Here is a 576,716-nt window from a genome sequence, read left to right as displayed (position 1 = left end):
TTCTCATTGTTTCTCTGGATTTCAACATCTCATTTTACAGATGGGGAAATCAAGGCCCAGAGTGGGTAGGATTTGCCTAATGTCACACAGCAGGGAGAGGCAGTGGGTTCCAGAGCTGCGGTCACTGAGTTAGGTCTGAGTGCCTGCACCCAGCACAGCATGGCTGCAGAGTCCTTGCAGAGTGAGAACCAGCCCTGCCAAGCATTCCCCAACACACACACAGTGACAGGTCTTTCCTCAGCCTTCCCCACTGGTGGACTCTGGGTGGCAGGAAGCAGCAGCATCCACAGACAGGTGTCTGGCATGTGGAGTCTTGAGTTCCACATATGAACTCAGAGGACAATGCTTGTTCTTCCTGGTTCCCTGTTGCCTTTCACTGACCTTCATCCTGATGGGGCCTGCCTGCTGTCCTGCCACACTCACCACTCAGCCCCAGTGCATCCCTGGCATCTTTTCACCCAATGTCCCCTTAGCCCAGCTCAGCCTTCCCACTGAGGGAACACATTATTCACTGAACACTCTTCCTTGAACAGATGTTTATCCCATGTAGGCTGCACACAGATGCCCTGCTGGGCTTCAGAAATTCAGTGGGGAGTATGGAATTCACCTAGGGGCTCTAGGGACTCATCCAGGGGCTGAGTAAGCTGAGCACTAAAGGAGGAGCAGATATTATCTAGACCAGGTGAGGGGTGAGAGTTGTGCAAAGGCCCTGAGGTGGCTGGGGTTGGGGGGGGCACTGTAAAAAGTCCACAAATGATAAATGCTGGAGAGGCTGTGGAGGAAAGGAAACCCTTCTACACTGCTGGTGGGAATGCAGTTTGGTGCAGCCATTGTGGAAAGCAGTATAGAGATTCCTCAGAAGACTAGGAATAGACTTACCATATGACCCAGGAATTCCACTCCTGGGCATATATCCAGAAGGAACGCTAATTCAAAAAGACATCTGCTCCCCAATGTTCATAGCAGCACTATTTACAATAGCCAAGACATGGAAACAGCCTAAATGTCCATCAACAGATGACTGGATAAGGAAGATGTGGTATATTTATAAAATGGAATACTATTCAGCCATAAAAATGACAACAACACCATTTGCAGCAACATGGATGTCCCTGGAGAATGTCATTGTAAGTGAAGTAAGCCAGAAAGAGAAAGAAAAATACCATATGAGATCGCTCATATGTGGAATCTAAAAAAAATAAAAAGAAGAAAGAAAAGGAACATAAATACAAATGAACATAAATACAAAACAGAAACAGACTCACAGACATATAATACAAATGTGTGGTTGCCAGTGGGGAGGAAGGTGGGAAAGGACAGACTGGAAGTTCGAAATTTGTAGACACTGACAGGTATATATAGAATAGATAAACAAGATTATACTGTATGGCACAGGGAAGTATATACAAGGTCTTGTGGTAGCTCACAGTAAAAAAGAATGTGGCAATGAGTATATGTATGTTAACGTGTAACTGAAAAATTGTGCTCTACACTGGAAATTGACACAACATTTTAAACTGACTATAACTCAATTTTAAAAAACAACAACAACAAATAAACCATCAGGAAAAAAAAGTCCGTGTGACTTAAGGATGGAGACAGTGGCCATTCTGCCCATTGACTCAGGAGCAAATTCTGCTTCTTCCCACCCAGCAGCCTTCCTGGCCTGACAGAAGGCAGAAGGCTTGAGTATGGATCCTTGCCTGTCACTGCTTTCAGCTGTGTAACCTGGGTCAGTGGCTTACCCTCATGAAGCCTCAGTGTTCTCAACTGTGAAATGGGGGAGAGGATGTACAAATTATAGGACAAACCCACAAGGTTTTTGGCAAGTCTAGATGGATATGTGGAATGCATCTGAAATGCTGCTGTTATCAGTACTCAGTGAATGTGTGCTGCTGTTTCCTATTGTTATGAATATTATTACTCTTTGTTCAAAGCTGTCATGACTCATAGAGACAGTGGAGGCTAGTGGGTAAGGTCACAAACTTTGCCATTAAACTTAGGTGTCAAGTAACTGCCAGCTCTTCCAGCTGCCTGCTGTGTGAACTTGGGCAAGTCACTTAACCTCTCAGAGCTGCATTTTCTTTATCCACAAAGTGAGAAGGCTAATTCTAAGAGAGCCTTTCTATATGTGCTTGAGTGTGTTGTCATAAAAACAGGCTGCACACATGGAACTGTTCACCCTGGTTGTGCTGAGAGAATGGATGTGGAGCCGGGGTGGACAGGGAGAGAAAGCAGGCAAGGGGAGACTGTGAGCTTGCTCCTTGCACACCTCTGTTGTGTTAGATTTGCTTCAGGGAACATGCATTCCTTTTGCAATTACAACAAAGAAGCCCCAGAGAGTGGAAAAGTTAAATGAAATAGTTACTACTTTCTTCCCAGGGTGCAGTAAGGATTAAATGAGCTAATACCTATAAATTGCTTAGAATACAGTCTGGTATGTGGTAAGTGCTGAGTCATGTTAGTTGTTACAGCGATTATTATGATTATTTTATTATTATTTCCATCACCATAAAGCAGCTTTGCAAAATCATTAGTATCTATCATGTAATTCTCAGAGAAATGGGAGTCCCCTTTAATACTGAGGGTAGGGGTACCTGGAGGCCCAGAGATGCTGAGAATCACCTGTTACAGGTAGGAAGGTGAGAAGCCCTCAGTGGTTCTGGGTAGGAACTAGCTCCTGTGGGCATCCCACATGCTCTTATCTAGTGCTGCCAGTATTGGGGGGTCCTCTGCACTAGGGTGGGAAATGTGGGTGTGTCCCTTTAGTCTTGTGACTGGGATCCCCTTCAAATTCTGAGGAGGCTTGAGAGACACAGAGGGAATGGCTGAATTTAAACTAAGCCAGGGCCAAGCACTGGAGCCTGCATCTGTGACCTCCAGCCCTCCTCCAGCCCAGAGAGGTTAGAGGGCAGAAGACATGGTCCCCAAGGTCAAGAAGTGAGATTGCGCTTGTGGGCCACTGGTTGGATGGCTAGGGGGCTTCTCCGGGGCATCTTCCTTTTTGCAGGCTGAGACCCCCGAGCACTAGCCCAGGGAAAAGCGGAAGCATTTGGTTTTAGTTTTAAGATAAAGAAGACAACCATGTTGCTGCAAATGAGATTATATTGTTGGTTTTTGTGGCTGAATAGTAATCCATTGTATAAATATACCACATCTTCCTTATCCAGTCATCTGTCAACGGACATTTAGGCTGTTTCCATGTCTTAGCTATTGTAAATAGTGCTGCTATGAACATTGGGGTGCAGGTGTCTTTTTGAATTAGAGTTCCCTCTGGATATATGCCCAGGAGTGGAATTCCTGGGTCATATGGTAAGTCTATTCCTAGTCTTCTGAGGAATCTCCGTACTATTTTCCACAGTGGCTGCACCATACTGCATTCCCACCAAAAGTGTAGGAGGGTCCCGTTTTCTCCACAGCCTCTCCAGCATTTATCATTTGTGGACTTTCTAATGATGGCCATTCTGACTGGTGTGAGGTGATACCTCATTGTAGTTTTGATTTACATTTCTCTGATAATTAGTGATATTGAGCATTTTTTCATGTGCCTATTGGGCATTTATATGTCTTCACTGGAGAATTGCTTGTTTAGGTCTTCTGACCATTTTTGGAGTGGGTTGTTTGTTTTTTTCATATTAAGTCATATGAGCTGTTAATATATTCTGGAAATCAAGATCTTGTCAGTTTCATCTTTTGCAAATATTTTCTCCCATTCCATAGGTTGTCGTTTTGTTTTGTTTATGGTTTCCTTTGCTGTGCAAAAGCTTGTAAGTTTAATTAAGTCCCATTTGTTTATTTTTGCTTTTATTTCTATTGCTAGGGTAGACTGTCCTAGAAGAACATTGCTGAGATGTATGTGAGATAATGTTGTGCGTGTGTTTTCTTCTAAGAGGGTTATTGTGTCTTGTCTTATGTTTAAGTCTTTAAGCCATTTTGAGTTTATTTTTGTGTATGATGTGAGGGAGTAGTTTAACTTCATTGATTTACATGCTGTTGTCCAGTTTTCCCAACACGATTTGCTGAAGGCACTGCCATTATTCCATTGTATGTTCTTGCCTCCTTTGTCCAGGATTAATTGACCAAAAGTTTGTGGGTTCATTTCTGGACTCTATTCTGTTCCATTGATCCATATGTCTGTTTTTGTGCCAGTATCATGGTGTTTTGATTACTGTAGCTCTGTAGTATTGTCTGAAGTCTGAGAGGGTTATTCCTCCAGCCACTTTCTTTTTCTTCAGTAATGCTTTGGCAATTCTGGGTCTTTTATGATTCCATGTACATTTTAATATGATTTCTTCTAGTTCTGTGAAATATGCCCTAGGTAGTTTGATAGGGATTGCATTAAATCTGTAGATTGCCTTTGGCAGTATGGCCATTTTAACAATACTGATTCTTCCAATCCAGGAACATGGGATATCTTTCCATTTTTTAAGTTCTTTAATTTCCTTCATCAATGTTTTATAGTTCTCCATGTATAAGTCTTCCACCTCTTTGGTTAGATTATTCCTAGGTATTTTTTTATTTTGGGTGCTATTTTAAAAGGGATTGTTTCTTTACTTTCTTTTCCCTGTTGATTCATCATTAATGTAAAGAAATGCAACTGACTTAATTCATACTTGCATTAAGCTACTTCCTAACCACCTAAGGCTTCTCTTATTTTTATTGTTTCAAAGCCAATTGAGTATCATGCAAAAATGCCAGAAATGTGGAGAAACCTCCCATCTGACTGGAGCAGCCCTCCCCTTTGTTGGCTGCAATTCTCCACCCTGGCCGTGATCCCCGGTATTCTGGCCTGGACTGTGTGTGCCCACATGCCTATGGGTACATGCATGTGTGTGAGCAGGCACACTTTTGGGGTTTCTCTTTCTGGAGCCCTCTTCCCTCCTTAGTTTGTGTTGAACACCCTCACACACAGAAACCCAAGCTTGTGCCTTACTTTGGTGGTTTTAGTTCTACCTCCACTGTGGCCCACCAAAATCAAGTTGGCTTCCGGAGCAGGTTGACCCAGGATCTCATATTATGACATCAAGAGTTACCTTAGCTCTGTTTTCCACATTGACCTCACTCTCTGGTCAGTTAGCTACGTGTAGTGACCCTGGCAGTTCCCCAGAAGGGAGAGAGTTTCTCATTCACAATAGTTCTGTTGCAAGTCCAGTCACAAGTTTCCCAGGATCAGGTCACATGTCCACCTTTGAACAGGTTACTGAAATGGAACAGATGAAATCTGTTGGTTGGCCAGATCTAGGTTATATACTCACCTTTTGATTCTGATATTATAGAGAGTTAATTTCCCCCAAACCACATGGACTAGGGAAAAAGCTGGGGGAAGGGGGAAGGAAGTTCATAGGAAAGAAGAGGTTCTGTTGGCATAAGATAAGGAGATATAGGGCAGGCAGAAAATGCAGTCACAGGTGTCCACTATCCCACCCAGGGCAGTGGAACATCTTGGAAACTGAAGGGGTAAGTTCATCTCACACCTAGTGGAAAACCCAACTCAGAACCCCTAAGAACAACACATACATCGGGAGCTATGGAGCCTAGGGTTGAGAACCAAATGGAGGCAGGGCCTGAGGCAAGCACAGCAGAAATAAGTACAGGCTTTCCTGCCGGGGCTGCTGGAGGCTGAAGTCTGGGCTGAGGCACAGGTGCCTACAGATGTGTTAGTATGGAGCCCAGACACTGAAAGGAAAGGACAGACAGGATGATGGCCTCTGGCAGAATTCTCTGGGAATCTTGTTAGAAATGCAGCCTCTCAGGCCCTACTCCAGACCTCCTGTATCAAAGTCTGAATTTCATTCAGATCCCCAGATGATTTGTGTGTGCTGTTCATCTAAAGATTCATCTCCTGTCTTAGCTCTCACATTTAAGAGTGATGGGATTTATGTTATGTTATATCTTCAGTCAGAGTTTCTGGAGTGCAGTGTGGACATGTGTGTGAAGGAGCTTCAAACATATTCATAATCTTTGATGGAGTCAATATTTCTGTCTCTGAGATTGTTACTGAACAGAATCACCAGCAGCAGGGACAAAAGATATCATGCATTGAGATGTTTATTGCAATATTATTTATAATCAGAAACTACTGCATATCCACAGATAGGAAAGAGTGAGGTCAAGTATGGCATTGACTGTTGACTGTTATGTTACTATTTGAAATACTGTTTTAAAAGAAATCTACAGAGAATGGGCAGGAATATAGTGATAAACAAGACAGACACAGTGTCTGCCCTCTTGGAGCTGACATTCTACATGGAAGACAGACAAGAAGCAAGTGAACCAGTGAGATTTCAGATTGTGGCAAGTATACAGAAGGAAGAATGGGGTAATGTGGTAGAAAAACATGGGTGGGTTTTGGGACCATTACTTAGACGGGGAAACAGGGAAATCCTGTCCTAGGAGTTAGCATTTAAAGTGAAATCCAAAAGATGAGAGGGAGCCAGCCAAATGAACAACCAGGAAAATATCTTTCAGGCAAAGGGAACAAGAATTATCAAGATGCTGGGGGTTGAGGAGCTTGGCTCTGTAAGGGAAATAATGGAAGATGTGTGGCTGGAGCAGGATAAGCTGGAAGGAATTTGGAAGCTGAGGGGGCTGGAGAAGTGAGTAGGACCATACTCTTCAGTCCTTGTAGTCTGTGGGTGAAGCTTGGGTTTTGTTCTAAGGGCAGAAAGTTGCAAGAGTACATGGAGAGGATGAGTTATATCAGTAAGATGGCAGGATAGGAGGTCCCAGCCCTCATTCTCCCCCAGAAACAATGATTTGACAACCACCTGCAGACAAAAATACCTCTGTGAGAGCTCTGGAGTCCAGCTGGGAGGTTCCAGCACCCCAGCAGACCACAAAAAGCAAGATGAGCCACACTGAAAGGGTAGAAAAAGCAGTGTGACTTTGCTTGTGTCACCCCTCCCCCAGGCTGGCAAACCTCAGCGCCTAGAGAAATTCCCCAGCCCACAACTTCTCCCACAGAGTAAAGAGAGAGCAGGCGAGGGCCTGTCTCCCCAGCCCTTTGGGGCAATATCTAAAAGCTCTGTTTATCTTGAAGCACCCAGAATACTGAAGAAATCAGTATGGATGTGCTGTCTAGGAGCAGCTAAGGACAAAGGAAAGGGTGGAGGCTCATGGTAACTGGCATATACAACCCCAGAACCACAGTTCCCCACAGACAGTGCCACACACACTCCCACAGGTGGCCCAGAGATCTCAGCAACCAATTTGACTCTGCAGGGTTGGGAGAAGGTGCACAACCCTGAGACCGTTCCTTTGGAAGGGAGGGACACAAGTGGGCCTGAGCCTACTGTACTGGCATCTCAGTGCTTTGCTCTATGGAACAGGGACTGGTGAACCTTGGCACTCAATATAGCTCTGTAGAGTAAGGGAAAAGGAACAAAATTCTAAGACATACCCCTCGGAAGGGAGGGATGGAAGTGGTGCTTGCATCTAATGCCCTGGCCTATCAGGGCACTGATCTAGGGAAAAGGAGCAGGCAGCTCTCAGCACCTTACAGAGCTCTGTAGGATTAGGAGAAGGCACACAGCCTAAGATTAGTTCCCAGCAGTGGAGTGAGAGGAGTAGAGTGGACCTATACATAGAAGAAGTTTAACAGACCCCCAGAATCTCTAGCTGGATTGCCTGGTAAAGGTCTTTACCTTCCAAAGCCAGTACATAAAGACTGGAAGGGGTGATTACTTCTTCAAATGTGCAGATGTTAATACAGAATAAAATGATAACAAAGAATCGTGGAGCATGACATCTCTAAAGGAACAAAACAAAGTTCCAGTAACTGACCCTAAAGAAATAGAGATCTGTGAATTGCCTGACAAAGAACTGAAAACAATCATCTTAAAGAAGCTCATTGAGCTATCGGAGAATACAGATAAACAACTAGACAAAATCAGAAAAAGCAATACATGATCACAATGAGAAGTTCAACAAAGAGATAGAAACCATGAAGAATAACCAAAACACACATTCTGGAGCAAAGAATCCAATGGCCACACTGAAAAAAAATCAGCAGAGAGCTTCAACAGCAGACTTGACCAAGAAAAAATAATCTGTGAATCTGAAGACAGGCTATTTGAAATGCTGTATTCAGAGGAGTGAAAGTAAAAAGGAATGAAAAAGACTGAATAAGGCCTACAGGATTTATAGGACAGTCAAGAAAAACAGTGTAACAACATAGGAGTTCCAAAAGAAGAAAAGAAAAGAGAAGAAAACTTATTTAAAGAAATAATGTTGAGGAATCACAAAAGACCCAGAATTGCCAAAACAATAGTGAAGAAAAAGAACAAAGCTGGAGGAATAACCCTCCCAGACTTCAGACAGTACTACAGAGCTGCAGTAATCAAAATAGCATAATATTGGCACAAAAACAGACATGTGGCTCAATGGAACAGAATAGAGAGAACAGAAATAAACCCACACAACTATGGTCAATTAATCTTTGGCAGAAGAAAAGAATATACATGGAGAAAAGACAGTCTGTTCAGCAAATTGTGTTGGGAAAGCTGGACAACCTAGGTCATTCCTACAAGGAACAAGAGCACCTGCTCAGTGTTTTAGCTGCAAGGCCCTCCCTTTACAAATTGCCTCATCAATTCCAGGCTGGGAGAGGTGAGTTCCAGAGCACATGACCATCTGACCAATGGCTTCAGGTGAATCATGCCTGTCCGCACCACAGTCCTCAGAGCTGGCCTCCTAGAAGAGGGGTTAGTGACCCATGGCCACCTACAGTTTTATCAGAACACAGACCCCTCCCACCCACTTTTTGGAAATGCGTGTGAGAAGCAGGGACTCCCAAGTGCCTGGACTCACGTCATCCAGAAAGCAGAGGTTGGGGCAACAAACAGAAGGGGGAAAGTACTTTCAGATCATATATCTGAATAAGGGATTAATACCCAAAGCATATAAGGAATTCCTACAACTCAACAGCAAAAATACCAAACAATCTGATTTAAAAATGGGCAGAGGAACTGAATAGACATTTTTTCAAAGAAGACATATAGATGGCCAACAGATACCTAAAAAGATGCTCAACATCACTCATCATCAGGGAAATCGAATCAAAACCACAGTGAGGTATCACCTCACACCTGTCAGGATGGCTGTCATCAAAAATATAAGAGATAACTGTTGGTGAGGGTGTAGAGAAAAGGGAAACTCGGGCACTGTTGGTAGGAATATAAATTGGTGCAGTCATTGTGGAAAACAGTATGGAGGTTCCTCAAAAAATTAAAAATAGAGCTGTATATGATCCAGTAATTCCAGTCCTGGGAATATATCCAAAGGAAATGAAATCACTGTGTCAAAGAGACAACTGCACCCCCATGCTCACTGCAACATTATTTGCAATAACCAAGATACGGAAACAAGTGTCCATCAACAGATGAATGGATAAAGAAAATTATATATATAATGTTATCTTATTCAGCCATAAAAAAAAGAATGAAATCCTGCCACTTGTGACAACATGGATGGGCCTTGATGGTATTATGCTAAGTGAAATAAGTCAGAGAGAGAAAGATAAATACATACCATCTCACTTATATATGGAATCTAATAACTAAAGTGAACTCACAGAAACAGAGAACAGGTTGGTGGCTGCCAGAGGTGAGGGTGGGGGTGGGTGAAATGGGTGAAGATGGTCAAAAGGTACAAACTTCCAGTTATAAGATAAACAAGTCATGGTCATGTAATGTACAGCAAGGTGAGTGTAGTTAACAACACTGTATTGTGTATTTGAAAGTTAAGAGAGTAGATCTTAAAAGTTCTCATCACAAGAAAAATAATGTGTAACTATGGGCAGTGATGGATATAAACTAAACTTAACGAGGTGATCATTTCGCAGTGCATACATATATCAAATTATTATGCTGTACACCTAAAACTAACAGTGTTATGTGACAGTTACATGTCAGTAATCCACATCTCAGTAAGCAGGGTGAGAGCGTGGACTGCCTGCCGCAGAAATTGTGTCTGCACTACAGCGGCAGGGGGCGATTGTTGTGAGGGAGACTGTCGGTCCCTCAAGGCCTAAAATGTTTAGTGTCTGGGCCTTTGCAGGAAAAGTTTTCTGACCCTGCCCTGGGAGATAGTGGTTGTAGCAGCGGTAACAGCCTGGCTGGGTGCACACTCAGCCTAGACGGTTCCTGTACACTGCTGTTGCCCCACCCTGCCTCCCTAAGAGGGAGAGGCTTCCATATTCCCACTTTACACGTGAGAAAACTGACCCTCATTTTGCTTTTATTAACTGACCGAGTGGTGGGGGCAGCTTTGAAGCCCACTGTTCTGATTTCAAAGCCACATCTCAACCCTGACTTCTAGAAGTACCCTCCATCTTCCACACTTGTGCTCCAGGGCCGGCCATCCCTGAGGCTGCTGGGTGAACACATTTAATTCCCTTATTCTGCACCTGCTCAGCTCTTGGCTCCCACTCTCCTGCCGCTGCCTGACACCAGCTGACGTTTTACAGATGAATCACCACCACTCACCCTGTCACGTAGGGCAGGCCCCTCCTAGTTCAGTCATTTTAAATCCTTAGCGCACAAACCTGCAGGACTGCATCAAAAGAACCCCATTTGTTTTGAGTGGAGGTGTTGATGAGAGGAAGGAAGGGAGAGTTTGGGGTGGTCATAAAAATATAAAAATACTGAGGGGATGTGAAAGGGACAGTATTTATGTCCATAATGAGACTCAATCCTGGATCATCCTGTCACTTGTCAATTCCCTCAGCTGCTCATCACCTTATTAATCCATGTGTTCCTTCCTTTTTTTAGCCCATGCTTTTTTTTTTTTTTTGAAGAAAGAAGGGAGATTTATTAGGAGAACACAGGGAACCTAAGAACAAACAGAGAATAGTTTACCTGGTCTTCCCAAGATACGAGAGCCAGAAACTGGAAAGACTTGAGACATCAAATCTACTATGTCTCTTCCACCTTCTGTGGCCACCTAGTCACTCACCTTGCTTCTCCTACACATCACTAGATCCTCCCATCTCTTAAGTCTGTTGGTTTCTCTCCAGTTCCCCCTGCCATGACCCTAAAGTACTATCTTTTTGTCCCTGGAAAACTGAAATGGCCTCCTAATGTTTCTCCCGACATCCAGTCTGCTGTTCTCCTCACTACAGAGTGATTTATTAAAAATGGAAATTTTATTCAGTGTTTTTTCCCTCTGTTCCTAAGATAAATATCAAAATCTTAAGCCTGGTGTGGAAACGGATTATGATTCACCCACATTCAGTGCCCCTTGCTGTAACACCCCTCTCCCTGGAGGATTATACAGCCCTAACCTTTGTTTCTCAGTCATGGCAAAGGAGCTGATGGACAGTAAAAGAAATGTGATCAGACACTGAAGAACGAGCACCTGATTTATCACTTCTTTTCCTTCTCCCATGGCATTGGCAGTATCCAGATAGAGACAGCTCCTTCAGCCTGACTTAAGAGGGATGATGACATGGGGCAGAGCCATGCAAGCATGCAGCATGAGAGGTAAATAAGCCTTACTGAAAGCCACTGGGACTTGGGGAATCACTGGTTATTCAGCACAACCCAGCCTACCCTAACTGATACACATAATCCACTAGCTCTTGCTATTGCCCCATCTCTTGGCTAAAGCCCCAATGGCCTTTTCGTAGTTACACTAGTTGCTCCTTCCCACCTTAGAACATTTGTCTGTTATTCTCTATCCTGGGAAAGTTATTTACACCTTTTTTTCCCCCCTTGCCCAGCTGATACTTACATCCTAGTGAGATCTCAGTTCAAATGTGAATTACTAAGGAAAGAATTTCCTGATCCATGTTCAGAGTGCCTTAAATACACCTTCTTTGTCATTAGATCTCTTTCATTAAACTGTAAGTTCCCATGAAGACAGAGCCCAGGTATTTAGAGCACCTGTTTCAGAGGCCCTGCTCCATCCCCACTACCTGCCAGGGCCCAAGCTGAGGGTCTAGATGTAATGAGGGAGAGTCAGCCATGAGCCCTGCTCCCACACACCCACTGCATGGAGGGCAAACATATAGCAGCTCTGTTTGAATCCACTGTGATCATTTTAGTAGGAAATGAATATAAAAGAGGCTAGAAGCAAACAATAAATGCTGGAGAGAGTATGGCCCCACACTGCTGCTGGGAATGTTATTTGGTGCAGCCACTATGGAAAGCAGTAGATTCCTTAAAAAACTGAAGACAGAGTTACCCTATGATCTAGCTATTCCAATCCTGGGCATGTATACAGAGGAATCTAATTTGAAAAGATACATGTACCCAATGTTCATAGCAGCACTATTTATAATAGCCAAGACATGGATGCAACCTAAGTGTCCATCAATAGATAACTGTATAAAGAAGTTGTGAGATAGATAGATAGATAGATACATAATGGGATACTACTCAGCCATAAAAAATGTCATTTGCAGCAAAATGGATGGACCTGGAGTTGTCAATACTAAGTGAAGTAAGCCAGAAAGAGAAAGAAAAATACTATATGTCGTCACTCATATGTGGAATTTAAAGGGCAAAAAAGGGCACAAATGAACTTATTTACAAAACAGAAACAGATTCACAGACATAAAAAACAAACTTATGGTTAGCAGGAGTGGAGGGGAAGGGGAGGGGTGGAGGGATAAACTGGGAGTTCAGGATGTGCCGATACTAAATACTGTATATAAAACAGATGAACAACAAGGTTCTACTGTATACCTCAAGGAAATATATTCAGTATCTTGTAATAGCCTAATGAAAAAGAATATGAAAAGGAACATATACATGTATAACTGACTCACTGTGCTGTACACCAGAAATTAACACAACATTGTAAACCAAATATAGGCCAATAAAATAAAAATTTAAAAAAAAAGAGGCTGGAAAGAAGGCAAGGGAGACTGCCTGGAGGAGTGGGTATCAGAGCCTGTTTTGGAGGAGGACTTGGAGTTGTCCGGGTAGGGAGCTTGCTGGGGGGTGTGCTGAGGGGATTGTAGAGCAAGAAGCAGTGTCCCCGGAGCTGCTGTGGTTTAAAAGAGGATGAGCCCAGGAGCAGCTGGAATCAGGAGTGAGCGTCTGGCATCTGTGCTCCTGAGAACACAAGTGTTTGTGTTTTGGCATCTTTGCAAATCCAAAGCTGCTCATGGTGTTTTCTTATGGAAACTGATGGGCGGTGATGACAATAGCTGGTCCCAGGCCCCTCTACACATGGGTGTCATGGCATCTCTTGTCTGGGGGTCAGAAGCTGGAGGGTCAGGTGGCCCTATGCGGGCACATGGTTTGTCCTGGGACAAAGCGGGAGACAGCTGTCTCAGCTCTGCTTATGGAACATGTCTGGATGCCTTAAGTTCCTGTCCTTGTTTTCTAAGAACCTGTCAAAGTCTTTTCTAGTAAATCAAGACTTCCTGTGCCCACAACCTCAGCGGTATTTAACATTTGCTAAGATGAATAAAATGGAAGTGAGATGAATCACCACTGTGAGTCACTGTACTGGGCATGTCTCTCAATAGGATCTTGTTATTAGAACAATCTGTAGGTAGCAGGATGAGCTGGTACAAGCCCCACTGCTCAGTGACTAGTGACTGCGGTCACTTGGTGGTTCCATACTCCAGGGAGGGAGGTGTGTCCATACAAGACTGGGGCTTCAGGGCCAGAAGGTGGCAGAAAAGACACCCATGTGTGGAAGGGCACTGAGATGAGGCAAGGTGGTGTGTTCCCCGTCTTCCCAATGTTGCAAATATAACGCTTCTTGCTTGCTTTTATTTTTTGTAACTCCTCCCCACTTTTGCTCCCCTGCCTTTGACTCCAGGGTTGTAAGAGCAAAGAGAAAAAAAATCAAAAACAAAAGCCCTGAGCGCATACTCAGACGCACACCAGCGATGACAGAGGGGAGCTGGAAAGACGCAGGAGGGAAGGAGGCAGGGGGCGTCGGGGAGGGCGCCGCGGAGCGGGAAGCCGGCTGGTCCCACGTCTCGAGCAGGGGAGCAGCACGATGCAGCTCGCTCTGGGCAGCGGGCTCCGGCTCCGCGGGGCCGAGAAGGGAGAGGCCGCCCAGCGATCAGCGGATTGGAAGAGAAACGCAGAGCCAGGGAGGCGGGTTAGGAGGACGATCTCTCCCGCGGGGTCGGGCGGCGGAGTAGAGACCCCAGTCCGGCGCTTCCGAGCTCCCAGCTTTCAACCCGCGCTCCCGGGCTCCAAACAGTGGGGGGCACCTCAGGTCAGTGAAACTGGGGGCAAAAGGACTCCAAGTCTCAGCGCGCCTACCCGCACAGCAAAAGGGTAAAAGGAAAGAAAAGCATTTTTCTTTTTTTGAGGGGGGTTTAAATTTCGTGCAGTCCCCAGTGTGGGTCAGGCCCGGGGCAGGGAGCAGGGCACGAGCCATCCGCCCTCGCTCTGCTTCGCCCTCTTGGGCTTTGTCGGCCATTCGGCTCTCCAGCCGCGGCGTCCTCGGCGCCCAGCCCGCACCCCGACTCACATGCTCGGGCTGCGGCCCCGACGCTGGCGCTGCGGACTTCGGGGGAGTCGCGGGGGCTGCGGTGAGCGGTGGCGGCGCCGACCTCCGTGCGCCCAGGCAGGCTTGGGGCTGCACCCCGGGCTGGACGTAGCCAGTTCCCGGGGAGTCCCCTCTGCCGGAGCTCCGTGCTCACTCGCCGGTTCCGGAGTGTAAGGAGCGAAGGAAGTTTTAGATTTTAAAAAATTTATTTATTTACATTATTAATTTTCACAAAGGGCATTTTGTAGGGGAAATCTTTTAAAAGTTTCTTGTGTGTACTGTTGGGCAGTGAGCTTACTGCGATGCAGGCGCTGAAAGCTGGGCCGTGATCAGGGCGTGGGCGCCTGCCAACCGTTGCAGGGGGCTGCCAAGAGTGCCAGGAGGGAGGAGCCGGTGAGGGCTGGTGTGGAAGCCTCCAAAAATTAAGTTGCATTTTCTTTTTTTATCAGAATTTTCTCTCATTCTTGGTTTTTTATATATATGCTATGTACATTAAGTATATGGATATACATATGTGCTTAATATTTAAGATGTTATTTTTGGCACTACAATTTCCAGATCCATTCAGTTACCTTCTGATTGATTTTGCTACACAATGAGAACATGCTCTTGTTAAAGTGCTAGCTGATCAGTGGCAGCTTTTTGCACTGGTTGCAAACAAAGTTTCTCTACCATGTGATTTCTTTGGTATGTATAAAGGTTAGCTCTCTGGCTACTGCTTTCCTTACATTGTTACGTTTATATGGTTTCTAGAGGGCTGGATTTGGGTATGTCTTTTCCTTCAGGGCAGTTGTGTTCTGCTAAATCCTCAGTTGTTTACGGTCTGGTAAAATAGTTTCTCTTGAGGGCAGGCCTCATAAAGAAGAATGAAACTTGTGGGCCTGTTTCAAAATAGTTTCTGCCCTGATGGAAGTGAAACCCTTTTTTTTTTTTTTTCTTGTTTTCATTGAGAGAACGTGGTAGGAATCCTGAACAGAATTCGGGGCCCCTCCTAACACTGGGCCCCCTGGAGTTTTTGGCTCTCAGACTGCAGCCCTGAGCCTCCAGCAGCTTGTCAATTACAGTTCAGGTTTCCTCCCTGGGGGTCCATGCAGGTTTCTGCTTGTGGTTTCTGCCCTGGTAATTAGAGTGTTTGTGTCCACCTGTCTGTCTCTCCAACTTGGGGGCTGGCAATTCGCACTGTGACCTCATTCTCTGAGGGCTCTAATAAAGGTTACTGATTTTCAGTTGGTCTGATATTTTACTTGTTTTTAGAGTGACAACTTACAAACTCTTTACATGCTGAACCATGTAAATGAAATGAGAAGTCTGAATTGTCCTCTTCTTATTCCTTTTATTTCCTTGAAAGATTTGCTTTTTTCAGTTATTAATAAAATAATTTTCTTCATTTTGTTCTTAATTCCTAATTATTTTTAAGCTTTTATTAATATCTATTTTATTTGAAATAATTTGAAACTTCTGATTTCACTTGGGTTCACATTATTTTAACATTTAATTTATTTTTAAACAATTTTGTTCTCTGCTAGTTTGTTAAAACCCAAGTTCCAATTGTGTAATTACTCTTCTGTTTTAGTGAATAATGCCCTTGGAATTTTTACAGGCATTGCATTGAATCTGCATAGTAGACATTTTTAACTAATAATTCTTCCAACACACGGATATGAGAGATCTTTCCATTTATTTTCATCTTCAGTTTCTTTCATCTGTATCATTTACTTTACTATGTATAGAATATTCACCTCCTTGGTTAAATTCATTCCCAAGTATTGCATAATTTTTGAAGCTATTTTAAATGGGGTTGTTTTCTTGATTTACTTTTTGGATAGAGGATTGCTGGTGTAAAAAAAAAACACTGCTAGTTTTTGTTGATTTTTGTATTCTGTAACTTTACTAGATGTGTTGGTACTATTTTTAGTTGAGTCTTTAGGGTTTTCTACATTGTATGATTATTTTATCTACAAACTGAGGCAATTTTACTGCTTTCTGTGTAATTTGGATACTTTTTCTTTTGCTTGCTTAATTGCTCTGCCTGGGGCCCCCATGTACTGTGCTGAATAGGAGTGGTGAGAGTGGGCCTCCTTGCCTTCATAGAACTAGAACTTAGGGGAAACCTACAGTTTCCCTGTGCTGATAAGACAATGGGATTATCATAAATGATTTATTATGTTGAGGAATTATTTATTCCTTCTGTGCTGGTTTTGTTGTTTTTATCATTATTGGATGTTGAACTTTGTAAAATGTTTCCCCTGCATCTATTGAGATGATCATGTGGTTTTTGTTTTTCATTCTGTTTATGTGGTTTATCACATTGATGGTGTAGGTTAAGCAAATCTTGCATCCAGGACTCCCCCCCCCCCAAAAAAAGAAACCCACTTGATGATGTATAACCTTTTCGATGTAATGTTGAATTTGGCTTGCTAGTATTTTATTGAGAACTTTGAATGTGTGTTCCTCAGAGATGCTGGCCTGTAGTTTCCTTTCCTTGTAGTGTCCTATCTAGTTCTGTTACCATGGTGATGCTGATCTCATAGAGTGATTAGGAAGTATTCTTTCTACTTCTGCTTTGGAAAAGTAAAAAGAATTGGTATTATTTCTTCTTCGAATGTTTGGTAGGATTCAGCTATGAAGCATCTGGTCCTGGGACTTTCTTTGTCGGGAGGTTTTGATTATGACTTCAGCCTCCAGTGTTACTGGTATGTTAACCTTTCCAATTCTTCATTCAGACTTGAAAGGATGTATTTTCTAAGAATTGATCCATGTCTTGCAGGATATACAATTTGTAGGTATATCATTTTTCCTAATAGTCTCTTATGATCCTTCTGTATCGGAGGCATCTGTTGTAATTTCTTCTTTTTCATTTATGATTTTATTTGAATCTTCTCACTTTTCTTATTCTAAATAAAGGTTTCTTTATGTTTATTTTTTTCAGAAAGCACATCTTTGTTTTGTTAAAATTTTCTATTTTCATTTCTCTATTTCCTTTGTTTCTCTTCTTATCTTTATTATTTACTTCATTCTGCTAACTTATTTTGTTCTCGGTATAAAGTTAGATAATTTATTCAGATGCTTCTTTTTTTAACTTTACGAAGTATGGTTGATTTACAATGTTGTGTTACAGCTCTTTACATTTCCAGGAGCTCCTCCTGAGTGGAAGGGCAAGAAGGAAGTTTAGGGGAAATGTGTGTGAGAGGAGTTAAAGTGCAAATCCCTTTTATTTGAGAACCTAAAGTATTCAAGCTGCCTGGATGCAGGTTTTCACTGGGATTCTCTGGGCAGGAAGGTGCTATGGGACTGGGAAGGGAGCCCTGGCGTTGGTCACCTGGGGCCTCCATTTCCATTTCTACTGAGAAGATCCATTTCCACCAGTTTGAGTTTCAGCTGAGCATAGACTTCTGTTGATACAATGAGAACGCTTGAAATTCTCCAATTTGGCTCCACTCTCTGGGACATTTAAGAAAATCAATTCCTAAAGCAATAGGAACCGTGGCCTATTTCTCAAGGGGCCTTAGAGACTCAGCCCCCAACCCAGCTCCTGCCTGTCAACTTTGCTGCCCCCCAGGAGGTCCCAGCTGACTGGGGTGGGGTGGGTGATGGCAGACAAATAAAGATGTCCTGCCTTGACCCTGAGCTTCCTATAGAGAGATGCCCACCCACCTAGAAACTTCCCCCAAGTCTCCTTCAGACAGTGATTTGAAGCAGGGCCTGCAGGGAGGGAAAGTCCTGAGGACTGGAACCCCTGGGGAGGGGAACAGAGTGGGCTGCAAGTGGGGAAGCTGTCAAGCTGTCACCTGGCTTGCTCCAGCTTTGGTCCCCTCATTGTCCTCCTTTGTCCCAGATGAGACACACCCCCAGGGAGCCCAGGGAGGACCTAGAGGGCATTCAATACATGAGACAGCAGGATGTTGAAAATCCACAGGAATGATACCAGCTCAAGCCAGGAAGGAGAAGGGTAGGAAGGAAGGATCTGACCACTGAGACCTGAGCATCAAGGGCAGCATGACCCTGATAGGACAGGCCTGGGACTGTGCAGGAGCTTGGACCACAGACTTCCATCCTGAAAGCTGGTAAAGGAAAAGGGGCCATTCCCAAGAGTCTGGAGAGGGATTCTGCTTGATGGCCCATTGCCTGCCCCGGCCACCTTGACCCAGTGTCCTACCACCCAGGCCCTCTCCTGGGCCACCACCCTTGGTCCCTGAGGTGGGGGTGATGACACAGGTGGCCACACTGTTGAGCTGAATGATAGTAGCATGGATGGTGGTGCCATGTGCTCATTGCCAGGGTTGCTTTTCTGGGACCAGGTGGACCCCTGGCACTGAGAGGGAACCACTTTCTTTAACACCCACTGGGAGCTGGGGGTTGTCACATGATCTGCCACACCCCACCTCTACGTCCCAGTCAGGGGTCGCCAATCAGAGTCGGGGTTCAGGAAGCAGAGGACATGGCCAGAGCGTTGTGGGAACCCCTGGTTTTCTCTTTGTACACTGAGGGCACCAGCATCACACTGATAGTGAAAATCAGTACCCACAGGACCCAGTATTGGTGGGTAAAGTAGAAGGGCATTTTTGACAACCCTATTCTCTCATTAGAAGGTAGCTCAGTTCTGCTTAACCCAAGGGGGCATCTTGCACCCATCCTGATCACCCTCTGGTCTGACTCCTTATTCAGATGCATGTTCAGATACACATTCGCATTCACAGAATGCACATTATGACTTCTTGCTCAGATGCACGCTCCCTGTGGCAGCTACACCCACAGGTGTGTTTGTTTCTCTCCCATGTGGCTAAGTGCACTTCAGATGTGTGCTAAGTGCTGGGACAGCTGAGCCCTGGGCCAACTGCTGGGTGACCCTCCGACCTGGTTGTGCACGGGGAGCTCCATCCCCCCACTGGCAGACCAGGCCCTGCCCACTGTTCTGTCTGTTCCACCTCATTTGATCTGCACAACCACTCTGCAGGATGTCCTGTTACCATCCATCTCTACTGACCTCAGGTGGACAGTGAAGGCTGGGGTTAAAGGAAGTTGCCCAGGTTGACAGGTGGTGGAGCTGGGGATTTGGACCCTGGTCCCAGGAGTCAGGATCATGGAAAGGCCAGGGTGGGGCAGCTTATTACAAAAGGAAGCCCTGCCCCAGCCCCCCTGTGAAAGCCCACCCACTCAGCGCATCCATCTGGCAGAGTGCTTTGCCAGCCTTGGGGGTAGGTGGGGAGTTAAGACTGCCTTCCTTTTGCCCTTCCTCCTGGTCATGTATCAGGGGCAGGGAGGCTCTGGGGCTGGAGCTGGCACTGCCTCTCACTTTTGAAGCTGGAGATGGAGCACTCACTCAAGTGTAAGGTCCCAGCTGCTCCAGCTCAGAGCCCACTCCCACTGGAGCGGATGTGGCTTGTCCCACCACAGGAGCAGCTGGTGGAGGTGGCACTGACTGCAGCATCAGAGGTGCTGGTAAACACAGAAGCAGGGCTTTCTCCAGGCCCTGAGTTGACCTTTCTTCTGGCTCTTCATAAGCAAGAGACTTGGAGCTGGTGCTGGAGCAGAATGAACAGAAGAATTCAACCACAGAGCTAACTTTTATTGTGCCTTACCACACACAAAAGACAAAAAACAAACAAAACAAAATTGCTGCCTTAAAAAAAATAAACAAACTCAGCCTCTTAACCCCAACTCAGATTGTCTCCATTCCCTGCAGTCCCTCTTTATTGGCTTTGCCTCAGTGGAATCAGTCCCTCTGATTCCCATAGAGGCCAGACCCCTGTCCACAGCTCTTTTTGACTCATTTCATTCTTCAGGGGAATTTTCCCCAGGGAAATTACTGAAGGGGAGAGCTCCAGGGTTCTGCCAGTCTTGCCCCATCACAGACCCCACAAGATTCAGAATCATCTCTGAACATGGATGGCAAATGCGTGGCAGGAAATGCTTAAAAGAGGACACAGTTATATCTTGTTCTTGTCCCAGTCGTGTTCCAGATACGAGCATCAAGCCCCTGTTTGGAGGGCAGGGTGATGCATGGCCAAAGAGGCTTTGAACCTTCTGGTCCCCAAAACTGTCAGCAAGTGCAGAATTCCCTTTTTCCATCCCCTAGGGAAATTTTTCCTAGGGCTTCCTGGCTAGCATTGATCCAGTGTTGATGCATCAGAACTTCAGAGCACTCAGTGGCAAGAAGGTGGTTCTGGGGGAAAAATGTGTGTGTGTTGAGCCTGCATTTACTTACACATACACACGTTAATATGCTGTAGAGATGAAGGTAGAGATCCATAGGTACCTGAGATGTTATGTGTCCTCTGTACCATAGACTGTATCTGCACTGAATGTGCCAAGGGCTTCAATGTCCTCTCTCCTTTGTGTATTCTCCTTTAGATCACCACCCGAAAGGCCGGGAGGAAGTGGACATTCATCTCACCCTCTCAAACAGGATCCTTGTGCAAGCCTTTGAGAGGAACCACTTTCACTTTTCTTTCCACAGGGAAGAATTGGTTCATCAAACAGGACTTCCTGTACTTCAAATCAAGTTCTCAGTGGGTGGAAGATGATTTGTCCCAAGGTGGGAGGGCCATTTACTCCTGTGCTGGTGCTGGATAAACATAGGCTCCTGTTACAGTTTTGGATGTGTGGGTGGGGGTTGAGGGCTTGGGGCTGTGGGGTGGGGGTGGGTATGATTTGCCATAGGAATTCACTGAGGTGGATGACCTGAAGCCATCCATTTCCAGAAGGGGAGAGGGCAGAGGAGATGCTGGACAGTCTGTGATGGGGCCTGACAGTCTAGCCAGTCAACAGGGGATCTTTCATAGAAGCCAGGGGTCCAATGTGGCCCTAACATTGCCCCTCATTTGCAAGGGCCTGGGGCAGGTGGAGGTCAAATCACCTGGGGTTGTGGCCTACGAGAAGGCTCGGTCTGGCCCAGTGCCTATCAGACCATGGGGAGTGGGGGCAGGGGGAGGCAAATCCATTTGGAATGCCTTGCTTCTGATGCTACTGCCCCCCTTTGTCTCTTCTTCCCTAGGTATAGTTCTTAACTAGAAAGCTCGTCACCCAGAGCAGAGCAGAGGTGGGCCTGGGAAGGCCGCAGCAGAAGGCCCTGATGCCAGACCAGCCCTCACTGTGCCGTCGGACCAAAACCCCCTGCCCACTGTCCACGACAGCGCTCATCACTGTCCTCCATCTGATCCACTGGAGAGCATCCCGTCCTTCTACAGCAGCCCCTCCTTCGTCATCCAGCTTCTTTGTGCCTTGTGCTCCCTCTAGTGGCTGATGGGCTGGCCATTGATGCTCCTGGTGGTCCAAGCCCACCCCTGCTGTGCAGAGTTGAGAACCCTCCACCTCCAGGAATAGTCCCCTATGGCTCCTCAGCAGGACTGAGTCCAGGAGGGGGTCTTGCACCCATTCATGCAGCACTCACACCCTCCACCCAAGGAGGAGCTTGCCTGCACACTCCAGCTCCAAGGCGCCCCTCAGCCTGACCTCTGACCGCGGCAATCCTCCACAAACCGTGCAGCATCTGGCTCAGCCATGCGCCACCCACAGGGTGATTCTGCAGCCTGGATAGACTGAGACACACGCCTGGCAGCAACAGAACCCCTGAGTGAAGACACATCTCCGTTGGACCCTCAGCACCAGCCCTCAGGCCCAGAGGCTCAGCGAGCCTCTTAGATGAACTCTTGTCAGACACAGGGCTTCTGGAAAAGGCACAGCCCTTCCTGAGTGCCAGCGCCCAGGAAGAGGGACTTTTGGCAAGTTCCTCTGGAAGCACCTCTCAGTGAAGACGAACTCCAGGCCCTCCTGGACACGCTGCCAGGCTCATGAGGGCCTCAGGAAAGCCATCTGCCGAGCCCCTTTCAGGCTTCCTTTCCTGGGATGCAGAGGCAAGGCTGAGAAGACAGGAACCAGCAATGCTCCTTGGGTTCAGCAGTAAGGCCAAGGTGCCCAGACTGTCGGTGGCACTTAGAGAAGGAGGAGGCTCAGAGAAAGGGCCTCCAGTCTGACTGATTACCAGCCCTGCCTTGTGAGGAGGCTGCGAGCCACTGTGATGGGGCCCAGAGGTCCTGGGGCTAGTGCTGGCCCACTGATGAGCCAGGTTCTGGAGTGGGTGATTGAGGGGCTAGAGGTACTGGATTGAGTGTTAGCCTGCTGTCGGGCAGGACCAGCTTTTGACACGGCTGACTGTGGGGCCTGCAGTGTCCTGGAGTTGGTGTTGGCCCAGTGGTGTGTGGGGCTGGTGGCTGAGGGGTCCCAGGTGTCTTGGAGCTGGCATCAACCTCCTGGAGAGTAGGGCTGGGACCCAGGTGATCCAGAGCTGATGCCTGCCCACTAGTGGGTGAGGATGGATCCTGGGGTGAGTGTCCTCTCACTGGTGAGTGGGGCCAGCACCTGGGGACTCTGGCTGAAGGGCCTGATGATCCTGAAGCTGCCATTGGCTCACTGGTGTGCAGGGCTAAGGCTCGTGCTGGCTCACTGGTGGGCAGAGTTGGATCCCAAGGATTTCTGGCCTCAGGGCTCTTGGGGTCCAGGGTCTAGTGCCCGTGTACTGGTGTGTGGAGCCAGGTCCTGGACCCTCTGGTGGTCCGGGCCATGTTCTAGGGTAGGTCTTAAGGGTCTTAAGGAAAGTGGAGCTGTGTCCCTGCCTGGATAGTTGCCTGACCTGAGGCATCCCACTACTGATGTCAATGGCTGGTGGGTAAGGCCAGGTCAGGGCTAGGTCCTGAGGCCAAAGTGTTTGGGGAAGGATTCAAAAATTGTTCTTGCCAGCAACAGTGCTCATAGAACAAGTCCCTCATAATGGCTGCCTCCAGTTTCCCTATCCTCAGGGTCAGCTTCAGTTGCCTCCTGCCTCTGGGAGACTCCAAGATCAGCAGGCAGGTCTGACCCTGGCTCCTTTCAGATTACTGCTCCTGCCTTGGGTCATGGAGCATGTGAGCTTTCTGTATGTACCTTTTAAGGGTGGGGTCTCTATTTCCCACTGCCCTCTGCCTCTCCCTAAAATCAGCTCTGATGGCCTTCAAAGCCAAGTGCTCTAGATTATCTTTCCTTCCTGGAGCAGGACCCCAGGCCAGGGAGCTCGCTGTGGGGCTCAGACACCTCACTCCTTGTGGGGAGCCTCTGCAGCTGTGATTTACACCCCCGTTTGTGGGCCGCCCTCCTGGGTGTGTGGGTCTTGACTGTACTGCATCTCCGCTCCTACTGCTCATCGTACTGCAGTTCCTTTATATCTTCAGTTGTAGAAGACCTTTTCTGCTCATCTTCCTGTTTTTCCAATAGGTAGTTTCTCTGCATGTAATTTGGGTGTGCCTGCGGGAGGAGGGGAGCTAGGGGCTTTCCCACTGCGCCAGCTTGGCCCCACCTCGATGGGACAGACCTCTATTGTGAAGGATGCTGGAGAAAAGGATTTCTATTTTGTTCATTATTTGGGCTCCTAAGTTCATTCTAATTTAATTTTGGATAAACCAAAATAAGCCAAATAACACATTATTGCCATATAAACTAGTGTATCCCAAAATTTGCTATAGGCACTACTGATAAACTGAAAAAACATATATTTATAAATATACATAGAAATACAGAATGTATTTTTATATGTTCTTATGGAATAATGCACTTTTAAGAAGAAACAATGTACCAGATGCAAGAACACACAGAAGTTACATGGGAATGCCTTGTATTTAATCGCAGAGAGTGATGTCATTCTAGTAATTGGTTATTTTTATTGTTATAAAGTTTTTATAAGCATATGTAAATTATGAGTTCATTATTTCATCAGTGTGGCCAGTTTTATAGTTTACGTTACTACAAGTGTGAATTAGAACTTTTTAATTCTTGATAGTTTTCTATCAATAAATTACTATTTTAAAAACTTTCCATGTTCAGTTGCTTTGCAGACACTGCCGCAGTCAAAAAAGATGTCTCCAGTGCAGACTTGAAACTAGTTTTATGGTTTGTGATGCCTCATTTTGAGGCTCAGAAGTATCTGGAAGTTTCTGTAGCTGATGCTAATTCAGGTAGGTGCTACGTTTAAGTTATACTGATTTGTGATCATTTCTCAGATGGAAGAGCAAGCTCCCCCGAGTGGATTCCCCGCTCCAGTGCAGCAATAATTTATACATTTGGTGTCCTGGTGTTTATTCTAACCAACACTACTGAGAGTAATGTAACCAGTTTTACCCCAAAGAGCTTTATTTCAAAAAGCAGAATCCAGTAGCATCCCAAGTATTATTTAAGCAGTAGAACATTTTTAGGCACTTTGCAATCCTTAATTTGGAATAACTCCTTGTCTCACCCCTATGCCCATACATCATTGAAGATGAAATACTGGCACTTTCAGTTTCTTTTTGGCAAAGAGAAGACAAGATTCCTGTGTCACTAATCAAAAATGGCACACAATTCAGCATTTGTTCAGAAAAGAAATTCATTTAACAGAAAAGAAAATGGCCTTGGGAAGAAATGGCCATTTCGTGAGCAAACACAACCTTTACAAATATCAGATCCTGGAAGGGACTGCAGGGAGTTTTCTAAGCCTGTTAAGCAAATGGGTTCTGGGGGCATTAAGTCTACACTTGGTTTAAAGAGGTTTGTATGTTCTGAGACTGACTAATCAATGAAAATACTGCAGAACTTGGATGTTACAAAGCTGAATTTTGAAGTATAGCAATATAACCTGTGAATAAAGATGAAGTGTTTGAAAATAAACAAAAGGAATAGTGAAAACTTACTTCTCTGAAAAGTATTATCTAATAAACTTCAACTTTCTTATAAGATTACATAATATTTTTATTTGTGATCAATAGAAAGGCATTTTTACAGATCTTGCTTTGTCAGATGTAGTCTTGCAATATGTAGTGGTTCCATATTCCTAAGTCTGGGTTAATGGTTTCTCTCAAATAGTACTTTGAATCATTTAAAGGTTTGTGGGTCAATGCACATTTAAAAACACTCAGCAGGAAGTTAAAAAAAAATTAACTCCCATCAACTCAAAGTGATAGCAAAATTAATGTACTGATACAATGGTCTATGAACAACATGGTGACTAAAAATTTCCATTATTTTTACTTTCTGCATCTTGCCTCTTGAACTAGCTGTTAAGCATTGTATTGAGCTGGTAAGAAATCAGACTAGTAGAAGTGTAGACATGCACATATTTTAAACACTTGTTTATTTTCAGATTTTACGGACAGATCATGCAGTCCTGTAAATAAAGATCACGCTTGAACTGAAGTTAATTCGAGCAGTAAAAGGTAGAGCAAAAACATAGGTGAGTAATTGCTGTCTGGTTAAGGCCCCCAGCTCTAACTCCTAGAGGTTCCAGTGTCTGCCAACAGGATTGTCTTTGGAGGAAAGGACCTGAAACCAAACCGGAAGTGCATGATTGAGAAAGGCTTCTTGGAAAATTGTTGACATGCAGTAAAGAGTTGATTTATGTCAACAGTGCTGTGTGTGTTTATGGGGCTTTTCTTCTGGCCGCGAGATAGAATATGGATAATATTCAAAAGATACTTGGATAAATGAGACAAGTTAAGAAGCTGTTGTAATCATCCAGATGTTATTCACTTATGAAAAGTAATTTAACTTGATTGTCAGTTTTTCTCCACTAACCGTCTCCTGATCACCACATGCTACATGACCCTTAAGCATAATTTATACTTCTCCACTTGGCTTTCCATCTCCAGCTTAGCCACTTTCTTATTCTCTTCTCTGTTCCTGAAGTACTGTGCTATTCTCCACTTACTCATATCAGCCCCCTGCTCCTCTGTGGACTTTCCTTGGTTTCCCCAACTAGAAGTTACCTTTATTAGCAACATACAAGACTGTCCATCGAATACATTGGTTCAAAACTACAGGTGATTTTTCACTCAGGAAATTCGACAGTATCTGGAGATATTTTGGTTGTCACAACTGGGGAGGCACTATTGGCACTTGGTGGATCTCAGGGATGCTGCTAAATACCCCACAGTATATAGGATGTCTCCCCACCACAAAGAGTGATTGGATACAAAATATCAATAGTGCTGTTGTTGAAAAATCCTAACTTAATCCAATGTGATGCTTTCATTCTAATCTTGCTTATAATTTTACATATATATATGTATGTATTTAATCATCTGTACTAAAATGTAAGCCTTTGGAATACCAAGACCACATTTTATACACAAATGTATTTCCTCAGAAGCCTAGCACAAAGTCTGGTATATGTAGACACTCAAAAGTATTTTAAAATCTAGTTTTATTCTCTCTTCCTCTTTAGCTGACTTCTATTTCTCACCCTTTTTCTCTATCTTTTGAGCCCAATACCTCCTCTTCTAACTTCATTCTCAGCTGATGGCCCTTGTCTTCTATTTCATTTGAAACATAATTGAAGCTAGGATAAGAGAAACCAGAACGCTTAACGTTGACCCATCACATGGCCCCAGCTATCATCTTTCACATTGGATTCCTGCAAAGGTCTTTCTGCCTCCTAGCTCCCTTGCCTTGAACTTTAAAGTTGGTAAATGGATCCCAGGTGAGACATGGTTTACTTTAAATATGGCAGCTAGTATGTTAGGGGAAGGGGTCTAACCCAACCACTATCTCAGACAAACTAAGGAGGGCACAACTCACTTGGAGGATCAGTTCTGTGAGTATAGCATGGTGAGAGCTGCGGGGATTGCGGCTCATAGAGGGTGCAAGACGGATTGAGCAGGCACTGCAAACAGAAGGGAATAGCAGATTCCCTTGGGTGAAAAGTAAAAAGCAAACTTGCACACAGACTGTCACTTTAAGACATTTGTCCTTGGCAGTCTCACTTGAATCCTTATTGTCTCAGTGAAATTTTGATGGTTTTTAATAACTGGCCCCAGAAATGTAAAAGTTCCAGATATGTACAGACTCCTAATATTTTGACACTTGAGGATGTACCAAACCTAGATGTGTCTTTCCAAGCTATATAGGACCACATGTGTATGATGCTTTGTAGCAGGCAGAGAAAGTGTACGTCCTGCTGTTGTATATCCAAATTACCGAGATGGCTGAAAAACACAGGTTTTCTCTTGAAATAAAGAAGTGAGTACACTGAGGAAGAAAATATGCTTTATTATAACTGACTTTAACAAACAAAATAAACACCGTGATTTCTTAAGCTGGTACCTCAGTCTAATATTAGTTTTATGTATCTTTCTATAAAAGCATAAAAACATTTTAAGCCTTCCAAAGCCAGTTGCTTTGCTTTAAACTGAATCAACTACTAAACAGATTGACATGTATTTCAAATACGATTAATACTGCCATCATAAAATTCTATCAGTGTAATTCACCGCATGGTATATTTAAACTCTAATGACCCAAATTGCCTTTTTACATGACATTATCAAGATGAGGCAGGCTTTAAAAAAAATAATAACTTAATTCTTTTTAGCCACAGTTTATGACAGAAAAGAAAGGAAATAGAAGCATTGATCATGTTTTAATTGGTTGGCGCATTTCCTTTGATCACCATTTCTCAAGGTGATGAAAATGCCTTTTAATTTTTGCTGTTATATCGATATTCTTTTTGAATGTTGCAAATTGCCCACAGGAGTTTGACACCTAAGAAGATGATGAAAAATTATCTTACATCTGGCTGTAATGTTCTTACAATTCTGAAGAACTGAACATTTAAAATATATATTCAAATGCATTATGCCAGGAATCTGCTCCATAGCCACTTCTTAGACAAAAATACTCCATTTTAAGCAAAAGGGTCACTGAAATTCTGCAGTCTTTTTTTTTTATTCTGTTTTTTTGTTTTTGTTTTTTATGTCCTTTCCTCCCTTCCTCTCTTTCTTTCTCCTTTCCTTCCTCCCACCTTCCTCCTCTACTTTCTGTCTCTTTCTTCTATTTTACTTTTTCCCCTTCACTTACCACAACTAAGACTTAAACCCACTTGGTACCTTAAAAGAAAATTCTCCCCATATGTTATACCAATATGTTCTGATGACTCAGAGACCCTCTCCTGATTCTTCATTTCATGATACCTTTTCTCAAACCTGTTGATAATGTTGGTCCTCAACCTTGGAATTTGCCCCTTCATGTTTAGGCTTCATTGTAAGCTCTGTAACAATTTGGTTTTTCTTTCAACCCTGGATTTTTTTTTTTTTTTTTTTTGGCATGGGCTAATTTTGTCTCCACAATCTGAAGCCTGTTCTTCCCTAGCACTTGCCTCATTTCTCTTTGCCTATGCTTTTAAAGAAGGGAGAATGGTTTCATGGAAAGGAAATAAAATGAAACACTGTAATACAAAGTAGTAGCTTCTTTCCTGGTATATTAGTATAGAAAGGAAGGGAAAGGTTTGATTGTTGAAGACCTTGATTGCCAAAATACATGTCACCGAAAGACTTTGTTGAAGCTTTCATGATTAGGGCAGTAAAATGTTGAAAGTGATGTTTCATAAAGTTTAATTTGACAGATGTACAAGAGGGATTAAAGAAAGATAATAGGGAAAGGACAGAGCCCAGGTCAAAGGCACTGTGATGTGGAAGTATGCTCCATACACAAGTGGGATCCGGAAGGTGCAATTTCCCTTCTCTTTTTTGAGAAAATGTGCTGCATACCCCAAACCCAGTACATTAAAAAAAATTCTGCTCTTGACTTAAAAGTAATATGAGATACCCCTCTAGTTCATTTGTTTCTATTTACAGCTCTATATTTATAAGACAGCGCTGATTTCTTAAAAATTGTTTCCAAGGATTCAGTTGGCACCTGTGTCTCTACTGCTCCTTGAATTTTCCAGCTTTTCATTCCTATGAGTATGAATGTATGTTTTGATAAACCTGTAAAAAAAAGTATTTAACAATCTATATCATATGGACCACCATATATTAAAGAATAAGTATACAAGAAGAAAATATTTATCAAAGTACATTAAGTTTGATGTATACTTTCTTTAAAGGCTTTGATAATTCAGCTGTCATGTGAAGAGCTTTTAATGATGAAAATCAATCAGCATTATGCTGATAAAGAGAGGATTTATGGGTCAATAAATATTTATAGTTGACAGGCATATTGCAAACTGCATTTTCATAGTAGATGAAAAGTGTAGAATTTGAGGTTTGCAAGGCGTGTGTGTGTGTGTGTGTTTACATGAAATACACTCATCTTAAATCTCTCCAACTGTAAATATGTTGAATTATGATTACTTTGCTTTATGAGGATCTCTCAGCTGCTGGGTAGTGTATTGGTTGGTAAAATCAGGTCCAATTTGTTTGTGTTCCTCTAAATGGAGCATCTAATTATTGGGCAAGATTAAACATTAGATTATTTTGCCACTTGCTATAAATATTTGAAAATGATTGCCATTGGAATACATAAACAGCTACATTTTCTTATGAAGTGAGCTGATGCATTTTGCTTGCTAGTAGAATATCTATGTTTATAGCACATGCAACAGTCTCCAATAAGTGGAAAAATAAATGGCGCTAATGGCTCCCTGCTCTGAGGACAGTGTTCAAAACTTTTTAGCCTACCATTCAAGATTCTTCCAAATCTGGCCCCTACTTAACCTGAATCTCTCTCACAAATGTCCTTCTTCTGTTGAGTTACTTCATTTACAATCTCTTGATATCTCTTCCTTCCCTCACCTCTAAGGTTTATGTTCTTTTTTTCCCCCAATGTTTTTCATTATAGAATGCACTGTCTTGTTACCCTTTTCCCACAAACTAACTTTTGAATTGCTGATCCCTTTAAACCACCCATCACACATGCCAACGTCTCCAAAAAGACTCCTGTCATCTTCCAAGCTATGCATGTGCCTTTAGTGATGTGCAGACCTTGTTTGGATACTGATTTGAACAAACTAACTATAAAGCAATATCTCTGACATAATTGGAGAAATGTGTATATGGAATGGGAAAAAGATGATACTAAGGATCTATAGTATAACAAAAGTATGCTCGTTGTGTCAAAAATAGCTCTTATCACTTAGACTTGCATACTGAATGATTACAAGTGGTGTATTTGATATTGGATTTAAAATATTCCAATAAAAAGTATGATAGATAATAAAAAAAGTTGGCAAAATTTGACAAACACTGACAATTACTGAAGCATACTGAAGGATATGTGGTGTTCATTATACATATTATATAGAAAGATTTTTCAGTGTGTGTGTGTTTTTTTTTTTTACAAAAATGGTTCCAAGTGCATATAAAGTGCTATAGGGCAAATAACTTTTGCTATTCTTACAACAGGAAAAGTAAGCTTTCAGTGATTTAACGTAATAACTATAAGAGACTGTGTGTGTGAATAAAATTTTATTTTACAGTGTTTAACGTGCCAATTCAACATGTAAAAATATTACTTTGGTTGCACGATGTCCTACCCCCTTGTATGTCAGAAGACTGTTGGGTGCTCAGCGACTCTCATTTCTTCCCCCTTCTCTAAGCACCTGGATTTTACTATTTATAACTGTCTGGCTTGAAGGAGTCAACACAACAGCCAGCCACTGGCCCAAAACGTCTTACTCTCATTCTAAGAATGACCAACAACTCTGTAAAAAACAAAGAATACATTTTTTTCTTTGCTAAACAAACTGGACCCACTCATTCTTAATATCATGAAAGAGAAATTATGTGTAGAAAACTTTTTTTTAATAGACATACCAGAGATTCGATAAGGGGATATAGAAATTGTGGGCATGACTAAGTAGTAAATACCAAAGAAAGATGGCAATCGAAGACAGAAAACATTGGATTGGTGATTTGAGCACTAGACTTTGTTGTTGTCAAGTCTTCTTCTCATACTTTTTGTCTTCCCATCTTTGTTGCCATTTTCCTAAACAAGGGCCTCCACGCCTTCAAAGCCTCTAACCTTGGTTATCTCCATTAACATGCTCAAAACCACCCCCCAAAGCCCCAAATCTAAGTTATTTTCTTATGCCTGTTAAAGCAGCACAACCTCCAAAGAAGTTCCCTCCCCTCCCAGCTTTCATGTGATCCCCTTCCATTGACAGAGGTGCACATTCATTTCCCTGTGGGTTCCTTCAGCAGCTTTCACATTGGTCTTTTTCTTCTATTTTTTTCTTTCTCCAATAAATACTATCAAGAGCTTCCAGATTAGGCTTCCTAAAACATGGCCCTTACCCCACTACTCCTGTGCTCAATAGCTCACTATTTCCTATACAGTAAAACCCATTCTTGTTCACTCAACATTTTAGGCCTGACAGATATGTCTGGGGTTTATATTCTAATTGTGACTTATTTTAAGCACTTGAACGTGTAAATCAGTGGAAGTAATTGCACTTCCCTGAAAATATCCTATACTTTTGGGTCTCCATTCTTTTACCTTATTATTTTAAAACATCTCTTTTCATACATTTCCACTTGGGATCTCTCCAGTTCCTTTTTCATCATCCTTTTAAGTCTTTCCTGGTCCTTGTTAGAGTCAGCCTTTTGCTCTTAAGGTTCTTCAATGCTTCATGTGTGTCTTTGTTGGAATATTTCCTCTCACTGGTATTATAACTTGGTATGAGCTTTATCCAGTCAGTCATAAGTTTTTGAGGACAAAACTTATCTATTTCACCTTTGTACCCCTAATCTTTGGCATAGTGGCCTGTGGTTAGGATGTGTATAGTAAATATTGGCAAAAGGGCTGGTAGAGAGAACACTAAAAGTTCTATGAAAAGGCCATGAGAGAGCAAGGAAAAATAATGCTTCCACAAATTTTAAACATTATGATGTTTAAATTCCAGTTATTAAACAAATTATCAGCATTTAATTAGGCATTAGTCTAGTGCATTCTTTGCATTGCCACATTGAATTTTCTCAATTCAATAACTTTCTGGATGAGGAAAGTGAAACTTAATGAGATTCAGTAACTTATTTGTACGTGTTCTCTCTGGTTCAAATTCAGATTTGCTTGAAGTCAAACCTTGTCGCTTTTCTATTATTAAATATGTCTGGTAAACCCTGGAGTTTATAAGACACAACTCAAAGGGAACCTTAAGAGACATTAAAAAAGAAAAGGCTCAAACAGGTGCTATTCCACTTCCCCACCCTACTTCAGTATCAGAAGCTTCTTAATTTTTTGCAGTGAAGTTTTTTATTTTTTATTTTTACCTACAAGGTGGGGCACTCACTTGCTTATTTTCACTATTTTCTTTATTATCTATTATCCTATACCCAAGGATTTCACATATTTTAATTTGCTTGAAGGTATTAAATATATAACCCTCACTTAATGTAGCAAGTTGTATTTACTTCCCCAAAGTAGGCATGTCATGAGCCTGCATGCATACTTAACTCCATCACATTCTAACACATATGTTCTAATTCACTTTTGTAGCTGTTCTCAGAACCAATTTCTAAATTTCATTTTTAAAAAATCAGTTTCATCACTTGATAGTCTCAATTTCAACTTGCTACAAAGTGTTTTGGTTCCTTCCAGAAATTCTTCAACCCTGACAGGAAGAGACCATTGTGAAGATACTTAAAATGTAGTGCTTATTTACTTATTTTAATTTAGATACAATTGACATATGACACATTAATGTCAGGTGATCAACACAGTGTTCGATCTGTATATATTGCAAAATGATCACAACATGGTGACTATAGTTAATAATACTGTGTTGCATATTTAAAATTTTCAAAGAGAGTAGATCTTAAAAGTTCTCATCACAAGAAAAAAGTGTAGCTAAGTAAAATGTAGTTCTTTGAACTTTAAAATTTAAAGCCAATTCCAAAAAGAAATTTTAACAATTATTTGGGTGATGCATAGCTCCTCATTGGTGGCCACTTAAGAGAGCTCGCTCGAATGTATATATTCTTGTGTAGATTTGCATTCTGATATGTATATATATACACATACATATATGTGTATATATTTGAAATATATATATTTTTCAAAATTCATATTTCTCTAATTACAGTTTATATCATAAATGTCAACCATCCACTGTATATCAGAAATTTCAAAAAGATTTGAAAAAGAAAATTTCTGGGAATAAAGGGAAACAGGAAAATTTTCATGAAGGAAATGTGATATTTGAGTAGTCCATGGCACTCTGGCATAGGTAGATGAATAACCTTAGGATATTCCAAAGTTAAAGTTTTCCAAAGCATTTCCTGGGATGCTATCCCTACAAGATGCTGTCACACGCAGAGGGAACAGAAGGGAGGGTCATGGTCAAATGTGTTGGGAAAACTACGTCCCCTCTTGGAGACTTAATGAGTGTTAATAGTTTGTCAAAGGTTCAGAAATATTTGTCAGGAAAAAAAGGTTTGACTTTATGTTTCCAAAATAAACATACTCACTTCATATTATATCATTTTTATATTCTTATATCACCTTTGATAACCCCCTAATTCCCCATGTAAGCAGAGCTGAGATATTTAAGTTAATGATTATGATATTTCTTCCAATGAACATACACATTTTTGGGACTTGAACAAATTCCTGTGTTTTTATTCAGTTTAACATTTAGAAGTTGTATGATTATGGAAAGTTATTTAATTTCTCTGTACCTCAGTCTCCTTATTTGTAAAGCAGGGATAGCATAATATAGATTCATGAAGTTTTGAGAGGACTTAATGAGTCAGTGCATGCAAAGTGCCTGGAACTATGTTCAGTCACTCAGTAATGGTGTGATACTGGACAATTCCTTGAGACCAGCTAGAAAACATTAATAATTCCACACGGTGGCAATCTTTCCTATTGGAAACCTCCAGTTATGGGAAAGTGATGTGAATGAGTACACAGAGCTATAAACAGAGGTACTTTTCCTGCAATGCACACTGAAGAATTTTCCAAAGCATCAAATGCCTGGAAACAGTCTGTGCAGAGCCGGTCCAGATCACGCACAGTGTCTGTGCCTCAGAGGGTGACTCTCCTTTGCCCTCCTTTTCATGGGTTAAAAAATACACAAACTTCTTCTCACCTCTAGAGAATCATGTATTACACAAGAAAACCAAAAATTTACATGGGCATTATTCTGGGTATGCAAAAAGCATAGCATTGGAAAATTATATAGAGAAGACAGAATACATATTGCTGATTTTTCCATTATTAAGAAGATAACCATTCGATTTCCTCAAATTTGTAAAGTTGTAGAGAATATGGTCTTTGTAATGTGTTATTCACATATGTTCAAAAGAGTCCCTGAGATTCCTTGGCAACTATACTTCCACCTTCACCTTCCAGAAAAACACACTTCATTCACCTATGCAACCAGAAAGATGTGTTAGGAATCTGGACACATTTAATCTAATTTTTGTCAGGAAGAACAAGTAGAAAATGAGTATTTAAATGTGCAACCTCTATTGCCTTTAAAACCTCTACTGTTTTGGGTCTAAGGATAAAATAACACTACTGAGAAATGACTGTGAAAATGTTCTGTAAATGGAAGATTATTATGAAAATATGTTTACTGATAGCAATAATAATAAATTAGTGTCTGGGGCTTTTTCCATTTAAGTCTATAATTTTACTTGTTTTATACCTCAAAGGAGGAATCAACCTCAGTATTTTCACTTCTTTTAATATGATAATCACCAGACTCATTTATGTTACTGAAAATGACATTATTTCATTATTTTGTGTGGTTAAGTAATATTCAAATATATATATGTGTATACGTGTGTGTGTGTATATATATATATGTATATGTGTGTGTGTGTATATGTATATGTATGTATGTATACACCCCCCCCCCATATTTTTATCCATTACTCTGTCAGTGGAAGTTTAGCTTGCTTCCATGTCTTGGCTATTGTAAACAGTGTTGCTACAAATATTGGTGTGCATGTATCTTTTCAAATTTGAGTTTTCTCCAGCTATATGACCAGGAGTCATATTGCTGGAACATATGGCAACTCTATCTTTAGTTCTTAAGGAACATCCATACTGTTCTCCATAGTAGCTGGATCCACTTACATACCCTTCAGCAGGGTAGGAAAGTTCCCTTTAATCCATGCCCTTTCCAGCATTTATTATTTGTAGATTTTTTAATGATAGCCATTCTTACTGATGTGAGATGATACTTCATTGTAGTTTTGACTTGTATTTCTCTGATAATGAGAGATACAGAACATCTTTTCACATGCCTGCTGGCCATCTGTATGTCTTCTTTGGAGAACTGTCTATTCAGGTCTTCTGCCCATTTTTTAAGCTGCATGAGCTCTTGATATGTTTTGGAAATTAGTCTCTTTCAGTCTCAACATTTGCATATATTTCCTTCCATTCCACTTGTCTTTTTGTTTTGTTTATGGTTTCCTTTGCTGTGTAATAGGTTTTAAGTTTAATTAGGCCCCATTTGCTGATTTTTGCTTTTATTTCCATTACTCTGGAAGACAGATTGAAAAAAATATTGCTGCAATTATATCAAAGAGTGTTCTGCCTATGTTTTCCTCCAGGAGTTTTAGAGTATCTGGTCTTACATTTAGGTCTTTAATCCATTTTGAGGGGGTTTTGTATATATTGTTAGAGAACATTCTAATTTTACTCTTTTACACGTAGCTGTCTGCTTTCTCCAGCACCACTTGTTCAAGAGGCTGCCTTTTCTCTGTTATATATCCTTACATCCTTTGCTGTAGATTAACTGGCCATAAGTATATAAGTGTTTTTTCTGGACCTTCTATCCTGTTCCATTGATCTGTGTCTGTTTCTGTGCCAATACCATGCTATTTTGATTACTGTAACTTTGTAGTATATTGTGAAGTCAGGGAGAATAATTCCTCCAGCTCTGTTCTTTTTTCTCAAGATTATTTTGGCTATTCAGACTCGTTTGTGTTTCCATACAAATTTAAAATAATTTCTTCCTGTTCTGTGAAAAATGCCACTGGTAATTTGAAGGGGGTTGCATTGAATCTGTATATTGCTAGATAGTATGGCCATTTTAACAATATTATTCCTTCTAATCCAAGAACATCTGTTTGTGTTGTCTTCAACTCCTTTCAGTCAGTACCTTATCATTTTGGATTACAGGTATTTTGCCTCCTTAGGTAGGTTTATCCCTAGCTATTTCATTATTTTTGATGCAATGATAAATGGGATTATTTCCTTAATTTATTTTTCTGATATGTTGTTGATAATGTATATAAATATAACAAATTTCTGTATGTTAGTTTTTATCTTGCAACTTTTTCAGATTCATCCATGGGCTTTAGTAGTTTTCTGCTAGGGTTTCTTATAATACCTGGTAGCAATTATATATATAGACTGCTATACCAAAACCTCATGATAACTGCAAACCAAAAATCTATAATAGATAATACACACAAAAATGAAAAAGGAATTCAGATAGTCACCAAATCACAAGAGAAGAGAACAAAAAAAGAAAGGAAAAAAAAAAGATGTATAAAAACAAATCTGAAACAATCAACAAAATGGCAATAAGAGCATACATATCAATAATGACCTTAAATGTAAATGGAATAAATGCACCAACCAAAAGACACAGACTGGCTTGAATGGGTACAAAAACAAGAACCCATATATTTTCTGCCTACAAAAAACTCATCTCAGATCTAGAGATACACACAGACCAAAAATGAGGGGATCAAAAAATGTGCTACAAATAAATGGAAGTCAAAAGAAAGCCAGAGTAGCAATACTTACATCAGACAAAACAGACTTTAAAATAAAGACTGTTACAGGAGACAGAGGGACTACAGAATGACCAAGGGATAAATCCAAGAAGAAGATACAACAATTGCAACTATATATGCACCCAGCGTAGGATCAGCACAATATATAAGGCAAATGTTAACAGACACAATGGGAGGAATTGGCAGTAACAGTAACAGTGGGGTAGGGACTTTAAAACCTCACTTACACCAAAGGCCAGGTCATCCAGACAGAAAGTCAGTGAGAAAACACAGGCCTTAAGGACACATTAGACTAGATGGACTTCATTGATGTTTATAGCGCATTCCATCTGAAAACAGTAGAATACATATTCTTTTCAAGGGGACATGGAACATTCTCCAGGATAGATCACATGCTGGGTCACAAATCAAGCCTTCGTTAATTTAAGAAAATTGAAATCATATTGAGGGTCTTTCCTGACCACAGCACTATGAGACTTGAAATCAACTAGAAGAAGAAAAAAACTGCAAAAAACCCCACAAACACATTGATGCCAACCAACATGCTACTAAACAACCAATGGCTCACTGAAGACATCAAAGAAGAAATCAGAAATGAAAGAAATACCTACAGACAAATCAAAACAAAAACATGAGCCTCCAAAACCTATGGGACACAGCAAAAGTAGTTCTAAGAGGGAAGTTTATAGTGATAAAAGATTACCTTGGGACACACACACAAAAATCTCAAATGAAAAACCTAACCTTACACCTAAAGCAACTAGAGAAAGAAAAACAAGGAAACCCAAAGTTAGCAGAAGGAAGGGAATCATAAAGATCAGAGCAGAAATAAATGACATAGAGACTAAAAATAAACAATAGAAAAAATCAATAAAACTAAAAGCTGGTTCTTTGAAAGGATAAACAAAAATGATAAACCTTTAGCCAGACTCATCAAGAAGAAGAAGGAGAGGGCCCAAATTAATAAAATCAGAAATGAAAAAGGAGAAGTTAGCAACCAACACCATAGAAATACAAAGATCATAAGCAGCTACTACAAATAATTATACACCAACCAAATGGACAATCTAGAATGGACAAATTCTCAGAAAGGCAGAATGTCACAGGACTAAATGAGAAAGAAATAGAAGATATGAACAGACCAATTACCAATACTGAAATTGAATCAGTTATTTAAAAACTCCCAACAAACAAAAGTCCACAGGCAGAATTCACAGGTGAGAAAAGTTGACACCTATTCTTCTGAAACTATTCCAAAAAAATTCCCAAGGAAGGAACAATTTCAAAATCATTTTATGAGGCCACTATCACCCTGAAACCCAAACCAGACAAATAGGTTACAAAAAAAGAAATTACAGGCTAATATCACTGATGAACATAGATGCAAATATCTTCAACAAAATACTAGCAAGTTGACTCCAACAACGTATTAAAAGGATCAGACTCCTTTTAATATAGTGGGATTTATCCCAAGGACATGAGGAATTTTCAATACTCACAAATCAATCAATGTGATACACCACATTAACAAATTAAAGAAATAAAACCATATGATAATCTCAATAGATGCAGAAAAAGCTTTTAATAAAATTCAGCTTATGATAAAAAAAAATTCTTTGGAAAATGGGCATAGAAGGAACATACCTCAACATAATAGAGGCCATATATGACAGACCCACAGCTGTCATCATACTCCATGGTGAAAAGCTGAAAGCATTTTCTCTAAGATCTGTTCTTCAAGACAAGGATGCACACTCTCACCACGTTTATTCAACATAGTTTTGGAGGTCCTAGCCACAGCAGTCAGAGGAGAAAATGAAATTTTAAAAATCCAATTTGGAAAAGAAGTAAAACTCATTGTTTGCAGATGACATGATAACATACATACAAACTCCTAAAGATACTGACAGAATACTACTAGATTTCATTAATGAATTTAGTAAAGTTGCAAGGTACAAAATTAGTAAGAAGAAATCTTGCAATTCTATACACTAACAACAACGTAGTGGAAAAAGATATTAAGGGAACAGTCCCATTTACCACTGCATCAAAAAAAAAATCTATATATATCTAGGGATAAGCCTACCTACAGGGAGAAAACAGTTGTACTCTGAGAACTAAAAGATGCTGATGAAAGAAATTGAAGACAACAGAAACAGATGGAAAGATATACCATGTTCTTGGATTGGAAGAATCCATACTGTTAAAGTGACCTTTATATCCAAGGCAATCTACAGATTCAATGCAATCCCTATTAAATTTCCAATGATATTTTTCACAGAAGTAGAGCAAGTATTTTTTAAATCTGCATGGAAACACAAAAGATCCAGAATCACCAAAACAATCTTAAGAAGAACAGAGCTAGAGGAATCACACGCCCTGACTTCAGACTATATGACAAAGCTACAGTAATCAAAACAGTATGGTGCTGGCACAAAAACAGACACACAGATCAATGGAACAGGATGGAAAGCTCATGCACTCATGGTTAATTAATTTACCACAAAGGAGGTAAGAATATACAATGGACAAAAACAGCCTCTTCAACAAGTTGTGATGGGAAAACTAGACAGCTACATGTAAACAATTAAAATTAGAACAATTCTCTAACACCATATACAAAAACACGCTCAAAATGGATTAAAGACCTAAATATAAGACCAGATACTCTAAAACTCTTGGAGGAAAACATAGGCAAAACACTCTGACATAAATTGCAGCAATATTTTTTTCGATCTGTCTCCTAGAGTAATAGAAATAAAAGCAAAAATAAGCAAATGGTAAATTCAAAACATTTTACACAGCAAAGGAAACCATAAACAAAACAAAAAGACAACTTGTGCAATGGGAGAAAATATTTGCAAATGATGAGACTGAAAGGGAGTAATTTGCAAAATATACCAAAAGCTCATACAGCTTGACTTAAAAAAAAAATCAAAAAAATGAGCAGAAGACCAAAATAAACATTTCTCCAAAGAAGACAGATGGCCAACAGGCACATGAAAACATGCTCCATATCACTCATTATCAGAGAAACACAAATCAAAACTACAATGAGGTATCACCTCGCATCAGTCAGAACGGCCATCATTCAAAAGTCCACAAATGATAAATGCTGGGGAGGATGTGGAGGAAATGGAACCCTCCTACACAGGTGGTGGGAATGTAAATTGGTATAGCCACTATGGAGAACAGTATGGATGTTCCTTAAAAACTTAAAATAGACTTATATGATCCAGCACTCCCACTCCTGGGCATATATCCAGAGAAAACTCTAATTTGAAAAGATGCATGCACCCCAGTGTTCACAACAGCACTATTTACTGTAGCCAAGACATGGAAGCGAACTAAATGTCCATCGACAGATGAGTGGTTAAAGAAGCTGTGGTGTGTGTGTGTGTGTGTGTGTGTGTGTGTGTATAGATATGGATATAGATATCACTATGTACATATATAGACATGCAGAGGGATATATAGGATATATAGGGATAAATTAGGAGTTTGGGATTGACATATATACACCACTGTATATAAAATAAACAAGGATCTACTGTATAACACAGGGAGCTATATTCAATATCTTGTAATAACCTATAATGGAGAAGAATCTGAAAAAGAATATATATGTATATAAATGTAAAATTGAATCACTTTGCTGTCCACCTGAAACTAATACAACATTGTAAATCAACTATATTTCAATAGAAAAATAGAAAGCCTTGTTTTGTAGTATGCTATGGTCTGAGAGTTTGTGTCCCCCTCTACCTCCTGCCACCACTGGGCAAATTCACATACTGGAATTCTTACATCCAGTGTGTTACTGTTAGAAGGTGGGGCCTGTGGGAGGTAATTATGTCATGAAGGTGGTACCCTCCTCAGTGAGATTAGAGAGTCCACAGAGCTTCTTAGCTTCTTCCAACACATGAAGATACAAGGAAACGTTTGCAACCTCACCTGACCACGCCGGCACCTGATCTCAGACTTCCAGAACTCCAAGAAATAAATTTCTGTTGTTGATAAGTCCACTTCAAGCTACCAAAGTGAAGTCACTGATGGCCTGGTTGAGAAGAGATGCTCATACTTGGATGTCAAGGACCTCTGCCTCTAGCACACCCCCATCTGATTAAAATCACTGCTGTGTGCATGACATGTAGGCCGTGAATATAATGATCCACTCTTGAAATATTCATAGAACACAAATTCATTTTATTTTCAGCCGTTTTGTACAACTCAGTGTGAATTAACCTATTGAAGACATGTTCATTTTCAATCATTGCTTATAATGAATTATGTCATCATGTTTATTTTAGTGTGTTTTTCACTTCGGGCTTGTCTGGGATGAGGCAGTCAAGTCGCAGCTGGAGAAAGGATGGGGAGGCCAAAAAGGTGCGTCCACTCATATGCTGGCCAGTTGGTATATGCCTTGAGCCAGGTCCCATTTTCCAAATCATAGTCCCTGAGGGCATTTTGCGGTCAGTACAGTTACTAAAATTCCAGTTAGCCATTTGGACGTCATGAGTTTTGGTCCAACTAAGAATTCCATGTGTTTAATATAGAATACAGTTACCTCAAGAGTTCATTCAGTAGTTCCCTGGGGACAAGTGGCTGTTTATTTAAGCCCTTCTAGACTACAGCCATGTCGGCTGAGTCCTGAGCAATCAATGGGACACCTGGGACTTCTCTTCAGTGACACCAAGGTGAGTTCACAGGCATCTTGTACTCTGACAGGTTCTTCTGCCCAAGCTGCCCCTTCTGGATACTAGCCCTGCTTTCTCTAATACCAGCATGAGTGTCCATCCTTTTTATCAAAGCTGTCTCATGCTAAAAATGTTTTACAAACACATGTCCATAACTACCATATGATGCCTTCCATTTTCTCCCCCTTTATTCTCCAAAACACATATATAAATAGTAAAATCAAAGTCTTCTCTTTCCCTATCTGTGTTTTGTTTTCTGTCTATTCTTTCTTCTTCCTATTATTTTTCCTCCTATGACACTGCTTCCAAAAGTATTATTAGAAAGTCCACTGGGGAATATGAATATATTCTGACTTTTTTTTTTTAAATAGCAACAACAAAATGCTAACAAAACTTGGCTTGATTGGCACTGAGGAGATACAATGCAAGAAGATAAAGATTCTTAGTGATCTTTCTGCCCATCATGCCTTTACAACCCCATTAACAACCCAAAACAATGACAAAGCAATCCTGTTCTCCAAAAAGGTCAGCAGAGAGAGCCTGGGCCAGCTGGGGAGGCCTTGCTCCCTCACCTGGACAGGCTGATGGCTTGGCATGCTCCTCCCTCTGGAAGGACTGATGTGAGAGGGTTGTGCCAGCTGTTGCAGGGCTACACACACATGGAGAGCTCCCCTGCTCTGGGGATGCTAGGATGTCAGGATGCTTGGAAGTTTTTTGCCTTTTCCACTTTTCTTCTTTTCCTTCAGTCTTTTCAATGGGAAAGAAAAAGCCTAAAAGCAAATGATTGCTGAAAATCTTTGCCAGCTCATTGATTCTGAGTCAAGAAAGAAACAAACAAACCAAATCCTGTATGTGTGAAATTCTTGATGTTTCAAATGGAAGACTATTGAAATCTGCCCCACGATCAAGGTAGAATGAATAAACCAAGGAAATCCAAAGGTCTCCTTCATTCAACAAACAAATATATGTTATGTATATAGTCTAGATGCTAATCCCTGTGCTAAAGATCTAAGAATCCAAATTCAAATAAAATGCCAACCCTGCCCTTAGCAATACCTAGTCCAAATTGCATGTATTAATTGTGGTAAAATTTTCTTTATTAAGATATTAATGCTAATCTATTGATAATTTACAAGCTTTCAAGCAAGACTTTAAACCTGAGTTCCATGTAGCCATTTCAATAATATATTAGAAGATAATTGAACATTTCCAGGTATTTTTTGTTATAAGTTTTATTATCAATTCTAGATCAATCCAATTAGGAATCTGAAATGTGGGAAAAAACTTTACAGGCAAGATTTGAGCTAAAATATAAAAGAAAAAAGTCTGTTTCACCTACTTTCTGTCCATATCTGACCTTTCATTCAAATCTCATCACTTCTATGAAGCCATCTTTTAAAATCCCATCTCAAACAAACCTCTCCTTTAAAAAATCTGCATAATTAGCATATTAATGTTTAGCTAGTGGTTGTTATTCATAGTGAACTTCACAATCACTTGTGGAGTTTAAAATTACGCATTTCCAGCCTCAACCTTCAAAATTTATTTGGTCAACACTCCCATTGTCCTGGCATCTGTATTTTTAAAGCGCATCACACATGACACATTCCCAGTTAAGAAGCACTGTTCAAATTCCACTCTACAATTCGGATTTGACATTTCATAATAGCACCTCATCTATATTTGTGCATTTACATCCTCGGATCCCTACCAAACTGTGACCATCTTTTGAATACAAGCACAGACTCGTATTTACTTTGTTCTTTGCAGCACACAGATCTTACTCTGCACTAGTGAGAATTTCCACACTTCTTGTTTGAAAAAGGGGCAAGGGATATTCTTTTAACAACCTCCTCACAATACGATCACATCTGTTTTTCTATTTATATTATCCCTGCAGTGGTAGAACAAATTTGATCATGAGCAAAGATCATTTAGTCATTTATCCTTACTATTGCTTTTCTAAAAGTTTCTTAAATTAGAGCAGAGGCTAGAGAGCCAGAGAAGGGTGCTCTCTCTAGCAAGGCAGATTTAAATTTACATTGGTTCAAATCCAAATCCTCTTATTTGGCCTATGGTGAGGAGAAAAACAGAAGATAAAAGTTTGTGAAACGCATGCCTTTAGTAAGCACTCAATACATGATAGCTCATATAAATCTGAGGTGTTAGGGAATTCTCTGCCCCCAAGAATTTTTCTCTGCATACAAACCCTGTGCCTTACCTCCTGGTAATCAGTCACTCCCAGAGACATCTAATCTAGTCGTAGAATGTAGAGTTTGCTAGGCCTGCTGAAATTATTGAATCTCCCAGTCTTCATTTTTCATTTCTTTTTTTAAAATTGAGGTATAGTCAGTTTACAATGTTGTGTCAGTTTCTGGTGTACAGCACAATTTTTCAGTTACACGTGAGCACACATATATTCATTTTCATATTCTTTTTTTATTTATTATATTATTTAATTTCTTAATTTTGGTGAAGGGGAGGTAATTAGCCGTATTTATTTTTAGAGGAGGTACTGGAGATTGAGCCCAGGACCTCGTGCATGCTAAGCATGTGCTCTACCACTTGAGCTATACCCTCCCACTTAATTTCTGAACTAAATTCAGGCTGAAGCAATTCATATACTTTTGTGGGGTGCAAATGTTCTGCCTCACAGAGCTGTTTCAAGGGTTAGTGAGAGAACACAGAGAAACCCTAAGTACAGTTTCTGGCATAAACTAGTCACTCAACAAACCATTATTATTATCATTAACTTAGTAATAGCAATATCCTGAGCTCCAACCCAGCTGACTTTTACTTCAGTTCAGTGCTCTTTTCCTGCCTCTTAAAATGAACAGTTCTTATAAAAATAGGTTTATGACAGCTAGGAAGTATAACAAATTAGAACTATCGATAATCTTTGAATGTGGTAAGGGCAACCAAGTTAGTCATATCAGCCAGCAAATAAGGAGACATGTCTTCCGGTACCTGTTGTGGTAGAATCAGACCTTCACTAGTTTCGGGCTGGCCCACCACGAGACACAACCCTAGTGTTTAGCCACTCGACCTTGCTGTTTCCTCAGCTGTAAAGTGGGGGCACTAAAATAATTCTCTCATTACTATTTTGAATAATTCATTACATGTGAAACCATTTCAGAGTCTCTGACAAATAGCAAGCTTCCAATAAAGGTTATTCTGTTATTATTAACAATTCATTTTTATTTATAGATAAGGTTACCATAATCTGCCATCCATACTGGGATACCTCTGAGAGTGAAAGGTCGTGTTGTTAACATTGCACCAGGACAACAGGCATAACTACACTGGGACAGGATGCACAGTCTGTTTACAATATATTTTCTAGCTCCAAACAAATTCCTAAAGGAGTGTTATATTATGTAGGGGAATTTACATGGGCTGCTTTAGAAAGATGTTACATCTGGGTCAGATTCAAAATGGGCACCAAAAAAAAAAAAAAAAATGGTTCTGCCTTCTTCCAAACTTACCTCTAAGACAAAATAGAAACAGATGGAATGTTTCTATGGTATTTATAAATTAATCTTTCCTTTTTATAATTTAGTCTTTCTTAGGGTCTCTTTGAAGGCTAGGTCCTGGGGGTTACACTTTAATCTTTTTTTTTTAATTAAGTACTTTCAACAGAAACTTTCTGAAATCTCCTATTCAATTTCCAGTCTCATTAAACACACTGTAACTTATACTTTCTAAATAAGTTCTTTTTATTTAGTATAAAAAATTTATTAATTCAAATTTGAATTAAGGAGAAATATTTCACTGATAGAAAAGTTAGTTCCCCAAGTCCTGATCACCTTCTTACAAGACACCAAGGAAATAATGAAGGCAACCGTGGTATTTTCTGTAAATCCTTAGGAAAAGCAAACACATGCACACATTTGCCATTAAATAGATGACCAGTAAAACACCTGTTTTTATTTTTTCAGGAAGGCCTATATCACTATGAACTTCCCTCTTAGGACTGCTTTTGCTGTATCCCATAGACTTTGTGTGGTTGTGTTTTCATTGTAATTTGTCTCAAAGTATTTTTTAATTTCTTCTTTGAATTCATTGATCTATGTGTAGCTGTCCAGCTTTCTCAAAACCACTTATTGAAGAGACTGTCTTTTCTCCGTCGTGTATTCTTGCTTCTTTTGTTATAGGTTAATTGACTGTATGGGGCCTGGGTTTACTTCTGTATTCTCTGTATGTTCTATATTCTCTTCCATTAATCTATAAGTCTGTTTCTGAGCCAATAGCAGACTGTTTTGATTAGAGTAGCTTTTTAATAGAGTCTGATGTCTGGAAGATTCTGCTTCCAGCTTTGTTTTTAAACCTCAGGATTCCTTTGGCAATTCTGGGCATTTTGTAGGGCCATATAAATTTTGGGATTATTTGCTCTAGTTCTGTAAAAAATGTCAAGAGGATTTTAATAAGGATTGTGTTAAATGTTTAGATTGCTTTTGGTCATATGGCCATTTTATTTTATGTTATTTTTTATTTTTTATAAAGTTTTAAAAGTTACTTTCCATTTACAGTTACTGCAAAATATTGATTATATATTCTTTGTGTTGTCCAGTACATCCTTAGCCTGTCTTACACCCAGCAGTTTATGCCTTCCACCCTCCAACTCCTGTGTTTTCCTCCTACCTCCCACTGTTAGCCAAGTTTGTTGTCTGTATCTGTGAATTTGCTGCTTTTTTGTTATTTTCACCAGCTTTGTATTTTTTAGATTCCACATAGCAATAATATCACACATTATTTGTCTTTCTGTGTCTGATTTATTTCACTTAGCATAATGCCAATTTCATCTATTTTGACAAAAGGCAAAATTTCATTCTTATGACTGAGTAGTATTCTGTTGAGTGTGTATGTGAGATATACATATATATGTGTGTGTGTGTACATATATATATATAAAATCTATCAATCACATCTTCTTTATCCATTCATCTGTTGATAGACACTTAGGTGGCTTCCATATCTTGGCAACTGTAAGTAATGATGCTATGAACATTGCACTGTAAGTATCTTTTTAAATTAGAGTTCTTGGTTTTTCAGATATATACCCAGGAGTGGAATGACTGGGACCCATGGCAATTCTATTTTTAGTTTTTTGAGAAACCTCCATCATGTTTTCCATGGTGGGTGCACCAATTTAAATTTCCACAAATAGTGTGTGAGGGTTCCTTTTTCTTCACATCTACACCAACATTTGTTATTTGTGTTCTTTTTGATGATAGCCATTCTGATCAATGTAAGGTGATGTCTCATGGTTTTGATTTGCATTTCCCTGATGATTAACAATGTTGTGCATGTTTAATGAGTCTGTTGGCAATTTGCATTTCCTCTTTGGAGAAATGTCTATTCAGTTTTGCTGCCCATATTAAAATCAGGTTTTGTTTTTTTTTTTTTTTTTTTTTGATGTTGAGTTGTATGTGCTGTTATACATGTTGGATATTAATCCCTTATCAAATCATTTGCAGATAATTTCTCCATTAAGTCATCCTTTTGTTCTGTTAATTGTTTCCTTTATTGTGTAAAAGCTTTTAAGTTGAATTAGGTTCCATTTGTTTATTTTTGCTTTTATTTCCTTTACTTTAAGAGATGGAGCCAAAAAAATTGCTTTGATTTATGTAACACAGTGTTCTGCCTATGATTTTTCTCTTGGAGATTTAAAGTATCCAGTTTTCCATCTTCCATGTAGGTCTTTAAACATACATTCATGATAAAAATTCTCATCAAAGTGGGTAAAGAGGGAACACATCTCAACACAATATAACAATTTATGACAACCCACAGCCAACATAATAATCCTTGGTAAAATAATATTCACCATCTGTATTCAGCGTAGTATGGAATGTCCTAGCCATATTAATCAGAGAGAATTTTTGAAACAAAAGGGATCCAAATTGGAAGAGTAGAGATAAAATTGTCACTATATGCAGATGACATGATACTATACATAGAAAACTCTAACGACTCCACACAAAAACTACCAGAGCTGATTAACAAATTCAGAAAGGTAGCAGGATATGAGATTAATATACAGAAATATTTTGCATTTCTTTACACTAACAATGAAATATCAAAAAAGGAAAGAAATAAAACAATCCCTTTTAAAAAATCACATCAAAAAATAAACTAATTAGGAATAAACCTGACCAAGAGGTGAATAAACATTTGTTTTATATTTGTATCCAGTAAATCTATTATCTGAAGTATTCAAGGATACCAACATTTGGACTATGCTGTATCCATTGATATTTGATCATGTTACTTATAATTTTTTTTTTATTATTTTGAGCTTGTCTTTAGTAAGGCTTTATTTGTGTGGACCTTGCATGGTCAGACTTAAGGTTTTTATCCCTCAAGATTTATTTGGGGTTCTTTTTGATTTATTTTATCATCAATTCTCTCATTTTATCCACTAAAAAGCCTTTAATGAGAACCTATTATGAACAACCCATTTCCCAGTTGATTGAGATACATTAGTAAATAGAAGACCACAAAAATTCCTGTTGTCTTGGCACTTACAATCTAGTCAGGGGAGAAAGTAAATAATAAATAAGAAGCTATATCCTTTACTTAGGAGGTGATAAGTCTTCAGAAAACAGTAAAAGTGAGTCAGAAGTAAGGTGATTGGGGATGGGTAGATGGTTTACAATTCTAAATTGGGTGGTCAGAGAAGTCCTCGCTGAGAAGAAGACAGTTTGGCCAAGATTTGATTGAGTGAGAGATCTTGCAATGCACCTATATGGAGAAAGAGCATTCAAGGTGGAGAGTAGAGGGCATAAGAGGCATTCAGATCAGAAATACGGCCAGTGTGTTCACGGAATGAGAAAGAAGGCAACATGGATTAAGTAGAGTAGGTGAAAGAAAGACCACTTTTAAAAGATAAAATATTTTTAATTTATTGCTTCAAAATTTCCTAGACCCAACAGGTAATATATATCTGTACTTTAAAATTATATGAGAACAGGTCTACAATTTTGATTCTCAGACCCTTAATTTAATTTTTTATGACCAACTGCCCTGCCTGAACAAACTCTCTATTATCAACTGTTGATGGTGAATGAATTTTCTAATATACTCTTTCAGTGAAGTTATAGCACTTCAAGGGTTGAGAAACTTTCTGGGCATTTCAACTCCAACTTCAGTCTTGCTCAGAACCAAGACCTATTTCCCTGTTCTCAGTAGCCACTTAAACTTATGCTCCTTGGTCCTTGAGGCTGGAAAATTCCCCAGGGAGACCCCAGTGTTAGCTCACACTAGCCACTCCAACTTTCAGTTTCTTTTTCATTCCTGACCTCTGTCCATTTCACTTTCTTGAAATCTGAAATGTGTGTTTAAAATAGTGTTTGTAATATTTTATCTAGTATTTTGAAGTTGCTTCTCAGGCAGTACAGTTTATCACGTATCTATAAACAAAAGTTCAAAAACATAAAGCATTTCCTCTTAAGTTACTGGGGAAATAGAGATAAATATGGTATATTTTCCTTGCCTGAAGGAACTCACTTTCTAAGGTAGATAAGAAAAACACATAATTATGTTCAAGCGTGATCATTGCTCTGATAAAGGCTATTAAAAATTGCCACGCAAACAGAATTAATTCTGTCAGGCTGAAATGCAATGGTTAATCTGAGCCTAGAATTGGTAGCAGCCTGCTGGATGGAGGAAAAGAGCTTCTTTGTTCAAAGTTTAGGGGCATGAAGCATGTCCTTAGGACAGAGTGACTAGACTTGAGTACCCAAGTGATGGTGCCTCGGGGAAGGAGGCAGACGTGGGAACATTACGTGCCAAAAAGGTTAAAATTGGGGGGAGGGGAGAGAGGACAAAAAGGAAAATTTTCTTATTTAAAATTTTATCTTAATCCCATCCTTGAATGCCAGGTGAAACATTAGAGTTTAAAGAAGCCTGTGTTCCTTAGAAAGCAATGTCTACCAGTTATGGAATCCAGTACCTGTCTACCAGTATCAGCAAGATTCTCCCGTGACAACCAAGAACTCGCTCTGAAAAATGACTTCCTGAGTTTTCTTGCCAGAATTTCAAGCCTTATCTTTTACGACTTTCTGTAGGGTGACCAGCCAGCCTGACCCACCCAGGACTGAGGGAGTACCCAGGACATAGGACTTTGAATTTTAAAACTAGGAAAGTCCTGGGCAAACTGGGAGGAGTTGATCACCGTAGATATTCCACTAGAATGTTAGCTTCCTAAGAGCAGCAGAGTGTTTAGAATATTGCCTGGCATATAGGAGATGTTAATAAGCATTTGGTAAGTGAATACATAAGTGAATGAATATTTCTACCACACAGGAAACACCCAAGGGAATGCAGCTAAATCCTTAGCTATGGACACTGGAACAGTACTTAGGCCAATTGTTTCCAGGGGCCAGGGCCACTGTAAGAGAAGCCAAAGACAGTCCACTCAGGACTTAGAGAAATCACAATGAGAAAAATTAGATGAGGGCAGCTCAAGTGGCAGAGCACATGCCTAGCATGCACAAGGTCCTGGGTTCAATCCCCAGCACCTCCTCTGAAAATAAATAAACCTAGTTACCTATAAACCCCTGCCCCCAACACACACCCAAAGAAAAATTAGAGAGGCATTTCCTATGGGCTATTCAGATTATTTGGAGAATAACCTTTTAAAGGATTAATGATGAAGGTTCCTCCTCGTCTTCTGGTGAACAAGGTGATGGCATATCTCCATTATTTCTCTTCATTATATTTATACTTTTTGGTGAGTTTTATTGCTAATGGACACTATTGTATAACTTAGTTTCTTCTTATGTAATTTAAAGATTAAAAAATTGCCAAGTTTTTCTCTCTAGACCACTTGAATTTCTATAGTCTTGTATTAAGTGTTTCCAGGATGTGAAGGCAGTGGGGTAAAGAGAGGCAGGGGATTTTGTCTTCACTATAGTATGTACTTCCTGAGCTTTTTAGAGGACAGAATGCTATTTGAAGGGACATTTGAAGGGACAAGGGACTTGGGCCTTTGTAATAGGGCATAGTCAACATAAGAAATATACTTTTGATCCCATAGTATATTTCAAATATAGTTTATAAAGGTGCAAAAGAGTCTAAAAATATGAAAAATGGAAGTAGGATTCGGTCCTATTATTCTGCTTAATGCTGAGGGTTCCTCCTTTCCCAACTCGGGCTTTATTTTCCTTTTGGAAATAATGGTGTCCACGCTGACAACATTGGCAGCTGGGGTAGATTCCTGATTTGTAAAAATGAATCCAATTAATTTGAATCGTTTTCTTCACTTTGATTTATGTGAATGTGATTTTGGAATAGCCATAGCGTGTTGTGTGTGTATGTGTGTGTGTATGTGTGTGTGTGTGTGTGTGTGTGTGTGTGTATGTGTGTATAATTTCACGGGAGGAATGTAACATAGTTATACTAAATTTACCTATCCTGCTCTCAAGGATTAATCCAAAAATTCCAGTTTAGGAATCCCAGTGTTATTTTTCAGGCTGACTAATGCTGAACAGGAGGAAAGGGAGTGTCATTGGCACAATTTTGAAATCTGTCAAGTCACTTAAAGGGACTAAATAATCTTATTTATGTTTTTTCTTAAAGTCATTCTCTGTTTTCATCAAATATGAAACAAGAAAGATACTCAATTTTAGAAATGTTAGAAATATATAACACATAGAAACATGGAGAGCTCTATGGCACGCTATATTCCTGAAGTAACCTTTAGTTCCTCTACAATGAAAAGGAATGTGCTGCAAAACCCTTTTTGAGATAGCAGAGGCAAACAGATCAAATCAAAACTGAAACAGAAATAGTGTTTAATCAAATACGGATAGTGAAGGGATAAATTTAATCTATAAAATAGAACCAGGACAGCATGACAGGATGGGTTTTAATCCTTTTACAGGGAAGAGGGTACATGGTAAGCTGGAAATTTTTGCAATTACCGACATTGGTGATGTGTAGGAAGGGCAAGAAAAAGTAATGAAACCAATTTTTCTCTCACTTGCACTAGAGCCTTTTTCAGGTCTTTGAATCTAGAGAGTGGTAGAAAATTATTGCAAAGAAATCTAGTGCTAAAAAACACTACCAAGACATTAAGAAATCTAATAAAATTATCAGGATGGAATAGGGAGCGGAGAGTGGAGTTAAAAATTTAGGAAGTTCTGTTCATAAAACACTTTTCCTAAGGCCAACTGCCTGTGTTGTACAGTTCCTTCCCCTCCATCCCTTCATTCAACAGTCTGTAGCATCATGTTAGAAAAGATGGTGTGTCTGAAGCTCTTGGGGCCCAACATTCACATGACTCACAGTGGATTTGAATGAGGAGGGTCAGCTATTTCTTACTTGGTCACTCGTATAGTTCCTAAAATATACTCCTTTTTTTTTTTTTTTTTTGAATAAAACTTTCTGTCTTCTTTTTTCTAAAGTTGACATTTCCGATAAGATATTTTTATATATTTTAAAATCATTCTTTGCCAGGTGGAAATTAAGCAGTGCTGGAGAGAAAGCAAATGGCAACAATCAGATTACTATCCTACAGTTTCTGTCTTAATTATCTTCATCCTGGGGCACCTATCTCTGGGTCCTAATTCTTTCTGCGGCAAATTACATCTTTCAGAACCTTACCTGAATCTTTACCTCTGTGACCTCCTAATTTAACCCCTCTGGTCTGGTCTCTTTACATATGATTGCCTTTCCTAATGTTGATTCACTATCCCATTCTTGACATGGATTTCTCTCAAAGGCTGAGACTCTGTGAATCTGCCTCCTCCCTCTTCCTTTCTCTCACCTTTCCTGCCTTCTTCAGCCTCCTTTTCCCCACCACCATCCTCATTTGCTCATTTACAAGGAAACCCTCCCCAAACAGCTAACATTCTTCAGTCATGGTAAATGTCTCTCCACAGGCTTTGCCTTTGCTTAGACACATTGAGGGAAATACAGAACAACTGTTATTTAATCACATCATCCTGTAAGTTATTTGTTCATAGAGGGACTTATAAAAATTAATCCATAGGGAAAACACTGCATAAACCAAGAGCTCCCGAGTCACTAAAGTGGGTGAAAAATTTCTGTCTTTCTACCAATTCTAAATTTACAAGTCTTCCCAATGAGTCTCATTCACACATAGCAGAGTTCACTTAGAAGAAATTTCTGTCAAATTTGAAAATACTTGGGGCAGTTAGAAGATGACTAATCACCTGCCTCTGAAGTTACTTGTCTTATAAACCCCACTGAAATCTAATTACCGTGGACTGTTGGACTTCAAGTGACTCCTGGCTCGCTGAAGTAACCAAACCCATAATTTACCTGTGCCCCATGCAGTCAGTTAAATGAGAGGCTCTTTTGTGAGATGGCTGCCCTGGGGAACTGGTGTTTACCTAATTAGGGCCTTTATGTGACCATATTATTTATGAATCTGTTCAAGATATTCCTAAATCACCCAGCAGCCACCCCCTAGTGGCTCCCTTTTTTGCCTTCCAAGTCCTTTAAGTACAGTGGCAAAGCAGAATCAAAAGAAATGGTGAAGTAAGGTTATCTTGTGGCTCTTTTTTTTTTTTTTTTTGCTATTTTATAGGTAGAGGCAAAAGGAAAGACGTTTCACTTATTTTGTTTTGCTGGAATATTTCTTTGGATCATACCTGTCTAAACTATCTTGAGTTACTTTATTAAGGTCTGATTTCACAATAATAGGAATTGAGGAAATTTGACACTTAAATACAATAAGTACCTGTCATGGCTGGTTAAAAATATGACAGTGAAGCCACAGTACTGTGGATACTTCCCACTAACCAAAACATCTTCTTCCATAACTTCCATAAAATCAGCCTTTGCACAATTGTTTCACCATGTCTTCCTCATATCATTCCACCTGAACCTCTGAGATTCTAAAGCGGCTTTAGATCTCTAAGGTCAAGGTGTGCTGCCGTAGTCAGATCACTCAGCACTGTTGGTTATCACTCACTTGCTCACATGCAGCTATAGGAAAGCAGACTTTTAGCTAATTAGAGACTGCTGAAACCATCAAAAATGTAATGTTATGTGAAAGCCTCTTTTTCAAATACTTTGTGAACAGTTTTTAGGAATGTTTAAAAACAGGACAGAATCCTCTTGCATTTTTTTTCAGGGTGAAATGCTTTCCTGACAGTCTATCTGAGATTCAGAGTCCCCCATTATGCTAATTATATTTAAATTCCCCAGGCAAGGGAAGGGGAGGGAAAGAGAAGGGTCCTGACTTGAGCTAGGTTTTTGGAACTCTGGGGTGGTACCTATTTTGGGGGAGTGGCACTAAGACAGGAATTACATTTGGTGTCCAGAGTAGAAGTAGGTAAAATCTAGAGCCAAATACTAGATTGAACACAACAATTGGTCTGAAGGGGGAAAGAGGAAAAAAAAAATCAAAGACCCAAGACCGTGGTTGGAGACAACATGATAGAGCAAGTGGATTTTGGAGAGTGGATGGTGGGTAAAGGAATGCTCCAGTTTGGACACTGTCTGTGGCCACTCTTGGGAGGTAAGGGAACTTATAAGTGTACTGGGAAGATTAGCTTCTTTGTTATTTGGACTTGGGCTTGAGATAGGTTTAAGAGTTAAGTGTAGAATAGGAAGCTCATTCTAGCTTCTAGTCGTACCTGGAAGCACATAACTGCTCTTGAAGACACACAAGGTCACTAAAAGCTGGCAGAGGCACCCACAGCCAAGGTCAGCTTTGGGAAAAAAAGGTGAAATCGTGAATTTTTTCAGAATTGTTCTCCCATCTTCATTTCCAAATGGCATGTCACTTAGATATGGTGGAAGGTGGGGATGAGGAGCATCCATAAGAAATTTCTCATCATTTAGGTTAAGTGGTTCTTAAAACGTGGTCCCAGGACCCCTGGGGATTCCTGAAGCCTTTACAAGGAGCCCACAAGGTCAAAACTACTCCCTAACAAGACTAAAATATGACCTGCGTTTTTTCACCTTCTTATTTTCTCAAGTGTGCAATGGTGTTTCCCAGCGTGATATGGTAACAGATTAGATGCATAAACAGGTACAGGAATTTGGCTGTCTTCTATTGTGCCATTTATTATTGCAAAATCAATGTCTCTCTTACTATTATTTTTGCTTTGTTAAATTTAGTTTTTTTTCTTAAAAATACATTATTCATATAAACATGTATTTATTATTGTTAGCTTTAAATAAAATTTTAAAAACATTCCTCAGTTTTAACTTTTAATACAGTTTACCATATAAGCAAAAACTTTTGGGGCCCTAAATAATCTTTGTGAGAATAAAGAGATCTGGAGACCAGAATGTAGGAAACGTTACTTTAGGACGATTCATGTCCATGCTCCTTGTTCTCATAGTAGGTAAACTTGGCATCTGGTTCTGTGATGTAGTGTTGAGGGCTCCATGTAGGCTTTTCTTAAAATTTGAAATATAAAGTCAGTTTACAATGTGTCAACTTCTGGTGTACATCATAATGTTTCAGTTATACATACACACATCTGTGAGGCTGTTTCTGTTTTGTAGATAAGTTAGTGTTTACTTTTTTTAGATTCCACATATGAGCGATCTCATATGGTATTTTTCACCTCTTTCTGGCTTACTTCACTTAGAATGACTATCTCCAGGTCCATTCAAGTTGCTGCAAATGGCATTATTTTATTCTTTATATGGCTGAGTAGTATTCCATTGTATAAATATACCATAACTTCATTACCCAGTCATCTGTTGATGGACATTTAGGTTGTATCCATGTCTTGGCTACTGAATATAGTGCTGCTATGAACACTGGGGTGCATGTATCTTTTCAGATTAGAGTTCCCCTGGGATATATGCCCAGGAATGGGATTGCTAGATCATATGGTAATTTTATTTTTAGTTTTTTGAGGAATCTCCATACTGTTTTCCACAATGGCTGCACCAAACTACATTGCCACCAACAATATGCGAGGCTTCCCTTTTCTCCACACCCTCTCTGGCATTTATCGTTTGTGGATTTTTGAGTGATGGCCATTCTAACTGGTGTGAGGTGATCTCATTCTAGTTTTGATTTGCATTTCTCTTAGATTAGCGATATTGAGCATTTTTTCATGTGCCCATTGGGCATTTGTATGTCTTCATTGGAGAATTGCTTGTTTAGGTCGCCTGCCCATTTTTGCATTGGGTTGTTTGCTTTTTTGTTATTAAGTTTATGAGTTGTTTTATATATTCTGGAAATTAAATAGGTTGTTGTTTTGTTCTGCTTATGGTTTCCTTTGCTGTGCAAAAGCTCATAACTTTAATTAGGTCCAGTTTGTTTATTTTTGCTTTTATTTCTATTGCCTGGGTAGACTGCCTTAGGAGAATATTGCTAAGATTTATGTCAGAGAATGTTTCGCCTATATTTTCTTCTAGAAGGTTTGTCATGTCTTGTCTTATATTTAACTCTTTAAGCCATTTTGAGTTACTTTTTCTTGAAATCTCTCCCTATCAGCCTCTCACTTATTTACTACCATTTGTAATTTCTTCATTTGGGTTAAGTAATATAATGATATCGTGATTACTACTTACATAATAAGACATTATTATGTCAGCAGTTCCCAAACTTTAGTATAAGTAAGAATGTGGATAATTGTTAAATGAATATTATTTATCTTTTATTCTTTGGAATCAGTTTTGGAGGGTATGGTTCAGAAATCTGAGATTTCACACAGTCTTATTATTATTTCACACAGGTTGCTATTAAGTAGGCAGCTGTAGGGCCACACTTTTTACTACTCTGGTCCATTTATTTTGTTCACTATGTGGCCACCATCTACAGCAAAATGTATGACATATAATGAGGCTTAAGCAAATATCTGATGAATGGAAGAATGAGGTAGAACCATTTTAGGTGTGGAGGGTAGAGAATCTCAGACACTTCCTGGTGAGTCTGATTTCAGGAAGAATATGGGGAGGTTGAAGCCAGAATCCAGGACAACGTGAAGACATTTTAAGTCACAGGAAGGAAAGGGAAGGAGAACAGGGACCAGAGGAGATGAATAGAACCAATATGAGTTACTGAATCCTGACTGTAGGTCTGACATTATGCTAAGATTTTACACATTTTACTTTATCTCAATTTTCACAACAACCTTGAGCAAAAAGTATTATTATCTCCATTTTGCTCCCACAGATATCCTCTCCCTTCCTCTTCTCTCCAGGCTATACTAGGAATATATAGGTTAGATACTTGACTACAGAAAATAAGACATTTACTCATTCCTCTGAACCCGTCCTCTTCATCTGTCAGGTGGGGAGGGGGTTCAGAAGGAGGTAGAGGAAGTTTGGAAATGTGTCTCATACATTTGTTTTTCTCATTTTCCCCTAGGTTTGCGTGCTAGCTTTCTTGTTGAAAATCGGTGCATCACTGACACTGAACTGGTGGGTTCCTGACACTGTCTGGAATCCATTCTTATCTGTTTGGTTAGACTGACTACTTTCACAGCTGCAGGTGCCAGCTCTCCCTTCAGTTGTGGCTCAAGCCAGTCCAAAGGAATCTACTTTCTTCTTTTCTTCAGGTAAGGTTGCCATATTTAGCAAAAATAAACAAACAACAAAATTATGATAATTTAAATAGACCATTGTTTCAGATAAATAATACATACTTTTTAGTGTAATCTTGTTCCATGCAATACTTGAAACATACTTTAAAAAAATTCACTATTCATCTCAAATTAAGATTTAACTGGATGTCCTATATTTTATCTGGCAATCCTTCAGAAAAAAATGATAGTGCTTCACAACTTCTAACTTTACTCCCAAAATCACCATTGATTTCCTCTCTCTGTTAACCATCTTCTAAAAAGGACCTACACATTTTGGGACAGAGACATTTATCATGTTATTACTAGGGAAACTGAAGCTCAGAGAGGTTAACATGCTCAAAGTCAAACAGTTTGTGGTAGACCTTGAATTTAAACTTGGATGTGCCTCTTTCCATATCAAATAAATAAATAAATATTTAAATAGATTTTAAAAAATAAAAGCTACTTTCCTTTCCAGTACTCTTCATACCATGGTAAACACTGGGGAGAGGGGAGTGTGTCAGTCAGACTTGGCTTATTTTTCAGGCTTCCCTTGTCTCTCTGTGTTAATTAGGGCATAATTCAAGTTGCTCAAAGAGACCAAAATATAGCATTACAATGATGGTTGAGCATTACAAGATGCTAGTCCTGCGGCTTCACCTCAAGAGATTGTTCTAAAATCCAGGTTTCTCCCATTGTATAAATTCTTCTACCAGATCAACTCTATGCACACATTCCAGCTCAGAAAAGGATAAAACAGTGAGCAAATCCAGAGAGAACAATTTCATTTTAAAAAGTGGTACAGAACCTGCACTTTCCACTGTGGAGACACACCGTCTAGTCATATACGATTGTCCTCTTTAATCTGTTAATGTAGTTAGGTTAATATATTTTCTGCCATGGAGCCAGTCTTGTATTCCAGGATGAACTGAAGTTAATTGTGATGTAATACACATTTTTATACAGTTTCAAAATTAGCCTATTGCATTTATGTACATAAGTGAGAATACTCTGTAACTTTCCTGTCTTGTTTGTAACTAATTTTGGTGTCATGTTATACCAGCCTTATAAAATTTAAGGTAGAATATTTTATTTTTCTTGTCTTAGAAAGGGTTTGTGTATGTTACACTTATTTTGGAAGTTTGGTACAACTCAGTGGTAAAGACTTTCGGACAGTTTTTAAATGGCTGATTTCCTTTAATGTCATATAAAATTTATGTTTTTCTAATCAATATTGAATCACTTTTAGAAGTTTATATTTTTCTAAGAATATATCCATTTTGCCTAAGCCTTCTAATTTATGTCATAAAAACTTTTATAGTATAAACTTATTTTTAAAATCTCTTTTAAAATTTTTTTAATTAATAGCATTATTTATGTATGGCATTTATGTCTCCCTTTATCTCTCCTTTTCTTAATCAATCTTGCCTGAGATTTTTCAGTTTTATAAATGTTTTCAACAGATCAGCTTTGGTTCCTTGATCTCTATTTAGACTGAGGCTTTTTTAAAATTACTTTCTGCCTTTCTCATTTTTTTATTGTTCATACTACTTTATTGATTAATAAAAACATTTTAAAATGCTAAGGTAAAAATAATTAAAATTTCTTTGTAATGACAATCTTTGGTTCTAAGTAATTGTATGAATTTCTAATAATTTATGCAGGAAATATTCTTATATTTTTGAGCTAGTAATGTCTTTTCTATAAGACTATCAAGCTATTGTTGCATGGTAGTGTTGCTGAAATGCTGGCCTCTGTGCACTGGTGTCAAATTGAGTCTCAGAGACAGAGTTTTGGGTAAATTGTACTAAGGCGTCAATGTGGAGGGATACACTCACTAACCCAGTATTTGAAACAAAGAAATTGAGTCAACAGTTATACCATTTAAAGACTGAGCTACTCCATCAAGAATGGAGACAGGGTTAGTTGGCAATTTTGGCTGTTTTTAAGGATTTATACTTGTGACCTTGCACCCAGGGAGAACACAAAGCACATCTTCTGACCCACCCAGGGGGAAGCCAGGGCCCATAAGTTTGTTTGACAAACCCATTGAGTTCCATTTGGAGCAAACCAGGAAATGCCTGGTCTGTGAATCCAGTCTGTAGCAAACCAGTCACCGATTTTTAAAATTATGAGGTGGTCACAGTGTTCAAGGGAGATCCACCCTAAATGTCAGGTAGAGTTAGGCCAGTTACAGAAGGTGTGATTCTGTTGTTCCCGACACAGGGGCATTTTCGTGTTTAGTCTGTAATATTCAGGAATTAACCAAAAGGTTCCATCCAACATCTGATTAAATCTTCCCATCGTCTAGTGTGGCTTTTGAACAAACTTTGGCTGTTTTTTAAATTTGAGAGCCATATTCACATTTATCTGGGTAGTAGAGCTCAAGGAAAAAGGGAAATTGTGGCCTGGCAGGCTTACAGCATTTCTAGTAGGCCAGCTTAACAGGTCATAGTTAGTAACTTCAGTGTTTATAGCAGTTGATTGTGAGTCTCATAAATTAAAATACCCAGTTATTTCCAGTCTGTTCCCTGTAAGGGTGAAACCCATCACGGAAGCCCGGGGATGATCTGGATGTAGGAAGTTGGCCGCAAATCCAGCAATTAAAGTAATTAAAAGAATCAGCATAAGAATAAGCCCATTGTAAAAAAAAAAAAGAGTATTTCCCATTACCAGGCAAGGAAGGGTTAGAAAGGTGGCAAGAGTGGAGTTTTATGTTATATTTTTTGTTTAAACAAATACTTACGGTCCTTTAGCGTTTGTGCAGCCCAATGCTCCACTGTTTCAGTCGGCTGTTGCTTGTGAAGGGGTGGGCCTTTAACCTCAGCATCAGCTCCAGTTGGTGGTTTTGCTCTGGTGTGGTGAATCCACGGTTTGATCCAGCCCAACTCGAGGAAAGTATGTGTAGTCAAGAGTAGGTCATAGGGTCCCTGTTGTGGGACACAGCAGGGCAGCTGGGCAGTGAGCCAGTGGTGAGAGAATTTAACAGAGAGAAAGAATGGGAAAGGAAAGGAGTTCATTGGGGTGTGCTGTTACAGACCACAGAGGGCCACACAGACAAGGGTGCCTCTGTGAGCCCTGGGCTGGGAGTACAGGGTCTTTTATTGGGGGGAGGAGATGGTGGTTACAGTGGGTTTGGGGGCTGTGTGATTGGCTCATGCATACATTCTGATTGGTTATAGGTAATAAGTGGGAGGTAAGAAGTGTCGGGCCCAGGAAGGTTGGTGGGGTCTATGACGCTGATCAGGTGGGCTGAAACAGGCCAGCCTGAGCATCACCTAGGGCTATTAGTTTGTTAGGGGAAAAACGCCCAGTAGAGAATGTACTTTATCTGTTGAGGGATCACAGGCAGACATCTGAGAGCCTAGGAATGGGGGTCACTGGACTATGAAGGACGTCAATGGGCACAACAGTCCCTTCCAATTTTCCTTTATTACTATTTTTATTTTATTTATTTTTTAATTGAAGTATAGTGAGTTATAATGTGTCAGTTTCTGTTGTGCAGCGCGATGTCCCAGTCATGCATATACATACATATATTCATTTTTATATTTTTTCTTTAAAGGTTATTATAAGATATTGAATATAGATCCCTGTGCTATATAAAAGAAATTTGTTTTTTAATCAATTTTTATATATAGTAGCTAACATTTGCAAATCTCAAACTCACAAATTTATCCCTTCCCACCCCTACTTTCCTCGGGTAACCATAAGACTGTTTACTGTGTGAGTCTGCTTCTGCTTTATAGATGAGTGCATTAGTGTCCTCTATTTTTCTGTTTTTAGATTCTACATATGAGTGACATCATATGGTATTTTTAATTCTCTTTCTGGCTTACTGCACTTAGAATGATGATCTGTAGGCCCATCCATGTTGCTGCAAATGGCGTTATTGTATTCTTTTTATGACTGAGTAGTATTCCATTGTATAAATATAGCACATCTTTTTTATCCAGTCATCTGTTGATGGACATTTAGGTTATTTCCATGTCTTAGCTATTGTAAATATTGTTGCTATGAACATTGGGGTGCATGCATCTGTTCAAATTACTGTTCCCTTCAGATATATGCCCAGAAGTGGGATTGCTGGATTACAGGATAACTCTACTTTTAGTTTTTTGAGGAATTTCCATCTATTTTCCATAATGGCTGCACCAAAATACATTCCCACCAACAGTGTAGGAGGGTTCTTTTCTCCACAGCCTCTCCAGCATTTATTGTTTGTGAACTTTTGAATGATGGCCATTCTGACCGGTGGGAGGACATACCTCACGGCAGTTTTGCCTTTCTCTGATAATTAGCCATATTGAGTATTTTCTCTTGTGCCTATTGGCCATTTGTGTCTTCATTAGAGAATTACCTGTTTAGGTCTTCTGTGTATTTTTGGATTGGATTGTTTGTTTTATTGTTCCTAAGTTGTCTGAGCTGTTTATATATTTTAGAAATTAAACCTTTGTCCATTGTATCATTTGCAAACATTACACCCCATTCCATAGGTTGTTGTTCTGTTTGACTTATGGTTTCTTTTGTGGTGCAAAAGCTTATTAGTTTAGTGAGACCCTATTTGTTTATTTTGGCTTTTATTTCTATTGCTTCGGTAGACTGCCCTAGGAGAACATTGTTAAGATTTATGTCAGAGAGTGTTTTTCTTGTTTTCTTATAGGTTAATCATGTCTTGTCTTATATTTAAGTCTTTAAGCCATTTGAGTTTATTTTTGTGTATGCTGTGAGGAAGTAGTCTAACTTCACTGATTTACATGAATAGTCCAATTTTCCCAACACCATTTGCTGAAGAGACCATCTATAGTCCATTGTACGTTCTTGCCTCCAAAGATTAATTGACCAAATGTTTGTGGGTTTATTTCTGGGCTCTCTGTTCTGTTCTTTTGACCCATGTAGCTGTTTTTATGCTAATACCATGCTGTTTTGGTGACTCGGTAGCACTGTCTGACGTCTGGGAGGGGAGTTCCTCCAGCTTTGTTACTTTTCTTCAATATTGCTTTGGCAACTCAAGGTCTATTCCATTGATCATTCTTTCAGGAGACTTCTCTTGTTTTCTTAATTGGGAATCGTTCCTCTGCTTCTTCATTTAGTTGCATCTCTCTGGCACTATGGATTATCAATTATCTACTGCGGTCTTGAAGGGCTTTTTTGTTTTTTAAAGAGCATGCATTTCTTTGTAGGCTGTGCACCACCAATAATTTTGTTGCAAGGTCTGTTTTTAGTATGGATGGTTGCCACATCTTTCTTCTGTGTATGCTGCCTCTTACCACTTTGATTGGGGCTGTGGCTGGTGTGGTGGTGAACAGAGCCTGCCCTGATTGTTCAGCGGGGCCTCCTTTTAATTCTATGGTTGTCACAGCCCAGACAGGGTCTGGGTCTGTTCCTCCTTTTGTTGTAATGGAGGCTTCCAGCCCCATTTCTAAGCCATGGTGTGTGGTAGGTGGGGTGGGAGTGCTTCAGGTGCTCCTTGTTGATGCTCCCCTTGTCCTCACTTGGCCCCATGAATGTCAGTACTTTGCTCTGGTGTCCCCCAGGTTCTCTGCCCTCAGAGCTACCAGTGCAGCTCTGCCAACTTCTGGGTCACACACCTGGATCATGGCATGCTACCGGGTGAGCGCTCTCCCAGTGCCATGTCTGCGTGTGGTAAGCAGGCCTGCTGTGAACACTGCACCAGCACTCACCCCTGCCATGCAGCAGAACTCTGCTCCTTGCTCATTTGTCTTAGAGGCACAGGACCTGTGGAGCAAACTGGTTCCCTCTGCCTGGGGCTGTAAACAAATCTCAGTCCACCTATTGCTACTGAGTCCAAACCCATTCTGCTCACCACACGACAGGCCAGTAAATCAGGAGGCTAGGTCTTGGGGCAAGGAATAGCAACTTTATTCAGAAAGCTGGCAGATCAAGAGGACTGCAGACTGTCTTGGAGAACCATCCCGCTTTAGTCAGAATACAGAAAAAACAGGGGAGGGGGTGTGGTTGGTTGGTGCAAACTTCTTGCTGCAGGAATTCTTTGTTCCTGCAGCTGTCCATGTGGGTCCGGCCATGGTGTCCTTGTAAACCTCCAACAAAACAAATGTTATTTTCTATTCGGCAACTTGTCATCTTTACATAAGTGCAAAAGTGTTACTATCTTTAAAGGTCAGAGCCCCGAGAATAGGCTCTCTTGTATATTCCAGGCCAAAGGCAACACTGTTTCACAAAAGATGCAGAGCTAGCGACTAAGCCTGGAAAACAGGGCACAGTGGTTAAAACTGGAGGAGCAGGTCCAACATAGAGTCAGGTTTGTTCTCCTCTGTTACAATTTGAAGTTGTGGACCCTTGGGTACGGCTTCAGGTTTCAACTCTGGGAGCCCCTCAACAGCAAGTATGGTTGAGCCCCACTTTACTTCTTCTGAGAACACCCCAGCGATGATGCCGGCAGCCAGCAGACAGTGATTATGGCCCAGCTGCACTGCGCCCCATCCCCACCGCACACCAGCAGTGTTATTTTTTTTCAACGGGGGGACCCAGGCTATTCTGTTCTGTATACCCTCCCAGCCATGGCCCACAGTGCACCCCAGCCCCCTGAGGCTTCTGTCCAGTTCGCCCCAGCCCTCCACCCAGCTAGGGCAGCCAGTCCTGATCCAACCCTGCCCGCTTGCACCTAAGGCTAGGGATCTCAGGGACCCTTTGTACCACTTAACTCTCAGTTCTGTCAGCTAAGAGACTTCTGTGCACTCCCCTGAGCCTCGGAGTTTCTCCCTCCATCCTTGCTGACCTCTCCATTGGGGAGGGGGCTTCCCACCATAAGAGTCTAATCCTCCTTAGCTGCTCCCTCCCATGGGACAGGTCCCACACTCATTTCCCTTTTCTTTTTTTTTCCCCCTACCAGAGTTTGTGAGAAATTTTATCTTTTGAAACAGGTGATGTTCGGTCAAGGTTCAGCAGGTGTTCTGAGTGAATGGGTGGGTCCATGGCTGTCTCTCTTGGTGTGTCCGTGGGAGAGGGTGAACTAAGAGCATCCACCTACTCCGCCATCTTGGCAACTTGCCCACTTTTCTTTCAGTTGTTGCTCAGGTCCTTGTTCTTTCCACATTTTTAAAAGAACCTTGTCTCCAGCTTTGAAGGGATGCAGAGGTGTCTGCAGCTGAGAACAGGACCTGAGAGAGATTCATGCATGAAGGTTAATATCTGATCAAACTTGAACATACTGTTTAATGGCAGATTCTTGTGAAATATGAACATAATTTCCTGTTCCATTAGGGGCTAGGTGTGCTATGTAGAATTTAGAATTTCACAGGGGCTTAACCCAAGCCTGTTTCTGAGGGCCACCCATAAGTGGAGAAGAGCAATAGGTAAGAATTTATCCCATTTTAAGTGAGTCTCCTGACAAAGTTTTGCTAAAGTCTTTTTTAAAGTATTGCTCAGTTTTTCAGTCTTACCCGTGGATTGTGATCTACAAACTGAATGAAGCTTCCACTTAATACCCAAGGCTATGCTTCCCTTCTGGGTTATTTCTGCTATAAAGGTGGATCCATTGTTGCTTCAGATGGTAGTCCATACTTGGGAATAATTTCTTTAAGATGATCTTTGACTACTTCAGTTGTCTTTTCCATCCTGGTCGAGTAGGTTTCTGTCCATCCCAAGAAAATGTCCATAAATACTAATAGATATCTGATGTTGCCTTTTGTTTTGGGCTTTTGAATGAAATATACCTGCTAGTCCTTACACGGGTGTTCCCCAATGAACTGTGTTCCTTTGATTTGATTTGTTTTTTCTCCTTTTGGATTGTTTTTTCACAATATGAAACAGCTGTGAACAATCCTGTAGATGGTGATTGTAAGGTAGGCCCTTGTAAGTGTGGTCAAATTAAGTTCATAAGGGTATCTCGCCCGCAGTGTGTTCCTTCATGTAGGTGTTTCATTGGCCACACGAGGGCAGCAGGCAATAAGATTAGCTCATTGGAATTCATTTTCCATTTTCCAGTTTGATCTTTAGTATTAACCCCCAGTCCATTGCTCTCTGATTATCCTCTAGATTATAATGGGGTTCATATTGTGTTAGTTCCAATTGGGATACTGGGGCTCCAACAAAGGGATTTTCTAAAGTGGCTTGCTTAGTGGCCCTGTCAGCCATCTGCTTTCCTTGACCTGCAAAGGATATAAATTTCTAGTGTCCTGGGCGCTGCATGATGGCCATGGCCTTTGGTTCAGCCACTGCATTGACTAGAGCCAAAATCTCTGGAGTATGTTTTACTTCTTTATTGTTGGAAGTTAACAGTCCTCTTTCTTTTCAAATTGCTCCATAAGCATGCAACACCAAGAAGGCATATTTAGAGTCGGTGTAAATATTTGCCTTTTTCCCCTTGGAAAGCTGGACAGCTTGTGTCAGGGCTGTTAATTAGGTCCACCTTCTGGGTAGAAGTTCGGGGGAAAGAGCTGCTGCCTCAGTGACTAGGTATTCTGCAGTAACAGTGTAGCCAGCACACCTGTCCATCTTTTATGAAACTGCTGCCATCAGTGAACAAGGCTCAGTAAGATTTTCATTTTCATTTTATTTATTTATTTATTTTTATTGAGATATAGTCAGGTTACAATGTTGTATAAATTTCTGGTGTACAGCACAATGCTTCAGTCATACATGAACATACATATATTCATTTTCATATTCTTTTTCACCATAAGCTACTATAAGATATTGAATATTTTTCCCAGTACTATACAGTATATACTTGTTTATCTATTTTATATATAGCGGTCAGTATCTGCAAATCTCCAACTCCCATTTTTATCCCTCCCCACCCCCTACCCCCCTGGCAACCACAAATCTGTAATCTATGTCTGTGAGTTTGTTTCTATTTTATATATGGGTTCTTTTTTTTTTTTTTTAACATTCCACATATGAGTGATATATGGTATTTTTATTTCTCTTTCTGGCTTACTTCACTTAGAATGATATTCTCCAGGGCCATCCATGTTACTGCAAATGGTGTTATGTTGTCATTTTTACGGCTGAGTAGTATTCCATTGTATAAATAGGCCACATCTTCTTTATCCAGTCATCTGTTGATGTACATTTAGGTTGTTTCCATATCTTAGCTATTGTAAATTGTGCTGCTATAAACACTGGGGTGAAGGTGTCTTTTTGAATTAAGGATCCATCTGGATATATGCCCAGCAGTGGGATTGCTGGGTCATATGGCAAGTCTATTTTAAGTCCAGTAAGCTTTTTAAATGATTGATCTGAAAGATCAAGCTGACTTGAAACTATGTACGGTTTCTAAGACTTCAAGACAATTTGGGGTCATTGGTGCTTTTGCGGGAACAGCAGTAATGTAAACAGATTTTAAGGAATTGCTGGTTTGAATTCTGACATATAGATCACCTGGGAGGATGGCCTGATATTGTCCCATCCACCTGACGGAAAGCCAATGTCCTCCTTTTTGTGCCAGCAGTACCAGGACTTGGTGGGGTATGAACAGTGTTATGGGTTGGTCCCAAGTAAAATTTTGAGCTTCTTGTAATGAATCACTAGTTGCTGCCACTGCCTATAGGCAGGGAGGCCCACCTTTAGCTGTACTGTCCAATTATTTTGATAAGTAAGCCACAGGTCTAAGAATTTCTCCAAGCAATTGTATTAATACTTCCTTGTTTTTCGTATATATACAACCTGAATTCTTTTTTTTAAGTCTGGGAGGCCTAAGGCTCTGATGCCATGAGTAATTTGTTTTTGAGATTTTCGTATACTTTCTAGCATTCACTGGTCCAAACCAGAGGCTCAGTATTTGTGCCTTTTAGGGCCTCATAGAGCAGTTTTGCAGTAAGTCTAAAATTTGGAATCTAAATGCAGCAAACCCCAGCCATTTCCAGAAATCCTTGGAGTTGTCTCTGTTAGGTATGGCTCAATTCCTATTGGCCATCAAGTTTCAGGTTCCTTTCTGTAACTGGAAACCCAAATAGATTACCTGAAGTTTGTATATTTGGGCCTTTTTAGGGGACACCTTATATCCACATCATGCAAGGTGGTTAAGAACCATTATGGTGTTATTTATGCAAAGTTCCCAGTCCAAACTGGCTATCAGTAAATCATCTATGTATTTCAGAAGAACTCCTTGACTGTAGTGTAACCCCTGTAAGTCTTTAACCAATATCTCATTAAATATTGTAGATGAATGTTTAAATCCTTGGGGATGAGCCATCCATCAGTACTGGTTGATTGCCTTTGCAGTCCAGGTCTTGTCATTCAAAAGCAAAGAGTAGTTGAGACTTTTTTCCATTGGTGTACAAAAGATGGCACCTTTTAAGTCTAAAAGAGTGAAATATTCTATTTCACAGGTATGGTGGTAAGCAGGGTATATAGGCTTGGGACAGTGGGACGGTGTCCTGTACTGTTTCATTAATTGCCCATAGATCTTGAACAAAGCAATATTCATCTGAATGAAGTCCCCTTACTGGTAGAATAGGAGTATTATAGGGAGATGGGCAAGGCCTCATGAGTCCACATTTCGAAATCCCTTTAAGACTGGTTGAACTCCTTTCAAGGCCTCTTTATTTAATGGATACTGATTTTTCTTTGGGTGTGGTGCCCCTTCTTTTAAGACAAGGTATCTGGGGGCAGCAACTCTGGCTCTCCTCGGCTCCCCATCAGCCCAGACAGCCTTACTCACTTTTTCTTCACAGAATCTCCTCTGGTAATGGGTCAGGGTCGGTGTTGGTCGATCAAGTAGTTGCTGAAATCTGAAAGCGTTCCAGGAACCACTTTTAGGCGTAAGAGCTCTTTCTCAGGTGAAAAGATTTTTTGAGCAATCAGTTTACATAGTAAGTCTCTATCCAGCAATGGACTTGGACAATCCAGTATGTACAGGAAATTATGTGTAAGTTTCTGTTTTCCTGTTTCTTATTCAAATGAGTGTAGTAGGGGGCATTGTTGAACTTGTCCTGAAACACCTATGACTAGTATTGTTGATTTGCTTAAGGAGGCCAGTTTACAGTTCAAAACAGAATAAATTGCTCCAGGATCTACTAAATTTTTTTTTTAAATTCCCAGCTCTTAACTGTAACTGGGGCTCTTGTGGGGCTGTTGGGATTGGGGGTAACATGCCAAGGAGCCCTGGGCCCCTTCAGTCACTATGTTCCTTGTCTGAATTTTTATTGTTTTGGTTACCATGACCTCTGCTGGTGCTTCTCTTTTCTTTATCTTAGGACAATCCTTTTTCCAGTGTCCTTCTTCTTTACACAAAGCACGTTGATCATTTTCTAGCCAAGGAAGCTCTCTCTCTCTCTTTTTAAAAGTTCTTCCCTTTAATAGGGCTCTGTTTTAGGGGGCCTCATAGAGCATCTTAATTGATTTTGCTCTGTTCCTCTCTAGCATTGTAAACTTTAAAAGCAACTTCAGCTAATTGCCCTGGACTCGTGGCAATCACCCCTTTTACTCAGTTTCACTTTTTTCCTATTGTCGGGGGAGCTCTGGCTAGTAAATGTCATATGGATCATTTTCATATTTTCAGAGGCCTCAGGATCCATATCCATATACTTTCTATATGCCCAGTCAATGCATTGTAAAAAGATAGAAGGGTTTTCACTGATTTCTTGCTGGACTTCCTGCACCTTATTTAAGCTCTTCTGTTTGGGGAAGCCTCTTTTAAGTCCTGCAAGGACACATTTGCCGTAGTGGTTTAGCATGAACACGCCCGCATTGGTGTTAGGGTCCCAGCTGGGTTCAGCCTGAAGAATGGCTATATGAGGAGCCAGGGTTTGATTAGCTGGTTTTGATTAGTTGCATCATATAGCTTTTGAGCTTCCTCTCTCATTTTGTTGGCTACTAGCTGCTGCTCGTCGCTCGTCAATAATATACTTAGGAGTGCCAACTAAAAAACTGGCACTTGCCGTCTACCTCTGCTTGGATTCAATCATGAGCCACTGCAGCCGCTGACCTCCAACACTCCCTGAAAGCAGTTCAGGATGGAGGTCAAGAATGAGGTGCTCTGTGCTCTGGGAAAACTGGTGGAGCAGGACTTCAGATAGTTAAATACTTTCAGGAGAGGATTTTATAAGCCCAAATTCTTGGGTATTCTCATATCTAGAAAAGCACTCAAATCATTAACGGTGATATCTGCTCCTCGTAACTAGCAGTTTGCCTCTGCCTAACTGTGTGCTTGACTGCACTTACCCCCTTCACTAAAATCATATATAATACTGAATTTTTCCCCTGCCTTTTCAGAACAGTTTCTTACAGCTCTCTGAAATGCTGTCTCCCAGGCTATAGCCCTCATTTTGCCCCCAAATAAAACAACCCACAGCTCTCACATTGTGCAATTTAATTCCAGTCAACAGGAGTGACTAAATATCCACTGTCAAACAAGCTGACCATTTTCTGAGGATCATCACTATACGACGGATTATGGCTCTTCCAATTCATCAAATCTGAAGTGGTGAGTGGGCCATAATTCCAAAAGTATCCATCTGTTTGACCCTGGCCATTAGTGTCCATAGAAAGTTACTGTAATGGGAATTGCACTTCTTTGCTTTCCCCCGCTTCTGAGCACCCTGTTAGGTCCTTGAATTAGAGACCAGACTTGCCCCATAGTCTAGGGGTTCATTTTTTATAGACAAGGGATAGACAAGGGAAGGTAAATAGTTTTGGGCACTGGGCCAGCTGGGGCTTCCGAGGCTTCAGCTGCTACTGCAGGAGCTGGCAGAGCTGGTGCTGGTGTTTGTGGTAGACTGAAATATGAATCTGTTAAATGGAATCTTAACACCTAAGGTTAAAAAAGCATCCTCTACCTTTTCATCTTCTGTTTTCTTAAGTGGAACACTTTTAACCATTCTTTGCATCATCAACTTGTTCTTACGCTGTTTGCTTTCCTCATTATGGAGCTGTATAAATGCCTGGACATAGGGGATTTTTCCCATCTTTCCATGTCAGTGGCAAAACAATTTTAATTGCAAGATAGTAAAGTAATTAAGACTACCATACAGAGGCCATTTTTCATCAATATCAAGAGCCTTATGTTGTGCTAATAAAAATATCATTTTCCTTTTCATCATAGGGTTATATCTATAAGTTGACCAGCTGGCTAGCAGTTTCCCCAAAGGACTGTCAGATGGAATCAAGGAAGTGCTTTCCATGATTGAATAACAGTGTACACCAATCTCAATAAACAGAAATACCGTTGACCAGCAAATGCAAGCCAAACAGAAATGAGAAACCAAAACTGAAACACAACCATCTTCTAAATTCCACTAAGCCTGTGACCAGGTCCAAGTGACCAAGCCTTTTAAGAGAAGGAGTGTCCCAAGACTGGGAATCTCCCCAAATGGGCAAGGTCAAGGAGGCCCAGGAGTGCATTTCTGGGAACATACCTAGGTCTGGTAGAAGGAATCACAACCACTCAGATACTGTTCTTCTTCCCCAATGGGGATTTTTTCCCCCCAATCCAGCAGGAATTTTGGAGCAGTCCCAGTGGGTGGAGGGAGAGGGAAGGTCCCCAAGGCAAAGGGGGCCTTGGCAGCTGCTGGGGCCTTCCTCTTTCCCTGACTTTTAGCCTCGTCTTGGAGTTTGGGCCAACAGGACAGCAAGTCAAGGGCCCCCCCTTCCAGGGGGCAGAGCCTACAAGTGAGTTCCCCCCTGGAGATTTGGCCTCCTAAGTCACCCTCAAACCTCCACACTCCCAAGGGAGGCTGGCATGGAGGACCACTTAGGAGCACCCCACCAAGCCAGAGAGATCTGTGGTTGGGTTGCCTGTAGGTCAGAATGATCCCTGACAAGCCACCAAAATTTGTTGCTGAAATGTCAGCCTCTGTGCATCAGAGTGGAATAGAGTTTTGGAGACAGTTTTGGGTGAAGTAGAAAAGAAAGAGTTTTAATTGCTTTGTCAGATAATGAGTACCACAGTAGGCTAGCACCTTTAAAACTGTGTGTCCACCAGGGATGGGGTGTGGGGAAGTTTTATGAGAAGGGCTTGGGGTGGGGTGTGGATCTGTTGATAAAGATCAGAATGTGGGGGGTCTTGCATTCTGCTTGTTCCAGAAGTCCACTCAGATACAATTGCTCCTGGTCATGGAAATCTCCTGATGGCTTTGTGGGTCTCTGGTGCTCAGGTGGTTATTAGAACATTACTTTCTTCCTAGAACAAAGGAGGTTGGGTGGGGGTGGGGGAGAGGAATGAGAGTGAATATAATGGGAAGATTATGGATTATAGCACAGAAGCATTTGAGCAAGTTAAACAGTGATGGGGGTTTGTCAGGGAAAAAAACAAGTTTCAAGAACTCCCAGTCAGAGTGAATGAGCTAACAGCTTTAGCATCAGAGAAGCCATTTTGGACCAGAGGCTAGTTTACTGCTTCAGTAGCAAAACTGCTTTTCAGAAAACTGATACTAATTAACACACACACTGGTTGTTTATGTGCTTGCCTATGTTTCTCCCAAAACACACAGGGAGGATTTTGTTTCTAAAAACTTTTCAGTGTTGGAAAACAGAAAACAAAAAAGGGCTTCTTTATGTTTTTATTTTTTAAATTTCCTTTCCCTTATATTGTGACTGAAGTTAGACTCTTTCCATATACTTATTCTTTTGTAGTTCTTACACTCTGAAATCTCTTTATCATTGTTGACCATTAAAAAATAGTGTTTTAAAACTTTTTTACCTTTAATTTCTGTATTTTGGAAAAGTATTTCCCTAGTTTGTTATTTAATTTTGCTAATAATGACTTTTTGCTGTATACCATTTGTAAATTTTAATCCAAGGATATTGCTCTTACCCTTGGTAATTGCTGATTTCATACTTTAAAAGTTCATTTATGCTTAGAAATCCACAGATCACAAAAACTAATTATCCAGATTGTCATTTTATTATTATAAGCCTTTAGCTTTACATTTACTCTAAATTACTTTCCATAATTTATGACTTTAGCTTCTTTGTTTCACTCTTGAGTTTATTTTGGCACATGATGTGAAATGAAGATCTAAATTATTGTCCTCATATGCAAGTACTTTGTTGCTTAGCTATTTTATATACAGTAATTTGTACATGCTAGTTTATCCTTCCTCCTGCCTTCCCCCTTTGGTAACCATGTTTGTTTTCTCGGTCTGTGAGTCCGTTTTTGTTTTGTAAATAAATTCATTTGTATCATATTTGAGATTCCACATATAATTGATATCATATGATATTTGTCTTTGTCTGACTTACTTCATTCAGTATGATAATCTCTTAGATCCATCCCTGTTGCTGCAAATGGCATTATTTTATTCTTTTCTATGGCTGAGTAGTTTTCCATTATGTATACATACATTTACATATTGCAATATAATTACCACTATAGCTTTAACTAACACTTTTAGCACATCATTAATTACCATTTCTTCTCTGCAGTAAGGACATTTAAGATCTACTCTCTTAGAAATTTTCAATACAGTACTGTAAATTATAATCATAGTGTGTACATTAAATCCCCAGAACTTATTAATCTTTTAACTGAAAATTTGTACCTTTTGACTGATATGTCCTTGTTTCTCCCACCCTCTGGTCCCAGGCAACAAAAATACACTCTATTTCTACAAATTTGGCCTTTTTAGATTCCATATATAAGTGATATCATACATTATTTGTCTTTTGCTGAGTTTTTTCACTTAGCATAATACTCTCAACCCCCAAGTTTCACTCATGTTGTCCAAATGACAGGATTTCCTTCTTTCCCACGCTGGGAAAAAGATACACACACACACACACACACACACACACACACACACACGTACAGTTGAATATATATAAATCACGTCTTCTTTATTAATCTGTTGACAACGACACTTTATTTTTCCATATCTTGGTTACTGTGAATAATGCTACAACAAATTAGAATGAAGATATCTTTTCTAAATCTTGTTTTCACTTTTTTGGATATATACCCAAATGTGGGATTGCACCTATGATAGTTCAGTTTCATTTTTTTTTGAAGGAACCTTTATACTGTTTTCCATAGTGGTTGCACCACCAGCATTGCACAAGTATTCACTGTTCTGTACACCCTCACCAACACTTTTTATCTCTTATTTTTGATAATAGCTATTCTAACAGGTGTGAGTTGATATATCATTGAGGTATTGATTTGCATTCCCCTGATGATTAGTGATGTTGAGCAACTTTTCATGTACCTGTTGGTTACTTGTAGGTCTTTGGGAAAATGTTGATTATGTTCCTCTGTCCATTATTAAATTTGGTTGTTTGCTTTTTTTATTATTGAGTTGTATGAGTTCCCTACATATTTTGAATATTAACCCCTAAACAGATAAATGATTTGCAAACATATCTCCCATTCTGTAAGTTGTCTTTTAATTTTGTTGAGTGCTTCTTTTGCTGTGCAGAAGCTTTTTAGTTTGACATAGTCTCATTTATTTATTGTCAAAATAAACTTGTTGCTTGTACTTTTGGTGTCGTATCAAAAAAATTGTTGCTAAGACCAATGTCAAGGAGCTTTCCTTCCTATATTTTCTTCTAGGCATTTTACAGTCAGGTTTTATGTTTAAGTCTGAAACCCATTTCAAGTTAATTTTTGTGAATGTTTTAAGATAAGGAGGGGTCCAATTTCAGTTTTCTCCATGAGCTTATCTGGTTTTCACAATACCATTTATTGCAAAGACGCAAGGGTGCCCCACTCTCATCACTCTTGTTCAACATAGTATTGAAACTCTTAGCTTATGCAAGATAAATAAATAAAAAGCATCCAAATCAGAAAGAAAAAAGTGAAATTGTCTTTATTTGTACATGATATGATCTTACATATGGGAAATCCTATTCAACAAAAAACTTGTTGGAACTAATCAATGAATTCAGTAAAGTTGCAGATTATAAAATAAACATACAGAAATCAGTTGCATTTAGGTACACAAACAATGAAATATTTGGAAAAAGAAATTAAAGAAAAAAATCACATTCACAAATAGCATCAAAACCAATAAACTAACTAAGAATAAATTTAAACAAGGAAGTGAAAGGTCTTTACACTAAATCATAAGACTCTGATGAAAGAATCTGAAGAAGAAACAAACAAGTGGAAAGCTAGCCTGTGTTCATGGGCTGGCAGAATTAAACTGTTAAAATGTTCATACTACCCAAAGCCATCTACAGGTTCAATGCCTGTCAAAATTCCAATGATATTTTCCATAGAGGTAGGAAAAAAATCCTAAAATTTGTATGGCATCACAAAAGATGCCATATAGACAAAGGAATCCTGAAGAACAAAGATGAAGGCATCACATTTCCTGATTTAAAACTATACTACAAAGCCATAGCAAACAAAACAGTATGGTATTGGCATAAAATAGATATATAGACACATGAAACAGACTAGAGAGCCCAGAAATAAACTTCCACATATATAGTCAACTAATATTTGAAAATAAAGCCAAAAAAGGTTCAATGCGAAAGGACAGTCTCTTCCCAATCCTTTTTCAAACCTTTGTAGCAGAGCTTCAATTCTCACTTGTCTCTGCAGGGAAATAAAGAATATTCCTGACTATGGTCTGAGCAAAACTGTCTATCCATAGATAGATAGATAGATTCCTGTCCTCTTGTGTAAGTGCCCAGGTCCTGGGTTAATCTGCAGACCTGTCCCTGAAGACCCAGCTAAAATCAGTCTTCTGTAAATTCTGCCAATTTACATAGAGTTCAGATGTAGTTTACTCCAACATGTTTTGCTTCCAGAGACTTCAGTGAATCAAATCCATTTTACTACAAGGCATACCGTATAATCTTTCTTAAATGTAAATCTAATTATTTATCTATTACTTGAAACTTTTCAAAATTTTCCTAAGGACCCCAAGGTAAATTTCAAATCCCTTAAGAGATGTTTATAAGCTACTGCACAATTGAGTCAAGGCTTCTCTCTCAGACTCAACTACTCCATGGTTCCATGCTATTGCTCCACTGCTGTTTAACTCTCTGTAGTGCAACTTCAGCATCTGACTTTCTCTTCTTGCACATGCTGGTCCCTCAGCCTGGAATGCCTCTCCTTACCTGTTCACCTGATTACCTCTCAATAGTCCTTTAGGTCTAGATTTACACATCATTCCCTGCAGGAAGCTTCTTTGAAATCACCTTCTCCGCACCAGGTCTACAATAGATGCCCCTCCTATGAGATCCTCAAGTACTCTGGACATCCTCTATAAGTGCACTTGTTACACTGTGTGAAAATTGAATGCTCAAGTACCTGTACCCCCCATTTAACTCTAAACTCTATGAAGGTATGTTGTTTCTTTTGTGTTTGGCACACAATAGACAATAGTAAATACTTACATATAAATATTATGTTCAAGTTCTAATAATTTAATATAGATTGAAAAATGTGGTTAATCAGCACTTAGATATCTAAGAGTGGGGGTATTTTGTTCTGTGTCAGCTAGATTTGATTTTAAATCACCTAACCACTGTGAGTCTCAGTTAACTAATCTATAAAATAAGGAAATAATTAACTTTCTCACAGGGATATTGAGAGAATTGAATGAGGCAATGAATGTGGGATGATGAATAGGCAGTGTTTTATAAAGTACAAAGCATCACACCCTGAAGGCGCTGTTATAATCAGATATTGTTTCTAGTTGATTGACTGACTGCATCCAAACTAAGGATTATTTGCACTTAAATGCTTTGAAAACCAAGCATTTCTATTTTTTTCTTCAAAATTACTAGTTAGGAATTGAACGATTTAGCCCTTTTCTTAAAAGAATCTCAGGCATTAGAGAGATTTTATTTTTTTAAGTAGGCAGAATAGATCATGGGGTGAAAATTGGGAAATTGATGAAGCCCAGGAGAGCCTGATGCTAGAAACTTCTGGGGAAATTGGAAGTTCTGTCCTTTCAGAATACTGCCTTGGCTCTGCCTTGGCCCTGCCCTGTCAGCAGACCTCCTATGAACTGAGCACTTTCTCAATCTTTCTCTTCCTGTTACAGGAGGCCATAGTTTTCCATCATGTCATTTACCTGTAACCCACCTGTTGTCTTTCCTCTTTACCCTCATTTAATCTCCATTTTCATTCCACATATATTCTGAGATATCAATATCTGTATCCATTTATTATTTGAGATAGAATTTTAAGTTTTAAAAAAAAATATTGTTAGCTCCCACATTTGCTACCCTACAATATACGCTCACTTTTTTTTTTTTTTTTTTTTTAGTTCTCTTAAGTTTCTGTCCAAGGAATACTTTTCTTCTTAAAAGAATTATAGATTTTAAACTTTTATCACTTAGAGCCAACTGCAACCTTCTGTGGGACTTTAAGAGCAAAACTCACTTTCGGCTTTTTTTTTTTCTTTCCATCACAAAAATCTTCAGGGAGATGAGCACAGCAACTGGGTTCCCTTCCCCCCTCCCCTCTCTCAGGTAAGAGCAGCCCAGACGTGGGAAGTGCGTCCTTCCTCCCTTGGATCTTACCTGTCACTTTAGAACAACTAATTTCTGTAAGACCATCTTCTTATCCCTTTACCCTGCAATTCTATGACTTCTCTCTGTGAGGCAGAGTTTAACAACCAATGTGCTACGATGAAGTTGTCAACCTTGAAACAAGCAGCTTATGATAGCAAGCATGTGGTTTTTCTTCAGCCTACATGATGGCTAGACAGCGTCTCAGGTTTTCAGTGCCTTCAGTCTGGTACTCTCTACACAGTATTATTTTGTATGTGTTTCTTGAGAATGATTGCAGAGCGATGCTTAATGGACAATACTTACATGACATGTGATTCAGGAGACCCTAGTTGGTATTTCCATTTCAGCAAATCTGCAATGTTACAATAGGAAGCCCAGTACTTTATTTTTATAAGAATCCTAAGTGTTGGCTAGGAGAAATGCTGAAGTAGCTTTTAGGACTACAGGCTGAGCCCTGGAAGCTGGGGTTTTAAAACATAAAGAGGGTGGGATTGCCAAAATGGCAGAGTAGAAGGACTCAGTGCTCACGCTTTCCCACAAATACAACAAAAACTACATCTACATATGGAACAATTTGCACAAAACACCTACTGAACTTTGGCAGAGTATCTCTTACATTGGAAATACAAGGAGAAAGAATCCTCACAAAACTGGGTAGATGAAAAAAAAAAAAAGAAAAAGGAAAGAGAGCTTCAGAGGCTTGGAGGAGAAAACAGCAGCTGCTTGGCAGACAGAACTGAGAGAAACTGGCGCAGAGGGTCTATGCGATCCGTAGACCAAGACGCAAGGCAGCGGGGGTGGGCTGAGACTGGGGACTAGAACTCAGGCTTCCATGGATGAGCCTGCGAAGAGGACTGGGGCTGACTGCACAGAGGCAAGCTTAGGGGGAGTGTGTGCAGAAGAGTCTGGGTCCCCCCATACAGAGCACTACTGCTGACATGCATGGGACGGAGGGATGGTAGCAGCCATCTCCACTAGCCCAGAGGGAGTTGCTCAGCGCCGTTGTTGGCACACGCTCTCCTGAGCAGAGGGCATGGCACAAACACAGCCATCTTCTCAGCTTGCTTTAGGGGGGGCACAATCACTGGTGCACCGCTCTCTGGTAGGGGTGGGGCTGAAACCTGAATCCATTCCCAGGGGTCCAGCAACTGTGCAGGCAGGACTGAGATTTGGATCCAGCCCCAGGCAGGGTGACAGATTTGCTCCACTGGTGCCTTCATGGGCCCACACCTCTGAGACAACTGAATGGAATTCTGGCATGCAGCTGGGCTGGGTCTGGTTTAACAGCAGGCCTGCATATGCAGGGTGAGGCTGGGGTCTGGGTTGACTCTGTGTCTCACAGTGGATCCAGGTCCATGAATACATGTGCACTACCGGGTACCTAGCGCCTGGTGTTGGTGGATCTGCACTGGTGGCTCTGAGGGCACAGAACCTGGGGGACATCAGGGCAGGTTGCCAGCATACCTGTGGCTGAACCAGGGACAAGGGCAGCAACTGCAAAGTGTGCTTTGTAAGCCCAAACAGAGGCACTTTCTGGTGGGCATGTCCAGTAGAGGCGTGCTCAGCAACTTCCCTTCCAGGGGACATCTCCAGTCACACCTGACACACGCCACAGCTCAGAAGCTGTCTGGGAGCCTCTGTTCCAACAATGGGGAAGCAGACTCAGCCTGTGTCAGAGTTCCAAAATCCACAGAGCAAAGAGGAGGCCACCCTCAGCAAGCAGGGCAGGCCCAGGCCACCACAGCACCAACTACACTCTCAGTCAAGAGGCTAACAGCCAGCACACAGGGAGGAAAGACGTGGCAGCCACCCACACTAGACATAGCCCTCGTGACAAAAATGTTAGACGTGAACAGTCTACACAGAGAAGCTCCCACATTAAAAAAAAAAAAAAAAAAAAAAAAAAGCTCTTCAAGACCACCGCACATAACTGTTACTCCTAAAATCCCAGATTCAGAGACATACCAGAAAAATGAAGAAGCAGAGGCGTCACTCCTAATTAAAAGAACAAGAGAAGTCCCCTGAAAGAATGAAAAATGAAATAGGCCTTGACAGTCTACTACATCCTGAGCTCCCAAAACAGGCAATAAAAGCACTGAAGGAAATAAAAAGGGGAAATTTAAAAGATTTAGGGTTAAATGAGTAACAGTTAAATTAGTCTTCAAGCTTTCAGTGTGCCAGCTAAAAATGTCGCTCACCACCCAGCTATGCGGGTTGAATCATTAGCTACTGCAGTCACTGATCTTAAACACACCGGGACAGGAGCTCAGGGCGGGGAGCAGGACTGAGATCCTCTCTGCTCTGGGAAAACTGGCAGAACAGTACTTCAGATAACTATATATTTTCAGGAAAACACTTTTTTTATGAACCTGGATTCTTACATCTTCCCATACTTAAGAAAATCACTGAAACCATTAACTGAGATATCTGTTCCTCATGAGTGGCAGAAACCTATGAGACGTGTGCTTGGTTGCAGGGACCACCTTTGACAAAGTCACATGTATACTGGTGTCCCCCTTTACCTCTTTGGAACACTTTCCCAGAGCTGTCTCAGAGGCGTCTCCAAGGCTCTAGCCTTTAGTAAGACGCAGAATAAACTTGACTTACAGCTTTAACATTGTGTGTTGGTTTTTTTGTTTTTTTTTTTTTAAAGGAGACAAATGTTTCTGTCTTTGTGGAAATACATGGTCTGCTGAAAGGCAGTTTATACATAGATGCAATTCTCTCTGGCTAATGGAGTACAGGATGGTTATTTTGTTTGGATGTGAAATGTGGGGGCAAAATATAGGAAAACCAAGATTCTGGTGTGACCTTAGTCACTGGGTCAGAGTACTATGTTTGGAGCTTGTCACATGATTCATATACAGGGACAATTGGAGAGCAGGGTTAAAAGATCAAGACAAAACCATCTCCACAGAGAGATCACATGAACTTATAAGCCCTTAGTGACAGCACGCCAGGGTTTCAGTTTTCTTTACAGCAGTTTACTTTCTAGCCAGTGTTTTTATTATTATTAATAATATTATTACTATTCATATTTTTAATGAGGATTTGGCACTGCTGTCTTAAAAAAAACTGCAGAATAACTTGCCATCTTTCCCTTTTTACTAAGTGATCCTCTTTTGTTTACTTCGCATTGGGCATGTTAATTTCTTCCTCAAATGAGTCAGTCAAGATGGAATTGTTACATTAGTTGAAAAGAAGAAAAGTACCAGTATCCTGAATCAGGAAAGAGCTTGAAAAGAAACATAAAAGGCACTGTTTTACTCTCTCTGATGAGGGGGAAATTACAAAGAATATTCTAACAATGAAATAGCAAAATATCCTGAATATAATATTGTCAAATAGTAATCCATTGTCATGGCCATTCAATTGTCTCATAAGATCCTCATAATTCATAATCAGGGATGGAAAATCAAGAGAGGTCTATGAAGCAGGTGTTGTGACTGACCTACTGTTCTGATTGGGAAAACATTCGTGTTTATTTGGATCCTGACTGATTATTGTTGTCCTGTTCCCATGATGCTCCTTTCTAACATTTAAAAAGAAAAGCATTCCAATCCCCTGCTTCTGATGCTGAATGTAATTCAGGTTGGATTTTGTCAGGAAACTGCATTTTAAACGTAAACCTCAGGTCAATTTCTAAATCAGTTTCTCCACAGACAAATATTTATTTATAAAATGTAAAAGAATGAAAAGGCTTCAATGAAAAAAAATTAGAAAGGGGAAAAAACCTCACAGGTTAAAAATTAATTAGGTTTTACATGGTTGCTGTGTTTCTATGTCAACTTCGTATTTTTAGGAAATTTTTACAAAAAAATGTATATCAGAGTATATATTTTAGAAACATTTTTATAATATACTTTATTAATTTTAATACTCTGCCTCCAACACCTGCTTGTGGGATACATGTGCCCATTGCAATTGCACTCTCGTGGTGGGAAAATTGATAACTTTTTCTTACCTGAGCAGCCACTGAGAAGATCCCCTCAGCTTCCTGCTGGTGGAGCTCCAGCACCTGCTGTAGAATAGAGAGAATTATTTCTTCTGCATGTGTGGCTAGTTACACTCTTTGAGAGATAAGACATACTCATTCTTCATTCTGTTACAGAATAGTAAACAGGGAGTTTCAATTGAAGCATCCACATACAAGGATGTGGGATTTCACTGCAATGTACCAGGTCAGGATGCAGGTTTTCAAATATTTGAGAATTGGCTTTACAACTCTAGAAACTTCTCAACCACAAGAGAGAGAAAAAAGGTGTAGAAAGTGGAGATTAAAAGAGCATCTTACCCGCACTAATTTGCATTCCCACTAGTGCATGAGGGATCTCTTTTCTCCACATCCTCATGGAGACACAGCCAACATTTGTTACTTGTGGTCTTTTTGGTAATAGCCATTCTGAGAGGTTTGAGGTGATAACTCATCATGGTTTTGATTAACATTTCTCTGATGAATAGTGATGGTGAACACCTTTTCATGTGCATGTTTGCCATCTGTGTTTTCTTTGGAAAAATATCTGTTGATGTCTTCTGCCCATTTTTTGACTTTTTTTCAATATTGAGTTGTATGAGCTGTTCGTGTATTTTGGATATTAACCCCTTGTAAGTAAGTCACATCCTTTCCAAATGTTTTTTCCCATTTAGGAGATTGTCTTTTTTTTTTTTTTTAATGTTTTTTATTGAGTTATAGTCATTTTACAATGTTGTGTCAAATTCCAGTGTGGAGCACAATTTTTCAGTTATACATGAGCATACATATATTCATTGTCACATTTTTTTCCCTGTGAGCTTCCACAAGATCTTGTATCTATTTCCTTGTGCTATACAGTATAACCTTGTTTATCTATTCTACATATACCTGTCAGTATCTACAAATTTTGAACTCCCAGTCTGTCCCTTCCCACCCCCCCCACCCCCCGCCCCCATGGCAACCTGGGAGGTTGTCTTTTTGTTTGTTGATGGGTTTCTTTGCTATGCAAAAGCTTTTGCATTTAATTGGGTCCCATGTGTTTATTTTTGCTTTTGTTTCCTTTGCCTTAGGAAACGGATCCAAAAAAAAATATTGCTACAATTTATGTCAAAGAGTGTTCTGCCTATATCAAAAAGTCTTATATTTAGGCCTTTAAATCATTTTGAGTTTACTTTTGTATATGGTGTGAGAAAATGTTCTAATTTAATTCTTTTACATGTAACAGTTCAGTTTTCCAAGGACCACTTATTGAAGAGACTGTCTTCTCCATTGTTTATTCTTGCCTCCTAAAAAAGCCTAGGAATCCATGTCCCTGCCTCTTTGAGACATTAAGATGCAAGAAAGAGAACCCAAGTTGTTACAAGAAGAAAAAAAAAAAAGATGAAGTGTGTATTCCTGTGACGAGAATATTAAAGCATACTTACATCGCACCCTCCTTCTCAGTGTCCCCACTCTCCATCTAAATCTTCTTAGGGGTAGTTATCCTTCCTCTGTATTTTGGGTGGAAACTCAAGGTGTCCAGGGACTTTTCTTATCACTCTTATCTTACTTAAGTCACTACCAAAACTTTATCACAGAACGTGATTTTAATTTAGAAATTAGGGCTTCAACAATATCCACATTTCAACCTTCATTCAAAGGTAAAACGTCACCAGGCCTCCCCAGGTGCAGACAGTCTCCCTGACTTCAGAGGAGCCTTCTGGAAGGAGCAAGGCAGTTTTATCTCTATGTCTCACCTCTGGCTCTGACTGTCTCATGGATACATCCCCAGGTTCCCAGATTCTGGGCCCTCCTAACTGGAGTTCCTTTGATGTAGCTGGTCCTCTCCAACAGCTGGTCACTCCTTCACCCACTCAGCATTGAAAAAGCCCATAGTTTTTGAGGACCCTTTTCCCTGGCAGCCACACTTATAAAATATAACCTTTTAAACAGACATCAGGCTTCAAATTCCCATTGCTATTTCCAGACCTTCTCTCTGGAACATGCATGCTTTTGATGCACAATCACAGGAGAATTCAGTTAACACTGCAGATGTAGGACCTTCTCTAGGACATCCATTGCTTAGCTGCTGAGGGCAGGCAACAGATGAACACCAACCCCCTGCATTTGCCAATTGCAGGGAACACTTGTCAAGATTTTCAAATGTACCTGATGATATGTCCATCATATGACCAGGCTTGAACTGAACAGCAATGCTCCTTCCACATTCCATAGCTCTCTCACCTAATCACCTTCCAAGATGTTCTTTTTAATTTTTTACTGAGGTGTAGTTGATTTATAGTTGATTTTCAGGTGCATAACATAGTGATTCAGCTTGTAACGATTATACTCCATCTCTGGTTATTATAAATATTGGCTATATGTCCTGTGCTATACAGTGCATCCTTATAGCTTGTTTATTTATATAAATCATTTAGCCCTATTTATGTAAACCACTTAGCCCTCTCTTGCCCCTCCCCTTCCCTGGTCCCCACTGGTAAGCACTAGTTTGTTCTATCTGTGAGTCTATTTCTTTTAGTTAAATTCAGTAGTTTTAATTTTTAGACTCCATGTATAAGTGATAACCATACAGTTTTTGTCTTTCTGTCTCTAACTTATTTCAATATGCTTGATACCCATCCATGTTGCTACAAATGGCAAAATTTCATTTGTTTTTATGGCTGAGCCATATTCTATAGTATATACACCACATCTTCTTTATCCATTGATCTGTTGATAGACACTTAGGTTGCTTCCAAATCTTGGCAACTGTATACAATGCAGCTATGAATATTGGGGTGTATGTATCTTTTTGAATTAGTGTTTTTATCTTTTCAGATATATACCCAGTAGTGGAATTGACAGGTCATATGGCAGTTCTATTTAGTATTTTTTGAGAAACCTCTACACTGACCATACCACTCAAGGAAATCTACAGATTCAATGGAATCTATATCAAAATACAAATGGCATTTTTCATGGAACAAGAACAAATAATTTTAAAAAACTGTATGAAAACACAAAAGACTCTGAATAGCCAAAACAATCTTACTAAAGAACAGAAATAAAGGTATAACCCTCCTTGACTTCAAACTATACTACAAAGCTACTGTAATCAAAAATGGTATGGTACTGGCATGAAAACAAAAATATGGATCAATGGAACAGAATAGAGAGGCCAGAAATAAATCCACACACTTATTGTCAATTATTTAGAATGCTCTGGCACATGGCACTCCTAAAATAGCCTTTTATCATAATTTTGTGTCATTCTTTCTCTCAACTGGGAGAGGAAAGAGAGGAGGAATTGCCTGTTGTATTAAAACAAAATTTAACTCTAAGGAAAGAAGGAGAAAAGGAGATATTCTAGGATTTATTATAGAGTCAAGTGGACTATAGGGCTTGGTGTTTCCCCTTGAAGGGAGATCTAGGGCCACATCAAACTGAACAAAGACATAGATTCCTGCAGTAAAGTGCTTGGGGACTTCTATGAAAGAACAACACTTGTGTCAACCCAGTGGATGAGGAGTGGCTGGGCTTGCCCAAGTTCTTCCCAGGCATAGACACAGGAGTTCTGGAACCTAATAAAACATCTTTTTATTTTAAACTCAGCTTTGAAATAATTTGTTGAGTTTTCCTTTTGCAAGAAGGTTTATCTGCTACTCTTATTATTGCTTCTGTGGAATGGTTAAGTAAGGTTTCACCAAAGCCCCAGTGAAAAGCTCCAGTTGCCTCTTTTCTTCATTGTAACTGTCATTGTACAACTTTTGATTGATTGATGTCAACAGGATAGCCTGGAGTTAAGAACAGCTGGATCCACTGCAAGTTTTTAGAAAGAAAGAAAAATGAAGGTTTGGAACTGGCAACATCTGTCTGAATGCATTTGGAGACGCCAGATTAGAGGTGCTCAAGGGGAGAGATTTATAGCTCTATCTTCTCCTTCAGTGCCTGGCATGCCACTGCTCAGTAAGTATTTGCCGTATCCATGAGTAATTAGAAAAGAAAAATAAAGTGGAATGGAAGTGGGGGGCAGACTGGGAAGATTTCAAGGCATGGGGAGAGAAAAGAGGAAAGGAAAGCCGTATCCCATGAGAAAGATGCTTCTGTCAGAAAGGGTAGGACGTTGAATATTCTTGCTGAGGGTGGTATGGAGGGCAGACCAACGTCTCAGCAGTCTGTAGAGGAGGAATGACAAGGAAGGAGATGGAGGGAGAAGGCAAAGAGGAAACAGTGGAATAACTCCATTTGTTAAGGATCTCTGAAAGAGCTACATGAATTTGATAATAATAGTGTAGACTCTGCAACCACAGCTAGACTACCCAGGGCAGAAACTAGGCAGTCAGTAAAGCCGAGGGTGAGAACATTTCCTTGCAGCTAGCGAAGACTAATGAATAAAGTCCACACAAAGCTTAATTGTGTGAAGCTGCTCTGAAAGGAGGAGTGTGTAGCAGGTGAAGTGCTCCCTCTAGACGGCCACCAGTGGAGGACATGAAAAGAGAACCATTAAAAGAGAAGAACTGGAAAAACAAGAATGGAAAGAAATGGAAATAGTAGTTTATTTTGTTTATATTTTACTGTCAGTGAGGGTTAATGGATAAAGTATTTCCTTCCTTCCCATCCTCCCTTCCTTTCTTTCTTTCTTTGGGAGGTTTATAAGCTTCATTTTAAATATATAGCATGGAATTGTAGCTTCTTAACCCGAGGCTATGTGTGTGAAATGAACTTTAAGAGAATAAATGCCAATGTGAAGGGTGATTATCAAGCCAGGTCCAAAGACTGAGGACCTTCTCCTCTCTCTCATTCCCAGAGAGGATGGGTCTTGGATTAAGGCCACAGTAGCCCAAGGAAAGTTAAATGTTAAGAATGTTTTGTATTTTTTTTTTTCACTGCAAAAATTACTGCAGAGTGAAATTGTACAACAAAAACCTGAGCTCTAAAAGACCTCTGGGTGTAATATTAACAGTGTGTGGTTCATAGAAATACTTTGAGGCAGCTGCAATTCAAACATCTCCCCCTTGGGTCTCTGACCTGATTAAACTAATTTACTCTGAGCATGAGGCACACTATTCACATCAAAAGGATATACTTAAATAGATACAATGCAGCCTTCCCTGGGGCTGGTTTTGCTTTGCTTTAGACAGGAGCTTGGCTGCTGTCTGGAAAGACATCCTAACTTCACTGTTGAGCCAATAAAGCCCAAATAATATGAAATGGCATAAGCTGTTAAGTAAGTCCACTGGAAAAGAAAGCATACAGTAGGGATTTTATTAGTAGGTGAGTGGCAGTGAAACGCTAGAAATACAGTCCAAGCCAGGCCACACCCTTCTCATTGAATTCCACAAATGGTATCACTCCTGAACAGAAAAATAGTGCACTGGTTATGGCAACAGACTTTCAAGTCATTAAGATGCAGGTTCAAATCCCTAGCTTGGCCCCTAGTCAAGTTATTTAACCTCTCTGAACCAGTTTCCTCATAAATAAAGTAAGGAAAATAACACAACCCTCAGTGGGTTTTTCTAAGGTTTAAATAAAACACTTCTGTAAAGCATTCAGTGCATAGTGATTTTTCAACTCTGGCTGCACACTGGAATGAACTAGAGAAGGTTTAAAAGCAATCTCAATGCCCCACCTCAATCCACACATTTTCAGTCAGAATCTCGGATGCTGGGATTTGTATGTATCAAAGGTAGATTAAAAATAGAAGGGCACTCTTAGCTCACCCTCTTCCACGAATACACCAAGAGAGACACCACGGACGCACCCAATCACTCAGAACATTTGCTGAACTTTGACATAACATCGCCTTCTTCAAAAGACAAAATTCATCACAAATCTGGTAGGAGAAAAGGTAAAAATAAAGAAGAAAAAAGAAAAAGGAAATTAGTGCTGGACCAGTCCAGAGGGGAGGGAGCAGCAAAGGAGGAATAGCACTCCTTTGCTGGGTCTCCCCCTCCCCAACAGAGAGGTCAGTGGGATGGAGGGGGAGCCTCCGAGGCTTGGATCTGTACAGAACAGCCCTTGAGCAACAGAACTCAGTGAAAGGGGCATAAAAGGCCCCTGTGATCCCAACCCTAGATGTGAACTGGTAGAGGTGGGGCGGGACAGGCTGTGGACTGGGGCCAACTGTACAGAGGCAACACCAAGGGACTGGAGTGTGCTGTGTGCTGTGTGCTGTGGCTGGGAGGGTATATTGGACAGAACAGCGTGGGTCCCCCATAAAATTTGGAAACAAATGTTCTGGTCTTCGAGGAGAAACCTAAATTAATAGTAAGGGAGATTAGCTGACATTCCATTCTCACCTCTGCAGTACATGCTAGGGGGCCCATTGCCGCTAGAAGTACTTATGTGCCCTGGCAGCTGGTTGAGATTTTCTCCATGTTCTTAAGATCCCAGAAACCCCAGGCAAACAAATAAAAATGCCCACTAAAAAGAAGTTATTAAACATACACATGCATCAGACTGGACATTATAGCTTATCCAGAAACCAACCAAAAAGCTCAAAGTAAGTTATTGTATCATAAAGCTTTTGCTGATAAGAAAACCCCTCCACACTTGGTGGCTTTAGACGGCAAGCAGTTACTATGCATCATGTTCCTGAAGCCTCCCAGCAGCGATGAATTGAATGGCTGGGCCTCTTTCCATATGGCCTTTCATCTACTAACAGGCTAGTTTGGGTTTGTTTACACAGGATAGAAGAGCTCCCAGCGTAAGAAGAACAGTAAAGCCTCTTGAGGCCCTGGGCTGGACGTCATGCTGTGTAGCTTGTAATCCGCTCTGTTGTCGCATGGCCACCTGTATTTAAGAAATGGATAAAAAGCCTTCACTTAACTGGGAGAAGGGACTGCAGGGCTACTTTGCAGTCTACAACAGCATCCGTAATTTTTGCCCTTAGCACAAATGCTCAAGACCAGAGAAAATTATTCTCTTTCTGTGGACAGTTGACATGTCTGTGCAAGCTGTTTATCATAATGTATTTTGCACAGGTTAGTAGATACTTCTGTAAATATGGGAACATAACTTCAGCATGGCTGTCACAAGTCTTGTCAGTGTCACAGTCTTGTACGTCATCAGATTCTAAGCATGAAGCAGACATGCTTTTGGAGCATAGTGTGGAATCTGTTCCTTCAGTGATGTTCTCTGGATGAGAGCCATCCTGTTAATGAAACAATGGAGTGAGAATAAATATAGTACCAAAAAAAAAAAAAAAAACTCTTGGAAGAATTCTGTTTTTCCCTTAGTGAATCATATTAAAGAAAAAACAAACAAACAAACAACAACAACAAAAACAATCTTGTTTGTATTCTCTGTAAACTGGTCTATTCAATAACAAGATACATTTAAAAATACAGCATCGTCACTTTCAGCTTCAAGCATTATACCCCTGGTGCTCATAGGACAAAAAGAACCAGTTTTCTAACTTGTTGAAATTCTTCTCCTTTATCATTCCTAGGCTTGGCCAGCACTTCCAGCATCTCATTGCCTTCAAATTGTTGAGGCTAAACACTAACCTCTTCAAACGTTATTTTTAGGTCTTTTTGATTGAACATCTCCTTTGACACTTTAGGGTATTTTCACAAGTCACTTCCTTGCCATTAAAAAAAAAATCTGTTTTTCCCAATCTTAACCTCCCCAGTGAAGCACAGCATATCTTTGGAATCCATCTTCACGAAGATCTCAATACACACAGAATGAAGTGAGGCATTAAGCAGGGATTTGCCTACTTGGTGTGATCTGAAGGCAACATCATCTCTTGATATCTTTATATAACTTTTTTTGGTCATGATTCCTGGTATTTCTTCCATTAGAAAAGTGTTATTTCTTTTGGTGTAGTCCGGATCATTGTGTGGCCTAAGGCACTGCATGGTAAATAACCCAGCCTGTCTTGAGGAAATAGGACCCAAAACATTGATGCGGGGAGTGAGAAGAGTTTGCCATTGAAAATGGCAGAACTGGGCTCTGTGTTCAGCAGAGCCATGAACTGCCTGTGTGATTTTGTTTGAATACCCACCTCTCTGAGCCATCTGCATAATCAGAGCCTTGAACAAGGAAAATATTAATTTTCTTAACCATTCATATTAATGTGCATAAGAAGATGAACCAAGAATGGGGTTATTGCCATGGCAAGGCCTGCAGAGAGGCTTGATGGATGCCTTGGCAGTCAGGGACCACACCCAATTACCTGACCCTAAAGAAAAGGGACCCGAATGAGGAGAAAAGTAGTGTGGAAGAAAAGTCATTAAAGGTAAATGGGAAATTTTATACTGCCCACTTCAGCAATCATTTATTGAACACCTACTATGTTTTAGGTGCTGAGTGGTGAATCCAAAAGAGTTCCTGACTTAGAAAGATCAGAGAAAAACTTACAAAAATAGATAACAGCAAACTGTTATTGCCACACGTTAAGGCAGTTGTTTATTCTGGGTATTATAAAAGCCTAGAGGAGGGAATAGAGAAAGATTCCTGGAGGACTAAGTCTTGAAGGCTTAGTGAGAGTTACTCAGGGGAATAAAGGGGGAAAGAACATTCTAGAAGAGCATTCCACAGAGTGGAAAGGACAGGAGCCAAGGTGCCAAGACATGGAAAGTAGTGAGAAGCAGGCTTCTGACAATAGGCTTACAGTTTAGATCAGCTTCTGGGCAAAGGACATCTTGGCTTTGAGTGCAGAAGTTAGAAGAAAAATTGTTCCTTTTCAAAATTTCCTCAGCCCTGGAAGGCACCACCTGTGTTTCTCACACATGTGTTTCTCACACATGTGTTTCTTTGACCTAGGTCTTAAAGACTGCAACTTCTTATTTAATATGTAGATAGAAGGGTTGGCCACATATTAAAGTCTCCAAATCCTTATATCCAATTTACAGATGAAAATGTTTGTCTGAAGAATTGGGACATACTTTAAAATCCTTAGTTGATGCCCAAGCTCCAAAGCAGTGAAGCCAGAGACAAGATTGAGCTGAGATAGACACCTGGGCTCATTTCCCTAGTTTCAGCAGCTTACTCATCACCACACAAATATCAGTTTAATTCAGACATAAGTATTTAACAGCCTCTATCATATGAAAGATATGTCAATTTTCATCTCAACTTTCATTTCACCTCTATTGCAAAGAGAAGTTTAAAACTCCATTTCCAGATGGCTGTATCATTCAAGGTGTGCTCTCAGAGGCAGCCTGGCAATCTAGAATTCAGAGTCTACTCAATGTACTATGAAGAATCAGGTTCCAACGTTCTAGGTATTTCTGATCCCCACAGCTCTGCAGTGCAGGGATTGTTTACCTGATCAATCCAGAATCCACTATGTGCCCAGCACTGTGCTAGACACAAGTGGGACCAAGCAGAAGAGTACCATCAGGTCCCTAGTATATAATATTTATCTTGTTATAGGAAAGAGCAAGCCTTGCCCACCTTAAGACAAAAAAAAAAAAAAAAAAAGCTTTAGTGAGTTGCTGTTTAATATCACTTAGGCTTTAAAAGGAACTTCTTTTACTAGTTGGTGAGAAGCCCAGAATAGAAACAGGAAAAAAAGTAGGTCATCTATATATCGCTTCACTATTTCACACACTGAATCTGAGCCAGGTGGTGTCCACAGGTAACAGGAGTAATGTGAGTTTTTTTAAATTGAGAGGTGAGGTCTAACTTTAGATGTTAATGGAAGGGATGGCAAAAAATACCTTTGGTGTTACCTGACATCACTACCTATCAAGTTCTGTTAAAATGTCTACCTTGATTACTACTTTGGATCACTCATTTAGTCATTTATCTAATAAATATTTGCTTGGTACATTCTGAACACTGTCAAGTGCTGAAAGGACCTAAATAATAAACACAGTATTTAGCATCAAGGGTCTTGCATTCTAGTAGGGTTGAAAGACAAGCAAATGGTAAGCATAGCACAGTAGGAAAAACATTACGATAAACAGAGTACCAGGTGCTGTAATGCATAAGGGAGTGTCTTCTAAGACCATGTAGTCAGTCACATATGATGATTACCTTAGTAGGTGATACAGATTGAGCTAAGAAGAATTAACTAAGCAGAGAAAGATGTTCTAGGCTGAGAAGTGAGCAAGACAAGACACACTTTGGGAATTTCACTTAGTTCAGGATGGGTGTGGTATAGGTATACGAGAGTGTGGCAAAAGTGAGGCTGAAAACCACGCTGGGGGCCCATGTCATGATGAAGGCACTAAACCTCTTTCTAAACTGCAAATTTGTGGTGGTAGAAATAAACATGAATCAATTACCATTCACTCACACTTTGCATCAAAGCAGCAAACATCTTAACTTCTGTTAAATAAATGACAAATAGGATAGGTGTATGTTTCTCTGTAGCTTTGGAAAGGATAAGAGCCTGGTAGGGCTTTACACACCCACAGGACTGTTTGAAGACACTGATTCCCTGGGCTGGGATCTAAAATGGGCTCCATGGAAAGAAAGCAATGGAACTCTGCTCAGTTTACTATTGGAACCAACATATCTATTATCCAAGCATTTCAGAAAACAGACACTCTACTGTCTATATAATAAGAAAGTTTCTTTTGGTAAATGACGGCTCATTCATTGATTTAACATAATTCCTTTTAGCATCCACTTTATGCTGGGCTCCAAGATGTAAGGCTCAGGGAACCTCATCAAAAATCAGTGGAAACCTATGGTGCAGCACGTGCTCTTGCCCCTTGCTCTGTCCTTCCCAGCTTGCCCCTCCTCCAGTATCTTGCCCAGGTCCAAGCCCCCCAGGTGCTGCTGGAATCCTCAAGGAACTCTGCTTCTTCACGCATCGGGCAATAGCAAACAGGAATACAAAGATATGTAGTGTACATTTCCTTCACTGAAGAAGTCATTTCCTAGGAAAAGTACAGTAATTGCACAAGAATTCAATTTCTCCTTATACTCTTTCAAGCTTCCCTCAACCCCTCATAGGTTTTGCTCTTAAAACACATCCTAATACACAATTTGTATGCACATGTCCACCTTGAGTATATTTCCAGGTAACCCAGACTAAGACAGTGAGAGAAAAACATGACTGAGTAAATAATATGTAAATGTTCTTTAGATAATCAGTTTAAAAATTATTTTCCCATATACAATACAAAGTCAATTATTTTTAAAAATTAGTCCCTTGTCAATCATGTCATTTGCAAATATTTCTCCTATTCTGTAGGTTGTCTTTTGCTTGTGGTTTCCTTTGCTGTGCAAAAACTTTTAAGTTTAATTATGTCCCATTTTTAAATTTTTGCTTTTATTTCCGTTCCTCTAGGAGCTGATTCAAAAAAACTGCTGAAATTTGCAAACAGCTCATACAGCTTAATATTAAAAAACACACAAATAACCCAATTAAAAAATGGACAGACTTAAATAGACATTTCTCCAAAGAAGACATCCAGATGGCCAACAGGCACATAAAAAGATGCTCAACATCACTAATTATCAGAGAAATGCGAATCAAAACTACAATTAGATATCACCTCACACCAGTCAGAATGACCATCACTAAAGTCTATAAATAATAAATGGCTAGAGAGGGTGTGGAGAGAAAGGAATCTTCCTACACTTTTGGTGGGAATGTAAGTTGGTGCAGCCATTATGGAGGACAGTATGGAGGTTCCCTAAAAAACTAAAAATAGACTTAGCATATGGTCCAGCAATCCCCACCAGTCATATATTCAGAGAAAAGTATAATTCAAAAAGACACACGCACCCCAATGTTCATAGCAGCATCATTTACAATAGCCAAGACATGGAAACAACCCAAATGTCCATAGACAAATGACTGGATAAAGAAGTTGTGATACACACACACACACACACACACAAATAAAATAAAATAAATGGAATATTACTCAGCTGTAAAAAAGAATGAAGTAGTGCCATTTGCAGCAACATGGATGCACCTAGAGATTATAATCTTAAGTGAAGTCAAAAAGAGAAAGACAAATATCATATTACATCCTTGTATGTGGAATCTAAAGAATAATGATACAAATTCTATTTACAAACCAAAAATAGACTCATGGACATAGAAAACAAACGATAGTTATCAAAGGAGAAAGGGCTGGGGAAGGATAAAGTAGGAGCTGTACATCTGAAACTAACACAGTAAAATCACACTTCAGTAAAAAATAAAATTTTTAAAAAGTCAATTGCTTTTAAGGTATACATCAGAATGAAATCATTTCGTAAATGTTCACTAATTGGATTCTCATGCATAGTATTTTAATTTCCAATTCATGACTCATACTATGTAAGCAAAAGCTTAATAAATGCCCATTTGTCAAATATATACACACACAAAACCATGAAATAAGTGGAGGGACATCTAGTCAAAATATGAAAAACTTAAATAGCAATACTGAATTTCACTTCAAGATATTCTAACATGAATAAAGATGCTAGCAGTTTCTTATACAAAAAAACAAAGAAATTAAAATAAAACTATTATTTTACTAAAAGCAAAGCCATCATGGGAACGTGAGGGGAACTTAAATGAGTTATTTTCTTATTTTCCATGTTCAGTCCTTTACTTCTCAGGATTGTTTTCATCTCAGTAACAGTCACTAGTCTTTTTCCATTGTTAATGGTGCAATGACAATAGATGCAAGTCACACAAGATGCTCTGGAGCTGGGATGGATCTTCAGAGTTTTCCCAGTTGGGCCTTGGTACCTCCACTTCCACCATTCATTGGTGAGGGATAGGTGATCTTGGGCTAGGCAGCTCCATTTGGCTGATGGCAATTCCAAGGGAGAGACACAGCTGTAAGCTGCTGGAAGCCAATACTCCTGGCAGCTAGGGGAATGTGCACCTTTGTCTTGAAGGGGGTGGGGGGGTGGATCTAGACAGCATATCACAACATTTGGTACATGCACTGAAATCCACAGACCTGGTATTACTTCTTTTGGAGGAATTCTAGTAAAGCATGTAGACATCTGAGACTGAAAACATTTAATATAAAAGGTATGGCATTGTATATTACAAAACGAATTCTTTAAAAAATATGGTCTGTTAGAGATTCCTGCAGGATTTACGGTGGCTTAAATTTCTTATTCTTGTTTCCTCTTGACTGAGTTCAATGCTTTAGTCACAGCTGCCTCCACCTTGGGAAATGCTTGGGGCACTGAAAAAGTTATTACAAGATTAGTTTTGAATGAAACGGAGTCTAATTTTTTTTCACTGAAAAATGCCATGGTACAGGCATTATTAAAATAAAATATTTGCTATTAATCCTGGCAAATTTAGGAGTAAGTTTAAGAAATCAGTTTTCTTAACTCCACTCATTTTATTTGATCTGAACAACAGGCAGATTTCTGGGCATCTAACAAACATTTAATGAATATGTGATATACGCCAGGAACTGTAGGGGAATTAGAAATTATTTCTCATTCTTGGAGAGTGCACAAGATATTTATCCATGACAGATTTATGTCACCAATATTGATGGTCCACTGAAAGATATGATTGTGTCATATTTAGTACAACCTCTATTCCAGTTTAGAGGAGGAATTGATAAGCCAGTTCATTTTGAATCAGCAACATAATCTCTTCTGGAAAACTTAGCCTTTGGTGGATGGGAAGGAACTGCATGTTTGGAGTTGGGGAAAATTCAGTCTTTCTAGATCTGGGAAAGAACTTAGAGAAAACATGAAGATAGAGGTGTGGGATTTTCAAATCACCTGGACTTCAGAATATTTAAGGAAGTAAATGTTAGACAAGGAAAGAAATGCTAGATCATTGAAAGCCTTGAATGTTGGGCTCTGAATTCAGAGTTTTTCAATAGATAACTTGGGAACTATTGATGACCTCTGACCTGAGCAGAGAAAATAATTATCTTGGGTTAACTTTACATAGTAATGTTTGTTTTCATCAAGAAAGCTTAGTCATCTGAAACACAGAGCTCTTAATTTTAAGCCACTAGACTATTTTTTTGTTCACTTAGTATATGTTTATGGTGTCTCAAGATCCATTTATAGTAGAGTTTATGGGGCTTCTTAAGATTAAAAAAAAGATCAAAAATTCTCTGCACATTCAAGTAAGATATTGTCTTCTGTAGCTGGAAATATTGCTATTACTTTAATAATATTTCCCCCACAGACAGGGTATTTGGGAATTTGATATGGTTGAGCACTTTGTAGGTTATTAAATATTTGTGGATCCCAGTAAAGTAGGTACAATTATTTATTACCATTTTATAGTTGAGGAAAGTGAGGCACAAAGAGATTAAATAACTTTCCCAGGATCATTCAGTTAGGAAGTGGCAGGTACAATACTGAAATTAGTTGGTCTGATTCCCCAGTCTGTGCTCATAACCACACTGCAATACCACTTCTGAGAACAAGGCAGGAAGAGACAACAGAACTGTTCAAAGCAGCAGCCCGAGTAGACATGTGACAAGAGAGAAGATGGAATTTTCTGCTGTTAGGCACCATGAACGCTTCAGACATTTTATTTGGTTATTAAATGAAAGGATAATTATAGAAGCATGTGATACTTGTGACCCCAGGATCATCAAGGCCAGAGTATTAATGCCATATTTAAACATTTTGTTCACCTCACATATTCAGTCATTTGTCAAGCCAATTCATTTTTATAATTCATTCATTCATTTATTTATTTTATTTTATTTTTTATTAAGTTATAGTCAGTTTACAATGTTGTGTCAATTTCTGGCGTACAGCAAAATGCTTCAGTCATATATGAACATACATATATTCATTTTCATATTCTTTTTCACCATGGAGCTACTACAAGATATTGAAGATATTTCCCTGTGCTGTACAGTATAAACTTGTTTATCTATTTTATAGGTACCAGTCAGTATCTGCAAATCTCAGACTCCCAGTTTAGCTCTTCCCACTGCCCCCCGCACCCCCGGGCACCCACAAGTCTGTATTCTATGTCTGTGAGTCTGTTTCTGTTTCATATGTAAGTTCATTTGTCTTTTTTATAGATTCCACATATGAGTGATATCATATACTTTTCTTTCTCTTTCTGGCTTCACTTGGAATGACATTCTCCAGGGACATCCACATTGCTACAAATGCAATTATTTTATCATTTTTTAGTGTAGTGTTCCATTGTATAAATATACCACAACTTCTTTATCCAGTCATTTGTTGATGGACACTTAAGCTGTTTCCATGTCTTGGCTATTGTCGATAATGCAACTATGAACATTGGGGTGCAGGTGCCTTTTTGAAGTGGAATTCCCTCCATATATCCAGAAGTGGGATTGCTGGGTCACATGGTAAGTTTATTTTAGTTTTTATGAGGAATCTCCATACTGTTTTCCACAGTGGCTGCACCAAACTGCATTCCCACCAACAGTGTAGGAAGGTTCCCTTTTCTCTTCTCCACACCCTCTCCAGCATTTATCATTTGTAGACTTTTGAATGATGGCCATTCTGACTGGTGTGAGGTGACACCTCACTGTACTTCTGATTTGCATTAAACATCAAGATTCTGTGTATTTTATTCCCCCTTTTTAAGATTTGTCATATTAGATTTAGTCTATTGTCTCAGCCTGCTAAATTGCTTGATAATCTTGATCTTGCTATGCAGTAAACTCACTACCTCACTCAGCTCTGAGTTACTTGATAAGAATTCTATTTATACATGCATTCAGATTATCTAACAAAATTGCCGAGTCTGTAGGGCGATAGGCTAAGGACCTAGAGATGTAACCAACATGTGTACAGTACAGCAGTGAGGCTGGTTAGAAAAATGCTCTTCATTTTTTTCTTCTCTCCTTTCTCACCACTTACCATTCTCATCATAAACACTATTTATCCCTCTTTTCTCACTTGTAAACTGGAGATTTTGATAGTGCCTATTTTATAGGGACTTTGAAAATTAAATGAAAGAATGTAGGTAAATAATGCATTATTCACTATTTTTATAATAACTGATCTTACTATTAATGAATACAGACAACATGGAAAATATGGCACACAGGGAAATCATGATTATAGCAGAAGGCGAGTAGCCAAACTAGTTTATAAGATCCCAGTTTGTTTTTATTTTCATGTGAGTTTTATGGGACTTGCACAGCCAACAGACGTCATTCCCTCCCTAGCTCATTGGACATGAAAAGTCAAAGAATAGAGAAAAGAAATCTGCTACTAGCTTTTTGCCAAGCTTCTTTGTTACCTGAATTAACAGTCTTTCTTTAGCTAATTTGGCAAATAATCTGGATCCCAATTCTCTGAGGTCAGTGTTGTGTCTTCATTCACAGGGTTAGCCTATTCTATGGACTATTTCTGTCAAAATTGTCATTTTGGATTTTGCCTAACCATGCAACAGAGCATGACTGCAATGTGAATGATGCCTTCAATTTACAACTAGATTAGCTGCCTTTCCTTTATCTACCAGAGGGAGGAAAATTATTTTGTCACTTGAATAATGTGAACACCTAGTTATTTATCTGTAATTTAAGTTATTATAGAAGAAAAATCTACAAGGAATGCTAACATAATAGGTATCTAAAAGATTATTGTAGAAATTTTAATGTTTCCATATTAATATTATTTTAAACTAACATACAAGCCCCAGATATATGGAGTCTATAAATATGTGAATTAGAATGGAAAATTAATCTCTTTCTCTCTCTTATTCAATATAGCAGCTAAAGAAAAACATTCAGTCTTTTGCATACTATATTCTAATTTATTCTACAACATTCCAACAAATTAATAAATTAAATAATCCAACCATACAACCCAATTCTATATAGCATGCAGAGGACAATAATTACTGTGAATAAAGGAATCAATCATTTATCATCTATATGTCAGATTATACACATATAGAGAAAGAGAGAAAAAGAGAGAGCCCATACGTTGTTGAGTCATCATAGCATGAGGTAACTTTTATATGTTTCTAATTATAAATGAGAAACCTGTGACTTGTGGACTATAAGTAATTTGCCCAAATCAAAGATTTAAGATGTTTATCTGAATTTAAAGCTTGCATATTATCCATGAAAACATGATACTTCTGTGAATTTCTTTTACAGTCCTCTCAAACAATATTCATTAGAATGTAGTAAAATCTCAAATTTTTCTCTTTCTAACTTTTACCAGTGGTAATAGGAATTGGAATAATTATAAAAATAGGAGGTGGGGTGGAACAGCAGACTAAATTTGCCAAGAACTCACCTGCTACAAAATACCCACATCTAGCATAAAATATATTTTATTGTTTTGCTGGACCGTAGATGTAAGGGAGATTGCAGATGGGCTAAACAAAACAGGAAGTTAAATCTTGAACAATAAGCTCTAAATCAGGTTTTCCTCTGAAGGTAAATACTGATAACACTGTAATCAAGAGACTAAGCTTTGAATTAGCTACAAAGTTAGTGAACTGAAACTGAGCCTCCTGAAATGAACTCAAAAGAATAATAAAATAGCCCGAGCCTGTAGAAAAACCAAGCTTAACAAGGAAACAAAAGTAAATCCCTGCTGGAAGAAAGCATCATAACTTTAGTCCTTCAGGTTTTCCGTAGATTAATATGTATGTCCCTCAAATCACATGTACCATAGCCACAGGTAATAAACTACCATGAATGACAGCCAGCAGGAAAAAAAGCAAACAATAAATGCAGATCTTCAAAGAATTTATACATTAGAATTTTCAGACAGATTATACAAAATAATTCTGTATAAAATACTTGGAGAAATAAAAAATTTACAAGAAAGAGTTTGCAAAAAGAAATGATCAAAACCAACACCTGACATATCTGAAAAGCACAAAATAGAACTTTCATCATGAAATGTAATTGACAAAATTAAAACTATATAAATGAGTTAGGTCAGATATGGCTGGAGAGTAAAATTAGCAAACTGAAAAACAGATATGAAGCAGTAGCACAAAATACAACAGAGAGAGGTGAAACAAGAACCATCAAAAAGATTAACATATGTGGAGGATAGAATAGGAGTTATGCTCAATTGTAGTTACAGAAGGAGAGGGTGGTGAGAGTAGAAGAGAGACAGCATGTTCAGAGATGTTGTATATTATTAGCCTTGTCTATGTTGTGATAAAACAATCTCCACATCTTAGTGGCTTAATACAACAAAAATTAGTTATTAGCCAAGGTGTTACTCCCAGTTATCTGTCCTTTATTCAATGAGTCAACAATCTAAGCTGCTTTGATCTTGACACACTCTCTCTCTGCCATCTTGACCCAAAGTCTCCATGTTTACCTTGGAAGGGGAAGAAAGGAATGAAGGCTTTTTATTGTCTCAGGTGAGAATGACATCTCTTCCACTCACCTATCCTTGGCCAAAACAGTCTCAAGACCCTTACAAAAGTATGGCAATTAAACTGAAAACAGATTTCTCACTAGCAACAATAAAAGTCAGCAGGAAGTGAAATAATACATTTGAAGGGATGAGGGAAGATAACTTTCAACTTAGAATTGTCTTCCAGAAAAAAATCAAGATGGAAGACAGACTAAATATATTTTCAGATGAGATGAATATATGTATATATCTGTATTTCATAATATCATGTATGTTTCATATATTCTCTCTCTCTCTCTACATATAAAGTTTACTGTAAGTAAGACTACCCCAAAGGACTTGGAAAATAATTTATTCCAGTAAGAGAATAAATGATCTCAGGAGGAAGGTCCATTATTTATGAAAAAAAAATGGACAAATATGTAATTAAACCCAAACAAATGATTTTAAATAAAATAATATGAATATGTAACTTGAGGAATTTGAAAAAAGAACAGAACTAAATTATTACACAAAAATGCATGTAAATGTTAGAGGATTGATCTGAATGAGGTGGTATGAATTTCCTTACATTGTTTAGGGGTGGGAATTATGATATTAACTGTAGACATTAATTTGAAATGTATAGTAAAACTCTAGAATAATTACCAAAAGAATAGAAAGACAGGATATAGTTTTCAAACTAGTAAAATAAAAATAGTGAACTAAGAAAAATAAAGAAATCAACAGAGAACTCAAAATAGCTAAAAAGAAGAAAAAACATGAAGCATTTATTGGATAGCCCCTCCAACCCTTTGAAATCCCAGGTACATCCAATTCTAAGTACTTATGAAAACATACAGGTAATAAAGGGATGGAAATATCACATTGGTCTTAAGTATTAACTGAAAGAAACTTGAGGAGCTCTGTTAAGTTCAGACAAAATTCTTATTAAGATAAAAGGGAATTTTAGGTAACAAAAATGTTATTGCATAATGCTAAAAATTTCAATTAGATCAGGAAGATGAAACTAGTATCTGTGTGTGTGTGTGTGTGTGTATAGATAGGTAGGTAGATAGATAGTATGTATGTATATCTAAAGTAATAACATGCAAAACATAAATACAAAGCCATCTAAAGTAACAACATAAAAAACATAAATACAAAACCAAAAGCATGTTCTTTGAAAACACTAATAGAATAATTTAACCTCTGTTGAGATTATGAATGAAAGGAAAAAAAGGCACAGAAAATTGTTATTACCACAGATTCAGTGGGTTCTAAAAAGACAAAAATATAATACGAATAACTTTATGTCAATGAAGTTTTTGTAGACAAATTACTAGGGAAAGCAGAACTTACTGATGGTTATTCAAGAAGAAGTAGGCTTAGTCACCAATAAAGTAATCAAATAACTAGTTTAAAATCCTCCCACAAAGAACCAGCCAGCCCACATGGTATTCTAGCTAACTTTTATGAAACAGATAAATTTAATCCTCCACAAAACATTTCACAAAAAAGAAAAAAATTATAATTTCCTATTCATTTTAATAGACATGTTTATATAGTTATATTATAATATAAATATTATAATATTTATAACAAAACATTAAAAGTGTGACAAATAGAAATGGTCAGAAATGGCATTAATATAGACCAACTTTCTAAAGTATTAGCAAATCAAGCAATATAAATATAATTCATTGTGAGTAAGTTGGGCTGATTCTGGGAATAACTTGGGTTTAACACTAAAATTGTTTAAAGAAAAAAATGATTTGATTATCTCAAGAGATACAGCACAAGTGTTTTATAAAATTCAATTTCTTATGATTTTTTAAAAAGTATAACAAACATCCATTCTTAACATACGAAATGTGAGAAGAATTCTTGCTGTCACTGCTTCTAGTCAACATTTTCCTGGAAGTACTAGAGGTATTATAGTAGCTAGTGAGGTGAGATGATAAAAATGAAGTAAACAGATATTTCATTAATCAAAATATGATTATCCACATTGAAAAGCCCCAAACTTCTACAGACAAATCATTAAAAATTGTAAAAGATGTTGACAAGCTGATTGGTTCTGAACTCAATTACTTAAATACATTTTATTTCTGTATACAACAATAAAGAGATTTTTAAAAATAATTTTTAAAATATATCATTTAAAATTGCATTAAAAACATAAGGTTCTATAGAAAATTGTCTATTCAGTTCTTCTCATTTTTAAATTCAGGTTGTTTGGTTTTTTGATGCTGAGTTGTATTAGCTGTTTATATTTGTTGGATATTAATCCCATATTTGTCATATCATTTGCAAATATTTTCTCCCATTCAGTAAATTGTCTTTTTGTTTTGTCAGTGGTTTCCTTTGCTGTGCAGAAGTTAAGTTTAATTAGGTTCAACTTGTTTATTTTTACTTTTTATCTCCTTTACTTTAGGAGATGTATCCAAAAATATTGCTACAATTTATGTCAAAGAGTGTTCTGCCTGTGTTTTTCTCTAGGAGATTTACAGTATCCAGTCTTACATTTAGTTCTTTAATCCATTTTGAGTTTATTTTTGTACATGGTGTTAGAGAATGTTCTAATTTCATTCTTTTATTAGTAGCTGTTCAGTTTTCCCAGCACCACATATAGAAGAAACTGTCTTTTCTCCATTGTATATTCTTGTCTCCTTTGTCGTAAATTAACTGACCATAAGTGTATGGGTTTATTTCTGGGCTCTCTATTCTCTTCCATTTATCTATGGTGTCTGCTTTTGTGCCAGTACCATACTGTTTTGATTACCATAGCTTTGTAGTATAATCTGATGTTAGAGAGTGCAATTCCTTCAAATGACCAACAGGCATATGGAAAGATGTTCAACATTGCTAATCATTAGGAAAATGCAAATCAAACCCAAAATGAGTTATCACCTCACACCGGTCAGAATGGCTATCATCAAAAAGAACACAAATAACAAATGTTGGTGAGGATGTTGAGAAAAGGGAACCCTCATACACTGTTGGTGGGAATGTAAATTGGTGCAGCCACTGTGGAAAACAATATGTAAGTTTCTCAAAAACTAAAAATAGAACTACCATATGACCCAGCAATTCCATTCCTAGGTACATATTTGAAAAAACCAAAAACATTAATTTGAAAAGATACATGCACCCCACTGTTTACAGTGGCATTCCTTACAATTGCCAAGATATATAAATAACCTAAGTGTTTGTCATCAGGTGAATGGATAAAGAAGATACACACACACACACACACACACACACACACACACAACAGAATACTACTCAGCCATAGAAAAGAACAACATTTTGCCATTTGAAGCAACATGGATGGAACTGGAGGGTGTTAAGCTAAGTGAAATGTCAGACAGAGATGACATCACAGATGTGGTATCAAAAAATACAACTAGTGACTGTAACAAAAAAGAAGCAGACTCACAGATATAGAAAACAAACTAGTGATTAGCAGTGGGAAGAGAAAAGGAGGGCGATATAAGAGTTGGGAAGTGGGAGGTACAAACTCTTGGGTGCAAGACAGGCTCAAGGATGTACTGTACAACATGGGGAATATAGCCAATATTTTATAATAACTGTAAATGGAGTGGAACTTTAAAAATTGTATAAAAATTTGAAAAATTAATTTGAAAAATAAGATTCCAGGAATAAATCTAGGAGAAGATGATAAAGACTGTTGGTCATGAAACTTTCAAGCTTTGTTTAATGACTTTAAAGAAGAGCTAAATAAATGCAGTTATTCTATCTTAATGAATAGGGAATTTGGTCTAGTTACACTTTTAATTGTTTTGGCAAATTAAATTATCCCTGGTAATTTTCCAGTTCATATAGACTTTAAATTTATTTGCATTGAATTATGAAAAGTAGCCTCTTGATTTAAATTTTTTCTCTATTTGGGTTATTTTTTATATTTTTCATATATTATATCTGAAAATACATAAAAGTAATGATAAGAAATCAATCATCTATATTATCACTGAAAAATGATCATCAATGTTAGCATTTTAGTATATTTCCAGTCTTTTAAAAAAGCATACTTTGCAATAATCATTTCAGTGTGTCTTACAATGGCACGAAATTGCCTTGGGGGCATCCATATAGAAATTCTAGGTATGTCATGGAAATCAGATTCCTGTTTCCTTTGCAATCTCAATCTTCCACATGCATCCTACTCTCTGGACATATTCAGATCACTGAAAAATATTTTTCACAAAGTCAGTGATATACTTGGTAAAAGTTTTAAAAGTACGTCCTTTTCCCATCCAAATGAAGTGAAAAATTCATCTGTTATTAAACAAACTTGGCAGAGTTTGCTCATTAGTCCATAGATTAATGCTTACACTAAACTTTTCCCACATTGGTAACTGAAAAGAGAATGGAAAGAGAATAGTGAACCAATTTAACTGAATTCAGAGCAGACATTTTTTGCTGATGAAAAAAAGGTATTTACTTAGAAGGAAGTGAACCTCAAATTTAAAACTGACTTTTTTTTTTTCAAATAATGAAAGGAAGATAAAACTGACTTCTTATAAGACAATATGAAAGAAGCCCTTTGTATTACATTTACAATGAGTAGGTTTGACTTTTTCCGCCAAAAGGAAAGCTGTTTCAAAATTAGACTGGGCAACGCCATCTGAATGTAGAATGATGTATTTGCCAAAAGAAAAGACCTCTTCCAGCAATTACACATTCAGTGTTTATGGAAGCAGCACTTCCCCAGCTCAAGCATATTTTTCACACTAAAAAAAAACAGAAAACAAACAAACAAAAAAAACAAAAAAACCCTTATGATCTTTGTCTTTCTTTTAAGAACTTTGACAAATTAAACTGGAAGAGAAAATATTCATCATGGGCATCCTTCATTGTTAAAACTTCACATACGTCCATTTTAAAGCACTGCTGTGAGACAGAGGTGGGTGTGGGCAAAGACAAGCATTGTTATAACTTTAATGTGCATAAGTGAAAATCTTCAGCATGACTGCGTGACTGCATGGGCACTTCTGCCTGGCTAGTGCACACTGAAAACTATGCCCCTGGTGGCCAGGGCTCTAATGCATAATCATAGCGTCACTTACGCATATGTGCCAGCAATGTTCTTGCTTTAATTCCTAAACAATTGTAAATGGGTTTAGTGATTCCTAACACAAGCTTAGAGGGTGATCAAGAATATGTATATGGAAATCATATAATAATAATGGTAGTATTAATGGTATTAAGGACAGTGACATTTATTTAATGGCATATTTCTATATGTCAGGTACTCTGCTAAGCATTTAACTATATTATCCCATTTAATCTTTGTAAATCCCTTATAAAGTAAATATAATCTTTCCCATTTTATATTTGACAAAAATTGAAGCTCAGAGTTGGCTGAGTAACTTGCTCTAGGTCATATAGCTAGTCCTTGGCTGAGGATTCAAAAACATACATGTTCACTCTGAAGCTGTGCTCCAACCTCTATGGAGCACTCGGTTTTAAAATATACACCTAGACAAATATGAGAAATATGAAAACTGTCATGGAAAAATATCAAAGACATAACGTTTTTCAAAGATGGGTTCAATAGCAGACTGTATAGTTCAAAGCCAGAAACATAGCTTTACTAAGGTGGGTTATTTCTTTCTCTCTTATCTATTTATCTATCTATCTCTCAACCTATATCTCTATCATATCCATCTCTTTCTCTATTATTTATATCTATCATGTACATGTATCTATCAATCCATTTATATCTATTACTGACCTGTCTGTTTGTATGTCTGTCATTGATTAATCACCTACCCACCTATTTTTGCTTCCTCAGCATCTCTTTCCCTTCTTTAGTACACAGACCCCTGCACAGATGTGTTAGGAAGCCTAGACAGAGTACCTCATTCTCTTAGCACAGTGGTTGGACCAGTGATGGGCATATGACCCAAGCAGAGCCAGTAAGAGTCCTTTTGGTAGTATTAACCTGTACTCACAGAGTAGGGAAAAAAAATCCTGAGTCTTTGGAGAGCATGAGTGCTAAAGGCTACATAAATCTGGAGCCACCCTGAGTCAGCTTTGCTGCTCTGGGAGAAAGCCTGTTTAGGCATGAGGCCAACAGAGACTGGAACAGGCCTCAAGAAATAGGTCTCGTGATAGCATCTGAATCTTGAGAGCTAGCTGTGTTAGGAGCTCATGACATCTCTTAGAGATCCCTGTAAGATGAGTTGAAAATACCTTTTTATTTTAACTTAAGGTAGTTTGAGTTGGGTTTCTGAAGGGCTTTTGAATTACTTGAACAAGTTTGAAAGTAATTTCAGTAAAAGTGGGTTTTGTGGGTCATTTCTGAAGAATCAACTTAAGTACATTTAAACCATGTACTTTGACATTTCACTGAAGATTTCCAACTCTTTCCTAGCTCCAGTTTTGTGCATGTGGAGGCTGCTATTGCTCTCTGAATCACCAGTACCCAATCCTTCTGGAAAATATGAACAATGTAGACTATCCATAAGCAACCTGGGGGCCTTTTAATGAAAGTGAATGTATATGTTGAGCTAACAGGTGCTATTCTATCAATACGCTGAAGAACACAGAAGAAATACTATAAAATTAACTTGCTGTTGTCCCAAATGCCATGCCATCAGGATATCAATCATTGAATTCTGAACTACAAATGCATTTTGAGCAAATTTACTCAAAATATGTTTAAACTTGCTCTAGCTGTCTATTACCACACAACCCTTGTTTTAATTCTTTCAGGCTGCTCTAATAGTGTTTTAAAAACACCCATTCTGGAGTTCTCAGGAGTGGCATTCCTCTATATGTGATGTTCACCCAAGGAATTTATTCTGATGTACAACATATTACTTGATAATTAACTGATATTTCTGCTTAGTAAATGTCTTTATCAGTATGATTTAAATAAATTTTAACATTTTACTGGCCTATTATATAGCCTTGGCTGCTGTGATATTAATAATGTTTTTCTAATCATTTGTACATGAATATCCTAGTTGAAGAAGTATGTCCCTCCTACAGACTTTGTGTAGTATTTGCTGTCACTGTGAAAACAGTTATTCTACCCTAAGTGGAAATTAGATCTGCATAATTATGAGGAGCGTCATGTGAAAATCTCAATGAAATATGTAAGGCTTCTTTTGAATGTTGATTTTAACTAGATACACAAATATTGAGACTGTTTAGTAATTAAATAAGAGAAATGAAAATATCATGAATAGTGCTTGACAATAATTTTTCTTGTATGCAAGTAGAGTGATTTAAGAAGGGAGTTAATTTTGAGATGTTTTGAAAAAGCCTTTTTTTTTTTTGTAAGTCAAATTAGGATAAGTTGGCTCATTTACTTAAAATCAAGAAAATGTTTTCTATGCAAGAAAGGATGCTTTCTTTAAAGGAAAAGCCAAATAGGAGTCATCACTGGTGAAATTTAAGAATCAAACTCTCAATTATGATTATTTATGAAAATTACTTATTTAATGATTGCGACTGAAGTGCTTTTGAATTACTTGAACAAGTTTGAAAGTAATTTCAGTGAAAGTGGGTTTTGCAGGTCATTTCTGAAGAATCAACTTAAGAACAATAAAGACAAGATGAAAATACAAATCAGGCAGAAGAACATGTGGAATTCAGGCAGGAGACAGAAATTGTTCTTGAAAAATCCTTCAGCTTTTATTAATCTCGCTGGGTTTCAATCTTCCAAAGTTGCTAGAAGCTTCCTTCCTCACAGAATAGCTGAATGGATTTCTTTTTCACAATTAGAAGAAAACAAAGCCACTAAGGGCTTTCAATTAAAGACATACAGAAGGACTATTCTTTGATATGCAAGATGGAGTAATACCATATATGGTTTCTAAGTTACATAACTTTTTGCTTCTAGAATTTATCTAAGAATCAAGACTTTTCCAATAAACCAAACAAATTTGTCTTTTTATTAATTTTTCATTTTTTTCTAGGACTTTGCTGCTCAGGGTTGAAGACAACAAAATTAATCAAGAAATGAAGCTTATATTAAAACATTCTAGTCAGGTGTGCCCTACCACTTAGTGTCCCACTGACATTTCCATTACCTGAAATACATGGTGTTTGAGCTTTTCAAAGATTAGATGATCTATAAATAGCAATGCTATAGGAGGGAAATTGAAAAGTTAAAGGGAGTGAATGCAAAAGATGTGCAGTTGACTTGATCTGTGAGCACATTTTTAAAACAGTAAATGTTTCCGTGATGGTTAGCAGCTTTATGCAGATTGTACCAGAAAGGAAAGCAATCGCTGAAAGCAGCCAAGGAGAAATTCAGAAAGTGAACTTTAAAATTAGAAATGTAAATTTCTCACACAACAGTAAAGGCAGGAATGATCTTTCCAGTGACCATGAACCATATAGACAGCCCTCCAAAATATTACATTAAACATCAATGTTTGGATGAACGTGAACCCCCCTGATTCACATCAAGACTAAAGAATACCACCTTCAACATTTCTGGAGAATTGGGAAAAATATCGCTTTGTTTTTTTTTTCATGCCTCCCTATTTTCACCAACCTTTCAATTCTGATGTAGAGCAGGGATAAATAAAGAAGTTTGGCTTATGAAATTGGCTAAGAATCGATTTATTTTGTGCAAGTATTCTGGGTGAAAAAAAATATTAAGGAATAATTTGACAAGGCATTCTTTTTTCCTATAGCATAGCAATGGCTCTTTAATTCTAGAAGCATTAAATCTGGGCTAACCCATCTCATATCAGTGCCTCCAGGCAAAGGTGCCTTTCTTTACACCTACCAGGCAGCCCTTTTAGGCTTGGTTGCCAGGGGAGGAGGGGTGGGAAGGGACAGACTGGGAGTTCAAAATTTGTAGATACTGACAGGTATATATAGAATAGATAAACAAGATTATACTGTACAGCACAGGGAAATGCATACAAGATCTTGTGGTATCTCATGGTGAACAAGTATGTGACAACGAATATATGTAAGTTCATGTATTACTGAAAAATTGTGCTCTACACTGGAAACTGACACAACATTGTAAACTGACTATAATTCAATAAAATTAAATTTTAAAAATAAATAAATAATTCAAAAATGTAAAAAAAAAAAAAAAAAAAAAAAGACTTGATGAAGCATTTAATAAATAAAACAACTGATTCCACTGAGGATGTTTGACAATATCTCCCAAAAAGGATCCTTTGAACACACACACAGGCCTAATAATGGTTGACATGTACCTTGTTTTATCCCTTGATGTGTTGTCAGTTTTCTTAAGAGCCCTAAAGGAACTGAGTATCTAAGCCAACAACAGTTCATCAAATGTTTTTCTAAAGTGTGGAATTATTTTCCTACTCCTGTTTCATAAAAATTTTATAAGAGCTTTTTTATAGGAAAGCGCAACTATAGTCTACTTCTAATGATTAAACATGAAGATGGAATGTTATGGTAAATTATCTTTAATGGTGTATATGAATCAGGGATGTGAAATTTAGTCATAAGATGCCTATTATATTAGGCCACCTCAAGCTAAGAAGTTAACAGAATCAGAAAACATCAATTAGCTGTAACCAAAATGTTTTCTCTCCTGTGGAATTCACTATGCCATATTTCATTTACACTTCTATTAAGTTTTATTCCAGTATCTTTGTATTCATTTTTCATTTTGAAAAATTTTGAATCTGGAGAAAACTTAAAATAAAAATGTACACTCATATACTCCTCATATAGACTCACTGTTAACATTTTGCTACATTTGCTTCTGTTTTCTCTGAATTATTTTTACTATTATTATTTTCTTAGGGTACAGTGGTTTCATTAGGGATTGTTCATGGAATGGATACACGTAGAAGGGAAGAGAAGGAAGCAAGATTGGGCAGAAAGAGAAGGTAGGCTGTGATAAAGTCTCATTCAACCCCATGGAAATTCTGAAGGTGGGGTGACTCTTCAGAAGTGGCAAAATTGGCTCTCAGAATGTACACATATATATCCCCCAGTCAGGTTCAAGTCTAATAGAAAAGTGAGTGTGCCTCTCCCAGTGGTCCTAACAAAATCCTTACTACACTCATTTGGGCTCTAACTGGATTCATGAACCAATCTATGTCCAGAAGATGTGATAATCTCATTGGTTGATCCAGAGTCACATGCTCATCCTTAGTGCCAGAAGTGACATCAACTCCACCTGAAGCATGCATACTGAAAATTGGAGAGTCTGTGATTCCTGTGGTAGAAGATCTAAGGGTGCCAGGAATGAATGGATGCTGGACCGTAAAAGCCTAAACAAATGACTGTTCTTTAATCAAATAAAAGGTGTTAACATACAAACGGCTTCTGGTATGGCAGGTGCATTCTAAGAATGAAAGGCACAATGATGTGGGATGCAACGTGCATTTCAAGGTTTCTGAAACAAATGAAGATGTTTTTAAATGTTCTCTGGGAAAAAATAAATAAATATGCTAGGTAAATAGGGGGGGAAAATCCACTGAATGAGTCTCAAGCTGGGTTTTAAACCTTATTCATAGAGAGGCTTCTGAGCTGTTAGATTATTCTGTTTATTGATCTCGATGGTGGTTTTATAGATACATTCACTTTGCAAAAGTTCAAAAAGCTATATGTTTATGACTTATGCCTCTTTCTGCATATATATGTTACATTTTAAGAAAAAGTTTCTTTAAAAAGTAAAAGAAAGAAAAAAGAAATCTCATGTAGCATAAGGCATAGATAATAAGATCGCATCATTCTTTCTCATGTCTTTTCTTTCTGTCCATAATCTTGGACACGTTACAATCTCTCTATTGCTGGGTGTTCATTGCATGAAGAACAACTTCATCAAGGGTGATTTTTATGATAACTGAGTTCCCCTACAACCCCCCCACCACTGCTAGCACCTAAAATTTAGTTTTTTAAGGGTGTATCATGAAGACTGTTATTAAAGCAACCGTTTTTAAAATGTGTGTTTATATGTTTGAAATAAACTCTTCTGTCTCATCATTTTGCCTAATTTTGTTTTTATTTCTACATATTAGGTAGGCTGGTTACAGAGTGGGCCTGCTGGCTATGCGACCCGGGGTTCCTGGGGCTGGTGCCTGCACACTGGTGGGCGAGTAAGTCCCCTGCACTAATTGTCTAGGGAGGATTCCAAAATGGAGCTTGCCAGCATCAGTGTCCTCATGGTCGAACAAACTCCCCATAATGGCTGCCGCTAGTGCCTATGTCCCCATGGGGAGTCCCAGTTGCCTCTGGCCTCTCCAGGAATCTCTCCAAGATCAGCAAGGAGATCTGGCCCAGGCTTCTTTCAAATTGCTGCTCCTACGCTGGTCTCAGAGTGTGTGAGATTTTGTGTGTGCCTTTGAAGAGCAGAGTCTATGTTTCCCACAGCTTTCTGGATTTCCTTTATTCAAGCCCTGCTGGCCTTCAAAGCTGGACACTCTAGGGGCTTATCTTCCCAGGTCCTAAAGACCCTTAAATGGGGAGCCCACATGGGACATGGGCTCCTTGCTCCTTTGGGAGAATCTCTAAAATTATAATTATCCCACCATTTGTGGGTCATCTCCTCAGAGGTGTGGGTCTTGATTATACCCCCTCTCTGCCCCTTCTACCTATCTCACTGCAGTTTCTTGTTTATGCTTTGAGTCGTAGGAAATATTTCCTAGTGATCTCCAGGCTGTTCTCATAGATGGTTGTCCTGTAAGTAGTTGTGCCTGTCAGAGGAGCTGAGCTCAGGGTCTTCCTGCTCTGCCTTCTTGGCCATGCCTCTTTTGTTATTCTTTTTCATGCTGAAAATAAAACTTGGCCAGTAGGAGCCCATTCACACTAAGATCTATGTACACACACACACACACAGACAGACACTTAAAAAAAACTATTTGAAAGTAAGAATGTGACATGGCATTTTATCCCTAAATATGTCAGCAAACATATCTTAAAATAAGATATTCTTTGACAGAATAAGAACATCATTATTACTAAAATCACATCTAAGAAAACAAACAACTCAGCCATACTATCTAATATATAATCTGTATTTAAATTTTCTTACTTGTCTGCCAAATGGTTTTTTGTTTGTTTGCTTAATTTTTATGATATTGAATTTCTTTGAACAGACTTAGTATCTCGCAGAACGTTCTCCATTTCAGTTTGTCTGATTGTTTCCTCATGACTAGCTCCAGGTGAAAAGCTGCAGGAGGAAGTATTGTTACGCAGCGCTGTGCCCTCTCGTTGCCGATGCAGTAGTGCATGCAGGACCAACGCTGGGCTGCTCCACTGCGCAGACGTAGCATGCTGTTAGGGTGGAGAGGGCTACGCCTCTTCATTTTAAAGACATGTTTTCCTTTTGTGAGTAACATGTAGTCTATTTGATAATATTATGGGATTATGTTAATGAGCTACTTCCAAATGGCTTTCTACCAAATGTTTTGTATGTGGATGCATGTTAATTTGGATTCATGAATTCTTCTTTTTCTGTTCAAGAATAATTTTAGTTATTCTTTTTGATTCTCAAAATATCCCATATGTTGTTAATGGAAGTCCCTTCAGACAGGCTCCTGTGCTGTTTTGACACAACTTTATTAGTGTGTGAGCACTTCTTTGCTTTCTGGCATAATAGTATATCGTAGACTCATCTTGTACTTTCTCTGACCCAAATCAGTAATTTCTTCAAGAGGTCTTTCTTTTATTAGGGAATAAATAGTAGGAAACAAAATCTGGGCTCTAGGAATGTAAATTGTTACCCTGATTGTGCTTATTATTGCCAGGACATTTCAGTAAACAGAGCAAGAAAATAGATACTTTTAAACAATTATGGATTTCCTGTGTTTACCAGGGGAGGACAGGGAGGGACTGACTTTTCAGTCATACCCTAGAAGAATCATGAGATAATTTTGGTGGGGAGAGGGGGGATGAAAGAAATGTGCTGTATCTTGATTATGGATGGTAGTTAAATAATTCTCTGAATTTGCCAAAACTCATGTATCTCTATACCAAAAAGAGTGCGTTTTAAATTGCTCTTAATTTTTATAACATTTTTAGGTTCACAGTAAAACTGCACAAGATGTACAGAGATTTTCCCTATACGTCCTGCCCCTAAACATGTATAGCCTCCCTAATTCTCAACATGCCCGACCAGAATGGTACATTTATTAAGATCAATGAACCTACAATGACACAACATAATCATGCCAAGTCCATAGTTTACATTAGAATTCACTCTTGTTCTTGCACATTATATAAAAACCAGCTTGTTATTTTTTTTAAGTAAGTATTGCATTAAATGTACATATCAAATTTGCAGAGAATGAACAATTCCACAATGTTCAGTCATTCTATCTAAGATTAGGGGGTGTCTCTTTTTGTTCAAGTCTCATTTTGTCTTTCAGGAATGCTTTAAAGTTCTCTCTTTGTGTTTCCACTTTAACAAATGCTACAATCTTACAAACAACATATTTTGACAGTTTATTTATATCTCCTCTATGTGGGGCCAGCTGGCACTCTGAAGTTTACAAAGACCCCTACTCCTGAGCTCTTCATGTGCCTGGAGCCTATTGATATCTTAACCCTACTTGCAACTGCAGGACCCTTTGTAGACCTCCATTTCTGCAACATAAAAACATCTTCTCTGGATCTGTGTTTTTACCCTAATAAAACTAAACCACCCCATGAAATAGCCTGTCTCAATACCCTAGGAGGACGGGCCTCACATCCTGCCCTTATCAGAGTCATAAATCAGGTACCTGTGCATGAATTGATCATACAGCCCCCTACTCCTTGTGTTCACAGCCCCTTCCTCCAGTAAGAGACCCTGTATGTTCACCCCAATGGGCAGACAATCGCCTCTCATCTGTGTGGCCTGCTGTTGCCTGTAGTAGTTTATTTATTAAACTTTCCCTTTGTTCTTAAATTCTCATGGTCTTTGGTAATTTTTTTTTTTTTTTTTTTTTTTTTTTTACCATCTGTGCACCGGCCCACTTTGTATAGTTTGGGGAATTTTTAATAATGCTTCTTTAATTTTAATTTTTTGTTTTAGTTCCAGGACCAAGTGTCAACAGCACAGATTAGCTACTAGAGATATTGCTGAAAGAAAAGGACAAAATTGAATGGAAAAGGGGAGTAAATGCTGTTGTTACCAGGAAAGGGGAATATGAAAGGAAGGTGAGACGATGCAGAAGATGAGTTATCGTCCAGCCACAGTGAGTTTGAAATGCAAATGTGGTATGCTGGAACTGCCTGCCATTCATGATGTCCTGACCCTCCCTAGTCCTTCCCACTCACATGCTTGTCACCCTCAACTTCACATGGAGGATGAGCACATGATTTAGGCTCACTGAAAACTTCACTGCAATCAATTTCTTAACTTTTCAAGGAAGGGGAAATGCCTGAAAATATATGAGCATGGAGCTGTTGTTAGCGATCAAAGTGCCATAAACCAAGAGAGAAAAGGGAGACTCAGCCCTGACAATACTGGGCTTTTGAAATTGAAGTTTGAAAGTACTTAGTTTTATCAAGAATCATGGTTAATAAACTCCTACAGATTTATAAGTATCTTAAGGTCAAGATTGGTGCCTGACTTATCTCTCTGTTCTTCCATCCGGAGTTTGATGGAGGCAGCACTGAAAGAAAGAATGATCTAGTGGATGAATGGTGACTTGACTCTTGCCTTTAACTCTCCCAAGTATGCATTGGGAAAGTCAAAGCTCTCAAGATGCTACTCCAGCTAACTGAGTTTATATATTTTATTCCTCAGCTTAGTATTTGTCTTACTAAGAATCTAGCCTATTCAGTTGATACACTCCCCTCTGATATGTTTTCCACACTACCAGTTTATCTGGGAAATACAAAGGCTCAAACAGTTCACACGGTTCTTTTCAAGACCTAGGTGATGGAAAGAAAAATGGCAGGCCTTCCAAACAGGCAGATGGACGAAAGTCATAGATGCTCATATGGATGACAGCACACACCACACACACACTTCAAGGGCTCATATATATTATACTTCTTGCAGTTTTTCCTAGTTTCCTTGATTCTCTATGTCTTTATATTTATTCCATATCTTGAGTCTTTATTACTATGTTATGAGATAGATTTATTTCACCCATTTTAAAGTGTACAGTTCAGTGCTTCTTAACATACTTGGTGGTGTGGAGCCATCACCACTATCTAATTTTAGAACATCTTTGTGATCCTAAAAAGAAACCATGTACTTATTAACAGTCATTCCCTATCCTTCAACACCCTTAGCCTCTAGCAACTACTCATCTATTTTCCGTCTCTGGGTTTGACTCCTGTGAACATGTCACACACATAGAAACATACAACAAGTGGTCTTTTGTGATTGTCTTCTTTCACTTATAATATTTCCAAGGTTCTTCCACATTGTAGCATGTATAAACAATTTTTTCATTTTTATTGCCTTATAACATTTCATTGTAAGAAAATACCACTTTTTGTTTATCAGTTCATCAGTTGATAGAAATTTAGGTTGTTTCCACATTTTGCTGTCATAAATAATGTTTCTATAAATGCTCATGTGCCAGTTTTTGTGTAGTCATATGTTTTCATTTCTCTTAGTTATTACCAAGAAATGGATTTACTGAGTCTTATGGCAACTCTATTTTTCACTTTTGAGGAACTGTCAAACTGTTTTTTCCAAAGTGGCTGCACCATTTTACATTATCACTAGCAATATATCAAAGTATGAAGATTCCAATTTGAACAATTCAATTGTTCTTGTCTGTCTTTTTAATTTTGGACATTCCTGTGGATGTGAAGTAATATCTCATTTTGGTTTTGATTTTTGATTTACATTTCCCAAATGACTAATGATATTAAGCATTTTTCATTTGTTTGTTGACCATGTATATATCATCTTTGAAGGTAGGCCTTTTCAAATTCTTTCCCTGTTTAATCCACTGGACTATTTGTCTTTTTGTTGTTAAATTTAAAGAGTTCTTTATGCACACTAGATACAGGTCCAGTGGCAGACATAAAATATTCAAATATTCTCTTCCTTTTTGTAAGCTGTCTTTTAACTTTCTTGATGATATTCTTTGATGCACAACTTTTTAATTTGAATAAAGTCAAATTTATGTATGCATTCTTTTTTGTTTGTATTTTTTGTGTCAGTTATAAAAAAAATTGCCTAAGCCAAACTCATAAAGATTTACTCCTTTTTTTCTTCTAGGAGTTTCATAGTTTTAGATCTTACATTTAGATCCATATCTATTTAAAGAACTTTGTTCTTCTTTTTTAAGATTGTTTTGGCTGTTTCGGGTCACTTGCATTTACATATACACTTTAGGATCAGCTTGTCAATTTCTGGGGAAAAAACAGCTGGAATTTTAATAGAGATTGCACTGAATCTGTAGATCAATTTGGAGAATATTATCATCTTCACAATGTTAAGTCTTCTAATCCATGAACATGAGATATTTTCCCACTATGTTTATAGTTTTCAGTATATGACTTGCCCTTTTGTTAAATTTAATTCTTGTTACTTTATTCTCTTTGCTTCAATTATAAATGGGATAGTTTTCTTAATTTTACTTTCAGATTGTTCTTTCCTAATGTATAGAAATATCATTGATTTTTGTACTTTGCTCTCATACCCTGCCATATTGCTGAACTCATTTATTAGTTTTAATGGTTTCTTAGTAAACTCGTTAGAACTTTGATCATGTCACCTGCAAACAGAGTTTTACTTCTTCCAATCTGAATGTCTTTCTTTTCCTTACACAATAATCCTGGAAAGAACATCCAGTACAATGTTGAATAGAAATGGTGAAATGACATTCTTGTCTTGTTACTGATCATAGTGGCAACATGCTCAATCTTTTCTCTATTATGTATGAAGTTAACTATGGGTTTTTCATAGTTGTACTTTGTCAAGTTGAAGTTCAACCTTTTATTCTTAGTTTGTTCAGTGTTTTTATGATGAAAGTGTGTTGAACTTAATCAAATGTTTTTTTGCATCTATTGATTGATTTTCATATGCTAAACCAATATTGCATTCCTCTGATAAATCTCACTTGGCCATGGTGTATAATCCTTATTTATGTTGTGGGATTTGATTTACTAGTATTTTATTGTGAATTTTTGTGCATATATTTATAGAGATATTGGACTGTCATTTTCTTTTCTTATGGTATCTCTGATTCTGGTATAAGTGTAATACTGGCCTAAGAATGAGCTGGAAAGTGTTCTCTCTCTTAGCTTTGGAAGAGTTTGTGAAAATTTCATATTAATTCTTTATTAAATGTTTGGTAGGGTTCATTAGTAAAGACATATGTCCAGTGCATTCCTTTGTTGGAAGTTTTAAAATTACTAACCCAGTCTCTTTGTTTGTTACACATTTATTCAAATTTTCTATCCCTTTTGAGTCACTTTCAGGAGCTTGTGACTTTCTAGAAATTTGTCCACTTTATCTAACTTACATTATTTGTTGTCATACAGTTATTCATGACACTCTCTTATAATCCTTTTTATTTCTCTAAGGTTAGTAGCAACCCTGTTTTTTCCCTGATTTTAATAATTTGAGTGTTTTCTTGAATCTCTTTTTTCTTTGGTTAATCAAGTTAAAATTATGTCCACTTATTTCTTTTATTATGTTTTTTAACCCTCTCATTTATTTCCACTCTAATTCCCTTCTTTCAGGGTGCCTTGGGTCTAATTTGGTTGTTATTTTTATAGTTTCCTATGGTGAAATATTAGGTTATTGATTTGATTTTTTAATATTGGCATTTGTAGTTACAAATTTTCCTAAAGAACTGCTTAGTTGCATCTCATAAATTTTGGTATTTTTTGTTTTTGTTTTAATTTGTCTCAAAGTATTTTCTACTTTCCCTTGTGATTTATGTTTTTGGTTATTTAAGAATGTGTTATTTCTCACATATTTGTGAATTTCTCAAATTTTTTTCTGTTGTTGATTTCTAATTTCATTGTGGTGAGAGAACATACTTTATATGACTTCAGTCCTTTAAAATTTATTATGGTTTGTTTTATTTTCTGGTATGTGATCTACCCTAGAGAATGTTTCTGAATAGTTTCTACATATAACTGAGAAGAATGTGTATTCTGCTGCTGTTCAGTGGTGTGTTTTATAGAGAGAGATAGAGATGCATATAATTATGTCTATGAATCTGTGTATGTCTGTTAGATCTAATTGATTTATAGTGTTTTTTAAATCTTCCATTCTTCTTGTTCATTAGTAGCTTCCTTGTTAATTCCATTGTTAATGTTGGGAAATTGAGGTCTCTAAAGATTATTGTCAAATTGTATGTTGTTCTCTTCAGTTCTGTTAGGTTTTGCTTCATGCACTTTGGTGCACTGTTGTTAGGTATATATAAGTTTATAACCCTTCTATCATCCTGATGAATTGACCATCTCATCATTAAAAAATGTCATTTGTCTCTAGCAACTTGTATATTAAAATCTGTTTTGTATGATATTAGTATTATTACCCCAACTATCTTTTGGTTACTGCTTACATGATATATTTAACATTTAACTGGTTTCTGACTTTGAATCTAAAGTGTGTCACTTCTGTATGCAATAGCCAAGACATGGAAACAACCTAAATGTCCATTGACAGATGATTGGATAAAGAAGATGTGAGATATATATGTGAATGGACTACTGCTCAGCCATAAAAAAGAATAAAATGATGCCATTTGCAGCAACATGGATGGGCCTTGAGATCGTCATTCTAAGTGAAGTAAGCCAGAAAGAGATGAAAAACATACGATGTCACTCATATGTGGAATCTAAAAAAAAGAAAGAAATCACTAATGAACTTATTGACAAAACAGAAGCATACTCACGGACATAGTAAACAATCTTACGGTAACTGGGGTGGGGGGGAAGAGTGGGAAGGGATAAATTGAGAGTTCAAAATTTGTGAAAATTAACTGGTATATATAAAATAAACAACAGATTTCTTCTGTATAGCACAGGAAACTATATCCAAATACCTTGTAGTAGCCTATAATGAAAAAGAATATGAAAATAAATATACATGTGTATATGTATGACTGGAACATTATGCTGTACACCAGAAATAACTGACATGTAAACTGACTATACTTCATTTAAAAATAAATAAATAAGGTGTGTCTCTTGTAGACAATATAGAGTTGGAACATACAAAAACACATTCCTCCAATTCTGCATCTGATTGGAGTTTAATCTATTTACATTTAATGTAATAAGGTAGGATTTACATCTGGTGTTTTGCCACTTGTTTTCTATAGGCCTGTGTCTTTCTTGTTCCTTTATTCCTCAATTTGTGTCTTTCAGATGTTAAATACATATTATCTAGTGTATCTTTCTAATTGCTTTTTTGATTCATTTAATATATTTTTAGTTGTTTTCTTTTTGAGTTATTTCCCAGTGGTCCTTGGAGTTGCAATTAACATCTTAATTAAAACAATTTAGTTTAGAATATTATTAACTTAGTTTCAATAGTGCGCAAAAAACTTCTCTAATATGACTTCATTCCCTCACCCTTCCTTTGTATTAATATTAGCATACAAACTATATCTTTATATATAAACACATCAAAACAAATCTGTAATTTTTGCATTGTGCAGTTGTCTTTTGAAATAGAAGAAAAGAGTTACAAACAAAAGTGCTTTGTATTGTCTTTATAATATCTATGTAGTTTACTAATGTTCTATGGCTTCATGTGGATTCAAGTTATCATCTAGTGCCCTTTTATTTCATTCTGAAGGTCTCCTTTTAGTATTTCTTGTAGAGAAGGTCAGCTAGCAATAAATTCTCTCAATTTCTATTTATCTGGTAATGTCTTTATTTTCCTTTACTTTTAAAGGAGAGTTTACTTGTATATAGAATTATTAGCTGACAGTTGTTCAACACTTTAAATATTTAAATAAATATTTAAAACAATGGCATTGTTTTCTGGCTTTCATGGTTTCTGATGAGAATCTCTTGTATTTCATATGCTTTTTTCTTTTGCTGTTTTCAAGATTTTCTATTTGTCTTTTGATCAATAATCTTTGTCTTCAATTTCAAGGCTGGCTTCCTGGGGATTATTCCTTGATCAGGATAGTTTAGTGATCAGTCAATGATTGATCAGAAGATTTCCTTAAATGCCTTTCCCATATGTCTTCCATGTTTTTGCTAAGGCATAAATTTACAAGGCACGTTTAGCTTTTACTTCTTGCTTGACCATGGCCTTAAAGTCAGAAAAAGATGACTGACTGATGTCTTCCTTTCTCAAGTCTTTCCTGGGTGTTCAGAGCCTTGCCTGTGCTCAGCCTTTTTCATTCCTAGGGATATGTAGAAGCTTTTCAAAGTTCCCCACTTCTCCCTCTGCCTGCTGAGCTGAGCTCTGAGTGGAATCAAATAGCTATCCACTTTGAGAATATCCATTTTCCAGAGATCTACAAATTTGGACAAAAGTTTAATTTTGCTGTGATGTAGGATACTTTTTACAGAGCTCAAAAAGCAATAGGATCTCTTTGTTGTCTGTAATTTGACTGGCTTTTGACCACTAAGTTCCTGTGCTGTGGAGGAAAAGGAGATAGAAATGGCCCTAAGGAAAATGTTACAGACTGTGCTGTCTTATTGAGATTCAGCAGTTCTCTCAGATAGATGATCCTCAGTTTATTTTGTGGCTTTGGTTAATTGCCCACACTCCAAAATGATTTATTGCAGTCTTTTGCTTGTTTGTTTATATTTTCACTGTTTTAGAGGGAGAGAGGTTCACTGAGGTAACTGCCATTCTGGAAATTGATGGCCACTTCTTGTTTCTTAATGATGTATTTTTCTCACGCACTACTACTAAACTCTTTTTTTTTATCTGTTTAGTATTTTCTGGTATAATTATGATCTCAAAGACTTAATCCTTTCTATTTTTCTTATATACAATATATGACTACAGTAAATGTTCAACAAATAATTCACTGTGACTATACTCTATATTATCAAATGACCTATGGAGAGCAGAATCATACTTGATTGAGAACTGCTGATGTATATTATTTGATTTAACCTTTGCCACAATTCTGCTGGGTAAGTATTATTATCTCCATTCTACGGTGCCCTAGAGAGCTGCGTATACACCTTATCAGTGTCACACAGCATTAACTGGCAAAGGTTGAATTTAAATCCAGGTTTTTCTGACTCCAAGGTCAATCTTAGCTATGGTTTATAAAGAGAGAGGAAGTATTTTGTTATTTTTATTTTTTGAAATTATGACCACCTTAGATCTTGTCAGTTTCCAGTTTACATTTTATTTGTTCTATAATTTTGTTAATAGATTTTGGACACTATAACACATTTGACTAAACTGTTAGGGCTTTATTAATTGAGGAATTATGATGCTGGGTTAATTTGGCTTTTTTCCCAATGCAATGACCTTGAACTCAGAATGACTGGCTTTGTGAGATGTAGAGTGAAATTTGGTGAAGTTATTCTTCCAAACTTTCTCTTGCTTTAACAACAAACTCTCAGAGGTGGCTGACTTTGAGTTGCCCACACTCACCCACATCCTGTTTGTCTTGTATATACAACACCCAGGCAGGCTTCCTCACATCCTGGCGCCAAGGCAGTACTACCATGAGCTTCTACATTCTATGGCTAAGATAGCAGAAGGCTGGCACCCAAGGAAACTCCATATGTCCACCCGAATTCTACAATCTTGGGAGAACATAAGGAAATCTGTGCTTGAATTAGTCATGGTTAATAATCTCTATGACTAAGTTCATACTCTGATAACTGATGAGTTTTTTATTTTTTGTTTTTTCACATTACATTCTACTGACAAAATTATGTGCCTAACCCAATAGCTGCTAGCGGGCTCCTTGGAGCCCAAGGATATGTATTGAAACTCTAATTTTGCCCTTAACTGAATATGCAATCTTTTTTAATAAGAAAATTAGTAACGGCTTTATTGATATATAATTAACATACCAAAATTCACACTTTTTAAAGGTATACAAATCAAGGTTCCTTAGGGTTACTATACTCACAGAATTGTGTAACTATCATCATTATTTAATTTCAAAACATTTTCATCATTCCAAAAAGAAGCACTGTGACCTTTAGCAGTCACTGCTCCTCATTCCTCCTGTCCTACCCAGCCATAGGAAACCACTAATCTACTTACTGTTCTCGATGGATTTGTTTGTTCTGGACTTTTCATATAAATGGAATTATATAATATGTGGTATCTCTTTTAAGTTCCAGTTTGCCCTTCCCAAGGACATATAATTATTAACATCAATTAACTCATTGGGTCATATTAAAGACAAAAAAGAGTTAGCAGACGTGAAATCAGTCCATAAAGTTATTTGAGTTAGTGTTAATTTTAATTGTTTTAAAACCTACGCTTCTCGGGTCACCCCAGGGAAGTACAGATTGAAAAGGGAGAAGGGGGAGCAGGGAGCCACCAGCGTGGGATTCGGCGTGAGGGGTCCGCCTGGCCCACCTGGGCCCCCAGGACCCTCGGGCCTTCCCAGGACACCTGTCTATGACAGCAACGCATTCGTGGAGTCTGGCTGCCCTGGACACCCAGGATTGCCAGGGTACCAGGGGCCTCCTAGAATGGAGGGTGACAGGATACCCTGGGATTCTGGGTCCCAAGGGAGAGAGCATCTGGGGCCAGCCTGGCCCCCTGGGCCTCAGGGACCCCCTGGCATCGACTACGAGGGACGCCAGGGGCCCCCAGGACCTCCTTCCTTCCAAGGCCTTTACAGGCAGACTTTCAGAGTTCTTGGGCCCCCCAGGCCTGCTCGGACCCCCAGGCCCCCCAAGGTCCATGGGTGCCTCCTCAGGGTGAGGGTCTGGGCCACGTACCAGACCATGCTGGACAAGGTGCCCGAGGTGCCAGAGGGCTGGCTTATCTTTGTGGCTGAGAGGGAGGAGCTGTACGTCCGGGTGCGGAACGGCTTCCAGAATGTTCCACTGGGGGCCCGCACACCACGCCCACGTGGGACGGACAAAGAGGTGGCCGCCTCGCAGCCCCCAGGGGTGCAGCGGCATGAGGGCAACCCTTACCCCCGCCGGGAGCTCCCTCGAGCAACAAGGCGGCCCTGGTGGGCACACGACAGCTTAGCCAAGCCCCCACGCCTGCCGGACCCCCAGCCCTACCCGGAGCCCCGCACCATTGCTCCTATGTGCACCTCCGGCCAGCACCCCCCCCCCCGGCTCGCCCCCCCCCCCCGGCTCCCCCCCCCCCCCGGACTTCCAGGCGGTGCTCCACCTGGTCGCGCTCAGCAGCCCGCAGCCGGGCGGCCAGCGCAGCACCCGCCTGGCCCCAGAAGAGCGTGTGGCATGGCTCGGACCCCAGCGGGCGCGGCTCGCCGAGAGCTGCTGCGAGGCGTGGCGGACTGAGGCCAGGACGGCCACCGGTCAGGCCTCCTCGCTGCTGGCGCCCTCGTCGTCCTCTGCACTGAGAACAGCTTCATGACCTCCTCCAAGCAGGGCCTCTGCTGGCTCCGCGAATAGGATGGATGGACAGATGGCCAGAGAGGAAGCCAGACGGCAGGTAGGAGGCGCGGAGAAGCCGCTGGGGAGGGCAGGGCAGGGAGCCTCGCCGGCGCCCCCAGGAAGGGACCTGGCTGGGACACTTCCCTGTATGGTTCACCTTTCATGTAATCCTCAAGAAATAAAAGGAAGCCAAAGGGTGCATTTTTAAGTTTAAAAAATAATAATAAACAACAACAACAAAACAAACCCATGCTTCAATTTTGATACTGCTTTCTCCCCATGTGAAAAAAGTAGTCAGTTATAAAGGAGAAGGGATGTGGAACTGTTTGAGGCCAGGAATCTTATTTATAAGGAGTATAAAGCAGTTCCTCAAGTAATGATTATTCTTGCATGGATATGGGTCCTCTAAGCTCATCTTTGTGCTTTGAAGAGCCAGACTTAGCGGAACTCACTAGTGAATAGCATAGTCATGAATACTGTGTTCTTCTTGTCTTCAGTCTACCTCAAGAGTTGTCTCTCATTTTCAGTGAAAGTTCTGTAGTCATGAATATAACCATTTATAATGGTAGACTTGCGTGTCATTTTTAGGAAGGTTTGTGTGTGTGTTTAAAGTTCTATTATTATGATATGCATTAGTATTTTATTCAGTTAGTTGAGGGATGAGCTGTGTTTTATGAATCATCTTTGACAAACACACACAGCTGTATTTACACAGTATCTACCCTAAACACTACACATTATGATTGAAATAAAATGAAGAAAGTTTTCATGTTATGACGCAAGGAGGAAATTAATACCTTCTAAACCATTTCCACCTGTCAAAAGCTGGTCAGAAATAATTTTATTTCGAGTCACTAAGTCAATTATAGGTATAAATTCAAGTGGATAGTTCAGTTATATCTGTATCTAGTTTGGTTAAATAGATCAGGAAAGATACAGATAATTCAGTAAGCATCATTTTGGAAATGTTAAGTTTTCCACTTATAATTTGATAATTTAAAATACTAATTTCATTTTAACTGGGAATCTGCATAAAAGATGGTTTTCTAGTTGTGCTGTTTCAGTTTCTTATACATTAAAGTGCTTTTTTCCCCTTTAAAAACAGTCAATTATTAGGATGGACAAATTATATTGAGACAGGACACAAGAGTGAACTTGAGCAATGAGAGGCTTTTATGACATCCTTGGAAATTATGTAGGTGTTGTGCTCATGCAAGGTCTCCTTTCTGATCTTAAAGTAATATTTTTTATAATGACAATGAGAAATAATATTCATAAAATACAAAAATCTAAAAAAATTTACAATGAAAAAACTATAAAAATAATTAGCCATATGGTGTATGACCATCTTTGCATGCATTACTCTACTGAGATTGAATTATGCTTTGCCTGTAGCTCAAGGTAAACACACGATCAATTTGATAAACTCTAAGACAGTAAAAACCGTTGAAAATTTACCCAACTTAATGTCTAGTAAAGCATCAAGTACAGATGAACAAGCATTCAGTGATTTTTTTTAAAAATTATGAATGGTGTCAGCACTACATGTATCTCTTAAAAGAATGGTTTTTATTGCCTGGATTAAAAACAAGTTCTCAATAAATGTTTTCTGAATAAAAATGTAATGTGCAAGTTAAAAAGCTTCAGCAGAATGAAAATATTGAATTACTGCACGAATAAACAGTAACACAGATATCAGTGATTTGCAATTGCCTAGGCATACTAGCTAAAAAAAAGATCATCTCAAATTCTTCAATAAATAAAAATTCCCACAAAGACTGTTTTCCCAATATATATATAGATTTAGGAAAGACATTTCACCTAAAGCACTGGCTACAATGCTTTTACTGTTAATATTGCAATATAGTGTTAAAGAAAAATTTTAATCAGAAGTATAAATATATATGTGTGCAGATGTAAATGTTGCTTTTCAACATCTTAACATCAGGAACTCTATCTGGCTTAGCATTTTTCTCTTTTGCTGTCCAACAAAGAATCATACTATTTTCTGTCAGGGAACTGGCAGGTAGTGTTCAATTTAAGTTAATCAGGAATCAGGGTGCTTTAATTAATCTGGAATAATTTTGCATTATTAAATATTCCAGTGGCACTTGGGGCTTTCCCTTTAATGTCTTCAGAATGACTTAGCATTATTATTTTGAACAGATTCCCACATATGTTTATCCTTTCAAATTGCATGTCCCTTGGTAGGGAAAGAACCCTTTTCCTGTGACCTGCCAAGCAGCCAGATCCAGAATCACAGTAGCATCTAAAATCAGTCCACTTACACCTATCCACAGAAAAAAAAAAAAAATTTGTGGTCATAAGAATTTTCTTTGAGTAAGTGCTAAAATGACCACATAAAATCAACTTTCCCATGATATCATGTTTCCATCTACTCTGGTTAATTAATGTTTATTGAGTAAGTAATGTTTTATACACTTGGACAGAGCACTAATACTACTGAAAAATTGTTTCAGAAGCTTGCTTGTTGAAGCTCTTGGCCCATGTACATCACCTCTCTAAAAGATGAAGACTGCAAAGATATTCTGATATCTTATGAACTTAGCTTAAAATAAATCCATGTTTCATTTAATATAGATCATATGGGAAGGGCGATTTCTTCCTTATTGTCTGGGAGTGATCATTCTAATTCTCTTAACCTGGCTAAGGATAGTTCTTTGGTGAAAGTAACATGTTGAGGAAAGTATTAAATGAAACCAAATGGATCTTTATTAATGGAAGATGCAAGGTTATTCAAGCTGAGTGAGTGTGAAATGGAGATTAGATGGAGCCTAAAGTCAAAAAAATATGTGTGTGTGTGTGTGTGTGTATACGCATTAGAACTTTAAAAGAGGCTTGCTTTACTTAAGAAGATCATAGATCATAGTGCTGACTAGTTTACTATGACGTGTGGCCTCTAAATGTAGATACGTTTGATTGTTGAAAGCCCTACTATATTCTGTGTTGAGTGCAGTGTTAGGCATATAGTAAGTGTCTAATTAATACGTGCTCAGTGCTAGACTTAATGGAGGCCAGGAGGTAGCCCTGCCCAGAGGCTTCCTCTAGGACTAGTGGCTCAATGTAAGTATGCAGAAATTAAGAGTCAGGATCCAGAGTTGGGGCAGCTGGTCTAAGACAGACATGGCATTGAAGAGGTAAATTTGTTTCCTGCATTTTATCTCTATATGTTGTTACAATCAATTTTTTTTCACCGCACATGATCCGTAAATATTCTTTCTCTCACAGTACATGAATCAGAGATTTAATGTTGGAATTAAAAGGATAGTACACCTTGAAAAAAGAAATACTTGAGTTTGGGGAAAGAAGGAACAAAATACAGGTGAAAAATGACCTGCACCTGAATAAAGAAGTAAATTACAAATTCTGTTTCTAAATTACCCTCAGTCCTTTTCAGGATATTACCAGAAATGAATCTGTAGAGGAAAACTGTCCAATAGAATTTTCTTTGATGATAAATCTATTCTATAATCTTCACTGTTCAGGACAGTAGCCATTAATTGTATTTATCTATTGATCACTTGAAATGTAGCAGCTGAAGAAGTGAATTTTCAATTTTGTTTAATCTTAATTTGAGCCTAAATGGCATATGGCTGTTGGACAGGGCAGATCTAGATTTATGTTGTCTACAGTTGGGTGTTTATTGCTGGATTGGAAGAGAGGAGGCCAATGACATCAGAAGTACTTTCTGCTCCTTGGTACCAGAGCCAAAGAAGGCTGGTGCTGGGAGGTACTGCAATTCACAGCTCTTAGAGGAGATGCTTTTTTTTGATAGGGAAGTTCTGTTTCTTTTACAAGAGGAAAGCAAAAATCAATCTTTTCCTTATCACATAGTAGCAGGTCATTACAGAGGACTTAAAGGATATAATAAATCTAAGGTTCCCAGAAATGCTTTTAGTAAGAGAAAACAATGAGGGTTTGTGATGTTTCAGATGAACAGGGAAAGTTTGTTTCCAGGTGTCAAAAATAGCAGTTGGATTTGCAGCCTTACCTCTGACCTTCAGATCTGATAAGCAAGATAAGAGGAGCTTATTTTCAAACCTCAGAGCTGTCAAGTCGGGGTCAGATGAAGAATTACATTCGTCTCTGATAAAGAATAAAGTGTCTGCGGAGCAAAGGGCCAGCTCTATCGGATCACACACAGAGAATTAGGTGGGAAGAATTTCAAGCAGCAATCTGAGAGAGGATAGGATAGGAGAACAAGCAAGGGAAAAATGAGCAAGAGCTGGTTTGTGTTTGTGCATAAAAAGTAAGAAATAAAATGGAAATCATTGTGTTTTTATGTAGAACATGTGCCCAAGAAATGTGGATTCTCATAGACTGTGCTGGTGAAATGGGAATATAAGTACCCTTTCTACAGAGAAATTTGACAGGAATTGTCCAAGAAACATTAAATGTATACATTTTGACCCAGCAACTTCATTTTTAGAAAGATAGTATAAGAAATAATCGTAACTATGCAATGATACAGCTAAAGGCAGTTCAGTGCACCCCTGGTTATTGCAGCATTGATGATAATGGAGAAAAATTATAATTGAATGTCTATCAATAGAAGGTTCATTATGGTACGTCTATACAAAGGAGCATTATTCATTCATTAACAAAAAACCTGTTGGTAGATGCCTATAAAAGAATGAAAGCTTGTACGTTCATAAGTACTGTTTTTCTTCTTGTACAACTGCATTTTAAAAATACTCTTCCACACATTTTTTCAAATTTTCTTAAATATTTTTATAAAATACTTTAAAACACAGTAATTTTACAATAAAAATAAAGGGTTTTTTTTTTTTTCAAAATGATCATGATGTGTTTTGTCTTACCAAATTGGTTTTTAGCTCTTCTGTGAATTTCCTTCTATCTTGCTTGTCAAGGAGACCCACTGTATCTGTAAACAAGTGGAGATTATACTGTACAAAAAAATAACCCTCTTTGGCACCTCTAGGAAGCTCTGCTGCTAGATCTAGTAGGACAGACTATACAAGCAGTCACTAAAAACTGCAGTTAATGTGTAGACTATTTTATCCACTAATGGTTTTGATTTGCCTCATGAGATTTATGTTCCTGCCCACACATCAACTTTAATAATCAGGGAACTACTTTACAGCTACTATCCTACAATTACTCGGTGCCGTCTCACCTTTCTCCTTGGAGAGAGCTGGCTCCATAATTGGATGACTAGGGGAAACTGTCCCTAGAGTGCATGTCCGTTTCTCCATTCTGGTCACTGAAAATTTGCAATGGATTTTCCAGAGAGTATGAAGTCAGGGTGTTGTACACCCACTGCCTCTGTCTCTGCAGTTCCATTTCTGAGGATAAAGACTTTCACTTCTCCATTATTTCTAACAGTACTAAAGTAACAGCAAAAGGGAAAGAGCAACAAAAGCAGAGTCAAAAAAAGAAAAGAAATCCAACCTGTACTGTAGAGGTAAGGATCATGGGAAAGATTAGAAGCAGAAGTTTGGATTCATCCAATTTCCTGTGATTCCTCCTATTGAAAACCACAGCCATTTTCCCAATCTGCTACCCTCACCTTGGCTGGGAGAAAGCGGTAGGGATCACAGGTCTATTTGTTGATACTATTTGTTGATATTCCCCATTAACCTGAACATATCATCATCATAATCATCACTATAGTTACGGTTTATTAAGAATATGCTATATACGCCAAGGCCTTTCCATTTCTTGTGCCATTCAGTTCTTGTAGGAACTATGCAAGACAGTAACTATGTTTGCATTTTGTGGACTTATGTGAAGTGCAGATTATTTGTGTTATTCAAGATCACAGCTGCAGAGCACATAGAAGGTTCTTGCAAATGACTTATTCAAAAAGGAAAAAAAGAGGAAGAACCAGAATGCTCTTTGAGTCCCAAGGCCTATTTACTTTTTCTTAATTGAAGTGTGATCGATTTACAATGTTGTATTAGTTGTGGTACACAGCATAGTGATTCAGTTTTCCACATCTACATATATATTCTTTCTCATACTCTTTTTCATTATATGTTATTATAAGATATAGAATATGGTTTCATGTGCTATACAGTAAGATCTTGTGGTTTATTTATTTTACATATACTAGTACATGCAAATCCTGAACTCCCAATTTATCCCTCCCCCTTGGAGACCATGAGTTTGTTTTCTATCTGTGAGTCTGTTTGTTTTTTGTAAATAAGTTCATTTGTGTCATTTTTCTTGGATTCCACATTTAAGTGATATCATATGGCATTTTGCTTTCTTTTTCTGGTTAACTTCACTTAGAATGACAGTCTCCAGGTCCATCCATGTGGCTGCAAATGTCATTATTTCATTCTTTTTCCGGATGCGTAATATTCCATTGTATACATATATACCACAACATCTTTATCAAATCATTTGTCCATGGACATTTAGATTGCTTCCATGTTTTGGCTATTGTAAATAGTGCTGATATGAACATTGGGGTGCATGTGTCTTTTTGAATTATAGTTTTCTCTGGATATATGCCCAGGAGAGAAATTGCTGAATCATATGGTAAGTCTATTTTTAGATTTTAAAGGACTCCCCATACTGTTTTCCATAGTGGTTGCACCAAATTACATTCCCACCAACAATGTAGGAGGGTTTCTTCTCCTCCACACACTGTCCAGCATTTATTTTTTGTGGACTTTTAATGATGGCCACTCTGAGGGGTGTTAAGTGATACCTCATTGTAGTTTTGATTTGCACTTCTCTGGTAACTAGCAATATGGAGCATTTTTTCATGTGCCTGTTGGTTATCAGTATGTCTTCATTGGATAAATGTTTATCTTAGGTCTTCTGCCCACTTTTTGATTGGGTTGTTTGTTTGTTTTTGTTTTTGCTTTTTGTTATTGAGTTGTATGAACTATTTGTATATTCTGAAAATTAAGCCCTTGTCAGCTGCTTCATTTGCACATAATTTCTCCCATTTTGTAGGCTGTCTTTTCATTTTGTTTACAGTTTCCTTTGCTGTGCAAAAGCTTATGAGTTTAGTTAGGTGCCATTTGTTCACTTTTGCTTTTATTTCTATTGCCTTGGTAGACTGACCTAGGAGAACATTGCTAAGATTTATGTCAGAGGATGTTTTGTCTATGTTTTCTTCTAGGAGGTTTATGCTCTCTTGTCTTATGTCTTTAAGCCATTTTGAGTTTATTTTTGTGTAGATGTGAGGGAGTATTCTAACTTCATTGATTTACATGCAGCTGTCCAGTTTTCCAAACACCACTTGCTGAATAGACTGTCTTTTCTCCATGTTCAATCTCCTCTATGTTCAAGATTGACTGCAGGTGTGTGAGTTTATTTCTGGGCCCTTTATTCTGTTCCATTGATGTATATGTCTTTTCTGTATCAATACCATGCAGTTTTGATTATTGTAGCTTTGTAGTATTGTCTGATTTCTGGGAGGGTTATTCCTCCATCTACACTCTTTTTCTGTATTATTGATTTGGCAATTCTGGGTCTTTTGTGATTCCATATAAATTTTAGGATTATGTTCTAGTTCTGTGAAAAGCGTCCTGGGTAATTTGCTAGAGATCACACTAAATCTGTAGACTGGTTTGGGTAGTATGGTCATTTTAACAATATTAATACTTCCAATCCAAGAGCATAGGATATTTTTTCATTTTTTAAACTTTTTTTTATTGAGTTCTAGTCAGCTTACAATGTTGTGTCAAATTCCAGTGTAGAGCACAATTTTACAATTATACATGAACATCCATATATTCATTGTCACATTTTTCTCACTGTGAGCTACCACAAGATATTGTATATATTTCTCTGTGCTATACAGTATAATCTTGTTTATCTATTCTTTCTATACCTGTCAGTATCTACAAATTTTGAAATCCCAGTCTGTCTCTTCCCACCCTCCACCCCCTTGACAACCATAAGTTTGTATTTTATATCTATGAGTCTGTTTCTGTCTTGTATTTATGTTCATTTAAAAATTTTTTTTTAGATTCCACATATAAGAGATCTCATATGGTATTTTTCTTTCTCTTTCTGGCTTGCTTCACTTAGAATGACATTCTCCAGGGACATCCATGTTGCTGCAAATGGCATTATGTTGTCATTTTTTTATGGCTGAATAGTATTTCATTGTGTAAATATACCACATCTTCTTTATCCAGTCATCTGTTGATGGACACTTAGGCTCTTTCCATGTCCTGGCTATTGTAAACAGTGCTGCTATGAACATTGGGGTGAAGGTGTCTTTTTGAAGTAGGGTTCCTCCTGGATATATGCCCAGGAGTGGAATTACTGTGTCATATGGTAAGTCTATTCCTAGTCTTCTGAGGGATCTCCATACTATTTTCCACAGTGGCTGCACCACACTGCATTCCCACCAGCAGTGTAGGAGGGTTCCCTTTTCTCCACAGCCTCTCTAGCATTTGTCATTTGTGGACCTTTGAATGATGGCCATTCTGGCTGATGTGAGATGATACCTCATCATAGTTTTGAATTGCATTTCTCTGATAATTAGTGATATGGAGCATTTTTTCATGTGCCTATTGATCATTTGTATTTTTTCCTTGGAGAATTGCTTGTTTAGGTCTTCTGCCCATTTTTGGATTGGCTTTTTTTTTTTTTTTCTTTTATGCCATATGAGCTGCTTAAATCATCTTTAATTTTCTTTATCAATGTTTTATAGTTCCCCTTGCCAAAGCCTATGTAATTTTTATTCACTACATTCTACTCCTTCCCAGAAAGACAATTTAGATGAATTATATCTATAGAATATGTTGCTGCATCCTCCTGAGCTATCTACTACTAAATAGGCTTTTTCAGAGATGGCTGAGCTGCTTCATGAGTAGTGCTCATACTTCCTATGTCAGGAGGAAAAGAAGTGCTCAAAAAGATGGAATAATCTCTACTGGGGTGAGCTTTCTGTTGGTTTTCCTCTCTCTGAGAGCAAAACACAGCAAGCAACCCTGCTAAGCATTTTAGGACCTTACTTATGGGAGTGAGGAGTAGCAACCCAGCAGCCCAGGGTTTCAGACCAAGAACACTCAGAGTAACAGCAAGGATGAGGTAGAAGTACCGAGACATGGCAGAGGCCAAGACACATTTGAGAAAGAGACGGAATGGTTGTGGGAAAACAAATTTAGCTAGGCTCAGCTGAATTTCAGAGGCAAATGCCCAGAGCCAAGGTACAAGTCTTTGACACCAACATGTGATTAGCTGGATTTATCATTTTTTTAATTCAATTTACTTAAACAAAAAACCAAAATAACAAAAGTAGTTCACAGATTTCCAGTCAATATGTCAGAGTAGTAAGACCCTGAGCTTGCCTCCCTCTCCCTAGCACAACAAAACCACAACTCACTGCTAAACAACCATTGATAAAACAAGATTGGAACCTACCAAAAAAGATCTTCTTCAACTGGAAACATAAAGAGGGAACCACAGTGGGACAGTAGGAGAAACGCACTCATAATATCAGGTCCCATATGCCCCAGGTGGATGACCCACAAGCTGAAGGAAAATTATATTGCAGAAGCTCTCCCACAGGAGTGAGAGTTCTGAGCTCCCATCAGGCTCCCCAGCCTGGGGTTCCAACATCATGAGGAGTGGGCCTGAGAACATTTGATTTTGAAGACCAGGAGTGCTTAATTGCAGGAGTTCCAAGGGACTGGAGGAAACAGATTTGATTCTCTTGGGAAGTGCGCACAGAATCTTGCATACACCAGGGCCAAAAGCAGAGGCAGTGATTTCATAGGAACCCGGGCCAGACCTGCCTGCTGGTTTTAGAAGGTCTCCTGGGGTGGTGTGGTGGGGTGCAGCTGTGGTTCACACTGGGGGCATAAAATCTGGTGGCAGACATTTGGGTAGTATTCATCTACATGAGATTTACTGAAGGTGACAACTGGCTTGGGTCATTAGCACCAAGACCTGGGCCTATCAAACAGCCTGTAGACTTAAGTGCCGTGAAGCCTCAGGCCAAAAAAATCTCAGTGGGAACACAGCCCACATGTCCGCAGACTCCTTGAGCACACAGCCACCTCTAGACATGCCTCTGGACATGGTCCTGCCCACCAAAGGGCCAGGACCCAGGTCCACCTATCAGTGGGCAGGCACTGACTTCTCCTGCCTGGAAACCTGCATAAGCCTTTAGTCAGGCCTCACCCACCAGGTGGCAGACACCAGAAGTAAGAAAACAACAATCCCACAGCCTGTGAAAGGAGTCCACAAACACAAGTCAGACTCTACCCTAGAATCAGCTGGGCCCTGGTCCTTGGGAGATGAGAGGGGTCGCACTGTTGGGACACATAGGACATCTCATACAGACAGCCACTTTTGCAAGGTTGAGAAAGGTATGTTACCTACATAAAAATACAAATAGAAATTTAGACAAAATGAGGTGGCAGAGGAATATGTTCCACATAAAATCCCAGAAGAAGAAATAAGTGATGGAGATAGACAACCTACTCAAGAATGAGTTCAGAGTAATGATTGTAAAGATGACCAGAGAACTTGAGAGAATAGATACACAGAGAAAATTTTTTATCAAAGAGTTAGAAAATATAAAGAATAACCAAACAAAGTTGAAGAATACTATTACTGAAATGAAAATACACTAGAAGAAATCAAGATTACACTTAATGAGGCAGAAGAATGGATCAGTGAGCTAGAAGAGAGAGCAGTGGAAACTACTATTGAAAAACAGAAAAAAAAAATGAGGATAGTTTAAGAAACCTCTAGGACAACATAAAATAACTAATATTCACATTATAGTGGTCCCAGAAAGAGAAAAAGGAGAAAAGGCCTGAGAAAATATTTGAAGGGATAATAGCTGAAAACTTCCTTCACTTGGGGAAGGAAACAGTCACTCAAGTCCAGGAAACACAGAGAGTTTTATACAGTATTAACACAAAGAGGAACATGCCAAGGCACAGAGTAATCAAATTGACAAAAATTAAAGATAAGAAGAACATATTAAAGGCAGTAAAAGAAAAGCAACAAATAATATACAAGGAAACTCCCATAAGGTTATCAGCTGATTTTTCGGCAGAAATTCTGCAGACCTGAAGGGAGTGTCATGATAATTTAAAGTGATGAAAGGGAAAATTCTGCAACCAAGAATACTCTACCCAGCTAAGCTCTCCCTTAGATTTGATGGACAAATAAAAAGGTTTTCAGATAAGCAAAGCTAAAAGAATTCAGCACCACCAAATCAGCTTTACAACAAATGTAAAGGAATTTCTCTAGGTAGAACAGGAAAGGACACAACTAGAAGCAATAAAATTACAAAATGGGAAATTTCACCAGTAAAGGCAAACATATAGTAAAGGTAGTGGATCAACCACTTATAAAACTAGTAAGAAGGTTATATGACAAAATTAGTGAAGTCATCTTTACCTACAATGAGGAATTAAGTAATGCACAAAATAGAAAGATGTAAATATGACATCAAAAACATAAAATGTAGGCAGAGGTAGTAAAAATGTAAAAACGTAGAGTTGTTAGAATGAATTCAGACTTAAGTGATCATAAGCTTAAAACAGTCACCTGTAAGTTGTTATGTATATGAGCCTCATGGATGATGGTTACCAAACCAAAAATCTGTAATGAATACACGGTGGAGGAGAGAGAGAGGAATCCAAACATCACACTAAAAATAGTCATTAAATAACAAGGGAAATGAGCAAAACAAGAAGAAAGGAACAAAAAGAACTAGAAAACAATCAGAAAACAATTAAAAAGTGGTATTAAGTTCATACCTGTCAATAATTACTTTAAATGTAAATGTACTAAATGCTTTAATCAAAAGACATAGAGTGGTTGAATGAATAAAAAAACAAATCTCATACATATAGTGCCCACAGAAGACTCGCTTCAGAGCTAAAAATACCCTGACTGAAACTGAGGGAATGGAAAAAGATATTCCATGCAAATGAAAAAAAAAAAAAATGGAAAGGAGAGAAAGTTGGGTTAGCAATACTCATATCAGACAAAACAGACTTTAAAATAGACTGTAACAAGAGACAAAGATGGACATCACATCTTGAGAAAGGAATCAATTCAACAAGAAAATGTAATAATTGTAAATACATATGTACCCAACATAGGAACACCTAAATACATAAAGCAAACATTAAGAAAAATAAAGGGAAATATTGACAGCAATACAATAATAGTAGGGGACTTTAACATCCTCCTTATATCAATGGATACTTTATCCAGACAAAAAATCAGTAAGGAAACATTGGCCTTAAATGACACATTATACCAGATTGACTTAATAGATATACACAAAACATTCAATCCCCAAACAACAGGATATATGTACTTTTTGGGGCACATCAAACATTCTCTAGGATATATCACATGCTAGGCCACAAAACAAATCTCAATAGATATAAGAAGACTGGAACCATATCAAACATATTTTCCAACCACAATGCTATGAAACTAAATATCAACTACAAGAAAAATACTGCAAAAAAGCATAAACATGCAGAGTCTAAACAATATGCTACTAAACAGTCAATGTGTCACTTAAAAAACTGAAAAAGGAATCATGAATTACCCCATAAACAAATGAAAGTGAAAACAAAAATTTAAATCTATGGGACACAGGAAAAGCAATAAGAGAGAAGTTTGTAGCAATGTAAGCCTACTTCAGGAAACAAACAAAAAAAGCAATGTAACCTCACATCTAATGGAACTAGAAAAAGAACAAAAAACAGAACCCAAAGCTAGCATAAGGAAGGGAATCATAAAAGATCAGAGTGAAAATAAATGAAGCAGAGACAAAAAATCAATTAAACTAACAGCTGCTTTTTTGAAACAATAAATAAAATTGATTAACCGGTAGCCAAACTCATTAAGAGAAAAAGGGAAAGAGCCCAAATAAACAAAGTCAGAAATGAAAGAGAAGTTATAACTAAGATTACAGAAATATGAAAGATCATAAGAGATTACTATGAACAATTATACACCAATAAAATGGATAACCTGGAAGAAATGGACAAACTCTTAAAAATGTACAGTCTCCCAAGACTGAGCCAGGAAAAATAATTTAATATATGAACAGATAAATAAACTGTGATGAAACTGAATCAGTAATTTAAAAACTCCCACATAAACCACTAAAAAAAAAATCAATGAGAACTATAGTGCAATATCACTAATGAACATAGATGCAAACACACTCAACAAAATATTAGCAAATCAAATTTAACAAGACATTTAAAAAATCATACACCACCATTATCCCAGGGATGCAAGGACGATCCAGTATCTGGAAATCAATCCATGTGGTACACAACATTAACAAATTAAAGACTAAAAATGATATGATCATCTCAGTAGATGCAGAAAAGTCTTGTGACAAAATTCAATATTCACTTATGATAAAACTCTAAACAAAGTGATTATAAAGGGGACATACCTCAACATAATAAAAGCCATATATGACAAACCCACAGCCAACATCATACTCAGTGATTAAACAATGAAAACGTTTTCTCTAAGATCAGGAACAGGGCAAGGATGCCGACTCTTGCCACTTTTATTTAACACAGTATTGGAAGTCTCAGCTACAGCAATCAGACAAAAAAAAAAAAAAAAAAAGAAGGAATCCAAATTTGAAATGAAGAAGTAAAACTGTTACTGTATGCAGACAGCATGGTCTTACTTACAGAAAACTCTAAAGACACCACCAAAAAACTACCAGAAGTAATAAATTCAGTAAAGTTGCAGGATACAAAAGTAATATATAGATATCAGTTGCATTTTTATACACTAACAACAAACTATCAGAAAGAGAAATTTTAAAATAATTTATAATTGCATCAAAAAGAATAAAATATCTAGGAATAAATCTATTCAAGGAGGTAAAAACCCGTACTCTGAAAATTATAAAAACACTGATGAAAGAAATCAAAGGCAACACAAACAAATGGAAAGATATACCATGCTCACTGATTAAAAGAATTAATATTGCTAAAATAACTATACAAACCAAAGGAATCTACAGGTTCAGTTCAATCCCTATCAAAATGCCAATATTCTTTACAGAACTGGAACAAATTATTCTAAAATTTGTATGGAAACATGAAAGACCCTGAATAGCCAAAGTAATCTTGAGGGGAAAATAATCAAAGCTGGAGGTGTCGTACGTTCTGATTTCAAACTATACTACAAAGTTACAGTAATCAAAACAGTATCATACTGGCCCCCAAACAGAAACATATCAGTGGAACATAATAGCCCAGAAATAAATGTATGCCTATTGGTCAATTAAGCTATGGAGCAGCCAAGAATATACAATGAGGAAAAGACAGGCTCGCCAATAAATTTTGAGAACTGTACAGCTATATGCAAAAGAATGAAACTGGACTGCTTTCTCATACCGTATACAAAATGAAATAAAACTAAATCAAATACTTAATGTGGGAACTAAAATTATAAAACTCCTAAAGGAAAAGCAGGCAGTAAGTTATTTGACATCAATCTTAACAGTATATTTTTGGATATTTACCTTGAGGCAAGGGAGACAAAAGCAAAAATAAACACATGTGACTACGTCAAACTGAAATGCTTTTGGACAGCACAGGAAATCATCAGCAAAATGAAAAGGCATCCTACTGAATGGGAGAAGATACTTGAAAACAATAAATAAGATACAGAGTTAAAGAATTTATATAATTCAACTTAAAAAAAAAAAAACAACAAAACCCAAACCCACAAAACCATGATTTAAAAAAGGGCAGAGGACTGAATAGATACTTTTCAGAGAAAACATACAAATGGCCAACAGACATGTGAAAAGATGCTCAACATCACTAATCATCAGGGAAATGCAAACCAAAACCACAATGAGATATTGCCTCACACCTGTCAGAATGGCCATCGTGAAAAAGTCAGCAAAAAGTGTTGGAGAGGATGTGGAGAAAAGGGAACTTTTGGGCACTGTAGGTGAGAAGGTAAATTGATACAGCCACATAGAAAACAGTATAAAGGTTCCTCAAAAAATCAAAGATAAAACTATGACACTATCCAGCAGTTCTGCATTTTGGTATTTTTCTGAAGTAAATGAAAATACTAATTTGAAAAGATTTATGTACCCCTATGTTCACTGCAGTATTAGTTACAATAGCCAAGATATGGTAGCAAACTAAGTATCCATTGATGGATGGATAAAGAAAATATTTTATATATATATACACACATATATACTCTATATACATTTATATATATATATATATATATATAATGGAATATTACTCAGCCTTTTTTTCCTTGTTCAGTTTTATTAGGTAGGATTACAGTTTGACTGCACATACATATTGTATTGCATGTAAATATATATATATACACAGTATACTGCACATTTTTTGTTAGTTTACATATGTGTACTGATCATTTCTAAGAACAGATTAGAGCTTTAGCTTTTAAACTTACATAGTTATCAAAGGAATAAAGCCAACCACAAAATAAGAATCAACAGAATGTGGTAATCCAATCATAAAGGACAGTCAAATACGCTTACACATATTTAAGAACTCAGTCATCTTAGTTATAAATAGTAAGTAGTTCATTTGTGTTATTATTATTGTTATTATTTTTTAGATTCCTCATATAAGTGATGCCATATGGCATTTTTTTTCTCTTTCTGGCCCACTTCACTTAGAATGACAATCTTCAGGTCCATCCATACTGCTGCAAATGGCATTATTTTATTATTTTTTATGGCTCTCAGCCTTAAAATCAAATTAAATCTTACCCTTTCCAACAACATGGATGGTATCTTGTTAAGTGAAATGTCAGACAGAGAAAGAAATACCATATAATCTCACTTATATGTGAAATCTGAAAAACAGACACAGACACACAACAAAACAAGAACTGATAGATTCAGAAACCAAATCAGTGGTCACCAGAGGGGAGCAGCTTTGTGGGTTGGGCAAAATAGTAGCTCAGGAGTTACAAACTTCCAGTTATAAAATAAATAAGCCATGGGGTTGTAATATGCAACATAAGGAATACGGTCAATAATACTGTAATAACTGCATGAGGACAGATGGTTACTAGACTTACTGGGGTGATCATTTTGTAATGTATGTAAATGTTGAATTACTATGTAGTTCACCTGAAACTAACATAATATTTTATATCAACTATCTTTCAATTTTTTTTAAAAAAGAACTTATTGATATGCAACTCAAGTATCAGGAGATGCTTAAGCTATAATAAGGCAATGTTTTGATATTTTTTCTCATTTTTTAGAGCCCTAGTATAAATATAAACTAATATAAATATCTGAAACTTATCTATTGGGAAAATAAGAAAGCGTAAGAGAATAGAAGTTACAAATGACATTTCTATTTGATAATCAGTTTTAATCAGCAACCACGTATAGATAATAAGACTTCTAAGGTTTTTTAAATTCTCTAAAGTCTGGTACTGAATCCTATCTAAATAGGTACCCCATGGCCTATAAGATGAACTGATAAATAATTTACACTTAAGGAGAAAAATGAGGAAATATTTAGACTTTAGCTTCCAGTAGACTGGAGATGTATTTATTTTTACATTGATTAACCTTTAATCAACATTAAATTAGAAAATTAGACATACATTGTTAGACAACAAAAGAAAATCAACAAGACACCAAGAATGTACATATGTAGAATTCAAGCAAAACTGTATCTAACTTTTATGCTAAAAAGTCAGTCACATGTTGATTAATTGTTTTATAAGAAATTGAAGAAACTTGTAATTTATTCAATATGCAGCATTGTTCAAAATGTGAAGCATTAAAAATTACTGTTGTAGTCTCTGTTTTGTTCCAGGAGAAGACAATTAAACAAGAGTGATGAAGTTTAGAAATAGAACATTTTGAGGACAAATATTTTATAGTAAAATTAATAAATGAAGTGAAGTGAAATACATCCCAGACTAGAAATTAAGAATAGAAGGATCTAAATACTAGCTGGTGTTTTTGGATCTCTAAGTTTACTCCAACAGACATTAAAAATGGAGATAATTATGTCTGTATACCCCCGTTGCACCAAGGACAAGTTCTTCATAGTCCTCGGTGGAAAGGCAATGTAAGTTCACAGCATGCCTTTAAGCCCTAAGTACAGGGTAAATGGAAACCCACCATGTTTGGTTAACTAGGAGGCCTGGTATGGTGTTCTCTTGGAATTTCATTCAGGATTAAGAAAAATCACAGGCTTTGGACAAAAACATGAAAACATTTATCATGAAAATGTTAGAAAAGCTTTTGCAAGGCTTGGAAATTTTCTCCAAGTTATGCAGCTACATTGGCAGCTAAAAGTAGGAAGTTATCTTTGTAACTGCCTCCTATCATTTGGTTACTATTTTGTGCCTGCAGCATTGTGACCCGGCATGGGTTCATTTCCCTACTATCTCTTATGAGCTCTCAGACTTCTAGCAGCCAGCAAGCAGGCCTGCAGGTAGTTAAGTAAATAAAGGTCATATCTTAGGTATGATTTTCTCAACCCTGATGTGGGTCCATTATCACCTACCAGTGGAGAATGAAAATAGATGTTTATCTTCATTTCTTGAGGTCATTGAGAAGACATGAAGGCTGGAGAAAGAAAACAATCTAACGAGTTATGAATGCTATGGGTGAAAGAACTTCCTGCCACATCATTAGTCAGTTAAATTGTTACAATGCTTTCTGAAAGGAATTGTTTGCTCTGAATCAAAGACCACAGAAATGTTTCAATCCATTGATTTAGACATCTCATTTACTCTAAAGAAACAGTTCAAAAGAAGGAAATTTCATATGGAAAAAGATGCTAAATTATATGCCTATTATAAATTTTTGTATGATAATAAACAAAGGGGAAATAAATTAGATGTCTAGAAATAGCAGTACCTTCATCCCATTCAGCTGAGAAGAACCATAAGCAGTCATTTAAATGTATCATTCTAAAGGGTTTGTGGCGATATGTGCTTATGATATCTAGTACAAAAATATAAAAATTATGTATTAGATAATTACAAATATATATAAAAACATATACATAGAGGGAAAAAATAGAAAAGAAACACACACACAATGTACTGAATTTTGGCTTTGTTCCAGGTCCTGTTGTGGAAATTTGGAAAAAGTAGTGAAAAATACAGACAAGGACACTGTTCCCTTGACATTTACATCTAGTGGAAAGGAATAACAAGCAAACAAATAAGTAAAAACATAGCAATAGTGACAAGTGAATGAAGAAAATTAATTGGATAGTGTCTAGGCAGGGGGTTGTTTAGATTAAAAAGTTGGGGGGGTAATTCCCAGCTTGGCGCCCAAGCTCAGGTGCAGGTGCAAAGCTGGATGCCTGTCCAGGAAGAGCCTCCCCCTGGAAAGGTGCCAGCGCTGCTCAGTGTCTGCACACAGGTGCCTCGAGGGTCCGGGGGACCGGTGGTCGGCGGCACTGGCCAAGCCAGGGCAGCAAGCAGAGGCCACCTGCTTGCAGCAGGCCTGCGTGAGCGCGCGCAGCCAGCCCAGGGCAAGCAGGGCTGGGTGGTGACAAGGACAGCGCCGTACCCCTGTAAACAGCCTCGCAGGCCTCCTTGGCCTCAGTCCCAGCCCTTAGAGGCGTTGGGGGCCAGTGAGGAGCTGTACTTGGTCATCAGGGATCCTGAGGCTCTGAGGTCTGGTCTTGGCTCTCTGAGTAGTAAGTCTTGTTACCTCTCACTCTTTCGTGGCCTCCTCAAGCTGTAAGATGGGAACAATCATCTAACCTACCTCTGAGAGGAGATTTCTGAGAGCGATATCATTCCTGTGGTTCAAGGGATAAGGTTCTTGTGGGAACAGAGTGACTAAAACTTTGGTTTGTTTGCTGGAGGTTCTGCCATTCCATGTTGTATTCCTTGGGAGCAGTTAACTGCTCAGTTAGATTTTGGAGGCCCATCCAAAGGGGGCTGTTGACCTGAATGCAAATTCTTGTCTCCAGTTCCAATTAAAATCAGAACTAAATGCTAACCCTATATGGTGAACCCTCAACCTTGTACTGCATTTGGGATCACCTCCTTTCCCTCCTCTCTCTCTCCTATTCTCTTAATGTTTCTCTCTCTGTCTTGTTTCTTCCAGTGGAGAGCTGGGGAATTCACACTTGAGGAATCCCTCACAGAGGATTCAGATGCTAAAGCTAGCTGCCAGTTTCCCTTACTGGAAGACTGTGCAGTGCCTGGGGTGGGAGGTGGAGATTTCACATAGTTTGCCTTGCTGAACCATCCTAGCAGGAAAAATAGAAAGTTTGTACAGTTTGGTTTGGTTTGGTTTTTAGTTTTTCCTAAGTTAAGCCTGGATCCCCCCGGCCTCACTTCCCCATAAACAGCAAATTTAGAGGCTACTGGTCATAAAGCTGTTGTAACTGCTAAAGTCAGGGAGTGATTTGGGTTCTTGTCCACAGTGTGGATGTGACAGCAGCCTAGATGTCTGTCTCTTATCAAACTCACAAACATTTCTGTCCTTATGACTGTAATGAGCCTGAAATTCTGCAAAAAGGGTGCTGATGAAGCGGTGGCTTCACACCCACCAACCAGACTGGGAATTCGCACAGAGCTGTGGGCTGAGTGGGTGGTGACTGGACGGTATTGCTGACTGCAGGCTCGATCCCTCATTTGCCTTGAGACACATATTACATTTAAAGAACATCTAACTTATGTTGGGGAAGAGATATGGCACACCTGAGAAACCTGCAGTATTAAAATCAGGCTACTCTACCCAGCTGTCCCAGTCACACACAGGCTCTCTGTAGCCAAACCGCGGGCTGTCTTAGCCGCGGAGACAAACTGTTCTCAGTTTGCACAGAACTTGGGGTATGAGGGAATATGTGGGTAAGGACTGGAGTAGGGGAGGAATCATGGAAGTGTTGTCATTTGGTGGTCTTATGTTCTGGAGGAGGCAGATGGTCCTTAGCAGTGAGGTCTGGAAGGATGTCTTGTGTAGGACTTTTCTGTTGATAAATTACTGATGCTCCAACTCCCCTCCCATGTGTGTAATGTCTGAATGAATGTGTAATCAACTACATTCCATTGAAAGCCATAAAGCTAATTAGGTGCACCTCCCACCCAATACCATTTGTCACTCTCTAATCCTACCTCATCTTTAATAAAATAGTAACACTTTTACCAATAATCTCCATTTTTCTGGGCTTTTTAATAGCTGTTTTTTAAAAGCTCATTTACTGTAGTAAATGAATAATTAGAAATGCCTTACACTTTCTGTGTGCAAAGAATCTGGTTCTTAAATTAGATTTGAGATGGAATCTGCTTGAACATATCCACCATTGGTAATTTCATTCATTATCTTGTTTTTTTCCCCTCCTTTTTCTTTGCCCTGGTATCTAGCTGTTTCCAAGACCATGCTTGTTTGTCTCACACCTGCTTGGCATTCCAGACCTGTCCTATCTTATCAGAATGCTAAAGCTGTGCTCACTGCAGCCTCAGGCCATGACTTTTAAATAACCTTATGGAATCGCTATAAGGAAAAATGCTATACTGTATTGTCCAAAAAAAATTCCCCATAGAAGATTCTCTTTTGGCATCTGGAGAGCCCTTTCAGTTTTAGTTTACTATGACTATAATGTATTTTATAAATCCATAAGTCATTTCAGTCATTAGACAAGCTGTGTTTTTTAAAGTTATTGGCAACATAATACATATTCAGTTATCTGGTCCACCATCTGTCACAAATATGTTGTTTGGTTACCATTAAAGCTTTGATCCAGGTTGATTCATAGGGTTATATAAGAATCACCTCGGAACAGAAGCTTAACATTAAGACTTTGTCTGATTTGTTCCAGCTTGTCTACAATAAAACTCAAGATACACAGATATGCTGCTTTTTTTTCTAGGCTAAAAACATCAGCTTGGGAAAATATCACTATCATGGATTGTAGTCTGGTTTGCTTGCATTGTATAAACCTAAACTGAGTAGTATCTCATTGAACTTGTTTAATCTATGTATGTACCGTCTCAGTCAGATTAGGTTTAATACCTCACCTCTTCCAAAAAAGTCTTCCATATACTTTACCTACTTCTAATAATTTTTGGCTTTATATCAACAAGGTACTTTGTACTTGAATGCATATGATATTCACCAGACATCCCCTAACGGGAAGATTTGGGGGTGGGGCATTCTTAAATGGTCATATCTGTAGCTTCTCTACCTACTAAAAGTGCGACCTTTTACGGGAACTTGAATCCAAACATGACCTCTTACAATTTTTTTCTGTGTGTTCATGCTGATAATCATATTAAGAGGTAGAACCTATTTTCCTTCTTCCTAAATCTGGACTAGCCAACAGAAAGCAGGGGAAGTGGTGTGTGGGGACTAAACCTGGGCAGTAGAGGGCTGGGAGCTTCCTTTTGAAATGCTTGCTATCAGGACGATCCCTCTTAGAACCCAGCTTCCATGTTGTGAGAATCTCAAGCCACATGAATAAGCCATGTTACTCCAGATGACATCCCCAGGTGAACTCCCGCTGACAGTCAGCATCTATTGCCAGTCCACTTAACATGACAGCTGAATGAAGCCCCCAGAGGAGTATGCCATTGCCAAAAATCACAGGGACCACCTAGCTGAGTCTAGTCAACCCAAAGAACCATGAGAAATAACAAAACGGTTATTCTTTTGTTACTGAATGAGATGTGAGGCCCCCCATCTTGGGGCCCTAGATTAACAGGGGTCCCCCTGGCTCTGTCAGGAAGTTCTTTCCCGTTCAGGTTCATGCTGCTAATAATGAAACTGAGTTGGGCTTTTATTCAATGGCCAGAGAATGGAGAAGGGGAGCTCATGCTCTAAAGATACCTTCTCCTTGAAAGGAGGGGGAGTAGAGGAACTTTAAGGATTAGGAGGCAGACAGGTCATCAGGGCTCTAGGAGAGGGGCAGAGGTTATCAAGGGTAGCTGGGGGCAGCTGGGACATGCAAAGTTTTCCACACTCCTTTGCACATGGCACAAATTGTGGCTAGCAGAGTACAAACAGCCTCTTTGGGCAGAGATCTTAACATGGTAATGGAACAAAGGTAACTTTTGGAGAACTCCAGGTTTCATCTGAGCAGGTGCATTCCTCTGGTCAAGTCAGAGCTGGTTTGGGGTGGTTGACCACAGTACATCTCTCAAAGCGTATGTTTCCCAAAGTACAGTTGCAAGGAATCTGTGCCAAACACCAAGTACTTTTGAAACAAACTCAGATAAATCAGAGCAGGTGTCCTTCAGCTCTCAGCTCTCAAGGGCTGGTATGCAAACACAGAGATATATCAAAGCAAGGGAAGTGGTGAGCTTTAAGCCTATGTTGCCAGCTATCTTGCATTTAGCCTGTTCAGTCAGGTTTTGTTGCAGGGCTTTGTGGCATCCTGTTGATAAAATACAACTAGCCTGCATAGTTAAAACAATTTCTGTGCTCCCGTCTTTGTATCCTGCTCCTCATTCTTGAGGGATGCTGAGGGAGGAAGCTCTATCTTCTGTGCCTTCTTCAAGCTGAGTCTGGGCATTGACATGGGGCCTATTACACGAGCATAATCATTCTCCAGCCAACATAAGGTATGTTTGATGGTCACCTGGCTATAACCCAAGCTGTTCATAGCCCTGGAAAACCACCCTTTGGAGCTTAGGAGCCTCAGTTCTCAGATAGGTTGATGGTGAGGTGTCACAGTGGTGTCACTGATGTCACTGGGGTTAACATTTGTCAATCCTCAGGCTCCAGCTGGTCTGGGGGCTAGTCATAGTCATCATGCAGTTAGTTTCCTCCACCTGGCAGGGGCTTTAGTATCTGCATAACAACTCAGGAATGTGTATCTGACACTGTTATCCATGTCCTTCAGGGAGGAAATAAAGATTCTGTGACTCTACTGTATGGCTGATCTATTGTTTAAATTGTTACCAGTTCTCCTGGTCCAACTGCTATCTTTGGTTACTACATGTTCACATTCTTCCAATCAATTCTCCAGCCAGCCTTCTGTGACTCAGCAAATGCCTGGGAGACTAAAGCTTTCTATAAACAAGAGGCAGGCAGAAGACGTTGGTGGGGGGAAGGTCTGTCCCAGGAAGGCCCACCCATAGGGTACTCTTCAGTTACACTGTTACACTATTAAGCTGGATGATGAATAGCATTGGATAAATAAAATGCCTTGTAAAGACCCTATGCCCATCAAAAGACAGGGTCTCCAGTGTGCAGGTATCTTTTGAGGGGGAAAAATAATATTACAAGTCTTGAGAATAAACTTTACCAAGGGACTTCCCTAAGTTCCTCACTCTGAGATAGGGAAAAGCAAATGGAGATTTTATGAATATTGTGCTCTTATCAATATTATTCCTATATTTGTTGATATTTTTATGTTTGATTTGTAACTTTTTGCATTTTCTTCCCTATTTGCATTATAAGCTATTCAGAGTAATGTCAACAAGTGGAGGCTTTTTCGCAGAGTATCATCTTGGCACTGTAGTTGGATCTCCCATAGCCTGTTTCTCTTCCTCTAAGATGGGGATAACTTGTAGGATACTTGTAGGATTATTATAAGAAATAAGTTTTTAAAAATTAAGTGTTTTCTGTAATATTTAAATACAATTCCAGATTTATGTCTTATAGTGAAGGTTTTGCTATATTTGTTTTTTATTTTTATCTGTCTTGTATATTACAGAGACTTGATGTGTTTAAATGATGAAAATGTTGATTTGGTTTGGAAACAATGTTGTATTTATCTCCTTTTTTCTTCCCCCTGGAGTGTATTTTCTGGCAGTGAGTGTATAAATAGATACTTTGCCTCATATGATAAATTGTAACACCACAACAAACTGAACAGTCCCAAGGCAAATCATTCCCTGAAGTAAATATGATTAAGCTCAGTGGGAGGGTGACAGATCACTGACTCTCATGAAAGCTGGGACACAACACTGCTGTTAGAAAGGCCTTCCTAGTCAGGCAAGGCTAAAGGGTTGCAAATTGTTTCAATATATAAATAATGAAACTAACCAGAGTAAGTCTCTTGAGGAAGCAGGTGTTTGAAATGGTACCTTTTTGTAACCAAGTACAGCACGGAGATTTGAAGTTTGTAGTTGTCTCCTATTTTCTTATGATTTAGAAATGAAATCTATTTGAGTAAATAATGGCATCTTGTGAACCTGAGTGTTGCACCTTTAAAACTAAACTTTGAGATACTAGTATTCTTTTGGCTTAACGTAGTATGCAGGACATCTGAGCTCTTTATTGTCCAAAATTACCTGTGAGGAGCTTATATTTTTGAACTTCTCAATTTCTTTAATGCTTCATGTCCCAGGAAACTGACTCTTCTGTAAGGAAAACTTTCTCCCAGGATGTCTTGACTTGCATGTCAATAAAAAATAAGACAGTCGGTGCTCCTAAAGAATTTCACTACTCTTGAAGAAGCCTAATGCGTGAAAATTTAACTAAACATACAGTACAGAGTTGTTTTAATATAGAAGAATTATTTGCTTTTCCTTTTATTCCTCTAAATAGCAAATTTCCTTGATCTGTTTGAAACTGAATTTAATTTGTGAAACATACAGGGGTCACCCAAGTTTTTCAGGCATGCCTGTGTATTTTATAGCTCAAATTTGTGTGTACCTGCAAATAGCTGTATGCTATGTTGGTATTTTGAAAAGTGGATGAGCACTTCGTACTTTCTCAAGGAATATAATCTGGAGGCACAAAGGAAAATGAATTAGGGAGTAAATCACTAGACTCACCCAGACTCACTATTCATTTCCAAAGTCTCAGAAACAAGTTGCTTCCAAATTGGAAGGAGGAAAGGTGCTCTCGTCCTTCGCTGCAACCTGGACCAACACCGAGATGTGGAAAAAATTAAGATGCTCTTTTCTGCTTCAGGGCTCTTCCCTTGCTCTTCCATCTGTCTGGAATGATTTTTTCTCTCATTTTTCTCATTCAGGTTCCTTTTCTAACATTTCAGCCTAAATGTCACCCTGTTACCAAGTCCAAATTTGTTCTGCTTGCCACATGACAGGCCAATAAATTGGGAGACAAGGTGTTGGGGCAAGGAATAGTGACTTTATTCAGAAAGCCAGCAGACCGAGAGGATGGCAGACTACTGTCTTGGAGAGCCATCTTACTCAAGTCAAAATTCAGGCTCCTTTTATACTAAAAGGGGAGGATGTGAGGTTGGTTTGTGCAAACTTCTTGGTGGAGAAATTATTTGTTCTTGTAGCTGTCCACATGGTCAGGTCATGGTGCCCCCTGTAAAACCTCTAACAAAATAAATGGTATTTTCTATCCTGTAACTTGTTATCTTTATATAGGTACAAAAATGTTAATATCCTTAAAGGTCAAAGTCGAGAATAGGGTCTCCTGTATATTTCAGGCTAAAGGCAACATCTTTTACAAAAGATTCAGAGCCAGTAAGACTGAGCCTAGAAAACAGGGCACAGGGTTAAAGCCAAAAAACCAGATCTAATATGGAGTCAGATTTGTTCTTTTCTGTTACAACCCTTTCAGAGAGTCCTTCCACCTGAAGAATTTCCCTAACTCTATTCCGTATTGCAGCCTCTTTAGTTACCTCACAGCAGCTACTGCCATCTATAATTATTTATCTATAGCCCATCTTCCTCACTTGAATATGACCTTCCCAAGGCAAAAATTACCTCATTTATATATCTATGTCTCCAGTTCAAACACAAGAGTATGTACATAAATATTTGTCAAATAAATCAGTGAATAACCCTTAGTTAGATTTATAAGTATGTAACTTCAGAATGTGTTTATAAAACTGTATTGTCTACAAAACCATGGGGGAAAAAGAGTGCGAATACACAGAGACCCTTTAGGGAGATGCGATTCATTTCTTAACTTTCACATGTGACTCCCAACTTTGTAGATTTAGCTTGGCTAGCTTTAGATTCCGGAACACCTCCTGTTGGCAACATACAGCATCTCTTGATTGCTTTGCTTGGCTCTGATTTGATATGTGCTCTCTAAACACTCATCTTAATATCCATTAAGCCAGTCATAATTGAGAAGGGAGATGAGCTGGTACTGGAGCAGATGCATGTATCCCCCAAATAAGCAAACAAGCAACATAATGAGCAGAGGAAATTTCGTGTATTACCATGGGGCGAAAATTAGGTCTTAGAAATGGAAGATACGAGTTTCAGGACCTGCTCCACAACTCGTATTCCCTTAATTAAGTCATATGGCCTCACTGAGCCACAGTTTCCCAACTAGTATATGGGGATAGGAGAAACTGCTCCAACTTGCTCTCAGAGTTTCTGTGAGAAATGCATGGCATGGAAAGCACTTGGGCAACTGTAAAGCCCACTATCTGTAAAAGGAATTGTTTTTAGAATATAATTTATATATTAAGCTTTATAATATGTAAACAAAAGCCTGTACAGTGAGGACATAGCATCACACAAGTTCCATATTCTCAGTTGGTCCTGGTCACTGGAGAAAGTCAATATTATATGTATTAATATGTATTAAATATTTCTATGCTCCAGAATCTAAGGTTGGCACTAAGAGAATATGATAGACATAATATAATGTCTATGCAGCTTGCAATCCAGTGGAGAAGATATGCTGGGAATAGCACAGCATGCAATAAGTGCCATGTCAAGGGCAGTGCCAGGGGAGGTACCAGCTACTTCAGGAGGGACATGGGATTTTTTTTTTCTGAAGGAAATATGTATACTCCAAGACCTTTGACAGAAATAGGATAATGAAGTTAAAGGATTGAAAAAATAATGTTTTAAGAAGAGATGGCATTTAAAAGAAGTGAATTCCAGGACTGAATACAAGAGAAATCTTAGATATTTTGAGGAAAATAGGAATTGTAGGTATGGATGAAGCTCAGTGTGTGTGGAGTGGTAGGAGATGAGGTGGGGAAACTAGATTGGAGCCAAGAACTGAAGTTTAAACTTTATTGTGAGGTTTTGATAAAGGGATCTTGAAGGATTTCAAAGCACAGAGGTGACATGAGATTTTATTTTAAAAAGCTTACTGTGACTGTAGCATAGTGAATAACTGGGAAGTTGGGCCAGGAGTATAAGTCAAGAGTTGATATAAACCACAACTTCTTTACCAGTCATCTGTCAGTGGACATTTCGGTTGTTTCTATGCCTTGGCCATTGTAAACAGTGCTGCTATGAACACTGTCTTCAAAAAGTACATGTGTCTTTTCGAATGATAGTTTTCTCTGGATATATGCCCAGGAGTGGGATTGCTGGGTCATACTGTAGGTCTATGTTTTGTTTTTGAAGGAATCTCCATGCTGCCCTGCACAGTGGCTGCACCAAACTGCATTCCCACCAGCAGTGTAGGAGGGTTCCCTTGGCATTTATCATTTGTGGACTTTTAATGATGGCCACTCTGACCAATGTGAGGTGATACCTCATTGTAGTTTTGATTTGCACTTCTCTCATAACTAGTGATACTGAGCATTTTTTCATGTGCCTATTGACCATTTGTATGTCTTCATTGGAGAATTGCTTGTTTAGATCTGCCCATTTTTGAATTGGATTATTTTCTCATTATAAAATTATACGAGCTCTTTATGTATTCTAGAAATTAAGCCCTTGTCTGTTGAATCATTTGCAAATATTTTTCTCCCATTTTGTAGGTTGTCTTTTTGTTTTGTTTATAATTTCCTTTGCTGTGCAAAAGCTTATAAGTTTGATTAGGTCCCACTTGTTGTTTTGCTTTTATTTCTATTGCCTGGGTAAACTGCCCTAGGAGAGAACTGCTGAGAATCACATCAGAGAATGTTTTGCCTATTATTTCTTCTATGAGGTTTATGCTGTCTTGTCTTATATTTAAGTCTTTAAGCCATTTTGAATTTATTTTTGTGTAGGTGTGAGGGAGTGTGCTCACTTCATTGATTTACATATGATTGTTCAACACCATTTGATGAAGAGACTGTCCTTTCTCTATTGAATATTCTTGCCTATTTTGTCAAAGATTAATTGACATAAGTGTGTGTGTTTATTTCTGGGGTCTCTATTTCTGTTTCATCAATCCGTATGTCTGTTTTTGTGCCAGTACCAAGCTGTTTTGATTACTGTAGCTTTGTAGTATTGTCTGAAGTCTGGGAGGGTTACACCTCCAGCTTTGGTCTTTTCCTCAGGATTGCTTTGGCAATTCTGGGTCTTTTGTAATTCCACACAAATTTTAGGATTATTTGTTCTGATTCCATGAAAAATTTCCTGGCTAACTTGATAGATATCACATTAAATATGTAGATTCCTCTGGGTAGCATGGCCATTTTTAACAGTATTAATTCTTCTAATCCAAGAGCATGGGATATATATTCATTTCTTTAAATCATCTTTAGTTTCCTTAATCAGTGTTTTATAATTTGCTAAGTCTCTCACCTCCTTGATCAGGTTTATTCCTAAGTATTTATTTTTTGCTGTGATTTTAGAAGGGTTTTTTTTTTTTAATTTTCTGATATTTTATTGTTAGTGTAAGGAAATGCAACAGATTTTGGTATGTTAATCTTGTATCCTGCTACTTTGCTGAGTTCTATTCAGCCATAAAAAAGAATGAAATAATGCTATTTGTAGCAACATGGATGGACCTGGGGATTGTCATACTAAGTGAAGTGAGCCAGAAAGAGAAAGAAAAATACCACGTGATATCACTTATATGTGGAATCTAAAAAATAAAGTTACAAATGTACTTATTTACAAAACAGAAACAGATTCACAGACATAGAAAACAAACATGGCTAGCAGAGAGAAATAGGGTGGGAAGGGATAAATTGGGAGTTAGGGATTTGTAGATACCAACTACTATATATAAACTAAATTAGCTACAAGGTCCTACTGTATAGCACAGGGACCTGTGAACAAAAAATACTGCAAACCATATCAGTAAACAAAGAAAGCTGAAGCCATCAAGTCATCAGCGGCTGCCACCCCACCCCCCACCCCAGTGAAGAGTAGCCTGCAGCCCAGCCTCTGCAGCCACTCACAATGGTGCACTCTGAGGGGACTCAGAATTAGAAAGGACTGGATACTGGCCCTAGATAGCTAGGTGCTTGTCAAAGGAATGAATTCAGTGAGCCCAAATGTTTGCTTCCTCCCATACATAGAAAAGTACTAAATTCTTTAACTTGAGATGTCTGGTTTTCTTCAGTTAACAAGTAAGCTTTTAACGTTCTGACTACCTGGTCTTTGTTGTAAAACTCTTATATATCCTAGCTCTTCCTCTACTTCTTTGGAGCATCCCTCAGAGTGATCTGACAGGCTGTCAGCCCAGGCGCAAGTCCTCAGAAATGTCCACCAAATAAAACATAACTCTCAGCTTTTAGGCTCTGCATTTATTTAAGCTGACAGAACTATATTACAATCTTGTAATGAAAAAATATACATATATAATATATATATATCTGAATTACTATGCTGTACACCAGAAGCCAACACAACATTGTAAACTGACTATTCTTCAATTAAATTTTTTTAAAAAGAAAACTAAAAAATGAACTTGATTAAGGAGCCTAGGGAAGAGATGAAAAAGAGTGACGTCAGTGAGGGTAGAGAGAAATTTCGGTGCTTGGCTTACTGAGGGGAGTGAGTGAGACCACACAGTATGAGTCTCCCTTGTTCCATTTTTTCGCTTATCTCTAATTCTAAGATTCAGCATCTTTAAATACTGATTGCTCCTATGTCTTCAGACTTCCTACTGTTCCAAACTCTCAACCAGGAAGTAGAAGAAAGCTTCAGAGTGATTTGACTACTTTCCTTGGATCTATTCTTAAATATCCCTTTTGGCTTAAGAAGGAAAGAAATCTAATGCAGAAGAAATTTTGTACTGTGGCTTTTTCCTCAGAAAAACCTATGTAGAAAAACTGCTCTTTGTTATTAGAAATTAAATGTGTAAGTTTCTCTTTATCTAAAAGTTTTGGTGGCTGGGGAGCTCCACACACAGTTAACCAAATATTTAGCAATAGAGAAATTTTAATTATTTTTCAAACCATTAGAACACAGTAAATACATTTAATACTAAAATACTTAACATTATTTACTTTTATGGACTGATAGTCTAAAATATATTAAGACTTACAGAAGTAACAGTCATTATATAAACATTACTTCTTAAGATTGTGGACATCAAAGGAATTAAAGTTTGGAATGAGAGATTGGTAGTTACAATAATACCCACTTTGCAAGAAGCTTGCTTGAATAAATCCTTGCTATTGCTCATCTTTTTTCATGAAAAAAATTTGTGAAATATGTAATGTTTAAAGACGTATCTTATTCTTTTCACTTTCTGGTTACTTAGATTCCAGCTAAGTATTTAGAAAATCCTAAAATGAAAAAAATTAAGATAGGGACTTAAGTTATTACAGATGATGATGATGATGATGATAATAATAATAATAATAAATAACATAATAGAATAACAACATAATAGAATAATAATAACATAATAGAATGTCATTAGAATGTCATTCTAAGTGAAGTAAGCCAGAAAAAGAAAGAAAAATATCATATGACATTGCTTATATGTGTAATCTTGAAAAAAAATAGAAAAGGAAGAAAGAAAAAGACAAATGACCATAATTACAAAACAAACAGACTCATAGACATAGAATACAAACTGGTGGTTGCCAGAGGGGAGGAGGGTGGGAAGGGACAGCCTGGGAGTTTGAAATTTGTAGACACTGACAGGCATATGCAGAATAGATAAACAAGATTATACTGTACAGCACAGGGAAATATATACAAGATCTTCTGTTAGCTCACAGTGAAAAAGAATGCGACAATGAATACGTGTATGCTCATGTACAACTGAAAAGTTGTGCTCTGGAACTTGACACAACATTGTAAACTGACTATAACTCAATAAAAAATTTTTTTTAAATATATTAAAAAAGAAATCTTAAAATGAAAAAAATTAAGATAGGGACTTAGATTATTACAGATGGTATAATAACAACAACAACATAGAATAATAATAAGTTACTTTTTTTGGAGTGTTTACTACTTTTCAGGCATTGACCAGTAAGTGATAAAACTGGGATTTGAACCCAGTTGTTACCTTAAAAGTCCCTCATAGTTTCCCTGAGTTTTCTTTTTTTCTTTAAATTCTTTTTAATGTTTTGAACAGTGACATTTATTTACTTAGGTTTTTTTTAGGGGGGGTAACTAGGTTAACTGATTTATTTATTCTTAGAGGAAGTACTGGGGATTGAACCCAGGACCTCATAGATACTACGCATGTGCTCTACCATTTGAGCTATACCCTCCCCCTCTTTCCTGAGTTTTCAAATTGGCCTCCTGCAGCTCTCATTTTGCTGGCCTAATGTGGGCCCACATAATGGTTTAAGTTTTTCAATTAGTTGCCAATATTTTAAAATCAAGTTACTTCACACGCAGTCTTAAACTTCTAGCTTCTTTCAGACAGTTGTGTGATCTGACCTAAGCTTCTTGCAGAACAACAATTAGTTGAAGCTCAGCTTCATTTTGGTATAGTACGGTACACTATGGCAGACCACAGCACAGCACAGGGTGATATAAAGCTTACACTCCGTTCTCTTAACCGTAGCTCTCACCACTGCTGTCACTGAAACCAGTGCCAGGTGCCAGGTGCCACTGGTGATGAACGCTTGCCTTATAGTTATGCTTAAGATAGAAGTTATAAAATTATTAATTACTTATATATTCATATTTCTCTAATGTTAAAAAAACTAAATGGTAACCCAAGAAGCTGCATGTTTAAAGAAAAATGAGAGAAAATATACTTCTTTGGGGCTTTGAAAAATTCTGCTTATTGACATGAACTTCCTGGCCCACTGAATTTGATACCTGCCCAGTCTTCTTATTTTATTTATTACAAGTTCAAAACAGGCCCTGAGAGTCCCAGAATGGATGCCTGAGTATCTTTAAAGCCTCCTAGGAACCTCAAAATAGGTTGAGAATCACTGGCTTACAACACAGCTGGTTAATGCTAGAGACTTATGGAATAAATGTGTGGGTGATTCATATCAGAGCAGAGACGCCTGCTGCCTATAAAGCCCGTCACAAAGCCCTCTACTGAAGTGAAAAGAAAGGCTTTTTGTGTTTCCATTTCCTAAGTTTTACTTGTTTCTGTTTACTCTTTTTTGACAAATATTTTAAAAAAATCTTTCCAATTGAACATAGCGATTAGCCTACAACAAGACTGCAATTGGAAATAGCTGTGTCTAATACTGCTAAGTCATCATCCCCCTCCAGCAGGAAAGGCATAATTCACATAATTCGCAGTGATGGAAAAGGGAGCAATTTTCTACTCAACTAGAAGTTCAGAAAGTTCCTGGGTCATTTCTTTTCCTGAAAATCAAATGAAAGTATACTAGAATAAATCTTCCAGGGCCCAGACAGTTGACAGCCAGGGGAAGCAAGAGCAAGAATATGTAAATTCTGAAACTGAGTGAAAAGCCCAACTTTTCTATAGGCAGCAGGTGCACAGGGCATAGCAGAGCCTTATGCTTCCTCAAGAATTTCACACATCAGTTTGGGAGACATACTGACAGCAAAGGGAATTAAGTGAGGAATTGGTCTTAAGGGTGTCTTATCTCAACAGACTTCTGATCTAACATTTCTCTATAAAACTGATCCCTTTGGGTTACTGACTGAGCGTATACAAGAGCTGAGAATTTATGTTCTAAAAAAAAAGAGGCATATCAAATTAATACCTGTTTGAGTAAAATATTTAACAACTTGGAGGTAAAACCCTTGAACTTAGTTTCTAATTATCAGTTCACTTATGAGCAAATTATAAATCATTTCAATGTCTTTTAGTATTGATTGATCACTCAATTTGGAGAAAAAACAGAATTGGGCACTCTGGGTTAGCTTCCACTAGTAAATGCTTGAGCTGATGTCTGAAGATCCTTGAAATCTCAGAACAGTTTCCATTTTAGTGAAGAGTCTTAACTTGCTGGAGGGAGTGAGTAGAATTTGTGAACACACAGAGTAGAGATCATTATAACGTTAGTGAACTTATAACATTAAATCCCTGTTGTATGGTATACCTCATATCTCCTGTGCTTTAAGGAGGGAGACAAGGTTTAGCAAGTGAAATGACTGCATCTTTCATTTTACTGGTTGTTATAAGGGGCTCTACTTAATTTATGTTTAATTTGTGGATTTAATTGATCCATATATAAGTAGTGATTTATTTGAGTATTCTTGTCTACATTTGTACCCATGCCAATTATATAATGATTAAGAATCTGTTAAATATGATCTGAATCTCTGCCCAAGTACGTACAAGTTATATGACCCAGGACAGCTTGCTTTGTGTTTTGGTTTTCTCCTATGTAAACTGAAATAATGGTAGTCTTCACTCCATAAAGCTATTGTGAACATTAAATGACATAATGTATGTTTAAAATAAACAAGTGGATCACAATCAGCTCTTAATGTCAGACATCATCATCATCATCAGATTTTCACCTACAAATACTATTTATGGATAAAAGTATAGCTTTTGCAATTCTCCTCTTTGAACTTTCCAATCTTTGCAGTTAGAATTTATGTTTCCTCAACTTTCCTTAGCACTTTGTTTAAATCTTTATTATTCTAAAACTAAATTAAAGTCTGGCTTGTAGCATAGAATTTATTTCTCTAATATACAGATTTCTTAAAAGCAGTTTCTATATCAGATTTATTTTTATTTCCCCAGGAGATATTAAAATGACTGATATCCAGAACATGTTTGTTTTATCAGGTACTTCTAGGTGACTAGTTACTGTTTCTAAATTGGTCTTGTAATAGAAAAGAACAAATCTGACTCCATTTTAGATCTGTCCTTTTGGCTTTAACCCTGTGCCCTGTTTTCTAGGCTTAGTCTTGCTAGCTCTGCACCTTTTATAAAAGAATGTTGTCTTTAGCCTGTCTGGTAAACAAGAGAGCCTATTCTCAAGGCCCTGACCTTTAAGAATAGTAACACTTTTGCACTTCTATAAAGATAACAAGTTGCAGAATAGAAAATAACATTTGTTTTGTTAGAGGTTTTACAGGGGCACCAAGACCTGACCCAGGTGGAGAGCTACAAGAACCAAGAATTTCTGCACCAAAAAGTTTGCAACAACCACACCCCCTCCCATATAAAATGAGCCTTAATTCTGACTTGGGTAAGATGGTTCTCCAAGACATTAGTCTGCCATCTTCTCGGTCTCTGACTTTCCAAATAAAGTTGCTATTCTTTGCCCCAACATCTCATCTCCTGATTTATTGGCCTGTGGTTGGGGGAGCAGAATGAGTTTGGACTCAGTAACAGTCTCATTCTTTTAGTGCTTAGCAACAGTGTGATAAAGATAGCCATAATTTGATGAGGACACAAAATAAAACAAAATTAGGGAAAAAACAGAAAGGAACAACTAGAATATTTATGCATTTTAATAATTTTTCCTTGTTTTAAAAATATAGGAAGTCCCAGAAAATGTCAAGGAGTAGGAAAAATATTTTCCAATGATTTCTTCAGTACAAGCCAATTACAACATATTTTGACATCTACATTTTTATTGTTTTAATATATTTTTAACAAAGGTAAAGTCTGTGTGTATACACACTTAAGAAAATTATATTCTTCCCATTTCACTCAATGTTGTATTATTAAACCCTTGCAATAAAATTTAAAAACTCTTTGCAAACATTTATTTTTATTTACATAGACAATCATGTCATCTGTGCATAGGAACTGTTTTGTATCTTCTTTTCCGGTCTGTATGTTTGTTTCTTTTTTCTACCTCATTGTGCTGGCTAGAACTTCCAGTATTATGTGGAAAGTAGTAATAAGGGGTATATCCTTTCTGGTTTTGATTTTAGGGTAAAAGCTTTGCATCTTCCCACCTTTAAGTATAATAGATGTTAGCTATAAGATATTTTAAAAAAATCAATTTGAAGATGTTCTATTCCTAGTTTTCTGAGAGATTTTATCATGAACATATATTGAATTTTTTCAATGCTTTGTGTATGTGTGTTTGCATCTGTTGATACAATCATGATTTTCTTCTTTAGAAAGACTGAATTGATTTATTTTTAAATATTGAATAAGACTTGCATCTCTAGAATAAATTAATTTGGTTATATCCTGTAATTATGTTTATATATTAAAAAATTTCATTTGTCAATATTTTGTTAAGAATCGTTACATCTACATCCATGAGGATTATTGGTCTATAGCTTTGTGTGTGTGTATTGTCTTGTCTAGTTTTTAGTACCAGGGTAGTTCTAGCTTCATAAAATGAACTGGAAATTGTTGTCTCTTATTCAATTTTCTTGTGATGATTGTATAGAACTGATGTTAATTCTTGTTTGAATGTTTGGTAGAATTCTCCAGGGAAACCATCTCAGCCTGGAGATTCTGTTTGGAGATTTGGAGTTCTTAAATTGTGAATTCAATGTCCTTAATAGTTATAAAGTTATTCAAAATATTTTTTTCATATTCTGTATTTTGTGCTTTTCAAAAACTATGTGCATTTAATCTAAGTTGTCAGATTTAGTGTAGAGTTGTTTGTAGTATTTCCATAACATCATTTGGATGTCTGCAAGGACTGTATTGATTTCCTTTGTCTTATTCCTAATGTCGGTAATATGTGTCTTTTCTCTTTTTTAAAATTGCTGGTCTTGCAAGAGGTTTGTCAATCTTACTGTTCTTTTCAAAGCAGCAAATTTTTTATTCTTTGATTGTCCTCTATTATTTTTTCAGTTCTCTTTATTTTTGCTTTTATATTTATTGTTTATTCTTCTGCATTCCTTCACATCAGTTTACTCTTATTTTTCTATATTGTGAGTTGAGACTTTCCCCCCTTTTCTAGTGTCAAAATTAAGTGCTATTAATTTCTTTCTTAACATTGCTTAAGTTGGCCATATCAAACAAATTTTGATATGTTGTTTTTTAATTTTTATTTAATGAAATATTTTTCATAATTCTCTTGAAAATTCTTCCTTCACCCATGGAGTAATTGGAATTGTGTTCACTATATTCCAAGTGTTTCATGATTTTCTTGTTATCTTTTTATTATTATATGTAATTTGATTCCACTGAGTCTGGAGAAAGCACTCTATGATTTTTAAATTATTTTATATTTATTTAAGTTTGTTTTGTGGCCCAGGATAATACTACCTTTCTTAGTATGTGTCTGTGATACTTGAAAACAAAGTGTCTTCTTCCCTTGCTGTGTAAAGTTCTATAAATAATAATTAGCCCCCATTTGGTTAATAGTGATGTTGCAGTATATGTACTTGCTGATTGTCATATAAATTGCTGAGATGGAGTACTGACGTCGTCACTCAAAACGTGGATTTATCTATTTCCCCATTCAGTTCCATCAGTTTTTGTTTTACATATTTTACAGCTCTACTGTTGGGTTTATATACACATAGCATGGCTTTGTCTTCTTAGTGGATTGACCCTTTCATCATTATATAATGTCCCTCTCTATGTTTCTGGCAATTTTCTTTGCTCTAAAGCTTACTTTACTTGGTATTAATATTGCTACTCCAGTTTTTCATTTTACTTTTTCTTTGTTTTCTTTTTCTCAACTTTCTGTGGATTATTACACATTTTAAAATTCCATTTGATTTATCTATACTGATTTTGAGTTGTCTTTCTATAAAGCTTTTAGTGATTATTCTAGGTATTACAATGTTTATATATAATTTATTGCGCACTACTTGTGTCAACATTTACTACTTCAAGTAAAGTGCAGAGATCTTACATCCCTGAGTGCCTTTACTCTCCACTATTTATAAAATAATTGAACTAAATATTTCTTCTACATACATTTAGAGTTATATCAAATAATATTATAACTTTTGCTTCAACCATCAACCATAATTTGAAAAACTCAAAAGGAGAAGGAAAATGTATATATGCCCATATTGTTATTGCATACCACATACTGGTTTTTCTCCCTTCCTGATGTGTATAGAACTTTCTGTGTAGAGCTTTGAGTAGAAGACTCTTTTATATAGAGAGCTTGCTTTAGCTATTATTTTATTGTAGATCTGCTGGCAGGAGAGCTGGGGGTACCTCTTTGCAGCCTGGTGAGTGTGAAAGTCTAAGCTTCAAACTTGACTTCTGTGGCATGGCTGGAAGTGAGACCAGTTTTCTACCACCCACTGTGGTGTTTAGTTGTAGCATAGCAGTTACTATCTAAAAGTTTCCTGTCTTATCATGCTGCTTTTTTCCTGGTCCTTTAACTAGAGATAGCAGATTTTATTTGTGCTGCTTTTTTTTTTTTTTTTCCTGAGCCCATTAGTGTTTCTGGTTTGCCAGCATCTTCAGCTTCAAGTCTAGATATATAAGGCAAAAAGAAAATCCAAGGAAGTCACCACCATGTTGTTCTTTGGGTCCCAAATTGCCTAGCTTATCCACATTCTTCTCTCAACTTTGCGGAGTCTTTTTATGTTTATTTTATTCATAATGCCCAAAGGTTTTAATTGTGCTTAATGAGATAAACAGGAAAGGGCGTATCAATCCACCTTCCCAGAAATGGACATCTAAACAGAATTATTTATAAGTGCAAAATCTGTGCATTAACAACTACAAAACTTGAGTGAAAAAAGACTAATATCTTGTAAATGGATAAATATACGGTGTTCATGGATTGGAAGACGTATTATTGCTAAAATTAATTCTCTACAACCAGATCTACAGATTCAGTGCAACTGCATTCAAAATCTTAGCAGAATTTTTAATATAAATAAATCATTTTCTACAATTTATATAAAGAAGGATCTAGAATAGCCAAATACATTTAGAAAAAGAACAAATTTGAGGAATTTATACTAATGATTTCAAGTCTTGAGATAAAGCTATGATAATCAGGACAGTGTTGGCAAAAGGAAAGATACATACATAAATGGGAAATAATATGAAGTCTAGAAATAGAGTCACACATACATGGCCAATTGATTTTCATCATGGTTTACATGAAAATTAATGCAGGAAGAATAATCTTTTCAACAACTAATGTTAAATCATATATATAAAAAAGTTAACCTCAATCCATACATCACATCATATACAAAAATTAATTCAGAATGTATCATATATCTAAATGCAAAAATCTAAAACTATAAAATGTATTAAAGAAAATATTGAGGGGAAAATGTGTCACCTTGGGTTAAGCAAAGTTATCCTAGGTAAAATACAAAATGCACAATAAAAATTGATAAAATTTAGATTTTTTCAAAATTAAAAACTTTTGCTTCTTAAAACATACTTAAGAGAATGGAAGAAAAATAACAAGCTGAGAGAAAATATTTGCAAAGCATATATCCAGTAAAGGTCTTACATCAAAAATATATGAAGAACTCTAAAAGCTCAATAACTAGAAATCAAATAAACCCACAAAAATAGGCAAAAGATTTGAATGAACATTTCACCCAAAGAAGATATAAAGTTGACAAACAACCAAATAAACATAATCTTGGTATCATTAGACATTAAAAAATGCAAATTAAAACCATAATGAAATACCATTAATAACTTAGATAACCTTAGAATGGTTTAAAAAAAGTTAGGTTATGGAGCAACTTGAACTCTCATACATTGGTTTGGAAATCAGTGTGGCAGTTTATTATAAAGTAAAATATATATATACATATTACCCAGAAATCCCACCACTGGGTATTTGCTCAAGTGTTCCATACAAAGGAACAAGATAAAATACCAGAAGAAGAACTAACTGAAGTGGAGATAGGCAATCTACCTGAGAAAGAGTTCAGGGTAGTTATTGTAAAGATGACCAAAGAACTTGGGATAAAAATGGAAGCACATAGTGAGAAGTTAGAAGTTTTTAACACAGAGAAAATATAAAGAGCAACCAAACAGAGGTAAAGAATACAGTAACTGAAATGAAAAACACACTAGATGGAATCAGCAGTAGACTGTGAAACAGAGGAATAGGTCAGCAAGCTGAAAGACGAAGTAGTGGAAATCACTGATGCTAAACAGAAAATGGAATATAAAGAAATGAAGACATTTACGAGATCACTAGCACAACATCACATGCACTAATATTTATAATACAGGGGTTCCAGAAGGAGAAAAGAGAAAGGGGCTGATAATATATTTGAAGACATAATAGCTAGAAACTTCCCTACCCTGGGAAAGGAAACAGTCATCCAAATCCAGAAAGCATTTATGCAGAAAATTAACTCAAAGAGGAACTCTCTAAGTGAAAAAGAAAAAGCCACAGCTAGAAACAGAAAAGTTACAGTATGAAAAAGCTCATCCGTAAAAAGCAAGCATATAATAAAGATAGGAAATCATCCACACAAAACTGATAGAAATGTTAAAAGATGATTCACTTCAGATCTAAAGACACACACAGAATTAAAGTGAGGAAATGGAAAAAGGTATTCCCCATAAAATGAACATCAAAAGAAAGGCAAGGAAGCAAAACTTTGACAAAATAGAGTTTGAAATAAAAACTATGACCAGAGACATAGAAAGACATTGCTTAAAGATAAAGGGATGAATCCAAGCAGAAGATATAACTCTTGTAAATATATATGCACCCAACATACGAGCACCTAAATACATAAAACAAGTATTAATGAATATGAAGGGAGAAATAAAATAGATTGTAACACAATAAAGGTAGGGTTATTTAACACTCAACTTACATCAATAGATCTCATCCCAACAACAACAACAACAACAACAACAAATCAATAAAGAAACACTGGCCTTAAATGATACATTACACAAAATGGCCTTTATATATAAAAATAACATTTATATATTAATTACATATATAATATAAGTATAAATTTGTAACTATTTAAATAGTTCCATCCAAAGCAGAAGTATGCACATTCTTCTCAAGTGCACATGAAACATTCTCCAGGATAGATCCCATGCTAGGCCACAAAATATGTCTTGGTAAATTTGAGAAAAGTGAAATCATATCAAATGTCTCTTCTGACCACAGTGTTATGAGACTAGAAATCAACTACAAGAAAAAAAAAACTACAAAAAAAAAAAATACAAACACATGGAGGCTAAACTATATGCTGCTAAACAACTAGTGGATCATGGATAAAAATCAAAGAGGAAACTAGAAAAAAAAATACCCAGGGAAAATGAAAAATAAGACACTACAGTCCAAAATCTACAGGACACAGCAAAAGCAGTCCTAAGAGGGAAGTTATAGTGATACAAGCTTACCTCAGGAAACAAGAAAAGTCTCCAATAAGCAATCTAATCTTACACCTAAAGCAACTAGACAAAGGAAAAATAAAAACAAAACCCCATGTTAGTAGAAGAAAATAAATCATGAATATTAGAGCAGAAATAAATGAAATAGACAGTTAAAAATAGAAAAAGATTGATGAAACAAAGAGCTGGTTCTTTGAAAAGATAAACAAAATTGATGAACTCTTAGCCAGACTCATCAAGGGAAAAAGGAGAAGTTACAACTGACACCACAGAAATACAGGGGATCATAAAAGACTACTACAAACAACTATATGCCAATAAAATGGATAGCCTAGAAGAAATGGACAAAATCTTAGAAATGTACAATCTCCCAAGACTTAACCAGGAAAAAATAGGAAACATGGGCACAGCAAATACTGGTAATGAAATTGAATCAGTAATTTTAAAACTCCAAATAAACAGAAGTCCTGGACCAGTTGGATTAGAAGTGAATTCTCCCAAACATTTAGAGAAGAGTTAACACCTGTCCTTCTGGCAACTATTCCAAATTTTGCAAAGGAAGAAAGACTTCCAAACTCAGTCTGTGAGGCCAGGATCACCCTAATACCAAAAACAGTCAAAGGTAATACAAAAAGAAATGAAGGTAGGAGGGAGGGAAGGAAGAAAAAAAAGAGAGAAATTATAGGCCTGTATCACTGATGAAGATAGATGCAAAAATCTTCAATAAAATATTAGCAAACTGAACACAATAGAATAGTAAAAGGATCATACACTGTGGTCAAGTGGGATTGATCTCAGGGATGCAAGGATTTTTCAATATCTGAAAATCAATCAATGTAATACACCATATTTACAAACTGAAGAATAAAAATCATACGATCATCTCAATAGATACAGATAAAGCTTTTGATAAAATTCATCCATTTAAAACTTTAAAAGAATTCTCAACAAAGTGAGTATAGAGGGAACATATCTCAACACAATATTTGACAAACCCACAGCTAACATCATACTCAACAGTGAAAAGCTTAAAAATTTTCCTCTAAGATCAGGAACAAGACATGGATGCCCAATCTTACCACTTTTATTTATATAGTATTGGAAGTCATGGCCACAGCAATCAGATAAGAATAAGAAAAATTTCAAGTTGAAAGGAAGTACAAGTCACTGTTTTCAGATAACATAATACTATCCATAAAAAAAATCCTAAAGTCACCACCAGAAAACTACTAGAACTCATCAATTAATTTGGTAAAGTTACAACATACAAAATTAATATACATGTTGCCTTTCTATACACTAACAACAAACTATCACAAAGAAATTAAGGAAACAATCCCATTTACAGTCACATCATAAAGAATAAAATACCTAGGATGATGCTTACCTAAGGAGGTAAAAGACCCATACTTAGAAAACTAAAACCATGATGAAAAAAATTGAAAATGACACAAACAGATGGAAAGATATACAATATTCTTGGACTGGATAAGTTAATATTATTAAAATTATCTTACTATGCAAGGCAAGTTACAGAGTTAATACAACCCCTATCAATATGCCAATGGCATTTACCAAGGAAATAAAATAAATAATTTTAGAATTTGTATGGCAACACAAAAGATCCCAAATATCCAACGCAATCTTGAGAAAGAACAGAGCCGAAGAATCATGCTCCCTGACATCGGACAATACTACAAAGCTACAGTATGGTACTGGCATGAAAACAGACACATAGATCAATGGAACAGGATAAAAAGCCCAGAAGTAAAGCAATGAACTTATGGTCAATTAATCTATGGCAAGAATATAGAATAAAGAAAACACAGACTCTTCAAAAAAGTGGTGCTGGAAAAATTGGACAGCTAAGGGTAAAAGAATAAAATTAGGATATTCTCTAGCACTATACACAAAAATAAAGTCAAATTGAATCACTATATTTTACTCCTGTAATTTATATAATATGATACACAAACTACATACTTCAATAAAGAAAAAACTGATGATGTTATTAAGCAACGTGACCTCTCATACATTAATTTGGAAGTGCAAAATGGTACAGCAACATTGAAAAATCAGTGTGACAGTTTCTTATAAATATATACTTACATATGACTGAGCAATCTCACCACTGGGTATATATGCTCAAGTGAAATGAAACTGTATGTTCATACAAAGGCCTAGGCACAAATGTTCATAGAAGCTTTATTCATGATGCCAAAAACTGAAAATAATCCAAATGTTTATCAACTAGTGAACAGATGATAAAACAATAGTTCAACAGAATACTGCTTGGCAAGAAAAGAACTGAATTACTGATACACACAATGCGGATGAATTTTGAAAGCTTATTGCCAGGTCAAATGGACCCAACTCAAAACTTTACACACTATGTGATTCCATTCATGTTACATTGTGGAATAGACATATTTATAGACAGAAAAAAAGAAACTGAGGGGTGGTTTCCAGGTGCTTGGATAGGGATAATAAAGAATTTTTTCTCAGTGGAAATGATGAGTACCTTGATTGTGGTGGTAGTTCTTATGAGGCGGTATGTGACTATCAAAACTGTAATTGCTCACTTTTAAAAGGCTGAATATCAAACATTAATAAAAATATACTTTAGTAGACACCTGGATCTCAGTATTATAGGAAAACTGGATTTTACTGAATTAAAAAGAAATATGAAATCACAGGGTTGAAGCATGGTATGTGTAACCTGTAGGGTTCAGTGCCTTATAAATCACTCCATAACTGTTTGTTGAAGTTGTTAATTGGGACACAATTCCTGATATTTTCATTTCAGATCAGCATCTTTTAAGCAAAAAATTGTGGTGTTGGGGCCCAGCACAGGCTCCCCAAAATGTGCCTCTATGTCATGCTGATTATTTTGAATTAAAGTTACTTAAAAAACAGCCAAAGCAATAGGGACACTTTGGCACTCCTCTCTCCCTGAAGGCAGGAAATAAGCCCCTCATGTGAAATGTGCACTCCCCGACTCTGGAGATAGAAGGACACCCTTACTGCTGGCGGTAGTGAAATCAGGCCAAGAAGCCTATATATACAAACGTTTTATTTTTTAAATTCACTACCCCAAGCTCAAAGTCTGTTCAGATTCTTTACTAATTGAGCACGCAGAACCTAAGTTTCTTTGTCCTGTTAATTCCTCACAAACATACTGTTTCTTTGTCTGAAAAGTATCAAAGCTGCCTGCTTTGACCACTTCTTAGGTCTCATTTTTATGAGACCTCTGTGCACACTAATTAGAGTTTACTTATTTTTCTCCTGTTAATCTGCCTTGTGTTAAGACAAAAGAACTCAGGAGGAGTAGCAAGGGAAAATCCGCTCCCCCCAATAATGGTTAAACTGAACATGCAGATGCCTATTGGCAAAAATATTGTACCGAGTGGGAATTAGTTTCAAAATGGAGCACTCTAGGACAGCATTGTCATTATAAATTATGAATTTCTATTCATTGTTCACTTTTTTTAATTGATTGGGGCATCTATATTAATTTCTCTTTTTAACTGCATGTCAGAAATAATTTATAAGTACAGAAATAAATTTACCAGTTGTCTTAAACAGTATCACCATCTATTAATAGGTAGCTTTTTAAACCCAAGATATTTTTAGTTCCACTGTAATTTTCATGAGTCATTTGTCATCACTGAGCTTTATTTTATTCTATCATAGTGCCTTAGCACAAAAAAAAATTAACACTGATAATGTAGAATATTGTATTAGGGTCTCCATAGTTCAAAGAGACTTGAATAAATTTCAGATAGGTGAGTGCCCCTTTGCTATCCTTGGGACTGTCAATGAAGTGTCATATACATAACTATGGAACAGACAGTGATAGCTGTTAATAGGTTATTCAATAGTTATTTAACAAATATTTACTGAGTTTGTTTGTAAATTCTGCAACATGGGCCCCTAAAGATGTTGTCCCCATAGGCATAAGTGTCTTGTCAAGCTGTCTACTGGAGTTGCACACTACCATGTGTGACTCATCTGCCACTGCTTCTGCAAAGTCTGTTTCATTTTATGCCCTAGGAATGAAAAAGGATTAAAATATCAATTTCATCCCCACCAACATAAAAACCATTTGAATGTCCAGGAAATCCTGGAACCTGACCAAGGGAAGTAGAATATCGTAAAAAGAAAGGGCTCTGGAATGAAATCAAATTGGACAAATTCCAAGCTATGTGACTCTTACTTTGCTTCTATAATTTTAGATTGCCTCATTTAGAGAGAGAGGAAATGATTATATTCTTTTTATAGTATTGTAAATGTCATATGTAATTTTTGAAATGCATGGAGTACAAAGCATAAGCAATACATTATAGTTCCATTTCCTGTTCTCCAGGCCTGATCCATGAGTTGAGTAGATGCAGTTCCTGTCTTTGTGGACCTTATTATGACTTGGGACCTAGAATAATCATGTGGTTATTGAAGAAGTCAGTATAGCCTCTAGGAACCTGTCTATAAGTTACCTCTTAAATTCTGGCACTTGGTTTTAATCTTGTTTATGCATTTTATAAAATAAAATTTATTTTCATCTACCATCCTATATGTGTGAAGAGGAAGAGGGGATTTCCTTTTTCAACTCAGGCCACAGTAGTAAAATTCTCTGTGATAGACTCTGTAGATTCCCCACTGATGTCTCTAATTCTCTAGAGAAAAGTACAAATTAACTAAACTTTTGCTCAACCTTTTATTGAATAAAACTAACGTTGCTTAGTGCTACATAGTAAAGATGAACTGGCACAACTAAGAGAGCATACATTGATGAAATATATGTTGCTTTTAGTATGGTAATCTGTTTAGACAGGAGGACATAACTTTCACTATGGCTTGATATACAAGATGGTCAGTTGAGCTCTGGCAGTAGATTGATTTCTGAATGGTCAAATCAATCAATTAATACTAGCAGCTAAATGTACAGGAATTTATCTGTTGCATTTATTGTTAAGATAGTTTAATGCAATTCATATTGTGTGGCGTATTTTTTACTTTAAGTTCAACATTAATTAATGGTGAAAAATAGTCTGGATGGATGCTAGGTAAGTTACTCATGACATGAAATGGACATGACCTATGAATAATAATGCTTAGTATAATCATTAAGATTGTAACTATTTTTATTGGGTTTTCTATATTTTTCAACAAGTTTGGTATTGGTTGATCTATTTCTGTGGGAATAATTTTTGTAGAAAACAATTACCATTAAATATCTCTTACACCTTACAAATAGTACACTCACTATGCTTTTCTGAAAAGGTTACCAAAGTACTTCATAATCAGATACACTAGTATTAGCCCTCCAGTGCATGGGAGGAGTTAAGGTTTAGTAACTAAGTATAAATTTCAATTATACATAGTGAATCAGTAGCCAAGAGAGAAAATGAACCCTTTTGGGGCCTCATTCTGTGCTCTGGCCTGACCACACCATGTCAACAACATAAATCTACTCAGGGTGTTCAGGGCATTTATTAATGAGGTCATGTGGATGTGCCAGGAATAGAGTGATTTTACTGAGTACTGTAGAATCACAAACAGGAGCACTGAGTTAAACAGACATGAAATTTCAAAACTTCACACTGATAAACACATGTTGCAAAAGAGGAAGAAGATGAAATGGGAAGGGCATTTTCTCCTTCAAAACCCTTTATTCTGATTGGTTATTTTTAATTTCAGTTTGATCATAATGAAGGGAGCAAAAATACTGAAGTCATCACATACACTAAAGATACCAATTAGCAGGTATTTTTACTATGTTCAATAAATGACTTTGGTAAAGTAGTGCCTTCGTTTGCAATTATGTTTGTCATCTTGATCCTAGGTTATTATCAATTGTTCTTTTATTAAACTATCAGATAACCTGGAAGAACATGAAGTTGGTATTTGAAATCTTATGTTTGTTTCTTGGCTTTTCTCACCAGCTTTATATACGTTTGTGTAAGCCATTGGACTAGAAATATGATATATTTTCATTTGGTCAAGTGTGTGCACCTGTAAAGAAGTTTAAAACCAAATATAGATTTGAGATTTGTGCATTTATCTGTATGTATGGTATATTTTTTTGAAATATAAATTTCTCTGTACACGTATAGAGGAAGTTGTAGAACAGATACCAAACTGAGGATTTGTGTGTTCTCTAGAGGAGTAGGTAGAAAAAAATGAGAATTTAAAGAAAATGTTTTATCACATATTAATCTATGTATATGTGCATGTGTGTACATCTATATGCAGATATATACATATGTATATATGCAATGTGTGTATACATAAAAACACATATATACATGTGTATGTAATATTTTTATAGATTGTCCCATACATTCCTGCAACTACTACTTCTATATTAAACATGTGTTTGAGATGTCCTTGTGTTAATGCATATAGATTTACCTTTTTTTGAGACTACTAACAAAATGTCTATCAGAAGGATGAATCATACTTTATTTGACAAATCATTCATTGATGGATTTTGAAATTTTTCTAGAGTAGGTTTGAAAAATGGAGTTGATTATTAATAGGCTATGAATATACTCCCCAAAGTGGCTGTACCAAATTACATGTGTACAAGAAATACATAACAATGTTTTTCCTCACTTCCTGGCAATAGTGATTTTACTACTTTTAATTTTTTTTATCTGGAAGTTTTAAAATAATTTCAATTTGAATTTGCTTCTTTCTAAAACATCATTGCCTATTTCTCCATCATACTTATTGAGGTTTGTCCACTTTTATAAATTACATCTTCATATTATTTTCACCTTTTTGTTGGACTTTATATTTTTCTTATTTGCCTAATATATTTATTTGCAAATAAATAATTTTCTATTATGTTCATTTGCAAATAAGTAATTTTCTGCTATCTTGGTGCCTGTGTTTCAACTCTGGTAATGTTTTTCTATCCTACAGAGGTTTTAAAATGTAATATAATCAAATAGCAATTTTCTTTTTTAAAGTTTACAATTTTGGTTACAGTTTCATTATTGTTTTCTTAACAAGTCTACTGTTTAATCTCTCAGGACTGAAAAAACCAGTTATTAATATGATAAAGAATTAACAACAAAGGAATGTCAAGGGAAGGGCACAACTGCCTCATTCTCTAGGGTATAATAGCTATTCCAGTTTTATCACCGAGCTTCAAAACAAAATGAATTTTTATATTTTCTAAATGAAATAATGTACAACCACCATCTTAGGCTGTACAACCACCATCTTAGGCTGAGCTTATCACTTTCAAACACAAAGCTTCATTTTAAGCTTGGTAAAAAACTTAACAGGAATGATGGCCGACCTTAGTATGTAGTGTGTACCTTACAGGCAATGTTTTTTTAACAACCATAACACAGTTATAATGCCATTAATGAAGTCCTCAATTTAGAATCTGGAACATTCTTCCATGAAGGGGGGAGGGGGGATTTCAGTCCAATGAGTCTGTCTCAAGATCTTCATCTCTTGTTTGCTCCACTTGTATTCTCTTTTCAGTAACTGGATTAATGCTTTGAGCCCAAAATTAGATACATTTTTTATTACTGTAGATTACATGTTGTCTGGTGCTCAGTTTCCATTTGTTCCTCTTGCCTGCGTTTTCTATCTGCTGCGTCTTTCTCATGTTGGCCGTTCACCATCTTCCTTCTATGAGCAGTCTGAAAGTTTCTTCCACCTTTTCTCTTTTCACCTTGATCATCTCCTTCCTCTTCAGAATCAGAGTTTGAAGTAACCCGTTTTAGCTAAATTTTTCCTTTCTGATTTAACTTCTTTCTTCCCCTCTTTTTTATCTGGCTCTTTTTTTGGCTTATCTTCTTCCTTCTGGCCCTCTTCATCCTTTTTAGGCTGCTTGTTAGGTTGTTTTTCCTCTTGACCCTTTTTCTTACTTTTGTCTTCTTCAGTTACCAGGTCACTTTCTGAAGGACAGGTATGTTTTACCATTTGGGGTCGGCCTCTTGGTTTTGGAATCTTGACTTCTGTAGCTGTTTTAGTACTCACTTTCAGATTAACAGATGCTGCTGCTGCTGCCGCCACTACTCCGGCCTCCTCAGTTTCTACCTGTTTTTCTGCCTTTCTCTCTCTCCCTCTTCTGGCAGCTTTTGGAGTGATTATGTCAATTGCTTTAGTCACGTCCTCATCGCTGGCTTTTTCTTCATGATCAGTATCTTCCTTTGAAACACTAGTTTCCTTTTCTTCAATGTCAACATCACATGATGCATTTGATTGTTTAGTTGATGTCTGTTGACTTGAAAATTTCACTTTCGGATTGTTACCTATCTCCCATAAACCTTCAGTAAAACCTTTTCGTTTATTTGGTTTGCCGTACTTTTCCTTATTTTCTGAGTAAGGAAATATATATATATATATATATATATTTTTTGGAAATATATTCTTTGGGCCTAAAAAAGCAGTCTCATAAGTTCCAAAAAAGAAAAAAAAAAAAAAAGGTAGTTTGTTTGTTGGTGTTTTTACAGCCCCATCGGGAACTTCATCTACTCGAGCTGGCCAGTGAGGATAACCTTTCATCTTGGCGAAGATGAGGTCCCCAGGTTTGAAATCGCAAGTCATGTTTCGGGGACGAGGCTGGAGGTCCGAAGCCCAGGAAGGAGATAAGGGGGGAGGACAGGAACCCAGGTCCCCCGAGGGGCGGGAGGGGTGGGAGGGGTGGATGCCTTGCGGTGTCCCGACGCGCCTGCCAGGGCCGCGGGCGCAGAGGCTGCGGTGGCCGGCCAGCCGCCTCTGCTCGAGTCCACGCAAGCCACCGGAGCCACCAGCTGCCACAGAGGCGTCTCAACGGCCCCAAATCATCGCCGCCGCCGCCGCCGCCGCCGCCGCCGCCGCCGCCGCCGCCGCCGCCGCCGCCGCCGCCGCCGCCGCCGCCGCCGCCGCGCTGCTCACAATTTGCTTTTTTCTAATTTGTATTGTGCACATTAGTTAACAAGGTCTTTTCACCAATAAAATTTATTAAATTATTATATTTTCTTCTAATAGATCAATAACTTTATCTTTAATTTTGTATTAATTTGTTTTTCATTTATTTTCATGATCTAACATTTTACGCATTTATTTTTTTTCTGGACCTTAATCTACCAGAATTACACTAATTATAGTCCTTGGTTCCTCACATCTTTAAACAACGGCCCAAGCATTTTATGTGTATGTTTATTGTCTTTTAGTAATACAGTTGACCCTAGAAAAACATAGATTTGAACTGCTCAGGTCCACTTCTTTGCAGATTTTTTTTTTCAATAAATGGTACTACAGTCTGTAAGATCCAGGGTTTGTTGAACCTGTGGATGCAGAATTCCAGATACAGAGGGCCAGCTCTAAAGTTATATACAGATTTTTAGTAGCACGAGGGTCAGACCCCTAACCCTCTCCGTGTTCAAACATGAGCACTTCTGAATCAACTCCCTTAACAAAAAGGGGATCTCGAAAATAACCTGTATCTTTCTGTGCTTTCTCCCACCATCGTTTGCCATAAGACAAACATTATTCCAAATTCTGAGTTCATCATTCTTTTCTATTCTAGTATATTTTTAAAATTAATAAAGTATAAGTTATAAACAATAAAATCACACTTTTAAATGCACAAGCCAATGATTTTTGATAATGCATGTACTCAAAATACTCATCTCCTCAATTAATCCAATTGTAGACCATTTACAACTCTTCAGAGAGTTCCATCATGCCCTTTTGCAATTACACTCCCCCTTCACTGTCTGCTATAAGCAACCACTGATTTAATTCCTATTAGATTATATTAGATGTGCATGCCCCCCAAATATTACATAAATGGCTTCTTTCTCTCAGAGAATGTGAGATTCATCCATATTGTATGTAGCAGAAGTTTGTTCACTTATAATGCTGAATAATATTTTACTATATATATATTTGAATAGTTTACTTAGTATATATAGTATATGTTGTATAAATAAATTATTTGAACTTTTTTCCCATTTCAGGACCATTATGAATAAAACTGTTCTGAATAGTCACATACCAGTGTATTTGTGGATGTATGTTTTCATTTCTCTTATGTAAATTTCAAGATGTAGCATTGCTGGGTTTACACACCAAGGGTATTATTTAACTTCATAAGAAACTGTCAAATAGTTTTCCAAGGTTATTATACTGTTTACTCTTATCAGTAATATGTGAGAGTCCCAGTTATTCTAAATCCCTGCCAACTCCTGGAATTGTTCTTTTAAATTTCAGTCATTCTTGTGGGTAAAAAGTGGTGTCTCACAGCAATTTTGCTTTCATTTTCAGATTGCTAATGATATTGAGCAATTTTTGTGTATGAACTCATTGACCATTTGTATACTTTCATTGGTGAAATGTTTGTTCATTATCTTTTGCATTCTGAATATTGGGTTGTGTGTGTTCTTCTTATTGACTTATGAGAACTTTTTATATGTATTTAGATAAATGTGCCTTGTCAGATTTTTAGGTTTCTACTATTTCCTCCTAGTCTGCAAGTTAAGTTTTCACTTTCTTGAGAATGTCCTAAAAAGAGTATATGATTTGAATTTGATAAAGTACAGTTAATTAATTTTATCTTTTATGTTTGATGCTTTGGGGAGGCTAGGAAATTTTTGCTTATCCCAAGCTGTTGATTTCCTTCTTTGTTTTCTGTAAGTCTTCTATTTAGCTTTCATGTTTAGGTCAGTAATTCATTTAAAATTAATTTTGCTTATTGTGAGGTAAATTATTTACAGTAAGTATATCCAGTTGCTCCAACTCCACTTGAAAAAAACTGAACTACATTTTTCTCCTATTGAATTACATTGTCTCCAATGTTGAAAATCAATTGGCCATGTATTTGTGGATTCTGTACTTTTCATGACTATTATTATTCCAGTAATTTTTTTGATAACTGGGGCTTTAAAAATATGTCTTGGAAAAAAGTTAGTTTATGTTTTCCAACATTATTAATTTTTTTGAAACTTGTTTCAATCATTTGGGTACTTTGAATTTTTCTACAAATTTTAGAATCAGCATACAGATAACACATAAATATTGCTGAGACGTAACTGAGATAGCATTTTGTTTATAGTTCAAGTGGATATTCATCTTAATCGTGGATATTCAAATCTATTAATTAGTTATAAATTTCCACTTATTTAGATTTTTTAAAACTTTCAGCAATGTTTTGTATTTTTCAGTATACAGGTCTTCCACATGGTTTGTGAGCTTTGTCCCTAAGTATTTTATGTTCTTAATTCTGTGTATATGCAATTTTGCTTCAGTGTCTGGTTCTTCAATGCATCTATATAGAAATATAATTGATTTTTGTATATTGATCTCATTCCCTGTAGTCTTGTTAAACTCACTTATTATTTTGAAGTTTATTGATTTTCTACATATATGGTCATGTCATCTGCAAATAGAGCTTAATTATTTCTTTCCAATCTGTATGCATTTAATTTCTTCTTCTTGCCTTATCTTACTGGCTAGAACTGCTAGTTAAAGGCAGTGGTTGGGGGAAACATACTCTCATTCTTAATCTTAGGAGGAAAACATTCAGTAGTTCAAATTTAATTATATCATTAACTGAAGATTTTTTTATGAATGCCCTTTATCTGTTTTAGGAAATTGCTTTCTATTCCTAGTTTGTTGAATTTTTGTTTTATTCTCAGAAGAGGACTTGCATCTTGTTAAATGCTGAAGATTATCACCAGCTTTTTCTTTTTTAGTTTGTTCTTATGATGAATTGCTTTGATTGATTTTTAAATTTTAAATTAACCTTGTATTAGCAAGAAAAAAACCTACTTAATCATGGTGTATAAGCCTTTCTATATATTAAATTATATTGTTTAAACTTTTGCTTGAATTTTTGCATGTATGTTCATGAGGGATATTGGTCTGTAGATTTCTGTTCTTGTAATGCTTTTGGTCAGGTTTTGGTATCAGGGTAATGCTGGTTTTCTCAATTTTCTGGATGAGTTTCTTTAGAATTAGTATATATTTTTTAATGTCTACTAGAATTGACCAGAAAAACCATCACAGCCTGATGTCTTCTTTGTGGAAAAAATTTTAACTACAAATTCAATTCCTTTAGTAGATAATAAGATCATCTACTTCTTGCAGGAACTCCAGTTTTCATGTTTTTTTCTCTTCAAGAATTTATCCATTGCACCTAAATTTGTTTAAATTACCAACACAAAATTATTAATGACATTCCCTTCATATCTTGTTTGCATTTATAATAATGTCACTATGTTTTCCTGATATTGGTAACATGCCTTCTCTCTTTTTTCTTTATCTATATGGACAAAGTTTATGACATATTAATCTTCTTAAAGAAATTGCATTTGTTGTCATTATTTTTTCTATTGTTTTTCCATTTCATTGATTTCCAATTTGATCTTTACTGTTTTTTATCCTCTACTTATTTTGTGTTTCATTTATTCCGTCTTTTCTAGTTTCTTGATATACAAGCTCAGGTCCTTGATTTAGACTTTCTTTCCCAATATAAGCACTTAGTCCTCTAAATTTTCCACCAGTTTCTACTTTAAGTGTATTACAAAAATCTGGTTAAGTTGTGTTCTCATTTTTGCTTGAGTAAAATTAGTTTTTAATCTTATTTTAGATTAATTTGTTGACCTATGAGGCTTTAAAAAAATAAGTGTATTATTTAGTTCCTAGCTCTCTGGAAATTTTCCAAAGATCTTCCTATTATAGTTTTCTAATTTAATTCCATTATAGTCAGAATATATTTTGTTTGATGTGAATCCTTTTTAACCCAGAATGTGGTTTATGTTGATAAATGTTCTGAATTAGCTGGATGAAATGTTCTATAAACATCATTTAGGTCAATTTTGTCATTTGTATTTTTCAAGTCCTCTATATGCTTATGATTTTCTGTCTACTCATCTGTCAGTTTTTGAGAAAAGGATATTGAAATCTCTGACTTATTATGGAGTTACCTGTTATTTCTTATAGTTCTATTAGTTTTTGTTTAATGTATTTTGAAGCTTTGTTATTAGGTACACAAGTGTGTAAGATTCTTTGTTCTCTGATGAGTTGACTGCTTTGTTTTTATGAAATAGATTTTTTTATCCCTGCTAATATTCTTGTTTCTGAAATTCACTTTATCTAATAATATATATAGCCACACCAGGTTTTTCTTAATGTGTTTTAATGTGGTGTGTTGGTTTATTAGAAACTCTCTTACAAATTATTGCAAATGGTTTAAAACAACAGAAATTTTCTCCTTAACTGTTCTAGAGGTCAAAAGTCCAAAATCAACACATCAGCAGGCCTGGTTCATCTGGAAGTGCTGAGGGGGAATCCATTCCACATCTCTGTCCTTGCTTCTATTAGCCGTTGACAATTTTTAGCATTCTTTGGCTTGTAAACAAATCACTCTAATTTCTAAATCCCATCTTCACATGGTTTTTCCCTCTGTGTCTCTGTTTCTATTCTTATCTCTTATATTGGACTTATCATTGGATTTTAGTCTAAACTCAATCAAAGATGTTCTCATCTCAGTATCCTTACCTTAATTTATCTTCAAAGACCCTTATTCCAAATAAGGTCACATTCTGAAGCTCCAGATGGACATAGTTCAACTTTTGGCTGCCACAGTTCAACTCACTACACTTGATACATCTTTTGCCTTCCTCTGACTTGTAACCTATTTGTAGACTACCTTATATTTATAGTGGGTCTTTGGTAAGCATGATATAATTGGGTCTTTTCATCTAGTTTCACAGTATCTCTCTTTTATATAGAGATTTAGCACATTTATATTTTATGTAATTATTAATATTGTTAGTTTTAAATCCGTCCACTTGTTAGCTGTTTTCTATTTCCCCCATCTATTCTAGCTTCCCCTTTTTCACATTTGCTTCCTTCTTTTGGAGTAATAATAATAAATTATTATTATTATTATTATATTTTTATTCTTTGATTTTGTTTGTAAGTTTAGTTTTGCTTTTTTACTGTGAGAATTCTAAGTGAACTGATTTTAAGTTTCTGATTATCTATCTATATATATATATATAGGTAGAAAGAACTGAATAATACACCAGAATGGATTTCCTCAAAACCAAATAGTATTACACTAATTCTTAATAGCATCTACCATGAGCAATGCACTGTTTTAGGTATTTTACTCATGTCAACTCATTTAATAGAACAACTCTATTAAGTATATACTATTTTATAGATAAGAACATTCAGATACAAGAAGTTTAACTACTCTTCTTAAAGTAGCAGGTAAATAGTAATATCTGGGACACAGAACTACTCAGTATCCAGAGATCATATTCTTAACTAGAATGCTAGTAAAGCTTCACAATGTTTGACTTTGTTGTTCTTGTTGACTTTCTACATGGGCCTTGAGTGAAAGTGAGGGTTTTGTGTGTGTGTGTGTGTCTTTTCTTCCACTTTCTTTTTCCTTTCTTTTCCCTAGTTTCCTCTCACATCTGTTGACTTAATCAGTGCCTTTATCTAGATACTGACCCTAGTCCAAAATTAGGTACTACATTGGTGTTTAGGGGGCTTTCCTCTTTTGGAATATTATAAATCCAAGTTCTCATTCTGCATCAGCTTGATGCAAGTCTTGGCTGAGCAGCTGTCTTTCTTCCTTCTCGTAACTCATACAGAAGCTTGATCAGAGGTCATAGCACCAAGAAAAAAAATTATACACCAAACTAGGCACAAAATTCATGACCCTGTGAGCCTGGCTCTGTTTATTTGTTACCTGCAGGTCTCTTGGGGTCCTGGTTCCCTGATTCCCTGCAGGAATTGAGCTCTTGACAACTTCTCCTGAATTCTGGTTCAGAAGTCATGCATGTATTTGTTTCAGCACCTTTTTACCACTCTTTTTATTTGAAGGTTAGTTATTAGCATATCCAATTTGGCAAATGTAGACACTGGGCCTCAAACTAGCTAAGCAGCTTTCCCGAGGTCACCTCGTTAGTGCTAGTCAGAACCAGGCATTAAATTCATAACAGAACAACTCAGGAGTCTGTGTTCTCTCACTCTACCATACATCCTTCTAAGACACAGATAATACACGTTTATCCTGTGGGCCAGGCCTCTGGAATACCATGACTTAATCTAACCCTTCAAGTTCAAGCATAACCTCGTGTACTGCCTGTGGAAAGACTGCTTTCTTCATTTGCTTTCATCCACAGGGAGAGCAGTGGTAGGCAGGTCTTTCAAATGAAAAATATCTTAACATGATGTGATTCAAATCAGGGTCAAAACCTGACAGTGTTGTGTACACATACATTTAGTGAAGGCAATGTGAATTTATTAAGCATCTGCCTGTAGAACAAGTTAGAAAAGTTTCATTATATTGGTGGGATCATCTTAGCAATAACATATGAAAAATGACCCAGCCTTGTTAGTCTCCATACTAGCCCAGCAGGGATGTATTAAGAAAAAATGAACAATATGGAGCATCTGTTTGGCCAGGCATCTTTTGAAGACTTTTACGTTTGTTAATTTGCCTTATTTTTAAAAAAAATGAGTTGTGTATTTTACTACATAATAGTTATCATTGAGAGAATATAGGCTCAAAGAGATTAAGTAATTTGTTCACTAACACCTGTCAACTAAGTAGAAAGCCAGGTATCTCTGGTCCCATATCAGATGCGTCCTCTTTTTTAGCAGCTAGATTGCCTTTGTCTGACGTCTTACCACGACTTGTTGAAAGACGTCCACTTCAGGAGCAAGTATTTTTAGACTCACAAGTGTTTCTTTTATCTTTAAAAAGGCCTACATTCTTTATTAACATTGGTATTAATAATCATTCTTCATTCTTGGACTAGGCACAAATAGAAGTTGCTCTGTAGCTGATAAGGTTTCTCTCAGTGACCTTTCCCATGTGACACTTCTGTGGCCACTGACCTACAACTACCATCCCAAAAATGGAACATGACCTAAGCTGGGCCAATTACAGGTCTCGTCCCCCTGGACACAGTGATTGGTTCAAGGGATAGGTGGATATACGAGCCACAAGCTCCTCCTTAGATATAAGATAGAGAGAAGACCTGTATCTCCTGAACTCCTGAACATTTGCTCCTGAACAGAGCAAATTAATATCATCTTATCAGGTGATGAAGAAAATTCACTTACAGTTGAAGAGATCAAAGCCAGTAAGCTGCCAGGGGTGTAAGTGTGTGATAAACAGTTTCCTAGTCTCTGGATCCAGGCATCTCTAAAAACAAGCCTCCTCCTGCCTGTCCATTGTTGGGTTATACAAGTCAATAAAGTTTGCTAAAGCTCTTCTAAGTTGAATTTATGCTCTTTGCTACCTGCAGTATCTTGCCTGATACAGCTTCTTACCAAAGAGAACAACTTACAAATGGGAAATCATGGATCTTTTGCCCATGGAATTTTATGGTATTGTTCCCCCTGCCACGATCACATCACCCCCCAAAGAGTAGCAATGATAGAAGACATAGAAGTACTGTTTCTACTATGACTGTCATAACTTCTACAGATTACATCAGAAAATGCAAACTTCATACACTTAACCTCTCTCCTCAGATTATACAAAGACAGAACTGCTTTGGAGTATGTGGGCATTTTCTAGATGGCACTGACAAAGACTGGGCAGAAATGAGAAGGAATAATGGATTTTCCCAGAATTAGCCATAGTGCCCTCACCAACATTTCTGGCTTAGGATGCTGGCATGGTTGGCAGGGGGATTTTTATCTGACTATTAAGAAATCCCATACATTAAAGTGCCAGAGACTGCTGATTGTGTTTTCCTTTTCCCTTTTAAAGAGAGATGCCTTTGATTTCACCTGCAAAAAATCATGAGGAACAACCCTAAGAGTGGAAGAGTTCTGCTTATGCCAAGACAGAAAACACCGAGTGCCTCTGTGAGGAAGACGCCAGTGGTGAGCCTGACGATGGGACCGTATCTCAGAGGCCATCCAAGGACTACCTTAAAGTGAGTAAAGGGGAAAATTCAGAATATAAAAATCCCAGAAGTGGCCTATATCAATCAAGTTGCCTTGTTTCTCAAAGAGAAGTGGCCTGTTTGTTTTTATGGCACCTTTCTCCCTTGAGATACACCTACTTCATGTCTCATTCCTTTCAAAGCTTTCTATTGGAAATAAAAAGATTTTTCTTCTTGACATTTATTCAGTCTTAAATAATGTATTTATTATCAGCTTCCTCTCTGTTATGTACCGGCTATGCTTGGAATTGTCCAGTCTTCCCTAGATTGGACTACAGGGAAGTTCACTCTTTAGCTCATTCTGTTCCCTGGACTCTTTCCCTTGCACTCCTGTAACCATCCTCACCATCGTGGCCAAAGACTAGCTAATTGTCAAAGACAATGGACCTTACTTACTATATCTTACTTAACATCACAGAGGAGATTAATCCCTCCCAAGAAATCCCTTTTTTGGCACTTGTGAAGCTTCCTTGCTGTTCTATTCTGTAGTCATTCTTCAGACTTATCCCTTGGACTCTTAATTCTTTTCTAAACATTAATACTTTTCAAAAATTATTTTAGGCCTTTTTCACATTACTCTGTCCCTGAACTATTCTGTTCAGCTTAACTAAATGCTGATGGCTCCAAAATACTCACATGAGTACCAGATCCATGTATCCAGCTGCCTGATGAGTATTCTTAATTTAAGGTTTCCAGCAGAAAAAAAAAAAACCTCAGCTTGTCCAAATGTAAACTAAACATTTCTTGCACTACTTCAAATTTCTTCCTTGTCCTATATTTCTTACTTAAATTAATTACTGTACAGAGTAATGCAAGATTTTTAATTCTATTTTATTGAAGTATAATTGATTTACAATATTTTATTAGTTTCAGGTATACAGCAAATCAATTTAGTTATACATATACATATATATTCTTTTTCAGATTATTTTTCGTTATAGGTTATTACAAGATATTGAATATAGTTCCCTGTGCTGTACAGTAGGACCTTGTTGTTTATCTATTTTATATATAGAAATGTATATATGTTAATCCCAAACTCAGAATTTGTTCCTCTCTCCCCGTTTCCCTTTTGGTAACCATAAGTTTGTTTTCTATGTCTGTGACTCTTACTTCTGGTTTGTAAGTAAGATGATTTATATCATTTTTTCAGATTCTACATATGAGATATTATATTTGTCTTTCTCTGTTTGACTTACTTTACTTAATATGTAATGTCTGGGTTCATCTGTGTTGCTACAAAAGGCATTATTATATTCTTTTTTGTGGCTGGGTAATATTCCATTGTATATATATGTATATGTATGTGTGTCTCTGTGTGTGTGTATGTGTATGTGTGTATGCCACATTTTCTTTACCCATTCCTCTGTTGATGGACATTTAGCTGCTTCTATGCTTCTATGTCTTGGCTATTGTAAATAGTGATGGTATAAATGTTGGGGTGCATGTATCTTTTCAAATTAGAGTTTTCTCCAGATATATGCCCAGGAGTGGGATGCTGGATAAAGGATAACTCAATTTTTCATTTTTTAAGGAACCCCCATCTCATTGTGATTCCTTCTTTATGTCTTTAGTTGTAGGAGATCTTTTCTGTAGGTTCCAGTCTTTTCCATCAATGGTTGTTCTGCAGTTAATTGTGACTTACGTCTTAGTGAGCTCTGGCTCCTTCTACTCTGCCATCTTGGCTGCTCTCCTTTTCATTCTCTGTTATTTCCAACCTATTTATTCCTTTCAAGCTACTTTGTAAATAATCCTTGAATAGGTGCCCTCCTTTAAACTCCTGCTACTTTCCAGAACATACCTTCATTTCCATGCTTAATTACTGTTGTAGCTTAACCATTTCCTGCCTCTAAACTGTCTTCTATTTTACCACCAAGGTAAGCTTTCAAAAATGGAAGCTGAGTCAGATTCCATTCCTTCTGGAAATCTTCAGTGGTTGCCCTTGTCTTTGGTATAATTCAAACCCTATAGTGTACTATTGAACATGCTTTATTGTTCAGTCCCCATCCAACTAGTCAGCTCCACCTCCCGTTCTATCACTGTACTTTATACTTTGACAGTTGATGTTCTGGGACATTTTCAGGATTCTGTCCTTGAAGAAGGGAAAGAACAGCTGTTGCTTCTCACTATACACAATTTTGTTTTAAAGTGAAGAGCTCGGTTTATTTTCTAGGTGTGTTTTTTTTATGAATCAAAATATCTTCCAAAATGTAATGGGTATTGATTCTCAGGAATTCTCTGATTATCCAAATAGGTCTAGAAAAGTAATATCATAAACCAATACTATGTTATTCCAATTCTGTTGAAATGCATTAACAGGAAGTGAATATGTATACTTTTAACAACATTTAGGCTATTTTAGTTGTATAAATTTACAAAATGTATTCTTCATCATCAACATCATCATGCACTTTAAAAAAAGACAGAGATGAAATGAAATAGTTGGAGTAATAGGTCATGCTTATGGACACGTCTTGGTTAAACGTGTGTTGGGGTCATGGAAGAACTTACTGACATGCAGAAGGGAACAATACGAAAACACATAGATGTGCATATTTCATTTACAATTTTATAATTTTGAACTTAATAATATAGTGTTTATATTTGAGAGTATCTTAAACTGGCTATTAGCAGCTAAAAATAAAAGCAAAGTATATTCATTATGTCATAAAAGCAAGTGAATTACACCAGATTTAAATGTTAAAAAATGATTTCCTGAATTTTAAATGAGAATAATAGGATAAACAGTGTTATTATTAATAACAATACTCAAAATTAGGGAGCGCTTCTCATATCCTAAGTACTTATATCCATTTAAATCTCAAAATTTTCATAGATTAGGAAATGGACCTTTAGATAAGTGAAATCATATTCCAAAGATCCATGTAACTAAAAGTTGCAAACCCAGGTTTTCCTTGGCTTCCCAAGCACTATTTATAAGATAACTTAATTTTTTATTATTCACCTCCTGATGAATGTTGGAAAAGCTCTATGGGTAAGAACAGAACAGATAAATGTAGGAAGTAAAAGTCAAGAAAAAAGTTCCCAGTAGTGAGTGTTGAACTGTATATGCTGAATCCATACGTGATCATTTCTGATAAGCCACTTTGAAACAAGGACTATGTTATCCATAAGCGGAACCTATGTCCATTTGCTTCTGTAGTTGTAAAGAAGTTTTAGCTGTGATGCAAATTATGTATTAGAAGATAGACTACCTCAGTAACTAGATCAACAGAAGCACTTGTGCTAAAAAATACCCCTTTTTATAGCATAAATAACTGGTAGAGAAGTAGAAACTGATGAGAGATGGATCTCTGTTTCCCATGTCTTTAAGAAGAGAATACTGGTTTTCAACTTCACAACATTGGATTCAATTCCTCCTTTCATATCTTCCCTGTATAAGCTCTGAATTCACTTAAGTAATTTTATCATAAACATCATTTTTTTCTGTGACTTTAAAAAACAAGATCAGTAATGAAGGTAAAAAGAGAAATTATCCTTTGCTCCCTACTCTGAATCGAGGACAAAGAATTATTCTTGAAAATACCACCATAGAATTGAATTCATCGTGCTATGTGAATTGCACTTTTTAAGGTTGTAAAAGGTGTGACATTTTTATCTAGCAACAATTCAAAAGTGACCACAAAATAAATGAGCTTCCTGGTTTTGCAGCATTATGTCATTCCAATATAAAAGTTCTCAGAATTACTTCTAACTGAAGAGTTAGAAAGTAAATAAACGGGGCTTCATCTCTAGGTATTGAAGTTTTTTATTCATGCAACTCTCTCTTCAAACTCTTTTTTACCCCCCGATTCTTCAAGAGGCAATACAAAGCAACAGAGAAAGCAGTTAAGACCTGTGCTCCCCTGACTGAACTGAAAGTGCCAGATGTGGGTAAAAGAATGCATTTTTCCCATTTGCAGTCCTCTAGTCCTTGTAGTGGTTTCCGAAGGAATTCAGCAGAACTCCTGGGTATCAAAGAGCACAGGTTACAAGACATTGGACCTCAGAAACTAAGATAGAAGAGAATCTATAAGGCCGTCTAGCTAGTTTCTTCAAAGATCTATCATACTCTCTATAGCTTTCTTGATATGTGGTCAGCTAAATAACTGAGTATTTCGAGAGCCATCATGTTTTTCACCTAATCTTTTACCTATGTGTTAACTCTGCTAGTGTATTATGATTATACTGAGCAAAAGCTGTTAGATGTATCTTATGGTACACACTAATGTTACCAAGTCCAAACACATTCTGCTCACCACACAACAGGCCAATAAATTGGGAGACAAGGTGTTGGAGCAAGGAGTAGCAACTTTATTTGGAAAGCTGACAGACCAAAAAGATGATAGGCTAATGTCTTGGAAAATCATCTTACTCAAGTCAGAACTTACGAAAAAGGGGAGAGGGTGTGGTTGGTTGTTGCAAACTTCTTGGTGCAGGAATTCTTGTAGCTGTCCACATGGATTAGAAAACAAATGCTATTTTCTATTCTGCAACTTGTTATCTTTATAGGAGGGCAGAAGTGTTACTATCCTTAAAGGTCAGAGCTTTGAGAATAGGCTCTCTTGTATATTTCAGGCCAAAGGCAACATTTCTTTTAAAAAGTTGCAGAGCGAGCAAGACAGCCTAGAAAGTAAGACACAGGGTTAAAAGCCAGAGGAACAGATCTACAATGGAGTCACATTTGTTCTTTTCTTTTTCACTAAGTCTGTTCCTTTTTCCATAGTCCTTCTTGATATTATATTTCTCTTACATCATATTTATCAAAAACAAATGTCATTAATTATTTCAGTTGTTCCATAAAGATACTTAGTTTTGTAAACTTCTATTTTAGCAGTTCTTCCCCAGAACCGCTTCTGTTGTCAATGCTATTTTTGAAACTATGCTTCCTAGAATAGAACATAAGACTCCAGATATGAACTGACTAGGGTAAAATATACTAAGACATTTTTCTTGGTTTTAATGCTGTATATTTATAAATTATGTCTAAGATTGGATTATTCCTTTAGGGAAAAAAAAGTAAAATGTGAATTGGGAATAAGAAATTCTTGAGGAATTACTGAAGATTACTTAAAATTATTGTTTTTAGTCTGTGTGAATTTTTTATACTTCTGAGCCTTAAATTTTTACTGTAATTTTATTTTACTCATTTTGGCTTATTTAGGTGTTTTTATACTGAGACTTTCATTAGGTTTTTTTTTTTTTTTTTTTTTTTGCAGTTTGCCATCTTCACAAGTGATAATCTGCTCTCTATGTGACCACATAGTTTATTTGATTAAAATAATGAGGACTTCTGCTCTTTATCAAGATGGAGTAAAATGGAACAGGTTTACCCTCTACCATAAAACTACTAAAAGAAACAAACAAAATCTACGAAACAATGGCATTCAAGACATTGGGCATCAAGCAACATAAGACAGTAAACCCGTGAGATGGATGTGAAAAACAGGTGAGCCCTACAATTGCCTAAGCTTACTTCTTGGTGAAAGTTTCCAGGCCACAAAACAGAGAGTGGAGCAGAGGCAGAGCCTGGGAGGTGTGTCCAGAAAAGCCACAGCAACTAGTTGTCACAATGTGAAGTCCCAGAAAGAAGGCAGCTGCGCACAAAGGGAATTCTGAAGATCTGAAAATAGTTTCCCTTCAGTATTCTGCTGAGTACAACTGCATACTGATGCATACACATGAGAAAATCACTCAAGGTGGGGAAAGAAACATTCAAAAAGGATTACAAAGAACAATACCTAGTGCTGACACAGAACCAGGACTAATATATGTTCTAAACAGCCAGAGTAGAATATTTCATAATCCACAGTACATCAGATAAAGGACAAAGCACGATCACATTAGTACTGAGAAAACATTAACCTTGTTTAAACACAGGTCTGGCTGGTCTCATCTAATAAAGTCAAAAGCAAGACCTAAAAGGATCAAACTGTTTCCCTGTTTTTTTAAATCCTGTCTCAGGTTAAAGTTCAAGAATATGTATAGAAGTAATAAGACAGATCTAGCACCAAATATGATCGAATTCAGTGTCTGACATTTGATCAAAGATTAACAGATACTCAAAGAATCAGGAAAATACAACCTATGCATAAAAAGTTGATCAATTCAAACTGACACAGAAATGACTTAGCTGATAAAATGAGTAGGCAATAACATTAAAAGTTTTTATGACTCTATTTTATATGTTTAAGAAGCTAAAGGAATGACTGAACACTTACAATATTGACATGGGAGATCTAAACATGACCCAACGTAACTCTATAGAAATGGAAATTAAAATTAGATTAAAAATACACGGGATAGTGTTAATATCAGATTAGACATTGCAGAAAAATATGTAGCAATAGAAATTATCAAATGGAAACACAGAGATAAAATATTTGAGAAGTGATGGTCAGAAATAATTTTAAAAAATCAGTACCTAAAAATAGTCCAAATTTGTTTAAAACAATAAACTTAGAGATCTGAGAAGCTAAATAAAACCCAAGAAACATGGGTAAAAATATATCAAGGCAAAACATAATCAACCTAATTAAAATCAGTGATAAAGAAAAAATCTTAAAAGCAAGCAGAGTAAAAAGAACATGTTAAATATAGAGGAATCAAGATAAAGATAACAGAATATTTCTTGTGAGAAACTATGCACACTGAAAGAGAGTGGGACAATATGATTAAAGTACTCAAATAAAAAACCAATCAATTTAGTACTATTTAATCAAAATTCTTTTTTCAAATGAAGGTGAAACAAAGACAGTTTCAGACATCCAGTAGTTGAAAGAATTCAACCACAAATCTGAATTTCAAGGAATGTTAAAGGAAGTCTTTTAAGCAAAGAAATGATACTAGATGGAAATCATTTTTGTACAAAGAAAGATAGACCACCAAGAATGATAATTACTTGGGTAAATTTAGACTTAATTTTTAATTATTTAAATCTCTTTCAAGGAAAATTAACCTCTTTTTTTTTTAAATTAAAGTCTAGTCAGTTACAATGCATCAATTTCTGCTGCACAACATAATGCCCCAGTCAGGCATGCATATACATATATTCATTTTCATATTCTTTTTGATTAAAGGTTATTACATGATATTGAATATAGTTCTCTGTGCTATACAGAAGAAACATGCTTTTTTTAATCTATTTTTACATATAATGGTTATCATGTTCAAACCTCAAACTCCCAAATTTATCCCTTCTCACCTCCTTTCCCCCTGGTAACCATAAGGTTGTTTACTATGTCTGAGAGTCTGTTTCTGTTTTATAGATTAGTTCATTAGTGTCCCTCCCTTTTTTTCCCCCCATAGATTCCACATATGAATGATATCATATGGTATTTTTCTCTCTTTCTGGTTTACTTCACCTAGAATGACAATCTCTAGATCCATCCATGTTGCTGCAAATGACATTATTTCATTATTTTTTATGGCTGAGTAATATTCCATTGTATGAATATGCAACAACTTCTTTATCCAGTCATCTGTCAATGACATTTAGGTTACTTCCATGTCTTGGCTATTCTATATAGTGATGTTACAAATGTTAAGGTGCATGTATTTTTCAAATTAGAGTTCCCTCTGGATACATGCCTAGGAATGAAATTGCTGGATAATATGGTAAATTTATTTTTAGTTTTTTGAGGAATTTCTGTACTATTTTACATAATGGTTTCACCAAACTACATTCCCACCAGCAGTGTAGGAGGGTTCCCTTTTCTCCACAGCCTCTCCAGCATTTGTCATTTGTGGATTTTTTAATGATGGCCATTCTGACTGGTGTGAGGTGATACCTCATTGTAGTTTTACTTTGCATTTCTCTGATAATTAGAAATATTGAGCACTTTTTTCATGTGCTTGTTGACCATTTGTATATCTTCATTGGAGAATTGCTTGATTACATCTTCTGTCCATTTTTGGATTGAGTTGTTTGTCTGATTTTTGTTCTTAGGTTGCATGAGTTATTTATATATTCTGGAAATTGAGCCCTTGTGAATCATATCATTTGCAAATATTTTGTCCCATTTCGTAGCTTGTCATTTTGTTTTGCTTATGCTGTGCAAAAGCTGTAAGTTTAATTGGGTCCCATTTGTTTATTTTTGCTTTTATTTCTTTTGCCTGAGTAGACTGCCTTAGGAGAACGTTGTTGAGATTTATGTCAGAGAATGTTTGCCTATGTTTTCTTCTGTGAGATTTATTGTGTCTTGCTTTATATTTGACTTTTTAAGCCATTTTGAATTTATTTTTGTACATAGTGTGAGGGAGTATTCTAACTTCATTGATTTACATGCTGCTGTCCAGTTTTCCCAACATCACTTGCTGAAGAGATTGTCTTTTCTCCATTGCATATACTTGCCTCCTTTGTTGAAGATTAATTGACTAGAAGTCTCTGGGTTTATTTCTGGGCTCTCTATTTTGTTCCATTCATCCATATGTCTGTTTTTATGCCAGTACCAAGCTGTTTTGATTATTGTAGCTTTGTAGAGTTGTCTGAAGTCTAGGAAAGTTATTCCTCCAGCTTCATTCTTTTTATTCAGTATTCCTTTGGCAATTCTGGGCCTTTTGTGATTCCATTTAAATTTTAGGATTATTTGTTTTAGTTCTGTGAAAAATGTCCTGGGTAATTTGATAGAGGTTGCATTAAATCTGTAGATTGCTTTGGGCAGTATGGCCATTTTAACAATTTTGATTCTTCCAACCCAAGAACATGAAATGTCTTTCCATTTCTTTAGGCCATCTTTAATTTTCTTAGTCAATGTTTTGTAGTTCTCTGTGTATAAGTCTTTCACTTCCTTGGTCAAATTTATTCCCAAGTATTTTCTTTTTCTTTTTTTTTTTTCTTCTTTTTGATGCAATTTTAAAAGGGATTGTTTCTTTACCTTCCTTTTTTGATATTTCATTGTTAGTGTAAAGAAATGCCACTGATTTCTGTATGTTAATCTTGTATCCTGCTGCCCTGCCAAATTCTTTTATCAGCTCTAGTATTTTTTGTGTGGAGCCTTTAGGGTTTTCTATATATAGTATCACGTCATCCATATATAATGAAAATTTTACCTCTTCTCTTCCAATTTGGATCACTTTTATTTCCTTTTCTTGTCTAATTGCTATGGCTAGGGCTTCCAATACTGTATCGAGTAGAAGTGATGAGAGTGAGCATCCTTGTCTTGTTCCAAATTTTAGTGGGAAGGCTTTCAGCTTTTCACTGTTGAGTATTCTGCTGACTGTAGGTTTGTCATAAATAGCATTTATTATGTTGAGATATGTCCTCTGTATACCCACTTTGGTAACAGTTCTCATCATAATAGGTGTCGAATTTTATCAAATGCTTTTTCTGCATCTACTGAGATGATCATGTGATTTTTGTCCTTTCTCTTGTTGATGTGGTGTATCATGTTGATTGATTTGCATATGTTGAAACTTCCTTGTTTCTGTGGGATGAACCCAACTTGATCTTAATGTATAATCTTCTTTTTTATGTGCTGTTGGATTCTGTTTGCTAATATTTTGTTGAGGATTTTTGCATCTATGTTCATCAGTAATATTAGCCTTTAGTTTTCTTTTTTTTGGTAGTGTCATCATCTGTCTTTGGTATCAGGGTGATAGTGGTTTCATAGAATGAGTTTGGGAGTATCCCCCCCCCTTTCAATCTTTTGGTAGAGTTTGAGAAGGATTGGTATGAACTCTTCTTTGTATGTTTGATAGAATTCCCCAGTGAAGCCATCTGGTCCTGGACTTCTGTTTGCAAGTTGTTTTTTTCTTTTGTTTTGTTTTGTTTTTTACTGATTCAATTTCACTTCTAGTGATTGGTCTGTTCAAATAATCTATTTCTTCTTGAGTCAGTTTTGGTGGACTGTATGTTTCTAGAAACTTGTCAATTTCTTCTGAGTTGTTCAGTTTATTGCCTTTTAGTTGTTCATATTATTCTCTCATGATTGTTTTATTTCTGTGGTGTTGGTTATAATTTCTCCATTTTCATTTCTTATTTTATTCATTTATGTGCTCTCTCTTCTCTTCCTGGTGAGCCTAGCCAGAGGCTTGTCAGTTTTGTTTACTCTTTCAAAAAAACAGCTCTTGATTTGATTGATTTTTCTATTTTTTTTTAATCTCTGTTTTATGTATTTCCTCCCTGATCTTTATTATTTGTTTCTTTCTGCTGACTTTCGGTTTTATTTGTTTTTCTTTTTTCTAATTCTTTTAGGTGGTAGGTTAGGTTGTTTATTTGACATTGTTTTTGCTTTTTGAGGAAGGCCTGTATTGCTCTGAACTTCCCTCTTAAGACTGCTTTTGCTGCATCACATAGATTTTGTGTGATTGTGTTTTCATTGTCATTTGTCTCAAAGTATTTTTTAATTTCTTCTTTGATTTCATCATTGACCCACTGGTTTTTTAGTAGCATGTTGTTTAGTCTCAATGCTGTCACTTTTTTCTCTTTTTTTTTTTTTTTCTGTGATTGATTTCTAGTTTCATGCCATTGTGATCAGAGTAGATGCTAGAAATAATTTCTGTCCTCTTAAATTTGTTGAGACTTTTTCTGTGCCTGAGTATGTGGTCTGTCCTAGAGAATGTTCCATGAGCACTTGGCAAGAATGTATATTCCGCTTTTTGGGGAAAAATACCAGCCAAGTTCAACTGTTCTATTATGTCATTTAGTATCTCTTTTGTCACTTATTTTCTGTCTGGAAGACATGTCCAATGATGTTAGTGGGGTTTTATAGTCTGCTACATTATTGTATTCCTATCAGTTTCTTCCTTTATGTTTGTTAGTACTTGTTTTATATATTTAGGTGCTCCTATATTGGGTGCACATATGGTAATGAGTGTACTATCCTTATCTTGTGTTGCTCCTTTGATCATTATATAGTGTCCTTCATTATCTTTCTTTATGGCCTTCGTTTTAAAGTCTATTTTGTCTGATATTAGTATTGCTACTCCTGCTTTATTTTCATTCCATTTGCATGAGATAGCTTTTTCCATCCTCTCACTTTCAATCTATGTGTGTCCTTCACTCTAAAGTGGGTTTCTTGTAGGCAGCATATTGTAGGCTTTTGTTTTATTATCCAATCTGCCACTCTATGTCTTTTGATTGGAGCATTTAGTCCATTGACACTTACAGTAATTATTGATAGATGTGTGTTTGTTGACATTTTGAACTTTGTTTTCCAGTAGATTTTGTATTTCTTTTTTATTCCTTTCTTTTTCTTTTTGTTTTCCTTTTTGTGGCTTGATAATTTTCTTTTGTATTAGCTTGGTTTCTTCTTGGTTTTTGTGACTCTATTGTATGCTTTTGAAGTGTGGTTGCCCTGTTTTTCAAATATGTTAATCCCTTTCTATAGACTGGTAGACCCTTGCTGTAGGCTGGTAGTCATGTAGGTTCAAATATACTGAAGGAGGTTCAGTTTGAATGAACTACATTTAGTGAATTCATATTTAATCTTATTATCTTACATGGTTATTTTAGAACTTATTAGGCATCAATGAACATCAAATTCACTGGTGAAGAATAACCCATCTCTAGTCTCTGACTACTGTGTCATTTTTGGTGATTTCTCTAAGATGACTAAAATTGTTCTGCAATAGCAGTTCCAAAAATTTACAGTACCCTGGTGAAGGGTGACATGAAGAAATGAAGAGACTCTAGGGATCAGGCTTAGCAAGTTTCTTTATTATCCATAGTATTGGTTTCCTAATTTGTAGGATTTTGGACCAGATAATCTCTAGATTCCTTTCTAATTTCAGATCTTAAATTTTTGGTTAAAAAAGAGTGCTTATCAATTGTGTTACTTACATTTGCTTGTTTTTCCTTCCAGACAACATTAAATGCTGGTTTAAAGTCCCTGAAGACAAGAAGGCCATGTGGGCATAGAGAGTGAAATCAGCCACAGAGATGTAGTACTTTCGACTAACCACTTTTCCTGGGCTCTCTGCATTGACCCAGTGATCATACTTGAAATTACAGGTAATTGTTAGTTGGCTTTTCATCTGTTTATCATCTCCTCTTTCTTATTTCTTAAATTTGCTTTGCCTAATTTTTGCTTTGATAGAGAACATCTCAGTCCATTTACATTGCTAGTACCAAAGTAACTCCTTTTAGCACACCAATCCTTATGCACATACATTAAGCCTGTCAGTATTTATTTGCAGAGTACAATGTTCAAATGCATGTGTATAAACTCATCTGTTATACATTTCCCCTTTTGATTGCCCTGTGCGTAAAACCCAGCCTCCTCTCTTCTTTATCACAAGTTCTTTAAGGACAGAGCAATCTGGAAATTCATTTTTCTTAATAGACCAGCTTTAACACAATGTTCACTTGAAAAACATTTCTTCCTCCTTAGCTGATGATAAAAACATGAAAATAGAAGCTAGACTTAACCCTCATCTTAGCCACTGCTTTTAACTTGCCAACACATGCAACCTCTGCAAGAACAGTTAACAAATGATAGGACTGAATTAGGTGTTCTCTCCTTGATGGAAGTTTTAATGAGGTGAGTAATAAACCAAAGGTAGAGAGAATCAGACAGAAAGAGAATGTAAGTGGATGAATAGTTTGGAAAACATGTAATTCAGCAGAATAATGCCTGGACTAAATCATGAGTGTTCGTTGTATTCATAGGCAATGAATATTTTTAGTGGGGTCATTCCAACTCTTTTTAAAAGAAGGAACTCAGAGAAATAGTACCTCAAAATTTCAGAAAACTGGTCTTTATTTAGGTCCTTATCCCTGTCAATACTTAATTTCCTTGAATCTTTGAATGTAATATTTTCTAAATGTTAGAATCCAGTGGCTATTAGGGTAAGCAGAAACTTAAAATTTTCAAGGATATCATTTTTGCTACATTTAGATCCATTCATAATTTATCTGGATTGTTAACACAAATAAGAACCATATCAGTTTATCAAATATAATCCTGATGTTGTGTGACAATAATTAAATTGTGGGTGACTAAAGGTAGAGGGAATATCAAAATAACAGCCTATTAGGGATTTTTTATTAACAGATTTTGTTTGTATTCTGCTCTTTTTAAATTTCTCCTTTTTTTGCTTTAGCTGGAAGAGTCAACTAAATTTATTCCTAGGGATCATGAAATTTTTATAGCATATAAAATTTTAACATATACACACATTAAAATTTCCATGATAACTATATAAATATTTATTAAATATATGTATATATATTTAAAATCAACTTGTTAACAAAGGAGGGAATTCAAATGTAATTTCAGTTTAACCTGATTTAGCATGTAGGCAATATGGTATGATAGAAAGATCACAGTCTTTTGCAATAAAACAGGCCTTAGTTTAAACCTAGTTCTGCTACTTATAAATTGTGTAACATTGAGCAAGTAACTAACAATCTTTCTAGAGTTGGTGTTCTCATTTACAAAATGGGGTTAATCTCCCTTTACTTCTTTATATATTTTCAAAGATTAAATAATTAATACAGTAAAAATCTTGAATTTTTTTGAAAACCCATAAACTAGAGAGTAGAAACAGTAGAAAAAAATTGTTTTTAATTTCTGTAAAGGATAGTCCAAAGCCTTACTGGAAAGACAATATGGGTAAATGATTTTCTAGTGGGAAAAAAAGTAACATTTCACAGAAACTAGATAGAACAATGAGGGAACACATTGATCATCTACATGTTTACTAGAAACACTATTCTGTCAAAAGTGGAGTTTCTAATCTTGTTTTATTGATAAGTTTAGCTCTCAGAAGTGAGGTTTGTGAAATACAAGAACAAGCTTTTCTGGTTTTCTTTCTGATAAACAAGAAAGAACCAGTTAGTCAAGTGGAAGTGAAGGCAATACTGGGGGAAAAGTGGTCATCTAGTCTTTAATTTTAATAGCCAAAAAAAGAAACCTGGGTCAGGCTGCTAAAAAAAAAAAAAAAAAAAAAATTGCTGTACAAGAATCCTTTCAAGAGAAATTTTCAAAAAAGGGATTCCCTGATCCCATTCCTAGAAAGCCAGTGGGCTTGGATGGCCCAAGAGTCTGATAGTGAAAATTCTTCCAGGCCAATCTTGTGTTAGCTAGGATTTGAAAAAGATGTCCAAGACAACAGACTAACAAGTATTATGTTATATAAAAGCATACACCTTGAAAGAGAAAATAGATATAGAGAAATGGGGGATTCTTAAATTGGGTTCTGATAAGGAAGAAGATTTGTAAAGAAAATGTCAATGGCACTCACACTTTCAAAGCGCTTGTACATAATGTAGAAGAAAGCATATTTAACCTAGGGCACTGGGACAAAACTTTGAGGATAGCTAAAAATTGCATCAAGCAAATATACAGTGCTTGGGATAGATACAATAATGTTAAAGATCCAATTAAGTTAAAAAAAAAAACAACCCTCTCAGCACCTGTTTTTTTCTCAGTTTCTATAATAGAGAATGATCTTTTTAATTGGACAGAGCAGGTTATTAGTAAATGTTACTGCATAACAGAAACTTGAAAATCTCAGTGGCATACACCAATAAGCATATATTTCTTTTTCACATGTTAGCAGCTCATTTTCCTCTTGGAATCAGCAAAGTAGCCAGGACATGTTCTGGTGACAATAGCAGATGCACAAAAACCCATGTCCAATTGTGCAAGCCAGCGTCAATGCCTTGTTTGTATCACCTCTACTTACATTCAATTGGCCAAAGCAAGTCAGATGTCTGAGCCCACTGTCAAAGAATATTTGGGGGGGTGGGGGAAGGGGAGAATTATAAAATTAAATAACAAAAGGAATAGATATAGAGAAGGGTGAAGAATTAGGGGCAATAATTTAATCTACCACAAATACTGATGAAATCATATGATACTCTTGGGGCCAAGGGCAGGCTGGCCTAGATATGCCTTCATGGCCTATTGATTATTTTGAATAAAATTTACCTAAAATGATCAGTGCAAGAGAAACATTTTGACTCTCCTTTCTGTCACCCTAAAGGCAGGAAATAAATCTCCCATGTGAAAGATTTACTCCCTGCCTTGGGAGGTAGAAAGATACCCTTATTGCCAGAGACAGGCCAAGAAACCTATATAAACAAATCTTGTAACTTCTTTACTACCCCAAGCCCAAACTCTGCTTAGCTTCTCCACTAAGTGAGCATCTAAACCCTAATTTTCTTTGTCCTGTCATTTTCTTACAAATGTGTTGTTTCTTCTTCTTTCTCTAAAAAGTACAAAAGCTACTTGCTTTGGCTACTTCTTAAGTCCCATTTCTATGAGACCTCTGTGTGCATGATTAAAATGTTTCTTTTTCTCCAGTTAATTTATTTTGTGTCAATTATTAGCCCAGCCATAAAATCTCAAGAGGGATACAAGGAGAAACTTCCCCCTTCCTGAGAATACCTATTTTATTTTGTTATACCATATAATTTAATACTAAAGATTCTGCTTTGCACATGAGGAAGCTGATTAAAAAAATGTGAAAACTATATCCTGAATATAAGCTTAATGCTCTGTCCAATGCAAAAATATTGCCTAAAATACTCAAAAGGCATATTTACCATTGCTAAATATTGAAGTTTTTTTTTTAATACTTTGAAATATATGTCTTCATTCAATATTAGCTAAACTCCTGCTATGAGAAGGTACAAGACACAAGCCTGGAAATTTAATAGTAAACAAAATGGGGTTTTTGATATTAAGGACTATGGGGGGAAGGGTATATAGCTCAGTAGTAGAGTGCATGCCTAGCATTCACAGGGTCCTGGGTTCAACCCTCAGTACCTTCATCAAACAAATAAATAACTAAATAAACTTAATTACCTCCCCCTATAAATAAATAAATAAATAAATAAATAAATAAATAAATAAATAAATAATTTTAAAAGGACTTACAGGGACTAGTGATATTCATTTAAAAATGAAAGTCATACAAACATTTCCAAATATTTTATTGAAATTTGTTTTACTTTATTTTTTTTCATGAAAAAGAAGAACTAATAAAGATAGTAAATAAAAACTTAAAAGACAGAGATCTGAAAGTCAGCTGTAATGAGGGATTCAATGGTGTTATGGGGAGAAAATACTGGTTAAAATCAGAGACTGTGCATTCCAGATCTGAATCTGTCCCTTACTAGCTGTGCTGATATTTAAAAAAAAAAAATTAATTCCTTTTAGCTTCAGTACTCATTTTAGTAAAATTGGGGTAATAGTATCTATTCTCCCTACCTCATATAATTGTTACATCTCAAACCCATTAAAATCATAAAGTGCTTTAAAATTGGGGCACTTTAAAAAGTAATTAAACAAGACTCAGAAAACAGATAAAATAATAGCTGAACTTGCTGGCATAAATTTAATCTGACACTATTTTCTGCAACTCTGGGTTCCTTTTTCAAGCTCCAAGGCAGAAAGTTAAAGGATATTTTAAAGGCCCTTTTAACTGCTATGATTCTACTGCTGTAAACAATCATCAAAAACATCTTATTTTCTGTGGACCACTAGCGCTTGAATTTGTCACCATGTTGCAAAAGGCTGATTGAGTATCAAACACCAACATAGGCTCCTGTTTGAACATCACATAGGGAGAAAAACAGCTGCCCTCACTGCTAGCTTTGATGATCATTTACTCTGGTGAAAGTAAATAATGTCTGCTCCTTTGAAAGCTGACTGAAGTTACTTTAAAACAGGATTCATTTTTGCTTATGGGTGAGTTTTAATTTAGAATTAGCATTCCATTCAGGGTCAAGAACAAATATATGTGTGTATGTGTATGGCTGAAACATTATACTGTACACCAGAAATTGACACATTGTAGACTGACTATACAAAAACAAACAAAAAAAACTCACCTTAATAGAATTTTGTGTGCTTAAGACAGAGCTTTTCTGAGATTATTTTGCAGTGAAACAGAATGTCCCACAGCCTTTTCCACCATTACTTTTGATACCATTGTTGACAGCTTTAATTCCATGTGCATTTAAAATTTTTTATTAGCCCCCTAGTTTTTCACTTTTCTTGTCTTCTGTAAGCTCCATGTTAGGCACCCCTCCCTGGTTCATAGTCTTGATATTGTCATCCCTAAACAAAATACCACCTCTGAAATGCTGACTTCTCTGAATACCACTGCCTGTCCCTCAGCTTATCTAGTTTGGTGGTGCCATTTCAGCAGCTGTTCACTCTCAGGGTCTGTTTTCTTTCTGTATTTGTTTTACCATAAACATTTAACTTTTAAAATGCTTTAGATTTGCAGAAAAATTGTGAAGAGAGTACAAGGAGTTCTTATATACCCCACACTTGGTTTTTTCTAACTAACCTCTTACGTTAGTATAGTACACTTGTCACAATTAATGAACCAATATTGACACATTATTAGTAATAAAGTCTATACTTTATTCATATTTCCTTAGTTTTTTCCCTAATTTTTCCTCTGTTCCAGGATTCTAGACAGGGATGTTATATTTAGTCACCATGTCTCCTTAGGCTACTCTTACATCTGCTATGTAGGTAGTCTTGGCTGTGACAGTTTCTCAAACTTTCCTTGATAATTTTGAGTACTGGTCTAGTATTTTTGTAGAATGTAATTTGTTTGATGTTTCCGTCATGATTGAACTGAGGTTATAGGTTTTGTGGAGGAAGAGCACAGAGGTAAAGTGCTATTCTTATCACATCATATCAGTACGTATGTATGTAACATGTATATATTATTAACATGACTTTGCTTAATCTTCTGGATAAAGTAGTGTTTTTTTGTTTTCTTCAGTGTAAAATTACTTTTTCCCCTTTCCCATACTGTACATTTTGGAAGAGTATTAGCTATGCCCGGCCCTTGCTTAAGGAGTAAGGAGTTATACTGCATCTCCTTGAATACGAAGTATCTGTATAAATTACGTGGAATTCTTTTGCACTGGAGATTCTCTCTTTTTCTTATTAATTAATTTTTGTTTATTCAGTCAGTCATTTGTTTACATCAGTGTAAAATCAGGGATACTTATTTTATACTTCACTTTATAATTTAAAGCTATATATTTTATTTTGTTGCTCAAATCATTCCAGCTTTGGCCATTAAAATCTCTTTCATTTGGCTTATGTGTCCCTTTGACGTGCCTCTCATCATTCTATTTTCTCTTTAAGCACTTCCTCATTTTCTGACACTACAAGATGCTCCAGCCTCATCTTGTCTATTTCCTGCCCCAGTCCTAGAATTAACTATTTATCCAAGGTGGCCTGGTTCCTTTCATTGAAGAATGGAATTAGAAACCAAGGTCTAGGATCTATCTTAGAGACTTTTGATTTATTGATCCATTACTTTCTCAGCTTCTATCTTCTACTCCTGTGTTCTAATTTCCATTCTTCAAATTTCACACTTCCTTTTTCTTCAAACTTTATCAACCTTAATCCATCACTTTCACTTGATTATCTTGCCTCACTTTATATTTTGTTGAGAAAATACATGCAAAAAGGAAATCCCTCGTATTTTCACCACCCAAACTACCAATCTGTTTATCTTTACTCAGACTATTTCAACCCATCCAATACAGAGACTGAAATGTCTGCATTCTGGAATATTAAGGAGTGAGGGAAATGTAAATTTATTGTTATTCTGTTTGTGAAATTTCACATAATCTCCTTGTTTTCAAAATTATTTACAGCTATTTCCATGTTCAGTTTCCTGGAGTCAATTATTTCCCTGATTCACATTCTCTAAGTAGTAAAAGTCGATCTTCTGCCAGGGTGGAGGTGAAGAATGATTGGTAGAAGGAAAAAAACAGACTTCCAACTGTTTCAGTCCACTTCAAACTCTAATCTTGAGAGAAACCTAAAGACAGTGCTTTCTGGGCCTTTCTAGGTTCTCTGGTTTGAATAAATCCCTTTGGGTTCCATTCTATCACCTTATCCCACTTTCCCCACCACAGTTTTCACCCCATCTCCAATAATTTAAGTTTTACTTTATTCACCAAAATCAGTTACCATTCATAAATATGCTCCAAAAATTTTTACCCATTGTTTTCTCCTGTCATTGATCTGTAGGATTTATAATTTTTATCTTTATTTACTACCATTTCAGTGATTTTGGGGAAAATAAAATAACATACATGCTCAATGTGTTCTCTTTCATCAAAATTCTCAAAAGGCAGAGATTTCAAAAATCCTGCCTTCTTAGATCAAGTTTTTAAATTACCCATTTTCCCCCCAAACTTCCAGATTTCATCATCATTGCTAGACATGAAAAACTAAAATCTGAAGTGAAAAGAACATTTGTCTTTGGAGCCAAAGACAGTTCGATTTGGATCTTAGTCATTCTGTGTACAGTTATATACCAAAATTAAAAGTTTAAGTTAAAAAAATAGAAATTCTTTATTTTACAGTTCTATAGGTGACAAATTCAATATCAACATAGTGGTAGGTAACACTCCCAAAAGATCTATGGGATATTCCTTTCTTGACCTCTTTTAGCTTCATTTTTACTTGGCTGCATCATTCCAATCTCTGCCTCTGTCTTCACACGGTCAACTCTCCCGTGTGTCACTTCCTTTGCCTTTCTGTTACAAGGACACTTCTTATCACCTCATCTCAAAATCTTTAATTAATTACATTGCAAAAAGCTTTTTTTTTTTCCCCAAATAAGATAATATTTGCAAGTTTCAGGAATTAGGACTTGATCTTTGACTAGCCATTATTCAACCTACTACAATATGTGTCAGTCAGGTCATTTGCTTGCAAGCAACAGGAATTGATCTTGTTGTCTTAGAAGAGCAGGAATCTATTGTAAGATGACATTGGAGACTCACAGTTGATGGAGACCTGAAGGTCAGTTTGGGTGATGGAAAAGAACAAAGAGGTGGGTGTCCAAAGGCCAATAAGTAGGTACGTTCTGCCCCAGGACAATGTCACTGTGAATAAACTGTAACCAAATATTTTCCTTTGGGTTCCTTCATCAAGATTCAAAGTTTTTCTCCAAGGTGGCTGGTTAGCTTAAGCCTAAGCCACACATTATTTCTGGTTCTCAAGGGCTGGGAGATGGGGCACTTCCTGCCACAAACAAGTATCCCCAAGTAAGAGAGCAGCTAGATGTTAAACAGTTTTTAAAAAGGAAAATATCCATTATAAAGAAGAACTATTCCTCACGTTAGGAAGATGAAGAAGCAGATACTGAAACTAGCAAGTGGGAAAATAGGATCAAACCCCAGGGCTGTTAACTCCATAGTTTATACTCTTTTCAGGCAGTGATGTTGCCTTCTGCTATATTAAGATTCATGCTATTTATAGAACTTTGCATTGATGAAGTAATTAATTATAAGTAACCTATAGTGAAAAAGAATATGAAAACAAATATATGTATGACTGAAATATTATGCTGTACACCAGAAACTGACACATTATGTAGACTGACTATACTTCAATAAAAATAATATAATTTAAATAAAGTAATTAATTATATATATTCTCCCTAATTCACAGGATAAATGAATGTCAAAAACTTTAGAAACTGATTTGAATGACATTTAAGCTCTCCACTTTATGGAACATTAAAACATTCAAACTTCAGTACCCTTTCAAATCTAATTCTGAAAATTCTATTTTTAAAATAATGCTATCATTACTCAAAGGAATTTTGGAACTCCTATTTTTAAAATTAGCACAAAAGTCCCCACATTGCAAGTTTGTATCTTAAAGACCAATCCATGCATGTTTATATTATTGCTCCTACTGAAATATCTGTTTTAAATGAAATGGGGGGGCTGATATCCTTTTAAGAAACACTTCTGGCATAAATTCTAATGTAGTAAGCAACTGGTCAAAAACGCTGGTTGCTACAGAAACCACTAAATTTGGATTTTAAGTTCTATAAGAAGGGGAAGACACCAATCTTTATAAAGATACTCATGACTTGTCAGCATTGAAAGAGAAAAGAAATACTCTGTGGTTAAGGAAACTGAAAGTTCATATACCTATTTCAAGATCTTAGAGTTAGTACATAGTCAGAATTTTTATCCTGTACTAACACAAAACCCATGCAAATTTTAAACTTAAAAAACATAAGGTGGAGTTATAGCTCAGTTTTCTTTGCAAAAAAGATGAGAGCTTTGGAAATAAGCTAAGAAGAAATATAGACTTTATTTTCCTTCTTTGTTTCTCTTGATGTAGAGTTGACAGAATTTCTAAGAAAGAGTGCTTGGAAAGAAGGACACAGATTTCAAGAGTAAGTAATTTCTTCCTTATTTACCAAGAAAAAACTAAACAAGATTATGATTTAAAACAAATACCAAGTAGAAGTACTGAATTGTGCAAGTTCATTCTTTCTATAACAAATATATCTTAGTAATTCTAAGTTTAGTTGTTTTACTAAATATTTCACATTGATTTATACGAAAGAGAAAACACCCTTTTCTCTCTCTCTTACTCAGTTAACCATTAAATGACTTTTTAAAGACCAAATCAGAACATGTGTTTTAGGTTTCTCAGCATACAGTTTCAAATATTTGAAATTAAGGTTTTCTAAAACATTAAAAAATGTACTTAATGGCTTGTTACATAAATAACTCAGTATTTGCTGCTCTTGCTGCCTAAATGTTCAGCCCATTTTTATCTGCTGGAACTACTCATTCCTCACATGTAGGTCACCCAGTACAGCTCTATGAAGCCTTGCTCAGCATTCCTAAACAGAACATTCACATTATACTTTATAACATTGATGCTATCTGAGTCATGCTATAATTTTGTATAAGCCTGTCTCACACACATCTATGAGTACTTCAAGGATAGGAATCATTATTATGAAGCTTTCTATTATGAATGCAAAGTAGAGCACCTGCTGCAACATACTAAAGTTATAAATATTTTTAAGTGGACATGGGATATCTAAGTGAATGAGTGAGGGAGAAAACTGAGCAAAATTATATCTGATTTGGGATGAGTGACTAAATACACTGATTCAAGAAGTCAATTGTATTTTTTCTGTTATTAACTCCAGCTTTTATTTTTTTATGTGACTTGTGTTAGTTTTTACAGCCAACTAAATACTTGAGTTTTAAAAAGATCTTACCTCTAGCTGGGGAGCCCAGGGCTTAGAGTCTGATATTCAAGTGGCAAACATAAGAGCATGTTTCAACTGTTAACAAACCGAAGCCATTCCTTTCTACTGGGAAGATTTTTCCCACCGTAGCACAAGGGCTTTGGAACCCGCAAAGGTCTAGATCATTAGGACTAAAGATTTACTAGGGAAAGAATATTTTCTTGTTTTTCTAAATATTAATCAATCACTCCTGAGAATTTTTACCTGAGGTTTTGGACTCACTTTCAGAACTCCCGCTGAGACAGGTGGATGAAATTCCTGTCACTGTAATGATCATCAGAAGTGAAAAGCAGTTGTTTATTTTTCTAAGTAGATTGAGACCTCTGGCATTGTCCATGTGAACTGGTAACTTCTTTGTAAATATTTATAAGTATTATAAAAATCATAAAGGAGGGAGTGAATATATATATTTTCTCAATGGATTAAAGAGAAGACTTTGTTACCTAGAAAAGGGCTTGCTGCCCAATACACATAGGTGCTAACACCATGACAAGTGTTTTTGAGAAAAGAAAAGTCTTTATTGTGTGGTCAACCAGCAAGAAGACAGGCAGCAAGTTAACGCTTTCTCCCCAGTCTGGGTTTTGTAAAACTTTTACAGGTAAAGGGAAATGAGCTCATACGCACAAGTACTGGCAGGGCAGGTTTGGAGGGCTTCATAACTTGGCCACTGTGGTAGAATATAGTAAAGGAACCCAGATCTTCCTGGACAGTGGGTCCTTTGCTTCTGAAATTGTTCTGGCGTTCAGGTTATAGTCATGTCCCAGTGTTTTGGTTTCATGTAAGGGAGAAACTTTGGTTCTGGGTATTATTTGAGGTCAAAATTTTCTCCTTTCTGTATGTTTTGGCTGCATGACTTGCAGTTTTGTTCTGCCGTCTTTGCAGAACAACTTATTACCGTGTTAGGAACAGGATTGGGCCAGTCTGGTCTGGCATGCAGTGCAAACCCTCCCTTTTCATTCCTTATTCTTGAGGGATAGGGGGTAATGGCCACTCTAACTACTTCCTACTGATAAGGGGTGCAGGTCTGGGTTTGTGGAATGAAATTTTTTTTACATTTAATCATAAGTATTCACAAAGATGAGGCCAAGGCTTTGGGTCTGGGACTTTATGTTCAAAGACTGTCATACAGGTTGGAATTTTAGGACTTAAAAATATGAGATAAACAGTAAATGTGGAGTTTGACAAGTAGGAATATAAATCTTAGCAAGCACAAATCAATGACACCTAGTTTAGGTGATCCCTCAAATATAGACATTGTCCCCAGTGGGATCCATGAGAAGATATTTCCTAAGTGATCAAATCCAGGCTCTTGTGGTGACACTTTTTTGGAGCCAACTTACATGCTATCTGATTTTATCTAAGTGGGTTTCAGCTTCTGATGAGCTATTAGTATATACACAACAGGAGCTATGGATGACTACACATATGCCTCCATTTCCTGCTAAAATATAATCTAAAGCAATTCTATTGTCTAGCATTGTTTTGGCTAAAAAGTCTACAGCCCTCTTTTGGGAGGCTATGTCTTGCACTGAATCATTAGCTACCATTCCTAAAATAAGAGAAAAGATTTCACAGTCACAAGGGGAGAACTTGGGATCATAAGGTTGCAGCTGGCAGCTGTTAGCAGGTGTTGTTTTGTGAACTGCTGGTCCTTGCTCTGATATAGTTCAGAAAATTCAAGTTCTCCATATACAGAACATGTCTGAAACTACATTCACAATGGCAGCCCAGCTCTGTTTTTAATGTCTGAATCACAGTTACTCCATTTTGATTTTTAAATGCATTCTTATTCTTCTCTTTAATGGTTAAAGCAGATGCACAGTGTATGTTTGACAGGCTGTTTTGGTTAGCATAACATGTAAAGTAAGTCAAATAAATCACGTATAAGCCAGAATGGCTTCCCCATACTTCAATATGTAAAAATTTCCCCTGTCACTTCCTACTTTTAATTGCAAATCTTTTGAGAGAAAGCACTGATGTTGAAAATATTTGTTCCTCAATACTAGAGTGTTGCTGACTGCCCTGTGTCCATAATGCCCCTAGCTGCTACACCTTTTTTTCTATTGGATAGATGGATAGATAGATAGATAGATTTGCCTAGTTATCCACTTGGGGGAAAACTAATCAGACATAATAAACAAGCACAGAGGTAGACTGATGAAAAATACACTTCATAGATTATACATTTTATCAACTATAACAAATTGCCACACAAACATTCTATGTGTTCTTTTAGCAGCAGACTTAAAACAAGTAGTGATACAGGTCATAGTAGTTATGCTCAGTGACAATTTCACTAGAGAAATTTCTTTCTCTCCTGAACATTAGGGGAAAGTATAATTAGAAGTAATACAATGACTTTAAATTTTGATAGAGAGACAAATGTTTCACAAGTAGTTGAATTGAGTTAGTAGGCTGGCTTTTATAGGCTTGGTCCAGATTCTTGGGTGAGTGATCTACCAGTGATGCTGTCTTCTTCTTGTCCTGATTTGGGTGTCATTTCTCTTCTATTTGTGTATTATGTTAAGATGAGTTTGAAGTCAACAGTCCTTTCTATATACCAGAGTAGGGCAGAGGCCCTTTTTAAGTGAAATATAACTTGAAGGGTAAATTCCTTTTAGTTTTCCTGTGCCTGACCTACTTAAGAATACCTGATAAAGGTCTTTCAATCTATGTTGGAATTGCAGTCATTTGACTGATGTCTTTGACAGTACACATAATTTCCTTGATGCAAGTCATGGAGCATGTGACCTTTGTCCAAAGTTAGATTACTATGGTAAGCCTCAGAGACTAACTTGGAATATTCTTTTAATAATTTAATGTAATCCTACAATAATGTAATATAGCAATGAGGAGATACATTGAAAATGAGCCTTAAATAGAAAAAAAAAAAAAAAACCTTCAAATTCAATTAACAACATGGGAACATAATATCCACAAAGAAATACTATTGAAACATGATTATTTTCTAAAATTATCCTCATTTCTGTCAAATTAATACTAATTTGCTTAAAAATAGGTCTGGTTTCTGTAAATTTGGTTTAATTATTTACATAAGTGTAATTGAACATATAGGCTCTTGTAAATTTGGCTTTGCTGGATCTTATCAAAAGGGACCTCATATTGAGCTTATAAAATGGGTCTTAAGACCAGGAAAGCCATGTGAAGGGCCTGCTATCATAGTCCACCCTCAATAGCTATAGATTTGGGTAAATTACCTTCTTTACAAGGTACCAAAATATCTTGAGATTCCTGCATCTGTCAAGAGGTGGTCTTCCTTATTCACCTGATAAGGCTACTGTGAACCTAACAGTTCCTAATTTCTGAAGGAATCAAGTAGAGAGAAAAGGTAAATGTTTCAATTCTACTTACAAAGGTATAATTTACCAAGCAGCTGTAAGTCAAAATTAGCTTAAGGGAAAGGTTTCCTTATATCCAGTTCAGCAATACAATCTGAAAGTTATCAAAAACCTATACTTGTCAAAAAAATTGTTTTTAAGAATCTTTCTGAATATGAAGCAATTTTACAATAGCATCAGAGTACAACAATAACTGTCTATAAATAACAAAAGACAAAAAGACACAAAGACCTGATTACAATTTAATTGACAAAGAAATCAGGTTATTTTGTGACATATAATATTAAAGTAATATAATATACCAGGACCTTATTCAAATTTTTGAAATGTTATATAATTTCTAGAACTTTTGTGTTAATGACATTTATCCACAGAGGGTCCCCAAAAGAAGAACCCAATTAGACCTATACCAAGACATTATAATTAAGATGGCCAAGGCTACAGATAAAGAAATGATTCTAAAGGTAGAAAAACCAAAGGGTTAGTTATAAGGGGATCCTCATAAAGCTTTCAGCTGATTTCTCTACACAATCATTTCAGGTCAGAAGGGAGTGGCAAGATATAAAACTGCAACCTAGGACACACTATTCAGCAAGACTATCCTTTAGAATAGAAAGAAAGATAAAGAATTTCATGGACAAGCAAAAACTAAAAAAATTCAGCAATACTAAACCCATGCTAAAAGAAAAATTGAATGGTCTACTCTAAATAGAAAAGAAGCAGAATGCTATAGAAAAGAGAAAACCATAATTGGAAAGATGATAACTACAATGAGCTGCAGCAGAATAGACATGAAGATGTAAAAGAGGACATCAAAAATATTAAAGGTGGGAGAGGGGAGCAAAAATATAAACTTTTTTCTTTTTCCTTTTGGTTCTTTTTAAGATGTGTTTGAGCTCATATGACTCTAAGTTTAAAGCAAAAAAGATATAGTATTGGGTTAATATACTTGAAAAACAGGCTAACCACAAATCAAAAGCATGCAACAGAGCCACAAGAACCAAAAGACACCAAGATAATACAAAAGAAAATTATCAAACCACAAAAGGAAAAACAAAAAGAAAGAAACAAAGGGGAAACACTAAAACAACTGGAAAACAAAGTTCAAAATGTCAATAAACACACATCTATCAATAATAACCATAAATGCCAATGGGCTAAATGCTCCAATCAAAAGACATAGAGTGCAGATTGGATATTAAAACAAAAACATACAATACGCTGCATATAAGAGATCCACATTAGGGTGAAGGTCACACATAGATTGAAAGTGAGAGGATGGAATTTTCGATATTTCACTTAAAAGGAAATGACAAGAAATCGTGAGTAGCAATACTCATATCAGACAAAATAGACTTTAAAACAAAGGCCATAAAGAAAGATAAAGAAGGACACTATATAATGATCAAAGGAGCAATACAAGATGAGGATATTACACTCATTAACATATATGCACCCAATATAGGAGCACCTAAATACATAAAGCAAATACTAACAAGCATAAAGGGAGAAATCAATGGGAACATAATCACAGTAGGAGACTTTAACAACACATTAACATTATTAGACAGATCTTCCTGACAGAAAGTCAACAAGACAATGGACATACAAAATGACACAAAAGAACAGTTGGACGTGGTTGATATTTTTATGACATTACATACCCAAAAAACAGAATATATATTCTTTTCAGGCTTGCATGGAACATTCTCTAGGATAGACCACATACTCGGGCACAAATGAAGCCTCAACAAATTTGATAGAAATTATTTCAAGCATCTTTTCTGACTATAATGCCACAAAACTAGAAATCAACCATAGAAAAAAAAAAGGAGAAAAAAATGACAGCATGGAGATTAAACATGTTACCAAAAAAAAAACAATGGGTCAACAATGAAATCAAAGAAGAAATTAAAAAATATTTTGAGACAAATAACAATGAAAACACAATCACACAAAATTTATGCAATGCAGGCCCAGCAATACAGGCCTTCCACAAAAAATAAGAAAAATCTCAGATAAACAACCTAACTTACCACCTAAAGAATTAGAAAAACAAGAGCAAACAAAACCTAATGTCAGCAGAAGGAAATAAATAATAAAGATCAGGGAGGAAATAAAGTAGAGGTTTAAAAAGTAGAAAAAATCAGTCAAAGAGCTGGTTTTTTGAAGGGTAAGTTAAATTGACAAATTTCTGGCCAGGATCACAAAAAATAAAAGAGAGAGAACAAAAATAAACAAAATGAGAAAGGAAATGGAGAAATTACAACCAATATACAGAAAAACAAAAACAAAAACAAAAACCCCATAGAAGAATACTATGAACAGCTATATTGAAACAAGTTGGACAACCTAGAAGAAATGGACAAATTTCTGGAAACACACAGTCCACCAAAACTGAATCAAGAAGAAACAGATCACTTGAAGAGTCCAATCAATAGAGATTACATAGAATCAGAAACAAATCTCCCTACAACAAAATTCTATAGCCAGATGGCTTCACTGGGGAATTCAACCAAACATACAAAAAAGAACTCATATTGATCCTTCTTAAACTCTTACAAAAGATTTAAAAGGAGAGAAAATTCCCAAACTCATTCTATGAAACCACCATCACTCTGATACCAAAACCAGAGAAAGACACTATTAAAAAAGAGAATTATAGGCCAATATCATTGATGAATATAGATCTAAAAATCCTCAACAATATAATAGCAAACAGAATCCAACAGCACATAAAAAGAATCATACACCCCGATCAATTTGGTTCCATCCTAGGGACACAAGGATGGTTCAACACATGCAAAACAATCAATGTGATACACCACATCAACAAAAGAAGGGACAAACATCACATGATCATCTCAATAGATGAAAAAGCATTTGACAAAATTCAACACCCATTTATGATAAAAACTGTTACCAAAGTGGGTATAGAGGGAACATATATCAACATAGCAAAAGCTATTCATGACAAGCCCACAGACAGCATAATATTCAATAGTGAAAAACTCAAAGCCTTCCCACTAAAATCTGGAGCAAGACAAGGATACAGTCTCTCACAAATTCTATTCAAGACGGTGTGGGAAGTCCTAGCCACAGCAATCAGGGAAGAAAAAGAAATAAAAGGAATCCAAATTGGAAGAGAAGAGGTAAAATTGTCACTATGTGCAGATGACATGATACTGTATATAGAAAACCCTTAAAGCTCCACACAAAAAGTACTAGAGATAATGAAAGAATTCAGCAAGGTAGCAGGAAAAAAGATTAACATGCAGAAGTCAGTTGCCTTTCTTTGCACTAACAATGAAATAGCAGGAAAAGAAAGTAAAGAGACACTCTCCTTTAAAATTTCATCCAAAAAAATAAAATACTTAGGAATAAATCTGACCAAGGAGCTGAAAGATATATATATATGGAGAACTACAAAACATTGATAAAATTAAAGATGACTTAAATAAATGGAAAAATTTACCATACTCTTGAATTAGAAGAATGAATATTGTTAAAATGGCCATACTGCCCTTGGCAATCTACAAATTCAATGTGATCCCTAACAAATTACCTGTGACATTTGTCACAGAACTAGAACAAATAATCCTAAAATGTATATAGAATCACAAAAGACACAGAATTGCCAAAGCAATACTGAAGAAAAAGAACACAGCTGGAGGAATAACCCTCCCAGACTTCAGACAATACTACAGAGCTACGGTAATCAAAACAGCATGGTATTGGTACAAAAACAGACATATGGACCAATGGAACAGAAAAGAGAGCCCAGAAATAAATCCACAGATCTACAGTCAATTAATCTTTGACAAAGGAGACAAGAATATACCATAGAGAAAAGACAGTTTCTTCAGCAAGTGGTGTTGGGAAAACCAGACAGCAGCATGTAAATCAGTGAAGTTAGAACACTCTCTCACACCACACACAAAAATAAACTCAAAATGGCTTAAAGATTTAAATATAAGACAAGACACTCTAAACCTCTTAGAAGAAAACCTAGACAAAGTATTATATGACATAAATCTCAGCCTTGTTCTCTTAGGGCAGTCTACCCAGGCAATAGAAATAAAAGCAAAAATAAACAATGGGACCTAGTTAAGTTGATAAGGTTTTTCACAGCAAGGGAAATCATAAGCAAAACAAAATGACAACTTATAGAATGGGAGAAATATTGGCAAATTATGTGACTGACAAAGGCTTAATTCCCAGAATATACAAAGAGCTCATACAACTTAACAACAACAACCAGCAACCCAATCCAGAAATGGGCCGAAGACCTAAAAGAGCAATTCTCCAGTAAAGATGTAAATATAAATATATAAGATGATCACACTTTTAGAGCCTCCATGTTTTTAAAATTTCCTTTCTCATGAGTACAGAAATTTAACTAGCTATTTTATCCAAAGTTGAAATGGGGCTTAGATCGTGACTCCAAGTTTCCATTTTTTTCTCCATAGACTAAGGAGCTTTTTACTTAAACTCTTTTCTCCTGGGCTTCTATTTGAAAGAAAAATATTTTCAAATGGAACATGATGCTGATGGGACACAGAAACCATTCTGTTTTGTGAACTGGGACTTTAGCCTGGTCCTTTAAATAGCTTTACTTAAGAGTGAGTGGGTATATATTTATATGCCTAAAACATTATGCTGTATACCAGAAATTTACACAACATTGTAAACTGACTATACTGCAATAAAAAAGAACACAAGAAAAAAAAAAAAGAGTAGGTGAAAAAGGATTGTTGATCTCATTTGTGATCAGTGGCACTACTTTATACAGTGGCTTGTTCTATCCCACTGACATTCATTTATTCATTCGTTTCCATCCATTCAGCATCTATTTATTTATTTTAAGTGTTTATTGAATTCCTACTATATGCTAAGCAATGTGTTAGCAGTGGAGATACGAGGATAAACAAGAACAGGTCTCTGACCTCAAATTGCTTTCACTGTGGTAGAACAGAAAACAACAGAATTATAACAGTTGTTGTAATAGCACACGGAAGGAATGATTTACTGTTCTGTGTGGTGTTGGAAAGTGGTTTCAGAAGGTTTACAAGAGCAAATGATACTAGGATAAAAGGAAAAGAGGAATGGATAAAATGGACAAAAGGAAAAGCGAATTTAATATTCTAGGGCTATCCACTATGAGCCAAGCCCTATACAGGGCACCTTATGATCTTTTTCTTATTTATCTGATTAACCTTGCATGGTACATTATCCCTATTTTATATATGAGAAAACAGAAGCTCAGATATATTGGTCAAGGTTATTATGGAAATAAGTAACAGAACTGAGATGGCTCTACATCAGGTTCTTCATAACCATGTTCCTTCCAATAAGCCAAAAAGAGGAAACAGGTTTAAATACTGCATGTGCAACGTACTCACATTTTGCCAAGTATACCAGACTTTTCTCTCATTTAACCTGCTTTGCCTATAGCTCCTGAAACATTTGATTACCTCTCCAATGCCAACTATAACTAATCTGACCAACAGCAAACCTATCAACAGGCAGAGCTGACCTAATGAGATTATCTCTCAAGAATGTGAACAAAAAACTATAATCATGATAGTGTTCATGTGTTGATGGATTGTTGGCCTGGTGGGTCACTTCATGCTGAGGCTGAAGCAGACTGGAGGGAATGAAGCAAACCAGTGTCATAGGTGGGCCAACATACTGCAGGATCAGAAACCATGAGTAAGCAGAGAAAACTGTCAGAGGAAGAAGAGAGAAGCAGAAAGAGGCTTCTGGAAATTGAGAGACACTAAGACACGGCAGCTATAATCATTGAAAGAAAATTTCTGTTTCTTATTAAGACAGTCTGGCTGTACTTCTCAACTTTCCTATTACCCTTCTCCCCACTACCATTGTATATACACACCTTTAACTGGAGCTAAATATTATTAGACTTATTTTGATAAAAAGATTTTGAACGGGGCCGACACTAAGAGCGTAAGAGACAATAGCTTAGAATCACTGGAGCAGAATGGCACCTTGTTTACACCAATGAGCTTTGAAGAGGAACGGGGTCAGGGTGAGAATATGAAATGATTTTTATGTTAGGCCAAAGATTTAGACCCTAGTATAAAAGGATAAGGGAGGATGTAAGAACCTTTGAATGCTTTAAAGCACTTCCTTGAACTATCATAACTGGTTTATCTTTGTACCAGCAGTACCTGACTGAGAGGCTTGTGCACAATTTATGTTTGAAAAATATTTTTTGTAACAATTAAACAAATGAGAGAAAAAATAATCAGAGAATTCAGTTCTACAGCACAATTATAATAAGTAAAATTATGATTGAAATCTAATTATAAAGAGCTTTGAGGATGGATTGAGCATTAAAGGATCATGGGACGATGCCAACAGTGAAACATGGAAGTAATCCCACCAGCGATGACGTGGAAGCATAAGACAGCATTGTCTATGCTGAAGGTGATGAGTAGTGTGATATAATTTTGAAGAGAAAAGAAAGGATGGCAGAGGATGAAGTGTGAGAGATCAGTAGGGATTTGTTCAAGAAAGACTTTGTAATACCTACTAACAATCTGGAGCATTCATGTTTTACAAGTTCACAAAGAATCACTGAAGGATTTTCTATAGAGGAATTAATGCATTCACTCCCACAACAAATATTTATTGATTAAAAAAACTATGTTCCAGCTATCATTCTTTGTACTGTGAATGTACTGGTGAGCAAAATAGTAAAGGAAAAAAAACTTACATAATTTACATTTTATTGGAAACAGACTGACAATAAAATAATATAATCAAATGTATAAAGTTTACTAGAAGTAATATGTGATACGAAAAAGTAATTACATTGGGTAAGGAGAATTAGAAGTGACAGGCAGGAGGCTGCTGTTTTAACTGGGTGGTTGATGGAGGCATCACTGAAAAGATGGTTTGAGCAAAGGCGTGAAGAAGGTGAACGAATAAACCTGAGTGATGCCTGGTGGAAGGACATTGCAGGAACAGATTTTCTCCCACCACCATAAGTGGCCTGAGACAAAAGACAGGGAAAGTCAGAACTATAGGGACAAGGTAGAATGTGTGAAATGGAGAGTAGGAGATAGGATCAGAGAAGGAATGTGAGGCCAGATTATGTAGGGCCTCATGAGCAGACATGAATTTTAGTGTGGATATTCTGGCAGCTAAGCAGAGATATTTTTCTTTCTTTTTTTTTTCTTACCTGATTGCTACTATCTATTTATTTATTTATTTATTTGTTTGTTTGTTTTGTTTGTTTGTTTGTTTATTGAAGTATAGTTGATTTACAAAGCTGTGTTAGTTTCTGGTGTACAGCACAGTGATTCAGTCCTATATATGTATACATACTCTTTTTCATTATAGGTTATTACAAGGTAATGAATATAGTTCCCTGTGCTGTACCGTAGGACCTTGCTGTTTATCTATTTTCTGTGCCATAGTTTGTATCTGCTAATCCTAAACTCTAAATTTATCCCTCCCCGCCTTTCCCCTTGGGTAATCATAAATTTGTTTTCCATGTACGTGAGTCTGTTTCTGTTTTGTAAATAAGTGTACTTGTGCCATTTTTTTTTAGATTCCACATATAAGTGATAGCATATGATATTGGCATTTCTCTGTTTGACTTACTTCACTTAGTATGATAATCTTATTTGTTACCACTTCTTTATTCAATCATCTGTCAATGGATATTTAAGTCGCTTCCATGTCTTAGCTATTGTAAATAGTGCTGCTATGAACATTGGGAAACATGTATCTTTTTGAATTGGAGTTTTCTCCGATATATACCCAGGATGAGATTGCTGGATCATATAGTAACTCTATTTTTGGTTTTTAAGGAGTCTCCATACTGTTTTCCATAGTGGCTGCACAAAAGTACATTATTACCAGCAGCATAGGAGGGTTCCCTTTTCTCTACATCTTCTCCAGCATTTATTATCTGTGGACTTTTTAATGATGACCATTCTGAGTGCTATGAGGTGATACTTCATTGTAGTTTTGATTTGCGTTTCTCTGATACTTAGTGATACTGAGCATCTTTTCATATGCCTATTGGTGATCTGCATGTCTTCATTGGAGAAATGTCTGTTTAGGTCCAGAAGATATATATTTAGGACAGTAAGACACTTAGGATAATTTTGGTTCTAAATAATGGAAATTACAATAAGGAAATTTATTAGGTCATATTATAGGATCTGAAGATAAGGAATTTACAATAGATTAGAGACTGCAGAAGAAAAGATCAGTGAACTTGAATATGTACTTACATTCTATCCAAAAAAAGCACAAAGAGAAGAGAAAAAAAACCTGAAAAAAATTACCAGAGCAGCATTGATCTGTTACGTCTAAAATATGTGTAATTTGAATCTAAGAAATGTAGAACAGAAAGTAATTGAGAAAAAAAAAGACAAATTTTCTAAATTCAATAAAAAACTATAAATTCAAGACTCAAGAATTTCAGCTAACCTCTATTTCTAGCCTTATAAAGAAAACCACACCAAAGTACACCAAAATCAAATGCTGAAAACCAAGGATAAAGGGAAAATCATGAAGGAGCCAGGAAAAAAGGACAGAATATGCATAAAAATTACTGCAGCATTACTGTTAGAACCTATTTAAGCCTGAAAACAATGAAGGGATGTTAAAATGATAAAGGAGAAAAATAAAGTCAACCTAGATTTTTATCCTGTGCAAAAAATACCTGTTACAAAAGAATATGAAATACTTTTTTAAACAAGTGAGAGCTCAAAGAATTCATCTCTAGTAGACTGTAATTACAAACAAGTATAAAGAAAGTTCCACAGACAGAAAGATAATTTTACCAGAGAGAATTTCATAAATACACAAAGGAATTAAGATTGCCAAATGTGGTAAATTTGTGGATGAATATAAAAATCATCTCCCATCAAATATCAATCTAACATTACATCCTTATTACCATTCTGATAGGCTTCTGCACCAAGCCACCACCACCTAGTAATCTTTCAACTAGACATGCATTTTAATTGGTCTCCCTGGTTCAGCCCTTATTCCAATACATTGTATTCTCAACACAACAGACAGCCTTTTAAAATGTGCCTTGCAGATTATATCACCTTCTTGCTCACAATCCTCCAATGGCTTCTCAGCTTATTTATAGTAAAAGCCAAATCTTCATAATTATTACAAAACTCTGTAACATTAGCTCTCCCTGTATCCTCCTCCTCTCTGAAACCTTATCTTAGAGAACCTTTCCCTTCATCCATTCTACTCAGCAACATTGACTTCTTTGCTAGTCTTTGAAGACAACAGGCATTTTCCTGTCCCATAATTTTTGCTGTTAATTCTCTTCCCAACTAGAGCATACTTCCCCTGTATATCCCCAAAGCTCACTTCCTCATCTCCTTTTCCTTCTGTACAGCGTCAACTCAGAAATGCCTTCTTTGTCACATCCACAGCCCCCAAATTTCCTCTTTCTTTCATTATTTTTGAAACTTTTATTTTTTATAGCAGTTTTAGATTCTCAGCAAAATTGAGAGGAAGGCAGATTTCCCATATGCCCCCTATTTCCACACATGCAGAGCCTCCCTCATTATCAACATCTCCCACAAGAGTGGTGCATTTGTTACAAATTTCCCATGCTTTTTTTAAACATAGTATTTATTACCATCTGACACACTCAATATTTTTCTTATTTTATTTATGTCTCTTCTACTAAAATATAAGTTCCAAGGTGACTCAAATGTATTCTGTATGAAATTTTTCTTTGACTTTCCAGGATAGTCACAGTTTCCTCAGCTTCTCATTCATAACACACCGTATGCGAGTTCCAACTGGTTACGTTCTCATTAACACTTGATATTGTCAGTCTTTTTTTTCTTTGACCATTCTGGTAAGGGAGGAGAATTTGCTCCCTGAAAGATGGGAGGTGTTGTTTCTGGAAGAAAGAATGTATACTACAAGACAAAAGCATCAAATACATACACAAATACAGGAAAAACATGACTATATTTGTAAAAATAAAAATGTGGAATAAGATCAATCCAATACAGACTTCTGTAGGCTATTTATGTCAAGGGGATAAAAAGATAGAAATTTTTAATGGATTGGTGACATGTTCCAAATTATTTCTCTTATTCCTCAGTAGGCACTGACAGAACATCCTCGTCAGCCTTTTGGAGTGTGAGACAGATAGTTGTTAATTTCATGCTTTGGGAAAGTTTTGAGAGATTTTCAAGTTCAATTATTTTAATTGCCATTAAATTCCCTACAGTAAATTTTAACCAGCAACCTGGCTGGAGAATCCCTTATGCATTTTTAAAAATATTGAAGTAAAATTTAAATATAGGAAATGATACAAATTATAAAGATACAGCTCAATTTTCACAAGTTGAATACACCAACATAAACATTGCCCAGATCTAAAAACAAAATACTTCAAGCATTTAAAGAGTCTCCTTTATAGTCCCTTCTACTCATCATCTGTTTCAAGAATAACCATTATTCAGGCTTCCTCCTGATAACATTTTCCCATTCTTTACTTTGAAGTGGAATCAAATCACCCGCGATTTTAGTGTCAGACTTTTTTTCTTCAGTGTTAAATCTGTGAGATGCAGCCATATTGTTGACTGCAGCTGTAAACTGGGTATCCTCACTGCTGTACTTGACCATTCATTTACCTAATCTACTGTCAGTGGACATTTTTTTCAGTTTGGGGCAGTTGTGCTTCTATTAAGGTTCTAATGCATATCTTTTGGCAAATGTACACACAGATACAGTTCTGTTGGATATATACCAAAGAGTGGAAGTGCCGTCTTAAGGGTTGGCTACATATCTGTTTAACTTTAAACAATATCACCAGTGTTTTCATTTTACTTTGTATGGTAAATAGTGCATTTGATTACAGGAAGCAGAGTACTTTACTGTCTGGTGATTGCAAGCAGATAGGTAAGCTGCTGCTAAGTGTGTAATATATTTTGCAAGCATATACCAGAACCAAGTCTCTTAGTTTCCTTTCTATCAGAGATTCAGAGATCATAATCTTATTCTACCTGTTGTTCAATATTTGTTTTATATATTGTCCCAAATTTTTCCAACTTTATTAAGAAATTACTGACAAATATAATTGTATATATTTTAAGTGTACAATGTGATCGTTACACACACACACACACACACAAATTGTGGAATGATCAGCAACATTGAGATAATTAACATAGCCATCACCTCACATAGTTAACTGTGTGTGTGTGTGTTGTGTGTGTGTGTGTCTGTGTGGTGAGAATGCCTAAGATATATATATTTTTTTTTTGGTTGGGGGAGGTAACTAGGTTTATTTATTTTTAGAGGAAGTACTGGTGATTGAACTCAGGCCCTCATGCATGCTAAGCAAGCGCTATACCATTTGAGCTACACCTTCCCCCCCAGGAATGCCTAAGATCTACTCTCAGAACTTTCACATATACAATACTGTTATTATTAACTATAGTCACCATGTTTTATATTATATTCTTAGGGCTTATTTTTCTTAAAAATGAAATCTGTACCTTTTGACCTACATTTCCCCATTTTTCCCTCCCCTAGACCCAGGCAACCCCATTGTATTCTGTTTCTATGAAATTATGTTTTTGGGAAAATTTCACATATATTTCCACTTTTCTGGTTACAGTAGGAGAGCAAATCAATTAATCTTCAAAGCTGGAAAAAAGAAGTCCTCTTTCTTTTACTTTATTTTTCTCTCAATTCATTTTGAAGTTTTCTATGTAGAGGTCCTGCATGAAATGTATTTATTTCTAGATATTTAATGCTTTTTAATGCTATTATACATCATATTCAATTTTTATTCTATATTTTTGCTAGTATATAGAAATAACAATTTTTAAAACATTAACATGGTATCTAGCTATCATGCTAAGTTCGATAATTAATTCTAATAACACACCTCTGGATTATTTTTTTATTGTCTTACTATACAATTAGTCTTTCTTTGGCATCTTCAGCTCCAACTATAGGTCAAAGACAGGATTGGAGAAAGACTTCATACTGGTGGCTACACTCACACTTAACCCTGAGCGATGAGCTGGTGTGCACCAGTTTCAAATGAGGTATTAGACATTTTAGGCAGAAGGAAGCTGTCTAATGACAAAGACATGGGAATGATGGAACCTGAGATCATTAAAAGATACACAGGGGAAGCGGTAGGAGATGAAAGTAGAGAAATTAGTGGAAACCAAATGGTAAATGTTCCCATATGTCAAATCAAGGAATTTGGAGGTTTTCCCACTCAACAAGAGTGTAAAGCAGTCAGTTTGAGATTTAAAGACCCCACTCCCATGGCCAGTGCTGTTATGTATGACCACAGACATTGTATTTGTACAGTTCCAGGGGATGCCATTTACCTCTGCTGCCATGTAAGCTGCACCCTTTGAAGTTGTATAACAAGGCAACCCAGCTTGTGGGAGCGTGGGGGGGGGGGCAGATTGGAGAGGTGTTCTTAGAGACAGGGAAATCACTGTGAAATAAAAACAAATCCAAACTTCAGTAAGGAGAGGCTTTACTAAAAGACTATTGTAATAAGGAGAACACTGTGTAATATCTGTAAGTGTCTCAAATCTCAGATAGCAAAGGATCTTTCTTGGATAGAGAGGAGTCACAAACCTAGAAAACAAAAAACAAAAAACAGGATCAGCATTGGGACGGAGAATGTTTTTCCTGAGATCAGCAGATGATGCATGGAAGGGGTTCTAAGGAGGAGTAGTTCTGCACTGTAATGAGGGACCAGGCTTCCATCAAAGTTCAGAGTCCTGTGGGGAGGGGAGAAGCTTAAGTAAAGTTTGATCAAGTCCAGTTAACAATCACTTTGTTTCAGTTGACTGATGGGGACAAACATTTCAGCTAATCACTGATAAGGCAGAAAATGGAAATTTGGAGGGTCTGTGTCTGGCCTTGTCCTCAGGTAAACAAGGGGGTTATTCTTCATGAGTTTTATCTAAGTCATGTAGGAATCTGGGATCTTTGCAGTAAGTCATTTTCTGGAACACAAGAGATAGAGGATTCCTTTAATGATTGAGTGTCACCAAACCAAACTTAGGTCTGCTCACCCATATGCCGTGAAGCCAGTCAACTGAGACTGGGCTGTGAGGAGCTTAGGGAAGTTAGTGCTCAAAACACAACTCCCTGATGAGCGTCAGGAAAGAATTTTTAAAAGGCAAGGTGAGGGAGGGGAGTTGGAGGGTATGCAATTGACAAGTGTGCAATTCATGATTGGCTGATGGTGAGGTAATAGGAAGGTATCACAGGGGTTAATATTATCAATCCTTAGGTTTCAGTAGGTCTGAGGACTATGTGCTCATGGCGATCAAGTAGTTAAAGTCTTCCATTTGGTGGGAGTTTCACAGTCTGTAAAACAACTCAGGAAATGTGCATCTGATACTGTTATCAGGTCCTTCAGACAGAAGCTAAAGCAGAGGGTGTGGGGAGGAATCTGTCCCAGGAAGGCCCCATAGGGTCCTGCTCTGTTGCAGCTATTTTCTAGGATTATGTGGCTCAAGTAAACTTCAAAATGATCATTACATAGGTGTCTTCTGTAAATACCCAGGTGAAAAATGATTAAAAATTAAAATATCCAAAAATATTACTGGTGTCCACAACCCTATTGGTTTTTGAGCCACAGTAAGTGCCAAGAGAGCAATGTTCCTATCTGGGAGAAGAAAACAGAAATTAATGTTTCCCTGGAGAAAATAAATGTCTCTACCTTGCACTGTCCCCACTGTGGTTTTATTCTTTTACCCAGGGAGCCTCCGATTCTCTTTACTCTCCACTACCTTATTATGGATTTTATAAGAACTAAAAATCATAATTAGCATAAAACATTGATACAGAGCCGGGTACACCATGAGCTTTCAATAACTGTTCTCTGTTTTTGCTTTTCCTGATTCTTGTTTTTGCTATGGCTGAACAAGGACTATTTTGTCACTGAGCATACAAGCCAAGCCTATGGCCTTATTTAATTCATGGGTATAGAAGGAAAACTATAGCTAAAGCTAGACAAATTTGATTATTAATTACTGGTCAGATTCTTCAGAAACATACTGCAAATCCTCTGTACATAAATCACAATTCAAAATGCCAAGGATAAAAGACAAATTCCTGTTTGTACACCCCTCCCCCCCAGTTTTCTGCAGTGGGAACTCTCAGGTGTAAATTATTTTCAAATTATACAATACAGCACCATGGACCATTATAATTCATTGTTTGCAAGTTGCTGGGCAGTAACAGGAAAACTTTTTATTAACACTATTGTACTATTACTTCCAGTAATCACCTCTAATTATGTCTCCAACTGAGACAATTAGTAAATAATTACAAATTTCTTTTCTCATGATTTCCATTGGTACTATTTCAATTCTGAGAAGCTGTTAACTTTGGCAGCTTATAAACAATTTCTCACTATTCCTCCCCTAAAAAAATAGTTTACTGCTTTCAGAGGCTTGCATATTAATGAACTGTTTGCAACACACAAGACTAAATTTCTAAAAGAAAAATCAAACTTAGTGAAACCACCAACACCACGGGGTGGTAACAAGTTATACCTGAATAAAGAAAGAAGCCTAAAATATTCCATAAATGTTTGTTTACATTCACAATAATTAAATTCATTAATTTGACAGGGTTATATTTAACTATTCACACAGCTGTTGGTATTTTTCTTGAGACAAAATTTTAAAAAGAAAAAAGCAAAAAAGACGTTTGCTCAACAGTCTGGCCTTGAGATACAGAGTCGTACTCTTATGTGTAATTTTAAATAACAATTTAATCTGTGGTCACAACACAATCACATCTCATCTGACAAAATTCCAGGACTGGGGTTTTCCTGATTTAAGAGCCTTTACAGACCCAGTGATTTACTTCTGACCTTAATTTCAGAAATCACTTGTCTTCACTTTAGAAAAACAGACTTTGAAACAATAAAAATATTAGATTCCATGGTTCACATAGGCAAAGATTCAAAAGTAGGTTCAAATTTAGCTGTCTAAAGTCAGTATTTTATAAACAGTTGCATACTAATCATCTTTTTGGAAGGAGAAGTAAATGAAGGAACCTTTGTTTTCTAAGTAGTGAGCAATCCAATATGCCAATTTTAATAAACCATGTACAGAAGATGTTGTCTAAGAAAAAGTTCTGCAGAGTGACCCAACACTGTAAGAGTATGCTATGAGTGCTAAAACCTGGAATCCATTCACTTATGTATTCTTTACTTTTTCTCATGTATTTATTCCAACAAATACTGTGTTTTACTGAATGCATCCTAAGTGTGGGCCCCTGCACCAGACACTGAAAAAAAGCGCTCATGTGAAAGTGTAAGTCAGTGTACACACACTTTCTCACAGCTACATTCAGATCCATAAGATAGTCTAGATACATTGACTTGGACAAAGCTATAATTTTAACAAATGTCAGAGTAAACCTAGTGACTCAGTCCTTACCTTCTCTCTTCTCTGCTGTTAAGAACAACACCCTAACAGGAAAGGGTAGATCAAACACTTTATAAAGGGAATTAAATCTGAAAAGGAAGTAAGTTATTGAAAGAACACTTAGTTATTGTATAGTGTCATGTCTGCAAAATTACCTGCCAATTCATGGCAAAAACTTGCAGGTGTGTTCCCAGAAATATGGGAAGCATGGAGAATGTTATCATCATAGGCAATACTTGTCCTAGGGTTTTGATTTACAATACTTTGCCTTCTCCACTGCATCATACTACTACATTCATTCAGTATTCTTTATTGTCTCAACAAACTTTTGTCACAAACACCACAAAACCGCTTTCAAACTGGTTGCACCAAAGCCACGATTAATTCAAAATTAAGGGATACCACTTGCGAGGTCTTAAATACGTTAATTATGGGTTACATTCAGAGGTATGTTGAAGCTAGTTCCTACTCACTCAAGCTATTGGATAGCTTGAAATGAGCCATGGTGGGAGTATTTACACTATAGAAATCAGTAAATTTTACAAATTAGAATGCTTATTTTAAAAGCTGGTTTATCAACACATTATTTGACATCTCTGATGAAAATGATCAAAACCAGTTTAAAAAAAATGCACTGCAGGGCAGCGACGGCGGTGGAAGCCGGCAGCGCTGCACATCAGCGGTCGCAAGGGACCCGGCGGGCGCGGCGGCCTGGGGCGCCCGGGGAGCTGAGCCCCGGCCCCAGTGCGCGCAGCCGGCGAGCCGCGCGGGAGGCAAATGAAGATGAAACGATGTCAGCCAACCTAGAATACCTTTCCTTGGGAATTCTGGTCTTTCAGGCCACCAGTTCGGTTCTAACGATGCGTTATTCTAGGGCTTTAAAAGAGGAGGGGCCTCGTTATCTATTCTGCTACCGATGTGCTTGTGCCGAACTTTTGAAGTTAAGGGCCCATATTTTGTTAGTCTACAGAGACAGCAAATGTAGTAGTCCAGGAGGACTGAATCGAATATTACATCACGAAATTCTTAGTAAACCAATGGAAACTCTTACCTAGTAATTTTGATGACAGGATGTGCTTTTGTACAGTGGCCCTCAGATTCTCAAGAGCTTGGTTCTAAGGAACTTCCCGCTGGTGCTCAAGTTTGTAGGCCTCATGGCAGTGCTCACAGCATGTTTTTCAAGTGGCTTTGCCGGGGTTTACTTTGAGGAAATCTTAAAAGAAACCAAACAATCAGTATGGATAACAAATATTCAACTTAGTTTCCTTGGGAGTATATTTGGATTAATGAGTGTATATATTCATGATGAAGAACAAGTATCAAAGAATGGTTTCCTTCAGGTATATAACTGGCTGACCTGAATAGATGTTAGTCTTCAGACACTGGGAGGCCTTGTAATAGCTCCTGTTATTAAGTATGTGGATAATATTTTAAAAGGATTTGCAACCCCTTTGTCCATAATTTTATCAACACTGATATCCTATTTTGGGCTACAAGATTTTGTGCCAACCAGTGTCTTTTCCCTTGGAGCCATCCTTGTAATAACAGCTACTTTCCTATATGGTTATGATCCCGAACCTGCAGGAAATCCCACTAAAGCATAGTCCCAATACTATCTTTGTCTGGTTTTTCACAATGGTGCCCTGGGAAGCTCAATGTTAATCTTGCGCAGAGGACTGCTACAGGTTCTAAGAAGAAATCATCATGTTGAACCTGATCTTATTGTTCAAATGGTTTGAAAATATCAACATTTAAGGATAAAATATATGTATATGTAACAAAATGCCTATTGCATCTAGAAATCAGAACTTGAAAGTATTTCCAGGGATTAGAATAATTATCAGAAGAAATTTGAAATCTGAGTTTTAAAACATTTTACTTTTTGATTGCTGCCGAAATACCCTATACACTCTTTGCAAGAGCACACAACAAATGTCAAATATCAATTTTTGCAAATTTCACATATTTAATCTTATTAAATGTCTTTTCTCTTACTCTTTCTGAACACATGTATCAAATCACATGGAATATTCAATGTTTGAAAATTATAATTACCTATAAAGCTGTGAAGAAATAGAAGTATGATTTGAAAAACATTTTCATGTATCTGAGATTTTTATACTTATACAAAAGATTACTAAACAAAGGATTGCTGTATGTTGGAAAAATTCAACTGCATATAAATTGATAAAGTAACATTCTGGGTCTGATCTATCAGAGGATAAAATTCATATTTAAATTTAATGTAAAGAAATATACACATTTCTCCATTTACATTTTAAGATGTTTTAGTGCTTCAAAAGTGCTGAAAGGAATCCTGTTGCTCCTTTGCTAGACAGTAGCCAATGACTTTCACACTAATTGAGTTTTGTCCTTAAACCCTTTATTGTGTTTCTTTTCTGTAAATCAGATAAATCCTTAATATTACTTTAAATTAAATTTTGGAGTGTGTTAATTTCCACTGAAGTTTTAAAATGTAATTTGAAGGGATTAAATAATCATTTAATAATTTAAAAAAAGTCTAATATCTCCATTTTGAGAATTTTGAATTATCAAAGCATATACTATACACATCTAGAACGTTTTAAAATGAATATTTTTCTCATTGATCTGTAAAAACTTCCTTTAATATACAACTCTTGACAAAACAACTACCAAAAAAATATTAGTACAGATGTCAGGGAATTGAGACCAAAATGACTTTTCTTGGAGGCATTCCAGATTGCCGTGATACTACGTTATTTTAAATGGAACTATAACTATAAATTCAAGGCTGCTCAGAAGAACTTTCTAGGTGTTTCATAAATGCAACATTCCCGGGAATACTCTGATCACATGTCTTGAAGAGGTAGCTGAATTCTGACCTCCCTTTCTGTGGCCCTACAAAAGCTGCCAGAAAGGAGCTTTAAAATAGTGGTTTCTTTTCAATTTTATCACTGAAATTGAGGTTGCAAATTACATGAGTTATTTAATAAATTCATTCAGGGAGAGAAAAGGTAGCAGAAATGATCAAATGAATTGGTGGGCACAAATACTTTCTAAAATTGGAATACAGGTTTATTTACTGATTAGAGACAAAATTACTTACTGTGTATGAAGTATTTTACTTTACTTTTTAAATTCATGCTTTATATATTTTAAGTCTCCTGTTCTAATAGTATAAAAACTGTAAAAATAAGTATTTTTATTTAGTTCTAATGGATTTTGTTAAAACAAAATTTGGCTCAAAAATACTATGTTACAAACTGTTGGGAACACTTGGCTAGTTAGGCCTGGCTTTGTTACTTTGCTGATGCAAACCTAGTCTGTAGGGACAGAGACCTAATCTATTCCATCTAGAGTTTTTAAAAGTGTTTAAAATTACAAAGTATTTTAAATTAATTTGCTGGTGATTCCAAATTGGCACCAAGCAAACTTTCTGGAACCCTGACTTAACAATTTTCAGTGACCACCTTTTAGAGTATGTGTTTAATAACTTTACCACATTTTGAGAATGGTGTTTTTAGACTGTAACAACATTCAGACTTACATTTTATTACCTGCTGCTAAGTGAAATTGAAATACTGCAAATGCATAGACTTTAAATATAAAGATTTGTGTTCGACTCACACTATTTAAGTATTAATTCCATAAGCATTCATAATTTTTCATTCAGGTTTAGCCTATCCCTATTTAAACACTTCAAAAAATAATACAAGGAAATTGTTGAACATGAGACATGTTAGTTATAGTAATAACATTCTCAGCTGCCCAAGATAACAATATTTTCAAGATTCCCAGTAAGTTTATAAAATGTAATCAAGAGTTCTAAGAAAGGGGGAAATCGTCTAAAGTATATTTTCTAAGTAAACTTTTATTATACAGGCATAATCTACATTTTGCTTTTCTAGTCAGTTTGAAAATGTTAGTGATTTGATTTGTAGTTTATAATTTTTAATTTATAAAGAAATAATCATATTTGAGAAGGTAGACCTATATCTTAGATCATGTCATATACACAGATAATGTCATTTTCTGTGTTTTGATGACCTCCAGAAGCTTTATTGTATCAGCCTTTTGTAATGATGACTCATTAATTATTTAAATTCTTACACTTTTTAAAGTTTACATGTTATCTCTCAACTACTTCACTCATTATAAAAATGTGCTAACTCATGGGGGAAGAGTACCAACTGATAGTTCTATAAAAATTAAGAATATGGTATTTTGGAAGAAAAGTTTAAAATGCAACATGTAGATGTTTCAATGCAGTAATATCAATTACTTAATAAGTGATTTTTATAGGTGTTATAGGCTACGTTCATGTGAAAAATGTAGTTTAGAGATGCAAAACTTAAGGGTTTACATCAATTTATATTGAATGTCACCATTTCAGAGAAGGAAAGGTAGTTTGATATTTAATCTATTTCGAAGGAGACAGAATCTGAGAGGAAACTGATTTTGTGCTCAGTAGATTTAGTGTAATACAGACTGTTCTTAAGAATTGATACATTTTTCCTACATATCAAATTATTAGACTTTTAAAATGTCATATATAGTGAGTTTTGTTTTGTTTTTAAAAACCAGGTTTAGCATCGCTCATTTTATTTACACTTTCATTGTTACAATATTTAATTATATATAAATATATACTCTATATAAGAAAAAGTTTATAAAAGTTATTTATGCTATATTGAAAATCATCTTAAGAATATCCTGGATATGTTGCATATTTGAGGTAATTACAGTACCAAAGAAAAAACACCTTTATCAGAATTTGGTCCTGTGTGCCTTGCTTTACCAAATACCTAACTTTTCTGGAGGATATTACCATAATTGACAACTATCGACACATAGGCAAAATTAGGATGTTTTGAGAATAATTGTAATTCAATTTTGTTGTTTCAACATTTGCTATTTAAATCCATTGTCTAACAGAATATTAAAATAGGTGTATTATTTAAAAAATGCACTGCAGAAAAAACAATTCCTAAAATTGATTAATTTTCATGAGGTTTTCTTTTTTGTTTTGTTTTGCTTTCAATATCAACAGTCTTTCTTTTCCAACTACTATAATTCTAAAAGATATCTTTATAGATTTCCTGGCTATTACAATAGACCTCTTAATTCTTGTAACTCTCTGGATTAATTATAGAATAAAATGTTTCTCAAAAGTTTATAAATGGACTAATTTTATGTCTGGCATCTTTTGTTCAATGCTACGCTATTGAGACTTGCTCATATTGTTGCATTAAACTAAATTTTACTCATTATCATTGTTGTATAACATATTCTATACTATACAACAATCCAGTTTTCAATCTATGTTGACTGACATTTGAACTGTATGCTGTTTGGTGCTATTATAACTGCACAAATACATGCATTTCTCTTGGATATAGCTAGGACTGAAATACATGAGTCAAAGGATATGCACACCTCCAACTTTAGCAAATATGCTATAGAGTTTTCCAAAAGTGCTACAGTGTTTTATATTCCCATCAGCAATGTGTGAGAATTGAGTTACCCCATGTGCTCATAAATATTTGACATGGCAGTCTTTTAAGTTTTATTCATTCTGGTGGATGTGTGGTGGATTCAAATTGTGACTCTAATTTGCATTTCTTGATGAGCAATGAGTACCTTTTCAATGTTCATTGATCATGTGGATTTGCTCATTTTTGAAGTTCCTCTTCAAGGTTTCTGGGGTTTCCTTGCCAGTTTTTCATCTGATTTGACTGTCTTTGTTATTGATTTATAGGAGTTCTTTGTATTTTTTAGAAATGAGTCCTTAATCAGATGTAAGTATTGAGTATGTATTCTAGCTTGTGGATTTGCCTTTTCAATCTCTTAGGGGAATCTTTTTACTAATGTAAATATATTAATTCCAATAATAGTCAGATTAGTGCTTTTCATGTCAAGTTTAAAAATAACAGATATAAAAGTTATATTGTACGTTTTACTATGTTTACATATAATTTCATCTAGAGTTTATATTTAAGTATGAGCTTGAAGTCAGATTTCCACCACCCCCTTTCACCATAGATATTTAATTGCTCCAGCACTATTGTTTGAATAAACAATCTTTTCCTATAACCCTAAAGTATTTACATTTTCATGGTTCAGATTTCCATATATATGGATCTGTTTCTAAAATCTTTATTCTAAATCATTGGTCTATTTTTCTATCCTTATACAAAAAGCATATGACTTAATATAGTTCATAATAAGTCTTGATATATGAAATAGTGTTTCTTCCATGTGTAGTCATCTTCATCAAGATTGTCTTCGTTATTATTAAACTTTCAGTTTACATATATATGTTACATATATGAGATATATATATATATATATCTCATATATATATCTATCTCATATATATATTAGAAATAGCTTGCCAACTTACACACACACAAACACCCCTGGGATTTTGAAAGGGATCACACTGACCCTATTATGTGTCCTTTTTTAATAATGTATTTGTAAGGTTTTGATATCAAGATTACAAAGATGTCATAAAACATCTTTGTAAGTATTCATTCCTATTTATTCTCTAGAAAACTTTTTGTAAGATTAATGGCATCACTTCTTTAACTGTTAGCAATGACCAAACATTTGGTATAAAACATCTGGGCATGGAATTTTCTTTTGAGGAAGGTTTTGAATAATGAGTAGAACTTAATTCATAGATCTAAGACGAATCTGATTTTCTCTTTCTTTTGTGGACAGACATGGTAAGTTGTATTTTTCTAGAATTTTGTTCTTTCCATCCATATATTTCTGTAAAATTTTTCACTTTACCCTTATAGTATTATCTTAACTCATATATTCCTATTTTCTTATCTTCATTATTTTCTTCCTCCTATTTTGGGTGGTTAATTTTCTGTTCTGTTTCTAACTTCTTGATATGGATGCTTAGATAATTGATTGTAATTTATAATATACAATTTAAGTGTATAAATTTCTCTCTAGGCATGGATTTAGCTATATCAGAAGTTTTCAGATGTGTTATTTTCATTATTATTCAGTTTAAAAATATTTTCTAATCTTCATCGTGGTTTCTTTATTGAACTATTTAAAAGTGTATTTCCTAATTTCCAAATATAAGAGAATTTTCTAGTTAACTTTTTAATTATTTCTAACATCATTCTGCTCCAAATATCAGCAAACATGTTTGGTATGATTTGAATCCTAATTCTGTTGACTGCCTTATGACCTTTTATACTTCAGTATATGTCCCATGTGCACTTAAAAAGAAAGTGTTGGAGAGCTTCATATACAGTGTTATATATAGTTAGGTAGGTCAAATTTGTAAATACGGTGTTCAGGTGTTCTACAGTCTTGGTGAATTTTTTTGTCTTATTGGTCTATTAGTTACTGTGAAAAAAATTACTGAAATCTTCTGGTACGAATGTGGAGTGGTATATTTCTCCTTGTATCACTTAATTTTTCCTTGTATTACTAATTTATTTTATTATTATAAACCTCATGAAAGAATGGCAACTGGAATATAATATGTGAACATCAAATAGGTTATAAAGTGTATCTCTTCATTTCAATCTCTTATCAATAAAGCATATTTATATACTTACTTACAACTTGAATGATATAGTGTGATGGACAGAAGTGACCGGTTCTCTCCTCCTACTTACTGGAGGCTCACAATTGTATTTAACAGACATTAAGTCAGAGATCTGTAAGCTAGAAGAGACTGAATTCAGGACCATTGCAGAGGGCTGGCACTGGTGAAGAGCAGGCAAGAGCTCAGACTGTTGTAACTCAGTTCACATACAGAAATTGTCATGGTACTGCCACTGACCTGTTGGTCATGTGTCAACTACAAGTAAAGTATCCAAGTGAAAATAATCAATTTCCTTAAGCTCCCACTGCAATACTGAAAATATAAATTGACAACAAAACTTTCACAATTCTTGGTCATGAAGGAATCCTCACACATCAAGTACAATTAATTAAGCTCCTCAAAGACAGGGACTATGCCTTATGGATTATTTTAGTCTTACCACTGAGTCTTTTAACTTGGACTTTGGTGACAGTTGATAAATATTTGTTGAAAGAAACCCTTGAACCTGCTTGAACAGAGAGTAAATAGTAATAAGTAACATTTCAGTGAGCCTAGAAACCCCTCACAACACAGGTAGGTATTCAAGGTTTCGGTAATCTTAAAAAATATCACATTTGCCCTAACAGAATACAAAAGCCACAAGACAGGAAATGCTACCTACACTAGGATTACCTCTACTATGACTATTAACGTCCTATGTCAGAGATGATAGCAAGAAAAGATTGTATTTTTCAGCCCTGGAAATTGGACCACCCAGCCTGAGCTAAATCTGGGAACCTTAATGATGCTTGCTTTCTCCTCCTCTTCTGCTAGTGTGCAAGCCTTATCATGGCTCCCTGCTGCTGCTCTTCAGAGGCAGCCTCAATGTTACTGAGTCCAAACTTCTTCTGCTTGCTGCATGGCAGGCCAATAAATTGGGAGATGATGTGTTGGGGCAAGGAAAGCGACTTTATTTGAACAGCCAGCAGACAGAGAGAATGACCAACTAATGTCCTGGAGAACCATCCTGCTCCAGTCAGAATACAGGCTTCTTTTATACAAAAAAAAAAAAAAAAAAAAAAAAAAAAACAAAACAACAAGGGAGGAGGTGTGTTTCATTGTTGCAAACTTTTTCCTGCAGGAATTCTTTGTTCCTGCAGCTGTCCATGTGGGTCAGGGCATGGTGTCCCTGTAAACCTCCAACAAAACAAAGGTTATTTTCTATTTGGCAACTTGCTGTCTCTACAGAAGTGCTGACATTCTTAAAGGTCAGAGCCCCCAGAACAGGCTCTCCTGTACATTTCAGGCTAAAGGCAACACTGTTTTACACAAGGTGCAGAGCTAACAAGGCTAAGCCTGGAAAACTGCACAGTGGTTAAAGCGACAGGAACAGATCCAATACAGAGTCAGATTTGTTCTCCTGTATTACTTTTATTCTCCATAGTGACTAATGAAATTTCAAAGAAATAGAGATATATTTAACTTAGAGCCCCATGGATTAGTCTCCATTGCAGTGTATTTTCAGAGATAATAATTTTTAAAGTAATGTGCCCTTTAAACAGCATGGTTGGTTGGTCGTGTAACATCAATCCTCAAGAAGACAGTACAGTCTAAACACAAATGAGTTCCAGAATTCAGTTGCAGTGTACTTGTGCACTAGGCTGTTTACGTGAAACTTGTGAGATAGGCACATCTTACACTCCCATCTTCTGCTTCTGTCCTTTCCTCTTCCCTTCCTCTACTTTCCTCCTTCCCCTCTCTCTTCCCCTGTACCACTCTCCCTCCTCTCTGCATACTAAATTCTGAAACACCTGCTTTTTCACCCATCCCAACTCCTAATCCCCAATATAAACTACCCTCTGCTTCTTGACCTTGCTCCTTCCTTTATTAAAGGTAATTTGAAATAAAAAATTTAAAACTACCTATTGCATTCTTTTCTTCCTTTTTTCAAGTAACATTTATGTTTTAACAATGATTTCTATTTGAATAAATCCAGAATGGAAAATGCCTTTAATCTAGTAAGATATGGTTTTAAAAAAAAACCCAAACCAAAAAATACCCTGCAGATAATGCTATAGTGACAAGATTGAGCTTTTGTATGCTAGAGAGAGAGGAGAAATGTATTTATCAAATTGCTATACACTAAGGAAATGAGTGGAGATAATAAATCCAAGTTGTTCTGTTTATACCATCCCAGCCGTCTGTGTGACAGACCTCTATGGTATGATTTCCTCAGAAAGGCATGAAATCTCATGAAGTCAGCTTTCAATCAGATAATATCTTATTGTGTGTATGGAGCTGTATCCCACCCAACAGATGCTTTTGAATCTTGGCACCATATATTTACGTCTTTGGACAAACTTCTAGTGCTGCCCAACTACAGAGACATGGAATCTGGCTTTCTTATACTAGGGCAATGACTTACACTGGAAAACTTGCTTTTGAAGCTGAGTTGTTGCAAAGTAATATTCAGGTCCCTCTTGCCTCTCTGCTGTGAGTCAAGAGCAATACAAAGCTAATAGAGCCTTAGGACTCCACTGATTCACAAGATTCTCAAGGGTGAATCATCGTCCTTGCCTTCTTTCACTCAAATCCCTTGTAGTAATACACCCATTATTTCCATCTTCACTATCTCTATACCAAGCATCATTTTTTCTCTCCTTTGGTCTATTTTAATGTCACCAACTGACCACCTGCTGTTTGCCCTTACCTCTTCAAGTCGTCTCCAGCACATAGTAACAAGAGTAATCTCTTAACACAAAAAAGGGATTGTATCTCAGTTTAACTTAATACCCTTTAATGACTGCTTTCATTTTAAGTCCATCCTTATTTTTATGTCTCACATCTTCTCCTTCACTGGAATGTAAGTTCCATGAGGGCAAAGACTATATCTATCTTGGCTCACAAATGAATTATAGAACCTCAAATGAATTAATGGGGTCAATCTAAATGGAATCCAGCCTTTTGCCAGCAGACTCACCACAGCATCAGTGGAGGAGACTCCTAACCCAATTCAGAAAAACCCTTTTTAGATAAGACCCTGAGGGCTGAGCGCAGAACGGCCCGTTTTTACAGCATGGAAGGAAATGAAAACAATGTCCAGAGGGAGCTCCAAAATGGCCCCAGCCTAATAAACTAACAGAGTAGGTGGCAAACTAAGCAAGCACAGGCAAAGAATAGAAAGGAAGGGAGGAATTAAAATGAAGGACAAAGGAGAGCTGAACAACAACAGCAACAAAAACTTTTGAATCAGCTTCTGGAGAACAGAGACTTGAGAAATTCCTAGTTAACACTCATGGCATGACCCTGCTGGGAGTGAGAAGTGTCGGGAGCAGAGTGCACACAAGTTTCCCACCCTCACCATAATTTTAAAATGTACACAATTCACTTCAAACTGTACCTACTCATTCACTCACCCACTTATTCATTCATTCATTTGTAACAGTCTTTATTGAGAATCTGTGACTATCTCTGGAAACATTAGAATACATTAAATGCAGCTTGTGGCTTCTGGAGCTTCTAGCTGTCCATCTGTCACAAGGTGGACTGATATTCCCCCTGGAAATACTTTTCCTTCTCTCATTCATCAGTCAAGACTCAACCAAAATCCTTCTTGTTATCTAGGGTTTTTCACATTCCCCCTGGTTTTCCCTTATCTAAATTCCCTTTGCATGTATAATTGCCTCACATCTTTTAAACCTTGAAGATTGCCTTTCTGTATTATTTAAGGATTGTATACTCCTTAAGAACTGACATACTTTATTGTATCTGTAGGATTTCTCCCATGGACTTAGCCCAGCCCAGATTACGGGCACTCAGTGCATGATGAGTGCTTGGTAAATACTTTAACTCTGTTGGCTGGTTAGTAGGGTCATTATCTCCAGATGGGAATTCTAGTTGAGTTATTTCTCTTATTTTCTTGTTAATTTGGATATATAAGAAGGCCTTTCCTGGCACTTTCAGACTGTTACTGATCCATGTCTGTGAACCTGAACCCATCCCCTGGTTCTCTTAACTGATTTCTATAATATCCTTTTGACACATTAAGTCACTTTGAATTCTACTTAGACCACTTGGTTACTGGATGCCTTGAATCCTTTAATGTAGCCAATCTAGGAATTTGCGAATGTTTAAAGTAAATACATTTAAAATATACACTCATATATTCATTTACAGAACACTGATAAAGTAGCATTTTTCAAGTTTATGATACTTTGTTTTTATTTTAAAATTAAAAAGTTCTGACAGAAAATAAAATCCTTATAATCTCAGCTTCACAATAAACTTTGCATTGGGAAATATGTTTGTGTTTCTTTATATCTTTATCCATTCATTTTGCTGCCTGCCTTTTTCTTTTTTCACTTCACACTGAAATCCATCATGACACACTTAGCAGTTGCTCCACATTCTTTGTTATCCTCTGTTTTGAGTCTGTGAAATTCCCTTCAGAGGACAAAATGAAAGAAAAGGGAAATGTAATTTACTAAATATTTTATCAGAAACATTTTCCTGTGTTGTTGTATATCCTTCAAACAATTTTTTTTAGTATTTATTTATAGTGTTTAATATTTATTTGGTATGTGAACTATATGGATACTTTAGCTGTAACCAACATTGTAGCCAGTAATTCATGTGCAGAGACAGTGATGCAAACACTGGTTTACTTTATTTTGGCTTGGGTAATAGGCCTCCTGCCCCCAGGTACACACAAACACCTGCAGGATGTGGCTCTGGAAGAGGTGTTATCAATCCCAGGAAGCTAAAGTGAGGGAGGCTAGACAAGGCAGGATAAAAGAAATTCTCAAGTGGGGCCCTCTTCGAATCCAGTCGCTATGGCAGCTTTTCTCACTCTGTGCAGAGTTGGAAGTGTGACATTTTAAAGTTAGTTTTTATAGAAACAAATGTCAGGAGGGGTGAGTCATACTAATATCTCCAAAAATAAATCCATCTTGTCAAAGAAATCAAAACTTTGCCCTCAAGCTTAGCCAGTGAGAAAGCAGGAGTCTTCCCACCCGTGGGCTGTGCGCCGCTTGAGGTAATCCCAGAACTTAAGGGAAGCATGGGGCTGAAAAGGCTGAAAATAAGAAGCAAAAAGAACTTGGGATTTTGATTTTATTTAACTGAAAACTGATCCTCGGGAAATGCACTATATTGAGAAGAGAAATGACTATTTCAAATGAGAGTCAATATAGGCCTCCTAAAGGAAGACCCTCCACTGTTCAGATTTGAGATGTAGCTTCAGCAGCAGCCTAGAGAGTTAGCATTTAATAATGAGCATCCATAGTGGTCAAAGCACAGAGGGAGAAAAACCTCCAAGAGCCCTCAGTAGGATGTTTGGGATCCCAGGCTGTGCCCAAATGCGTGTCCTAATGTGGACACATCAATGTCCAGAGGAAATAAAGCTGAGTTCCAGCTTTAGAGATGATAAAGTCATCTATATTTGGTTTCCCCTCACATTCCTTCTGATAGCTCTCTCTGATTTCAGTACTCATCCAGATGGCCAATAGCATTAAGCTTCCCTGCCGAGACCTGGACACCTCTTCCCCCTGCCTGCTCTCTTGAGAATATGAAATGGTCAAGTTTTGGGGGGGGGGTCTGATTTCTTTGTTTATTTGTTTGTTTTAATTAAAAACCTCCTTCTTTGTGCTAGGGACTGATGACACAATGGTGAGCCAGACAAAGTTCCTGCCATCATAGAATTTACATTGTACTCTGAAAAACAGACAGTAAACATATATATATATATATATGTGTGTGTGTGTGTGTGTGTGTGTGTGTATGTGTATACAGCATAACTTCAAGCATCATAAAAATAGAGTAAGGTAGAGTAATCGTGATTTATTGAGTATGAATTAGGGTGGGGAGGTCTTAATTACAGATGTCCATTCTTCCATTTTATAGATATCAAATATGCATGTGGTATTTATTCAGAAATACAGGAAGCCTCTCTGTGCCACCCTTGTTTTCAGCCATACATTACACCTCTAGAAGCCAACTGCAATTACTAGCTTCTAGGATATCCTTCTAAAAATATTTTATGCAAGTATATGCATACATGCATATGCAAGTATAAATTAATTTATATAAACATACATATATCATATTTCATTATGAAAACATTCAAATATATAGTATTATTGAATAAATTTTATAGTAAACACTTATATATCCTCCACTTAGGTTCTACCATTACCACTTAATAGTACTTTTTTGGTCATTTATCTAACCATATATCCATTATTTTATCTATCCATCTTATATTTCATGCATTTCAAAGCAAGGCAGATATTACTATACAACTCCTAAATGCTTCGGTGTGTATATCATGAACTAGAGCTCAGTAATTGTTTAGATTTTCTTTTGATGTAAGCCTGCAGTGCAAAGATTTATATCTTTCAATCCATGACCATTCTATAGCTCCACATTTATTTAGGACTTTTTTTTTCTCTCTCTCTCTCAGTAATGTTTTGTATCTTTTCATATAGAGATCTTACATATATTTTGTTAAATTGATTTATGTGTTTTTTGTTTTCTGATGCTGTTTATCTAATATCATACTCAATGGTGAAAGCCAGGAATAAGACGGTTCTGGAAATTACTAGTGTTGATAGCTGTACTTAATGTCACTGAATTGTACACATAAAAATAGTCAATTATATGTTATATTTATTTTACCACGACTAAATGTCATAGTACAGGGCAGGAAAGGATATAGGATATTTCTATATCTTCTAATTTTGCTGTGCAATTGAAGCTGCTATAAAAAAATCTTTAAAAAACATCCTACTGGTTGGGTTTCCTCTAGGTTTCCCCTTATAAAGTACAAGGATTTGAGATGAATTATGTATAACATTTTGACCAGAGCCAACAATAGAAGAAAAGGCTTCAGTCCATGATATCCCCCTCATTCCCCTTGGAGGTGCATGCTGGGGCCATTTTGCATTGGCCGTACCATTGCAACGTAGCTGTACCATTTAGCATTCCCACCAGCAATGAATGAAAGTTCCTGTTGCTCCACAACCTCTCCAGCAGTAAGTGTTGCCAGTGTTCAGGATTTTGGCCATTCTAATAGGTGTGTAGTGGCATCTCGTTGTTTTCATTTGCATTTCCATGATAGTATATGAGGTAGAGCATATTTTCATATGCTTATTTGCCTTTTGTATATCTTCTTTGGTGAGGTATCTGTTAAGGTCTTTGGTCTTTTTTTTTTTTTTTTTTAATCTGATTGGTTATTTTCTTGTCGTTGAGCTTTAAGAGTTCTTTGTGTATTTTGTGTAACAGTTCTTTATGGATATTTACAAATATTTTCTCCAAATCCATGGCTTGTCTTTTCATTTTGGTTACATTGTCTTTTGCAAGACAGAATTTTTAAAATTATAATGACTGCACTTTATCAATTCTTTTCTTTTGTGGATCCTGTCTTTTGTGCTGTATCTAAAAAATCACCCATATTCCGAAGGCCATCTGGTTTTCTCCTATGTTACCTTCTAGGAGTTTTATAGCTTTGCATTTTGCATTTAGGACTGTGATTCATTTTGTTATTTTTTTGCAAAGGGTCCAAGTTCTGTGTCTCAATTAATTTTTTTCATGTGGATGTCCAGTTGTTTCCACACCATATGTTGAAGAAACTGTATTTGCTCCATTGTATTCTTTTTGCTCCTTTGTCAATGATGAATTAACTATACTTATGTGGGTCTGCTTCCAAGCTGTCTACTCTGCTCCATTGATGTATTTTATTATTTCATCAATACCAAACTAATCTTGATTACTGTAGCTTTAAAGTAAGTCTTGAAGGTGGGTAGGGTCAGTCCTACAACATTTTTCTTCTCCTTCCATGTCATATTGGTTATTCTAGATTTTTTGCCCCTCTACATAAATTTTAGAGTTAGTTTTTCAATATCCATAAAGTAACTTGCTGGGAATTTGATCAAGATTGTATTGAATCTATAGACAATGTTGGGAAGAACTGACATCTTAACAATACTGAGTCTTCCTCTCCATGACCATGGCATCTCTCCTCTTTATTTAGTTCTTCTTTAGTTTCTTTTATCAAAGTTTTGTAGTTTTCTTTATTATACAAAAATTTTCCTTATTTTGTTAGATTTATACCTAGGTATTTTATTCTTTTTTGGGGTGATAATATAAATAGTATTGTGCTTTTAATTTCAAGTTTCACTTGTTCATTACTGGCATATAGGAAAGTAATTGACTTTTGTATATTGACCTTGTTATCTTGCAAGCTTGATATAATTGGTTATTATGTTCAGCTTTTTATTAATTCTTTCAGATTTTCTACATAGATGATTATGTCATTTGTGAACAGAGACAGTTTTCTTTCTCTTTTCCAATATGCATATCTTTTATTCCTTTTTTCCCCCCATATTGTGCAACCCAGGCCCCATGTGCAAAAAAAAAAAAAAAAAAAATTAACTATGCAGGCTAGAAATGATTTATCAACAAAATGCCACAAAGGCCTGTGACAAAACCAGACTGAACCAGCTCTAAGTGGACCACAGGAATGCACCTGCACAAATAAAACCTGAAAGTATCCAAAAGCTACCTTTGCTTTATTATCCTGCTAAGATCTTTCTAAAGGGGAGAGTTGTACTCTGCTAGGCACAATTTGTGCAGTGTGCAAGGGAGCCTGGGGGATTGCCCATATACTGGCTGTTCCTGGAAATCCCTTCCTTTTCCCCCAGTTTCTGATGATGCACTTTCCTTACCCTTTAAAAGTGCCCCATTTTTCTCCCTTCAGAGCGAAGTTGCCTTTAGAGCAAAAGGTCCCTTTTTCCATTATCTGGCCATTGAATAAAAGGCTATCTTGCTTAGACCAAATTCACTTTTGTTATTGGCAGCACAAAACTGAGTAGGAAAGAACTCCCTAACTGAGCTGGGGTAGGGGTGAGGGGAATTCAGTTCAGCTAGGACCCAAGAGGGGATCTCATGCCTAATTCAGTAACACTTTTTTTTGTCTTATTGCATTAGCTAGAACTTCCAGTATAATGTCAAAAAGGAGTGGTAAGAGGGGACATCCTTGTCTTGTACCTGATCTTAGTGTATCAATCAAATCTAAGATTTGAGTTTCTCACTATTAAATATAATAACTTTAGGTATTTTGGAGATTTTTGTATCAAGATGAGGAAGCTCCTCTCAATTCCAGTTTACTTTACTGAGACTTTTTACTATGAATGGATACTAGGTTTTGTCAAATGCTTTATCTGCATCCATTTGATAGAATCATGTGATTTTTTTATTTGAAGTGTGTTGATGTGTTGGATTACATTAATTGATTTTCAAATGTTGGACCAGTCTTGCATGCCTGGAGTAAATCCCACTTAGTCATGGTGTATAACTCTTCACACATTGTTGTATTCATTTGTTAGTATTTGGGGCTTCTTGCATTTTGCATCAGCAAAGAGAAGGAATCTGGGTCTATGCTAGAGATTTAAAGTAGGAGTCAGACAGAAGAATGTGATCCCGCCTTTGCAGACCAGTCCTCAGTAACAAATCACCCCGGAGCTATGAAACACATAATTTCGTTTGAGAATTTTGAATGCTTTATCCTGTAGATACGTGTTGATTAAATTAGTAGCACTGTTAAAAAAAAAAAAAAAAAAGCCCTACATGTAATCTGCTACACATCAAATTGCTGTAAGGTAACAGAACTCACCAAGTTCATTGGGACAAACATGCTCAATATAGAAATCTATATCTTTATCTTGAGATAGAATGTGGATTATGGCGTGATCAGAAATAGGATAAATTATTTTGAATTTAAGAGCCACATGAAATAAAAGGTTAAATACTAAATAAATTTTGGCTTTTCTGAAAATTTGGCCTGATTTTTGGTTGATTTTATTTCTAACTCTTTTTTTTATATAATTACTTAAGATTTAAATGATAGAAGATTGATACTAAGTTGTCCTCTTGAAATAGATTTAATTTACATGATTTTTTTTTCTGCTAAGATGCTTGAAATACTTTATAACATTATCAAAATGTTCCATTATATGCCATTTTGAAAGGAATAGGGAAATCTTGCAATGGGAAATAGATGAATAAAATAAAATAAAATCATCTTTACCAGATTATAAAACAAATTAGAAGTGGACACTTTAAAGGAAAAAAGATTATCACATTCTCAATTGGATTATGCTTTAGTGACTTAAAAACTGCTAAATAGCTCGCTCTGTTCCTAATTATTCTTTATTTCAGTTTTTTTATTCTACCTGAAACTCTGCCAATTAGAGATTCAGTTTTTTTTTTTTGCTGCTATTATTCTTTTATTGCTGTTGTTGTTTGAATGCCAAAATTTTCAGAGATGTAATTTAGTCTCTGTAGCACATGAATAGAATTGTACAAGAAATAAAGAACTATATACTCAAGAATTAGACAATAGTATCTTTAATAATCTAATGCATGATAAAGGATACATCATAAATCAATGGTGGAGATATGAATTTAGTAAGTTGTCTTTACATATTTAGTCAATTATTAGGCTTAAAAATAGAGATTCAGTTTTGATAATTAAGTATGAAATAAGAAATCATTCGGGGACTTTGAGGCTATTCATTGTTCACACATTTCTATGATTTAGTTGAATCAAATTTCTTTCTGTTTTTCTCCTGAACTGAACTGTATTAAAGAAAGTGATGGTGGGTGATGTGAGGGGAGCAGAGAGATGAGAGTTGGAAAAGACTGGGGCATTTACAGTGTTATCATTCACCACCCTAAGACAGCCATCTGATTCCTGGCTTCATATTAAAACTACCGGGGGAGCTATTTTAAAATGAAACAAAACAAGAACAACAAAACAAAGATCAATGCCTAAGCTCTTTATCCCCCAAGGACAACCATAATATAATTATATAATTATAATCATTGTGGAGAACAGGTTTTTGTTTGTTTGTTTTGCTTTGCCTTTGCTTTTTAAGTGTCCCTGGATGATTTTAACTTGATAACTGAGACTGAGGACCACTCTCTCAGCCCTGATACCCAGATGACATCCCATACCAACTAAATTAGAATATACTGGAGCAAGAGAATAGGGACTGGTATTTTTTTAAGATCCCAAAGTAATTTCAATGTGCAGCAAAATTTACAAACTACTGCACTTGAACTTACAGCTGAATAACCTAGAGGACTAGTTAAAACAAAACTTGCTGGGCTGCATCTTCAAAGCTTTGGATTCAGCTGGCCTGCAGAAGAGCCTGAGAATTTGAATTTCTACAAGTTCTCCAGTAGTGCTGATAATAGTATGAGGATGTAGGAGCACTTTGGAAAACTGTTTAGTATTAACCACTAACTACTAATTTAACTAAAGGTAAAGTTATGCATAACTTACCCAGCAATTCATTTTCTCAGTGTGTCCCCTACAGAAATTCATATTTTTATACACCAGGGGACACCTATAAGAATTTTTCCTATTACTGTTATTTCAATGGCTAAAAACTAAAAATAACCCAAATATCTAGTGGTAATAGGATGAAAAAGCAATCAGTGGCATGGAAAGACAATGAAATAACACACAGCAATGATAATGAACAAGCACATCTGCATACAACAAAATGAATGATTCTTTAAAACAAAATGTCGAACAGAAGAAGCCAAACTCATACACACATAAAACACAATTTCATTTATATAAATTTCAAACAAAATGGAGAAGAGTAAAAGACTATTGTCTAGGAATTCATACTTCAGGATTAAAATAATTTTAAAAATTAAGTAATTCTCTTAGTATGGGCAGTGATTCCCTTTGGGGGTGTCAAAGTATTTCGGTCAGCAAGTACCTTCTCAGGGTCTTCGGGACAGTGGCAGTTTTCCATCTCTTTAACTGGGAGATTGTTATATAGGTGTTTTCTTTATAATAATTTTAATATACTTTTGTTTTATGTGCTTTTCTATGTATCTGTAACATGTCACATTAAAAAGTCAAATATCAAATAATACAATTATGAAGCCAAGTAACCAGTAGAAAATAATTGCAGAGGCAACACTAACTTCAAAGCTGAAAGAAAATAAATCTGCAATTGTGTGTAGCACGGATATCTTATGTTTAAAGTCAATTCTGTGAACTAAGTAAAGAATGTTTCATTTACTTTGGAAAGTTGGAAGAAACTTATTTTCAATGATTTTGAACTTTTAGGAAAAAATGGTGACAACCTGGGTCTTTTTTTGTGAGATACTCTAGTTTATGCCTGCTGTCCCAGTGTAATTATTCATAGTACATTTTTACTTGGACAATAAATTATGAACATATGTCTATTTTTACCATTCTTTAGCTAGAGACCTGAAATATTAAAAAAAAAATACATCTTTCTAATGATGAATTTTAGTCTACGCAATAAGAAATTTCAACTGGGTAAATACAGAATTGCTCATTCGTATGTATATGATTTTGAAAAAACATGCATTTCCAAAGCCAAAGTATTTCTTTTTGTTGCAAGTCTTTTCTTTCTCCACATCTAATAGGTTTTGCTTACTTTAATGGTTCCACTGAAATTAATCACTCTGAGTGATTAATTAACCCTGCCAAAAAATAAAAATAAAAAGCTGATTTCTTAAGGAAAACAATGGGGAAAAGGCCAAGATCCCAAAACTTAGTGAATAAATATTCAACATCTGCAATGTCATGTGCTTTTAAATTTAAATGCCATTTTCAGAAGTTTTTCTGACAATCAGTGAAAATTTAAATCCTGCAAGGTAAGTGCGAGAAAGCTAAAATAGGGTTAGGGAGGGAGATGCAAGTCAAAGCACAAAAAGGAATAAAAATTTGTGCTAAGCTTTTTGTAACTTGAACTTCCAAAGTAACATCTTCAAATAAAACACTGGGAACAACAAAGTGTTCCCACATAGTCACATCCTCCTCTTCTCCAGCCCACCCTCAGGAAGGAAAAAGCTAAAGTTTTTAGATCAGATTGAAATAACTCAGCAAAATTTATTAATATTTGACTAATTCTTAGGCCCTCAGGATAAACTCCCATTGACGTCAGCAGATTTCTTTTGCAGACAGTCTCAAAAGGTTTCCACTGTGTTATTTAGAGCACTGCCATTTTAGGACAGAGCTTCAAAGGCCTTACCTACCACTGCTAGGAGATTGGCATTTAGAGCCCAAACCCCAGATGCAGTGATTCCCTCCTGGCCATTTCTGAAGAATGCTGCCTGAACTGTATATCTGCATCTGAGAAGTAGGGCAGGAGCTTGCATGGCCCCAGAAGCTTCTTTTTTGTGGCCATTGTCAATTTAAAAGTGACCAATAGAAATGATGTTGCTGACTAAGGAGTCGAGTCTAATTACATTCAAGCTGTGTCTACCCATGCAGACTAATCTGAGGAAGGGGGCCTGGTTAACTATAGTCATAAAGCTTTATGTAAAATAATATATCAGCCTAGGATCACTGGTTGCTCATTTAAGCCAGCTAAAGTTAAGAGAAATTTATTTTTAGGCTAAAACAGGCAATCTCACATGCATTTAAGGATAAGAAATGACATAGAGCCAGAGTATATGGGACAGACATTAGAACAGAAAAATTGGTTACATGATTATTCTGTTTCTAGAGCAAAGATTCCCCCTTATCTCTGATTTTTTTTTCTTCTGAGTTCCTATTCTTCTACTTGCCCTGACATTTCAACTCAATTATGCACTGTCAGCTAAATAATAGTCCCTGTGTCTCCAAGTACAACTTCTTAAGAGAAAGAATCTAATTAGTTCAACCCAGTCTATGCACTGGTTCTTCTGGTGTTGGCCCCAAACCCTAGCCAAGTCAGCTAGTGGTGAGGAGTCCCTTCTTACAAAGGGAGCTGTGAATGGGGTACATTCTAGAAACAATAGAGTGGACTGGTCAGGCATCCCCCAAATTTCTACTATAAGGAATTTATACAGATCATTTAAACTTATTATATCCTGGATGGACCTGTGTTTAGATACAAAATGCTGGCTCTCTTCCTTTGCCTCCCAGATCTATATGAAATTCAGAAAATATATAACCAATGTTCAGATGACAATGTTGAAACCACAAGAGGGGTTTTCAGTCTTCTGCAATAGAAATGCATTAATGAAAATAGAATGGTGTCCCCAACATGTATGCCTTTCTTTATGCAAAAGACCTCTGTGGTTGGATTTCTCCCAATCCCCTAATGAGGTTTATACATTTCCAGCATGTTTCTGTTTAATACTCTTCCCCCAAATCTGAAGTGAAGAGTATTTTACATTAATAACAAAAATGCATTTGAATTTTGCCAGAAAATGCCAAAATTTTCAAAATATGATGCATTTTTGTCCAACTGAACCTCTTAGAATATATATTTTATGAGCCAGTGGAGTAATGGAAATTTTAACATTGCCCTTTTTCTTCTATATCTTTGATCACACCTCTTGGCTAATTTTTTCTCCAGAGTTAGAATATTCAGCTAATTTTCTTTTACTTGGGATAAAAATAAGTATTAGGGGTATTTTTTGAATCCCTTCAAAGTTAGTTTTTGCAAAAATTATATTCTAACCTGCGTTTGCTACTAGAGATTTACTAAGGGCATAGCTGATTCATTTCCAGGAAGAACAACCACTTTTCTTAATGAAGTCATTGAAGATGAAGTCAACAATTCAATGGAAAAAAAATAGATTTCCTTCTTTTCATATGACATTGATTTTTTTTTAATATTCAGGAGCTGAATTTTTTATCTTAATTTCTTAATATCTTACATTTTCTTAACATGCACAATTCTCATTTTAAGATTTTCCATTTTTCAAGGTTGAATTAACACCATTTAGAAATGCAGTGAAACTTTATTTATTGACTTACTTATTTTAAACCAACCTGGCTTGTTCCTCAAAAGCTTATGATCTGAGATGAGATGGGGAAGGTGGCAAGATCCCTCAGTTGCATACTATCCAGTAAGGAGATGGTACCGGTGGTCACTGCTACCTCAACTCTGGGCATGGAAATAGCTTGCTCTCATAGTGGGGGTTCACCCACTGAGTTTCCCAGCCGTGTACTTCTATACCTGTCACTTGAGTATTTGTGACAGTTAATGCTGAATGAGATGTCAGCTTCTAAACACAGGCTTGTTTGTTTGTTTGTTCATGTAAAGTGAGCTCAGGTTGATAGATGCAGCTTAATTCATTAACATTTATTCAATCATTCATTCAATTAAGCAACAAATGCTTTTTTAACAAATATTAAAAAACACTTGGCAAGTGTTTATTGAACTCCTACTATGTACCAAGCATGCTTCTTGGATTGGGGTTACAGAAGTAAATAAAAATAATAAGGTTTCTACTTAGCTCAAGTGGGAAAGACTGTCACAAAGATCCTTTTCCTGTGAAGAGTTACGTGGAGCTGTGAGGGAGAAAGGAGGAAGGCATAATTGAGATTGGGGATGAAATATGCATTTATGGGGAAATAACATGTAGGCAAATAATAAGGAGATAAGTAGGAGTAAGTCAGGCAGGATGGTTATGAACTGGGGAGGAAAATTTTATGTTTGGGGAACCAAAAAGTCAGAGTAACTGGTCCATAGAAAGTACTGGGTAAAATGGCTCAAAATGAGACTAGGACTGTAGACAAGGGTCATGGTAACCTGGACTCATAATCCACTTTAACAGTTTGGGGCTTGACTCCAAGTACAATGGAAAACAATTCATGTGTCTTCAGCCATAGATGACATGACCTCATTTATTTTAAAAATAACCCTGGCTGGAATGGAATGACAAGGGCCGAAGTACAAGTGCGGTAAAGTGAGTTTGAATTAGGTGGAGGCAGTGGGAATGAGGGAAGTCTATTGATTCAAGACATCCTGAGAAGACATATCCAATATGTCAGCAAATTCTATTGTTTATAAGTATTGAGGTAACAGGAACAAACTCCATGATTTGGGTTTATGCAGTTGGGCGCATCGTAGTGCCATTTGCTGAGATGGGAAAGACTGAAGAAAGAAGGTGCTACGGTCTGGGTTGTGGCCCCAAATTTATATGTTGAAGCCCTACTCCCTCAGTGTAAGTGCATTTGGAGATAGGGCTTTGTGAGTGTAGGGGAACAAAATTTGCCACCCCAAAATGTATCCTTGGCAAGCATGTTATTTCAAGCTGAAAAATGTCTAGGCCCAAAGGACTCAGGAAGAGACATTGACCCTCCTCCTCACTGCCTAAAAATTTTATAGTGGGCCCATTTCCAGAACAGAGCTGTCACCAGAGATATCTGTAAAAAGTGTGGGCTAGTTGTGGGAGAAACTCAGCAGGACCTAGAGATCAGAGTCTATTCTGTATTCATTGCTTCTGCCTGGCCCGGCAAACATTTATTTACCAAATATTTGCCTTTCCAACTTCATGTGAATTGCTTTCCTCCCCTTTGAAATCCCAAACCACTATCCACTTGTTCTTTTTGTCTTGAGCTGAAGATGATATTTAAAGTGAGAGCTTTAGCCATTTTGGTGAGTCACTCAGCTTTTCTAGGTCTCTCCTGTGTCTACGTGTAATTAAACTTTTGTTTGATTTTTTTTCTCCTGTTAATCTGTCTCATGTCAACTTGATTCTTAGATCAGCCAGAAGAACCTGGAAGAGTGGAGGAAAATTCCTTCCTCCCCAACATGAGGATGTGATAAAAGTTAAATGAGGTCATAAAGGGTGACCTTAATATAAAGGACTAGTTTCCTTATAAGAAGAGAAAGAGACACCAAAATTCTGTCTTTCTCTGCCATCTGAGGACACAGAGGGGAGGTGGTCACTTGTAAGTCAGGAAGAGCATTCTCATCAGAAATTGAATTGGCTGGAACTTGATCTTGGACTTCTAGCCTCCAGAACTGTGAGAAATAAATTTCTGTTGTGTAAGCCAGTCAGCTTGTGGTATTTTGTTATGGCATCCCAAGCTTACTAAGATGTGGGGACTTCGGAGGATGCTTGTAGATTGACATGGATGTAAGCTAATTCATACAAATGGTTTGGAGCTCAAAGTGAGGTCTAGGCCACAGATCAAAATCTAGACAGCGTTAGCATTTTAAAGATATTTGAAATAACAGATATGAACAAGATCTTCTAAAAGAAGTATATACATGAGAAAAGACAAAGAACTAAATTCTGAGTACTTCCTACATATAGAATTTGGTTCAAGAAGACTGCTCAGATAAATGTGTTGAGGAGTGGCCAGAAAAGGTGAGAGATTTGTCATCAGGACTTTGTGATGATGTTAGAGAAGCCAAGAGAAGAAAGTATTAAAGCAAAATTGAGTGCAAGCCAGTAATACCAAATATTGCTGAAAGATTAAGAAGAGGAGGATGAAGAAGCTTCCATTAGATCTGGCAATATGAAAGTCATTGGTGGCCATTAGGAGAACAATTTTTGTGTGACGGTGTGGTAGAATCCATGTATGAGTAAATCAAAGACAAAGGAGTGGGACCATCTTTCATACACTGTGTGTGTGTGTGTGTGTGTGTGTGTGTGTGTGTGTGTGTGTGTGAGTGTGTGTGTGATATTTGACTGTGACAGGAAGCACAGTAACAGGAGGGAAATTGAATCTAACGTGTATTTATCCCTCCCCTGGGGTGGATAAAGTCTAGGATGAGTCACACTAGCTGCTTCTTAGGCAAAGAGTGTGCCTCTATACCTAGTACCCTAGAAATTATATAACACAATCTTTCACTATCATCTCTTATGAAAAAATTACTTTTGACATGGTTATTTTGGGTTAGGTTTTCAAGAATGCACCTCAGTGCTGTGGCAAGAATTGCCTACCCTTAACATCTCTTTGAAATTGGAATCCTTCTGTACTGTCACCATAGTCCTTTCATAAAGTAGCTTTGTGTCCCTGAATTCCTGACTATTTTGGTTGGGGCTTTGTGACTTACTTCCAGGTCCTTAGAGCAGGCTACCTGTGTCTCTAATCCTCTGCCTATTTTCTGAAATTAGGATTCTTTACATGGATTTTGGCCCACCTTCAGTGAATTCTTCTAGACCTCCATGATGACAACTTGATTTCCTGGCTCATGTTTCATCACCTGGTGTTTGGACCTCCTTTGGTCACCTGTTCTGATTTTCCATTGTCAGTGCATCCAGGCTGCCTATGGGCTACACCCAGAATGGGTGGACATATTTATTCTCTAAGCCTAGGATCTTTCCCTGTAAAGATTGCTGTGAGTGCTAAATGAAATACTGTCTATAATGTCTGCCTAGAACAAAGAAAGATTTGAATTAATGGTGGCTCTAATTATCATACCCAATATCCAATAGTAACCTAAATAAATTATTTAACTGCTACATTTTTCTTCTCAGGTTTATGACTAAGTTTGTGATATTAAGCCTGCTGAAGTACAAATAATAAAGTGATTTAAATCTGTTTCACTTTATTTTACAAATTTTAATTTTAGGCAGTTTATGACAGTATTTAAAATGGTAGTCTGCTCTTATGATTATTTTGTGAGTTAATTTTTTTTTTTTTGGCAGATAGGAGGAAAAGTCATAAATGGCTCATTGTCCATTTAATGACATCTTAATTCTTGTGGAATTTCTGGACTCTAAGGGGGTCACTCTCTCTAAAGTATAAGGAGGAGCACTGGTAAGAGTAAGTGATGTGATCAAGGCCTCTCAGAAAGTCAGAAGCAAATGTCAAACCACTGCATTCTTCTCCCTATTCCTAGAGTGTACTTCACTCAGTACCAGTTACATGTTAAGACAATCTAAGTCCAATAGAAAAATAATATAAGCCATATATGTAAATACATTTATTTTTAATTTCTTTTCACAAATGTAATTTTAATTTTTTAGCAGGCACATTTATCTTAATAATTCATTTTATTAATTTATTTTCGCATGTTTATCATATATAATTGACATATACAATTCACCTATTTAAAAATGTACAATTCAATGAATTTTAGTATAATTCATAGAATTATGCAACAATTACCACAGTCAACCTTAGAACATTTTCATCATCTCCAAAAGAAGCCTCATACCAATTAGAAGTTACTACCCATTCATTTACCCCCTAGCCCAGACCAGTATAAGTCAATTTTTTATCTCCATAAATGTGCTTATTCTGAACATTCTCTTTTGCTGTAAGTCACACTATGTAGCCTTTTGAATATGGCAGCTTTCATTTAGCATAATGCATTCACGATTCATAAGTACTGTAATGAGTATCAGTAGTTTATTTCTTTTTATTCCCTTATATGAATGCAATGTAGTTACTCATTTATCTATTGGTAAACATTTGCATTGTTTTCAGCTTGTGTGTGTAAGGGAGAAAAACTTGCCACCCCCAAATTTCTCTTTGACATGTGAATTATTTTAAGCTGAAAACAATAAAGGCTGAAAAGAGTCAGGGAGAAATTTTTTCCACCTGAACAGGTAATTATGAATAAATGCTACAGATTCTCACACAGGTTTTGATGTGAATTTGAACTTTAATTTCTCTGAGATAAATATCTAGAGGCAAGATTGGTATCTCATAAGGAAAGTGTTAATATTTAACTTTGCAAGAAATTGTCAAGCTTCTTATTTTCCCAAAATGGCTGCACAATATTACATTCTCACCAGAAGTGTATGCAAGTTTTGTTTGTTCTGCGTTGTTTTTAGTGTTATTGGACCAAACCGGGCTCTGCTCCTTTGCACAGTAAATTCAATCTATTGACACCAGATTGTGGTGAAGGAAAGTGCAGTGTTTACTGTAGAGTGCCAAGCAAGGAGTCCTGGATAACTAATGCTCAAAACACCCAAACTTCCTGATGGGTTTCAGGAAAGTAGTTTTAAAGGCCGGATGAGGGTGAGTAGCAGGGTACGTGATCAGCTTGGACAAAATTCTCTGATTGATGGTGAAGTAACAGAGAGGTGTCATAGGGGTTAACACCCTCTGCTTTAGCTCCTCTCTGAAGTACCTAGATAATAGCATCTGATGCCCATTTCCTGAGTTGTTTTACAGATGCTAACCCCCCACCAAACTGAAGACATTAACTACTTGATGACCATGAGCACATAGTCCCTAGACCTACCAGAACCTGAGGATTGATAAGATTAACCCCTGTGACACCTCCCTGTTTCACTACCAATCAATCAAAGAACTGTGCACAAGCTGATCACATATCTTGGGACTACCCCCCACCTCACCTTTCCTCTACAAATGCTTTGCTGAAACCCAGCAGGAGTTCAGGTGTTTGGAGCACTAGCTGCCCTGGACTCCTTGCTTGGCACCTGCAATAACACTGTGCTTTGCTTCACCACAGCAGTGAAGTCAATAGATTGGCTTTACCGTGAGTGGGTGAGCAGACGCACGTTTGGGTCAGTAACATGTTCACAGCTGAAGTAGAGCTCGATCAAAACAAAGTTGTATTTAACTGAAAATATTTTGTACTGCTTCAATTTTTTAACTTAAGTTGAAATATGTTAAAACTAAATAAAATTAAAATTCAATTCCTCAGGTGTAGTAATCAGATTCCAAGTGCCCAATAGTTATATGTGACTAGTGACTGCTGTACAGGAGGCAGAAACGTTCCCACCCACAATGCTTCGTGGTCTTCCCGATTTCTAAGCCGTGGGGCGCTAAAGGAGTACAGGCTAACTCAAGACTAAACCATATTTAATACCCCCATGTGGAATTAAGTGCCCCTTTTTGGTGATCCTGTAGTAGTTAGTACTTACATTTTTTGAAACATTTATCTCATTATACTCTTAATACTGGATTTAAATTTTACTGTCTTTGACTCATTCCAAGTTCCTTTAAGGCACAAACTGTATGTCTTTATTTTGTCTATCAACAAATCCACTGTACCTAGAATAGAGCCTGGCACACTATAGTAGGTATGTGAATAAAAGCACAAATTAATGTTAAAATATTATTGTACTGTTGAGATCACATTTGGCCAAAACAAATGGCTCCTATGGTATACATAGCACTTAGTTTGACAGGACTCAGTTTAGGATGGCCTTATCTATACTCAATGGTGAAACAAGCATCTAGTTGGATTTTTCACTGTCTATTGAATTTTGTCAGTGTTAGGAAAATCCTATTTTTAGCAGCTACTTCCAGCCTATAGAATCCAGATAAGGATATGTTCTGAGGAGTCTTCTTGAAGGTGTTCCATCCTGTCGTTTGAGAGCGGGATTTGCATTTGTGCTGTAGGGTAGCAAAATTTGCCATCCCAAATTATCTCTTTGACATGTGGACTTTTCAAGCTAATAATAATCCAGGCCCAAAAGACTCAGAAGCTTTGACCTTCCCTCAACTGCTTAATAGAATGTATACAGAGAATCTGTTTCAGGAAGGGAACTATTACCATAGGTAACTGTTGCATAAGTTAGGTGTGGTGGACAGGGAGAAAGCTATCATAGTCTGGTAAAATTTCTCTCTGTGTCCTGTTGTCTCTGCATGGCCCAGCAAACATTTGTTTCCCAAACATTTGCTTTTCTGTCTTTATGTCAATTACCTTTCTCCCCTTCGAGGTTCCAAACCAGTGCTCCCAACATCCTCTTTTGTGTTTAGCTAAAGTTGGTATTTCAGGTGAAGGTTCCAGCCATTTTGGTGAGCCCCTCCATTTTCCTGGGTTTCTCTTATGTATACAACTTATTAAAATTTTATTTGACTTTCTTCTGTCAATCTGTCTCATGTCAATTGAGTTCTTAGGTCAAGCAGAAGAACCTAGGAGGGTGAAGCAAGATTTCTTCCTCTAGGCTCAGTTTTACTGGTGAAAATAGGGAAAAAAGAAAGAAAGAAAGAAATCTTCAGTGCAAAGTTTGAAGAAGGTGGGCCCAGCATTCAGAGAAGAGAAAAAAATGGGCTGAGAGAGGACAGCTGGGGTGGGAGAAGTGGAAAGCATCACTCAAAATTACAAAACAAGCTACCAAAGAAAAAAAGAAGGAGAAGGAGGTGGTGGGAGAGAAGAAGAAAAAAAAAGAAGAGGGAGAAGGAGAGAGAAAGGAGAAGAGAGAGGAGGAGAAGAAGTGAGGGGGAGAGGAGGAGAGGAAAGAAGGAGAGGAAGAAAAAGAAAAACTCTCAGGTGACAAATTCAGCAGATGTATACTGCAAGCCAGAAACACACATTTTAAATAGATGTTGGGGATTATATGTTGAAAGAATCTGGAAAGTAGGCAGATTTCTTATCCCTCTCTTGGCTCTCAGAGACCCTTGTTACACATTATTATAGCCAAGGCCTCTTTCTGAGAAAGGCTTGACAAAGAGAAAAAAGCCACATGAAGTCTTGAAACCAAAGTGCACAAGGGGTAAATATTGATTGACAGTTTGACTGAAATCAACAGAACAGTCCATGCGTAGACAGCAGCATTAAATCTGCTTTAAAAGGCAATTTTTATAGACTTAAATGGTACACTTCATATTAAAGAGGCAGCTGTGTAGGGTTCACAATAGTATTTCTGCTGTGGTTCAATTTAAAACTAGTGCAACCAAGGAGAGAGAGAGAGAAAGCCTTTTTGGAGAGAGAGGATGTTTAGAGTGACTGTATTTATTGAGCATGCAAGGGGGTGCTAACAGAATGGGACACCAAATAATACAGATAATGGGGGACTGTCTAAGTCAACCAGGACATACCATTACCCTAGATGTGTTATCACTACTGTAGGCTGAATTTGTCCACTCAAAATTTGCACATTAAGGCCCAAACCTCTGAAATGACTATATTTGAAAAAAGGGCCTTTAAGGAAGTAATTAAGGTTAAATGAGGATGTGAAGATGGGGTCCTGACATGATAGGACTGGTGTTTTTATAAGAAGAGGAAGAGAAGCCAGATCTCTTTCTCTCTCTATGTGCACACAGAGAAAAGGACTTGGGGAGACACAGGGAAAAGTCATCTGCCTACCAGTCAGAAAGAGAGGCCTTACCAGAAACCAATCCTGTGGACACCTTGATGTTCAACTTCTGGTCCCCAGAACTGTGAGAAAATAAATGTCCATTGTTTTAGCCACCCAGTCTATGGTATTTTGTTGTGGCAACCTGAGTTGATCAAAACAGTCAGTAAATTAAATTTTTATTTCCTTGACTAGAGACACAAATTGAGTAGAAAAAAAAAAAAGTGCGTCAGGGCAACATTGCTGGCTGCAGCCTGGCACATCCTAATTTCAGGGGGATAACACTAACATGGTCCAAGGCGTGGAATCAAGGCACCCTGGAGTTCAGTTTCTGAATCAGGCATCCTGTTCTTGTCCAGATGGTGCTCTTCTTAAAGGGAAAAAGGGGGGGGGGAAAAGTCTTAATTAGACATTCTAAGGATGAAGTCATATTTATTCAGTCCAAAATTATGTTCCAAAAAAAAGTCAGAAATTGGAAGGCAGAGTAGAGAAAGCATGAGTGGCAAACTTCTGTGACTTTGTTTAAGCAAAAGGCCACCTCTTTTGGAAGGAGAAAATGCATGTGTTTCTCTTTGCATAATGGCATTTAATAATTTCTTTAAGATTCATTATGTTTGCTTTGTATACTAAATACCAGACTAAGTGGAAGGGACACAAAATGAGTAAGATATATATGTTTTGTTCAAATAAATTAAGATATGTGTATGTAATAGAATATCACAGAGTTATTTAAAATAATATATTTATATGGGAAATGCCAATGATGGTGTTAAATATATTAAAAAGAAGGCCTCAGATGAATTTGTATACTATTTCAAACATATAAATAAATACAGAAATCTAAATATTATAAATATAAATGCAGAATCATAAAAAATTTGGCGTAGAATATACATGAACTGTTATTGATTACATCTGGAGAGTAGAACTGAGGCTGGAGGTAGGGAGGAAAAAGATTTAATTTTACTAAATATGCTTTATAGTTGGTCCATGATAAGTTAATTAAATCCACAATCTATTTACAGAAGAAATGAGCAAGAATACAGGTAATAAAGCTTTCTAAGTGCTAAAGTAGAATTATGCACAGGGTTAGGCAAAGATGTAAAAAGTGACTAATTTTATATGAGATGGTCAGGAATGACTTTTTAAGGGGAAGTGATACATGAGGAAAGTTTTGAAAACTAGAAGATTTAAAAAAAAAAAAAAAAAAGAAGAGCAGAACTCCCAGTCTGTCCCTTCCCCCCCCGCCCCCTTGGCAACCACAAGTTTGTATTCTATGTCTGTGAGTCTGTTTCTGTTTTGTATTTATGTTCTTTTCTTCCTTCCTTCCTTCCTTCCTTCCCTCCTCCCTCCCTCCCTCTCTCCCTTTTTCTTTTCTTTCCTTTTCTTTTCTTTTCTTTTCTTTTCTTTTCTTTCTTTCTTTCTTTCTTTCTTTCTTTCTTTCTTTCTTTCTTTCTTTCTTTCTTTCTTTCTTTCTTTCTTTCTTTCTTTCTTTCTTTCTTTCTTTCTTTCTTTCTTTCTCTCTCTCTCTCTTTCTTTCTCTCTTTCTTCTTCCACATATGAAAAACCAAATGTCAGGGAGACAGGACTAGAGCCATGAAATGGCATGCAATGTTTGAGAGTCTGCAAGTGGTCCTCTATACTCGCTCCAGTTAGCTGAGTACACAGAGGCGAGGAGGAGGAAAACATGAGCATGGATAAAATTAATGAGGAGGTAATGATAAGCAAATCTAAAAGTTAATGAACTATGTTAAGTGTTAAATATTTACCATTACAGAGGGTGATGAGGAAATTGAGACAAGTTTTCAGGAAATGTTGAGTGGGCAACAATATCCAATAGTCCGTAAAGGATCAGCCATGATAAGCCTGGAAAGTGTTCTCGACTATTATGAGGCCTTGACTTGACTATTATGAGGTCTTTCGCCACCTCTATTATAGTGTTTAGTGAATTGAAGAATGACAGGCATTTTGGCCAGTGGTGGTACATGACAGGGCTGTGAGGTGGTTGACTACCCTGGGAGCTCAGGTCTCAGGTAGTTTGAGACACTAGGTGAAGTAATTTGATTGCCTTTGCTCCACAAGTCGACTGGAACTTGCTTAGTCATCATTTTCAGCCAGTGAAGAGAATTCTCCACAGGAAGTTGCAGCTAGAACTTCAGTTGGAACATCTAAAGTGCAAGGTGACTAGGCATTTTACAGATTTATGATGTGTAGCCAAAGAGGCTTGGGGCAACTTAGGGAAAGGGCACATGGTTGGAAGTCCATAAGCAGCTTGGGTAAAATATTCCTGGAATAAAGTAGAGAGTTTTATAGGTCATTTAGAACTTCTCTCCTCTGAGGAGATTTCTGTGGATGGACACCTAAATATATTCATGTCTGGTTCTATCCAGGTTACTGATATCCATAAATGGCTCCTTTTGCTTTAGTTCAAATGTTCCATTGAATTTACTTTCACTTTAAAGGTTAAAAATGAGATTTGATTGTTTCTTACCCTGACTTAACAACTTAAAAAACAATTTCTTAGCTAAACCTGTTAAAAGGACATTGTGATGAATATTAAAATATGTGAGCAGAATAAAAATTGTATGGAGAGTTTAAAAAAGAACTGCTATCAGACATTAGGCCCACTTGGACTCAAGTCCACTCGGACTTTGACACTTAGCTAATTTACTTGACGTCTTTAAGGCTCTACTGCTCTGCCCCAAATTGGAAAAAGTATGTGAACTACATCTTGAGTTTTGTTTGAAGGTTTAATTGAAATGGTGTATTTAATGCTTTAGCATAATATCACACAGAAAATAAGAACCTTAAAAAAATTTCTATTATTATTTTAAGAATTTATCACTTCATAATTTTATCTGACAACTTTTGCATTCAAATGAATGAACTATAATTTTTTCAAGTGCCCAGTTAAAGATAATCCTAGGCTTTAATACACATTACTAATGGTAAACAATCTGAAATCCTTTTGACTTTAAGACATATTATGTTATTTTTTTAAAGATCTAATAACAAAGGTCTAACTGTATCTAGAAAATCTACTTTCTGTGACTTTATATTCAAAATGTAGTGAATTTATGTATTACTTATTGCACCCCTAAATGTATTTAAAACATCAATTCGTGAAGATTTGCTAATATGATTAGAAAATATGATTTTCATTTTGAGATTAAATAGGACCACATCTGATTCTTGAAACTGCTACTTATAATTCTATGGCCTTAATCAATAAACTTTAAAGTAATACAAGTTAAAACAGATTGAACACTTACTATATATCAGTGCATTTCTAACTTTATTCTTATAATACATCCCTGAAATAAGTACAAATAATTCCACTTTCTGAATGAAAAAGGCGAGACAGGCATTATATCATTTGCCTAACATCACAGGTAGAGAGAAGAGCTAAAATCTGAATGCAGGTCTATGAGATTAACAAACCCCACATTCTTTACCCAAACTATGTACTGTCCATAAAATGAGGCTAAAGAAACTTACTTTGCAGAGTTCTTATGAAGACTGATGATAATGTATGTCATTTCCTATAAATCTGTAAATGTTACTGATTTTTAAATTCGCATTTCTGTGAATCATAGTAATTTAAAATGAAAAAAGCTTGACATTTTGGAATTTATAATATGCTCACAGATTTTTAAATATACCTGCAATGAAATGCATAATGTGAACAGAATCAGTACTAAGAATGTCATATGTACTGAAGCATTAGATTTTTAATGAAAGGAAAGAGGTAGGAGACCCACTTAGTTATTAACAAATAACAGTCAGAACCTAATGTTTAAATTCCTACCTGATGGCACATTTTACCCAATGCTCACTTTGTATAGAATGGAAAAGACCTCAACATTCTATTAGAAATTTTAAACAGCTTAACAAGTAATTTCTGTATGTCCTTTTACAAATGCCCCTCTTATTCAAGAAAATCAAAGTACATTTACAATATTTTGTTAAACTTTTTGGTGGGAGGAAGAAATTTTCCTCTACCTTTCTAGATTCTTCTGGCTGGCCTATGAATTAAATTGGTATGAGACAGATTAACAGGAAAAAGTTAAATAAAAGTTTAATATTATGTATACATGTGACAGATCTAGAAAAACTGAGTGACTTTCAAAAATGGCCAAAGTCTTCACCTTAAATACTATCCTCAGCTAAAGTGAAAAGAGCATGTTGAGGGTGGGGAGTCAGTTATGGGAGGTTATCAGCAAAAGCATAGTATGCAAGGGTAAGGTGGTTTTGAAGATTTAAGTTGTTACCTTCTCCATTAATAAGTTTCTAGAGATCTGGTCTTCCTCCTCTTCCTGGTACAGTGAGGGAGATTCCCTTACAACTAGAAATTTCCCTTTAAAAAATGTAAATATTTCTTACCAGTAGATAACTCCAACTTGGTTTTCAGAGTTTTTTCCCAGGGCTGCTGTTTCTTAGAAAATGATCAACTTAAAACAATATGTCAAAGAGATCTACTTCAGGGTGGCAAATTCTAATTCCTTTCAAATCCTGTATACTCCCTACATGGCCTCCCTTCATACTGTACATTTTATTCTTCATGTTTTCTGCTTTATCTTTATCTGTTCTGTTTTGGATAAACTTTATGAGCACTTTACATGAAAGCAAAAAACAAAAACAAAAACAAAAAAAACTGATAACACTTTAAAATATATCAAATTATGTCAAATGAGATGTAATTTGCCATAAATATTTGAAATGTCAAGTGACGGAGCTAAGGGCAGGTAATCTTAAAATGCGCCACTCTGGCATGTGGATTTTTGTGAGCTGAAAACAATCAAGTCCAAAATACTCAAGAAGAAACTATGAACTTCTCCCTTACTGCATAAAAATTTTTAAGATAGGAGGTTTCCACTTGGAAAACAAAAAGCACAATGTAACAGCTGTGAGTGGAGTTTATTCAGTGTCTTACTGAGGACTATAGCCCAGAAGACAGCCTCTCAATAGCTCTGAGAAACTGTTACAGAGACATTAGAGAGGAGGTCAGCATATATGTGATTTTGGAGAATAATTTTGTGCAATCAAGTCGACAGTACCACCAAGAAAACCCAGAGGTACTGAGCATAGATAATTAGCCATAAAACCAGTATTAGATTAATTTTTCAACTCTTCGTATGATTTGTGCCTATAACAGAAGAACATTTGATTTATGCAAAAGTCCAAGAAACCAATAGAACACTCTACATAATCATTCAAGTCAGGTCTGGCATCTTGGGATAGCCGTCTACTTCTGATGTCATTTTCTTCTCATGCTATTGTGAGTGTTATTTCTCCTCTGTTTGCACATTATTTTAAGGTGATTTTGAGGTCAGTAACCCTCTCTATAGACCAGCCAGGTACAGGGGCACCTTCTAAGTTGGAAATATGAATCCAAGATTCAATTGCCTTCAGTTTCACTATGCATAAGCTAGTTAAGAATACCCGGTAAGGGTTCTTTTATTTAGGTTGGATGGTCTTTTAAATGATGTCTTTTCCAGTATACATAATTTCCCAGTTGTAGGTCCTGGGCCATCAGATCTTCATCCCAAAGTAGATTATTATAATAAACTTCAGAAGCACACTTAGAATGTTCTTTTAATAATTCAATTAAACTTTACAATAATGTAACATAGCAACAAGGAGCCATCTTGGAAGTGAGTCTTGGCACTAAATACAGAACCCTGAAGACAATTAACAATATGAGAACTTAATATCCACTGAAACAATTTTTCTCTCTAAAATTACCTAATATATCCAAATTAAGAATAATTTGCTTGAAAAATAAGTCTTGGTTAAATGAACTTGGCCTGAATTTTTACATAAGTTTGATGGATCAGACAGGTTCTCTTAAATAGGTTTTGCTGGAATTCGTCATCAGAAATCTCATACTGAATTTTTAAAAGATCTCTAACTGCCAGGAAAGTCACATCAAAAATTTGCCATCAGATTCTGCCTACAATATGTATAGATGTGGGTGAATCCCCCTTTTCTCAAGGTCCTCAAAATATCTTGAGATTCCTGCACTTGTCAGGAAGTGGTTGTCCTCATTTGCCTGATAGGTCTGCTGGGAACCTAAGAGCTTCCAGTTTCTGGAGGGATCAGGTAGAGGTAAAAGCTTCAATTCTGCTCGCAAAGGTGTAATTGACCAAATTACTGTAATAATTAGCTTCAGAGGAAATGTTTCTGTATATCTGAAAAACAAAAATTAAACAGCCCCATATACCTAATTGTTGTGATATTTTTGTTAGCAGTTTATGAAGTCACCCCCTCAGTGGGCCTAAGGATCTCTAGGAAGCATGTGATATGGAAACACAAGTGAGATGGTTATTGGGAAATTTAAGCATTATGTTATAATGAAAGGTAACATTTGATCTGGGTTTGGAAGGATCAGTAGGGATTCTTCATAGACTATCCTTAAAACATTGATATGCTCTGAAACTGTTGAAGTTCTACATGGCTAATGCACAAGGTATGTGAGATAGAGTAAGGATAGATAAACCTAGGAGTTAGATAGGAGTTAGATTTTGAAGAACCTCTTATGTCAATATAAAATTAAAGTTATGATTATATTTTCAGTTAGAAGACTCTGGCACCAATATGAACATGGATAGATAGAAAGTAGATTTCAGGGACAAGGATATCAGATAAAAAGCTTGGTGCAAAAGTCAAAGTAAATGATAAAAGGGACCTTAACTATGGGTGACTAATAATTTTTCTAACATTTTATTATGAAAATTTTCAATCAAACAGAAAAGTTGAAAGAATTTTAAAGTCAGTACCCTTATATCTGGTGGCAGCTAGACATTACCATTAACATTTTACTAAACTTGCTTTGTTATATATCCATCTACTCATCCATTCATTCTCTATTCAACCATCACTCCATTTTATTTTTTGACTTATTTCAAAGTAAATTTCAAACATTTGCCTTCTCACTACATATATGAGCATGCATATTATTCATCAGAGTTCAATAATTGATACATTTTTACCTTTTGAGGTAACTGTATGTACAATAAAATGCACAACTTAAATGTCCATCACCAGGTGAATGGATAGAGAAAATGTGATATATATAAACATACATACAGTGGAATATTACTCAGCCATTAAAAAGAATGAAATAATGCCATTTGCTGCAATATGCATGGGTCTAGAGATTATCACATTAAGTGAAGTAAGTCAGACAAAGAAAGACAAATATCATATGACATCATATATGTGGAATCTGAAAAAGATTAAAATTTTATTTGCAAACCAGAAATAGACTCACAGACATAGCAAACAAACTATGGTTACTTCAGGGGGAAGTGGGAAGAGGGATAAATTAAGAGTTTAGGATTAACAGATACACAGTACTAAATATAAAATAGGTAAACAACAAGGACCTTACTGTATAGCTCAATGAACTATATTCAATTCCATGTTATAAGCTATAAGGCAAAAGAATCAGAAAATATATGTATGTGTATATATAATATATATTCAGTTTTGTATATATACGTATGTATGTGTATGTGATACATATATATATATATATATATCTGAATTGCTTTGCTGTATACCTGAAACTAATATTATAAATCAAATACATTTCAGTAAAAAATAAAATTTAAAAAGCACAAATCTTAAATGTATATTTGCTGAATTTTGACAAATGCCTATACTTATTTAACCTCTATCAAGATATAAATCACTACCCTCACTGCAGAAAAATTATCTCATACCACTTCCCAGTCAATTTCTAGGCCCACTCCTAGAGGCAAACACTGTGCTGATTTTCTTTTGACCACAGATTTGTTTTGGCACTTCTAGAATTTTATATAAATAAAATTATGCAAAATGTACTATTTTAAGTAAGGTTTGTTCCTCTCAGCATAATTTTTTGAGATTCATCCATTCTGTTGAGTGTATCATTATCACATTCTTTTTTATTGCACAGTAATATTCCTCATATGCACCGACATACCACAGTTTGTTTATTCTCCTATAAGAATAATTGATGGACACCTGAGTTATTTCCATAAGTTGGTTAATAATAATAAAACTGCTATGAACACTCTTGTACAAGTCTTTTTTTCTTTTGAGTAAATACCTAGTAGTGGAATTTTAGGATCATGAGGTGGATGTCTGTATAATTTTATGAAAAAGTGCAAAAATTGTTTTTTCAAAGTGGTTGTGCTCCATTCATACTCCCACCAAACAACGTCTCAGTTACTCCATGTTCTCACTAGTTGTGCAGTTACCAGACTTTTACATTTTAAACATTCTGATGGATCTGTAATCATATATATTTATGGGGTTTGGTTTGCATATTCCTGATGAGTAATGAGGTTGAACACTTTTTCATGTGCTTATTGGTCATTTGTATATTTGCCTTTGTGAAGTGTCTTTCAAAACCTTAACCCATTTTGATTGTCTTTTATCCTTAGCTGTAGGAGTTCTTTATATATATAGGATACTGGTCATTTTTCAAATATATGTTTTGTGATGCCCAATAATTTGAGATTCAGCATGTATAATAAAACTTTGTATTGGCTGCCTAAAGTATATTGAGATAAATTCTGAAATTGCAGACAGATTGAGCACAAAAGCACATATTGTCACTGTCACTTCCCAACACCTGCCATGTGCACAGGAGAGGAAATAAATATTTTTTATATTATTTTCCTTGACTAACACAGCATCAGTGTGGATGGAATGTATTTTAGCCAGTTGAGACTGCTACCACAGAGTATCATGGAGTAGGTGGTTTAAACAACAAACATTTATTTCTTACAATTCTGGAGACAGGAAGCCCAAGGTAAAATGCCAGCAGATTCGGTATCTGGTGAGGGTTCACCTTCATGTTCATAGATGGCCTCCTCCAGTTTTAACTTCATATAGTGAAAGGAGAAAGCCCGCTATCTTGGGTCTCTTTTATATAAGCACCAATCCCACTTATGAAGGCTTCATCCTCATGACCTAATCACCTCCCACAGGCCCCATCTCCTAATACCATCATATTAGGCACTAGGTTTCAAGACATGAATTTGGGGCACAAACATTCAGACTATAACAGGAGTATAACAGAATGAAAAATTTTTTCTGAGGTAAAATACAGAGAATATGATCACAGTATAGGTGATGGCACTGAAGAAGTTGGGATAGTTGCATATAATTCTAGATTGCTAGCTTATACTGTCAATTGCAAAACACAGAAGGCTGCAAATAAGAAAAGAGTTATTTAGACTCTTAAGAATTGCAGTTCAGAAGACAGAGATTCAGGTAAATTCAAAACAGTGTTTTTGGGAAAAGAAAGAGTCAGGACTTACAAAAGCAAAAGCCATGAGGCTGTGCTGTGAAACAAACAAGGAAATATTTTTCCTTAAGTGATAGCTGTCACGAATTATTTTAGGGCAAGGGTTCAATGTGTATCTTAAGTTCTGGCAGATGTTTTACTAGATGTCTTTGTTAGGAGAATAAGTGGTCAAAAGGTCAGATTTCATTCAGGCTGAGATGTATATAAGCCACACTTCTCCAGGGAGCACCTAGCTCCACTTTAGGGAGCTCTCTTAGCAATATCAACCTTTATTTTAATTTTTTCTCCACAATACAGCTGGGTGGGCTTAGTTATAACCATAAGAAATAAAGAAGAGGAGGGGAATATGAGTTTGATTTGGGGATTGTTATATTTTGAGATCAATTTGGACATGAAAGTGTTGATGTCTAAGGGGGAGTTAGACATATGGGTCTAGAACTCTTTATGAATGAGTTATTTCATTCCTCACTTGACAGATGAAGAAACTAATGTCTTGAAGAGGAATAGTAACTTGATCAAAATCATATTGGCAGATCCAGGTCAAGAATTCAGGGCTCTGGCAATGTTTTTAAAATTGAGAAAACAATTATTTGGGTCATGAAAATATTTTTTTTAGCAACTGTATGGTTGAACTACAACAGTAAGACTTCAGAGCATACTATTAAAAACAGGTTTATGTTTAACATACAGAAAATTTATATTATATTTAATACATATTTTTGACATAGTATATTATGTTAAAAACTCTTAGATTTCACCTGTCTCACCACATTTTCAAAATAATGACACTCATTCAACATCCTGCCAGTTGAATTTATAGTCACGATTTCATTAAAAAAAAAAAAAGAGAGAGAATTCAGGGCTCTTGCTTCTCTGTTTTGCATTCTCCTTGTGGGCACTCAGTGATGGCATTCCCACTGAATATTAGTGCAGAAATAAAACTTTGTTTTACAAACATTTAAGTCTTTTCTCCAAACAGCTGCACACCAAAGGGAACTACCAGTTGCACTCCAGAGTTCACTGCTACCTTAGTGCCAGTTGCTGATTTTGCTCACCTGTGGAGATTAGTGGTACAGATGGTTTCAGATGTCAAGTGTTGTTCAAAGTCCTTCAGCTCTTCAATCTTTTGCTCTTTAAAAGGATTAAGTTTTGAATGCCAGTGCGGTCTAGCTTAATTGACTACCCAATATTAAACAAATTTGCCCAAAATGGCTGTCTGCTAAAACATGCAAAAGCGAAAAAACAGAATTATGGCCGTGCTCCTTTGTTGAAGCGTGTTGGCTCCCCACATGGAGACAGAGGAGACACGTGAAGCACCATTCCATCCTGATTCTATTTAAATGCCAACAATTCTAAACCTACTATTCTTATGGAAATATTGAACTTCACCCTTCAATTCCTAAACAAATGACTTCTTAGTAGACAGACCAGAAATACACACTCAGTTGACCAGTTTTACCAACCTGCAGATTCCAAGCATTATTAAATGGATTTATTTCCATGAATCACTTTATGAATTCTGAGGTTCAAAAAGAAAGTTTATGATTATGACTTTGTTTTAGGAAATACTATAAATTCCACCTAGATGATATCTCATATTTACAAATAAAACTAAAATATAAGCATGGAAACTGGGGAAGGGTTGATGTTATGTGTGTGGCAGGAAAAAATTAAACACTATGTCTATTTGCTTATTAATAAGATATCCCACCAGTGAATAGAAGAGTAGAGAACTCCCTTAAGTTGAGATTTCAAATGAGAATTAAATAAGAATCTTAACCAAATACTCTACAATCTCAGACCCTCTTCTGAATTCAGGCATTTCCCTGTTCAACCTATGGCTCACCAGGTCAGAAATGCCATCTCGGACATGACTCTTCTCCCTTCGCTTTTCCTCACCTCTAACTCAGATAGAAACAAATGCTCATGTAGAAACAAACAATTTTACTTTTAAAATGATAACAACATATTTAGGAATTATTTTCCCTCATCACCATATATCACCAAATGTCTGGATTTCGTCGCCTTGGCCGAGGGCTCACAGTCTTTAAGGTATTAGCCTGCCATGACTCCCTTTGCCTGGCAAAGCAATAAAAGTGTCCTTTTCTAATTCTCAAAAATAATAAATAAATAAATCTAGGTCCAAAGATTCATTTAACAAATACTTGAGTGCCAGCTATGGACCATACACTGCGCTAGGTGCTGGAGATATAGCAATTAACAAAATGGAAAGAAAAATCCCTGGTACCATGGGATTTGCATTCTACTGGATGAGAAATAATGTTCATATAGTGCCTTTTCTGTGCTAGTCATGTCCTGAGTGCTGAAATACACTGTATCAGCTCATCTACTCTTGACCACACCCTAATGCCTCATTGTACTGACAAGGAAACTGAGACACAGAGAGGTTAAATAACACACCCAGGACCAGAGAGCTAGTAAATAGTAAAGCTGGCACACAACTCAGAGCCTTGTTTTCCTTTTTACTCTACCCATGCTTATTTCCATGGGGATTTCATCCAGTCTTATGTCTTTAAATAACAGTTATACTGCAATGGCCCCCAAATTTATATATCACACTTTTTTTTCCCCTGAATACTAAGCTATTATAATAGGCAGTATCCCATTGCCTAGCCAGCATCCTCTTTGGATTTCTAACAGACTTCAATGTAAAGTACACCAGACTGTTCTCCTGATCTCCCCTGGACCCCAAGCTGTTCCACTTGTAATTTTCTCCATCTCAGTTGATGATGACTGTATCTTTCTAGTTGCTCAGCCCCCAAATCTCTCTTTTTACCATATGCCACGTACATCTTGGCTCTCCATTCAAAATATAAATTGGAAATGGAGTACTGATATAATAAAAACCTAAAAAATGTGGCTTTGGCTTTAAGAATGAGCAGCATATTGAGGCCAGAAGGCTTCAAATTTACTGTCAGAGGAGGCAATAAGGAAGGCATTTTCAAGGGAGGCCACACTAATGGTGACCCACATAATATAGTTTATCAGCACTGTCATCTGTAGAAACATGGAAAATGAAAAATATACCTAATAAAATTTGTACATTTGGCTAAGGAGATTTCCAGGCATAATGATGAGAGTGCCAATTATTCTTCTTTAGCTGCACCTAATGACATGTTTATGGAAAAAGATGAAATAAAGTAGGAAATGTTTAGTTTTCAAGCAGATTGAGGAACATTTTCAAGTCAAGGCCTTCTGGGTTCCTGGCAAAAAAAAAAAAAAAAAAAAAAAACTCTAAAAATAAGAAATGACCATAGAGAAAATATCAAATCTAGAGTTTTTCAGTTAAAAATGTGATCTTAGGGACAGATCTTGTTACTGAAAAATCAGCCTCTGTACCCCAAAAGATGAATTCAAACTCAAAGACAGAGTTCTTGGGAGCAAAAGGGAAGCTCTATTGCTTTGCCAGGCAAGGGGGATCACAGCAGGTTAAGCTCAAAGATGGTGAACCCATGTTGGGTTGGGGCTTGGTGATTATATAGACAAATGGGTTGGAGCATAAAGATGGTAACAACAAGGGTCTCTGGTGAAACTTTCTCCTAAATCTTTATGAGTCTCTCTGGCATCATGGGACCTTCTGCTGGTCTGGAGGGTCATCAGCTTGTGACCTTCTTTATCTGGTAAACTCATCTGGCACCATGGAGAAACTCTGGGGTGTCTGTTCCTTCTCCTGGGGTTATCGTTCATGACTCTTTCCCTGAAACATAGCTCCTGGGTTAAGGGACAAGTTATTAAGGGCAAGGTGCTGTCATGGGATTGGGTTGCTAAGCACAGAGGCAGTTAAGTAGATAACAGAGTGACAGGGCTATAGTGTAGCAAAAGGAAAAACAAGTTAGAACAAATCATGCAGAGGGAACTGTTATGCAGTTTTAGCATTAGGGAGGCCATTTTGTCAGGTTTTTCACTCTTTCGATTTCAAAGCCCTTTGCTAAGATATCAGAAAGAACTCAAGTGTTTTCTCATAGGCATTCTCAGCTAGATTTAAGGGCTTTTAAAATCTTTAAAATATTGTTTCAGAGCACTCTAATGCTCAATCCAGCATAGAGACAGACCTGTCTTAAAGAGATATATGGGTATGGCCTTTGCCTAACACAGCAAATTATAATTTGATCACAAGAAAACTGATGTTTTAAAATAAATTTTCCATTTTTGACTGAAAAGGTGAGAGGCCATTCAAAATTAAAAAAAAAAAAAAAAAGATACTTTGGGCCCCTAAATCCTTGTAGACAGAAAGCAGATTGAGAAAGCTATAAAATGGGTATTTCTTATGGGAAATGAAAAGTGATTTAGAGTCTGGGCCCAAAAGCTTTGTGGGTTGAGCAAAGGTCATGGAGAAGGACTTCCGGGGAACAAGAAGGGGCCTTTATCAGGGACTAGAAACACGTGCCTGCCTGTAGTTCAAATTTGTTAGGAATGACACGTGCCTCCCATTTTTTCCTTCTTTCTTTTGAGTGGAAATGGCCATTGTGGCCCTCTTGCCCCTGTCTCATCACAGTATGTGGGGCAATGGTTGGAAAAGGGGGCAGATAACATCTCTTTTGTTCACAAGTTTTTGGATTGAGAAGACTCATAACCAAAGAGCTTTATCCATACCTGGATCTAAATTAGAAGACAAACTCCTAAAAGTTGAGCCTTAGCCCCATAGTGTATTAGAATTAAATTTTGAAACATGGGAAAGGGGGTTAGATTTTACATGTGAGAGGGACATGGCGCATTGGGAGTCCTATGGCAGGCTGGTAGCTAAACTCCAAAGACGGCTTCCGGGTGAGTGCTTTCTGGCATCCCCACTCTTGTTTACTACTTTTAAAAATCTCTTTCTCTGACTATTCCTTTACTAGCAACCTGTTCTTGGTTTGTAGATGCGATATCACCTTTAGTCTGTCTAAAGATGCTAATTTGAGGTACTCTTAATTAAAGTGAAATCTCTCTTCCCCTCTTCTGAATTAAATCTTATTTTACTCATGATCATTTTTTTTTCTGTGTGTGTTATTTTTCTTTCATGTTGCAATCTTTCTTCAAATAACATCTGATGTTAAGTGATTTTTAAGGATTAGACAAAGAAAAGGCTGACTGGAAACATAGATGAATCTTGGCAACTAGCAAGCCTTCCATTTTAAGATCAAAAGTTGTTCCCACCTCAAGACTTTTGTTCTTATTGCCCTTTGGGGGATATTTTCATGCCTAGTTTCCTCTGGTCATACAGGCGTTCCTTCAAATGTCCCGTATTTGGTCATCCATTCCCTGGCAAAAGTAGTTAATGTCACCAACTACAATCAGTGCACATATACACAGTCTCTCCACATTTCATTCTTATTAAGTTTGGTTATTATTTTAAATGATCCTTTGGTTTGCTTATTTCTTTGGTTTTGTCTATTTCACAGGCTTATTTGTTTGATTGTCTCTTGCTCTGAAATGTCAAGCTGTGAGGACAGTGACCTCACCCACCTTCCCCACCACCATGCCCCCAGTACACAGGACAAGGCAACGCACAGTGTATGTCCTTTGTAAATATTTGTTGAGAGAATTAATAACTAAAGCTCCCGTCAGCCATATTGATCTCAAAGTCTCACATGAGTATCTTAAATCCTATCCTATATTAATCCCTCTCAGTGTTGTTGGGGCCCAGGTGGCCACTCAAAAATGTGCCTCAGTTGCATATTGATTATTTTGAATTAAAATTAAGGAATGGCCGATGCAAGAGGGTCACTCTTGTTGCCAAAAGTTTGGCCCCCTTCCCTGATGAGCCAAATAACTCTGAGACAAGGTCTTGGAGCTTAGCAGGAAAGAGGCAGCTTTATTGCTTTGCCAGACAAAGGGGACTCACAGCAGGCTGGTGCCTTCAAAACTGTGAACCCATCTTAGGGTTGGGGCTTAGTGGTCATACAGTGAACAAGTTGAGGTGTAAAAGGGGATAATAATTAACAAAAGGCTCTGGTAAATCTTCCTCCGAAATCTTGGCATGTCCATCCAGTGACATGGGGCTGTCCAGTGGTCTGGAGGGTCATGAGCCTGTGACCTTCTCTATCTGATCAGACTCATCAGGCACCAGGAGGAACTTCAGAGGGTCTGGTCGTTCCCCTGAGGTTATCATCCCATGACTCCCTTCCTGGGGGAATGACTCAAAATCCAAACACGATTGTGAATTTTAGTTATCAGAGTAAGTAAGGTGAAGCAAACAGGAAATCAGTAGCTCCGACTCCAACAGTGGGCCTGGGGCTGGGAGCAGCATCCGGCCAGGCAGATCTGCTGATCATTCTAAAGCAACAGGATGTACAAGGCCAGGAATTAGTTAGCCTAAGCGTGGTCATTTTATTATTTCTCCTTCACTCTCACCGTCCTTTCCGTCTTCCTGATAGCAGCAAGTAAATCTCTCATGTGGAAGGCATACTCCATGCATCTAGGTGTAGAAAGACACCTTTATCACAGAGACAGGATGTTTGGGCCAAGAAGCCTATATAAGCAAACTTTCTTACTTTAATTTACTACCCCAAGCTCAAACCCTGTTCAGATTTTTTTCACTAACTTAGCATCCAAAACCTGTTTCTTTGTTCTGTCAATTCCTCACAAATTTATTTTTCCCTTTGTCTAAAATGTATAAAAGCTGCCTGCTTTGACCACTTCTGAGGCCTCATTTCTATGATAGCTCTGTGCTCATGATTTAAAATTTTCTTTTTCTTCTGTCAGTCTGTCTTGTGTCAATTTTATTATTAGTCTCGTGACAAGAACTCGTGGATGGTAGAAGGGGAAATTTTACCCTCCCAACAATGTCTTTCCATAACTTTAAGAAAATGGCTATTAAATGTTATAATAAATACTGTTGACATTTGCTGGAAAATTGTCTCCTTATGGCACTACGACTGGATCACAAAAATCCAGGCTGAGGAGACTATTTTCTGAAGCTTTTTTTTTTTTTTTAAGGTGATTGTATGCTGTGATTGTTTCTCAGATAAAGCAGAAGGAGGCACAGAAGAGAAGGGCACTAAAATTAGGTCAGAACAGCTGGGCTTGAGTCAGGGCTCTGTCCGTTACTGGTTGTCTGACCTTATTCAAGTAGCTTAAATTCATGGAGCTGACATCTTTATGTATAATTTGAGAATGATGCCCACACAGACAGTTGAAGATCTGTATGAAAATACTCACTTAGTGCCTGTCATGAAGTAGTGACTATAAATAATCACTTTCTTCTTATACTATATTTTACAATTGAAAGCACTTTTTTATGCATAATTTAAATCTCTTCTCTTCTTTATTCTCTATTGTGAATGTGGTAACAGAAACTAATCCATCAAATAAAATGCTTTTAATGTTTTACATTAGTTTTCTAATTGAGGGGGCTTACCCTATTTTGTAAATGAAGTCTTAGAGAAATACAGCCATGCCCACTCTTCTGTATGTTATCTATGGTGTGGCTGCTTTTATATTACAGCAGTAGAATTGAATAGTTGGGAGAGAGGTTGCTTGAAAGCTTAAAATACTTCATTCTGGCTTTTTAGAGAAAAAATTAACTGATCCTTGTTTTATCCATCATTAAGACAGGAATGGGGCAGGGCACAGCCATTCAAGGACTGCTACAGCAATTAACATCGAAATGGAGGAAGATTCAGCCCCAAGGAGGCCTTGAGGCTCAAGGTGGAGGGGGATTTAACTTCTAGTAGACGTTGAGCTTCATTAGATAACTATTGTAATATATTAGCCTGATAAATAACATGCCCACAGGCACCATGGCAGTCCCAAGGCTGGCCACAAAAGGCCAAAGAGTGGGAAATGGCTAACTTCCTGGGAATCCCAGCCCCTTCCCCAGGCTAGTTAGACTGGTCCTTCCACTTATTAGCATATGAAGCCACCAAGCCCCCAAAAAACAACAACAGGATACCTCGTGACCTCCCCTCACTCTCCCTCTTTGGAGATGGCCCGCGCTCTGTCTGTGGAGTGCATGCCTACTTTTAATCTGAGTGCCCAACCCCCACACCTGGTGGCCTTTCTCTTGTCTTTCAATGTATCTCTCTGAATAAGTCTACCTTTACTCAACTGTGGCTCATTCTTGAATTCTTTCCTGTGCAAAACCAAGGACCCACACTTGGCGGGGCATGTTCCAGGGGCTCAACTAAAGCCTGGGACATGGCCCCTTACGTCCCTTCTCAGGCCCACATCTGTTTACCTGCATCATTATCAAATTAACTATTAAAATGTATATAAAATGTAAAGCAATTTTTAAAAATGTAACTCATTTTTAGAATAAAAAGGACAAAAATATGAAGTCTTAGGTCACTGGCATCCAAATAAAAAATTCTCATTAAAAATTCAATTTAAAAAAATCTTAAAACATTGCAGTTCTTCAGGGGAAGAAACCTTTTCTGTGTAGAGCAGTGATTCACGACTGGGAATAATTCTTTCCCATGGTGGGTATTTGGAAGTGTCTGCACACATTTTTGTTGTTGTCATAACTGGGGGTCAAGATGCTACTCAACACCTTACAATGCACAGAACATCCCTCCTATAATGAAGACTCATTCAGTCCCAAATATTAAGTTGAGAAACTCTGATGCAAAACGAGCCATTTACATGATTAAACAGCTCCGTTGAAGTCTGTCATTGTTTCTAGTTCCAAAACTTGCTACATCCTGACTGGTTCTCCAAGGAGAATCCAGGACATTCATCCAAATAAGGCTGCCGTCTATTTATAACTTACTAGCATGTAAAAACCATATAACTATTTTTTTTCACAGGGACACAAATGTTTTTATTTTTATTATATGCACATTTCCTTCCCAGTGTTACCCCAAAAGGTAAAGACCCAGGTTCTTGTCATACCCGAAAGGTAAGTTTACAGTTAGGAGATGATGCAGTGTGTAGCAAAAGATTTTAAAACATTTATTTAAAAAAAGAAAAAGTGCACCTCCAAGAATGGGAGGTGGGCTGATCCAAGGGAGAAAAAGCAGTAGTTTTTTTGTCTCCCCTTTCTCTTATCCCCTTGCTTAGAGGTGGTCTTTTGATTGACTGATGGCTCTCATCCCTGAAAGGCTTAGTCATGTTTGGCCCCCTTTGCCCATGTCCTTACCCATGGTGTACCCAGAAAAACCCATGGGGGAGCTTAACCTCACTGTTAATTATAATACAATGAACACTGGGTCCTGTCGGGTTAAGTCCTTTCTGCTACTGCGCAGCTGGGGCTGTTTGGTTTCTGATTTCTTGCTGGCACTCATTTAGAAAAAATACAGTCCCTTTATGTTGGAAGTGGGCATACCATCATTTTCCAGACCTTCCTCCCTCTCCTCCACCTGTCTGCCCGGTGCCCCCACTTATCTAAGTACCTAACACCAGGGTGCAGATGGTTGCACCTTCCCAGACACTCAGATGTCTGCCTGCACCTGAGCCCGGGAACAAACTTCTTCAGGTGATTAGCCTCTATCTGCTGTCCACTGGAAATGTCCAGATAACAGGTGCTGCTGTCCACTATTGGTAGCCATCATTTCCCTTACACTCCTCATTACAGGGTGATTTTAAGTAAGGGCTAAAATCTTTGTTTCTTCTTCTAATGAGGCAGTAGAGGAAATAAGAATCAGTCAACATTCTCTATGGAAATCCACAACAGCATCTTGTCCCCAAAATAGCATTCAGACACCCAAAAACTGCTTCTGGGAGGACATAATAGTTATAATAAACATTTATTATATATCATTTTCTACCCACAGAAGAGCAAATTGACAAATGGACAATTGGGGGCTTTCTCAATAATTTTGGCATTGAAAAATGTTTTTATGCAAAGACCATGATAACAAAGGGTCTCTGAAACATGTCAGGTACACAGCATGCCTAAATCCCCTTCCTATGCTGCCTGTGGCTGCATTTGGATTTGTGTGCTTCAGTATCAATCTCGATTCATTTTTAGATGAAACAGTCTATGGTTGTGGTATAAAATAATATCCGAGTCTATTGTCATCTTTAATGTCACAGATATTAATCAAAGAGAATGTTTAACAGCCCAAAGTTATATAAGTTCTTATGGCTGACTCTATACCTTCCTCCCTCTACCCGATCACATGCACAGATGAGAAATGCACTGGCACTTCTGGGTTTTATAAAGATCTGGGGCTGGTCTATTGTATTAGGGTTCTTCAGAGGAATAGAACTAATAATATAGGTTGATCTATGATAGGTGGGTGGGTAGATCTAATTTAGGTACACAGATTGACAGATAGATCTATCTATGGAGAGAAAGAAAGAAATGTTAATTATGGGGAGTTTACACACATGATTATGAAGGCTGAGAAGTCCCAAGATCTACAGTACAAAGGCTTGGGAATCAGGAGAGCTGATGGTATCTGTTCTAAATTGAGTGTGAAGACAAGAGGAGAGAGAGCTATGTCCTAGCTCAAGACTATCACGCAGAGAAAGTGGATTCTTTCTTGTTCAGCCTTCTGTTCTATTCAGGTCTTTAATAGATAGGAGGAGTGCTGCACATACAGATAAGGGCAATCTGTTTGCTCAGTCTACCGATCAAGTGTTAATGTCATGCCATAACACTCACAGACACACCTAGAATAATGTTTAACTAAACATAGGGGTACACTGTGACCCAGTCAAGTTTATGCAGAAATTAACCATCATATTTATACTTCAGGATTAAAGTTAATGCTATTAAAAAACTATAGAATAGGTTTAATAAAATATAAATACAAATGTGTGTGTGTGTGTGTGTACACAAAATTTTAGTTGACTCTCATGTCAAAAAGTTAGGTGGGACAATAATCCTCTTAGAACAAGCACTGGAGAAAATGTCCAAAAATCTAATACAGAGGTGAAGATTCTTGAGAATGACTTCTTTTCATTCACTGATGTTTTAGTTTTTCTTGGCTAAAACTTTTATAAACAGATTTAACCTAAAGAAATGATCATCTGAAAAATAATCAATGTTAGAATTTTGGATTATAAAATAATTGAGCTGAGGTTATCTGTCGGTTGTCTGCCCTGGCTGCTGATCAGGTCAGCATTAAGCTTTGACTTCTGTCTCTGTTTTTTTTTTTTGTATCTCACATATCTTCTTAATAATAAATGGAGCAGATAGAAATGAGGTTAGTTTGATAAACCACAGCTCTGGAGTGCCACATTCCATTAATTACTCAATTGTCCCCAATCCAAGGACTGGGTTTGACAGTTATTTCAGAAGGCAGAATGGAGAGAACATCAAGTTACTCAATACTTTATTTGTGAGCTGAGATTACAAAGAGCTACAGAAGTTCCAGGTCATTTTATTATGCAGGGACAGCAGCAGTAGTGCATAGTGAAGCCTAGAAAGCCTATTTAAACACAAATATTTGCCAAGAATATAAGAAAACTACCTCAGAGAGAGTTCAGTAAATATCAAAAAGACATGCCATTTAATACCCAAGTCAACTTCTGTGCGTTAGGTAACAAAGCCTTTAACTCCACAGGGTCAGATGCCTCTAGTGGATGTTCAAATTGAAAGAACAGCTCCCTGCAAATTCTTTTGGAAGAAAAATCTCTTATTTAATCCAATGTGATAAAAATTTATTTTGGAAAAATTTGAAATGTGTCTAGTTGTAGCCAGTCACAAACACCTACTGTTTCCTCTTACAAAATGAGATTTGTGCAAATATCCCAAATCATGATGAAGGAGGGGCTAGGGTCCTCAAAGTGATGCCAATCTCATGGTTCAGACTGAGTCACCAAACATCTCCCTTAGCCCAAACAGGGTCAGGGATGGAGCTTGAGTTCACAGAGGTGTCTGCAGGAACCAGGCAGGTAACATTTATGAAAGAAACAGTGCTGGTATCATACAATAGGAAGTGGGAAGTTCTGATGAATACACTGAACTGAACTTCACCATTTAAATACATTATGTGATTCAAAGAATGTGCTTTATGTCAGTGAGTGAGGTATGAACATGCTAGTTGAAAGAAGTGTGTAGGGAATTTTTAAATACACTAACAACCATGTGGAAGTTAATCATATTTACAAGGAAAATCTTTAGGAATTATCCATAGAGCTGGTGGTCTGTTATTTCTTTTCTTCAAAAATCATTTCAAGAGAAGCAAATCTTTATAAGATTTTTTTTTTTAATTTGAGCTCTATCTACTAAATAAGTAAAAATTATTAATATAAAATATACTCCCTTAGACACAGTAGTAAACTTTATAATGCAGAGATACAGACAGAAAAAAAATAGACAAATCTATCACTGATGACTTTAATAAACTTTTCTCAATCTTAAAACATTCAAGTGTATAGCCAAATAGTAAACTGTATAGAAAGCTATAAAAGATTCATAAGGTTGCTCTTCTAGTTAAATATAAAATATGAAACAAATGTAACAGAGAATATGCTTTTTAATAGACATGAAATAGTTTTGAAAACTCACCATGTTTAGATACATGCACACCCACACATATACACCCACCTCACTAAGATCCAAGAACAAAGAAGGAATGCATAGAACATCCCCCACCCAGTGCTATAAAATGAGAAATGCACAACAAGTAAACGACAACAATAATCAAATAGTTTCTCCAACTGGAAATTTTAAACTCCTCTATGTGCAAGAAAAAATGTTTAATTACTAGAATTTTTAGAAATCTACTCAAAAAGCAAATGAGCCAATCCAAAAATGGGCAGAAGAATAACATGTCAGACTCTCAGTTTCAGCTCTGAAGTGTGAAGAACTTGAAGTTACCGTTCTCATCGTTACAACAAGAATGAAATATCTGAACTGGAAGCTAACACATTTCTTGGATCCAGCAGAGAACTGAAGTTGTAGGCCAAGCCATCACCCCAAAACTTAGAGAGGCAGGTAAATACAGAGAATCACAGCCAAGATCAGCTCACCTGGAACAGAAGCCACTATAGACATAAACTATTGGAAACAATTGAATGATAATTTTTGACAAATTGCTGGGAAGTGAGCACCCAAAGAGATGAATTCTATCTCTAAGTCCCTGTGGAAGTACTGTCCAGGTACCCCCTGGGTACCAACTGACAGGCAAATGAGTACTGGGACTGGGGACCAAGGGATAGACAGAAGGAAGCACCTTTTAGATCTAAGGTAGTATGTCACCGGGGTCCTGGAGGTGTGTCTCCCAGTAGCACATAGGGGTTTGGATCCTCTGGCTGAAGAGGCACTAAGCCTCATTTATGATTTTCAAACCTTGGATGAGTCGATAGGGCTCATCCTTCTTAATGACTGTAAGGATAGGTGTGTTGTAAGATCTAGAGGAGAAGGGTCTAGAGAAGGAAGTTGGAAAAGAATAGGTGTCCCCAGCACCCAAAAGGAAAGTTGCTTGCCTACCGGCCACGCCTATCTGTACCTGTGTCTGCAGCCCAGCAGTGAAGTCCTCTTGCATTGGGGTCAATTGGATGGGCTTTTTTACTTCCAGACAACCATCTGTAGGTTGAGGGGCAGTTCTCCCCTGCAGGCTGTTTGGTTTGATGCACAGAGGGCCACCCAATTACCTTGCTTGTTGTACCAAAAGCAGGCAGAGATATTTCCTTATGGGGATATTCCTTGGCCTGGTGACCAGGTTGGCAGCAGATATTTCTATCAGCAGGCTTGCCTTGGGCTGCTGGGGGCAGGGGACTTAGGGAGAGTGGCTGCCCATGAAGGGCTGTAATGATTTGTGCAGCCTTGGCCTCCTGCACCTGATCTTAGTTACAAAAAATCGGGGCAGTGGTGGTCAGTGTTTTATCAAAGGTTACCCCGGGTTCCTGAACCACCTTTTGGAGTCTCCACCTAATATCAGGGGTGAATTGGGTGAGAAATTTATCCTTTAAGATGATTTGTCCCTCATGTGAACTAAGGTCCAAATTAGTATACTTTAGTGATTGCCTTGCCTCCTGGAGTTGCCCTGAAAAGGTGGTGGGGTTTCCCTGGGCTCCCGACTAACAGCCAGTACCTTAGAATAACTGATAGCCTGTCGTGACGCTTGTCTTAACACAGATCCAAAAATGATCCCTTTTCCACTTTTGATTAGGGGCATTATAGTCCCATCCAGGGTCCATTGGAGGAATGGCTTTTTCTCCTGTAGGAAACTTGTCATTTGACAGATGTAGACTGTATATTTTTTGGCTTCTCTGAAGATCCTTTCCTCTTCTATGTCAGATGAGGTCTGGCCAAGGATAATATTAACATCCTTCCAGGTGAGATTGTGTGCCAGAATGAAATGCTGATATGCCTCTATACATTTATCTGGGTTGTCTGAATAGTTTTTCAAATCAGTCTTAACTTTCTTTAGTTCTACCAGAGAGAATGGATTATGTATGGGTTGTCAACCAAATTTTCCACCCATTTTCACCAGCGGGCAGGTCTTAGTTATTGAAAGTAATGGAGAACCTGAGGGCAGTGTCTTTCCTGGGTATGAGGGGAGGGAGGGGCATATGGTAAAGAGAGCAGAGGAGGGCATGGGTTTAAGGGAGTCCCCCTCTCTAAGAGGTGTTAGGGACAACAGGTTGCTGGTAGTAACCACAGCCAGGGTGGTTATTTTGCATTTCTTTAGGAGATTGTGACTGTCCCTCAACAAATATAAGATCTGGATATATGGTATTTTAGATCATTTGCCTTGTCTCTTGTAGAAGAGATTAAGCTGTAGCAAGGCGGTTGAATTGATGCTCCAATTTATGGGCCATGCTTTTGGCTAAGACATAGCCCAGGGAAATCCCAGCAGGGAGCAACTGTTGGCTTTCCATCTGAAGGGCAGGATACAGGATGGGAGGGACTTTCAGAGCTCAGCATCCTGAGATGAAGCCCACAGGCTATAGCCTGACATCTCAATCTTCTGCCTGTAACTAGAAGTATCCCAAAACCATAGCCAAAGACAGCTTGGCATCTCAGGGTCATTGGTCTGGGAAGGAAGAGCCAGCTCCTACTCGCCTCCCTAGAAGAGAAAAGTAGGTGCTGTCTTACTATGAGAAGGAAATTTCTGCAGTCCAAAGAAACAGTTAGTTTTAACCCTGTGGGTGGTCGGTGATCCAGGAGCAGTGGAACTGCTCAACCAGGATAGCCAGAGAGAGAGGAAAAAAACAGGAGTGGGTTAGGGTAAGAGAGTCCACATGGAGGCTCCCAAATGGGGACGATGGCAGAAGAGAACTTGTACTAGAACTCCAGCAGCTAAATTTTCTAGGGCAGGGATGTTTCCTTGCACGAGCAAGTGTCCCTGGAGGGCTATGAAGCCAGTAAGGAGTCAGAGACATTGCAGCCTGTGACTGTCATCCAAAGTGGTGCTTTCTTTAAAAGGTCTCCAGGGACGATGTCACCCGAGCTGTGTACAAAGGAGGTAGTCACACACTTGCAGGCCAGTGAGCGAGGCAAACAGGATATGGTCAGAGGAGCTCCTGGGACACCACAGGTTGAAATGCTGGCAGCAAAGGCATGGCCCCAGCTACATTAGGAAACTGAGGAGAGCTTCCCAGGTTGACAATTCAGTTAATAACAGCCCAACAGAGAGGAACCCTTGTTGTCAGAACCATAAGACTTTATGGTGACCAGTAGGGAGAAGGAAGGTTAGGCTCTGAAGGTGAGTGTTTTTCCAGAGCGCTCTATATCAGAGGTCAGAAAGCTGAAGCAAGGATCCCCAGCAGAGGACAGAGACCAGTAGATAAAAGTCACAGAGTCTTGAGGCTGGGCCACTTGTTGCTCTGATTGAGTTTGAGCAATTTTAGAAGAAAATTTATATTTATGGCCGGGCGAAGGAGTCCCACCTAGTAATATTATAAGGGGCTTGAACAGAGCTATCATTTCTTTTTTGGGGAATAAACTTCCTGAAGGCCCACCAACTAGACCCTTAGAGTGGAGAAATCCACCAAGGTAACATAGAAGTACCAGACTCAGGTAGTTGACTATAAACCTAACAATTGGATTAAGCTTCACTCTGCATAAGATTGTGAAATACATTTAGATCATAAGCAAAGGTATGAGTGATGATCAAAGTAATTGGTATACAGGTGTGGTCCAGTGTCTTGGGTCAGCTGTCTACCTCAGATGTCATCTACTTCTCATCCTGGTCTGGTAGCTTTTCCTTTGTTTGAGCATTTTTTTTTTAAGGTGGCCAGCAGTCTTCTCTATAGGCCAGTCAAGCATAAGGGTGCTTTTTGAATTGAAATTAATCCAAGAGTCAATTTCCTTCGATTTTACTCTGTATGAGGTAGTTAAGAGTACCTGATAAATGGTCCTTCCATCTAGGTTGGAGGTGGTCTTCTAAATCATGCTGTTTCCACTAAGTATAATCTCCTGGGTGCAGGTCATGGGGCATCAGATCTTTATCCACAGACAGATTTCTGAGCTTTAGAAGCTAACCTAGAGATCTTTTAGTAATTTAATTAAACATTGTAACAGTGTAACGTAATAGCATGGAATGGTCTGAGAAGTGAGTTTAGTAATTAATTAATCAATTTGCAAAACTAGAATTTAATATCCACTGAAACAGTCTTTTTCTTTAGAATTACCCTCATTTTTAATCAAATATAGCCAAATCAAGATTAATTTATCTGTAAATCAAGTCTGATTAATTGATCATATAGACACTTTTAAATTGGCTGTGTTAGAATGTTTCAGACTGAGTCTCAGAATGAATTCCCAAAAGGCCTCTTCAGGTCAGGAAAGCCATGTTTTATAGATTTAGGTGAATTTTAAAACTGTGGGGAACCTAAAAGTTTTCAGTGTCTGGAGGGGTCAGATAGAAAAGATAAATGTTTTAATTTTGTTTTTGAAAGTATAGTTTACCAAGTTGTTGTAAGTCATAATTAGCTTGAGAAGGGTTTTTCTTAATATCTGGAAAACATAGATTAAGAGCCAGTAATATTTTAGACAAAACCAGAATTATATTATTTATTAGTTTACTCAGTCCCGTGTAACTAATCAGCTTTATGTAATCAGAGTTTTTATTAGACTCTTGAATTGTTTACCTAGTTTAGCAGTATAGTTTAAAAGTTATAAGAAACTTGTATTTGTCAAAAGTCCTTTCTTATAAATCTTTCTAAAGAAAGCATTTTTAAAGGCATCAGAGTAAACCACAACTGTTTTTGAATGACAGAAGACATAAGAAGCATAGCTAAACACCTGGCCATTCTACAATCAACAAAGAAACCTGGTCACAACAACCAGACCAAAACTGGCAACATTTTAGACACATCAGACTCCCAGAAATTCCACACAATACCAAGAAGATTCACTGCTCGGTTGACAATACTTCCCATGCAATCCAACACATCAAATGAACACCACCAACTTAATATCTCTCCTTGGATTGCCTCAGGGGCCTTCTGAAGCATCGCAAACTAGAGAGGGGTCAAAAGAGATGCAATTAAAATTTGATATTTAGGAAGCCTGTATTATGTTTGTTTAACATTGATGACTCTAAAGACACGTTTATATTAATCAAATCAGCAAACTTTAATTCCAGGTATAAATCCAATACTGAACATTTCCCAGTTCACATGAAACTGAAAGTTACTTTGCTTAGCTTTTTTAGAGAAATATTTAGTTTGTAAGCTCTTGCTTTCAAGTCAATTAAGTAGAGCTCTTTTAATACTTTTTCTTTGTTTGTGTGTTTGTGTCTTTGTTAATTAACCCAAGGCTGAAGTCTCGGCACAGAAGACTGCATTTGTATTTCAAAAACATGATAAAGGTTAATATTCAGCTTTTTTTCCCCCCTAGGAATTTCTTGTTCTCTCAGGGTCAGGATTTTTAAAAAGTGTTGTTAGTTTTTTTTTTTTTTTAAACCAATTTTTGGAATCTAGAGAATATTGTGGCCAAACAATGATACAATACTTTACTTACTATCTTTTGTTAGTAGGCTCATAACTCAGATCTCTCCAGTTAGAACTTGCCCAAGAGGGCTCCATGGGGGAACTGAAAAAGAATCTCCTATTTTCCAAGAGAGAATGACAATTACAAATCATGAGACAGAAAATAAAGTTCAAAATACAAACATGCACATCCCTCACAGACCGACCAGTATGAACACTAAGTTTTGAGAGACAGCCATAAAGGCAGAGCTCCATTAAAGGGCCAAGCCTCTTGATCTGGGAGTTGGTATTGTGGCAGGCAGTGTTACAGAAAAAAAATAAAGCACTGTCTCTTTAAGGCCTGGGGATCGAACTTATCCCACTTTTTTAGTGCAACCTAAGGGTGGCTCCCCAGGGGGAGAAAAAGAGGAAGAAAGTGCCCTTTGGGTCAGTTACACACAATCCATGAAGGGGAAAAGCACGGCCTACTGGGGGAGCGATCAGACAATGTCCACGAAGGGGCAGTCAGACTCTACTCCGGGGCTGTCCTCGGAAAGAGAAAGACAGGAATCCCAGCATTTCCTTACTCAGGGGTCCCCAGAGAAAGGGGATGGTCCCAGCACAAGGGTTGAAAAGGCAGCACAAGGGGCCAAGAGGCAAAGCACAGAAAGAGGGGACTCAGGGAACTTACTCAAAAAGGGGGGACACAGACCAAATGGCAGGAATAGGGAAGAAAGGAGGGGCACAGGCCCAATGCAGGGAACCACACACCATGTAAACCCCAGGGGTCCTGGGCAGAGAAGGAAAAGCGGGAACCTTTGGGCTGATAAGGGGTCACACTTTTGGGGGTGATGAGTGGCCTGGAGACCAACAAAGAAAGGTGAGAAAAGGCAGGAATCTCCAGTGTCTGAATGTAACCTTTTGCTCATTATGCCCTCACTTCAGTAAAATTAGCCTTGCCCATCAGAAGTACCCATCATGCACTGATGCCATGACACTTCCGACCCAGACTAAATAAGGACAAAAATCCCTCCTCCCTTTGGGAAGGTGGAGTTGGGATGATAATCAGGGAAAATGACCCCAAACCCTTCCCTCCCCAGTGAATACTCAACCCATTCATTTTCACACCCAGTGTAACTAACTTACAAAGAAACAGGGCAGCCACTCACCTGAGCCTGCCCGCTCTCCCCTTGAGAGTGTGCTGTCCATCCTTTAATAAAGTCTCACTTTGCTTTTTTAATCACTGCGTCTTGTCTCTGAATTCTTTCTGGGATGGGACAAGAGCCTGGAACACTGGTTACATCCACTGGCAACAGCCCTACTTGCTGCACTTGGAGCTCCAGGGTGGTGGTCAGGGCTTGCTCAGCGCAACACCGCTGGTGGCAGGCGCGCAGGCCCCGCTGCTGCGGCACAGCTGGCACGGGGTCGGGGGAGGAGGGGCAACTGCGCACTCAGCTTAGGCTGGGGGGAGTCCACATTATGGCCTCGGTATCCTCACTGGGGCATGGGGTCCCAGCTTAGCTGCTTGTTGCCCACCTGGCCCAGGGGCAAGATATGCTTACTGCAGCCTTGCATCCTCAAGGCAGCCAGCTGCAAGCTCAGGCAGATTACCAGCCTCAGGGACGGAGAGGGAGACAGGGAGGAGAGACTAGGTTAGAGTATGAAAAAGCAAGCTAAGAGAGATAATGGGGACCAGATCCAAGTCACAGCACCGAAACATGTTACCCCAAAGAACCCCAGTTCTTGTCATACCCAAAGACAAGTTTACAGTCCAGAGACGGTGTGTTGTGTAGTGAAAGATTTTTAAAATTTTGTTTAAAAAAGGAAAAGTACACCTCCAGGAATGGGAGGCGGACGGATTCAAGGGAGGAAAAGCTCCAGGTTTTGTCTCCTCTTCCTCTTACATCCTCGCTTAGAGGTGGGCTTTTGATTGACGGATGGCTCTTGTCCCTGGAGTGCTTAGTCCCTCTGGCCCCTCTGTGCCTGTCCTTACCCATGGTGAATACAAAAAACCCATTGTGGGGAGGGGGGGTCCTAAACCTCAATGTTCATTATGATACAACGAGCACTGGATCATGTCCAGTCACGTTCTTTCTGCTGCCGCACAGTCATGGCTGTTGGATTCTAACTGGCTTCTTGCTGGTGCTCATTTAGAAGAAATGAAGTCTTTTTATACTGGAGATGGCATGACATCGTCTTCTGGACCATCCTCTCTCTCCTCCACGTATCTGCCAGGTGCCCCCACTTATCTAACCACCTAACATTTTCAACCCCCTTTTTTCTTTATTCCCCTTCTGGGACCCCTATTATATGTAGATTGACATGCTTTATATCATCTCCTAGATCCACTATATTGTTTTCATTTGCTTTTCTGTCTGCTGTTCTGATCGGGTGGTTTCCATCATCCTATCTTTTAAAGCACTTACTTGTTCTGCATTCTTCAGACTGCTACTGGCTGCCTTTACATCGGCTGTTACATCAGCAGTTGAGTTTTCTGATTTTAATTGGCTCCTCTTTATATTTTCGATTCCTTTTTATAGTAGTCTGCATTTCTCTCAATAATCTCTCCTGTTGCCTTCAGTGCTTTCATCACCCCCTTTTTGAAGTCAGGATCTGGTAGCTCGTCGAGGTCTGTTTCACTGCCAAGGTCTGTTTCATTGTTTGCACTTTTAGCGGACTTCTCTCCTTCGTTTAACTGGGAGTGGCTCCTCAGTTTATTTATTTCACTTATATTTCTCTGATTTTATGAATTTAAAAGCAATAGTTATCTACTCTGGTCTTGAAGGGCTGCTTTAATGTGGGAAGGTCCTCATGAAGACTTGGGTGTCTAATATTTTTCTGTAAGGGCTTTTATTTTTTTTATTTTATTTTTGACAGGGAGAGGGGGGTAATTCAGTTTATTTACTTCCTTATTTATTTTTAGAGGAGGGACTGGGGATTGAACCCAGGACCCTGCGCATGCTAAGTATGTGCTCTACCATTTGAGCTGTACCCTCCCCACTCGTGATGGCTGTTTTCAGTGTGGATGGTTGCCACATCTTCCTCCATGTGTGCTGGCTGTCTTCCCCTTGACTGGGAACGTGATTGGTCTTGAGCTGACTGGAGTCTGCCCTGGTTGTTGGAATAGGGGCTTCCAGACCCATCTGAGCTGAGCTGTGTGGTAGGTGGGACTGGAGTGTTTCCACTGGAAGAGGAGCCATTGAGCATTCCTCCTGAAGAGATGCCCATTGGGAGGTGCCCTCTGGTGTCATCTGGCACTCATTGTGCAGGTTCACAAAGTGAACTTTGTTCATGCTGTTCTCATCCTCACCTCAGCTGCAGGAATGTCAGCAACATGCCCGGGTGTCCCCAGGTTCTGTGCCCACAGGGCCACCAGTTCTGATCCGCTGATGCTGAGCACGATGACCTGCTGTAGCATGCATGAAATCACATACTTGGATTGACCGTGAGCCACAGTGTCAACCCAGACCCCAGCCTCACCCCCACATTTGCAGGGCCGCTGTTAACAGCAGACCCACCCCCTCCACACTCCAGAACTCCACTTGGTGATCACAGATGTGCTGGTACACAGGGGCTCCAGTAGAGCAAATCTGCTATACCCACCTGGGGCTTGACTCAATCTCAGTTCCACCTGAAAAGTTACATGACATTTGTGAGTAGATTCAGATTTCAGGCCCATCTCCACCCAGAAGTTGCCCTCCAGAGCAAGCTGAGAAGACTGTTGTGTCTGGATCCCACCCTTCTGCTCATGAGCCCACAGCAACAGCAATTATGCTGAGCAACGCCCTCAGCTAGTGGAGATGGTTGCTATGGCTGGGCTGCACTGCACCCCTCCTGCGTGCCCTAGCAGAGCAGATTTTTTATGGTGAACCCAGGTTGTTCTGCACACTCTCCCAGTCTCAGCCTGCACCGCACTCCAGCCCCCTAAGCCTGCCTCTGTGCATTCGGCCCCAGTCCTCTCCCTAGGTGCACCTCCAGCACCCAGTCCTGGCCCGCACTTGCCAGCTCTCATCTCAAGCTAAAGACTGCATGGGCCCTCTGCTCTGGTTTCTCTCTATTTTGCCAAATATCTTATGCTTTCTGAAGATCACCTTATGTCCCCGCTGGCCTCCCTGCTGGAGAGGGGTCTTCCTAGGGTGAGAACAATTCTCCTCCTCTTCTGCTCCCTCCTGGGGAACAAGTCCCTCTCTGCTTGCTTTTCCTTTTTGTCTCACACCCAGTTTTGTGAGGATTTTCCTGTAGTTCCAATTGTAAGAGCTATTCTGGCAAAGTTCAGCTGGTATTCTGTGAGAACTGTTCCATGTGTAGATGTAGTTTTTGATGTACTTATGGGAGAGGGTGATCTCTGTGTCTTTCTCCTCTGTCACCTTGAAGCCCCACCAAATTTGGTCTTAATAACACTTTGATTTCAGAATTCTTGCCATCATAACTGTGGGAGAATAAATTTCTGTTGTGTTGTCACTAAATTTATTGTAATTTTTTCAGCAGCCACAGGAAACTAATACAGCATGTTAAAAAAAAAACAAGAAAAACTCTGAATTAAAAAAATAAGCATCACAACTGACAAAGGTTTAATTTCCAGAGTATATAAGCAGCTCATAAAACTTAACAACAACAACAACAACAACAACAACAACAATCCAAAAATAGGTAAAAGACCTAAACCAGCAATTCTCCAATGAAGACATGCAAATGGTTAATAGACATGAAAAAATGCTCAGTATCGCTAATTATCAGAGAAGTACAAATCAAAACTGAAATGAAATATCACCTCACGACCCTGAGAATGGCCATAATTAAAAAGTCCACAAATGATAAATGCTGGAGAGGATGTGGAGAAAAGGGAACCCTCTTACACTGCTGGTGGGAATGTAGTTTGGTAAAGTTATTATGGAAAACAGTATGGACATTCCTCAAAAGACTACATATAGACTTACCATATGATCCAGCAATCCCACTCCTGGGCATATACCTGGAGAGAACTCTAATTCAAAAAGATACATGCACCCCAATGTTCATAGCAGCACCATTTACAATAGCCAAGACATGGAAGCAAACTAAACATCCATTGACAGATGACTGGATAAAGAAGTTGTGATATATTCATACAATGGAATACTACTCAGCCATAGAGAAGAACAAAATAATGCCATTTGCAGCAACATGGATGGACCTGAAGATCATCATTCTAAGTGAAGTAAGCCAGAAAGGGAAAGAAAAATACTATATGATATCATTCATATGTGGAATCTAAAAAAGAAAAAAAAAAGAAAGAAAAAGAGGACACTAATGAACTTATCTACAAAACAGAAACAGACTCACAGACATAGTAAACAATCTTATAGTTACCTGGGGAAAGGGGGTGGGAAGGGATAAATATCAGAGTTTGAGATTTGCAAATGTTAACCACTATATATAAAAATAGATCAAAAAAACAAATTTCTGTATAGCACAGGGAACTATATTCAGTATCTTATAATAACCTTTAATGAAAAAGAATATGAAAATGAATTTATGTATATATATGCGTGACTGAGACATTGTGCTCTACACCAGAAATTGATACATTGTAACTGACTATATACTTCAATTTTTTAAAAAAAGCATCAGAACCAGGATCAGATATGATACAGTCTTTGAAATTGTCATATAGGGAATAATTATAACTATGGTTAGTATCCTAAGGTATATAATGGAAAAAGTAGACAACACGCAAAATGGTTGGGCAATGTAAGCAGAGATAAATTCTAAGAAAAAGGCATATTAAAATGTTAGAAATCGAAAGTATTGTAAGAAAATAAAGAATGCTTTTAATGGGCACATCAGTAGATTTGACATACACAAGGAAAGATTCAGTAGGGCTGAGGATCTGTCAATAGAAATTCCCTAACTAAAACTAGAAAAGAGTAGAAAAAATTCAAGAACTGTGGGAAAATTTCAAAATAGAACACCAGAATGAAAGAAAAAAGAAAAAAAACAGGAGAAATAATTGAATTAACAATGGATAAGAATTTTCCAGAATTAAGAAGACAGAAAAGACACCCTACCCTTAGAACAGGGATAAAAATTTCACTGGACTTTGGAAATTTGGAAATCATGCCAGCAAGGAGAAAATGGAGTGAAATATTTAAAGTGATAAATGAAAAAAATATTTCACCAATTCTATATCCAGTGAAATTATCCTTCAAAAGTGGAGGAGATATAAAGGTTTTCTCAGGAAAAAAAAAAAAATTAAAGAAATTAATTGACAAAAGATGTATCCTACAAAAAAAATTAAAACAAATTCTTCAGGCAGAAGGAAAATATAAAGACCTGACATTGAAATCTACATAAAGAAAAAAAGACCATTGGAAAAGGAATAATTAATCTAATTGATAACTCTTTGTTCAAAGTAATAGTAACAATGAATTGGGTGACTATTGCATACAGATAAATGAAATGAATGTAGGCAATGCTAGAAGGGACGAGAGGATGAGATTGGGAATACTTTTATAAGGTATCTGCCCTACCTGTGAAATAGTAGAGTGTTATATAAAAGTTGATGTTTATTAATTATGAATATATATTGTAAATGCTAGTATAACTAAGAAAAATATTAAGGAAATCATTATGTTTATAAAAAAGTAAACCACGGAAGGAAATAAATATAAAAATTGGCCCTCTGGGAAAAGGAACAATCTTATACAGAAAATGAAAAAGAAAAAATATTCCAAAAGGGGGAAATTATCAGGGGAAAATTTTTAAACATGGAAAAAAAACTTAATTTTATAAGAAACTACTAAACTCAAAACTATTAGTAATTTATTTATCCAAATAGAAAACTAGGTATATACAGGGCAAGACTCCATGAGGCATGACTATGAAAAACTATCTGGGGTCTAGAGAATAAATGGAAATTCTAGAGGTTTTAAAAGGGTTGGAAGACAATGGAGCCCCAATTATCCCACATGGAGAAAACTTGGTGATAATATAGGCATTTATTTGAAGCTACAGAAAGGCCAAACCTTAGAAAGAGGGCTATTTTAGCCGTAGAGTAAAGTTCATTCTAGACTCTCACTAAGAAATCCAAATATCAAGGCTGGAAAATATGTGGACTAGCAAGTAAAATGAACTAGACTGTCAGGATAAAATACAACATTCTTTATAGAAAATTGTATAATTCAGACTTTCAACAGCAAGCATCTACAACGTCCAGCCTACAGTAGATAATTTTCAGGCAAACAAAAAGCAGTAAAATGTGAAGATGAAGATAATCAATAGAAACACTCTAGAGGTGATCATGACATTGATGTAGTAGACAAGGAGTGTTAAACTGCCCTCAAAACTATGTTCAAGGTTTAAAGAAAAAAAACATAGTTACCTTCCACAGAGGAATAAAAACTGTTAAAAAAAAAAAAGTACTAAATATAAATTATAGAATTTCAAAATAAATTTGGGTGAGTTTGATCTGTACAAACTACTGGATAAAGAAAAATACTAAGTACAATTAGAAAAATAAACAGAGTCACATTGGAAAATACTAACGTACATGGACTTGGAGTTCCAAGAGGAAAAAAGAGAGAATTTCTCAATTTTATGAAAAATATAAAGCCACAGACCAGTAAGAAAAATGAAGACTAAGAAAGAATAATTCAAAGGAAAACTACAATAAAGCACATCATAGTTAAGTTGTTAAAACCATGCCCCAATGAAAAAAACAAACAAACAACTCACTGCACCTGGGGACCGACATATGCATATCACTGACTTCTCATTAAAGAATGATGCAAAGCAAGAAGACGTGACATGGCATCTTTAAAATACTGAAATAAAAATAAAACCTGCGAACCTAGATTCATTATCCAGGAAAGATATTCTTTAAAAATAAAGGTAAGATAATCTAAAAAATAAAAAACTCACATAAATAATGCATTTCATTCACAAATTTATTTAAAAGATAATTGGCTACTTAAAGCAAAATAGGAACTACGTCTTGACAAGTTTATAACTAAAAGATTTCTAGACCCCATTACAATGTGTGTGTGTGTGTGTGTGTGTGTGTGTAGGGGTGAGGCTGTTTCCTACACCATCAAGCACCAGGTAGGTGTCTGAGAATTCAACCCAATTCTGACACTATTTACCCAAAGGTAGCATTAGATTCCACAGATTAAGGGCTCAGTTTCACAAGGCTGCCCACCACTTCGGATACCAATCAAAAGCCTGTGCTTCTGACTGGCCAGCTGAAGACTGGGGATTCCCGCAGCTGACTCCTTGGGGTGCCTAATTTGCGAGAGTGGCTCACAGAACTTGGGAAACATACTTACTCACACAATTACCAGTTTATTACAATGGTATTAAAGGATACAAATCCTCTATCCAGACACTAATCCAGACATTAAAGGATACAGATCAACAGTCAGACAATGAGTTCTACGGGGTGAGCCCTGCACAGAGAGCTCCTCTCCCTGTGGAGTTTGGGCCCAGCACAGTGGGCTCCTGGAAGCATTCTGATTCCCCAACCCGGAAGCTCTCTTGGGGTTTTATGGAGGCTCCTTAGGCATGATTGGCTTATTCACTGGTTATTGGTGATTAATTCAACCTCCATTCCCTCCACCCTCCCCAGAAATCAAAGGGTGGGACTGAAAGTATTCACAGTTGGCTCCCCTGGCAATCAGATCTAAGTACGTTCCCAAAGTCACCTCATTAACATAAACCCAGTTATGGTGGAAAAAGGCTTATTATGCATAGCACTAAGACACACAGTTTCACCTTTATGGCTCTGAAGCATTTTTAGGAAGTGAGGACCAGACACCAGACATAAACTATGCTCCCATTGCTATTTTTGCTCAGGAAGTTCCAAGGGTTTTGGAAGGTATAAACCAGGAACTGTGGATGAAGATCAAATATCTATGAGGAATATACATTGGTCATCTGAATGATCAAATATATATTTCTTATAAACCACAATGTTACAATAGCATATATAAAAATAGAATTCATGATGACAATAGCACAAAGGATGGATGAAAATTAAGTAAAAACATGTTGTTGTAAATCTCTTACATTTTGTGTGAAATGATGTGGTAGGCAAGTTACACTCCCCAAAGATATTCATGTCCTGATCCTCAGAACCTGTAAATACTTTACCATATGCGACAAAAAGGATTTTGCTGGTGTCTTAAGTTAAGGGCCTTAAGTTAGAGAAGTTATTCTGGTGGTACAATCAGTTACATGAGCTCTTAAAACTGGAGAACTTTTTTTGGCAGTTGTCAAAAAGAGGTCTGACCATGAAAGAATCATCAGAGGAACACAATATTGCTGGCTCTGAAGATGGAGGAAGGTGACCATGAGCTAAAGAATTTGGACAGCTCCTAAAAGTTGAAAAAGGCAAGGAAACGGATTCTTCTCTGGAGTCTTCAGAATTAAATACAGTTTTGCTGAAACCATGGTATTGGTTCAATGAGAGACCTGTGTCAGACTTCTAACCTACAGAACTGTAACATAATAAATCTGTGTTGTTTTAAGCCACTAAATTTATTATAATTTGTCACAGCAGCCATAGAAAACAAATACAAGTGGTATCAATTTATGACTGCTTGAAAATTAAAGATGCATAATATTATCTCCAGAGCAACCACTTAAAAAAACTGTGGCTAATAAGCCATTAGAATAGGTATTATTTAATTAGAACTTAATGTAGATATAGAAAAGATGCAAAAAGAAACAGAGCAAATGCCAAAACCAGAAAATAGGTGTAACTCATTTTTTGAGGTCACCATAATCCTGATATAAAATCCAGACAAAATGATTACAAGAAAACTGCTTAGCCTTGGGAACATAGGCAAGAAAGCCTCTAACATAATATTACTAGATAACATAGAGAATAACTATAAAAAGATAATTTAACATGGCCAGATGAGTTTTTTCCCAGAAATGCAAGATTGGTTTAATAATTAAAAAGACATTTGACAAAGAATTTATATCCACCATATACAAAGAACGCTCACAACTCAATAAAAATTTTAAAAATTAAGAATAAAAAACACTTTCCAAATGTGTGGCAATACATGAAATAGCTTCTAACATCATTAGTTATCAAGAATATGCATATTGAAACCATTGTAAGATACCACTACACACCCAAAAGTAGCTAATATTATAAAATTGACAACACCAAGTTCAGGGCAATCAGGACACTTATACACAGTCAGTGGGATGTAACATTGTAAAACCAACCTGGAAAACTTTTTAAATTTAAACATACATCCAACCTATGACCTGGGAATGCCCCTTGTAGGTATTTACTCTAGAGATCTGAAAATATATGCGTGCAGAATGTTTATAGCCAAAGACAAAACAAACAAAAAAAGCTTTAACAGGAGAATGGATAAACTGATATGTACATTTAATGAATTTTTATTGAGTAATACAAAGAAATGAATTAATGATACATACACTACTGATAAATCTCTAAAACATTATTTTGAGCTAAAGAAGCCAGATAAATAAGGACAATTCCTGAATGTCTCAATTATATAAAATTCTAGAAGAGGTAAAATTAGTCTGTTGCAATGGAAATCAAAGAAGTGGTTGCCCATAGACTGTAAGAATTGATTAGAAGTGGACATAAGGGAGTTTCTGAGGTGATAGAAATCTATGTATTAATGTCTATGAATTCTATGGGTTAAGAATTCATCAAATTTCTTGGAATTTCACACTTAAGATCTATACATTTCAGGGGGGAGGGTATAGCTCAAATGGTAGAGCACATGCTTAGCATGCAGGAAGTCCTGGACTCAATCCCCAGTACCTCCATTAAAAAATAAAATAGTAAATAAGTAAATAAACCTAATTACCTCCCCCACTTAAAAAAAAAAAAAAAAAGAAGATCTATACATTTCACTGTATATCAAATATATATATTTTAAAAATCAAATACCAATGCAAAATTATAGATGAAGCCAGTCTGGCAAAAACTTGTTGAATTTGGTTGTCATATGGGTTTTCATTTTCCTATGTGGTTTGTTTTATATGATTGAAATGTTAAAAGAAGCATTTATAAAAGACCCAATCTCACTGTCACCTACTGTTACCTCATATATGCATAAAACACTTCTGAAGCAAAGTTTCAAAATAGAATATCATGTTATTCCTCACCTTCACTGAAAGAAGTTGAGCACCTTATATTCAAATGGCTGGACACCCAGAATTTAACTCCCCTCCACTTGTCTCCTCAGAATGCTAAGCTCTCAGACACTAATTCAACTTTTTGGGTTCTCTGATCATGGCAATGCCAGTAGACGGTTCATACTTATCAACATCAAAATTCCCTCAAACAATGATATTGATAGTAAAAATGAAGATAAGAATAATGTTAAAAGAAGATACAGATTTCTACCTACGATGAAAGCAATGCATAAAAATGTGTACTTGCATACAAATGTTGTTTCAAAACAAATTTGTTAGCCCCTCCTTTCCAGGTATTGCCAGTCCTAACCTCTTCTGTTTGGTCCCAGAGCTGCTATGGAAGATAAAATATTCTGATTTATCTTTAGCCCTTGCCACCACTCAAATGCACAGTTCCAGTGCTGGATGGGGAAAAATGTGAAAAGAAATCATCCTTTCTGGCCAACTTGAGATATTTGATATATTCCAGTTGCTCTTTGTAATATCAGCATTTTACTGAAGTCAATAAAGCCTAGAAAATGTGATTTTGATGCATTTCTGTACTTAAATGATGTTTAGAGTCTGTACCCACGCTTCCTAAAAATATGTTTCTCTTTGCACACAGTATCCTGGTGTGAGGGTGTTGAGATCTGGATTCATAAGGGAGGCATTTACACCAGAGTACAGAACATTTGCTTTGAACGGAAAAACCTCAGAGATCCCTTTGTCACAAAATATTTTTCAAACACTTCTGTCAGCAGAAGTGTTTCCAGTCTTCTGTATATAAAACTTTGGACATTTCCAGCCTCTTCCTTTAATCTCTCTCTGGAAAACTCTTGATCCTTTTGGTTCTTTGGAGATCTACAGATTAACCTGGTTGTAGGAATGTCAGATTCGTGTCTCAAACTAAGCTTTGTAGGGAAAGATTTGTTTTTCTGGATTTCAGAGGAAAACTTACACTTCAGTTCAACTTTCTATCATTTAATTGAAAAGACCTGACCCATTTTACTTTCCTTCACATATCAATATGTGCGCTTACCAAGAAGTTGTAAAAATTTAAATTAAAACACTTACGAGTTCAAGCAAAACTAGCAAGTTAACTCTTACTATTATTTCTATTTCTACTTCCATTTGTTTATATATACATACAGGATAAGATGTAGACAGTAAAAATTTAATGTCTCCAACAATGAACTCATCTTGCAATTAACTGAGATTCTTGTCAGTTAATACATTTCTGTTCAACCACGACACAGTGCTGTTTGAATTTCATTAAGCAACACTGAAAGCACTTAAAAAAATGGAATCACCAAAAAATTAAAAAGTAAAATTTTCATTAATTTGGATAAAGTTTTAGTATGGAATATATTTCATTTGACCTATTTATAACCTGGCAATTGTTGAGTGGTATGTATAGAAATTTGCTAACATGTTTGATTAAATCATACTACATCAAAACAGGAGTTGATAGCTAAAATATTGTAAAACAAGATAATTCAGTCATAAGCAACCACATTGTGCCACACCGAGTTTCTGTGATAACAGTTATTGGATTTTGACCTTAAACTTCTTTTAGCCTCATTAGTAGGCCATCTCTCTCATCACTATGCTTCTCATATTAGGCTCTACATATATTGCTTAATGACACTATGTTGACACATTTTGATGAAACCACCTCAGGATACTTCAAGACATTTTAGATCACCGAATTAATTTTGTTCTGTGTACAACTACACCATCTGATCAACAAAATACATGTATAATTTATTAAATGACCTTTAAGTTTTGCTCTACCACTAATTTCCTGATTGAAAAAATGAATCCAAAGAAATTAATCAGTGTGTCTAATATACTTGATATAGATCTAGGATCTTAAGGTGAACTTGGGTCTTAAAGTTCTATCATTTTTTTCATTATATTATGGAGAAGCCCCAGCATTTTCAACTTTATCAGCAATTATTGACTATCTGCTTTGTGCCAGACACCAGGTGTTTGCCACTAGGAAAATTAAAATGAGGACACAGCGCCCTCTGGAAGCTATTGTGCATTTTGCAAACAAATTATGCAATCATAGCAGAGTGTAATAAATACTATGTAGGTGCAGTTAAGATGTTTAGTATTTCTTATGTGAGGCTGGGAGATAGGTCAAAGTGGGTGTGATACTTCAGGTGAATTTTGAGGATAAGTCAGGTTTCTCAAGTCAGGGAAATAAGGAAGCCAGGATGCCAGAATGGTATATGCTGCTCCCCACACCTAGAAATGTTATCCTACTCTTTCTATTCTCATTTTATTCTTACCCTTAATACATAATTATTATCACTATGTATTTTATATATATTTTAAGCAATAAAATTTTATATATATTTTAAGCAACAAAGAATAATGTAATAAATATCATGTGTCCTTCCATCATTCAGCTTTATCAAATCTTCCCATTTTTGCCATATTTGCTTCAAGATCACTCTTTTAAGAAATTGTATCTATATATATTATTTATATATATATATATATTTTTTTTTCCCTTAACAGAGACACTGGGGATTAAACCTAGGATCTCAGGCATGCCAAGCACATGGTCTACCACTAAGCCATACCCTCCACATCCTAAGAAATAAAATATTAAACCATAGAGATAAAGTGACACCATCTGGGCACCTGTGCCTGACCATTTTCTTCACCAGACAGCCACTAGTCTAAATTTCAGGTTTAACCATATTGCTATGTGTAATTCTACTTCTAGGTAACTAGAATGATGTTGTATAAAAATATTAAACTTTTTTTTGTACATGTCTTGTTTTGCCTATATATGTGAATTTCTCCTGGATATAAACCTAGATTTGAATTTGCTGGACTTATGGAATGTGGGTGTCTGAAATTTTAAGTTACTTTTATATCCCTGTCAAATCTTAGTTGTGTGATACTTTTAAAATTTTGCCACCGTCTGGATTTGAAATGGGATATCATTGCCGTCTTAATATGCATTTCATGATTAGTGGTGAACTGGGCATCCTCCATGTGCTTACAGGCTACGTATATTTCCATGCTTTTCCTTTGCCGTTTTAGTACCTAACTTCATATCTCTCTATCCATAAACATAATGTTTTTAGATTTATCTACTTTTGAACTTTATGTAACTAAAATCATACTATATGCTTTTTAAAAACCATGTCTCAGGTCAACATTATGTTTTAGAGATTTATCAGTGTTGCACCACGTTTATTTCATTAATTTTACATACTTTGCTGTAGGTCACTTTAGGAATATACAATAACTGACAATCTTTCCATTGCTGATGAGCATTTGGATAGTTTTAGTTTTTTGCTTTACGGCAAGGCCTCAGTAAATAATCTTGAACCTGATTTCTAGTGCATATGGAAAAAGAATTTGTCTCAAGTATACACACAAGAGTGGAATTAGCAGGTCATAAGTTGTAACCATGTTGTATATATTCAGCTTAATAAGTAATGCCAAACTAGTTTTCAAAATAATTATACTGTTTTACATTCCCGTCAGAAGTAGAAGAGCATTTCCCTTCCTCCAAACACTCTGGCCATCACTTCATATTGTTTGAGTTTTAAATTCTGTCCATTTGAAGGGTGGAAATGGTGTTGCATTGGGGCTTTGATTTGCATATCTCTAATTACTCATGAGATTTAACATTCTTCATATGTTTAGGTGAATTGTACTCTCTTCTGTGAAATTTATTTTCCTTTTGTTTATTTACCTATTAATTAGTACACTATTTCTTACTTATTTGTAAGAGTATTTTTAATATATTCCAAATATAATGCTTTCTTGATTATGCAATGCAAATATGTTCTTTCAGTTTGAGCTTGCTTTTCCACTTTGTTTGTGGTTCTTAAAATGAACAGAATTTCATGTAGATAAACTTTTTTCCTGTATGACTTATACTTGTTGTGTATCATTAAAAAAGTCTTCCCTGGCTAAATGTCATAAAATTGCTCTAGTTTTCTCTGAAAGTTTTATACTTTTATCTTGTACATTTAAATCTTTAAACCATCTAGGATGTATGCTGTATATTATGTAATAGAGGTTTGATTTAATTTTCCCAAAAGAATGTTATAAGGATCATTAGAAAAGGTTTAACAGTTTTGAAATCATGAAATTCAATGATCTATGGGTCAAACAACAAACCATAAGGAAACTTAACTAATATTTAAAACTAGAAGATGATAATCCTTTAGAATTTGTTGAGACATGTTTTATGGCCCCACATGGTACAATTTCAAACTTATTTTGTGTACTTGAAAATGAAGTGTACTCTACATCAATTTGGTAAAGTGTCACATGGTGTTAAATGTGTTGTTCAAAGGTTCCACGTCCTTAAGGATATTTTATCTTCTTGATCCATTAATTACTGAGTGAAGTGTCTAAAACATATTTTTCCCTATGATTGTTGATTTCTATGATTTACTTCCTAGTTTTCCCAATTATATTAACACATATATATATATATATACATATAATATAAAACTTCACACTTATTTTTGATTATATAATTATGTACAGTTGACCCTTGACCAGTGCAAGGGTTAGGGACACCAATCTCTTGTGCAATTGAAGATCTTCATAAGTTTACAGTTGGTCCTTTGCATCTGTAGTTCCACATCCACAGATTCAATCAACTGCAGAACATGTAGTGCTGTAGTATTAGGTGGAAAAAGTCCATGTGCAAGTGAATCCATGCCATTCAGACCTGTGTTGTTCAAGGATCGTGTGTGTGTGTGTGTGTGTGTGTGTGTATACACATACCATATACAACATAGGTCCAAGGTGGTTTAAAGATTTAAATGTAGAAGATAAAACTATAAAACTTTTAGAGAAAAAAATAGAGAGGGAGAGACAAAAAAGGCAGTACATAAGGATCAAGAGATCAACTCAAGAATAAGATATAACAATTGTAAATATATATCCACCCAATGTAGGAGTACTAAATATATAAAGCAAATATTAACAGACATAAAAGGAGAAATCAACAGTCATACAATAAAAGTAGGGGATTTTAACACCTCATTTACATAAATGGACAAAGATGTACCATGATCTTGGATTGGAAGAATCAGTATTGTTAAAATGATCATACTAAGTGCAAGTTTGTAATTTTATTATCTTAAAGTGAACTGAACATTTTATAATTATGAAAATGACTTTTCAACATCAAGTAATGCTTTTGCCTATATACTATTTCCCATAATATGAATATAGTTAAATTTCTGAGTGTAGCATTTATTCAACATCTTTTTACCCATTTTTCTATCTTTCTGTATTTTTATATAATAAACATATTTCATGTAAATAATGTATAGATGGACATTTTCCCAGTCTTTTCTTTTAACTTAAATTTAAATTCATATCCCTTTATTGTAACTACTAATATATTTAATTTATTTCTGACATTGTTTTGTGCTTTCTTTTGCCCACTTTTTTCTGTTTCTTTTTCTTTATTTTCTTGTCTTGTTCTGAATTAAGAGACTATTTCATTTTTCATCACATTTTTCTTTATTAATTTGTTTATTTTATAATCCATTTCTATTATTTAAATGTTAACTTGTACATTTAAAATATGCACACATAACTTACAAAACCTCAGGTTAATCAATACCTTTATTTAACCTCTAGCTAGTAACACAAGGGTGTGTTCTTAGAACACATAAAGATATATAACTAAGAACACATATAACTAAGAATAATAAGGATGTGCTCCATATTATCTCCAATCAACCTGTACCAATTTATATGCTATTGTTGTCAGATATTCTGGTTTTATCTTATGTTTAATAACCCCCAAAATTGTTATGATTGCTTTATGTGGTAAATGTTAGTATTTATCCATATTTTTTTGCTTTCTATTTTTTTCATTTTTTGTACAGTCTCAGATACTTTTTCTGGGTTTATTTTCCTTCCACCTGAAGTAGATCTTTTAAATTTTTCTTTAATATATTTCTACCAGAGACAAATTTGGCCTACTTTTTGTTGCCTTATAAAAAGCTTATTTTGGGAGAGGGATTCAAGATGATTGCATAGGAAGACCCTGAGCTCATCTCCCAAGGGACACACAAAGTCTACACCTACACATAGAGAAATTCCTCTTGAAGGAGACCAGAGGGCTGATTGAAGAGCTGCTGCACATATAAGGGTAATGTAGAAATAAGTAGGAAGGATGGAAAACACAGTATCCACAGGAACCCCACCCCAATGCAGTGACTTGCAGTAGAAGGGGCTATTGCTGAAGGGCCAGAGTGCAAACTCACCCACACAAGGGTAGTAAAAACAACAACAACAACAAAAACCATTAGATTAAAGGGTACTTAGACTATATAGGAAGGGAATCTGTTTGCTAACCATAGAAATGCTGCCAAATGAGTCGGGAAATTTTGGAGCCCACTCCAGGGTTGGAAGCACCAGCAGACACCACTGCTTGGGTCCCCACAGCTCTGCACCTGGCTGGGGCCTGCTCCAACCCAAGCATCCCTGCGAAGTTGATCTCAGGTGCAACATTCCCCAGGAACTACCCCTCTCCTGGACCTGATCCAGGTTAAGTCACTACAGAATAAAATTAAATGATCATCTCATAGATGCAGAAAACGCTTTTGACAAAATTCAACATCCATTTGTGATTTAAAACACTCAACAAAATACATAGAGAAAGAAAATATCTCAACATAATAATAACAAACCCACAGCTGACATCATACTCAGTGGTGAAAATCTGAAAGCTTTTCCTCTAAGATCGGGAAGACAAGGATGCCTGATCTTGCCACTTTCATTCAACATAGGAATTGCAGTTAGACCTATGTGAGCTCTTCTAACTCTATCTTCCATGCTCTTTGATCTTTGTTTTATATTTAAATCTCTTTGTTTCTCTGATCTGCTTTCCCTTAATGTCTTTATTCTATCTTCCATTTTACTATTCTTTTTTTAGTTGTAACTACTCTGCTGGTAAACCTAAAGATTTTTTATGTTGCATTATTTTATTAGAAATTTCCATAAATTTTTCTTAGCTTTGTTCAAATTTTGCTTGCCATTTATTCTTATTGTAAAGCTTCTTTACATTTGTTGAAATATACTAAATATTCTCTTTTCATACTCTGCATTGTGTTAATTCCTACGTCTGAAAGGTTGCACCATATTAGCTGTGCCACTTTTGCAGCTGCCTCTATCTCATAATGCCTTATTTCCTTGTGCATTTAGTCATTATTATTTGTTAAACATATATTTTCCTTGCAACATATGTGCTCAAATGTTTTTGTGGCCAAGGCAAAGATAAATTCCCCTAGAAAGGTTTTCTGTTGGCTTCTCAAGTGCTTGGGATGCAGGCAGACTGAGATGACTCCAAAAGAATTCTTACTTTAAGGTCATTTATCCAACCCAGGTAGTGTCAGTTTGGTTTGCATATCTGCTTTGGAATCATAATATAGTTATAATTGCTCAAGGGAGATTTTATTTCCTCCTCCAATCAAAACAAATGAATGAGATCGATTTTTTTTGTTGCTGTTATTTTCTAAGTAGTAGGATCCAACAGGGAGAAGAAACTATATTTAATTTACCCTTACATTAAAAGGTATGACTCTTTGTGGTTTGAGTTCATGGAGCAAATCATAAGAATATGATTTTATTTCATGTATATGTATATATATAATAAAAATAATAAAGTACTATTTTTAAGTTTTCCAAAGAGGGCCCAGGTAACTAAACTACCATATTTCCAGACATTAAACAAAGCATTTTTCTTTAATATATAAAGTAAAAATTCTCAGTATCTGAGCTGGTAATATTGATTTGCATTATTGTCATTACTCCAATATTTGGATTTATATATATTCTACATTGTAATTTTTTTCTTGACTATGCTTTTTCATTCTATCTTCCTATTTCTTTGTATTGATTGATGTTTCTTTACTCTTGATCTCCTCTTTTTAATCTCTCTCTTTACAACGTATTTTAGTTTCTGTTGAATTTACTCTTAAATTTTAACAGCCATACCTAATGTAGAAAGTCTAATGTCAATCAACACTTTATATTTTCCTCTCAAACAATATAGGGTTATTTACTCCCATCTTATGACATTACTTTTTATATTACTTCCACCTTGATTTTTAAAAATCTCAAATTAGCTTTATAGTTATTTATTTACTTAGCCAAAGCTTGTTTAGATTTATCAATATATATGTTGATATCTTTGTTCTTTAGTCTTCTTGTATCGCAGAGTCTTTCTGAGAGGCTTCCATTTCTTCTTACAGTATATTCTGAAGTAGCTCTTTTGATGAGTTCATCCTTAAACAAAAATGTCTATATCTGCCCTAATTCTTGAATTCCAATTTTACAGTCTTCTCTCAGCACACTAAAGTATGCTAACTGCTTTCTGGCTTATGTTATGATTACTGAGAAATGTGATGTTTGCCTATTATTCCACTGTAGGAAATCTATCTTTTTCCTTGGGTTGCTTTTAAGTTCTGCTCTTGTGGAACATTGTTCTATTATGTTTACTGAGATCAATAACCCCTCCGCTTTCCATGTTTTTCCCCCTATTGTTTGTTTGTTTTTTCTTGGTGACAATTTCCCCCCTCCTTTGATGGTTTAAAACTTTAGATTTGAGAATGCTTTATTGACAAGCATTAATTTATTCTGGGTTTGTTAGTGGATAGAGGGACCACTAAATTAGGAAGTCCACCAAAGCATGGGTGCTTGATGCCACCTGTGAAAGAATCTGCAGCAGAGGCAGAGGGACAAAGGGAACAGCTCCTTTATTGCTCAGAAGAAGAGAAGGAAAGAAGGTGCGGGAGAAACGGCACTTGAGCAGGGAGCCATCAGCCAAAATGGCCAGTGGAGACAGATCCAGCTGCAGCTTGGGCCACATGGACTTTTACAGGGGGCTTCCCCCAACATGTCCTCATTCCAGGGTGTGCTGGAGCTAATCACCTTTCTTTTCTGTCCCTGTAGAGGCTTTTCTGGTTGTTGCCATGGCAATCATTGACTGTTATGGCACTGGTGAGTGTGTCACTTAGCATGCTAATGCATTACAGTGACTGTATAGTGCGGCTTCAGGTCCACTGTAAGTCAAGCCCTCCACCATCTTGGGATTCGTTGGCTCCAACCAGTTCTTGTTCTATTTTCAGCTGCCTCCTGAGACTTAGATAAGAGAAACTGGCTTCTACTTGAGGGAGGAGCAGGGTTATGATCCTGGGGGCAACAGCCTTTGTAACAAAAAGGAAAGTTGCTTTTAATTAGAATACCTTCAATCTGATGAAACTAGTGAACCCCATGTTCCCCCAAAAAACCATCTCTGAAGATTCTACTGAGCCATAAACAAGAGGCAGTTGTTGAGGGGACTTAGTTCCTGCAGAAAAACTTATAGATATTGTTCTGCGTATTCCTTGAGGAGGAACCAGATCCCTGCCCCAAGGCTCCTACAAACAAGAGACAGGGAACAAGGAAAGATTTGTACCAGGGAGGACCCCACAGGGCCCTGCTTGGCATCAGGTTGAAGTAGTGTCACTCCAGGGATGTTTTGCATTCTGTTTTGACAGGCATGCAAGGAATCTCACCAGTGCAAGAGTACAGGGAAAAAATTTATAGTAGCTTAATTTTAAAATCCTGTGATCTGTATTTATCAATTGTTGGGAAACATTTTTGTCCTACCTAAGCAATACTTTCTCCAGAAGAAACAGAAAACTTCCTCCATGCAAATTTCAAGCAGAGGGTGGATTTTTTTTTTTTTTTTTTTTTTTTTTTGCTAGTTCACTTTTTTACTGACAGTGCAATCCCATGTGAGTTTTGGCTTTATCCTTAGTTTATCCAGTACCCTGAGACCTATCCTGTCAAAGTCCCTTATTTAGCAAGACCCTCCTTGTTTAACCACATCCTTACCCCTCTTCCCCACACCACCATAAGGCTTCTCAGCACGGCAGGCAGATGGGAGAGTTGTCTCCAGAGAAAAAGAACCAGATTTGGCTTCTCTTTTTTTGACATAAAAGAAGCTAAAGCCTAAGCCAATTTGTGACCCAAGTGCAGGGCTAACTGGTGTCTGCTGAGGCCCTGCGACACCTCCTGATGCAAGAAAATGGATGTGGGGCATGAGGAAGGTGGTGTCTCAAGTCTCGGTTGAGCCCCTGGGACGTGCCCTGCCAGGTGTGGGTTCTTGGCTTCATGCAGGAAGGAATTCAAGTTGAGCAAAGGTAGGTTTATTTAGAGAGATACATACTGCAGAGTGTAAGGCAAGAGAAAGGCAAGGAAACAGGTGTGGGAATTGGGTGCTCAGGTTAAAGAAAAAGTAGGTACACACTCCATAGGCAGAGTGTGGGCCGTCTCCAAAGAGGAGGGAGCAAAAAAGGCCACTAGATGTGGTGTTGCCAGCTTTTATGGGCTCAGTAGCTTCACATGCCTACAGGTGGGACCATTCCAACTGCCCTGAGGAAGGGGCTGAGGATACCAGGAATTGGGCCACTGCTCATTCTTTGGCTTTTTATGGTTAGCCTTGGGACTGTCATGGCACCTGCGGGCATGTTATTTACCATGCTGTTACAATGAACATATAATGAAGCTCCAGGTCTACTAGAAGTCAAACCTCTTAGTCCTTAAGGCCAACAAAGAGTTGAATCTTCTACCATTTTGGTGTTTAATTAGTCATTCCTTGAGTGGCTGTGCCCTGCCCCCTTCCCTCCTGTCTCACCCCCACCTAAACTTATAGCCCTTAGGCATCCACCTGTGTCCACCTGCTCCTCCTCAGAAGATAAACTGCCGATGAATGTTTGCCTTAGCAAAATTAACATCCTTGGGAAATGACCAAATTCATTGTAGCTCAAGCCAACTTGTCTCAACCCATGTTTCCCCCTTATTAGAGTTATAAACTCCACTACCCTCCCATATACCAAAGCCCCTTACCTCATTTATGGCCGACCAATACTTTGTTCCCCTGTCCCTTTGTGTTCACAGTCCCTTCTTCAATAAAAGACCCTGCAGGTTCACACTCTGGGCTCACACAGGCACCTCTTGTCCGGGTGGTCCTCTGTTTCCTGTAGCAGCATACCTTTTAAAACCTTTCCTTTGTTCTTAAATTTATCTTGGTTTCTGGTAAATTCTTTTTACCAGCCCAGGTCACTGGCCCACCATGTGTCCCCCAACACTAATCTTGGCCTCAGTGCTTGCCCTTGAATAGTTCTCAGTAATTAATAATCTTAATGGAACAAAGGAATACAGGAACAGAGAAAAGGCAGTCAGTAATAGTGCAGTGAGAAAGCAGATTCCTAGTTCCTCTTGGAGGGGTATACACAATAATGTATGTTTGAGCTCTGTAAGAAGTAGGGCCCCAACTCAGATGGAGGATGGAATGATGATGACCCGCCTGATGTCAATCGACTAAGACTTGGCCTCTGTTGACCTTTGCCCTAATTCTATGCTGAATTCTCTTCTGCTCAAGCCTCTTTATGAATATTCATGTACATTTAGCTTAAAAGTTCCGCCATTTTGCTGTTTTTGGAAACAGTGCTTTGGGAGTGATCCCTAGTGTGCTCCTTACTTGATGCAAGTAATACCAAAGCCGTCCTTCTCCCAGTCTTTGGCTTGGTTATGTCTATTGGCTCAACACCCACCAGGAGCTTAACTCAGCTTTTGGGTAACAGCATCAGCTCACATGTTCCTTTTCCTTCCTAGTTCATCTTACTTTCTTCACTAAGCTATCAATTCTACTCTTCCTTTCTACTTTTTCAAAAAGGATATTTTCAGGTTTTCTCCTCTATCACAGTCCTGAAGATAGAGGTCTTCCCTTAATATTTTCTGTATAATGCCTACTCACCCTTCAGGTATCAGCTCAAAAGTTACATCCTCAGTGATGTATTTCTTTATTCCTACTATGCACTATCACAGTACTTTGTGAGTTTTCCACTTCATGTTATTTGCAATTTGTATTTTATATTATTGTGCAACTCTGATTAATTTCTCTTCCCTTACATTTATTCATCTCCACTGAGTGATGAGACATATAGATTTTGCTTACTCATGATGGTCCCAGAACCTAGCACAAATCCAGGCACAGTGTTTATGCTCAGCACTTATTTGATAAATGAATGAATATGGAGAACCTAGAAAAGGATGAAGAAGAATTAACATATAGCATTCAAGTGTTGGAATGTAGGCTCTGCAACGTAAGATGAAAAAAATTGACCAGATTTTTAAGATGAAGAAAAGTTCCAAAAGGAAAGACAATGCCCCTCTGCAGGCATTGGAGAAATACAAGGAAGAGAACTAATTTTATCATTAGCTCTCCAATTTACCAGGTGGTTTTGGAAATGTTACTCATTCTCTATGTTTTCTTAATGACAGATAGTAATGCTCAGCTGATAAGGTTGTTATGAGCACTAAGTAAAATAAAGACTATTAAAAATGAGACTGAGTACATAGTTTGGATTTACTAATAACCAAAGCCCTTCTCCCCCTGGAAACTTTAAAAGATAATTCACTCAGATGCAAAAAATGAATAGACTCAACTTTAAGAAATTCCTCATATAAATATATGCAAAAATGGAGGCAGCAAGATTGAGGGTATTTTGTAGGCTTGTGCTGGACATCTGTGTATGGGGCCACTGTATTTATATGCAGTGGGTTTGAGTCACCCTGTCTTGAGGTGGGGAGTGGGTGGATTAAGTAGCCATTGAGAGCTTTCCTACATGTAAGTCTTGATCAATTGCACATAATCAGGGAGAACAGCAAAGGTTCTTTGAAGATTTATTTCTCTAAACTGCTGAAAAGCTTGTTCTACATTTAAAAGTGTTACTCAATCAGTGTCAAGTATTTAAACCACTTCTCACTCTCTTATATTATCACTAATAGGTCCAGAGTTATATTATCTTAATGAAGCATCTTGATAATGAAGTGTTTACCTGTGACACTAAAAAAGAAAAATCAGCCTTCTGGCCATGTAGGGACAGCTGTTCCCACAAGCTCAGAATTCCTATTGAACATAAACTTCCTTACAGAGGGAGCACAAAGGATTCCTTTCATCTGAACAATGAAGAGGAGAAGGAAGGAAGAGAGGTGGTCCACAAGGAGGAGTGGGAAAAAAGTGAACGAAGTGCTAAAATTGGCAAAATATCCCTCTTTTTTATGGGTGAGTTGTATTCCATTTCATATATATGCTACATCTTCTTTATCCATTCATCTATTGAAGTTCACTTAGGATGCTTCCACATCTTGAAAATTTTAAATAATGGTGCTGTTAAAAACAAACAAACAAAAAAGATCCATTCATCCATGTTGCACAAATGGCAAGATTTCATTTTTTATGACTGAGTAGTATTCCATCGTATGTATATGCATATGCATATGTGTGTGTGTGAATGTGTGTGTAAAAAACATCTTATTTATCCATTCATCCAATGATAGGCACTTATGGTTTCCATATGTTCACTATTGTAAATAATGCTGCAATGAACATAGGGGTTGCATGTATCCTTTTAAATTAGTGTTTTTGTATTCTTTAGATAAATACCCAGAAGTGGCATAGCTGGATCATATGGTAGTTTCATTTGTTACTTTTTGAGACATCTCCATATCATTTTCCATAGAGGTTATGCCAATTTACATTCCCACCAGCAGTGTATGAGGGTTCCCTTTTCTCAACAACTTCATCAACAGTTGTCATTTCTTGCCTTTTTGATAATAGCCATTCTGACAAGTGTGAAGTGATATCTTATTGTGATTTTGATTTCTTTGCATTGATGATGTTGAAAATCTTTTTACGTGCCTGTTGGCCATCTCTATACCTTCTTTGGAAAAATGTCTGTTCAGCTCCTCTACCTATTTTTTAATAATTTTGTTGTTGTTGAGTTGTATGAGTTCTTTATATACTTTTTATATTAACCCCTTATTGGATATATGATTTGCAAATATCTTCTCCCATTCAGCAGATTGTCTTTTTATTTGATTGATAATTTCCTTCACTATGCAAAAGCTTTTTAGTTTGATGAGGTCCCATTTGTTTCTTTTTTGCTTTTGTTTTCCTTTCCTGCAGAGACATACCCAGAAAGATATTGCTAAGAGTATATATACTCTGATTTCTTCTAGTAGTTTTTTGGTTGCAGGTCTCATATTCAAGCCTTTAATCCACTTTGAGTTGATCTTTGTGTATTGCGTGACATAGTAGTTTAGTTTTATTTTATTTGCTTATGGCTGTCCAGGTTTCCCAACACCATTTATTAAAGAGACTATCATTTCTACACACACACACAGAAAGAATTACATAGAAATTCTTGATTGCCATGAGCTAACAATAAAATTTATTCCCTCTTTAAACCATGGTGGGTTTAAAAGCACAATGAGAGCCTAGTATTCCTTAGGTCAAATAATTACTTTAGATTTGTTTCAGGATTTACATCTGTAAAGAAAAAGAATGTTGCTTGTCATTCCAGGTCTACCATCAAACCATTAGCTACTGAAATCACTGACTGACAGTGTGCCGTTAGGGGAATTCAGGATGGAGAAAAGCAGGAAGCATTCTGTGCCTTGGATATACTGGCCCTGAGATGGTTAAGATACATATCTAAGGGAAAATTTCAATGACCCCAGATTCTTGCATCTTCCCATACATAGAAAAGCAGTAAAATAATTAATTAGAGACGTCTGTTTTTTGTGATTAGCAGTAATCTTCTTTGTTGTTGTTGTTTGACTTTTTCCCCAGTTTAGATAGATAGATAGATAGATAGATAGATAGATAGATAGATAGATAGATAGATAGATATAGATATAGATACCTCTCTCTATAGATCTGTGTATCTCCTGACTCCTCCTTTCCCTCTTCAGAACAGTTCCTCACAGTTATCTGAGAGACTGTCCCCCAGCCTATCACCCTCAGTTAGGTCCCTGAATAAAACTTAACTCACAACTTTTATGCTGTACATTTTTCTTTCAGGCAACTCATTACACAGACCATTATCTAGAGGAAGAGAATCTTCTCTAACTTCAGTGACTGAACAAAAGTACAACAAAGCCATTGGTTTCCACAAGGGAAGTCAACACACAAGGGTGAAATCACAGATAGATGCAGCTTGTGTTTACCACGCCTGAAGCCTGAATTCTTAGTTTCATGAGCCAATATGGTTTCTTTACCTTTAAAGAAAACCCACTGAAGTTGAGTTTTCTGTTATTTGCCCATCTAAAAACCAGAGCTTGTGTTTTAATGATTGGTTATCAATGAATAATGATTCTGTTCTCTTTTACATTCCAAAGGCTGGCATAACCTTATTCAATAGTACTCCACAGTGGCGGAAAAGCGTGTGGGTTAGTAGGGAGAAATTTTCATAAAGGAAGTAATTAGAGTGGTCACTTAGAAGAAAGAATAATATTCTCAAGGCAAGGGACAAGTATACTTGAAAAATTTTTTAAAAGTTTAAAACTGAATAAAAGCCACCTACTGTCATTTCAGCACTACCCCTCAATACAGCTAAATCAGATTTTCTGTTAACCTGCAAATTTAAAAGATTTTTTCAAATTGAATTGATTTAGCTTCATGGATTTTTTTTCCCCTTTAATAAAAAAGTCTTTAGGAACAAAGAAAGGTTTTTACAGACAAGAGTTATACCAGGATCAGTTCTTATGAAGCTTTTGTCTAGCTAAGAGATCATTGCATGGGCAATATGCATAAGGGCAAGAACTAAGATGCTTCTGGTGAGGTTGGAAAAGTATCTAAAGCAGATAATTCAGGATCTGGACACATGTTATATTAACTTATGTGACCTCATCCCTATAAACTCAGTGACATTTAAAAAATTTAAATCCTCTTTGTAGGCCTTTAAGGGTAAAATGGTGAGGTCATCCCTTCGCCCAATTCTGTGTCAAATTCATCAGCTGGGCTTGGGAGCGGCACTCCTTGTAGCCCAGCTATCACATGGCTCCTTAGTACAATAGCTCTTTTGGTTTTGGCTTTGGGGCTTCTTTATGCGACCCCATACGTATTCCCTGGGGCCAGACGGCCGAGTATATACCATATTGTTTTCTCATTTTCCAGTTTTCATCAGTCTTTCTGCTTAGAACCCATTTACATCTGCTCCTTCTCTTTAGCATATGCATTTTTTTTCCATATAAATCAGCTCATGCAAATAGGCAGGCTCATTCATTCAACGTCTTTTAAGCTTAGTTAAAACAGTGTCTGGCATATTTAATATAATTGAGGAACTAGACATTCAGCATTTATCCAGCAGAAATGCACTGATACAGTAGAACCAAGACTATAGGGAGATGATGTGCAGAATAATCCATTTAGTTACATTTTTATGAAGGTAGATCCAAACACGTGTGGGATAGAGTAGTTAGGAGCCCTGACCTGCAGGTTTAATTGCACAGAGGTCACCATGTAAATAAATCTTAGAGATTATAATTTACAGACAGCCAATACTGTAAACTTAGTCTCTGGGAGGAGATGTAACTGGCCTCGTAGTGCACAGTTCACTTTTTGTCATAGTAACTACAAGGAACTTAATGAGAGATCCTGAGATTATGACCACCTGAATCACTAATGCTGTCAAAAGAGATTTACACAGAATTCACTTAAAATCAGCAAGTTCCTTCCTACCCATTTGTAATTTAAAACCTGAACATGTGATTTTAGGTTGACCCCTCAAGGATTCTGCCTTGAGGCACAAAGGCTTATTAGTGATGGACAGATCATCAAAGAACATTTGAAAATATGAGCCATAGCCTTCTTTGAAGCGAGAGCATCAGATAAATTGCATGCTAAGATAAGGAAATGTGTAACTTCTAAAAGAGCTTTGTCGTGTCTTAAATGAGACTCATGCTGGTCTCCTCATGTTGGGGTTTAGCAAGAGGAATGGGAAATTTTTTTTTCCTTCAGTGGCAATCTAGGCTTTTGTCAAATTGGATAGGAATATTTTCTTATTGTTTCCTAGCTAATAAATCACAGAGATGGGATTGGTGCAAGGTTTGTATAATTCCAAGTATCACACACTGATAATAATAAAATAATAACTTTGTAATTTATTCTTTGCACATGTTTCTGTAATCATAACCTTCAAATAAAAGGCGTACATTTAGATAAAAAATTAGTGAAGTGTTTCTATGTAGCTTCTGTATTTTGAAAGCTGGAATCTCATGGGCATTGCCTCTTCATAATGGAAAATGTCCCAGGCTTGAAGTCCAAGACTGAAAACCCCAAATTTGGATAATGTGTACAGTACTGGGATGATTAGGGTTTTCTTACTACCATTGTTCTGGTTATTGTAACTCTATTTAAATTAATGTAGGAACCCCTCCTTTGGCACTTTGCATATGCCAGTTTTTCCTTTCAACTAGATCATGAGTCCCTTGTTACATGCCTGGCACAAGTACATTCCTCCTGAGGAATTTATGTCACCTTCCATCTTTTTACTGGATCATAATGAAGATGACACATTGCAATGGAGTCCCTTCTCGATTACCAGAGCTCACTCAACAGGAACCTAGGAAACTTGTGAGAATCTGTGTTCTGGTCAGTATATTTTATTGAAGGATTTGTTTGCAGATACTAATCATTAATATGTTTGGGGCATCTCTGTCCATGAGAATTAGAGAATCAAGACAATCTCACAGTTAATTACCAAAAGCATGGTTTCTAAGACTCCAGCTGTTTTAAATAGGGAAACACAGTCATAAGCCTGAGACAGTTTTGTTTTCCTGAGAATAAGGTAATAGGTAATGTCAAACTAAAAATATAACTGTAGCAGAAATGATTATCTATTCATCAAAACTTCCCTTTTTTGTGGATACACAATTGGAGTGCATTTTTCATCCTGTCTTGCAGATGGGTGTAGCTGTGGGATTGAGTCTACAGGCAGGACATGTGAATGAAAATGGTCTACTATGTTACCAGGGGTAGCCTATAAGACCCTCCCAGGCAGAGTCACCAACAAACTAGGTCCCTGTATAGCAACATGAAGCAGATTTACTATAACCTAGAACCCTTCTGTCCTGATATATGCAATACGCATTTATTGCATGAGGTCTTTGGATTTTTTGTAAGTGCAGCTTATCCTATCCTAACCAATGTGCAGAATATAAACGTCTAAGATGATGTAACTGAAGCTTAACCTCTGTGGCTCTGACTTAAAGGCAGGGTGGGAGTTTGTGAAGTCAAAAAGAGAAGGATATATGCCAGGTGGTAGCAAAACACTGTAAAATTTTCAACGTTGGTTAACTTGAAAGGCGGAGTACCCTAAGAGCCTGCAGTTCTACAGGAAGTCATGGTAGGGAGCCAGAATGTAAGAGTGAGCTGGCTTCCTCCTGTTGTATTTGGCAACATATCAAGAGAAGCAGCTGAGCTTAGGACAGAGCTGGGTGATTTGCACACAAAATCTGGAGAATGCTAATGATGAATGCCTTCTGTATTCAAAAAAGGGAGGTGGATGGGCAGATAAGATTGAAAAAGAATAAGAAAAAGACATGCTGAAGTGAGCTACAGAGGTGACCCCAAAAGACTTCTCAATTTAACAAAGGGACTCAGCCCTGCGGCAAAGATCTGATTAAGCCTTTCCTCCAGTACTGTGTGGCAATGAGGTTACTGCTATTAAATTAAGAGACAATCATAGGGGAAAAGAAATAAGGCAAGAATAAGAAATTTATGTAGAAGAGAACCTTGGTTAGGATGCTGGTACATGGAACTGACTGGAAGCAAATCAATCAGAAACTTTCTAAGTTTTTAAGGGAATGATTCTGCCCAACAGCAAAGACAAATATGCGTCTATCCTGAAAAAGCCTGTGAGTCTAAATCAATGCTAATGTTAGGCAGTCAGAAATGAGCACCGGGCAAAGGGAGAGGAAGGGGGAGGGAACAATCCAGAAGGTAAAAGTACACCTACACTCAGGATAAGGGGCTTCAAAGAGTTTTACTTTCTCAAAATGAGTGCCGACAAAAGGGCCAGTTAGAATTAAATGCTGCGGCTGTGCAGTAAAGAGAAGGACCTGGCTTAAGGTGCCCCAGTGCTCATTACAATGTAATTAGCACTGCGGTTTGGCCTCCCTCCCATAGGTTTTTCTGTGTGCATCATGGATAAGAGCATGTGCAGAAGAGACGGCATGCCTCAAGGAATGTAAGCTGTCAATCAACCACGAGAACACCCCTAAGCCAGGATGTGAGACAGGAGAAGCAAAGAAGCCCTGCCATTTTCCCCTCTCTTGGGTTTCCTGCCCTCAGTTCTCGGAGGTGTATTAAATTTTACTAACTTTTGCTCTACGAATAAAATTTTCTATTTATATCATGCTTTCAGTTTCCCATTTAAATTCTTTTTCTCGGGTAAGACAGAGAACTGAGGTCTCTCTTTCCCCTCCTGGCAGTAACACTTCAACCTATAAACATGTAGAGCAGGGACTGGGCTGTGAAGCTGTGAAACTCCCAAGGAGGGTAGCGTTCCCAATGCTCGCTTCAGACGTAGCCAGAGCAAGGACTTCATAGTACCTGCCACCATGCTGTGAGCCTTCTCTTTTTTCTATTTTCTGAATGAGAGATTTAATTGCAATTATGCAGTTATCTTGCCTCTGAGCATGTGAGAGAGAGAGAGAGAGAGAGAGAGTGTGTGTGTGTGTGTGTGTGTGTGTGTGTGTATACACACATTTCCTCTCTTTTGCCTCAGGAGTGGCATCAATAGGAAGACAAAGGGGAAGGGTATAGTTCAGTGGCAGAACGTATGTTTAGCATGCATGAGGTCCTAGGTTCAATGCCCAGTACCTCCATTAGAAAATAAATAAATCTAATTTCCTTACTCCCTCCCCCTGCCCCAAAAAAGAAGACAAGGGCACATGATGAGAACACTGTTTGCGAACATAGAGTGGAAACTCCCTTGGAAACTTCTAGAAATAGCTAGAAATAGATCTGGCTGAGATCAAGTGGTTATAGAGAAGAGGACCAAGAAACTAAAAAGGACGGCTTAGTGCTGTATGTCTACACTGCTGACATATAGGAACCCTGGACCAGGTTGGTCTCCTTACAGGTATGTGCTGAATCTAATCTAACTGGTGGATGGGGCGCTGACAGGTACCCAGTGGGTATTCAATTGACATTTAATAGTAACAGTAAAATGATCCATCTTCTCTGTCTATCCTTTCAGGGGAGAAGCTGTCTGGCCATAAGACAGGCAAATCACGCCTTTTCTGTGTGACATATATTCAGAGCACATACAACTACAGAAATTGTGATTCGTACTGTTTGGTTTTGTAAGCAAATTAAGGAGAGATTTCCAGCTATAAAAATAATTCAAAATTGGCCAGGCCTGGTGGTGTGTTAGTAGCATCATCTTCAGCCATAATAATAATGCACTGTGAGCACTCCATTCATTCATTTACTGGTTCCGCATTCTTTCATTTAAGATTCATTCATACTCTAAGCCACGGTCATTCATGGTGTGAAAAAATACACTAAAAGGAATCTATAGATTTGTCCTTTTTGGTATCATTTATTGATTTAAATATTTTATAAGTGACAGTTTGCCTTATAAGGTAAATAAATGTGTGGCTTAAACAGATAGTTTTGTAATGAATTATATAAATATAACACACAACTGTTATTTCCACTTTGTTTTATAAGAATCCCAAGTGTTTATCACTCATTTTTCATATACAAATTTACCATGTTCTGCAGTCTGTAAATACAAAGACACTTTGCATAATGAAACATGCTATTTATATCATGCATGATTTAGAATCATTACAATAAGCACAATCAAATGAGCAAAAAGTGGTGTTACATGAAAAGCAAAGAACATACAGTGGATGTTTATAATCCTATAAATGCTTACATACTTTTACACATACTAGTATTCTTAAAATTCTAGTGAAATGAGTCATATTTTATCTTTTTCAGAAAAAAGTTTCTAACTACAGGGTAAAGAAAACAAATCTTAGAATATAATATGAAACACCCAATTAAACTTTTAAAATTAATGGTACAGGTTTAAGAGATGCATTCATCTTTAAAAAATGAAAAACAGCTTGACATATCAAAATATATGCAATTTAACCATGCCCTACAGATATATTAGTATATATCCTGGTATTAATTGTTGACGTTGTAATTTAACTTTGTGATAGCTGGATTTGGAAAACTAATGATTCACAAAGTATAATCTGAGCACAAAGTAGCAGGTGCACAATATTATATACACTGCAAGCCAAATCAAAAATTTGGACCCATGAAATTACAGAAAATGAATTAGACCTAAAACATTAAAATAATCCAGGCATCTGGTCAAGTAAAACCTATCCCATGCAGAGGAAGTGAATGAAGGCCTAGCACATTGTAACCATGTGTTTTTATTAAGTGGGTTGGGAAACCTGTTTATTACTACATACTGTGAGAGTGTTTGATGAAAATGCATTGGCTGTTTATCTTGTGCATTGAAATAAGCAGGCAAGGTTTTGTCGGTTTTTGTTTTTATCTAAAGTACTGTTAGGGAAATGAGGACCTCTGGTTTTGGAAAATGGCTAGTCACAGTTGAAAAGTCAGAATTCAGGTAGGTTGATTTTGAAATGAAGAGTGATATGTATTACTTCCGGAATGCACTTAATTGGTACATTTTAAAAGCATAATGAGACAACTTTGTCACTTGATTATCAAAGTTATAATGTAGTTACAGGCAGGTGTTATAAAATTTTATAGTTTTTCCAAGGCAAAATTTTCAGGAAGTTTTATTTGTTTATTTGTTTGTTTGTTTAAAGCTGTTAGTCCAACCCTAAATCAGAAAGTCTTCTTTCCAAGGACCATCTTTCTATTTGAACCTAACGTGACTTCCCTACTAGCCATAAACTGCCATTATTATAGGAACCAATTTTCACATAGTTGGAGTAATTTTGCTTCCCTCCAAATTCTTAAAGGAGACAATGATTAGTAGTCTGTTATTTTTGCCAGTCTGGGCCTTAGATATCAATTTAGTAAGAAGCCACAAAACAGAGGGAGAAAATGGGACTCTGGTTCACAGTTGCTCAAATTTCTCCTTAATTTCTTCTGTTTTCCTCAACTATCTTTCTTCTATTTTTAAATTCTTTATTATTTTTCTCAACAAATAAAAATAGTAAAGGTATTGAAGGTCATATTTCTTCATTTGAACGAGTATTCAGATGGTCTATCATTTCAAAACAAAGGCTTACTGAACACTGAAAATCACAGGAAGAAAGTAATTTATGTTTTCATAGATGTCAGTTAATATGGGAGTTGCCTTTTTCCCCCAACAATGTCAAAGTAAATGTCAGTGTGGAATAAATAAAGATTGATTAGCATAGAAATTCTTCTCTTTTGAAATTTTAATTTTCTGGATTTTCCATATCCCTCCCTTTGACTGACTACCTAATCTCAGTAGAAGACCCCTGAGGGGTATAACAAAGATGTCCAAATGAGAAATGAGAACCAAAATTCAAAGGTACTCAACTTACTGAAGCAAATCATCTTTCCAGAGAGAAAAAAAGCTGTATTATTTCTACATAATTTTCTGTTAATGAGCACAAAGTTACATCATGACAACTTGTTAAATAGTTTTAATGTAGCATTAATACACTAACATAAAAACATGAAAAGAATACAATTTTCAGTTTTAGAGATAAAGATTCTTTAAATCTTATTTAAGACTTGTTTAAATTATTGTAATGTTAGGGGTAAAGGAAGAACATATTCTTTCATCTTCCTATTACTCGTTTAAATAATATATTTCACTTCTTTTCCTTAATAAATCAAATACTCTGCCAGAAATGATTAAATTTTCCCTGAAAAAAAAAATGGTTTTGAATTGAGATTTGTAAATGATTGATTCCTCAGTACAGCTATCATAAAATGATACAGCCTGTGTTTTTGTACTTAAGAATGTGGTAATTTGCTAATTCTGGTGAGTAAATCAAAACTGTGGTTATAAACAGCTATCTGAATATATGTTAAAATCTAAAGGCATAGAGGTAAGAAATATGGAATACATTATATATTGCTTTTTCAATACAGTAGCCATAAAATTGATAGTAAATATTCTCAAACCCTGAAAAAGAACCCAAATCACCACGCTATGACAAACTGAGTTACAGAAGGATATACAGGAAGCAAGACAGTGCATTGGTAATATCTAGATAAAGAGCCAGTAAAATCAGGTAGCATTTAGTGTATTTGCCTTATTAGTAAGTAGTTTCTAGAAAACAGTTTTCCTACAAATAGTTTATTTTCTATTTTAATCTTTAGCAGTGTAGTACCTAAGGAAAACTTTACTATTTGAAAATAAGATTTCTTTTTGCAAATTAAGATGTTTGTAGGGGCAAAAATTAGGAGATTGTCCAAAAAAGTTGACCTTGATACTTCTTGAAAACATGTTTAAATTCAGTAAAAAATAACAACATATTTTTTTCAGACTAATGTTTCTCTTAACTGATGAAACCTTTATAGAAGCCAAAGTATCGATTGTCTGGCAGTCCTATCCCCAAATGATCTATATCTGAAAGAAGAGAGGGAAGGAGAAATGGAGAGATAGAAAAAAGCTGAGGATGCTGACAAACCTAAGGGCCTAATTAGTTCACTGCACATAATACCCATACAGGTAGCCCATCCATTTTACATTCATCAATAATCTTATTCAGAAATAACATCAAACTCTGTTGATATTCAGATTACAGCCACACTTGATATTTAGACTCTTGCATGGTTTCTCATCAGCATAAAGACTATGCTCATATTTAATCAGATCATAAAGCAAATATTGATTCAAGACATAGTACCAAATTTTCCCAACAGAAAGGAAAATCTGCACTGATGGATGTATGTAATGCAAGAAGTTCTTTTTGTCCCTTTAAATTTTTTTATTCTGATTAGCATATTTCTTAAGCTTCTTGTTTGCTTTATCAAAGTTTTGACATTGAATTTTATGATATCATGTTACATATGAATACTTTTTCTTTGTTGCAGTTCAGCTGAATCTAGCTGAAGTAGTCCACATATGTTTATAAAATGAGATACTTCCTCTGGTCAGGTATTCATTTGCATCTTGTAGGAGAAATTTTTTTTACATAGAAAAAAGGTATTTTTAAGGATTAAAAGTGCCTTGTGACACACTTGAAGCAAATTTTAAAGATAAGAATAATAATTTTGGCTGCCATTCATTAATAATTATATTTGCACAGTAAGAGCAAAACTAAAGAATTTTTTTTAAATTCCCTGAATTATTATAGATAATTATACAGTTGTCTAGTTTATTGAGACCTTCTTGGCTAGAATGAGATCTAACGTAAGAATTTCTTCTTCTTAATAATATTTTCTAGTCAAATAATATAAAAACAATTTATCTGAGACTCCAAGCCAAGGTTAGGCTTGGATTTTAACCTGGTAATTTACACAAGTAAAATTTGGAGGGGAAGTTTCATGTTGTTGATAAACTACCTGGCCACTCTATCACGAAGTTTGTTTCACTTTAACTATGGAGATACGAACTTTAAAAAAAAGCTTTAAAAAAGGGGGAGTACTTCTAAGAGGTTATACACAAATGTATTTATACAGATCATCCCAGTTTCAGAAGAGAGCCGTACTCTCCTGCCAGCCTTGAAAGTTAGTGATACTGACCATAAAGGAATGTTTCTTGGGAGTCAACAAAAGTAGAATTGTCCCAGGAATTGAGGTGTCATTATGGAAATACATAATATCTTGGTAGTCAGAAATTTATATTCATTTTTCAAAGAATTTGAACATAAATTGGCTTTCACTTAGATTTTATTTTGGTAAGTTTGAGATATTTGCTCTATATCCTAATCTAGACAAGTATGAATACAAGATATTTGAATGTTATCCTTAACCCTTATATTATTAAAAAAGTTTATTATTTTAAATAAAAAATGCTGCCAATTTCATAAACCATGGCGTAAAGCCTAAAATTCATAACTTTCTCTTATTTATGACATCTTCTATATCTTTCTTTTCTGCAACAAAGGAGAAACATAGAGAAAAATAATTGAAATGTAATTCATAATTCTTTGCTGTCTTCAGAAGATAAAACCTTTAGGAATCCAGTAACAAAATTATTCTCCCTTCTCAGTGCTGAAGAACTTGATACATTTAGAAAATTTTCAAGTCTTCAGCAATCTGAACTTTGAATATAAGTAAATTGACTTTCAAGACAGCAAATCTTTGTCCTAAATTATTTTTCTAACTGATAATTCCGATTAAAAATTGCATACTGAATGAAATAAGCCATAAAGACAGAAAATACCATATGATATCACTTATACGTGGCATCTTAAAAAAAAAAAAAGAAGAAACAAATGAACTTACTTACAAAACAGAAACAGAGTCACAGACATAGGAAAGAAACTTGTGATTACCAGGGAGCAAAGGGGGTGGAAAGGGATAAATTGAGAGTTTGAGATTTGCAGATACTAACTATTATATATAAAATAAACAGCAAGTTTATACTGTACAGCACAGGGAAATATATTCAATATCCTCTAGTAACTATAATGAAAAAGAATATGGAAAGGAATATACGTATGATTGTATATGACTAAAATATTATGTTATACACCAGAAATTGACACAAAATTGTAAACTGACTAAACTTCCATTAAAAAAAAATTTCTTAAAAAATTGTTCAGGTTTGTTGCCTTCTTTTAAAATTTCTGTTCTAAACAAACTTTGTTTGAATTAACTAGCTACATGTACATGAAACATCTTTGAGTGATGATTAGAGACTACTTAACCACTGAATTTTAAAAGACGGAGTGTATCTTCACCAACCCTCCCATCAGATGCTGTGGGATGCCTCCCCATCTCCAACTGTCTGGAGCACCCCTGAGCTTGGCCTGGGGTCATAGGGCTTTTGTCTGCTCTAAAGTTGAGCACTTGTTTTGCCAGCAATTTGAGAGCAATGTGAAGAATATGGAATACAGTGTAGTCCAAGGAATGAGTTTACAGATTTTAGGACACAGGGCATTTTTTCATTCTTTGTGATTAATTTCCCAACTCAGGAAAGATGATTTTATAATGTCAGAACAAAAAAGAATATGTAAAATCAAACTGTATTCTTCTCATTGAATGTTAGCTCAGCCAGGCATGTTATAAAAGGAAAAAAATGTTTTGTTTTAATATCACTTGAACACCCATGGTCTGTTGGTGTGTGCTAATTTTAGCAGGCTTTTCTGTGACATATGGCAGAGCTGGTATTTGGCTTTCTTTGTTCCTTCAGTCCAGATGTTCTAACACTTGCATTTACTTTCATCACTGTAACCAAGACTACTTTTATCTGCCACCTTCAGAGAGTTTCTATATATAGCTCTGTGGGTTTCTAATCCCAGTGTCACTGATGTGTGCCCCTGCTGAGAGGCTGCCCGCTGCTTCCCAAGAAAACTGAAAATAGCTTGTGAGGGATTTTTTTTCTCTTTTCTTTTTCAAATACGAATGACCAAATAAATCATTTGTCTTCCACTAAACCACACGTGTGTATTATGAAGACTGCCTCCCCTTTAGGAGTATGTAAACCTTGATGAAGAAAAAAAATCAAATCTCTTTGCTCAATCTCATCTAAAGCCGCTGTCCGTCCCACCCCCTGCATCTGTCCCCCGTGCCCTGAGTCTGATGTGTAACTGCCAGGCAGCAGAATGGGAAGGACGCTCTTTAAAAAGGGAGGTGGTGAGAAGAAGAAATTTTGCACATTTCTGATTTTACTCCAGTTAATACATTACTTACTGTTCTACTTACATTTAATTACACTTAATAGCCCACAGTAAAAATACATTTAGTAGAATCTCTTCTTCATCTCCAACTAGTAAAAAGGCCACAGAGGAAGATTAAATATAAACTGATTCCTTTATTTTTAAAAATATGTCTCAGAAGAACTAGAAACCAGCCATTACTTAGGCTCTCCATTTAGTTTTTCTTGTCTCTTCTGCTTTCGAATAATAAACAGTATTACTTTCTAATATTAAGAATGGTCTGATCAGTGACTAGATGAACTAATGGAGAAAATAAATTCACTGTAATTTAATGGATTCAAATTAATTATTTTTATCATTTATTATCAAAATCATGTTTATTAAGGGTTGAACATCCAATGATATACAAAAAGATGATTGTCAAATGCCTTCTTGTGGGGGAAAAAACATTCTCAGTGACTCATAAGGGAATTGTATAAATTGGGAGCAGGAGGATGCTAACTTAAGGTTTGCTATTGGTAATAGGAGGTAAAGTGCTAGCAAACCCACTCACAACTTCAACTGCATTCAGATTCATGATTAGGAGGGAGTTTATCGAGCGAGGCAGTAATAGGAGCTGTAATCTTATTTAAGGGCTTAGGAATGGATCCTTAGCTATATATGATTTTGCTAAATAATAATTGGGTGATTAGAAGTTCCTCAGTGTATCATAAATTTATCAGTAACTTTTAACTGTAATTCTAATACATAATTCTAGGTGGAGGAGTAACTAAATTATTTTAAAGGACTGATTATTATTGACTGTGTCACATTTGATTAAAATTATGTTTTCAGAAAACTAAAAATCCAAATTACTCATTTTGAAACCTGCAAGCTTCAATGCAATCATCAAAATAGCTGAGGACAGGTTATTTTAAATATGACTGCATAATCATTTTCAGATCTTTATTAATTATACTACACATGAATTTCAACCAATCACATTCTGAAAGCCAAAATATTATTGTACATACTAAACATCTGTCATCACAGAAAAACAGTGATAATAGATAGCTCTTTTTTATCTTTAATCTTTCATCTCCTCAGACCTTATCAAAAGTTGAATTATTTAACTTTTCCTAAATTGCATCTATATTTTTGCAAAGCCTACATTCCCAATCAACACATCCGACCTATACTATACTTTTACTCATTTATCCATCCTTAAACACTCTTATTTACTATATTCTACAAAGATCTGAAAATCAGGGCAATATTACATACACATACAAATCTTTTGAGAGGAATGGAAATCATATCATGATAGGTATTATTAATTATACAACAGAAACAATCTGTTCAGAGTATGTTAATTATAGCATGGGTGCAAATGAATAACTTGAAAGAGAGATTAAGTATGTTACTTAGATAATTTTTATCTAAGTCATCATTTGCTGCTTAGTTTGCTGTAGCAGAATGGTGAATATACTTTAAAAGTCCACACCAGCTATATTATTGCTTATACAGAACATGTCTCTAGTTCCCTAAGGGTTCTATGAAGTGCACAGAAGTGCAAGTTTCGTATGGCATCATCAAGTGACATGGCTTAGATTATTGCTTAAAAAGTTGTTATAAGATATTGCTAGGAAATCATTTCTAGATGAATGTACAATTCGATGTGAGAAGTACCCAGTGAGACTATCAAGTTGGTGATTTTTTATAAAGTAAAACCCAAAGCATTCAGAAATAATGCTGTCACTTTGACATTTGCTTCTCTGTCCAAAAGTTCATAGTTTCTGTCTCGGTGGTGAGGACCAGTACTGCCCAGCTCTGGCAGTAACTGAGAAAATTACACTGTAGCTAGTATGCCTAACAGCCCTATAGTGAGCAATATTCATCCCTCATGCTTATCAGTGTTGACTTTTGTCTCTAACGAGTTTGAAGACTTATGCTCAAAATACAGACCACAAATTTGAAACCAAAGCTAAAATTCAAATTTGTGATCAAAATAATGCTACAAGGCTTGGAGTATTTAGCTTTCCAAAATAACTACCAACGAAGCAATATATTTCTGTCTCAGTCAACTTATGTTTATTCCCACTAGCTGGGATTATTTGAACATTATCCAATGATTCCCAAATCTGGCTGTATATCAGCATTTACCTAGAGTGACTTTCAAAATATAGATTCCCAGGCTCCCACCTGAGACCTCGTGAATCCCAGCCTCTGAAGGTAAAGCCCAATAATTTGTATCCCTAAACACTTCCTAGGTAATTCTGATCCAGGCAGCCAGACACCGCCAAGCTGATGAGTTGAACCCTTGAACAGTATCGTTTCTTAATAAGGATGGGATTGGCACTGGGACACTTGACTGAAGCTGTGGTCTGGTCACAACACAATAGAATTAAAGACACAAACTTGACTTCTTTACATCTGAAGCCCTTCTAAAATGTCACCCCTTTTGATCATGTAATATGTACATTCAACACACACAGAGAACATTCACTGCTTAATAAAACTAAAACTATTCCATAACGTATGTAATCATGATTACGTATTATATACGTGATTACACTGTGATTCTGTGTGATGTCTGTCAATGACTTTTTTATGAAAGGAAGAAATAAGGAAAAAAGAAACGAAGGAAGGAAGGAAACAGAAATGTGGCAAGAAAATAATATTTAGGTTTCAATTGTTTGAATCAAGTGTGAGGAAGGAATTTTGCACACTATCTTAAAATGCTTTGACAAGATTTATGCTAATTTATGGATAAAATCAGTGTCTTTCTCATTCACCACCATGAGGCTCCTAAAGTTGAGTCCACAGCTGGGGCCAATTTATCTATTTAACAATAAAATCCATTCCATCATGTTAACACAATTTATGTGTATGCTACATCAGCTGGTTGCAAATTATGTGTATTCATATCAAGAGCTACCCATAAAGAATCACCATTTGGACCATAATACGTTAAACTTTAATAACTCAGTCTCTTGTGCATCGTGTTTTTTAGGCTGTATCTAGTAAGATACACTTGTGGAATCCTCTAAAATGACATAATTTTTATAGCTGAAGATCTATAAGCTAATAATAGAAATACCCAGGCTACAATATGGAGCTTGGTTCTTGGACTTGAGTTTCTGGGTATTGTTGGCTGAAAGTCATCTGGTGCCACCCAGAGCCCATTCAGAGCCATGTGTGACGCCTTCTGAAGAACATTTAGGGAAGTTGCTCCAAGTGCTTGGCGTCAGATCGTATCTTGAAGAGAGGAGGCGGAAAAGCTGCAGGTGTAAGCAGTGCCCCAGCACAAATGAGGATGGTTAGTTCATTTCGGAAGTGGATTGTCACTTGGGTCTGCAGTTGTGTGGGTCTTTCAGTCTGCTTGAAATTGGCATCAGCAACTCCTTCTATGGTCATGTTAGGCTCAGAGGTACAGAAAGGAGAATGCTCGATGGAGCCAAGCTTGACAGGGTGAGATGGTTTCCAGTAAGAGAGGGTCTGGGTGTGGGTTAAGTTGTGCTTAAAATGCACGACAGGACAGAAACCTACATGCAGAAGTTTTACGCTCTGCTCTGATGATCCACAAACCTGCCCTCAGCAACTAAGGAACCCAAGGAGCCTTCAATAAATACATTTAATGATGGTCATAATCTTGAGCTCCCTTTTCATACCTCAAAACCTCACATATACCATTTCAACTGGTAGCAATATGATTCTGGAGGAAAACACAGCCTGGCATTTTCCAAATTCTCTGTGACTCTGCCTTTTCTATCTCTCAATTTAATTTTGCTTTATTGCTGTAACTCTTTGAAGGAATTTGCCAAATTGAAAGTCTCCCTGCACTTGGGAATGAGATTTTTTTTTTTGAGCTGTTGTCCTGTTTTGCTGTTTTTCCCGGAGAGACGCACAGTTTTGCACTTCCACAACAAAATATCATGCTTCTGGTACTATTGTCACTGGACAAGAACTTTGAGATGACAAAGTTCACATCTGAAGTGATGAGTCTACAGGCCCAATCTCCATATCTCAGGCATTGGTGCCTGTCTCGGACTCACAATGGGTCATACGTAGCTGACTGGATTCCACACATATTCAAATATTAAAAGGGAAACCAAAAATAATGAAATATAAGAGAGATTAATATTTTGAGGCAGATTTTAGACAGTTGGACCAAACTGTTACCCAAAAGCTGTCTCTTCTTTCCCTTCTCCAGCCAACACTATGCAGCCAAGAGACTCAATTACATGTGTTCCTCAGGCATTCAGTATTATTCTTTTTGTTATGGCTAATGTTACGCATTTATTAAGGTTCACAAAGCACATACTGTGCGCTACGGTTTGGGTACACGGGGGGGTTCTGATTTTGTTAGATAACAGATTTATTTGTAAACAATGACATTCTCTCCATCAAAATGATACTGATGCCAGTAGGAAGCTTTGGTACTGACGGCTAGTCATAAGGTAGCTTCTTGAAATCAGCTGCTTGAAGGAATACTTAAACACAGGAGATCCAGGTGCCAACTTGTGTCTTAAAGTATCCCTTTTAGAGTAGGTTAAAGCCATTTCCCCGACTTAGCACTGCTCAGTTTCTACAGGGATATCCATTTAAATTCCTTTTAATCTGCCACATAGAAATGCATGCTGTATGTACCCGTTTGTGAGAATAGTGTACAGATAAATTCAAATGAAAACTGCCGCACATTATGACAATCACAGTTCATATTGGGGGATATATGTACTGTATTCTATTGGACAAATAAAAGTGCAATATTTTTCACAGCTTCTAAACTCTATGACTGCAGCCAGAATGAACTGACATTTTATACAATATCTTGCAAATACATACAGGAATAGTGTAGCTGTAATAGTCAACAGTACCAGGTTTGCAAAAATGGTAATAGATCAGACCATTGCCTCAGACTATAGCTTCAAAGATACATTTAGATTATATTGTCTGAAAAATGCAGTTTACATCCTGTCTATGATATTTTGTAGATTTCTGGCATATTCTTCATGGAGACATTTGTGACAATGTAAATGGCTACTCTTCTCTAAGTAAAATCATATAAACTAAGAAAGAGCTTGTCATTCTTCTGACAAAGTGAATGTATATACAATGCTTATCCCAGGCCCTACTACCATACTAGAAAATGAAGTGGATCTTCAAGGATGCTTTTAAAAATATGCTTCCCACAGATTTTTTTTTAGTATAGAGAGAATAACCATGTTTAGAATAGTTGCTTAGACAAATCTTTACAAAAAGCAGAGTAATAGATTGGATTGATTCCTGGAAGTCCCTTTCAGACTTATGGTTACAAAACACATTGTTGACCAACAAAACATTCATGATTTACTGTATCATAATATGCTTTACAGTGCTATGCAGAATAAGCATAAATGACTTCAGTGAGTTGGGTTCTGTCTTCATGCTCCCGCGCTCTAAGAAGGCCATCAGCATAGGGAGGCTATTTCCTATTCTCAGCAGGAAGACTGAATTGCTCCCACATCCTGTTCTATCCATACTGACTGTAAACTTGCCCTTTATTCCCTGTGAAGGAAGTAAATTAATCTCTCAATCCCTTAAAGAAATTCTTTTGTGAGTAATTATTCCTATGAGAGCATCTTGTCCTCAGCCTACCTCGCCTTGGGTAAACACCCTGGCCTTCTTGCCCACAGGTGGTTAAACACAAAGACTTGGACCCAGGGAAGGGAGGGACGGGCAACGATTCAGAGAGCTCAGAGTCTAGGTCCCGTCTCCACATGAGATGTTGCACTAGTGTCTTCTTAAGCCCCAGAGAGAGAACATAGTTCAGTAATTGTAAAACTGATCATTTTTATAACATAATTTGCATATCTAAAAATATTTTCTAGCTACACACTTAAGAGAACTTAAAAACACTAATTTTCACACACTACATTGGACAATAGTTAGTATGCTCCTTAGCCAAGTTATATCATAACCGAAAAATAATGCAGCCAAAACCCCCAAGCAGAAAAGGAAATAGATGCTACCAAGGAGTATGCCTACTGGAGCAGGAAAATGGCCACGCCCAGGTTTTAAGGAAACAAATGATTCTAGCTCATAAACCTCAAGAGAAACTTAGGTTTTATATTTGACGCAAAATAGGAAAACTCGGGATATACTGTGTTCCTAATTTCAGAGTGAGTCTGTAATAATATTTTCATGCACTGTTAATTAATGCGAACAGGTCTTCCTTTTAGCAGAACACGGGATGGATGTCTGTCTGTGACTATGCTGACCACTCGGTCTGAAGGTCAGACATAATTCAGGGTTGTTGAAGGTGATTCACTGAATTTAGAAGTCACACCAAACAAACTGCAGAACTTTTTTTAAATCTCAAAGCCATAATATACAGTTTTTCCCCCTTGTTTTTATTATGTGAGAGGAAACAACATTCTTGGCAAAATACCCTACACCTTTTTCTCACTAACGCCAGGATCTAGGAATTTGCCCCCAAGAGTGGCAGTCAGGCCCTAGGAGGCATCCACTGAGGAAGGTGGGGGTGAGGGGTGGACTAATGTGCCATTTAGTAAGATGTCGTTTATTAGAATGCAGTTTAGTACGTTGTAAAAACTACCTGTATTTAGAAGTGTTAAGTTGAAAAGGGTTCAAACGTAGCAAAGCATTTTATTTTCACGGATACTTGTTAGAAGATGGCAAAAAGACCTTTCTTTGATCTCGGTTACAGATACACACATTTGCTATTAGGAAATTCCATTTCCTCTGGATTCTCTGCTACATTAATCAAATCTAAAAGATACATCTACTAAACAGATATACGATGCTTTCTCAGCATCTGAAGTCCTAGGTTATATGTATTTTCAGTCCAAGCACTAATCTCTCTAAATAAGTGAAACTATATTCAACTAATAGGTTAGAGCCACATAATACATCAACTATACAGTAGCAGATTCTGAAAATCTAACAATGCTGTGTGAGATGTAATTATCTAGAAGAAGAGATATGTATAAAAATAGCAATATCCCTAAAATATTCTGCTGAGTTACAGCTTTTCTTGCTGGAAAGGTGACCACACTGCCGTGAGATGTGTATGAAATGTCTGCTCGAAAAACAAAATTAGAAAATACTCTCTCATACCAACTCGCTAAATGTAGGACTACATCATGAAAACTGCTCTCAGAAGGATACAAATATAGAGAGAAAGATATCTGTGTGTGTGACCAACAAGAAAACATGGAGTCTATTTATTGGTTAGTTTTGAAAGGGGGCCCATACTTGTAATTAATATATACGTATGTATATGATCAAAAACACTCACGAGAACCGACACGTCTTATTTCCCCACTGCCCTCCAGTTTTTTAATTGACAGTCATCACCCACCATTTTCTAAGATTATTGCCTGACAGAACAGAAATTCCACTGCGTGCTCTCAACAAAGCAGCGAGAAAGAAACAGTCTCGTTAATTCTCCTGTCGTGACTCATGTGCTGGGCTTGTGCTTTTTGGAGGAGTCTTTGATCTGCCGCCGGTCTCAGAGGCTCGTCTCCCGGAGGAACATGGTACCGATGTTGTAGGAAACCTTTTTTATTCGCGACGAAGAAAGAGAAGGCTTTAGCTGCTTAGGACCAGTTCTTACCTCCAGGAAATAGCAGATCCCAGGGATTTCCTTTGGAAAGTTCTCTGGAAGCTCCTCACGGGACCGAGGAATAAATGCAAAACTTTCTTCTCTTTTTAATAATCTAAGAAAAAAACATATAATGTGAATCATATGGGCAGGAGAAATGAGAAACAGTGGACAGACATTTTAGAGCTAGGGGGCTTAGCAATGACTGAGCTCATGTTAAATGCCCTATTTCTTTGTATGGATATGGTTTTCATTAGATTCCAAATACTAGGAAATATTATTTCTCAGGGAAAAAATACCTTCATGTTACAATAATAATTTTAAAAAGCAAAGTTGCCCCTGGTACTAACTGAAAATATTTGTTCAAATTTGATTTTTTTCCCCCCTAAACAAAAGACTAAAGAAACTGCCTGCAAGTTTTTATTCTCACGTGCAGGATTTATCCTTTCTGTTTTTAAAATCTGCTTAGATTCTGGAGCACTCCTGTAATGTTTTGCAGACTCTCAATAAGCTTTAAATACTGTGTGTCATACACGTAAATCAAGCATTTCGCTTTTGGAATGACATTCATAATTCCACGGATCTGTGATGTTTGGTTACTGATCTCTAGCAATACACAGTTTCTAAACTCACAAGCATTTATTGGTCAAACAGTTTGACTCTTTCCTTCCAGTCACACTTAAAGACTCTTTAGTGCACTACTACTGCAGATTTATTCTCGTCCAGTTCCACGAAAGGTTCCGTTAGATCCTTACACCGAAAAATGTGGCCCAGCAATTCAATTTAATTCAACCGTTCTTATTCTGTAACTAAGTTTGTGCCTCTTAATCTCCCTCACCTCTTTCTCCTCTGCCCAACCCCCTCCTTCCTGGCAGCCACCCGTTTGTTTGCAGCATCTATAATGCTCTTACTTTTTGTTATGTTCAGTCATTTGTTTTTTAGATTCCATGTAAAAATGAAACCACAAAGAATTTGCCTTTCTCTGTCCATCATACCCTCTAGGTCCATCCATGTTGTCCCAATGGCAAGATTTCATAATTTTTTATGGATGAGTACTATTCCATTGTGTGCATATGCTATATCTTCTTGCTGCTGCCATATTTTGACTATTATAATAACACTGCAATGAACATTCTATGCATATATCTTTTCTTTTTTTTTTCAAATTTTATAATTTATTTTTTACTTCCCACATGCATCTTTCCAGATCTGTGTCTAGATGGTTAGATTAACAGTTAATCACTCTTTCTAAAGAACATCCAAAACACGTTATGCTTCACTTCTGAGATGATTTTTAGTTTAAATCCCTAAGTGAATTGAAATCACTCACATGTGGGTTCGTTTTTTGTTGCTGTTCTCATTATCATGATTATTATCAGCAATTATACTGTTATTTTTAATCAAATATAGATTAATTCTTTGCTTTCCAACTGCTTAAAGGAGTCCACAGCAACGTGCAGTTTGTCTCATAGTAGGGAGGGAAATGTTCACTGTTTGGAGACCTGCACAGGCACCTGTCCATTCATCCAGGAAAAGGGATGTTACTGTTGCTCAATGTGCTTGCGTCGGAGAGATGGTCACTTCTCAAGGAAACCACTGATGACCTGAAGACCTCTCAAAGGTCTTTCTTATTTTGGTGGGGGAGGGGGAAGGTACTATTTCAGCATTTCTGTACCCTATAAGATAACAGGATGCTTTCCACATCATAAATGCTCAATAAAAGCATATTAAATTTTGCAAGAGAATCTTAGAATACTGTCTTGAAGAAGATCTTAGGAGTCACGTAGTGGGAGAGCTCCTCACTCTATAGGTGAGAAAAGTGAAGGGAAGTGAGGTCAGATTTCTCCTCTAGGTCTTGCGGCTAAGAACTGGTAGAGTCCAGAGCGCAATCCGGAGCTCTTTTTTCTCAGTCACGTAACTTCTTAAATTTGAGTTCTTTCCATGTGCTCAAAGGCACGCAGAAAAACACAAATGAAGTCTTTCTTCCGATCAATGCCTTTAATCATTAGTATTAACAATAAACTCTGCAGCCTCTTGATCTGTCTGTATGTAGCAGGACCTCTTTTTTTCTGAGTGACTCTGATAGTAAACCTTAAACATCCCTCTCTCTTCCAGCAAATCACATCTACCCTCCAAAACAAAAGCCAAAAAAATTTAACTCGTATTAGCAGTGATCCCTCTAAAAGTTAGAAAATACTTAGCTTAATCTCGAATACTTTTTTCATCTTTATTCTGTATTTATCATTGTTTAGCATGGTGGCCAGACACATGCTAAAATCCCTATTCATCAAATAAAAACACTGTTATAGTCACCACCCTGTCCTTAACTGAGCCGGGAAATTTGGTGCTAATACATTTTTAAAGAAAACTTTGAAACAAAGCTTTCCTACCTAATCAGAAATTCAATTTATCAAAATTCTCTATGCTTTGCTAGTTCAAGTTACATATCTTTTCTTATTAGTATTTTGTTTTCTTCAGATAAATATCTGGGAGTGGAATTGCTGGGTGATATGGCAGTTCTACTTTTAATATATTTGAGGAATTTCTATACTGTTTTCCCTAATGGCTGAACCAATTTTCATCCCCCCCAACAATGAATGAAGGTTCCATTTTCTCCACATCCTTGCAAGCACTTGTTATTTGTTGTCATTTGGATGATAGCCATTTTGACAGGTGTGAGGTGATATCTCATTGTGATTTTGCTTTTTATTTCCTTGATGATTAGTGATGTTGAGCATCTTTTCTTGTGCCTGTTGGTCACATGTGTATCTTTTTAAAAAAATACGTGTGTTTAGGTCCTCTCCCAGATTTTAAATTTGTCTGTCTGTTTTGTTGATGTTGAGTTGTAAGTGCTCTTTGTATATTTTGGATATTAACCCATTGTTGGATAAATAGTTTGCAAATATCTTCTCCCATTCCCAATATCTTTATTTTGTTGATAGTTTCCTGATAGTTTACTTTGCTGTGCAAAGTTTTTAGCTTGATGTAGTCCCATTTGTTTATTTGTTTGCTTTTGTTTCCCTTGCCTAAGGAGACGTATCAAATATATATATAGCTAAGACTGGTGACAAAGATCATACTGGCTATGTCTCCTCCTAAAACATTTATTACAATTTCAGGTCTTATACTTAAGTCTTTAATCTACTTTGAATTATTTTTTATGGTGTGAAAAATTAGTCCAATTTGATTCTTCTGCATGTAGCTGTCCAGTTTACCCAACACCGTTTATGTAAGGTGTCGTTCCCACATTGCATGATCATGCCTCCTTGCTGCAGATTAATTGACTATATGAGTGTCAGCTTAGTTCTGGGCTTTTTACTCTGTTCTATTGACCTTTTGGTCTGTTTTTGTGCCAGTACTGTACTGTTTGGTTATTGTTGCTTCATAGTATAATTTGAAATCAGGGAGTATGATACCGCCTTAAGATTGTTTTGGCTACTCTGGGTCTTTGGTGTTTCCATACAAACTTTAGAATTACTTGTTCTAGTTCTGTGAAAAATGACATTGGTGATTTGACAGAAATTGCACTGAATCTATAGATTGTCTAGTGTAGTATGGTCATTTTAATAATATGAGTTCTTCCAACTCATGAACATGGTGTATCTTTTCATTTGTTTCTTTTATTAGTTTCTTATAGTTTTCTGAGTATGAGTCTTTTAGCTCCTTAGTTAGATTTATTCTTAGGTATTTTATTCTTTTTGATGCAATTGTAAAAATAAATTTAATTTTTCTTTCTGACAGTTTGTTAGTGGTATAGAAATTCAACAGAATTCTGTATATTAATTTTGTGGCTTTCAACATCACCAGATTCATAGATAAGTTCTAATAGTTTTCTTTTGTGGCATCTCTAGTATTTCCTATGTTTATTATCATGTAAACAGCTCATACAACTTAATAACAAAGAAACAAGCAACCCAATCCAAAAATGGGCAGAAGACCTAAACAAGCAATTCTCCAATGAAGAAATACAAATGGCCAATAGGCACATGAAAAAAGTGTTCAATGTTGCTAATTATCAGAGAAATGCAAATCAAAACTACAATGAGATATCACCTCACACCCCTCAGAATGGCCATCATTAGAAAGTCTGCAAACAATAAATGCTGGAGAGGGTATGGAGAAAAGGGAACCCTCCTAAACTGTTGGTGGGAATGTAGCTTGATTCAGCCATTATGGAAAACAGTATGGACATTCCTCAAAAAACTAAAAATAGACTTACCCTGTGATCCAGCAATTCTCCATCTGGGCATATATCCAGAGGCAACTTTAATTTGAAAAGATACATGCACCCCAATGTTCATAGTAACACCATATACAATAGCCAGGACATGGAAACAACCTAAATGTCCATTGACAGATCACTGGATCAAGAAGTTATGGTATATTTATACAATGGAATACTACTCAGCTGTAAAAAAGAATAAAATAATGCCATTTGCAGCAACATGGATGAACCTAGAGATCGTCATTCTAAGTGAAGTAAGTCAGAAATAGAAAGAAAAATACCATATGATATCACTCATATAACAGAATCTAAAAATAAAAGAGAAAAGAAAAAGAAAAAGAAAGAGCACTATTGAACTCATCCACAAAACAGAAACAGACTTGCAGACATAGTAAACAATCTAATGATTACCAAGTGAAAGGAGGTGGGAATTTGGGAGTCTAGATTTTCAAATGTTAACCACTATATATAAAAATAGATAAAAAACAAATTTTTTCTGTATAGCACAGGGAACTATATTCAATATCTTGAAATAACCTTTAATGAAAAAGAATATGAAGACAAATATATGTGTGTGTATTTATTTATATATATGTATGACTAGGACATGATGCTGTACACCAGAAATTGATACATTGTAACTGACTATACTTTAATAAAAATACATAAATTTTAAAATTTAAAATCGTTTTGTCTGATATAAGTATCACTACCCTGGCTTTCTTTTCATTTCCATTTGCATGGAATACTTTTTCCCATGCCCTCACTTTCAGTCTGTTGTGTGTCTTCAGATCTGACAGTCTCTTATAGGCCACAAATAAAAGGATGGTGATTGTCTATACTTTCAGCCACTGTATGTCTTTCCATTGGAGCATTTAGTGCATTTACATTTAAAGTAATTATTGATAAGTATATACTTATTGCTATTTCATTAAATATTTAGGGGTTGTTTTTGTAGTTCTTTTTGTTCCTTTTTTCCTCTTTGCTCTCTTTCCTTGTGTTTTGATGACTATAGTGTTACGTTTGGAATTTTTTCTCTTTTTTTGGTGTGCATCTGTATAGATTTTTGGTTTGTGATTACCATGAGGCTAATATATAGCAAGCTATATATACATGATTATATTAGATCATTGATCTCTTAGGTTCAAACACACTTAACAACCCTGAATTTTTCTCCTCCCACCCACTATTTCGAGCATCATATTTTACATCATTTTGTCTTGTGTATCCTTTAACTACTTAGTAGGCATATAGTTGGTTTTACTGCTTTTATTTTAGCTTTCCTACTTACTTTATGTGTGATTGATTTACTAATTTACTATAAATTTCCCTTTTCCAATGACATTTTTCTCTTCGTAATTTTCGTATTTCTAGTTTTGACCCCTTCTTTTCTGTTTAGACAAGGCCCTTGAGCATTTCTTGTAAAATTGCTTTTGTTGTGTTGAGCTCTCTCAGCTTTTTATTGTCTGTAAACCATTTTGTCTCTTCTACAAATCTGAACAAGACCTGTGTAGCGTGTTCTTGGTTGCAGGTTTTTTCCTTTCATCACTTTGAATAGATCATGACACTCCTCTGGCCTGAAGAGTTTCTGCTGAAAAGTCAGCTGGTAGCCCTCCGGGCGTTCCCTTGTACCTAACATGTTGGTTTTCCCTTTCTGCATTTAGTATCATTTCTTTAATTTTTGCCATTTTAATTACAATGTGTCTTGGTGTGATCCTCTTTGGGTTTATCTTGTTTGTGACTTTCTGTGTTGTCTGGACCTGGATGTATGTCACTTTTCCCAGGTTAGGGAAGTTTCCAGGCATTAGTTCTCCAAATATATTCTCTCCCTCTTTCTCTCTCTTCCTCTACTTGGACTCCTATAATGCAAATATCAGTATGCTTTATGTTGTCACTGAGGTCTCTAAAGCTCTCTTCTTTTTAAAAAAAAAAAATTCTTTTTCTGCTCAGTGGGACTGATTTCCACTACTTTAAGTTTGCTTAAAGGCCCATTATCAACACACAGGATTCCACATAAGCTACATTCCTCTCTCACTATATAGTAAGCCCCCTAATTTCTCTATCTTTACAGTTTGTCTACCTTACCAAGGTCTTTATATTTTGCTATAATTGAGGTTTTTCTGGCAGTGAAAAATAAAATTGGGGTTATATCTATGAATGTGCATGTAACTGACTGAAAGAAGGGTGCAGTAGCTGCTTTGGAAGCCAGGACATAAATAATTCACTGGACTTTGGCTGGGAGGAAACTTTTCAAAATGAACCCATTTTTTGACACTTTAAATACATCTAATATATACTAAAAAAAAAATCACACAGACAGCAGCTTTTATGGGGTTTTATTCTTTTATAAGTAAATGTTTTGGTATCAGTAAATTTAATACAGTTTTAGATTTCAATTATAAAAATGAGAGCACATTAGGATAAATTGATCCAAACTCCTGTAACATCCAGGATTTAGCAGCTTTTGTATATGTGAACACTAACATGCGATATTCAGATGATTTCCAATAGGAAAATCTGAATGAGTTACTGACGGGTCTGTGCAGGAGGCCAGGGGAACTATTTCACACAGCATGCCTGGTGATGATGAGTCACGGTGCTGAATTAATGATCAAATGTGTACAAAGGGATTAGGAACTTATACACTGATCACCGCAGAACTTCTGATCCCCTCGGAAATGCTTTAAGTCCAAGTCCCTGTGCTGGCTCTAAAGCACTGCCTAATAATCCATTTCTCAGCAACTCAGGACTGATTATAAAATCTACATAAATCTAAATTAATCTCCAAGTGTAACCCTCAACTAGTTAATGTATAACCTGGGAGTTTCAACATGTTTAATAAGTGTTCGGAAGCCACACAAATCCTAGTTTACCCACTTGTCACCCTTCCTCTTCTCAACAGAGTTTTTTCCAACAAACTGATTTTCAAGATTAAAAATCACTGCTGCTTTGGATCATTGGATGGCCCTCAAGCACATCCATGGAGGTCCATGGAGCTGCTCCCTCACTGCTTTGTCATGAAGCTGGTCTCTGATTCCCTTGGCTCTTGTTTGAATGACCCTCTGTTTTCACTAAGCTTTGTGCTACGCTATATTCTGTCTTGGAAAAGGACATGAAACTTAATCATACTGAGGTACAAAGAACCTAAATGTAATTTCCATTTGTAACACAGGACCCAGAGTTTTAAAAGAGTAATGGAATTGTAACAGTGATAGTTCAGACATCCCATTCTAGAATTTATTGTCTTCTCCAGTTTATACTTCAACGGTCATACATAAGTACAGCTGGCATAAGCATGGTCATGTATAAGGTCAAGGTCAAAATTTGACCTTTTACCCCCCTATGCCCTTTCCTCCAATTCTGTACTTTGATTTGATTGTTAATTATGGAGTCCTTTAGGGCTGATTGCTATGTAAATTTCTTATACTTTTCAAGATTGTAGAATTAGTAAAGACATTCAGTCATGCAATTCACAAGGCTTTACCCTCATGCAGTTTTCTGGTCAGTGAGTTCAGCAGTCAACCAGTCAACACTTAGTTCCTAAATGCCTTCTAGCAGCTAAGTGCTGAGCCAATTCATTCCTAGTTTTGATCATAATAGTTATGGGGCAGGAGAGGACTGAGATGGAAAAAAGAAGAAATTTTGACTTGCTGAAAATGTCTTTCTATAAAGTGTTTTTTGTTTGTTTGTTTTTTTGCTTTTAGCTGAGTTGATGCCATGGGTAACTCTCTAGAACTAACCTTGCTGAAATTAATCGATCTAAGTTCCAGCCCTAAATAGTGACCAACCAATATGTACAGTCCTCTAACACCTGCATGTTTAAAATCATCATGCAAGATTGGAAAATCTTTTGTGTCCACAAATGAAAAGGTCTATACAATACGCAAAGTTATGAGAGAGCAACAACTCAGAATGCTATCCACCAGAGTAATCACAAATTTGTCTCCTTGTTACCATGCTACTGCTCACTAAAGAATGCATTAAGACCAAGGCAAGAGACCGTAATATATCATGTACGTTGCATGGCTGAGGTTTAGAAAGCATATGTGGATAGTGACCTTTTGAAGACTGAATATCTGAAACACCTTTATTTTACTCTCCTCTCAACTTGATTGGTTTGACCCATCATTAAATTCTTATTTGGAAATTAAAGTCAGCTGTTGGTTTCCTATTCCATCATCTTTCTGTCTCTGGTTTTCTAAAAATTAGTGAAAATGATGCTTCAATGCATCTTTTTTATTCATTAAAATAACCACTAGTGGAACCTTTTGCTATAGAAAGTTATATCTTTCAGTTCTGAGAATTTTTTTGTTATTTCTTTGATAATTTTTTATGTTTATTCTGTATTTTCTTCTGGATTTTTGCTTAGTTAGATATTGCACTTGGTAAATTGAGCCTCCAATTTGTTGTCTTTTCTCCCTGATTTACTTGCTCATTTTTCTATTCTATTTTCTGCAAGATTGCCTCCAATATTAACTTCTAATTCTTACATAGAATTTTGAAGCTTCAGATATCACGTTTTTAATTGTCAAGAGCTCATTCTTGATATATGATTGTTTCTTTTTTTAATGTGCTTTCTTCTTACTTACTATCTTAAATCTATGACACTGTTATTCATCCTTTTAATGAGTTTTTTTTTTTGTTGTTGTTCTTTATATTGTCTCTATGTCCTCCAAATGCTCACTGACTAGTTGCTGTTGGGGTTTTTTTCTTGGCTGTGATTGTTTGCTTGTTTATTTTGGTCTTTCTCTCTCATGTTAAAGTCCTTCCCTTGGGCTAATTTGTCCAAGTAATAATGTTCCAGTTATATCCATGGCATTACACCTGGCTTCCAGCATTCTGGAAGCTGAATGGAGGAAATGAACTGGGAATCTCACTGTTCAGTATAAACTTTTACTTAATTGTCTGCCCAAATTTAGAGCCATTTTGATTCAATATCTCAAGAAAAATAAACATATACCTCTAGAGTTTTTTGTCTCCCCAAATCTACTCTTTCTAAATAATATAGTTTTAGATAAGCACATGGCTTAAATAAGCACCCAGCTAGAAAATACATTTTTCAAAATTCCTTGCAAGTGAGTTTCTGAGTGACTATTAGTTTCCTACAATGATTCACTTGCAAGCAAGTGCTCAAGATTTGAATGTCAGAAGTGAAGTAGATTCCATTTTCCTTTGGCAACTATTAACACTGGCTATCAAGATTAGAATTTTTCAGAAGAAGGTTCCAGTTTGTAGTTTCCTGAGTGTCAGTAAAATGACCCTGTATTGGTGACTTTTTCAGCCAACCTCCTAATCACTGGACTACATATTTAGGCGTCCCCTTCTCAGCTTCCTGACATTCAAAGTTAGTAGGACTGTGGCCATGGCTCCAGACCTAAACCATTACAGCTCAGAGGTCTGACCGGCCATTCTATATTTTACAGAAATCATCTCAAGATACCCAGTTTAAGTCAACAGTATCTGTGCTAGCATTGTAAAGTTTCAGCTAATTCTTACTTTCATAATTGTACTATTATGAATTGGTTTTTTATGTAATGATCATGTCTTTAAAACTAACATTTATTCTTATTTTTAAACTAAAGCACAAATCAAGAAAATAAAAAAATTATCAATGATAATTTTTTAAAAAGATACCCAGTTTAGAATCTGCTCTTTTTAACCCTTTCATGATCCTGTAAGTATATCATTCATTGTATTAAATATCTTCCTTCTTAAAATACTTGGGATGGTTCTACTTCCTGTACTTTTTCTGGAGTTCCTCTGTTATATGTTGGGCTTTGTAAATTAATTCTCTGATTAGTTTCTCTCCCCCAACCCCTCCCTCTCTCTCTGTGATAGGCTGACATTTAGATTTAGAGTGCATATGCTTGGCTCTTATCTGTGCCTTCCTCTGTAGGACCTGACACTTCAGCTTCTTCCTCTGTATTAAGCGAAATGCCATTCATGTGTTTACTTCCCATCTTGCTCTCTTCCACTGTTAAGTCTTTTTCCCTTTGTAAGTACATCTTAGGAGAGGGCTGTACTTCTTTTGCATCTTTACTATCATTTTACTATTATTTCAGAAAAGAAGAATGATAAACTGAGGTATTTAACCTGCTATATTAAATCTGAGCTTTCTGTTATTGCCAATTATTTATCTGAATATGTTTTTGCTAGGGAATGCATTTGGACTATTATGAAGGCATGGGACACTATGTCTTTGAGTGCTGGACAAGGATGACAGTTACAAGAAAGGAAAATGAAAAAAGATTTAAATCCTTTGTGGTTTTCTAAGTGTTTTGTAGTTTCCAGTTTTTTCCTGTTCCCCTTCTTCTGTCCATCTGAGTGGAAGAAAAGGGGTTCTGCTCTGTATTTCTGCTTTATGTGCCACTGCTCCAAAATCTGAACCAGTTTGAAGCTAGGCCCAATGAAAGTACAGTTACTGAATCAGACAGTCTAAAAATCCCCTGAAATTCAATGATTCATTCCTTGGAAATAACAATCCCATCCAAATAAGGAAAGTCAGACTATGGCTCGCTATGAAGTGAAACGAAAGGATCTCACCACATCTGTATGCATTTTAAGATTACAACCATTTTAAGTTGCAGATTTGGGGGGCAATTTTATAGAGTTGTCAGTTTGTGGGTTTTCAAATTCAAGTAAATGGATAATTCTCATAAAAGGGGCATATCCCTGTATGTCCCTGAAAAGTACAAGACAGCCACAGAGGCTCTTGGGGACACCTGGGCGCATTTCTTTCTGTACCCATCTTGAGTTAACTACTGATAGCACAGTGTGCTCACTATGGATTCTATGGTTTTGTGCCTGGTGCTTTCGAGAGAGCACATTTTGGCACGTGTTTCCTTTGTAGATGGCAAAACAAATGCTTCTTAAATTCTTAATTTCAGGATGCTAAATAGCAAAAGATGATTCTGCTCTATTGGTTCCTGTGAACATCAACAGCTTTCACTTTGAGCAGTCTAAAAATCCCATTCAACTGACTAAATACCAAAGAGAGTTGAAATTCAAAGCACTCACTCAAAACTTTTACATGTCGGCAGGCAAAACCTTAAAAAGAGATGGCAAATGAGTGATTAGAAAAGATAACTGTAATCTGTTCTTGTAAATTAAATAATTTCCTCACTTTATTTTTTTTTTTTTTACCCCTTGACCAAGATGATTTCTTAGACAAATCCAACATCACATTAGTCTTTCTGTGTAAAAGACAAGGGAAGGAGTGGAAAGAAAAACTACGCACATTTTTTAAAGAACAATTTTTCATTGATTTCATTATTTAAAAATTAGAAGCAGAAACAATTTTAAAGAATTCTATGCTCTCTATTTTATATATTCCTGAACCAATCAGTAGAATTAGCCTAGATACATTGTAAGGAAAACATACAGAGTTATAATGATTTCAGTCCCAAATAAAGCAAATTAGCCTGAAGAAAATATTTAGGAGCTAGAAAACAAAAAGCAAACATTTTTCTTTTCTTCAACAGTTTAACCTCCTCCTCTTCCTCCTTCTTCTTCCCTTTTTTTAAAAAAATATGTTCACTTATTTCAATTACAACTACTATGTTATTACCATGGAATACAATTTCAGGTTAGACCAGAGAATTTCACAAATGTGACAAAGCATTCTGCAGTATACCAAAGTTTGTATATAATGTCTGACCAAACCAGTTTGCTCATAAATCATTAATGACTTCCATTATAAGTAATTTATTTAGTTTTACATGTATGATTCTTAGAAAACAAACATACTACATACATTTAAAAAGTGTTTCTCGTTTACCTTTGCATTAGCACTTAACATACATATTTCTTTTTCAAGATAATGTTTAAAAATTATTCTAAAACAGCAGCAGCAAAATAGAATTCTGCAATAACAAAAGAGCAAAATCGGAGCCCATAATTAAGTTATTCTCATATTTACAAGTATAATTCTGAAATAAATGCTACTTCTATGTAGCTCTGTTATCAGCTTTTCAGGTTTGGTTTAAACACATATACACTGTCAGTTGCAGTGATGCTTATAATATTATATTCCATTTGTTGTTCTGGAAGGGTTTGTCAAGAGCCAACCAGCCCTAAAAACTGAATGCCACAAGGCAAACAGAATTCCTACATAACATCGAAAGTATGTGATATTCTGTAGCAACTGGGGTATTTCAACATTGACTTGTAGTCTTCTTTAGAATAATTTCATGAGGAATGCTTAAGAAGGTGGACATTTTACCATTACCATGTGCACTTAAAAGTGACATGTTTGCAGTAATTAATGATAGATGCGTGTTTATTGCCATTTTGAACTTAGTTTTGCAGTTGATTTGGTATTTCCTCTTTGTTCCTTTCTTTTTCCTTTTGTGGTTTGATAATTTTCCTTTATATTATCTTGGATTTTTTTTTTTTTTTTTTTTTTTTAGTTTTTGTGACCCTATTGTAAGTTTTTGACTTGTGGTTACCTTTTTTTGTACATATATTAACCCATTACTACAACTGTTTGTATTAAACAGATAGTAATATAAGCTCAAACTCATCCTATTGAGAACAAAAAATTTAAAAAAGAAAAAAAAACTTATATTTTCTTGCTCCCCTCTCCCACTTTTAATGATTTAGATATCTTCCTTTACAATTTCATTTTTATTCTATTATAATTCTGCCAGGGGGAGGATGGTGTGAAGGGACAGACTGGGAGTTCAAAATTTGTAGATACTGACAGGTGTATTTAGAATAGATAAACAAGTTTATACTGTATAGCACAGGGAAATATATATAAGATCTTGTGGTAGCTCATGGTGGAAAAGAATGTGAAAATGAATATATGTGTATTCATGTATGACTGAAAAATTGTGCTCTACACCAGAAATTGACACAACATTGTACTGACTATAACTCAGTAAAAAAAATAAAAATAAAAAATAAAAGTGACATGTTTCTTATGTGCTAATTTGACTCCCTGAACGACCTAGTTAGTGAACTAGTCACCAGTAATTTAGGGACCAGGCAAATCAAGCCTGCAAGAAAGGAAGCCAGTTCCAAATTACCATGTTATTTTCTAAATCACTCAATCTATTTTCTACATAAATATATAACCTCAGTATGAGATGTCTGACTAAAGCAAGCACCACCAACAAAACAAGACAGCATCTCTTCTAAGGTTTACATTTTGCCCAGGATTCCTGATACATGGAATAGCCCATATGAAGTGTCACTGTTCCTACAACAAAGCCTTGGGCTGCCTTGCACATGTGAGTCAGGTGAATGGATAGTTTAGTATTTCCCCTGCTCTTCCATTTATATAATCCATATACAACAATTACTCTAAAACCTGCCATTCCAATGGGGACAAATGGTGTCCCTCTAGCTTTTCAGATACACTTAGATCCCTGGTCCTCACCATATGAAGGAAGAGAAACACCTGTGTTGGCTGACACAGTGTGTGAAGAGAGCTACACAACTTCTCACACTTCAATCCATTTCTTTAACCTACCTCTTCTTGAACAATATTTTACAGCAAAACTTCCTTGCAAATTCTGCTAAAGGAATGCTTTTCAGAAATACTAATTTTTGTGTAGAGAAACTATGGTAAGGTAGTAACTATGAAAGACAGGAGAAGTTGGCATAAACTCTGTAAATCTGATCTCTTACATTTTAGGTTTCCTCCCCTACAGGCAACATAGGAATAAATTAGCTAATAATACTGGTTAAGTCATTTAAATTCTCTGGATCTTAATTCCTTGTGGGAAAAGATTTTTATCTAATTTATTCCAAAGATTATTTATTACTCTAACATCTAGTGGAGGTTGAGAATTTATACACTACTCTAATTAGAGAGGGTCGTGGAAAGCAACATAACCAATGAGTTTTAAACTTGCAAATCTAAGGAAGCCTCAGGATGTCCACAGAAAACACTGTTGTGTTGGCCAACACCATAAAAGCTGATTATAGAGCAATTTTTATTCAGCAATGGGTGACTAATGCATGAGAGTCTTTGCACTTTAACCAGAGCCATGAAAATAATTCTTAGCATAGCATTTAGAGAAGAGACTTCTCACATTTCATGAAGTGTTACACAAAAAAGAACAGTGAGACAGATTACTGAAACACTGAGTCCTAATTAAGACCAATTTCAATTTTCTAGTTTAAAAATGACTTCTCGTAACACATTCCATTTTCTTTTTTTATTGAAGTACACTTGATTTATAATATTGTGTTAGTTACAGGTGTACAGCAAAGCAATTCAGATATATGTATATATTCTTTTTCAGATTCTTTTCCATTATAGATTATTGTAAGATACTGAATACAGTTCCCTGTGCTATATAGTGAGTCCTTGTTCTTTACCTGTTTTATACATTGTAGTGTGTATATGTTAATCCCAAACTCCTAATTTGTCCCAACCCCCTACTTTTCCCTTTGACCATCAGCTTGTTTTCTATGTCTGTGAGTCTTTTTCTGCTTTGTTAATAAGTTCATTTGTATCATATTTTTTTTAGATTCCACATATAATTGATATCATATATTTGTCTTTTGCTACTACAACATATTCTATTTTATTACATCTTAAAATGTATTCTCACAATACAATTCATGATTATGTTTTTTTTGAAAGTGGACTGCTTAGTTTTGAGGGAAATTGAAACAGATCTATTTACTTAATATAACAATCTAATATACAAACAATCCAATATAATACAGTATAAAATTTTGTGAATTCTTTTAAAGAACAATGTACATAAATGAGAAAAAGGAGGAAGAGAAATTGATTTAGAAAAAGTTTGATTACAGGCTAAATCTTAAAGACTTTTTAAAGTAAAGTTCATTCAGGCATTATTATTTTTGAAGTGAGTGAAAAATGGCTTTCCAGTTCCAAGGCCCACATTGACCACACAATACACAGAAGAGCTGTTTGATTTTGCCTAGTCAGTCCTGTAATTATTTCCTTAAAGATGTTCATACCTTACATGCTTTCCTTCTATTTACACAGCCTTAGTCCTGGTTGTGGTCTGGAACAACAATGTTGCCTTTTAATAGTCATATTTCCTCTAGTTTTCCTTATTTCCTCCCTGTGGAACATCACCTCCAAATGTTTTCTTTTCATCATGTTGTTTCCAGGCTCAAAAACATGCAATGGGTCTCTAATGGTATATGAGTCCAATATTATCCAAGTTCAAAATTAGATTTAATTTAGAATTAAATTCTCAGTCTCACTAGATGTTAGAACTATAATAATTTTTTTCAATAAACATTTTATTTTGGAATAATTTTAGATTTACAGAAGTGTGGCAAAGACAATACAGTGAGTTCCCCTATATTCTTTACTCAGTTTCCCCAATGTTAACATTCTACATAACTCTGGTATATTTGCCATAACTAAGAAATTAATAGTACTATGTTATGAACTAAACTAAAGACTTTATTTTGATTTCACCACTTTTCTACTAGTGTCCTTTTTCTTTTCCAGGAGTTGGTGTAAAACTTTTGGAAATAATATAAACCTACTTGTTTTTTCTTGACTTACAAGGAAACAGAAGATAAGATTATTCATGTGATTAATAACTAGGATCATACGCTAACTAGTGGCAGAACAGTAATGTGAATTTCAGTCTCCTGATACCTTTTATTTGGTCATTAATTTATTTAATCAGCCAGAAGCAATTTTTTAAGATTTCCAAATTATGGGCCATTTTGGAAATCTAATGATTAGGAAAAAACATCTTTCCAGAAAAGTGCACATGTGAGTATGCACAGAAAATATGTCAGGAAACTCATAAACACACTAACCTTAAGACTGACTTAAATGCTATCCCATCCCCCAATACCTCAATAATACTATATTTATCTATGTTCTACTTTGGATTTTAAAACCAGATTTTACCTAAATTGATTAGCCAAAAAAAAATGTTTAAAAATTGCATTTCTACTTCTTTAGCTGAAATGTAAACATCTAAAAAATTCAAAAAGTATCTTTTACCCTGTGCTAATTGTGAAATAAACATTGACCTCCCAGTCTCCTGTAATGGTGACATTTTTTTAGGAAAGGAAAAGGAAAAGGACAATATGTGTTGGTTTCCCCTCTTGCCTCAGATTATGCTCAATTATCTTAGTAATTTCGTTTTCACTTTACAGTGATCTAAATAATGTAAATAATTTAGTTAAACTTGGTATTATTTGTATACATATTATTTATGGCCAATAAAATAGCTATTTTTTGTACTTCATAGAAATTCCTTTGTGTGTGTGTGAAATTAATAGATGTCTGCCATATAAGAATTGTTGACACAAACCAGATTAGTGTCTAATTTTTGAACCCTAAGTAGGTAATTAACCTTCAGCATTACTGTCACGGGAAAAGAGAAACACTCTTCATACAGAGTAAGGAATGTGTCCTAACATAGGACCAGCAATAGTTCTACATTCAAACTAGAGCTTAATCATATAGACCAAATCTATGCTGAACAGTGAATAAAACCACACACACACACACAAAATCAAAATTGCCAGTCCCACTTTTTCACTTCATAGCTATGAAATAATAACTATTATTACACAGTACTTATATATTTTTGCATTGATTCTGATAGTTCATTTAAGCAATTAGACCTATAGAAGTGAGCCAATAGTTAAATATATACAACGTTTACTATAAAAATAACTGCAGCATTACACTCTGACCCTCAAAGACCTCACTATTATGATCTTAAATGGGATGGTAATTATATGGAATCTTGAGGTGGGATATTCTAAATTGTCAAAAATCAGACCAGACTTATTTTTAAAAATTAGGAAGGCTTATGATTTCCAGTCCTCAGAATTATACTTTCTGGGAAAAAATGCTATTTTGATACAGCAGGGAGACAAGGGAAGAAAGAGCAAAATAAAAATATCTAAATAAGTAGAATATCTTATTCAGTTTTGCTGCATGTGACTTTTGTTGACCTTTTTAATAGGATAACATTAATATTGTTGTAACTAAAAAATATATAGAAATATAATTCTTGATGCACAGCTTAATTTTTTCCTTCTGTAAACACTATGAAGTCATTTGTCTTTATTATTTTTCTTGAAATTATATAGTGAGTATCATTTTTGCTTCTACAAAGAATAAGATGATCAAAAAAATCACTTAAAAAAATCATAGGAAAGTAAAATGCCAGCCCAAATACTGAAAAATATATAAATAAAGTCACTAACGCAGATAAATGTTTTGATTTTTTTAAAAACATGGGGCTACAAGGAAACTACTAGGCAGAGTTTCTTGAAGCTCTTTGGCTATATTTCCCCACATTAAGTACTATAGGAAGAAGAATAAATATTTACAATATAGTATTTTACTCTTGTAATAATAGTAATATTGAAAGATTTTCTAGCTAGTGTTTTTAGCTAGGTTAATAACTATTCACTTTTTCATGCAAAGATAACTGTACCCAAGTAGCCATCTTTCTTCAATTATTCCATGCATCTCTCAATATGCTAGAAAGATGCATTCCTCTAAATTGTCTATGAAGTAAAATTCTAAACATTATGACTCTATTCATACTGTGACTTTGTGTGCATTAGACACAAAATGTTTTAGCATCACAGACACAAAAGATGGTTTTCTGCTTAACGTGGTGGGGAGGACTCTATTTGCCACAGCTTTGTCATATATATTCATGTTCAGATCCAGAGTAAGAGATACTGATATGGTTAGAAATACAGAGATGCCAAATGAAAATTTTAGGAAGAACGCTCCTCTTCTTTATCACCTTGAGTATGAAAAGAACTCCAAGAAAGCAAAAGTATTAATGTGGGCATATTAATACGTACATAATAGGAAAGGAACAGAATCTCCCTTGCTCTGATTGCAGCTTGCTCCATATGGCTGTCTTTACCACTGTCTTGCAGAAGAAATCCTCTCATCCAGACAGAGCATAGTCAGAAATTATTGTTCCTTATCATTAGTTATTGACCAACAGAGACAGTTTAGCCGTGGATAAGAACTCAGGCTCTAGAGTAAGGCAGCTATGGATTTGGATTCTGACTCCCACAATTATTTAGCTGTGTGTTCTTGGTGATTTATTTAAATTTTCAAAGGCTCAGTTTCTTCTCATCTGAAAAGTGAAGATAATAACAATGCTTAACACAAGCTCACTGTGAAGATCAAATGAGGTAACGTGGAAAAACTGATTATGGAGGAAAAGTAATTCAATATATGTTTGTTATTACCATCGTAACATTTTAGAGCTAAAAGATATTTTAGAGTTCATCTAGGTAATTTCCCTCATTGTAGCGATGAGGGACCAAGCCCAGAAACATTACCAGGCTTGTCAAAAGCTACACAAAAAGTTAATCTCTGAACCAAGGTGAGATTTCAGTTCTCCTGATTCTTAGGCTAGAAACCTATTATACTAAACTCTAACGTGAACAATGTGGCTTGTGGAGTTTTAAGTTTGATGTTAGTGGTCTAAAGAAGACTGCAAGTTAAGTATTACAACTTTTTGAGTTTCCAGCTTTTTTAGAGATTATATAGGGCTAGCTATATCTAAGGGAAGACTGAGAAGTAAGGATACTGCAGCCATCATAAAAATTCTGTGTTTCTCAGGAATACTCCTTAATTTCCTCCTCAAGCCAAACATTCTACCGCTTCTTAAATAACAACAACAAAAAAAACCAGTCCTTGTTATGGACTTAATGTTGGTGTCCTCCCAAAATTAATTTGTTGAAACCCTACCCCTCAATGTGATGGTATTAGGAGGTGGGGCCTTTAAGAATAAGTTAGAATTAGATGAAGTTATGAAGTTAAGAATAAGTTAGAATTAGATAGAGGTCATGGAATTGAACAGGATTAATGCCCTTATAAGAGTCATCAGAGCCTGCTTCTCTCTCTCTTTCTGCTACATGAGGATAAAAGGAGAAGTCAGCCATCTGCAAGCCACAAGAGAGTTCTCACCAGAACCCAACCATGCTGGCACCATGACTTCTGACTTCCAGCCTCCACAACTGTGAGAAATATATTGCTCTATTTTTGGTAGAACTTCTTTAGAACTCAAAGAACTCATCTTGCAAAAGTCCTTTTCTTTCCCAGATTTTTAACATAATGATACACATTTTTTTAAAATTCTAAAAGATGAGAAAGTATAAGTAGAATTGGGGGTACAGTTCTAGGCAGATTTTAGACTTTAGATTTTCCCTTTGTTGTAAATAAAAAAGTCCATGCCCTAACCCCTAGAACCTATGAATATGTTAAGTTACATGGCAAAGATGAATTAAGGTTACAGGTGGAATTAAGGGTGCTAATTCGCTGACTTTAAAATGGGGAAATTATCCTGGATTATCCAATGGATTCAATGTAACCACAAAGTTCCTTAAAAGTAGAAGAGGGAGGAAGAAGAGTCAGAAAGAGTTGCAACAGTGGGAGCAGCACCAGAAAGATGCAATATCAAAAGAGTAAGAAACTAACAGAATGGCTTTCCCTGATGCTAGAGCTATTTGCTGATTCAGTCTGACTGAAAATTCTTGCAACTTTTCCCTTTTCTCTGACAAACCCCGTCTCTGCTTCACTTGCTCAATTGCATTTGTGCTAAACAACCCCCAACCTTTTCATTATATTCTCCACTCCCTATACATTCTTTACCCAGAATAGCTTATCCTTTAACCCAAAAGCTGTATTCCAGGAAGATGGTCACAGGCTGATAGCCTCAGAAGAATGAAGAGACCCAACAGAGTTTCTCCATGACACCAGGTGGATTCACCAAGATTAAGAATACAGCACCCCAGAAAATGCCCTGATTGTTGCTGCCTCTCTATTCTGTTTTTTCTATAAAACCACAGGAGCCCAGCCCCTAGATGGATTCACTGTCTCTAAGGCATTAGCCTGCCTGGTAAAGCAATAAAGCTGTGCTTTTCTAATTCTCCCAAAACTCTGCCTCTGAGTCTCAATTTGGCTACAGAGTCCAGTTTTTCAGCAACAATATTATTTGCTTTATGATGGAGGAAGGGAGCCACGAACCAAGGAATGCAGGTGGACTCTTGAAGCTGGAAAAAGTCACGAAAACAGATTTTCTCCTAGAGATTCCAGAGAAGAATGCAGTTCTGATGACACCTTGATTTTAGACCAGTGAGACCCATATCAGACTTCTATTCTACAGAACTGTAACATAATACATTCATGTCATTTAAGCCACCTTTGTTGTAATTTAATCAACATATATGTAATTATGTACTATAAGGGAGAAAAACTCAACACCCCAAAATGTTTCTTTGGCATTTGAATTATTTTGAGCTGGAAACAATCAAGGCCGCAACAGACTTAGGAAGAAACTTTGATCTTCCCCCTAACTGCTTAAAGGAATATAGATAGGAGGCATGTTTCAGGAAAGGAGCTGTCACCATACATAACTATAGTACGAACTAGGTGTGGTAGACAGGGAGGAACCCAGCAAAATCTAGTTGTTAAAATTCCTTTCTATGTTCCATTGTCTCTGCATGGCCTAGTAAACATTTGTTAACCAAATACCTGCTTTTCCATCTCCATATCAGTTGCCTCCCGGCCTTGAATTCCCAAACCATTACCCTCAACATGGTCCTTTGTCTTTAGCTAAAGATGGTATTTAAGGTGAGGGTTTTGGCCATTTTGGAGAGATACTTAGTTTTCCTGGATCTTTCTCATGTATACATGTTATTAGACTTTTGTTTAATTTTTTCCTGTTAATCTGCCCCATTTCAATTTAATTCTTAGAGCATCCAGAAGAACCTGGAAGGATAGAGGAAAATACTTCTCCCCAACAGCATCTCTGCTGAAATTTGTGGATTTGCCATCAAAATAGCCAGTTTTAATCACATGATTAAGACTTAGTCATCAATAATACAACTTTGCTAATAAAAACTTGTAGGAATAAGCTGATTACTAACTAGCTCAGTTCTGAGTCAGCTCAAAGTGCCTTTGGCCAAATTACCAAACTGAGTATTTCTTTGGAATTGTCAGATGAGGCCTGTAATCCAACTATCACATATCTCTCAACATGGATAAACTTATAAAATGTGAGAATCAAGTACAGAAATAAGATAGTCTATTCCTTTATGGAACAAACATGTTGAAACAGTAAATGAATGTCTATTATGTTTCAAGGATCAAGAGCTTTATAAACTTCATCTTTAATCCTAACAATAATTTTCTGAAATAGGTACCAATTTAAAGATGAGAAATATGGGCCCAAAGAAATTAAGTTCCTAAATTTCACATAGACAATACATTTTAGAGTCTGGATTTCAACCTAGGAACTCTGATTCTGGTTCACTTAATCACCTATCCTGCTCCATTGTACATCGCCTGATGTGATGAGCTGTTTATACAAACTGGTCAGAAGGCAACTTGGTTTTAACCAAAGAAGAGGCCTCTCATAGTGAATGAAAAATAGGCATTCTGAAAAGTCTAGAATAGATCAATTTTTAAATGAGAAAAGCAAAAATACTTAAAGGTTAAGGATAATTTTATATCAAAGTAGTCAGACTCTACATTTTTAGTTTGCACGTAGCAAGGAAATACAATTAATTCTGCTCAGGCAAATCACTTGATTATTCATGCCATTTCAAAATTTGCTGAAACTGTCCTTAATATAAGCAGTTATTTCAACTTCACAGATTAGTAGCATGATGTTAAAACACAGTTGTTTGTAACATGTGCATTATTTTAAAATTTGGATGAGTGGGAACAAAGATGGGTGCAAACATAACATTTATTAGAGAAAAATAAAAACATCAAACATGAAAAATAAAAAACTCAATGAAAATTTTATTTTTGTCCAGAAATAAAACAAAATAAAGTGCTCTAGGTGAAGAGGAAATGGTCCTTTGGCATTATCACATGCAACAAGAAGACTAACATGAAGTCCAAAAAAATGAAGATTATTATATAAAAGTTATGAAGTGGATTTGAATTGTATTCCTTATGTACAAAATAAATTTTGATATAAACAACATCTGATTATTCCAATTCTAGTAACCTTTAGGAAACTCAATTATTTATATCACATGAAATGTAAATTAGCTTAACTTATGTAATGACTGGTAAGTAATGTTCATAGAAACACACTTTGAAATAATTAAAAATTAGAAAAACAAAACTTAAGAGTTCATCAATAGAGGAACAGATGCATAAAAATTAGAATATGACCTAATCATGTACTGGAATGTGTATAGTAATTAAAATGGTGAGCTAGAGCTAAATGTTTCAACAGAACAGATTTTAAAACATGACATTTTTTAAAAGTTAAAGAAAAGTTCATACAATAAATATCACTTAGGCAAATTAAAACAAATAAAATTCTATTGTTTATGGATACATAGGAGATAGTTAATGTATAAAACACTAGACTTTGAAACACACCAAATTCATTAGGGCATTTGCCCCAACGAAAGAAAGGAAAAATCCCAAAGGAAATGTCTTACTTACTTTGATTAAATAATATCTGAAGTGAATATAAAGTCTTAAACCAGTGGTGGGATCATGGCTATTACATTACTCCTTTTAAATTTTAGTTTTCAAAATATTTATCAAAAATTTTTTAAATCAAGTACGTAAATATTTCAGGCAAAATGCATTTGGAATGAATTATTCAAAAAATTTATTTCAGTTTCTCATAGTATCTAAATAATCCACTCTCACAAAGTTTGTGGTATTTATACAATCTTACTAAAAATGAGTTGAATATAAAACTCTGAAGATTTCAAAATAACCAGACAATATTGGACATTCTACAGCATTTAATTCAGGAAAGAAAATTGGAAATTTCAAGCTCCCATGAGCTTAATATTCTGTTTTATTTCACAAATTCCTATTTACACTAAGAAATTTCAAGTCTATCTCCTTATAGATCATGTCCCTGAGAAGTCAGCCTGGCATTCCACTTTGAACATCCTGGCAAAGGGAAGCGTGCTCTACACTTGTGGGTTCATAAATCGCCTGTGCAGCGTGGAACAGAACAATTATACACAGCGGAAGCCTATACGTTGGGGTATATAAAACCAACAGAAAGTACTTAGGCACAGATACAGAATCTGAAAACCCAGTCACACTGAGATCATAGCCCTAAATTTAATTTCCTAGAAACTTATCAGGAACCAAGGTGCATTGTTTTTAAATGTATATCTCAAATAAAAATGAATGTCAAAGGTCACTGAGTCCAGTCACTCTTCTGAAGCATGGGAAGACAAGCTGAAACAACCAAGGGGTGGGATTCTGGGGTCTGAGTAATTAGCCACATTTCCATCAAGGTAATGGGAATAGGACCACCTGCCTTCAGTCACTGGGGGTAATCAATTGCTGCCCTTCCCACCTGCTAATCTGTTCTTCTTTCTACAATCTTGGAGATCTTTGTAAAGTACAAATCTGGTCAAGTCGCTCCTCTGCACAAAACTCCTCAACATCTTTGATTGCCCTTAGGGTTAAGCGGACTTACATTACCTTAACATGACTTACCAGCTTCAGCTGTTCTGACCTCAGTTTCTCTCTTCTTCCTCATTTTAGCCCACTCTTCCGCTTGCTCTAACACTCTAACCAGGTTTTCTTGACCTCAACACTAGTCTATCGTAACAAATTGTTTACTTGGTTACGCCCACTATCTGGTCTGTGGTTTCCTCCATGAAGCCAGAGGTCATATTTATGTTGTTTATTGTTGTAATTTAGTTAGTGTCTATCAGAGTGCTTGGAAAATAGTAGGTACTTGGCAAGTATTTGTTGAAAGAAGAGAAGGAAGGAGGAACAGACAAAGGAAAGGGGTTATTTTGAGAACAGAATATTCATAATAGTATTTTTATAAAATATTAGTAGGAATTACATGATTTGGGAACAGTCACAGAAAGTTCCGTTTGCAGTCTACCCAGATAGCAGCTCAGTGCACCCATCTATTACTCCTTCTGATTTTTTATTTTTGCGGGGGAGGGGGGAGTGGGGCAAATCATAACAGAACACAATGTTTCAATGTTGTGGTGGTTGACATGATTCAATTTTTCAGAACTTATTGATCACCAAGGATCATTACAAACTCAACTAATGTGAAAAAAGGAAAGCTCAGACAGCGCCCAAATGCACAGACTCTGTGTGGCTTGCGGGGTATCCTTTATTGGTCACTTGTAAACAAAGCCAGCTATGGCCATGACCTTCAAGCCCAGCGTGTGAACTCACACAGTTGATCCATTCTTTACACGTCATTTTTTTTAAAATGAAGTTTCTGAAAATCTGCACTTACTTACACAAATCTTAAACATAAATATTAGCACCACGATGGGGAAAGTCATCACCATTGTAAAAGAATATAAAAGAGGTGGTTGACTTTTTAGGAGTTTTTCCTTACCCTGTAATCTAGAGCACAAATTACACTGATCTAGAGACACTTCCCAAATTCCATTTAGTGTGGGAATCATGATCAGATCATCTGCACTATGCCCTGAATTGTGTCAGAAAAATTGGGAGAAATTTAAAAGAGGCAAAACCCGTTACATAAGAACTCTAAGAATGACACGTAGCTCTTAAGCAACTTTCTCTTGATTTTATATTTGTAATTTCTTCCCCTTTCTCATATGAGCCTCAGGAATCTGGAAATACTTGTCCTTTATCTAAAAGACTTTAACTTCCCTCTATATAGATGTGGTATCAAAAGCTTCAAAAGTATCACCAGTTTTGTTTTTATAAATCAACATTTATTATCTGTGTATTTAAATTGTCTATTTCAGGGGTTTTTTTTGGTAGCCATATTAAAAAACATCAATGGTTGATATTTCTATTTCTACTACAGGTTTGCAATGTGATTTCTAAGTCATTTAAGTCATGGAACTAATGAAATAGCTTGTACACCAAAGCCTAGCATTAAGCCAAAGTCTACCAAGTAGGAGACAGTCATACTGTTTTCTCACTCTAGAGATGCTTATCTTACCAATGCATTTATTCGTTAATTCAACAAACATTTATAGTATGCTTATTATGTGCTAAACATTGTAAGTTCTGGGCCTATAACAATGAACAAGAACAGACATGATCTCTGCCCACATGCAGCTTAATACCTAGTGGGTGAGAAGATATCTACCAGACACAAAATAAGGATGACTTCAGCCATCAAAAATGTGTAGAGTTGTCAAATATGACCTTTAAGATAGTTTGAAGTTTTAGTCTGTACCCAGAATATATTTAACTTGAGAGAGTCCCAATTTATATTCATTATTCAAAAGAATAAAAACAAACATCTTTTCTATCTTATTCCTCTGATTTTTATAAGCATTGAGGAACATTTTGAAAATGTCAGGGTTTCTAGTTGTGACACAGATCCTTAACATTTGCTCTCCTGTATTTTTTAAATAGGGATGCCTAAGAGGGGCAGAGGCTGTGGGAAATGACACACCTATATTTGCCTCTCAATCAAATCAGGTTTTCTGTGTGCTCTCTGAGGGTGCAAATTACATTTTGTGTCATAATTGCTGTCTTTCAAACTGGATGGATCTACTCATACGATCTAACGGAACGACAGAATCAAGAAGGATAGAGCCTCACTTTGACACTCACTGTACTACCTCAGGATATTAGCACAAGGCGATGCCAAAGACTGGGGGTGGGGTGGGGGGGAGCCAAAGAACACTTACTGGTAAGTTGTTGGGCTGACATTGATGCGCCGAGGGTGACTTCCTGATTCAAATTTGCTTGCCAGAGTGACGTTATTTCCAAACAGGCAGTATCGTGGCATTCTTACTCCAACAACTCCAGCCAGCACAGAGCCTGAGTGAATGCCTATCCTCATCTAAAAAAGAAAAGGAAAAAGAAAAGGATATATTTATGTTTTCATTTGGTATGCAATTATTTTCATGAGAGGTACTGCTGACTTTGGAAACCATTAAACTACTAGCTCTTCAAAGACAGTAACTGGGGGTCCTGGTCATTTTTGTGAGCCCAATATATGGACTATTATAGTATCAATGAACATGGATGCTGTGGCATAAATGCATAAATAGATAAATTATAGGGAAAAAAACTATGTTTAACTTTCAATATAAATTCAGTAATGTTGCAAGCTAAATCAGGTTTTATTTGTACCTAATATGCTCTAATAAATGGAAAATACATTATTCCTCCACCAGTTATTCTCACATAAAATCCTCTTTTTCTTCATAACATTAAACACAATTATAAATTAAATATTCATCTTTCTGTGTATTTTGTTTAAATATTGGATTTTCCCACGCGAGAAGTATTTGTACCTATTTCCTTACTGCTGAATATTCAGCACTCAGTACTCTACCTGGAGCAAAGGAGGCACTCAGTCAGTGATAAATACTGAATTGCCTAAATTTCCCAATATAGTATTAAAATGGAGTTATGGAGAATTCAACCTGTGAGTCAGTCAAGATTGAAAACCTTAAAGAGTAAATTAAATGCTCTATATTTTACATTCTGAGAATCTGGTAAATAGTCTGGTTCATGCCTTGAAGGAGCCCTCATTGTGCAGTTGATGTACACTTAAACGTGATTACAGTAATGAAGCTGTATCCACATGGTCTACACCAAAGTAACTAAAGCTAATGACCGAGTGAGAGATTAGTTCTAGGGGAATGTGGGTGCCTTTGGGACAGGAGAAGGAGATCTGACCTCTAGATGTCCACTAGGCAGGCAAAGTGTCACCCCTTTGCTACCATGTCTGCTATCGCCACTATAGTTGCTAAGGCAAAGAGCCACTTTGAGATTAATCTTTGTCACAAGACTGGAGATTTTTGCATGTATCAACCCATAGTAAGACAGGTTAAAACTATTGTGATCTAGCTAAAGCTCCTAATAATCTCTTCACTTGCTTTTAAAAAACTGATTCTAAAATTTATTTGGAAATTCAGTATGCTAGGAAGAGCCAAGATACACTTGAGGAAAAATAAAAAAGTTGGAATATTTGTCCTATATGATTTCAAGCCTTAGTATAAACATAGCTAATTAGCACATGGTACTTAGACAGGGAAACAGACTAAAAGAGCAGATAGCCCAGAAAGACTTCTGTGCATCAATGGGTGATGATATGTGATAGAGTTGGCATTTCAGATTAGTGAGAAAAAGATGGTATTTCCATTAGGATGCTCCGGGTCAACTGTTTTCATGTGGGGAAAAAAAAATTCCAAATAGACTGAAGATCTTAAAGTAGAAGGCACAACTTTACAGCTTTAAAAATAATGGTTTTAATTAAGGTAAAGGTCAATCTTCAGGGCCAGTAAAACCCTTAAATATAGACACTTAAAAAAGTATAGGCTTTTATTAATCTCCCGGTTACACTTTCCACATAAGTGGTCCAGCTTATCAGGCAGCTCTGTTCCCCTCTGTCAGTCAGGGACCAGGTCCTTATCATCGTGTTCCTCCTCATGCCTTGTCACATATCCCTTGTTAGAAAACACAGGGTTGGATCAAGGGCATCCTCAAGTTCCAACTTATGAGATGGCAAGACAGACACAGAAGTCCAAGGTAAGGATCACAAAGTCACCGAGGAATTCATTCCTCTCTGTAGACCCAGGTTTACATCTGGTCTCATTTCCCTTCTACCTAAAGACTTCCTTGAACGTGTGTGTGTGTGTGTGTGTGTGTGTGTGTGTGTGTGTGTGTGTGACTTAGGTACACTGGTGATAAACCCTTTGTTTTGTATGTCTGGAAAGTCCTTCCTTGACTTCATGTGTATATACCTTTCACTAGGTATGAAGTCCTAGTTTGATAGGTTTTGTTTCAGTGCTTTAGACAATGCTTCACTGTCTTCTCCTTTGCACCATTACCTTCTGCCCTCATGCTTATCTTAATTCCTCTGTGTCGGCTGTCTGTGTCTGACTTCTAGCTTCCTTGGTCTGCACGGACTCTCAGCTTCATCTCTTGTGAAGTTTGTTGGGTTCTTCCTGATCTGTCCTTCCCTGCACTACAACCCGAATGTCTCCCAAAGAGATGCTGGGGAACTCATATATTTCATTTTGTTCCTTGTCTTTCAGGCATCACTGCCTTCCATTGCCTAATGTCCATGGAACTGTTCTTTTTTGCATATTTTGTTCACATTTTTAATTGTTGAAGATGGGAGTGTAACTCCAGTTCATATTTTTTTCATATTGGCTGGCAGCAAAAATGAGATATACTGCTTTTTTTTTTTAACAAAGCAAACTATTTGAAAATTTTAAGCCTATTTCTGAGGAGAGATTGTCTACTTGGATTTAAAGACAAAAAATGTAATGAATGGTAATATTCCTTTTAAACAAGCATAAAGCAACTTTCTCTAAAATTAGTGAAGCATTTTGAAAAATATTATATTTATTTGGGTTTCTGTTTGCTTTCAGAAGGCCTATTTACATTAAATTACCTTGTGCAATACCAGAGTGCCTAAAAACACCAAGACCTTAGATACTAAGATTGTCAGGCTGGACCTGTGAACCTTTTTAAGTAGGAAGAGAGATGTGAACATCAAATTGACATATTTTACAGCCTCTATAGCCTGTAACTTTAGTTTGAGAAGGAGCATCCATACACTACACCAACTATATAAAAGGCTTCTATGTTTCTGTCTCTGTCTCCTTTCAAAAGATCTGAGATGGTTTCCTTTTTTTAAACTAAATTTTCAGAATGAGAGTTATTATAACCTAAAATTGTTGAAGATAAAAACCCTCATATTCTTGAGAGGGTAGATGGAGAAATAGTCTTAAAAAAAAAAAACAAAACTTATCTCTTAGAAGACTACCTGAAGGCATGCACAAGAATATAAAAAAAAAAAAAACCCATAAAAATAGCACAGAGTTGCTCTTACTGTCACTACTGTGCAATGGACCAGGACTCAGAAAATTATTTACTCTTGGATGTAAAGAGATACCATTGAGAACTTACAAGCTGAATCATCAGACTTCAGTTTTATTTTATTTTTTTTTATATTCCTTTTGACAACTTACTGAGATTTCCCAGGAATTGTTGCCTATATGAGGAAGTCACTGATTGCCACATTCGGAATCTTCCAAGAGTATCTAGCAGTTAGACAAAATAGAGAGATACTTTTAAGTGTCCATGAGGAATTTAGATTCCTTTTGGCAAGATTTAAACTATTGAATTGGTTAACCAAGCAGTCATGTTTGCATCCATCTGTTCAGCATACCCTAGTTAAGAGGATTGTTTTGTACTAAAATCAGTGGCTGTCAACTAGGGCCATTTGTGTCACTCAGTGGACATTTGGCAATGCCTTGAGACATCTTTAAAATTTTTTTACAACTTGGATGGAGAGCTGCTATTGGCATCTATTCAGTAGAACTAGAGGTTCCCAGGACAACATCCCCACAAGGAAGAATTTTCCAGTCCAAAATAGCAATAATGCAGAGGTTGAGAAACCCCGCAGTAAACAGACCTCTGGCAACCTGTAAACACTTAGTAAAGCAACACACACACACACACACACACACACACACACACACACACACACACACACAGAGTAAATGCTTTAATAAGATCAAGTCTTTGATGAATAACACTAGACTTCACTTTTTGGAGACAGTTCATGGAAAGAATGTGCTTGTCCTCGGGGTACATTGAAAACCACAGTAACTTTAGGATCTGTCTTGATGTTAGGACATCCATTACTCAATCTGCACTATCTATATGAAATGCCTGAAATAATGCAAAACTCTGAGACACACCAAATCCCCAATAATCAAAGGATTCAGTTATTCCTGTAATACTCAACTGATTATTTATTTGCCAAGGCACATAAAAAACTGTCTTTTTAGATAACATTCCTCTTACAACTCTTAAAAATAGAAGCCTTATATGGTTTGGCCTCAGATAGCCAGAACTCCTCTGATTTAGTAAAGAAAGAATGTTAGGGTTGGGAGGGCAGCACAGATCCATTCATCCAGCTCTCTCATTTTACAAATAAACTGGAGTCAGGAGGAGCACAATGAAAAGAACAAATTAGTGTTAGGGCCAGCTCTAGACCACAGGTTAGCTGGCTCTGGGTTCAGTGCTTTATAAAAAAAAAATCCACCCAAATTAAAATGATCCTCAGGCTGTTTCTATAAGGTCCATCGGACTAAAGAAGACAGTAAGAAAAAAATCAGATTTAATCTGGTTTGCCTACCCTTATAGACACAGAAAGGCTGGCACTTTCCAGTGGAAACTCAGGGGAAAAAATGTTCTACATTCATTAAGCCCAACATTAGAAGTTTTCCATACCTCTTCCATCTTATTGTTCATGCTACTCCACACCAAATCTTTCTGACTTGCATATTCATTACATCCCCAGTGCCTAGTATATCTATGCCTCTGAGCTTTTTCTTGTTTTTTATTGAGGTACAGTTTACAATGTGTCAATTTCCGGCGTACAGCACAATTCCTCCATCACACATGAACACACATATATTCATTTTCTTATTCTTTTTCACCATGAGCTACTACAAGGTATGGAATATATTTCCCTGTGCTGCATAGTATAAACTTGTTTATCTATTTTTCACATACGAGTCACCACTGAGTTTTTACTCATGTTAACTGCCTCACCTAAAATACTGTCCATACTCTCTTGCAGATGCTCAAGGTATAAAAGGAAACCAAAGATGTGTGTTCCCTGTCTTCTTGGAGTTTTCATTTGAAGTTGAAGATAAAATAGCTAATTGATTTTAGAATAAATGCTTAAAAATTAAAGTGTAAAGGAGAGCAGAATATAGGCAACAGGGGCGGAGGCGCTGAGCAAGTTGGGACCTGAAGTCTCCCTTCAGAAAGTATCCTCTGAGCTCAGTGTTGAAGGCAGAATGATTTTGGCTACTTGGGGCACAGCTGTAGGTGGAGGAGTGGGACATAGAGTGACAATAACACACAAAGATCCTAAAACCTGAAGTGCTTTGGTACATTTCAGCCCTGAAGGAAGGCAAGACCAGGTGGCTTTTGCTTAAAGAAAAAGGAGAGAGGCAGGCCATGAGGCTGAGGGAGTATGCCCGGCAGATCACACACAGAAAAAGATTTTTCAATCTCAGTGCTTTTGACACTTGAAGTTGGGTAACTCCTTTCTGGGAGAAGCTGTATCGTGCATTGTGGGATGTTTAGCATCCCTGGCCTCTATTAAATGCCACTTGTAGATTCAAAGCAGAGATTATGTTTGGGTAGTTTTGTTGCATAACTCAAGAGGTACAGACTTTATATGTCATCCTGGTTCTGCTGTCTACCTAATAGTGGCAGGCATTCCCCAGCCAACAGCACTGTGGTTTTCTGTAGGCAATTCACTTTCTCCTACTCTCAGGCTTGCAAGCTTTGTGGGACTGACTCCACCTCCAGGTCCAGGAGGAGGCCCAAACTGGTAAGGGTATGTCAGTCCTCCAGTGGTAGCAATTAATTTAAAACTTCAAGTGATCAAATGTAGGCCAGTGAGAGAGAAAATCTCAGAAATGATGTGAGAGCTGCAAGAAAAGACTGTCTTTTCCCCAAGCTGGTGTGGTGCGTGTTTGTGAACAGTGTACAGTGTTCCAGTGAATACCTGGTACCATACTGGCACCATGATATGGAGGCTTGGAGCTGCAGGGAACCGCTTTATGGAGCCTGAGGATGAAGCCGATGCTGGGTAGGCAAACCACAGAGAATAAACATGAAGCCAAGGTCATGGTAACATCAATTATGTGGCTGTCTCTAACCTCATGTGAAGCTAGCCCTCGCTCTTGGCTTTTCAGTTGTGTGAGTCAATGCATGCCATAATTGTTTATGTCATCATGTTTATTCTGTCACTTGCAAAAAAGGAATCTTCAGTATCTCTTTTCACTAGCTATGTGAATTTATTCAAGTCAACTAACCTCTCAAAAGCTATTTGTAAAACAATAATCATAATACCCTTTCAGAGGGGTTGATAGCAAAATCAAATGAAATAACCTACAGGCCCACAGTAGGCACCGAAAACCCTTAGCTCCCTTCTCACACCCCATGGTGGTGTGGCATTGCTTATGGCGTAAAGGACGATGTCACACACCCATTGATAATTCAGCACATAGATTTGCTAATTACAGAATGTTCAAATCAAGCTGAAACTGTGATTAGCATTATGAGCCAACAAGTTAATACACAAATACCAATTTCTTTTGAAATGTTCCTGTTTGAGCAAGGCAAAGAGCCCAAAGTAAAACAGAAAGCCTGTAGTCGTTAAATGCATACAGGAGTAAACAGTGAACTGGCTTTTTCTGCTAGAAGTCTTTTTGCTTTTAAGTATTGCCCTTAGATTTATGTGCTTAAGCTTTGAAGAGTGGCCAAGATGGTAGAGCAGGAAGGCCCTGAGCTCACCTGTTCCCATGGGCACTCCAAAACTACAACTATTTACAGAGCAGCTATTGATGAGAAAGACCAGAAGTCTAGCAGAAAAGATCTTGTGCAGCTAAAGTATAAAGAAGAAAACACAACAAGACAGGGAGGAAGGGTGGACACACAGTGCAGTCAAGGTGGATACCCCAAGAGAGCAGCCCACGAATGGGAGGGTCATCACACCTGGCTACCTGGCTACAAGTCTCCCCAAAGTGACAAGCCTTCCTGAGACATTATGGTGACACGGAGAGATGAAAGGGACGATGGCAGTAAATAAAGGGGGCCCAGGGTTCCTGGTGGTCTTAGAGACCCCAGTAACTATAGCTTCTCAGGAGCCCTGGGTACAACTAACAGTGGGGTCTCAATCAGTGGATTTCTTAGTGGGCACTGGAGACACCTCCTCTATGGTGAGTTGTGAATTAACCTCTTCAATCGAGGCAACCATTCCTACAGCAGGGGAAACGGAGCAATCCCAGCACCAAGGACTCTTTACTGTGTGTGACTTTGGCACCAGTGGGGCCTGGCTCTGCTGAAACCTGAGGCCCCTCTGATGAGGAAGGCAGAATCACAAAACCGAACGGCCTTAGGTATCTTATCTGCCTCACAGGGGGAACTTGTGCCGTGATCCGCACTCCCTGTTGTAGCTCTTATACCTGATGAATCTGGAAATGTAACCTCACTTTTAAATGATATGAGATCTCAAATGCAGGACTAAGGAAATGCAGAGCCCTGTGCATCAGAAGTGAATGCCAAAGCCTCCAAATGACTTTCAGGACTGTTTTCTTGGTCCCTCAAGGCCTCCAATCTAACTTTTTAGGAATCTTTCCATCCCTGATATATGTGTGTGTATATATATATGATATATACATATATATAGACACATATACACACACACACACACACACATATATATATATATATTTCAGGCTTATAATTTGTTACATACTTCACATCTCTGCAAAAGATCCATTAAAACTCTTTCAAACCTCCCCCCCAATAACTGACATGATCATGTCTGTTCCTTCCATTTAAAGGTGTCCCAGACAATGCCCCAGTTCAGCACGAAGCAGCCAGGGGACAATGACACCCGTTTCCCAGCTTCCACAGAACTGCAGGAAATGAGCTAAGAGTGGGGATTTGAAGGAGTAGGAGACAAACTACCTGCCCTGATGCTAAAGCTGTGTGCCGACTCTTTCTGACTGAGAAATCCTATCATTGGCTTTCTCTCCCTTACTCCTTTTCTGTTAAGAACCCTGAAACTCTTCCTTTACATTCTTTGCAGGAGGTAATGGGCCAACAATCTCAGAAGAATGGATAGACCCTCCAAAGTTCTTCCCCAATGCCAGGAAGATCTCGGGGTTAAAAGGAATGTAGGACCCTGTAAACCATCCTGATTGTTATCACCTTTTCTGTTCCATCCAGTTTTTCTATAAAACTTCAAGACCCCAACCCGAACCCCAAGATGGATTCACAGTCTCTAAGGGACTGGCCTCCCCTTTGTCTGGCAAAACAATAAAGCTGCTCTTTACCAATTCTTCCAAAACTGCTTCCGAATCTCAATCTGTCTTTCAGGGTGCAGAGGCCAGTTTTGTGGCAACAGAACTGCCCCCACCCCCCAAAAAAGACCATGGTTCAATGGAATAGAACAGAGAGACCAGACATGAACCCACACTTATATATTCAAGAGTATACAAAGAGGAAAAGACAGTCTTTCAATAATTGGTGTTGAAAAACTGGGCAGCTACATGAAAAAGAATCAGACTGGAGTACCCTCCCACACCATGCAGAAAAATCAACTCAAAACAGATTAAAGACTGAAATTTAAAAACTGAAACCTTAAAACTTCTAGAAGAAGACAGGCAGTAAGCTCTTTAACATTAGTCTTAGTAATTTCCTTTTTGATATGTCTTCTCAGACAAGGCATAAATAAGCAAACTGTATCACATCAAACTGAAAAATATTTGCGCTGTGAAGGAAACTATCAACAAAAGGAAAAGGCCACCTACTCAATGGGTGAAGCTATTTGCTATATTCAGTGAGGTTAATATCCAAAATTTACAAAGAACTCATAAAACTCAACATTAAAACAACAACCACCACCTAATTAAAAAATGGGCCGAGGATCTGGATAGACATTGATCAAGAAAGATATACAGATTGCCAAGAGACACACAGAAAAGATGCTAATCACCAGATAAGTTCAAATTAAAACCACAGTGATGTATCACATCATACTTGTCAGAATAGTTTTTATCAAAAAGACAACAAATAATAATTATTGGCACAAATGTGGAGAAAAGTGAACTCTCATGCACTGTTTTTGGGAATGTATATTGGGACAGCTACTATAGAAAACAGTATGAAGATTTCACAAAAAATTAAAAACATAACTACCATATGAAATTCCAGAAATTCAGAAATTCCACTCCTAGGTATTTATCTAGAGAACATGAAAACACTAATTAGAAAAAAAAATACGTATCCCATATGTTAATTGCAACATTATTTACAATAGCCAAAATATGGAAGCAACCTAAGGGTCCATCACCAGATGAATGGATAAAGATGTGGGACAGATATGCAATGGAGTGTTACTTAGCCATAAAAAATGAAGTCTTGCCATTTGTAACAACATGGATGGACCTAGAGGGTATTATGCTAAGTGAAATAAATCCAACAGAGAAAGACAAATACTGTACGACTTCATTTATATGTGAAATCTAAAAATCAAAATACATGAACAAACAAAACAGAAACAGAGTTACAGATTCAGAGAGGAGGACAAATAAGAACTAGGGGTATATTGCACCACATGATCAATATAATTAACACTGCTGTATGTTATGTGCAAAAGTTGTTGAGAGATTAAATCCTAAGTGCTCTCATCACAGGGAGAAAACTTTTTTTCTATTTTAAAAAATTTTGTATATATATATATGAGATGTTCACCAAACGAAGAGAAACTTTTTCATCTTAGAATGTTGGTTATTAGAGTAGCCTTAGCAACGACGTGGCAGCTTGTGTGAAGAGCATTTTAGGCTTACAGATGCTGAGAGGGGTCATGCACTTTGGAATCCGACCCACCACTTACCTGCTGTATCATCCTGGGCAAATAAATTACTTCTCTAAAACTCATTGTCTATAATATAGAGATAATAACGATGTGTACCAGCTTAGGCTGGTACGTAATAGGCATTTATTCATATCTAATATAAAACATTATGATTATTAACTTTAACTGGAAAAAATAGCAGTCAATTTTATTTATTTTCTTGTAGCATAAAGACCAGGCAATTTTCTAGTTCACACACCCCATTCCACAGATGTGGAAACTGAGAAACCAAGGGTAAATGGCCTGAGAAAGGACACAACCAATGAGGATTAAAGCCTAAATGGAAATATTCTTATGGCTTCTACTGAATTCATCTTTTTATCATAACATTTTGTCAATTTTCTTTTTTAATCCCCCTTTTCTCATTGTTGAAGGTGAAAAATGCATAATGATAACTTATGTTTACACAAAGCTCCCTAAAATCTGTTTAAACGGGTAATTATATAGCATTAGTCAAATGACCAGAATTAAGAGAAAGTATTTTTGGAAAAGTTTTTTGAAAGATTTTGAAAAATAACAGAAAGCTAAAATTTGAAGACACACAATATCAGATGTAAAACCAAACTGTCTTAACCCACCTGAAGACAAGTGACTACTAGATGCAATACGGTGTCCTAGATAGGCTACTGGAATGAAAAAAGTAAATTGTGGGAAAATTGAGGAAGTCTGAGTAAAATGTAGACTTTAATTAATAATAATATATCCGTATTAGTTCATTAATTATACCAATAGTACCATACTATTGTTTGGGGAAAACCGAACAAGGGATATTCAAGGACTCTCTGCACTATCTCCTCAATGATTCTGAAAATATAAAACTATTATAAAATAAAAAGTTACTTAAAAAAATGTAAATCCCATTCCTCCACCAATAAAAAGACAAATTCCCAAATGCTTCTTTATCTGAAATGTTTATTTTAAAATTCAGGCAGTAACAACAAAATTAAGGTATGTGGATATGCAATAAAAGAACTGAATGAGATAATGTAAAAAAATAATAATTTACAAATCTTAGAAAGAAACAAACCAATCCACCAACCAACCAAAAGGCATTAACAACCCTCAGTTCTTTGATATATACCCTAATCCTGTTCTAGGCCACTCTTGTCACCTACATTTATTCCATTTGGGCATTAGATGGCGCTCATGTTTGTTTTACTGAGCAGACTGGCTCATTTTTCTGCAATAGATCTTTCAACTGGAGATGTGTCTGGAAGATCTGGCCCAACATTAATTTTAGGGGTTAACTGTAAAAACAAAGTTAACTCCATAATAAGGTTTAAATAAACCTTGGGTTGAGTGAAAGATCTGAACAATGAGCAAAACTGAAAATTAAGAGATCATTAAGCAAGATTCGTAAATCCCAAGGAGTCCAATGGTAAACTTGAAAGTATCCACAGACCCCCTGAAATTGTGCATTCCATCCATGGTAGTTACCATCTTTTAAAGGAGTCCATGGATTCCCCAATAGTAGAGGACCATTATTTTTATCCTTTTCAATTTCAAATGATTTCTATATCTTTAACACCTACCCCTAAATTTTGCATCTAGTACACAATATTTAAAATTTTGTTGAATAAATAAGTAAATTGATCAGAAGGATAAATGAAAGGAAATTCTATGCTGGGCACAAATGTCACCTTTTCCTTCCTCTAAATATTTGCAGGAATAAATTTTAACTCTCAAGTCATTCATTCATTCATTTTTGTATCCCTCATCAATACTTGCAAACTAAGGTTGAAAATCACCTTTTAAAAAGGGACCTTGAAATAATGTTTCATATCCAATCTTACCTCTGCTTGTCACATTACCAGTAATTGATAAAGTAATGTCACCCAGAACTTATAAAATCGTATCTTTAGATCCTCCCAAAGTCTGGCTAAAAATTAGAAAAATCTAGTTAATAGCTTCAGAAAGAAAATAAAAAGCTTAGCAACGGAGGCTGCAATCACTCAAAGCTCAGAACTGTTCTTTTGCTGCTGCTTTAGCCCTGCTGTCACTTTTATGTTGATGGCCTCCTCCAGCATAAAACAAAGAATAATGGTTTCCTCACTAATCAGTGAGTCCATGGACTAGAATAAGTCATCTGATTTTACTAGGGCTCTGCTTTTAACCTGGACTTTTGTTTGTTTGTTTACTTTTTGGGGGCGGGGTAGGTAATACGTTTACTTATTATTTATTTTTCAGAGGAGGTGTGCTGGGGATTGAACCCCGGACCTTGTGCGTGCTAGGCATGTGCTCTACCACTAGAGCTATGCCCTCCCCCTTTAACCTGGACTTTGAGAAAGAAGTTCTAAAGTTTAAAACGAAAAGCACTGTATTGCTTATCTGTAATTAGTATGCCACGGATCTCATCCAAGCAAATGTAAGAAAAAGGAGTAGTAAACTTTCTTCTTCAAAAAGTGAACTTGATAAAGAAAACTACACAAAATCATCATCAAAGACGAATTCAGGGGGTGGGGGAGGGTACAGCTCAAGTGCTAGAGCGCATGCTTAGCACGCACAAGGCCCTGGGTTCAATCCCCAGTACCGCCTCTAAAATTAAATAAATAAGTAAATCAACTTGCCTCCCCCACCCAAAAAATGACTAACTCTGTGTATGTTGAGTGTGTGTGATGCACACAATACCAGCTTTAAGGAATCTGTTCACACATGAACTCCTCCTAGTTAAACGTGTACTATTTGTTTTCTTTTGACCCCATTCCCCCGACATATGAAATTCAGAGAAATCTGTCATTTAACCAAACCAATCTCTTTATTAAAAATGAATTTCTGATTATTACTTTGTTTATTAACATATTTACAAGACTATTAAAAGATACAGTTATTTTTATGTGTTTCATTATGGTTTCAAGTCACCTGCAGATTCCTAAACACACAAACTGCCTTTCCCTCCCTGGGCCTTTAATGTTGCTGTTTATCTGCTTAGACTCACTTCTACCACTTCTCTGGGATAATTTTCAAGTGGACAGAAAAATGATTCAGTTATATACGTATCTTTTTTCAGATTTTTCCCATTATAGGTTATTACAATATATTGGATATAATTCCCTGTGCTATATAGTAAATTCTTGCTGCTCATCTATTTGATGTATAGTGGTTTGTATCTGTTAATCCTGTAATGGAGGAGAACAAATCTGATTCTATTTTGGTCTGTTCCTTTAGTTTTGACCACTGAGCCCTGTTTTCCAGGCTCAGGCTTGCTCACTCTGCACCTTTTGTGAAACAATGTTGCCTTTAGCCTGAAATGTACAGCAGAGCCTGTTCTCTGGGCCCTGACCTTTAAGGATGTCGGCACTTCTGCACTTCTGCAGAGATGGCCAGTTGCAAAATAGAGAATAACCTTTGTTTTGCTGGAGGTTTACAGGGACACCATGCCCTGACCAACATGGACAGCTGCAGGAACAAAGAATTCCTGCAGCAAGAAGTTTGCAACAACCAACCACACCCCCTCCCCTGTTTTTTTGTTTTTTTGTTTTCTTTTTTTCTCCTTCTATAAAAGGAGCCTGTATCCTGACTGGAGCAGGATGGTTCTCCAAGACATTAGTCTGCCATCCTCTCGGTCTGCCAGCTTTCTGAATAAAGTTGCTATTCCTTTCACCAACCTTGTCTCCCAATTTATTGGCCTGTCATGCGGCGACCAGAATGAGTTTGGACTCAGTAACAATCCCATACTCCTAATTTATCTCCCCACTTCCTTTTTCTCTTTGGAAACCATACATTTGTTTTCTGTCTGAGTCTGTTTCTGTTTTGTATATAAATTCACTTGTACTACTTTTAGATTCCACATATAAGTGATATTATATTTGGTTTTTTTTTCTGCCTGACTTACTTTACTAAAAATAATAGTCTAGGTCCATCCATGTTGCTGCAAAAGGCAATATTTCATTCTTTTTTAAGTTGCTGAGTAATATTTCATTGTATATATACACCATATCATCTTAAGCTAATCATCTGTGGATGGGCACTTGGGATGTTACTATGACTTGGCCATTGTAAATAGTGCTGCTATGAACACTGGGGTGTGTGTATCTTTTTGAATTAGAGGTTTTGCCTTTTCTGTATATGTCCAGGAGTGAGACTGCTAGATCACATGGTAGCTCTATTTTTAGTTTTTAAAGAAAACTCCGTTTTGTTTATTCATAGTGATTATGACAGTTTACATTCCCATCAACAGTGTAGATTGCTTTCCTCAGTTCTTCACCTTGGTCCTACCTGGATGGCTTTTTACCTTTCAGGTCACAGTTTATAAGTCACTTCCTGCAGGCAGTGTTTCATCAGGAAGTTAGGTATCCCCTCTATGAATTGTATTCACTGAATTTCCCCTTTCCTAACAGTTGCTACACTTTATTTTAACTGTTTTTCATTATCTGTCTCCTTCGCAAGGTGCTAAGCTCTGGGAAAACAGGAATAGCATGTCTTACTCATTGTTACGTTCCCAGCACCTAGCAGAACTTTCTTACACATTATAGTGGTAACATAAATGTTGAAGTAAAAAAATAAATTTAACCACTTCTTTTAAAACCTCAGAATATAAATTAATATGCCTTTTGAATTAGATACTTGAAATGTACCTTTTTTTTTAACTGTTCCTCTTCATAAAAGGAATATCCTAAAAAATAAATTTAAGCAAAGAATGATTTTCCAGAAACTTGCCTAAGGTATTCCTACATTCCTTTTTGCTCTACTTTTTCTGTCATGTTAAAAAAAAGAACCACATAAACAAACAAAACAAGCTAATTCAGGTTAAATGAGTGTGTCCAAGCAATGGTACCTGCCACATGGGACAGTCTAAGGGTTGCCTGTGAGCGCTGTACACCAGGAGCCAGGGACACAACAAAATGTGGCCAATACTTACGTTCTTACTGACACTACCCACTGAAGTATATATGATAGCTATATAACAGGTAAGTAGGAGGACACGTGTGTCCCACAGTTGCCAAAATCATAGCAAATACTTCAAGTTTAAAAGTTATTTTGGTTAGGTGAAGGTATTATTAGAATAAAAATCAAGTCTTGGTAGAATATCATTTTTTATATAAAGCAACACATTTCAGTATGTAATTACTTTCTGTCACAATATTAATAAAGGGTATTTTCTTATTGAAAAGAGACATGTTTCAGAGTACTCGGAATCAAATTTTGAAAATGGTAAGATAACAATTTAGTTTATGATTTTAAAAGGTAGTTGGTAAAAGATTTAATCTCCAGTGACCATCACAATGGCAGTGGTGGACCCCAACTTCTTATATGATACTGTTTCAGTCTACCTTTTATATATAGCCAAGCATGGAGTGCGGAGTACCTTCAGGGAGAAAAGCCAAATAAAAGCAAATTTTTGCCTGTATGCTTCCTATTTTCCCAATATGTAGGCAAGAGCAGACTGTGGATTTCAAGAATTATAAGGCCTTTTGATGTGATTCCGAAAGCCATCAAGAATATAAGACTTGATCATGTCTATCATGTTTATTGTGACAACCCTGTATCTTTTCACAGTCGCTGGCATGGAAATAGATGATCAATAAATACACACATACTAGGTAAACAAGCAGAACTTCAGTAGTACCTTGGCAGATTATATTTCTGATTTAGAATATTAACATGGGCTACAGGATGATGAATGACTTTAGAGTTATGACTGAGCAAGGAAGACTACAGGCGAGTTCTTAGTGAAATTGGAGTGGTTAATTCTGATGGAAAGGAGAAAACTTGTTAAGAGAGATAAGTAGGTGGCAAATTGAGAGGACTTGGTGACTGGCTGGATGGAAAGGATAAAAGAAAGAATCTTATAAAGGAGGATGCCCTAAATTCTGGATTAGTGTGCTGAGTGTCATGGATTGAAATAAGGACTAAAGGAGGAAGAATAAGTTCCTTTTGGATGACACTAAGATGGTAGGATATGATGAGTTACTTTTGGATGGGAAATGTAAAAGTGAGTTGAATTTGAATTGAGAGACGTAGCTTTGAAGTTGTTCTAGAAATCATGGCTGTGGTAGATTTACAGAGTGTGTAGCATGGGAGGAAAAAGAGCTGGGTGGATAATTTTGAAGATCATGAGCATTTAAAGGTTTCATAATCAAAGTAAAACCAAGGATCTGAAGCTAGGTCAGGAGTCTGAAATTTTAGAGCAGACAGGTTCAGATTGTAGGTGAAGCAAAATGGAAGGACCAATCCAGGAAACAGGTGCATGAGAAGTCAAGTGATGAAGTTTGAAGCAATGATAAAAGGAGATATTGATAGTAAACCAAACCTGTTAGGACAACAGTCAATCCCTTAGCAGAACCTGAGGGTCTGGAGAAAGAAGAAAGCAGGTAAGAAGGACATGCATGTTGTAGTGAGCAAGGTCAGGGGCCCATTCTGACAACAGCAGACCAAATTCAAGAGACGGCCCAAAAAAGGCAGCCCATCTTGAGAGCTTCCCTGGCCCATCTTGAGAGCTCTTCTGTTTAGTGCTCCCTAAACCAGGCTCATTGAGCCTGGCAAACATAATCTGGCATTTTTCCACATCAGCAAGATGAGAACACACAATAAACTTCATGAGCCTCTCAGTTAGATGACCTTAGTTTCTTGATCTTGGAAAGATACTATAGATATTCTCAATTCCTTAAGCCTCTGAAGAATCTTCAATCTACTAAACACATTACTAAGGTCACATTTTTGTGTTGTTCCTTTGCTCATCATTTAAAAAGAATTCAACATGAAGAAAAAACACATAACACATAAGAAAAAAATCACAGATTTCTTAAAAAGAAAAAGAAAAGCAACTCATATTCAGAAACTAGACTTTGAACACTGAAATCACCTGGGAAGTGCACCTCCCTCTGACTGACTTCCCTTCTCCATTCCTACTGTTCCCACCTGAGCTGGGAATCTCGTTCTCTTACTTGGACTATCGCTCTGATTTCCTAATTTGTCTGTCTCTAGCCGATTTCCTCTTGAATCTTCCAATATGTAGCTGCCAGATGGTACTTTCTAAAACACTCTAAGGCATTCATCTGAGTAAGTTTTTCTCCAATTAGAATCTCTCAATGGTTCCTAGCTTCCCACTGAATAATATCCAGACCTCTGTGAGAAATTCGCAATTCCTAATAGCCTGGCTCTTTGCCAATGTCCATTTAATCTCACAGTTCTCCTCCCTTTATAATTTTTTGCTTTTAAAACACCAGATGCCTGTTTTCTAAATGCACTGAATAATTTCACACCTCTGGGCTTTTGTACGTGCTATTTCTTCTGTCTGTACTGTCCTCCTTACCTTAATCACCTGACAATTTACTACTCAATCTATTAATCTTCAATATTCATTTAATACTCCCTCTTAATACAGACTTCCTTGACTTTTTGCCCATCCTTCTCCCAGGCTTCACCAGCCACAGTTTATCATCCCATCTTCTCTGCTACCTTGGTTTCTTGGTACATTTCTGTATTTTAGCATGTAATTGTAGACTTCTGAAATTCTACTGAAGAGATGAAGATGACATATCTTTAGAAATCTAAACAAATCTTTGGAAATCCCTAAATTCACAATGCCACAGCATCAAATAATCTGCCCCCAAAATGTTTATATAATGGGACAGAATGCAGCCATGTGGATGTGCAGATGGCAAACAGCAGTCTAAGGTCACTGACTAGCTCCCTGCATTACAGCATGGGTGATTTAAATGAATCTGTAGGCGAATGTATTTTTTCATTACATATAACTACACTAAGCTCGCTTGTGAATAGTTGAAACTGGGAATGCAAATTTTATAAATACCAAATATCAATATTACAGCACTTACTTGTTTATGTATGTCTCACCCCATTTAATCTACAGTCCATGAGGGGAAGGACTAAGTCTATTTTTCTGTAAGAAATAGATTATTTTTTGTATTGGAAGTACAGTCAGTTTACAATGTTACTGATGTGCAGCATAATAGCTCAGTTATGTATATACGTACATGTATTCATTTTTATATTCTTTTTCATTATGGGTTAATGCAAGATATTGAATATTGTTCCCTGTGCTATATAGTATAAACTTCTTGTTTATCTATTTTATATGTAGTAGTTAGTACTTTCAATAAATGTTAAATGAATGAACCATACACCTGAAATTCAGCTGAAATATTTGAAATCACAAAATGTTCATTCTCTTCTTCCCTGCTTTTGAGAAGAATGACAGTGTGACATCTTCCATTTTTAAGAGTATGATTGTTAGAGGGAAAGATTTACTTCATTCAGTACTGAATTATTTCACTTATTCATTCATTCACACACCAAATATTTGTTGATTTCTTAATATATGCTACGTATTATTCTAGGTTTTGAGGATATAGAACTATCTGTTTTTATGGTGTTTTAATTCTTATGGAGACACACAATAAGCAAATGAATAAAAATCCCATACCACCATAAATTCATGTTTTTAAAAATGTCTCTTTGTTCTTTTGAAAACCTGGTCATGATTTAGATACAGGGGCTGAAGTTAGGAAGGAAGCACTGATGTGTCCTGCTTTCCGCTGCTGCCACTACACAACACAGACCTGGAGCTCTGCAATTCAGGTTTTGAAGATTTTTCAAATTTTTGTAGTATCCTTAACCTGTTTGTATAAAAAGCATTGCCAAATGAATGACTATAAAATTTTTTCATTTCTATGGATGAGGTGTGTGACTTTGCAAATAAACAACTTTGCCAGGAAACTGAGCATATTTTAAAAGGCCTGACTTTTGTAATAGGGACCATGTCGTAGCTGAGAAAACTGAAAGGAAGCAAATACACAGCCACATTGTGGAAGATGCTCTTCAGAAGCCAGCAAAATGCAACCTGAGACCGTCTTCTGCAATGACACAAGTCAGCCTGCTATTGTAAAGTGAGCAGGGAGAAAAATGACTCCCTCAATGACAAAATATCTCTTTTTATAAATTTAGAAAATGTCATACCTGCCAGAGTTGTCACAATTAATTATGTGAGTTTAGGGAAGATTGAAAACATCTCACTAGTTTCTCACAACTCTTCTCTCTTCTGGAGTAATCTCCCCTCTGCCTGTCCTCCGAGCTCAGCTGAGGAAACAGCTCAGCTTAGAGCTCTTTCTTGAGCTCTTCTGTGAACCTTCCTCTCAAAACATTTAGTCCTTCCTTCCTCAGTTACCACTCTACTCTCTACATGGTTCAACTAATTCACAGATCACAATGCACTTTAAGTTTTTTTTAATAAACCTGCCTCCTATTGTAGATTGCAATCTTCTTGTGTCCATGTACCTTTAATCCCCAGAAGTTATCTTCCTGACTCAATGGAATAATGAATAATTATAGTCTGTTTTCTACATTTGTGTAACCAAGAATATTATTCTAAAATGATTTCTAAAAAGTCACATCTTAAATGGCTAAACAACTTTCTTTAAGATGATAATATTTTTATATTCACATTCTTCAATTTTATGTAGATAAAGTTACCTTCATAGGGCACTGATTCACCTTTATTGAATTTGTTCACTATGATGAAATGGAATGTTCAATAAATGTTTAACCTATTATAAGGTATTTTAATATCAAATATTATAATTGCCTTTCCAAGCTGCCAGCAACATATTTAGGCAATGATGATGGTGAGGATGGAGCATCTCCTTGAAGGAAAACAAAAATACGTTACCCCTAACAATGAAATATTTAATGGGATTAGACTTAGTGAAAAACCAATGTTTGGAGCAGGAAATTCTTTAAGCTCTGTCTTTAGAATGGATGGTTCATCTCACTACAAAAAGTAAGAAATGAGAGACAATTGGCTTATTTGTGAACAAGGCAAATGGATACAGAAGTCATTTTTAACCAAAGCTAGATGATAAGGAAGTCCAAGATGGCTTAAAAAGATAATAGATAATACCCTGGAGAATGTCATTGTAAGTGAAATAGCCAGAAAGAGAAAGTAAAATACCATATGAGATCGCTCATACGTGGAATCTAAAAAAAAAAAAAAAAAAAAAAGACAAATGAACTTACATATGAAACAGAAACAGACTCACATACATAGAATACAGACTTGTGGGTGCCAGCGAGGAGGGGGGAAGGAAGGGACAGACTGGGAGTTCGAGATTTGCAGATACTGACACGTATCTATAAAATAGCTAAACAAGTTTATACTGTATAGCACAGGGAAATATATTCAATATCTTGTAGTAGCTTATGGTAAAAAAGAATATGAAAATGAATATATGTATATTCATGTATGACTGAAGCATTGTGCTGTGCACAGAAACTGATGCAACATTGTAAACTGACTATACCTCAATTTAAAAAAAATAATAGAAACAAAGCTGGAAGAAAGTATGGACTAGGTTTTACGAAAACAATATCCTTACTTTCCCTGCTTCATTCATTTGCCACAAAATTACATGTAGAAATTTGGTCCTTGAGAGAAAAATAACATAATAAAAAATTCAGATCCAGAAAAATCAAGACAAGTACAGTCTAAGATTTGTTACACTTTCTTTTAACACTGTAATGCTTTCTGAAATACTTGTTTTCCAGCAAACTAATTTACAGGCTACCAAACATATTTGTGATCAATCTTGCCAAAAGGATTTATTTTCTAAATCAGTAGTTTTTAAACTTCTGGTTGTAATATTTTAGTGAGCTGTTAAGGTTAAGCATTGCTTTATTACTCTTTTGTTTTAATTTTATGTACCTTACACATACAAATAAAAATGAATGTGTGCTCTGTGTCAAATGTATTTATTATGAGTTGTAATAAAAAATATTGAAAGCTATCCTGTTAAGGAATATGAATAAGTTAACTGTGTTTAATGGAAACATTTCAATTTCCTTGGGCAAGATTAACTGAAGGATACAAGCAATGTTTCTTCAGGAGGTTAACTCCTCAAACAGTGGCCAAGGCACCATTCTCATTCTACCTTAAAGTCTCATCATTAGCACTTCTTTTTTCAGTTTTATTGAGATACAATTGACAGATTGTGTAAGTTTCCGGTGTACAATGCATTTGACACATTTATAAACTGCAAAATAATTAACATCATGGTATTAACTACCACCTCCATCCCATCACACAGTTACCACTTCTCTCCTTGTGGTAAGATTTAAGATCTATGGTTGGCCCTTGGTATCCACTGATTCAACCAACTATGGATGAAAAATATTTGGAAAAAAATTTCAGGAAGTTCCAAAAAACAAAACTTGAATTTGCTGTATGCCAGCAATAATTTAAATAGCAATACATTGTATTTACAACTATGTATATAGTGTTTACACTGTATTAGGTAATATAAGTAATCTAGAGATGATCTAAAGTATACGGGAGGATGTGCATAGGTTATACGCAAGTAGCACATCATTTAAATAGGAGACTTGCGCATCCGTGGATTTTGTATTTTAGGGGATCCTGGAACCAATCCCCTGCAGATACTGAGGGATGGCTCTACTGTCTGAGCAATATTCAAGTACATAATAGAGAATTATCAGCTACAATCACCATGCTGTACATTAGATCCTCAACTCATTAATTTTATAACTGGAAGTCTGTACCCTTTGTGTAGTATCTGCCCATTTCCATTGGTGCTTCTTTAAGGCTAGGGTCATTTTTAAAATAATGATTTCTATTAAAATAAGATGAATTTTTAGTCTAGTTTATGATATTAGCCGTTTAGTAGACTGAAGCCACAGAAAGACTGGCTCTGAAGGAGTAAGATACAGAGCATACCTACCATGTCTTCCTAATGAGAGACCCAGTTGAGTGATGGGGGATTAGCACTAACTGGGAAAGGAGGAAGAGCTTGGACAGGGGACTTGGTCCTTTACAGCCAGGAAGAAACAGTAAGGATGCTGGGCCAGGAGAAGGAAGAACTTGGCAATGTGATACCCAAGCTTGAATACTGGAGGAAATTAGGAAGTATATCTTAGAAATATTATTACCAGTCCTCTCCTGAGAATGCATTCACCAATTTCTCCTATGGGAGTCTTCCTCTAACTCCTAGAGACAGAAATATTTGGCTACACGTAGCCTGTAGACTATTTCTGCTCAGCCATAGGGAATAATTATGGGCATGAACAGATGATAATAAATTAATCTCTCTCCACCCTATCTCCTCTAGACAAGTAAGTCTGAGCTCCTTTTTTATCTGAGAAACAACAAACAAAAAGAAGGACCAATATTGGTTTAATAGTAACCAATATTGTATAGTGCTTTTCTAATGTGCTTTTTAACAAACCACCTTCTGAAGAATATAACGCAGGCACATTCTACTATCCCCAGAGGAAACTCAGAGGGGATACGACCCACAATTACAAGCAATTCACAGACCTCCCAATGACTGGAGCAAGAACTAAAACCTGAGTCTTTGCACTCCAAATCCTTCGCCCTTTCATTACACTAACCTATTTTTCCATTGGAGAGAGAACAAAAGGAGCCAAAGTCAAAGATACACTTTGCTTACCCTTGGCCTTGGGCTTTTACCCTTGGCCTGCAATGACCTTAGGACACATGAAGAATATCCTATAAACCTGAGAATATTATTCATTTATTCATTCTCTCTCACAACTGGTTGAAAAATACTGTATTTCATAGAATCTAAGATTCCATAAATTATAAAGTGCATGGTTAATTTCACGTACCATTAATAAAGGAAAAAAACATAAACAATTAAACTATAATATAAATGCCTTCATCTCTCTTTGAATTTCCTTTAACAATTACTAAAATATTATTTAGACTTATTTAGATACATATTTTATCATATTTACTGTGTAAATATGAGCAATAAAATTTGAATTTATTCAGAAAAGTTTTGAATTTTCAGACTCTAACCCTTCTGAGTCATTTGTCAAAGTGGAGTTTACTGCTGTCCGTGTGTTCCCATCTATGTCATTCTCTGTGACATCTTAAGGGGTTTCACTCTTCAACAAGCTTTGATGTTGAAACTTCTGGGTTTTACCAGAAGAAGAGCAAAATAATGTTTGTGATCACTAGGGCTTGTAGTCTTTCTTTAAATAATCCTTAAGTGGTTTGTAGATCAAAACCTCTAGGGTGCATTTGTATACACGTGCCACAACTAGAAACAGTAACAACTTCACACCTGCACAGAGAATAACACCTCCCTCAGCCTGACCAAATTTTGTGTGACACCATCGACTGACTGTAAGACACGTTCTAAGTTCACTAATGTTAAATAAGAGGGGGGAAATGTGTGCTTTAGGACTGATTAAATAAAATATTCTGCTTGTATTGTCTTTTTACTTCCCCTTAGAAAATAACAGGTGAGAGATTTGGATTAAGACACTTAACCAGTCCAATTCCTTCCAGAGAATCAGCTCAAATAAGATAAACATCCAAAACTAGTTAACCAGAGTGGTCAAATGCAATAGCTAACATTTATCAAACACTGTAAGTGTCAGACACCACGTTAACATTGTTTCTAATTTTTCCAATTCTGCCTGAAAGATTTTGTTCCACATTTTACAGATCAGGAAACTGAAACTCAAGAAAAATGAAGCATCTTGCCCACAAAGCAGCAGGTGCCAAAGCCTTAAATGAAATCCCCGTAAGACATTTCACAGCCTCATCTATCATCCTCTCTTGTTTTACTTTCCCACCTTCAACTTCCCAAACTTCTTTCCTCTCTTTTTATTTTGTCCACTTTTCTTTGCTCATCAAATGCTTCATGGGGAACAATAAGACATCCTAATTCTCAAGAGACAAACTCCTAAGAATTCTGTTCTTCTCCTTCCATTCCCCATTGGAGTTACCCATACATGTCAGGGGAGCTACACCTCACCCTTCCATTTCAGTAGCCACACCGAGGCTAGCTCCTCAAAGCCCCCTATCAGCACACCTGGAGTAGCACCTCTCTGGTCTGTCATATAGCAGCATTGCCTCTCCATCCTCACTGAGAGGGGCCTTCCTTGCTGAAAGTAAGCACAGAAGTAGAAGATGCTGCTAAGAATCTATAAGGGGATGAAGTATTTTCCTGACAGAATTTTAGTTTCTGTGGTTAGCCGTGGGGAATCGACACACTTCCCTGTTGACAGGTCTTATGCTGTTTTCCTTACTTGAAATGCTAATACCCCTGTCCTCCTATGTTGCTCCAATGTCACTTTTTCTATGGATCCTCCCTCAGATGCTCCATCAGAAATGCTTACTTACTGCTCTCTTTACATCCTTCTGTGGATTTTATGATCATATTAGGACACTGTAGTACCTTCATGTCTAGCTGCATAACCTCAGAGCAGAAAGCATGCCTTCTTTAATTCTAGGATCCTTTACTGAAGTGCTGTCTAATGAACAAACCACAAGCCACAAATGTGAGCCTCATATAAAATTTAAAAATTTCTAGTAGTCATAGTAAAAATTAGAAATATGTGAAATTAATTTAATTACATTTTTATTTAACCTACTATATCCAGAATATTGTCGTTTCAGACTGTCATCAAATTTAAAATGTATTGACATTTTTATATTCCTTTTTTTTGTAGAAAGTTTTTGAAATCTGGTGTATATGTTTCATTTACAATAGCTCAGTTTGGACTAGCCGTATCTAAGGTGTCCACTAGCAACATGTGACTTGGGGCTGCCATACGGAACAGTGCAGCTCAACAGCTTGAACGTGAGAAGGGAGAACTCATTATATTTTCATTGAAAGAAAAAGGCAGAGCAATGAAAAGATTGGGAGGGCATAAAAGCATTGTATATCATGGGAGAAGAAAAACAATTAGAAAATAATCATAGAAACTGAGCTTCAAAGAACCAGATATGGTGTTCTGTTAGTAGAAACAGAGATATTATTGGAAATAGGATTTGAGGAACCAAAACCAAAGACAGGTTTTGTACCACTGTCAAAGTACTCTGAAGGAAAGAAACGTAACGCTTATAACAAAACAAAAAGATGCTTCCAGCACCACCTATAAATAGGCGTTTAGAAAAAAAAAAATACGATGATGATAATGCTACCCTCAGAAAAGGAAAAGACCCCAGTCCTTCTCTTAGCCGAAAGACAAGATTACAGACAGGAGGCAGAGAGCACTGTGCAGTGAAAGATTCTAAAGGATTTATTTAGGAAAAGCAAAGCACACCTCCAAGCAAAGGGGGCAAGCTGATCCAAGGGTGGAAGCAGTGGCCTTTGTTTTACCCTTTCTCTTACACCCTCACTGAAAAGGGGTCTTTTGATTGATTGGCAGCTCTTGCCCCAGAGTGCCTAGTCATGTTTGTTTTCTTTGTGCACGTCCTTACCCATGGTGTACACAGAAGAGCCCATGGGGGCGTGGCCTAATCCACAATGTTAATTATGATACAATGAACCTTGAGTCATGTCCGATTAAGTCCTTTCCGTTACCAAGCAGTCATGGCTTCTGGATCTTAAATCAGTTTCTTGCTGGCTCTCATTTAGGAGAAGTGAAGTCCCTTTATGCTGAAGGCAGGCATAATACCATCTTCTGGCCCATCCTTCCTCTCCTCCACCTGTCTGCCTGGTGTCCCTGACTTATCTAACTACGTAATAATAAGACAACAAATGTATATAACCTCTCCCCACTTTGCAGACACAAGCAATTACCTCAAACATGATAACATGATAAAATGACACAGTCAAGTGCACTGAATCCTTTTAGTTCATAATCTAGACAACTGTTTCATGAATTTGAATAATATTTACTTCTGCATAGTGCATATGGCTAAATGAACAAGTATGAATAAAATTAGGACATTTGAATATGTAACAAGGCTGCTCATTTTTCTTCTCTCAGACTGATAGATTTATCATTTGACACAGAGATGACTCCTCTATAATACTCAGTGTTACTTAGCAATTACTGCCTTTCAATGGCATGTCTTTTGTGTTGTTTTATCACATTTCATGTTGTTATCAAAATACATTCAACCAAATTAAATAATTAATGGAGGGAAAAAAACCTGGCACATGGAATTTCAAAATGCAAGATTTCTAAATAGGTAGAGATATTTAAGATGGTCTGAATTTCAGAAGTGCTTTTTTCATGAAGATACAATTTTGGTTTTGTTTGCTATTTGTCTGTTAACCTAAAAGTTTTTCTTAGGTTTTAATAATAAGAGACAGTAAATAAAGGTACAAATACATTCTTTTGAACTTTGAAAGATTCCTGTTCATGTCATAGTATCATGTTGCTAAAGTGCTCCCATCTAAGCTAGAATCCTGGAAGCAATTTCTTGTTCCTTCATGTACCTCATCTAATCAAATAATTTCTGTCAATTCAGAGTCACATGTATTTTTGACCCTTCTCCATCTCCTCTGATACTGCTGTCTTACTTCAGGCTAGCATCCTCTCTTACAGGACTCCCACAATAACCTCCAAATTAATCTTTCTGTTCCTGAGGTTGCCCCTTCAAATTTGCAAGCCGTAAATCCACCAGAGTGGCCTTTTCCCTGCTTGAAATAAGTCATACTCTTTAACCTGACCACAGAGCCCTCCATGATGTGGTTTCTGTCTGATATGTCTCACTTTGTGTCCTTGATTATTCTCCATTTACTCTATATTAATAATCAACTGGTGTTTTCCATGATTACTGGTTGTGTTGGGTCTTCCTCCATCTTTCGTATGTTACCAATATACTAGTTTTTTACTTACAAATAATCATATGTCTACATGTCTGTTTCTCCTACTAGTTTGTGAGTCATTGAAGTCAGGGGCAGTCATTATTATTATACTTTTAGTCTTTAATTCTTCACATAATACGGCATATGCTAGAATCTTGAATGGAGAACCTAATTCCTATAATAGTGTATTTCACTCTTCTAGGCACTCAGTAAATGTTTGTCAAAATGAATTAAATTTAGGAACATGCCCAGAGTTAGATACAAAGATCCAGAGTTTAATACAACATTCAGAAAATGAAAGTTTACCTATTTTGTTAGTCTCTAGTTTAAGAATCTACCTCAATCTTAGATAAATCATGTTCTAATATAGAAACTAAGTTGAAATAAACTACCAAGAAAACCATAGATGTACAATATACAACATTATTAAATTATGAGTATACCTATCTGCCATCTATTACTGCATTAAGTGGGGGAAATATCTTGCTGTCACTCAGAATTGAAAAGGGTACTGACAACGAGGAAGTTGAGAGCGTGAGAGCCCTTGAAAATTTCCATATGGTCAATATCTTCCTGTGTGCTCATGAAAATAAATGTGTTTTTTTTTTAATTAGCAGAACTGTTGATTTGAATAATTTAACTTTATCTTATACACTTTCCCCATCCTTACCCTTTGACTTTACATTTTCTTAGATATTTTGGAAGACATGTTTGTAAAAGGCAATGAGCAAGGTTTCTTCGTCATGTCATATAATGAGCTTGTTTTAGGAGATGTTTAATACTCCTGAGTGAAAATAGAGCCTGCTAAGACTTGCCTAACATTTGAAAATCGTAATTCGCCTGCACAGAATAATGAGGTGAAGCGAAGGGGCAGAGCTCACTTTATGTTCATGGAAAAGCAGCTAATTATATGCTTCTTCAAAAATCATATTTCAGTGGGCACTTACAGGGTCAAAAGTGGACAATGATTGACTTCTCCTCATCCCTGAACAGCTATATTTTAAGTTATGCTTCCACTTTAGCATTTTCAAAAAGGGCATCTAAGCAAACGTATTTTTTTAAATCTCCTGAGTGTGAAGCGCTGCACATAAAATTATTCAAGGCGCTAAGGCACCGTAATCATGGTGGAAAAGAGTTTAAAAAGGACCAGCTTTAGGAGGGGGAAAAACACATCAAATTCACCATGAGTTAATGGAATATATGCAAAAGGACAGGAAGAAATGAATTATTTGGCATATATTTACCCCTTCTAAACAGCTCACAGTAAGTGTGACTAGCAGTTACCAGAATATAATAGTTAGACCAAAAATTATTTAGCACTTGTGTCTTTATTTAATGGCACCTCTACTTAAAAGTGTCTTACTAAACCCCACAACAATTCTTGGAGAATGTGTATACACATTCTCTCTCAAAAAATAAATGAGAAGTGTTTTTGTCTAATTGGTTTTCAGCTTCTAGAATAATAGTTATTTATTAGCCATTTTAATACACATCACCATGTATTATACTCCTCATTAAATTGTATCCCATTTTTAAACAATAAAATCCTATCAAATATTTATTGTAATTACCATTTGTTGCTACATACCACTATTTCAGTGAGTTGAGATTTCAATATTCAAATTCTTTTTATGGCATGGCATAAACATTAATCAGTGCTTACTCCATAGCTAATGGATGTTTCCTTCTTAACTACTCACCCGTCTGTACACAACGGACACCCACTAAATGATGGCTAACCATATGTAATGACTGTTATAATATACAACACAGCTACTCTCAGAATAAACTATATTTGCAGCCATGGTCCTTCATGGCTACTGTGATGTCTTGCATCTCATTAACATATTCTATCTCTTACCAATAAATTCTTCACGCATCCCTGAAATCCTACCGTGTTTTCGCACTAATAAAACAGTCATAGTGATATATTTTGGACCCAGCAAATATGTTTACTATCTAATGTAACTTCAGTTTTTACACTTTTTATTAGCATTTTGTTTTCAAGTTGTATATCTTCAATTATTTTGGTGGTCATTATCAATATCTGTTAGAGAAACAAATGATGAGTTTCCATCAATAGCCTCACTATTAAGATTCAAGAATAAAAATGTTTTCTCTCTGACAAAAGGTTCAGGCACAGGGCTGGTAAAGTAGAAGCCATGAAAGAAAGCTACTGAAACCTGGGATTACCTGGCACCTAGAAGATGATCAGTATTGAGAGCAGCAGGTCATAGTGGGGGGAAAAAAGCTATTGATTTCCAACTCTAGGTTTGATTTCTGGCTCTGCATGTATTGCCACGTGACCGGGCAAATCACTTCATTTAACTAAGCCTATTTTATCTGTAAAATGAAGAAGGAAAGGCATATTTTCTAGTGTTGTTGTGAGGACAAAATTAACTGATTTATGCTCTAACGTAATGCTTGGCATGAAGTAGACACTCAGCAAACTGCTAGTACTCCTGCTAATAAGGTGATAAGGTGATAATGATGTTGGAATAAATGAATGAAGATTATAATCAGGGACATAAGATCACAGCCAGACTGCATCTCTATGTTCTCTGTTCTCCTCCTCATAAGTGAAAATGTTAGGCAGTTAGATAGAAATGAGCACTGGGCAGGGGGAGAGAAGGGGTAGGAGCAACCCAGAAAATAACAGTAGGCCTGCACTCTGGATAAGGGGCTCCCAGAATTTTTACTTTCTCTAAATGAGGACCAGCAAAGAAGCCGGCTAGAATCGAACGCTGCGGCTGCACAGTATAGAGAAGGACTCGGCTTAACTTGACCCAGTGCTCATTGTAATGTAATTAACACTGCAGTTTGAGCACCCCCTGTAGGTTTCACTGTGTGCATCCTGGGTAAGAACATGCACAAAAGAGATGGGTGTGCCTGAGCACAAGGAACGTGAGCCATCAACCAATCAATCAATCACGAAAACACCCCCTAAGCCAGAATATAAGGCCGAAGAAACAAAGGAGCGCACCATTTTTCCTCTTGGGTTGGCCCACCTCCACCTAATTCTTGCGAGTGTACTATATCTTACAACCTTTTTACTTTACTAATAAAATCGTCTGTTTATATCATGCTTTCTGTCTGTCGCTAAGATTTTTTTTTTTTGAGTGACTAAGAACTGAGGTATCTTTTCCCCCCTCCTCCTGGTAACAGAACTCCTCGCCCTTCCAGTAACCAACAAAGAGGGGGAGGTGAGGTGGTAAAGTAAAAAGGCCATAAGTTGTTACAAATATTTCCTGGTTTAGGCCAGACTCCCAGTAGGTGGTGTGTTAATTTCTTCTTTCCTGCAGCTTTTGACAGGTGGCCTGGGTTGGGATGTGTCCTGTGAGCTGAACAAAGGCATTTTAGTTCAACATTCGGGCATGAGGGGCAGGGTTCCTGGAGCTGGGCCATGGATACTTGAAGCTACAGGCTTTATTCCTTTACTGATTAACTTGTAGCAAAAGCACGAGAATACAAAGGAAAAAGGAAAAGAACCACCTAATACGGAACTAGACTTGTTATTCCCTATTATGAAATTACCCAGAAAAGAAAGGTTTGTTGTTTGAAAGGATAAGGGAATTTTCCAACAGAACTTAGGAAAGCATCATAGAAAAAAGAAGGTGAAGGGTACCCAGGAAGAAGCAAAATGCCACTCTGATTAGCACCTTGTTTTCATACTGAGTTCTGCAAATAATCACTGTCTTTCAAGGTGTCAGAAAGATGTTTTATGAAATAATATACTGGGAAATGCTGGGTTTAAAAAGGTAAATGAATTTCTTAATCTTAAGGCTTTTCATAATCTTTAAAGTGCTTTACAAATCCTCACGTCATAAGCAGTGCTTCCCAAAGTCACTTCATCACCAAAATTTCATTCCTTATGAAACCAGGTAACATCACAGGAGGTAAGTTTTAGGATGGCTATTCTAGAAGATCCACAATATGGGGAAGCCAGCAACTGCCTAAAGGTTAATACTAAGGTGCTTATTGGAAAGAGCTGCGAATCCAATTGTAGCAGACACAGCAAGAGACGGCAAAAGGAAAAGCTATGATTTCCTGGGTTTTTGATTCCCACCCCCACACCAATCCCTTTGGTTTTTGTTTGGTTGGTTGTGTTGTGTTTTGTTTTGTTTTTCTCCAGCAAATGGAAGATCATCAGTTATAACCGGGCTTTTGTGAAGTCTTAATATTGATCAGTAACCTGTAGGTTTAGTGGTGTGTGCGTGTGTGTGTGTGCATGTGCGCACGTGGGTTATTTTTCCCATGAGACAAATTTACAGGAGTGCTGGGGTGGGGTGGGTGGTGTTCTTATACATGAAAGACCTTATGGAAAGGTTTTGACTGATGTGAGAGCTACTATCCCCTTGTTCACTCACCCTTAACCTTTAAGTACCCTTATTAGAAAGTGTTAAAACAGCAGTGCTGTGGATTCCTGTGACAGTGATATCTTTTCCCCCCAGTTTGTTGGGGGAAGGTGATTAAATTTATTTAATTTTTAATGGAGGTACTGGGATTTGAACCCAGGATGTTGTGCATGCTAGGCACGCACTCTACCACTGAGCTATACCCTCCCCTTGCCTCCTATAGTGATATCCTTAAACACAACAGCTGATGGTGGAAAGAGACAGCCCAAGATCAGAGAGGCTTGATAGAATTTCCCAGATTCTCAAGGTCTCATTGCCTCCAAAGAAAATGAAAAAAATAGAAAATAATTAACTAGTTTAATTTTTTTTTTAATTTTAAGGGTTAGGTGGGTGGTTAAATTATTATGATACAACTTCAGAGAACAAAAATTACAGGCAATTTTCTCTTTTCTAAAAGGTGATTATGATAATAAGAGCTCTGCTCTTTGGAGACTGAAAGCTCTTTTCCTGTGAAAGTAGGAAAAAACCTACCTAAAAGTGACAGCTGTCAAAACAATAAACCTGAAACATAAAACTCAGAAGCATCCCAAGATGACACTAGTCAACTCTTCAGAGCAATATATAGCTGGCTGTGTACCAATGCAGAGGGTATACACTGAGTCTCCTCTCTGTGCACACATGAATTGGGACAGCAGGAAAGAAAGTAGCTGAGAGGATAAAAAAAAGGAGACTCAGCGCCTCATTATTCAGCCCTTCTGTGTCTCCACCCTGCTTGTTCTCTTAGGGAGCTGGATGTTCTTTACCCATTTATAGATTCCGAAAAACTGACAGATGAAATTCAGAACCATGAAACATGAACCCAAGCAACCTTATTTTGTCATTAAAAAAAAAAATTCAGTCTTCTCTCTTTTAACTAACCTTGATATTACAACCTTTATTTTTAAAGATTTCATTGTATGTGGCTCCAGGTCACATGATTTTAATTATATTAATATGCTTTCTTTTGACTTCTCTGTAAATTAGTTTAATTATCTTTTCAGCCAGTGTTCTCCAAACTATGAGTTTTGAAATTAATTTTGGGAGTTATAAGCATCATTTTTTAATTAAAAAGAACAAAACAGAATAACACAGCACAGTATAAAATGGAAAAATATCAGGTTGCTTTGTACACAATAAAGGTAAATATTGTTTCTTAAATTTTTGTCTCTGTATGCCCTGTGGGACTATGATATATATTTTTTTCTTACAGTTATTCACAAGAAAACATATTTGAAATCTAATGTTTTAGGTGATATTTGAGAGTCAAGTTTTTAGCTGTGCCGTGGAATTGATCATGTTCCATGTTTCATGCCTATCAGATCCTTCTGCTGCTCAGCTCTGTGGCTCCCAGGCCCACCTGTGAGTTCAGTCATAGGTGTAGTAGACAGTTCTAGAAGCTCTTAGACTCATTCTACACTGATAACCTTTCGCCTCAAGGACATCCATGGTTTTGTTTTGTTTTGTTTTTTTACTTTTTACTCTGGAGTTTTTCTAATGTTTTGGAGTCCACTGGGGTGAGTTAGTGTAGCCTGGAAGTGAGAGGGGTTTAATGCCCTTGAGGCAACCTTCAACCCTTATGGGTCAGAGCAAGTGAATACATGTCTTCCTTCCCCTAGACAGAAAAGTTAAGAGGCATTCCCTATGCTTCCTGTGAAGATCCCTAGCAGACTCAAGTCCACATTGCTCAAAGGAGTGTGACTTTAAGAATATGAATGAATATATGTATATTCATGTATGACTGAAGACTTGTGCTGTACACCAGGAATTGGCACAACATTGTAAACTGACTATAACTCAATTAAAAAAAAAAAGGAGTGTGACTTTGAAAGGGTAACCTTACATTGTCCTTTGCTTTTTCTCTGCCTCACTCTTCCTTTTCACTCCTGACCCTAGTGTCACCTTTCAAATAAACTACCTACACCCAAGACCTGATCTCAGACTTTTCTTTCAAGGAACTCACGCCATAATATCTACATTTAAACAAGAATCATCAAGGATTAAATTTGAGAAATTCCTTATAAGTCATCTGTTCTTATCATCCAACTTGCACCAAGTTTTCTGTCAATGGGTCTTCTGTTTGCCTTTGTAATAGCTGTGTTTCCAATGAATATACAAACTTCTAACAGTTGTACTGATATTAAGTAGTAAATATTTCTAAAATTCCTGACAGGATTATGTACAGTATTCATCAAACATTTATCATGTAACTTAATATTTATGATGTAACTTAATATTTATGGAAATATTCCAGGAAACTTTACCTGTAATTGCCACTAATAAGTAGAAATAAGAAAAATATAAAGGAGGCCTGAAGATTTCTATTTGGTTGGTTTGTTTGTTTGTTTGGAAATGATGTGTTTCCTTCAACCCATTTTTATAAGTGCAGGAGAGTGAAGTTTGGGACACTGAAATGACATAGCTGATGGCCCTTATTAGCAGGGCAGGTGGGAGGAGTTCAAGTATCTGGATGTAATGAAATGTACTCAACAATTTCACCTGCAACTCAACAGAACCTTCAGGATACTGATCTTAAATAATACACAATATACCCTTCTTCAAAAAATTTTACAGATGGGATTTTGTGTCACATTGTTTTTTGAGTGACATTGTATTCCAAAAGGATTGAAAAAAATACCTACCAATAAAATAAATTCTCTAAAAGAAATTTAGACTACACAACATTAGGAATTCCTCAAAATCCATATGCAAAAATGTCACACAAGCTATAAATAAAATTTTCATTTAAAAATATGGTATTTAAGATAGACGGTAATAACAAGTGTTGGTGAGGATGTATACGTGTTGGAACCCTCAAACGTTGCTGGTCAGAAGGTAAAACGGCGCAGCTGCTTTGGAAAATATTTTGGCAGTTCTTCAAAAAGTTAAACATAGAGTTACCATATGAGCCAGCACTTGTATTCCTAGGAATGTACCCAAGAGAACTGAAAATACATGTTCAAACAAAAGCTTATATGTGAATGTTCATAGCAGGAGGATTTACAGTAGCCCAAAAAAGTGGAAACTGAAAAGTCAAATCAATTGAATAGATAAACAAAATATGCTATAGCCACACAATGGAATTTTATGCAGCCATAAAAATGAATGGAAGACTGAAACATGGTACAACATGAATGAACCTTGAACACATTATGCTAAGTGGAAGAAGCCAATCACAAAAGGCCACATAGTGTGTTGATTCCATTTATATGAAATGTCCAGAAGAGACAAATCCACTAAGATGGAAATCTTATAGTTGTAAGAGGCTGAGGAGAGAGAAGGCTAATGAGACATGACCGCTAACATGGACAGTGTTTCTTTTTGAAGTATGAAAGTGTTCTGGAAAGACAGCAATCATGGTTAAACAACTTTAAGTATACTAATTAAATATCCTAAAAACCACAGAGTTGTACACTTTAAAAAGGTGAATTTTATGGTATGGTCATTAAATATCACTTTAAAAACATGATTCTAAGGTTTTAGTCTTTCTTTTACCATCACAGAAGGATATGAACAGTGAAATGCCACTGTGGAACACAGATCCCAAAGATGCAGTCCTGTCAGTAGGTCTGTCTCACTAGGGAAGCGAGCGATGAAAACCACATCTACTCACGTGACTCAGATGACATCTAATACAGCACAGCCACATGGCATTACCTAGTGCTAAATGTCCCAGTAATGAGACAGGAGGGGAGGCGGCAGGCCACAACCATTATTAGAATAACACAGCAATTAGAACCAAGATGATGGGAGATTCAACTCCCAGTAGACCTGGAGCTTCATTATGTGCTTACTGTAATATATTAGCATGCTAAATGGTCCTACAGGTGCCATAACAGTTTCAAGTCTGGCCATAAAAAGTCAGCATGAGCGGTGGCCCAGTTCCTGGGAATACCAGCCTCTTCCTCAAAGTAGTTGTGATAACCCTCTCACTTGTAAGCACATGAAGTTACTGAGCCCATAAAAACTAACCACACCTCGCGGTCACCCTCTCTTGCCTTCGGAGATGGCCAGCACTCTGTCTATGGAGTATGTATCTACTTTTACTTTAAACTAAATGCCTACCTCCTCCACCCTCATGCCTTGTGGCCTCTCTGGCCTTCTGAGATGGCCCACACTCTGCCTGTGGAGTGTGCATCTCTCCGCATGAATCTACTTTCACTTTACTGTGGCTGGCTCTTGAATTCTTTCTTGCATGAAGACAAGGACCCTCACTTATCAGGATGCATTCCAGGGACTCCCTTGACCTGGGCACAACTATCCTCTCACACCCTGTTTTCCTGTATCAGCAATAACAACATAATAAAATATTTCAATAAGCTATTAAAAAGCTAAAATTTAAAATTCTGATATAGGAAAAGCAAGCTCTCACTCCAATTAGAAAATACAGTACCAATTCAAATTGCATAGAAATACTTCACTTAGAATGACATTCTCCAGGGACACCCATGTTGCTGCAAATGGCGTTAAACTGTCATTTTTTATGGCTGAGTAGTATTCCATTGCATAAATGTACCACATCTTCTTTATCCAGTCATCTGTTAATGGACATTTAGGCTGTTTCCATGTCTTGGCCTTTAGAATGGAGAATGTCATTCTAAGTGAAGTAAGCCAGAAAGAGAAAGAAAAATACCATATGAGATCACTCATATGTGGAATCTAAAAAAAGAGAACATAAATACAAAACAGAAACAGACTCATAGACATAGAATACAAACTTGTGGTTGCCAACGGGGTCGGGGGTGGGAAGGGATAGACTGGGAGTTCAAAATTTGTAGATACTGACAGGCATATGCAGAATAGATAAACAAGATTATACCGTATAGCACAGGGAAATATGCACAAGATCTTGTGGTAGCTCATAGCAAAAAAAAAAAAAAGTGACAATGAATATATGTATGTTCATGTATAACTGAAAAATTGTGCTGTACACTGGAATTTGACACAACATTACAAAATGACTATAACTCAATGAAAAGTTTTTAAAAATTGCATACAAATACAAAATGACACTACTAGAAATAAAACAAATCATGCAACATGATAAATGTTTGCTAAATAAGAATGAAATATTGAATTTATACCAATCACTCCACTACCACAACGTTTTCCAGTCAAGTAGTTTTAGCACCATAGTAGATGAAGAAAAATTTCAATGTTTTATCTTAAAAGTACCCTTAATCTGAAAGGCAGTTTCCTTTTTTTTTCTTTCCCCTCCATATATTTCTTTCTTTTCCCTTGGGAAGTATTTTCAAGGTATCCCTGAATTACAAGAATAGAAACATACTTGACAGGCTTGCTTGTCAATCAAGTTGACAGGTATAAAATAAAATAAGTTATTCTGCTAAAGTTTAACTTTTAAGAATAAATTTAGCTCTGGAATTTAATTATGTGACTGTTTCTTAAATGAAAAGATGATCCCTGGTTAATTCTCTTTATGTGCCATTGCATAGCAATTAATGTTTCCTCTTTAAGGATACGATCCTGAAAGACAGGAGAACGTTGCTATGTGAAATATTTGAGTAGATCAACTATTGGTATATTTTATACTGTTCACTGAAAGGTTGATACTGATAATTCTAAAAATAGTTAATGGACAGAAAGGGCTAATTCTTCAACCTTTGGTAACTTTAGTGAGTTCTGGAAGTAGTCTCTAGATTCAAGATATTAAGATGTACACATATCAAAAGAAAAGGTCCACCCTATTTCTAGAAGTCTGTCAGCTTAGGCAGTAAAGAATGTCCAGTAGAACTGGACATGTTCAGTTTAATCAAACCCAGTTTATGAAGACTCTCTTCTGAGGTTTTATTCTCCTTTGGTTAATCGCATTCCCCTAGTCACTAGATTAAATCATGCCTCTATTCCCCTAAGGGTTTCCTTCCTGGGACTGGATACAAGGACCTGGTTTCCACTGGGTCTGGCTACTGACATGAATAATATAACACAGCCCAGTATCCTGAGCTCTGGTTATTAATAGACCATATGCAGGCACCCATGAGAATTTTGATTTATTTAAAAAAAAACAAACATCTTTCTTTTTCATTTAAAATATAAAGTCAGTATTATGTTCCCCGAATGTTCCCCAAATGCTATCATCATGGGCTTATTTATAGACTAAAATTATACAATAAGTTGCACTTTTCTACATCTATTGAGTATCTGGTATCAAGCATAGAGTACTGCTATAATGGACATTTATAGATGGAAGAGCAGCATATGAAAATGAATAAAGAATGATAAGTAAACAGATAAACAAGTTCATACTGTACAGCACAGGGAATATATTCAATACCTTGTAGTTCATGGTAAAAAAGAAAATGAGTATATGTATATTCACGTATGACTGAAGAATTATGCTGTATATCAGAAATTGATACAACATTGTAAACTGACTATAACTCAATTAAAAAAGAAGTTAAAAAAGAAGTTATAAAAGAAAGAATAAGCATGTGTATATATATGTGTGTATGTGTATATATATATATGTGTGTGTATGTGTGTGTGTATCAGGATATCATTTCCCCTATTCATTAGAATGAATATTTTGCATTGGTGTATCACTATAGTTTAATTTAAAATATTAATAAATTGCTGGTACAGTAGTGTACAAAGATAAACAAGATGTGCTCCCAGACATGAATGTTCTTACAGTCTAGTTCATACTACACAGGGCTATACATAAACTACTTATGTGAAAGATATGTGTTAAATATCAACAAGTAAGTGTGACAAAAGTTATAAATTTCCTAAGGAAGAAGTAAATAATCTATTAAAGAGAATGTAAGTGTTAGCAGTTGAGCTGTGCCAAGAAGGATGGTTAGAACAGAAAAACAAATAAACCAAAACAAATGCTAGACAAATATAACAAAGGAAACAAATGTAACAGACAAGACAAATACAAGACAAATATAAGGAACAAAAGAAATATAACAAACAAAGCAAAACAGCAACAGCATGTCTAGAGTAGAGAGGCAGCAGTGTATAGAATAGCCACTATTCTGGTATGTTTAATTGGATGTAGGTTTGAAAAGGTAATTTAGGGAAAGATTAAGGATTCGGATTAGGATTTAGTCCTTATTTTATAGGCAATGGAGAGCCAACCAAATAGCTTTCTTGTTTTTTGGTCATACACAGAAAGGCAGAATATGACATAGAGGGAAAAGCTTTTGAAGAAAATGACAATTTTGGAGGAAATTTTGTTAACAACAGCAAGTAATACTGTATCATATACTTGGATGTTGCTAAGAGAGTACCGTCACCCCTTGGTATCTTCAGGGGATTATTTCCAGTACCCTCCCCTCTTTGAAAATAAAATCTGCACATGCTCAGTTCCCTTGTTAATATGATGTATTATTTGTATACAGCCTATGCATATCCCCCCATATACTTTAGACCAACTCTAGATTACTTATATTACCTAATACAACATAAATATTGTATATATAGTTATAAATACAATGTAAATGCTATTTAAATTATTGCTGGTGCACAGCAAATCAAGTTTTGGTTTTTGGAGCTTTCTGAAAAATTTTTTTCAAATATTTTTCTCCCATAGTTAGTTGAATCCATAGATACTGAGAGCCAACTGTAGATCTTAAGTGTTCTTATCACAAAAAAGAAATGGTAACTATGTGATGGGGTGGAAGTGGTAGCTAATACTATGGTGTTAATCATTTTGCAATTCTAAAAATGTATCAAATCAACACATTGTACACCTGGAACTTACACAATGTGTCAATTAGATTTCAATAAAACTGAAAAAAAAGCAAGTGCTAGTGGTGAAACTTTAAGGTAAGGTGGAAACAGAATGGTGCCTTGGCCACTGTTTGATGAGTTAACTTCCTGAGAAAATATTGCTTACAGCCCTCAGTCAGCATATGATAGGCATTCATTTAGTTCATGTATACCTTCAGTTAATTTTGCCTAAGGGAATTTAAACAGTTCCATTAAACATAGTTCCCTAAAATGATAGCTTTCAAAAAATTTTTAATACTCCTCATAATAAAAACAGGAGGCAAAGGAGAAAACATTTGAATAAAGAATCACGTTGGAGAGGGGTGTTGAAGAAAAGTTGAGATCATTCATCTTGATGTCTTCTATCATTTCATTTAATTAGGAAAGAATCTAATGAAAATAGAAGTAGCAAGATTAAGAGACAGACTTAAAGACAGTGAAAAATATTTGCAACAGTCACAGCTAAGGATAGTAAAATGACATCCCTGAAGATTTTAGGGACTAGTTGAGTTCAAAAGGCATGCATTTTTAGTGAATATTTAATTCCTACAATTATGTCATTTTCTCAGATAATGCTCACTAATCCCAAACTGAGAATCTTCTACTTAAGTAGACAAGTATGATGGAAAATAAAGATAGAGGGCTGTTAGGAGCATTGTTGAGTGAGACAGAAGACAATGGATCCCTGCTAGTTAAGGTGTTATGGGTTGGATTGTGTTCCCCCAACCCAAATTCCTATTTTGAAATCCTAATCTCCAATACCTCAGAATGTAACTACATGGGAACAGGGTCATTGCAGTTGGAATTGGTTAAGTTAAGATGAGGTCACACTGGAGTAGGGGATCCTAATAAAAGGAGAAATTAGGACACAGAGACAGACATGCATGCAGGGAGAACACCACGTGAAGACTGCAGTTATGCTGCCACAAGCAAGGAACTACTAGAAGCTAAGAAAGAGATCCTTCCCTAGTGCTTTCAGAGGGACTTCGTGGCTCGGTCAAGGCCTTGACCTCATGTTTCTAGCTTCCAGAACTATGAGACAAATTTCTGTTGTCTTAAGCCACCCAGTTTGTGGCAATTTGTTATGGTGGCATACTAATACTTCTTAGGCAGTAAGAAGGCAAACACAGCCAAAAGATAAATCATGGACTGAAAACCTAAAAATGGGTAAGGCTTGAAGGTCGCAGTGGTCAGAGGGAATGGTAAAACAGGAAATGTCAGAAGAACAAGATGTGGTGGGTTAGGATTAGAATTTAGGATATCCAGAAATCATCTTGATGGGATATTTGGAGTCAGGACCCTTGAGTTGGAACAGTTCTATGCTATGATGAGTTCTAAGGCATGGCTGTGTGTGAATTTCTGATGTGGGTTGAACAACATGCTAATACAGAACTATCATTTACATGAGCATAAATTTTTATAATGGGTATAATTAGTACTTAGAATAGCTTCTTAATAAGTTAATAGCATTTATAACGATATTTGGGCAAAACATGTAGAAATAATCTAACTCTAATTTCTTTGACATATTGAAGAGGAAACAAACATAAGGATTAATGAAAAATGTTCCTACCTGAAGACACATCACTACACTCTAGTATTTTCAAAAACAAGTATGTTGTTAGAGATGATGTAGAAGAGGTGGAGAGATTCAAAAGAGTGCCCATTTATTGGTGTTTTCCCTTTTACAAGCTAACAACTGACCCAGCATAACCATAAAAAATGCTGAAGGAGAATTTGTCAACTTCGACCAAATTCTATAAGCTGCGCCAAAATCATAATGAGAGGCCCTAGCAGAAGGAAGACTCGGGATATAGGGGGAAAAATGAATAGCTTTTAAAAGAATTAAAATGAAACAGTAAAAATGGTAATACTCTGTTAAGAACAAATGACACTCTAGAGGTCAAAATAATTGGACTTTCTGCTACAGATTTGTGCAAATTTTTCCACTTGTTTTACATAACTTCAAAAACATCCTTTCCAAAGATATTCTTCCATCACAATGAACAGTTGCTATTCAAAAACCTTCAAAAACCTTCAAAATTATTTCTCCATCTTCTAGTTGGCCTTAACTTCTTCATTAGTGTCCTTAGTAAATTTCAAATGTTGAGATTCCATTGCTAACTACATAGTTACATAATTTTTAGACTTGTTTTATGGCATGTGGAATAACAGAGTTGTCCTCCAAATTTTCTAACTTTTGAAATCTTACAATTACCAATTATTATTTAAGACTGAATTTCCCAAGCTCCTATAGAATTACCATTTTGTAAACTGTCTCTGGTTAAGTTCTGGCTAAACTAGCCAATAAAAAAAAAAAAAAAAAAAAAAGAAAGAAAAACATTTTAGCCTCAGTTCAGTAAAGCCAATAAAATAAACTTAAAGTCATAGTTGTATTGCTTTACCAGACAGCAGCAGCAAATCAGAGACCATCTGGAGTCTTCAGACAAATACATTTGGCTCTAGAATCTGACATTCATTGGCCAATTAGACAAATGTCATAGAACTGGATAGAAACATGTTTGCCTGAGATAGTTCTTCAAATCAAAATACTAATACACTAATAACCTTTCCAACCTAAAATCAGGATTAGTTATTTTGGAGCAAATATTTGAAGGCATAAGCAACCCACGAAGAACCAACCTTCAAAGGGAAGCTTTGACATAATTGTTTACGGCTGACATAGTGTGCTTGGATTTCTGATAGAGTGTATATTTAGAAAAATATGGCATGATTCTGCTTCCATGGGCATGCTTTTTTAATCGTAAGATGAGCATTTTCACAAACTAGAATTGAAAAAAACTCCTCAAAATTATAAACAATAATGTTTGGATATCGCTTGCTATAATAACGTAGGTAAATACTATAAAGTGATTTCAATATGGCACCAAATGCTCCATTGCACAGAGTAGAACATTATCCTGTATCATAACTTCATAATATATATTCTCAATACTGGCTTAATGAAGCCATTTCCTCTTTATTCATTATACTTTTGAAAGCAAAATTACTAATTTCTGTCTGGAGTTGGAAAGGTGAAATATAAGCATGGGATACATTCAGTATTTTTCAAAAGGACGTGATTCAAAATATGCAAATTTGGGGGGGAAAATAACATGAGAAAATAAAAGAAAAGGAATGGAGACTACTACAAATTTATTTCAAGCATCAAAAGTCAGTGCATCTACTTATACACCTGGTAAATGACATAGCAAAAAAATTGGAAATAAAAGAATATTGACTTGTATAGCAAAGGATTAGAGAGAATAAATTATACACATGCAAACAAAGATATAGTAACTACCAATGTCATAACCAACAAAATTATCTACTTTCTCCTACCATTTGGACTCGAAGGCAGAAATTTACCAATGCTGAAGAATTATCATGAAGAAATGAACACATAAAGTAATTCATGCGCGTATTTGGAAAATTTAAACACATAAAACTTCAAGCTTAAATGTAGAAAAAGCACCTTCTAAATTAACCAGTATCAATAGTTTTATGTGCATCAGTCATAATAATATTATTTTGTGTAATTAATTCTTAGAAGCCCATGGGACAATGACAAGCACTTGTTTGAAACGGAGAGAAAAGGAAGCCTGATGACCGGCAGGGCTCGGGAGGGGCAAGGACGGGGGAAGCCAACTCAGAAAGGAAGGTGAGCAGAACCAGAGGCAGAGAACGGGTCTGTGGACACACTTGAATGAAGTAAGAAATGGGCCTCGTGTTTTCTCTTTTCATGTCTGTGCCTTTTCTTAGGTAAGATTCCTGCCAAACATATTGAAGTAACAAATAGAGGCTACCGACTGCTTGAAATAGCTTTCAGATAAACTAACAGTTCACACAAACAAGTTGAATGATTTCCTGATGTCTGAAAATCTGGGTGGCTGATTGAATTTCTGACAGACTGGTTTAAAGTAGCCAGATATTTTGGTATTGTGCAGACAGGATTTTGACTTAATGAAAGCCAAAAAAAAAAAAGCACATTAGTGTTTGGCATTCCTGTTCAGCCTGCAACTCAATCATGTAGTTTTTGCACATGACAGAAATTCAGCAGATGCTTGCTGGCTGAATGATCAGTTTTACATTTTTCACTCCCAGTCCATGCTTTGCTTATTGTAAATGCAAAAGTGATCTTAGATAACTTAATATACAAAGGATCAACTGACACCAACTGGAAATATTATGTTCTAAAGAGCAGTATTTCTTTTGGATTCTCTCTCTCTCTTTTTTTTTTTTAGATTCCACATATAAGTGATATGGTATTTCTCTTTCTCTTTTTAAAATTTATGTATGTATGTATGTATGTATTTATTTATTTATTTATTTATTTATTTATTTATTTATTTTTGTGGTGGGGGAGGTAATTAGGTTTATTTATTTATTTATAGAGGAGGTACTGAGGATTGAACCCAGGATCTCATGCACGCTAAGCATGCGCTCTACCACAAGCTATACCCTTCCCTCTCTTTTATGGCTTTAAATCTCTGTTTTCCTAGTTTTGGATTATTATATTGCCTCAAAGAGGATACCATATCATCTATTTCTTATGAAGTAAATATCACAAAAGTTTGTATTTTAGTATTAGTCTCAACTTAACTTCTTCTTCAGAGACTTTAATATTTTATAGAACTAACAATTTCAGTTCCTAATACTAAATGCAGGCATAATTATCCTCATTATTTCAACATCTCCCTGTATAGTTACAGTCAATAGTTTGTGTAAAATTAGAATGCCTTCAAGTCATTGCAGTGCTATTACTTCTGAACGTTACTTTCTTGTTTTCTGAAAGTATAGTTGAGACACAACATTATGTTAGTTTCAGGTACACTACAGAGTGATTTGACATTTGCATACAAGATGAAATGACCACCATGACAAGTCTAGTAACCATGTGTCCCAATACAGTTATTACATTGTTATTAACCATTTTATTTATGCTGTATATTACATCCCCTTAGCCCACTTATTTTATAAGTGGATGTTTTCACCTATTAATCCCCTTCACCTATTTTGCCCATCTCTTCCCCCGGCAGCCACCTATTTGTTCTCTGTGTCTATGAGTCTGTTTTCATTTTGTTTTGTTAGTTTATTTTGTTTCTTAGATTACAAATATAAAGGAGATCAAATGGTATTTGTCTTTCTCTGTGTTACTTTTTTCACTTAGCATAATACATTCTAGATCCATCCATGTTGTCACAAATGGCAAGATTTCATTTTTATGGCTGAGCGGTATTCCATTATGTGTATGTGTGTGTGTGTGTGTGTGTGTGTGTGTGTGTGTGTGTGTGTGTGTGTGTGTGTGTGTCTTCTCTATCCATTAATCTATCAATGAACAGTTAGTTCCCTTCCGTATCTTGGCTATTGTACATAATGCTGCAATGAACATTGGTGTGCACGTATCTTTTCAAAGTAATATTTTTGTTTTCTTTGGGTAAATACCCAGAAGTGCATTTGCTGGATAGTATGGTAATTCTATTTTTATTTTTTGAGGAACTTTCATACTGTTTCCATAGTGGTTACACTAATAATCCCACCAACAGTGCACAAGAGTTCCCCTTTCTTCCACTTTCAATTTAACACTTGTTATTTGCTATCTTTCTGATGGGTGTAAAGTAACTATGTCATCATGGTTTTGATTTGCATTTTCCTAGTGATTAGTGATGTTGAACATATTTTCATGTATTGGCTTGCCATCTGTTGAACATTTCTTTCTTAAGGAAGTGAGAAGAGTGATCATTTTTTCAAGGAAGATTAAATTTACTATTTTAGTCATAAGATTAGAAACCACGGGTTGTAGTTGCATTGTGGGAGGCAGAGTAGGGTTATGGTTAAGAGCATGGACTTTGAAGGCAAACAGATCTGAATTCCAATTCTGAACCTATTCTTAGTTAGTCTTATTTACCTATTTACTCTTATTTGACAATAAGGCCCTTAACATCACTGAGTCTTGGTTTTCTCATTAGTAAATAAGGATAATGACATCTGAGTCATGGTCCATGATTGTTGTAAGACTTGCATGACAATATGCAATACTACATATTTCACAAATATGAAAATATGCTTAAAACACACACATATAAGTGTAAATAGATTAACTATACACATACATGGGTGCGTGTATTTACATATTATATATAAAGAGAGAGAGACAGAGAGAGAGATTGAGCATGCACACACCCTAGCTTAGCATAATGCCTGGCACACAGCAGTCACTTGGTGAGAAGCAGCTCTTATTAAGCATTCAGGCAACAGAATTCTACGTGGCCATTCTAGTGAGGTATCGGCCAGTTTGGTACAAGGAAAGATCAAAGGATTTTTTTTTTCCAAGCAGATACATCCATGTTCAAATTTAGTTTTGCAATTGACTACCTGCATAATCTTGGTCAAATTATGTAAAATTCTGAATCTCAACTTATTTCAGTGTAAAATAAGATTAATGAAACCTACTATGCAGGGCTTTGGGGGTGGGGAGAATTGGAAGAGAGGTTAAGTCTATAATAAACAACCGGCCCAAGTCTCACAGATAGAAGGTGTTCTATATTATTTTTTTCAAGATCTTACACCTACTCTTTAACCCCTTGATGTCTTTTCAATTTTGAAAATATTTAAAAACTGCACATGTGCCCTTCACTGAGTCATACGGATGAAATTAGATGATATATAAACTGCCCAATAAGCCAACAACTAGCTTATGGTTGGTTTTCATAATTTTCAATTCCACTTCCCTAGGTATATACAAAATCTACAAAGATACCAAAATAATGTAGGTCTTAATGTACAACAAAAATATCTCTTGAATACTCTCTCTAAGGAGAATTTAAAGTCTTTGCCAAATCTTTACAAACATTAAAAAAAAAAAACTTTCAGTGTTAAGACAGAAACAGTATTGACAGAAATCCAAGTGTCTGTTTCTACTTGCTGACCGAATCAGTCATTTAAAGGTGTAGAATATAATCTCTGGGAGAATCAGAGCTATATTCGTTTTCTTGTCCTTTCATTCCCAGTACCTAATCAATTGTCTAGAAAATAGCAAGCCTTCAAAAATCCTTTGCTGAACAAATGAGTAGAAGTCACTCCTAGAAAGATTCCAGCTGGGATCATGCAGAATCAGGCTTCATCCGAGTTGAAGCAGCAAACTGCCTCCAAAGTAAAAAGCCTTTTTGTCCTCTGGGACATTCAGTGCACACTCAAGGCCTATGTTCCTATGAACCTACTAACATGGTCATTTGACCATCAAAATTACTATGTTTCTTCGACTTCAACAGGTCTCCCGCTAGGAAATATTTCCATGTATTTTGGATATTGTTGTCAGAATTACCATATTTCCCTAAAGAGTGAAGTCTGAATTAATGAGATTTTAATAAATCTATTATTTATGGTTGGTTTAACCTTTGAACAAAAACATTAAAGGCAAATGATAAAGCAGAATAATTTCTTAGAATTAAATCTACATGTAAATTTGATCTTCTGACTTTTGTACACGAGGTGCCCATTTCTGATGCAGTAGTAGGAAGCATTACAAATGTGCAGAAACCAATTCGGCCATTAGGATAACACAAGAGTTGCTAGGAAACCACATTCCAAATAAGAAATACTATAGAGGTGACCCAGACAATTACAATATGCCTGACATGACATTAACACAAAGCTTAACAGATTTTTAAAAGCACCTGTGATACTGAATTTGCAACTCAGGTGATTAAACAGGTACCTTTTAATGACTCAAAAATTCAGTTACAGAAATAGGAAAATACAAAATCAAAGAGTACTATTTAGGAACTCTAAATTAAAGAATTTTTTTTCTTCACTTATAAAGTGTAAATAATAGCAATGCCTCCTTCATAGAATTATTGTGAAATTGAAAAGTAATTGCATGGAAAGCACTTGGTGCAGTTGACCCAGAAAGGAAGGGGGCATGGCGTAGCCATTGAAAGCAACCACAGCAATTAACATCAAGGTGGCGGGAAATTCAATTCCCAGCAGGCCTTGAGGCCCAACATGGTGGGAGATTGGACTTCCAGTAGACCTTGAGCTTCATTATACGCGTATTGTAGTATGTTAGCATGGTGAATGGCACTCCCACAGGCACCATGACAGTTCCGACGCTAACTATAAAAGGTCAAAAAGTGGGCAGTGGCCCAATTCCTGGGAATCCCAGCCCCTTCCCCAAAAAGCTGTTGGCATAATCTTCCCACTTGCTAGCAAATGAAGGCTCTGAGCCATTAAAAACTAAGGACTCCCACACCTCATGGCCACTCTCTCTTCTGAGTGAGAATGACTGCACTCTATCTATGGAGTGTGTGTCTACTGAGCACCCAAACCCCACAACTTGTGGCCTTTCTCTTGCCTCCTGAAACAATCTGCACTCTATGCACTATGTATCTGTCTAAATAAATTCCTACCTTTACTCAACTGTGGCTCACTCTTGAGTTCTTTCCTGCATGAAGCCAAGGACTCACGCTTGGCGGGGCATGTCTCAGGGACTCAATCGAGACCTGGGACATGGCCATCCTCTCTCCCCACATTCATTTTCCCGTATCATAGTGACTGCCTGGCATACAGTTAAATGCTTCAATAGATATTATTTATCAATATTCTGCAGTAGCTAGTTTAAATACAGTTAGATGTTTTTGTCTTTTCTGTTTAAAGATAATTTCATCTGTGACTGGTTAAAAATAGGCATAAATGTACATTAGTGAGAATGAATCTACTTATTAAGATAAAACTCACAAAAAAAAAAAATACACATCACTCTGAACATCCGTTTCTGGTAATGTTACCAAACCAACTTGGATCCATTCACCCAACTAGCAGCAAAGCCAATCTACTGGCATTGGGTTGTAGTAAAGGAAAGTACAACATTAATTGCAAGGTGCCAGGCAAAGAGAGCATGTGGCTATTGCTCAAAAGACCCAGACTCCTTGGTGGCTTTTGGGGCAGGGTTTTTAAAGGCATTGTGAGGACCTTGGGATGAGTGATCAGCTTGTGCCCGATTCTCTGTTGAGGTAACATGGTGATGCTTTGGGAATCTCAACTGTCATTTTTCTAGCTCCAGGAGGTCTGGGGTCTGCATATTGGTGGTCAACAAGCAATTAACTTCTTCCACCTGGTGGGGGTTTTAGTATCTGCGAAACAACTCAAGGATGGATATGTCTCAAGATGTTATCTACAGCCCTCGAGGAGGAAAGGTCTTTGACTTTGTTTGACGGCTAAGCTATCATTATTTTGTCTCACTTGATTATTTTCCTGTTTCTGAATTTTTATCACTTCTTTGATTAAATTTGCTCTTTGAAACTTGGGGAAGGCCTAGGAGGCTAAAGCTATTCTTAAATAAGAGGCAGGGGGCATAGGAGTCTGTCCTGGGAAAGCCTTGCAGGGGTTGCCAAAGCAAACGTGGATCCTGTGGCCTGTACACACTAAAGCCAACCTACTGACGCTGGGCTTCGGTGAGCCGAAGCGCAGAACTTATTGCATACGGCGCCATCACGCAAGGAGTCCAGGGTAGCTCGTGCTCAAAACACCGGAACTCACCGATGGTTTTCAGGGAAGCATTTTTAAGGGCCAGGTCAGGGAGGAGAATGACACACACAATTGTTCACGCACAGTTCTCTGATTGGTTGATAGTGTCACAGGGGTTAAATTATCAGTCCTTAGGCTCCAGTAGGCCTGGGGGCTGTGAGCTCATGGTCATCAGGTAATTAAGTCTTCTGTTGCGTGGGGGTTTTAGCATCTGTAAAACAACTCAGGAAATGTGTATCAGATTGGTCCCCAGGTCCTTCAGAGAGGAGCTAAAGCAGAGGATATGGGGGAGAGGGCTGTCTGGGGAAGGCCCACAGGGCCCTTGCTCGGTTTTAGTAAGAGCAGATTACATCATTTGAACAAATCCCTCTGCAAGTCAGCTCACAAGGCAGTGAAAACTACACGGGGGAAGATGAATCTGAGAAGGGGTGAACACTAAATTTGAGGGTGCTTTTCCAATGTGGGCAACTTCTGACATCAGAAGTGACTGAGAGGTTGAGAAACTGAGCAGTGCTTCTGACCACAGGGACAAAAATTGGAGTCCGAGGATCGCTAAGGGGGAGGCCTTAGTCTAAACATCCACACTCTGAGATGAGAGCCTGACTGGCAACCCCACATGAAGGAGCAGGAAACAAACTTCCCTGATGCTGAAACTGTGCCGATTCTTTCTGAGTAAGAAATCCTGCAATTTCCTTCCTCTCCCTCACTGCTTTTGTGCTAAGTAACCCCCAGACTTCTCCTTTACATTCTTTATAATCGTTTTAACCCAGAGGCTATGCTCCAGGAAGAAGGTAATGGGCCAATAATCCCAGAAGAATGGACAGACACTGCAGTTCCCCCGTGATGCCAGAAAGATGCTGCCAGAAAGATGCGTCGTCGAGGTTAAGACGAATGTGGCAGCACTCTGTAAAGCACCCTGATCATTATCACCTTTTCCGTTCCATCCAGTTTTTCTATAAAACTTCAAGACCCCCAACTCCAAGAGGGATTCACAGTCTCTAAGGCACTGGCCTGCCGTGACTCCCCTTTGCCTGGCAAAGCAACAAAGCTGCTCTTTTCGAATCCTTCCAAAGCTCTGCCTCCGAGTCTCACTCCATTTTCCAGGTACGGAGGCCAATGTTGCGGGAACACACAGGTATAAGTAATTCCAAAAACACAAGATGAATCGAAAGTAAATTGGCCCTCAGAGAGACTTAAATCCAGTGTTAGAACATCTGATCCCTGACTGCTAGAGCTCCCAGCAATGCTTTCCACCAGAAACACACATAAAATTTGCCTACAGGAACGTAACATTACTTGAAGTCTAAAATTATTTCTATAGTTTTTAAATATACAATCTCCAGCACTCAAACAAAAAATAATAATTAGGCACCCAGGAGACAAGTAGCATGACCAAAATGTTAAGTGAAAGATGATCAGACAGTGTAACAGACCACAGAAGCTCTAGAGAACACATTTATCAGAAAGTTTAAGTTAATTATGGCTAATGTAGTCAAGGATACAAATATAAACATAAATATACAAATTTTGTCAGATAAATGAAAATGTGAAAAAACTATAAACTGCTATAGCCAACATTATGTATTAAGCGGATGGGCCTCACAAATGATTTTCATCACCAGTTGAGGTATTAGTGACTTAGAAGACAGGTCTGAAGAGACCAGGTAAGACTCAAGCTCTGACAATTAAACAAAACCAGAATGCAGAAGAGAACCTGTCGTCATCTTATCTACCGGCAAACTCTTAGTGAAAAAGCACTTGAAGCGTATTCTTAAAAAACATAAACACATTTATGGTACCAAATAAATTAACTATACAGAACAGATCTATTAAAAAACATATTTAGCCGTAAATTTAGCAGGTAGTATAATGTAGTATTTTTGCGCATTACTGCTACAATAAAACAATGATTTACTGAAATTGCCACTACATGCATTCTGTAGGAGATTATAAGTAAATTCAAATGTCTATTGGATCAACATGAGAAATGAGGGTACTGGGATTCAGCATCTTAATAGTGAGTTTCTATAATGTCTATGGAGTTCCTTCTGATCCCTTAAGTTTTTCTCCTTGGATAATAGATTTTAGAGGTAGAATATTTCAAATGAGTATACACACTTCAAGATGAAATGTACAATTATAATTTTATACATAAATTATTATCAAAGAACCAGAGAATTAATCAGGTTATCAAATAATTAGTTTTCCTATTTTCTAAATACAATCCTGTGCTGTAATCTCGTGGGGTTAAATGTTGCAATATTTGCAAACAGCAGATCCCTCCAAATAGTAAAATAAAAACATCAGGTTTTCCTTGTAAGTAATAACAATTATCTAAAAATTAATTAGAGAATTTTATTTCATCCTCTCAAAAAATCCTGTAAGCTCATTAGGGTACTAAATTGAAGCTTAAGAAGCTAGAATTTAATGTATTACAGTACATGCAAATTGCAAATTAATATTCCTGCCTTGGGACTATGCAGTTAGAAGAAACTCATAGCATTTCTCTGATTTGCAGTTGTGATTGCTAACCATTAGTATTACAACATTATACATTGTTTTTTTTTTTAACTCTATTTTACAATCCCTCCATAATTGCTTCATTATATAAAATGCACTGTTCTTGGAACTAATAAAGGGATTTTGTATGCCTATGTGATATTTAGTCAATAAAAATATTTTTTAAAAACTGAAGTCCAAAAGCAAAACTTAGATATTTAGACACAGTAACTCAGTCATCTTCAAAACCCTTAAATCATGAAAGTGTTACTTATCTTTCTAATATATGTTTAATCACATTCCTTAGTCAGGCCTCAATCTAGCTGCTCTTTCCCTACCAACACTTTTTCTTTTTTAAATAAAGCACAGGCAGTAATAAACATTTTGTTATTTTACTCAAAGAGTAGTTAAACTATTAGTAAAATTTAAGACTTTCAGCACTAAAAACTATTCAAAATACTTTGGTGAGATTAGGTTCACAATAAAGAGCAGCATAAAATTATACAATTTTCTAGTGAAATCACAGTTTAAGCACCTCAACCAAAGAAGAGAGAATATGAATCTGATTTCACTTTTCAATTGTCTATTTAAGATATAAGGAAATCAGATAACTTCTAGGGAGGGGGAAAGCAGGCATAATGCTGGCATTTCCATACATTCAGCCAGTAGAATAAATTGATAAAACATTTCAAATCTAATCATTATTTTAAAAAATAGGTTATTTTTTAATGGCAGTACTGAGGATGGAATCCAGGGACCACATGCATACTAGGCACGCACTCTGCCACTAAGCCATACCCTCCCCACAAAAAAAGCCTTAATTAAAGTCACTTTGGGCTGATTTTTCAGAATTTATTGTGTAAACAGGCCATATTTGTGTATGCTTTTTAGATACAGTCTAGGACTAAGCCTCTGAGTTTCAGTAGAGTACCTACAGAAAAATAATTAGCCTGAGAACTATAAACTGAACAAGTGAAATGCTGTGTCCTCTGGTGACTTTTAAAATTGAAAATTTAACCTCATCAATTTTACAGTTAATAATTCAAGGACATTACCAATCATTTGTAAGCAATTATAATTGATAATTCAGATTCCTATTTCATCATGACAGGTGTCTCAAAGGTTTAACGATCATAAAAATTAGTATTTTATTTTTCAAAATTTGAGAGGTTTGGGGAATTTTCCTTTGTTTTGGGCAGTTGTTGGAACTCAACTTAAGTTTCAAATAGATTAAAAACTTAGATAGCTTGAAGTAAACAATCAACTTGATCACCTATCAATGCTGCTACAACAACCACACATGTTCAATGAAAGATTCAGTAAGTTTAGAAACATTCTCATGACACCAAGTTAGAAACCAATTTAAAATCGAATTAAGATGCCGAAAAACAACCCCAAACTTTGCAAATAGTATGAATTACTAATGAAGCTAAAATTATTATGGTGATTTTATTATTTTGAATGCTCTTTCTGCATCTTATTAAATCTTTATGGACATTTCCTCCTCTGATTTAATAAGATAATTTAATTCAGAAGACAGAGCTAATATTATGTCAAACAAATAAAAATATGGATGAGCACACTATAAAACACAAGTCCTTGGTTTTGCTCTGCGGTGATTTAAGTTTGCTCTGACAATGCTGAATCGATGCTAACATTGTATCTCCTACTAAAAAGTCCAATGTAGAAAAACAATCCCAGATGGTAAGTCTGCTCATTTGGTCACCTTGAGATTTTAAGACTTAATATGAACTCAGTCTGGAATGTGTATTTTTGCAGTTTGTTTCAGATCGGAGACAGGATTCCTTTTGTTTGTTTTTCCTGGCCATGGTAGAAGTGTCCTTCACACACTTGTAAAACTCAGTAATTATGTCCTGAGGGAGTTTACACTTAGATTTTAAAAAAATTTTATTGCACCATGCCTTCCCGGTTTCACCTCTGGTGGGAGAGATTTGAAAACTCTACCTCCCCTTTTTCAAACCGTCAAATGTAAAATAAACATTAATGTGCACATTAAAGAATAGCAATAAAATCAGGAACTCTGCACTATAATCCCTAGGCTCACCTTCCTATTGTCTCCTCCCCTTTTGCATCATCTCCATCCTTTCCCTTGGAGATAAGCACTATCTTGAATTTTGTATTAATCAGTCCCTTACTCTACACTTTTTCCATCAATGTAGGTATTTCTAAATAAATATGTTTTCAATTTTCCTAGTTTTGAAATTCAGTTAAATGGAATAATTCCATAGCATCATTCCATGACTTGCTTCTTTTGCACAATATTATGTTTTTGATATTCATCCACGTTGATGTCAGTAGCTGAAGTCATTCACTTTTCCAGCTGTATGGTACCCGAGGTATAAACACAACACAGTTTATCCATTTTATTTTCAGATGGCTATTTGAGTTATCGCCAGTTTGAGGCTATTATGAAAGTTTTGCTGTGAATAATCTTGTGTGTGACTTCTGCTACACAAGACAACTACTTCCTGGGGCAAACATTTAGGGGAGGAATTACTGGGTTGTAGGAAAGGCATCGGTTAAATTTTACTAGTTAATGCCAAATAAACTGCACCATTTACAGTCCCACCAACTCAGTGTCATATTTTCTGCTGCTCCTAATCCTCCCAACAGTGGCATTGTCAGACTTTCAAAGTTGTGCCAAACTAGGAGAAAGAAAAGCTGTATCATGGTGTTATTAACATATATTCATCTGAATACTGATGACATTAACCAAGGCATTTTGTATTGATTGTATCTGTTGCAAAATATTCTCCTAGTTTGTGGTTGTCTTTTTATCCTCTTTAGGCGTTGATAAACAGAAAGGTTTTAATTTGAATGTAGCAAAATTTATACACACTTTCCTTTGTAATTTGAAAAATTTTGACCCAATTAGTCTACAAAAAAGTTTCTTCCCTACTGTAAGTCAAACTTCTAATTATATCATATTGCATGCAAATGACAAATCATTACGTAGTACATCTGAAACAAATGTATTGTATGTCAACTATATTTCAATAAAAGTAAGTCAATAAAAACCACTGAATTGTTTTTTAAATTCCTAATAATAAATTTATAATTCTATACTATGTTCTGTAATATTTAACCCACCTGGAATTGATTTACATGCAGACTCATGAAGTAGAGATGCAATTTTATTTTTTTCCCCATGGATAACCAATTGGCCCCCAAATATCTACTGAATAGCCCATCTGTCCCCACTGATGAATGCTGCCTTTGTCATTTATCAAGTCCTCTTTTTCTCTGATGTTCTGCAGACTCATTCAGATATGTTTAGTTTTGTTGAAAGCCTTTGCCATAGCAAAGCAAACCATGAACAAAAGGAAAAGACAATCTACTGAGTGGGAGAAGACGTTTGCAAATGATATGACTGATAAGTGGTTAACAGCCAAAAAACATAAATAGCTCATACAACTGAATGTGTACAAAATAAACAACCCAATTAAAAAATGGGCAGATCTGAACACTTTTCCAAAGACATACAGATGACTGACAGGCACATGAAAAGATGCTCAACATTGCTAAGCATCAGAAAAATGCAAATCAAAACAACGAGATATCACCTCACAGCTGTCAGAATGGCTATCATCAAAAAGACCACATAAAACAAATGATGGTGAGGATGTGGAGAAAAGGGGACCCTTTACAGTGTTGATGGAAGTGTGAATTTGTGTAGCCACTGTGGAAAACAGTGTGGAGTTTCCTCAGAACAACTGGAAATGGAACTACCATATGACCCAGCAATTCCACTCGTGGGTATACACCTGAAGAAAACAAAAACACTTTTCAAAAAGATACATGCACCCTGATGTTAATAGCAGCATTGTTAATAATAGCCATGATGTGGAAGCAACCTAGGTATGCATCACCAGATCAATGGATAAAGAAGATCTGGTATATATATTTATGTATATAGATAGTATAATATATATAATGGAATACCTTTCAGCCATAAAAAAAATAAATTGTGCCATTTGCAACAACATGGATGGACCTGGAGGGTTTTATGCTTAGTGAAATAAGTCAGACACAGGAAGACAAATACTGTATGTTATCACTGATACATGGAATCTAAACGATCAAACTAATGAATATAACAAACACGAAGCCGACTCACAGATATAGAAAATAAACTACTGGTCCCAGTGGGGAGAGGAAAGAAGAAAAGCACAGGATAGGGTTAGGGAATTAAGAAGTACGAACTACTATGTATAAAGTAAATAAGCTACAAGGATATATTGTGCAGCCCGGGAACATAGCCAATATTTTACAATAACTATAAATGGAGTGTAGTCTATAAAAATTTTGAATCACTATGTGGTACACTTGAAACTAATATAATATTATAAATCAACTATATCTCAATAAAAAATATATGTATATATCTCATTAGACATAAATTGCAGATGTATTATAGAATTAAATACAAATGAATGCAACATAAAAAATAAATAAAAATGGAATTGATTATTCAAGAATTAAAAAATACACTTAATGTAAAAATAGATATAATTTTGGATCCTATGGTTTCTCTTTTGTAGAATGCTTTAGGATTACTGTGTCTGAGAACTGATTAGTGTCTTAATCACTCCAGAAAAAAAAAATCTCTTTTTTACATTCGTTCTATTGTCTTCATTTGAAATCCCAACTGACCATATAATGCCTCTTACATATTTTACATTTGACATTCTTTTATTCGTATTTCCCCATTTTAAATTCTCTGGACTTATTTTTGGATACTTTCTTCAGCTCTATCTAATCCGCTTTTAAAGTCATCCACTGAGGGTTTTTTTGTTTTGGTTTGTTTGGTTTTGTTTTTTTTTTAGTGTTTTGTTGATTGCTTAGAAGTTCTGTGGTCCTTTTCCAAATCTAGTTGTTTCAGTCTTGGGATTAAAGCTTCTCTTTTGTTTCTTTAATTATATTAAGCATTGTCTTTTTGATTTTGTGTCTGATTCTTCTGATATCTGACAATACTCCAAATCTGTTTTTCTTATCTATTTCTACTAACTCTTACTTACAGTACTTTGTTTCCCTGTGTGTGTGTATGTGTGTGTTTTCCTTGTTTTGTTTTGTTTTTAGTATTAGCCACTCATTTTCTAGAGAACTTTATGGAAGTTCTTTAAGGAGGGGATTGAAATTGACTTTCTACATGAAGAGAAAGCATTTCCTAGTTTTCTGTTATCACTGCTAATGACAGAGCACTTAGATTCACCAATTAAGTTTTATTTGCTCTGTCTGTCTGTCTGTCTGTCTATCTATCTATCTATCATCTATCTATAATGTGATTGATACCTTCCTCCCTTTCCTGAGTTTAGTGATATTAGTAGCTTTCAAAAATATTCAACACTATATTTTAATAATTTTAATCAGAAAGGTCACTCGGAGTATCTACTTTGCCAAACTAGAAATATACTCACATTTTGAGGCTGTTTTTCTGTATTTTTTAACCCATAATTGATGAACTAATATAAAAAGGCTGCCTTAATCAAGGTTACTTTGCCAAATACAAGATTTGGGGGTTTATGAGGATGCATAGTAACAACAGTCCTGGGATCTATCAGCTACTGGCAGAAATATAGCCAGGTGACCTCATTCACTCCCAGAGGTAGATCACAGATTGCAGAAAGGTCTCAGTACCAAAAAGAGTACAACACACCAAGAGCTACATTTCCCACAATTTTTGATGTTTCCTCAGTCTTGGGCTCCAACCTTCTAGCTCTGCCACATAAAAACAAAATCAGAAGTAACCCTGAGGTCTGAGGGTGTTCATAAGGAACACCTGTGCACTTCCCACAGGAAGTGGTCCAGGTCCTCCAATTTCTAGCTTCTTATTTCTTGCTCTTTGGATTTTCTCTCAAACTGATTCTTATCATCACCCTTGCTTGACCCTGGTGGACCCAGGTCATTGATAGCAGGTTCTTTCCTTGGTTTAACCCTTTAACTTTTTCTTTTCTTCCTGATAATTTGTCTTCCACACACCTTTTCCTATTTGGGGGTCATATTCCGTGGGTTCTTTTCCTGGGTCTGTGAGTTACTTCTAGTAAGTTTCCTTCCTCTTTGAGCCACTGGCTTATCTACATCTCTAAGTTATAGTAAGTAGAATTCAAAAGGGAATTTCTTGCCCTCTTCAGTTAAAGATGCATTACTACTCAAACAAGACTGCTGATAGGCTTACCTGAATTGGTTTTCCATCAGGTGTCAGCACCTCTTCTGAAAGTTCCATCATCTTCAGGGCCATCAGAGCAATGGGTTTAGCATGGCAGAGGCTTTTTCTGTGGAGCCCTGCAGCAACACAGTACGCATCACCTATTGTTTCCACCTGCAGTAATCAGACAAATCAAATGCAAATGTATGATAATGAGCCAGAATATAAATGATGAGATATCTGCAATCACAAATGTTGCTGGAAAGCATGTTAGCAAACCACCAATAAATTAAGCTATTAGACAACTGAGTGTAATCATAGCAGAGTTTGCAAACAGCCACAGTCAAATACTGACATTTCACTCCAGAGCTGTTTGTTCATTGGCATTATCACCACAGACAATCACTGGAACCAGAAACAACTAGAATATAAAATAATTATCCTGCACAAAAGTAAAGTTGTCACTATTTTGCCTAGAAGTTTTCCAAATAATTACTTTTTACAAAGCCACTCTCATGTCCTTTAAACCTTCACTGGGTTGTAGACCTTCACTGGAAGGTAATTTTCTCCAATTTTTCCCAATTATTCCACACCTTTTTTTAGTGTTTTTTGATTTTTATTTTCTAATTGAAGTATAGTTGATTTATAACATGTTAATTTCAGGTGTCACACTTTTTGATGTATCTGTAATTTGTTGTCTGTTTTTTTATTTACTCTTAGTACTTATAATACCTAACACTTCTTTAATTCATACTCTCTACCACTAAATGCATCAACTGCTTTACATAAATTATTTCATTTAATCCTCACACATACCCTAAATGGAAGAAACAGTATTTGAGAGATGGGAAATTGACACACAGAGACCCCCTCCATAATCCTACAATTAAAGAGTTAGCAGACACTTTCAGAGTCTTTCCAGACCCTGTTATAATTCTGATGTCAGCATCCATTCTGAATGGCCATTGCTATTGTTAGATATTTTAAATATTTGCCCAGGGTTAAAACTCCCAGGATTCCAAAGCACAGAATTTGTTATAAAAGTTAGGCACATGAGTCTGTTTCTGTTTTGTATTTATGTTTTGTTTGTTTTTAGATTCCACATAGGAGCAATCTCATATGGTATTTTTCTTTCTCTTTCTGGCTTGCTTCACTTAGAATGACATTCTCCAGGAGCATCCATGTTGCTGCAAATGGCATTATGTTGTCAGTTTTTATGGGGAAATACATACAAGATCGTATGGTAGCTCACGGAGAAAATAATGTGACAATGAATATATACATGTTCATGTATAACTGAAAAATTGTGCTCTACACTGGAATTTGACACAACATTGTAAAGTTACTATAAATCAATAAAAAATGTTTAACAAAAAATTAAAAGGCACAACTCAAATACCTATTCACAACAGATCTGTATTTAGGAATTAAGTAAAACTAAAAGATTCTACTTAACACTAAAAATATTTAAGAAATAGGCGACTCTTATTAATGGAATGGTTGTTATGTAACCAATCAGAGAAATGATAACCTCTAATCAATAGTAAGGTTTAAGTTCAAGATTAAGTTTAAGGAATAGGTGATTATTTCCACATTCCTTTCCACTTGGCTTAAAAATTCAGATGTGTCTTTAACCACCAATTCTTATCTATTTCTTTTTCATCTCCTTTAAAATGTCAGTAATTAATGTAAATTTTGAAAAGCAAAGAAAGGAAAATAGCACACATATACAGGTGACTCCTTATAAAACTGACCTGTTGTGTTAGCGTGAACTCACAACTTAAATTTTAAAAGCATATAATCAAATGTTATCACTTATGTTCTTCCATTAGGAATTTATTCCTTTGGGTTAATAAACCATTGTTTTCAGAAAAGAAAAAAAGTTAGGTACAACTCATTTCTAGAAGAAATTTCTCTAATTAGTCAAAGTAGATATAGTGATAAAATTCTCAATAGTTCTAATATTTTAATTAGAAGAAAATAGTTAAATATGGCATTAAATACCCAATTCAAATATCACCTTTTCTGTCAATCCCTCCATGGTCCTTCCATTAGTTCTTAGTTGAAAAACTAATCCTTCTTTTACTCTGTTTCAACAGCACTTTCCACACCTCTCTTCTATAGCTTTCATCGTAGGTTATAATCAGTATGTATCAGTGTATAATCAATATGTCTTCCCCGCTACAGGGTGATCTCTTTAAGAATGAGATCATCTCTTTTTAATCTCTGTATTCATAGTGCTTATCATAGTGTCTTAAATATAGCTATGTAATAAATATCCACCAAATGACTAAATTAATCAGCCGTGTATAACTATCACAGTTATTCTAATCGTTTGTTCATTTGCCCCATTTATTTTATGAGTGCCATGTAGACCTGTGTGCCATGTAGATCTGAGTAGGAAAACAAATTGCCTCTAAATGACTGGAGATACTTCTATCATAAATATAACAAGAATTACAAAATATTCTATTAGTTAAGATTTAACAGCAATAATTAAATCTCATGTGAATGCATTCTAACACTTTAATATTAAAAAGCTGTACTGCATTAAATTCTGTGAGCACTAACTTAGGGAACATGGTGGCAACGCTTACAAATCTCATGGAATTAGCAATGCCAAAATTATCATTTGATTATCAGAATCTTATCAGCAAACATGCATCAAAAATGATTCAAATACTCTCAGACCTACGATGAAGTTCCAAATTTTCACCTGAAGACCTGTTAGCTGATGCCAGAAAACAGAAATTAAAACCATGCATTAAGAACAGAAAGATGATGCAATGTGAGTCGACAAAAGTTTTATTCTAAGGACTAATAATATACTTCCAAAGAATTCTCATTGAAGAAGATACTCAACAAATAATAAACATCTAAAATGTGGCCACTGACCATGTCCCCCTAAAAGCACAATGTCCTTTGCTAATCCTCATATTTATCTCATCCTTTTGTGTTTCTATACAATTCAAAGATGTAGGATGCTGTTAGCTATGCAATTTTAAACTAACTTCTGATTTTCAAATATTAGAGCACATAGGCAGTAAATTATTTGTATGAACTGAATTATTTTTCAGTCACTCTGAACATGCGCATTCCTGGAGCATAACCTCTTCTTGGAGTCTCCGTCCTTATGAAACTTCTCATTAGCATTATCTCCATTCTCTTTTCAATAAAAATTTTTTGAGTTCCACTAAATGTGTATTTCTAGAACTTGTACCACGAGAATATATAAAGATTAGTTACATGTTACATTCTCTCCTTTGGTGTATACTATGTAATGTTACCAACTGATGTAACAAATGAATCTAATGAAATGCACCACATAAATACAAGAAATTCACATTAAAATTCATACAGTATCATGTAAGATTTCATAGCAATTACTTTCCAAATAGCTGAAGCCAGACTAGCTATCAGAAATAAGAGGATCAAGAACTAGGTAAGAAACAGACATCAAAAAACAATGATGTGAAATTCTCGTAACTATTCGTAAACACCCAACATAAAAAAATCTAAAAGATGTTGTCATCATATCAGACTAGATCATGCTGCAGTTACAATATAACCTTCAAATAGTAATGCTCTAAAATAACAAAGGTGGGTTTTTTTTTTTTTTTTTTTATGTGGATAATTCATGAAGGTTAAGGGACTGGGGTAGAGGAGAGAAACACTGAGCCAAATCTCTTCACTCCAAGAACAATGCTAACAGAACCTCTTCATCTGAAGCTGATTGCCAGGGCAGGAGGAAAGAGGCTGTGATTACACACTAGCTCTTAGAGCTTTCTCCCAGATATGACATACATAGCTTTTCCTTGTGATTCATTCACCAAAGCAAGTCACATGACCATGCTTAACATAAAGGAGATGGGAAAATGCAACAAACCTTGTGCCCAGAGAAGGACCAGAAATATTTGGTGAATAGTAGTTAATGAGCACATGAATGAATATGTAATCGGTTAGAAATTTTCAAATAACTAGATGTCTGTAAAGTGCAAGTAATATATGTCTGTGATGTTTTTCTTTCCTTGCAGGTTTATTCAGCATCTTAACCTGAAAATCTTGGCAGAAACACTACCACCTTGGTAATGCAGCTTTCCATTAAAGCTCCATGCTTCACTCTTCTCCCTTCATTTAAGTCACTTGTATACAAGTTCAGCAGAATCAAATGCTTATGGAAATTTTAGTGGATTCCCTTCAAAATAGTGTCAACTATGCTTCATGAGGAACAAAGAAAGTGAAAGTTTAATACACCAATTACAGGAGCTCTTCAGATTGTTTCCTTGAGTTAAACCAAAGTTAAATGAGTGGACAATATAAACATACTACAAAAATGCTGTCCAAAAGGTTGACTATGATCTGAATTCTTTTATAATTGCCTCAGTGTGTTTTTCTTCCTTAAAAAGACACCATCTAAAATAGTGCATCTCATTTATTTTCAGCATCTCCAACCTGTTCTTAAATGACATTAGATAAGAATAAAGATGACTAAACTAGGCTTGGAGATGGAAAAGACAGTGCTTATGCAAATGTCTGAAAAATCTTACATCCTTTTCTGAACATAAAAGAGGAGCCTTAAATACCAAAAATATTACATAACAACTGTTGTCTCACAGATTATTGTCGCTTTTAATCAAACTTGAAAGAATCTATCTATCTCAGTATATCTTCTCAACACTTCATAATCAAACTCCACACGTTATTCCAGAAATAAAGGTGGTATAAATAAACTTCTTAGAGTTATGCATTCACCCTTTATTTTAACTTTATTTTTTATTTTTTTTAACTTTTTTTGAGTTACAGTCAGTTTACAATGTTGTGTCAATTTCTGGTGTACAGCACAATTTTTCAGCCATACCTAAATATACATATATTCATTTTCACTTTTTTTTCCGCTGTGAGCTACCACAATATCTTGTATATATTTCCCTGTGCTGTACAGTATAAACTTGTTTATCTATTTAGCTTTAGATTAAGTATTTTAAATAATTTATTTTAGTTCCTAATAGAATCTCATTCCCATCCGTCTCCCTCCCCTCCAGGCGAATGTTCAAGAAATATCTGGAAGGTTTCTTCGAACTCTGGGCACAGTGGGGAGGAAAGAGCGTGTGTGTCGTGGGGGAGGGTGGCGGTGGTGCTGGGGCTAGGATGAGCTGACAGGAACACTGGACACAATTGGGCAACCAATAATCTCTGTCCCACAGTACTCACGACCACCTCAGTCCTTCCATCCCGTGGTCCTGGGCCCATCTTCTCTTGGGCTTTCCAGAACTTGAGAAAGGGAGTTTGGAGAGAGTGCGTAAGAGCAGAGTCAGAGAACTCTGGCAGTCAACCTTCCTGGACAACCTCCCTCTCTTCATCTGGACATGGCCAAGAGGAGAAGCAAATCAGGAAGTGTGCTTTTTAAATTGTTTTTCTTTTTGTTTTTGGCCTTTAATGTCTTTAAAAACAAAAAATGAGGTGGGAAGGAGAGAGAAGAGAGGTGTTGGAATGAGATGTAAGCCTAAAGTAAAAGTGTCTTCTTTTTCCCTCTTAGCATTTCACAGAACACTTGGTCACCTGGGCATGACGAGGTGGGGGAAAGGGAGCTGGTGAACGCGCCACGTTCTTCATGGGCTCACTGGTTGTGGCTACGAGCACCTGATTCTCAGAAAGGATGCCACATTCAGGCTTGCTGTGAGGACTGGTCCACACCTGCCAGCCCAACCACCTGTGTTACGTGAGGCACGGCTCCTGAGTGACAGGGAGAGGGGCATAGCAGGGGCGTTTTCTAACGGTTGGCAGGAACCCTGAGTCCACCAGGCAGTTCTGAAGGTCTCTGTGGACAAAAACCAGACAATAGGATTGCTGGTGGTCTGGGCACAGATTATCCAAAAGGCTGGCCAGAAAAGGCAGAGCATGGCACAGGCCCTCATGAAAACTTGTAAGTAGCAGAAGACCAGGAAAAACCGTGAACTTGGCTAGATTTAGAGACCTCTTACATTTCCCCTTTCACTTCACACATGCTCAGAAGGGCTCCCCTGTTTATATTCCTGATTTTCCAGATACTCAGCAGGGTGGGTGAAATGGGCTCCTGGCCAAATGTGAAAATCCAGGTGGCAGTGGCCAAGGAGAGGTGACAGGGCCATGGAACGTCCATGAGACCTACTTGAAGTGAACCACTTGCCACAGGCAGCAGGCAAGAACCCAGCTTTTCATATGTTCATTGATACATTCACTCTCTTCAAATATGACCCATAAATACATACATAAAAGCAAATAGGAAGGGCCTGACAAAAACAAAGGTTCGAGCAATGTAGATGAAGGCAATGCTGTCTTTAGCATCATTTTCTTCGCTTAAACAAAGTGATGGCCATGGCCATAAAAGCTACATTCTTGAAGCTGAGAGGACTGGCAGTCCAGAGGAGCCAAGGGGCAAAGATGCCAGCACGTACACATCACTGTTGTTGAAGCACAGATCTAACATCCGGATTAGGGACAATTTTCAGAGTGAAACCCAAATATCCCTGAGTATATCCATGAGCTGCCCTTCTGAAAGTAGTCTGATCTCCCTTCACATAACAAGTAGCATTATAAGAGTTGGGCCACAGTTCCCCTTTAATAAGAACATTTCTTGTCAGATCCTAGGAAGCTATGGTCTGAGAACCAGGTGACAAAGATACAGGTGATGCCCTGCTCCTGCAGATGAAGGACTTGGGGCATGAGGTCCTGACCATATGTTTGGAATAGAAAGAGATGCCATTTTTCCAGAAAACCTGATCTCATATTCTTTAACAATCAACTTGTTTCTGCCGTAGAAGTTTGTTCAAAAGAAGACCTTGATGTATCTGTCCTGGGTTATCTGAACTCCTTCATTCCTAATTAATATGAACCACAAAGCAAATCTACAATGTGACCCTTAAGCCAACAGTGGCTGTTGGGTGTAGGACAAAAGGCGATGTCCCTTCTGGAATGAGATGGAAGTCTGATGGGTATATTTTGGTTGATGAATCTTGTACCTTCACCCAAGGGCTACGGCATTTGCCCAAACTTGGACTCCAGTTGGAGGAAGGCCCTGTCAGCCTGAACATTCACTATCCCTAACTCCAGACCCAAGAAGGTCCTTGAAGAGATCACATTTAGAGGCCAGGGCCTTGTCCCCTCCTTCATCTCTAACACTTAATTTTCTTTCACCACTTCCTCCCTCCTGTCCTTCTCCACTTCATTTCCTCCTCTACTTCCTTCACTGTTTCCTTCTCCAATGTTCCCATCTGTCCACCTGCTTTTCATTCCATCACTTTCTTTACTTTCCTCACCTATTCTTCTGCCATTAAGAAGATGGCACAGGGTGCCATCAATTGTCATCTTTTCAGCCAACTCCCTTCAACCAGCTACTGAGTGAGACCTCTACTCCACTGTGAGCCAGAAGTCTGTCGGATATTCCTGCCAACATGAGCAGTGTGTGGTGGGAGGTCTCCCTCCCGAAAGCAGGCTGCTCACCAGTACCAGACGTGCTAGAGAAAACTGAGGCATCACAGATGATGGGGGGAGGGTGGGGTAGCCTGGATGTTGGCACACCCCTGCTACCCGAGCTGTAAAGAATGCTGCACCCTTAGTCGCAGTTGCTGAGACTAGGCTGAGCAGTAACCAAGACCAAGCAAGGAGAGGCTCCACCTCCCACAGGGAGCCCGGCAGCAGCTTCTGCCCCCTTCACAGCTGGCACGTGCACATTCATGTTAGTCAGACACTGTAGCGGGAATCCACCTTCACATTTTCATTCCCCGCCCGTAAAACATTACTACTAAAAAGCAAAACCATTATTAAGCTATTCTTTTTAGGTTTTGTAAATAATCCCGCAACCATTCAATACTAGCAATCTTCACTATAAGATCCTATTTTTATGTGCTAAAGGTTGGTAATTCTGGAAATAATTTTGAAATAGTAATGATATTAACGTTGCGAAGGATAGAGCTTTGTATTTGTGCTCCTTGTAAAGTTCCGTGGAGTAAGAACTACGCTGTGACGAGTCATGAAAGTAACCTCACGGTACTTGTAACTTTCTGTGGGTGTTACCCCTCGTCCTTTAAGGGACTGAAAGTCCTCGATTGGCACTGTTATCAAACGAGACAGACACTTCAGAGAGAGGAGCCCCTGAAAACAAAAGCTCATTTGCTCTGAAAGCCCAGGGTTATTTTCACACGTGGGCAGCTGTTTTCCCCATTGTAGCTTTGAATTCACAGCTGATCATTCACAGAGACCCTAACTCAGAGGATGTGTTACTTACTCTTCCTAAAGGCCCTGAAAAACCTCATGGATGCACTCAGTATTTTGAAAGGGGAAGTCTCAAAAAGAGAAGAACTATTTCCACTTCACTGAGTGCACAGCTTTTTTAGGGCCCAGGTCAAACAACACTGGAAACCAAGCAAAGTCTCTCTCAGGACTGAGCCCTCACTTTTCCAAGTTTGCTTTCCCTACTTCTGGGCTTCTGACTTTCTTATACATATATTTGATGAAAACAATTTTATTTCTATCATGGTATGTATCATGCTGGGGTATGTGTGTGTGTGTGTGTGTGTGTGTATATTTATACTCTCCCCCTAGTAGGTATTTCTTTAACTTTGTGTCCCTGGACCCTAGCACAGGACCAGAATGCCCAATAAGGTTTTATTAAATACTTTAAATTTGTCCAATATATGTAGGGTTTGAAACGTTCCCTAAGCAAGTTTTTTTGAATGCAAAATTCAGGACCACCGGCATAAGAATCACCTAGATTAGTACTAAATTAGTACTAAAAATTAGATCTAATTAGCACTAAAAATTAGATCTCCAGGCCCCACCTAGATCTACTAAATCAAAATCTAGCTACATACACCCCACTGTTAATAGCAGCAGCATTGATCAGTCTAAGAAATGTGAAGATTCCTCATGTCAGGACTGCTTAAACGAGGAGACAGATTTGCGGAGCAAATGAAAGCACGTGTTTTGCTTGTATTGTTTTGCTTTGCTGAGTCAACGTTTCTTCACTGCCTTCCGCTTGGAGGAGGCAGTGGGGATTGAACCCGGGACCTAGGTATAAGGCCCACCTATTGGCATTCTCACATGCTTCCAGGTAAATTTTATGATTCTCAAAGTTTGAAGACTTCTGGTGTATGCTGTGAGTTAAAAATGTATAAAATTCACCCAGACATTCACTTGTTTAAAGAGCCAATAAGCCTTCAGAATGGAGAAAAGCACTCGTACCCTGAATCCAGCTATTCCCACATAACCCTTGTCTGAATTCCTCCTTCACCATGGGGGCAATAAACTGTCCTTATTTGTCAGAACTTTAGATTAAAATTCCTAGCCACCCTCTCCCCGTCCCTGCACACATACCCCAAATGCTGAGAATCATCTGTTACAGTAGGTAATCAATGATCCAAAGTTTGCTGAGTACAATTAAATACATCCAAGTGCATGGTGCATACATGTTTTACTAATTCACATGGAAACAAGTTTAACTAAGGACTTACCGATAAAGCTATTTTGAAAAAAATCCCTTCATTCTTGAAAAAAAAAATGTCTAATTACACTCACTTAACTGATATTTCTGACCCAAATACTACTTCTTTCAAGGATGTCTCTACAGCGCTCAGCTGATTCAGCACTGGAAAAGAGGTCACGGATATAAATAGAACAGTGATTTGGCCTGGGAGCTAATCCCAAATGAGGAACAGTGGATTCCAAATAACTGCCTGACAAAGAAAACTCTTCTTCTGATAAAACTCTCAGCAGATCTGTTAACGTAAATTCTAGTTCCTGCCCGAGAATCTCAATCATGTGGAAAACACTATTGCCAGGCCCTAGGTTGTTTATCATACGGGTACTGAATACTGAGGCATATTAGCAAGTATACATGTGTAAGTTCCCATTCAAAATTTTGTTGTAAATCCTCAAGTTAGACGTGGAAACTGAAAATTTATTTCTTCTATGAGTGGACTGTCCTGTAAGACGTTTAAAAATAGGGTCCTAATATCCCACATTTCTCCATCACTATCGTTCTAATTTACTCCATGTTTCAATCAACATGAATAACTCAATGTTCTCCTCGAATTTTCTGTACCTTCCACACCTGTGTTTATACTCAGAGTTATTGCTCTACTGGAATCCATCCATCACTGTTTATAAAATAATTATTGAGTCTGTTATTTTTAAAGAAAAGTTTTCCAGAGATTCCCAATTTACTAGAACTTTAAATGTGTCCCTAGAGTATGGTGAATGTTTGCCATATTTTCAGTGAACACATAATGAATTCTAAATCATGTTAGTTGATATCACAAAAGTGAATAGTTTCAAGATTACTATAAAGCTACAGTAATGAGGACAGTGTGCTATCAGTTTGGTATCTAGGCAAATAGATTAGTGAAACAGAGTAGAGAACCCAAAAACAGACCCCATAAATACAGTCAACTGATCAGCTGATATTGGGGCAAAAGCAACACAATGAAGCAACGATAGTCTCTTCAACAAATTGTGCTGGAGCATCTGGGCATCTACATACAAAGAAATGACCCTAAGACACAGCTCTTCTACCCTTCACAAAAGTGAACTCACAAAGGAGCAAAGACCTGAATGTAAAATAGAAAACTATAAAACTCCTAGAAGATAACATAAGAGAATGTCCAGGTGACCTTGGGTATGATCATGCATTTTTGGATAACAGCACCAAAGACACAATCTATGAAAGAAAGAAGTGATAAACTGGACTTCGTTAAAATAAAAACTGCTGCTCTGAGAAAGACATTGTCAAGAGAATTACAAGACAAGTCACAGACTGGAAGGAAATATTGCAAAAGACACATCTGATAAAGGACTATTATCTAAAATATTTAAAGAACTCAATGATAAGGAAAGGAACAATCCAATTTAAAACTGTCCTAAGACATTAATATGTACCTCACAAAGAAGATATACAGATGGAAAATAAACATATGAAAAGATGCTGCACATCATATGTCATCAGGGAAATGCAAATTAAAACACAATGAGGTACTACTACAAACCTATCAGAATGGCAAAAATCCAGAACACTGACAACACTAAATACTGGCGAGGATGCGGAGCAACAGGAACTCTCAATCATTGGCGGTGGAAATAAAAATGGTACGGCATATTTGGAAGATAGTATGGCTGTTCTTTTTTTTTTTTTTTTTCCATGGAATCTTGTGTTTTATTTTTAGTATGGCTGTTCTTACACAACTAAATAAACTCTTACCATACAATCTATTCAGTGATCACACTTGCTTGGTAGTTACCCAAAGGAGTTGAAAACATACATCCATGCAAAACTTTGCTCATGGATGTTTATAGCAGCATTATTCTTAATTGCCAAAACATAGAAGCAACCAAGATGTCCTTCAGTAGGTAAATGAATAAACACACTGGTACACTCAGACAATGGAATATTATTTAGCACTAAAAAATGAGCTATCAGGCCATGCAAGACATGGAGGAATTTTAGCTACATGTCACTAAATGAAATGAGCCAATCTACGTATGCTATACAATCCCAACTGTATGGCATTCTGGAAAAGGTAAAAAGATGGCAACAATAAAAAGATCAGGTGTTGCTGGGGTAGGGGGAGATGCATAGGTGGAGCATAAAGGACTTTTAGGGCAGTGAAAATACTCTGTATGACACAATAATGATGGATATAGGTGATTACACATTTGCCCAAGTCCATATAATGTATAATACCGGAAGTGAGCCTAAGGGAAACTATGGACTTTGGGTGATTATGAAGTGTCCATGTATGTTCATCCTTGGTCACTCATCATTCTAGCGAGTGATGTTGATAATGTGGAAGGGCACTGGATGTGTGTGGACAGTGGTACATGAGACACTTCTGCATCTTCCTCTCAATTTGATTATAAAGCTAAAACTACTCTTAAAGAATAAAGTCTTTTTAAAAAAGTGAATAATGTGGCTCAATTAGAAAATCAAGTGGCATACTTTATTAAGAACTTGTTTGGTAAAGACAGATAATCTAACCTACATAAATCCTACGATCTCCAGATATCTATGTAAATACTATCTTTTTATCCCTCCAGATTAAGTATAGCTTTAGAAAACAGGTCTCCCTCAGTCTCTCTTCCATGAGTCAAACTTGTCACGTTTCCAATTCGATCTTCATGCCACATCTTTTATGAAAGTGTTCCCAGTCCTTCAGTGGGATGTCATCTTTGCTTCTTTTAGACCCCAATAAAGTTTGGTTTCTATATCTCATCCTGCAGTCATTTGTGTCCATACTTTACCTACTATCATCCTGTATAGAGTGCTAACTCATTTAACTTTGAAGGCAAGAACAATATTTTAATTATCTTTGTAAGTCCAGCAGGGGCTAGCACCTTGCTAGCATAGTAGACATTTAGACAGTTAGAGAATTATGACTGAATCAAATTGAGTTATAAACATTTGTAGGAAGAACCAGCTCAATACAGACAATGAGTGAATCACCTTTCCAAATCATAGTCATTGTTATGTGACTCCAAAATACTCAATCCAGGTTAAGCCTACATAATTCCAAAACAAGAACATATTCAGGTGACCAGGTGATTTGCATGAATAATGATATACAAGCATCTCCATTATTATGTATATAAAATCGACAACTTCCTTCAGGAACATTGACTCAAGCCTCTTGTACATGTCTTGCCAGCCCAAGTAATAGTACTACCATTTCTCAACTAAATTATGGCAATCACATCCTATGTTCTACTTTTTTCCACCCATCCCTCCCAAATCAAAACCCCACACTCCTGTTGAAGTGATTTTTATAAAGCAAATCTACTTGTGTCATTCCTGTATTCAAAATTCTTCAATGTCTTCACCTTGCTCCTGTGATTAAGACCAAAATCATTGAAATAGATGAAATAGCTATAGGTTCTACCTCCTACCAACTACTGTACATCTAGCTTGTCCTACTCTTCTCCATTCTTCAAGTTCCACCAAACTGATCTTCATTTAGTTGTTCCAAATTTCATCAAGTTCCTTTCTGACTCAAAGCCTCTCTATATCCCAACTCCACTGCTCACAATCCTCCCCTCTCATTATCTCTTCTACCTGGTTAACTCCTACTCATCATTTAGATCTCAATTTAAAGGTCATCTCCTTGGGGTGCCTTCCAACTCCTAGACTATACCAGGTGTGTCTATTATATGTTCTCATAACACCAAGTAATTTTCCTTAGTCATTCTTATTGCAGTTTAAAATTACAGATTTTTGTGAGTGTTCACTAAATGCTGTTTTCCTCTTTAGACTACAGACTCTGTGAAGGCAGGCACTTTTCTCACTACTTGGTGCCTGATATGGTAAGTGCTCAGGTAACTTTTTTTTTTAAGTATAAACAGGTAAAAGTGGTTGGTAAAGTTTTGGACTTCCTTAAGGTCTTGCAGTCTGGAGACCATCCAGAGTAGCCTTCTGGAATGGAACAGCCTGAACAATGCTAAACCTACCATCTCTTAGCTTTATGATCTCAAACAAGTTGTTTAACTTTTGTTTAAAAGAAATAACAAGCCCAAATGAAGTCATTTGCCTCCATGACAGCAAACTCAGACTTAATTGCAATTTCAACTTCTCCTGGAATTTGAACAATCTGAAATTTCCTGACCAGCAATGTGAAGCAATCTGCCTAATGAGACCTCTGCCACTCCCTACCACACAAAAGAAGATGACCTGACCTTAAATGATTCATCCACTTATTTTTGCTAAAAACATCTTGTCTCACCCTCCTTCTGCCTATAAAACCCCTCTGTTTTGTATAACTCCTTGGAGTGCCCATCTAGTCACTAGATTTGATGCTGCCCAACTCATAAATCATCAAATAAAGCCAATTAGGTCTTCAAATTTACTTGTTGAATTTTGTCTTTTAAGTCTCACTTTCTTCTGTGAAAAGGAGATAATATCCTTTTTACAAGCTTGCTGAAAAGATTAAATAAGATAACTTTATACCTCTCTAGTGATAACTATAATTTTAATTAATTATTAACTGACTGTATAATTTTTGTTTAATATCTATATCCAGTGCTCAATTATAAGCACCTCGGAATATGAATCATGCCTGTGATGGGATCCTAGTGGAGGCTATAGTTAAAGATGTAAGAGTTGATGGAATTGAGATAAAAGTTTATTTTAAAAATAGTGTATTTGAACAGGCTTTATGTAAGAAGGTTGTGTCCATCTTGCCTGACTGTGTTGTGGGAATGGACATTGTGTCTCACTGGGGAGTGGTTCCCCCTATGTGGTATTGTAAGACAGGGCATGTAAAATCGCTCTTCAGGTAATGTTAATTGAAGATGCTAAGAGAGCCAATAGGGTTACCTAAACCCACGCAACATGAAGTGGAAACTGGAACCTGATATTTGGGGGCTGACAGAAGCAATAGTGAAAGCTTTTTGCCCCTAGGGTGAATTAGTCTGAAATTAACTTCTGTGTTCAGAAAGAGGGCCTTTATTAAATTCCTTGTACAGGGTTTTTGAAGGTATGATACATTGAACCGCGAAATTCTACAACATAAAAAAATTTTTATTTCTATTTTAGTTGGAAAAGATTCTCACTGAAAGAAGCAAAATTGTCAAAATCTAATTGGATGGGTGGATTAGCCTTTGACATAATTTAGGCAGCAACCCAGTTCTTTGGGGAATTAAAAGTAACTGTCTTCTTGCAAATCTCTACAAAATGGGAAATGTAAACACAGCCCACATCACCTAGACCGATGCCAGTTAAACTCAACTGCACAGACCTGAAGCCAGAATAAAGGGGGGGGGGATGAGGACTTGAGCTGGTAAATTTAACTTATTGTTATTTATAAACTCTGACTTTTATGTTATTACATCAGATTCATAACTAAAATTTTAAATAAAAACTATGAAATCTCTGGTTATGTTTATCTATACATGTGTATGTACATTAAAATATATTTTTCTACCTTTTGATATTATTGCTAAAATTAATTTGTAAAACAGCTCTATTTAAATTGGCTTAAAAGTGAGCACTTATGAATTAAATATTTCTAAATCTCAAAAGTATTATGTAAACTAACCCTAATGGTTTTCAAATTCATGTGATCTAGGATAAAGAGCAAATTTCAATTTTTTATTTTAATTAAAATAGGCATGTCTTTACAGTTATCAGCATTGAATGTAAACCTTATTCTACCTAGGTTTACTAGAAGTCATGTAAGTTATGTTTTAGCTCTGTTACAAAATTTGTCAGCAAGAAAAATAAAAAAATTCTTAGGAATAAAACTAACCATAGAGGTGAAAGACTTATATGCTGAGAACTATAAAACACGGATAAAGGAAACTGAAGATGATTGAAAAAAATGGAAAGTTATCCCATGCTCTTGGATTGAGGGGATTAGTACTATTAAAATGGTCATACTACCCAGAGCAATCTACTGATTTAATGCAATCTCTATCAAGTTAACTATGATATTTTTCATAGAACTAGAACAAATAATCTCAAAATTTATATGAAACCACAGATGACCCAGAATTGTCAAAACAATACTGAGGAAAAAGAACAAAGCTGGAGGAATAACCCACCCAGACTTCAGACAATACTACAAAGCTACAATAATCAAAAGAGGGTGGTATTGGCACAAAAACAGACATGTGCATCAATGGAACAGAACAGAGAGCCCAGAAATAAATCCACACACCCATGGTCAATTAATCTTTGACCAAGGAGGCAAGAATATACAATGGAGAAAAGACAGTCTCTGACAAGTGGTGTTGGGAAAGTCGGATAAGTCACATATAAATCAGTGAAGTTAGAACATTCTCTCACACCATACATAAAAATAAACTCAAAACTTGTTTAAAGACCTAAATATAAGATATGACACCATAGAAATCTGAGAAGAGAACACAGGTAAAACATTCTCTGACAAATGTGTTTCCTTAGTTCAGTCTACCAAGACAAAAGAAATAAAAGAAAAAACTATAGAACTCGAACCTCATCAAACTTATAAGCTTTTGTGCAGCAAAGAAAACTATAAACAAAACAAAAAGACAACTTACGGACTCAGAGAAAACATCTGTAAATGATATGACCAACAAGTGCTTAATTTTCAAAATAAACAAATAGCTCATATAGCTCAATATCAGAAAAAGAACAAACAACCCAATCTAAAAATGGGCAGAAGAACTAAACAGACATTTCTCCAGAGAAGACATACAGATGGCCACCAAGCACATGAAAAGATGCTCAACATCACTACTTATCAGAGAAACGCAAACCAAAACTATGAGGTATCACCTCACACTGATTAGAATGACCATTATCAAAAAGTCCACGAACAATAAATGCTGGAGAGTGTGTGGAGAAAAGGGAACTCTCCTATACTATTGGTGGGAATGTAAATTGGTGCAACTACTATGGAACATTCTGGAGGTTCCTCAAAAAACTAAAAATAGAGTTACCTTATGATCCAGCAATCCCCCTGCTAAGCATATGTCTAGAAAAGATGAAAACTCTAATTGAAAAGATACATGCACCCCAATGTTCATAGCAGCACTATTTACAATAGTCAAGACATGGAATCAACCTAGGTGTCCTCTGACAGATGAATGGATAAAGATGTGGGATATTTTATACAATGAAATATTATTCAGCCATAGAAAAGAATGAAATACTACCACTTGCCACAACATGGATGGACCTAGAGATTATCTTACTGAGTGAAGTCAGACAGAGAAAGACAAATATTATATCATATCACTTATATGTGGAATCTAAAATAAGAATAGAAATAAACTCACACAGAAAATAACCTATGGTTACTAACAAGGAAAGGGGGTAGGTGAGATAAATTAGGAGTATGGGATTAACAGATACACACTACTATACATAAAATAGATAAACAAAAAGGACTTACTGTATAGCACAGGAAACTATATTCAATATTTTATAATAACCTATAATGGAAAGGAATCTGAAAAAGAATATACATGTTCTTTTATATGTATATATTTATATATAGTGATACATATATGTATGGATAAATAAATCATTGCTGTACACAATATTGTAAATCAACTACACTTCAATTAAAAATAAAGAAAAAATAAAAAAGATTCATTTAAAGTACTTTTTGACAAATACAGGTTTCTGATAACTTTCATATACCACTGAACTGCATAAAAATGTAGAGAGCTCTATGGAAAAGCTAATGGCTTCATAAAACCACTAACAAAACATCATGATCAATAAGAATTAATTATAGACTGAATGAACTGTTGAGTAGGATTATAATTTTACGACACTTTATCTGAAACATTGTTGGCTTTTTAAATCTTTGTTTTCCAGATATAAAGAAATCTTTTCTCTCATACTATGACTTACAGCAATTTGATAAATTATACCTTTATAAGCAGAACTGAAATATCTATCTTTGTTTCTCCCTACCTGATCCCTCCAGAATTTGGAATCTCTTAGTGAGCATTCTTATCTTTATGGCAATTTGTTAATTATGTAAATTCACTAAAATCGGTTCCCCTTGTAACAGGAGACAACTGGAAACACTTGGTCATGTTACCAAGTCTTTGACTGGAGTGTCATAACTGAGTGAAACATGGCTAGACTCAAATATGATCAGACAGCTTTAAGGAACTAAGACTGACATTATGGAGCCATAAAGCTCCTTGGAAAAACAGCCTGGTACCTTTCCTACAGGATCCCCAGCAGCCTTACCAGGAGAATAAGGAAGACCACTTCCTCGCAGGAGCAAGAACCTCGCAATATTTGGGGATCTTCAAGAAGAGAGGAATTCACCCAAATCTACAGGACTTACATGGAAGTACGATGACAAGGCCTTGGCATGGCCTCCTGGCCTCAAGGGGCATTTAAAAGTTCAATCTGGACATTCCTTATGAAAAGTCCAGCAAAGCATATTTAAATGATCCTAAATGGTTAATTGCTATTCTTTTGGACTTATGTAAATAATCAGGACAAATTTAATGAAACTAAACTGATTTTGAAAACCAGTTAGTCTTAATTGGGCTATCTTTGGTAGAAATGAGGGTGGTCTTAGGGAGAAAAAAATGTGTTTCAGCAGAAACTATAATACACAGTTATGAATATTTGATTGTAGTTCCATTAATTATCTTTGAGGTTATTTTTCCAAATATAAACCAAAGTGGAGCCTAAATTCTGTCAGTTTCCTCAAATATTTGGCTACAACTGTTCAATCTATTTTTTTAAAATTTTTATTGAAGTATAGTTAGTTTACAATGCTGTGTCAATTTCTGGTGTATGCACAATGCTTCAGTCATATATGAATATACATATATTCATTTTCTTATTCTTTTTCACCATGAGCTACTATAAGGTATTGAATATATTTCCCTGTGTTATACAGTATAAACTTGTTTATCTATTTTACACATGCCAGTCAGTATCTGCAAATCTTGAACTCCCAGTCAACTGTTCAATCTAATGTTTCCAGTTTTTCTCCCAATTTTGACTTGAAATCATTGAGAACTAAATCTGCCCTTTCCCTGAAGCCCTGAAAACCAAAGCTGAATAGCTTGAAATAAACTTAAAAGAGATCACCACAATAGCCCGTGTGTAGACAATCTTTGTTTCTGTTACTGTATAAGCCACTCAGAAAGTTTAACTGGAACGCCAGATGACATCACCAGAGACATTTCAAACTAGAAATGATACCTTGAGGCTGACATCTTAAAAATCTTCTCGACTGGCTGCTCTCAGGATTCAGACACTGGGTTTATAATTTTCTCCAGCCGTTATCCTTTGTTCTTCTTTTGTATCCATAGAAATGCTGTTTATTAAATACCTGACTGCTTGTACTCAATAGGCCTAACTTTGAGAGCCCACTTGCTTTATCACCTGCAGAAATGAGGAACAGAACTGACCTACTATCAGGGCTAAGAGAGCGGCTCAGCGAGTTATAAAGCGATCGATCAACTCAATTTCTGGACTCCGACACCTCTTAAAGGAAGTTTCAAAGGCAGAACTGTAGAGGAACAAAACATGCCACCCCAAAATGTCGCTGTGGCATTTGAATCATTTTGAGGGGTAAACAATCAAGGCCCAAAAGTGTCAGGAGGACAGCTGGACCACTTCCCTCCAACTGCCAGAAGAACCTAGATAGAGAACTTGTTTCAGGAAGGGAGCTATCAACCTAGGTAAGTGTAATATTAACTAGGTGTGGCAGGTATGGAGGAACTTGACAAAATCTGTTAAAATTCCTCTCTGTGTCCCATTGTCTCTGTATGGCCTGGTAAACATTTGTGTACCAAACATCTTCTTTCCCATCTCCATGTTAGTTGCGTTCTTCCTCTTTGAGGTCCCAAACCACTACCCCCAAATCTTTTTTTGTCTTTAGCCAAAGATAGTATTTAAGGTAAAGACTTTAGCCATTTTGGTAAGTTACTGTTTTCCCCGGTCTCTCCTGTGTGTGTGTATGTGTATAAAATTTTTGTTTGATTTTCTCCTGTTTATTTGTCTTACACCAATTTAATTTTTAAACCAGCAAGAAGAACCAGGAAGGGTAGAGAAACATTTCTTTCTCCCAGATATGTCTTACTTACCATTATGCCCCAATATCTAGATTAATACTTAAAACATAGTACGTGACCAATAATTATTTGTTGAAGATAAATCAATAAATATATACATAGAATTTAGCATTGTACTTGCAAATATTAGTCATTCAACAATTACCAGTCCTTCCCATAGACTCAATTTTTGTGTCCCCTCTAAAGTTCATATGTAGAAATCTAATCCCCAGTGTGATGGTATTTGGATGTGGGACCTCTGGGAGATGATTCAGTCATGAGGGTGGAGCCCTTATGAATGAGATTCATGCCCTTATAAAAGAGACCCCAGAGGGCTCCCTTGCCCCTTCTACCATGTGAGGAAGAAGACAGCCATCTACGAACCAGGAAGTGGGCCTTCACTAGACACTCAATCTGCTTATGCCTTGATGTTAGATTTCCCAGCCTTCAGAGCTGTGAGAAATAAGTTTTTGTTGTTTATAAGCGACCCAGTCAATGGTATTTTTGTTACAGGAGACTGGATGGACTGATACAATCCCCGTCCCTCCCCCACAGCAAATTCCCAAGACACTGTCTGACCTTTGTCTTCTTTCACATGAATGACTCCAGACGGAGCCAACTGCTTGCATTTTTCATTAGCTCACTGCTGTTTTCCATAGATATTGTTATTATTTTGAATTATGAATAGAAAAAATTCCCACAATAATTTGCTGAGCACATTTTATGTGTAATGGTAACAAAAATGTGAGACCAATACTATTGCTCCCGTTTTATAGAAGCAGAAGTAGGTCTCAGATACGTAATGTGACTTCAGTGATGAGAAAACAAGGTTTTCAAGTTTGATATCCAATACATTTTCCCCTGCACTTAACTATCACTGCACAGTCATAAATGTACAAGGACCTCAACAATCCTCACCTGGCCTCTCCCTATGGTCAGAGGACCTTTTATCAGAGATGAAATATGTCCTATGGTTTATAAGGCAGTGACAACAGTAACGGAAATTGGTGAGTGGAAAAGAGAAAAATGCAAAGTTTTCCTTTTATGACACAAGAAAAAAATCTACACAATAGCAAAGGAAAATATGAAATTAAAAAATATTGCCTTGAACTATCTTAAGAACAGCATTATCTTAACAGATGGCTTTCATAGACTATGTACACGCACGTACACACACACAAACACCTGGATCAACCGTCTAACAAGAATTTTGCTTCAGCTGATTTTTTGCTGCTTTCCAGCTTGTTCAAAACCATGTTAACCATTTCAAAACTTGAAAAATGCATCAAAATGTACGCACATTTGCAATCAAATACTTGAATTTAAGAAATCAAAGTCTCATTTTTCCACCTCTAATATGTCTACAAAAATAAATAAACCCATATTATTTTAAACTCGCCATATATGAATAATCTTTTAATAGGGTGCTTTGATAGGGTTGATTTGTGCTTTGGGAACAGTTTCCTAGCCAGCTACATAATTCCAACATAGAGTATTTAGAATTTTAGAATCCTGTAGAACGAAGTGAACTTTGAGAATTTATTCTACCTGTCCCATCAAAAGATTATAGCTTGTGTTTGAATTACTCCAGTGACCAGACCATGCGGCTCCAGACAACGATTTCATTGTTGGAAACACTGACTTTCATAAGGATGTTCTACTGCGCTGAAATTACTTTTTCAATTTCTGCCTACACATCCTCTTTGGCCTCCTGAAGCCAAAACAGGCAAGACTCTATGAAGTCTAACATTTACTCAAAAAATAGTGCAGACATGCTGAATGCCTTATAAAAAGAGATAGGTATAAACTTCTATATATAAAATAAATATATAAGGATATATTGTACAACACAGCAAACATAGCCAATACTTTATAGCAACTATGAATGAAGCATACCCTTTAAAAATGAGTCATTGTGTTGCACACTTGAAACACATAATATTGTAAATAAATGATACCTTGATTTTTTTTAAGAAAAAAGGAAAAAGTTTTAAAAAGAAAATTGTATAAAGTAATGCAGAAATTTCAAGGTTAAAAAAGTTTATACCAGGCTTCATTTCAAAAGTAAAACACTAGGCATTACTAAACAATGTGTAAAATATTTAATAAAATCTCTACAAATCAAAAAAGAATATTGAAGTCAATAGAGATGAAAAATGACAACCTCAAAACACTTTGATAAATTCAGAAAGAAACCTCACCAGGTGTGATTTCTGCTTGGCAGTGCAAGTTGCTTTAGCTCTCTGTCTTCAGAATTTGCCGCAACACTAAAAGAAAGCGTTCTCTGAATATAGAGAGATATTGTAGTAGAGTATAAAAAGATTAACATTTTAAATTCAGTTTCATAGTGTTGGTCACAGACATCACACAAGCCAATATTACTTTAAGAAACAATGCCATCCTTGTAGATTGCATATTGTAACTCAGGTTACTCAAATTAAAATGATCTACGAAGGCAGACAATAGATTCATTTTCAAGAATGAGGATCCATGAAGATGATATAAATAATGCATTTCAGGGAGCTCTCTCTCACGCCTCCTACTTTCATCTTTCTCCCTACACTTCCTTCACAGAGTCCTGTGGCATAAAATGCAATTCTAATAACTAGAAAGAATGAACCTAAGCAAATGAGCATTTTATCTATTTCTAATAAGCACTGGTTATGCAATGTTTATGTACATAAAATACACGGACATACAAGCAGATACATATAAAACACACACCCCTTTACCATATATGCTTAGAAATAGCCATGTGAGAAATGACAGTTAAAATTTATATGCACTACAATGGGCCAGACACTGCAAGAAGTATTTTTATATTTATTTAAAAGTTTAAAATATAATTATGAAGCAGATAAAATTACTTTCTCTATTTATAGGTGGTGTAACTGAAGCAGAGAGGTAAAATAAGTGGTTAAAGGTAGACAGATGAGAAGTCCAAACAGTGTACTTAAGGCAGCACTGGGATCCCTTGGATTTAGCTAAATGGAATGGGAGTCATGTGGGAAAGGATCCATTCTCCTCACATTTTTTTTTTCTTATCTCCAGCCTAAGAACTTGCCAAAGGCAAAAATACAAATGAGTCAAAACCCTTGTTAGGTAATTTTTAGGGCATTATAGTATTTTGAAACTGACAATATAACCCCCCCAGTAGAAAAGTTACCAGAACAGAACGCTTATCTGTGACTTTCACCTTCTCTTTAAAGCATATAAATTAGTTTTCTCCTCATTAATAGCGTGCTAACAATATATACTAATTTCCAAAACGTTCTGTAGGCTTTGATGAGAGTCGTACCCTGCTGTCAAGGGAGTGAGTAAAAATTGTTTATGAAATGAGTGAATAAATTGGTATTTTTTTACTTTACAAATTCCTTTTTGCTAGACTTACTAGAAGACACTGTTATTTTATTTCCAATAATACAGCAGCAAAAGTAAATGGCATTGACATTGATGGAAACTACTGAAAAGAACTAGATAAATATTTAGTTTTCAATTTCAAAAGCATGTGCACTGATCAATGAAGCAGAAAATACGTAAATTTTAGGGGAAAATGAACCAATCACTCTTTACTAAATGTAACTGGTATGCAGTGCTCAGAAATGCAGTAAAATGATATACACATATTTATAAAATTCCAAGAATAACCTAAGTATCTAAGTACTTGAAAGGGAAATTTTATCATAAGACAAAAACAGGGAGAAAGGTAGCATTTCATTTTTTTCCCCACAAAATCCAATTCACACTTAGAATGGTGAAAATTCATTTTCTGAAGCCTGTCTGACATCCAGTGAACTGTACTTTTATTAGTTATCAAATGTCAAGACAAACTGAACTTGAGTCAGAGTCCTGCAGCCTTGTAACTTTATGTGAGAAACAGCTGCTTTCAGCTCTTACCAAGGAGGTTAAAGATGGGGGTTCAAGTCTGAGAGAGCTCATTATCAAATTTACAAACTATTAACATACTAGTCATGCAAAGCCGAAGTGGTCTTCACCAAGACGTCTGCATCCAAAGGGTTTGCTTGATTTTCAGTTTCCCTGGGATATTAACATGCCCACTCAAAACTGAACTCTGCGATCACCTTACACGTATACCTTTCCCTCATGGATATTTACCATCTACTTATAAAAATTAGGCAAATACATCATCTTAATGGCCTTTCTACTCCTTTTTATTGATATTGTATTGATGGAGGTTTGGAGCTTATGATGCCAACAAAGTGTTTCCATTGGTCTTTGGATATTTTCAGAACTCAAGGTATCTAGCAATTTTCAAACTGTGTTAATGTCAAGAGTGCCCCCATATATTGCAACTCGTTTTCAAGAATGGATAGAATGAACCTGCTAACTCTAGTATCTCTGTGGGTTTAATTCCTGTTTTAGAATTTAAAATCTCAGTGGACATCTCTATATTCTTTTGAAGTCTCCACATTTGGTTCCTCTTTGACTCCATAGTGGGAGTCCTGTGCATCATCTGGCTGTAAGTCTGGTCCTGCCCAGGGTAAAGATTCGGGTTCGCATTAAAGTTTGTCCTGATGCCTATCTTCCGTACTTGCTGCCTGGTTTCTGTGATCCTTGTGTCTTGCATCCTCTAAGACTGAGCCTGGACTTCTGTTCCTTCTTTCTTTGTTGGATTCAGCTGTTTCACCTGGACTTAGAGTACTTGTGTTCCCTTGCCAGTATGAACTTAGTCTGTTGCTTTTCAGATGTCAACATCGGATTCCCTGAGCTGCCAGAATTCTGGTCCTAGTGTTTCCTAGTTGCCCAGTCTTGTCTTTCTACCTGTTCTTCCCAACCCAAACCTGACACTGATACTCAGTGTTTAGTTCTACCAACATTTGCAACCCAAGTTTTGGGTTTATGATGGGAATGCCTCTCTACTCCCACCCAAGTAGAGGAAGGTATTTTATTACTAACATGTTTAGAGTTCCCTAGGCAAGGTGATTAAAATAAACATATCAACTTTTATTCAGTTTCATTATTTTTTAATTATACTCCTTATTTCCTGAACTTGAGATCATTGATCTCACTGTCTCCTTGGTATACTATCTCTCCATAAGAGGATTTAAGGGGGAAGATGCTGCCTACTTTCTGAAAAAAAGGGAGGATGGTAGATGGAAGAGTCACTAACTTTTAAAGACACAGCTTCTCCCATAACTCTGAACTATTTACTACTGAAGAGATGGGGGTGGAAGTGGGTAAGGTTGTCATAATGTTTTCCTTATAAAATAGTTTTGAAATAGTTTTCACTGTTTTTAATTATCTGATCTTTGTCTAGATCACAGCCTGGACTTGTGGAAAAACTGTAAGTTTTAGAATCAGACAAGTCTTGATTCAAATTCTGATTTATACACAATGTTATCTGGAATATTTAACTTAACTGAAATCCAGTTTCTTTTTCTGAAAATGGAGATAATGTAAAAAGACCCCCTATTAGTCATGGAGGATTAAATGAGATCACATTTTACCCTTTTCTAATAATCACTGCATACACTTTCAGTTATGTACAGACAAAAATATACAAAATAATCACATAATACACCCACTCCCACATATAAATGTACCTGTCTGAGAAATAATGTGGCAACTAACATGCGCATTTACTACTATATACCAGGTGCTATTCTAAGCTCTTTGCACATTTCAACTAATTGAAATGCTCACAATATAACTATGCGGCATATACACTTAGTATCTTAGCTTTATAGGTTAGGAAACTGGATGAAAATGGTTAAGGGTGAAAAATCGAAAGCTCTAAGGAGTGTGTCGAAGGTAGCGCTGGGGAACTGCAGCCTTGGCTGAATGCAGTAAGAGGAGCATGGAGAAAGAGTCTCCTTTTTGCTTCGTCTTTATTTCAAACTAAAGGGCTTTTCAAAGACAAAAATATAAAATGAAGCAAAACTCACATTAGATTGTTTCAATATTCAGTGCTATTATTATTCCCTTAGTTAATAAATAATAACTACTCTAAACGCCATTGACTTTAAAAGTTAGAATTACCGGATACTTCCAGTCAAGATGGCGGAGTAGTAGGACCACGAGCTCGTCTCTCCTTGTGACTACAATGAAACCACAACTGACTGCCAAACAACCATCAAAAGAAAGATTGGAACCTTGCAAAAAAGATCTTCTTCAACTGGCAACATAAAGAGGGAATCACAGTGGGATGGTAGGAAATACTTACTCGTGATATAATCAGGCCCCATACTCCCCAAGTGGGCAACCAACAAGCTAAAGGATAATTAAGTCACAGAGGCCCTTCCACAGGATTGAGAGTTCTAATCCCCTCATTAGGCTCCCCAGCCCAGGATTCCGGCATTAGGAGGAGGAGGAAACCACAGGACATCTGGTTTTGAAGGCCAGTGCGGCTTAGCTCCAGGAGCCCCACAGGACTCAGAGAAACAAGGGACTTCATTTTCTTGGGAAGCATACACAGAATCTTGTGTGCACCAGGTCAAAGGACAGAGGCAGTGAATTCATAGGAACCTGGGCCAGACCTGCCTGCTGGTTTTAGAAGGTCTCCTGGGGATGTAGGGAACATAAAAGCTGGTGTTGGACATTCCAGGAGTATTCATCTACATGAGCTTTCCTGGAGGCTGACCTCTGGATTGGATCTTAGGCACCAAGACCCAGCCCCACCCAGCAGCCTGTAGGGAAGCCTCAGATCAAACAACATACTGGGTAGGAATACAGCCCCACCCATCAGCCGACTTCCTAAGCCACAAATGCCTTCAGACATGGCTCTACCCACCAGAGGTCCAGGACCAAGCTTCACTCAGCAGTGGGCAAGCACTGACTCTTCCTGCCAGGAAAACTGCATAAGCCTCTAGTCCAGCCTCATCCACCAGGGGCCAGATACCAGAAATAAGAAAACAACAAACCCAAAGCCTGGTATCCACAAACACAGGCCAGACTACACTGGGACAGGCTGAACCCTGGCTCTTAGGTGACAAGAGATGAGGGTACTGCTGGGACGCATAGGACCCCTCCCACAGAGGGCCACCTCTCCAAGGTCGAGAAATGTAATTAACCTACCTAAAAATACAAGTAGAAAGATAGACAATATGAAGTGACAGAGGAATATCTCCCAGGCCAAGGCACAAGATAAAATCCCAGAAGTAGAAATAAGTGTTGAGGGGATAGGCAATTTATCTGAGAGTTTAAAGTAATGATGGTGAAGAAGTGCAGAGAACTCAAGAGGAGTACAGATGCACAGAGTGGAGTTTTTAGCAAAGAATTGGAAAATATAAAGAATACTCAAACAGAGTTGAAGAATAAAATCACTGAAATGAATAACAAACTAGAAGGAACCAAGAATAGATTAAATGAGGCAGAAGAAAAGATCAATGAGATAGTGGATTAGTGGAAATAACTACTGCAGAACAGAAAAAAGAAAAAAAGATTGAAAAGGAATGAGGATAGTTTAAGAGAACTCTGAGACAACATGAAGTGCACTAATATTCACATTATAGAGGTCCCAGAAAGAGAAGAGAGAGAGAAGGGACCTGAGAAAATTTTTGGAGAGATAATCACCAAAAACTCCCCCAACTTGGGAAAGGAAACAGTCACCCAAGTCCAGGAAGTGCAGAGAGTTCCACACAGGATTAACCCAAAACGGAAAACACCAAGGCACCTAGTAATCAAAGTGACAAAAATTAAGGATAAGGAGAAAATACTAAAGCTAGCAAGAGAAAAGCAACAAATAACACAGAAGAGAACTACCATTAAGTTTATCAGCTGATTTATCAGCAGAAACTCTACAGGCCAGAAGGGAGTGGCATGATATATTTAAAGTGATGAAAGGGAAAAACTTACAACCAAGAATACTCTATCTAGCAAGGCTCTCATTCAGATTTGATGAAGAAATAAAAACCTTTACAGATAAACAAAAGCTAAAAGAATTCAGCAGCACCAAACCAACTTTACAACAAATGTTAAAGGAACTTCTCTAGTCATCAAACCATAAGAAAAGAGAACAAAAGAAGAGAGAGAAAAAAAGATTGCTTTTGCAGTTTGGGGTCTGTTAGGGTCCCATATAAATTTTGGAATTGTTTGTGCTAGTTCTGTGAAAAATGTCGTATTTTGACAGGGGTTGTATTAGATACGTAGACTGCTTTGGATAGTACAGCCATTTTGATAATGTTGATTCTTCCAATCCAAGAGCACAACATATCTTTCCATTTCTTTGTATCATCTTCAAGTTCCTTCATCAATGTTTTACAGTTTTCAGAGTATACGTAACCTCCTTGGTTAAGTTTATTTCTAGGTATTTTGTTGTTTTTTGATGCAATGAAAATGTTTATGCCAATAAATGTAAAATTCTGGATTTTGAAGTGAAAAGAAAAAAGTGAATGAAGGGCTACAAATGGCAAAATACAGTCTTCTTTCTTGTGGCTGAGTTGAATTCCATTACATATATATGCTGCATCTTCTTTATCCATTCATCTATTGATGTGCACTAAGGATGCTTCCGTATCTTGGCAATTATAAATAATGTGCTGTTAATAGTGGGATGTATGTATCTTTTTGAATTAATTCCTATTTTGTGGTTGGCTTTATTCCTTTGATAACTAGTAAGTTTAAAAAGCTAAAGCTCTAAGCGTTCTTAGAAACAATGAACAGTATATATATGTAAATTAATAATATGTGCAGTATATTGTGTGTATGTATTTATGTGCAATATAGTGTATACGTGCAGTCACATTGTAACCATTCTACCTAATAAAATTGAAAAAACGAAAGAAATGATTTCAGGAAAAAAATGTAAAGATGCAGGCATCAGCCCTCAGATTTCTTGGTTCTTGCTGTTCACAGAAACTCAAAATGGAACAGACTCATAGACAATGCATTATGGATGCAGCACATGGAGGGAAAAAAATTGAAGTCCAATATAAATCCATGCTCAAATGTCAAGACGGATGAAAAACAAGTATTTGTTTCAAGTTAACTTTTATCATTACAGATTTGTGTGTGTGTGTGAAAAAAAGGTAAAAAAAAAAAAAAGAATTACTCATTCTTGATTGTTTATCTTCTACCCCCTAAAAATCTGAAGAGAAAAATACATTATTTATGTTGACATGTACCGAATATTTGCTTTTCTAGTTATGAGAGGATTGAAATTATAATCCATGCTTCCTTCCATTTATCTAGTTCTTAGTATTCATCACACACCTGTAATATTTCGGCGGTCAAGCATCGTAAAGTCTCGCAATAGGCACAGGAAGGTCTATAGCATCTTCCTAAAACTTCTACTTTATAGGAGGTTTGGTTATCTTAGCAGAAACTTCTTATTATAGCTTAATTTAACTGAATTCTACCACTGGAATTATAATTCCTCACTGTGTCATCTCCATTATGATAGGAAAACATGGAATAATAAGATGATCAAGAGAGGGACAATATGTACATTAAAAGACTGGACTATTATTGTGTGTAACAGACTTTAAATGCCCCCGTGGGGCACTCCTTCTAGTTTGCTAGTTCTTTATTCTTGGCATTCAACTTTACCTGGTTTCCTTTCACATTTCTAACATAAAACAAAAGTGGTCTATACAGCATTTTTCTCCGTGGTATGATTATTCCACCAAAAATCCTACACAGACATTAAATCCAGCAGAACTCATTAATTTTATTAAATCAACAGATTTATGGCCCTTAAAAATGCTACCATTGAGATTTTTTTCAATAGCAATTAAATTTTAGCAAATACTTCTTGGCTTAAAATAGTACTTTGCAAATGTTCTAGAAATTAAGCTGGAAAGATTGTAATAAGTAGAAAACTTAAATTAGGCAGATAGAGGATTTCTAATTTATATCCCTCCGAATGTATTTCTTATAATGTATTTATTTTTATTCTGTACAAGGGTAATATTCTCCCTTACTTGTATTTTCCTCTCTCTGGCCATACCTTCCTTACTCTGGCTTCAGCACATGTGTGTTGCCTAGTCTGGACCACCAGACTCAACCCCCTTAAGCCTTTTAAACAGCAAAGCCACCTGCACACCTATTTTAGATACATATATACACAATGCCATTAAAGATACATTAAGAACACCTGGTTCTGTTGATGGTTTCCTTTGCTGTGCAAAAGCTTTTAAGTTTAATTAGGTCCCATTTGTTTATTTTTGTTTTTGTTTCCATTATTCTAGGGGCAGGATCCAAAAAAAAAATATTGCTGTGATTTATATCAAAGAGTGTATTTTTCCTTTAGGAGTTTTAAAGCATCTGGTCTTACATGGAGGTCTTTAATCCATTTTGAGTTTATTTTTTGTATATGGTGTTAGAGAATGTTCTAATTTCAGTCTTTTACAAGTAACTGTCTGGTTTTCCCAGCACCACTTATTGAAGAGATTGTCTTTTTACCATTGTCTATTATTGCCTCCCTTGTCATAGATGAATTGACTAAGTTTTTAGGTTTATTTCTGGGGTGTCCGTTCTGTTCCAATTATCCATGTGTCTGTTTTTGTTCCAGTATCATACAATTTTGATTACTGTAGCTTGGTAACAGTCTGAAGTCAGGGTGCATGATACCTCCAGTTCTGTTCTTCTTTCTCAAGACTGTTTTGGCAATTTAGGGTCTTTTGTGTTTCCATACAAATTTTAAAATTATTTGTTCTAGTTCTGTGAAAAATGCCATTGGTATTTTTGATGGGATTGCACTGAATCTGTGGATTGCCTTGGGTAGTATGATCATTTTAATAATATTGATTCTTCCAATCCAAGAACATGGTATATCTTTTCATCTATTTGTGTAATCTTCAGTTTCTTTTATCAGTGTCTTAGAGTTTTCTGAATAAAGAAAAAAGCCTTTTACCTTCTTAGGTAGGTTTATTGCTAGGTATTTTATTCTCTTTGATATGATGGCAAATGGGACTGTTTCCTTAATTTTTCTTTCTGATAGTTCATTGTTAGTGTATAGAAATGCAACCAATTTCTGTATATTCATTTTGTATCTTGTAATCTTACAAAATTGATTGATAAGCTCAGTAGTTTTCTGGTGGTATCTTAAGGATTTGCTATGTATAGTATCATGTCATCTGCAAACAGTGACATTTTACTTCTTTCCAATTTGTATCACTTTTATTTCTTTTCCTTCTCTGTTTGTTGTGGCTAAGATCTACAGAACTATGTTGAATAAAAGTGGCAAGAGTGGACACCCTTGTCTTGTTCCTGATCTTAGAAGAAATGTTTTCAGCTTTTCACCTTTCAGTATGATGTTAGCTATGGGTTTTTTATATATGGCCTTTATTATGTGGAGGCATGTTCTGTCTATGCCAACCTACTGAATGGGAGAAGATAGTTGCAAATGATACAACTGATAAGGGGTTAAGATCCAATACATACAAATAGCTCATAAAACTCAACATAAAAAAAAGGAAACCACACACCATAATAGAAATGGGCAGAAGAACTGAGTAGACATTTTTCCAAAGAGGAAATGCAGATGACCAACAGGTACATGAAAAGATGCTCAACACTGCTGATCATCAAATCAAAACCACAACAAAATATCACCTCATACCTGTCAGAATGGCTACCATCAAAAGAACACAAATCACAAATATTGGCAAGGATGTGGAGAAAGGGAACTTCCCCTCATACACTGTTGGTGGGAATGTTAATTGGTTCGGCCACTGTGGAAAACAGTATGGAGATTTCTCAAAAAGCTAAAAATAGGAATACTATATGACCCAGCAATTCCACTCCTGGGTATATACCCAAAAAAGCCCAAAAAGACTAATTCGAAAAGATACATGCACCCCAATGTTCACAGCAGTGTTACTTACAATTGCCAAGGTACAGAAGCAACCTAAGCGTCCCTCCACAGATGAATAGATAAAGAAGATGTGGTACATAGATATACAATGAAATACTACTCAGTTGTAAAAAAATTTTGCCTTTTGCAGCAACATGGATGTACTTAGTGGGCATTATGCTGAGTGAAATAAGTCAGACAGAGAAAGACAAATACTATGTATTACTTATACGTGGAATCTAAAAATTTTTTAAAAACTTATTTTTGGGATACAACAACAACAAAAAAGTAGACTCACAGAGGTAGAGAATAAACTAGTAATTACCAGCAGGGAGACTGAAGGGGGAAGTGGCAATATAGGGGTAGAGGATTAAAACATGGGTTATTATGGGATTATATGAAATCATGTGTGTGAAATTTTTGAAAATTATAAAGCTACTACGGAATTTGAAGAATCTTTCATTCAGTAAAAAAAGAAAAATTAAAACACCAGCTGGCTCTGGAATCATATTACTTTATAATTTATTGCTAAAATTTCATAAGAAAGTTCAGTTTAAGAAGAAAATAAAAATCTACAGCTCACCACTGTTAATCTATACTAAAAGGAATTGCTGTCCTCAAAAAAAAAAAAGTCGTATGCCCTGACATTATGCAACCCGTATGATATTCTATGTATCGTTACAGAATTATTCATTAGATAGATATGGATCTGAATCACTCAAAATATTGCTATAATTTTAATAAGAAATTAACAAGGAGTTCATCAGATCATGCTAACAAATGGTGGTCTGCATACATTTGCAAAACCCTTCCATTATGTAGTTTGGAAAATAAAGGTGCTTCCACTAAAAACCATTGATAATTTGGACAATAGCTAGATTATTTACATGTATTCTTCAGGATTAGTGGGATCTCACTTAATTGACAATGAAGTGCAAAATACCAGTTAACCATGATTTAACTGATAATGCAATGCATATTTTAACACAACTTGTTGTTTGTTTTTAACTGCCAAGGTAAAATTTTTAGTTCATATTGGAATCCTACTCTTTAAGAAAAATGAATTATGTGGTTAAAAGTTGCCTAGATTTCAGCAAGAATTTCTTTATAATAATGGAGTTTAGAGGACTAACTGTAGAGTTAGTCCTCTGTAACTGCAGAATATCATGATTCACAGTTTCTTCACTGAGGAATATCATGATTCACAGTTACCTATGTCTATAATATAAATCAACTCATAATGAAAGCTTACTTATAAAGAAGAACTACTTGGATTCGTATAAATATTTCTAAATTAAAGAGGTATCCATCATTGACTCTCAAGTTTAAATAGAAATAGAAAATTGTATACTTGCAATTTAATTAAGATGACCATTTACTACTAAAAAGTCTTTATATATAAGTAACTAAATTCCATTACCTTATAAATATCCAAAAATCCACACTGGTGGTCAAATCTTGTGTACAGTTCATTCAGCATGCTGATCACTTGCATAGGGGTACACTGGGCACATATGGCTGTGAAGCCAACAATGTCTGAAAAGAGCATGGTGACATCATCAAACTTTCTGGCCTGCACTTGCTGCCCTTGCCACAACTGCTGGGCTACATCACCAGGGAAGATAGAATATAGAAGATCCACTGTTTTTTTTTTCTCTTCTTCCAGGGCCTGGTGAGTTCTTTCTAAAGTTGCTTTTAATTTATCCATCCTCTTCTTCAAGCCATCTTGGGCCTTTGCCTGCTCGCCAACCAAAATGACATCTCGGGTAGCGTCATGGATTGGAATGTCTGAGAGGTGCAGCCCTCGTCCCATAAGTTCATCCAGCTTGTCCACACACGGAGAGCCCAAGAATAAAATGGAATTTGATTCTGGGACATGGATCATTTGTCCTTTGACTTCCATCACCTGCAAAATTAACATGTAATTTTGATCAGCACTCTTCACATAGTAGGTTCACAAAAATTTATCATCTGATGTAGAGGAAGAACAAAAAATGTTTTATTAGCTCTACTGACTTTCTGCACTCATAGAAGCGGATTCAAATGTGATTTACAGCCAATGTAAAAGTTATGTTCAAGATAGAAACATTCATTGCTTTTTTCCCACTTGGCCACTGTCTTAAGATAATGAACAAATTTGGAAAGTGAGATAAACGAGATATGAAACAGGAAAACATTTTCATTCAAAATGAAGTTGCACCCTTGTACATCATGAAACTGTCTCATGAGCCAGTTCAAAAACTTTCAACTTGCTTAATCATAATAGAATTAGGATAAATCCATCTGTCAAAATAGCTACATTCAACTGTCATTAAAATAACACTCAGAAAACAAGTCTAGGAGATTAAATAAATCAAAATAATTGTTTAGCCTTATGTAAGTCATTTTTCCTCCAGTTGTAGTCCTGTGAAAATACAGTAGTTTTTACACTGACTAGATTAGTTTACAATTCATTTGGTCTTAAAAATAAAAATTTTAAATTAGATATCATTAAGCCAACATTACCAGAAAATAATTATTAATCAACGAGCACATTCAATATAAGCTGAAAAGAGCCCCCCAAATCGGGATAGTATTAAAGGAATTGAGTTAATAACATAAAGAATCTGAAGATGTAGTAATTTAAACCTATCTCTCCTTGCTGTGCTCTTTGACTGGAGAATTTGGAGACTTGATGTTTAAGGGAGAACTTCAGGAACACTGGCTTACGCTATATTAGCTTGGTGCCCTGAGGACCGCTCAGAAGGGATGAGCACCAGTAAGTAGGAAAGGAAGGGAGACATAGGATGTGGTTATCCCAATCCAGTTATTTGGGTTGGGATAACAATTTCAGCTCAACTGGAGGGGACGCTAGTTGTAATTACCTGGAGAGAACAGCCTGCACGCTGACCAACCAAGACTCCACATCAGTTTTACTTTTGTCACTTTCCCCTACTACATGAGATGTGCTCAATAAATTTACTTTCTTTTGTTCTTCATAACATGAAGTAGTTAGGCTGGTTGATAACACTGGAGACATAGAACAAATATGGGGTAAAACTACAGAGATCTGGATTTTTAAGCCTGCAGATGTTTTATTTTGTTCCCCTACACCATTAACCAAGATCTATTCTAAGGAAATAAAATTGAATCCTTGCTTGATGATATAATTTTTATGAAATTAAATGTTCTCTTTTTATATAAAGAATCTGCTAGGGTTCAGTATTTCATCATTTTATGCACAATACTCTCATTTATTCATTGAAGTGTTTACTGAGTGTTTTTTAATTACTAGTCATGCTCTGGGTAAACAGCATAAAAAATAAGGTTCCCCTTTTCAAGATATCACAATACGGGAGGGAGAAGCACATCCACTTAGCCCAGAGAATAAAATGAAGACCCTTCAATTCCTCACTCAAGGTGGGCTCTCAAAAGACTGCAGGCTACGGTTTGGATACAAAGAAAAGAGTTGTCCTGAAAAGTATTTCCACGTTATTTCATACGTGCCTGGTATGCTTTTTGAGGAAAAGGGTTTGTTAACAACATATACTTGTTAGAATATTAAAGGTGTAATAAGGAAGATACACATAATGTACCACCTCATAGTTTAAAAATTAGTATGTTAATTTTTTCTCAAGTTTTAAGGTGAAAGCAGTCCTCTGATTCTCATAGATTTAGACCTCCATCTGGTCTCTTTCTCTTTCTTCTTGCATTTCTTTTTAATTATTTTCTTTTTCTTCTACATCTTACTTACTTCTGCCTTCTCCCCTTTGTTCTTTGCACATATTCCTTTTTTTTTTTTTCCAACATTCTATCTTAGTCTTTATCTCTCTTGCTTGTCTGTCTTTCTCATCACTGTCTTTCCTTCATTTTCCTCGTTGGTTCTTCCTTTTTCTTTTTCTCTTTTTCCTGTATATTAACCTCCACATTTCCCATCACAAATGGACCTACCTTTTTCTTCTCTGCCTTTGTTTCCATCTCTCTCTTATTTTTTAGAAAAGAAATCAGTATATGTATATAGGCATAAATATTATATATTATGAGCTATATGTAATAAATAAGAGTGTTTTTCTTTAACTTCCAAAGAAGTTGAATGGAATATGTTGTATCCCATCTCAAAAATACAAAACATAATTATATTCTTGATTCGAATGTGGCCATTAGTTGATTTTTTTGAAATCTCTGAATTAGCAGAGCCTGAGAGAAAAGATAATCACTTACCTCGTGCAGTACAGGAAAAAACTCATGAAAGAGAAGCCCCAATATACACAGCAAATAACTTCATTCTAAAAATATTTTTCCTCAGTGAATTTTTTCCTTATAATTGGCCAAATTTAACTGGCACATTTGTATCTCTGTCATAAATGCAGTTTTAACTTCATTGGAAAATAGCAAATTATTTTTCTTGAATTATGTTTGCTTTTTTATAATTATAAACATAGAAATTCACCATGATCTGCATTTATTAATTTAGTAATATGCACAACTATTATAAGAACTACATATCTTTATGTAGAAGAAATAGATTTGTGAAAAACTGCATTAAATTGAAACATCCCTCTAAGGTTTTATTGTCTCCTAAAGTATATTAAAGTTTTGATGAAATAGCTTAAGGCATAATAAAAAATCAACTGTCATTAAATCTATCAGATTTCATAAACTGGTAAGCATAATATTAAGGGGAGTAAGCTCAAAAATAGAGTGGAGACGACGGGACAGAATCAGAGAGGACAGCTAAAGAAAGATTACTTAATCTGAACAAAGAAGATATTCTGAAAAAAATAAAGTTTTAGGGACCTATAGGACAACTACAAAAAAAATCTGACATTCATATCATGGGAGTCCTAGAAGTTTTTGAAGAAACAATAACTGAAAATGTCTGAAATTTGATTGAAGACATAAACACACAGAATCAACAGTCTACGTGAATCTCTAGTAGGATAAACCCGAAGAAATTCACTTTAAGACACATCATAATTAAATTTCTGAAAACTGAATTCAAAGAAAACATCTTGAAAGGCTCCAGACAGAGAAGATGTTACTCACAGGGAACACTAATTCTAATGGCAGTTGATTTCTCATCTGAAACTATGGAAATCAGAAGAAAGGAGAATTTTTTTTCAAATATTGAAAGAAAAGAAGTGTCAGCTATGAATTCTATGTCTGGGGAAGCTATTCTTTAAGAATGAAGGGGAAATTAAAGATATCTGCAGATGAAGGAAAATTAATAGTGATTCTCCTAACAGAATAGCTAAAGAAAGATCATCAAACAGAAAGAAAATAAGAGAAATAATACTCTAAGGGGCATCAGGAAGGAAAAGAGAACAAAAAGACCAAAAATACTGGGGCATACAATAGATTATCCTCTCCTCATGAGTTGACTATATTATATGTGATAATTGAAACAAAAATTGTAACACCATTTGATACTCATCACAAGTGTTTCTCCTTATAAGAAAAGCAGATGGAGATTACACACACACACACACACACACACACACAAGAAGAAATGTGAAAATAGAGACAGAGATTGGAGTGATGCAGTCACCAGCCAAGAAATATCAATGCATGCCAGGAGCCACCAGAAGCTAGAAGAGTTAAGGAATCTATTTCCCCCTAGATTCTCTGGAGAGAGCAAGGAGCTATCCACACTTTGATTTCAGATTCTGATTCCCAGGGCTGTGAAAGAATAAATTTCTGTTGCCTTATACTACCAAGTTTGCGGTAATTTGTTACAGAAGCCACAGGAAACTAATACAGATCAAAACAACGAAATCAACAAATAGGAGCCAGTTGACAGATACAGGATGGTCCACCTAACAACAGAATACACATTTTTCAAAGACCCCACAGAACATACATTAAGATAGACCATATCCTGGGTCACACACACACACAAAAAATCTCCACAACACATTTTTAAAATTGAAATTATATGGCTATGTTCTCTGACTACATGGAATAAAACTAGAAATAAAGAACCGTAAGACATATGTACAATAGTCAAAACTAGAAACAATCCCAGTGTATTTCAACGGGTGAATGGTTAAACCAAATACGAGTTACTATTCAGCAAAATAAAGAAATATTCTATTGATACAGGCAAAATATTAGATGAATTTGTAAAGAATTATGCTGAGTGAAAAACTGCTCAGTAATAAAGAAAATGAGTTTTTGTTTTCCTTGCTTGCTTATTTATTTTTATCATTAAATCATTGTATTTTGATTCTTAGGATATTATTATCAAATAAATAAAGTGTTTAGCAACGATTTCTCCCAGAGGGCTACTGACTTTTTTAAATTTTAACCTACTATATGCTTTTATAGTAGCTACAAGTTAAAAAAACTTTTTAAAATGTTTTCATTTTCTAACATGAATTCTTCATTAAATATTCTTATTTAAAGAAAACAATTTTAAATTCTTAAGTATACTAAATATAATTTAAAAGAAATTAAAAGCATTTATTTATTTACTCATCTATTTCACAAATATTTATTATCTATGACCTGTCAGTACTATGCTAAGCACTTTCAATAAGCAGGAATTCAGGCAGAATACCTACTAAGTTGAACAGTAAATTCAATAGCAAAGTGCATACGTATCTAGAGGGATATTAACACCTCAGGCTAATTATGCTATTATTTACTCTGTAGTTTGAAATGTAGTCTTTGTTGAGATGAGATACAATAAAATTCATATTGTTTATTGATGACATCAAAACAAAACATAACCTTTCAGACACTTTAATTTCTGTATTTGCTTTATTTTCCCATATGTTAGTAATCTAGTTTCATTGCTGTTCTTTAAATCTCAGAAATTCATTCTAAAGATAGATTTGAATCCTGTTTTGATAGATAAGACAGTAAAGCGCATGACAAAGTTGATTTAATATTCCAAGATTAGATGCCACTTTTCTTGTTAAGTCACAGCAGGATTCATACAATATTTAAAGGAAACAGGTTTATGCTTAATAGTTGAAAGAAATATATCAGCAAATTTTCTGTCATTGTGCAAATTTTCTAATTGTGAAATGTTTATGTTTTACTTAGATACCTCATTCATTTTGTATTTAACACTATGTGAGGAATATGAAATTGATATGCAGTTTTTAATACCTCACCTACATACACTATCTTTTTTCCCAAAGGGTGCAAATGACCTCATTTTTTATCACAATCTCACAATCGGTAAATCACACACATTAAAGGAATAGCCTTTGGGATGCTTTGTCACCACACTGTCACTCACACATACCATGGGGCATTTTGTTATATTTTAATATATCCAGTTTATAAAATTACACTTCCTACCACTAAATATTCTGTAAAATCAGGAAATTCTACACTTTCTTCAAGGAAATATTACAAAAATAATTCTACACAAAGCATTAACACATTGTTACATAAGGATGAGTGCAGCCTCCTCACAGTAATAGAAAGCCATTTGGATGTGTCAAAAATATTAACATTTCTAGCTCAGCCAATTTAACGAGAAAATTCTGAAAAGGTCTTAAAATCCAACAAATTTCCAAATATCCAATTATATATTATGTAAGTGCTGTGTGTGGATTTACATTCTCCCATACCTAATCAGGGGGAGGGTAGGAGACTGAGAGTGGGTATTTGATATATTACTTAGTAATAAAAATAGTGTTTTGCATTTTGACTGAATTGTGTTAAATATTTAAAAGAAATAACCAGAGTTTGTGCTTAGTTTGTGCAAAACCTGGTTATATACTAAGCATCCTGGCTGCTGGATAAGCAGAATTAAGGACACTAGAGTATACGAGAACCTTCTAATGGAATAATACGGTAGTTGCATATTCTCAGGCACGTACCATGGCTACAGAAATATGGAGAGATGAGCAATCTAGTCCTCATATAGTGGGTTGAAATTTTTATATAGGGGATTTTTCCCATAGATCTTTCTATAATAATGGAAAATATGGTTAGTGTAACTGAAGAACTAAATTTTAAATTTTATTTGATTTCCATTAATTTAAATTAAAATGTATATAGCCACATTTGCCCACCAGATAATGTACCGGACAGCATAGCTCTGAAGTAAAGTTTGTGGCTCCAAAATTCAATCAATCCATTATTTGGTCTAAGTATTAGCTTTCATTCGTTTGTGGATAAGAAATGAGTTAATATTTGGGTCACACAGATTTTTTTTTCTTTTTAACAATGTTACACAGAAGGTTTAAGAAAATATGTGTAGGAACTTTACTCAGTACTAACGGTAGAGCTGAGCTTAAGAGGGTTGTGATCTCTGCCCTGATGGAGCTTATATTCTAACAGAGGAGATACATATAAATGTCTATATATATATATTACATATTATTATTATATATTATAGATATAGATATCTGTGTATATTTTTTAAAAAGAATAGATAGGTTATGGAAGGCTGAGCAACCCTCTTGCTGCAAAACAAATAGATCCAGGTTTAAAAAAAAAAAAACATACTTTTGAGCCATCTCTTAAGATGTAGGAGAGGTTTTCGAGTACATGCAACATACACGCACCAGAAAAAGGAACAACCGAATAAAAACAAAGCAAACTAATAAACAAAATATGAAACCTTGATCTAGACCCCTGATGGAGCAGAGCGAAGCCAGCTTGTCCTGAGAGCCATGTGGAGAGAATGCTGCTATGGGGACTCTGAGACTTGAGACATGTGTAAGGACCATCCTCAGAGAAGACTAGACAGTCTTCAGTCACTGGCATATAAAACTTCCCCAACTTAGGCTCTCAAGACTCTCAATACAGTTAAGCTCAAGCAATGGAGGAAAGCAAGCAATGAACACAAGATTTAGATCACAAAAATCTTTAAGTATTGTAATGTCAGGTTCAGAATATAGAGCAACTACATATTTACAAGTAAGGGTACAATTATAAAGACAGACAAGCACCAAGAGACGATAAGGAAGGAGTAGACAGTCAAAAACTTAGAGTAGATCGTAACACAAATAGTAATACTGTTTACCTCAAACACTGGCAATGAAATAGATATGCACAGGCCTGCAGAGCGTGTTGAGTACAATTCTAGAAGAAACTAGCCGTAACTAAATTCCTCTGTGGATTCTGAACCACCTCAAATCTCCTGACTCAGAACCCTCTGTGGTTGGGCTCAGAAATTCATGTTTTTGACATACGATTTTGAAAATCGGCTACACTCAGTAACTTTTGTCTCAAATATCACCTTGTCCAATCTACTCATCTCGTAAGTGTAAATGAGACAAGGAGGCCTGGGGATGAAAGACAAATTGTATGGGGTCACAAGGCAGGTTGGTAAAGGGCAAGGACTTGTGACAGATTTCTTGACATACACAGCTACATTGTAGATGGTTCATTGTCAGAAAGCGTATTTTGAGTAAAACAAAGAATGAAATCTGAAGTTCAGTAATGGCTCAGAGCTAGGACGTGAACAAGTCCAGCAAATAACCTGTAAACAGATTAATCAAAGGCGGATCACAAAACTGTTTCAACAAACGCTATAGACAGTTTTAACAACTTTATAAATGACTTTCTCTCATATTTGTGGAAACATTAAAGATGTACGAGGGTCCCTTATGTATTTTCATTGGCACACTACTGAATTTCATGAGAGGAATTCTGCTTATTTTGTATCCAATTTGGGGATTTGAGATTTGGGGCATATCCAAAAAATGTTTGTCAAAAGTCTTCTTGATGAATTCTATTTGTGACCCAATAATACCTCTTTTAAAAAGTTTTATTTATTTTTTTAAATTTTTGGTGGGGAGGCAATTAGTTCTGTTTGCTTGTTTGTTTGTTTTTTATAGTGGAGGTACCGGGGATTGAACCTTGCACATGCTAAGCATGCATTCTACCACTGAGCTACCCCCTCCTCCCGCCCGGTAATATCTTAATAACCCCTTAGACTTACACAGAATGTGGAATTTTTTAAATGTTTCCACAGACCCTGCTGCATTTGTCTCCCTGACGTTGTAAAGTGCACCTAGTCAAGGTTACTGTAATTGAGGAAGCTAAGACCAGGGAGAGTTGAGTGAGTTTGCCAGAAATCCTACAGTTAAGTTAGGGAGCCTTGAGCTGCCTGACCCAGTGTTCTTTCCACACATAGGTTGGAGAGATAAAAGGAAGAAGAGCTTTGAAACTAAAAATGATCTGAATTTAAAACCCAGTTTCACTATTTGCTGGCTAAGTAACCATATGTTTATACATATGGCAGATCACACGGCTTCTCAGGGTTCTAACAATGCCATCTCTAATATCTGAATAAACACCATTTTAATAGAACAGCATTAGAATAAAGTTTAAATGAGATAATACATATTAAAAGTCTAGCCTAGTACACACATAAGCATTCACTCAATGATTACTATCAATTATTATTGTTATTGTTATTAAGCATTATGACAAAGATAATGATGATTTAACTGATGCCAGAGATTATTACAAATATAAAATTATAATAAGTAATTATGTTGAAGAAATAATAATGATAACAATTTTATTAAGTTGTATTAAATAGGCATGTTGTATTTATTATTTTCAGTAACTGAAAAACTAGAACCAAGTTAAATGTGTATAAATGGATTTCTACTTACATGATTTATATTGTCAGTTAAGAAAAAAAAAGTTTCACAAACCATACAAAATGGTATAGTAATTAAAATGTCGTAATGAAGGTTGACTTTGCATTGGCAAAATGTCTCAGACACACATCAACAGAATCTGTCTTTGTAAACATCCCCCTGATCATGAACAATGTGTAAGAATTCCTTGTCACGAAAACAGATTTCAACTGAAGAAATATGCCTTGGAGGTTGTCTATGATAGTGAAAAGCATAGAAATTATTGGACTATGGCAAAGGAAGTATTCCAAGATGAGTGAAAGAAAGGTCAAAACCCCAGAGAGAAAGAAAAACGCAGTGCATTTGGGTCCAGTATGATTATAGTAAGAAGGTCCAGTATGATTACAAAAGAGAGGAAAGGGGAATGACTAGGTCTAATCAGATCAAGGCCATGCAACTGAGTTACGATCACTGGAATGTGAACCTAGCCCTTGTGATTCTCCAGTCCTCTTCCTACTCTTCCCTCTGCAACTGTGGAGGCCCCATGTCAACGATGGTGAAATCAGAAGAAGGAGGAGCCTGGGTTCCAAAGTCTTTTCTGCAACAGGGCTGCCCACAGGACACCTAACCTGCCCCAGATCTGTGATGTGAGCAAAAATAAATATTTATACAGTTAATGGACTTGGATTTGAAGATTATTAGCACTACTAAGCTTGACTAACTAGCCAGGTCATGGTAAAAGATCACTTTTGGCCATCTCCATCACACACTTACAATGTGGTCTAGGCGTACATCTACTCCATGCTAGGACCTCAGTGAAGAGAATCCAGTATGATTCTCTCCTATCCAACTCCATTATATTCTAATTAAAGTAGTTCCCACTTAAAGTTCTATGCTATCAGTAAATTAAGGAGGAGTCCTAAGGTCAATACACAGCTCCATCTGTAAGTGTGAATCTAAAGCTTTGCTTAAAAGGACTGGTTGGTTTTATGCTGATGCGACACGAATCATCATGAATTACGATGTCGTATCAATTTTTATGCTACTGAAACTAGATTACATGTGTATCCTGCATTCTAGGAAGAGGATGCCGAAGCCTTTCAAGTATACTATAAATAATTAAAATGGTTTCTTAGATATAAATGTTCACAAACAGTGTAGAAATCAGCTACAATAAAGAAACTGCAAAAAAATACAAACACAGGGAGGCTAAACAACATGCTATTAACCAACAAGTGGATCACTGAAGAAATCAAAGAGGAAATTTAAAAAATGGCTAGAGACAAATGAAAACAAAAACACGGCAGTCCAAAGCTTGTGGGACACAGCAAAAGCAGTTCTAAGACAGAATTTTATAGCAATACTAGCTAACTTCAGGAAACAAGAAAGATCTCAAATAAACAACCTAACCTTACACCTAAAGAAAGTAGAGAATGAAGAACAAACAAAACCCAAAGTTAGTAGGAGGAAAGAAATTATAAACATCAGAGCAGAAATAAACAAAATAGAGACTGAAAAAAAGAGAAAAAAATCACTGAAACTAAAAGCTGGTTCTTTGAAAAAATAAACAAAATTGATAAACTTTTAACCAGACTCATCAAGAAAAACAGGGGGAAGACCCAAATAAATAAAATCAGAAATGAAAAAGAAAAGGCACAGCAGACACCAAAGAAATGCAAAGAATCTTAAGAGGCTACTGCAAACGACTATACCTCAGTAAAACAGCCAAACTAAACTTTCCACTGTTTCCACCCATTTTTCTTCTGAGTTCATTGAGTCCCTTTGTGATCATTACCTTGAATTCTTTATTCTTCTGGGTTTTATCTTGTTCCTTTATTTAGATGCCCCTATGTGGCATCATTTTGCCTAATTCTCTCTGCTTATTTGCATGCATAGGATGGTTCTGTCATGTTTAGAGTTTAGAGAAGCAGCCTCATGTAGGAGATGTCCTGTGGAGCCCAGAAGCACTCTCCCCGCTGCTCACCAGAGCTGTACGATCTAGGAGTGCCCCCTATGTAGCCTGAGAACGCCCTTCTGCTGTGGTGGTCTGACTACCACGGGTATGCTGGTAGGCAGGGCTGGTCCCTGGCTAAGCTGGCTGCCAGGCCTTGCCTTATACGGAGGCTTCTGGCCCCTGGTGGGCAGAGACAGGTCCTGGCACAGCTGGCTGCACAGCCCGACAGTCCCAGGGGCAGGGGTGGGTTTTGACTGTACTGCATCTCCGCCCCTCCTATCCATCTTGTTGTGATTCCTTCTTTATATCTTAGTTGGGGAAAATCTTTTCTGCTAGCCTTCAGGTCATTCTCACAGATGGCTGCTTTGTAAACAGTTGTAATTTTCGTGTGCCTGTGGGAAGAGGTCTTTCTACTTACCCTTCAAGCATCTCCGTGGTCTTTATTTCTAACAGTTTCTTTGAGATATTTATATATCATAAAATTCACCCATTTAAAATGTACAATTCATTCAATTTTACAATGGATTTCACAGGTTGTATAATCATCACCACAAATGAATTTCAGAACATTTCATCATCCTCCCCACATCCTCTGTATTCCTTAGCAGTCAATCCTTATCCCTCACTCCTCTTCCTCGTCAGCCCTCGGCAACTAGTAACCAACTTCCTGTGTCCAAAGACTTGCCTCTTCTGGACATTTCATATGAATGAATCAAATACCATGTTTTGTACAAGGGTTTTATTATTTGAGCTCTTACATTTAGGTCCAAGACCCATTTTGAGATACTTTGTTTATATGGTGTGAGGTGGGGGTCCAAACTCAAACTCAATCTTTTGCAGCTGTTCCAACACTATATGGACTATGTGTTGAAAAAAAAAAAAACTATTCTTTCCCTATTGAACTGGCATCTTTGTGAAAAATCAATTGACGATAAATGTAAGCAATATTTCTGGACTCTCAGTTTTGTTTCATTGGTCTGTAGATCTATCCTTAAGCCAGAACCATACTGTCCTAATTATTGTAGCTTTGTAATAAGTATTTTGAATCAGGAAGTGTGAGTCCTTCACATTTCAAGAGTGTTTTGGCTCTTTGGGTCCTTGGCATATTCATATGAATTTTAAGATCAACTTGTCTATGTCTCCAAAAAAAAGCAGCTAAAATCTTGATAAGGATTGCCTTGGATCTGTAGATCACTCTGGATAGTATTGCCTTATAACAGTATTAAGTGTTGCAGTCCACAAAGGTGGACGTCTTTCCATTATTGAGGTCTTTATTTTCTTTCAACAATGCTTTGTAGTTTTCTGTGTACAAGTCCTCCTCTCCATTGGTTACATTTTTTTTTCCTAAGTACTTTATTTTGATGCTATTGTTAAGTGGAATTATTTCCCTCATTTCATTTTTGGATTGTTCACTGATGTGTAGAAATGCAATTGATTTTTGCATGGTGATCTTAGATCTTGCAACTTTGATAAAGTTGTTTATGAAAAATAATTTTTGTAGATTCCTTAGAACTCTTCCATATAGATTATCATATAATCTAAGGAAAGAGACAGTTACACTTCTTCTTTTCTAATTTAAGTGGCTTTTGACACCTTTTCCTTTGATAATTTCCCTGGTACAACTTACAGTAAAATGTTGAACAAAAGCAAGAGCAGGTATGTTTGTCTTGTTCCTGAAATTAAGAGGAAGCACGGCACTCTCAGCATTAGTTATAATGTTAGCTGCTGGTTTTTGCAAGATTCTAGTCTGCTAGACTGAGGAAGCTGCCTTTCAGTTGCTAGTTCACAGAACATGTTTATTATGAATGAATATTGGCTTGTCAAATGTTTTTTCTGCATTTATAAAGATGATTATAAAGTTTTTGTCTTTAACTTCATTAATTGGATTATTACACTGATTTTCAAATGTTAAACAAACCTAGTACTCCTGGGATGAATTTTGTCTGGTCATGGTGGATAATAATTTTTATATGCTGCTGCATTCATGTACCAGTATTTTGTTAAGGATTGTGCATCTATATTCATAAGGAATATTGGTCTATGGTTTTATTTTCCTGTGTTGTCTTTATTTGGTTTTGGTATCAAGGTAATAATACCAGCCTCCATAGAACATGTCATAAGTTATCCCTCCTCTTCCATTTTTCAGAATAGCTTGTAAGAGTTGATATTAATTCTTCACTAAATATTTTGACAGACTCGTTCAGTGAAATCTGGGCATTGCTTTGTTTCATGGTATTTTTATAAAACTAATATGGCAACAGAAAGAACCACAGAAAAGACCTCTGTTTTTTCTTGATTCTGCTACTAAGAAGATATAAGACTTTTGAAATTCTCATTTTCCAAGTCTGTAATTTAGAAGTAAAACTGTCTATTCTGTCTATTTTCAAGGATTACTTTTGAAGCTTAAGTGAAAAGATGGGCATAAAAGCTTTCTGTAACCAGAAGTGCCATTCCACTCACCTTATTATGTTTAGAATATCTTGCGTCTACTATGGAAAATTCCATCTGCAGACAGTCGGAATTTCCATTAAGTATCTGAGAAGCAAGCCTGGCACTCTAATCTATGTCCCTGGAGCAGGTATCCCAGCATCTGCAGTGTACACTGTACTGAAATGAGTACCCGTGACAATGTGTTACCCAGTTCCTTTTTCTTCCATTCTTTCTTCTAAACCATATAGTGCCAACAGTAGAAGTTAGAGCTCTGCCAGTTTCCCTACTTGCCAACTGAATTGTCTTTATGAGAAAATCAACCATCACTTGGACGTTCTTTTCACATAAATTGAACTGGGAAAACTAAATCTCATGGTGCTTTTTCACTGTTAAGAAACAGTGTTAGGAAAACAAAGTCAATCTCCAAATAACTGGTGTGTTTCTCCTAAAATAGACTATTTTCTACTTAGAGAAGTACCTCAATGAGCAACCTATCTGTGTCTATCTATATGTCTAAACCTAGTAGTAAGTGAATTAATGTATTTATTTCTCTAACCTTGAGAATAAAGTTAGCCCCCTATTTAGAAATAACTACATAAAATCAGCCACCACTACTCATATCCTACTCTCCTAACTCCAACCAACCTCATCCTTTCCCTATGCCTTCCTCTACTGTAGGTTTCATTGTCTCATCCGAAGAGTTCACAGTTTTTGGAGAATGCATGCTTTAAGAAGAGAAAGAAAGAAAAAAAAAAAACATGACAGAAGGGTGAAACTTCTGGTTGTTGAAGTCAAGATGAGCGATGCCAATCAACCTGAATGGACCTGTGCCACAAAAGTGCCTTTTCCTTTTATTGTCTATAACATTTAGCTCAATGTATTTCCTTGTCTACATCTTCAACAATTAGAGATTAGGTTGAAGAAAATTAGAAATATCTTCTTTTTTTATTGAAGTATAGTCAGTTTACAATTTGTATGTCAATATCGGGTGTACAGCATAATAGTTCTGCCACACAAACATACACATATTTGTTTTCATATTATTTTTCCTTATAGGTTACTACAAGATATTGAATATAGTTCCCTGTGCTGTACAGTATAAACTTGTTGTTTATCTATTTTATATTCAGTAGTTAGTATCTGCAAATCTTGAACTCCCAATGTATGCCTTCCCACCCCCTTTGCCTACTTGGTAACAATAAGCTTGTCTTCTATATCTGTGGGTCTCTTTCTATTTTGTAAATAAGTCCATTTGTCTTTTTTTTAGATTCCATATATAACTGATATCATACAGTATTTTAGATATCTCATCATAAAACACAAATAATTCTTGAAAGGTATGGCTACCACTGACTCACATCTCAGATAAAAAATTATAAAATTAAATGGCTTTCCTTCTAAGATCTACCTGAATTCTATCATTTATATTAAAGAAATGTATAATTTTATTTAGCAAGAAACAAAAAGTAGATTAAGGTGGTTTTAAATGAGAAGCAATGTGTAAAGTTGAAAAGATTTGGCAGAATACAATAGTCAAGGACTTAAGGTACAGTAATGGTAACAATTATCACACAGCATGTTCTAAGCCCAATTCCAAGTGAGTTACTCCATTTAATCTTCTTGGCAATCCTATGAAATAGGTGTCATTATTACCTTTATTTTATACATGAGAAAATTGAGGCTAGGAGGATAAAGAAACTTGTCTGAGGACATATTAATAAGAGGTAGAGCCAAGATTTAAACTCAGGTCTATCTGGCCCAGAGGGTATATAGCTCAGTGGTAGAGTGCATGCTTAGCATGCATGAGGTCCTGGGTTAAATCCCCAGTACCTCCACTAAAATAAATAGACAAATAAACCTTATTTACTCCCCCCCCCACAAGACAAAACAAAATAAAATCAGGTATATCTGAACTTAGAATCAGAGTTTTAAACCTCTAGGATGCCTGGCCACCTAAAGGCTAAAGACCACAGCACAAGGACTTACAAGGTAGGTAAAGATGAAGTGCTGGTAAGTGGGACCATTCCTCAAACAAGCTTCATTGACATCAAAAAGCTAGAAAAATTATTATGCTGCCCCTACTCCCACACACATTTCTTGAGGTCAAAATTTTAGATGGGTACAATCCCAGGCTACCTTATGTAGCTGACAGGCTTTTATAAAATAATCTAGGGATTTAATAATTTACCACATCATCTGACTAAGCAACTGTTGTCTAAATTGCAAAGAGCTGATTTAAAAATTATCTATTGGAACAACTACTATTTAACAGTTGAGGATTCCCTGACCACATATTAGAATAAAAAAATTATAAAATATTAAAACCCTGAATTTTGAAAAATATATTTTTATTGAAGTATAGTCAGTTTACAATATTGTGCCAATTTCTGGTGCACAGCACAATGCTTCAGTCATATAGGAACATACATATATTTGTTTTCATATTCTTTTTCACCATAAGTTACTACAACATATTGAATACAGTATACAGTATAAACTTGTTCTTTATCTGTTTTATATATATTAGTTTTTATCTGTAAATCTCGAGCTCCAAATTTATCCCTTTCCACCTCCTTCCCTCCTTGGTAACCATGATTGTTTTCTATGTTTGTGAGTCTGTTTCTGTTCATTTGTCTTTTTTGTTTTTTTAGATTCCACATATGAGTGACAGCATATGGTATTTTTCTTTCTCTTTCTGAGTTACTTCACTTAGAATGACATTCTCCAGGTCCATCCATGTTGCTGCAAATGGCGTTATTTTATTCTGTTCTATGGCTGAATAGAATTCCGTTGTATAAATATACTACAGCTTCTTTATCCAGTCATCTGTTGATGGACATTCAGGTTGTTTCTGTGTCTTGGCTGTTGTAAACAGTGCTGCTATGAACATTGGGGTGCAGGTGTCTTTTTGTATTAAGGTTTTCTCTGGATATATGTCCAGGAGTGGGATTGCTGGGTCATATGGTGACTCTATTTTCAGTCTTTTGAGGAATCTCCATACTGTTCTCCTTAACTACATTCCCAAAAGTGCAGGAGGGTGCCACTTTTGCCACACCCTCTCCAGCATTTATCGTTTGTGGATTTTGAATGATGGCCATTCTGACTGGTGTGAGGTGACACTGCATTACAGTTTTGATTTGCATTTCTCTGATAATTAGAAACATGAGCATTTTTTCATGTGCCTATTGGCCATTTGTATGTCTTCATTGGAAAATTGCTTGTTTAGGTCTTCTGACCATTTTTGGATTGGGATGTTTGGTTTTTTTCTTATTAAGTTATATCAGCATTTATATGTTCTGGAATTAAGCCCTTGTCAGTCTCATCTTTTGCAAATATTTTCTCCCATTCCGTAGGTTGTCTTTTCCTTTTGCTTATGGTTTCCTTTCCCATGCAAAAGCTTGTAAGTTTAATTAGGTCCCATTTGTTTACTTTTGCTTTTATTTCTATTGCTTGGGTAGATTTCCCTAGGAGAACATTGCTGAGATTTTGTCAGATGATGTTTTGCCTGTTTTCTTCTAAGAGGTTGATAGTGTCTTGTCTTACGTTTAAGTCTTTAAGCCATTTTGAGTTTATTTTTGTGTGTGGTGTGAAGGAGTGTTCTAACTTCATTGCTTTACATGCTGCTGTCCAGTTGTCCCAGCATCATTTGCTGAGGAGACTGTCTTGACTCCATTGTATGTTCTTGCCTACTTTGTCAAAGATTAATTGAACAAAAGTTTATGGGTTTATTTCTGGGCTCTCTATTTTGTTCCATTGGTCTATATGTGTGTTTTTGTGCCAATACCATGCTGTTTTGATTACTGTAGCTCTGTAGTATTGTCTGAAGTCTGGGAAGGTTATTCCTCCAGCTTCATTCTTTTTCTTCAGTATTGCTTTGGCAATTCTGGGTCTTTTGTGATTCCATATAAATTTTAGGATTATTTGTTCTAGTTCTGTGAAAAATGTTCTGGATAATTTGATAGGGATTGCATTAAATCTCTAGATTGCCTTGGGCAGTATGGTCATTTTAATAATATTGATTCTTCCTATCCAAAAGCATGGGATGGAAGATACAGAGATTTTCTACATATCTCCAGCCCCACATATGCACAGCATCTCTCATTATTAACATCTCCCACCAAAGGTACATTTGTTATAACTGATGAACCTACACTGACACGTCAAAATGACCTGAAGTCCATAGTTTACCTTACCATTCACTTTTGGTGTTGCATATGCTATAGGTTTTGACAAATGCATAATACATGTATTCACCATGATAGTATTATACAGAGTGGTTTTGCTGCCTTAAAATTTTCTGTGCTCTACCTAGTCATCACTCCCTCTTCCGTTAGTGTCTCCATAATTGTGACATTTCCAGAATATCATACAGTTGGAATCCTTCAGTATGCAGTCTTTTCAGATAGGCTTCTTTCGCTTAGTAATAGGCCTTTAAGGTTTCACCATATCTTGTCATGACTTGATAACTCATCTCTTTTTAGTGCTGAATAATAGTTCATTGTCTGGATGCACTTCAGCTTATTTATCCATTCACCTGTTGACAGATATATTGGTTGCTTCTACACTTTACCAATTATGAATGATGTTGGTTTAAAAATTTATGTGCAGCCTTTTGTGTGAACCTGTTTTCAGCTCCTTCGGATAAATATCAAGTAGTGTGATTGTTCGATCAATGGTGTGTAAGATTATGTTTACTTTTTGTAAGAAATCACCAAAGTGTCTTCCAAAGACTGCACCATTTTGCATTCCCAGCAGCAATAAGTGAGATTAGAATTTTTTTAATAAAACTTCTGAGTATCTATTGTCATCTAAATAGCAAAGGAGGCAATAAAATTGCAAAGGGCAGGGGATATGCCAGAAAATGACAAAGGGCTTTCTGTGAAGCATATTACATCTCTTCTAAATTACCATCAAACTCTAGCAGGGTGACAATCAGGTAAAATTGTAATCTCTTGCAGGCCTTTGTAAGGATATTCACAGATAATAATATAAAGATGACATAGCTAATGTGGAATGTTATCTTAGGGGAAAACAAGCATTTTTCTAATCCAGCTTCTAAGCTCTTCTTTACATGACAAACTGTGGTTAATCAATGGAATCTGAAGTAACCAGAATTATTTTCTTCTTCACTAGACAGGAAACCATCAAGGTACTCACAGCTATCACAGTTTAACCTTGACCTGCATCTCATCCAAAATGAAGATGAGTAACATCCTAAAAGTGTTTCTCACAAAAAGTTTTCACTGCTTCCCTCACTTCCAATGACAATGGTAGTGTTTAAATTCCTGTAATGTTGCCTCAATATTCCAACATGTTGACTAAACAAATGTTTAAAATGTGTAATCATTGATTATTTTGTTAGTAAACATCTCTATCCCAGTAACTCAGTTTTCCTAAACTCCTTTGAGGAAGTTTGTCATAATTATTGTTTAAGAAACACTTTTAAAAATCAATTCCAGAATGTTTCAAGATCTTACATAAATTAATTTTGATTTGAAGGATTTTTTAGTTGCTTTATAATGTATTACAAATATCTACTCATATATTGACTTAATATGTTTCAAGCACTGAATTAAGTGTTAAAGAAAACTGAATAAAGATAAAATTTCTTTTCTATACTTATCACCAAGCCCATGATTTATATAAGTCCAAAATTACTACAGATTTAATCTATTCAATCTGAGAACGAAGTCACAAATATAGATACGAGAAAATATCAGATTGCTATGACATATCCCCTTGAGCAAAAAAAACGTATGATGCCCATTGATACTGAAAATAAACACAATTGTCTAATTTTCTAGGTGACTGGCTCCTGAAATGGCCCCTACTCTGAAAAAATAAAACATGTTAAGATGTGTGAGCAATACTATTTCGGATTTCAGAAGCCTAGTTTACTAAGTGTCTCAGGCGGCCTAACTGAAATAGACAGTGAAATAATTTCATACCCCGAATGTCAGAAAAGACAGGAAATGATGCATACAGACTAACCATGATATAAGACATTGAGATGCCTAGAAAAAGAGTTGCCGTTACTTCAAAAAGTAGTTCATTAGGAGTCAGAAAACATGGAAAGATACAACCAATGGCCCATTCACTTTCTTCAATGGCTAAACACCCTATAAGAAAAACAGACTGTTACAAAATGATTTCTAATGGTAAGCTGACTCATAACTCTAGCTGCCAGAGCATTAATTAATACGGCAATCACTCTGATGTCGGACGCAGTGCCTTAGTCAGCTCAAGCAGCTGTAACAAAATGCCACAGACTGAGTGGCTTAACAACAGAAATTTATTTTCTTATCGTCCTGGAGGCCATGATCTGAAGTTCAAGATCAGGGCGCCACCACAGTCAGATATTGGTGAAGGCTCTCTTTTATGTCTTATGGACAGCTGCATACTTACTGTGTGCTCACATGGTGGAGAGAGAGCCGTGGTGTCTGGCGTCTGGTTCTTGTACTGGCTGCACTAATTCCATAACTCTAAACTCTATTCTTACTACTTCAGGTAACTTTATTCACCTCCCTAAAGACCCTGCCTCTAATACATGAGGGGTTAGGTCTTCAATATATGAATTTGGGGGATGGGACATAATTCAGTCCATAGCACTTAGAGAACTGAGGTCAAGGACACATCACTGGCAAAATAAAGTTCCAATCAGCCAAGACCCATTTGCCTGGGACTGCTCTAGCTACAGCTGAGACATAGCAATGGTCATCTCTATGCAAACAGTCTACCCACACAATTTCAAGAAGGTAAAAACTGGGTTTTAAATCCTTCTCACAGACTGCTATAATTGAAAATTACACCACACAATAATGACAGGACATTTACAAGCATTATAACATAAACCGATGTGTTAGTATTATAACAACCACCTTAGTTCATTTACTATAGTCTGCACCCGAAATGCAATAAAAATAATTCAAGCATGCATACTAAAAGCATCATCAAAGAGACATTAAGATATTAAGCAAATGACCCTAGGGCTCCCTTGTTAAAAATCTCAGGAGAGGAAGAATACGTTATTAAGTATATTCTGTATCATTTAGACCTTTCTTTACAAGGCATGCACTCAATATAGTAAAGAGCTCAATTTTTTCTCAAATTAATCTAAAAGTTCAGTGTAATTCTAACCCAAATTCAAGTTAAATAATTTAAAGAATGCAACAAACTCACACTCAAACTTACATGGAATAACAGAGATCCACAAATAACTTATTTAAACAGATATAAGATATAAATAGCACAATCATGTTCATGTAACTGTGACAAACACACAAAATGCTATACATTTGACAAAGATACATCCATACAGAAAACAGAAAACCAACCATGGAATGTGGAGTAGGGGAGTGTGAGCCAGTGATAAAGAACCAAGTGAAACAAGAATGAAAAGCAGGTCCTAGCACAGAGTGATGATGATGAAGTGTTAGAAAAAGAGGATACAAGGAATCTCATTAACTCAATCCTCACACTTAGAGCAACTTTAAAAATAAAAAAGTGAATACAATCAGTTTCTCTTTTTTTTTTTTTGATAAACTAAGAGAACACTTTTAATAGCATTATTTATTTACCCCCAGCCTATAAATTAGTTCATTATGCACTAAGACAACCCCAACCAGTGCTGTACCAGAAGTCCTTTGGCAATTACTCTACATCTAAAGAAAACAAAAACAAAAATTTAAAAATCAGGCTTAGGTCACAGCTACCCTAAAAGTACATCAGTGAAAAAATATGTGATCATATGTCCAAACTAAAGGGCTAGAGGATAAAGAAATATTTTTTTGTAATTGCTGTATTTATTACATTGCAAAAATCACTACCAGATAAAAGAAGAAAATTGGGGCAGGGAAACAAGGAAAGATCTCAGCTCTATTTTGAATGTGTAACTATTAGCTAGGAATAGTAGAGAAAGAGTCAGAAAGGGATGGGGGACAGGTTCCTAATTACATGGCAGAAAAGCTTACAGTCATCAAATAGCACAACCTTTATTAGATAGGAAGTACTAAAGCTACATGGTAAACTTCATGCAGTATTGTTTTCAATAAAACTTTATTTTGAGATGATTGTAGGTTAATATTCAGCTGTAAAAAACAAGAGAGATCTCATATGCCTTTTACCCAGTTTCCCCAATGATAACATCTAGCAAAACTGGAGTACAGTATCACAAATTGAATACTGACATTGATATAGTCCACCATTGATCTTGTTCTGATTTCCCCCAACTTGCGCTCAATTATGTGTGTATTTACTTCTATGCAATTTTATCACATGTGTAGATTTGTGCATCCACCACCAGCCAAGATGCAGAATTGTTCCATCCTCACAAGGATTCCTTGTGTTGTCCCTTTACAACCACACTCAGTCCCCTGCTTGCCCCTCCCTTATCCTTAACCCAAGGCAACTACTAACCTAGTCTTAATTTTTTTCTCCTTTCAAAAACTTACATAAATGGAATTATGCAGCCTTTTATCTTTTGGGGTTGTCTTTTTTTTCACTCAGCATAATTCTCTGGAGATTCATCCAAGCTTTACATCTATCAATAGTGCCATCCTTTTCATTGCTGAGTAATATTCCAAGATATGTACAAACCACAGGTGGTTTAACCTTTTGCCCATTAAGGGACACCTAGCTTCTTTCCAGGTTTTGGCTAGTATGAATAAAGTTCTTATGACAATTCCTGCATAGATTTTTATATGAGGATAAATCCTTGTTTCTCTGAGATAATATTCAAGAGTACAAGTGCTGGGTCATCAGTTAACTGTATGAATCATGCAGGAGCATTTTTTGGGGGGAGGACGGTAATTAGGTTTATTTATTTATTTATTCTCAGAGGAGGTACTGGGTATTGAACCCAGGGCCTTGTGCATGCTAAGCATGTGCTCTACCACTTGAGGTATACACTCCCCCCATATTTTTTATATTGGTAAGGTAAACTGGTAAAACTTCTTTGAAAATAACACTATGTATTAAGAACCTTAAATATATCCATAGCCTTGAGTCACCAAGTTGATTATGGTAATAATTAGAAAAGTAGGCATGAATTTATGTATAAAAATATTCACCAAAACATACTTATAATAAAAATTAAATAAAATGTTTACCCAGAGCTAACCTCAATATATACACTGAAGTATTAAAAATGTTCTAAGTTCTTGCAATGCCCAATTCTACTGAAGGCTGCTAGAAGACTAAGCCCAAAGTAGAAACAAGTTCTTGACTATCTGGGAAAATGAGGAATATGTGCTATCTGAAAACCACACATCATGTTAAACCTCATTTTAACTGCCTTGTTTAAATTCTTTCTCCAAACATCAGTCATAAAATTAACTATTTTGTATTGTAAATGCAGTAACTTTGACTTCTTTCTCTTGCTCTTCTGAGAAGACACCGATTAGCAACAAAGTAAACAATAAACAGACGCAGCAGAAATTTAAGCATGCCATTTAGATAATCCTTATATTTGATAATCACCCCTTAAATGCCCAACATTGGTTCTGCATGTAAATTACAATTTGAAAATTCCAAGGGCTATAAAGCCTAAGGGTTTCGTAAAATGATACCAAGTTGTGTGCACAGAATCTAATATTTTTGTTTACCATCAAGAAGAAAAGACCTTATTTTTTGGCACAAATATGAACTAAACTTCAAAAATGTTTTTATATGTTCATTTTAAAGCAAACTATTAAAAGCCATGCATAATTAAATACATAGAATTAGCTTGAGAATTTAGAGATTTCTAAAATAGTATTTTAAGTTACACTATATAATCTTTTAGATTTTATTTTGGATGATGAAATAACCAAACATTCTAATATTCTTAGTATGTCAGTTAATCATTTGCATCGAACTGGTTGCTCTTAATCCATATAGAGTATTTAAAATAACTGATATGTCTGTTGTTAGAAATTAGTCAAAATAGAAATCCAAGGCTGTAGGAAATTTGTATTCCACAGCCTTGGGCCTATTCTTGTTTCTTTACTGCTGCAGCAAACCAGCCACTGAAAAAAATATAACTGAATACAGGTTTTATTTTGTAAGCTACCTGGACACTTTATATACACACTATAGCTCACATTAACTCACAGGTTCTTATTAATTCATAAATTCCACATCAACTCTCATCTTTTTCCTTAATCAGCTCTGAAGGCAAATCCACTCAAAAACACTAAGATTTAATTTTCACAGAAACAGCTCTCATCACAGCTTGGAATACTGTCCTCCACTTAAAAAAAATATTTTAAAATATTATTTGTCGCGCTATATACACTGGTTCATGAATTTCCCCACCACGTTGAAAACACGTCTGTGGAGAGAGGGTCAACATTCCATTTAAACCCAGATCTTTCCCTCTGACCCAGATATTCCCTGTGTTTAAAGAATATTCTCTCTTGAACCACATACGTAGCTATGAAGGACAGAGAACGGTGTTAAGTCTCTATTCTAGGGTATTTTTCCACCCACACACACTCATGGACTAAATGTTCCTCTTCAATTTGAAGTAACTGCAAATGGCTGAAATCCGATTGTGTGATTCTCTATACTCAATCATAATGAAGGCTCGGGAAGTATGTTAGTAAAACCTTGTCAGTGGCATACATGAAATGATTTCTCTAGACCCTCACAGCACTTAGGTACTAAAGTAATGTAGATGAAATATCAACCTATGAGGAGGAAAAGCACACATTATACAAAAAGAAAATCATTAATTCTGCTCTTTAATGATAACTGTTGCTTCTGTTTGACTACAGTTATACCCACACAGCATTAGAACAGCTGAGCAGTTGTTCACATCAACTAGGATTTTGATCCGCTTGCTTCCAAACAACCTACCCTGACTCCTACCACTGAATTACTCATAAAAATAAAATATTTTTGCATCATAAAGACATAATGTATTTGCATTCAGCACACACACTCTAGAAATGTTTGCCAAACCTAGGGAAGCATGTTGGCTTTCGATAGCATTCTACACACAGTTACAAATGTAAACTGACTTTCTGCTTATGTCATGGGATAGGTTTCTAATAGAATTATATTTAAAAGCACTCAAATATCTCAGCGCAATTTGTCTGATCTGTAAAACACACACACACAAAGTATAGTTTTTCAAAATACAAATCCAGTAGACAAGTGAAGCTAGACAGGTATAAACTTAACGTGCTATGCAAATTTATTACAGACATGACTTGCTCCATCTCAAAATTATTTAAATTAAAATAATGAAGCTTATTCCACTAAATTATTCCTAAATTCCAACTTCCTGAGGGGGAAAATACCCTATACTTGAGGGGGAAATATTCCTTAGTGACAACATAGAAAGAATACTAAACCTGATTCAGTACGGCTCATCGTGCATAACTGGAGTAAAGACTAAAAGAGCACCGATGTTTGTCAAATAGTTGATTTGCATCAGATAAAGATAAAGAGCAAAAAGCTATTAGCAGGGAAGACAGGCAAGTAAAACAAGAAATTACGGTGTAGTAAGTACAATTCACCAAATGGTATGGAAGCAGAGAGTTGGGGCTTTTAACTTACCCTGAGGGCACCAGGGCTACACAGGTTTCTTCCAGAGACATGCCTGTGAACTTATTAAATCCCACCACCTTGTTATCTAATCCCACTAAATATTCCAACCACAGCTCTATTATGATTCACATAATTAATGTGAAAAAGACTACATAAAATTTTTACAGAGATACACAAAGTTCAGATGCAGAATTATTCTGGTGCCATCAGCAAATGGTGATGACAGCCAAATGGGCTCACATTTAGTTGCTTTATCATGTAGTAAACGGTCTTCAGTTAGCATGTCATTTCTTCATTAATTTTGAGATATTTTAAGAATATTACTAGCCATGCCATGTCCAGTAAGTGTAAATACAGTGACAATATTAAAAGTGCTAATAAAAGGAGAAATAAAATAAGTACAAGGGCAATTAAACAAAGAGAATAACATTTTAAAAATTGGAAAATCTAAGAAAACTAAGAATGTTGTGCAGATGTTTGGAAGTTTGCAACAGTAAAAAGAATTCTGAAGGACAGAGTAGGTCACAGTGCAAACAAGCAGGACCCTACGGGGGCTTCCGGGGACAGAACCCTCTCCGTCCTCCCCACCACCATGTTCTCCACCTGCCTCTTGTCTGCAGGAAAACTTTAGCCTCCAAGGCCTCCCTCAAGTTCCAAAGAACAAATTTAGTCAAAGTGAGAAAATGCAGAAACAATGAAAAACAGTCAAGCAAGACAAAATAATAATAGTTAATCATTAAACAAAGTCAAGGACCTTTAGTTCCCCCTTAAGGGCCAAAGATAATAGTTGAGCCATATCCTTGAGCTATTTTGCAGATACTGAAATCCTCACCAGATGGAAGAAGCTAACTACATGTTCATCACCACCATCACGAGACCCCAGACCAGCTGGAACCAGAAGGTGGATGATGTTGACTCACCACAGCCAGTCAGAAGAAGGCTCATGAGCTGATCACGCACCCTGCGACCCTCTCTCTTACCCTGCTTTTAGAACCCTTTCCCTGAAATCCATCAGGGAGTCTGAGCCTTTGAGCATTAGCCACCTGTACTCCCAGCTTGGTACCTGGCAATAAACGCTGCACTTTCCTTCATTACAATCTAGTGTCAATACATTGGTTTTACTGGCCAGTGGACAAAAGTTTTGGTTGAGTAACCACAAGGGGACTTCCAGTTTCAGCACTGAATGTAAAGAGCTTGGAAGTTGTCACTCCGTCCTCCAAAAAAAAAATTTGCTAAACAAACTGAAAATCAACAATTTATCTTAGATCAAATAACGCAAACAAGAGGCGCAGGGGTGAAATATTCGGTGTTGAGGTATTAAAAAAAGTCAACCTAGAATTCTATTTAATGCAATCCATCAAAAGTAAAGAAGAAATGAAAACTTTCTCAAACAAAAACTGAGAGAATTCACTGCCAGCAAACCTGCCCTGCAGGAAAATGTGAAAAGAAGTTCTTCAGGGAGAAGGAAAATGAAACTTGTATCTATATGAAGAAAGAGCAATGGAAAAAGAACAAATAAAGCTAAAATAAAATCTTCTCTTTTTCTTATCCTTAACTGACCTGCTACATAACTTTGTCCGAAGTAATAGCAGTAATAATGTATTGTGTGATCACAGCATGTGGATAAGTGAGATGAATGACAGCAATGTACGACGACTAGGGAGAAGAGTATTGAGCGTACTCTGCTATAATTTTATGTATAGACTATCTATATATATTACAATATTATATACTAGTCATGAAGCAGAGTAGTGTCATTTGAAAGTGGACTTGGATTAGCTTCTTTAAAAAAAGAAAAAAACTAAATGAACTTTTTAAAGGAGGGATGGGGTGAGAATCCTAGTAACACACAAGTCACAGGCAAAAACGAAAACTCTCAAGGGCTTGCAACATGCAGTCCTAGCCACCTGCGAGTGCTCTGTGACGCCCGTCACTCCACACAGGGTGCCCAGGCGCTGGAGAATCATTTGGCCTTACGCCAGCCCTCTTGTTTTCCTCCTGCACAATTCTGTACTGTTCCTTCCAAACAGTGATTTTGGAAGCTTCATCTTTTCTCAGGTCTCGTTCTTTCTTCAGCTCTGGGCTCCAGAAGGTCATGATGCTATATTCAGCCCTTAATTTGCTCTCCTTTACTTTCACATCCTTTCTCAAGAGGTTTCCCTTAATACTCCCTTCAGCTGTGTCCACAGATCCATCACTGCAAAATCTAAGGTAACTACTAAAATTAAGTTACAACACACGTGAAAAATGCCATGTTTATGCAGTCGGCAGCTTACCAGTGAGAGATGAAAAAAAAAAAAACTTTTGAATGTGTGACTAGAACGTTGCGTATTTGTGGGCTTAATGTTAATCCTGGGTAAGGTGAATGCTCATTCAAGAACATGAAGGAAACACAGAGACTGTTGCTGGGGACTCAGGAGCTACTGAAGCTCTTCTAAGCCACTTCTGGAGATCATCAAAAAGGGAGACATCTTGTTTCAACCTAATTTCAATATAGATAAAAGCAGACAGACCAAGTGAAAAAGGATTATGCCTGATTTAAGATTTCATAATATTTGTATAGTTTAAATCTCACAGCTACTAGTTGGAAATTCATCTGGGCTTTACGAGATGAATTCCCTTCAGCCACTTTGAACTTACCAGCAGTGGGAAACAAAATCTTCTGAAACCTAACCTAAAATAGAGGAGCTTCTAAACACAGACCATTTTTTATCTATCATAGTTAGCACCACCCTAACTGAAAAAATACATGAAAGGAAGTGACAGCACTCAGGGGAGTAAGATAAAGGACGTGGTCAATATGTACCAAGATCAACATGTGTGACTACATTTGTGAACACAGCTTTCTAAACACTGGTCTTGGAAGTTGTCACTCTGTCCTTCTTTGACTAAAGCTTATGAGATAAAAGATTGATCTGACAGTTTAGTCAAAAGCATAAAGGGCTTTTTAGGTTAAATATTGAATTTAGACTACTTCACAAATCATAAATGACAGTAGCTGTTATGTTAATCCTGTTTATTATCCATTTGAGTTATGCAGGGGAAAATATTTAGTAAAAACTAAATATTAAAAAGTTCATTGTTGCAAAACTATCAGCCTGTGTATATGAAATAAATATTATATTTTTACTGACTCTCTGTAATCTACCAGTGGTAAAATGGAGATGGTAATACCTACCTCATTCTGCTGTTGTATGAAACGTAACAAAGCAACGCAGATAGCCCTGGGTTTGGATCATAGTGCAAGCTCTCAATTACCAGCAGTTATTTTCAAAGAAGTGATTTTGGGTTTGTTTTTTATTTTTAGCTTTGAAAAGAAGTGACAACATCTATGCTTCTGCTTAGAAAATCCTGTATTTTATTTTTACACTTAATAATATGCATTTATAGATATACAGTATATATTCAAAAGAATATATAGAGTATTACTTACTACAAGATTACTTGATAGAACTATAAAAAGAAAACTTCTAATTGTGTTTAATTGTATTCAGGGAAAATCTACTCCCCACATGGAAGGTTTTGATCAATCTGGCTCAAATTTAACACTGAAAAAAATACGAAGTATTTTAAAGTTGGGAGGAATTTTACCAAATTAATCCAGTGATTCCCACTTCTAGACAGAGGGCAAATTCTCACAAAAATGAAGACAATAAAAATGAAAATTCTACAATAATTATTCAGTTAAGGACACATGTTAATCATTGTTAAGATCTACCAAATTTTAATATGTTTTTAAATTTGACTCTTCAAATTCCAAATTAACAACAGTTTGGGGAAGCTGAAAGGAATAGGTTGTAAGTGATTCATAATCTATTATTTTACAAATACTTTTAAAAGACCAACATCTAAATTTTTATATGCTTGGCATGTAATAGGTGCTCTATAACTTATTAAGGAATAAATTTATGGATGAAAATTCAGTTACTGTAAGAGAATGTACATAGACTTTTCAAATGATTTTTTATCATTTCTTTTTATTCACTATTTAATATTTCCTTTAGATGAAGCTAAAGACTAAAAGCAGGGTGTGTGTGTGTGAGAGAGAGAGAGAGAGAAAGAGAGAGATATACTGGATATTGTCTTCCATTAAATAGTATTTTGAATCTTATTCCATGAAATTATTTTTAATCTTTTCAAGAACTTCCGGTTTCTACTTTTCTGAAGATCAGGAAGCTTATCTCACTCTACCCAGTGTTTCTTTCCTTGGCTCTTACGAACTCTAGGATAATATGATCACAGTCTCCTGAGATTACTATCATTTCATTTTCACAACCAACCATCCTTGCTAGAAAGAAATATATTCAGAGGATTAATCCATTAATTTCTATAATTTCTTAAGAAGAAGGAATTTTCACCAAAGCAAGTAAAACAGTTCTATCATGTGCTCTGCTCTCTACATGTACCTTCATTTTGTGTTAGTTTAACAACTTCTGTTAAGAAGGCTTCAGTCACATCTTGTAGCCAACTTCTGTTTAGAATAAGCAGAAACCATCACTGTAACTTACCTGTCTTGTTAACTTGCCTGTACTGCTCTCATGTTTTGACTGGTTTACACAGAGACCTACTTCTTCACTAATCTTGTTTCGCTCAGATCTATCTTCTAACACAAAGTTTCCTCTTCCATTGAGTCACAGAGCTGCCAGGTATTAGTGATTAGTACTCACAGGACTGGGATGTATTAAATTCCTATTTCAACTTATTACTCATGAAAGACATGTCAGTATGTAGCTATCAGAAGCCACAACAATCGTTCCTTCCTCCCTGCTGCTTTTTACTATCAATTATTGCACAACGAAAGGTATTTTCTTTCTCTGCCTTCTGACATCCAGTTGTCCAAACATGTCCAAGCTTCATTTTTAATGGCCACCTTAAATTTCAATTAAAAGACCTCTTGCTTAGGTCATTAAGCTGCCTTCTGAACACAGTACTGGGAGTCTTTGTGAGCTGTCCTCTATTCCTTTCTCAAATAGCATCCCCTGATGTCACGAGCCATAGTGCGCAGAACACAGTCCCGGCCTTCAGCACCATCTTTATATCTGAATCTTCTCCACACACTTCATCCTTTTCTTTTTACAGGGATTGACATTTGACTGGCACAAGAATAAGAACTGATTTTAATATATTTAAGGTATTTTCCTTTATAAAAACCACTTGAATTATTAGCAATGATCAGCAGTCAGTAGCGCTAATGAATCTTAAGAGGAGCATGTGCTTCGCAGTCTTCCACGTCAGGGCTATACTTCGCTGCCTCCACGGCTCACAAAGACTTCATACACCGTTATTAGGGCCTCTTCCTTCCAGAGTTGAGAAAATGATCCCTTACAAATGTCAGTGCCCATAAAGACTTCCGTAACACTCCTGTGAGTGAGGACAGCCAGCACCACAGCCGCAAGACACAGTATTACAGTTTACTGTCTTCAGAGGCGTATGGAAATTCCTTTAGTTCACTGACCTCCAATTTCACCACTTGCTAAGTAAAAAAAAATTTCGAATTTCATAGCATTGTTGTAAGAATTAAATTAGTCACAATCTGTGTAGCTACCATTTCCTGGCCCATGGATATACTTAGTACACGTTGAATGAATTAACGGCCTGACAGGGGGCAGTCCTTTAACAAGATTTTACTCACTCCATTCCTCTCCTTTTAATTGGTGTCACATCCTTCCACTTACATAACTCTTGTTACAAAGTTGATTGAAACACAGGGCTGGTGATTGTTTTGGGCAAGAAGTGATGGCAGACACTTTGGCTGGTCACTCACAAAATTCCCTTGCTGACCATTCCCACAGTGCCCCAGGTTAAATTCAGTTTTTATGGCTCCCTGAAAATTGCCTGTTTGCTTGTTCACCACAGGGCTGCTGAACGTGTGCAAACACCAGCTTTGTATCAAGCTCACAGCTGCCATGTGCTAAACTCTGCTGCACGGTAAGGCGTCATTTCTTCCAGCCAAGTGCAAGCGCAGCCTACGCAGGCAAGCGCGCATCTTAGAGAGCCGCTCACGAAATTCCTCATCACGTGTGTTCTGCTCGCTGCGTGGGCTCTTCTTCTGTTGACCCCCAAATTAAAAGTTGCTATTTCCTTTTTTTTAATTGAAGTATAGTAGATTTATAATATTATATTCATTTCAGGGGGATAACATAACTATAAATGTTTTTATAGATTATATTCCATTTAAAATTATTGTACAATAATGGCTATATTTTCCTGGACTGTACAATATGTCTTTGCTGCTTATTTATTTTATACATACAGCTGGTACCTCTTGATCCCCTCCCCCTCCCCCACCCCCTCTCCTGAATGGTAACACTAGTTGGTTCTCTATATCTGTGAGTCTGTTTCTCTTTTGTTACATATATCTTCGTTTTATTTTTGAGATTTCACTTATAAGTGATATACAGTATTTGTCTTTACTTCACTTAGCATATGAGCCACTGCTGGGAAACAAGCTGCTGGGAAACAAGCTACTGGAAATCAAGAAACTAGAAAACAAGCCGCGTCTAAATTTCCATGAGCGTAAAATATTGTATTCACACTTACTTGCTGAAAATGCACACGTTTGCTTTGTTTTAATGCTTTACACAGTAGATGAAATTTGTGAGGCGAAATCCTGACATTAACCATAAGGGCAGAAGGAGGGCAGATATTTCCTTAGGGTAAAACAATGGATGGTCCTGGAAAGCCAGATCATCCATTAACAGAACTTTGTTCTGGCATGAAAGCATGCTGTTTAACCAAAGGAAGTATTTGCTCTCTCGAGATGTCCCGGAGGCAGTAACAGGATGGACTTAGAAAATGTGCATACCCCGAGGAGGGTGACTGCTCCTGGAAGGGGTGGGCCTGAAATTAATCAGTTAACCAGCAAGCAGAACTCAGTGCTGATCGCATGGAATATCTAAAGCCCTACCTCTCTGATCGCATTTTTTCCTGAGCTGTATACTCCTAATAAATAGGATGTCGACCAGGCTGTCGACGCTCTAGATCCACGAGATCTTGAGTCCCCTGGTCCCATCTTTGCTCTTTACTTTGTCTCTGTTTCTTAAGTCTTGCGTCGCCCATCCTCAGACACGGTCCCAAGCTGCGCTAGACGCAGCAAGCCACCAAGTCCTCTGTTGTTGCAAATGGCAAGATTTCATTCTTTTTTTATGGCCGAGTAATATTTTACTGTATCTATTTTCTCTTGAAAATCATAAAAACCTTCCTAAGGTTTTACAACAAATGTGCAGCATGTTTATTTTTAAAACTTTAAGAAGTTTAAATAGTTATCTTAAAGGTGAAAAATACCTTTATATTAAAAAATTAATAAAGATGAGACAAAGGAGAAATTTCCCTCATGCCAGCTTGAGGGCAATAGCTCATAAGAATAAATTAATAGCTGTAAACACTAATCCAAAAATATCTTTTAGCCCGCTTTCTTGACACAGTCATATTTTAAAACAAAGGTAAGCCTTTAAGGAAAAAGAAATCTTTTCTTGAACAAAAAATTAATAGCAGCCCAATACTTACTTTAGCCATTCATACCTTCAATCACATTTACCAAGAAAAGGCAAAGAATAATTTTTTCTATGGGGAATCCAGGTAAAATTAACTTAAAAGAGAGCAAAACACGGGGAAATCGTAAGACCAGAAGCAAGTTAATGTCGCCAGTGCTCTAGACCAGAGACCTGAGAGCAGAGGAAAGACCAGAGGTAGATGTCACTCACTCATTCATGTCCTCGGTTGATGACGTATACTGAGTGCTTATTCCACACCTGACACTGTGCTTTGTGTTGGCATAAACAGAGGACTAAGACACAGCGCAACACTTGTGAAATGACAGTGGACAAAGTATACAAAAAATAGATGCAATAATGTTTATACTCTTCTGTATAACCAGAAAATTTAAGGAGTAACATCAAGGGATACATATACTTTGTTAGCAATACGGGCAGAGCAACGAGAAGATTTAAAGAAGGAGTGGTTTTTCGGTTTTAATTGAGTTATGAAAAGCTTCACAGAGAGTCAGCACTACTTCATACTGAAGGATAGCCAGCAATCCACTATTATATGGGGAGGTGAGGCTGAGCATAATCCAGTGCAGTTTCTGTGTGTGTGTGTTTAACTTTTTCGGCGGGGCGGGGGGTAATTAGGTTTATTTATTTTCAGAGGAGGTACTGGGGATTAAACCCAGGACCTTGAGGTAGAGCACAATCCAATGCAGTTTCTTTGTTTACATCTTTTCCTGAAACTCAAAGAGACCACAGAAACAGACATCAAAGCCCTAAGGACTAAATTGTAGAAAATTTTAAAATAATATTAATCAAAGAGTATGTAACTAAAAAATATAGAGGAAAAAGAAACTGATTTATTGTTAAGCCTGACAATTTTATGGGTATTTTCAGAAGAGAACTAAAAACACTGTGAATTTCACAGGAAACAGCTTTAAATTGTCACTCATGGTAACAATCACATGAATGCATTCATTAAACTCACTTTAAAATATTGAGAAATAATTAAAATGGGGAAAACAGGTTATCACTGAAAAAGTAAAAATATTTAGTAAAGATACTCTAGATCATTTGAACAGATGTATCATGTGATTATGAATGCATTACTGTTAGTAATTACCTCTGAGAATATATGTAAATATGAGTGAAGATTTTTACCATACTGAAAGTGGGGAGTATATGCTATAAAAATACCAACAATTATTGCTAAAACATTTAAAACAGCATCATTTTTTTCTTTTTTATTGACATATAGTTGATTTACAATATTGTGTTAGTTTCAGGTGCACAGCATAGTGATTCAGTTATTTTTTTCCTGATTGTATTCCATTATAAGTTATTACAAGATATTAAATATAATCCTTGTGCTGCAGAGTAAGTCATTGTTGTTTATCTATTTTATACATAGTATTTTGTATCTGTTAATCCCACACTCTTAATTTGCACCTCCTCCCCACTTCCATTTGTTTACCATAAATTTCAATGTCTCCGAGTCTACTTCTGTTTTGTATAAAAATTCATTTGTATTAGTTTTTAAATTCCACATATAAGTGATACCATACAGTATTTATTTGTCTTTCTCTGTCTGACCTACCTCACTAAGAATAATATTCTCTAGGTCCATCTATGTTGCCACAAATGGCAATATTTCATTCATTTTTATAACTGAGTAATACGCCATTATATATATACATGACATCTTTTTAGGCCAAGTGCTGTTGATGGGCACTTGAGTTATTTCAATGTCTTGGCTATTGTAAATAGTGCTGCTATGAACATTAGAGTACATGAATCTTCTTGAATTAGAGTTTTCATTTTTCCTGGATATAGACCCAGAAGTGGGATTTGCTGGACCATATGGTAGCTCTATTTTTAGTTTCTTAAGGAAGCAGTACACTGTTTTCCATTGTGGCTGCACCAATTTACATTCCCACCAACAGTGTAGGAGAGGTTCCTTCTTTTCTCCACACCCTCTCCAGCATTTATTATTTGTAGACTACTTGATGATGCCCCTTCTGACTGATGTGAGGTGATACCTCGTTGTAGTTTTAATTTGGATTTCTCTAATAATTAGCAATGTTGAGCATGTTGTCATGTGCCTGTTGGCCATCTGCATACCTTCTTTGTGAAATGTCTATTTAGGTCTTCTACCTGGTTTTTGATCAGATTGTTTATTTGATATTGAGTTGTATGAGCTGTTTGTACATTTTGGATATTTACCCCTTGTTGATCACATCATTTACAAGTATTTTCTTCCACTCCATAAGTTTTCTTTTCGTTTTCTTGATAGTTGCCTTTGCTGTGCAAGAGCTTTTAAGTTTGAGTCTCTCTCTCTTTTTTTTTTTTTTTTTGCATTTATTTCTTCTCCTTTAGGAGAATGACCCAAAAAAATTTCTGTGATTTATGTCAGAGAATGTTTTGCCTACATTCTCTTCTAGGATCTTTATGGTGTCCTATACTTAGATTTTTGAACCATTTTGAGTTTATTTTTGTATGTGGTATGAAGGAGTGTTATAATTTCATTGATTTACATGTAGCTATCCAGGTTTCCCAACAACACTCGTTAAAGAGAAATGTATTTACTCTGCTCAATATTCTTGGCTCCTTTCTTGTAGATTAACTGACTATAGGTGTATGCGTTAATTTCCAAGCTTTCTACTCTGTTCCATTATTCTATATACATCTGTTTTTGTGCCAATATGACACTGTTTTGATTATTGTAGGATTGTAATATAGGAAGGGTTATACCTCCAGCTTTGTTCTTTTCCCTCAGAATAGCTTTGGCAATTCTGGGATTTTTGTGGTTCCACATAAATTTTAGAATTATTTGTTCCAGTTCTGTGAAAATGTCATGGGTATTTGATAGGAATTGCATTAAATCTATATATTGCTTTAGGCAATATTGTTAATATACTCACCATTGAGTACTAGGTATGCTGTGGGTTTGTTGTAAATAGCTTTTATTATGTTGAGATATGTTCCCTCTATACCCACTTTGGTGAGAGTTTTTATCATGAATACACATTGAATTTTGTCAAGTGCTTTTTCTGTGTCAGTTGAGAAGATCAGATAGTGTTTGTCTTTCCCTTTCTTAGTGTGATGCATCATACTGATTGATTTGCATATAGCGAACCATCCTTGTGACCCTGGAATGAATCCAACTTGATCACTGTGTGTGATCCTTTTTATGTATCATTGGATTCAGTTTGTTAATATTTTGTTGAGGATTTTTTGCATCTATATTCATCAATGACATTGGCCGGTAATTTTCTTTTTTGGTAGTGTCTTTGTCTAGTTTCAGTATCAGAGTGATGGTGGCTTCATAGGATGAATCTGAGAGTATCCCTTCTCTTCAGTCTTCTGGAACAGTCTGAGAAGGACAAGGGTAAGTGCTTCTTCGTAGGTTTGGTAGAATTCCCCAGTGAAATCATCTGGTCCCGGACTTTTGTTTTCAGGGAGTATTTTTTTTCTTTTAACTACAAATTCTATTTCACTTCTAGCGATCAATCTGTTCAAATTACCTGTTTCTTGTTGACTCAGTTTTGGCAGACTGTATGTTCCTAAAAACTTGTCCATTTCTTCCAGGTTGTTCAATTTGTTGGCATGTAACTATTCATAGTATTCGTTTATGATTTTTTTGTATTTCTATGGCATCAGTTGTTATTTCTCCTTACTCATTTCTTATTTTGTTTATTTGGGCCCTCTCTCTTCTTCTTGGTGACCTGGCTAAGGGTTCATTGATTTTTTTTATCTTTTAAAAAAACTGTTCTTGGTTTTATTGATCTTTTCTATGGTGTTTTGATCTCCATTTTATTTATTTCCTCTCTGATCTTTAATATTTCCTTCCTTCTGACTATGGCAATGAAGCCTCCCCCCCTCCCCAAATCCTTCTCTTTCTAATTCTTTTAGGTGGTAGGTTAGGTTGTTTATCTGAGGTTTTCCTATTTCTTGAGGAATCCTATGAACTTCCCTCTTAGAACTGCTTTTGCTGCATCCCATAGATTTTTGTAAGGTTGTGTTTTCACTTCCCATTGTGTCAAGGTATTATCTGATGTCTCTGATTTCATCAGTGGACCCATTGGTTTTTAATAGCATGTTGTTTAGTCTCCATGAGCTTGTTCTTTTCCCTTTTATCTTTCTGTGGTTGATTTCTAGCTTCACACCATTGTGCTCAGGAAAGATGTTTGAAATAACTTCTATTCTGTTAATTTTTTGAGGCTTTTTGGTAACCTAGTATGTAATCTATCCTATTGTTCCTTGCACACTTGAAAAGAATATGTATTCTGGTTTTTACCTTTGTAGTGTCCTGTAGATATCAATTAAGTCCAACTGGCCTATTGTGCCTTTAGGACGTCTGTTGACTCAAGGATTTTTCTCTCTGGATGATCTGTCCATTAATGTCAGTGGGCTGTTAAAGTCTCCTACTATTATGCTCTTATAGCTCCTTTCTCCTTTTATGTTTGTTAGTATTTGTTTTATATATTTAGGTGCTCCTATATTGGATGTGTATATATCCTTCTTTCATTGACCCATATAATGCTTCTTTGTCTTTATGACCTTTGTTTTAAAATCCATTTTGTCTGATATGAATATTGCCACCCTCACTTTGTCATCTCCATTTACATGAAATATATTTTTCCATCCCCTCACTTTTAGTCTGTATGTGTCTTTTGCCCTGAAGTGAGTCTCTTGTAGGGAGTATATTGTAGGTTCTGATTTTTTTTAATCCTCTCTGCCACTCTGTATCTTTGATTAGAGCATTTAGTCCGTTGATGTTTAAAGAATTGTTGATAGGTATGTACTGGGAGTATTTCTTCTGCCTTTTCATTTTACTTAACTCTCCCTGTCTGTATGCATTTAGGAGAAACAGTTATCCACTGTTGTCTTGAAGAGATGGTTATGTCAGAGTGTCCCTGTGTAGACTGTGCGCATCCAGTGTTTATGGTGTGAGGGTTCCTTTTGGTATGGATGTCAGCCATATCTTTCCTCAGGATGTACTGGCCATTATACCCTTGATAGGGAATGTGGTTGATGTTGGAGTGTCTACAGCTTGTGCAGGATGGGAGGCAGTACTTCCTCTCTGCTCCGTAGCTGTCACTGCCCTGCCGTAGACAGGGTGCGCTCCCTAGTTGTTGGATTAGAAGCCCTAAGGGTCAAGTTCAATCAGGCTCTGTTTCCCTTGAATATCTGCCCTGCCCCAAAGGAAGCAATTGCTGAAGCAAGGCTTGTCTGCCTGAGATTCAGCCCTTAGCTGCAGTGTGCTCGTATGGTGCTGCTCCACCTGTGTATGCACTGACATTTGCCACTGTGGGCCCAACTGCCACCCTATGGGAGCACTGACAATTACCTTTGCAGCCCCACCCAGATCACACCTCAGGCACTCTGGTCTGTCTCTGTGTGGCCTGGCCAAGTCTTTGCTCAGATCTCATAACAGGCTGTGGTGTAGAGTGAGCTGGACCAGCGTGTTCATCACTTTGGATTGACAAAGTGGTAAGGCAGCAGCCGCCAGTGCAGGGCTCTCTCTGCCCTCATTGTTGGCAAGCCAGCATGTGTGCACACCTCACAAGGAGAGTCTAGGCTTCCCCAATCCTTCTGTCTATCTCAGTGGGTTTCCCAGCAGGCAAAGGGGCTCATCTATTTCACACAGACCCCAAGACTGAGTTGCCCATGTTGTGGCTTGACCTGCTCACTCCCCAGGGTGAAATTCTGCCTTTGAGGACCTTCTCTTCCTTACACATCCCCGTTGGGGTGCAGGATCAGACCCGATGCCTTTTTTACAGTTTACCCAGTTTTGTGGTGGTCTCTCTTGGAGCTTTGGTTGTATAGGAGTTCTCCTGCTAGTTTCCAGTTAGTTTTCCATGAGAACTGCTCCACATGCAGATGTATTTTTGATGTGTTTATGGGGGGAGGTGAGCTCCACATCCTTCTACTCTGTCATCCTGAGGTATTCTCATAATGTGTTTTAATAGGATTTCCCAATTATGTTTTCCTCCTTTTCCCTTACATTCTTGAAGACATGCTAAAACATGTGTTCCAGAAGGAATATATAATACAGGAACAGAATAAGTCTTCAAAAATATTTCTAAAACTAGAGAAATATGCTAAAACTAAGATGAGATTTAACAGTGATAATAATTTACAAAGACAAAATTCAAAGGCAGAAGAACTTATTTAAAGCAGTTTACTTCAAAATTATCTGGAGTATGGTAATTGATAACCACTTCAACATGAATCCAAAGCATAATATGTTTCCTGGGGGAAAAAAGCACCACTTTACATTAATGGAACCCTGGTTTCTACATCAATCACTTCCAATCCTTCTTGGCCAGACCATATCTAGATTACGGCATTCAGTTCAGGATGTAGTGACAAATAAGAGCCTGTCTATTAGAGGGCAAACTGGATGATACAATCTCTGAAAAACATATCACGTGAGCAGGAGCTTAAGAAACTAATAATTCTTAGTCTCAGAAAGAAATACTTTAGAGTTACAAACAATTACTTTCATAATCTTTTGCCAGATAACCTGAGAAAAGGTCAGGCTGTCCATAGTTATTGAGGATTAGAGGAGAAATTCAAGACAGACAGATCAACCCAGAATTAGGCTGGACCTGAATTAATTAGCTTGCAGAAATGTGAAATAATTGTTTTACTTCTATCTGTGGAAGTACACAAGTGATTAAATCACATCGCACAATTTCCAAATTTTTAATACATCAATGTGGATGAATGTAAATTAAACATCATTAAAACTGTAAACAAGATTGCTATTTCAGGGCAATTTTAATCTATTAAAATAAACTACACCAAATTAGATAGTTTAAACATTTCCAGTTGTTTGCCATTTGGATCATATAATTACTTTGACTCTTAAATAGCCATTAAAGCAAGTTCTATGAGTTGCTTTTTATTAACACTTTATTAACAGCTCAAGTGAGTAGCAGAACATTAACTTATGGGTCTCTTTCACAATGCTGAATCAAGTTGACTATAATAAAGTTGTATTTCTTTTTTAAAAAAAAACCCATATTTTATGAGTTCCCCTTACTCAGACAGTCCTTATTGTTTTTACTTTCAAATACTGGTATTTCAGCACTTCATTAATGAAACATTGAAAGCAGTAACATTCTAGTAATGAAAACAATGGAGCCTCTGCTTTCTCTGACATTTTAATATATTCAGAATTTTAGTTTTAACTTTTCTTCTCATATTTCTTCTCAAGTCAATACACATAGTATGTCCTAAAACCAGTGAAAGGTATCCGGTTATAAGGTCAACTGTTACACACGCTGCCTTATTCAACAGCCCATGTGCAAAATAATGTAAGTATGTGACACCATGGGAAAATCCAGGAACAGGGCATGGAAATCACCAATTTTTAAATCTTGTTTCTGGATTTCTCATCATTATTTCCAAGTTCATTGAACTCAACTTCCTGAATCCTGAAACACTCCAAGACTAAAAATTGCAGCATAACTTCTGCTCTTACTGGGCCTAACCAGAAAAATCCCTCAGAAATTTCCACACTTCCAGCCAATGGGAACATTCTAAGATGTCCTTTCCTCATGTATCCAGGGACCCATGCCAGAAATGAAATCCTCAAGACAAAATGTGATCCAGAAAAGACTTCACAAATGATTAAAAGACTAAAAATTTCTGGTGAAAATTGTCGCTCTTCTATTAAGACTATGCTTTAAATAAATATTTTAGGAGTCCTAATTAACTAACAGGATCATGGCATTCTCCTATTTCTAATTTCCTTCTCCAATTTTTCTATTAAGAACCAATTATAGGGCCTCACAACACAATATTCGTATCCTTATTTTCGGGTCTGTAACATGAGAATAGCGATTTGACCTTATAGGGCTGTTGTCATGATTAAATGAGACTGTGTATATAAAGTGCATGGTCTAAGGCCTTGCTCATAGTAAGTACTTTACACACAGTAATAAACAAACAAGCAAAAAGCAAACCTTTTCTATTTTAGCAGTTAATACAACATATTGGATGTTTATCACAATGGATTGGGTTTCCCTTCACCAGGATGGGAGCTCATTAAAAATAGATGGCTTCCTGGGCATATATCCAGAGGGAACACTAATTCAGAAAGATACATGCACCCCAATGTTCACTGCAGCACTTTTTACAATAGCCAAGACATGGAAACAACTTAAATGTACATAAACAGATGGCTGGATAAATAAATTGTGATGTATACACATACAATGGAATATTATTCAGCCATAAAGAGGAATAAAATAATGCCATTTGCAGCAACATGGATGGACCTAGAGATCATCACTCTAAGTGAAGTAAGCCAGAAAGAGAAAGAAAAATACCATATGGTATCACTTACATGTGGGATCTAAAAAAAAAAAAACATGACACGAATTCATTTACAAAACAGAAACAGACTTATAGACATAGAAAACAAACTTATGGTTACCAGAGGGAAAGGGAGTGGGAAGGGATAAATTGGGAGTTTGAGATTTGCAGATACTAACTACTATACATAAAATAGATAAATAACAAGTTTATACTGTATAACACAGGAAACTATATTCAATATCTTATAATAACCTATAATGAAAAGGAATATGAAAAGAAATATATGTATGTAAATGTATGACTGAAACATTATGCTATGCACCAGAAACTGACACAACATTGTAAACTGACTATACTTCAATTTAAAGAAATATGGCTTATTCATCGCTGTGTCCTTGACATCTACCACAAAATGGTGACTAGTACAAAACAGATTCTCAAGAATGAATGAAGCTATTAAGATTAAGAAAAAAGCTTATTTCTTTTTCCCAGTAGAAACTTGTCATCAGGGGCACGTTGACTCAACCCTGAAAAAAAGTATCTGCTTCTATAAAAGTTGGAAAATTGCTGGACTCTTAACACTCCTACAATTAGCTTTCTGCATAGGTTGCTTTCCTCAATAAAATAATTCTGAGACAGGTATCAGCAGGCAGGGTGCTAGCACCACAGTGTATGGTAAATCATTTCTATGATTTGCTTCTGTTTCCTCAGTTATAAAATGGCAATAACAAATACCTGCCATCTTACTTTAAAAAGTTAAGGTGAAAGAAGAATTTGGATTTATATGCACCCTTGTAATGAAGGCTAAAATCTTAGTGAGTCTGTTCATTTAAACATCAACTGAATACCTGTTTTATTCCAGCGACTATACTGGGTGCTGAAGAAGTATAGGTGGATAAGATATTGTGTGTGTGTTCTTTTTTTATGATTATTCTTTTTTATTGAAATATAATTGATTTACAATAGTATAGTAGTTTCAGGTGTACAACATAGTTATTCAAAATTTTCATAGATTATACTCCATTTATAGCTATTATAAAATATTGGCTATATTCCCTGTGTTGTACAATATATCTTTGTACCACATTTATTTTACACATAATAGCTTGCACCCCTTAATCCCCTACCCTATGTTGACCCTCCCCCCCACAACCGGTAACCACTAGTTTCTTCCCTATATCTGTGAATCTGTTTCTTTTTAGTTATATTCTCTTGCTTGTTGTATTTTTTAGATTTCACATATAAGTGATAACATATAGTATTTGTCTTTCTGAGTCTGACTTATTTCACTAAGCAAACTACTCTCCAGGTCCATCACTGTTGCTACAAATGGCAAACTTTCATTCTTTTGTATGGCTGAGTAGTACACATATTGTACTACTATTATCATGTTGTATTATACATTGTACATACATACCACAAGCTTTTTATGCATTTGTCTGTTAATGTACACTTAGGTTGTTTCCATATCTTGGCTGTGATAAATAATGTTGCTAATGATGAAACATTCTAATTTCATTCTTTTCTATGTAGCTGTCCAATTTTCCCAGCACCATTAATTGAAGAGACTGTTTTTTCTCCATCGTATATTCCTGTCTCATTTGTTGTAGACTAATTGACCATACTGCATAGTTTTATTTCTGAGCTCTGTATTCTGTTCCATTGATCTATGTGCCTGCTTTTGTGCCAGTACCATACTGTTTTGATTACTGTAGCTTTGTAGTAATAGTCTGAAGACAGGGAATGTGATACCTCCAGTTCTGTCCTTTTTTTCTCAAGATTGTTTTGGTGATTTGGGTTTTTTTGTGTTTCCATATACAAATTTAAACTTTTTTTGTTTTAATTATGTGAAAAATGCCATTGATATTTTGATAGGGATTACATTGAGTCTGTAGATTGCCTTGGGTAGTATGGTCATTTTAACAATATTAATTCTTCCAATCCATGAACAAAGTATATCTTTTCATCTGTCTGTGTTGCCCTCAATTTCTTTCAGCAGAGTCATGTACAGTTTTCTGAGCACAAGTGTTTTATCTCCTTAGGAAGGTTTATTTCTAGGTATTTTATTCTTTTGATGTGATTATAAATGGGATTGATTTCCTTAATTTCTCTTTCTGATAGTTCATTGTTAGTGTATGGAAATGTAACAGATTTCTTTATATAAATTTTGTCCCCTGCAACTTCACCAAATTCATTCATGAGTTTTAGTAGTGTCTGCTGGTGTCTTTAGGGTTTTCTATGTATAGTATCATGTCATCTGCAAACAGTGATAGTTTTACTTCTTCCTCTCCAATTTGGATTCTTTTTACTTCTTTTTCTTGTCTGATTGCTTTGGCTAGGACGTTCAATACTATGTTGACTAAAAGTTTTTAGAGTGTGCATCCTTGTCTTGTTTAGTTTGTATTCCTAGGGAACTCATAGTTTAATGACATAGAAAGAAAAAAAACAAACACATTATGGTAGCAACTGATGAGGGATTCCCCAAGTACTGAAAATGTACCATATTCATATGGGTACCCCCAATATGCTTATTGCTTAACAAATGCTTAACAATAATGCTTAACAAATGGTCTTGAACTGAACCATGACTGAATGTAATTAAGCAGTAATGGGAAAAGAAGACAAACAAAGATGACTAGGGACTTGAGGTCAAAATTTGGAATACCCATTGTAAAATTATGATAGAAAATGAAAGATAATTATAGTAAGATTAAAATTTTTATATTACAGGCAATGACTGAAGTTGTACTAATAATCACAAATAGGGACCCATTATCAGAAAATTTCTTCATTATGATTTTATTTCTAATCCTTCTTTTGTCTTTTGATTTTATACCAGGCAAGCCATAACAAGTAAATTAGAGAAATATTGTTTAAATAATCAAATGATTTTATGTTAATAGTGAACATATAAATATGACCATTACTTACTGAAAGAATTCATTTTATCTAATAATATTTTACAATTAAAACACTACTTTACAACATGCTTTCACGTGTTCTCACACTTTGGCCTTAACAACAAAACAGAATGAATTACAAAATCATTTAATGACTCACTCAGCAAACATTTCCTGAGTGCCTGCTATATGCCAGACAATGGTTAAATGTTGGGGATAGAATAAAGAACAGAACTTAACATGTATGACTCAAAAATGAAGGGAAAGGACAAGACACAGATGCTTGGTTATGAATGTGACTGTCTCAGATAAACTCCCAGGACTTCTTTTGAAAGCCCAGAGCTACCCCTCCCTAAAAATGTCATTGTCAACAGGACATTACAGACAGGCTAAATACAGAATTGCAGAAACTAAAATTATGACAAAAAGATACATTGGAAGCAACATCTTTTTAAATTTTGATTTTAGCAAATATTGAAATATCAAAATCCTACTGATTAAAAATAAGAGAATGATAGATGTAAGTCTTAAGAATATTATATAAAGCAATCAGTATAGCATTAGAGTTTCCTATATGGTTTTATAACAGATGAGAAAGAAAACGTATTTCAATTTTCTGGAAAAAGCACACATAGCTTTCCTCACACCATAAAAAAAAATCAGTTGTCAATAGCATATTTTGTTATCATTTACACCTATGCTCATAGGACAATCAAAAGATTTACCTAAATACGATATTTTAAAAGAAATTTACCTTCTCTCAAAGAAAATGCATTAAAAGCTCAGACTGACATTGAATCAATGTCAAATTTCTTTATGCCTTCTGTACAAATTATGACCTTTATAGGCATTTATATCTTGTTTCCCAAATTGATCTTAGACAAATAGGAAGTCACTAATTTTAAGAAATTCATATTAGTTTTAACTTCAATTAACTTTATTAACCTTTCGCAGTAACTGACATACAAAACATGTTTTACATCTCTTCCATCACTGGTAGAATTTTAGAGCACATTCTCTTCTCTCCTACTGCTGGTCAATTCTGTATGTCAAAAGGCATAAAATGTGTTTTAAATTGTTCTTAATTGTCCTAATTTCTGAAAGGCTAAATGGTGTCAGGTATTCTGAGCTTCATTTTAAGTTAAATAATAATGGATTTTTAAACATTTTGAATACTCCCACTAAAATGTGAGGAAAATAAATGGAATAAATAAGATAATAATTTTCAACTCTAACTTTTGACAAGATGAAGAAAATGACTTCTGACGTTTTAAGGTAAAAATAAAAAACACCTTCTACACTATAATATATAGTATAAAAAAAGTCAATGGGTGATCTGATAAGCAACCTTCAGAATCCATGCTATCAACACTAGAAGGCTTCTTCTCAATCATAAAGTGTGGTTTTGAAAAATATACTTAAATTATAAATACTAAAACTAGTGTGTTAGTCAATCTAGCTGTTTCAAACCAAGAAAACCAACCCAAATGCTAAATACAATGATAAAGGAGACAGATAAAATCGGGGAATGCACTATCCCAAAATAAATTTAAAAGTTTGAGATATACCATAAGCTTTGGTGATAGCAATTACTGATTGGAGTCAGGAATGATGGGAATATAATCAAAGTTAACCCAATAAATCCTCACACCTATGATAGTATGGCGAGTGAGAGTAAATATAATTTATATATAATGAGTCAAGAGTTACTAAGGGTTAAAAACAGGAAAATAATAAAGTATTTAAGTAATTTTTTTGTACACATAACAAAAGCATTACAACATGATAAAAATTTCCCCCAGGAAACGTAAGATCAGCCCCTTGTTCAGATTACAAAGAACATTTCATACCAGACCCACTTAATCATTTCTTCCCCTTGAATTATGAAATTAGTGGTTAAGTGAATCAAAGCAGATGTACATATACTATATTCAAACTTTATGAAGACTCCCAAACACATTTTTTTAATTAAATTATTTTAAATTGTGATATGATAGTAGCAAGAAGCAGCCTTATAAATTAAATATTGGCTGCACTCAGATGGCCACACTATAGGACATCATTCTCTTCAAAGAAATGTCTAGGGAAAGCTAAAAAGACCAAACTATACATGAAGTTTCCAAGACAATGTTCTTTGAGAAAATCAAACACATCTTTATAGTGTCTAAGGACCTCTATCAGGGACAGAAAACTGGAATTCTTTTTCTTTATATAGAGACAAAATTATTCCTTCTCTTCTGTAATTCTGCAGTGTGTATTCAAGTTTACAAAGTCCCGTCTGTGGGAATAAAGATCCAGTAATGCAAGAAGTTCTACAGATCTGCTGCACAACATTGTCCTCTGGTTAACAATACTATATTGTACAGTTAAAAACTTGTTAGTAGATTTTATGCTGTGTTCTTACCACAATGAAACCAATTTTTTAAAAGTATCTACTTATAGAAAAAACTGAAACTTACAAACTGCAATGTAAAATCTATGAAATACATAGCCCTATAAAATCAAAAGGATGACAGAGAAACATAACATAAAACTTACAAATGATTTATTAGATGTTGCTTCTTTCTGTAAATTGGTGGGGGATAAGTAAGGACTCTAAGTTCATAAAATGTTCTAAAATTTCCTTTAGTTTATACAGAATGTAAATATTATTCTTAAAATAGCATGTATATTTCACAGAATAATAAATTCATAATATGGTAAAAGACTCTAAAACCACAGAACAGAGTTTAATGGTAATTAAACCATTGAAAATAGTTGTCATAATTAGTTTAATAAAGATTTTAGAATCAGAAGAAATTATAAAAAGAAGAAATTATAACCCACCTACGAAATGCATCAGAGTAGCATAGAATCCTTTTAACGTAAAATGTTTATAAGAATTTCTAACACTTGTTTACTGAAATTCTAACATTAAGTTATACTTATTCTTGCATTTCCAATACCATCTAAATAAGAAAATATGGGAATGCAAGGTACTATAGATCACAGTATAAATTCCCCAAATACGTGCATGGAGCTCGAGATCCCCTTACACCCTTCCTAAAGCAGAAGAATTTCTGAAGCTAGTGTTGAATGGTCAACGGTCATTCATTCACTCATAATTTTGAGACATATAAACATGAAATCTCAGTCCTTTTAAGGAGCTGTACACACTACCATAAGCATTCTTCGTGCTAACATCACAGATAAGTCTGTCCTGAAAAAGAAAACAATTGTTGACCTTTCCTCCAAAGGGGAAGAGTCCAGGGGTCAACTTTCTTCCTCTGCTTATTTCCTGCAATAAGATCAGGTTTTTACTCTTGAGTCTCCACGAAAAATACACACACTGTCCTAAGTTTAGGGAAAAGTGAAAACAAACCAAGACCATCATGTGATTCAAACATAAATACTTTTCTTTTTAGGGGGAAAAAAAGTGAAAATTTCATTCATTCTCTCACAAAAAAAGGAAGTGATCTTAAATATGGCCAAGGGTTCTGGATCATATTTCTCAAGTAAGACAGATACAGATCTAACAATAATAAATGAGTCTTTAACCACCAATATACTAGAAATGTGAAAACTGCCTTTGTATTTTCTATTAAGTCTGAATAAAACGTAACCAAGATTCATATCCTCAAACAATAAATGAGTCCAATTTCATAGATGCTGAAAAGCATAAATAAATAGTTTTTAATAAAACACTCCTGTAAGTTGAAAATATTCTAAAAACAGCTTTTACAATGTTTAACTGTTCACAGTGGGTCAAAGAAATCAAGTTTTCACTGAATTTTGAGAAGTGGAAATTGACTACTAAACTCGGAACCCAAATATAGGTGGCATTTCAAAGATACTTTATTGAGTTGGATTTTGAAGGGCACCACATACTAAGTTTTGAAAGAGCAGAGACTGCTAAATAGAGCTACAGCTTTTACAAATCTGTCTATTCCATAAATTCATTAGCTTTTTTTTTTTTCAATTTAAACCATATCTACTATGAAAATGAAATGATACGGAAGTTTTTTTTTTCATAATAGCATAGGAAGTCTACAATATGGGTATGACTCTTATTCCCTGAAAATAGCATTACAAAAATAAGGTGACCATGTTGTTTACCTTTGAAGACGTCTGGGCTTCCTCTATGAATCTTCAATAAAATGTCTCTAAGAGGTTGTCATCCAGTATCTTTTTGAACTCCTAAGTATTGTGTAACTCACTACCCCACAAGGCAACTCAGTCCATTTTTAGTAGCTCTAATTTTGGAAAGTTCCTCCTAATTCTAAACCAAATCTATTTCCTTATAAATCTGCTCTTTGATCCTGGTTTTGCTTTCTGAAATAAAATAGAATAAATAGTATTCCTCTTTTATTTCATAACAATTCAAATATTTGAAAGGAGTTTCCACTTTTTTCTTATAAATGTTTGCATTCCAGGGCTTAATATCCTTTAATATTCCAGGTACCATCTTAAGTAATTTCATGAAAATATGTATGTTTTTAAAATATTAAACCCCATTAAGAATAGTGATACTAAAATTTAACCAAATGTTAAGTAGGGAATAGAGCTTAACCAAAACTAAGAATTAAAATAAGGTAACCAACCAAGGAAATGTTAAATAAGTTTGGTAGTAAAAACAAAACAAGCACTAAACGTACTAGTGGAAGTCAGAACAGTGTGACATCTGTGCAAGAAGAAGATGAGAGGGTCACTGGCCATGAGGATGGCAAGAAAAATACATTTTTAAAAGTTAAATTGCTCAAGGTCATTCATTCAGTAAATGACAAAGTCTGAACTTGAACCAGAAGACTATATTCTTAATTATACACAGTATTTCTTTTTAACACCACTTCTATGCTTGTTCAAGGAAGATGCCCAACCAAGATACATGCTAAGCTAATTGTTTCAGTCAGAATCATAATAAACATTATCATAAAACCCACTTGAAAAAGGACAGACATGATTTAAAAGTTGCTACAGCAATCAAGAATTAAGTTGTGATCTGAGTTATGGAACCCAATTATCAAGTCTCAGATTCCCTGATGAGAAAAACAAGAAAGAAGAAAACAAAATCTAGTCTATTATGTTGCTATGCCTCTGATTTTTTTTTCTGTCATTAATATACTTCAGGAAGACAGAAGGCAGTTACTCTGGCCACCTGAGCTATCTTCACAACACACTGATAACAGAGTAACAGCCAGACTCTGGAATCCTCCTTTGATGAACACAGGGTGAAGGCTGCTGTGTGTTCTCTGAGGTGATGCATCCTGTGGTGTTGTCATAACAACACTGACATGTTAATAATTTTTTTTCTAATGATCTTGGAATGCTTGACTGGCCCATAGAGGTTAGTTGTTGCTCAGAGAAAAAAGGGAGTCTAAATGTACACACTGGCTTTGTGGTCCCAGTGCAGATGCTGGTTACCATTCAGGCACATAGAAAGAATATACCCAGAGATTCATCTGTCATTTCAACCTCAGCCATGCATAGGAAGCATAAAGTGAATTGAAAGTAAAAGAGATACTGAAAATGTAAATGGTGCTGAATGTTAAAGACTAGACTTACATTTCCACAAAAGTTTCTGGACAGAAGACTCTCCATAAATATTTTTTACATGCAAGTAAATGGAAGATTACATAATACAACTACATGGGAAGTAACAAAAATTAGGGTAGTAGATGTGCCAAAATATGTTAGACTGTTTTTGAGTATTCAGAGAAAATATGACACACTCAAACAAATAGCTAACCAAACTACTACAATCTGAAAAAAAAATAAAGACTAAATTGGAACTTTTTTTATAAGAAAAATAGATTTTTAATCTAATTATAACTATACTTAATGATATTTATAGAAAAAAATTAAAACTAGGTGTACCACAATGTTATCAGGGGATATTTCAGGGTGTTAATAAAAAATAGATTTTTTAATGTTCTGCATTTTCCAAATTTTGTACAAAGTATAAATTATTTCATGATAAAAACTTTATAAAAATAATCCTGTAACAATTGGGAAAATAAAGGGCTAAGAATCTGCAGCAGCAAAAAAAAAAAAAAAAAAAAAACAACCAAACAAACAAAAAACAGATGTAAGTCTATTTAAAAAAAAAAAGGGAAGAAATTAAATTGGATATCCCAGAAATTAATGTTTAGCAAAGTCACAAAGTGTGTTAAATGGTGCAATAAAAAAACAAATTTAGGAATCCTATCTGTACCAGGTTATGAAAGAAATGCATGAGCCTTATATATTCCTTTAAAAAAATCACATGCTACCTTCTCAATGAGGTCTTCTCTGCCCAATCAATCAGTTTAACCCATAAGACCAATCACCCTCTATTACTTTGCCATGTTCTGTGTCCTTCATAGAATTAGAGAGAAACAATACATTTAACAACTAACTTCTCACTGGAAACAAGAAAGGCCAAAAGACAGTGAATTTCATATTCAAATAGCTGGCAAAAATACTATCAACCAAGAATTCTATAGCCAAAAAAATATGAAAAATGAAGGTGAAAAAAGACACACCCAGATAAAGAAAGAGTAATAGAATTTGTTGCTACCAGACATAGTGTCAAGGTATACTAAAAGAACTCATTGAAAAAGAATATATGAACACAGAATAGCCAAAACAATCTTGAGGAAGGAAAATAGAGCCGGAGGAATCACGTACCCTGACGTCAGACTATACTACAGAGATACAGTAATCCAAACAGTATGGTACTGGCACAAAAACAGATGTAGATCAATGTACCAAGAAAGAAAGTCCAGAAATAAACCCATGCATTTATAATCAATTAATCTATGATAAAGAAGGCAAAAATATACAATGGAGAAACAGTCTATTCAATAGGTGGCGCTGGAAAAGCTGTACAGCTGCATGTAAAAGAACAAAATTAGAGCATTCTCTAACACCATATCCCAAAATAAACTCAAAATGGATTAAAGACCTAAACGTAAGACCGGATACTATAAAACTCCTAGAGGAAAACATAGACAGAAGACTCTTTGACATAAATTTCAGTAATATTTTTTTCAAACCAGCCCCTAAAGTAATGGAAGTAAAAGCAAAAATAAACAAATGGGACCTAATTAAACTTAAAATCTTTTGCACAGCAAAGGAAACCGTAAACAAAACAAAAAGATAATCTTCAGAATGGGAGAAAATATTTCCAAATAACATGACCAACAAGAGACTAATTTCCAAAATATACAAACAGCTCATACAGTTTCTATCAAAAAAACCAAACAACCCAATACAAAATGGGTAGAAAATTTAAAGAGATATTTCTTCAAAGACATCCAGATGGCCAACAGACACATGAAAAGATGCTCAGTATTGCTAAATATTAACAGAGATGCAAATCAAAACTACAATGAGGTATCACTTCAAACCAGTCAGAATGGCCATCATTAAAAAGTACAAATAAAAATGCTAGAGAGGTTGTGGAGAAAAAGGACCCCTCCTACACTGTTGGTGGGAATGTAAATTGGAGCAGCCACTAAGGAGAACAGTATAGAGGTTCCTTAAAAAACTAAAAATATGATCATATTTACCATATGATCTAGCAATCCCACTCCTGGCTATATATCTAAGAGGAAACTATAATTCAAAAAGACACATGCACCCCAATATTCATAGCAGCACTATTCACAATAGCCAAGACATGGAAACAACCTAAATGTCCATTGACAGATGAATGGATAAAGAAGATGCAGTATGGGTATACACACACACACACACACACTCAGCCATAAAAAAGAATGAAATAATGCCATTTGCAGCAACATGGATGGATCTAGAGATTATCATATTAGTGGAATAAGTCAGACAGAGAAAGATAAATATCATGTGATTATCACTTATATGTGGAATCTAAAAAAAAGATACAAATTTTATTTACAAACAAAAAATAAACTCACAGAAAGAAAACACACTGATTACCAAAGGGGAATTCTGGCAGGGGAGGAATAAATTAGGAGTTTAGGATTAACAGATACATATTACTATATACAAAATAGATAAACAACAAGACCTACTGTATATAGCACAGGGAACTATATTCAATTTCTTATAATAACATATAATGAAAAAAGCTGAAAAAAAATATATATTTATGTATATGTAAAACTGAATCACTTTGCTGTACACCTGAAACTAACAGTGTGAACAACTACACTTCAATAAAAAATAAAATTTAAAAAAAGAATATATGAATGCATGGGTATGAAAGAACACTGGTAAGGGTAAATATGTGGGTAAATATAAGAAAATATATGAATATACTTGAACATATTTTTCCTTTCTTTTCCTAATTTCTTTTATAAAACATATACATTTATTTACAATTATTATATATATAACTTTTACATTATATATAACAATAATAGTAATTATTATGTATAATTGGGTTTATAATATGAAAAATAATTATCACAAAGTGGGGGAAGAAAGTGATATGGAGCTATATAAGAACAAAACTGTTATACTGTACCAGTGCTAGGTCAGAATCTGAAGGAGATTGTGATAAATTTATACATTGTAATCTCTAGAGTAACCACTAATAAAAATAACTCAAAAATATATTTGTAAAACCAGTAAGGAGTAAAATGGCATGCTAAAAACATTTAACACAAAATAATTATTAAAGAAGGAATATAGAAACAAAAATATTAAATATAAACAAATAGCAAAATGTTAGATGTAAATCCAACCAAATCAATAATTACATTAAATGTGAATATACTACAATCCAGTCAAAAGGCAGAGATTATCAGACTGTATAAAAAAGTGAAAGGCAATTATAGCTGTCAGTAAGAGACACCCTTCAGATTCTAAGATAAACATAGGTTAAAAGCAAAAGGGTAGAAGACAACAAACCATGCAAACATTATTTATCAGATATTAAAAGAAGAAATGGTACCAATCCAAACAAAGTCTTTCAGAAAGGAGTATAAATAAACAATACTTCCCAACTCATTTTCTGAGACCAAAGACATCACAAGAAAAAGGAAGGGGAAAAGAAAGGAAAGAAGGAAGGAAGGAAAGAAGGAAGAAAAGAAAGGTTGACGTATAGGTTGAAAAGGAAGAAGGAAACTGTCTGAATTCTCAGATTACATGACCCTGTATGTAAAAAGTCCCAAATAATCTATCCTCCCCAAATAGGACTTTCTCTTCTATTAAACTATTCTAATCTGAGTTTAGCAAAATTGTCGGACACAACAGAAATAATGTATATATTTCTGAATATTAACAAAAATAAAATTTAAAAACATTATTTTTATTCTTTCTTGATGTTAATGGAATGTTTTTAAACAACAAAAATGTGCAAGACCTGTACACTGAAAACTACAAAATATTTCTTGACAAAAATTAAAGAAGATCTAAATGAATTAAGAGATGCTCTCATGGAATGGAAGAAAATATTGTTAATATGGCTATTCTTTCTAAGTTGAGACATAGATTCACTGCAATCCCTCATAAGGCTATCACAGCTGATTTCTCTGCAGAAATTTTGCAGGCTATAAGGGTGTAACATGACGTAGTCAGTCCTGAAAGGGAAAAATCTGCAACCTAGGATACTCTACTCAGCAAGATTATGATTTAGAATAGGAGAGATTAAAAAAAAAACAAACTTCATACGAAAGCAAAAACTAAAAGAATTAATCAATACTAAACTTATCCTAAAATAAGCTAAAGGATCTTCTCTAAATAGAAAAAAAGTAAGAATCTATAGGAAAGGGAAAATTCCACCAGGAAAGACAATATATCATAAGAATTGAAGATCAATCACTAAAATAAGCCTGTATTTAGATTAAAAGAAAACAAAAGTAAAAGCAACTATCACTACAATAAGCAGTTAAGGGATAAGCAAGAAGATGTAAAATTTGATATTAAAAAATGTGGGGGAGGGGAATAAAAAATGCAGATCTTTTAGAATGTGTTTGAACTAAATGACTACCAGTTTAAAAGAAGTAGATATGATTACTGGTCAACATAAATGAATCTCATGGTAACAACAAGTCAAAAACCTACAATGCATACACCAAGATCAAAAAGAAAGGGACACAAGCATACTGCTAAAGCATATCAAACCACAAGGGAAGAAACAAAAAGGAGAAATAAACAGGGAAGAACTACAAAAACAACCAAAAAACAAGTAGTAAATAGCAATAGTACATACCTATTAATAATTACTTTAAATGTCAATGGACTGAATGCTTCAATCTAAAGACATAAGGTGGCTGACTGGATGAAAAAATACCCTTCAATATGCTGCTTACAAGACACAGTTCACCGCAAAAGACACACATGGACTGAAAGTTAGGAGATGGAAAAAAATATTCCATGCAAAATGGAAATGACAAAACAGCAGGTGTAACAGTATTCATATTAGCCAAATAGTCTTAAAACGGAGGCTATAACAAAAGACAAAGAATGTCATTATAATGATAAAGGGACTGATAGAAGAAAAAGATATTACATTCATTAATATATATGCACCCAATACAGGAACACCTAAATATATAAAGCAAATACTACCAGACATAAAAGGAGAAATTGACAATAATACAGTTATAGTAGGTGACCTTAACACCCACTGACATCAATGGACAGATCACCTAGATAGGAAATCAGTAACAAAAAAGTGTTCTTAAATGACACAACAGACCATTTGAACTTAATACATTATCTACATGACATTACATTTGAAACCAACAGAATATGCACTCTTTCAAGTATACATGGAATGTTCTCCATGACAGATCACATGCTATCCCATAAAACAAGTCTCACAAAATTTAAGAACAGAAATTATACCAAGCATTTTTTCCCTGCCACACACATATGACACCAGAAATCAACTACAAGGAGAAAATGGGAAAAACAAAAATATGTGGAGATGGAGATTAAACAACATGCTACCAAAAAGCCACTGGGTCAATGAAGAAATCAAAAAAGACATTTTTTTAAAATGCTCAAGAGTAAGGACAATGGAAATACAACACTCTAAAATCCATGGAAACAATTCAGGAACAAGATCAGGATGCCCACTCTCATCACGTCTATTTATCATAATATTGGAAGTCCTAGTTACAAAATCAGACAGGGAAAAGAAATGAAAGGAATCCAAATTGGAAGGGAAAAGATAAAACTGCCACTATGTGCATATAATGTGATATTTTACATAGAAAACCCTTATCTCCATCTAAAAACTGTTTGAACTAATAAGTTGCAGGATACAAGTTTAATATACTATTGCATTTCTATACACTAACAATGAATGATCAGAAAGAGAAAGTTTAAAAAAAAATCCTGTTTAAAATCCCATCAAAAAGAATAAAATACCTAGGAATAAATTTAACCAAGGAGGTAAAAGACCCATACTATGAATCTGTAAAACATTGATGAAAGAAACTGAAGCTGATATAGAAATGGAAATATATCCCATATCCTTGGATTGGAAAAATTAATATTGCTAAAAATGGTCATATTACCCAAAGGAATCTACAAACTGAATGCAACCCCTATTAAAATAGCTATGACATTTTCACAGAAATAGAACAAATAATTCTTAAATTCATATGGAACAACGAAAGACCCCGAATTGCTAAGGCGATCTTGAGAAAAAAAGAACAATGGCGGAGGTATCACCCTTCCCGGCTTCAGATTATACTACAAAGCTACAGTAGTCAAAATAGCATGGTACTGGCACAGAAACAGATATATAGCTCAACTGAACGGAATAGAGAGCCCAGGAATAAACCCACACTACCCCATAGTCAATTATTCTATGACAAGGAGGCAAGAATACACAACATTCTAATAGAATCTTATGATCGGAACAGAGAAGGAATGCTCACATTTTCCCAAATTAAATTTATTTTAAGTTGAAGTCAAATAAATTTATCTTTCAACAATGTCATTATGGTATGGTAAGATTACTAAAATATGTTTTAAATTTTTCAATCACCATGTCGGAAGAATGATGGGCATGTGTCTACAAAAGGAAAAGGTGCATTTGGGAAACTGATCTGACCATAGAAAATAACTGGTTAATTCTGCCTTTATTCTTGGAAAATTATTTCCCAGCATTTGTTTTGCAATTTCTAATTAATAAGGCAAATGTGATGATATTTCTGGGAACTGAAAAAGAAATGTGTTATGCTTTTCCTCAGTTCCAACCTTGAGAACAAAAGTGAAGATGAAGGGGGGAGAGGGTATAGCTCAGTGGTAGAGTGCTTGCCTAGCATGCACAAGGTTCTGGGTTCAACCCCCAGGGCAGCCATTAAAATAAATAAATAATAAACCTAATTACCTCTCCCTCCATCAAATTAAAAAAAAAAAAAAGAATGTTGGAATGAAAGATACTTAAAAAACCCAATAAAAACAGAAGTGAAGATGAATGGCAAGGTCATTGCTCTATCATAGAGACAATGTATTTCGGGTGCTGGACTCCTTCTACAATGTTATTAAAGTTCTTTGAAGCATTGCTACTAAGGAAAAAAAAATCAGCTCATACTATTTATTGTACTTTTCCTCAAAATCCACTGCTGTTTCAGGTTTTCCCCCAGCTAACCAGTCCATTTTATTTTGGAAGCCACAGGTACAACAAAGCGCTGTAACAAGTCAACATAAAAGATCCACAGAGACAGGTACTAAAAATTCGATCCAAACTTTAGTGACTCTGAGGAGACTAGGGATTTTGAGACAATGATAGCCTACAAATAAAAAAGCAGATCCAAATAAAGCACCTACAGAATTTGTGACAAGCGGTCTTCTAGTCACTACTGAGTAGACAAGCCCTAGTCAGACTGTGTGAAGACGTTAGGCGGCCTTGGTATTTTTCTAAAATTATTCAACCTACTGATCTCCAGTGGTTCCTCCCATAAGGCACGAAGAGAGCAGGAGAATGGATAGGAGGAATCTTACAAGTGGAAAAGAACAATGATAATAATTGTAACAGAAGTAATAATAAAAAACATTTATTTAACACTTAACCCTGAAGCTAAAGATATAATAAGAATTTTACATGGACTGTGTCATTTAATCTTCACAAATAACTTTCTGAGGCAGGCAGCCTAAGTGGTCAGAGAATTATTTTAACTTAGTCTTGACAACAGGGTGAGCTCTTCATGGTTGAAAAATCAGATTCCCTTCTGCCTCTCTTTGAAAATATATCAGATGCCGCTCAGTGACATTCCCGCTCTGATAACCAATCCTTATGTCTTTATAACTCATTACTGCAGAATCAAGACGTAACTTCTCTGAAACTAGGATGATGGCTGTCTCACCAAATTGCTCACAAGCGTGTCTACCTCTACTCTATAGTTAACCACTGAGGGACAATACAAAATGACAAGAATTGTGGTTTAGCAAAAGAATTACAGCTCATTCTGCAGACGGTTTACCATCACTCAGCTGTATTAGTGGCCCATGTTTTTTGCTGTTTTTCTTTTTGATGGCTGGGGTGGTGGCTCATTGGGCTTAAGTGCATAGCCAACATTGTTAAATTACCATGAAAGCCTTCACTGTTAGACTAAAGAACAAACATCTTACATTACTGAAAAATAGCAGTTTCTTATCAAAGCCTAACATAAAATTAGAAACTTCAGGTAACATGGAGTTACTGACAAGACCAACAGTTATGGGGAAAATAATGACTATCAAGGCCAAATTTAGCAACAGAATCATAATTTTTAACCCTGATTGTTTTCCTCTCATGTTTTAAGCAACTGTAAACTTGGAATCTGGCAAGATAATAATGCAAAAATGTTACTATCTGGTTAAGACTCCATGCCATGACTTCACTGACTATAATTTTGTTTGGGCCAATGTAGCTTCCCAAATGGCCCATTCTGGCAAACCCAGGTGAATAAGCAGACATGTAAACAGGATGAGAGGATTGCTATCCTTACACTAACTAAAAATCCTGCTTATTGCTTTATTTTTAAACCGCCACTAACTTGTTTAAATTATAATTGCATCTTCTCAATGAGCACAGTTCCTTATTATTGGAACTGGCAGGGGGCCTTGACATTTGAGTCATCATTTCATTGTGTCTATTTCTTACCGTGGAATACAAATTAAGTAGACATACAAGCCATATAAAATGTAGGGGGGAAAAATCTGAAGCAGTAACTTTATATTGAATTAATTTTTCTCAAATCTACAAAATATATAAAGCAATTAATATCGGTAATAATATATTCTACTTCAGGCACATTTTCCAAAATATTAACTTCTATTCTACAGCCAAAGATGCTTCAAACCCTCCTAGCCAAATATCATACTTCCGTAAAAGAAAACCAACAGCTTTAATATTCTCTAAATTTAAAAGACAGAATAATTCCAGTGTATTCGGTGTTCTCTCAAGAAGTGAACATATTATAAAGAAATGCATCTTTCTCAATACTAAAATTTAATTAGAAGTCTTGAGATAGTTGCTTAATTTCCAACTTTTAGAAAATGAATTATTCTGAATATGAAGAAGAAACAGGATATATATCAGATGTTCCTAAATTATGAAATTTACAACATAACATACTCAAGCATAGCTAGCTTTTTACCTATATTTATTTAAGGATAAGGCAAGCAAGCCCCACAATGTTGAAATCAGTCTCACCATTTTTCTCATTTTGACTTCAGTGGAAATACTCATGGGTTTATAGTATCATGTTTCCAGGGAGTCCTGCCATTTTTGTAATTACTACGGCTAGTATTATTAAATGTCTTCTTTTTATGTGATGAAATAAATTAATGAAAGAGGCAGACACTATGCAAAATGGCTGGGAATAGAGCCAAACCTTTTTATATACATCCAGGGGACCAATAATTTTCTAAATGGCACTCTAAGCAATCTTGCCCAAATAATTACAAGTGTTGCCAGCATGCAATTTACTGAAATAATTATGCAATCTCCTAACTCTCATCACCCACGTCAAGTCCATGGCCACTTACCTTGTCTTTATTCTCAGTGCTGGAAGCCTCAGGCTTGGTCCTAATCACAAATGGGGTGGACAGCCGCAGCAGGACCCTTTCGAAGGTGGCGTTAACCTTTGGAGAAACAATCTCGAAGCAGTCCTCGAACTTGAGCACTTTGTGAGTGTCACATCGCAGCTGCTTCCTCAGGCCTTCCCCCAGCTGAAGGACTGCCATGTGAGGGTCAACCATCAGGTGGAAAGGGAAGGCTCTGCAGAAGGTGCTGATGCTGATTCTGAGGTCCGCGGGAACCCGGGAGGTTCCCTGTGGAAGGTTCTTCGTGATGTTGGTGTTTTCACGTTGCTTGATGAGGAAGGTAAGACAGCTACAGTTGCCTGGGTTTGAACCATCGGAGCACAGTTTCTCATTTGCAACCTGGTCCACTTCTACATCCAGCCGATAGATCTTCTTTCCTGCAGCCTTAATCATCCCAAGCATTGCAAATCCCACGATACGGTGAGGGTGGAAGTAGTGGAGCATGAGGGTACCTTCGGAGAGCTCTTTGCATAGGAATGATGGTGACTCCAGGGTGGCCTGTTTTCCAAAAGAAGTTCTAATGTGTTCCAACAAAGCATCAAAGCCATTAAAAAAGTCCTGCAACGTGCCACCTACAGCTCGAAGGACTCTCTCATTCTCATCAAAGCATATATTAAAGAACTCCTCACCAAATCTTTCTTGAACTTCCTCAAACTTCAAACCTAGAGGTAAATGGAAGCAAATGTTAATGAAATCTAATAAAAATAATTGAATGTATAGCTTTTTTAATGCTTATCAAATGAGGTTGCTAGTGAGTAAAGTAAGAGAGGTATTTCCCTTGGGTACACAAATTTTCCCTAAGAGGTTAATTCATTCATTTTGAGTTAGAGAAATTAAACTTCAGTTCGTCTTCTGGATGTTTCTAAGATGTTAACGACCATAAACCTTTTTGTTGTTGTTTGCCTTTAAATAACCTTTATTTTTAAAGCAGTTTTAGATTCATAGCTAAACTGAGCAGAATATAAAGATAATTTCCATGTACCCCCTTGTCCCCAACATACACAACCCGCCCCCACAACTATCAATACTGTGAACTACAGCGGTACATTTGTTACAATCGATGAATCTACACTGGCATAACATTATCACCCAAAGTTCAGAGTTTACATTAGGGTCCATTCACTCTTGGTGCTGCACATCCTTGAGTTTTTTGTTGTTGTTCATTGAAGTATATCAGTTTACAACATTGTGCCAATTTCTGGTGTACCTCCTTGAGCTCTGACAAATGTATGTTAACATGTGCCCACCATTATGGTGTCATATAAAGTAGCTTTGCTATCCTAAAAATCCTTTGTGCTCCACCTGTTCATTCCACCCTCCCCTCAACCCCTGGGGCATGAACTTTTTAAACACTGCTAATCTAGCTGTCACTTTCCTTGCCAATACTCTACTCCATTTGCTGTAATTATCATGAATAACATCTTTTCCTCAACGATTTCCCTCATCACCAAATAATTTTTAAGAGGCAACTATAAAGCTGTCTCTATATTATGTCCATTCAATATTACTATTTTATTTCTCAAAATTCATTTAAGTGGAAAATAGCCCCCCCCCCTTCGCCGGAGAGGGACTCTGTGGTACACGAGCAGGAAAAGGCATCAGGTTATCTCACGCAAACAGAAGCATTTCATTAGTAAGCGCAGAGAAAAATCATGCAGGTCAGCTAGACCACAGGAAGAGAGACAAAACAAGGAATTAAAACTGTGGAATGATTTTCATTCATTCTTTCACTCACAAAAATGAGAGCAGACAAAAGAAGAGTAGGAATCTGACCAGACAGAGATAAAGGTCTTTGTTAAGTTTTCTCAGTTCATACTCATTTCCAGATGCCACAGCAAAAGGAAATCTACCTTATAACAATGGAATTATTACCAAAAAATTAAAAAATACACACACAATGCATTATATGGTAATTGGAAGCAGGATCATACGTGATCTAGTTAGATCCACCCTTGAGGATAATCTGAGGGAAAATAAGGAGCAAAGAAGCAGAATACGACTCAGATAAAAGAGCTGAGTCTGTGTCCTGAGGCAAGCTTCTGTGTAGAGTCACCTAATCGCTTCTCCTTTGCCTTTGGCTGAAATCAATACATGCAGTTTATATATTCATACCTTATTGTCTTATCTATCCCATCTTATAAGGAGGTCCTGAGAATCAGACAGGACTTTGCTGCTGTCCTGTTAGAATGCAAAGCAGTCGAGGCTGTCTGTGGCTTAGTTTGTTGTTCCTACCTTTATTACTCCCTATGAGTTCTCCCCATAAAGTAAGGGGATAAAACAGAGTCAATAATGTTATTTTAAAAACAGAGTCCAAACACATCAAATACTTTTGGAAAACTTACTACAGAGTCTAAATTAGTTTGGCTAAGAAGTTCTTGAAATCAATGTGAAATGAAAATAAGTAGAAAATTTAAGTGAAAAATATTCCCTTTATTAGGAAACATTTCACATTAATTTTAGTTGCATAACTTTGGTATTCAAGGCAAGCTGAGAGAGTCAGCTATGAGAATAAATCACCACCCATCTCACATTGTCTAACATGTTATAAGATTGAACTTCAACATATGTTGCAGTCACTAATAATAATGCCAGCCGGAATTGGAAATAATAGCAGTGATCTGCCCAGTCTTCTCTGGTGAGAAAACAAGATAAATGGTATTCACTGCAGTTTGGCTCCTGCTCCAACTGCTCCACTGAAACTGCTTTTATAATTATTTAAACCAATAGATCCTGTTTTGTCCTTATCTTACTTAACCTTGTTTATTTTTTTTTCCCCTTTTACTTTGACAGTGTTCACCATCCCTTCCTCTTAAATCTCTCCTCTCTCTTGGATTATAAACCACACTCTCCTGGTTTGATTACAGCTGCCTGAAAAGCCCTTCACTAACACATCTTCCTAAACCAAATCCCTACATCACAGTCTCTAAATTACAACTAAACAATTCTAATACATACAAATTAAACTTACGTCCCTTCCATGACAATGTTCTTTGTTGCTAATCATTTTAAATGACAAAATCCTTATTAAAAACTAAATTCAGAATAAACAAAAATTCCTATAATCTGACGATATTTGATGAGCAACAAAACTCCGTAAGTCACTGAGAACATTCCATGGATTGCTTCCCTACTTTGAAGAGTTGTGTTTTAAAAGTACTTAGGGTCTTTACGCACAGAAGAGAAGAAGAGAATTTTTTCAGACTTGCATTTTTCACAGCATTAAAAACGCCCTCACTGTTGTTAAGAACACAGATATAACACAGGAAGCTTATGTTCTATTTCCAATGGCAGAATCGCAAAGAGTCATCTGGAAAATAACAAGTAAGTAAATTCACTAGAGGCAGCAAAATAAAAACTACTCTATGGAACTGCAGTCTGTCAACTAGAAATCCTTACTGCTTTAAAAAGCACTTTTGTACTTAAGATTCAAAGATTAAGTCTCACATGATCATGTTAAGGCCTCCCAGGGTACTAAAGTGATGTATCAATAAAGAAAAGCTAAGTTATTTTGAGTATTATGCACCAACAGTATACGGGGTAATTCTATATACAGCACAGTATTCAATTAACCAATAAATATTTTTGGTCTCACAACTGTTACACTGCACAAGATGAGAAAAGAAAAAAAATTCCTAGAGTTTGAAAAATTAAAGGTAGGGAATGATCACTTCAACTTTTGCAAATATGCTATGAATCAGTACCCAAGATTCCCACTTTAAACATGGCAAGATTTAGAAAGCACAGGGAGAGTTGTTCAGTCTCACTCGCAAGGTTCCACTTATTATTGATGCAAATCCCCTACTTACAGAAAATCACCTGAAACAATGCTTGTCTACTCATATCACAAAAAGCTATGACAGCTTGACGTCTGGGTCTATAAAAATACATTTCCTCAAGAGGCAAACCTTACAACAAAACTGCTTTCATTAACAGGTAAGTTTAAAGAATTTGAAATTACTGTTAATTCACCTCTTTTAAAAAAGTGAATAGCCTCAATGCTGACATCCTTTTGCTGTAAATGAAATGGTATGTTCATTGATGACATGAATCGTTTGTCCCTCATTTGCTATCCATCCAGCTTCACACAGTGCACATCTTGAGGGCATCCATGTTTGTGTACCTACAGTAGCATAATGCCTGGCACACGGTGAGTAAGCATTCATTCTTAGAAACTAAGCATTCATCTAAGTATTAGTTTGGGTAATATAATCGAGCTTTTAAAGCTAAAGTTGTGCCACATCAAAGGACACCAAGACAACTAGACACATCCTTTTCTCTCGTGGGTCCCTGCAGATGAGTAAATTACAATGACGGGGCTAGAACAGAGGCGTACATGGGCCATGGAGGCACGGGGGAAAGTATATCTGACTTTCCCTCAGCGAGACAAAGTTTGAAAAGAGAGCTGAAGAAAAAGTAGGTTTCCAAAAGGCCAACAAGGAAGGGAAAAAGCAAAAAGCATTCTAGCAGATGGGGAGTAATGAAGTATGAACGAAGCAGGGAGGTGGCGAGCCCGGCACAGCCAGGGAAGGGCAAGCCGTTCAGCGGGTCGCGCTGAGGAGCAGCGGCGGCGGGAAGGAGCCGCTAATTCATCAGCCGTGCAGGAGTTCCACTTACGGGTGCCGGGACCAGAGTCAAAGATACCAGCCAAAGAGATGCTGCAGCGTCTTCAGAAGAAGATTTTATTAATTGAATTAAGTAGTTCCAGTAAGAATGGAGAAATTAGTGCCACGAAACGTGCCGAATATTTTCATAGATTATCTAATACTTTTAAAAATGTCAAGTGGGTATTTTAACTGCACCCATTTTAAAGGTGAGCAACGTCAATAAATTGCCCGTGTTCACACAATTGTAAGTAGCAGAGCCAGGTCTCAAAGTGACATCTGTCTAAGACTAAATTTTGTGTAATAAATACTGTGTGATAATTGTGCACAATATCAAACAAGTACAAATCTGCCGGGGTGGAGGGGAAATCCGTATCTTGCTCATTGGTGTATCATCAATACCTAGCATTCTTCCTGACATTTAGCAGGTGCTCAAAAAATAACAGCTGGATGTTGGGTGAATTAATGCATCACTAACGAAGCAACAGGAAGGAGCAGTCACTGGTTACCAAATGCCACAGCAGGGTCTAGTAAGAAAACTTGAAACTGGATTGGTCAGAACTTTGGGGACCAGTAACAGAGCAATTTCAGTGCAGAGGTGGAGGCAGAAGACTGAGGGTAATGGGTTGAGGAGTGTGGGAAAGATGAAGAAACAGATATTAGCTTCACTGAATCAGTAATATTATTGGAAGGCTAAAATTACTTGTTTTATAAATTGTTAAAAAACAAAAACTCTGCCCTCCCTGGTTGGAGAGGTGAAAGGTTGCCATTATATGCACCAAATGACTAGAGAAAGATATGGCATCAAAGATATGGCACTGATGGGGGTCCTGGATGCTCCAAGGGAAGATTTATTAATAAAAGAGGGAAATTAGTATCTTTCTAGTTCCAGAGACCATCCTTATCACCCAGCAGATTATCAGTCCCCACTAACATGGGAAAATACCAAAGCAAAAGGTGTACTTTCAAGTTGCTTAAAACTTCAGTCAGCAAGCTGAATAACTACCAACCACTCATTTCTGTGAACTGTGGACACACCGTAATTTTTTTTTTGATTAATTACTTAGGGTTCACCAACCCACTATCTAAGTAATGTAACTCAATCACAACTGTATCTCAAGTCCAGGAGATTTCAACATTTTACGGAAATAATTATCCTTTTAGAGAAACAATTGTTTTTCTAGATTTATTGAAAGATAACACATGAAGGTTTAAGGTATACAGTGTGTTGATTTGCTACACTATATATTGCAGAATGATTAGCAACTTCCCATTAGTTTACACCTCCATCACTTCACATCATTACCACTTCTTTTTTGTAGTGAGAACGTTTAAAATCTGCTCTCTTAACTTTCAAATGTATAATGCACAACTGTTAACTATAATCACAACGCAGTGTGTTAGATCTCCAGAACTTAGTCCTCTTCTAGCTGGAAGTCAGGACATCCCATTTCCCCCAGACCCCAGGTAAACACCATTCTATTCTCTCTTTTTAAGTTTATCTTTTCAGATACCACATGTAAGTCGCAATATACAGTATTTGTCAAGAAAAAATTATTTTATCTAGCAGGACCGTAACACATTTGTCAACTATGTTTGAAACACAGATGATGCTTTTATAAAAATGTAATTATAGTGCCATGTCAATCTACAAATAAAGTTAGTTTCTGGATCCCAGAAATGTAAGGGTAAGTATTACATATGTCTAAATAACAATAAGGAAGGGAGATAGAAAAGAAATCCCACTGCCCAAATTGTAATTTTAAGGGAAACTGCTTTGAATCTGATACAGTCTCATTTGAATCTTGGTGGCGTGACAAAATCTTTGTAGTTTGAATACTTTAGTCAAATAAGTAAAACTTTTGGGGATAATAGTGAAAAGAAAGATCCTTAACAATTGTGCTCTTAATCTATGAAAGGTTAAGCAGTGATTTTTCTACCATTTTAGAGACATTTAATTCTCCTTTTAGTGCATTTGTGGCATCTCTGTTCATCTTCAAAAAAGAACACAGCATGGGGAGGGTATAGTTCAGAAGTAGAGCACGTACTTAGCATTCACAAAGTCCTGGGTTCAATCCTCAGTACTTCCATTAAAAAATAAAGAAACAAAGAAATAAACAAAGAAACAAAACAAAAAATAAACCTAATTACATCTTTCCCCCAACAACAACAACAAAAAGAACACAGTATACGTGATACATTTATTTTTAAGTGTAAGTGAACTAAAATTAATTTTCCTTAATATTTTTTAAATTCTTTTATATAAACAGGACACACATTCAGATTTTTTAAAAAAAAGGATTTTAACATCTTTGAGCAAAGAATTTGCTAAGCATAGTATTAGAAGTAAACTCTCTAACATATTCTAGATTAATTCTTGAATACTAAAAAGGAATAGTATTATTAGAAGTATAGTAATTGCTTCAGGCACAAAAATATTTGTGATGTTTAAGTTTACAGTTTGTGATTTTTGAGTATATGCTAAAGTACGCTTTAAAATATACACAGGGTATAAATTTTAAATAAGAAACATGGCATATTGGAGATAAAGCCAAACTCTGAGCAGCGTGGAGTATTTCTCACCCAGAAACTAGTACACTCTAACATCATCAGTTATTACTCCTTGCTTTCAAATAGCAAAGCATATCTTTGTGCCTTTCTTGTAAAATACCAGATATCCTCTTGTATTGTAAATATCTATGATCCTTTTGTTTACTGTAAACTCATGAAATGTACAGTCTCTAAACAGTGTGACCTAGAATGAGAAAAAGGAATCAATAGAGAAAGTACTACATAACTAAACCAGTAATAGAATTTCCCCCTGAACTGTAGAAAACCCTGAATCTACTGACGGAAAAGGCACAGTTCCAGCCAAGTATGATAAGAAACCACACACACAAACACACACACAGAAATCTAAATACATCTGGTTAAATTCCTGAAATACAGAGGTAAGAAAATATTTAGTGGAAGGAAAGAACAAGCAACTTTCAAAAAAGTCTCAAAAATTGTACTTATTTGCAATTCTGGAAGCTAGATGATAGTGGAACAATATATGTGGAATACTGAGAGAATTTAAATCTAGGAATTTATACGCAGCCAAGAAATCTGGGAAAGATTCAGAAGCAACATCACTCAGTGAAACACCTAAGGAAAAGAATTGAGAAAACACTTTAATCGAACAAGTTGAAACAGAGACGTCCTGGTAAGAGAAGATGGAAGAAGTAAAAACAACAAGGAGCACTGAATTGTGCAACACACATGCGCGCGCGCACACACACACGCTCACATTATATACAGATATATGTCAATGACAGATTATTTGCAAATTTGTAATATACATGTAAATAAAGATTACTGAAACAGACGGAAAGTGAAACTATTGACAACTGCAAGGAAAGCTGTGTTGATAATCTGGAACTAAGTCTCAGCAAAACCCAAAGTTGGGAGAAAAAGCAGGAGGGCAAAAGGACAAAAGTACTAACAGCATTGTAAAGTCTCTTCTAAATGAGATCTGATAACTAGAGAAAAAATACATTCTTAGTAGGGAAATAAGGGATATTTTGTTTTAAAATAGTGAAAAAAACATACAATCTCATTTTAGTAACAGGAAAGGGAAGCTAGCCAATAATGAAGTGGGAAAGTAGAACAGAACTTTTCAAGCTGCAAAGGTTAAAAATACTTATACATACATATACGTATGTATACAATTTCAACATGATCAAAACAGCAAAGATAAGGGAAAGAAAGAGTAATATAAAATAAATGACTATAAATTAAGATGAAAGAAAGAAAATCAGTAAATTATGCATTTCACTAAATGCAAACAAATAAATATCCTCATCAAATGGCAGAAATTCTCATTCATACCATATATAAGAATTGTACATCTATAAACTCATTTACAAAAAGTGTTCAAAACTGACTGCAGTGATACAGCAGCACAACTTTATGATTATTCTAAAAACCCACTAAGGTATACACTTTAAATGGGTGAACTGTATGGTATGTGAATTAAATTTCAATATAGCTGTTATATATTTTAAAAATTAAAATAAAATTATAGAGGGAATTATAGTAGGATTATGGTAAAAAAATTTTAATATACCTCTCTCAAAATTAGATGGATCTGACAGACAAAAAACCAAAACCATAAAGTAAATAAATATAACAAAACAATCAATAAAAGAAAAATGTAATAAAAATAAAATTTTGCTGATAAACTCTAATGTGCCCTTTTCAGAACCCAAAGGATCACAGGTGAAAAAATCAGGACCATAGATAAATTAAATAAATATTAACAATAAAATTTGTTTAAAAGTCAGAAGAAAAATGAAATTAAAACAAAATTTGACAACAAAAGCCTGCACATATATGCGTATGTGGGCACGTATGTATATACACATGTAAAGAAATTATAAAAATTGCTCAAATACTTAGCCACAAAATTTCCATAACATATTTTTAAGATTTTGCAGATCATATTTTCTAATAACAATACAAATAATAATAACAATAAACACATAAGTAAGAAAAAGGATGACTAAAAATCTTATCTATTTGGATATTAAATAATACCCTTTCATGGATTAAAAATAAAATCAAAGTTGAAATTATAACATCTAGAAATCAATGAAAAGGAGATTAATTCATTCAAAATCCTATGAGGCACAACAGAAACTGTACTTAAAAGTACATGTTAAAAATATTTTCAGTAACAAAAATAAATAAGTAAATAAAAAACTTTCAATTAAGAAAAGATACATGCACCCCAATGTTCATAGCAGCACTATATATACAACAGCCAAGGCATAGAAACAACTTAAATGTCCATCAACAGGTGACTGGATAAAGAAGTTGTGGTATGTTTATACAATGGAATACTACCCAGCCATAAAAAGAATAACATAATGTCATTTGCAGCAACATGGATGGACCCAGAGATCATCACTCTAAGTGAAGTAAGCCATAAAGAGAAAGAAAAATATCATATGATATAACTCATGTATGAAATCTAAAAAAAAGAAAGAAAAAAAGAGGGCACTAATGATCTACAAAACAGAAACAGACTTGTAGACATAATAAACAATCTTATGGTTACCAGGGGAAAGGAGATGGGAAGGGATACATTTGGGAGTTTGAGATTTACAAATGTTAGCCACTATATACAACAGTAGATTAAAAAAACAAATTTCTTCTGTATAGCACAGGGAACTATATTCAATATCTTATAATAACCTTCAATGGAAAAAGAATATGAAAACGAATATATGTATGTATATGTATGACTGGGACATTGTGCTGTACACCAGAAATTGACACATTGTAACTGACTGTACTTTAATTAAAAAAAAAAGAAAAAACTTATGTTGAGCTTAAAATATCAAGAGATAAAAAGCTGAAACTAGTAGATAAAACCTAAATCAGGAGTGAGAAAGAAGACATAGCACATATTAAGAAGACATAAAGGAATCAAAAAAGAACCACACAGTGTTCTGCCAACAAATGTGTAAATGTAATATAAATAGAGAATTTTCTGACAAAACATAAATGACAAAAATATTCCCAAAAAAAATGGGCAACCTGAGTTCTGGCTGGCCTTTAAAAAAATAGATAATTCCAAAGTTATTTAAATATTTCCAAGCCATAGAAAACAATTAAAACTACTCAGTTATTTTCATTAAGCCCACATAATTTTAATGCCAAAACTTAATACAGTATACTAAGACCATTTTGTCTTATATTTGCAAAAATAATAGCAAATAGAATCCAGTAGTTTATAAAAGAAGAATACATCATCACCAAGTATTGTTCATACCAGGAATGAAAAAGTAGGTCAACAGTAGAAAATTTATCAGTATTAACTATGACATTTATAAAATTAAATGAGAAAATAATATTGTCTTATCAGTAGATTAGGAAAAGTCTGAAATTAAACACTTCTAATAAAAATTTTGAGTAAAACAGGAGATATAAAGAAAGTGCTCAAATATAATAAATGCTGTTTTCCAAAAACCAAAAACAAAACTTACTCTAAATAGTGAAATACTGAGAACATTTCAACTAAATTCAGAAATTAGACAAATAAGTTTGCTATCACCATTGTTGTTCAATATTATCTTGGAGGTTCTAGCGGATGCTATGAGATAGAGAAAATAAAACAATGACTACACATATAAAGAAAAGCAAAATTATCTCTTTCTGCTAATAAATATTGTACATTTAGAAAACCTAGAAAGTCTTTTAATTTCAAGTCTCTTTCTTGCTTTCCTGCTTTTTCTTTTCTTTTTTTTTTTTTTTTGGTGCTCAAAACACTTACAGCATACATTGTATAGAAAAAATCCTATTAGGGTTAATAAGAAAACATAGTCAAAAACTAAATATAAAATAAATATAGAAAGAATCAATAGCTTTTCTTTATATTAGCAGTAAGGATCAAGAAGTAGAAATGGGGAAATATTCTATACAAAGTAGCAATGAAAACTATAAAATCATAGGAATACATTTAATAAGAAAGCCATAGAACTTCTATTAAGAAAATTATTAAATCTTAACACAGAAAACAGAAACTAAACAAATGGAAAAATATTCCATATTTTAGGATGGAAAGATCTTACATTATAAAAAATTGATTCTCCCAAAGTTAATATATGGGTTTAATACATTTCCAATCATAATCTCAGTAAGCCTTCTTACTAACATAGTAATTTTAAGATTCATATGGAAGAATAAATGCTAAGAATAGCTCAAAAATGCATGAATAGGAAGACTATTGAGGAAGAACCAGACACTGGAATAAATAAAATGCACTATCATTAACATTTTTATTTCTATAGAACAAAAGTCTCTTTTACTGGGTCAGAATAGAGAATTCAGAAGCAAATCTGTGTATGAATTTTAATATATCACAAAACAGTATTTTAATTCAGTGGGGAACGAACAGCTTATTTTAATAAATGTCACTAGCCATCTGGAAAACAATAAAATTAAATCCCATCTCACACCACAAAAAAATCAAATTCAAGATCAATTAAAAGTTTAAAATACAAAAATTTAAACAATAAATATTGTGGAAGAAAATCTAAGAGACTGTATGTATGCATGCCTTAACTTAAACTGGCAAATAACATACAAAAAGATATAAAAACATATTTGATTTTGCCTGACAAAAAGCTAAGTTAAAACTGTCAGAATAATGTATAGAATACAATTTTATTTTAGTAAAAGTATGTGTGTATGTGTTGTACATCTCCCCTGACATTCTGATAATCTATCTTAAATACCACTTTGCTTCAGATCACCATTATCAACAGTCTAGAATTATTTTAACACCCTCCTAATTTTTCTGCTTTCTAATGTCTCTGCAATCCATTCTGAATGCATCCTTTCAAAAATCATAAATCTTATCATGTAATTTCTCTACTTTAAGCCCTCAAGTGATTATCCACTGCCCTCAAAATAAAGTTCAAACTCAGCAGGGCGTGATCCAGCCTGTACTGACAGGTCCATCCTCATCCCTCCCAATTTCCTCACTTCACATTTCTATACAAGCCACTATGAACCACCTGGAGCTTCCTGAACATGTTCAGTGATGTCTCACTTACAGGTTTCTGCCCATGCTACTTTTGTGTTTTATTTTGTTCTGTTTTGTGTTTTAATAGACGTCTGTTCTCCTGACTACCCTACTTAGCTACTTATCTGCTTATACTCATCTTGCAGATCCTCACACCTGAATTCCTCCAAAATGCTTTCCTTGACACTCAAAGACTAAGATGGATGCCTCTGCCTTTTCAGTTTCCAAAGCACTTTGCTGTTACCCTCATCCTAGCATTTATCACACAACAGCCACGGGCTGGGCCACCTCCTCAATCAGACTTAACCTCTTTGAAGACAAAGGTTATGTCCTGTTCACCATTTATTCATTTACTTTTTAAAAATGGAAAAACCTGCTCGTGTTAAGTCTCAGCGCTGAGCAGTGGGGGAAACTATGGTGATCAGAGTAGGAATGGGTCTTACCATTACTGAGCCACGTGAAAGACAGAATAATCCAACAACTGTATACACAGAAACCACATGATGACAGATGTGAGGACAATAAGGTGCCGAATGCTATGAGAGCGTGTAACAGGGACCTAAGGTAATCCACTGGGTCAAAGAAAGCTTTCTTTAAAAAGTGACACATCTGAAAGGTAAGTGAAAGTCTACCAGGCAGCCGAGAAGGAGCAGACAGGAGAGGAAACAAAAACCATTTCAGATCAAAGAACATGTATGCAAAGGTCCTGGAAGAGAAACTAAAACGTGGCTTTTGAGAAACTAAATGAAGACCACTATTGTAATCCTAGTCCCTGGCACAGTGCCTGTTTGTGGTGAGTTTTTTGAATGAATAGATAAAAGAATCAATCAACTAATGAGTGAACAAATAAATATAGCTGTGTGTGACTGACCACACATCTATGTATATCAAATAAAATGTGTTTATTACATGGTATCTGTAGTGGAAATACACGTTTGTGTGTCTATGTGTAGTTTTTCCACTGCTGTTTTCACACCCTTCAGTACTCACTGGCAGGCCTTTTTACATAAGTGTAGGCAAGTTATGCTAAATGACTAATTTAATAGATGTGAATGCTTACTGTTTGATGAATTCTTCTTCCTTTGCCAACAAACAGCCACATGTGAGAACTAAGAAATGAACATGCTCAGGGCAGGATGTGTATAATCAGGCAGCCTTTCAGGGCTTTGCTGTCAGAAGCTGACCACCTGTCAGGTGACTAAGGGCTCATCACATTTCCCAGCCTTCCTGCCCCAGCACCCTGACACGTTGCTCTGGAAGACAGTAAGCCAACAGCCCCACAGCAACGTGGTGCAGATTCAAAGAATGCACAAACAGAGCTAATTAAAAAGAGGAGCTGCAGGAGCACCTGCTTCAGCCTTACACCCACACCTGGTCCCTGCTTCTGAAATGCAATCTGCCACATTGTGAAAAAATGTCAATGTCTCACAGGCTTTGGGATCTTCCTGCGGAGATGTGTTCCCATCATTTCTCATGCCTGCACTTTTTAACCAGTCTTTTACCTGACAGCTAAGAAGGTAAGGAAGAGATTTACTATGGAAATGCATGGATTCTGACTTCTGCTGATGATAACTGGCCCAGTTCAAATTGAAGGCCACAACGGCAGCGGCAGAAAAGCATTCATTTCCACAAGGACAGATCCTCAGAGGGCTTGCTCAGAGCTGTTAATCACTGCTAATGCCTCCTTAATTGTTATGCTTTTTACAGTCTCTAAATTGTGATTCACTCTCAACTGCTCCACCCTCATCTTGGGAGCGATGCCTCTGTTCACTTTGTACAGAGAAGATTAACTTTGCAATAAAAGTTGTGTTGTAAATAAATAAAATTGATGGAAATATGATTTTTTTACAACTTTCCTATCGAATTAGGGAGTAAATACTTGGCCAAAGTCCTCAATGTTTCATTAGCCAAATAGCATCAGATTTTAAATGACAGAAATTACTGTATCATCATGTATCCATGATGTAGGAATTACAGTAGCTTATAACCTCGTTTACAGGATTCACAAACAAGCCTAATATTTTTATGCTTCTGGTATACCTCTGAAGGCTGACAACAAGTCATAATGTACTGTGGACTAACAATGCCACCTGCCATATCAGTAACTAAAGGTGTTGCAGCCATCAAGCTCTTGGCCACTGCAGCCGCCCCCAAGGGTGCACCCTGAGGAGACTCAGGGTGGGGAAGATACTACTGGCCCTCGACAGCTGAAGTGTGTATCAGAGGAGTATTTCAATGAGCCCAGACTTTACATCCTCCCACACACAGAATGCCGAATTCCTTGAGATATCTGGTTTCCTTTAACACTAATTTTTTGATGTTCTGACTACCTGGTCTTTGTTGCAGAAACTCCTTTATGTCTTGGCTCCTCCCTTACCTCTTCAGAGCAGTCCCTTAGAGCTACCTGAGAGGCTGTCTCCCAGACCTGACGTCCTCAGAAAGTCCATGGAACAAAAAACGTAATTCTCAGCTTGGAGGTTGTGCATTTCTTTTTCAGTCAACAGTATGTCCATTTAAAAGAGAATTTGAATTTGCAGATACACCATTTCACACAGTCAATGCATGAAGCTGACAAGTATCCTGGAACTTTACTGGTAACTCAGTCCAAACTCCCTCAAAACACAGCAGTCCTCACGGGTAATCATCCTTCCGCTACTTAAACGCCACCTGTGATGAGGAGCTCCTGAAGCCTGCTCTTCCAAGACTGACTGTCTCTAGGAATCACAAAGTCCCTTCCTGCTTCCGTCACGGCTCAAACTATTCCTATAACGTTAGTCAACTGGTGCTATTACATCCTCTGGCGATTTGAACAAGTCTACCTTGCTCTCCTCACAGAAATCCTTTAAAGTACCTGAAAACAGCCCTCATGCCCTCCTTTGTCTTCTCTCTTACGGTTTCCAAGAACTAATTCAAAATGTACTAAAGGCAATTCTAAAGAACTATTTTAAATATATATACAAACAAGGGTACATTAGAAAAAAATGTGGGGTCCACAGACATCTGGCAGAGTCCTGCTCCAAAGCCCCCCTAGCATCCAGTTGCTGCCATTTAAAGATAACATTCCTTCCTCAATCCCTGCCTGCCTTAGCTGAACTAACCACTCTAGATAATGATCAGCCTTACAATGTGCGGAAGCCTGGCCACCAGAACTGGTCACAGCCCCCTGCCACAGTCACGTAGCCCTGTCCTTTCCCGACACCCTCCCTTCCAGGTTACCTTAACATCAACCAGTCAGAAATCTGTGCATGAGCTGATCACGCACCGTGACCCCCAGGTGCCCGATGTCACGTCAGCACCAACAGTAAGAGGCCACCCTCCCTTATAAAAGACCTCAGCAACCGATCCTCAGGGCACACGGACACCGCTCATCGGTGACCCGCTGCTGTCTATAGCAGCACACCCAATAAATGCCTTTTCTGTTTTCACCCTTTTGTCTCTGGTAAATTCTTTTACCACTCGTGTACCAGCCCATCAAGTCCCACCACAAAAAAGACATAGTATATGTGATTTAGAAGTTATGCTTTTGAAGGAAACAAGGAAGTGGTAGGTAGGAGCTCCACTCCAGATAAGAGGAGCTAGCGTGAGGTGCTTTTATGCCAGGATTACAGTTTTTGTGTATATGCACTCTGACTTGGGAAAATAGACATCTAAATTTGTTCCTCTTCACTAGAGTATACACTTCAAACTGGTCTTCAGTAACATATTTGATTTATTTGCCCTGCCCCATTAACATTTTTCATACCCAATTTCTTTTTGATCACACATATATAAGATGTTGGGCTGGGTAGGGAAGTAACGTAGGGCTGTGGGAAAAAAATGATCAATGGCTCGTGACGGGACTGAACCCATAACCACTGCTGCTTTTGCGTACAGGGGAGGCCCCCCCCTAGGAATGGTTGAAGTTAGCACCCCAAGCAGACCAGCTGTCCATATGTCTGTTATTATCTCAAAGTGAATTTCACAGGAACACCAAGCTGTGTTTGTCATATCACACCTGAAGATATTTCACAAACAGAACACAAGGGAAATCCTGAGACATGCAATAATTAACAAAAATGGTAATCTTTTAAAATTGGGCGAGAAGACAATATACACCTGAGTTCTTCCAATATTGTAATGGAAACTACAACCTTTCGGTTTCATGGCTTCTTTGGTAAAAAAAAAAAAAAAAAAGGTTATGTTCTTATGAATTCTTTCACTTTTGTAACACAGTTGTGTTCATTTTTTCTGCGTCCCCTTCCAATTTTGTACCTGCTCATGTTAGAGCAGGCAGCTAGCTAGAAAATGAACAGACAAAAGGGGATGCAGGCTAAATGGCAGGAATTGGGCAAAAAAGAGGAGTATGGGTCAAACACAGGAAACCACACGTTGTGTAAATAACAGGGGTCCCTGTGCAGACAAAGAAAAGCAGGGACATCTGGGCTGATAAGTAGTCACATACTTTGGGGTGACAAGTGGCCTGGAGGCCGCCAAAGAAAGGTGAGAAAAGGCAGGAATCTCCAGTGTCCGAATGTAACCTTTTGCTCATTATGCCCTCATTTCAATAAAATTAGCCTTGCAGATTAGAAGTACCACTGTGCACCGAGGACATGACACTTCCGATCCAGACTAAACAAGGACAAAAATCCCACCTTCCCTCAGGAAGGTGGAGTTGGGATGAAAATCAGGGAATACGATCTCAAACCCTTCCCTCCCCGATGGAATATTCCACCCATTCATTTTTACACCCTATGCAACTCACTTGCCAGAGAAACTCAGGGCAGCTGCTCACCTGAGCCTGCCCGCGTTCCCCTTGAGAGTGTGCTGAGTCCCCACTTTACTTTCTTAACCTCCATGTCTCTGAATTCTTTCTGGGATGGGACAAGAACCTAGTCACCAGCAACACCCACGCATATACATAGTTGAATTCATAATGTAATAATGTATACAAAGCAGTTGGTGTTTGCCTTTTTCCTTTTGCGTAATAGTTCATGGAGTGTGTGAAGCTGTCAGCTCTGGACTGAGTCTTGCTCTAGGAATGGCCTTCAGCTGAAGGGAACTGCCTGGCCCAATGTCCTGTCCCCTCCTCAGGGCAGCCTGCATCCAAATACGGTTAGTCTGGGAGGTGGTGAGCTGTGACACAAAGGCAAAGCAGCCTTGCCTCAGCGGGGGGCAATCCTGAAGACATCAGCTGAGACATCTGTTGTGACTGCAACTATGTGTAACAGTTCAACTTCCCTCTTTCTCTCATTCTGCTTTCTTCACATCCTCACGGGGAAAACAGTGTTGTAAACCTATTCAGCAGTAAACACGTGCTATCTTTCATGACAAAGGATGACTCAGAGGGTGGAGCTATGAACCACAAAGGACTATTCTCAGGCCTTGAAATCTGCTGTGGTTCGCCTGGTTGGGGCACTGATCCTGTTGCATTCCTGGGTACAAAGCTCCATCTCAGAGTCTGTTTCCTGGGGAAGCAGAGCTATGATAACATTATGAACATTTTTCCCATGCTGTAGCATAATCTTTCCACATAGTTCTCAATGAAACAGCTGTTTAACATTCTTGGAAGCAGATTTATTGTATTTTAATTGGCCATTTCCTTAGAATTGGACTGTTGGTTGTTGTCAACATTTTGTCAGTAAAGAGCATTCAATGAACAGCACCAAGCTATTTTTCATGTTTTTTTTTCTTGTTTGGAACTATTTCTTTAAAAAATCAGAAGTATGGGCCATTATTAAGATAAAAATATGAAGGTTTTCAGTCTATTGAAATTAAGGGTTTATAGATTATAGCATTGTAAATGTCAGTCCAATAGTAAGATATTACCACCAGGATACTAAAGAATTGGGACAGATCATTTTATACATTATTGTGTCTTTTACCCACGACTCAGAATAGGATGCTTGAGAGGCCCAAAGAGAAAAAGAGAACAGAATGGTCTATATTTAACTTCACAGCTACTTCTCCTGTACTTGGCTGAGTAAATCAAAATCTACACAGTGCTAGCACCCAGTGTACAGCAAATATTTGTTGAATACATATATTTATAAATGAATAAATAATATTCAGGTCGCTTTAAATTTTAACTTAAATTCAAGAGGGCTCATTAACGTAGAAATGTAGAAAATATAGACTGGATACTGACAAGCCCTTGGCTTTAAGTTCTTAAATTGTTTGCCTTCCAAAGCAAGAGTGATGGTGGTGGTAACAGTAACAGCACATGTGGGTATGCAGAAGCTACCAGAGGGACTAAAATGGAAGAATTAAGGAAGAATAAAATAAAGGAATAATTAATAAAAGCACTCAGAGTCAACCAGAAAACAGTAAGCAAAATTTACTATCGCAACAGGACACGTGCCACAAATTCCTGGAAAGAAGTGCTGGAGACCAGAAGATAGTAGTGAAAATCCAAGTCTTCAAATTTCAGGCAAATGAGGGCATGAGATATCTAGTGAGATGTACTGGCAGATCCTTTGGACATAACATAAGAATTATCCCCTGTTCTTGTCTCTTAAAATGCCTCAACAAGAATCGTTTCTCAAAACAGGCTGCCTCTTCGATGATCTGTGAGCACACTTCGCTCATTCCAACATGTACCCTGTCATTCACAGTGACTCTCCGAGAATCCCCCAAAGGGAGCAGCCCCCACTGGACAGGCATGAGCAGAGGGGATGAAGAGGAGGGGAATTCACTTCTTAGAAAGGACAGGGAGGAAAAAATACATCACGTGGGAGGCAGGGAACACCAAAATGAAAAGAAGAAAGGAAACTGCACCAAAGGCTCAGTTTTTTCTTATAGATGTATTAATACGTAAACCTAGGGCTACCTTTACCCAAAAGAGATATAAGACAAAAACGTCTGAATTTGGAGCTCTTCCTTTACCCATAAACTTTTATCACTTCCTCACCACTCTTTAAGTCCTAAAGAAAGCAAAAGGTTATACGGGAGATCTTTCTTAATATTTGAAAACAAACAAAAATGCATAATCCAAAAGGTCAACCACATCCAGTACTTGACAGGGAAAAGATACTACAGAGCTGTAAGATCTTGAAGTCACACACAATGAAAGACCCAATATTCTTTTCAAACCACTTCTTTAGTACACCGCAGAAAAGAGTCAATTAAAAGTCAAAAAACATGCTGGCTTTTTTCTTCCCAGTCATTCCCAAGACTCGCAAGAATATTGCTGCTATTTCCTTTCCAGCTTCCAGAAGAATGTCAAAGGTCAACACAGCTTTTTTTTTTCTATCCAACTAACAGTGAAATGGTTAGCCTGCTGGCCTAGAAGGCAAAGAGATATTTAAGAGAGGTTTTTTTTGTCTTGTAACCATAGCAACCGTGTTCTAAGTGCAAACCTCACAATGTAGGCACAACCTGCTTTTTAAACAACGAGCCAAACTTAAATTCCGCTGTCTGCAGGACCTATACTACGGTGACACTTACTGCTAGCTTCCCTGTTTCACTCATCAGAACTATTCAAGGACTTGCATCAACAAGAATGAAGGTTCATGAAGTCAAGCTCCTATGCGATAATGCCAGGATCTACTCTAGCCCACAGATCCCTCCCGTTTGCCTAACATTCATATTAAGGTAAAAGCAGGGACATTGCTTTGTGAATACCACTATTAATGTGGATGTCTGCCTCCTACTAGCAACCAGACTCATCCCATCATGTAATTAAAAATTTTATCCCCCAGAAATCAGGATTGTGAGATCCACTACAGCACGAAAGTGTCTCTGTGAGTGAGCACAGGGACCGAGGGAGTCGAGGAGGGAAGTTAAGGAGAACTTAGACCTAAGACCTGAGGTGACGTCTATCTATCTGCCTCGTATGTTTGCTTACGGTCTAAAGTTTTAAATTTGAGTGTAATTTACTTAAATCCCATTATTTCTATGAAACAATTAACATTGCAAAGAATTACATAGATATGTATCTAAAATGAACACCATTTTAAAAATACTTTCTCTATTCCAACAAGAGGGAGAATGAGTATCTAGCATGTGCTGGATGCTCCAACCTGTTACCAGTTTTAAAATCTGAGCAATGGTAATAATTTTAAATATATATAGTCTTTGTCACAGGGTTTTCCATCATTTTCTAAACAATTTGCTTTAAAGTCCTATTAGCTCAGTTTAAAAACTAAACAGCTACATAGTGTGATGTCTCATTTCAGATTAAGATTCTGTTTAACCAGCTGTACAAGCGGCCATACAAAGACACAGAAAGCACTGCTATTAAATACAGAAACACTTCCAGAGCACACTTTAATATTATCTGATGGCTAATGATGGACTGTGAAAAATAATTTACCCTGGGCATTTAAAATGTCAGCGAAGCAATTAAAAAATAAAAAAGATCAGCGTCTATAGAAAAAATTATGTCAATGATTCACAAGGATTTGAATTTAGAAGAAGTATTTGGGAGTTCAAAGATGTAATAATAGGAAAAGGACTAGAAGAAGAAAGGAATGTGTCCCAGGATAGATTCTGCTCACTGTAGTATCAAGAAAATCAATAACTTAAGCAATAGAAGTAGTCAGTTTTATCACAAAGTCAGATTATAAGGCCACAAAACTTGAGGAAAATAAACTCCATAAATGGGCTCCCATCTGGACACTGATTATATAGAATTTGACGCTTTCGTGGACGATATTAGAAAAAGCAAAATATATCTAAGTATAAAAACAGACTACAAGCTCTTAAACTCATTTGTGTTTCTTAGTTTTGTTTTGAGTTTTTTTAAATTGGGGCTACAACCCAAGTAGAAAGGCAAAGTACCTTTGACTTACAATCTATTTTAAGTATAATTTTATACAATAGTTTTTAGAAATGTTTTATTTTGATATAATTTTAAACTTAGAGGAAAGTTGCAAGATTGGTACAAAAGCTTCTATATTCTTTTATTAAGATTCACCAGCTAATTAAAAATGTACCCCCATCTGCTTTCTCTCTCTCGCTTGCTCTCTCCCTCACACACACACACACACACCCCATTTGAGAGTAAGCAGCCTGCATCATGTCCCTTTACCACTAAATACTGCAGCATGTATTTCCTGAAAACAAGGATGCTCCCTTACGTGAACGCAGTAAAATTATAAAGACGAGGAAATTTAATGTTGGTACAATACTGTTACCTCGCCTCCTCCCTGGGGCTCCTCTGAAGATGTCTCACCTCCCCCCACCCATGAGGATCCACCTCTGGCTGCAGTCCAGTTGGTACTCAACCATCAAATGCTCAAGCTGGATTTGGTCACATCATCTCTTGACCCCCTTGGCCCCCCCCCGCCAATCTCTATTTCCCACGTCTGGGATGCCTTCAATTCAGAAGACCCCCTCATTACATCCCTCTTGCTCTTGTGTTATTCATCCACCCATGTGTCCAGACGTCCATCCATCTTTGTCCGCATCTGGCTGCCTGGCCCCACTAGCTAGATGGGTACCCCTACCAACAACTTGGCTAACCTGTCATGGCAGCCTGTGCCCGGCCTCCACCTCACTACACACATTCCTACAAAGGGGCCCTGAGCCCACAGTGTGAGGGGCAGCAGGAATCTCCCCCTCCAACCTGTGTATCCCAACACAGTACTGGACCCCCCGTCCCTCCCCTGAGCCACTGTACGTCAGAGCATCACCCCCACACACTCTGCCCATCTCTTTGTGTCTCACTGTGATAGATAAATAAGTATTTTACACTTTGCTCTGGATATTTGGGGACTGTTTTTGATTGCTGATGTTTTCTTTTGGTTTAATTTTTGTGGTTTATTGAATAAATACTTTTTTTTGATTTGGGGAGACACAACCCCAGTAGAAAATTCACTTTAATGACTTTGGTATAACTCTGGATGAAACACACATGTTTTTTAAAGTAAGAGAAGAGAATTAACTGCTTCAGAAAAGAGTAACAAATGAAAACCTTTTAAAGAAAAAATACCACAGTCCTTATTCAAATTTATCTTACTGTCCCAATAATATTCTTTACAGCTCCTTTTTTTTCTAGTTCAGGATTCAATACAGGATCATTCATTGCACTTATTCGTCTTGTGTCTTTAGTTTTCCTTCCTCTAAAACAGTTTCCTCAATCTGTCTTTCAAACAATATTTTTCAGATCCCTACCCTTCCAGGCCCTCTGCCTTGCTGGTGTTGTTACAAAGGATTGAACATGGCATGCAACCACTAGGTACTCACAGTCAAACTGAAGAGAAAGATATGAAGACAAACAGGAAAAGTGTAACAAAAGAACAAATCTGACTCCGTGTTAGATCCGTTCCTTTGGCTTTAACCCTGTGCCGTTTTCTAGGCTCAGTCTTGCTTGCTCTTCACCTTTTTCAAAGGAATGTTGCCTTTAATCTGAAATATACTGGAGAGCCTGTTCTCAAGGCCCTGACCTTTAAGGATATTAACACTTTTGCACTCTTATAAAGATAACAAGTTGCAGAATAGAAAATAACATTTGTTTTGTTAGAGGTTTACAGAGGCACCATGACCTGACCCACCTGGACAGCTGTAAGAACAAAGAATTCCTACAGCAAGAAGTTTGCAACAACCAGCCACATCTCTTCCCCTTTTTGGCATAAAAGGAGCCCAAATTCTGACTTGAGTTAAGATGGTTCTCCAAGACATTAGTCTGCCACCTTCTCGGTCTGCTGGCTTTCTGAATAAAGTCACTATTCCTTGCCCCAGCACCTCGTCTCCCGATTTATTGACCTGTCATGCGGCAAGCAGAACAAGTTTGGACTCGGTAACAAAAACACACGAAATGTACTATGATAGAAGTATAAGCTAGACTCTACTCATTTTTATCAGCTCAAAACTCTTGCTGTCTGGCTTCTTTTTTTGTTTTCCTATTTCCCACTTGGAAATAGGAAAATTCTATTGTCAGAATCATCATTGGTAAAATTGATTTATAAAATAACTTTTAATTCAAGAACTTGAAGTAATACACAGTACCATACAAGAGTACACAGTAAACCTGTGTACACACAACATGCACACACACAGGTTCTTTTTGTTTGGTTTTGTTTCATTTTTTTTAAGAAACAGATGGTTCTTCTAACTGGAAGATGTGTTACAATTACCGTTTATTTTCAGAAACAGAAAAATTGGTCATGGTAAAAAGAACTGTGCTCCTTTTCAGAAGCTGGAGAAGGTATATTCAAATTCAACCTCAATCATTTATTAGCTAAGTAATCTTGGGTAAGTCACTTACAATCTGGGCCTTAATAATTACTTCATCTATAAAATCTGATAGTAATAGTCAACTGTAGAGTTTAATGAGTCACAAAATAATATACGGGAAAGTTTTTTATACAAAGTAAAGCACTGAGTAATTTACATATATATGTACATGTATACAAGTGTGTACAGTTACATGTTTGTATCTGTAGACATGTTTATATGTGTATACGAGTCTGTATGTACATGTGGGGACAGAGATAGAATGAGATTGAGAAAAAGCTTAAGGATGTATTAGATTTGCTTTTTTTTTCTGACAGGTCCTCCGTCTCACAACTTACAAGAGTTTTGAATCGCAAATTTTTCAGTCTGTTTGTGGGTGGGGCTTCCACTTCTCTTGGGATGGTTGTCATCCAGTGGCCACACAAGGCAGCATTCCACTCTGTCCCCTAAGTAAAGAAGTTATGCCTCATGTCATGTGGCCTTTCCAGGAGCTTCTAAACTGTCAGTGCTAGGAGGGCAGAGGTTAGGAACAGCACAGGCCTGGGTACATAGAGGATACTCAGCAAATATCTGTGGAATGGTGAACACCAGCTGGGACCTTTTTTAACCCAAAATACTATGACACAACATCACTGCCTCCTTGTAGAGGCAGTTGCTACTCAGACAACAGTGGGGAAACCAGAACTTTCATCAACCTCCTCAACGGTACAGTAAATGGTGTGTTTTAAAAAAAATTCATTCCTAGAGCTTTGAATCAACATAAACACTACAGTCATGTGAAATCCTATTAGAATTGCTTAAATGAATTTTAAAATGATTAACATTTAATTATGTAAGCCCTTCCCTACCCTTTTTTACATTCCATTGCCTTATTGTACTTCATAGCCCGTCATTCTGACATTATCGTTTTTGTTATTTGTGGTTTTGGTGTTGGTGTTGTTGTCTGACCCTCCACTCTGTTTTTTCCCCTGCTAGTCATCAGCACCTATAAGAGGAACTGCAAAAGTAGATACTCAATAAATACTTGTACTGATGGAACAAAATGCTTGAAAACTGTTTCTTTAATAAGACACACATTCTGTATAATATTATACATACATATCACTGGATTAATAAACCTTTTCCTGCAGTTAATACAACAATAAATTTTAGCCCAGCTAAAGACCTGGTGATCATTTAGAACCTTTAAAAAGGTTTTATAGATTTGCAACAAGTTAAGAGTCTCCTGCTTACTAATTTTGCCATCTAAAAAATTAAGCTTAAATATGGCACAAAAGCAAAAAGGTGATGACAAAGTAAGAGGAGCAAACTTTTAAATGCTTGGCAGATTTTCATTGTTCTTTTTTATTGATATAAAGGATTAAGAATCAGAATAATGAAGAAGAAATGGTATATAAACAAAGAAAAACAGAGCCAAGTGAAAAACAGTCCTAAGCACCCAGAAGTGAGTAAAGGGGTAAAAGGGTCAGAATGTTGTTGGAAGTACACAGAATCAGGAAAAACAGAATGAGAAGCAGAAAAACAATGGCAATCAGAAGTATTTTCACTCAAAATTTTTCTGCACACTAATCACTCAGTGGAATAACTCACAAAGATCAGGACCATGTATCAGTGCTCTGCTTTTTCACTGGCTGAAATCCCTCTTGATCTCTTTGAAAAGACCCTAAAATGACTCTTATTTTATGAAAGCTCACAGAGCAAAAACTTCCCTTTCCCACAGCAGCTGCACCCTCACTCTGCTGCCCACTCTGTTTCCCCCGTAGGCTAAATTTTTCCTCTGGTGATTAATAGGATTTCTGGTCCTAGGAGTGGTAGAGAGAAAAAATGTTACTAAACCCAGCATTTTACTAAAGCTATGTGTGACCCACTATTTCTGACACTGGTTAAACAACAACCCACCACACATCTGTGCAAAGTTAATGACTCTGGATGAGAAAGGGAGAGACTGACCCAGAACTAGTATGCCCACTTGTGCAGAGACAGGAGAAAATCAGAGAAAAAAAAATGTGGTATCATAAATGTATGGTACAGACAGTGGCAGTCTAAGCCAGCAGTCCTCAGCAGTAAAGAGAGTTGGCAGAGATAAAGAAAAGCCAAAACAAAGGCATGACTAGAGCACACAGCACGCAGCAGGAGTCGTTCAGCCTGTATCCAGAAGACAAGGCAGTGAAGAGAAGCAGGGCTCCAATTCCCGTTTAGGGTTCAGAAGCAGAACTTAAAGTCCTAAAAAGAAGTGAAGTAAGTGAAAAGAACATATTGGTGTACAAGGAAGCAACCCTCTCTCAGAAATAAGACAGAGAAACCCAGGTTCTAGAACCTCTAGTATCAGAAAGTATGACTTGGTACCAAATTCCCTAAGAATTAAACTCGAGCTTCCTAGGCATCCTCGCCGAAGAGCCAGGTTAGCTTTGGAATTAAGGTGTCAAGCATGCCCTGGTCACCAGAGCTATCTACTCTAGGGTACCCTCTATGTGGGCAGCATAGGTTCTTCTGCTGAGGCAGGCTGACTACGATGAGCAGTCTGGTAGGCATGGTTGGCCCTTAGGGTGTTTCGGCCAGAACAACCACAGATGAAAAACACTCCAACCTACCAGGAAAGATCTCCTACAACTAAAGACACAAAGAACCACAAAAAGACAGGTAGGAAGGGTGGACTCATGATATAATCAAACCCCATACCTCCTGGGTGAGAGACTCATTTAAACTGGAGAATAATTATACTGCAGAGGTTCTATACAGGAGTGAGAGCTCTGAACCCCACATTGGGCTCCCCGGCCCAGGGGGTCCAACCTGAGGAAGAGGAGCCCCCAGAGCATTTGTTTTTGAAGGCAAGGGGGGAATAACTGTAGGAGCTCCACAGGGCTGGGAGAAATAGACTTCCCTCTTGAAGAACACACACAAATTCTCCTGGGACCAGACCTACCTGTGGGTCTTGGAGGGTCTCGGGAGGGTAGTTGCGGCTCACCCTGGGGACACAGACATTGGTGGCAGACATACTGGGGAGTATTCCTCTGTATGAACTCCCATGGAGGCTGACATCTTGCTTGGGTCATAGGCACCAAGACCTGGCCCCACCCAACACCTTGTAGGCTCCAGTGCTGGGATGCCTCAGGACAAACAACTAACTGGGAGGAAACACAGCACCCCCCCCCACACACACACACACACATAGCAGACAAGCTGCCTAAACACTTCCTAAGCTCACAGCTGCCTCTTGACATGCCCCTAGATGCAGCCCTTCCCACCAGAGGGCAAAGACCCAGCTCAACCCACCACTGGGCAGGCACTGGCCCCTCCCACCAGACAGCCTGCTCAATCCCCTAGAACAGTCTCACCCACTAGGGGCAGACAGCAAAATCAAGATTACTGTGATCCCACAGCCTGCAGAATGACTCCACATATGCAGGCCAGTCCCTATCCTGGGACCAGCTGGAGACTGGCCCAAGAGTGACAGGAAAAGAGTGCACTGCTAGGATGCACAGGACATCTCCTAGAGAGGACCCCTTCTCCAAGGTCAAGAAACAAAACTAAACTACCACATACATGAATATGTAAACAAATTGAGACAAAATGAGGCAGCAGAGGAATATGTTCCAGATAAAGGACCAAGATAAAATCCCAGAAGAAAAACTGACATAGAGAGAGACAACCTCATGGAGATAGGCAATCTACCTGAGAAAGAGTTCAGAGTAATGATGGTAAAGATGAACAAAGAACTTGGGAGGAGAACGGATGCATAGTGTGAGAAGTTAGAAGTTTTCAACAAAGAGTTGGGAAATATGAAGAACAACCAAACAGAGCTGAAAATTCAATAACTGAAATAAAAAATACACCAAAGTGAATAATACTAGATAAATGATGCAGAAAAACAGGTCAGGGAGCTGGATGACAGAGTGATGGAAATCACTACCACATACAGAAAAAAAGAATGAAGAGAAATGAGTACCATTTAAGGGGCCTCTGGGACAACAACAAAAACCCTAATATTCACATTATAGGGTTCCCAAAAGGAGAAGAGAGAGAGAAAGGGCCTGAGAACATACTCAAAGAGATCATAGCAGAAAACTTCCCTAACTGGGGGAAGGAAACAGTCAACCAAGAACAGGAAGCACAGAGAGTCTCATACAGGATTAACCCAAAGAGGAACACACCAAGATACATTATAATCAAAATCACAAAATTCAAAGATAAAGAGAGAATATTAAAAGCAATAAGGAAAAAGCAACAAATAACACACAAGGGAACTACCATAAGACTTTCAGCTGATTTTTCAGCAGAAACTCTGCAGGCCAGAAGGGAGTGGCATGATATATTTAAAGTGATGAAAGGGAAAAATCTCTACCCAGCAAATCTCTCATTCTGATTTGATGAGGAAATAAAAGGCTTCACAGACAAGCAAAAGCTAACAGAATTCAACATCACCAAACCAACTTTAGAACAAATGTTAAAGGAACTTCTACAAGCAGAAAAGAAAAGGCCACAACTAGAAAGAAAAAAATTACAAAATGGAAAAGCTCACCAGTAAAGGCAAACATACAGTGAAGGTAGGAAACCATCCACACACAAACCAGTCGGGAGGTTAAAAGACAAAAGTAGTGAAATTATCTGTATCCACAATAAGCAGATAAGGGATACACAGAACAATTAGATGCAAAATATGATATCAAAACAGTAATCATAAAAAGAGAGTACAAATGCAGGGTTATTAAAATGCCTTTGAAATTAAGAAATCAGTAACTTAAAGCAAACATCTATATCATAGTGTAACTAAAGAAGAACAAACAAAACCCAAAGTTAGTAGAAGGAAAGAAATCATAAAAATCAGAGCAGAAATAAATGAAATAGAGACTAAGAAACAATAGAAGAGATTAATTAAACTAAAAGTTAATTCTTTGAAAAGGTAAACAAAATTGATAAAACTTTAGCCAGACTCATTAAGAAAAAAAGGGAGAGGGCCTAAATCAATGAAATCAGAAATGGAAAAGAAGAAGTTGCAACCAGCACCACAGATACACAAAGGATCATTGAGAGGTTACTATGAGCAACTGTATGCCAATAAAATGGACAACCTAGAAGAAATGGACAAATTCTTAGAAAGGCACAACCCGCAAGACTGAACCAGGAAGAAATAGAAAATATGAATAGATCAATAACCAGTACTGAAATTGAATCACAATTTTAAAACTACCAACAAACAAAAGTCCAGGACCAGATGGCTTCACAGGAGAATGCTACCAATCATTTAGAAAAGCATGAATGCCTATCCTTCTGAAACTATTCCAAAAAACTGCATAGAAATAAACACTTCTGAACTCATTGTATAAGGCCCAATCACCCTGACAGTGAAAAACAGAAAAAGATAGCACAAAAAAGAAAATTACAGGTAAACATCAGTGATGAACAAAGACGAAAAAATTCTCAACAAAATATAATCCAACAATGTATTAAAAGATCATAAACTATGATTAATTGGAATTTATCTCAGGAATACAAAGATTTTTCAATAGTCACAAATCAACCAATGTGATACACCACATTAACAAATTGAAGTATATAAGTTATATGATCATCTCAATAGAGGCAGAAAAGCTTTTCATAAAATTCAACATCCACTTATGATAAAACCCTCCAGAAAGTGAACATAGAGGGAACAGACCCCAACATAATAAAGGCCATGCATGACAAACCCACAGCTAACATCATACTGAACAGTGAAAACCTGAAAACATTTCCTCTAAGAACTAGAACAAGACAAGGTTACCTACTCTCGTCACTTTTATTCAACATCGTTTTGGAAATCTTAGCTAGACCAATCAGAGAAGAAAAGGAAATAAAATGGATCCAATTGGAAAAGAAGTGAAACAGTTACTGTTGGCAGATGACATGAAACTATACACAGAAAATCCTAAAGATGCTACCAGAAAACTACCAAAGCCCATCAATGAATTCAGTAGAGTTGAAGAATATAAAACTAAAATACAAAAATCTGTTGCATTTCTAAACACTGTTAATAAAGTATCAGCAATAAGTTAAGTAAACAATCTCATTTATCATCACATCAAAAAGTATAAAATACCTAGGAATAAACCTACCTAAGGAGGCAAAAGACCTGTACTCTGAAAACTAAGATGCCAATTAAAGAAAATGAAGAACAGACAAATAGATGGAAAGATATACTGTGTTCTTGGACTGGAAGACTCAATACTGTTAAAATGGCCATACTATCCAAGGCAATCTACAGATTCAATGCAATCCCTGTTAAATTTCCAATGATATTTTTCACAGAAGTAGGGCAAGTATTTTTTAAATCTGCATGGAAACACAAAAGATCCAGAATCACCAAAACAATCTTAAGAAGAACAGAGCTAGAGGAATCACACGCCCTGACTTCAGACTATATGACAAAGCTACAGTAATCAAAACAGTATGGTGCTGGCACAAAAACAGACACACAGATCAATGGAACAGGATAGACAGCCCAGAAATAAACCCATGCACTTCAAGTCAGTCTATGACGAAGGAGGCAAGAATGTAAAATGGAGAAAAGACAGTCTTTTCATTAAGTGGTGCTGAGAAGCCTGGACAGAGACACGTTAAAGAATAAAATTAGAACATTCTCTAACACCATACACAAAAATAAACTCAAAATGGATTAAAGACTTAAATGTAAGACCAGATATCTTAAAACTCTTAGAGGAAAACATACACAGAACTCTTTGACATAAATCACAGAAATTTTTTTATTGGATCCATCTCCTAAAGTAATAGATATAAAAGCAAAAATAAACAAATGGGACCTAATTAAACTTAAAATCTTTTGCACAGCAAAGGTAACCACAGACAAAACAAAAAGACAACCCAGAGAATGGGAGAAAATATATGCAAACAGTGGGACTGACCAGGGATTAACTTCCAAAATATACAAACAGATCACACAGCTTAATATCAAAAACAAAAACAAAAAAAGCAACCAAATCAAAAAATGGGCAAAAAACCTAAGTAGATATTTCTCCAAAGATGGCCAACAGACTACATGAAAAGATGCTCAATATCACGAAGTATTAGACAAATGCAAATCAAAACCACAATGAGGTATAATCTCACATTGGTCATAACGGCCATCATTAAAAAGTCTATAAATGATTAATGCTGGAGAGGGTGTGGAGAAAAGGGAGCCCTCCTTCCTATACTGTTGGTGGGAGTGTAAATTGATGCAGCCAAGATGGAGAGGAGTCAACTCCTGAAATCTTAAAAAAAAAAAAAAAAAAAAAACTTCTAACCTGCAAATGATTCAAATTACAAAGAAACTGCATTCTCCTCAATGCTGATGAGAAATAGTCAAAACTTTTTTGCTACTACCCATTAGATGCAAGCAAGAATCCCTAGTACACTTTCAAATAGTAATTAGCTGAGTAAAATTCGATATCATGACGATTTTCTCATTTCAGAGAACTGGAGAGACTTGTGTAATTAGCATTAGAGGTGTGATGTAAAGTCAATCTTAGTCCAAAAACCTTTGAATACAGCATGAAGCAGGGAAAGGTTTGGAATCACACTGATTTGGGTTTAAATCCTCCTTTTGCAGCTTGGCATCACTGACAAAGAAACTTAACAAGTTAGTGTCTCAAAATATGTTTCCTCAGCTATAAAAGTGAGCAACGGTGACCTCCCATTTCTGATGCAAACATTATTTTTTGAATATTCAATAATAAGAGCAAACACTTCAGCATTTGTTATAGATCAGGCTGCTGCTCTAAGTACTTATATGAATTATTTCATCTTTCTAACAGCTCTAGGAGGTATTTAATTATATTATCCCCACTTAAAAATGAGAAATACAAAGCATGGAAAGATTAAGTAACTCACTCCAGTTAATACAGCTAGTAAGTATGTTTTCATACCTAAGTAGTCTGGCTCTAGTCTCTGCTCTACATTACTATATTATAATGTCATTATTGAATCAGCTAATCAATCAGTTCCCTTCCAGCCACCCTAACTCCAACTCATCTCATTAAAATCCTGACACTATTTACTTTTAACTTACTTTTAATGAAAGAGAAAACTGATCAGTTACCAAGTTATAGTAATAAGAACTATATTGGCAGAATTTATTTATTGCTATCAATCTTAATTCATCATCAAAAATGGTAAGTGGCTATTGCATCAACTAGTTCTCCAATATGTAAATATGTTAAGCATATGCTAATTCACTAAGCAATTACATGATTCAGAGTTATTCGAAGAAACCTCCCACACACAGGTCTTAATCCTAAGTAAAGCTAACTCTTCACAGTTCTATAGCCAATTAAAAGGCTGTTAAATGCACATTCTAAATCATAAAACCAAAAAGTACATACAAGTTAACAGAAAAGCAATAAATTATTGCTTATATAAAAACAGGTAACAACAAAAAGTTCCATTCCATACCAACTAATGATTCTGGAGTCAGGTGCACTTTATGGGGAGCTCTGCTTTCACAGAACTTCAGGGTCCCTGGTATCAGGGAAATAGTGTGAGGACATGCCCCAAAGGTCATCCCCTCCATTCAGTTCATTCGTACTTTTCCAACAAATAATCCCATGAAAACATTACTCTGACACCGACTTTAAATGAGCTAAGTTTTTGGAGACAATAAAGCCCCACTCTACAGAAAACCTTTAAAACAAAATTTTAATGAGTATTCTTTAAATATCATAAAATATCACTTTATATGTGGAATCTTTTAAAAAATGACACAAATGAACTTATTTACAAAACAGAAACAGACTCACAGACATAGAAAACAAACTTGTAATTAACAGGTGGGAAAGGCAGGGTGTAGGGATAAATTGGGAGTTTGGGATTTGCAGATAGTAACTACTATGCATAAAATAGATAAACAGCAAGGTCTTACTGTGTATCACAGGGAAGTATATTCACTACTTTTTCATAGCCTATAATGAAAAAGAATACGAAAAGGAATATATATATATAACTGAATCACTATGCTGTACACAAGAAATTAACCCACGGTAAACTGACTATACTTCAACAACATTGTTTAACTATACTGTGTTAATATTTAGTAAATAACTGATGTTTATTAAAATAGTAAACCTCTGTTTGCCATAATTCATTAGTAGATGAGTTACCTTAGATCTCTCATTTCTATTTGATTTGTGCCCTACTGTGGAGTGACTTTATCCTACACCATGCATCCATCCTACACATCTATTGCCTATGGCTCTTGATGCTACAACAAAACACCCACAACCCCAGTAATAGTGTTAAAGCCTGTTGAAACTGAAATGCTCAAAACCCTTGTTTATCTTCAATTATATTATGGCAAAGGGAGCTACACAATTTTATCATCCTTCTCCCTTAAGCTTCCCTACTCAATCCTCTGCCTTCCTCTCCCCAACATTACCTAAACCCAAGATACAGGATCAGGTGGCAACACTTAAGCAACACAGTACAGACCTTTCACGCTTCAGCATAGATGCTCCACTGTACCAATCAACTGTTACAATTTCCAAGACGATATTCAATGCTGTATAAACCTCGTAAGACTATAAACACAATTTGACTTAATTGGAATTACAAATGAGTTTTGCAGATTACGGCTGGGAAAGGTTTACATTTTTCAGACAACTAAAATTGGAAGATCATTTTGGTACGCAAAAGACAAAGTACCAAATAAAGCACTAAAAGTGTCAAGTAGGGAGGGCATTGTTCACAACTCTCTCTCTTTGTGTATCCTTTATGCCATTGCAACAAACTAAGGAGAGGTCTTCCTTAATATCCCTCATTTGTAAATAATGAGGCAGTATAACAATATCTGGGTTTCTAAGCCAGCAAAAGAAAATGAATGGCAAAATGTTGATGTCTACAAATAGTCCTTTGCCATTACTACATAGGGCATAAACTACTCTGTGACACCCATGTGTTTCCAGGGAGTCCTAGAGAAGAGGCCATGGGACGGAGGCATCACTGGTCTTCTGCAAACAAGCTTTCTCCTTCTCTTCAAGTTACCCTTTTCATTCCACGCCAGACACTAAACTCAAACTTCAGCCTGACGAGCCAGTAAATTGTCAAACCATCTAGAGGACTTTACACTAAGTCAATAGAGACAGTCATTTTGAAAAGAGAAAAATTTGTTACTCTGATCGTATTTTCTGACCTATGACTTTGAATCATTTTTATGACAGGTGAAATACAACATACAGATGAGTGAACAAACACAATTCTAGTCTCTACCACGACCACAACCCTGCAGCAGGTTAAGAAGTTAAGAGGAATACATATTCCCCAATTCCAGTCCACCAATATTCTACCCACACCTCCCAAAGGTGGTAAATATAAATCATAGAGTTGGAAAACTGCCCTCTGGCATTCACAGAGATTTTCAGGCATCTATTTTTTTCTTAAACTGGTTGAAATTCTATTTCTCCAAGCTAAACCCCTCCACTCAAAACAGGCTCTCTTTCTCGTATGTTGTTTTTCTGTCCAGTAAGTTAATCAACTCACATAAATGATTGCACGGGAGACTTTAGGTGTAATTTTTTTAAAAGATGAGGTCTAAGCAAACTAAGATTAATTACAATTCAGTGACTTGTTAAAGCAAAGAGCTTTCACTGAATATGACCAGTAAAGCCGTTGTCTGTGTCCTCAGTCTGTATTTCAAGAATTATGGAAGGACATTATTCAAAAGAGAACAGCCACCTCTTAGGCGTACACATCAGCATCTTGGGAATGGTAGCAGTCAGAGTTTTATTCTTCAAAAACTTAAATTTTTACAAGATTGTGCTTTTTTTACATTTTGAGAATAACCCGTCATTATTTACAGGGAAAAATCAGATCAGAAAAAATACTGTCTTTTCTAGAAAAATGTAATACTTATGGAAATCCAAACCCTGTTATAGTCACTTTCTAAATTATAAGTATTTGTTTAAAAACTAGCCCTTCCCTAATATCATCAGGCAGCAAACTGCCTGTCCTTTTCACTCATTAACTTAATCTATCGCATGACACCTTCTGAAAGGCAGCTAAACTGTGCTGGGCCAACAGTATCACCTGATGGTTACTGTATCAAATTGTTTGACCTAGAGTTTCTTACGGGAACTATGCACACTTATTTGCAAGTCACAGTTCGGATGTCTTTAATTTTTCTTATATCTTCACCGTCTTGAACACCTCTTACTCCCTCTAACTCAGTGATTCTCAAAGTGGCGAGCATAAGGAAAGACGATGTGAGATGCAGGGAATCATTTAGAAAATTGGTAAGTAAAGAGCAATTTTTGAGAAAGAAAAATACCATATGATATTACTCACACGTGGAATCTAAAAAACAAACAAACAAAATAAAACAGAAGACAAATGAACTTAAATATAAAACAGAAACAGACTCAGAGACATAGAATGCAAACCTGTGGCTGCCGGTGGGGAGGGAGATGGGAAGGGACAGACTGGGAGTTCGAGATTTATAAATACTGACAGGTATATATGGAATAGATAAACAAGTTTATATGTATCGCACAGGGAAATATAGTCAAGATCTTGTAGTAGCTCATGGTGAAAAAGAATATGAAAACGAATATATGTATACTCATGTACGATTGAAAAACTGTGCTGTACACCAGAAATTGACACAACATTGTAAACTGACCATGACTCAATAAAAACTTAAAAAGAACAAGTTTTCAATATATTAAACATCCCTCCGCCAAAATTCTGATACATCCCTGTTAGTGGCACATCATCTCACCTTACCCTTTCAGACATCACAATGTGTCAAAAGAAATAGATACTGCTTACAGAAGAGTCCTTAGAAACACAAAATCAGAAAACTGTGAACAGTTCTTGGGTAACGCCCAACCCCATCCTCCCTTTACTCTCACCCTTATCTTCTGCACTAATAATGTTTACTTACGTAGGATGACCTTTCTGCAGTTGCACTAAGATTGAAGTAAATAGATCTCTGGCCTTCCTCTTCACAGCCCATGATGTCTTGGACAAACCACTTAACGTCTATATACCTCCCCTCACAAAAGGTCCCTGTTCTTATTATAAAATTTTACATTTATAAAAGTTACCTAGGAAGAAAATATAGTCACGTGTAGCTGGAGTCCCAGCTTGAGAGTAGAAGCCAGGTCTGCCTCTGGCAGTCAGATACGTTTAGCAAAATCTGGTAAATTCATGGGTTAAGGTCACCTGGAATCTGTTTGTAAGAGGGACTCAGATGTCCAGGGAAAGTACTCATCCTAAAGGGAAAGAAAGGGAAGCACGTTTTCCCTAGTCCCCAAAATCTGATCCTGAGAGACAGGTGCCTCTGAGTTTTGTAGGGAGTCAGTCACTAAGGTTTGCTGTTCCCTACCACCACTCTGCAGTACTCAGTGGATTTCTGTCTGAGTCATAAGGAGAAAAGAAGACTCAAAAAAAAAAATTGAAAGAGGTATTTTTCCCTAAAAAACTCTGTAAGACATTAGAGCAAAAAATATTCCTGCTATGGTATCAACTCTGCATATAAAGCAGGTAGCTCTCATACCCCAAGGACTTCAGAGCGTAAGACAGTACGTCTGAATTACAGTATCTTGTGGCTATGTGATTCAGTGCCGCTTAAAACAGTATCCCTTCCCATGCTGAGAGCACCTAAAAACAGCCCTCTGTAATAAATACTAGTATCTTCAAGGTGGACACCCCCCATGCCCCATAAGAAGGGCACAGACTTCCACAGATGAGCTGGCTCACTGCCTTTGAGTTGTAGCGTCTACTGTGAGCACCTGTGAGCCACTCTCCAGGCCCAGCCAGGGCATTCCAGAAACAGTAAGTAGTAGTAGTAGTAGTAATAATAATAATAATAACAATAATAATAATAAAGTATTGGCTTTGAGAAAAGAGAAAGAGCCCCAATTTGAGCTGAGAATAAGAGCCACAGGAATACGGATTTCAGGAAGCTAATAATACTAACATATGAATACTTGTAAAAGTTTGCCTGGAATGTAAGTATTTTTAATGTGATGTTTTCTAATCTCCAAGTGAATGGCCCACATGTAATTTCCACTTAAACATCATCACAAGTGTTGAAATTAAATCACTTGAACACAAGGTCTTGTCATAGTCTCCAAATCTCTCCTTAGGAGAAAATGAAACACTTACCCTTTTTCTTTCCCCCCTTTCCCCTCATTCATTCTCTCAACCTTTTAAATATGCAGTTACTATACCGAGTACATTAGCAGTGCACTGCAGAATGCCTGAGACCTCTTCAGCGTCTTCTTTGTTGGAATGGTCTGCGTAGGAGCATCGGTTAGAGATATTGTAGAAATTCTTTTCTGCATCCCTGTAACTAAGAAGAAAACAAAATTAGCATACAGGGAAAATTTTAAAGCATCTGCGAATACAGATACACAAAAGCATAATCACATTTTAAAATAACTGAAGCTTTAAGACATAATTTCTGGCATAACCCACCATTAACATCAGCATGAGCAGTGCGGACCTGGAACTGGAAGCAATCATTAATAAGAAGCAACCAGAAAATACATCAGTTTGTAGAGCTAATGTTTCTTTATTTGAATGCTTTATAGCTGCTGGCAATTTGTTTCTATATGGAGTTTGCCTACAAGAAGAATTAACACAGCTAATTTGGTGCACTGGCACTAACTACATTGAAAGTAAATACATCTTCACCTCTGTCACAGCCAAGGCGACAGCAGTGTGGTGCGTGGGTAACAAATACGCAAATAAAGCGTTTGGGGTCCAACAGAACCCGTATCACAGGCCTGCCATTTGCTGTCTGTGAGACTTGGGGCAAGTAATCTAGTCCCTGTTAGTCTAACTTTCCTCCCCGTAACACGGAGATGTTCCCCCAGGGCTCTTGTGAGGACTGAAAGACAAGCTGCCTGTGTGGACGGGAACTTTCCAGGCGCCTCTGAATTAGCCAGGGCACCACAGCTGAAGACCGCGGGGCTCAAACGCGCCCCAGTCCCAAAGGAGCCGTCACTGCCACCGCTCACCACCGGCATACAGCGGCGACGGAATGGGGAAGACCTGATAAGAAATAATTGGAAGAGTGAATCAACCCACACACACATACAGACACACAGACACAGACACACACACACACACACACACACACGAAGGACTCTCGCTCCTCAGTGATACCCGCCGAGGTGGTGGAACCCCCGCTCACCCCTCTGTACCTGACCCGGTGGAGGACTCCAGAGAAAGTTATTAACAGGGAAAAGAGTGCCAGATTGGGAGTGGCCTGCCAAGGCAATGGAAATAACAGCAAAAATAAACAAATGGGATCTAATTAAAATTACAAGCTTTTGCACAACAAAGGAAACCATATACAAAAGGAAAAGACAGCCTACAGCCTGGGAGAAAGCACTTGCAAACAGTGCAACTGACAAGGGCTTACCCTCCAGAATATACAAACCGTCCCGCCATTCGGCAAGGCAAAAAAAATACGAGCTTCCCGTGGGTTAGGGAGGCGTCACTGAAGAGAGGTGAGCCTGGGCTGTCTCATCCTACTGCTTTCCCAGTCTAGAGGCTGCAGCCAGGGACAGGGACTCCACGAGAAAGACTGCGGAGTAAAGTCCACGTGACTAGGAGCCGGGGCGCTGCCGCAGTAGAGGCAGAGCCGTGCATATACCTCGCCGGGGGCATCACAGCCAAGAAAGAATTATCACCACCACCAGTGAACTAAACAAGGCTTCCAATATTTTACACTTTCTTGCTGCCTGATAAAACACATCAGGAGAGAAAGGGAACCAGAAAGGACTGGACAAGAGCAGAGAAGTAAAAAATCACATGATATCCCCCCTACACTGCATTCCAAGCTCCTCAAGCCAAGGGCTGACCCAGACGGAGAGGGACAGAAGAATGAGACTGGACACGAGACTGAAGGTCTGAACTGGTCAGAAGTGGACCTTAAACTCCCTGAAGTTTGGAAAACAGAGCAGTCTAGCCAACCTAGAATCAAAGAGGGCTCATCCCAGCATGTCTGAAGTGACTGGAGAGAGAAAATAAAAGGGTTTCATATTTGTACACCTCACTACGATCAGATTCCAATAAACCAGTTAAGCAAAATGCTTTACTACAGTTTCAAGGATGCAGGCATCACTCAGTAAAAGGTGGAATGGGAAGCACAGTTGCTAAACACAGACAAAATACAAGTTTATGCAAGCTCTAACATTTTAATCAGAGTGACTTTAAATATTTTTTCTCACAGCCTCAATTTTCTCACCTGTAGAAATAAACTTAATATAATGATCCTATTAAATAAATTGTTAGTATTAAATAAAATAACAGATATAAAGTACCCAGTATATTACTTCAAAAACAGAGAGCAACCAATAGATAACTAGCTTTCATCTTATTTACTGTTTTTATTCAGAAAAAGACATGGAAACAACCTAAATGTCCATTGACAGATGACTGGATAAAGAAGTTGTGGTATATTTATACAATGGAATACTATGCAGCCATAAAAACCAACAACATAACGCCATTTGCAGCAACATGGATGTCCCTGGAGAATGTCATTCTAAGTGAAGTAAGCCAGAAAGAGAAAGAAAAATACTATATGATATCACTCATATGCAGAATCTAAAAAAAAAAGACAAAATGAACTTATTTATAAAACAGAAACAGACTCACAGACATAGAAAACAAACTTATGGTTACAAGGGGGGAAGGGGGTAGGAAGGGATAAATTGAGAATTTGAGATTTGCAGATACTGACTACTATATATATAAAATAGATAAACAACAAGTTTATACTATATAGCACAGGAAACTATATTCAATATCTTGTAGTAACTTACAGTGAAAAAGAATATGAATAAACGAATATATGTATGTTCATATATGACTGAAGCACTGTGCTGTGCACCAGAAATTGACAACATTGTACACTGTGTCAATATATACATACAAAAGAAGAAAAAGTTAAAAAATTGATATTCTATGTAAATGTATCAAAAAGAAGCTAGATCACTTCTTAGATAAAATAATTTAAAGCCACAAAATCTGACCATGAGACCATGAAGTAATATCATTGAAGTCTGTTTCCCAGAATAATCAGGGCTAACCCACTTCTAATTTCCCTTCTAATGTTCTATGGAAATTATTCTAGCTATTCAATTGTCAAAAAAAAAAAAAAAAGAGAGAGAGAGAGAACAGAAGGTTGGCTGTATAAAACAAACACAGGGCGCACGGTGATAATTGGAGTCATAGTTTAATCTGAGATGCCTATAGGAAATGGTGTCCCAGGCCAATATGAGGTTGGTGGCAGTCCTACCTGTGATATTAGCACAAGGATGCTTATTCTGGCAGAAGTATAAAATGAATGGCATGATTCTGAAAATATATTTATTTATACTGTGGTGGTTAAGATATATAACAAATAAAAATTATATCTCAGAAAGATTTTCATGTGTTATCCAAATCCAAGTTTTAAAGAAACCCCTACTTTGTCTTCACTACGATAGTAATCTGGGTTTTTTGACCTAGAGACCAGTAGGAGTCATGTAGTATAAACAGCAGTGAGAGCAGTTGGGTTAGGCATTCTAGAGGAAGAAATTAAGATTTAAAAAAAATCCAAATTCTCTGCAAGAAGAAAACTGTAGCTGGAATGTGAACTGGATATGTTTAGTTTCTGATGCTAAATAACTGATTCCAAACTTTTAAAGGCTCCAGGAAGACAGTTAAAGCACACAGCAAGAGGATGCAGGGAAAGACAACAAAAATTGAGGACGAAGAGTCAGATACAATAGTGGTAATAATGATTCAACAGACGTATTGATTCCCTTTGTGTACCAAGCACTGCACTGCTTTATGTGATTACATGACTTACCACGTTATTATAATTAATCTTTCATTTGAACTTCACCCCTATCCTGCTATTATTCTCATTTTTTTAAATGAGAAAACTGAGACTCGGGGAGATTAAGGAATCTGTCCATGATCATTCAAAGGTACAACCTGACTTTAAATCTAGTAAATCTGGCATGTCTACTTCCAAAGCACATTTTCTCAGTCCCTTGCTCTGTACTACACAGTAAAGATGCAGAGAGAAGGGCCCAAGGTAACAGCAGGAAGGACATCACAAAAATTGTCCTCGTAAACTGGATTTTCCCCAGTTCTGCATTCCTTTTAATTCCTAAGGTAAACACTGCCCATCTCTTACTTATCCATTTTGCTTCTCACTATTCTTCCCCACTCCCACACCCCAATACTGCTCCCCAAACTAGTCCATTTCCTAAAACCTTGAGTTAAAGAGAGACTAACATAAAGACATACACTTCAATGCCTTCTTTCCTCACTTGGGGTTGAGGGAAGAAGCCTGTGCTACATAAACAAGAAGCTATCCAAGTGAAATGCATATGTAGAGTTTATATAGAAAACAGAGTCAATCTGACATATTGAGGTAGAACATGAAGCATAAATGAAAACAGGGCACCATAAATCTCCTAGAACAGAACACAGGCAAAACATTCTCTGGCATAAATCATAGCAATGTTCTCCTAGGTCAGTCTACCAAGGCAATAGAAATAAAAGCAAAAATAAACAAACGGGATCTAATTAAACTTACAAGCTTTTGCACAACAAAGGAAACCATATATAAAAGGAAAAGACAACCCACAGCCTGGGAGAAAACACTTGCAAACAATGCAACTGACAAGGGCTTACCCTCCAGAATATACAAACAGCTCATACAATTCAATAACAAAAAACCCAAACAACCCAATCCAAAAAATGCGCAGAAGACCTAAATAGACATTTCTCCAATGAAGACATGCTGATGACCGATAGGCACGTAAAAAGATGCTCAATAGAACTAATTGTCAGAGAAACATAAACCAAAATTACAATGAGGTTATCACCTCACACCAGTCAGAATGGCCATCATTAAGAAGTCCACAAATAAAAAATGCTGGAGAGAGTGTGGGAAAAAAGGAACCCTCCTACCCTGTTGGTAGGAATGTAATTTGGTGTAGCCATTATGGAAAATAGTAGGGGGATTCCTTAAAAAACTAAAAATAGGCTTACCATATGGTCCAGTAATCCTACTCCTGGGCATATATCCAGAGAAAACTCTAATTAGAAAAGAATTATGCACTCTTATGTTTATAGCAGCACTGTCTACAATAGCCGAGACATGGAAGCAACCTAAATGCCCATCAACAGATGAATGGATAAAGAAATTATGGTATATATACAAGGGAATACTACTCAGCTTTAAAAAAAAGAATGACATAATGCCATTTGCAGCAACATGTATGGACCAAGAGATTATCACACTAAGTGAAGTAAGTCAGACAGAGAAAGACAAATACCATATGAAATCACCGACATGTGAAATCTAAAAAAAGACATAAATTTATTTACAAAACTGAAACAGACTCACAGACATATAAAACAAACTTAACGGTTACCACAGGGGAAAATGGGAGGAAGGATAAATTAGAAGTTTGGGATTAACAGATACAAACTACTATATACAGAATAGATAAACAGGGTCCTACTATATAGCACAGGGAACTATATTCAGTAGCTTGTAATAACCTGTAATGAAAAAGAATATGAAAAAATATACAAATATACATATAACTGAATCACTATGCTATACACCAGAAACTAACTTAACATTGTAAATCAACTATACTTTAGTAAAAAAAAAGCATAAATGGAAAACTATGCAAATAAATCAGTATAATTTATGCCATAAAGAGAAGGTTTCTGATTATTAGAACTATAGATTTTAGAACTATAATGGACCCTAAAAATTATTATTTTAACCTGTCAATTTATACCCTCCTCTCAAGCATAATTTACGCTTTTATCCCCTATCTACATACCTCTGTGTACATTCCTCTAGGTACAACTTACTCATTTATTCACACTCCTTCCCTCCTAAAAAATTGCTAGTCCTTCCTTGCATTTGCAAAGGCACAGTAATATAGAAGTAAACAAGATAAACAACCAAGTAAGAATATAAACAAGATAATATAAGCTAATAATAAGCACCATGAAAAGAGGTAATAGAGACCAATGTAATAGAAAATGATTGGGGTTATAGGAGGTAGAAGATTGAGGGCTGCTTTAGGTTGGGTGTCATTTCTTCCTGAAGATGTAACGTTTAAACAAAGACTTAAATGTATAAAAAAAAAAAATCCATGCAAACACCTGGGGACACCACTCCAGGAATACGGAATAGCACATGCAAAATCCTTGAGGCTCAGCAAGCTTGGTGCAGTTGAGAGACCAAGAAGGCGGGAGCGGCTGGAGTGGAGTGCAAAGGGGAGAGTGGAACAGGATGAAATCAGAGGTAAGCAGGGGCCAGAGCACAGGAAGAGCTCAGACTTGATTCTGTCACAGGCAGTTATTATACAGTTTAAAGGGGAGATTTCCAACTGCGATCCGTGGACCAGCAGCATCAGCATTACCTGGGAACTCGTTAGAAATGCCAGTCCTCGAGCACCACCTGGACATACCTGATCAGAAACTTTGGGGAACAGGGGCCAGCAATCTGTGTTTTAACAAGCCTGCCAGGTGATTCTGACACACATTATCATTTGAGAACCATTGGTTTAGAGTAAGAAAGGGCCATGATTTTTTTTTTTTAATCACTTTGCTGTGGTGAAACATAATGCTAAGGGACAAGGAGCAGAGGCCAGAAAGCTGGATCAGAATCTCCAGCTGGGAGACAATGGTGACAGTGGGGATGAAGAAGTGAAGATTGATCACATTGCATGAATAAATTACATAAGCACTTATTTTCCCAACTTGAATGATTTCTATTAATAAATAAATGAACAAGTGAATGGAAATTGAGGAGCAGGACAAATGTTGATAAAGTTGCTGAAGTACCGAGAGGCTATCTTACTTCCTAACAAGAGGCTCCATCACTGCTCCCTCCCAGTCCTCCATCTGTCTGATCCCTTGAACAGCTGCTCCCTGCATTCAAGTCTAGGTCTTAGATACTGAAGAAGCCTCAGAGAGTTTCTATGGGCTGCTGGTATAAGAACTCACCAAGGAGCAGGACTACACAGTCCTGGAGCTCCAATACGTAAGTCAGGTCCAAGGGCGGAGTGACACAACCAAGAAGGGGGGGATGGGAAAGTTAGCGGCCCGAGGCTGAATTAAGAAATTAGAAAGAGAAGGGCTAGCTCCTCCCCTCTGTTATCCATCCTGATTCAACATCCCAACCCAAGGCCCCTAAAGGCTGAATTACCTCCAGACAAGCCTTAGGCAAAACCCAATTTCCAGGATCAGAAAGCATCTCTTTCCCGCCCTCACCTCCCCAGAAATATGTACACTATACTTGCCAGCACTTATCCTCAATTGCCTGGAATCCCTTTAACTGTAAGAAACACATTCCTTTTCACAGTTAGAAATAAAATTGTGTTTTCTTAAGAGGAACAACACATGCAAGTAAAGACAATTTAATCCAAGTGTTAGTGATAATAAATGCTCTCCTTTTTCAGCAGTGAAAAAAGAAACTGTAAGCAGAAAGACGGAGTCTAAAAGGCAAAAAGGAAGCTGGACAGGGAAACGACGGCCCTTTTGTCTTCATCAGCATGAGCACAAATAAGACACTGAGCAAAGGGACTTCAAGGCCTCAGAAGGTAGCCAAAACCCAAGCAAAAACATTCTGCTCCTAAGTCGACTTAGAACCAGTAAGACATTGAGACACCTCTTTATATGAAAGTCTCATACCCGGTCTGTTTTTTAAATACTGTGTCCGCCATAGACAGAACTAGGGAGAGATCACTTAGGCAACGAGCAAAGAATTACCGTGGGCTATGTCCGCACAGGTTGAGAGGAAAGGAGAGCTGCGAAAGTTATTTAGATAAAAGAGAGCTCCATCTTACTAATGAAAAAAACAACGTTCTGCTGATTAGAGTAACACAATTCAGTTATCTGTTTTGATCACATTGGTAAGATCCCCACACAGATTTGCCATAGCTTAGTTCACCAACAAGACTATTTAATCAGTTATTATTTGATTTCAAAATGGAGAGGCATTCGTAATTCCAGAAGATGATCTGCATTTGATTACTGGTATTGTCATCAAAATACTAACCACAATGATGATGATAAATGTAAGAGCAGACAAGTATGTCGTGTTTACCACATACCAGGAACTCTTCTAAATACATTGACTAATTTAATCCAAACGTATTTTGAAAGCAGCAAATCCACTGAGAGTGATTTTTATTTTAGAGGATGTGGAGAAAGATTAATTTGACATTATTTATCTCCGTTAAAATAAACTATTTAAAATCATGAATAGCCTCAAATTAAAAGCCATCTCAGGAGTTTAAATAATATTTTTTTCCTAGTCTGTACTCTTGAGGATTGATAGGACAAAGCTGCAAAGCAATTCCCTTTGAAATGACAGTTAAGATGATCATCAAGCAGTTAAAGTATATGGCACTTTACTAGGTACCAAGATTATTCTTCCACTAAGTTTTCTTCCCTTCTGTTCTGTAAGAACAAAAGAAAACAAAAGCATGCTATATCCTAATAGCCAAAAAGACGTTCTCGATCCCGTCAATGATAATCACCCGTACATGTTAAACGACCCCCCCATAGCATTTCAAGAGGTATCAGGGTTTGAATCTTGACTCCTCAGAAGTTCTTAAAAGCCTACAAAGATAAGCAGCTATAGTATAGCATTGTACATTTACTTTAACTGTAATGTAGCTAGACTGCATCAGAAAATGAATTTAGGCTTTTGTACTTACCAACTGCTCGCTGTCATAGCCAATTAAAGATAAACCTTACACTTACTAGGAGCTTTCTGTTTACAAGACACTGTCATTAAATATATCTCATTTAATAATTTTTGATTTAGTTAGTACCATCATCATCAGCCTTTAAAAGAGATAAAGTTCCTTAAAGGTTCTATGTGCTGATAAGGCCTTGAATTCCAGTCTTCTGACCTCAAGTCTTCTTACTACACCACACCACAACCACTTCAAGAAATGGGGAATGATTTAAAAAAACAGGTAGCATACAGGCTCTAACGAAGCCAGCACCTCTCACTGAACTGTGTTAAGCTTGTAGTGATTTTTTCAATGTTTTTTTATTGAAGTGTAGTCAGCTTACAATGTTGTGTCTATTTCTGGTGTACAGCACAACGCTTCAGTCATACAGGAACATACATATATTCATTTTCATATTCTTTTTAACCAAGCTGCTAGTGATTTTGATTCAACTTTACTGAAGGATTCTAAAAATCCCATTTAAAGCCTCTCAGTTGGTACCAACAAACCTTAACCATCTTACCAAGCCAAAATACGAGATTCCATGGATGAAAATGAGAGGGTGAGAACGAAAGAAAAAAAAATGGAAAGCAATAGCAAAAGGGATTTTATTTAAAAGGACTCAACACAAATAAGGCAAAGGAAACCACTCCATGGGCCCCTGTGAGCCCCACTCCACACCAAGAGCTCAGCCACTACGAAATAAGGTTGACTTGAGTGGCAGAAAACCGTATGCTCAACAGCTATGTTTGAGTAATTATCTTTAATTTGTCCCCAATACTAACCAAAATCCATTTTTACTTACCCAGTAATTTGGTGCTCATAATACTGCAATGTCCTCTTGAGAGTGTGCTGTATCATCTCGGGCTACAGAAGAATAATAATAATAAAAATACATTATCAGCAAATCAGTGTCATTCCTGTTCCGAGTATCCTAGACAGATACGAAGCTTCTGATTCAGCTCATAAGTGTTTTCACTTTACAATATTAACCCATTATGCATTTTGCCATGTGTTTTCCCCACAGGAACTGAGCAATTACCCAGAATTTCCCAATTCCCAGTATGATAGCATCTCCTAGCCATATTTTCCCCAATATTAAGTTCGATAAAATACTCCCTGGCTGCCTGCAATAAACCTAGACACCGGGGGCAGTGGAGAGGGGTGTGCTAGAGAAGATGAGTAATGCCAGGTCAGACTTCCTCAAGACTTTACAAGCAAGGGTTCAAGAGCCTCCTGGAAAGATCACAGGGTTTGGGGCAAGAAACGGGATCTGCAGCAAATACATAAGCAGCTCATAACTGAATTTTATAATCCTCTCCGCTCCATGACAGCTGAAGATAGAGTTTCTTGACCCTAGACCCAGAATTATTCCAGACTTATTTATGCAATAGAGCCTCAATCAGACCTAGGGAGGCATGAAACTGACACCAAGATCTTAGAACACAGATTTTAGTAACAAATTATGATAAGAACTAAATTCTCAGTGGCAAGACTATGCATTTTTAAATAATAAAAACTTCTAGTCAATAAAGCAGAAAAAAAAAAGCTTATCAAAATATTGATTTAGGATAGCCCAGGATGAATTTGAGGGGTTTACAATGACTCTGTTAACACGGACCCTTCCAGATGGGAGGACAGCATGGTAGTCTGGTAATCTCGTGGGCTGCCACTAACCACACAAACCTAGGCAAACCTAAAAAGGTAATCCACAGAAGGGATCTAGCACAGTGCTGGTACCTAAGAAGCAGTTAATATGTATCGGTTTGTTTCCCATCCATAACCTTTCAAAGGGATTGTCTTAAAGGTGTACAATTTAAAGGCGACTACAGAGGTAGTTGTCAGAGCTCACATGAACCCCTTCCATGTTTACCTCTCCATGAAACCATCCAGGACAGATGTGACGATCTCCCCACCTAGTACTCAAAGTCTCAGCATCCTCCTTGGTAGGAGATGGTTACTTTAAAGCCTGAGGAGCGTGAGCATCAATTAAACCGAGGGCCCGCACTGAGATCCGTTCTACACTACCATCCAGGAGACCATCTTCACTGAGCAAACCTAACAGCTCAGACATATCCTTCACTTTAGCCCAGCCATTTCAGAAATTAACTTTAGGAGGAATCAGCCTCCAGATGTTCGAACAAAGAGGTACAGGACAACTTCTTTCAATAGCTGCCTTTCATTTTATAGTAGGTTAAAAAGATAAACATGAGGCCTCAAACTGGCCCGGACATTTCTCCTCATCAGGATAGAATCAGAAAGCAGAGAAACATACCTAGGAAAGAAAAATCACTCCTGCCCCAAGAAGTAATGAGGCTGTTGAGAAAATCTGAAGAGGGTGAAGCACACAAAGCAATCCTCAGGAACGTGAAAAGTATGCTTTAAAAACCCAACCCACGGCCAACCTAAACCAAGTCACTGTCAGTCACTTGGCTCAGCATCCCCGGGATCTGGGCCTCTTGCAGGGGTTTGGCGGTTCCTGAGCTAAGATAACTTTTTCTCTTTGGCAACATGCCCTAAAAGCAGTGAATATCCACAGGGGATTATCCTTCCAATGACCTCTGGTCACAAAACATGGAACCGAAAGCAGGAACTAGAGCGCACAGGGCCAGTTAAGCCTAGCGTGACCTCATTTGTACCAAAGGACATTTTTTTCCCTGTCCCAGGAATTTCCCAGTCATTAAAAAGCACATGTTTGTGAAAGGAGTTAAGCCTTTTAAAGAACTGATTTGTGTGTGTGTGTGTGTGTAGCAATTACTTTTAGTCACCAGTAGGAATTACATTATAGTTTCCAAATACATTAAAAGGAAAATGTTCCCTGGGCACATTCAACAAAGCTTCAACTTCGTAAAGATTTACACACTTCCCATGGCTTGCCAAAGCCAGTGGGCACACTCTGGTGGTCTATCTGCACGGAGGTTGACTGCAGAGTATCCCCTGGTCTTCAGAAGGCCAGGGCTGAATTCAACGCAGACCTGACGCCTCAGAATATCTTACTACCACAGATTCACTCCAATCTTCTTCAGAGTTTGCTTAATTCTGACACATCTTCACATAATCTCAGTCTCTCTGACAGTAACAAAAAGCAAAAGGTGAAGACCTGCACGTGGGCTAGAGCCTTTGGAAGGGGTGCCTTCTGCCCTGAAGGTTTGTAGGGTCCATTTACTAAACGTCCACATATGCCAGTGACGCCAGTCAGTGTGGATCAGTGGGGAAGCAAGGGCTCTGAACACGTGCACATTGTTCTCCTCTTTTGAGGAATGCAACTCCTTACGAGTTCCATCCAGCCTCCCACAGGCCAAAATCTCATTCCTCTTATCTGTATCTATCTTGCCTTTAACAGGTTTAGAAATATGATTTAGAAAAGAGGACTTAAGATCAAACTGAGTTCAAAATCCAACTCTGACTCACCAGTTAGATGACCTTGGGCAGTTTACTTAAGCTATCTGAAATGATTCCTTATGTATACATTACTTTTATGGGAATTAATGGAAATAAATCCGACTCTCTGGTACATAGTAGGTGCATGATAAATGACAGTTCTGACTATACTCAGCTGACAAACATGGCTCCTACTTTCCAGAGTCTCAAAACCTAGTGGAGGAGCACACGGTAGATGTGAGAACACCCACCCCACAAGTGTAACATTTAAAGATTCTCATCACCTAAAAATTACCAGCAGACCCACCACTAATACTGACAATGAGAAGATGGTGCCTGTTCCAGTAGACAGAGGGGAAACAGGAAAATGGTAGCTGAATTTATAAATATTTCCAGTGAAACCTTCAGATCAGTCCACAGAGATGGGAACAAAAGCAGATCTCTCAAAATTAAGACTGAAAATCGACCTAAAGCCAGGCCTGTATGTGGGAAGGACGTCGACGTGCCCAAGCTAAGATCAGGACCTCAGGCGTCATGCTTTACAGCTACCAAGAAACAAGCCACGAACTCCCTTCCCAGCACGTGAAGAACGCGCAACAGGAGAGCTGGGTGCTCTAATACTTTCATAACCATTCGCTAGGGGATCTGAGAGACAAGGGTTGGGAAGGAGACAAAAATCCATGTGCACAAAAAAAGAAAATCAAAGAGATCTGTAATTTCTTCTCTGCTTCCCCAATCTAAGACAGAGATAGTGGCTTTCTATCATCCCTACTCCATGCACACAAAAGTAACGGATAGGAAGACAGCTGGAAAGAGAAAGCCATCTGCGTCCAGCACATGTATTGTCTGGGGCTCAAACAGGAAGTGCCCGGAAGCTTCCATTGTGTGGCAGCAAGAAGTCATCTTCATCTCCAGTCTCATTAACAGCTCCACGCCACTGGGTCAGCACTGACTGACCCCCACAGACTAAATGTTATGCTCATGAAAAGTCATGGGATCCAAACAGCCAACCATTAAACAGTCCCAGCAGAGCCAGAGAAGTGAGCCCTGGGCAGTGGGAGGACGCAGCCCCCAGCAACTGGCCCTGCAAGCTGAGGCAGCCCTGCAGCGGCCCCCACGCAGTCCCTGCTCTGGTCACCTGCACCAGGTGGCCCGGGGGTCAGGCAGGAGGCGGCGGGTCAGGACATGCATTTGTGTGTGTGTGTGTGTTGTGATGAAATTTAGTTGTCATTGAACCAAGTGCTTGTTCGTCTCAATTTTACATAAAGAAGTTGCGGCTCAGACGGATTAAGCAAGTACCCCAAGATCACACAGCTAGTAAGTGAACGAGTCACTGCAAGCCAGGCTGGCTTCAAAGTGCGCCCTCTTTCTACTAGGTGCCGTGAGAGTCCCACTCACCTTTGACATTTTGTGATTCTACATATGTTTAAAATATATACAGCCTTTATCACGCTCAAAACAAGTAAAAATCCACAGATAATTTAAAAACAAACTTCTCATTTCTGCTTTATGACACATACCCATAAGCTACAGAATTAACGGGAACAATAAGTCTGCCTTTAAAGAAACATCCATAAATAGCCATGTCTTTTTATTTACTTAAGTATGAGAAAATTATATTTCAGGGTCAGAAACTAAACGACATGGATATATATTTAATTACTATTGCTCTAGACCAGTGGTTTACAACTCTGTCTACACATTAAAAATCCCAAGGAGCTTTTTAAAAATACAAATGCCTGAGTGCCACTCCCGAATTTGCCAATACAACTAGAGGAGACCCATTTGCTTCTGTTGTTACTCAGGGTTGAAAATCTTTCCTTTAAGGTGTAAATGTGATTATCAAGACCAATACTCTTTTGCAGTTGCCTGAGTAAGTCGTCATTCATGAGAGTAGTTTCTTTATTTCAGATGGTGTTCAGAAGGAGTCCTACCTTGATTTCCTAAAAAACTTAATCCTCGATCCTTACTAAGGTACCTGATTGTATAAGTGAGCTTCCCTAATTTATATAAGATGGTCTGAATCACTAAAGGTAGAATTTGGGTAAATAGGCTTATCAGTGAGAGAGAAATTGGGGAGCACGGAACCTTTTCATCATCCCCCAAATCACAACCCAAAGATCTCCACTTTCCTCATAAGAGCATTTTGCTTGCAAGGACATAATATACCAAATTTCTTCATTTAAAATGATCAAATCCTAATGTTAGATACTTATCTTTATGGCTAGGCCTGTGGACACCAGTGGATCAAATTTTATGACTGGTATTTTTAATAAAATAAGTCAAAATAATGTCACTTCAAATAACCAGCTTAACTACTTCTGAAAGATGTGTAATTGTAGTAATCATCGATCTTGCTAAAGATTCAGGCATAATATTAATTTTCCCAGCCTCTGACTAAACTTACTATATATAAACCAAACCAAACCAAACCAAACCAAAACAAAACAAAACAAAACAAAACAAAAAAAAAAAAAACCCACTGCAAATTAAATATAGAACTTTGAGTCAGGACCTCTGTATTTCAAGCCCAGCTGTGCTACTGACCTTTATTAAATAAAATTAGCCAAAATCTCTTCACCTGGGAGTACGAAATCTTGGGGGAAAAAGAAGCCTCTATTTTCCCATCCGAAAAACACATAGAAGAAGTTCATAGTTCTCAAGGTCATTTTGAAGTACAGCATTGCAAAGTTAAGCACTTGTAAACAGAGGGTCAGAATGTACCAGTGATTAAACCACCTTTCAGGAACCTTGGAATACCATCTGTGAACTACCACAGTAATTTGCTAAACGAAACTGGTAGTCCAATCAATTACAAAAGACAAAAATGATAATAAAAGAAAAAAATAAATAAAAGTTGGAGATGCATTAGAATATGTAGTTCTGTACACACTGGTTGAACATCTCCATGATTTAACCCAGTCTGCACTTTATTCTCCTTGGGTGAACACAGGTACACATCTGGCCTCATGAAAGCTTAGGCTGAAGGCTGCCATTATGCTAACTGACCCATAAAGGGATTCAAACTGATAATCTTGGTCCTATTAGAAGTATGTTTTAATTGGCAAAGCATGATGTTCATTATCATTTAATTATTGATTTTAACTGAATATACTTAATGTATAATCAATGTGATAATTAAGCCTTTTTACGTGAAGTATGTTGGCTTTCCAAGTATTTTCCCCTTTGTTATTTTTAATGCCTTTCCAAAACAGCCACTGAATTTCAATTTGACAAGACCTAATACCATCACTACTGATTTAATCTGAAAACACACATTCCTTGAACTAAAGTGGATCCAAGGGTTATTTATTAGTTCTCCTCCTCAGACAAGAGCACGTTTAAGTAATCCAAGAATTTCTGTTTTCAATGAACTCCGGAAAATACCACCACCACCTTCAGCTTGTTAAACACTTCACAGTTTAAAATCACTTTCTTTTTCTTCATCTCATTGTACATTCACAACCACCTCATAAGTCTCAGGTATAACTATCCACATTTTACAGATGAAAATACTGAGATTCAGAGAGGTCAGAACACGTTGCCTCAGCTACAAGCTGGGAAGAGCCATCAGCTAGACAAGGACCCAGGTCTCTCATCCTTTTTCTCCCATAAGCCACCGCCTCCGTTGGAAATTTATCTCACTGGTGACGATTAGGAACTTACTCTATGTAATAATTTATATTTCCTTATTTCCTTTTATTTTTTCTGTAGCAGATATGAAAACAACGTTGAAAATTGTTTTCCCAAATTTGTAAATGTTTTTTGTTATTTAAACAGTTCTGGTATTATCATTAACTTCTTAATAGGGAAATTTCGGGAGAAATGATCTTCCCTGGTCACCATGTGGGCCAACGTGGCTGTCTGAATAAACCTCCTGACTGTGACACAAGAGGTAAGGCTTCCGGACATCTCGGGAAAACGGATACTGCTTCATTGCAAACCTTTGGAGAAACATGACTTTGGTCCTAAACCCTTAAACCAAACAGGACCCCACAGATGGCACAAGGCTGACTCCATCTACAAAGTGAAGTAAAAGTGAGTTTTCTGGATTCAACACTGTAATAGCAGTTGAGTGCCAATGTGTTGAGTGCTAAGCGTCAAAACACTTGGCCCAACGTGTTACATGCAACAGCTCATTTAATATTCACAAAAACCCATAAAAGAGGAAGAAGTATTATCCCAATTTTATAAATGTGAAAACTGAGCCCAGAGAAGTTACAGTCTTGCCCAGAGTCATTCAGGTAGTAAGGATCTAAGTCTGTGTAAGTGTCCTATCTATATCTGACTGCCTCCAGAAGCCAAGCTTTTAATCTGCTCCTCTAAACTGAAATACAGTGCTCCGCATTCACTAAGGCAGGAAACATTACAGTTGAAAGGGATAATTAAGTCTTAGCTAGATTGTATGATTTTGGATACAGCATTTATTTTTCTGAACGTCTATTTCCTTTATTATAAAATAGGGGAATTTTCAGCACCACTATTTCTCAGGGTTGGTGCAAGCTCAAAATGAAACAAGATTATAAACTATTATACATACATGTGCTGTATGTTAATTCTATGCAGAAAAATCTGTTGATGAGGAAGTAGTGAAACAATTGTTAAATGAACTAGACTGACCATGTCGAGCACCTAGCTCTGCTGCCAGGCATGCCTCACAGCCCAAAGATGCCAATTACGTGCTGCAAAGCTAATTAGTATCATTTCAACTCATGAGTACAGCAGTGGCCTTCATATTAGGAAGTAATTTCTAGCCTTTTAAAACATCTTTGCACGCTCCACTTGAGCAAGTCCCAAAACTCCCCTATTGTTTCCAGTACCTGGGAATTACTGTGACGTGTTTCCCAAGAAGGGCCTGGAAATAAGGGAGGGGATATTTCCGCCTGACAGGCCACTGAGCAACAGGTGAAGTTGGAGAGAACCACCCACAGGAAAGAGAAGAGGGGAACAGTTTAGGAAATACTATGTCTAATACTATTCAGGGGCACTTTGGCTTTCTATCATACTGAGAAAAATTATTCCGAAGGTAAGGAAAACTCTTCAACTATTTTAACTAAAATGGGAGCCTTACGAGTAAACGTGGGGCATCAGGTCTCATTGGCAAGCTCTTTCCTACAACCAGATAGATCCCTAAACTGGATTAAAGAATTGGGCATGAAATTCATTTTGCTTTGTCTCTAAATGGACTAAAGTAAATTTTTGATTATGTCTTGGCTCCACATGTGGCCCAAACAGGTAAGAAAGTGCTGACCATGCTGACTTTAAGCAAAAGGCCTCATTTTAGAATTATTGCTCACTGTAAGTAAGTAAACTGTCTTTCAGATGCCAACCACGGGCATTTCGTTTAGCCGGTCAGTGCCTAAGAGTCTGATTATTTCAGGATTCTGACAAGATCAAGTCCCTGGAGTGGGAAAGTTTCAGATGCTGAAACATACAGAAACCATCAAATACTACCCAGGGAGGGTCCTGCTCGGCGCTCCTGCTTCAGCCCCTCTTGGAAGATAAACTTCAACAAGGGTCTGAATATAATCAGATCTAGTGTTGACTATAATCTGATGATCTAAATGGATACAAAACTAGCTAGCTTACTAGGCAGATGTCTGGCAGGTAATGATTGCCATGTCATCAGTGTTTATAATGCACTACGTCCCTAAGCTAGGGGGACAGAATAATCACAGTTCATTCTGGAAAAAAAAATGCAGGATGAAGAATTCTAACACTGCATGATATGAAAAATCTTTCTTTTCATTTAACTCTGAGTACGTTTTTTAACCGAGGTATCACTCCATTATATAATATGTATTACATGGCTTCCTCATTCCTTCTAATAAATTATTTCACTGCACCAAGATGTGTATATGCATAGATTTTCACAATCTATGAAGAGAAATTTGTACGCTTACGAATGCAACTATTTCTATGATAATGACTGCATACTCAGAAATCAAATGACAAGTAATGTCATTGCTCTTCCCAGACACTGAAGCTGTTGGCAGTGAGGGTGGCTTCTTTCACTCTGTTTAGATCTGCCTCACCCATGGGAGCCTGGAAACATACAAACATGACAGTGGACAGGCAACCTAGGTCAGCCTAGAGGCAGAGCCCTGACAAAGAAAGAGCCCTTTGTCATTTCTAACACAGATCTGTGTTGGATGAACTCATAGCACAGTCAAGAACTAAATTCGTGATAGGAGGTAAGGTTCAAGAAAACCAACAGGAAGTTGCTATCAGCCACTCCTTAGCAGTCACAAAGTAGGGAACCCACAAGAAGCGAAACAGGGAGTCCATGCTGAACACTATTGCATATTACCAAACTGAAGATGGAGCGATTCACGGACACTTGGAAAGACACGGTGAGAAGAGCTTAGGACCTGAAACAGGAAAAATGGGCACTAAAATAGGTGATTATGAGCTTCTTGACTTTAGGCAAGTAACTGCTCCCCTCTGAGCTTTGGTTTCTTCACCCTTCAATTGAGCCTAATAATGACCCTTGCCCTGGCTGTCTCATACATTTCCTGAGTGAATCGGGGTGAGAAAATGAGCGTTAAAAACAAAGGTTTGTAAGCTCTATGCAGGTATCACATATGAAAAGCATCGGCTTATCACTCCCTCCTGGCCCTGAAGTGGGGAAAACCCAGCGGGAAGAAAATGGTGTCACTGATACCTCGTGTTCTTCGCTATTTACTCTCATTGGAACCAAAATGTTATCTGTGTAGATGTCTTAGCCATTTGTTTCGTCTCACTACCTAATAGAAAATTAGTAACTGGGAGAAGGGGCCAGAGAGTAAAAGCATGTGAGTAAGAACAGTTTCCTACAGAAGAGGGGAAATGTTTCTGGAACAGTATTGTTTTTTCCAAATTCTTTCTAGAATGCTACATGCATTTTAAATATCTTGCTCTGGCATTCAGCTTTACAAATATCAGTCAAGTGTTGACCCACACAAGTCATGCACACATAATCATACCAGAGAATTTTAAAGATATAATACTCAGGGACTAGGTATTAACTGGATATCATTCACTATTACCCAGTTTTAAAAAAAAATTTTAATTTCCTTGCACATATAAGGGCTCTTAATCGGAATCCCCAAGGCAAATACAGTGCAGGGTCATCCATGATTGGCGTAACACATATTAATCCATAAGCTATTCACTCAGGAGGCAACATCTCTGGAATCTCTATGCATCACAAAATATAGTAACATCAGCCCTGTTTAGTCCTATGGGCCTTATTTAACATGAACCTTAAAGTAGCAGTAATAGTTCTTAAACATAACAGAAGTTAGCCATAAGCTTATAAAATTAGAAGTATAATGTCACATAATCAAAGGAGCTATATATTATTATTTTGTTTTTGTCTACCAGTATATCTACACCATTCATAGACCAAGAATGTTACCTGATTTACTGTGCCTACAGAGTTCTTCACACATCTGTGTGAGAGGGACCCAGACATGCCCACTTCTGCATGGTCGTCAGTGTAGGTCAGAGCCTTGTGGGGTCAGACACCAGATTTGATTTTAGGAACATGGAAAAGCTATCTCCTCCCCCCCATTCCCCCAATGTTCCCCACAAAACATACTTTTCACTCCTGCATTAATTAATTAATAATTTAACATAAGGCATTTAAAATGCACACAGTCTAATCTGTCTGGTGGGAGAGACTCATAGCAGATTTTTTGTGACATGAGGTTTTGATATAGGAATCAAGAAAGATAGACAGAGATAGAGGGGGGAGAGAGACAGAGACAGAGAGACACCGAGAATAGGGACTATCAAAAAGAAATGCTTCTCTTTACGTTTTCTCAAACTTAGCCCACAGTATATCAAAGTTTACACTAGTATAAAATGCCAAGGCAGAAACTGTGACATGCTCGACTTTGGTTCTATTAGTTACTCTGGAAGAGCAAAATAATAAATTTTGCTATTTTAGGTTTTTAAGATGTTTCCAGGCAGGTACAACTTGATTTGACTATAGATCACATAAAAGTGGCTGAATACCTTATCTTAGGGCCAAGAATTGTTGTTCTGATCTTATTTTTAAATTCATATTTGTAGACTTATATTTTATAGAGTTACAATTGTAACATTTTTATTGACCTATATGTGAAAGTGACTTATTCATACATATCCTTTGAAAAATTACGCCTCTTGAGAAACTTGTAGTAAAATGCTTTTTCCAACTACATAACCAAAGGAACTGTTAATTTCATTACAGTTATCATTAATGCTATTAAGATGATAGATCCCATTGCTATAATCAAAACAATTGCGTACCGATGTTAATTATGTCTTTGGGACTGAGGTACTTCTCAGTAGTCAAAAAGCGAAGTTCATGGCGGAAAATCACATCTACTACTTAACGCAGTATTTCATTTCCTTCGTCCTAGTCCACTCCCATCCCAAGAACACGGCTGAGTAAGGAGAGAACTACCTGAGTGCTTAGAGAACCAGCAGGCAGCAGCCCCATACGCCCCAATACTGACAGCCAGCCCCTCACAAGCTGTGGGTGAGCATCACCCATTCTCCTTCAGCAGGGAAGCTAGGTTGTACTTTGCAAGCACACTTTTGCAGAAAGAATTAATTCAGAACAAAAGGAGAGATTGGTTTTATTTGAAATGCGTTTATAATGGCAATGAGTTAACACAAGAAGGGGGAAAGAAAGAGGCTTGATAGCTTGCAAACACTGTCATGTCCACAAAGTGCTTATTGATCTTTATATCAGGAGGAAACAATAAATCTTTCTTCTCCAGCATCCACACGAGAAACTCCTCATATCTGTCTGAAGCTTCAAATGGAATTACAATAGTTTGTAGCTAAAATTTATTCTTTCCCTCAGTCTTTGTTCCATTACAACACAATCATCTCATCAGTATCACCGCTTATGATAAATGTCTTTGGAGGCAGATTCTTTCGTTAAGGAGGTAAAAGACATTTTCATTAGTGTGGCAAATTTTTAAAAGACACAATAAAAGTAATTATACTTACTCCAGATTTCTGTTGAATGATATTTTAAAATTCAGAATCACAGAGAGTCATTTCTTTTCTGCCCTATATAATCAATGATAGATAGATAGATAGATAGATAGATAGATAGATAGATAGATAGATAGCAAAAATGCTATTAAAATAAACTCAGGTTTATATATGTAAATATATGATAAAAATACAATTTGCAAGAATCAATGCGCTTTCCTTTCTGAAAACAAATAAATTTCTTCAGTTAAAAATCAAATATCTGTAAGACAAGATTCAAAAATCAAGTCACCTCTTATACACAAATTAAACCCATCACAGAAGGAAAAAATGAAATTGGAAGACAGACTCAGCAGAGTGAACATTTGGAGAGAGAGCGAGAACCCAGAAAGAATTTGGTCAGCAGGCATTTAGACAAGGTGTGTTTCTCTTTTGTTGAGACCTACAGAAACTAACTAAATTAAGATGACAGGCTTCTCACTAGTACAGCGACAGGTTCTCCCTAAATTTGCTCTTGGGGTAATGTGATTTTTCTTTTCTTCCAAAAGTTCTTGCTTTCCCTTGGGAAAACTTTATACAAGAAAGAGGTTGGGAGAAGGATAAAATCTTCCTGAAATTTCATTCCTGAAACGTTTGTAACAGAATCATGAGAGAAAAATGACGGGGAGGGAGCAGGTGGTGAGCAGGGTGGGTTACATGTATTTTCTGTAACTAAAACACCTCAAATTCCTGACACAGAAAAGGCCAGCGACAAGTATCGGTTTAATGAACGCATGTTAAATTTTTTAAAAATATGTTCAAATATTTTTCAAATACGTAGAAAAAATTTATTTTATCTTCTCAATATATAATGTAAATTGACTAACGTAGCAGATTATAAGAGTATTTAAGGAAAATCCAGTACTTTTTATTTTTTAACTTTGCTGATGACTAGAACCATTTTCTGCTCCATAGATCTTCTATTTTGGCTCAGGATACAATAAAGTCAAGCATGCATAGAAAGTATGTAGTAAATATACGATGAAGGAGTAAAAGATAATGGAACATGATATTTACATTTGTACATGTTATTGTTATTGATTTTATTTTTCTAAAATGCACTCGTATTTATTATCTTACTTGTTCCTTACAATATTTGTGTGATGTATTTAGAATAAATATCTTTATATTCACTCTAAATCTCTTAATTTAGCAAATACTTATTGATCAGCTTCTACATGGCAGGCACTAGTAGACTTGGGAGTTGGCGGTATATAAAAAGACAAAAATCCTCACTAGATGAGGTTGAGTAAAATTCACCCAGAAAAGGCAAGGGAGGGGGTCAAGAAGCTGCACTTGACTGTAGTGTCTTGCATGGCTGTATTTTGGCCTCTGAACTGTGTAAAATAAATTCAATATAACAGCAAAGTAGAGTCCTATTCACTCGGTGTCTAATACCTTGAGAGTTCCTTCCATTAGTGACATTTCCATCAGTATCCAAAAGCACTCCGACACTAAATAAAGTCATATCAGACACAGAGATGGTAAGAATATGGGTTATATATATATATATATAAAAATTACATATCTCCAATCGCATTTAAAAGTAAAAGAGAACAAGCTAATAGAAGCATGAATCAAAAAACAGTTCCCTCCACATGATGTTCAATTAATAAAGTCCTATCTTTAGATGATAAGAGAAAATCTGAAGTTTTCAGATTGACAGAACAATCTGAAAGTGATCTCCAGTAGAATATACCAAAAAATATATACAACTTCATACTTTGACTATAAAATTTCTGAGGAATGAATTACTGACATTTCAGACCTCATCTGACATCCCATGGTCAGTGTAGCTACCATAGCTAAGATATACCTAGAGAGCTGCAAACAGCATAGCAATTTAAATTTGACAGTCACTAGATACACAGAATCACTGACCAATCACTGAGTTACAGAGATAAGTCGAGATACGATTGTTAACAAATTAAGTGTAAATAAAACCAAAATCTGATAGCTGTCTTTGCACCATACTCCTCCTATGCCATGTTGTACCCGCCTTGATACAGAGAAGTTAAGTGTCCTCACTTTTGGCAAAGGAGCTAAACAATGGCTCTAGATGGAATCTATCCTTTCCCCAAATCTATTTATCTCATCCATCTCCAGCTTTTTCGACTGCGCTGTTATCTTCAGACATGAGCTGCTGCTTTAATAAACTTTGATTTGGCCTCATGGGCCCTGCCAACTAGCTCTCTCTACTTGTATTGCCAAATGTGTTGGAAGACAAATTCATGCCCACGATATCCGTTTACTCATTATGTATTCTCTCTTTAAATCTTGTTAAACAGGTTTCTATCTCAGAGGCAGAACTGAGAGGCAGGACTCACCTTTCTAAGGCCACCAGAAACCTCATTCATCCTGGGTGTGAAAGGACCACCCTTACATTCACATGGTTTTTCAAATATCACCTCTACGACTCTTGCTCCAGCTGCTCTCCAGCCACCTCCCACCACACAGCCAAACAAAAAAAGCATCCTAGCTGGGAGGAGGGGATAGCTCAGTAGTAGAGCACATGCTTAGCATGTATAAGGTCCTGGGTTCGATCCCCAGTACATCCATTTTAAACAAACAAACCCAATTACCTCCTCCACCCCTCCCCCCAAAAAAGGAAAAAAAATTTCTAAGAAAAGTATCCTAGAACTCCTACACTCTTTTGGTTCCCTTTCACATAGTGCTTCTCAGTTCTCCATTGTTCTGATTTTCCCTGTCTTTTCAATCAGAGATGTCAATTTCCAAGATACTTGCTCTTACCTCCGTGAGCTCTTAGCTAAACTCCAACCCCAAATCTTTAATGGTCTATTTATTGAGTCATCTGCCTACAGTGTGACAGGCACTGTGCTGAGGCTGGTGATCCAACAATACCAAGCTCACAAAGAACTCAGGGTCCAGAGCCAACCATTTGCACTTAAATTCAAAACACTCAAATCCAAGGTTATCATTATATTCCTTCCAAATACCACCTTCACTCTGCTGACATTTGCACTTTTCTCAATGCCATCGCAATTCTCAAACTCACTATTGCAGGTTGGGCTCCCTGGGAAGTAGACTCTGAGAAGGTCAGAATGCAGAAAGCTTACTAGGGGGTACTTTGATGGGATCAATACTCATCAAAGAATGTAGACAGAAGCAGAACTGGGAAGGGGAAGACGTTGGACTGTGATGCAGTCTCAATGGAGGCCACAGAAGACCGTACATGGAGTTCCAACTTCAGAGTTGGCTGAATTAGGGCGGGGAGGGGGCAAGTCTTCAGATCCACGTGCAGATTAGTCACTGGAAAAGGGAATGACCTTTAGCAAGGCATCTCTCTCTTCAGTCCAGGCAGTACATACAGGAGACTGACAGCTGAGGGTGACTGTGAGCAGCACTTGTAGCAAATAAGGAATTAAGTCCATTGTTACTAACAGGGCATCTAAACAGTGCATCACAGCCTCCACCACACCCACAGGGGTGTGAAATGCACAAGCATGATGGGAGAAATAGGGTTCGGAGCTGAGTCTTATCTCTATCAGTAAGTAATTAACTGTGATCACAGGCAAGTTACTCAACTTCTCTGAATCTCTCACAAGATTATTTTGAAAATTCAAGGATACATATTATAAAAACACTTAAATTCTGGGTCCACAGTAGTTGCCTAACAGATGTTAATTCTCCTTCTTCCACCCTGTAAGTTTTTTTTTTTTAACTATGCTCTTTCTTTTCTAAGTACTGAAACTTCTTTCAAAATGCCATTTGTTCATTCAATCAATAAAGATGTCCTGAGAACCTGCCTCTAGACAGGACTATTCTAGGCACTGCAAAGACCACCGCGAACAGCTCAGGCAAGGTCCTTGCCCTTGCAGAGCTTAAACTACAGTGAGGGAAGACAAATAACACATAAGTGAGCAAGTAAATAAAAAGATAACTTCTGACAGTGAGTGTTATGATGGAAATAAGCAATGATGTTAAAGAGAATGGTTGGTAGGGGAGAGATACCATCTGATGAGGTGACGCTGAGCTGAAATTTGAAAGCCAATGAAAGGTCAGTTATGTAGAGAACTGCAGCAAGGGGGCATTCCTGACACAGGGGATATAGAACAAAAGTCCTAAAGAAGACAAATGAACTTATACATAAAACAGAAACAGACACACAGGCATAGAATACAGACTTGTGGTTGCCAGGGGGAAGGCGGGTGGGAAGGGATAAACTGGGAGTTTGAGATTTGCAGATACTGACTGGTACATATAAAAGAGATAAACAAGTTTATGCTGTACAGCACAGGGAAATATATTTAATGTCTTGTAGTAGCTTATGGTGAAAAAGAATATTAAAATAAATATATGTATATTTTAAAAAGTCCTGAGGCAAGATAATACCTTCCTGAAATGTTTAAGGAGTGTATACAAAACTGTGAGTGTAGGTTAGAGTTCATGGAGTGAGGTCAGAGAGGTAGTTTCTTGGTATCTTGTAGACCTTAGTAAGGCATCACTCCTGCATTACTGTTGTTAAGTATTAAATAGAATAAAATGTGTGGTGCATTTAGTACATGCCCAGTACATGGGAAGGACTTGATAAGTCAGCAGTTATTATTACTATAATCATCATCATCATTACAGTTTCAACAGGCCTTTTTACATATAGACCCTTCCTTTGTTCATATGCCCTTCTTATCATCCCAAATAAGGAGAGGTTGGGAGAGCATGAGGGAGAGAGACAGGAGGGGCAGAAATAGCTGTTGTGCACATTATTTGGTAATTTTTTAAACATAGTTTAACATTTTTTATACCCAAACAGACCTTATCAAATTCCTGTCTGAATGTCCTACTTCTTTTGTCTACTTAATGTATATTGAGTGCATGCTGAGTGAATCAGTAAGTGTTCATTTGCTAAATAAATGCTGTCTGAATAAATGAATGTGAGGAGCAGGGGAATGAATGAATGAACAAGTGACCAGTAAGATCACACTTATTGTTAAGATTTCTGGGAGGGAATTTCTGGGAGATTTCATAACCCTGAGATGTTGTATACCCAAGGTAAAAAATATTTCCCATAAAAAGCATGAGCATGCTAGGCAAGAACTACAGAGAAGGGAATTTCTACAGGTTTTGGAAAAGATGTGTTCGGAGGTAACAAGTTTCCAGATGTGGTTAACAATATGCAGATTGGTAAGAGAGCTGATATGAAGCAGTTAAAGAAAGCCACCAAAGTTAACTGATCATCTACTGTATTCCAATTACTGTGTTAGGCATTATACTTTTAATCTTCAAAGTCCTATAAATTATTATGTTCATTTTATAAATAAGAAACAGCCTTAAGAGAGGTTTATTCATGAATGCACAGTATGACGACTGGGGTTAGTGTCTGATTCCAAAACCTGTTCTTTTCCCAGAATGTAGATAGTGAAGGGATCTGAACCAACGCCTTGGTCCTCATGAAATCAGCACCGCAGCATGATGAAATAATTCATTAACAGTTAAACACACTGTCTTCAACTATTCACCTTTTACTATATATCTACCCTTGAGTGACAGATTAGTGTTATTATATATGATTTCAGAGACAGGAAGCAGAAAGAAAATTATTTCCCCAAAGTAATATTAAAACAAATTATCTGGATGCAGCATTAATTGAATGCGGCCTCTGCCCATAGGCACCCCCCTACCCCACCCATCCTGCATTCACAGCTACACTAACAGGCATTTAAAAAAAAAAAAAAAAAAAAAAAGACAAGCACATTAACCAAATCATACACGTAACTCTAAACGTTTAAAAAAAATGTGTGTAATCATGACTAATTTGCCTCCCTTTGCCTAAGGGAATCCCTGGTGGAAAAGCAGAAAACTGAACATGCATCCTAACTCAGACCAGAAGAACCATTTGTAATAGGAAAGAACAAATCTGACTCCGTATTAGATGTTCCTTAGGCTTTAACCCTGTGCCCTGTTTTCTAGGCTCTGTCTTGCCAGCTCTGCACCTTTTTCAAAAGAATGTTGCCTTTAACCTGAAATATACAGGAGAGCCTATTCTCAAGGCTCTGACCTTTAAGGATAACACTTTGGCACTGTAAAAAGATAGCAAGTTGCAGAATAGAAAATAACATTTGTTTTGTTGGAGGTTTACAGGGACACCATGATCTGACCCATGTGGACAGCTACAAGAACAAAGAATGCCTGTAGCAAGAAGTTTGCAACAACCAACCACATTTCCTCCCCTTTTTAATATAAAAGGAGCCTGAAATCTGACTTGAGCAGGATGGTTCTCCAAAACATTAGTCGGCTATCATCTTGGTCTGCCAGCTTTCCAAATAAAGTTACTATTCCTTGCCTCAACACCTCGTCTCCTGATTTACTGGCCTGTTGTGCAGCGAGCAGAATGAGTTTGGACTCAGTAACACATTTAGTACCTCAGTGCTCCTATGCAGAGGAAATTTCATGGTATAAAGCATTTGATTATCTAAAACACTCCATTTACATGGTAACTAACCTTATTACGATGATCAAATCACTATATTGTGTAACAAGAAGAAACATAGTGTTGTAAGTCAATTATACTTCTAAAACTAACTCGCTGAAAAAAAGATCAGATTTGTGGTTACCTTGGGGTGGGTAGTTGGAGAAAGGTAGTCAAAAGATACAAACTTCCAGTTATAAAACACACAAGTATTAGGGATGTAATGTACAGCACGATAAATACAATGATCACTGCTGTACGTTATATATGAAAGTTGTTAGGAGAGTCAACCCTAAGAGTTCTCATCACAAGGAAATTTTTTTCTATTTCTTTAATTTTGTATCTATATGAGATGACGGATGGTCACTAAACTTACTGCAGTAATCATTTCATGATGTATATAAGTCAAATCATTATGCCACACACCTTAAACTTACACAGTGGTGTGTCAATTGTACCTCAATAAAACTGGGGAAAAAATAATTAAAATCAATCAATCCTTCCACTTACCAGGATATTCACACATCTATAGCACAGTGATAATTAAGACAAAAAGATGACACCAAGGCACTGAAACACACAGGGAAATCTTTGGGATTATCAAAGACTGATCAACAAAATGGAAATTAACTCAAGCATATTTTATTGAGTTTTTGTCTACTCACAAATTGATACTGCATGTGTGATGGTTTATTTAGAATGTCTGATTCACTAGGACTAATTTTTACCTTTTCAGATAAGAAAACATCTGCTGTGTTCTCTGATACATTAAGAAATGTTTTAGGAGCCACGCATTACTCTAAATCCCATAGGCTCTGAAGCAATGTCCCAAGTCTGAGCCACGGAAACTTTACTGTGTAACAACTAGGGCCCACAAATAATGCACTGAAGGATGTAACTGAATATCCTTATATTTTTGAAGGATTACTTCTAACCTTTAAAACATAATATAAATAGTAATCAGAAAGCTAGAACTGGGGGGAGGGTATAGCTCATGTGGCAGAATGCATGCTCAGCATGCACAAGGTCCTGAGTTCAATCCCCAGTACCTCATCCATCTAAAGATAAATAAACCTAATTACCTCCCCCTCCTGGCAAAATAAAACAATTAAATAATACAATAATAAGTAAATAAAATATTTATTTTAAAATTTTTGATTAAAAAAAAAAAGCTAGAACTGAGTTTTTTTCAAAGACTAACTAGTTACCAGTCATGAGCCTGGTTTGGCCCTGGGGAACCAAACAGCTATTCTAAGAGCATGAACAGTAAAAGAACAGGACCCAGATATAAATTAACATCAGATCTGTGTCCAATACCAGAAGGCTAGAAACGCCTTTGTGTATTACTGTCTGCCCCATTTGGCATTCACTCTCATTATTTCCCAAAACATAAACCTCCACCATTAGATTGCCCCCTAACGCCTCAAACTCAATCTGACATACAGCCTTTTAACATACAATGAATACTTCCACCATTTTATACATCTCTAGGTCATACCCATTCTCTCAGTTTGGGCTACAAATTCATCATCTCCAACCTCAGCTGGGCCCTCAGAAAATACCCAACAATACGTTCCAAGTCACACTAATTCTTTCAGTTTAGACTGCAAGTTCACTATCATCACCCTTAGCTGGGCCCAGCTGAATAGCCAAATACATTCACCTGTTCCTGGTCAGTTTTCTCCCCCACTCCTTAAATCAACAATTTCTAACTTTATCACTTTTCCCAAGGACTCTACCCAACCAGTACCATTATTACATCTATAATGGTTAACTGTAGGATAGATATGTAGATGTGCTGGTTTGCAGAAATTTCTAACACAATGTTTGGTAACACAGGATTTCTTACACACTGAATAATGAACAGAATAGCACAGTATAGATAATGTCTTTGTGTCTTACGGAGATACATATCTCTTTAAGAGACAGTGTACAAACACTTGTAAGTATGTGTTACCCCCAAATAGTTAGTGTCTATGGGCATCTTCGGATAATCATGCTAACCAAGTTGAAGATAACTGGCAAAAACTCTGGAGATTATTGTGAAATTTCAATAAAATATCCAATAAGGAAGTGTTCTGAAAATCTTAAAGAATTCTTTAAAAAAAAAAAAAAAACAACTGTAACTATATTTACTCTTATTTGTGTCTGAGAACGTCTAACAAGCAAAACAGGTAAAATAATCAACTAAAATACAACAGCACAAAACCCCTGTAGCATACAGAGCATTACCACATACACCACAAACCACACAAGGATTTATGCAATCATTTATTCATTATCCTAACAAGCATTCACTGAGTGCCATTATCTATCAGACTTCCTGCTAGGCATGGACATGCACAGATCTCTGTCTTAAAGAGGCAGAGTAAACCAAAATCACATGTCAATACAATAAGTCTTATTGTACAGATTTGAGTACAGGTAAAATATGCAGTGACTGAAACAGGATGGGTGTGTGTGTGTGTGTCTGTGTCTGTGAGTGTGTGTCTGTGTTTGTGTGTACACAAAACTAGTAAGAAAAACTATTCTCTCCCAATATTAAGTTGGAGGGTCCATGCAGGAAGAAGCATAGGTATAAAGCAACAAGGAATGGAAGCATTTTTAGAACATTTTCATTTCCTCGCTGGGCACAGCTAACTCATATATAACAAATATAATACAATAAATGGAAAAAGGAGTCAAGTGGACTCCAAGGGCTTGCAATTAAGTTAACATCAGGACATCCACACAGACAGCCTCCTCTCTTAGTAATAGGTTGGGTCTAGAGTACTCTGCAAATACAAATTTCTTCAAATGCTGAATCACCATTTCTTTGAAGTGTTTAACTAGACCCCTACCCAACTCAGCCACTGAATTAAAAAAAAGACTAACTGGCTAAGGATGTAGAGTTTAGCAACATTATATTTGTCGTATTTGAGAGCTGGTCCTGTAATCTGATATCTGAATCTCTTACTGCTTCTTATCTAAGGAAAACTTTTTTTCTGGCACCTAGATCTATTTATTTCTCTCTTCACCTTTTTAAAAATTTTATATTGGCATGTGAACAAGTCACTGCTTCAAAATGAACCAGTCAATGAAACATTTGAGAAATGTCATGCCAATCCTGCTCAGAAAAATATAAACACTGATAATAATGACAGATTGCCCATCACAACAACCCTTCTTCTCTATCATTCCCAACACTTTTGAATAGCTTTTTTTTTTTTTTTTTTGAGTAATGAGGCCACAGGACACTTATAGCAATGACATGTGACCTACTGAACATAAACTGGGGGGGGGGGGGGTTTGCTCAGGAAAAATGGGAGGAGAGGCCACAAATAATTGAAACTACAAACGATGAAATCTCATGTATCTTCTAACACACAGCCAGTAAAATTATTTTGAACACAAAGGATACAACAGTGGGATATGGCTCCAAGTCACCACCTCTATTCTATCCTTATTCGGACAACTGCCTGAGATACAATCATGTCAAAGGAGCCAATTCCAGGACCATTCTTTCCAAAAAAATGAGTCTCCAAAGCTCACTGAGCCTAGATCAATGATCCTGAAGGTGTGGCATTCAATCATCCTTAGGTACAACTTTGGTAAGGCCTAGCAATCACCTGAGTTGTGTTTGGAATATAGAGTCCAGGCCTCTCTCCTTAGAGCTATCAAACCAGACCCTCTAAGGATGAGGCCCAGGAACCTGCATTGTAATGATTTTCTTTAGATATTTCTTATGTTCACTTAAGTTTGATAACCACTAGCTCAAACGAAGAACTGTTTAATAAGCCTCAAATAAAGCCTGTACAGGAAGTGATTTCTCACTGCTCTAAGAACGCTCACTGTTTCTCAGCTCCCCACAACAGCCACAAGAAACAAATCTCCAGCCTTCAAAGCTATTTCCAGCTCCCCTACTTCCTGTATCCTCTAAGCTGGAATTTTCAATTTTATGAGGTGCTCTGAGCTTACGGCACATCTCTCTAGATCTTCAGACCCTGTCCTGAAAGCGATGTTTGAGGAGCAAGGTTATGTCATCCCATCTCCTAGCAGTGCATTTTTGGCAACAGTAGCCCACTTGCTGACAAACATTTCTCTCTCACTTGAGAGAGAATTGTACAGAAAATATAAGCAGACTTATACTGGAGACTGGAAGAGACTGGGGAAGAGTCACTGACTTTGCCTAACTTCTTAAAATACAAACGGGTTTCTCGAGGAGTTCCAGGGGGAGGATATTGCTTCCATCTGCTCTTTTAACACAACTTCATTTTGAAGTTTTGCTTTAAGTGGCAGGTGTAAATAAAATTCAAACAGGTTCTTCAAAGATCTCTCACAAGCTGGGTACGAAATCTAAACATTCTGTTGGATAGAACCAAACGTAATACAGAAAACATCAAATACAAAAGAAATAATGTAATTTGATAATTAAACAAGAACATCCATTCATTTATTCTGAGCTATTTTATTGAACATCCATTAAGTATCAGGTTCTGTGCCAAATACAAGATAAACCTAAGAGTATTGAGATTAGAGTCAGAATTTAAACAGAGGAACCTTGTAAATGTTCTCCCAGTTTCTGCCACTTAATTTTCTTTCTAAATGTGTGAGAAATTCAGTTAACAATGTATCTTTCTAGAGATACCCCAATTATTTTACTATCATAATCAATAAAATATGTAAATTTTTTAAAAATTTTACCTTTGGCTCCCTATGACGGAAGCAAGACAAAACAGAGGCGAATGAAAAGAGTAATGATGATCAGAGGAGAAAAACATAATAGCACTCAGAGCGCTTCGCGGTAGATAAATTATATACTAAAAAGGAACATATAATCACGCCACCTCTACCTACAAACTAATCATCACTGATGTCACTTCCCATAGTCAAAGTTTATCTTTAAAATGAGGCCTAACAATTGAGCTGGTCATCAAACAAGAATAGACTGCTGTACACAAAACATAAGAGCCATTAGCTGGGTAATTGTTGCATCTCACAGCTTAAACCTTTGAACACAAACGTACAAATTCATTTAAATGCAACGGATGGGTAACACTTGACATTCTCGGGCAAGTGAAAGAAGCCATTCTTCTTTCACCTATTTTTTTTTTCTAATTGAAAAGTAATTTGTTGTGAATATTCTACCAAATATATATGTTCTAGTATTTTTATAGAATTTATAGTAGTGGTTTTCATACTGCCACATAACATTCAACACTTTGATAGAAATGGTTGAGCCTGCAATGATTACATATGCTTGTGTACACACGAGTCATAGCCAGGGAGCCAAAAAAGGACTCCAGTTTTAATTTTTTTAATGATTGGCTGGGCAATGCCAACTAAGTCAACTGCTTTTTACCAGTTTTTTTAGATACACGGCAACAGTTAACATATGAACTTTTTCAGTAAGGTAACTAGCAAGTAAATTATTGAGGGAAAAACAAAAATATTTCAATCATTTGGAGGCATTCAAATTTGATTGAAATTCACGTATCTCAGTTTGAAACTATCATTTATTGAGTTCAAAGAGTTTAGGCTCTGAGAAGGTAGGAGTCGGCTTTCCCAGGGTCTTACACTTAGTAAGGGGCTCAGCCAAAAGTTATTCAAACCTATGTCTGTCAAACTTCAAATCCTTGTTCTTTCAACTCTGCTGTATTGTTTCCCAATGATTAGGGATGAGATAAAGAAAACCAATAGGAGGCCATTAAATTTTGATATCATATTGCAGTATCTAATGTCTACAAACGTGAAAATGTTCAACTCCCAGAACACATTTTAACTTTTCATTTTAATAAATCTGTTGCTCTGAAATTTATTAGCCATATTTGAGCCCCAAATTTTTAAAACATCCATTAAAACACATAAATGTATCAAATATCCTACCTGACAAATATATTTTATACCTTTTTCATGATTTACATGTTAGTTACACTCACACTTTCTAAGGTTTTCTTTTAAGGTTTTACACAAGAGAGTTTGTTTTATTTAATATTAGGAGAGGCTAAATATGTATTTTTTACATCCTTTCACTTATTCATAGGCATGTGTCAATATAACTTCCTTTCCAAAAACAATAAAACAAATTCTGCTGTTTTGCTACTTGAATTCAAGCTTACCTTCCTTTTCCTTTCCTCAGTGTTCTGTTTCTTGGACTACTCCCCATCTCAGTAGCTTTCCTCCCTTATCCACCACCCTTCTACTACTGTTACTTTAGCTCCTGCCATTCTGCTCACTGTAGCTTCTGAGGTCTTCAAAGCCACCTGTAACAGCCAGTTCTCCAACAAGGAACCTAGGAAAGCTTTGTGCTTGAGTTGGTCTACTAGAAAATCTTCACTGACAGGCTGACATTAGCAAACCCAAAACCAATGTCAAAGAGATACGGGACTAAGCAACTCTCATTTATTAAAAAAAAAAAAAAATGGAAATAAATGAGTTACTAAATTCACTTTTGATGTAAAATCCCCAGCTGTTTCCCCATTTGTCTTCCCAAGTAAATTATTTCTAAATAATTGACTTAATAAGTGATTTATGCATCTTTAGCCAGGTCTTAAGGGATTATTTTTATTTTTATGGCTGCAATCTAGAGATTCACAATGAACAAAACTAACCGTGGATGATAAATAAAACTTGCCCTAGACATCTCCAAGATAACTGGAGTTCGTATAATTTTGTAACAGAAAAGAACAAAATTATTCTATATTAGATCTGTTCCTATGGCTTTAACCCTGTGCCCTGTTTTCTAGGCTCTGTCTTGCTAGCTCTGCACCTTTTGTAAAGGAATGTTGCCTTTAGCCTAAAATATACAGGAGCACCTATTCTCAAGGCTCTGACCTTTAAGGATATTAACACTTTTACACTTATATAAAGATAACAAGTTGCAGAATAGAAAATAGCATTTGTTTTGTTAGAGGTTTTACAGGAGGACCATGACCTGACCCACGTGGACAGCTACAAGGACAAAGAATTTCTGTAGCAAGAAGTTTGCAACAACCCACCACACGCTCTCCCCTTTTTAGTATAAAACCAGCCTAAATTCTGACCTGAGTAAGATGGTTCTCCAAAACATTAGTCGGCCATGCTCTCGGTTGGCCAGCTTTCCGAATAAAGTCACTATCCCTTGCCCCAAAACCTCATCTCCCGATTTATTGGCCTGCCGTGCGGTGAGCAGAACGAGTTTGGATTCGGTAACATTTTCACTGAATACCGTTTCCTTAAAATAAAGGCTATAGTTACAGAAGTTCCATGAGGTCAAAGAATGGGAATGTTTTCTTTGGCACTTGTATCACCAATGCTTTGCACAATATTTGCCACACTGCCGATCTTCAAGTGTTTTTCAACTGGGTGGAATAAATAGTACTTTGACGCCCCTGTTTACGAAAGTATTCTACTTTCCTCAGTTTTAAAACTCATAATTATGTCCTTGCTTTTACTTCAAATGCCACTGTGGCAGTTTATTGAAAGCTTGACAATACATTATGTCTTTGTAGAATCTCAGAACGAGGGGGAACTCTAAGAACAATACCTTACAGACGAGAAGCACCCTAGACAGTTACAGTAACATGCAGAGAGAGGTACAAGTACTTAGCTGTCCGAGGCACAGTGAACGAGAACCAGGTCTCCTGAAGTCTGGAATGGTTTCAATTTCATCAATTCAATTTACTTTTTTTTTTAATGGTATAAAGTGCTATAATCTTTATAGCCAACATCACGCACCTAAAAGTACCAATCAGAATATCAAAGACCTGAGTTTGAATATCCCACTGATCAAATAATTCGCTGAATTGTTTGGCAATATCCTAGTATTTATTAAATTCATTTCCATTTTCCTACGTGCAGATTATTCTGAATAAAGAACAAATAAATCTCCAGGGATTGAGACAACATTCCACAATGAGATCACTAAGAAGAAAGGATCTTCCTAGCAAGCAGTTTCTCCTGGAGTGTACTGTGGCGGTCTACGAGAAGGTCTGCAACACTCAGGACAACTAGAAATTCCCATCTAAGAATACTCTGGTAATGGCTGTTTCCAGAGGCTTTTTTTAGGTCGGTTAGCTCTAAGGAAAGGATATTAGACAGGACCTAAGTGTTTTCAGAGAAGTTTAGAATGCTGACAATGTAGAAGAACGAATCTACTGGAATTTTGAAACAGCATTCTAGTTTGCCAAACAAAAGAAAACAGGGGGTTGGGAACACAGAAATATGTCACTGCTTTGAAGTATACTATTTTCTTTGAATTGACAAGCCTGTTGGTGATATGGTCAACCAATGAGAATTTGCTTTATACATGCCTTATGCATTCACCTGTATGTTCTCAGCATTCCAGCTGTAGCTGTAAGAGCCCTTTTTTCACAATAGAAAAGAATTACAGCATAGAATGTGCATATAGCTGTTGCGTGTTTTTGATCATCACAATTATTTTCAAATTTCTTATCCTAACCACCATTATCTGGTTATATGCTTTTTATCCAGCAAAGAGCCAGTTATTCAACTTTCACCTTTATGAAAGGTAAAAATCAGACTGTTTCCTTCCTCTTATTTTGACAGTAAATACTGGAGTTCAGTTTATTTTATCTACTTCTCACATAAGTTACTGAGAAAAGTCTTATGCCAAACTGGCATTAGAGGCACTGCCATGACTTTTTATAAATTTGTGAATCTTGATTTTCAGGCAAAAAAGGATTATAAAAACAATTCCTAAAAAAAACTAATTATCTTCAGTAAAATCATCATATCAGATATGAATCTGTTACACTGAAGAACTGGTATCTTGCACAAATGTTGTTTTAGGTACTGACACAAAACTACAGACGCACAGGATTAGTGGGCTCCTTTTTAAAGGCTTATGTTCAACAGTTTGCAACATCAAATAGTTCCTAAGATTATGCTTCCTGGGAGATATCTGTATTAAGAATAGCAATCAGTAGCCAACCCATTCTGAGTTTTGCTTCCTAGGTTATCAATGGAAGAAGTGGCAAAAGGTAAACTGAATGCACAAAAAAAGGAAGATGAACAAAGAGTAATTTCATCGCTAAAAGCAAAGATCATACTCCATTAATGCAACGGCCATAGGGGTATTTGTAGGACTGCTCGGTACTAGTGTCCAGTCCCTCAGGATCCCATTCTTTCTCAGGTCACTCCTACCATCAATTGCAAGAGTTCTTTCAAAACAGAGACTCAAGAGGAGTCATACAAGATCAATATTCATGTTCATTTGGGGAACTTTAAAGAAGCAAGTCTCAGAGATGGGTAGGGAAAAGTGCTACCAGGAGTTGAAGTCCTTGAAACCAATCAAGGTGAGAATAAAAGGTGGATGGTGGCTTAACACTGAATGTCTTTAGGATTCTTTCTGCAATGGAGTGGATTCCTTCCAAAGAGAGCTCATTCAGTCAGAGAAAGACTGAAACAGAGGTCTCACATTCCTGCAAAGAGTGAAAGTCAAGGGTGGCTGAAATGGCTGAGCAGGAATGAGGCCAAAGCGCTCTGGACAGATGCCTAGAACCAGGAGAGTCTGGGGTACACCTGGAGCTGCTGATATAGACACCCCTAAATGAGCACAAGTTTAGAGAGGGCCAGGAAGGCATTTATTCACTCAACAGATATTTATGAAAAGCCTACTATAAGGAAGCCATAAAAAAATGAGGGAGAAAGCAGTAAGGAATCCAGGGTAAAGAGAATGGGGGGGGGGTGTGCAAGAAATACTGGAGAGATTTAGAAAACCAGACAGCAGATTTGCCCAAAGAAGATTGAGCCAATAAATGCCCAGTGACTAAGAAAAAAAGGATATGGGGGTGGTGAGAAAACAATAGATTAGAGGTTTCTTCCTCAGAAGGCAACTCAAAAAAGTATCTGACCATCAGTTCCTTAAGATTTGAGAAAAGGAATGCCACACAGAATGCAGTTGGCCTGAGGAATTCAAAGATGTCAGAGAAGGTCACGCTAAGACCAAGAAAGTGTGGGGGGAAAAAAAGACAGGAAAAGTTTCCTCTTAAGAGGGAAGAGTTCCTTTGGGATAGCGGAGAACAGAGATGGAAAGACATGGAAATGGGAACTGCAGAACACAGTGCCTGGGAAAGTTTGGGATGAAGAGAACAGGTGGGTGTGAAGGAGCCCTGGGGCCGTCAAGGTGACCGCGACCAAGGAGGGCGCAAGGCTGGAGGCGGGCGCATAGACCCCCTGATGAGGAGACCCCGGAAGAGGGAAGGCGTCCCGCTCTCCCGGGCTCCAGGGCCCCCGTCCACCCGCGCCCGAGGCCCGGGGTCCGGCCCCGGGGCCGTTGGGAGCCCCAGGCCGGGCGACGCGAGGCCGGGCCGCCCCCCAGCGGTCGGGCTCCGCGCACACGCCCGGGCTTGCCTGGCGCCAACTTTCCCGACCTGCGTCCTCCATCCCCCGGAGCGCGGCCCTCCCTGCGCTGCCCGCTTACCGAGGGCGCCGTCAGCCGGCTGATACTCTCGCCCAGCGAGTCCAGGTTGACCCGCCTCCGGCGCTGCGCCCTCCTGGCTCCCGCCGTGGCGGCGGCGGCGGCGGCGGCGGCGGCAGAGGCGGCGGGGGCGGCGGGGGCCGCCGCGCTGGGCAGAGGATGCCCGGTCGGGCTCCGGCTGCCGTTCCAGCAGAGCCTGGACAAGGGGCACTCCGCCTCCTCCTCCGGGCTGGTCTCCAGGTAGTCGGAGCCCAGGGAGCTGAAGGACTCGGACGAAATCTTCCTTCGAGACATGCTGCTGGTGGCGCTGCGGCGGCCGAGGCGGCGGCTGCCGGGACGCGAGCGGGCGGGCGGCGGCGGCCGCCGGGCCGGCGAGCGGCGGCGTTAGAAGCGTCGGGGCCGCTGGGCGCCGCGGTCCTGCTCGGCCGGGAGGGCGTCCCCGGAGCCGCCGAGCCTCCGGAGCCGCCTGTTCATGGCGGGAACTTGGGGCGCCGCGGCACCTTGGGGCCCGGATTCGGCGGCGGCGGCCGCCTCTGCCGCTGCTGGCGCGACGCCGCCTAGGAGCACCGCCTCGGAGCGGCGGCCGCTCTCCCGGTGGCGGGGAGGCTGCGAGTGTGCGACCGCGGGCGGCGGGGCGGGGAGGCTGCGGCCCGCGCGCTCGGGGAAGCAGAGGCTTCTGCTGCCTGCGCGCCTGTCTCGCCCCCTTCTCTTCGCTGCTCCCGCCCTTCTCCTCCCGCCTCTCTCCCCGTGCTGCCCGCCTCCTTCCTTCTCCCTTTAACCGCCCCCCCACCCCCACCCAGCTTTCCCTCCGCCGGCATCACGTGTCGCCATCATACTCATTGGGAGTCTCTGCCTCGCCTGTCGCCACGTTTCAGGAGCAACAAGGACACTTCGCCGTCGTCCTCTGAGCGCCATCCCGCCTCCCACTGTCCCTCCCTCCGAGGAGGAGCGCACGGTGGCTTAGATCAGACCAAAGGGCCCCGGCCCCAAACGCCCTACCCCTGGTCCGCGGGAGAGGCAGCTGGGAAGCAGACGGGCCCCGGTGGGAACTGGAAGGAGAGGGGCGTGGGGCCAGGGACGGGAGACCTCCCTCTGAAGCCACCTGGGTTAGTGGGAGTTTAGGGTCCATAATTGACCTTTCCCTCCGAGTTGATTTAGGATGCTCTGAGGCGAAGGGGAAAGGCCAAGCGGTCGAGCCCGCCCATTCTAGAGGAGACGCTTACGAGGGAAGGGAAGGGGCAACATGTTGGCACCCATCATGCTGGAGCAGCTCGTGAGGACGAGTGTTCCCGCCGAGGCCGAGGCTGCGTGGGCGCGCGGCGAGCCCAGAGCCGGGAGGCAGGGAGTGAGGACGGCGTGTGCTCAGGCGAGCGCCCTGTTGCTGAGCATCAGCCGGGCTGGGCGCGCGGGGCTCCTGGCTCCCGCGGGCTCTGCACGGATGCTGGACAGCTCCGCTTGACACCTGCAGCGGCGTTTGCAGGCGTTGCAGACCCAGGGACAGCTCCTCTGCAGACTCCACTACCTGTGAATGAAGGCCCAGGGAAGACCGGGGAGTGATCCCCTGTCCTTCATTCTCCCGGCTCTTTGCGCCAAATATTCGATCTGTTTGCACTTGGCTACAAATGCTGCTCGGAAAGCTAAGGGGAGTGGGAGAAAGGCTTTTCAAAGCCCAAGAACAGCCGTGCAAATTTGTGGTGGAGCTGCTTCATTCAAAGCTTGCCTCTTGGCAGACCAACAGCCGCTCTCAGTGCCCGTCCCCACAGCGCTTGCTTTAGCTCCATGAAAGCCTCGGACTTGCGCTGACATTGAGAAGGGGCAAAAAAGAGGGGTCCCTGGCTGTGACGCCCCCTGCAGCAAAACAGATGAGCACACTCCCCGCCTTTCCCCTCCCCCAGAAAGAAAAGTTCAGGGGCTCTGGCCTTAGCTCCTCATAAATACAGAAGCAAAAGCAGTTTTCCTTTCAAAGGTCCTTCCAAGGTAAAGACAAATATGTTTCTGGATTGTGTTTATTTTAAAACATACAAACAAAATGAAATGAAAAAACCTTTACTGTACCACAACCCCAGCTTGCTTTTAACTCTATCTTCCCAATTTCCGTTTGAGGATTCCATTTACATTTTGGGGAAAATCCACTCAAATTGATTCAGCGATAAATATGCTTTAATCTCAAGATTTTAAATAGGTGTTAAAGATATGAAAAGTGTATACCATCACACACTCCCCTTCAAATACACATATGTATTCTTTCTTGGCCTGCTGAGTAAATTGCTAACTGCACAGTTTCTCCTCTTAGCAGAGGAAATTCAGACCACTTTTTAAAAATAACACTAATACTTATTATTTGTTATTATTATTATTTTAATTGTGTAGTTTATCTATTGTTGATTTCCTCGTTAGTTCATTTAATTCTATATGCATTTGTTTCCACTAGAAATTAGCCACAAATTATATTTTTTTATCAAAAAGGATAGTCATCAAATCTGCTAAAAAGTTTCACCGGCCTTTTTTTTTTTTTCCTGAAATACAATGGATTTTTTTTTTTTTTTTTTGGAAATTACATTATTCCAACACTGGGGAAACTGTTTAATATCCTTGTTGTGCAGTATCAATCACAGCATAGTAAGCTGGCGTTCTTGCTTCTCTTCTTTAGTAATAATGAGGTAATTGTCAATTTGTCATACAATTTTAGAGCTTCTATTAAGGATACTAAATAGCATATGCCCTTAACATTATTTTAATAACTACTGCTGCGCGCACACACACATGCACGAATGTTCTTTTGCGGAAAGGCAAATAATTTTTGCATTGAGCTTATTAAAAACTTTTGCTAGTCATTCCAACTCTTATCTCAAAGTCAAAATGACTGAGTGCAAAGTATGAGTATCATTTGTCTATAAAATTTACGAGAGGCCCGAGAGCCTTCCTGTTTATACTGGAAGTTTATTGCCAGAAAGAACTTTGAACCTATGGGACATTTTTGCTTTGTGTGAACTGCTTGAATGAGACTCTTTTATAGGATCAGACAGATGACGTGGTCTTACAATTTTTTTTTGTATGACTCGATCATGATTTTCCCACTGATTTTTAAACTATAGACAAATGGAGGCTTAGATGTATATAGTAATATAGACAGCATATCATCTGTATTACTTTCAAGGGTTTCCTTTGTCTTCTGTTCAGGAGCAGATTTCAAAAGTTCTCAGTATGAAGAGTGATGTGTTCTGTACTTGAATTAACATCTTTAAAAGAGAGAATAACCTATTCTTCACTTAAAAAAAAACGATTTAAAGTCTTGGACCTAGTAAAAGGAATTCAAACACTTTAGGAATGAATTGTCCACTGGAAATAAAAAACTTGTGCTCTGGTTTTAGGAAAAGAACCTTGTACAGACTAGTGCCCACAAATCCAGTCCTGCTGGATACATTGTGTTTCAATAAATTCCCCAAAGTGCAGTCTCCTATTGGAAAAGGAAAGTGTAAGAATGTACTTGGCTTGTTTGTGAAGTCAGAGAGGACACCTTAGGACTCACTTCAGATTGATCAAGCACTGAGAAGGACTCCTTAAGAAAGCAGATTCCTCACCTTCTTGAGATAGTTACCATTCCCCCTTTAAACATAAAAAACAGTTCTGCATATTACCTTAATATGCAGCATTGCTATTTATAAACCCCTTTTACTTGCATCACCTCATTTAATGTGATGTTCATTCTTTCCAGAGAAGTAAAGAAAAATCACCTCCATCAAGCTCTAAAAAGGCGCTGTCAAGTCCTTACTCCCCAAATTCTTCAGAACTTCAAACTCTTTCCTAATTTCTTTTCATCCAAGTCTTCAGCAAGAAAATCAGCCAACATCTGCATAAGTATTCCATGGAGAAGAGCTCCTGCTTGGTATCAGAAGACTGAGAAATCTCTCCCTGTAGTCCTCCTTTACATCAATCTGGCAGCTCACAGGAACTGTACGTATAATATTAAAGCAAGTTCTTCAAAGACTATAGTAGCTGGTGAATTCTTAACTAGGGTAAGATTTTCTGTATCCCTAACTTAGAAAATTACACACGCACACACACCTCACCTGCAGTTTAACCCTGTGTACGTGTTCCCCAAATGAGATGTCTACCCCTCGCACCTTCTCATACTCTTTTTTTTTAACAGAGGGCAACAATGCTTTCTCGATGAACGATTGTGCACAAAGAGCAGAGATAACATGCTTTATACTCTTGCATAATTTTGTAAGTAAAACTATTAAGGAAAATATCACAATGAGAAGAGCCATCTGCTGTATTCACATAGAAGGGGATGCACGGCAGACAGCGCAACCCGTCGTGCTGTGGTGACATTTCATCACAACACCAACAGAAAGGGAGAGGGCACTTGCTGCTCAAAACAGGAAGGAGGGCGGAGGGGAGGAAGTAAAGTCAAAGCAACACTTAGTAGACTTGGACCAAAAGGGACGGCTGCCTTGTTTTGATGCCACCACATCCAAGAAAGCAAGGAAGAGGGAAAGGGATCATTGTCCTTCGGTGCCTCAGGCAGACAACACTCTCTTCCCCAAGTGGCTTTAAAAGGCTTTGCAATCTCAGTCATGCAATGCAGAAATCTGTCCTCCTCTGAGGAGGGACTCTGTAAGCCAATGTCTTCTACAATTCCAAGGCTTTCTATCTTTAGGGTTATTAACTCTCCACACACGTTGAGCTGGGGTTCTTTTTCAAGTACTAAGTGCAGACTGTATTGGAAGATCATCGTGCCTTTCTCTACGTAATTTATAGATCACTGTATTGTCATTATATATCTAATAAGAGCAATATTTTCTGCTAAGTGATTTAGCTGTAGCCTTTAATCATTTTCCTAAATACTTCTTTCTACCTTGTACCCAACACTTTTGCCTTCCAAATTATTTCCAATCCCTTGCCTTCCAAATCTGAGTAAAGATGAGTTAACATTTGTTGAGAACCTACTATGCACCAGGGTCTGTTAACTTGTTGCTTCATTTAATCTTTACAATGCCACAATAGGATGTGTTTTTCCAATTTTACAAATATGAAAGTTTTGTGCAGAGATTTTAAGTATTTTCCCCAAGGTCATGGAGCTGATAAATATTAGTTAGAATTCTAGTCCTGGCTTCTAACCCCATGTATTTCCATTGAAACATGTTTCTTGCCTTCCTCTTGTAATTGTCCTCAAATGTCCTAAAATCACAGAGAAAAACAAATCTGATGAATTAAAATCATAATGTGAGTAGTTGATTGTATTACATGTAAATATTACACATTGGAATTATTTCCTGGAACACAACGTCATGGAAAAGCATTGCTCTGTGCAGAAGCTCTACTTTCTAGCAGCTGCTTGGCTAGTAACTAGCCATATGACCAAAAGCAAGTTACTTAACCTCCCTGAGTCTCAGACCCCCTCACTTCTAAAAGGGCTGGGTAAAATCTCCATTTTATCGTTTTTCTGTTTGTGGAGTCATTTTCTTTCCAGACGTGTCTTTTGTCTAGAAAAATTTCCCCTCACACATTATTAAGGTCAGTTCCTCTTTCCTTTTCCTATCACATAATCTTTCTGAGAATGCAATTCCTCTGCAAATCCTTTCTTTAACTGCCTACAATCTTCTCCTTATATGAAGCTGCCATGAATATGGTCCACAGAATTAAATGAATAAAAAAGAAA

The 576,716-nt window shown here is 36.9% G+C and overlaps 4 protein-coding genes, 2 long non-coding RNA genes and 2 pseudogenes across 7 annotated transcripts in view; 5 read left to right on the top strand and 3 right to left on the bottom strand.

Moving 5' to 3' along the window:
* Positions 1 to 25,681, top strand: part of LOC116661096 — a 33,190-nt gene extending 7,509 nt beyond the window's left edge. The window contains exons 3-6 of the mRNA XM_032472324.1: positions 20,918 to 20,995; positions 21,455 to 22,783; positions 24,313 to 24,443; positions 25,604 to 25,681. Of these exons, the coding sequence (XP_032328215.1) occupies positions 20,918 to 20,995; positions 21,455 to 21,471 (95 nt within the window). The 3' untranslated portion in view covers positions 21,472 to 22,783; positions 24,313 to 24,443; positions 25,604 to 25,681. The remainder of the gene's footprint in view (positions 1 to 20,917; positions 20,996 to 21,454; positions 22,784 to 24,312; positions 24,444 to 25,603) is intronic.
* Positions 25,682 to 121,084: 95,403 nt separating this feature from the next.
* LOC102505519 (collagen alpha-1(XVIII) chain-like) lies at positions 121,085 to 122,077 on the top strand. Its single transcript, XM_032472323.1, has one exon. It carries the CDS (start codon positions 121,289 to 121,291, stop codon positions 122,075 to 122,077), a length of 789 nt encoding a protein of 262 aa, XP_032328214.1. The 5' UTR covers positions 121,085 to 121,288.
* A 47,350-nt stretch (positions 122,078 to 169,427) lies between these two features.
* On the bottom strand, positions 169,428 to 171,093 carry LOC102523909 (PC4 and SFRS1-interacting protein-like). Its single transcript, XM_032472337.1, is given in 2 exon segments — positions 169,428 to 170,030; positions 170,032 to 171,093. Coding segments are annotated over 2 exon segments (1,026 nt in total). The 5' UTR covers positions 170,868 to 171,093; the 3' UTR covers positions 169,428 to 169,840.
* Positions 171,094 to 179,018: 7,925 nt separating this feature from the next.
* Positions 179,019 to 301,777, top strand: LOC116661102. The gene is made up of 5 exons (XR_004316843.1): positions 179,019 to 179,218; positions 184,447 to 184,676; positions 191,032 to 191,180; positions 200,308 to 200,362; positions 301,567 to 301,777. It is a non-coding gene; the product is annotated as an uncharacterized LOC116661102 (long non-coding RNA).
* On the top strand, positions 207,268 to 212,448 carry LOC116661103. Its single transcript, XR_004316844.1, has 3 exons — positions 207,268 to 207,648; positions 209,317 to 209,334; positions 212,439 to 212,448. It is a non-coding gene; the product is annotated as an uncharacterized LOC116661103 (long non-coding RNA).
* Positions 220,717 to 221,736, top strand: LOC102505270 (annotated as a pseudogene).
* A 14,386-nt stretch (positions 301,778 to 316,163) lies between the features above and the next one.
* Positions 316,164 to 571,477, bottom strand: GUCY1A2 (guanylate cyclase 1 soluble subunit alpha 2). Of its 2 annotated transcripts, XM_032472717.1 has the most exons (9): positions 571,055 to 571,477; positions 542,635 to 542,696; positions 533,274 to 533,395; positions 496,690 to 497,408; positions 438,007 to 438,492; positions 405,323 to 405,466; positions 348,640 to 348,794; positions 322,830 to 322,932; positions 316,164 to 320,758 (listed from the first exon to the last, which is right to left on the bottom strand). In XM_032472717.1, the coding sequence occupies exons 1-9, from the start codon at positions 571,343 to 571,345 to the stop codon at positions 320,561 to 320,563; spliced, it is 2,280 nt and encodes a 759-aa protein (XP_032328608.1). In that variant the 5' UTR covers positions 571,346 to 571,477; the 3' UTR covers positions 316,164 to 320,560. The 2 variants fall into 2 exon arrangements, with proteins under 2 accessions (XP_032328608.1, XP_032328609.1); XM_032472718.1 differs by lacking the exons at positions 316,164 to 320,758; positions 322,830 to 322,932 and adding an exon at positions 340,474 to 341,120.
* LOC102524417 lies at positions 335,892 to 340,929 on the bottom strand (annotated as a pseudogene).
* Positions 571,478 to 576,716: the final 5,239 nt, after the last annotated feature.

The sequence above is a fragment of the Camelus ferus genome, chromosome 33 (assembly GCF_009834535.1).
Source record: "Camelus ferus isolate YT-003-E chromosome 33, BCGSAC_Cfer_1.0, whole genome shotgun sequence".
In the NCBI taxonomy this organism is placed as follows: domain Eukaryota; kingdom Metazoa; phylum Chordata; class Mammalia; order Artiodactyla; family Camelidae; genus Camelus; species Camelus ferus.
This window is presented reverse-complemented; position numbering and strand designations above follow the sequence as displayed.

Coding starts and splice junctions, on each gene's coding strand:
- GUCY1A2 (XM_032472717.1), bottom strand. CDS start 571,345: ATGTCTCGAAGGAAGATTTCGTCCGAGTCCTTCAGCTCCCTGGGCTCC. Junction 322,933..348,639: donor GTCAGCCCAACAACTTACCA/GTAAGTGTTCTT, acceptor TTTTTTTCTTAG/ATTATTAAAAAGAGAAGAAA. Junction 320,759..322,829: donor GGATCTGCTATTTCCTGGAG/GTAAGAACTGGT, acceptor CTTCCTTCACAG/GGAATAAAGGGCAAGTTTAC.
- LOC102505519 (XM_032472323.1), top strand. CDS start 121,289: ATGGAGGGTGACAGGATACCCTGGGATTCTGGGTCCCAAGGGAGAGAG.